Source organism: Armigeres subalbatus, chromosome 2 (genome assembly GCF_024139115.2).
Source record: "Armigeres subalbatus isolate Guangzhou_Male chromosome 2, GZ_Asu_2, whole genome shotgun sequence".
NCBI lineage: Eukaryota > Metazoa > Arthropoda > Insecta > Diptera > Culicidae > Armigeres > Armigeres subalbatus.
Window position 1 is genome coordinate 260,126,558 of NC_085140.1, and position 576,716 is coordinate 260,703,273.

Below are 576,716 nucleotides of genomic sequence, written 5' to 3' on the forward strand. Positions count from 1 at the left end.
GAAAAATATAACAAACAGCTACGGTCATAAATTGCTTTCTTGCGTGGGACACCAGATTAGCTGGTGAATGGTGAGGAAGCACCAGCTACATACTGAACTCGCAATATTCTGCCAGACAGATACGACGAAAACCATGCAACGAGTCTATCCAGGAGTGTCGGAATTACTTCCTGAACTTGATACCGACCAGTCATCCATATACCGGCCGCCACAGTAGCTTCTGAGTAGCTGCGTACCGTCGTGCGGGGCTTCTTTTGACAAATCGGGGGCTACTTTGGACATTTTGAAACAAGAATTATAACGTAAGCTACTCTCAAATTGCCATTATCACCATCCGGGTGCCTTGTTGATAAATTGATGGCAACTTTCTGTTTCAAATTTGTTATTTTTTTCGTTTAGTTTTTTTGGAAAATCAAAAATCCAAAGTAGCCCCCGGAATCAAAAGTAGCCCCACACGACGGTAGTGGTTAAGATTCAGCTGCATTACTTGGTATCTTTTATCCAGTTCAATCAAAGGTAATTGCCTATTTCCGGGGATTAAACCACCCGACTTGGACGTTAATTTACAATGTTATGAAAACTCATATGTGAATATTTACGTTATGTGGAAGATATTGATTTGGAAAATGTATTGGAGGTAACCACTTTCCCTTCGATGGGACTCGAACCCATGACCCTACAGTACGCTAGACTGGTGCTTTAACCAACTAAGCTACGAAGGACCTCCGTCGGGCTTCGCAACCTACCGGCTACTGAACGAGCTCGAGATTCCCAAATTGGACGCATAGTCAAATCACTCGCAATCCATTTCTCAAGCCAATACTTCCGCTAAACGGACAATCCGTTCCTGCCATGGCGTGGTTGCGTGCCTGTTTTTTTTTGCTGGCACATAGGGAAGATCCGTTAATTACGTTACGCAAAAATTGTCTATTTTCAACCCCCTCCCTCCTATGTCATACTTTTTGTATGAATCATTTAAAATTTTTGTTTTGGATTGTCACACTTCGGACAACCCCCTCCCCCCTTGAAGCGTTACGTAATTTGTGGATGCGCCCATATCAGGCACCTCGGCACCTTGTCCCAATGCCAATGCCAATGGAGACGACGCCGCGCCGTAAGTCTGGGCTCCACTCTTAAACACCGTGACCATCCCCACCCTGGTGCGTCTAATACTGCGGACATCATCTCCAAACAACGAGAGCTTCTCTGCACTCGACTTGAGGATTTTCACGTACTTGTCCTTATTCGTCTTGAGCAACAAAGCCTCCCCTCTGCCCCTATTTTTTTAAAAATCGCTTCAGATAATCCATACCCTTGACTTTCCTCTTATCCACCATCAGCCAGGGACTGCCAGTGGCTTCCGGCCCTCGTGTGCTTTCGTTATGTCGGACGTGGATAACATGCGACATCTTCGTTCTCTGCTTTCCTCTTTTGGTAAGTTTGAGCATCTGTTTCGTTCTGTCGTTTGGTTTGTCAGAGCTGCGGGCCTACCATTACCATTGGGGATTATTATCCTTTTGGCTTCCAGCTGTCCTTCCGGTCCTCTTAGAGCGTGCCGTTTTGTTCTATTAGAGCCTGGTTTAGGCTTGTCAGCCATGTCACTTAATGGCTCCGGCTAGTTCTTCAGAGTGCCGGAGCTTCAGCTCTATGCTGATATTGTTCTTGCCACTCATGAACTAGACAATGGCGGCAAGTTGCTGAACTACTGCCCTAATACTTAGTGTATTTTGCACAGTGTCATTGACGGTCCCGCTTTGTTTGCAATTTGTTTGTGCATTTTCTTCGTTAACCGCTCCGAGTTCCATCATATGGAAGTCGAGAATTTGATCTTTAACCTTTTGACTGTGCTCTGGGGTCAATATGACCCCAGGCCACTTTGAGTGGCTGCCATATTTTTAGTTTTCAACTGATTCTCCTAATTTTTGGTAGTTTGGTAAAACTCGCTTGAAAAATCTTGAAAATATGCTCTACAGTGTCCTTTTTTCAAAAAACTTACGTTGTCTGTGCTCTGGGGTCAAATTGACCCCAAATTGAAATTGCTATAACTATTTTAATGTTTGGCCAATTTTGGATTTTTGGAGCTGTTTCGAAAGATAATTTTACCATCTTTCAGGTCGTTACCAAAGATTGACTACAGGTAGGCGGGTACTTCGCGGGGAGGGGTTTTCGTAAAAAAGGTGATTTTTCATGCTTATTTTACTTATATCTGAAAATCTTGCCCATTTTGAACTGCACCTTTTCAAAAAGGTTATGCAGGAAGGCGTCTGCTTTGACATGAGGCATTGATTAGTTTAGCGCTTGGTCGCTAGGTGGCGGTATATTTGAATTCATTATTTTAGATTCGATATATGGAATTTTCCTCATTGTAAATATTCTTATCGCACAATTTTGAAATTTGTAAAGATGACGTCTGTAACAAAGTTCGTCTGGTGGGAATAGACTGTCATGTGACGGAATAAATAATAAGGAAATTTACAAATAGGCGGCGCTAGTGTACTTGCAATATTCTTGCATATATGAAATATTGCTTTAGCTTGAGATCCCTCATACCTACACCCAAGTTGTATTCGGCAACATTGTTCAGGATGTCTAGCACTACAAAGCGGTGCTCATTATGAGCACTTCTTCCCATTTTTTAATTTGTGCGGTTAGAATATTTACACTGAGGAGAATTCTATATATCGGAATATCTTGAGTAGTCTAAAATGATGAATTCACATATACCACCACATGGCGGCCGAGTTCTAAACTTATCAACGCCTCATGCCAAAGCACATGCCTTCCTGCATAGCATTTTTAAAAAAATGCAGTTCAAAATGGGTAGGATTTTGAGATATAGGTAAAATAATCATGAAAAATCACTGTTTTTGTATCCTTTTTCACAAAAACCTCTCTTCGCGATGTACCCGGCCACCTATAGTCAATCTTCTGTAATAACCTGAAAGATGATTAAATAATCTTTCAAAACAGCTCCAAAAATCGAAAATTGGCCAAACATTAAAAAAGTTATAGCAATTTCAATTTAAATCAATTTGACCCCAGAGCACAGACAACGTAAGTTTTTTTGAGCACAGACAGAAGGTTAAAAATGACTATTGTGTATGGAAAATGTCAGAAAGGCCCGTTTATCGATCAGAATTTTATCGATGTGTTAGCCTTATTAATGATGACTGGCTATCGTAAGTCATGGAGCCCATTTTTTACAAAGGCTACAGATAGATCTTATGGATTTCATTGTTCTCGGCTACTAGTGAGAAGGATAGTGATCACACATTTGTAACATTTGCATTAATGTTGATCTTTAAAATCGCCTGTGAATGTAGATACTAAACTTCCCTTTTCTATTTCAGAACTCCCGGAGACGTGCAATTCGTGCTCAGCTTCACGTGAGCGGAGATGGGCTTCGGGTGGTCGAGGAAGACACCAAGGGACTGATTGTGGATCAAACCATCGAGAAGGTGAGCTTCTGCGCTCCGGATCGCAACACGGATCGCGGCTTCAGCTATATCTGCCGGGATGGTACGACCCGTCGGTGGATGTGCCACGGCTTTCTGGCGAGCAAAGATACCGGCGAACGTCTCTCACACGCCGTTGGCTGTGCGTTCGCCGTTTGTTTAGAGCGGAAACAGCGTCGTGACAAGGAGTGTGGCGTTACGATGACGTTCGACATGAAGAACTCGACCTTCACCAGGACTGGTTCGTTCCGTCAGCAAACGATGACGGAGAGACTGGCCAATGCCGATACTGCCGTGGTTGCTCCCACACAGAACAACAACGCATCCAAAGCTTTCAATCCATTTGCTATTGAACGACCACATGCTACACCTTCGATGCTGGAACGTCAGGGTAGCTTCCGGGGTTTCACACAGATTGGCACGGCTTCTCCCTTCAAACGGCAAATGTCGCTCAGAATCAACGATCTTCCGTCCAATGCTGAAAGACAACGAGCCTTCCTCGAGCCAACTACCCCGCATCGAACGACCGTTTCACCGATTCCAGAAATCTCGCCCCAACCGCCAACGGATACCGTTAGTCAACTCTGCCAGGAACTTAGTCAAGGTCTATCTTTACTCACTCGAAACGATACGGACGACTTCTATTTAAACAAAGTAGCAAACAATATAGCGACCACCTCCACAACTACCGCCACCGGTTCAGCAATCGTAGGAAGCTACCAACTCATTACGTCGTCCACGACTAGTCCGCACGATCCCGATGCAACCACCGTCGTCAATCCGCTACCGCCTGTCTTCGCACCCAGCTCAAACTCGCTCACGCAACCAACGATTCCTCCTCGGTCAGTTTCCCCGATCAAACAGCAAACGGTAGACCTTTCTTACAGCTCCACGCTCACCGGCTCCAATTCCATCGCATCCAACAGCATACTATCGGCTGGCACCGGTTCCTCCCCGCAGAAGGTGGTCCCGGTGGAAACGGCCTCCCCGCTACCGAACCCGGAACAGTGGCTCGGCCAGATAGTGAAGAATGTGTCCCCATCGCCGAGGCGTGCTCCTTCGCTGCATTCGCGGACAAAGTCGCTGAACGCGGCCGATCCCTTCGACGCCGAGTGGGTGTCCGATGTGGCCAAACCGGAGATCCACAGCACGAACCCGTTCATTTCGCCCCCGAAACCCCCGGCGCAAAGTTTTCAGGTGCACTTGTGAAACCTGGCGAGCGGGTGGCGGGCTGAGGACGCAAATGGTGCTTGAACGCAGTGTTAGGATTAGGATTTTTTTTGTTAGGAATTGTGAAGCCGCAGATAGTAGTTTGTTGACGAAGGATGATGCCGGGGGTGGGGAGGATGATATGGATGTGATCTATCGGATAGGGAACGGTACTTACTCGAAACTACTCAAACATTCTGATAGCATTTATTTTTATTCCCTTATTGAATGCGGAATATATGGGGGATGCGCGTGTTAGGGAATGTAGTTACAGGAAGGAAACCCAATGGAATATGGAGGTGTACAAACGATTCCATTTAAAAAAGAAAGATCTTACTTGTGTTGAGCATTGAGTTGTATTTCACAGCTCTGAATTATAAACGCAATCTTTTATTCAGATCGACGGCCAAATTCTGTGCACTCTTGAAAGGGAGAATTTTTTTTTTGGACATTTATCCCTTTTGTCGTCTCCCCAGACTATATAACTCAGTCGAATTTCAACCAAATGGCTAGGATTTTGAACGGCTTGATTGGCTTGAATTGAGATTTGTGAATACAGTACAGGTCGAAAGAAACATTATTCAATTTAAAAATGAAAAATGAATGTAGAACCCGAAGTTGTGGCAGTTTTACACGTTATTCACGGATGTACTCCCACGTTTCACGAAATGTGCAGAATTCACAAGACACAGGTGGAGAACTGAAATACAAATCAAAGCTTGTCCTCTCATGGCGTATTTTGAGAAACATTCACAGCTAAATCGGACATCATGGACCTCTCACAGTCAAGTTTTATACAACTTAACGAACTCAGATTATATCTGTGGCTATGTGAATGTATGTATGGGCACTTAACCAATGCTTCGACTTAGTTTTCTTAATTGAACCATTTGTATCCCTCCAAAATATTGATTTCTCTGAAAAAACTAAAAAACCTATTGAAAAAATCACTAAATCCAACGAGCAAGTGTAAGTTGAAAATAGATTATCAAAATAGATATGAACACGCAGCTTTAAAAGCTTCATCCACATATGTCTGTATATCTTTGATAGAAATGAATAGGAATCGGAATAAGAGGTCGAAGGAACATTGCTTTAGCACTTAACAAAGTTAAGACAAAGTCTAGAAATCATATGGAGAACTTGAATCAAACACCATACAAACGTATTCCAATATACCGTAGTAGTAGTACTAAAAACAAAACAAACTTACCCAATAGTAAATAAAATATTTAGTAGATAAAATCTCACATAGTAAGACACGCAGCATAGAATACAAACTGTTCGCATCCTACCGTTAAGTGCACAAAGACAAACACCACCTTTTCTTTCAAACAAAATATGAAATGGTTTAGTAGAGCGGAGTAAGCGCAAAGCCATGTTATAATGATCAAAACTATCGAAACTGGAGATGAAAGTTCATTACGGTACTTAACATACCACACATTTACCCGACTAGATCGTAAATTAAGATAACTGAAGAACCTGTGTTTGAGCTGCTTTTGAGCAGTAGAGATACATTAGTTGAAATTTATTCGAGTATTGTGATCAATGTGTAAATTATACAAACCACACAGCAAAAAGCTATAAACTAATAATATTGGAATCTTAATGATTTAGGACATGATCCATTGTGGAGAAGTTGATTCCGTGTAAGAAACGAAAATTTCTGTTGATTTTTCCATTTAGAATGGCCCTTTTTAGCTAGCCTCATGAAGTTATTTTTTATTAGGTGGGAAACATTTCGATCATTTAGGGAAACGCTGACTGTACTTAGTGAAGCACACAGATACGGAGTCAACTGGAATAAATTGTTCAATGTAAATATTCGTTCGTAGTGCGGATTAGTTTAAGTGCTTCATATGTAGATAGCTGTACATAAATACAAAAACGTATTCAAATAAACTTCTGTTTTCAGAGCGAAACTGCACATTCTGATCAGTGTTATAAACGATAAATATCAAACATTTACGCAACGAGCAGCTCGTAAGCCACATCGTAGTATTTATGGAAAATATTTTGCGGCTTCTTTTGAGGCACTTCCGTCTGAAATTACTTTCAACATATTTTTTCGGTGGAATTAATGTTCTATATGTATGATAGATGTATCGATGCCCAACTATACTAAAATATCTGCATATGGCTGTACAGAAGGAACAAGATCTTGTATTATAATTTCCAGTATGTTATAAGTGTACTTTATAGGAACAAATAAATGCCTTGTAAAATTATTTCTTTCGTTCTTTTATTTCTATTTTATTATGTTGCTCGTATGCATCTCGCCCATTTTCAGTTTCATAGCTCAACGAAATATTTCAACCATTCGAACAGTTCCCTTCCCATGGTTTGCGTCTACGAAAACTGTACTACGCTCAAAGCCGGTTTATTTAACTTTGCTAAACGCATACGTCGCAGAGTGAATCGAATATATACGACATATCAATTTCTAATACCTTAACCACCAGCCTTCAGTCCGAGCTCTTCTACAAAGTTTTATACAGAAATACAGATCCTATCAGATGAATATCTATTGCAATCCTACATTTACCACCACAGGAAATACCATGTCATCGGATGTTTTATCATTGATTCATGAAGTTTATGAAATTTGTGATTATTTTAACATATTGGATTAGATTTTAATTAGAACTTTTGAGATGTTTAAATATTCACCGAAAATCGTTGGTAAAATGCTTCAATGAAAATACCGCCTATGTAGCAATGTTACTCAACTGTCATTATTATCAACCAGTCTTAACTACTGATGACATAAAATTGTTTAGCACAAACCTATGAGTACTGCAAACATAAATCTTACACATCTTTATACATATAATGAACTATAGATAAATTCTACTTGAATATGAAAACGGTGCGTATTTTGTACACGCGTTATGGAAAGCTTTCTATATGTTGCGCGGGTGTTGTCTAAACGAGACTCTGAGCTGAACAAACAAATTAGTATATTTAACAAATCACGAATAAGACAAACATGCGACTACGACATTATTGGTACCAATTTATTGCATTGTTGATAACTATATAAGAATGCAGAAATTATATTGACCCAGCGAGGTATAATGAATATTGACGACATGAATAAAATGATAATGAATGAATATTATGAAATTGATGGGTTTTCTTTAGGAAGATATTCAGAGAAAAAACTTATCCTTTGCTTTTAGAATTCTTCGAACTGGTCCAAAATATGAGCCCTGGTACGCGTGGTCCAAAATACATCCCTTATACTTTGTAGGCAGGTTCTTGGATTGAGTAAAAAACAGAATGACCTGCCAGATGGTGATAGTGCGTAAATGTCAAACACAAGCAAAATCTATTGAAGCGCCATCAGTGGCCGATTTACCACCTACAACAAATTGAATCAACCGTTAAAAAGGTGAACGTTGGAACATGTGTTGACAGAGACGTCTGTTTATCTGTGAATCGGGATTTCTTAAATTAACATTTTTTGCTGTATAGTAAATGGAAAGTTATGTAATTCATATATGTGATGGTAATCAGATCGTTTTTGTTCTTTGCAAATCTGATTAAATTGTTATTACAATAAATTCAATTAATTATCTTAAAGGTAAATCGTCCAGCTCAAACTTAGTAGGGGTATGTAGCAGGACCATCATCATCATCATCATCATCATCATCATCATCAACAACAACAAAATTTCTTTGTATGCTGAAGAGCAGCTACATATAACCGATACCGTCCCTGCTCATATCCTACAGCGCAGTGGCGTAGCCAGAAAATTGGTCTGGGGGGAGGGGGTTTCTGAACATTTTTTTTTTCAAAAAAAAAATTTTCTTCCAAAAATTTTGTCTTTGGGGGGGGGGGGGTTTTATACCCAAAACCACCCCGTGGCTACGCCACTGCTACAGCGTGATGTCGCACACTGCCTGACATATTCCTAGACCCCTCCATGATATGCAAGCCTCCCTATTCTCCTTGGTCTTTCTAATGGAACGTACACACGGTCAAGCAGTTTGACCAACAATGACTCCACCTCTCGTTTATTCAAACATCCTTCAAGTATTACCAACAGCGGCACGAACAATCAATTTATTCGACCAACGATATCACACACGAACGACCGAAGCGCTAACTTGAGCACCAACCATCAAAAAATATATGAGGGTTTGTGCAACTTCACTACAAATCAAGACAAAATTTTCAAAACGACTTATCTGCTTTTGTAAACAAAGATTCAAACGACGATTTGACGAATCTGATGGCTCTCCCACGCAAACTAACACCATCAACAGGTAGCGGAAACCTTCACCTACCTATTGGTGGTGTTGGTTTGCGTGGGAGAGCTATCAGATTCGTCAAATCGTCGTTTGAATCTTTGTTTACAAAAGCAGATAAGTCGTTTTGAAAATTTTGTCTTGAAATGCTCAAACATGTTCGGCGAACCTTGACTCCACCCCCGACAACTCAAACCAAAATCAAACCGCTTTGATTTTGACGTAGGACTACGTCTGTGTTTTCTATATTGGGGTACACTTTACGATTGCGAAAATCAGGGACCGTCACGAAAATATGATAGACTTTAAACTTTAATATCTCAGCCGTTTCTCGATGGATTTTCAATTTTTTTTGACCATTCGATCAAGGATGAGTCAACGCTTCTTTGTATTTATATGAAAATACTGATTTTTAACTATTTATTATCGAAAATTGATAAAAAGTTTGGAAAAAAGGTAAACCAACCAATCACGTACATGCATCACTAGCACAGACATCAAAAATCAATCACTTGCGGGTTTGGATCTAATCCTCAGTTTGAACAATATTTCACGCAGAGCGGACGCATCAAAGCAATCGCAGCGGAGAGGACACAGCATCACGGACGCGCTGGTAACATTTTCAACGGAAATCCATTGCATTGGTGGTGGTCCTCGGTGTGTTGCTGCAGATCATTCAACCTCAACGAACCAGCATTTTATATGAAGAAAGGATTGACTATAAAAATAGCACTGTTGCGATCCCGTGCCGCCAGTGGCGATGCTTTTATTACATTATTGGGAAAGCGCATTCTGGAAAGAAAATTGGTTCTTCTCAGGACCAACATTTTATGAAAAGAAAGAGTTAATTGCGAAAATGGACTGTTTCGGTGACATCGGGTTTGGCGTGGTAGCTTGGTTGCTGTTAGTGATTGCATCCATTCAAAATTAAGGGCTTAATTTATTGAATACAAGAAAGCTGCTTTCTGGCGCGCAACCCATTTTGATCGGATTCCGCAAAGAGCGGTTTGACCATTCATAAGGCAGTATGGCAACTATATTGCCACCAACAAATTATATGTTTTTCTGTTTATTAACAAGAGCTCTACTTATTATTTCCTATGTAGTGACTATATTTACTACCTAGTAGTCCCCCAGATGAATTTAAATAAAAATTGAAATGTCAATTTGAGAACGGTTTTTTACGAACAGATCGTAAGTTTCGAGTGGAAGATGGATTTTCAATTATAATTCGTTAAAAATGATGTACCTTACTACAAAGATATATTTTTTCCCATTGGTAATAATTATTTTGAATCTGTTAGATTATGGCGTGATCAGCGTGAAAAATACTTCACCTTTCTTGTGCATTTGGTTTTTGGATTTTTGACAAAATTGCTTGGGAAAAATGTAACGTGCCTTGTTTTGATTTGTTTTACGTAAAACCTAATTTTTTGAAACCTCTAATTTTTGTTATTGCATTTTTTCCCGCTTGCAAGGCAGTAACAAATAACATTCTCCGACATTGTCTGCGGAATCCCCATCAAAATGGCGCGCGCCGACAAGCAGCTTTCATGTATCTATTGAAGTAATTCCATTAGCCCCGCTCCTTCATTAATCGTTATGAGTGCACATTATATATCAGATCACAAAGGGGCGGGGCTAACGGGCCTAATCTATTGAATACAAGAAAGCTGCTGTCCGGCGCGCGCGAGCCATTTTGATTCGAGCGGTTCGACGTTCGATGCAGCGGAGCGGACACAGCAGCACGAAGGAGTGGGTGGCAGTGTGGCAATGCTGAAAATTTATTCCAAATTTTGGAGGCATAGCGAAAAATCATCAAGTGGCGGTCGGACAGTTTCAACCCAAGGTGCCGACAAGCGTTTGGATGCAGTTAGTTATTGGAGATGCGCATTAGGAAATGAAAAATAGTTCTTCTCAGGACCAGCATTTCATGGAAAGAAAGAGTTAATTGCGAAAATGGATTGTTTCGGCGGCATCGGGTTTAGCGTGGTAGCTTGGTTGCTGTTAGTGATTCCATCCGTTCAAATTAATAGCATCATCTCCCTCCGCCACGCTATCAAATTTACCAGGACACCATCCTCAAAAAAGGCCGAAATAAATTAGAAATAAGCGGAATCAGAAGTGGCGTGAAACCAAACGCAAATATATTTATTTGCAACGTTTGGTTTTCGCCCGCGATGTAAGCGTAGGTGGCAAAGTAGGGATTGTGATGTCCCCGACTGAAAGCCAGTCGAGTGGCTTCAGCGGCCGATGAGACATGTTAATTCCACGGTTAGAGACTCAAAGTCCATGCAACTGGGAACAACTATACGCCTTCTTGATGCAGCCTCCGAGCGGTTTGCTCAATGTTAATAAAACGACACAAATTATTATGGCAAATACTATCAATTTCGAATAGCTACGTAGTCCTACGTCACCTTTGCGTACAACCCGATTGGGCTGTACCTTTGAGTTTTTTTACAACCGAGCCGCCAACTGTCAAATGGTTGTTCGAACAACTTCACGCACGTTCAAACAAAGCAGCAACCGAAGCGTTCTCTTGGGGCGGAGTCAATGTTCGTCAAACTGCTTGACTGGTGTGTACGTTGCATAATGCTACTTAGTTATGGTCACCATATATGTCGAAAAATGACCATTCAGCATTTATAACAGTCATTCGAGCCTTCATACATGCCATATCTAAACATTATGATTCTATTGTTAATTTCATCGAAGCGAAGCAATGTGAATAAATGGATGGCGAGAAACCATCTCGGATGCCATCGCCATATTTTTTTCACTACACATTAGGAGAGAATTTGAAACGAAATATCTATTAGTTCTGCATTACATTTATGATTGTTAACAAAAAATGAATTCTACGTGTATGCTTACTGAATTGGTATTGGAAGTTTCCACCACTACAAATCCATGGTTGGTGATTTTTATGACACATAGAAATTTAAGTGTCACAACGCTTCACCTAAGGTGACTCGGGGACTGGGAGGCACTAAACACCGTGTTATTTCTCCTACCTTTCGTCTCTTTCTAGCATTATTACCTCGCAACTTTGGAGCGGCGTTTCAATTTTCAGTTGTTTGATGTAACTGTAAATGTATCAGCATGTAGATTGCGAGTAAGCACGCGCCGGTTATACTATTTCAAAGTCATATTTGTTGTAGAATAAAAGTTAAGCATTCAAGATGAAAATGATGACGATTTGATGATTGTTAGTGCTTCCCGTGTCACCTTTATATGGTTCGATGTACCACTTTCTTTATAACTTTCAAACGCAACCGTCGATCGATATAAAATTCAACAGTGATCAACTAGGCTTTGTCCCCTGTCGAATGAAACTTGTTGCGAAAAAATCGGTTAAGGAATACTATATGAAAAGTTGTCTAATGTTTTTCTTAGATTTTGTGCACACACATACATACACACGGACAGACGGACATTTGTTCAGCTCTTCGAGCTGAGTCGATTGGTATATAACACTATAGGTCTCCGAGGTTTCTATAAAAAGCTCGTTTTCGGAGTGAAATGATAATTTTGACAAGACAATTTTGTTGCTAACTTTTCATCCCGTTATTTTGCATTATGTCTACAGCAAATTTCGGATTTCTGCTATCGTAGTGTCAGCTTTTATAGAAATATTTGAGAATCTTACTCTGATTACTAAAATAGCATCGTATTCCCGGAAATATCAGAGCATGCAAGGCAAACAATTCTTGTCGTATTGTGTTCGGGTTCTGATAAAGGTTTGTTGCGAGGTGCATTTGTCAGTAACAAACTCGTTTGATGACAAAGGGTATATTGTTAGGCGTTGCTCGAACATTGATTGGATATTTTCAAATGACTTCACAGTCAAGTAAAAATGTCTTCAAATGTCTTCAATATCAAAATTACGATTATCAGTGAGAAATTTCAAAATCCAACAGGTTTGTAATTTCAAGTATCTCCTTGTTTTTTGTAGCATTAACACTCAAATTGTTAGAATTCAAGAGCATATTCCTTCAAATCTTCACGAGCTAGGGCAGTGAATTCCCCTTGGATTTTCTAATGAGTCTTTAAATATAATTTTAACGAATTTTTTCTAACTGAATTTCCATGTGGAATTCCTCTGGGTTTCTTATTAGGAATTCCCTGAAATATAATTCTAACGAATTTTTTCTAACTGAATTTCCATGTGGAATTCCTCTGGGTTCCTTATTAGGAATTCCCTGAAGGGATTCGGAAGAATTTACCGTGAAATAGGGGAACAGACGGCTTTGGCAGGTTTTGCTCTATTATTGTCAGGGGGGTTTTGTCGACCGAATATTGTGAAATTTGGCCACAATATTCTTTGATATCCAAAGAATGTTTGGGCCAAATTTGAGCATAATCAGTCATAAAAAAAAAACCCCTGACAATAATAGAACAAAACCTGCCAAAGCCGTCATTCCCCCTACCTGAAGAAACTTCCACAAGATTTTCTGAAGAAATTTCTACAAGAATTTGTGAAGAAACTTCAGGATAAACTCCTGATGGATTTTTCGGAAGAATTCTTAAAGAAACTCCTAAAAGGTACGGAGGAATTGCTGTTGGAACATCTAAAGGATTTTCTGAAGGTACTTCCAGATAAATTTCTAAAGGAACTTCCGGGTGATATGCTAGTTCCATTAGCATGGAACTTGCGGAGGAATTGCAGAAGAATTTTCAGGAGGAATCCAGGAGGGATTTCCCCGAAGAATTCCTGAAGGATTTTCCTGAGCATTTGGAAGGATTTGCAGTGGAGTTCCTGAAGAAACTTCCGGAGGCACTGGACAACTTTTTGGAGGAACTTCCTGAGGTATTGTTGCAGGAATTTCCGAAAGAATTGCTGGAGGAAATAACATAGAAATTCCGGAGTATATTTCAGAGGTATTATTGGAGAATCTTTCGGCAACATTCTTGGAGAATCATCAAGAGGAATTCCTGGGGATTTTTGGAAAAATTTTCGAACGAATGCCGGCAGGAGTTCGAGAGGCATTCCAGGAAGAACTGGTGGAGGAAGTCGTGAAAGAAACAATTTGTGGAGGAACGACTGGAGAAACGACTGGAGGTATTTCCGACGGAATTCTTCGAGGATCCTACGGAGAAATTTCTGGACGAACTTATGGAGAAGCTCCTAGAAATACTTCTAAACGAATTTCTGGAGAAATTTTCTGAAAAATATCTGAAGGAATTTGCGGACGAATTCCTGGAGGAGCTTCAGGAGGAATTTCAAAAATAATTCCAGAGAGGGATTTACTGAAGAAATTCTTAGAAGGATTCCCAGATAAAAATCTGGAAAAGTGCCCAATGATATTTCTAGAAAATATACCAAAGGAATTCAAGGAAGAATTCAACGAGAAAGTGTAACGAGTGTCCTCTGAACTTTCTACTGAGTCTTTAAAAACACTCTGGCGGATTTGTTTATGAAATTTCTCTGATTTTCTTCATCAAATTATTTATCGTGGCAATTGTGAAAAATAGCCATTCAACACCAGAACAATTTCAATTTCTTGCCGACGTTCGTAAGAATTTTCGATCATGGAAACTAAAGAAAATTTACTGAGAAAATTTAAAACAATTTCCTGATGAAATTTTAAACTTTCTGTGAAAATGTGGTATATGGAAAATCCGAAGAAACATCCCTAAAATTTCAAATACAAATCCAGACAAATTTCTTGTGGAAATGAAAAAGAATTCGTTGTGGTAGTTCAGATGATTTCCCCGCAAGAACTTAGACAAAATCTTGTGGAAATTGAGATGAATCTGCCGTTTAAATTTTGGAAGAATTCCTTTATTAGCCCATACGAAAAGATCAGATGAATTATGAAGAAATTTAAAAAAAAATGGTTCTAGTCCAACAGTTAAATATAAGAAAATTATTTTGAGCTTTTTAGTGGAATGTTTTCACCAAGTCGAGTCAAGTACGAGACACTGAAGACGGCCTTACTTTTGAGGTCGAAATACGTATCTGTCAAGATACAATTAAGTGGTGGAATTCAATGGGATTGTATAAACTCGTCTTATGACAGGTGAGTTCAATATAGATTTAATCAAGTCATTGTAGAATTTTGTCTTTTTTGCCGTTTAGACTAAATATTAGATCGGTCGGTTCAGAACGCAATGGTTCAGATGCAATGATCGAAGTTCTTTTCAACAGACACGTCGAAAACGCCACCGCTTCCAAGAAAAATTTACACGAAAGCTGCAATCGTAGATTTTTGAACCAGCACACAAAAAGTACGCATAAAAAAGTACGTTTGACGTCTAAAATGTGTTTCAGTTATCAACCTTATCAACCGGCCAGTGTAAATGAATCATTTGTTTGAGAAACTGCATTAGTCCATTTTACACTATTTCTAGAAAACAACAAAAAACTGTTTTTTAACAAATTTGCACCGAATCTTTCGATTTCTTCGATATAGATCAATAGTTTTTGGCAAAACTGAACACCCTGGGGCAATTTCAGTGCAAAAAAAGTAAGCAGTTCTCCACAATTGCTCTTCAAAGTACGTGGACATATGTAGTTTCTCAAACAAACGAAATTTTTTTCATACATTCCTGAACAAAAAATTTTTTTTTCGTGTCTTTTGCCAGAATATGTATTTTTGGACGAGGATTCAGAATATATAAAAATCTCATTTTGGTCAAAAATGTTATATATGCAGTTTCTCAAACAAACGGTTCAAATGTGTTTTGGCTTTTAAGATTTTAAGCCCGGGACATTATATATAACTTTTGTAATATTTATATTGCTCTGCATATAGAAGTCGCAGAATTTATAATTTAGTATTCAAATTATATTTTCTATTCACTGGCTATTGTTTTTTTTCTCCTTTATTTAAGTGATTTTTTAATTTTAAAATTAAAAGTCTTCAAATATTTTGAAAAGTCTTCAAAATGTCTTCATGAAATAAATGTCTTCACGGAGATTCAAATGTCTTCAAATTGAAGACATGTCTTCAAATCTGGCATTCCTGTTCCCTGGTGCTAGCACAACACGCATCGCACCATCCGCCACGCATAGGCAATATGATCCCGGGGAGTTAAGCCTAAAGACCCTAAATCGCTTTTACCAGACTTCATGAAGCTCTACTATATACGTATTATGTGCCCAACTCATTTTGTGTGACATAACGTACACAGTAAAAAAAAATTTGTAATATTACATCAGATTTGATGCACATCATCGCCGTCGTAAATCGCGTGCATTATTACATCTGTTTGGTGTAACAAAAAATGACGTAATTGGTATTTTGAAGCCAAAATGAAACGATGTAAGACGTAATATATTCGACGTAATTGAGAAAACGACGTAATAACCAGCCAGCAGAAACCTCGCATTCGGCGGCTGTATTAGGGGTGTTCGGGAGATTTCTTTCATGATTCCAAAATCCTTTTTTAAAAAGTAAAAAATTATTTTATTTTTTATAATTTTGCTCGTCAATATAACAAAATAAATAATTGAATTTGTATTAATATAACAAAGAATTTTTCGAAGTAGTAAAAGTACTCTATAAAATATTGCCTTTCCGGTATATTTTCGGTTTTGGTTTTCCAAAAAAAATTCTTAGATTTTCAGTTTTCATGATTAAAGAATAGTACCTATTTTAAGATTTTTGGATTTTTAGTGGACCTGTGCGCCGATAGAAATATTGTCGGCAGCGGCGTGATAGAATATTTACAGCCGGCGGTGACGGCGTGGGTTGGTGTGGATTTATTTAATACATTTTTTGTCAGTGTTTGATTTATTGCACTTGAGAATTCCTTCGAAAATTTCTTCAGGAACTCCTCCGGCAATTTCTCCTGCAGTTCCTCCCAAAATTGTTTTCTTTTTTTTCTTTATTAGTGAGACCTTCAGCCCGAAGCTGGCTCGTCTCGTCTCCCAAAATTATTTAACGAGTTCACGAGTCGGAAAGTCATCCAGAAGTTCATCCGATGATTCCCCCATTCGGAAATTCTTCCTGGAAATGTCTATAGGAGTTCTTACGAAAAATCCGCCAAGAGTTCATAAGAAAAATGCTTCAAGAGTTTCATCAAGTATTCCTTCAGCAGTTCCTTTGGAACCTCTTCCAAGAACTTCTCCGGGAGTGCTTTCAGGAGTTCCCGAAATTTCTCCAGAAGATCTTGCGGAAACTTCTCAAGTCTTTGAGGAGTTCCCCAGGAGTTTCTTTGGAAATTCCACTGGAAATTACACCAAAACTGCTTCTTATATACCTACAGGAGCAGTCATGGAATCCCTCCAAGAGTTCCTCCGGAAATCTCTCTAAAAGTTTTTCCGGAAATTCTTTCGGAAATTCCTTCGGAAATTTCTACAGGTAATCCTTCGGAAATTCCTCCAGGAGTTCCTTCGTAAATTTCTTTGAGAATATCTTCGGTAATTCCTTCACTTTGGAAAGTCTACCAGAAATTCTTCCTGAAACTCATCCAGGAGTTCCTCTGAAAAGTTCTCCAGGAGTTTTTTTTCGGAAATTCTTCCAAGAATTCTCAAGAAAAGACCCTTAGGAATTCCTTCCAAAAATACTCCCGGCAATCCTTCAGGCGTTCCTCTGGAAAAATACTCCAATAACTGTACACCAAAACTATACAAAAATACTTCTACCAATTTTTCTGAAAACGCCTTTAAGAATTACTCCGGAAACGCCCACAAAACTATCAAACTTCTACACAAATTCATCCAATATTTAAATCCTAGAGAAATTTCTCAAAGAGTTCTATCAGTTCTCCAGGAGTTCCACCAGAAAGTCTTCTGGAAGTTCCTATAAGAATTCCTCCAGGAATTCCTGCTGAAATTCCTCCATAAAATCCTGCAGAAAGTCTTCCAGAAATTCCTTCGGAAGTTCCTCCAGGTATTCCTGCGGGAGTTCCTCCAGGAATGCCGATGTTACTCTAAAAATTCATGCTGCAGTTCTTCCAGAAATTACCGCGGGAGTTTCTCCATTAATTCCTTTCGAAGCTGCTCCAGGAATTCCTGCGGATAATCTTTCTGAAATTGCTCCGGAAGTTGCTCCAGGTTTTTTTTAGAAGTTCGTATAGGAATTCCTCCGCAAGTTCCTCCAAGAATCCTTTCGGAAGTTCCTCCAGAAAATTTCTCCGAAAGATCCTCCAGGAATTCCTTCGGAACATCGGAAGAATTCCTGTAAAAGTTCCTTAAGAAATTCCACAAGAAGTTCCTTCGGTAATTCCTCCAGGAATTCCAGAGAAAGATTCTCCAGGAGTTCCAGCAGAAGATCCTTCAGGAAGTCCTGTAGAAGTTCCTCTAGGATTTGTAGCAGAAGTTCCTCCAAGAATACTTCCGGAAGTCCTCCAGAAAAATCCTCCGATAGTTCCTCCAAGAATTCCTGCAGCAATTTCTGCAGTTCTTTCAGGAATTCCTGCGAAAGTTCCTCCAGGAAATCCTGCGGAAGTTCCTCCAGAAATTCCTGCGAAAGTTCCTCCAATAATTCCTTCCGAAGTTCCTGCGGAAGATCCTGAAGGAATTGCTCCGAAAGTTTCTCCAGGTTTGTTTTGAGGAAGTTCCTATAGGAATTCCTTCGTATGTTTCTCCGAAAGTTCCTCCGGAAGTTCATCCATGAATTCCTCCGAAGTTTTTCCCCAAGAATCCCTCCGGAAGTTCCTCTAGAAAATTCCTCCGTAATTTTTTCCGGATGATCCTTCAAGAATTCCTGTGGAAGTTCCTCAAAGAAATCGTGTGAAAGTTCCTCAAAGAATTCCTGCGAAAGCTCCTCCAGGAATTCCAGAGGAAGTTCCCCCAAAAATTTCTGCAGAAGTTCCTCCAGAAATTCCTGCGGAAGTTCCTCCAAGAATTGCTCCCGAAGTTTTTCAAGGATTTCCACCGGAAGTTCCTCCAGGAATTGCTCCAGGAGTTCCTCCAGGAATTGCTCCGATAGTTCCTCCAGGAATTGCTCCAGGAGTTCCTCTAGGAATTTCTCCGGAAGTTCCTCAGGAATTTCTCTGGAAGTTCCTCCAGAAATTCCTCTGGTAGTACCTTCAGGAATTCCTCTGGAAGTTCCTCCAGGAATTCCTCAGCAAATTCCTCCAGTAATTTATGCAGAAGCTCCTCCAGGAATTGCTACCGAAGGTCCTTTAGCAATTTCTACGACAGTTCCACCAGGAATTCCTCTGTAAGTTCCTCCTAGAATTCCTCAGGAAGTTTTTACAATAATTTCTGCGGAAGGTCCTCCAGTAATTTTTGCGGAAGTTCCTTCAGGATTTTTTTTCGGAAATTCCTCCAGAAATATTTGCGGAAGTTTCTTCAGGAATTTTTGTGGAAGTTCCTCCAGCAATTACCTCGGAAGTTCCACCAAGAATTGCTCCAGATGTTCCTCCAGGAATTCCTTCTGAAATACCTCCAACAATTTCATCGGTTGTTCATTCAGTAATGCCTTCAGAAGTTCCTCCAGGAATTTCTGTGCAAGTTCCTTCAGAAATTCCTCCTGAAGTTCCAACAAGTTCTTCCAGGATTTCATCCGTTTCTTTTGTCAGGAATTCATCAGGATATCGGGATATCTTGTAGGATTTTTTCTGGAATTTCCTCGGAATTTATTTGTAGTTCAGAAATTCCTCTAGGGTCCACAATTTTCTTTAAGTACTCTAAATAAATAGAAACACTTTGGAAAGTTATATGGAATTCCTATAAATCCACCTCCCTTACAACTCCGGAAATTCTTCTATAGATTCTTTTAAAATTTAAAGATTTGAAAACTAAAAATTTCAAGATTTTAAAATTCAAAATTTCAAAATTTAAACTTAAGACATTTTAAATTTAAAAATTTTAAAGTTTAGAAATTTTGAAATTTTAAAACGTAAAAATTTAAAAAAAATTATTCCTAGAAAAAATATTGAATTAAAAAATAATCCGTGGATACAAACTTCCTGGAGGAATAACCAAATAAATTTCTAGAGGAATTTCTTTAGGAATATTTGAAGGAATTCCTGAAGGATTCCTAAGCTATTTTCTAGTGAATCTATGGAAGAATTCCCGGAGTTTAGTGGGAGGTGGATTTATAGGAATTCCATATAACTTTGGTGTTTCTATAGAGTACACGAGGTAATTTATTAAGAGTACCTAAAGAAAATTCTGGACCCTAGAGGAAATTTCAGAAAAAATCTTGGAAGAACATACCAATGAATTCCTGACTAAAGAAACGGATGAAATCCTGGAATAATTTGTTGGAACTTCAGGAGAAATTCCTGGAAGACCTTCGCGAGCAATTCCTGAAGAAACTTCCGCAGAAATTATTGCAGGACCTTCCTGAAGAATTCTAGGAGGAATTTGCAGTGGAATTACTGGAGGAACTACCGGAGGAATTCCTGGAGGGAGGAACTTCCGCAAAAAATTCCGAAATGAACTTCGGTAGAAATTCCTGGAGGAGCTTCTGGAGGAATTCCTGGAAGAACTTCAGCAGGAATTTCCGGATGAACTTCTGCAGGAATTTCTGGAGGAACTTACGCAGAAATTCCTGGAAGAACTTCAGCAGGAATTTCTAGAGGAACTTCCACAAAAATTTCTGGAGGAACTCCCGGAGAAATTACTGGAAAAACTTTCAGATGAATTTCTGGATGAACTTTCGGAGAAATTCCTGGAAGAACTTCCGGAGCAATTCCTGAAGCAACTTCCGCAAAAATTACTGGAGGAACTTCCTGAGGAATTCTAGGAGGAACTTCAAGAAGAATTCCTGGTGGAACCACTGGAGACATTCCAGGAGGAACTCCCGCAGAAATTCCTGGAGGAACACGGAGGAATTCCTGGAAGAACTCTCGGAGATATTCCTGGAGGAACTTCCGGAGCAATTACTGGAAGAACTTCTAGAGCATTTCCTGGAGGAATTTCCGCAGGAGTTCCTGGAAGAACTTCAGCAGGAATTTCTGGAAAACTTCCGCAGGATTTCTTGGGGGAACTTCCGTAGAAATTCCTGGAGGAACTTCCGTAGGAATTCCTGGAGGAACTTCCGCAGAAATTCATGAAAGAATTCCCGCAGAAATTGCTGGAAGAACTTCCGGAGGAATTCTTGAAGGAACTATCGAAGGAATTTTCTGGTGGACTTCTGGAGGTATTCTTAGTGGAACTTCTTTAGCTAATCCTAGAGGTAGTTCTACAGAAATTCCATGAGGATCTTTCACGGGAATTTCTGGAGGTACTTCCGAAGGAACTCCTGGAGGAACATACGGAAAATCCTAGAAGAACTTCCTGAAAAATTCCTGAGCGAACTTCCGGAGCAACTCCTGGAAGAACTTCCTGCAGGAATTCCTGGAGGAGCTACCGCAGAAATCTCTGGAGGAACTATCACAGGAATCCTAAGGAATTCTTGGAGGATTCTCTTCTCTTCTCTTCGTTGGCACTACATCCCCCACTGGGACATTGCCGCCTCGCAGCTTAGTGTTTATTAAGCACTTCCACAGTTATTAACCGCGAGGTTTCTAAGCCAAGTTACCATTACTGCATTCGTATATCATGAGGCTAGCACGATGATACTTTTATGCCCAGGGAAGTCGAGACAATTTCCAAGCCGGCACCGGGAATCGAACCCAGCCACCCTCAGCATGACCTTGCTTTGTAGCCGCGCATCTTACCACACGGCTAAGGAGGGCCCCTGGTTTGGAGGATTAACCGTAGGAATTCCTGGAGAAACTTCCGGAGAAATTCCTGGAGGAACTTCTGGAGTATTTCCTGGAGGTAGTTCCGGAGCAATTCCTGGAGGAACTTCTGGAGCAATTCTTGAAGAAACTTCCGGAGGACTTCCTGAAGGAACTTCGAGAGGAAATCCTTGAGTAACTTCGGGAGCAACTTCCGCAGAAATTCCTGTTGAAACTTCCTCTGGAATTCCTGGAGGAGCTTCCGCAGGAATTCATTGAGGAACTATCACACGATTTCTTTGAGGAACTTCCTCAGGAATCCCTGAAGGATCTTCCGGAGGAATTTGCTGGAGGAACTTCCTGAGGGTTTCTTGGAGAAACCTCAATAGGGATTCATGGAGGAATTTCTGGAGAACCTCTTGAAGGAATTCATATAGGTACTTTCTCAAAAAAAAAACAGAAGAAACTTCCGGAGCAATTCCTGAAGGATCTTACGCAGGAATTCCTGAAAGAACTTACGCAGAAATTGCTGGAAGAACTTCCGGAGGAATTTTTGGAGGAACTATCGGAGGAATTTTCTGGAGGACTTCCAGAGGTATTCTTGAAGGAACTTCTGCAACAAATCCTAGAGTATCTACGGATTATTTTTTTAATTCCGCAGGATTTTTTTCTAGAAAAAAATCCAATTTTCTTTAAAATTTTAGCATTTCAAAATTTCAAAATTTTTTAAAATCAAAATTTTTAAATTTAAAATGTTTTAAGTTTAAATCTTTAGGTTTTTAAAAATTTTAAATCCTTAAATTAAAAAAAAAAATTTAATTTTTTGAATTTTTGAATTTTTAAATTTTTGAAATTTTAAAATTTTTTAAATTTTTATGTTTTTAAATTATTCAATTTTTCAATTTTTCAATTTTTACATTTTAAAATTTTTAAACCTTTAAATTTTTAATTTTTTTATCTTTTAATTTATTAAATTTTTAAATACTTAAATTTTTGAATTTTTAAGTTTTTAAGTTTTTAAATATTTATATATTTAAATTTCAAAATTTTTAGTTTTTGAAATTTTTAAATTTTTAAGTTTTTAAATTATTCATTTTTTTAATTTTTCAATTTTTATATTTTAAAATTTTTAAAACTTTAAATTTTTAATTTTTTATCTTTTAATTTATTAAATTTTTAAATATTTAAATTTTTGAATTTTTAAGTTTTTAAGTTTTTAAATATTTATATATTTAAATTTTTGAGTTTTTAAGTTTTTAAATTTTAAAATTTCAAAATTTTTAAATTATTAGTTTCTTATATTTTTAAATTTTTTAAATTTTTAAATTTTAAATTTTAATTTTTTAAATTTTTAAATTAAAAAAAAATAAATCTATAAACTTTTAAATTTATAAATTTAAGAATTTTTTTAAGAATTTTCAAATCTGCAAAATTTTAAGTTTTCAACATTTGAAATTTAAAATTTTTTATTAAATTTTCAAATTAATAATTTTTATATTTCTAAATCTTTAATTTTTTTTCGAACTGAAATTAGCAATTTTCTAATTCTCAAATGTTTAAATTGGACTATTAATTGTTTTTAAATTGTCAAACTACTAAACTTTAAATTTCATAAATTTAAAAAGAATCTTCAATTTTTTGTTTTTTTTGGCTCTTAATTTTAGTTTTCATGTTAAATTTATAACGTTCGATTTGAAATTTCTTATAATAAATTTCCAATATTTATTTTTGATTTATAATATTTTTCCTAATTTTATCACCTTATTATTTTACAAGCCATTTGGCACCCACTCCACCACTACAGTTGCCGCACTATTCATTCTATTTATTCTTCTGTTAATTTATTATAAACTGGTCAGTATCGACGGAGATAGTTTTTTCCATCCCTTGGAGCTAGAAAGCCTCACCTGTTTCGTCTCTGATCCTTTCAAAGTGTTCTATTAGCTTCATCTTGGATGGGACCTCAACCGGCATCCTCCTCGAACATCCAGCATGCTTTCAAGAAAAGGGGACATGATCCCGACAGTTTCCACTTCCGAGAAAAGCCGACAATTTTGTTTCTGTCAATAATAATATCACGTTCAAATATCCGTCTGGTGATCAGAAACATTATTGATCAGCAACTTACCTGCCCAATTTCATTTTCAAATGCCGGATAGGATTCACCACGGGTAGGAACGAATCTGCAGAATCTTCGCATCCTCTCCGTTATGTGCTTTTTCATCGCTTCACTATGCATCCTTTGTTTGCCGTTCACATTCAAAAAGGACTGCTGAAAAATGTTGTGAAAATGTTTACCCGGAGTAGGCATTAAACGTCAAGCAAAACTCACCCAGTGAAAGATTTGTTCAATCCGGGACGGACACTGTTTTCAAATTAAATTAAACACCGAAAAAGTAATTCAATTGCTGAATTAAACAAATGACATTTCACAAAAACAATTTCTCGATGCGAGTGGAACGGAGAAAAAATTGGACTGACAGTTAGCGGGAAGCTTGCTTTGTTGACATGCTGTTCCATGTTTTATGAAGTGATATCACTAACTATGGTGTAATATTACGCTGATTACTTGTTTTTACCTATTTTGGGTGTAACATTAAATTTTATCTTGGGAGAGCATTATGTGCATCGTTTAAGATGTATTGAAATACGTTATTAGGTAGGTAATTTTATGTTGAATGCATGTAACTGAAAAAAGATTTTTCTCGATCCAGTAATACAGTGAAAAATGTAATAAAGAGTCAATGTGACGTAAAATTACGTAAAATCACTTATTACGTCAATTTTTAAGGTACGTTTCAGCAAGTTACGTCACCGCATATTAATATTTTTTTTGCTGTGTATGTACATATGTATCATTTACCCTATGATGTATCTTGGACAAGCGCAGGACATTCATTAGAAAATATATCGAGATTGAATAGTATAAAACAATTGAAAACCACTAGGTTCATCCAAATTCATAACCTATGATTTGTCTTGTGTCTCCATTGCCCAATTTTTGAGTAAATTACGTTTACTAGGTGTAAACTGTGATATACTGCGAACTAAAATATTTACTTTTTGGACATCAAATATATAATTTCGACATGGAAAATGCATATATTTTGGGCAGAGTCATTTTCTCCTAATTTAAAAATGGCCACCCACAGATCTCAATGGTATGACTTACCTACACGTATCCACATTCATTTAAATGCATTTATTTGCTTAACTGACATAGAATAAACCAGAAATTAACATTGTTTCGCAAGCTTATCGATATCATTGAAAACAGCCTGAAAGTTGGCAATTAATGGTTCATCCATATACTGTACATGGGGTGACCAATAAATGTCTGATGAATGAAAACATAACTTCATTTTGGTCGATCCTTTTTCATCCGTCTCTAGTTCATGTTAAGCGATTGGAATATGTTAGCATCTCAATTACAATATAACTTTGGCCGCCGGACCTCAAGATTGCCGTTTGAACCAATTTAAACGTGTTTCAGGTGCATGTTACGAAGAGTCCTATAATGCATGTTCTTCTGCATACTGGCATCCAGCAGGCACTTTGGTAGATAGCTTTACATTTTAGATAATTTTTAAGATAAATAATAGTTGATTTGTGAATCCTCATCAGGAGCAGCTAGAGTTGAGGTAAAAGTATACAATGATCATACTTTCGATAAAAATTTTCCTACACATTATCTAAAATTGATCGAAGAAGCTCAGGCTTGTCCAAAATATGTACATGTCCAAAATATATCATTTACCCTACACATGTATACTGCTGTTGGTCACATGCTTCTCAAACTGCAAGGCCATGTTAAAATTGAAGCTAAATTAAAACCAATGGAATCTGGAATTGTATGTATATTTCCTCGCATATTTCATTATCCAATAATACCTGAAATAATAGGAGAGTTGGGAAGCATAGTAAATAAAAAATATAAGATTTGGAGCGGGACGTTAAACGGGAAAAATCGGCAAAATCAGGGTTTCCTGGGACGAAAATTTCAAAAAAAAATTCAGTTTAGTGTCGGGAAGCAGTTCTTGTCAAACTTATTATATCATCCGCCATTATGATGAGCGTGGAAAGCTGTATAGTTATGTACCTAATATGTTAGGGAATTGAGGAACACGCAACCCCCAGCGATAATATTTGTTCAAAGTTGTGGACTAAATTATTTGTCTCGAGATTTTAGAATAGACTACTTCATAAAGTAAGGACAGCTATCGGATAATAATAATTAGATATTTAATTAATATTTGTATTTATTACATCTAAACCTAGAGAACGGTATGTACAAGGATAACCCTAACAGATTGGCTTAGCTTTTAACAACTACTCTTACAATAAATTAACATCGTCACTTACGGGTATGGTGTGTTCAATGATTTTCTTTTTCTCATTGGATCAACAACATTTTCAACAACTTTCACAACAATTGTTACGCTTTGTAGTCTTTTCTTCCAAACGGTTGCTAACTTCTACTACTGTCCATTTCCATGGCAAGCCGCTATGTTATCTACGCATCCTGAATTGCTCTACCGAATTCAGACTTCGCCAGATTCTTACCATTATTTGTCATTTTGCTGAGAATTTATTCGAATTTGATTCGCGTTCAATAAATAGTGGGTCGAAACAAAATGAAATGATTCTCTCTGAATTTGTTTGCATTTATGTGTAGTCATGAAAAAATGTTTTCATTTTAAGTATCGCTCTAGTTCACTGGTAATTTTCACCTACGGATTAGGAAAATCAAGTGTCGAGTTCGGTCTCCGCCCATTGCGTTCCAAACCGGGTGGAGATGGCATTTTCCTTCTCTTGCTTCAAAAGGAGTTTTGTTGAGCTTGAAATTTGATTGCAGCCGGTTCTACAGCAACGAATCGATGGCATGAATTACTCCGTTCGTTGTTGGAATGTTCGATGTCTGGAGGAATCCGTCGTTTATTTTAATTTTTCCTGAAAATGATAAGTGGATTAGAATCGTATGTTTGGGCCATTTGGAATGGGCGCTGTACCTCCACTCTTTTGTAACGTGACCGTCTTTCCCTCGGCCATGGCATCCTTGACTTGATAGAACCTCATACCGGCGGTGAAGAGAGTTCCGGGAACGACGTGCTTCTTGACCAGCTCCTCCGCTTGGTCCTTGTCGGTGACTAGTTTGTTCAGTTCGTCTGTCGAGAAGTTGGCAAAGGCCGCATCGGTTGGGGCGAATACTGTATACGTTTTGATACCTAGAAGAGGGAAAAAATGTGTCTAAAATCGTTCATGTTTCACAATCTACCACATTACCTTTGTTCTGTAGTGTATCGGACATTCCCGATGCGTACAGCGCACGAAGGAAGTGCGTGAACCGTCGTTCTCTGTCTGACTGTAGGGTTTGCAAAATGTCACCAACGGGTAGCGGGAACATCACTCGGTCCACGGCATGGGCAATGCCCTGTGGAATCACAATATCTTGTTTGTCCAGAACGACCATGGCACCGTTGATAGTCGTTACCTATGAAGGAAACAAATCAGAAGTCGATGATTCACTTTCTATAATATAGGACGGTAGCAATACAGTGAATTATTTTCAAGAATACAGTGACGCCCTTTACCAGTTCGAAGCCCAAAACTGCATAGACAAATAATAACACAATTATTTGAAAATAAGGGGGACTATTGAAATCAAATTTGTCTTCGTTTAAGCAAAAAAGAACGAAATACTCAAATAGTCGATTGATCTAAGGCTTGGCTCGAGAAATAAGTTTTGAGATTCCATACCTTAACATCATTCCACTCGGAATCGTGCATGTTGTACTGGTTCACTCGGAGCTGCGTTCCGGCCAGCGAAACTCCGGTCATTTCGTCCTGTAGAGACGAAATATCGAACGATCCGGGGATAACATGATGCAGTAGAAGCTGAAATGAAAGAATTAAAGTGTTACGAATCCTGCCAAACCCCACCACCTTATCGTTCTACGCACCCCACTCAGCAGCCGGGGATTGTTCTTAAACTTCTCTTCGGCCTTCTCCGGTCCTCCCAGCTGCACCAGGAGACTGCGGAAGGCTTTGTCGGTCGGCACAAAGATCGTGTACGGGCCGGTTTCGTTCAGTATCGTGTCCAAACCAGACTGGCGGAGGTATTTGGCCATTGCAAATAGTCCGTTTTTCTTGAGAATGGCTGGCAGTTCGTGGGGATTTGTCGTCACGGGTGACGTCGCCGCCGAGGCAGTTGACGGTTGCTGAGTTTGGGGTGTTGGCTGGGGCTGCGTTTGCTGTTGGATCAATGGCAGCGAGTGTTCCGATGGCTGCTGCTGGTAGATATTCTGCGTGGTCACGGTAGCAACGGGAGCGGGGACGGTTGGATGCACAACGTCGAACTTTCCGGTGGCCTGCTGCTGGTAGCTGCTCGGACTGGCAGTGTGATGGGCTATGGTGGAGGACGAGATGTAGTTGTCTGGCCGGGTTGAGAATTGAGGGATGCTGGTGGTACTGGAAACTGGGGTAATTGGAGTTGGCGGAGATGCTGTCGTGGCATAGGTGGAGCTCACTCCGTTGTAGAGGATGGAGTTATCGTTTTGGAAATAGTTGGTGATGGGTGATGCGGTGGAGTAAATGGTTGAGGATTGAGGGATTGTACTTCCAGAGTAGGTGCTTGGCGAGTAAGCAGACACGGGGCTTGGACTAGATGGCGCCGCAGTCGAGACGTACGTGGTGGAAGCGGGAGAGGAGGCAGTTCTTGGAATGGTGTGATCTGCAACGAAGTTTGTCGAATGGTGATGGTTTTCCAGTGGTGTGCTGTGAGGGATGATGGTAACGGAGTTTGCTTTCTGAACTGGCAAAATTCGTGGCGTGGTCGTGCTTGATGGACCCTCGACAATGATTGGAGTCTTGACCGCCTTATTCGATGGAGGGGGCAGCTGAATTTCACCATTCTTGATTCTCTTCAAAATATTATCAACATCGGCACCTGATGTTTTCGTTTCCTTGTCGCTACTTCCTTTAACGCCTTGAACCTTATACGAGCCGTCATCCTGCTCTTCCAAATATACGAATGTAACCTTCTTTTGTGGTGGAATTTTGGCAATGTCTTCTATCCGTCCATCTTCAGACTGTTTGAGCAGTTCGAAATCAGCTCCCGGAGGAAGCAGACCACTCTTGGCAATTTCTTCAAACGACAAAGGTTTGGCAGTGGTTGGAGAGTCCAGCTGTTGTGTTAGTACACCTTCCGAGTTGACGTTAGCTCGCTTTATGATCTCTGGGTCTGTGGTGCGAATGACCTGGACTTTCTCACCGTTCGGAAGCACGAGATCCGTTGCACTGAAGTTCTTATTTCCTAGTTCTTGCGGTCCTTGTTCTGCCAACGCAAGTCTAAGCTGTTTCAGGAGTTCATCGCGTCCAAGGGCTTTGGTGGACTTCACCTTGGCGGGGCGAGCTTTGGTTGGCTTTGAGGTTTCAGATTTGATGGTTTCGAAGAGATTTTGTCGGTTGGATTGAAGGAGAACGTCAAGGCCGGTTTTGCTGATGGTTGAGTAGTCTTTTTTGCTGTTCGATTTGATTGGAATAACGGATAGAACGTTTTCGGTGGTAGTCGAGATTGGGTTTGCGATCACGGTTGAGGCACTTGGCTTCTGGTAGGCTTTGGTGGTTTTGTCGTATACAGTTCGTTCGGATGGCTGGGCTTGTGGATTGGGGGAAGTAGGAGTTTTTCTAATGGTGTCATATTCTTGTTGCTGCTGTTGGATAATCTTCTGTTGCTTTTTGAGGAAATCTTGATGCAGCTGTTGAACCTTGGCCTGTTGCTTTTGGTACTGCTTCTGAAGGAATTGCTCGTGTTTTTGAATGATTTTTTGTTTCTCTTGGAGTTCTCGAATGCGAATGCTTTCCTCGTTAAGTCGCTTTTCAAGCTCTTGCTGCTGTTGGAAGTTCAAGGAGGGCTGACCAGCAGTTGGGAATGACTGCTGATGTTGGTTCACCTGAGCTGAAGCTGGTTGAATTTGGGGGAATACTCCCGGCTGGGAGTTAAGGTGCTGAGGTTGAAGAAAAACCGGGACATTTTGTACAGGTGGGAAACTATTGAACTGTTGCTGTTGTGGTTGTGACAGTTGAGCGAATGGATTGAAGTTGGAAGTCTGTAGAGGTTGTTGGGCTAAAGGTACAACTTCGGAGCGTAGGTGGTTTGTATCAAAAGATTGTTGAATAATTGGCTGTACGAATGAGGACTGAGAGACCGGTGAGAATTGCGGTTGGGCGGAAGCCTGGAAAAGAGCTTGGGCTTGGGGAATTTGTGAGTTGGATGGGAATCGGATCTGGGATGTCGCAGATGGCTGTGCTTGGAAATTAGGCGGTTGAAGGAACGGCGATTGTACGGATGGGTTCAGAGGTCGTGCATCGGGAATACGCTGTGGGCTCAACGCGTTATCAACAGGAAAGGCACTGTTAACAAATTGTTGATTATTGTGTTTTGGCCCGGTGAAGAACTGCGATTGAGATTGTTGATGCGTGTTCAGGACGGGTCTTTGCTGTTGTGTTGATGGCTGTTGTGGTGGGAGTGATGGTGGTGGAAGTCGTGTGTCTTGCTGTAAAATTCGTAAAAAATTTGGTATGAATGAGGTTTGTGTATGATGTTGGAGATAGAATCTATTTACTTGTGCTCCGAAGCTGCTATGTGGTTGTCTGCCTGATTGAGGTGTTCGGAAATTTGCGGGTGGGGATTGTGGTGGTAACTGTTTATTGTTGAAAAATGTTGGCGAACTTGGTTGGAAAGGGTTATTGTTGTTGTTGGAGAATGGTCGCTGGTTGATATTTTGCTGCGATAATGGCAGCTGGATCGAGGGTTGAATGAGAACGTTTGAAGGCCTCTGACCCTGGTGAAGATTAAAACGGTGCTGGTGTTGCTGGATGTCGCTAAGGATGTGTGACTGCTGCTGTTGTGATAACTGACGCCGTTGAATTTTGGATGAATGCTGTAATTAATAAAAAGCGGAAAATACAGTTGTTTTATGAATAAATATTGTTTCTAAATTAAAAATCAGCATTTTGAATAATATAATTAAATTCAATTATTAGGATTTGGTGCGCATAAAAATTGAGAGTTCATAGTAACAACATCCAACATTATATATCGAATTAGAACCGTGTTTGATGGTTCGATTGGAAACAAGATGGCGTCTTCGCCGATCTCTTATTGTAGTATTTCTAGTTCTCACGAACCATTCATCAACCCAGTTTGTCAATCCATCGAAAAGACAGATACAATATTCATGTTGTTCGTTGAGGCTGTTTAGTGTGAGATGAATTAAAAGTAAATAAAGAAATATGCACCAGTGCTTTGACAGCAATATCGACCTCGTTGGATTGGTCGCAGGGCAGTAGCGGAGACTTTTGCCCACTGATGAGAAAGATAGCGAAGATAGACTTAACTATTAACTCTATTTTTTAAGCTTTCTTGAGCTTGATGACCGTACATTTCGTAAATGCTACTCCGTGATTTACTAGAACAATCGTAATTGCACATTGCACAGGGAATTAATAGATGGAGCATGGGAGTTGCTTTCCGACCTCAATTTGCACAGTCCGAATGCTCTAAACTTAACGATTAACTCCAAGGATTGAATCCAAAAGATAATAAAAAAATCTCTCTTATCATCTTTGTAATCTGTATACATATACGATACGTAGCATATACCGTGAGCGACTTTTTCGCAAGCTGTCATGATAAAGAACTGAGAGTCGTGTTTCTCCAGTAAGCGGATCGGCCGGTCGCCGTAATTTTGTTCTGCTTTGCGCAGGTGAGTAAATAAATCAGAAAGTGAAAGTTTGTCTCTTGTCCAACCGTGTTTCTCTAGTAGAAGCGCGATCTTCAGTAGTTTGAATAGTTTGCAGTAGCCATCGAACAAGTGAGTACAGAGTGCTGCGCTTCCGTTCGGTCGTCCAAAACGCGAATCTCCTCAGTTCTCATATGGTACTGGGCGTGCATATTTTAACTTTTAACTCGTTGCGAAACAGCGTGTTATTTCCCATCCCATAGATCGCATCGCTTGACGAAGTGAATCCAGATAAATTATCCTTTGTAACTAAAACGATATCCTATCCCAACACAATCGTGGAGATGCAGAGGTATACTCGGTATCTAGTAGCAACGAGAGTCAGACTAACAATCCTTCCCTTCCTATATGACCGTAAGGACGTGGCCGACACCGTTATTGACTTTAAATATTTGAGCTCCCGAAACGTGTACATTGAGAAAGGGTATCTAATCCCAAGCCCGCTTCATTGTGTTCTCTGTACAATTTCGCAAGTTCAGTCAATCACGGAGTAGCAACTACGAATTGTGCGGTCATAATGCTCATGCTCAAGCTGTCATGATAAAGAACTGATTCGAGAGGCTATACCCCATGATAAATTTCTTTTAGGCTGTGAGTCAATCCAACGATTCGTTTAACTTTTAGTTAAAATTTAACAGTTCGATGGTTATTTCTCTGTGGTTAAAAATAACCCTGATCCGGAGCATGGTTAGATTTGATGGTTCAATAGTTGAACTTTGTACGCAAAAAATTGCGCCAAATCCATTTTGTTCCAAATAACCATTGGCGTAACAAGCCCCAATGCTTAGGGGGGGCCTTCATCAATTTTATCTAATTTGAGCTTCTTTTCAAAAATTCTCAAACATTTTACCACCTCATAGAACTAAGGCACCTAAGGCAATCTTTTCTCAAGCACGTGCTTTTTGTTGTATCCCACAGTATCGAAGTGTGTTTGTTTACCATTCGATGATTGGTACAACGACTCAAATTGATAGTGCATGGCTATTGCGTCTAAGTGTAGTAGCGCTCGGCTTTGTCTCGCACACTGGAAGAACAATATGTGATCGCTGTCAGGTTCCCACCGGTAGGCAGTGGATTTTTTTTTTGCATATTTCATAAATATTTTTTCATTAGCATTAACTTTAGAATTTTTACGATGTAATTCGTGGATTGGACACTAGTCATACTCATGTTTAACTTTTGAAATCATTATCTAGAATGCTATCAGAAATCAAGAAGGGAAGTGGTCCTTGATTCCAGTCTTAAACAAAAATAACAAAAGCATGAGGATTACTACTCCTGGCCACGCCCATCTTCACCGTAACTAGGGAAAGGAAGGAAGTGATGATCGACTTAGCGACACCCTCATAAGTACCACAGAGTTGGATAATGAGAAAGGTATTCGTTGGATCAGGTTTTGACAGTAGCTGGCAATGTAACCGTGGTAGATCTTACCCCGTAACACACCACGTAAAGGTGTCCACCCAGCGTTTCTCATTTCATAAATATTTTATCTATCTCAAATAAAAAAATGCAACATTCCTGCAGGGATTCCAACGGGAATCCTCCAAGAATGTCGATGAGAATCCTTTAGTGATTTCGACGGGAATGTTCCAGGGTTGTTTACGGGAATCCTCCAGGGATTCTGACGAGAGTGTATCAGGGTTTCGAATGGGAATGTTCGAGCGATTCCAATGAAAATCTTCTAGAGTTTCCGAATAGAATCCTCCAGGAATTCAAAACTAAACCAAATTAAATTACAAAAAATATTCGGTATGATAAATCATGGAATCAGTCAAAATATATCGTCATTAAAAACAAACAAACAGTTAAGCCAATAATGTTGTCAGAAGGATCATTATACAAATAACACAAAACATTCATGATCAGTATACGTTAACCTAGTCTAGGTAACAAAGTCGAATTGCTGGAACCTTTCATTGAACCTGGATACCATAAACCTAATGGGGTCATGTTATCCATATCGGGTGTTGCGAGCGTCCGTCAGCAGAAAGTTTCGCCGGCTCAAGGATCTCTCCGGGACATAAATATTCATCTCAGAAAGAATAGCTGGAGCATCGAACTTACTTGTCAGCACTTTACCGATAAAAGCGACTTGCATTACAGATCTCCTGCTTTCCAGCGATGCCAGGCCAATTAAGTTGCATCGATGTTCATAAGGAGGAATACGCACAGGATCACGCCAGGGAAGGTTCCGGAGTGCCAGTCGAACAAATTTTCTCTAAACAGCCTCAATACGGTCAATCCAATTCTTGTTGTATGGGCACCAGACCAGTACGGCTGATTCCAAAATGCCACGAACTAAAGCACAGTAGAGTGATTTGAGGCAGAGAGGATCACGAAAATCATTGGATATCTTGAAGATAAAACCAAGCTGCTTGTGCGCCCTCGAAATCACATCTTCATAGTGAGACCGAAATGTCAGCTCCTTATCCATTATTACACCGAGATCTTTAACTTCACTTTTTCGCTGAAGTACTTCGCCAGACAAAGAGTAGTCGAATATAATCGGGCGCCGCAATATACAGAAAGTAACCATTCCGTTTGCTCCAGCTCTCAAAAGAATCCAAGGTAGTCTGCAATTCCAGACAATCATCTCTGCTTGTAACGACCATGTACATTTTAACATCATCCGCATAAAACACTCGCATACGCAACACTCGCGAGGCAATACAAACCTGCATCGTTGATGAATAACGGAAAAAGCAATGGTCCTAAATTACTCCCCTGTGGCACTTCTGAAGCGATATGGAAGGTATCTGAATACTCCGAACCAATCCGCACTTTCATACACCGGTCTGATTGGTAAGATTTAAACCAGCTCACAAGTCCAGGCGACATTCAGAGTTTTCCAAGTTTGTTTGAAGGAGAATGCAGCGATCAAACGCAGACTTAAAATCTGTATATACCATGTCAACTTGTTTACCTGCATCCATTGAGCGGATGCACAAAGATGAGAACTCGACAAGGTTAGTAGTCACTGACCGTTTTAAAAAGAACCCATGTTGAGCAGTAGAGATGTAAGCCTTGCAGGTACTGAAGAGAGCTTTGTTCATGATTATTTCGAAAACTTTCGAACAGGCGCTTAACGATGTTATACCCCTATAGTTCGCATTGTCACATCTGTTTCCCTTCTTGTAGGTTGGAGATAGCAATGACGTTTTCCACGCGATGGGAAAGGTCGCCCTCTGAATGGAACGGTTGAATAATTTCGCTAATGGTACCAGTAAAGCAGACGAGCACTTTTTAAGCAGAGACGATGGAATGCCATCCGGTCTGGGTGTTGTGGAGTACTTGAGCTTTTCGGAGTGCCTGTAGTACTTGTTCTTCGGAAATTTCAAAAATTCCAAAATCGAAACGATCCAACGAAGTATCTCGGAGGGCTTCGTCTACTTGAGATGGGCCGAGTACTGCATTCGTAAAAGCCTTCTTGTAATGTAATCGCAGACTCCTCTGCGTACGATCAATATACCTTGCATATGATAAACGGTTAAAGCTACACCCAAAAAACAAATCTGACAATTATTGTATAAAATCTGGGCATATACAATTCTGTAAGCTTTTTATACAAATATTGTATTAAAATAATACAAATCTGTATTAGTTTAATACAATATTTGTATGAAAAGCTTACAGAATTGTATATGCCCAATTATTATACAGTTTCTGTAAGGTTCTTATGCAGAACTTTATTAAAATCTGCCATCCCCTGGTTGGGTGTAGTATATTTGTTGCTAGCCAACACAAAACAACGCTTGGAGTGCGGAGTAAGATTATGTCTGTACTTTCGAAGGGCAGACTGCTTACATCTTCTCAGCTTACGGAGATATCTGTTTGTCCATGGAGGTTTCAGCGGCGGTCGCTTGAGTGGTACATGGAGCTCAATCACACGCTGAATTTGGCGGTTGAATATGCCGATAATATCATCCAGATCCCGATCGGAATCTAGGAAGCGCCGATGCTAGAAGATCATAATCGGCACGTAGAAAATCAAACTGAACCCTATCAAGAGATTGTTCAAATTGAAGCGGTAAATCCATTACTATACCTACCGACCTCAATTGGTGGATGAGCGATATCGGCAACAACCAGAAGTTTCACTACTTCAGAAACGCAGCAGACTGGTAACGTCCTGTCATTCACCAGGGCCAAATCGAGAGTCCTATTGTTAGTGTTCTGTATGGGGTTCATTTGTGTCAAACCATTGAAACAAAATTCATCGGATTATAGGCATCTTTGCTGTGGAATGTGGTCCTTCCATGATTTTGAAACGCTAGCGAATCTAGCGGTGGAAGTCAAGCTTTACAGAACAACGCGCATAAGACAGAGCAGCATCGCATGCTTTTCTGTCTCTTTCCTTTGTCTTGGATATACGGGAGTGCCGTTCGTCGATTTTTGATACACGAAGGGCCTACTTTGAAACTTGCAGTTTGTTCTCTGATGTCTATCTGTTTTGTGGTATCCCCCACACCCAACCGGCGGTTGTTAGATTTTCTAACAATTCTGTATAAGAATTTATCAAAACCTGTATAAAAACTGGGCATATTCGAAATTGTTGGATATTTATACAAAAAATGTAAGAAAAGCTTACAAAATTGTTAGATTTTTATACAATATTTGCATGAGCATCTATCAATTTCGCATATGCCCAGTTCTTATACATGTTTTGGTAGATTCTTACACAGAATTGTTGGAAAATCTAACAACCGCTTGTTGGGTGCACAGGCTAAGCCCCCCTAGCCCCCCCCTTATTTACGCCAATGTGAATCAATCATGAAACAATCAATCTGTCAAAACTCAAATAGGTCGGCTTCGGGGTAAAATTTTAACCACGATGGGAAAATAACCATCGAACTTCCAAATTTTAACTAAAAGTTAAACGAATCGGTGGAATGGTTCACTTTACAGCCTTAGGCAGCTCCAAACGCGAAGGCACTGGTTCTGACTCAAGCATAGAATGAAAACAAAAATTGTATCCTCTTCTTTAATGCATATTCGCATACCCACCGGCAGCCAGGTCGGTGGCACGACGCCATATTTTTGCAGCCAACATCTCAGTGTAAAATTCATGATAGTATGTGTTTTGTTTACAAACATCACATATGATTCTCATTAGGATACAGAACTGTCAGTGGGATACGGTCGCGCAATGTTGGCTGCAAAACAAACCTATTGTGTGAGATAGAGATGCCACCGGGCTACCGGCAGCTCTCTTGCTGGCAACTGCATCAAACAGAATGTGGTGATGAAAAGAAGCAAAAAAAACATTCGGCCCCCTCTTTCGTATAGGTTTTCGAATCCATTGTTTTGCATTCGAACCAAGTTTTACCTATTGTAATCAGATTTTCGAGTCATATCAATTATTAAATTTATAATTCATATTTAATATGAAGCGTGTACTCGTAATCTTTGAATTAGGCAGTTTTTGATGGACGCTATTCACATCCCAAATTTTCCATGTCAGCGTAACGCTCTCGATTCCGAAATATTGAAATGACACTCAGTATAGAAAGACGTAAGTCCTACGTCAATATTGAACATTGTTTCTTTAGTAATAGTGGGGCGCCCAAAACAGATTTCCCCAAGGGCGCCCGGAATGCACGCTACGGCTTGTATTGGCAGAGTCACACAGCACTTCAGAGAGTTACAGCTATCAAAGACCTTGGAATCTTTGTTTCACTGAGAATGTCTCAGTTACCATCGCTAAGGCTAACACTATTCTTGGATTCTTACGACGTAGCTCAGCACAATTCGATAATATTCATGCTCTCAAATCGTTGTATTGTGCATTAGTTCGTAGCATCTGGGATCCGTATAATTCAGTTCACATCGACCGCATTGTGATAATACAGAAACACTTCATCAACTAGCGTAAGACCCGCTTGCCATGGAACGGTTCAGCCAACTTTGCTCCATACCAAAATCGTTGTGCTTTGATTGACTTGCAACCATTATCAGGCCGTCAAGTGATGCTTAAAAGATGTTTATTTTCGCCGTCATAACGTGCAACATCGATTGTAATTACATCCTTAAAAATAATCGCCAACTGGTATGGATCCATTAGATTTATGTTGCAGACTATTCGATGAAGTTATTTATTCGACTTCAATGTTAGCAAATTGGTTTTTTAATATAGGATTAAGTCTAATAATCAGTCTGGGCAATTTATAAATTGAAAATAGTGTTCAATAAGTAATCTAAGAATAACCCGGTGAAAGTGGTTCTCGATAGTGATCCGACAGATACGAGAAGGCAAGGTGCGCAGCGATTAGATGGAAAACAATTTGCGGATCCTCTGTTCACTGCGTGGTTGACAACGTGCAGCAACAGCAGAGGCCACTTCAGCCTTAGTTGGATTAAATAATAATAATAATAATAATAATGGTGTTCACTACACAGTATTAATTTTCCTGTAAATTTACGTTTATTTTCATGCACATATTTGGAGCATGAAAATAAACGCAAAAATGAGTCAGATATTAAATTTACACTGATTGAAAATGTAGTCATGTAAAATTACATGACATGTAGTTTCAATTGAATCTTTGCAATTTTACACGATGGTGTAATTTTAAACGATGATGTAATTTCTGTGTTTTTTTTTGTAGATTTGGTAGAAAAATCTATGGATTCAAATGGACGATTTAGGTCAACATTTGGAAAGGACGTAACAGTAATCATTCCATATAGATGAAGAACTGATAAATGCAAATTTTGGCTATTATGTCGTTTTGAAATATGTATTGGTCTGGAATAATAAAGGGCAATATGAGGGATACAATTTTTTTCTTCGAGATAGTCTATTTTATTGACGGAATGGAATGGAACGCAAAATCACAATTTTCAAACGGAAAACTGTATATTATATCGCCCTTCCTAAGAGTTTTATGTGGGCTTCGTGGCCGTGCCGTGTGGTTAACGGCGTCAGTTGTCTAAGCGCATTTGCATGCCGTTGAGTGTGGGTTCGATTTCCAACCCAGTAAGGAGAAACCTTTTCTGCAAAGCGGAAACTTCTCTGCTGACCCATTTGGTATTATGTAGTCCTGTTCGTTGTGTAATGCTTAGGCGTTAAGTATTTAGTCTGTGTGACTTATGGACGAAGACGGTGATCCTGCCTTTTTAATATTCCTGGGTGAAAATATAGAAACATAAATATACTTCAAAGCACATGAATATCAGTTCAATTGAATGGTAACTAAAGATAATTGCGACAGTATTATTTAAATGAAATAGTATGGAATCGAGTTTTATAACTTTTTATTTATACAATTACACGAGGCAGGTCTTAATAATGCCAGTAGTATCAGCCTCTTATTTAAATTTTGACAAATCAGAACAGGCACAATACTGGTTGTCCGGTACTCAAGTGTTTGGTCATTTGTTCTGCCATTGACTTGACACTTTGCTCCAAGGAATCACAAGACAAAACCGAACTGCGAGAAACACGGTGAGACTGACACAGATGCCTTCCGAACAAGTCCAAATGATTGCATCGTAATCAACACTCCGGAATTGTACATTCAAAACTCTATAACTATTAAATCTTGCTGTAACAAAAAAAAATGTTGCACCACGTCACTGAGTGAGGAAAACTGAAGTGCACTCGCGGTATACACCATTACTTTTTTCTTATGTTGCTGTCATTTTACACGATGATTGAAAATTAAATCGATATTTGCTGAAAATTTAAAGAGATATCCATTTATTTTTGAACAAGCTGTTGAAAAATACATTGTACTGTAAAATCATGTGGAATAAAATTTAAATTCATGCGTTTTTCGATGCTCTTATTATGTGCATTATATTACACTCAATTTTTAATCTGATTCAATTTCAATCAATTTATTATCACAGCAATTATAACATTCTACTGAATATTCAATCAAATTATCAATTCAATTAATTTATTATTACATACAGGCCATGTAAATTTAATTATTTTTTGTTGTGTAAGCATCGCATGCGCCATCCAAAATCGTTCATTGAGAGAGTCACCCTACTACGTACAGTAGGAAGAAGCGGCGTCACCGATATAGAGAGAGACACTATGTGTTTCCTAGAGACAGCAGTTACGAAGATACTTCGTGGAAAGCCAGAACCGCCACGAAATCTATCGTGCTGTGTATTAAGATGACCACGCACAGATTAAGTGCCTTGCATCTGGCGCAGGAGGACTATCAGCTGAATTGCGACATTAAAACTGTCGACGAGATGATCGCATTGTGGAAGCAGAAGAAGTTGCATGGGACGCACCCCCATCAACTGGAACTGAACATATCAACAAAATGGCGTTGAATGCGTGACTGGTGCGGGCTGAACTCTTCTCAGAAACAGAAGGATTCATGGTAGCCAAGCCATCCAGGACCGGGTAATTGCGACAAAGAATTATCGGCACTACATACCACTGCAGGAAGTCCAATTCAGAGGAGAGACGATCCAGCATATCGTGTCCCAGTGTTTAGTCTATCTCGGTCAGTTCAATCAAAGGTAATTGCCTATTTCCGGGGATTAAACCACCCGACTTGGACGTTAATTTACAATGTTATGAAAACTCATATGTGAATATGTACGTTATGTGGAAGATATTGATAAGGAAAATGTATTGGAGGTAACCACTTTCCCTTCGATGGGACTCGAACCCATGACCCTACAGTACGTTAGACTGGTGCTTTAACCAACTAAGCTACGAAGGACCTCCGTCGGCCGTCGCAACCTAGCGGTTACTGAACGAGCTCGAGCTTCCCAAATTGGACGCATAGTCAAATCACTCGCAATCCATTTATCAAGCCAATATATTGTACACGTCCACAATCCCCGGAAATAGGCAATTACCTTTGATTGAACTGAACTTGAGTTGCGTGCTCTTGCCTACGCAATGCGGTCGGGTCTGAGCTTGACGACCGACCGCATTGCGTAGGCAAGAGCACGCAACTCAAGTTCAGTTCAATCAAAGGTAATTGCCTATTTCCGGGGATTGTGGACGTGTACAATATATTGGCTTGATAAATGGATTGCGAGTGATTTGACTCAAATAGCTTACACAACCTCTTGATCAGTACCGTTGCTGATGAAGAATGTGTATAGCCGCCAGACATTCTAAATACTCACGCTCCTCTAATGTGGACGTGTACAATACACATGTGGAAGTATTGGCTTGATAAATGGATTGCGAGTGATTTGACTATGCGTCTAATTTGGGAATCTCGAGCTCGTTCAGTAGCCGCTAGGTTGCGAAGGCCGACGGAGGTCCTTCGTAGCTTAGTTGGTTAAAGCACCAGTCTAGCGTACTGTAGGGTCATGGGTTCGAGTCCCATCGAAGGGAAAGTGGTTACCTCCAATACATTTTCCAAATCAATATCTTCCACATAACGTACATATTCACATATGAGTTTTCATAACATTGTAAACTATCTCGGTCGCCGCCATAACGAAGTAGCCAAGATTATGCACCAACAGCTTGCTTTAAATCACAAATTGGTTAACCAAATATGTGCCTAACTCGGTTCTAGAAAATAGTTTCGTGAAGCTGTACTGGGATCGCGAGATCGTAACGGATGTCCTCATTCGTGCCAATCGGCCCAATATTGTGGTCTACGACAAAAGGATAAAGCGGGTAACCCTTGTCGACATTGCTGTACCGCTAGACCATAATGTCCAAACAACATTCTCCAACAAGATAACGAAGTACCACGATTTGGTGGAGGAGTTGAAGAAGATTTGGCACCTGGAGGACGTGCGTATAATTCCGGTTCAGCCACCGGAATCGTCCCGAAATCTCTTCTGAGATCCTTAGCTGGTACTATCCCATAACCTCCACAGCATCCAAAAAAACAGTGGTTCTTGGAATTTGCAGCATCATAACTAATACATCCGGTGCAAATGTTTATTATAGGACTTTAAATCAACCGGCGGCCCGCTTTACCCCTTTATTGACGGCAGAAAGTTACCGTCCGTAGCAACATCACAAGCTCGCGATGGAGGTAGATGTTGCAGAAATTTATTCTCATGGATGACATCATTATCAGGGTTCTCCAGTTAGCCTGGCGAGCAAAGGCATAGGATTTTCAATACGGTGATGGCGAGTTCGATTCTCGGTCCGGTCTAGGATGTTTTCGAGTGGGAAACATTATTGACTCCCTGGGCATAGTGTATCCATTGTACTGGCCAAACAAGATACTTATTCATGCAATGATGGGCATAAAAAGGCTTTGGGACATAATGTCGAAAGACAAAAGGTCGAAGGACAAAAGGTCGACGGACAAAAGGTCGAAGAGACAAAAGGTCGATGGGACAAAAGGTCGAGGGGACAAAACGTCGACGGGACAAAAGGTCGAAGGGACAAAAAGTCGAATGGATAAAATGTCGAATGGACAAAATTTAAAAATCTATAATTCTGTATACATGAAAAATATTAAATATACGACAAGTTTGAAAACATGTTTCTGAAAAAAAAATCCAGCTTATTACATTTCCCAGAGATTTCTCCTTCTTAATTTCATGGGCAGTTCTTTAACCAATTTACAGTGAATATTCAGCAGCCAGGGCGAGCATTGCATGATTTTGATTAGTTCTCGGTTATTGGTTTTGAATAAGGAATAAACACTGAAGCATGTACACAAAGACTGGCCTTAAGCCTTACATAACAGTTTACATTATGCACATTATTCGGTGATTCAACCGTACGAATCATTTTAACTAACACTCAAACATGAAGGGACCTTTTGTCATTTCGACATTTCGTCCCGTCGACCTTTTGTCCCTTCGACCTTTTGTCCTTTCGACCTTTTGTCCTTCGACCTTTTGTCTTTCGACCTTTTGTCCTTCGACCTTTTGTCATAGATTCCATAAAAAAACCTTCAATTAATAACTGAGGAATTACTAATATAATACTAAGCAGGCAAAGTTCCAGTTGGAATGTAGAGCCATAGAATCAGAAGAAGAAGAAGACATCATTATCAGTAATGTGAACATTTATCTCGAGATACTGATTTGATTTTCCTGTTGTTAGTGACCTAAGGGCGTCTGTGGCAGTCATGGCAGCAGCGCAATGTAGTACATTTCTGCAGTCGAATCAATTTTTGCAGCCTATCGCGTGCGCTCGTGATTCTGCTACCGACGAAAACTTTCTGCCGTCACGGAGCGATTAAGATTTGCACTTTGAAGAAAATTTATCTTGTTTTAACCTTCTCTTCTATAAAATTGTGGTTCTGGAAAGAACCGAATTATTTTCCATAATGCGTCTGTTCAGTTACTAACAGTAACCAAAATTGCTGGTTTTATCAATTTATTAGATTTTATTTTATTTCTCCATGTAAAACGAGTTTGAAAAATTCAAGTTAAAGAAAACTGACATGGAACGCTTATGCGAATATGGGCAGTGTATAGAATGTTGGTCCTAAGAAGAACCGAATAATTTCCAATAATGCGCCTTCCGAACCACCAACAGCATCTACTCAATAGTCCGATGCACGCTTGTGATCCTGCTGCCGATGTCAAATTTCTGCTGTCGCCAAGCGATGATGATTTGCACTATGATGAACATTTGTAACGGGCTCAACAATTTCTTCTAAAAAATGGAGGTACTGAAAAGAACCGATTTTCTAAAAATAATTTTACTTTCCCAATTAACTGCAACAAAATCAGATCCAGAATCATGCTAGAAAATTCATTGGAGTGTCGCTGGCTTCGACGATAGCCGCTCGATAGTTTGCCGCTGAACAGATGTAGAAACCACACTCATCGATGCTGGGACCGCTACCAACGTGGATCCTCCAACAGAAATTATGCGCTATGTTAGTTATAATATTTTTACTGAGTTCCAATATTTCGATTGAGTAAGATAAGAATTTAAATTTTCAATAGTTTTTTAAAAATAATCAAAAGTTTCAATGAAATTGACAAATTGCTGGAGAGTTCCGAGTCCATTGATATAAATATCTCCAAAATCCATTGAAAGATGAAGGCTCTATTAACGTTCAAATTTCACTAGCGGCCAGATAGGAGACCCACCCTTAGCGCATGACATCGAACCATACGACCGACCGAAAAAGAGAAACTTTTCGGAGCGAAGGACTTCCGCAAAAAAAACTGATCAGGATGTACGGATGACGGAACCTGTTACGGGGTCACTTCACGGAAACAGACGAATACCATCATGCGACACATCAAACTTCATGTTTTCAAAAGTTATGTCAATATATGGTAATTTTGCACTTCCTGGGTCATATTTGAACCGATTAGAACCGGTACATGGATTTACCGAGTACCGGTTGAAAGGCCAGTCCCAAACCCATCATGCGACACATCAAACTTCATGATTTCAGAGTTCCAAATGACCCACTTTTCTGTTGTAGTCCAAAATAATGCCACATGTCCGTTATCCCAAATGGGCATTGTGCCAAATGACCTTATGTCAAATGACCTTGTGCCAAATGACTGTATGCCAAATGACCCATGATGACAACACTCAGATCGCATTCAAAATAAAAGAAAAAAAAAAGATTTTCATGGAAAGCATGGCTCACTCTGAGAGCGACAGCTTTCGTATTACTGCTACACAGGACTGAAATATAAAAATCGAGATAATACTTTTATTTTGTGTGCTTTAAACATTCTAGTTCGATTTCAATGGCATCTCGTCCAATATTCTTGATCGTGATAAGTTGTTTAATTAGTCGATTAGAATTCTACATTGTTTGTATCTTTTTATGTTCAACTGTTTGTTTAAAGCTCATTTAAGAAAAGATTTGGGCATGTACAACAATATCAACTCAAACTAAAAAAAAAAATGAATATATTCATTAATGGTTTAAGTCAAATAAAAAAGTTCGAAAAATTAGGTGAATGAATAAATTATTCGAGGTAGATCTTTACCGACCTTGTTTTTACCCTAGTTTCAGATATATTAAAACAACAATGTCCATTCACTATAAAAAATCAAATAAAAAAGTACTAAAGCCTTAATTATTGATTTGAATCTGTTTATAGCTGGAGGCATGTGACGCAATTTAAGTACCTTGGGAGATAAGTTTATACAATCACCTCCAGTCGAAGTGGGTTTACTCATACCGATACTGGAGGGTGTTACAGCTTCAAGAAGAGCCCATTACGAGCGTTCCATTCAAGCAAAGTGATCTTTATTATCGAGTTCATCAGTCACTGGGTCGTCGTCGTAAAACAGCCGCAGATGGACAACAAGGGGACTGAACTTGGAATAGTGGAAGCGTTGTTACTGCTTGCTGTTTTTCTTGAATATTATGTAATCGTTCCGATGGGATCTGTATGGAGATAATCCTACGTTCGAATGATCGCAATTGACACTGTTTATGAGTCGTGGCGCTTGAATTTTGTCACATTTGTTTTATATTATGGGAAAAGTCCAGAATTATGTTGATTAGCATATTCCTATTAGATCCTATGGATGCTCGATCAGTCCTTTCGATATGTTTCATTCTATTTTCAATTCAATTTTTATTCCAATTCAAACAATCATGGCACAATTAGTTTTTTCCGGTCACAGTGCTTATTAAATCTTCCCCTACCAAATATTAGGAACTTCAGTTAGCCTACGAACAAAGGCGTAGGATTGCCAATTTGAAGAAGTTCGAATTTGTGGTTAAGTCTAGAATGCTTTCGGATGGAAAACATTCTCTGCTTAAGGTGCAAATTGCCACACAAAGCAGGAATAGAAAAGCTTTCAATTAATAACTGTAGGAATTCCAAAAGAACATTAAAATGAAAACCAGATCAAGTTCAAGTTGAAATGTATACCCATTAAAGAAGAAGACCAAATATCACGGATTCTAAGATCTACATATTCTACTTTCCGTGAAAAGCTTTCTTCAGTACAATACAAATTCATAATAACCATAACAATAAAAGGAAGGTAGCAGAAGAAACCATTGATGTAAACTCTTCCTTTCCAATTGTTGTATAATAAATATAGGATAAAATATTAGGTAATCGGATGCCAACAAAAAATCATTCGAAAAAAATATCCCCTAATAAGCGGTCTAACAACTCTCCCGCGGTAAAGAGCTAATTCCAAACAAGTTTACTAGTTCACACATGCTTCAGAAAACTCTTCAGCCGGGTCGCCACTTCCCCACACACCGACAACCCACCAAATTCGATTCATATGGAAATGAAAGCGAAAGTACGATCTTGAGTGGAATTGCGGTCAGACCGCGATGATGTTGATTTGATGATCTTGTGATTCACTCGATCCACCGCGTGCATGGCATGTGGTGATCGCAGCAGCAGCAGTCAAGAAAAAAAAACTCCCATTCATCACCATTAAATCATTTTAGCACCTTTGTTAGAAGGATAATTTGAAAACGTGCGCATTGATGCTCTGGGAGATTGAGTTAATGGGCGCTTGAGGGGCAAAGCGTTCGCCGACTTCGTAATTGTTGTCCAAAATCCCAAGCGATTTAAACGATGACGATGGCTAACAGATTTTTGGGCGAATTTATTCTTTCAAGGATGGAAGAAATTTTAGTTGTTATTGAAGGTGACGAACGAAGGTTTTCGAAATAAAATCAATAAAATGACTGAGAAACTTACACGATAGCGTTAGCGTTAGCGTTAGCGTTGTTACGGTATACTTCGTAGATTGGACACTAGTGATACTCATGTTTCTTATGGAATCCTTATCCAGATTGCTATCGGAAATCAAGGTGGGGAGTTACCCTTGATTCCAATCTAAGATAACAATGGCATAAGCATGAGGATTACTACTCCCGGCCACGCCCATCTTTACCGTAACTAGGGATAGGAAAGGAAATGTTGATGTAGAACTTACTTAACGAGAGGCCCCCGACTTGGCGACGCCCTCATAAGTTCTACGGAGTTGGTGGTTAGGTAGGGTAAGGTAGGTCATGGAGGTTTGCCTCAAGCTGGCAATTCGACCCACAGACTATGTTGTTTACCTGTTTTATTTAAACTCTTGCCAGCCGGCTGTCGAAAGAGTATGCTAATATCAATTTTATTTACAGTTTATTCTTTAAATAATTTACAGACGATTTCTTAACCTCAATCTATCAACAAATATCCGTTGAACAAATCTAAATTTACCAAATTTGTACTTTCTGCTCAGTGAGCAAAACGATTCTTCTAGGTTCATCGAATACAAAAATCAAACCATGCCTTTTAAAGATAATTATTCTAAACTTTTTACAAAGTTTTATTTCAAGTATTTTCGCGATTTCTGATATAAAATTCAATAGCAAACAATCAAACAAAATTAAAATATTCTAGCTAAATTTTACTATTTTGGTCGAGCATGGTCAGCCGCCTGACACCCGCGTTGAAAAATATGTTCCATGCTTGCCCCCCACATAAAATAATAACGTGTGCTAATCACTAATGATACTAAAAGATTTAAATGAAATTAGGCATTGTTCCGCTTATCATTTTAGCACCGCCAGGGGAACTTGGCCAGTACCCACTGCACTTTTCTTTCCCTTTCCACAAACAATTACCATCATTTGTGATATTTCAACGGAATTTTATTGGGAATTCTGAAAAGGCAGACAATCAATGCAGTTAGATTGCCAGGTAATACGTGCACATCGTAGCACTGGTGATGCATCACAATAGTATATATACAGGAGTATATGCACTATATGATGACATTGACCGGAAGATTAGATAAGCATTTCCCCCCCCCTGACTGAGAAATTTACACTGTTATGTTATGTTTTTTACACTGAGAAACTTACACGATAGGGCAAAAAGACTGGTCAAATTTAATATGTGGGTTTATCAATTAATATCTGATTTTCATAATTCCAGCACAGGCATACTGTGGTAGATTTACCAATCTCTGGTTGTCATCGGAAATAACTCACTTGTTTTCGGCTTAACGTTCGAATTGATAATGAATTTATTAACACCTTTGAAATACATATTTGCCTGCGGGAGACAGTCGAAGCAAGTTAATTGGAGAATGCACTGAACTGTGTGCATTGTAATTTGAGGTCTCAGACTAGAATTGCTGAGACATCAGTCATGTCAACGAACGGCTTTGAGCGTTCGTTGTGCATCGATCGAAAGTATGAGAAATTATTAAAGGGTATGATGACATGTGTTATACACATGCCACATACAGATATAACATATTGAACATTTGCTGAACAAATTCATCGTCACACAAACATATTATCAAAGTTTCATGTATCACTGATTTTGTTTTCACAGAAAGTTAGGCAAGGCCCAATTGCAAGAGAGTTCGTGGGACAGTACCAGGCAGGATTAATTGGCTCATATTTTATATAATGAAACTTGTCGGTTTGTAAAACTAAAAGATGTCATTTTTACTGGGAAATATATTACAAATATACATTGCACTCACCTTTTCAAACTAATCCTCAATCACTGGGCTAATGTTAGGCCTGTGCGCCGATATACTTTGAGCCGGTCACAATGGTCGGATTCGTCAAATTTCACGACATAAATCAATAACTCGAAAACCATCAGTGTTAGAGTTTTGACGTCTTCAGAAGAAATGATCTATAAGAAGAGATCTATTTTTGGTGTAAGTTGTCATTAGGGTGGCCCTCCGGTGAAATTTTTTTGGAAATGTATTTTTTTACCCTTTTGAATTAGGAGTTCATATAGTTCTACAAAGTTGTAGAGAATTTAATTTTAAGCATTTTGCTTAATAAACATTTATTTTATCTCATATAGGTGATGTTTTATGACAAAATTGCTAAATTTAGATAGAGTGGTCCCGAACATATAGTTTTTAGCTTCCACTTTCATCAATTCAGAATATTTTCAAAAACTGTCTTAGCATCGCTTCAAGGTCTTTGGATGGCGCATCTTTTGGTTACATAAGATGGTTGATAGCTTCATTTTCAAGCATATTATAAGCGTTTTTTCATGAAAAAGTGATATTTTTCTGAGCATTCTACTGCAGCTAGTAGCAAATATTAGCAAAAATTTCAATCGTTATCTGAAAGTATACATGCAGGCCCATCAAATCCATGGTGTTTCATTTGTCCATCTTTGTCCACTTTTGTTTGATGATAGTATTATTTTTGTACGAAAAACTAGGGTGAAACACATATATCATCTTTTGGATTTTCGCAATATTTGGTAGAATAAAAGACAAGAACACCGTCTTCGACCAGGGATCGTACAGACTGAACACTTAACACCTAGACAACTGACAGGACACATAATACCCAGTGGACTGGTGGAGAATTTTTCGATCACGAAAAGTTTCCTTCTTACCGAGGCGGAAATCGAGCCCACACTCCATAGTCCATGCCTCTAGACTATTGACGGCGCAAACCGCACGGCCACAAAGCCCACAAAGAATCGTACTTTATCTCAAATATTTAAATCAACTCGTATAAAAAAGAAGTCGAAAAAATCATTTTGACATTTTTTTCATGAAATAAATGCTTAAGAGCGCTACTTCTGTGGCGAAATACAAAATCATAAAATTTAAGTTGGTTTTTCATGGATAATTCTCGGAATAATTTCATTTTCACAGTTTCTAAGTGAGTGTCGCCGATGACTACATGAGATTCCATGAACATTGGTATTTGGTCCAGTAGTTCAAAAATTATGTCTTAAAAAAATATTTTTTCAAAAATGTTGATTTTTTCGACCGGACGAACAATCGGACAAAATTAAAAAGTGAGTTTATTTATTTTCGAAAAAGAATGATTTTACCAAATATTGCGAAAATCAGAGATATGGTATATGTGTTTCCCATCGAATAGCTGATTTTTCATACAAAAACTAATATGATTATCAAACAAAAGTGGACAAACATGGACAAATGAAATACCATGGATTTGATGGGCCCGCATGTATACTTTCAGATTACGATTGAAATTTTTGCTAATATTTGCTACTAGCTGCAGTAGAATGCTCAGAAAAATATCACTTTTTCATGAAAAAACGCTTATAATATGCTTGAAAATGAAGCTATCAACCATCTTATATAACCAAAAGATGCGCCATCCAAAGACCTTGAAGCGATGCAAAGACAGTTTTTGAAAATATTCTGAATTGATGAAAGTGGAAGCTAAAAACTATTTTTTTCGGGACCACCCTATCTAAATTTAGTAATTTTGTCATAAAATATCACCTATATGAGATAAAATAAATGTTTATTAAGCAAAACTGCTCAGAATTAAATTTTCTACAACTTTGTAGAATTATATGAACTCCTAACTCAAAAGGGTAAAAAAATACATTTCCAAAAAAAATTCACCGAAGGGCCACCCTAATGACAACTTACACCTAAGATAGATCTCTTCTTGTAGATCATTTCTTCTGAAGACGTCAAAACTCTAGCGCTGATGTTTTTCGAGTTATCGATTTATGTCGTGAAATTTGACGAATCCGACCATTGTGCGGTGGCGACGTGGACGAAATTTTTTAACGGCTCGGATCGGTGCGGTTCTAAATTATTTTTAAAACATTTTGTCGTTGGGTGACGAACAATACCTTTGTTGAATATTAGCAGTCTCGTGCACTATTGGAAATAGGCATAATTTGTATTGTATGTCTGCTGTTAAGAATTCCATCAAGAGTACCATGAGAAGATTCACCTAAGGTTCTTCCAAAAATTTCTTCGGGAAATTTTTTACAATCTCCTCCAGAGATTTCTCCAGAAATTCTTCTCGAAATTCCTTTATGAACACCTTCAATAGTTCGTCGGGGAGGGTATGTAATTCCTAGTGCAAATACTAAATACTACACCCAAAACAATTCTGTGTGACATTCTTTGTATTAAGCATTTTGTATCAAATCTCGCATTCAAACCGATCAGAGAATGTCATACTTGTTAATACAGCTCATTGCATTAAGTCGGTTTATTTGGTTTCGATCAATACCTACATCCAAACGAATCTCCTAGAACAAGTATATGAATCGTGTACAGCAATATAACTTTAACCCACACAATCTTCCCGATTCCATTAAGCTTGATAACGGAAAAGGACACAAATATGCATGGTGCTTATTCCACTCGTATCACTCATTGCTATCCCTGTTGCCCTTCCACTTGTCACATCCGCATAGCATGAAACGTGGATTATGATTGCCTTTGGTCGCATCGTTCCTCGTCTGGTAAATAGTCCAGATGGTTAGCGCGTCAGTTAAGATGTGCTAACAGTGGAGGGTCCGGGTTCAATTCCTGCCTTTGGTATTTGTATGGTTGCTGAGGTTGTCGAAGTATACAGCATTTCACTCCTCGATGCCTCGATGGGGGAGTGTAAAATTAGATTAAATGTAGCCACTAACACATAACCAGTTCTTATTTTCTCGTGACCGGAGACCTAATGCAAGGGCCTGCCGTTAACTTAATACAATCTGTGCATATATCGCAAATTATGGCAAACTGTACGCGAAACTAATGCGAGATTGCAATAAAATGTTGCAATCTCTGGTTGGGTGTAGCGAAAATCCTGAATTACTCCTTCCTCAGCCTGGTGACTACAAAGCAAGGCCATGCAGAAAGTGACTAGATTCAATTAATGGTACGATGTAGGTTTTTTGGTACTTCCCTATGACTCATTGTGTTAGCTTTATGACACAGGAATGCAAACATGGTGAATCTACTAAGAAACCTCGCAGTTAATAACTGTGAAAGTGCTTAATGAACACTAAGCTGCGGTACGACAATTTTTAAATGGGGGATGTAATGGCAATAAAATAGTTCAATGAGAGAATTCCAACAGGACATGCATGAAAATCCTACAGATATCTTCAGGAAATGATAAAAGTAATTTTTCAGAAGTTTCCCATCCGGAAATTCTGGGACATGAATTATTCATTCTTTTGGTCTTCTAAATAATGGAATTTCAAAATTCAAGGTGAATTGTCCTGATCTTTTGCTGAGGCAATTCCCCAAATTTTTCTAATTGGTTTTCCGGCGATTAGAAGTAAGTTCTTGTCTTGAGTTCCTTAGAGCTTCTGAAGGAGAAATTCTTCACAAATCCTCATGTAAGAGTATTCAATAATTCTTGTATAACGAGTTCCCAGAATTCTTGAAGAAAAAATTCTCCAGATTTCTATCCCGGCCAAAAATGTCTTCATGTTTCTTCAGAATTCTCCATATCAATCTTCAAAGGTTCTCTTATAAATCTATAGCGATAAATGTCATTTCCTGAAAAATTTAAATTAATTAGAATTTAAAACACGGAAAATTTGTAACGATTCTCCTCCAACCATCACAAATTTCGACAGATTTTTTTCATTTATGCATATTTTTTCATGCATATTTCGGACATTTCTACATAAAATAGTTATTCAACAGGGCATAGTTCTCCTTTGATTACCTGAAAACGAACGAAGATATTCATAGAATTCTAGAGAAAGGAATACTTAGGTTGAGGACGGAGAAAGGCTGCAGTTCTTTAAATTGTTTGGTGAAATAATTCCCCATAGTTCCTACACAAAAACAATTATGTGTGACATTCTTTGTATTAAGCATTTTGTATCAAATCTCGCATTTAAGCCGATCAGAGAATGTCATACTTGTTAATACAGCTCATTGCATTAAGTCGGTTTATTTGGTTTCGATCAATACATCCAAACGAATCTCGTTGGCTCCTCCTAGAACAAGTATATGAATCGTGTACAGCAATATGACTTTAACCCACACAGTCTTCCTGATTGCATTAAGCTTGATAACGGAAAAGGACACAAATATGCATGATGCTTATTCCACTCGTATCATTCATTGCTATCTCTGTTACCCTTCCACTTGTCATATCCGCATAGCATGAAACGTGGATTATGATTGCATTTGGGCACGTCGTTCCTCATCTGGTAAATAGTCCAGATGGTTAGCGCGTCAGTCAAGATGTGCTAAGGGTGGAGGGTCCGGGTTCGATTCCCGTCTTTGACCGATTTTTTTTGTATGGTTGCTGAGGTTGTCGAAGTATACAGCATTGCATTCCTCGATGGGGGAGTGTAAAATTAGATTCAATGTAGACACTAACACATAACCAGTTCTTATTTTCTCGTGGCCGGAGACCTAATGCAAGGGCCTGCCGTTTACTTAATACAATCTGAGCATATGTCGCAAATTATGGCAAACTGTACACGAAACTAATGCGAGATTGCAATAAAATGTTGCAATCTCTGGTTGGGTGTGTAAACTTGTAACATGAGTTTCTCAAAACTTCTGGAGACGTAATTTCTTTGTAATTCTGTGGAGAGGATTTTCTCGAAATTAAAGAAAAAGGAAGCCTCAAAAATTCCTGATATGTCAATTCCTCAAAGTTGTTTGAGCGAGAATTGTGTCGCATAGTTGCCAGAAACCTAAAAACGAATTTTCCAAAATTCGAGAAAAAGGATTTTTTTTCTAGAAGGGTCTTCTAAAAATGGTACCTTGAGGATTTCTTGGTTTGGAACCAGTTTTGAACAGGTGTTCGCTAATATTTTTAGCTCTTGCATGTGAAATCGTTCAGTAGTGTTTTTTCATCGCCAAAAATGCTATGATGATCACCGTATCGCACCATGTCATCAGATGGTTATGGCTTTTGGATGGATGGCTTTTTAATTTAGTATTCTATTAGCATTTCCTAGTAATTAATTGAAAACTCTTGTGTGGCAAGTGCGATGGATACATTATGGCCAGGGTGTCGAGAAAGTTTCCAACCCAAAAACACCTAGACCGGACCAAGCATCGAACTCGGCATCTCCGGATTGGCAATCCTACGCCTTTGCTCGCAAGACTACTGGAAACCCTCAAACAATGTCTGTCATCAGTAAAAAAATCAGCGTGAAAACTTTCTTGTGTCGGATGAGGGGAGGGGGGGGGGGCGTGATTGCTGTATTAAGTTCGATGAAGCAACGAAGAGATATGTCTCTGCCCAACATTGTATCCCGCATCTTTAAAATACAATGGTCCAGAATCTTTTGGTTTTCTAAGCTTATTTTGATCATAATCGGAAAAGAATCGTCTCTACCGATATAGAAAAAATGGATATTCATTCAACATTTATTGTTTCCCAGTTCATACAAGAATTCCCTAGAATATAGGCTTTGAACTCCTTGAAAGCTACTAGCGCTCAGCGAGACCTTAAGGCCTATACTCCATGGAATTCTTGGGTTACCTGGAATGGAACACATGTTGGATGCATAATTTGATTTTAGAATCGCTAGGAATATTGATTTGCGGTTGTATTGCTATAATTATGTATCATATTTAGCCCTTATGTTAACGAGAGGGTACTCGGAAATTGAAACTCAGTAAAATCTTCAAACAAGACAAAACTTAGGTTTGAGTGATATTAAAATGGAAATCCAGCACCCTTACGTAATAAAAATATTCAGAAGCCCCTCTTGGCTTGGGAAGGGCCTTCTGAATATTTTTTATATGAGTGAGAATTCCGAAGGCTGATCCTGAGTGATCAATTTCGTAGAAAATTCGGATCATAGAATGGATGGCCACCGAAACGGTCATTCTTGAACAAATGCCCGTGGGGCCTGAAGCATTAGCATTGAGCAATTCGTTCAAAGTCGTAGGTGGTACAAGCCTGGACTATTGTATGAGAGTGGCATCACTGTCATCCGTTTACCACATATGTTGATTTGGGACTAATCACTATTTAGATGGAAGCAATGCACTCTCCAATAGTCCAGATCTGTCCTGGCCACGTCCTTGCGAATGCTGGGGAAGGGGAAGGACGGTTAGTCGAACACCTACTTAAGAAAGATGCAGAGAACTCCACGACCTCTCATAGGTGTCACGGGAGGTTTTGGAATTGTTAGTGTGTAAGGTTATAACAGTAGAAATCGTGTTGGTAGAACGTGAAACACAGAAAGAACTATTATAGAAATACAAAGTAGGAAAGGGACGAGCCTGGAATTGAACCCACGACCTCCTGCTTATAAGGCAGAAGCGGTAGCCACTAGATCACTGTGCTCGTCAAATGCCCGTGGGGCCTGAAACGGCCATAAATTCATTTAGCAGAAACCCAGGTTAGGGTTTCTTCCGAATAAATTTATGATCACTTTAGGTGCCCTACTAGGGTAATTGTACCGGTTTTGGCCACTTGAGTGTCTAATTTGGCCAACCCAAAAATTCGTTTATTTAAAAAATAATCGCTCAGTTTGAATCAACGTAGAAGTAGTAGTAGTATTAAAATTCTTCTTCATTTAAACATTTTTTGTTCTACAATTATTTTTGGAACCAACTTAGATTTAATTTTTACTTGTATTGTTATGTGATTTTTAAAATATAATTTACTATGACGGCCTTTAGGAGGCGCTAGTGTGTCTTAAATCTTGATAATCTAACTATTATGTACACTATTATTTACAGAACAATTTGATAACCTTGATTGGAACAAGCGCCCTAATTGCTTCCTGGTCCGAGTGCAGGCAACAAACCTATCTTTGCATTGACCAAAGCGCCCCAATAAAATGACGACCTGGGTCTTCGCCGCATTGATACAGATCTTTCAGCTGGTTGAGTACTCCGTCAGGGCATCCAGGCCTAGTTGGAGTTTTGCCACTAGCGCTCTGATCTTCTTCTTCTTCTTATTGGCATTACATCCCCACACTGGGACAGAGCCGCCTCGCAGCTTAGTGTTCATTAAGCACTTCCACAGTTATTAACTGCGAGGTTTCTAAGCCAGGTTACCATTTTTGCATTCGTATATCATGAGGCTAACACGATGATACTTTTATGCCCAGGGAAGTCGAGACAATTTCCAATCCGAAAATTGCCTAGACCGACACCGGGAATCGAACCCAGCCACCCTCAGCATGGTCTTGCTTTGTAGCCGCGCGTCTTACCGCACGGCTAAGGAGGGCCCCAGGGTGAGTAGCGCTCTGATCACTCTAACATTTTAGACACGCTTTTTCTTAGAAGTCTGCTTTCGGAAGTTTACTTTTAAGAGGCTCTGCAGCCTCGAAATTTCTTCAAAGTCATATAGGAAGCTTGATGTATAAAAAACTAAATTTGAATTGGAAAGTTTCACGGAATAACAAAAAAAAATTCACAACACCTCGTTAGTTTTCAGGTCCATTTTTCATATATTTCATGAATTACGCATATTTTTATTCATAGCGCAAAAATGTGGGTACCTCAATGAATGTAAAATTTTGAAGGGGTATCTCTCAAAAAAAAGTTGAGATTATTCTTAAGAGGTACCCCTTCAAAACTTTCCAATTCAAATTTTGTTTATATAGGGGGAATGACGGCTTTGGCAGGTTTTGTTCTATTATTGGCAGGTGGTTTTTATGACTGCCTATGCTCAAATTTGGCCTAAACATTCTTTGCATATCAAAGAAAATTGTGGCCAAATTTCATAAAATTTGGTCGACAAAAACCCCTCTGACAATAATAGAACAAAATCTGCCAAAGCCGTCTTTCTCCCTTTCAAGCATCCAATACGACTTTGAGGACATTTGGAGGCTTCCGAGCCTCTTGAAAGTAAACTTCCGGAAGCAGACCTCTAAGAAGGAGAATTTCGAATTTCTCGAAGAAAGGATTCCAAGCATATTGAATGAAGACTTCCGAGCTTTGTGGAAGATACTTTCCCAACCTCATACAATTGTCAAACCTTTATTAATAAGTTTTTATTGTAATTGTAAAACATCCGCCATTGCGCATTTTTGTCCGAGGTACCCCCTGGGGCCATCAAAGGTACCCCCAGGGGTACATGTACCCCAGGTTAAGAACCGCTGTTGTAGACGATGCAGGTGTCATCTGCGAACAGAGACAGAATGCCGCCTTCTGGATGTTCTGGCATGTGAACGGATTGAAAAGCCGAGGCCCGAGGATACTGCCCTGGGGGACGCCTGCGACGATATTGAGCGCGTTGGAACTCGCTTCGCTGATTGAGACCCGGAATGTAATTGTCGACAGGCAATTGTTGATGATTTTCACCAGGTAGCTGGGAAGATTGTGGCGTTGTAGTTTATACACCAGGCCATCATGCCATACATTGTCGAATGCCTTCTCAACATCGAGTAAGGCCATGGCGGATGTTTTTGAGACAAACTTGTTCCGTCTGAGGACGTTGATACCTCGAGTCAGTTGGTGTACGGTAGACTGACCGCGACGGAAACCAAACTGTTCCTCGAGCAAGATGATGATATTTTCGGCAGACTCGAGTAACCGGTGATGAATAGCTTTTTTGAATAGCTTGGATAATCCTGAGAGATGGCTGATGAGACGATAACTTTTGAGGAAGGATGGGGATGACTTTCGCTGACTTCCAGGACGATGGAAAGTAGCTGAGCCGGAGACACTGATTAAAGAGCGAAAGGTACTCGAAGCACTTATATGTTTGAGCTCGAGTTTTAGAATGCTGTCGAGGCCTGGGGCCTTCATGTTTTTCGATGATTCGAGTTGAATTCGTCAGCGGTAATCTCCGAGAAGTCGTTGGGAGTCGGATGAACGTTGTGTGCATACTCGTTATTTATGGCTGCTTCGTGTGGACTGATGATGTTCTGCCCAAGATTGTGTGAGCTAACGAAGTGACGACCTATTTCAGCGATCTTCTCTGCAGGAGTTGTCAAGCGATCCTGAGAGCCATTATTGTCTACTGACTGGGATCAAAAGTTGACGTTGGCGTCTGAACCCTCCCCAGTCGACTCGATGATAATTTCGCCGGGACAGCTGATGCCGATTAACTGAGGAGCCACTTCCGCCACAACCGGATAGTGATCCGAGCTGAGCTCCTGGTAGACGACCGGCTGCGAGATGTGGTCGTTTATGTTGGTAATGTACAAGTCGATTGTCGAATGGACGCCGGACCAACTCAGCCGAGTGGGGGAATCCGGGCTCAGGATCGTGTAGCGGCCTTCCTCCATATCGTTGCTCCAGATGGTGCCGTTTTGATTGCCGCGACTGTTGCCCCAGGTTTGATGTTTGGCATCGTCGCCGGCAATGATGTACTGGCCTTGTCTCCGCGACAGTTGATGTTATATCGAAGTGCGATGGCCACAGCACCTCCCCTGGACGGCCGGTCGAGTCGCACGATGCGGAAGTCCGGGATGTGAACGCTCATCTCCGGTTTAAGGTGCGTTTCAGTGATGAACGCCACGTCGATCTAATTTTCCTCGAGGAATCAGCCAGTTCGATGCGTTTGCTCTTGAGCGAGCAAGCGTTCGAGTTGACCAGGCCCACCCTAGCAGCTATTTTGCCGGTGGGAAGGATTCGTTCTCCGACAGTCGATTCTCCGAGCGCCATTCGTTGATGGATGGTGACGATGGCGCTGGAGCTTGAACAGACGCTGCTGCCGTTGCCAGTCGCTTGTGCGGTTGTCACGGTGGGGGAATTGGAATCGCACGACGGGGAGCCGGGATGGCTGGAAAGTTCATCTCGTTGAGAGCAGGAACACGGTTCTTCTTCGGCAGGTCTTCCGGATTTCTAAAAACGCTCTAAAAAGTGCTTGGTTGTAGCCCGATGTTTGTTGCTGCAGTTGGCGCATTTGGGATCAGCCACCTCCATCTTGTCGCACTCTTCGGTCGGATGGGGTTAACTACATTTGTTGCAGTGCGGCTTCTTTCGGCAGTTACTGGTGCCGTGCCCGAAGTTGAAGCAGTTGGTGCACAGTAGATCTGTTCATCATTTTCAAAAGTATTCCAGATTCAAAGTGCCACCCCTCTATCTCAATGAATATCTTAAATGGAGTCTCCTGACCAATTTTCAGCCAAATGCATGAAGATTTAGAGGTGCATCAAACGAGATTTGTGATTTTTCAGACTTTTTCATAGAAATGTCGTCTGAATGCATCAATTTTACTCCACATAATAGAAGCATTAGTCGTTAATAGCTTCTTTAGACTATTATCTACCACTTTGTCATTAATACTAGGATGTTTAGAGGGCTCATTTTATGACTTTTTAGTAGATTTAGCTGAAAAAATGCCTAAAACCAGAAAAATAAATTTAGGTGCTTCTGGGGGTAGTATAAATTTTCAATATGTGCCCAATTCAATTTTTCCGTTCATTTCCTTCGAGTGTTGCGGAAGTTTCGTCCATACATCACTTTATTCTGAAAAATAATCTTCGGCATGTAATAATGCAGTTTTTGTGAAATACTCAACATTTGAATAGGGTAGTCAAGCAACACTATTCCCCCCATGGCAAAACAAAGTTGACTATGGTTTTTGAGGAATGTCATCCAGTATGCTCAACCCACTGGTATGGAACTAGAGTGGGCTTTGTGGTAGTGCCAGGGCCTGCGAATCTAAAGGTCTACGGTTCGAGGCGCCGAGTAGATGAAGATTTTTTCTAGTCAAGTCTTATAGAAAATGCCATGTTTTCAATGACCTTGCACGGTCGTTAACTATCTACATTTCAATGTGTTTGATTCTATACCCTTCTCTTAGTTTTTGCATCAGTCATGCGACTGACTAATTTCAAACAACCTTCAATTATTGAGATTATAATAAGTTCAAGTCCATCATTGCGGTCACCAATTGTGAAGCAATGGATTGTTAATGGGAGGGACCGATCCGATTTTGTTTGTGCCATGACTCATGAGTGTGGTGCAATAACAAGGGGAGGGTAACAAATAAATCAGAGTGTTTTTTAAACTTTATTAAAATATTTCACGCTCAATTAAAAGTAAGTTTCCGACCGCGACAGATTATCGACAACATGGAATTAGTCACCAGGCTTGAAAAAAAAAATTATGCTAGGCGTCTCGAACCGTAAACCTTTAGATCCGCAGGCCCTGGCACTACGACATAACCCACTCTAGTTCCATACCAGTGGGTTGAGCATACTGGATGATATTGCTCAAAAACCATAGTCAACTTTGTTTTGCCATGGGGGGAATGGTGTTGCTTGACTACCCTATTCAAATGTTGAGTATTTCACAAAAACTGCATTATTACATGCCGAAGATTATTTTTCAGAATAAAGTGATGTATAACGAAACTTCCGCAACATTCGAAGGTAATGAACGGAAAAATTTAATTGGGCGTATATTGAAAATTTATACTACCCCAGAAGCATCTAAATTTATTTTTCTGGTTTTTAGGCATTTTTTTTTCAGCTAAATCTACTAAAAAGTCATAGAATGAGCTCTCTAAACATCCTAATATCAATGACAAAGTGATAAATAATAGTCTAAAGAAGTTTAATTAACGACTCATGCTTCTATTATGTAGAGCAAACTTGATGCATTCAAATGAAATTTCTATGAAATAGTCTTAAAAATCACAAATCTCGTTTGATGCACCTCTAAATCTTCATGGATTTGGCTGAAAATTGGTCAGGAGACTCCATTTAAGATATTCATTGAGATAGAGGGGTGGCACTTTGAATCTGGAATACTTTTGAAAATGATGAACAGATCTAGTGCACAGCGTGACGTCGCGGTGCACTGGTCGATATCGCTCTCAGTTAATGACGGTGTAATTTATAACGTCGACCAGCTTCAGGTCCTTCCACGTGCTGGAGCCGTGCTCCAGGTGGACCAGGTCGCGATATCTCCTCGTCTTATCGTGACGAGTGATCTTGTGCACGGCCACTGGCTTCGGGCCGCAGCTCTCGAGTTCCGCAATTAGATCTTCGTTCTTCATGTCGTGGAGCCCTCGCAGCAAAGCCTTAAGCGGCTTTGTGCCGGGGTGGTCGGTCATGAGTGTAGTACTCGTACTTGTGGACCTCGAGGAACTCCACGACGGATAGATGATGGTCCTTGTTTGCCGACATTACTTTCACGCCCTCGCTGCAGAGCCAAAAAGTACGTTTCAGCCCCTTAGCGATCAGCTGGCAAATTTTCGGCTGCAATTATGGCGGATCGCCCTTCACAAGCTCGCTACGGTTTCACCTGCGGCAGCTGCGATTGCTGTTTCTTTCTCTTTTTCGGCGGATTGCCGGCGTCGACGAAGACACTTGCTGTTTTATTGATCCCTCTAAATTTTTAGCTAATTTTGATGCAACTAGACTGAGCACACGCAGTTTGAAGTTTGTATGGAAATTCCTATAGAAATCGTCACTTGAGTGAAAAACTGTTCCATGTTGCGACCTATTAACTCTTCAAATGTAATCGACAAGATGACTAAATAGAATACTTCCTAAACTTGAGGACAGTTGTTGCGAAGCGATCTGATTTTTGTAAGCGAAGTTATAAAGGAAACAAAAATACTCATTATTGATATTGTTGTTAATCTTTTACGTGTTGAATTGAATTTCTAGACCAACATTTGAAAAGGGCGTAACAGTCAAAATTTATTCCTTCTGATACTTCGTCTACATATATAGCTTTATATTTAGACGAGAAATCAGAAGGAATAAATTTTGGCTGATACGCCCTTTTCAAATGTTGGTCTTGATTTACCCAAAGATGGCAAGAAGCTTCTTGCCATCTTTGATTTACCACGATTCAGTATTTCCCTAGTAACTTATCTTGCAAGCATAGAATCGTTACGCAGCAAAGACGATCAGTTTCATTGCAAAATTTTCTATGTTGGCAATGTAGTCATATATTTTAAGAGCTTAATCAGCAACGTCACACAAGACACAGGTACACCGGCAAAGAAAAGCTTTCAATTGATAACTGAACATGCAAATAGAATACTAAGTTGAAAAGCAGGCCAAGTTCCAGCTGTAAGCTCGGCTAGCTCAGGACTACTCTCATCTCGGGTCGGTCACTCACATGCCCGAGAAGACTCACAATCGAAGCGGGCCATAACAAACAGAAAGAGATGGCGGAACAAGCATGCACCTAAGGCTCAGTTTGTAAAACGAAAACATTGAAAGATTCATTTTATTTTTTTTATTTAGGTAGCATTAACAAGAAAGGATTCGGAAAGGATAGTATACTATAGGGAAAAAGGGATTCGTTGCGGCCGTGCTGCAGTCGTTGGGGCCCTTATAATGCATGCGAGAAGATTTCGGACGGGAACATACCTTCACAGCTACAGGCTGAGGATTGGCTGCCGGGTAAGGCACCGTTCTTCCCAGGGGTCGGAATCAAAGCTGCGTATTTATCCACATAATCGTAGCGGCTGTTTGCTAGGATCCTGGCTTGGCTTCTGGAATTCGATCCTCGCGCTGCGGTTTGGGATCACCTTCGAGTGTGGATGAAGTTTCTCCGCTGGGTTAACCTTCGTCTGGGTAGAACGTTGTTCCCGCCGGACCTCACAACACCCCTCACCTCCAAAACTTCCGTTGCCGCTCACTCGCCACGTGTGGCTCGACAATAACGAGGGGGCTTGTCGGCCACCAGCCTAGAGCTCGCCACCACCACCTCGATTTTTGGATGCCTGCTGGGTAATTTCCTTGCCAAGGCCTTCCGGATACTTTTCTTGAAAAACTAGTCTTCCACGTGATGCCTGGGGGATCGTCTCGGGACACCGGTGACTGTCGGTTCCTTTTACTGCTGCGACAACGTCACGTGCACACCAATCATGCTACAAAATGGTTCGCGTGTCCGTGGGCTATATTAACTGGTCCTGCCCTTTTCACTTTGGACCACTTTTTAAAGATTTTCGCGGTACACTACCACTAGGGTTCCAAAAGTTTTTTCCTTCCACCAGAATCTCTGTCCAACACAACTGGTGCGATTTAGGAAGAACGAGTTATTTTCGGGAGCATGCGACGACGTGTGTCAGCTTCCACGGTCTCGAATCCACTGCCTGTCCTCTAACCCCTCGGTCTCAATCGGGGCAATTCTCCTCTTGACTCTCTTGCTCTCATCCTCTCTTCTCATGCGCCGGAAACAGGAATCCGCAGAATTGGTCGGCAATGATGGGATGCGAGTAGTGTTAATTAGGTTAGTAGAATTAATTTCTCATTGAACAATTTTTATTTCAAATTTCACTTAATATTGCAGTCTTTTTTTTTTTTTCCTCACGGTTAGAAGAATTAGGGGTAGTTCACAATTTGTTTTGGCCTAAATTCAAAGCTATATGAGCCATCCTATATACATCAAAAATTCATATTTAAATTCTAGCTCTCCCTGTAGCAAAATATTCAAAGGTAGCAAAATAATACATTTAAGCTAAGCATGGTATGAAGCCAAAATCTCATTGGTGCAGGCGATAGTCCGGTAACAATCATTCCCCTCACGGGATAAAAATTCTCGAAACGGGAATTTTTGTTAAATTCATTCTCAGTGCTATCATGGATACATCATTGATCTAAGCGTCATAACTCTGTAGTTTAGGGTTTCAGTCCGGACTAAATTTAATTTTTTTTAAATATTTCATGAAGGTTCTTTTTTATTTATTCTTTTCTTCTTCAATTATCCTCTTTTTTTAATTTCCCAGTATTTTGTAAAATTATTCCCGTATTTTATTATTGGTTTACGCTTTCTTAATTATTCCACCAAACTTTACTGCAATCTATTGAACTGTCTTTTCTATATGTTCTATTCAACTGATTTTGGCGTTAGAGAGTATTATACTCGTCCATCGTACTTGTAATGGTAATATTCTTTTCCTAACTAAATGCTTTACCTAATCTGATCAAACTATTCAATTTAAACTAACTTATCGCTTCATTCAAGTCTCATTCATCGCATTCAATTGGTACCGTATCCATTCATTCCTTCCTGTGCATTCAATCCACACACGCTCTTACTAAATACCACCTAATCAAATCTCATAGACACCTACTGTCTTTGAGCGAGTTACTCAGACAAAATCAGCCGTCTGGAGTGTAGACTATCGTGAGGGTCTAGTCTGAATTTCGGGGTAGTATAATCACCTGCTTTTTATAGCAAATAAGCGATCATTTCCGAAGGGTTACTGTAGAGAGGATGTGAGGCACCAATTTTCGCCTCAATCCATCATATGTGAACGCACGGTAGTTGGTGGTATTGCCAGATGAATAGCACCAATATTAGCTCACTTTACTTTATTGTTTGGTGATTTCTGTAATCAACTACTGAACCTACGTCCTATGCAGTAGTACATTAACTTTTCAGGAGATAGCACGGGCATGGCTTCAAAACAGACCCGCGCACAGATTCGTTCAATTGATAATGCGATATCAGATTGGATGTTTTTGTTTTTGGAGCGACCCTACAAAAATCTCCGGAATAACTATCCTTCCGTATCGATCGAGTAACTAGTTTGGGGAATAATGTAAAGCTATAGTGGAAAAGGAAGAATATTCATTGATACGGAGTAAATATGGTCTTTTCGCGGTAAGATTGAGACCAAAAACCTACGAATTTCGGTGTTTTATCCCGGCTTAATATGAGCGGCGGGCCATACACCTAAGGATTTGCCATCCAAATCTTCCAATACGTAGGATGAGGCTCCTTTTTTTCCTGTGATACGTGCGGGGAGGAACTGGGAGCCTAATTTCGAGTTATATGACTCAATGGCGCTTGAGGGCTTCATGTTGCGTCTATAGACTAACTGGCCCACTTCAAACGCTTTGCTAAACGTACGGTGTCTTAGATTGTAACGCTTTTCCCCTTCTTCATGCGCCTGTTTAAGCTTACACTGTACCAACTCACAAATTTTACCATGAAGATCCTTTTGTAGTGCCTCACGCTCATCAGGGGATATCCCCGCTCCTTGCTCAATCACCCGGTGGTCAGACCCCCGACATAGCATTTCATACCCATGAGTGGTAAAATAGGGTGTTAAATTCGTCGCGGTATGAAGAGAGGAATTAAGAATCGTCTCAATTTCTGAGAGACGGGTGTCCCATAGTCTTTGGTCGCTTTTGACGTACGTGCGAATAGCAGCATTCACAGTCCGGTTGACCCTTTCAACCGGGTTGGCCTGTGAATGATACTTCGAGTTTAACCAGTGGCGTACCTCGAAATGCACAAGTAGTTGCCGAAATCCGCGGGACAGAAAACAGGAGGCATTATCTGTAATAATTACTTCGGGTACCGAATTTCTAAAGAACCATTGGTCCTTTAGAACTGTGCAAAGTATGGAACTATCAATTTTTTTGAAAGGCCATAGCATCACCCACTTACTAAACAGGTCTACCACGGACAGAATGTATTGGTTCTGTTTTTTGCTCCGTGGTAAAGGACCAATAAAGTCGAGAGAGATTATTTGCCAAGGATGGCTTGTCACGCGCTGCTCTCCTATGGGCGGAGCTAGAGCGATGTTGGGCGCCTTAGTTTCTTTACATATTCCGCATTTCTGTACGTGTTCGCGGATATCTACGGTCATACGGGGCCAATAAAACTTTTGTCTAATTTTGGCCAGGGTCTTATCGACACCTAGGTGTAAAGAATCATCATGATTCTGTTGTATAATTTGGGGTCTTTCGTGTGGAACAGGTATTAACTTCCAATCGAATCTGGTGTCATGCAGCTGGTCGGGAACTGACATAAATTTATAGAGCTGACCATCTCGAATTTGGTAATCTACCAAGTCTTCGGAGGAAGCTAAAACTTTCTCCATGGTTCCATGATACCACATGACCGCTGGATCCTCCTCGAGGGAAAGTGCATTGACCGACCTCCTCAGCATGTTACATTCTTCGACCAATGAAGTGCTTGGAACACTGCGGGAGAGAGCATCGGGAACTATGTTTTCTTTTCCCCTTCGGTGATTGATGGTCATGTCATGTTGTTGTAAGGATAGACACCATCGGCTGCATCTAGACGCCGTTTTCCATCTCGTGGACATGATGTGCGTAAGAGCGGACGAGTCGGTCAGTAAAATAAAATGGGACCCCTCTATGTACCCCCTAAAGGCCTCAATGGCCAAGAGAGCGGCCAATGCTTCCTTCTCACACGCATGATAATTCCGCTGTGGGGTTGTCATTTTGTGTGAGAAGTAAGCAATTACTCTCTCTTGATCATCTTGTATTTGGGTAAGTACACCCGCCACTGCCACATCACTGGCATCTGTTTGTACTGTAAACTCCTTGGCGAAATCAGGAGGGGTTAATATTGGTGCAGATATCAACCTTTCTTTCACTTGACAAAATGACTCCTCAGCAGCCTCGTTCCAACCAATCAACTTTGATTTGGTTTTCAGGAGGTCTGACAAGGGCGAAGTGATTCCACTGAAATCGTCGATAAATCGGCGATAGTAGTTGGCCATTCCTAGGAAACGTCGTAGCTTTGTAATCGTAGTTGGTCGTTCATACTCCACGATCGCTCGCACTTTTTCCGGGTTGGCTCGTAGACCTTCCGTGGAAAGCAAGTATCCTAGGAATGGCAACTCTCTAACGCCGAATTTCGATTTTTCCAGATTAATGGAAAGATTAGCCTGGGATAACCGTCTTGCTACTTCGCGCAGTAACCGTACGTGGTCCTCGAACGTCTCCGTGACGATGACGATATCGTCAAGGTACACGAAGACGTTCGGTTCCAATTCACCATGTCCCAAAACCCGATCCATCAATCGAGATAAAGATGCCGGGCTATTCACTAGCCCAAAGGGTAGTCTGGTGAATTGGAACATCCCTTTCCCTTGGACGCTAAATGCAGTGTACCGTCGTGAGCTCTTTTCTAAGGGGATTTGAAGAAAAGCTTCCGATAAATCAATTGTGCTCAAATAACGTGCTCTAGGTAACTGGCTAAGGATGCGTCCAGGGTGGGGCAAAGGGTAGGCGTCCCGTACGGTCCGCTCATTAATCTTTCTGGCATCCAGACACAGGCGGACTTTTCCTGTTGTCTTAATGACAGGTACAACATTCGATGACCAATCCGAATGAGCCCGCTCTAAGATACCGATTTTCAGCATTCTTTCGAGCTCAGTTGCCACTTTTTCCTGGATTTTTGGAGACATAGTGTATGGGTATTGTCGAACTGGTGGCTTTCCTCTCCATTCGTCTGAAATCTCAATCCGATGCTCAGCTAATGGGGTAATTGATAGTTTATCCGGTTCTGCCACTTTGAATAATTGTTTAATCTCCGACAGTTGAGCCTTTTCTCGATCAGTGAGAAGATTAGGCGGTTCATCGGCTGAATGAATTTCTTCGATGGCGCAGCTCTGCACTGTCGGCCAGATACGGAATCTTCGCCAGAAGTCCATCCCTAAAATGCAACTTACCGATAGTTGACGTACTACTACGGTAGGAATGATTTTCACCAGGCCTTTGAAATTGAAGGGTATGGATAATTTTCCTAGGACCGTTAACTCGGATCCATTAGCCGAGCAGATTTTGGTTGGACGGTTCATTGATTGTAATTTATTACATTTGAGTTTATGGTAAATTTCCTCACTTATTATGGTAAGTTGACTACCAGAATCTAACAATCCCTTTTCCGGTAGACCATAAATCTTTATGGAGGCGTAGGGTCTATTGTCGTGGAGTTCATTTAGAGATATAGTAAGAGCTTCGGGAGATTCAGAATCATAAGCCTCCTCGGATAGTGGTTCCCACATTTCACAAGGAGTTACACCCATGGGATAGTTATTTACGCGTCGCTGCTCGGGTTTGACGACCGGCGATTTTCGACCGTCTGGAGCCCGTTTTTTCGACAATATGGACAGTTTTGGGTTTCGAAACCCTTGAATCCGCAAACCAGACACATACTACCTTTGTAAGTTCGACAGTGTTCTAAAACATGATTCGTTTGTCTGCAATAAAGACATTCATTGCTACGGGGCGGTCGATATCCCTCCACCAGGAATTGTAATGTCCGAGATGGTTTAGAAGGACCCTCACGGGGGTTTCCTTGTTTTCCTACTTCGAATGACTTAACCTCCGTTTTGTTTTTCCCTTCCGTTTTTGGAAAAGCTTCTTCTTTCTCTTTGTAGGGATTCTTGTCCTGGAACTTGGAGAAAGGTTTAGAGCTGTTCTTGTTTCCCTCACGATTGGGTGCTACGAAAGAAACTATGTTAGCCGACTTTTCAACTCCGAAAACCTTGGCGAAGAGTGAAAAGTTCGACGCGTCTATTTGGTGTCCAGCATCCAGCAATTCTGCTAGGCTGGCAATCGGCTTCCAAAGCAGAGCTTTTTTGTAATCGGTACGCATATTTCTTCTTAGTATGTCCAATTTCTCTGCCTCGCTCATGGAATGAATCATAGAGCGGAACATTCCTTCCATTTCAAAGTAATAGTCCTGAAATGTCTCATTGCGTTGTTGCCTTCTTTGATAAACTCTGGCACGCACCAGGGAGTCCAATTCAGGATGTGCAAACGTCTTTCGGAGCTCAAAAACGAGATGAGCCCAATTTGCTAGTCTACCCGCAGATCTGTTTGACATATACCAGTTAAGGGCTGGTCCCGTGAACAGATGAAAAGCGGAGTCAAATAGCTCCATCTCTGAGACATGCTCAGATAATGCTAGTTGAGAGACTAAGTGCAAAAATTCGTTAAGTTTTAATCCCTGGTCAGTTCCCGCATATTTCTCAACTTTCCACTTCGAAACCGGTAATGATTTGCGATTAAACGAATAGTGAGAGGAGACCACCGGATTAGAGGGAGGAAACTGTAAAAAATTGTTCCCAACTGATGGGGTTGTCGGGCCAATGTGTGGATTTGGTGAATATCTCCCGCTCGACACATGGCCCCCAAAAGTTCTTGGATTTGTCACCGACAAGGATATGGGTTTTGGAGCCGCTATAGGAATCGTATAGCTTGCGACAGTCGAAGTGTTTTGCGTCGAACCTAGTGAAGCGACTTGCGAAAAGAAACTAGGTGATACTGTTGACTGGTATGGCATTAGCTTCCCTTCGTTGCCTACCGGATTGGGTTGGTAATAATTCGGGTAAAATTCAACTGGCTGTCCCCTAGAAGTAGGGTTGGTACTGGAATAAAGAACCGAAGGAACTGGATTGTCAGCTACTGATGACCCATGATATCCCAGGTTAGTGCCAATCGATGACGCCACCCTAGGAACCGCATTCGATATAGTGGGGTTCGTTTGAGTATTGATAACCGGATACGTTGGTAACGGATTATATATGCCGGAGCTTATCGTACTCAAATGTGCAGTATTTGTCAAACGGTTTAAGTTTGGCCAAACTCCGGAATGCGAGCTTGCTGTGGGCCATCTACTTGATTCCATCGGTTCGAAAGAACTTGTCTGGTTTCCAAAACGAAGCTCCGCCGAATTGGTTGATTTCGGAATGGCACCCGTTACTTTTTGTTGTGTGGTCGGTGCTTTAACATTTGTTGAATTTGATTGGATGTTATTATTCGATTTTAAGCTGCGTAAGAGATACAATTCACTTTCTAACTTCAACAACCCGTTTCGAATTTCCTCCGGGTCTGATTTTCCTGATTCTAAAAGTCCTAATCGGACGAGTGATCCTAGAATATCGGAATCTGTTGAAACTCCGGATTGACTAAGCCCTTGGTTTGTCTGAGTGATCTCTGTCGACATAATATTCGCCTTTGAGACTAAATTGTGAACAATTGTTTCCTCAAACAGATTTTCAATTCCTATTTCCGAGGCATCGCTAGGCCGCTGCTGTCTTCGGTTGTAAAAGAATTGGTTCAAATACGCAATGATTTTACACTGAATATTGTCAATTTGAATCAGTAATTCTGGTCCTGAATATTGTCTGAGCAACCGAACCCGATTACCCAAGTGTAACAAAACGGATTGACATCTTGGAGGAAGATCTTTCGTTGTACCCTGTACTGTCACTTCGAACTCCCGTAATTTCATCTCACATGTCCTTATCTCTTCATTTGGATTTCGCCTTACGGTTACTTCACCTAAACTATCATTTTCTTTCTCGACCTTGAGCTTTTCTCTTAACGCTCGACGTTTTCTTGACATCGAGTCCTCCCGACCGAAGACAATATCGCGAATTTCTAATTCGAATTCAAGCTCATCTTCATTTAAATGATCTACCCTAAGATCATAGAAGTGTTTAACCAAATCCTCTTCTACTAACACTATACTCTGATCACCATTTGCCATTTCAAAATTCAAATAATCTACTTTACTATTTCAACTTTTCGTTCTTAAATTCAATCCTAAGACTAACTATTTACACCTTACTATCTATGAATTCATATGTTCAGTTCAATTGTTTTGCAAGCTTAAGTTTATGGAATATAAAGAAAATGTAAGAAAAAAAATAAAGAAAATATTGTAAAAAAGTAATTTATGAAAGAGCAATTCAATCGCAAAAATATAACTTTTTTTAAGAGAACCGCATGAAATAATTATATGTGCTTCTAACGTCAAACAGACTTTCCACCTTCTTCGCAAGCAGTCCACTCCACATAGACAGAATGAAGCTATCACGATAAAGTCACTGAGTAGAAATTATCGTGAGTCTTCCCGAGTACGTGTAAAATTTTCGAAATATAGTAAATTTCGAAAATTTTGATTTCGCGGATCGCCAATTGTAATCTCGGCTAGCTCAGGGCTACTCTCATCTCGGGTCGGTCACTCACATGCCCGAGAAGACTCACAATCGAAGCGGACCATAACAAACAGAAAGAGATGGCGGAACAAGCATGCACCTAAGGCTCAGTTCTTAAAACGAAAACAATGAAAGATTCATTTTATGTTTTTTTTATTTAAGTAGCATTAAGAAGAAAGGATTCGGAAAGGATAGGAGGAAAAAAGGGATTCGTTGCGGCCGTGCTGCAGTCGTTGGAGCCCTTATAATGCATGCGAGGAGATTTCGGACGGGAACATAACCTTCACAGCTACAGACTGAGGATTGCCGGGGAAGGCACCGTTCTTCCCAGGGGTCGGAATCAAAGTTGCGTATTTATCCACATTATCGTACCGGCTGTTTTCTAGGATCCTGGCTTGGCTTCTTGAATTCGATCCTCGCGCTGCGGTTTGGGATCACCTTCGAGTGTGGATGAAGTTTCTCCGCTGGGTTAACCTTCGCCTGGGTAGAACGTTGTTGACGAAGTAAGGCTGGACGGTGGGTTAAGCGCCAACTTGAAGGTGACGTCCCTAGAGCTCGTGAGCGGGGCGGCAACTCATCGGATTTTGGGTTGTGTGAGCGGGGGTATTCCCGCCGGACCTCACAACACCCCTCACCTCCAAAACTTCCGTTGCCGCTCACTCGCCACGTGTGGCTCGACAATAACGAGGGGGCTTGTCGGCCACCAGCCTAGAGCTCGCCACCACCACCTCGATTTTTGGATGCCTGCTGGGTAATTTCCTTGCCAAGGCCTTCCGGATACTTTTCTTGGAAAACTAGTCTTCCACGTGATGCCTGGGGGGGGGGATCGTCTCGGGACACCGGTGACTGTCGGTTCCCTTTTACTGCTGCGACAACGTCACGTGCACACCAATCATGCTACAAAATGGTTCGCGTGTCCGTGGGCTATATTAACTGGTCCTGCCCTTTTTCACTTTGGACCACTTTTTAAAGATTTTTCGCGGTACACTACCACTAGGGTTCCAAAAGTTTTTTCCTTCCACCAGAATCTCTGTCCAACACAACTGGTGCGATTTAGGAAGAACGAGTTATTTTCGGGAGCATGCGACGACGTGTGTCAGCTTCCACGGTCTCGAATCCACTGCCTGTCCTCTAACCCCTCGGTCTCAATCGGGGCAATTCTCCTCTTGACTCTCTTGCTCTCATCCTCTCTTCTCATGCGCCGGAAACAGGAATCCGCAGAATTGGTCGGCAATGATGGGATGCGAGTAGTGTTAATTAGGTTAGTAGAATTAATTTCTCATTGAACAATTTTTATTTCAAATTTCACTTAATATTGCAGTCTTTTTTTTTTTCCTCACGGTTAGAAGAATTAGGGGTAGTTCACAATTTGTTTTGGCCTAAATTCAAAGCTATATGAGCCATCCTATATACATCAAAAATTCATATTTAAATTCTAGCTCTCCCTGTAGCAAAATATTCAAAGGTAGCAAAATAATACATTTAAGCTAAGCATGGTATGAAGCCAAAATCTCATTGGTGCAGGCGATAGTCCGGTAACACAGCTAAAAGCAGGCCTAGTTCCAGGCCATTGAAGAAAAAGAAGACTTTCAGGGATTCTTCTGAATAACTTTGTGGTCACAGTATGGCCTACGGGAGCCTGTTTCCAGAATGACATGAACTTCGATATCAAACCATCATATGGCCCAACTACTAAGGAAATATGTTTCCTAAACAGTATTAAGAATGTTTGATACCCATATTACAAGTGTTTCTTCTGAATACGTTTGAGGTCACTTTAGCTCCCGCAGGAACCTTTTTCCGGGATGAATAACCATTCCAAGAACAAATCGTCAGATGGTCATGTAACATTGCTAAGTTATAACCTTTGAATATTCAATGAAATTCCTCGTTCAGAATACAGGAAGTCTTTATTTGGTTGGGGGCAGCAGGGACTATGTCCAAGGGCTTGACGATCCCTCCCCAGGCCATCTGCGAGTTGTGGCGCCTGCCTAGGATGTGGTAGGGTTTGACAGTGGGCCCTGTTAAACCTCTATAAAAAGCTGCATGTATCCGCAAGTAGGCTCCGCCAAAGCGACCGTGTGCCGCTCAAAGCGCACAAGCCCAAGTCCTGGTGTTAGGTGGGACGCTAAACAGCCCTGACACGACGGCCCTCCGACGAGACAGGAGGTTTGCGCAGGCGCAATAAGCCGCCTTTAAAAACAACTATTACGAACGACATAGAAGATAATACGACTCGATCGGCAACGACCTAGGCGACGAATAAAGGATCACGATTGGAAGCTTGGAACATGGAACTGCAAGTCGCTAGGCTTCGCAGGTTGCGACGGGATAATCTACGATGAATTACATTCCCGCAACTTCGATGTCATAACGCTGCAGGAAATCTGCTGGACAGGGCAGAAAGTGTGGAAAAGCGGGCATCGAGCGTCTACCTTCTACCAAAGCTGTGGCACCACCAACGAGCTGGGAACCGGCTTCATAGTGCTGGGAAAGATGCGCCAACGCGTGATTGGGTGGCAGCCATTCAACGCAAGGATGTGCAAGCTGAGGATAATAGGCCGTTTCTTCAACTATAGCATCATCAACGTGCACTGCCCACACGAAGGGAGATCCGACGACGAGAAAGAAGCGTTCTATGCGCAGCTGGAGCAGACATACGATGGATGCCCACTGCGGGACGTCAAAATCGTCATCGGTGACATGAACGCTCAGGTAGGAAGGGAGGAAATGTATAGACCGGTCATCGGACCGGATAGTCTGCATACCGTATCGAACGACAACGGCCAACGATGCATAAACTTTGCAGCCTCCCACGGAATGGTAGTCCGAAGCACATTTCGTCCGCCGCGGCTTAACATTGGGCGGCTACAAGACGGTAGACTAGCCCAAGACTACGCGCAGCAGCTGGAAGTGGCACTCCCAACGGAAGAGCAGCTAGGCGCAGCATCTCTTGAAGATGGCTGGAGAGATATTCGATCCGCCATTGGAAGCACCGCAACTGCTGCACTAGGCACGGTGGCTCCGGATCAGAGAAACGACTGGTATGACGGCGAATGTGAGCAGTTAGTTGAGGAGAAGAATGCAGCATGGGCGAGATTGCTGCAACACCGCACGAGGGCGAACGAGGCACGATACAAACGGGCGCGGAACAGACAAAACTCGATTTTCCGGAGGAAAAAGCGCCAGCAGGAAGATCGAGACCGTGAAGAGACGGAGGAACTGTACCGCGCTAATAACGCACGAAAGTTCTATGAGAAGTTGAACCGTTCACGTAAGGGCCACGTGCCACAGCCCGATATGTAAGGACATAAACGGGAACCTTCTTACGAACGAGCGTGAGGTGATCCAAAGGTGGCGGCAGCACTACGAAGAGCACCTGAATGGCGATATGGCAGACAACGGTGGCGGTATGGTACTGAACCTAGGAGCACGCGCGCAGGACATGCGACTTCCGGCTCCGAATCTCCAGGAAATCCAGGAGGAGATCGGCCGGCTGAAAAACAACAAGGCCCCTGGAGTTGACCAACTACCAGGAGAGCTGTTTAAACACGGTGGTGAAGCACTGGCTAGAGCGCTGCACTGGGTGATTACCAAGGTTTGGGAGGATGAGGTTCTGCCGCAGGAGTGGATGGAAGGTGTGGTGTGTCCCATCTACAAAAAGGGCGATAAACTGGAATGTAGCAACTACCGCGCAATCACATTGCTGAACGCCGCCTACAAGGTACTCTCCCAAATTTTATACCGCCGACTAACACCAATTGCAAGAGAGTTCGTGGGGCAGTACTAGGCAGGATTTATGGGTGAACGCTCTACCACAGACCAGGTGTTCGCCATACGTCAGGTATTGCAGAAATGCCGCGAATACAACGTGCCCACACATCATCTATTTATCGACTTCGAAGCCGCATATGATACAATCGATCGGGACCAGCTATGGCAGCTAATGCACGAAAACGGATTTCCGGATAAACTGATACGGTTGATCAAGGCGACGATGGATCGGGTGATGTGCGTAGTTCGGGTTTCAGGGGCATTCTCGAGTCCCTTCGAAACGCGTAGAGGGTTACGGCAAGGTGATGGTCTTTCGTGTCTGCTATTCAACATCGCTTTGGAAGGAGTAATACGAAGGGCAGGTATTGACACGAGTGGTACGATTTTCACGAAGTCCGTCCAGTTATTTGGTTTCGCCGACGACATTGATATCATGACACGTAACTTTGAGAGGATGGAGGAAGCCTACATCAGACTGAAAAGCGAAGCTAAACGGATTGGACTAGTCATCAACACGTCGAAGACGAAGTACATGATAGGAAGAGGCTCAAGAGAGGTCAATGTGAGCCACCCACCACGAGTTTCTATCGGTGGTGACGAAATCGAGGTGGTTGAAGAATTCGTGTACTTGGGCTCACTGGTGACCGCCGATAACGATACCAGCAGAGAAATTCGGAGACGCATAGTGGCTGGAAATCGTACGTACTTTGGACTCCGCAAGACGCTCCGATCGAATAGAGTTCGCCGCCGTACCAAACTGACTACAAAACGCTTATAAGACCGGTAGTTCTCTATGGACACGAGACCTGGACGATGCTCGTGGAGGACCAACGCGCACTGGGAGTTTTCGAAAGGAAAGTGTTGCGTACCATCTATGGTGGGCTGCAGATGGCGGACGGTACGTGGAGGAGGCGAATGAACCACGAGTTGCATCAGCTGTTGGGAGAACCATCCATCGTTCACACCGCGAAAATCGGAAGACTGCGGTGGGCCGGGCACGTAGCCAGAATGTCGGACAGTAACCCGGTGAAAATGGTTCTCGACAACGATCCGACGGGAACAAGAAGGCGAGGTGCACAGCGGGCAAGGTGGATCGATCAGGTGGAGGACGACTTGCGTTGCGGACCCTCCGCAGACTGCGTGGTTGGCGAAGTGCAGCCATGGACCGAGCTGAATGGAGAAGTCTTTTATGTGCAGCACAGGCCACTCCGGCCTTAATCTGATGATAAATAAATAAATTATTTGGTTGAATATATAACTTCAATTTACACAGCATTCGGGACATGGCTCAGGAAATCCGGAATTCCGATAGCCGAGTAATCCAAATCGTTTCTATGATTGAATCGTCCAAATCGGTTGAAAAATGACGCAGCTCAAGCTAAGGTGAATGCAAAAGAGTTTATGATCATTTGAAACTGCTAAATAAATTTGTGAAAATTTTGATGTTATCAATGGCGTTAAAGGCTCAACCATATGTAAAATACAGATATTCAATAGACCCATTGAAAATTATGTTCATTACAACATATGTAAGTTCTAAAATGCTTGAAGCGCATAATCTTTTCGCACACCGTAACCGGTTCCCACAGTTGGTCGTCAAGAAGTCGCAGAAGTGTGTCAGTAAGGTAACTGTCCTGTCTAGACGAAAGCACAAGTAGAAGTATAACAACAACCAAACCGTCACAACAAACTGGGGCTCCGCGGGAAAACGCAAATAGATAGGCATAGGCTTCCGGTAGACAATTTTCCCCGGCTCAATGGTGCATACATTTTCACGTCATTTTCATTGCATGACGGCAGTTGGCCGCCGTCGTCACAGCACCGCACCGGTTGAATAGGGTTGGGGTGTCGTCTTCTTACCATGGCTATGGCTGTGACTCAACTCAGGCCTCTCTGGTAGCGGTTATTGGGTATATCTGGTTTGACACGTTCGTTGTTGCTGTTCGTGTGCGAGGATGGTTAGTTTTGTTGATGATTTTCTGAGCTCAAGTACCTCTCGCTTGTCGACTGCATAATCATGGCGGTAATCGTATTTCATAATGGTTCGACACTTGTTTTTACCACCTCTTTAGCTCTGAAGAGATTGTATAGAATGGCTGAGATGATTTTTTGCCTTACTGGTTTGTGTATTTTATGGGACGGGTCTGCTGATTCATTGACGATTATTTAACACAAGTTCACAGATATGACGTTCGTTACTGGAACGTTGAGTTATAAGAAATTTTGAATATAAGACGTATCAGTTTAGATAGAGTTCAAAATAGGTAATTGAACAAAAAAAATGTGACTTTTTTCATTGGCATTAATTCCCAAGCTGATTAAAGACTAAATTGATAGGAAATAAACTCGAAATCTAATACAGTTAGGAAATATTAATGGAGGTATGAAATCTTTTTTTCAATTAATTCTTTATTATGGTCATTGATTTTCCCATATATTTTTTTATTTGATTGAGCATGAAAAAACCTAACGGTGGTTCTTTAGAAGCGCTTCGAATAAAGTGTATAACTGTTACGATAGAGTGATAGTTAGTTGCAGTTTCTAACTAATTGTTTGTTGCATTATCATTGTCAATAACAAAGAAGTTCACTAGATTCTGGGTGGAGCAAGAGGGGACACAACTAAGCTTCTAGCCAGTCAGCGATATTTTGATCTAGAAAAAAGATGGAAAACAAGAATTGGTTTGAACGATTGCAATATTTTAAAGACTGTTTTGTTCACATCAGATAGTTATTGTGGGAGCCCGCACGTAAGATGCATGGCTACAATGACAATGACAATGCTGAAGGTGGTTTTATGTTCGATTCCTCGGTTCGGTTTAGGAAATTTTTGAATTGAAAAATTCTCTCGACTTTCCTGGGGCTAAAAGTATCATCGTGATAGCCACATGATATACGAATGAAAAAATGTCCCAGTGGGGGATGTAATGCCAATAATAAGAAGAGGAATAAAAATAAGAAAAAGAAGAAGCAGAAGAAATAATCGGCCTTACCTAAAATCTGTTGTATTTGCAAATAGATTTCTCTCAACCTTAAAGTTTGACAACATTTATGGCGGATTCCTCAATATATATAAAAAAACTCTCAGATCTTTGCTGGACATGTTCGTATAACCTCGATTCTAAGTCTGTCCGCTTACTTCCCCATCGTTGCCGGTCCGTTGGCCAATCTATTTAGCTTAAACTATCTGCGTAAACATGCAATTATATTGATGCAATGTTCAACCTGATCTTGGCAAACCGCTAGCTCAGCATTCGCGACCGCTGACTTCGGGTTGCGGCAATAGACAACAACCATGAACGCATTAACCCATTAGACCAGCCAGCATATTAGCCAGAACCACCACGCGGCAATAGTTCACAGCTGCACAAATAGGATGCTAATGCGAGCGGTAACTGCTTCGTTGTCTTAAACCCATTCGATGCATCGCGATGGTTTGAATCTCCATCCATGTAGGTGCCTTATGTTGAATCACTCCGTTGGGCACACACCATCAGCAACAGCGGCGGAGCAACGGAAAGTGAAAGGATCTGATTTCTAATGTGATGATGATGCAGTGTGGGCAGACATCTCCGTCACGAACGAAGGCTTTCTGCACCTCCCGCCGGCAACTGATGATGGATCCGAGATCAAGGACGATCGCACATCAACCTTTTCGCGTGGTGCCATGCATGCTAGGGTGGTCTAATGAATTTGGCAAAAAATAGAGAAGCTTGAACGATTCGACCCACATGGCGATAATAGAAACATGAAATGATGGAACCATTAGCTATTCAATAGTATTATACTTATACTGATGAAATATTTACACAAAAATGAGCCAGTTGATGGCCAGATCCAGCATGCGTGAAAATTTTCGCAATTGCTCAGGTAAAGGTAACATAAAATCTTGCCCATAACAAATAAACTAATGGGCCACTCTACCAACAAGCACTCCTCAGCTGACTGACAATAATCGGAAACTAGAGTTACGAGAGCGCTAAGATGCGTGTCCGCAATTAATTTAATGAATCTTCTTCTGCCTTTTAACAACAACTCACGAGCGCGATTCGACTCCCATCAAAAGTGGAGCGGGCTGCTTAACGAAAGATGGGTCTTCTTGAGATAATTTTATGAGCTTGCTTAATTTCACGTTTTGAGCAAATAATGATTAGCTGGTATTATGGTTGATCGAAATCGTATTAATATTTTCCTATTTGTACTACCACTCACTTTTGTGGGCTTCCATAAAGCAACGAGTTCATTTGGACGATTTGGAATCCGCCATCCACTTGATTCGTGTCGTGACATACTCAACAGGTAGATATTCGATGACGTAATTTAAGGCGTTTTTTTGTCTGGTGAATTCAAGTGTGACCGATTATGGAAAGCATCTTATTATTTATAAGCGATGTTTCGCATGCAAAGTATGGAAAAACAAAAAAAAACAGAGTGGCATTTAAGACATCATTGGAAGAAGATGCGACAAACATCAACCGTCGTCAGTGTCATCGTTGCCGGAGTGAAAGTGCCATTTGTCCACTTGATTTGGCGAATGGAATGCGATGCTTTTGGCTTTTTTTTTTATCGATTTAATTTAATCTTAACGGGTTTTTGGGAAGGATGTCATAGATGCGGATTCTCAAAAGTGCAATAAACATTAATTCGGGGAAAATCAAGACGCTTCTTTTCTAATTCAAATCGTAGACGTATGATTACGTAGATGAGAATAACACGTCACTTGAAAAATCGAGACCTTATTATGCTTTCGTGCTGTGCGGTTCTATTATCTCTTTGCTGAAGGAAGTTTTTAATACTACCCGTAGCTATTTCAATTACCACAGTGCTTCTCAGCGCTATTTGTACCTACTGATCCTGTTACGATCTTTGCTTGGACCCGTGCCTTCGTTTTAGGTGCCCGCCAGAGTAAACGCGACGTGCGATGCGACGCGACTCACGTAAAAGAATAACAATCATTATCAACAGGCTGTCAAATTGCACTGTCGCGTCGCGTCGCATCGCACGTCGCGTTTACTCTGGCTTCACCCTTACGTTGGACCCGTTTGCGGAAGTAAAATTCCGACAAGCGGTGGTAATCCTGCAAGGACAGCGTTCTGGGAAAAACCTCTTAGAAGGTCACGTCTCCACGCTCAGTAATGGGCATTAATAAAAACAAGAGGAAGGGGGAGTCTCTGAATTCTTCACTTCCTTCTAAGAAACAAGGTTTCAAGACCGTCATGCCCAACTTACTTACTTATTGGTCCTGTACACCTCCGGTGGTGCAAAGGGCCGACATGAAAGATTTCCATCCTGAGCGATATCCAGCTCAAGATTTTTTTTATGTACATCAGGTTATCCGACTTCGTCAGTAGATGGGAATAACCAGCGCGGGGGGGAAACATACATTTTCATTGCAAAACGTAAACAAACGAGCATAAATTCCATACAAAAATCCAAGATGGCTGAGTTGGGGATATTGACAAGTCGGATAACCTGTACATAAAAAAATCTTGATCCAGCTATCACTTTAACCTGTTGCCAGGTTAGATTTCGGTCGACTTCTTTTTTTTTTCTTTATTAAGGCTTCGCCATCATGAGCCACTGGGTCTGCCTCTGCTGCAATGTCCCGCTGGATTCCAGTCTAATACTTGTTTACAAATTTCGTTTCCGCCCCTACGTAGAGTGTGGCCGACGCAGCCCCACGTCCGACCCGAATTTCTATTGCTGTCGGTCGTTGGTGACCAGTTGTGAGGCCACCCGGCCCGAATTATATACCACAGGCATCTGCTGATGAACACCTACAGCCGTTGAGTGTTCTCCACTGATACACACCATGTTTCGCTATCGTATAACAGCACAGATTTCACGTTAGAGTTGAAAATTCGTATTTTGGTGCGTTCACTTCTCTACCTGCGAGGTGAACCGGCCCAGGGCCGAAAACCTCATTAATAAAGATAATAATACATAATAATAATACCTGTTTTGACGTAGAACTTACGTCTCTCTTTACCATGCCTGGTGTCATTGCAAAACATTGAGTTCAAGGGAAGTTACATTAACTCTTTTATGACAAGTGTATTACTTGGGTGGTAGACCCCTTTGCCAAGAGGGTTTGGTGAGGTCTCCTCCCAGGGAGGCGGAGATCGGAGTGACGGAGGCTACAACTAGCAGCACCGGAGTCTCCCCATTAGTGACGGGGTATAGCCCTATCAACACGCTCGGCGGGCCACTATCCGGGATGCAGCTGGTCGCGGAGCAACTCGATGACAACTCATCGCAACAACTCATCGAGTTCGCGAACGCAAAGCAGAACATCAGTAAGGAACTGAAACAGAACCTTCGGATGCTCCGCCAGGCTGTTCGAGTTGCAAGACAAGAATAGGATGCGTTTATCAGACGGGTAGTGGGAAGAGAGAATGCTGACAAAGGTGCTCGAACCGATGCCTTCTCCTTCCTTGGAGGAGCAACCATGGCCCAAAAGGTGCTTGATTTCGCCCTGACGGCCTGTTACCAACCGTTTTTGGTAACAATGTTGTTATGTGTTTGAAAGGCCAGCTGATGGTTCGAAGAATATTTATTGTTATTTTTTTTTATTCAAATTGTATGTTTATATTATTTATCTAAATGTCTAAGTGTACAAAAATTCTTTGTTTCCAAATTTCTGTGTTTGATTATAATGTTTATTGTATATGTACTTAGTAGCTTAAGGTGTCTTTATTTATTATTTGTTCTTTTGGCACCATTTTATAAAGTTAGTACCAACCGAGCTAGGCCATCCTAGATCGAACAACGTACGAAAAATTCGAGCGAGTGTGGTGAACATTATCCGCGGTGAAAAGTGGTCGGAAGTGGCAATGTAATGCAATGTGACGTTTCGTAAAGTCTGTGAATTGTCAGAAGCAAACTATGGTGTCAGCTCGCTCGAACCCCGACCAAGTGATAGTGCGCGCTTTGGTACCACTCTCTGGACCTACGGAACAATTCGTTATTAGGCCTTGCCGTCGAATACAAACCCCCCTCCCCCCCCCTGTGTTTGTGGAAATCTGGCTGCGAGTGACAAGCATGCGGCAACGAAGCGATCCAGTTAAAGGAAAAATAAAACAACCCACCAACGTAAACATCCGACGATCATCAGCATCAGCAACGGCCGCAATGAACCGGTGAGCTCGACCCATTGGTCTTTAAATAAAACATAAAAATATTAATTTAATTATTTTATTAAAACATTGTATGGCCCTTCGAACCATAGCTGTCCGATTAGTCCTAAGTTCAAAAATCTTGTTTTCCGTTGCTTCAATCCACTTTGTATTTGTCCGTCTTTCCACCACATAAAACTTAATAGAACCTTAAAAAGAATTATCTTCACAGACCAAGAAAAAGTAAGTGAAACGACCCTGAGGACCAGGGAGAAATAACAAAAAAGGCCTTGAGTGCTCACATTTTACCCCGGAAGTTGCCGTGGCTCTTGACCAGCAGCTTGGGGCTTTGCTGGTCCTCGGCTAGGACCTAAATTCCACTCCCTGGGTTTATAATGGTTTTAGGCCAAGGAAGAAAAGTCTGCGACTAACCCATAACGGCTCATGCAGCAATCCGGCGAAGGTGCTCAGAGCAAAACCAAACTACGTGCGACCATAAAGGCCAAACGTCGTCTGAACGGAGCAGATCGGGGTGCAGAGGAGCCCGAAGGGCGCTGACCCGAGAAGGTGACTTCTCGTCGCAAAAAGGCGAGAGGCATTAACCATGTGCAAGTCACCTTGCCGCAAGAGGGTACCAGCCAGCCTGTGCCATCGGCACAAGGGACCGAAAATCCATGGCAGCTGGTCAGTAGGGCGAAGCGGAAGTCAAACGCATCTTGACCCGCAAAGAAAGCTAAGGACAGAGGCGAGGCCTTGTTGGTGAAAATTGATAAGGCAAAGTACGCTGAAGTCCTTAAATTGATGCGGGCGGCCGAAAAGCTTTCGGTGCTGGGTCAGGACGTGCAAAGCATCAGACGCACCAAGACCGGTGAAATGATCTTGGTTCTGAAACGCGGAGCGCAGGCCAAGGATGTTATCGATCATTTAGTAATTTGCATTCGATCATTTAGTAGTTTGTCAATAACTCATTCCAGAAGCTGAATTTCAAATTGTGTTGTATGGTGGACTTCTAATGCGAAGGTTTTTCTACAAATCTGCCTAATGGTTCGTTGTTTGAAATCCACTAGGAATGCAGTTATAGCTACAGTTTCAGTAACTTAGACTAAATGATAACAAAATTCCAATCATTTAGTTTGAGCTACTGCAACTAGCGCTATAGCTCCATTATTAGTTTAATTCTAACAACGAACCATTAGGCAGAGTTGTTGAAAAACTTTTGCACTAGAAGTCCATCATACAACACATTTTGAAATTCAGCTTCTGGAATGAGTTATTGACAAACTACTAAATGATCGAATGCAAATTACTAAATGATCGATAACATCCTTGGCGCAGGCAAGGACTGACTACAGGAAGCTGGCCCAAGAGGTCTAGAGTGACGACGCCGAGGTGAGTTCGTTGGGGGTGGAAGTGACCCTCCAGTGCAAGCAACTGGACGAGGTCATTAACGCGGACGACGTCGTCTCTGCCGTCAGAGACCAGTGCGGTACAGAGGTCGAGAAGACCTCTGCACGCCTAAGAGGCGGTCCCTTTGGCACGCAGGTAGCCTACCTTAGGTTACCGGTTGCGGAAGCCAAAAAAGTAATGGAGCGAGGGAAGTTGAAGATCGGCTATCGGAAGTTGAAGATCAGTACCCTAGCAGCACACATGTTCCACACAGGTTACTACAACTTATATGTGATCGGATGCAGTCACAATTAAGTTGCTGTAACTATTTTTGTCTGACTTGTGCTACTAGGGTATGCCCAGTGAGCAAACTCCAGCCGCCTACAGTGGACAGTGGTGCTTAGAGTTGGGACACAAGTCCTACAACTGTAAGGGCCCAGACCGTAGAAAACTGTGTCGTCGTTGTGGTGAGGAAGGGCACAAGGCGCAGGCAAAGTTCCCCATTTGTGCCAGCAAAAAGCAAGCCTGTAACCACGTTATGGGTGGATCTTCGTGTCTCATAGGAGAGAAAAATAAGAATAATCCGTGAAAGTAGCACAGCTGTATCTTAACCACTGTGCAACTGCCCAGCAGCTGCTGTGGCAGTCGGTCTCGGAGTCGAGGACCGATGGCGCCCATCTGTCCGACCCGTACAACGACCCTGTCGATAACGGCAATTGGGTGGCAGACGGGTCAAGGATGGCGGCTATTTGAACGACGGGACGGTACCCGATCCAAGAGGTAGTACACTCCTCTGCTAAGGGTGTCGCGATAGCCAAGAACAATTGAACCGTTTGTTTGAGAAACTGTAACATTTTTGGCCAAAATGAGATTTTTATATATTCTGAATCCTTTTCCAAAAATACGTATTCTGGCAAAAAATACGAAAAAAAATTTTGTTCAGGAATGTATGAAATTTTTTTCGTTTGTTTGAGAAACTACATATGTCCACGCACTTTGAAGAGCAATTATGGAGTACTGCTTACAGTTTTTGCACTGGAAGTGCCCAGGGTGTTGAGTTTTGCCAAAAACTATTGATCTGTATCGAAGAAATCGAAAGGTTCGGTGCCAATTTGTTCAAAAACAGTTTTTTGTTGTTTTCTCGAAATTGTGTAAAATGGACTTATGCAGTTTCTCAAACAAATGATTCAATTGTGTGTTCTATTGTAGCTGCTATGCCCCACCAAAGTGGCCATTAGAACAGTTCAACCAGATGATCGATAGGCTATCGTCTGACCTAGTGGGTCGTAAGCCGGTCGTCATTGCAGGAGATTTTAAGGCTTGACCCCTTCGACTGGGGCAGCCGCTGCACCAATCGAAGGGGTCAAGCGTTACGAGAGACGCTAGCGAAGCTCGACGCAATGCTAGTCAATGATGGTTCCGCTAGCACGTTCCGAAGGAACTGGGTCTAGTCATGGATTGTCGTAAAGTTTGTCAGCCCTGGTCTGGCACCAGACTTGGACTGGAGGGTGGACGAGGGTTACACCCATAGTGATCATCTAGCAATTTGCTTTAAGATCAACTCTAGACCAACATTTGAAAAGGGCGTAGCAGCCAAAATTTATTCCTTCTGATTCTTTGTCTACATATATAGCTTTATATGTAGACGAACTATCAGAAGGAATAAATTTTGGCTGTTACGCCCTTTTCAAATGTTGGTCTAGAACTATGGCGTACAACATCCGAGGTCCGAGGATCCCTGTTAGGTCCATGGGTGGAAAACCAATCACTTCGACAGCGAAGTTTTTACCGCGGCCCTGGGACTGGAAGCCAAAACTGAAGGTCTAAGCGGGGATGCGTTGGTAGCTGTCCAATTACGCGCGTGCGGCGCTACCATGCCGAGGAAAGCCCTGCCGAGAAATGGCAGACGTCCGGTATACTGGTGGAGTCCCAAGATTGCGGCCAATCGACCCTTCGAGGTACTCTACCCGTCCCGAGCCACAAGTCCCTGGCCTCCTGCACCGCAAGGCAATATGGGTGCGACCGAAATGGTGTCTCCGTTGACAAACGAAGAGTTACACGCGGTGGCCAAATTCCTGGTAACGAACAAAGCTCCAGGGCCTGATGGAGTTCCGAACAGCAAGACAGCAATCATAGTGAACCCGAACATGTTCAGGCCAGCTATGCAGAGATGCCTAGATGAGTGTAGATTCCCCGAAAGATGGAAAAGATAGAAACTGGTGTTGTTCCCGAAGGCCGGGAAGCTGCCGGGCGACCCATCGGCGTATTGACCAATCTGTCTTAGAGACACGACGGGCAAGTTACTAGAGAGGATCATCCTCAACAGGCTGACCCCGTACTCAGAGGGTACGAACGGCCTGTCAAGCAATCAGTTCGGTTTTCGCAAGGGTAAGTCCACGTTGGACGCTATGACCTCGGTGGTAAAGACCGCAGAGATACCGATCCAACAAAAAAAGGCGAGGTATTCGATACTGTGTGTTAGTGACACTTGATGTGAAGAACGCATTCAACAGCGCAAGCTGGAATGCCATCGCGCTCTCGTCACACAGGCTTAGCTTGCCGGTGGGCCTGTACCGGATTTTGGGAAGCCATTTCCAGAACCGTGTATGATTATACGAGACCTATTACCGCAGGAGTTCCGCAAGGTTCAATATTGGGCCCGGTATTATGGAACCTTATGTATGACGGGGATCTGAAGCTAAAGTTCCCTCCTGGTGTTAAGATCGTCGGTTTCGCAGATGACGTAACCTTGGAGGTCTACGGGAAGTCGATTCCCGAAGTAGAACTGACCGCAGCACACGCGATCAGCACGGTGGCGGATTGGATGAGCGCTAGAGGCCTGGAGCTCGCTTAACATAAGACGGAGGTGATTATCGCCAACAACCGCAAGTCGGTTCAACATGCAGTGATTCACGTGGGTGAAGTCGCGATCGCATCAAAGCGGAGTTTGAAGCTCCTTGGGGTCGTAATAGACGACAAGCTGACCTTCGCCAGCCATGTCGACTATGAGTGCAAGAGGGCTTTGACTGCTATTGCGGCATTATCGAGGATGATGTCCATGGTGTGTGCCCGTAGACGTAGGCTACTGGCAGGCGTTGCCGTATCCATTCTTAGGTATGGCGGCCCGTCCTGAGCGAGAGGGAATGTAAGAAAGAGCATCCAAGTAAGCCTCATACGGGATGAGTGCCTGTGTGAGCGTGAATGATGAAGTACATATAGCGTGGGGGACCGAAATCCGTACAGCACTGAAATCCGTCCACCTCATGAGATATCAATAAATTAAAAGGGGTTAAAGGTAATTAATTTAGTAATAATTGATCTTATCCTGTCCAGGTACTTGGCAGTAAGCTTTTAAGGCATAGAAATGGAAAGAAGGCTTTGAAATTAAAACAACAAAAATCAAAAACAAATCGCCACCTACCAAACGCGGTGTTTCTGTCGCCATTTTGTTTTCGGGCAGAGCATAATTGCACCAAAACTAACTGTGTTTAAACTGAAAATTGGGAATCATTACATAAGATAAGAGGAATACAAATCGAAGGGGTCGCTTCTCAAGGTGCGTATTGAGCTATTCACAGTGGTAGTTTAGTCAATCAGACTGCTTCAATTCAAATATTTAGTTGAAAAATAGCTGTACGGATTTTGATCCTTTGATTCGAAATCCGTACACGGTGGACGGATTTCGATTCAGGAATAGTTGATTTTATTCATTATTTTATCATGTTTTTCAAAGTTTTTAATGAGTAAATGTGAAACACTTCAAAAGTAGAAGCCTTCATGCTCCTGTGCCAATGACAAACGTTTTATTTACATTCGATTCCTATTTTCTAACGACTTTTTTTATATACTAAGGTGCTTAAGTGTACGGCTTCGATGCCCCACGGTAGCACTGCCTATCCCCCAGAAGTAATGCTGGGAGACAGTTCATGGGAGAACCAGGGTATTAGTAGAGAGGGTAACTAAAGTAACCTTCCGTTGCTTAGGTGGGTCCAGCGTTCCGTCAACCTCACTTCCTGAGTGATAATTTCGGGTGTCTGTTTGCAGATTTGCCTTCATCCCTCTATAAAAAAAGGCTGAAGCAAGTTTAGTAGAAGAATTGCAATATTTTAGGAGAAATCGTGTGCGTGATTTGGTTTCGAGCAAGAAACTTCCTCGGTCAACCAGTTGTCCCTGAAAGAGTTAATTTTCGGCTCTTATCAGGGCCAAAATATTTAATGATAATTTTCGCAATTGGTTCGCCACTGGTTCGGTAGCTGCATTAAGGCAGTTCGCATCCTGCTGGTACCATTGGAGAACCAACACACGTCGGATGCGCTGCATGAAGACAGCTTTGGTTTCGCACTCTACCCCGGAGCACCCAGCATTAGTTTTACAGTCCACTGCAACATGACGCAACATAGGGAGAAAGAAAATGTATGTCTTCAAAGAAAACGGTTCTTCTGAGAGCCACTTACTAAAGAGTTAGAGATTGTTTTTGGGTGCCAAATCATATATTCTAGAAATAAAATGTTATACGCGAATATCAGGTTTACAAGATTTTTCATAAATAATGTCAAATCGAACAGTGGCAATGTCACGAACGCGTCGCTGATGATGACGCTTTGGCTGACAAAGGAACGGGATACAAGACGATCGCTAATTGGCAGACCAATTGGGAAACAGAAAACATTCAAATTAGGGTAAGACGGTATAATGCGCCCCATCGTCCAAAACGCCCCACAATGGGGAAATCCGATTTCAAAAGTGGAAGAAATTGATAACTTTCTTCACGAACAACTTACAGAAGAGATCAAGAGCTTATTCGAAAGATAATTTTACAAAGAATTCAGTGAGTGCTGTTTCATGGACGTGGAACGCTTCTGTGTGTAGTAATCGAGCTCGTTTTGCCCTAATGCCCCATATATCGCGAGTTTCCAAACTATTTGTCATTTTATCTTTAAGACATTATTCTAAAATTGTGTTTATCTCTTCACTGTGGATCCACAGAAGGGCACTAAATATGTTTTGTTGGCAAAAGTTGGGAATTTAAGGGATTTTGGGGTCAAATAAGCATCAAAGTGCATTTTATGTGCAATTTTCATGTATTCTGTAAAAAATAATATTACATAATATATTATATATTATATAATATATATTATATATTATAATTAATATTATATTAGATACTCTTTTTTCTTACCTTTTTGCCCAAATTCCCCTATGAAACAAAATAGCTCAATGTTTCTGAGCAAAGAAATGATGTACACTACTAAAAATCCACACATATTTATTGGCAAAAATCCATAGATTTAACTTATGATGTATATCAGTGCACACATAACCATTCTCCACGAGAACTACTAATAAAATATATATCCAAATAAACTTTATGTGTGGTCTCGTATTAGCAATTATTTAATTTATGTGTGGTTCTATATCGATTATATTAGGGTGGAGCTATTGCAAAAATTTATAACGGCGACACATATATCTTATATAGATATTTTTGGCAGTGTAGTAATGTTAATTTAATTCATAGTTTACCAATGATATAATGAAAATAACAAATAATCATATAATTCATTAAAAATATTGAATTATAGGGGATTTAGGGGTCATACAGCTCATTTAATGTAATTTTTTATTCAAAATAGTATAACATTTTTCACGGACGACGCTCATAGAAGATTAAGAGCTTATTCGAAAGGGAGTTTTCCAAGAAATTCAGTGAGACATGTTTTATAGACGTGAGACATTTCTGTATGTAGTTATTAAGCTAGTTTTGCCCCAATGTCCCATACATCACAGTTTATCATATTTTTCGTGATTTTATCTTCTAAGTATTGTACTAAAGATGTGTTCTCCTCTTCATTATAGATCCATAGAAAAGCACTATACATGCTTTGATGGTAAAAGTTGGAAATTTAAAGGATTTTGGGGTCAAATAAGCATTAAATTGCACTTTACGTGAATTTTTCATTTTGCAATTACTAATGAAGTAAATCATTTCGCAAGTGTTTTGTTTTGTGATTTATTGGGTAAAACCTGATTTTTTAAATGCTTCTGAAAAGTGCCGATGTCAATCATTCCCAAACCATACCCGTTTGAACAACTAGATAAGAGTAAATATATTGGATATTTGTTTTTTTATGGTATCAATTTCTGTTAAAAAAAAAGTATGACAATAATATAAACTATTATCTGTAAATATCTGAATAATCAATAGGCTGTAGATTTCGCCAAAATTGACCATATGTAGAGCTACATCAATGCTTACAAGTCTTTAAATCACCGTATATTAACCCTAAATGATCATTCGACGTAATATAGTGCACATGATTTCTTGGGTATTATTATTTTTTACAGAATACATGAAAAATTCACATAGATGCAGTTTGATGATTATTTGACCCCAAAATCCCTTAAATTTCCAACTTTTTCTAACAAAATATGTATAGTGCTATGTATGGATCTACAATGAAGAGGAAAACAGAATTTCAGTGTAATTTTTAAAAGATGAAAGTACCAAAATATGAATATTTTTGATGTATTGAACATTGGGGCAAAACCAGCTCAATAACTACATACAGAAGTGCCTCATGTCTATAAAACATCACTCACTGAATTTCTTGGAAAATTCGCTCTCGAGTAAGCCCTTAACCTTATCTGTGAATCGCTCGTGAGAAAAGTTATCTTATTTTGTATAAAAAATTACATTATATGAGCTGTATGACCCCTAAATCCCCTATAATTCAATATTTTTAATGAATTATATGATTATTTGTATTTTCGTTATATAATTGGAAAATATCAATTAAATTAACATTACTACATCATTTCCTTGCTCAGAATCATTGAGCTATATTGTTTCATAGGGGAATTTGGGCAAACAGGTAAGAAAAAAGAGTATCTCCCATCACCTCCTATCTATGATCACATTAAGACTCATAACATATGACTATTCTTGTCTAGTTGTTCTATCGGGTATGGTTTGGAAATGTTTGGCATCGGTGCTATTCAAAAGTTTTTGAAAATAGTTTCTTACTCATTAAATAACCAAATAAAACATTTGTGAAACGATTTACTTCATTAATTTTTGTTCGGCAAACATTTGTCAATATCTGTTCAACACTTTGAAACAATAATATCAACACTTATCTGTAAATATTATTATTTTTTACAGAATACATGAAAATTGCACATAAAATGCACTTTGATGCTTATTTGACCCCAAAATCCCTTAAATATCCAACTTTTACCAACAAAATATATTTAGTGCCCTTCTGTGGATCCACAGTGAAGAGATAAACACAATTTAAGAACAATGTCTTAAAGATAAAATGACAAATAGTTTGGAAACTCGCGATATATGGGGCCTTAGGGCAAAACGAGCTCGATAACTGCATACAGAAGCGTTTCACGTCCATGAAACAGCACTCACTGAATTCTTTGTAAAATTATCTTTCGAATAAGCTCTTGATCTCTTCTGTAAGTTGTTCGTGAAGAAAGTTATCAATTTTTTCCACCTTTGGAATCGGATTTCCCCATTGTGCGCCCCCTTTGATTTCTAGAAAACTTTAACTAACTGAGGGTCAACAAGGCATGTTATAACATGCCATTTCCAAACCGCTGCTTTTCAGAGTTCATCAAAGCTTTTAGAAGAACTGCAGAGCCCATTACCGAAATAGTTAGAATTAATGTTTTTTATACGTGAAACAACTATTGTGGTAATAATCAAACCTAAAAGTAATTAGACTACTTAAAATTAGCTGGGGCCCTCCTTAGCCGTGCGGTAAGACGCGCGGCTACAAACCAAGACCACGCTGAGGGTGGCTGGGTTCGATTCCCGGTGCCGGTCTAGGCAATTTTCGGATTGGAAATTGTCTCGACTTCTCTGGGCATAAAAGTATTATCGTTAGCCTCATGATATACGAATGCAAAAATGGTTACTTGGCCTAGAAACCTTGCAGTTAATAACTGTGGAAGTGCTTAATGAACACTAAGCTGCGAGGCGGCTCTGTCCAAATGTGGGGATGTAGTGCCAATAAGAAGAAGAAGAAAATTAGCTTCAAACATCCAAATTCAAATATTCTATACTATGTTTTATAGGATGCATATCAACCATAAATCAAATTGACCGTTACAGAACACTCATCATACTTAACAAAGAGCAAACAAATTTTGTAAGTAATATTAAGAATTCTATGTAGCTGATCAAACTAAGCTCACGTAAATACAATAGTTTTCGTGAAGAAGACATCGAACCTGATGACGAAACGTTGGACAAGAATTCTATGTAGCTGATCAAACTAAGCTCACGTAAATACAATAGTTTTCGTGAAGAAGACATCGAACCTGATGACGAAACGTTGGACAAAATTTAAAAATTTGTTCTAGTAAATCAGACTGCATAGCCGAAAAATCTCACAAATTAGGTGATGTGAGAGATTTGGAATTACATATTATGTATCGTTAAAGGCACGGTCAAGTCAAGTCCTACGTCCACTCAGCGGTTATGTCACAGACATTACTCACTGTTCGTTTTTCACAAAACTACCACCAAGCACCAATAACCATCATTATTGCACATATATCAAACACAAATAAATTGCATTAGATCAGTTTTAACGTTGTGAAGTTGCATTTATTTATCAACTGTCAGACAACGATACTCTTAATCAGCATTACGAATGCAGCGATGCATTACCAATGCTTTATTTCAACATGTCAAACTAATGAATCATCAATTCGATCTTAAAAGTGCCCTTTTAAATTTTAAGTCCACTTTTAGGGCAGTATTTTTTACAAGCATATATTGCTTAATGGTTATTTGGGTAGTTTGATGATGTGAATACTTGAAGCGATTTGATGAAAGGAAAAATGTAGGAGAAAGAAGAAAAGTGTAGAAAGTAGGCTACAGGAAAAAGATAGATAAAAGAAATATAAGGAAAAGAAGAAGATTAATGGATGAAAAAAGAACAAGGAAGAAAGGTAAAAGTAAATACGATTTTTGTGAGACTGAAAAGTCGTTATTCCCAAAGTAGAGTGAATAAAAAGAAAGAAAGAAAATCGAAATGGAAAATATGGAGGAAGAAGGCTGAAGGTAAAAAAAAAAGGAATAAAATAAGTTAGAAAGTAAAGAAAGAAAGTTTATGGAGACAGGAATAAGAAATAGGAAAAATGAAAAGGGAAGAAGGCAGAAAAAGAAATGTTTCGTCCAGGGTGGGACGACCCTACGTTGTGTGATTTTAATGGTGATTCTCCGGGCGACGAATAAAGAAATACTTCTGCTTTGAACTGGACGGTTGATTGATTGTTTCCGAGAGGCAGCGTGCCTACTCTGAGGTTACTATTGCGAACACTGTTCTTTACATTGAAGCAAGTGTCGCCTTTTATAGGCGACACAGAGTACGGAATGAACATTTATTAGGGACGTGTGCACAACATTCAAATTTTAAATATAATTAGATTTGCAGCGCGCCAAACGCTACGCAAATAACGCAAGCAGTTGGCTCGAAGCAATAGAACAAAAATATTACACAATTGAACGACAACTGCACGCACGCTTCTCTCCTTGGCTGATCGCTACGATGATGCGATGTGCGATCGAACAGAAAAGATTAAGAAATAATAAAACAGAAGAAAGATGAAAAATTGAAAACAGAATAGAAGGAACGGAGAAGGAAAAAAACAAAAAATAAAATTGGACATAAGAAAAAAGGAACACAGAAGAAACAAGAAAGATGGTTTAAGGATGGGTGAAAATTATTTTGAGCTTTTAGTGAAATTACTCGACTTGAGTCAAATACGAGATACTGGAGACGACCTTGCTGTTGAGGTCGAAATACGTATCTGTTGAAGTTACAATCAAGTGGTGGAATTAAATAGGATAGTACAAACACGTCTTATGGCAAGTGGATGTTGAATGCAGAACTCCATCAAAGATGCCATCAAAATAAATTTCTACAAAAAAAATCAAGAGCGTAGATGGAGGGAAGGGATGGAGACGAAATCTGCAAGCAAGAAGTGGAATCTGGCATGACATTGCAGCAGATGCAGACCCAGAGGCTCATGGTGACGAAGCCTCAACAAAGAAATAATGAAAGTCGATAGGCATCTGCCCAGGCCCATATTTGCTAATCATAGCGGGGCATACTGTATAGCATAGTCCACCAGTTTAAAAAAAAATATAAGGACGCTACATCTTCATCAATTTCCAGGAAATCTAAATAGTTTTACAATCCATGTAATCACACCTGCTTCCATCAGCATGTGGGTTAAGAGACAATCCCTTTTCTCCTACAAAAGACAGAATCTCAATCAAAGAAGCTAGTAACAAAACACCATTTAAATCATAGTTACGCCATTGGCTGGTGACATGATTGATTGATCGATCGTTTGCCACCATTACGGAACAATATTGATCGTAAATCTGCAACAACAGCAAACGACGCAACCAAGCCAATTGCCACTGAACGCATGCCACGGTAGGATCCATCTTTTGCTCTGCACTGCTGCTGGCCGGCATTGCATGAACCAACCGTTGATGGTTGGTGAGGAGTCCATCGACTGTCTGGCAGGCACTCACCGCCAGGCGGGTGGTAAAAACTAGATGGAAATCGTAAATTTCATCTTTCACGCCACATAACTTAGTGCTGGGGTTTTTATACTTCTTATACTTGCGGGTTGTACCGCGGTTGTTGGGCCGTCCTTAATCATGCTCCGATGTTGGGGGTACAGTTGTAGATGTTTGGTATAACATAGTTAGCAAACGTATCGATTATGTTGTAAGTGAATCGTTTTTAACTAAGAGCGTTGGATACATGCCGTTAAAATTAGAATCAAACAAACAACTAAATTGAAAAAAAAAACCAATTTGCATAAAAATGACAATATTTGTGAATATTTCATAATTGGATGAATAAGTTACGCTTGAGCTAACTGAAGCACTTTAACTGCTCTAATACTAACTTGAAAAGTAAAATATTGCTGCCATCAATATTATCCAAGTATAACTTCGATTCAAATATCAAGCAAGGTTTATAATAATAAACGGTTTCAAGTATGGTTGATCAAGCTTATAAATGAAATCGAGATCCTATAAGATGAATGACGTGATTACAGTCAAAATGTCCGTTTAAAAGCGAGAGTTTGGAATACGAGTCAAAACTTTTCCAAGCGCTCGATTGATATTTGGGTCCAACGGTGCAAGATTCAAATGATTGGGACTACTTTTTTTGTAGTGGCCACCGTGTTACGTTCAGTTGTTTATGACCGTGGCACCGTGACACTTGTTAACACTGCTTTGTGTTGCATAATAAATACAAACCATAAAATCGCAACATTTCCCAGTGTCCCATGTTGATGATGATGAGCTCTCGCCGGGCATCCAGTTCGATCGTTAGCCCAGTAGTAAACTTGACAACATCTGTAGGCAAATTTGGTGTGGTGTCGGACCACCATCCAATGGCGTCGGCAACAGAATTGGCGTTATTAAGTCATGATGGTTTGGCGTAATGGCCTCTTCTAATTATCCTCATTTGTCGTACCACCACGGGATGACTGTGTCAAACACATTAACCCGAAGCGATGCCAATAAGTCAGTCCATCGCAAAGTGAGAGATTAGTCTAACGAACGGTCATCGAAAAAGATGGGGGTTTGTTACGCAACGATTCAGATTCCAAGACGCTTGTGGCGTCTTCGGTACATTGGCACGCGGTGTGACAGATGGTTTCACTTGTTTACGATTGACAGCTCGGGAAAGGTAAGCAAACAGAACTTGTACCTCTCTGCTGATGTACCGAATACTTAGAGACAAAGAGTAAATAAAATGTGATGATGCTATTAGTTCTCTGTTTATCTTTGACTTAGGTAAAGCCTTTCCCCGTGGCTATGACTCTGGCGTGGCAGAGGGCTCGCGCGTGGTCGTCACTGAAGAGCCATCATTATCTTAGAAAACTGTTGCAATTCTTCGCAATCCGTCACGCGAGCAATATATATTAGCCTGTTGGACAAATACTTTATCTAACTGAGGTGCATTTGTACCGGACTGCTGCTCTAGAGACCCACTTAGTCGAACATGGGAGACCCACTTTGCAGTTATTGTAGCCGTGAGGTGAAAGATGTTATTGTCGAATGGCACTTATCTGCAGGGATGCTGATCATGGGAAAAGCTAACATGAATGAGACATTTTCGGACAATGCCAACCAGGGAAAGTGCAGATAATGTTTACATGGCCTAATTAGTTTATTTAGCTTGAAAAAAGGCTAACATGAATAGTATTGTGTTTTTTGGTGGACCACGTAGACCGAATTTACACATTGTCAAACCCCTTTCCCCCTAGTGGACTTTTTCAAAAAACCACAAATCCCCCACCCCCTTCGAGACTTACATAGATTTTTCCAAATTTTCCAAAATATATGTCCTTAGAAAAATATGGAAATTGACCATCAATCATATTACATCAAAAGTGACCATAAGTTATATCAAAAGTGATAGCCACACACGCTTAAAATGAACTACTCAAAGTTGAGTCGAATCCGACTCATTTTCATTAAAAACGGGACAACTCAAAATTTGAGTAAAAGATACTTCAATAAAATGATGATTGCACTTAAACTAGGAGTCTGTTTGTCGTAAAATGCACTTAGATAGATAGATAAACTTGATTCGCATCTGTCGTATTAAAAATTGATGGAAGGCCAAGCTTAACTTTCGCGAAATCATCATTTTATTGAAGTAGTATCTTTTACTCAAATTTTGAGTTGTCCCGTTTTTAATGAAAATGAGTCGGATTCGACTCAATTTTGAGTAGTTCATTTTTAGCGTGCACCGTAGTAGCATTATTCCTATTCTAACCTTATGTGGCCGACAGGGTTCATGTACGGTGTAATATCAAATGCTGATTAGATAGCAAAATGGGATATGGACATGATTGATATAAGAGATAAAAGATATTTTGCACTAAACTAACATGAGGATAAATTTTTGATTTGTTGCCTGTTCTTTCATCTCTTATATCAATCAAATCCATATCATGTTTTGTTGTTCTGTTCTTGTCCTGGGGGACAGGACAGAAAGTGTGGAAAAGCGGGCATCGAGCGGCTACCTTCAACCAAAGCTGTGGCACCATCAACGAGCTGGGAACCGGCTTCATAGTGCTGGGCACTGTCCACACGAAGGGAGCCCCGACGACAAGAAAGAAGCGCACAGCTGGAGCAGACATACGATGGATGCCCACTGCGGAACGTCAAAATCGTCATCGGTGACATGACCGCTCAGGTAGAAAGGGAGGAAATGTATAGACAGACCTGTCCTGACCGGATAGTCCATATACTGTATCGAACGATAACGGCCAACGATGCATAAACTTTGCAGCCTCCCGCGGAATGGTAGTCCGAAGCACTCTCTTCCCCCGTAAGAATATCCACAAGGCCACATGGAAATCACCTAATTAAGTAACGGAAAACCAAACAGCGATGCCAGATTGCTTCAACAACAGTTCCGTAGATTTACTCAAAAGTTTTGGCGGTCCCTATTTCGGCGCTCATCCACAATCAGGATACATTACACGACACGACAGATCTCTAGCTTTTCTAAATGCGTAGAAATTAGAGAACAACAAGACCACTAACCGTTAAAATTTATAGGTACTGGCCTTGTTGTATTATAACTTTCAAAAAAAAATCCAAAAAGAAAGAGATTCACAGGCATAGTGCCCTATACAGTTTCCTGTAATATACAGTAGTGCTTATATAGCTAGGTTTGAGCATTCTTGAATATCGACCCTAGATGGGAACAATCCCGAGAAAAGTTTTCCTATTTTAAAGACGGAAATGTTCCGATGACAATTTTAATTACTACGAAATAATAAGCAATGATAGCGTTGGACCGAGCCCAACGCAATGCAAAAATTGGATTGCTTTGCAAGGGGGTATAAATTGAACGCGAATTGAACGTCCAAACATCTTCGTTCAAGTGAGTTGAATGAAGGTGTTTAGACGTTCAATTCGCGTTCAATGAATCGCCTGCTTTGAGCGTGCTTACAGCGGCACACTAAGAGTTAACTTTCGGAAATCAGTATGGCGAAAGGCATCTAATGTTTAATTTCTCGAAAATAAGCATCTCAATCGAACAAATATTTGGTAGGCGTAGTAGCGGACACCTTCCTACATAACTGGTCCAAATAGTTTTTCGTGAAAAGTTCCTACTGTTGAGAAAACCCGCGTTAGATGTCTTTTGCCATACAAACTTCAGGTGTTTAACTCATGCTGACTATTTTGACTTAGCATAAGCATAAGAAAGAGACTGTACAGATCAAAACAAAATCTGGATCCTTATTCCTTTGTACTGGCAGTTCAGTTTCCTCAAATTCATGCAGATCTCTATTCAGTTTACGCAAATCAAATCATCTGGATCCTTGTAATTTAGTCCCAGGTAGAAGTCATGAGCAGAATAACAAAACATGATATGGACTTGATTGATATAAGAGATAAAGGAACAAGCAACAATATAAAAAATGGCACCGAAATATCATTTAAATATCAAGATATGCTATGGAAAAGAACAAACTAATGGCACATGATATTGATCACTTATTACCAATAGCATAACTTGGTCTTCTCATGATATTGTAGTGCGAAATATTGATATTATCGTGTGATCTTTCATCTCTTATATCAATCATGTCCATATCTCATTTTGCTATCTTATCAACATTTGATATTATTGAGATTTTTTCGTTTACTCTGGGTACTGGCGGTGCCAGAGTTGTGGTAATGTTGATTCACCTACAATTTAGACGTAATTAGTTCATTCATAATTTGGCCACTACAGAAGTAAAACCCTATTTTAAATAGGATAGCCAACTAAGAAAATCCCCCAAAATTTCAAAATTACAATCCATCTTTCTATTTGATTCAGGAGTTCCTCTAGAAATTCATCATTTTTTTTTTTTGAATTTTCATTCTGTTGTTATTTCATAAATTCATCCACAAATTCTTTGGAAAGTCTTCCAGAACTTTTTTTTTGTAAATACCAAAAATAATTCTATGGGAAATACCTCCAGCACTGGGGGAAGTGGAAAAAGGGGGTAGAGTAGAGTGGGGCAAGAGTACGCACTTAGTTTTCAATCGATCATGTGGCCCTTATGAAGCAAGCTTCTGCATATCAAATCTGTGTCAATGATTCATGTACTCTTCCTTTATGTTACCCAGTGGAAAAAATATTGAAATTATTGAGATTCGTTTAAGTAGAACCCTTATTGCAAGACAAGTGAAAAACGCACTCTTACTCCACCGGTGGGGTAAAAGTGCGCATCGGGTGGGGTAAGAGCAGAGCATTAGTGATTAATCATAGATTTAATCATGATTAATGAATAATGGGTTATTTAATCATTATTCATTAATCATAATCATACAAAAAATACGATTCAATCATTAATCACTAATCGTTAATCATAGATTTTTGCATTTAATCATTTATCACTAATCGTATTCATGATTGTTTTGAGTTTATTCATTAATCATCAATTTTAATCATTGCATACATTGCTTTTATTCATTATTCTTTAATCATAATCATACAATTTTTATACCTTGAATATTATAATTTGGTAGAAAGGTTACTGGATTATGGATCATTATGTAAATCATTCAATTTGATTATTCATAATCATTAATCATTAATCATATCGATCGTTAATCATTAATCATACACATATTGTGTCAACATTTAATCATGATCGGTAATCGTTAATCATACTTCAAACGTTTTATTCATTAATCATAATCGTTAATCATTGTCAAAAATCAATTTAATCGTTAATCATAATCATTAATCATTGTCAAAAATGACTAAATCATTAATCACAATTTTTAATCATAGAGTTGAATGATTTAATCATAACAAATTTAATCATTCATTGGAAGCTTTATTCATTAACGCTCTGGGTAAGAGTACGCATTTATCCAATCATGTGTTTTAAGTATATATTAACACAAATAAGAGTTAACAACATTTGATTGATGTTTGATGAGCATATATTAGGGAATGTTTAAAGATTACGTAACTCTTAAAGGGGGAGGGGGTCCTAAAATGTGCACTTTCATACGAAAAACCATTGTTTTTTTATATATACAAAAAACTACAGAGGTAAAAATATATATCAGGTTTCGCGTGGCGTATACAAAGGCATTTTCCTTAAAGAAAGTCCACCAATCACGTAACGTAAAATTTGGCTATTTCATCCCCCCCCCCTATCTTACACTATTTGTATGAATCCTCTAAAAATTATATGGATCGTCACACATCTTGCAACCCCTCCCAGCTAAACGTTGCGTAATTTATGAATGTTTCTTTTGATTAAATGAAATTATCATTTAGATGAAATTGTGTTTTCGTACTACACCTATGTTTAGGTGTACCTATGTTTAGGTGTACAACAAGTCCTAATACAATTTCATTATTTCGCTTCAGTGCTTTGTTCGCTAAGTCCTTTCTAACACCGAATTACTTCAAAAAACTAAAAACTTGTGATAATTTCGAATTCTGTCCCTTTTTTCTTAGTTGTGGATCTTTACGCTTTGGAAGAAGTCTTATTTTGACCGGAGATACAAGTTTGACATCATGATTTGAAAATTCATATGCGTACTCTTGCCCCACCGGTTCCTGCGTACTTTTACCCCACAGTCCCAAAAATTATTCAAGTAATGGTTTTGACTTCTTGGAAAACCAACCGGATTGGTGTTCTGTACCATAAAGTACTCTATACAATAGGTTATCGAAATGGTATAATGTTCACCTGATTGAACATATATATGGTAATGAAATACTAGTTGCGATCTCCAATTATCCAATTATTCCAATTATTTTTAGCAAAATGACCAAAAAGTTATCTAACCACCACGTAACGTATTCTCAGACGGAAATGTGGCATCTTTTGTTGTAGAACAGCGGTTCTCAACCTGGGGTACATGTACCCCTGGGGGTACCTTCGCTGGCCCCAGGGGGTACCTCTGATAAAAATGCGTAATGGCGGATATATCACAATTCCGATAAAACTGTATTATTAAGATTTGAGATTTTTTTTATTCTAAAACTTTCTATCCTACATAATATGGATGGTGATCAATGAATCGAATTTTCAATTCTGTCCACCACAATCAGGACTGTAGGACAAGAGATAAAAAAAGACAAAACGTCGTCAATGTATACTACGTGACTGAGAAAAGTGTTGAAGCCTCCTGGCAACAGACTTGGAAGCTTCGTTTCAAGAGGCTCAGAAGTCTTCTTTTAAGAAACTTGGAAGCCTCGTTGTAAGAAGCTTGGAAGCTCCCTTCAAGAGGCTCGAGATGTTTCTTTCAAGAGGCTGATAAGCGTCCTTCCAAAATGCTCAGATACCTCCTTTTCGGAAATCATCTTTCCAGAGGATCGTAAACCTCCATTCTAGAGGCTGTGAAGGCTCGGAAGCCTCATTTTAAGAGGGTGAGAAGCATCTCTTCGAGAGGCTTGTATGCCTCCTTTCAAGAGGCTTGGAAGCCTCCTTTCAAGAGGCTCGGAAGCCTCCTTTCAAGAGGCTCGGAAGCCTCCTTTCAAGAGGCTCGGAAGCCTCCTTTCAAGAGGCTCAGAAGCCTCCTTTCAAGAGGCTCGGAAGCCTCCTTTCAAGAGCTCAGAAGCCTCCTTTCAAGAAGGCTCAGAAGCCTCCTTTCAAGAGGCTCAGAGCCTCCTTTCAAGAGGCTCAGGCCTCCTTTCAAGAGGCTCAGAAGCCTCCTTTCAAGAGGCTCAGAAGCCTCCTTTCAAGAGGCTCAGAGCCTCCTTTCAAGAGGCTCAGAGCCTCCTTTCAAGAGGCTCAGAAGCCTCCTTTCAAGAGGCTCAGAAGCCTCCTTTCAAGAGGCTCAGAAGCCTCCTTTCAAGAGGCTCAGAGCCTCCTTTCAAGAGGCTCAGAGCCTCCTTTCAAGAGGCTCAGAAGCCTCCTTTCAAGAGGCTCAAGCCTCCTTTCAAGAGGCTCAGAAGCCTCCTTTCAAGAGCTCAAGCCTCCTTTCAAGAGGCTCAGAGCCTCCTTTCAAGAGGCTCAGAAGCCTCCTTTCAAGAGGCTCAGGAAGCCTCCTTTCAAGAGGCTCAGAAGCCTCCTTTCAAGAGGCTCAGAAGCCTCCTTTCAAGAGGCTCAGAAGCCTCCTTTCAAGAGGCTCAGGAAGCCTCCTTTCAAGAGGCTCAGAAGCCTCCTTTCAAGAGGCTCAGGCCTCCTTTCAAGAGGCTCAGAAGCCTCCTTTCAAGAGGCTCAGGAAGCCTCCTTTCAAGAGGCTCAGAAGCCTCCTTTCAAGAGGCTCAGAAGCCTCCTTTCAAGAGGCTCAGGAAGCCTCCTTTCAAGAGGCTCAGAAGCCTCCTTTCAAGAGGCCTCCAAGCCTCCTTTCAAGAGGCTCAGAAGCCTCCTTTCAAGAGGCTCAGAAGCCTCCTTTCAAGAGGCTCAGCCCTCCTTTCAAGAGCTCAGAAGCCTCCTTTCAAGAGGCTCAGAAGCCTCCTTTCAAGAGGCTCAGAAGCCTCCTTTCAAGAGGCTCAAGCCTCCTTTCAAGAGGCTCAGAAGCCTCCTTTCAAGAGGCTCAGAGCCTCCTTTCAAGAGGCTCAGAAGCCTCCTTTCAAGAGCTCAGAAGCCTCCTTTCAAGAGGCTCAGAAGCCTCCTTTCAAGAGGCTCAGAAGCCTCCTTTCAAGAGGCTCAGAAGCCTCCTTTCAAGAGGCTCAGGCCTCCTTTCAAGAGGCTCAGAAGCCTCCTTTCAAGAGGCTCAGAGCCTCCTTTCAAGAGGCTCAGGCCTCCTTTCAAGAGGCTCAGAAGCCTCCTTTCAAGAGGCTCAGAAGCCTCCTTTCAAGAGGCTCAGAGCCTCCTTTCAAGAGGCCTCAGGCCTCCTTTCAAGAGGCTCGGAAGCCTCCTTTCAAGAGGCTCAGGCCTCCTTTCAAGAGGCTCAGGCCTCCTTTCAAGAGGCTCAGAAGCCTCCTTTCAAGAGGCTCAGAAGCCTCCTTTCAAGAGGCTCAGCCTCCTTTCAAGAGGCTCAAGCCTCCTTTCAAGAGGCTCAGAAGCCTCCTTTCAAGAGGCTCAGGAAGCCTCCTTTCAAGAGGCTCAAGCCTCCTTTCAAGAGGCTCAGGAAGCCTCCTTTCAAGAGGCTCAGAAGCCTCCTTTCAAGAGGCTCAGAAGCCTCCTTTCAAGAGGCTCAGAAGCCTCCTTTCAAGAGGCTCAGAAGCCTCCTTTCAAGAGGCTCAGAAGCCTCCTTTCAAGAGGCTCAGGCCTCCTTTCAAGAGGCCTCAAAGCCTCCTTCAAGAGGCTCAGAGCCTCCTTTCAAGAGGCTCAGAGCCTCCTTTCAAGAGGCTCAGAAGCCTCCTTTCAAGAGGCTCAGAGCCTCCTTTCAAGAGGCTCAGGAAGCCTCCTTTCAAGAGGCTCAGAAGCCTCCTTTCAAGAGGCTCAGAAGCCTCCTTTCAAGAGGCTCAGAAGCCTCCTTTCAAGAGGCTCAGAAGCCTCCTTTCAAGAGGCTCAGGCCTCCTTTCAAGAGGCTCAGGCCTCCTTTCAAGAGGCTCAGAAGCCTCCTTTCAAGAGGCTCAGAAGCCTCCTTTCAAGAGGCTCAGGCCTCCTTTCAAGAGGCTCAAAGCCTCCTTTCAAGAGGCTCAGAAGCCTCCTTTCAAGAGGCTCAGGCCTCCTTTCAAGAGGCTCAGGCCTCCTTTCAAGAGGCCTCAGAGCCTCCTTTCAGAGAGCTCAGAAGCCTCCTTTCAGGAGGCTCAGAAGCCTCCTTTCAAGAGGCTCAGCCTCCTTTCAAGAGGCTCAGAAGCCTCCTTTCAAGAGGCTCAGAAGCCTCCTTTCAAGAGGCTCAGGAAGCCTCCTTTCAAGAGGCTCAGAAGCCTCCTTTCAAGAGGCTCAGAGCCTCCTTTCAAGAGGCTCAGAAGCCTCCTTTCAAGAGGCTCAGAGCCTCCTTTCAAGAGGCTCAGAGCCTCCTTTCAAGAGGCTCAGAAGCCTCCTTTCAAGAGGCTCAGCCCTCCTTTCAAGAGGCTCAGGCCTCCTTTCAAGAGGCTCAGAAGCCTCCTTTCAAGAGGCCTCAGCCTCCTTTCAAGAGGCTCAGAGCCTCCTTTCAAGAGGCTCAGAAGCCTCCTTTCAAGAGGCTCAGAAGCCTCCTTTCAAGAGGCTCCAGCCTCCTTTCAAGAGGCTCAGGAAGCCTCCTTTCAAGAGGCTCAGGCCTCCTTTCAAGAGGCTCAGGCCTCCTTTCAAGAGGCTCAGGCCTCCTTTCAGGAGGCTCAGAAGCCTCCTTTCAAGAGGCTCAGAAGCCTCCTTTCAGGAGGCTCAGGCCTCCTTTCAAGAGGCTCAGGCCTCCTTTCAAGAGGCTCAGAGCCTCCTTTCAAGAGGCTCAGGCCTCCTTTCAAGAGGCTCAGGCCTCCTTTCAAGAGGCTCAGAAGCCTCCTTTCAAGAGGCTCAGGCCTCCTTTCAAGAGGCTCAGAAGCCTCCTTTCAAGAGGCTCAAGCCTCCTTTCAAGAGGCTCAGAAGCCTCCTTTCAAGAGGCTCAGAGCCTCCTTTCAAGAGGCTCAGAAGCCTCCTTTCAAGAGGCTCAGGAAGCCTCCTTTCAAGAGGCTCAGGCCTCCTTTCAAGAGCTCAGAAGCCTCCTTTCAAGAGGCTCAAGCCTCCTTTCAAGAGGCTCAGAAGCCTCCTTTCAAGAGGCTCAGAAGCCTCCTTTCAAGAGGCTCAGAAGCCTCCTTCAAGAGGCTCAGAGCCTCCTTTCAAGAGGCTCAAGCCTCCTTCAAGAGGCTCAGAGCCTCCTTTCAAGAGGCTCAGAAGCCTCCTTTCAAGAGGCTCAGGCCTCCTTTCAAGAGGCTCAGAAGCCTCCTTTCAAGAGGCTCAGGAAGCCTCCTTTCAAGAGGCTCAGAAGCCTCCTTTCAAGAGGCTCAGAAGCCTCCTTTCAAGAGGCCTCAGAGCCTCCTTTCAAGAGGCTCAGAAGCCTCCTTTCAAGAGGCTCAGGCCTCCTTTCAAGAGGCTCAGAAGCCTCCTTTCAAGAGGCTCAGAAGCCTCCTTTCAAGAGGCTCAGAAGCCTCCTTTCAAGAGGCTCAGAAGCCTCCTTTCAAGAGGCTCAGAAGCCTCCTTTCAAGAGGCTCAGCCTCCTTTCAAGAGGCTCAGAAGCCTCCTTTCAAGAGGCTCAGAAGCCTCCTTTCAAGAGGCTCAGAAGCCTCCTTTCAAGAGGCTCAGGCCTCCTTTCAAGAGCTCAGAAGCCTCCTTTCAAGAGGCTCAGAAGCCTCCTTTCAAGAGGCTCAGAAGCCTCCTTTCAAGAGGCTCAAGCCTCCTTTCAAGAGGCTCAGAAGCCTCCTTTCAAGAGGCTCAGAAGCCTCCTTTCAAGAGGCTCCAGCCTCCTTTCAAGAGGCCTCAGAAGCCTCCTTTCAAGAGGCTCAGAAGCCTCCTTTCAAGAGGCTCAGAAGCCTCCTTTCAGGAGGCTCAAGCCTCCTTTCAGGAGGCTCAGAGCCTCCTTTCAGGAGGCTCAGAAGCCTCCTTTCAGGAGGCTCAGAAGCCTCCTTTCAAGAGGCCTCAGCCTCCTTTCAAGAGGCTCAGAAGCCTCCTTTCAAGAGGCTCCAGAAGCCTCCTTTCAAGAGGCTCAGAAGCCTCCTTTCAAGAGGCCTCAAGCCTCCTTTCAAGAGGGCCTCAGAAGCCTCCTTTCAAGAGGCTCAGAAGCCTCCTTTCAAGAGGCTCAGAAGCCTCCTTTCAAGAGGCTCAGAAGCCTCCTTTCAAGAGGCTCAGAGCCTCCTTTCAAGAGGCCTCAGAAGCCTCCTTTCAAGAGGCTCAGGAAGCCTCCTTTCAAGAGGCTCAGCCTCCTTTCAAGAGGCTCAGAAGCCTCCTTTCAAGAGGCTCAGGCCTCCTTTCAAGAGGCTCAGAAGCCTTCTTTCAAGAGGCTCAGCCCTCCTTTCAAGAGGCTCAGAAGCCTCCTTTCAAGAGGCTCAGAAGCCTCCTTTCAAGAGGCTCGGAAGCCTCCTTTCAAGAGGCTCAGAGCCTCCTTTCAAGAGGCTCAGAAGCCTCCTTTCAAGAGGCTCAGAATCCTCCTTCAAGAGGCTCGGAAGCCTCCTTTCAAGAGGCTCGGAAGCCTCCTTTGAAGATGCTCGGAAGCCTCCTTTGAAAAGGCTCGGAAGCCTCCTTTGAAGAGGCTTGGAAGCCTCCTTTCAAGAGGTTCGGAAGCCTCCTTTCAAGGGGCTAGGAAGCCTTGGAAAAAGAGGCAAAAGCGTCCTATCTAAATGCTTAGAAGCCTCCATTTAAGATGCTCGGAAGCCTCCTTTCGAGAAGCTTTGAATTCTTGTATCAAAGAGGCACGGAGTCCTACTTTCAGGATGATTGGGAACCTCCTTCCAAGTTGCTTGGAGGCCTCTCAAAATTCTCAAAGACTCGTAGGAAGCTTGATCTATAAACTTAGTTTGAATTGGGGAATTTCGAGGAATAACACAAATTTCTGGAGAGCCATGTAGCCCGTTAGTTTTCTGGTCTTTTTATAATTTTTTTCTGGTCGAAAAAAGGGGGTACCTCAATAAAAACAGAAGTTCGAAGGGGTACCAGTCAAGAAAAAGGTTGAGAACCGCTGTTGTAGAACAAAGGTGCCCTATTCTACTGGTTCTTTGGGATGTCTTCTCGCTTCTAGAAGTGGCAAATTTAATCAATTGAATTTAATTGGTGTTGCAGAATTTGCTATCTTTTGATAATGATAGGCGACAGAAGTGGTGAAATTTAAGCAGCTCAGTGAAGTTGATTAAGCGAGAAACGTACGCTTAAAACGTAAGACCGAAAATTACGATCGACATAAGAGATAATACGAAAACAGAACTCGTGGTTTCACAAATAAACATGTTTTCCAGCTTTAGAGCGAAGGACCTGCGGATGTTTGGTTTCAAAAACCTATACATGAATTGTGTATATGCAATATTGCATGATTCTTTTACAAAAAATGTAAACTTTTCCTACCTGCAGGTATTGTGAGAAAACTTTGCCAAGATGCAATGTCTCAGGTCAAGGTTGATTTTGCTTATAGCAGCGGTTCTCAACCTTTTTCTTGACTGGTACCCCTTCGAACTTCTGTTTTTATTGAGGTACCCCCTTTTTTCGACCAGAAAAAAATAATAAAAAGACCAGAAAACTAACGGGCTACATGGCTCTCCAGAAATTTGTGTTATTCCTCTAAATTCCCCAATTCAAACTAAGTTTATAGATCAAGCTTCCTACGAGTCTTTGAGAATTTTGAGAGGCCTCCAAGCAACTTGGAAGGAGGTTCCCAATCATCCTGAAAGTAGGACTCCGTGCCTCTTTGATACAAGAATTCAAAGCTTCTCGAAAGGAGGCTTCCGAGCATCTTAAGTGGAGGCTTCTAAGCATTTAGATAGGACGCTTTTGCCAGCCTCTTTTTCCAAGGCTTCCTAGCCCCTTGAAAGGAGGCTTCCGAGCCGAATGAAAGGAGGCTTCCGAGCCTCTTGAAAGCAGGCTTCCGAACCTCTTGAAAGCATGCTTCCGTGCCTCTTGAGAGGAGGCTTCCGAGCCTCTTGAAAGGAGGCTTCCGAGCCTCTTGAAAGAAGGCTTCCGAGCCTCTTGAAAGGAGGCTTCCGAGCCTCTTGAAAGGAGGCTTCCGAGCCTCTTGAAAGGAGGCTTCCGAGCCTCTTGAAAGGAGGCTTCCGAGCCTCTTGAAAGGAGGCTTCCAAGCCTCTTGAAAGGAGGCTTCCAAGCCTCTTGAAAGGAGGCTTCCGAGCCTCTTGAAAGGAGGCTTCCGAGCCTCTTGAAAGGAGCATATTGAAAGGAGGCATACAAGCCTCTCGAAGAGATGCTTCTCACCCTCTTAAAATGAGGCTTCCGAGCCTTCCCGACTAGTTAGTCATAACAAAATTTTATCACAATTATATCAATATGTGTTACAAATAACAAAACTTGCAATAATTTTGTTATAAATTCTCTGCCAAAGATGGAGGAAAGAAAATTTCATGATCGTCATAACATGATTATTACATAATGTGTTATGTTTATTTCCAGCGAAATAAAAATTGCCTACATTTTTGGTAGATAGCAATTGGAAAAAAAACGAAGGTACCACCTACAGTATAACTTGAACTTATATTCAAAGTAGAAACAGCTGGACAAAGTTAATTGCCTACATTATGGATAATCATAATCTTTTCAAGAACATAATTTGTTATAGTATAAGCTATTTTCACCCCTTTTTATGTAACACAACGAGTTATAATTTTGTTCAAGAAATAACATATTCAGTAATATTTTTGTTAAAACTAGAGGAGATTTTGTTACAATTTTTGTTATTTTAACTACTAATGGTACATGTTTTATAACAACCGCTGTTATAAAAAACTGCTGTAACAGAATAACAAGGCCTGATATAAATCTGTTACTATCTACTGGTCGGGTTCACAGCCTCTAGAATGGAGGTTTACGATCCTCTGGAAAGCCGATTTCCGAAAAGGAGGTATCTTAGCATTTTGGAAGGACGCTTATCAGCCTCTTGAAAGAAACATCTCGAGCCTCTTGAAGGGAGCTTCCAAGCTTCTTACAACGAGGCTTCCAAGTTTCTTAAAAGAAGACTTCTGAGCCTCTTGAAACGAAGCTTCCAAGTCTGTTGCCAGGAGGCACTTTTCTCAGTCACGTAGTATACATTGACGACGTTTTGTCTTTTTTTATCTCTTGTCCTACAGTCCTGATTGTGGTGGACAGAATTGAAAATTCGATTTATTGATCACCATCCATATTATGTAGGATAGAAAGTTTTAGAATAAAAAAAATATAAAATCTTAATAATACAGTTTTATCGGAATTGTGATACATCCGCCATTACGCATTTTTATCAGAGGTACCCCCTGGGGCCAGCGAAGGTACCCCCAGGGGTACATGTACCCCAGGTTGAGAACCGCTGGCTTATAGTAATATTTTATGCAGATTAATATCGCTGTAAAGATGACGCACGCTGCAGTTTCAAAAGTTATATCAAGCGTCTATTAGGCTCAAAAACATCGTTGAAGTTGAAACTGAATGAAGTTATATTGAATGGCCAGTACACAACGGAAACATTGTAATACTTACGCACCTTGATTTTTTCACATTACAATGTCATTTCTTTAATGAAATCTTCGGTACGAAACGTTGACTCACCTGAAAAGAAAGAAAAAACGCAATTAGATACAATTAACACCTGTGAGTGCAAAACCCAAATCAAAAACAGTAGCAAATTGATTCGAGTCGCCACTCAGCTGTTCCGACCAACAAGCCAGCAAAGTTGGCCTAGAAACAGGCAGCGCAAAACCCTATGACATCACGCATAAAAATTACGTGCTTTCGTTTCCATTATTTTCCAATTTCATAATCCGACATACCAACTTTGTTGTCCCACCCCGGGCGGGAAGCGGCGATGGTGAGTCGGCTGACTTCCATTGCGCTTTGCAAGATTGGTGCGTAAAAGAGCATAAAATTGGTTCACACGGTCACACAATCGTAATAACAGTGGGTGCGGCATCGCGTGGATGCCTTTTGTATGCATTCTCAGATATGAATCCATTAAGTTCAAATTCAAGGGAAAACATTACATGTGTAATGCAAGCATACTTAGCGCATAAGTGATTTAAACTCGAATTCTCTTGAGCGCGGTTCGGAGGGGCAGTTTGAATGACTTCATAAAAGGTTAATTTTTGAATGGAGAATAATCGTAGAGCGCACATCGAATGATGAAATGATGAGATATGACTGCAATATTGCAATTAGTTTATCTGTAATCAGTACTCCTGATAATAGTTGTTCAACCTCACTTTGATAAATTTAGGCGTAGATTTGGTACGCTTTCCTTAACGTTGGATTGACCGATCGTATTATAATTTCATACAACAATCCTGTAAAAAGACTTTCTGGAAAATCATTCCAGGAGCATGAATTCCATTGAAAATGTATCTCGCGGCGATACCTAACTGCGTAAGCAAGTATAATATGTATTACATTCATTTATATTTTCATTGGTTTTAAATAACAGCAGTCCGCAGTTAAGCTAAATCCTTGATTCAGCTCAAGACTTCATAAAATGCACTCAAATGAATTAGTCATCGGCATCACCTCTCGGATCATTTATACACTAAACTTGTTTTGCTTCAGGCTATTTTTATGCATTCTAAAATGCTGTGGATAGTATTCGTAGCATGCTGTTATTTAATAGTTATTGCCAGATTCTAGAAGGAAGCATTCCACGGATAAAAACATAAACACGAGAGAATAGTTCCACTCCGATGATGCATATTACCACAGATTCCTCTACTAGAGCGGCGACATCTGATGTGACGCTCGATGCCATGCACTTGTACTATTTGTTTCACCTGGTGAGGAACATGAATTGTGGGAGTTTTGCACTGGCCTCCATTCCGATGCGATGGGACCCTTCCCTTTGCTGTTTTGAGAGCGCCACCGCCCCGGGCCGGTATCGCTTTCTTCATGTGAACCGCAATCATCACAGGCGGAGCAAACCGGTTGCGGCCTTTGCCGGCTTCCCTTCACAACTTTGAAGTTTTCTGACTGCCAACGTTAACCCACGCTGCTGATAATAAAGAGTACGAACTGCCATAACGAGAAGTTGGTTTTCATAACTGCCACCCGATTATCTTTGTGGGTATATAAATTGCAAACGTTACGAAAGAAAGGTGATGTTGGCAAACTTATGCAGATGGAGTGGTTCTCAGCGAGTCGGTAGAACGCGCAATAAATGGTCAGCCAGCTATAATCATTACGAGTTATGAAAGCGGAAAGAATGCGATCACCCTGGATCACAATGGTAGCCAAAAGAAATCGTTATTTTGAATGTCGGTTCAAATTAAGCTTCAATGTGTTATAATCGTTTGGTAATTTTCGAGACCAATCCATCAGAAAGGGTTTGCGTGTGAAACCTGGCTCCTTCGGATGATGACGGCGTCGAATGAGCTCATGATTGATGATCGCTCAAGGCACCGGTCTAGGATTTTCGGAGCAACCAATTTTGCAGTCACATGCAAAAATTATAACGCTACAGGCGTAGAAAAGTGAAATAATGATTACTTTTTGTCCCGGCGTTTTACATGCGACGGTTAAGTTTGAGGAAAAAACAGCGAACGCGAGGCTCTAATCAGATACGTGAAATGTAGGTGAGATAATAAAAATGACCAACCGCCTGCGGACTTCTAATTATCTGCATGTGCGAAAAACTTTCACTGCTTGTGCGTAACGGTCGTTTTCGCTTCAGTATAATTACTACACGTAACGTGGTGAATGTCAACACGGATATTCGATCCAGACATTTTGAACATATTTCGTAATCATATTTATTTATTGATATCCAGACTGAGGCCGGGGTGGCCTGTGCAAGGCATAAAAGTCTTCTCCATTCAGCTTGGCCTATGGCTCCACGTCGCAGTCTGCCAAGGGTCCGCAAATCGTCCTCCACTTGATCGATCCACCTTGCTCGCTGTGCACCTCGCCTTCTTGCTCCCGTCGGATCGTTGACGAGAACCATTTCCACCGGATTACTGTCCGACATTCTGGCTACGTGCCCGGCCCACCGCAGTCTTCTGATTTTCGCCGTGTGAACGAAAGATGGTTCTCCCAACAGTTGTTGCAACTCGTGATTCATTCGCCTCCTCCACGTACCGTCCGCCATCTGCACCCCACCATAGATGGTACTAGACCTGTGCGCCGCCGGTGGTTTTACTCACGATTTTGGGTCGGCGCGCCGCTGATCATAATTTTGCCACCCCGATGACTAATCAAAATAAAAAATTAAACTAACTTGAGTCGAGTCAAGTACGAAACACTGAAGATGGCCTAACAGTTGAGATCTAAATGCGTATCGCTAAAGCAATTCAACGTGGTGGAATTAATTGGAATAGTACTAAAATTTAAGCATATGCGGTATTTCGAAAAATTTCGTTTCAGGTGGTTCGAAACGAAATTCCGCGGAATTTCACGGAATTTTAGGATGGCGAAATCGCATTTCTTGATTTCGTTTCGTTTCGTAAAATTACAAAAATTTCGCTAAAAAAACCAGCTTCTAACGAAATTTAACGGAATTCCGCGGAATTTCGAAACAAATTTAAACTTAAACCATTCTTTATATTATCAAAATTTTTGGCTGCGCCGCTGAACAAAATCGTTAAGTTGTTTTCAAAACTTTAGGTTATACATTTTTTTCTATTAACGCTTACTACATAACCCCATTTTCTATAAAACGTATTCTATAAAACGTCTTCAGTGCTTCCAAGTTTCAAATTTATATTTTGTGATATTTTTTACTATTTGTACAATGTTAATGCGGAATCGATCGTGTTGCTGCTGGTCATGGGACGGCAGCTAGTCCGGGAGAACGCGAAGTGAAAAAAATCTACCTCGCGTAGCAGAAATTTGTTTAACCAGTGTACAATCGATCTTGTAGATGCCGATCACGCCAGCTACTGTGGGAGAACGCGAAGTGATAAAACTAATGCATCGAAGAGCACAGAATTATTTTGTGCGGAATCGATTGTATTGTAGAAGCTTATTAAACGAAGCACATTGTATTGTGTTGGATTGATTTGAAACACAGTTTTCGTCTTCTTGTTTTCAAAATAACTTTGTTTACAATAAATATTCAGTCGCTTACCCAGGGGCTTCACATGAATTACCTTCTCTACTAACCAACGATTCCTTTCCTGTAGCGCTCACGGAGATGCAGAGCATTCCTCGGTTTTTTTATAACAGCGGTTCTCAACCTGGGCTACATGTACCCCTGGGGGTACTTTCGCCGGGCCCAGGACCTCGGACGAAATGCTTAATGGCGGATGAATTACAATTTTAATCCAAACTTATTGATAAATTTTTGTATATTTTTATTTCTAAACTTTGTCTTGTATATAATAGGGTAAAGGATGTATTTTGGACAACCCTTACGGGGGCTCTTATTTTGGACCACCAAGAGGAATTTGCACTCAGTGGTCCAAAATATGAGCCGTCGAACTGGTGGTCAAAAATATCTCCCTTATCCTATGCATGGCGATCAGTAAATCATGGCCTATTAAATCCTGTCCACAACCAGTACAATGGATGAAAAGATGTGGGACAAAAGATCAAAAGGGCAGAACCTCGAATGAACAAATTAAAAAAATCTTCTATGCAATCTACCGGGTCAAAACAGAATGTTGAATAATATGTTAAGAATATGATTCTTAACTAAAGTCTAGAGTCTACAGATTCGAAAGCCTCTATTTGAAAGACATGAAGACTTTTTCCCAAAAAGCTCAGTCGCTTCGTTCCAAGAAAATTGGAAGCATCCTTCTACGATTCTCGGAAGCCTCCTTCCAAGCAGCTCGGAAGCCAAATTTCAAGTGACCCGGAAACATCATTTTAAGATGTTCAAAAACTTTCTTCTGAAAGGCCCGGAAGTCAAGCTGTTTTTCTAGAAATTTGCTTTTATTTCTGCTTCTTTTAAAAGCCTCGGATCTTTAGGACTTTAGGGACTCGGGACTCCTTTCAAGAGGCTCGGAAGCCTCCTTTCAAGAGGCTCGGAAGCCTCCTTTAAAAAGGCTCGGAAGCCTCCTTTCAAGAGGCTCGGAAGCCTCCTTTCAAGAGGCTCAGAAGCCTCCTTTCAAGAGGCTCAGAGCCTCCTTTCAAGAGGCTCAGAAGCCTCCTTTCAAGAGGCTCAGAAGCCTCCTTTCAAGAGGCTCAGAAGCCTCCTTTCAAGAGGCTCAGAAGCCTCCTTTCAAGAGGCCTCAGAAGCCTCCTTTCAAGAGAGCTCAGGAAGCCTCCTTTCAAGAGGCCTCAAGCCTCCTTTCAAGAGGCTCAGAAGCCTCCTTTCAAGAGGCTCAGAAGCCTCCTTTCAAGAGGCTCAGAAGCCTCCTTTCAAGAGGCTCAGAAGCCTCCTTTCAAGAGGCTCAGAAGCCTCCTTTCAAGAGGCTCAGAGCCTCCTTTCAAGAGGCTCGAAGCCTCCTTTCAAGAGGCCTCAGAAGCCTCCTTTCAAGAGGCTCAGGAAGCCTCCTTTCAAGAGGCCTCAGAAGCCTCCTTTCAAGAGGCTCAAGCCTCCTTTCAAGAGGCTCAAGCCTCCTTCAAGAGGCTCAAGAGCCTCCTTTCAAGAGGCTCAGAGCCTCCTTTCAAGAGGCTCGGAAGCCTCCTTTCAAGAGGCTCAAAGCCTCCTTTCAAGAGGCTCAGAAGCCTCCTTTCAAGAGGCTCAGAGCCTCATTTCAAGAGGCTCAGAAGCCTCCTTTCAAGAGGCCTCAGGCCTCCTTTCAAGAGGCTCAGAAGCCTCCTTTCAAGAGGCTCAGGCCTCCTTTCAAGAGGCTCAGAAGCCTCCTTTCAAGAGGCTCAGAAGCCTCCTTTCAAGAGGCTCCAAGCCTCCTTTCAAGAGGCCTCAGGCCTCCTTTCAAGAGGCTCAGAAGCCTCCTTTCAAGAGGCTCAAAGCCTCCTTTCAAGAGGCTCAGAAGCCTCCTTTCAAGAGGCTCAGAAGCCTCCTTTCAAGAGGCTCAAAGCCTCCTTTCAAGAGGCTCAGAGCCTCCTTTCAAGAGGCCTCAAACCTCCTTTCAAGAGGCTCAGAGCCTCCTTTCAAGAGGCTCAGAGCCTCCCTTTCAAGAGGCTCAGAAGCCTCCTTTCAAGAGGCTCAGGCCTCCTTTCAAGAGGCTCAGAAGCCTCCTTTCAAGAGGCTCAGAAGCCTCCTTTCAAGAGGCTCAGAAGCCTCCTTTCAAGAGGCTCAGGAAGCCTCCTTTCAAGAGGCTCAGAAGCCTCCTTTCAAGAGGCTCAAGCCTCCTTTCAAGAGGCTCAAGCCTCCTTTCAAAAGGCCTCAAAGCCTCCTTTCAAGAGGCTCAGAAGCCTCCTTCAAGAGGCTCAGAGCCTCCTTTCAAGAGGCTCAGAAGCCTCCTTTCAAGAGGCTCAGAAGCCTCCTTTCAAGAGGCTCAGAAGCCTCCTTTCAAGAGGCCCGGAAGCCTCCTTTCAAGAGGCCCGGAAGCCTCCTTTCAAGAGGCCCGGAAGCCTCCTTTCAAGAGGCTCGGAAGCCTCCTTTCAAGTCCTTTAACCTTCTGTCTGTGCTCAAAAAAACTTACGTTGTCTGTGCTCTGGGGTCAAATTGACCCCAAATTGAAATTGCTATAACTTTTTAAATGCTTGGCCAATTTTGGATTTTTGGGGCTGTTTCGAAAGATAATTTAATCATCTTTCAGGACGTTACCAAAGATTGACTGTAGGTGGGCGGGTACATCGCGGGGAGGGTTTTTAGTGAACAAGGGTATAAAACCAGTGATTTTTCATGATTATTTTACATATATCCGAAAATCCTACTGCACCTTTTTTAAAAAGGTTATGCAGGAAGGCATGTGCTCTGGCATGAGGCGTTGATAAGTTTAGAGCTCGGCCGCCAGGTGGTGGTATATTTGAAATCATTATTTTGGACTACTTAAGATATTCCGATATATAGAATTCTCCACAGTGTAAATATTCTTATCGCACAAATTTAAAAATTGGAAGACGTACCGTGCAAACTCAAACTTCGGACGCTTAAGCACTTTCTAATATAAAATCATCCTGTTTACTCACATTATTAATCACACTGTTTAAATCACCATTGCAATCATAAAGTAAAGTATTCATCTTTGAATTACGTATTAAATATGTGCAAGATATTGCGAAGAATATTTGCAAATTATGAAAATGTCCGACTTCTGTTTGATTCAAACCTCGGACACCGGCGGGGTTAGATTCATATTTCGGACACAAAGATTCAAACTTCGGCAACCTGATTACACAATGCCGGGAAGAATAATTGAAAACAATTCTCACTGCACAGCACAGGCTGTCTTTTAATTATTTCGTTGCATTATTTTTACATGTCTTATTAGAATGTAACTATGCTCAAACAAGCTAAAACTATTAGCCCTTACTACCCACCTTGACGAAACATTTCGATGAAATATTTCAGAAAATTTCCCATACGAATTGAAGCGTCCGAAGTTTGAGTGTGTCCGAAATTTGATTCTCCACGGTACTCATTATATTGAGCACCGCTTTGTAGTGCTAGACATCCTGAACAATATTGCCGAATACAACTTGAGTGTAGGTATGAGGGATCTCAAGCTAAAGCAATATTTCATATATGCAAGAATATTGCAAGTACGCTAGCGCCGCCTATTTGTAAATTTCCTAATTATTTATTCTGTCACATGACAGTCCATTCCCACCAGACGAACTTTATTAAAGACGTCATCTTTACAAATTTCAAATTTGTGCGATAAGAATATTTACAATGAGGAAAATTCCATATATCGGAATTACTTGAGTAGTCTAAATTAATGAATTCAAATATACCGCCACTTAGCGACCAAGCTCTAAACTAATCAATGCCTCATATCAAAGCACACGCCTTCCTGCATAACCTTTTTGAAAAGGTGCAGTTCGAAATGGGTAGGATTTTCAGATATAAGTAAAATAAGCACGAAAATCACTGTTTTTGTACCTTTTTTACGAAAACCCCTCCCCGCGATGTACCCGCCCACCTACAGTCAATCTTTGGTAACGTCCTGAAAGATGATCAAATTATCTTTCGAAACAGCCCCAAAAATCCAAAATTGGCCAAGCATTTAAAAAGTTATAGCAATTTCAATTTGGGGTCAATTTGACCCCAGAGCACAGACAACGTATGTTTTTTGAAAAAAGTACACTATAGCGCATATTTTCAAGATTTTTGAAGTGAATTTGCACCTAGGAGACAGATCTCGGCGAGTTTTACCAAACTACCAAAAATTAGGAGAATCGGTTGAAAATTTAAAAAATGGCACCCATTCAAAGTTGCCTGGGGTCATATTGACCCCAGAGCACAGACAAAAGGTTAAAAAGGGTCGGAAGACTCGGTAGCCACTTTTCAAGAGGCTCGAAAGCCTATTTTAAATATGCTCGGAAACCTTCAATAGTCAAAACATTTCCTACAGTCAGTCCCTTGATGTAAGAACTTAATTTTTATTGAGAAGTTCAAAAGAATGAAAGTTTCAGAAAAGTTTATGGAGAGCCATATAGATTTCATTAGATTTCAGGTCCATTTTTGATATACTTTAAGAGCTACGATTATTTTCATTGACAGCAAAAAAATCATAGGGGGTACCTCAATTAATGCAAAAGTTCGTAGGGTACCTCACAAGAAAAAGGTTGAGAACCGCTGTTTTATAACAATGAGTGTTAAACTAGTTTTCCTCTCCTAATAAAAATTGACTGTAATAGCCTATTCAGATTACGATCTTTAACGAGATATTTGACATCATAATGAGAATCTTGATTTCAAAGTTCACTCATCTTATTTTCATTTCATTTCTGATTGTCAATTATCGCTTCAAATACCTCGTTAAATGATCGTAATCTGAACAGGCTATAAGAACGTGACCAGCATCGTTATTGGTCATGATTTGGAAACTCCGAAGCAAGTATACAATAAGAATAACTTTTTTCTCTATCAATTCTCAATCTGTGTATGCGCCTGGCAGATGTGGATACATAATTGAGAACCCCACTAAATAAAAAATAAATTTAAGCATTAATTTTCTGATTTTGAATTAGTTCAATACTATAAAACCACGCTGACAAAACAATATGAAGTATGCTTCAGCATAATTACATTATTCTTAAGTGAACTAAGATTTCAAACGAAATTTGAATCCGTATATGAAAAATCCCACAATTTCTAAATTTTTTATACTTTCTGATATGAAATCGGCATAAATGCTGGGTTATTGCCTTATGGCCAGTGGTATATGCGGCGAGAATGCGGTGATTTATAACAGACTGCCTCTTCTGTTATTATAACTCTATTGGTCGTAAAACAGTTATTTGACTTCGAAAAAGTGAAATCCGAATTGCGTACATAATGTAAAACCAATTTAATCAAAATTCCGCGGAAAAATTGAAATTTCGTTTCGTTTCGAAGTTTCGAAAGTAAATCCATATTTCGTTTCGTATCGATCCGAATCAACATAGACATTTTAAATTTCGTTCCGTTTCGTTTCGTTAGGAAAAAGTGTGTTATCGCATACCCTTACTAAAATCGTCTATTGTCAATGATGTTGAAGTGGAACTCGTCAGAAATCAATTTCAAATCTTCCTCAAGCGATGGTGTCTCTAAGTCGGTGTAGTGACATGTATTATCTTGGTTAATGAATAAGTTGGTTGATTAGATTGAGAGTTTGAATGAGGCTTTATCTAGTAAAATAATACATAAATTGTTTAACTGGTTTTTGGAATTCGTCTAAGTCAGGGCCTTATTCAGTTGGGCACCTAAACTTGTAGGAGACTCCTAAAAACATATGTTTGTTGTGGTACACAAGCTTTTGTGAGTGCCTGGATACATGCTCAAAGTGCCCCCTCCCATTCTTATAGGATCTGACAAAGGTGTAGGCAAATCATTACAGTTCAGGATTATCAAGTTTAGTAACACAATCATTATCTTGACAATATTTTTTTTTACTTATTAAAATCATACAGGCCAGTTTTCTTTGTTTTTAGATTTGCGCTATTAGGACAGTTGACTTATTAGGAAAAAAATAGCAAAATAATCAAATCCCTACTGTGAATGCTTTTCCGATTCTTTTTTTTTGTTCCGTGTAACTAATCTTTATTTTAAAATCATTTTTTGAATATGATTGACAAAACTACTTGGTATATTGCGAACATCAGTTGAAAACCCTTCTTCGTTTCTAATTGATTGCCACTGTAGCCCAGAACTGAGATAGTGTCGCCTCGCCGCTTAGTATTTAGTAAAATTATTTAGTTGAAACGCCAGGCAATTTCAAACGTTACGAAATTTTATTTTATTGTTTAATAGTTTATTGTGAAAGCTCTAGGAACATTTTCTTCAAAAACTTCCAATTCCTGGAATTCCTGTGAATAATCGAAAAAGTATCGTTTCGACATTCATTTAAGATTTCCTTCGAAATTTCTTCCAGGGATTCCTTCGGAAAATATTCCAGAAATTGCTTCGGAAATGAATAAAAAAAATCTTTGGGAATTCCTATACATATTCCTTCGAAAAGTTTTATTTAAAAACCTTAGAAAATTACTTCAGGAATTCTTCCGGAAATTTGTTTATACATTTCTTTGGAAATTCCTAACGAAATTTCTTACGATTCCTTCAGAATTTCCATTACCGATTTCTTCAGAAAAACCTTTACGAATTTTATTCGAAATTCTTTAAAGAATACATACGAAAATGAGTGCAGGAATTCCTACGAAAATTCCGTTGAGAATTCCTTCGGAGACTCCTTAAGGAATTCCATTGGAAGTTTATTTAGCAATTCCTCCACAAATTCCTTCAGAGTTTCTCCAAAAATTGCTTACGAAATCCTTCCTGAAAATTCCTTGAGAACTCCTTCGGAAATTCCTCCTTTTGAAATTTCTTTGGAAGTTATTTCATGAATTCCTTAAATCAGAGGTTCCCAAACTGTGGGTCGCGACCCCCAGGGGGGTCGTGGGCTGTGCAGTGGTGGGTCGCGAAAGACAAATCTTAATTCATAATTTTGTTATTATTTTGTCCCACAAATCTATTCCATATTTTGAATTAGGATCTAACTAATGATTGGATGACTAAAGAACAACAAACCTGACTAGGTCAACGGCCTTTTTCTGTTATACGATATTTGGGCAAGTAGAAAGAAGTCTTATACAATCCAAATATAAGCCCCGAATCCAATCCAAAACTAATCCTAATCCAATTCGAATCCGATCTAAATCAAATCCAAATCTATTTAAAATCCAATCCAAATCTAATTCAAATCCAACCCTCATAAAATCGAAATCCAATTCAAATTCAATTTGAGTAAATTTCTCATCCAATACAAATCCAATCCAAATTCAATTCAAATTCTATCCAAATCCAATCTACATCCAATCCAAAAAAATGACGGATTTTGGACAAATACAATGATGGGATATAAAGCAATTTATTATAATTTGTCCAATCTAACACGAACTCATTTTTATCCAATTTCACAAAATCAATGGATTTGGTACCTGGTGCTGGTGGGTCGCAAACAATATGGGATTCTGTTAGGTGGGTCGCATATCCAAAAGTTTGGGAACCTCTGCCTTAAATAAATTCTTCAAGATATTGAAAAAGAAATTCCTTCGAAAGGAATTTCTTTAGAATTACTTCCAGCAATCCCTTAAAAACATTCTCCGGGAATTCTTTTAGAACTTCCTGCAGGAATTCCATCAAAATGCCTTAATGAGTTTTTTCCGAAAATCATTCAGTAATTCACTCTGATTTTTGTTTTCAACAATTCGTGCTGAAAGTCTTTTAGGGTTTATTATTACGAAAAATTATAACAATAACAAATGAGCTAGATGGTGTCAGTGATGGAGAGCGATTTGGCGCGTCTGCGAAACCGTCTTTCGGTGAGCTGCCTCTGTTGCTTTCGGTGGATGCTGACACTCGGCGGAATTTGGAAATTGAGACGAAAGGAGGAGGTACTTGCCTGCAGGTTGATTTCGGAAGACTCCATCTTCCAGCTCACACACAGGACCGGGATGGCTGCAGATCGCTGGCGGGAAGAGCACGACTGCGGTGAGAGGAATAGGGGCTTCCTTAATGCATGTGGCAAATCTGCGCCCCGGCATCTGCTCCACATATGTAGAACACGAATTTGGAGAGTAGCAACATCCATGTAGCTCTTGACTTTTGTCAGGCAGGCGTCGCGGAATCCGTAGTTTTGAAGAAGTTGATGGTGTTATCGACGTGAGGCGACTAAAATCGAGAAGCGAATGGTTCGTAGAAGCATGATACTTGCCTGGATGAAGAGTTCGGAAGCCCCAGTTACCAAGCTCAAACACAGGACCGGGACGGCTGCAGGACGCTGACGGGATCGGCTCGACTGTGTTGAGAGGATATGAGGCTTCCTTGAGGCTATAGGCAAGTTTGCGTCCCGGTGATCCGCCAACAGTAGATGGTTGATTTACTCTATCACCACCATTTCTGCTTCCACTGGGATGTTCAGCGGATCGTTGGATGCTGATGGAAGTCTTGGTCGCCAAAAAAAATGAATTAGAGCTGTCGCCAGAGAATTCTCGGAATACGATTCCTTTCGGCCATGTTATTGAAGAGAGTGCTTTGGGCTTCAGGTCAGCACTCATTCCAATTTTAAAAGATATGATAATGTAGTAACGTCCCTGTTTTTAGCAACCAACCGGAAAGCTTGGATGTGCCCATACGTTTTAGCAAGTGCTGCTACTTGATCGACGGAAACTTCTGGTGCGATGCGAGATAAATAAAGCCAAAACTTTTGCGGCGCCTTCGGAACGATTTTTATTTCAGTGGAAGGAGATAACGTACTGCCAGTTCCTTGCATAAGTTCTGGTTGAGCTTTCAGGAGAACATTCTTTGCTGGACTGAACAGACGTCGCTTTTTAATCAGACGCGGTTCCACACCGATTTAATGAGGTGTCTTCGGGGTATACGAGTTAGAGTTCAATAGAGTAGTAAAGTTTGTCCTGATTTCAGACTTCGATTCGGTCAATATTTACGATTTGAGTTGCTTCAGAATGTCACTGTGGGAATCAAGAGCACGCTCTTGGCCAGCTTCGTAAGCTGCGCGGGTTGTGTTTCGGAAACGAGTGTCCTTCATCAAAGTAGTACAAGAAAGACAGAACCAGAAAAGTTGGTGATTCTTCATCACGTCCTCATAAACATCAACAGAAATTCCGGTACATCTTGGATGAAACTCAACAGAACAACATGAAAGCTATTGATTGCAGTATTCAAATTAATTTATGAAAAATATTACTTCTAGGTCCTTTTGAAAAGTTAAGCGAGATTTTCAGACCACGAAGAACGAGCGCAAATCCAGAAACTTGGTATCGAAACACCAACTTATAACGTCACGTCGTTTACCGTCTAACGAGACAACCGATCAATAAACAAAATATGGCAGCACCGCAGCAGTCAGTCGAAGCGATTCCGATCCGATAATAACTGATTCAACGATAATATCACTTCTTGTGAGTAATTCTCCATTTGACTGTTGTACACAACACTAATGGTTACAATTAGAAGCAAAACACGACTTTATAAGAGCAACGTAACACAGTAAATTCTAACACAAAGTGCCGACGTGGTGTGTAAACAATCCCGATAATAATGCTGTCCAATGAGCAGCTCGAAGTAGCTTGAAGTTGTTTCCGTCCTGCTTGTTCTTTTTTGTCAACAAATGGGCATGAGCAGGACAGGGAGAAACTTCGAGCTACTTCAAGCTCTCATTGGACAGCACTAATGCCTATTGAGATTCTCACGTCCGAATGTATGAGTGGCGATAAAAGGAAAACAAACACTCCTAGCTGGTGCAACTCAGCAATGCTTGGGTTAAAATGAAAATTTTTTTTTCATATATTTTTTGACTCCTTCGCAATCATTGTGATGACCCAATCAATTTTGAGGTTATGAGCAGAAGGAAAACAAACATGTATTTACACATGCCGAAGTGCACATTAGTAGTGTGCGGGCGGTAAACGTCACTCATCTCAATGCCAATCCTAAAGTGAGTAAACAAGAAAAATAGTTTATGAGAATTTCGGGGTTGGAGAGTATATAAGAGTCACTAACCATCAATTATTCATGATATTTGTGCGTAATTGAAATTACCAAAATCGATGTAGAATCCATGAACTTTGTCTTGAAGCGGATGTTTGAGGTCTAGGGTCCATGCAATGATTATGGGCCAACATTCCAAAGCGAAAAAAAAAATCATCAGAACATGTGAAAAGTGTGGAAATTGATCCCGATAGTGGCGCACTCGCAGCACCGAATGTTGGCAAATCTAACTGATGTGAGTGAAAAGATTCGTGCATTAAATGTACATGTATATGGAAGACCCCTGCCTCGTTTGGAAGTGAGTTATCAGTGGTTGAACATTTTGTAGCCCTTTTCCACATCTCTACTGGGTACTGGGAAAACACGCATCCGAGCATTTGACCACAAAAAAAAATATGAATACAGATGCACTAGTAGAGTATGCAACGGTAATACCAAAATGTAAACGGATTACACATGAAAGTGGTTGAATTACTAATCTTGCTCACAATGATGTATCGTATTCACCGGAACTTGCTTTGCATATCTAGAACTAGAACTATAGAACTATAATCAAGTTATCATTTGTCCAAACTGTAAATGCTGTTGAACAACAGATATGAATAATTGAACAGAAATTAATAAGTTTATTGATAAAACAGCGTAATCATTTGTGAATTACAATAAACATTTGATAAATAATTTAATTACAAATTACAAATAAAGTAGAGTAGACATGAACGGTAATGTAGGGTATAAGAGAAGCTCCGTTTATTAGATACATATTTCTATAGAAACGATATATCAATAATGATTCAAAATATCGAGCAATGCAAATAGATAGCAGGCGTGTTTAAAGATTCCCTAGACAGCTTTCAAATCAAGTCAGTTATTGATATAACCTTAGTACGAACAGACCTATAAAAAAGTACCATACTTAGTCTCCAGAAGAACGTCAAATCTCTACAGTCTCATCCAACTTACAAATTTGTTATATGTTCTGCCCTCTATTTCTCTGATGTAAAACATTTCTTTATCTACTTTGTTCGCAACACAAAGAAAGTTTTGGAACAGAACAATGAAATCATGTGCTAAATTGAGCTTGAAACATGATGTTTACAAACATTTACACATGATAAGGTAAAAAATGTGCAAATTATTCATTTTCAAACTCTTTAAACCTTATCATAAATCATAAGGTGTATGCATTACGGTGCTGTACATATTTCGGTCCCACACGGTATTTGACCCACCAGATATTGTCCTGCATAGTAGAGGAGAATGCGCGTTGTAAACTGCCCAAATTTGAACGCTCAGATTGGCCAGAAGGAGGAGTATATATCGACTATTGGAAAGTTCAGCGCTTACCGGCTGACGAACGAAAACGGCATACAACTAATTGATTTCGCTGCCTTCAAGTATAACCTACTTCCAACACATCCTTCAATATTGGTACACCAGGAATTCACCATTGCAGACAGAATCACAAAACGACCACGTTCTGATTGATGGACGGTACTTCTTCGATATGGGAAGTTATCAAGCCGGCTTCGTTGACGGCCGCTCGACAACGGACCAGATTTTTACTGTACGGCAAATCCTTCAAAAATGCCGTGAATACCAGGTCCCAACGCACCATCTGTTCGTTGATTTCAAGGCGGCATACGACAGTATAGACCGCGTAGAGCTATGGAAAATTATGGACGAGAACAGCTTCCCTGGGAAGCTTACCAGACTGATCAAAGCAACGGTGGATAGTGTGCAAAACTGTGTGAAGATCTCGGGCGAACACTCCAGTTCGTTCGAATCGCGCCGGGGACTAAGACAAGGTGATGGACTTTCGTGCCTGTTGTTCAACATTGCGCTAGAAGGTGTCATGCGGAGAGCCGGGTGTAACAGCCGGGGTACGATTTTCAACAGATCCAGTCAATTTATTTGCTTCGCGGATGACATGGACATTGTCGGCCGAACATTTGCAAAGGTGTATTACAATTCAAACAACAATTAACGAATTAAAATAACTGACGTTCTCTCTGAGTCCTGAGAGAAACGTTCAATATTTTGCCCATTGCGAGATGTGACGAGGTTTCCTTATAAGATTTAAGTCCATCAGTCAAATCCCGCAAATGTGTTTTCATTGCGTTTTGCATTTTGTCTACAACAGCCAAGGCATTGAATACATAGCTCTATTTGGTGTAGGATTCAGATCCTATTTGGGCACACCGAAGAATTTTGTGCCATGTGGCACCAGCCATATAAAGTCTGTGTCTGGGAATTCCTCTATTTATAATTTTAATTGCCTATCTTCAGGCCCAAACACAGAACATTCAAGAGTGGGACATACACAAATCCACTCAAACATTTGTCACTAACATGCAAGATAAAATAAACCGTATCACATTTTTTTTTCTTTTTTTTTTATAAACAATTAACACATTGAACAAATTAAAATAACTGACGATCTCTCTGTGCCCCGAGAGAAACGTCCAATGTGTTACCCATTGCGAGATATGACGAGGTTTCCTTATAAGATTTTGGTCCATCAGTCAAATCCCGCAAATGTGTTTTCATTGCGTTTCGAGTTCTTTGTCTACAGCAACCAACTGCTGTATTCATAGCTGGATTTGTATTAGGATAATTCAGATCCTATTTGGGCACCTTCAATTAATTTGTGCCATGTGGCACCAGTAATATAAAGTCTGTGTCTGGGAATCTCTCTACTTATAATTTTAATTGCCTTTCCTCAGGCCCAAACACAGAACATGCAGGAACGGAACATACACAATTCCAATCAGACATTTGTCACTTACAGGTAAGATAAAATAAACCGTAACAGGTGGCAGAACTGTACACCCGCCTGAAACGTGAAGCAACAAAAGTTGGACTGGTGGTGAATGCGTCAAAGACAAAGTACATGCTTGTGGGTGGAACCGAGCGCGACAGGGTCCGCCTGGGAAGCAGTTTTACGATAGACGGGGATACCTTCGAGGTGGTCGAGGAATTCGTCTACCTCGGATCCTTGCTAACGGCTGACAACAACGTTAGTCGTGAAATACGAAGGCGCATCATCTGTGGAAGTCGGGCCTACTATGGGCTCCAGAAGAAACTGCGGTCGAAAAAGATTCCCCACCGCACCAAATGTGTCATGTACAAGACGTTAATAAGACCGGTAGTCCTCTACGGGCATGAAACATGGACAATGCTCGAGGAGGACTTGCAAGCACTCGGAGTATTCGAGAGACGGGTGCTTAGGACCATCTTTGGCGGTGTGCAAGAAGACGGTGTGTGGCGACGAAGAATGAACCATGAGCTCGCCCAGCTCTACGGCGAACCCAGTATCCAGAAGGTAGCTAAAGCCGGAAGGGTACGATGGGCAGAGCATGTTGCAAGAATGCCGGATAGCAACCCTGCAAAGATTGTGTTCGCTTCCGATCCGGCAGGTACGAGACGACGTGGAGCGCAGCGAGCGAGATGGGCAGACCAGGTGCAGAACGACTTGGCGAGCGTGGGGCGTATTCGGCCTCGAACCGAGTATTGTGGCGTCAAATTGTTGATTCAGTGTTATCTGTTTAGATGTAGACTAAATAAAAAAAAACTTCTTCGATATAATCGACGTCAGGACATATCGTGACGTTAACATCGACTTTGGCCACTATCTGCTAATAGTTTTTTTTTAGTTAAACGGTGCCTAAAACAATCCGTTGTCAACAATGTACAGTATCCACGGCCGCCTAGGTACAACATAGATCGGCAGAGGGAATCTAATATCGTTACTGAATCTCGAGGCAGCGTTGCCAGGGTAAGCTCTATGGGGCCCCTCTTGAGGAATACTAGAGTACAGGTTGAGCAGCCATTAACGATGCAGCAGAGAGCAACGTCAGCTATGTGGAAGTGGGACGAAGTCGAGGGAACGATTAGTTTGACGAAGAATGCAGGACGTAGCTCGGAATGCTACAGACGTAAAGGGATACAGCAGACTCGCCTGGCCAATAATCTGCACAGGCTGATAGTATAAATCTGGGAAACAGAGCAGTTACCGAAGGAGTTTATTGTAGGAAGGAGTCATATGCCCATTCTACAAGAAAGGTGACAAGCTGAAGTGTGAGAACTTTGGCGCGATTGCTATCCTAATGATATCACAGATCCCAGACAAAATGATATCCCAGATCATCTTCCGCTGTCTGTCACCAGTAGTGAATAAATTCGTGGGAAGTTTTCAAGCCTGCTGCGTTGACGGCTGCTCGATGACGGACCAGATCTTTACTGAACGGCAAATACTTCAAAAATGCCGTGAATACCAGGTTCCATCTGTTTATCGATTTCAAGGCGGCATACGACAGTAATAGACCGCGTAGAGCTATGTAAAATCATGAACGAGAAGAGCCTTTCAATGAAGCTTACGAGACTGATCAAAGCAACGATGGATAGTGTGCAAAATAGTGTGAAGATTTCGGGCGAACACTCCAGTTCAGTCGCCGGCAACCCCCGAACAACTTGACATTTAGCCTTAGTTTCGCGTACCCACTTGGAAATCGCAGATGGCGCTTCGAAACATAAACAATGGGTCCATCCTACGCCACCGTCACACTTTTTCTCCATGGAAGTCATGTTTTTTGTTTCGTCATTTGTTGTCTCCAAATAACAGACAGGATCCTCATTTGAATAGGGCAGATTTTTAATTGCGAAGTAAATATAAGAAAATAAAATGAACAAAGATGAAAACAAATAATGTTTCTATTATTCGTTCGTTTACTTATTATGCTCAAGTGCATTAAGCGCAACGGAGCAAAAACCATTATTCATTGTTTTACAATTTTGCTGCTTGATGCTTAAATAAGGACTAGATGATTAAGAGTACTATGTAAAACTGACCGAAAAAAATCGAAATTCCTTTATGACAAGGCAGTTTCATTTTAATTCACCAAATTACGCAAAATACTTCTCATTTTTAACACACTCTTAATAAACACAATGATCTCGTCAAAATTTCTCGATTTATTTTGTTAGTCAATTCTTTGGCTAATTTCAGGTGAACCGTTGAAGAATATTTGTAAAGATATGTATTCGAATATACTTCACATGGAAGGACGATAATAGATAAAAGTGAAACCGTCGATAGCGAAACTCTCGAAAATTTTCTCTATAATTTATTTTGCTTTGCTCAATGAAAAGTAGTTTTAGTGAAATTAAGTAAATGGCTTATTTAACAACTTTCGGTAGAAAGTTATAAAAATTTATTAACAGAAAAGAAATTACTTCAAAATTGAAAATTGTCACCTTGAGGAACGAAAAGTTTTTTACATATCATACATTTTATTCCATTTTTTTATTATGTATGTCCACACTGATCTATGTAATACTAATAGTTGAATTTGAGAAATGATATTTAATAAACTTGTGTACAGATACACAATTAATAAATTACATATGTTTTTTTTTTGGAAAATCGCGCTTCCGTTTCACTAGTAGTTTAATCACTTTAATTTTGTTAATTTTGTGCTTTGAAAAATATTCACAGGGACTTATTCTTATTTGCTTGGCATGTATCAACTTGCTCTCATCGAGGAATAATGTCCCACTATTTTTCTACTGGGCAGATCTTAACCAATATACTAGGATACTTACAATCCTGTTCTATTCTTCAGAACTCGCCAATGCGTTCAGTATCTATATTTAAAATTAATAGGGAGAATCTGTCTTTTGCGCTAGAATTCCGCTGTTGTTACTTTCTAAAGCTACATCTTCCGTGTCCATTCTTCCAATTTTCTTAATTGTGTCTCCATGATATCGCCATCGGGGTGACAAATGGTCAAATGGGGGTGAGAATGGATCACTGTTTTAACTACATGGAATGCTTGTAGAATAGATTTAATTTATCTGAGGACAAGAATTAACAATTTATCTGAGGACAAGAATATTTTAGTATCCGCACTCCTGACTGTCGGTGAAGGCGCTGACCAATTCCTACCCCCTGACACATTGTTACCCCCGACGACGGTACTCCATATTAAAATGGCTGTATTCCAATCCTAATATAAAATTGTCTGCCTCCAAAAGTTGAATAAATTTTCAAGTTATGCGATATTCCCGCTGAACGATAAACCGTTATCCGAGAAAATTAGCCCACCAAAAATGTTTTGGTAATCCGCCCCAACAACCTTAAGGCTTTCTTCTTCTTCTTCTTCTTCTTGGCATTACATCCCCACACTGGGACAGAGCCGCCTCGCAGCTTAGTGTTCATTAAGCACTTCCACAGTTATTAACTGCGAGGTTTCTAAGCCAGGTTACCATTTTTGCATTCGTATATCATGAGGCTAGCACGATGATACTTTTATGCCCAGGGAAGTCGAGACAATTTCCAATCCGAAAATTGCCTAAACCGGCACCGGGAATCGAACCCAGCCACCCTCAGCATGGTCTTGCTTTGTAGCCGCGCGTCTTACCGCACGGCTAAGGAGGGCCCCTTAACAACCTTAAGGCGGTCATCTTAATACTCAGCTATGAAAGCCCCATTCTCCTTTGATTAATTCAAGTTTAGATTGATTTTCATTTACCATTTTTCTGCATTGCACATCAATTCCATTTTCGCCCTATTCGTGAAATGATTCGATTAATCTCGAGTTTGACAGGACCACCCGGACCAAAATTTCGGGGTACAGTGACATAAGGGTTGCTGACGTTTAATCATCTTTCTCTTTCAAGCGCACGGCAAAAATAGAATTTGTTTTCATCGGGAAACGTTTCCCGATGAAAACAAATCCTATCTTTCCATTGCGCTTGAAAGAGAAAGATGATTAAACGCCAGCAACCTCTATTGTACTGCATACATATGTCAAGTTGCTCCCGGGTTGGTCGCCGGTGATGGACTGTTATGCCTACCCGGGCAGAAGCCATGAACAGAATAAGAAAACTTGATATGGACTTGATTGATATACACAGATAGAAAAATCCACTGAAATTTACGCTAAAGATGATGCACATAAATGGAACGCCATTATTAGCTTAATTCCACGCGTGATATAGCCAAAATGTATACAATATTTGACGTGAATCGTCAATATTGCTTGCAAGTTGTAAGCAAACTTGTTAGGAAGAGGTCCATTTCCGCGTAGAATAGTGTAAATTTCCGCATCTCAAGTTTTACGCGCTGTTTACTTTTCATTATTTTTTTCTGTGTAAGAGATAAAAGAACAGGCATCAATATCAAAAATTTGCACCGAAATATCATTTAAATATCAAGATATGCTATGGATAAGAACAAACTAATGGCACTTGATATCGATCACTTATTACAAATAACATGCCTTGATATCCTCATGATATTTTAGTGCAAAATATTGATATTGTCGTCTGATCTTTTATCTATTATAACAATTATGTCCATATCTCATTGAGCTATTTTTGTCTACTCGGGTATTGTTCAATAACACTAGTCAACAGTGTTTTACTCCCTTCAACCATTTTATGTGTACTAAAAAGATTTTTTTCGCTGAATTCGAATATGTGCTCAAATTATTTGTAACACGTACAGTTTTTGAGAAAAACGGGTTATATTTTTATGAAAATATAGTTTCTCTGTTCGGCAAAGCCGGATTTTTTCCTATCACTTTCAGAACTAAGCTCGAATTACGATGAATGTACACACCCGTTCCAAATCACTCAGAGACTGAGTGAAATTGTATTGCCGTCTCTTTTTTTCTCACGGAAATCTTACTCATTTTTCGTAAAAAGTGGAACTACTCAAATTTTGAGTAGTTCCACTTTTTACGAAAATTGAGTAACTTTTACGTGGGATAAAAAGTGACGGCAATACAATTTCACTCAGTCTCTGAGTGATTTGAAACGGGTGTGTACCTCGCAGAATGCATATTAGTTGTTGGACTTTTTTCAGCACGTGCATTAGGGGAAACCGCCAAATGTTGAACGGCTAATTTTGTCGCCTATTGTTGAACTCCCATAAGAAATGCACGTGCGTTCAACAATAGGCGAAGAAAATAGCCGTTCAACATTTGGCGAATTACCCTAGTTGTGGAGAACGAAAAAAAAACCCCAAAAGTACGTATTTTCATGGAAAAGTGGTGTCTAAGTTCGGTAAAGCCGAATTTTAGCTTCTCACTTCGTGAATAAAGCTTGGACAGCATAGAATAGACCTTGCGGAATGTACACAAGTTGTTGAACTTAATTCAGCACGTATCTTAGCTGTAAAAAACAAATCATAAAAGTACGTATTTTCATGAAAATTTGGTTTCTAAGCTCGGTAAAGCCAAATTTTAGCTTCTCACTTTGTGAGCAAGGCTTGGATTTCAAACGAGCTTGTGAAATGTACATAAGTTGTTGAACTTAATTCATTAGTTGTAAAAAACGAAAAAAAATCACAAAAGTAGGTATCTCCATGAAAAAAAATTTTTTACCTGATTTTAGCTTCTTACTTTGTGAGTAAAGCTTGGACATCATAGAATAGACCTTGCGGGATTTACATAAGTTTTTTGGACATTATTCAGTACAAACATTTGTTGTGAAAAACGAAAAAAAAATCACAAAAATACGTATTTTTATGGAAATTTGGTTTATTTGTCAAATTTTAGCTTCTCACTTTGTGACGAAAAAAAAAATCATGGAAGTACGTTTTTTAATGGAAATGTGGTTTCTAAGTTCAGCAAAGCCAAATTTTAGCTTCTCACTTTGTGAGCAAAGCTTGGACTTCATAGAATGGACCTTGCGGAGTGTGCATAAGTTGTTGGACCTAAATCAGTACGTACATCAACCTTTCCGTCCCCGACGTCTGTTTTTAAGGGTTTTCAAAAATCTAAACTGCTGTAATTCTTAACCGCATTTTTTAACCGATTCTTTCGCAACAAGTTGCATTCCATCCGGATGGATCCCAATTTTCGATTTATACTAGTTTCGAGGTTATCTACAGTACGGTTCCAGAATTATTCCAGATTCCGTTGGAGTCAGTTGTCCCCGGAATAAGTGGCCATTTACAAATTTAAGTCTAAACAGATCGTGCGACACCTCAAACTTCATGATTTCACGAAGCAATGATGGGCATGATATTTTTAGGGTTCCTGGCCCACTCGGATTCAATCTGGCCACATCGGTCATAATCCGGGTACCTACGGAATGGCCATTTTCTGAATTGATTCAAAATAGGTCGTGCGACACTTCAAACTTCATGATTTCACAAAGCAATGATGGGAATGATATTTTAGGGTTCCTTGCCCACTCGGACTCAATCTGGCCTCATTGGTCACAATCCGGGGACCCACGGAATGGCCATTTTCTAAATTGATTGAAAATGGGTCGAGCGACACCACAAACATCATTATTTTGCAAAGCAATTATGGGAATGATACAAAGGCGTAGCCAGAGGGGGCAGGTCGGGGTTTTTTTTAAGGAAATTCATGAAGAAATTCCTTGAAGATTTTTTTCTTCTCCAATTTTCTCTTCTAGATATTTCTTCCATAATTTCACTTGTAAATCTATGAGAAATTCCTTCGGAAATTCTTCTACGAACTTCTTCGGGCATTCCTCCAGGAACTCTTCCTTTAATTCCTCCAGAATAACTTTCAGGAGTTTTTCCCGGGAATACCTCCATAAATTCAATAGCGAAATGCTCTAGGATTTCATTCTGGCATTCTTTCCGCTATAGCTTCAGTATATCCTTCAAGAATTCCTCTAAAAATTTCTTTAGAAATTTCTCCAGGAATTCGTCCAAGTATTTCCCCGGAAATTCTTCCAGGTATTTTCCCGGGAATTCCTTCAGGTACTTTTCCAGGAATTCCTTCAGGAATTTCTCCGGGAATTTTTCCGCGGAATTGTCCTAGAATGCTTTCTGGACTTCACTAGGAATTTACTCCAGAATTTCATTCGGATATTAATTTGAGAGTTCCTCCAATATATCTTCCAAGAGTTCTTCCAGGAATTTCTTCAGCAATTCATTACCGGGAATTCATCCGCTCATTTTTTCAGCAATTCATCTGGGAATACTTTCAGGATTTCATCTGGGAATTTCTGCCTTAATTCCTCCTGGTATTTTTTTTATTGCACGACCTGTTTTGACTTAAATTTGTAAATGGCCACTTATTCCGGGGACAACTGACTCCAACGGAATCTGGAATAATTCTGGAACCGTACTGTGGATAGCCTCGAAACTAGTATAAATCGAAAATTGGAATCCATCCGGATGGAATGCAACTTGTTGCGAAAGAATCGGTCAATAAATGCGGTTTTACCGCAGTTTAGATTTTTGAAAGTCCTTAAAACAGACGTCGAGGACGGAAAGTTTAATCGGGAAAAACGAATAAAAATAACAAAAATTCGAATTTTTACGGAAATTTGGTTTCTTTGCCGAATTTTAGCTCCTCACTCACAGGCTAGAGTAGGTTACTCACATAAGCAGCGAGAAAACAACAGCAGCATATGATTCAACAATAACGAGAACAAAAGAAACAAAACATGGGTGATAGAACAATTGACTTGCATTAATGTTGTTGTCTTTCTTCATCGTGCTGGACACATATTAAAAGAATCAAAAGAGAGCAAGTGTATCCGTTTCCTTCGTATTTCGAGTAAGCTTGAACAGTGCAACGGGTGCGTATATTAAGTAAATATGTCGCGAATTTGTTTGAACGATCCGGTTAAATTTTGCTTTATTTGTGGACGTTTGATACTGAAAGGACAGAAAAAAGGTGTTACAGCTGCATTGCATAATGCATATAAATCATACTTTGGCGTCGAACTTCCGGATCGTGAGCTTCCGTGGGTTCCAAAATATTCCTGCGGGTCATGCTACCGAACGTTGCTTGGATGGATGAAAGGTTCGCACAAAGGTTTGGCTTTTGCTAAACCTATGCTATGGAGTAATCCCAGTGATCACGCGACTGAATGTTACTTCTGTTTAACGAAAATACATGGGTTTTCTAAATCAGTTAAACACAAAATCGAATATCCGACCATACCACTGTTGCGAACCGAAACTACGCCAGTACCTGTACCTCCAAATATTTCTGAATTTTCTGATGAGTCAGATTCAGACGATGAGTTAGATTCCTCCGTCAATGGAAAAAGTACTGAGGATGATCCAGATTTTACGCCTCCGTATTCCGATGAACCTCATTTAATTTCCCAGGGAATGTTAGACGATTTAGTTCGAGACCTAGAACTACCCAAAACGAAAGCAGAGCTTTTGGCTTCCAGACTCAAGCAGTGGAAAGTTGTGGAGAAAGACGTCAAGATATCATCTTACCGTAAGAGGCATTCCAACAATGTGCAGTACTTCTCAATGGATGGGGATCTAGTTTTTTGTCACAATGTGCAAGGTTTGATGAATGCGCTACAGGTGGAGTATTGTGCATCCGACTGGAGGCTCTTCATTGACGCTTCTAGCAAAAGCTTGAAAGCGGTGTTGTTGCACAATGGCAATAAATGTGCCTCAGTTCCAGTTGCTTTTGCAGCTTATATGAAGGAAACTTACGAAAACTTAAAAATACTCTTGGAAAAAATTAAATATGCAGAACACAAATGGAATCTATGTGCAGACTTTAAGGTGATTGCTTTGCTTACTGGTCTTCAAGGAGGATATACAAAACATTGTTGCTTTCTTTGTCAGTGGGATAGTCGAGCAAGAGCCATACACTATAAACAGCAATATTGGCCTGCACGTACAGAAATGGTTCCTGGAAAACAAAATGTTGCCAATGTACCCCTCGTTGACAAAGACAAAATTTTTCTCCCTCCTCTTCATATCAAACTTGGGCTGATTAAAATTTTTGTCAAGAAGCTGGATATCCAAGGAGAGTCATTTTTATTCTTAAAAAAATGTTTCCAAGGTTAAGTGAGGCCAAAATTAAGGAAGGAGTGTTTGTTGGCCCTCAAATAAGGAAACTGTTAACAGACGATTCATTTAAAAAAACTCTCAACGCAAAAGAACTAAGAGCATGGAATGCATTTAAAAACGTTTGTAACCACTTTTTGGGAAACAACAAGTCTCCGGACTATGTAGAAAAAATTGGCGAGCTGATTTCTTCATACTCAGAACTGGGGTGCAATATGTCCCTTAAATTACATATTTTACATTCGCATTTGGACTTTTTTCCCGAAAACATGGGAGCTGTTTCTGACGAACACGGCGAAAGATTTCACCAAGAAATTTTGAAAACAGAGAAGAATTATAGCGGAAAATGGAGCCTAGCCATGCTAGCGGACTACTGCTGGATGCTGCAGCGCCAAACACTTCCGGGCGAATACAAAAGGACGAAGACATCTGAATAAATTTAAATGGAACCATGTAAAGAAACGTGATTAAATAAAACATACTTAAGATATAAATCCAACTAATAAATGTGTTCTTTTCTTTTCCTTCAATAACACTAGTGAAATACGTACTTTTGTGATGATATGAATCCCGTTTCGCTCAACTAATGTCCGTGCTGAATAGAATCCAACAATCCATTTACATTCTCCAAGGTCCATTCTATGAAGTCCAATCATTTCTCATAAAGCGGGAAACCTAAATGAGCTTTGCAGAACAGAGATATGACTAATATGCATTTAGTAAGGTCCATTCTATGAAATTCAAGCATTATTCTCATAATGAGAAGCAAAAGCAGAAATTTACAGGAAATATCATTAAAATTCGTATTTTTGTTATATAATTCCGTGTTTACAACAAATGAACGTGTCCAACAAAATCCAATGACGTATTTGAATGCACCTTTCGCATTGTATAAGATTTAAACATCATTTTCCAATTGAGAAGTTAATACAGACCTTTGCAGAACAGAGAAACACAATTTCAATGAAAATATGCAAAATATGAATTTAATTACGTTTTTCACAACAAATGAACGTGTTAAATGACTTGTATGCAATCTGCAAGGTGCATTCTGTGAAATTCAAATATCATTCTCAAAGTGAAAAGCAAAAATATAACCTTGAAGAACATAGAAACCAAATTTCTTTTGTGAATTCAATTCCGTTTTTCACACCAAATGAACGTGTCGAACAAATTCCAATGACTTATATGCATTCTGCAAGGTGCATTCTGTGAAATTCAAACATGATTCTCAAAGTGAGAAGCAAATGCAAACTTTTACAAAACAGAGAAACAAAATTTCTATGAAAATACGTTCTTTTGTGAATTTAATTCCATTTTTCATAACAAATGAACGTGTCAAATGAATTCCAACGCCTTATATGCATTCTGCAAGGTGCATTCTGTGAAATTCAAACATCATTCACAAAATGAGAAGCAAATACAGACCTCTACAAAACAGAGAAACAAAATTTCTATGAAAATACGTTCTTTTGTGAATTTAATTCCGTTTTTCACAACAAATGAACGTGTCAAATGAATTCCAACGACTTATATGCATTCTGCAAGGTACATTCTGTGAAATTCAAACATCATTCTCAAAATGAGAAGCAAATACAGGCCTTTCCAGAACAGAGAAACAAAATTTCTATGAAAATACGTTCTTTTGTGAATTTAATTCCGTTTTTCACAACAAATGAACGTGTCAAATAAATTTGAACGACTTATATGCATTCTGCAAGGTGCATTCTGTGAAATTCAAACGTGATTCTCAAAGTGAGAAGCAAATACAGACTTTAACAAAACAGAGAAACAAAATTTCTATGAAAATACGTTCTTTTGTGAATTTAATTCCGTTTTTCATAACAAATGAACGTGTCAAATGAATTCCAACGACTTATATGCCATCTGCAAGGTGCATTCTGTGAAATTCAAACATTATTCTCAATGTGAAAAGCAAAAATAGAACTTTGCAGAAAAGAAAAGCCAAATTTCTATGAAAATTTTTGTGAAATAAAAACCGTTTTTCTCAAAAACTGGACGTGTTACAAAAAATCTGAATACATAGCTGAATTCAGCGAAAAAAAATCTATTGAGTACATTCAAAATGGTTGAAGGGAGCGAAAAAAAGGTCATTTTTGTTGGATAGTGTAATGTGTTAAAGGTATGTTAAAACGGGAAGCAGGGTTTAACAGCCGGGGTACGATTTTCAAAAGCTCAAGCGTAAAACAACAAAAGCTGGACTGGTGGCATCATGGGCGGAACAGAGCATGAAAGGGCTCACATGGGAAACTATGTTACGATAGACGGGGATGGATACTTTCGAAGTGTAACGGCTGAAATGAAGTGAAATACGAAGGCTCATCATCTGCGGAAGTCGGGCCAGGAGAAACTACGGTCAAAAAAAAATTAACGCCCGCACCAAATGTATCATGTACAGAACGCTTATGAGACCGGTGGCCCTCTACGAACATGATACTTGGACCAAGCACTCAGAGTATGTATTCGAGAGACGGGTGCTTAGGAGCATCTTTGGCGGTGTGTGACGGCGAAGGATGAACCACGAGTTCGCCCAACTCTATGGCGAACCCATTATCCAGAAAGTAGCTAAAGCTGAGAGGGTACGATGGGCAGGGCATGTTGCAAGAATGCCGAACAGCAACCCAGCAAAGATGTTGTTCGCCTCCCACCAGGCAGGTACAAGAAGGAGAGGAGCGCAGCGAGTGAAGTGGGCTAACAAAGTACAGAACGCCTTGGCAAGCTGGGGCGTAACCTAAAATGGAGAGATGTGGGCGTCAAACTGTTATCTGGGAAAAAATGGATAGGAACACAAAATAATTTATTTTTATTATATATCCGGATTAAAAAATAATGCAAGTGAATGCAGGATTGAACGTTTTGCGAGTGTGCAATCGATCGTGTTTATGCTGGTCACGCCAGCTAGTGAATTGGCTCTACATTCCAACCGGAACTTGACCTGCTTTTCAACTTAGTATTCTATTAGTATTTCCACAGTTATTAATTGAAAGCTTTCTATGCCCGTCATTGCATGAGTATGAATCTTGTGTGGCAAGTACAATTGGTCGGGGTTCAGCCAAACCGCACCAAGCGGCTTTTCGACTGACTTGTGATATTTTGTTAGTAAAACGACAACGAAAACAGTTTCATATCAATTTAGACGTACGTTTGCAGTAGGATATCCTCAGTTATGTGGTTGAGGGATATCCGATACGATTTGCGACCAATTAATACTGCTAAACGAAAGTTTGAGCAGAAAAATGGGCAATTTTTCGTTGGCGCTTGGTGCTATTTGGCTGAACCCCGACCAATTGATACTCCATGCCCAGGGTGTCGAACCCGAAAACATGCTAGACCGGACCGAGAATCGAACTCGCCATCTCCGGATTGGCAATCCTACGCCTTTGATCGCAAGGCTACTGGAGACCTCTGTAGCAATGTGTGTCGAACCAATTCTCCTCTTATTATCCTAAATTGACTGTAAAGACGTGCCAAGCATCGTTACTTGTCTTCAATTAATAAAACTCCAAATCATTTACAGTAAGATTAACTTCCTAATCCCAAGAAGACTATTCAATTGATGAGCTGTGCATATTTGTGTTTCTTGACAATCACGACTAGCAGTTACGATGTGTGTCAAGGTAAGCTAAGCTAAGCTATCCAGATTAACGATTAATGTAAGCAATTTTGTTGTTCAACAATATAAATTTTGCGAATATTAAGGCAGCTTTGCTCCGTAAGGCTGAGCAATCTACCACTAATCTAATCTCATTACAAGCTTTTCGAGTTTTGGCTTTACACCCATTGTGTGTCCAGAGGGGAGCGTTATTCTATTTAACCCAACAGACTTTGCTCTGGTGGATACTGATTTTTCGAGAATATGTTTTTATTTTTCAAGAAAGACACCGTGCGCAGTCAAAACATTATCACATCCGTGTCGTAAACACCTCTCATTGGATGCAAACAATGCTAACAATCTGTTAGACCCACATAACCACGCCGCCATGACATTCGAAAACAACGACCTCCGCAGAAGATCGAAGGCCGGCTGCAATCCTGGGGCCAATCACCATCAGATCCGCAACCGGTGAACGATCGGAGACATGCTTGAATCGCGCACAAGTCCATAAGCAATAAATACTGGCGCGCGTTGGAACCTACACGTGCTCGCATCTCCTCTGCAAAGGGCTGCTTCAGGTGCAGCAAGCTGGTACACACTGCCGCTCAACTATAAATGCTATTATTATGTGGCTACATTAAAAGGTACACTTGCCACGCTCGATTGACCACAAACAAACAAACCAACCAAACAAACAAGTTATTAATGTGTCTTAAGGAGCCGCTTGAAATTCCGAGCATATTTCCAAACCGCGAGACGACGACGACGATGACGGTGGTGCGCAATTTCACTTTCTTCGCATTTCTCACTGTCTACGGAGATGGACCTCCTCTTCGCGTACAGCCTTCCTCTCAATGATACCAGCAGCGACGGACGGCCAGCCGATGTGCATGAGATCAACAGGCCGGCGGCCACAGCTGTTGGTGGCGATGTGACTACCCAATAAGCCTGACGAGGGGACGCGGCAAGTGAGTCAAGTCAACCGCAAAATTTATGCTGATAGCATTCAACGACGATGGCGGCGACATTGGGCATTGGGTCGATTTGATCAGACGTTCTCAATTTTTGTTTGTTTGTTGTGTTAATTCTTTTTGTAATTGTCATGTAAATTTAGAAGCTCAAATGATTGTTTAATTGGAAAACAAAATTAACTTGGAAGATGATTTCCAACCACCTGACCCTCGTCTCCACCAACATGCTTTAACGCTATTCAATCAATAACCGAGCATTCAGTAAATGAACTTTCTTCGAATATTTGTTCTCATATAACAATTAATTTCAAATATGTTGATCTCTACAGGAAATGGTGCTGTTCAACATGTAATAAATGAATTTTTTGAGTTACTAATTTATTTTGGAGTGGCTGTCATGTGCTCGAGGCGGGGCTCTAAAGAAAATGTGTCAACCACGAGTAAACACTGGGCTCACGCAAATTAACAAGTGTGCCTGATGATCGTGCCTTTGAACTTTTCTTCGACGAAGTGTCGTGAGATAGCGGAAGTGGAATTAGCTTTTTTTCTCGTTTTGGCGTTTTCGACCACGTTCGAGGGGTTGAACAGGTGAGCCGGTAAGATATGTGACACATTATTTGATTGGAGAGCTTTTGTGGAGTGGTAATACGGCATGTATGCTAATGGGGTGGCTGTAACTGGTTTGTCGGGTAGCAAGATGAAGGAGAAATTTTTGAGAAGGACAAAGAAATCGTATGCATACTCAATCGATAAATAAGTTGTTTACTTGTGAAGTTGTGATGCATGCATTGTCATATGAATGGCAGATGACGCAGCGTAATGCCATTGTTGAACGAAGAAAAAATGTTAATTAAAAAGAGTGGTTTTTGTTCGAAAATAATGAAGAAAACGTATGTCTCACGCTTCGAACAATCCTTTTATTCACGATTTCAGTCATTCGACAGTATTTAAATCCTAATGGTTGGTACTAATGATACTAAATCGATGTGCAACAACTTATATATGTAATAAAATTTATTTTCACATTCATTTTGGTTATGTTAAAAATGTGGGGCCTACCTTAGCCGTGCGGTAAGATGCAAGCCCACAAAGCAAGACCATGCTGAAGGTGGCTTGATTCGATTCCGGTCTAAGAAATTTTCGGGTTGAACATTTTCTTGACTTCTCTGGGCATAAATGTATCATCGAGCTCCCCTAGTGGGCACATAAGGCCAACGCAAAAGATCTCCATCCTGGGTATTCTTCAAAATTTACACAGAAAATTCTTCGGAATAAACCCGATTCTGTTTTTACACGGATTTTTTTTTACACGACCGTGTAAAAAAAAATCCCATACAAAATTTTTGCAAAGTTGCTCCATTTTGCATAATTCGTCGAAAAATCATAAAACTTTTTTTACACGGATTTTCGAATTTTGAACTGAAAACTTTTTTTACACGGAACGCATCCCCCGTGTAAAAAAAGAATCGGGTGTATCCGCGGAATATATCGACTCTAAGGAAATTCCACGGAAAACTCTCTAGATTTTTCACGAGAAATTCTCCAGAATTTATATTTACACATATTTTCCGAGAGAGATTGTTCAAAAAGTGGATTTCGACAAAAAGTTCTTTGGAATTCAATTCAATCAAAAATTGTTTAGGATTCTGATGGGATTGTTAAATTTTTCTATGGCAAATTCTTCGGAATTTCCGAATTTTCCGAAATTTTCACTAAAATTCTTCAGAACTTCTACGTGAAATTTTTAAATTTTAACGCGAAACTGTTTGGTTTTTCAGAGGAACATTTTTTGAAATTTTATAGGAATTTCTCTGGATTTCTACTGAAATTCTTTGCCCATAAGTAATTCTTCGGAAGTTCCATGAGCAGTTATTTAAAAAGAGGAAGTGTCGTTTGACCGAAAACAATTCGCCGGAATTCTATTTTTCCGAATAACACGTTAAGTCGAAAGCCATCTAGCAGGTCGTTAGGCCGAACAGGCTACATGTCAAAAATGTTATAGGCTCAAAGGGTCATACGGCCAAATGTGAATCACTGAATGGGTAATGGGGTCAGAAATGTCCACCCGTCTGGCCAAATGACACTTTAGGCCAAAATGCCTATCTAACCAACGGCCATTTCGGCAAAATGGCCTTTTCGTTAATTTCTCCGGAATTTTAGGGGAAAATTTTTGGAAATTTTTTCCTCAGCAATTTTTTTTTTAAAATGTACATACTCGGAAAATTCTTCGAAACATCGGACATACGAGTAAATCATGTCAAAACCTGGGGCGGAATTGCGTATCTCGACTCGAAATGAACAAAATGAGCAAACTGTCATACGAAAGAGCTGTGGAAAGGAGATACGCAATGAGGCCTCTGATTTCGACGGAATTGATGTATTAATTGAATGTAAAATTCGAAAACAGAATGTGTACCAGATCATAATTTTAAGTTTATGTGATATAAATGTTAAGAAAATTATTGAGCTTTTAGCGGAATGTCTTCACTTATCATAAGACGAGTTTGGACAATCCCATTGAAATTCACCACTTGATTGTAACTTGACAGATACGTATTTCGACCTCAACAGTAAGGCCATCTTCAGTGTCTTGTACTTGACTCGACTTGGCAAGTCGAGTCAAGTACAAGACATTGAAGACGGCCTTACTGTTGAGGTCGGAATACGTATCTGTCAAGATACAATTAAGTGGTGGAATTTCAATGGGATTGTACAAACTCGTCTTATGACAAGTGATATAATTAATAAAATCATTGAAGTTTCAATTGAATATATCTTAATTTTACGTGACTCTACAGGAAACCTTATTGAGCGAGCACGTAACTGTCAATACAAATAAAAAAAACTTCACTGCATTTCATGCAAACCGCAGCTGGTACCTATCTTATTCATTTAAGAGACAACCTAACCGAATATTTTCGTATATTAAAATAAAGCAGCCCTTATGACGCTGCATTTCATCGCTGCAACTTTATGTTTTTTTTTTGCTTCTTCCGGCGAGAAATCTGTGATGCATTCAGCATATAGTGAGTCTCAAACGATTCCGTCTCGAAGGAGTTTCCGTGTCATGTAAATTTAAGCTTAATGAAGTATTATCGAACCGCCAAAACGCTTAACATGTTATACCATGATCAACTCGATATCAAGAAGCGGAAATACCCGAGATGATAACAAGTTAGGCTCTCACTCTGCGGACCCAAGTTCGATTCCCATGCTCTGCTCCTATTTTTTTGTTTTCCAATAAAAATAAGAACTGTAAAATTCCAGTTCGCGTAAATTTAAAACAACCTAGGTATAACTTTATGTTGTTTAACACGGAGCAGATTTGTTACATCTACTTGAACGGAAATTTACAGGTTTTGTTCGTACTGTGTAAGCAGTGTCCAGAGTTTTGTTTACGCTAGTCACAAAAGGTTTAGTGAGGTCGAATTATCTGTTTTTTTGGTGAAAGAATGGTGAAAGAAAATCTATCAGGAAGTTTTCAACCTCAAAAGATACACCATTTCGAAAAAAATTGGGCCTATTATGAAATTTATTTCATATTCAGCTTATGCTGCCCAACAAGAATGGTTACAAGAATGCATCTATGTCAAATGATGGATGAATGTTCTGAAAAGTCAATTGAAATAAAATTCAAATATTTGAAAGCGGAGCTTGACGGTATTCTCTATTGTTCGCGTTAGATATGAAGGGATTTTCTAAACAAAAAACTATGGCACTTCAAAAATGACTTTTAGAAAAAATGGTGTAACGTTGGGTGGATATTTTGAAATAAATTTATTAAATTTGCTTTAGACGTTTTTTACTTTTTTTTTCTTTTTACGCAAAATAATGCTTGAATTCGTTTAGTCGGCCCGAAGATTCAAAGTCCGAAGCGAGACCAAAATATAATCAGTTTTTGCCCGACTACTTGGCTACCTTGGGTGAGGAAATGTTTCGTACGATTTATGTCTCGACTATACTGCTTCAGTGAGTGCAGTATGGCTCCTGAAACTAGATATTTATCTCTTTTTCATCCATTTGCTTGAATTTGGGAAGGTGCAATATTGATATCGTCATTTGAATCTGAGTACATAACCAGCAATTGTCCTTCAAGATTTCTTGAAGGGAAAAATCCTTAGGCTCTTTCATTTTCTCTCGCAATAGAGAAGTAGAAGTATTGCGCTTTTTAAGTTCCAAACAAATTATGTTTGGAGAAAAAATGATATAAAAAAGAAAAACAGTGGATATAAAAGTGAAGTGCTTTAAGCAAAATCTTTTGGTGTCTTCCAGATAGCAGCTTATTATGTCAGTGCATCTGATACTTTCGCGAATCACTCCATTTGCCGGAGTAGTTATTTAAAAGGTCATTCAAATTTAAGTTTATAGTTTCGCATTCGACTTTTTATTTAACGCATTTATTTGGAAGACTACATTACTCAATCTGGTACATTACAAATACACTGGGGTCGTTTTTTACGCGATTTTTCGAAAGTCTTGAAATCACATGAAAATTGTAAAAATTGTAAAAGTTGATTTTTGATCGATTTTTGCAAAAATAGTTTTTTACGCGGATTTCGGATTTTACTTTTCTTTTTCAAGTCTTTTTCAAAGGAAAATACTTAGAGTATTTAATGAAGCTTCTATGCTGGGTCATTAGAGCGAAGGTGGTTAGTCCCAAAGGTCATTTGGTCACAGCCGTTAGGCCGAATGAGAAGTGAGAAATGAGAAAAAAGGTGTAATATGTGAGAACTCAGCAAGAAGGGAGAAGGGAGAAGTAAGAAGTAAGAAGCGAGAAGTGTGAAGTGAGAAGCGAGAAGTGACGAAGTAAGAAGTAAGAAGTGAGAAGTAAGAGGTGAGAAGCAAGAGGTGAGAAGTAAGAAATGAGAAGTGAAAAGCAAGAAGTGAATAGTGAGAAGTGAGATGTAAGGGGTGACAAGTGATAATTGAGAAGTGATATGTGAGAAGTGAGAAGTAATAAGCGAGAAATGAGAAGTAATTTATGAGAAGTGAGAAGCAAGAAAGAAGAAGTGAGGAGTGCGAAGTGAGAAGCGAGAAGTGAGAAATATGAAGGGAGAAATGAGAAGTGACAAGTGAGAGCTGAGAAGTGACTTGTGAGAAGTAAGTAATGAGATAAACATGTGAGATGTGTGAAGGGAGAAGTGAGAAGCGAGAATTTTTTAGTGAAAAGCGAAAAGTAAGAATTGATAAGCGATAAGTGAGAAGTGACAAATGAGAAATTAGATACGTTAAGTGATATTAAGATGAAAGAAGTGAGAAACGAGAAGAGAGGAATAGAAAATACGAAGAGAAAAATGAGAAGTTTGAAGTAAGTAGTGTAAGGTGAGGAGTAAGGAGTAAGAAGTGAATAGTGAGAAGTAAGAACTGAGAAGTGAGAAACGAGTGGTGTGAAACGAGAAGCAAAAAATAAGAAGCGAGAAGGAAGAAGTAAAAAGTGGATGAGAAGATGTGGGAAGTGAGAAGTGAAAAGTGAAAAGGGAGAAATGAGAAGTAAGGAAACGGTAGCGGGAAGTAAAATGTGAGATTTGGGAAGTGGGAAGTAAGGAATGATATGCGAGTAGTGAGAAGTAAAAGGTGAGCTGTGGAAAGTGATTTTTGAAAGGTGAAAAGTGAGAAGTTAATAGTGAGTAGTGAGCAAGGTGTTAACGATCATTCATTTATTTGCGTTCGATCATTTAGTAGTTTTTCAATAACACATTCCAGAAGCTGAATTTCAAAATACATTGTATGGTGGACTTCTAGTGCGAAGGTTTTTCTACAACTCTGCCTAATGGTTCGTTGTTTGAATTCCACTAGTAACGGAGTGATAGCTATAGTTTCAGTAACTTAGACTAAATGATAACAAAAAACATTTAGTTTGAGTTACTGCAACTAGCGCTCTAACTCCGTTATTAGTTGAATTCTTATAACGAACCATTAGGCAAAGTTGTAGAAAAACCTTCGCACTAGAAGTCCACCATACATCATATTTTGAAATTCAGCTTCTGGAATGTGTTATTGACAAACTACTAAATGATCGAACGCAAATTACTGAATGATCGTTAACATCCTTGGTAGTGAGATAGCATAGCATAGAACCCTTGCACAAATCGTGGATGGAGTTGCAGAGATAAAAATATTTTTGGTCATTGTAAATTCCGCTTAAATCTACAATTAGGTGGACACACATGGCCACGTCCTTACAAGGGTTTTTATTTTTAAACAGTCCTACCATCTGTTTAAGAAAGCGCTCGGAACCGAAACAGCTTTCACAGATGAAGGAGATAGTAAAATGGCGTTCTGACAAAAAAATAGGTATAATTTAAATATTTTTGCCTTTCTCGTATACTAAGTAAGCTCCAAAAACAAACTTTTTATAGAAGGCCCGGAGACCCATAGTGTTATATACCAATCGACTCAGTTCGACGAATTGAGGTGATGTCTGTGTGTGTGTGTATGTGTGTGTGTGTGTGCGCACAAAACGACGCAAAAAATGTCACTCATTTTTTAGGCACTTATCCTCAACCGATTTGCTCGCAACAAATTGCATTTGACGCAGAATCCTTTCCCATTGTTTCCTATTGAAAATTGGCCACGTCGGACTATGGGATTGGAAGTTATGGCCAAAATACAAATTTATACGTAAATATCGCGTAAAAAATGTCACTCATTTTTCGGGCACTTATCCTCAACCGATTTGCTCGCAACAAATTGCATTCGACGCAGAATCCTTTCCCATTGTTTCCTATTGAAAATTGACCAGGTCGTTCTATGGGATCGGAAGTTATGGCCAAACCACCTTTTTTTAATAGAAAAATCAGAAAAGAAAAATATCACCTATTTTTCGGACACCTCCCAAGTAACAATTTCCATGCTTTTTGGATTTATTTAATTCTTATAACGGATTTATGATAGCAATCACCATGGCTAGTTGCTCAGTTTAATTGGCACTCTTATTACTATCAATAATACTCTCATAAGTCTGCTGAAAAAGCCTCAAACGTCAAATTCCAATTGATTTTATGAGTTGCTCTACGGTTGTGATGAAGAGCGCAATAAGCCATATTTTCAAAGCTCGATAAAAGCCAAAAATTTTGGTCGTAATGTAGTCAAATGAATAACCGCAATAAGAATATTTGCATTGCAAAGAGTTTATAAGGGTGTGAAATAAGAGCAACATTTTTCTGATCGGAATTGATGATGGCCATATTGGAAAAGAAGAAGCATTTTCAAATCAGTAAAATTTATCGCTGAAATCCATAATTAGATAATATTTTCGTCGCGTAGAACACTTCTCCTGATAAATGATTAGAATTGGAAACATATCAGGGTGAAAATCTACAGATTAAGTGGATATTTGCAATTTTGATATTTTAATTTATTTCAATTTATTGCGCTGAACTACATTATTTTGCGAGCGCGTAGTATAGAATCTTATTATTTACCTGGCTTTCACCATAAAATCGAAAGCGCAACTTAATTCAATGATAGAATGTTGCAAAACAAAACAAAATATTATTGTGATAACATCCTTATCATAATTTTCATCATCAGTCCATTTTGTTATTATTTCTCCGTAATTTTGTTTCCCTTTTTTTCAAACCAACATTTTTGACAGCTGCCGCAGCCAAATTCCCTTTTTTGCGGGTGGTTTAAAAAGGGTTTTCAAATTCGCTTATAAGAGGTTTATAGTGGTCATCTAGAGAGGGCCACTTAGCAATATCTTACTCTTATAGTGGTCATCAGATGGTTGCCGTATAATAATAAGTTTTATTGTGAGTTCTTATAATTTGATCGCGAAAACCATTCCAAGAGTGGAATAAAACTTGAAATGTTACTTGGGCTAACCTTGATCGATTTACACGCAACAAGTTGCATTCGACGCAGATTCCTATCCCATTGTTTCCTATTGAAATTTGGCCAGATCGAAATATGGGATCAGAAGTTATGACCGAAATACCATTTTTGCCTTTTGTTTACAAAGTATACAAAAAGGCTATATGTTCGCTCCAAAACCAAACTTTTACAGAAGACCTGGAGACCCATAGTGTTATATACCAATCGACTCAGCTCGATGAACTGAGATGATGTCTCTGTGTGTGTATGTATGTGTGCGCGCACCAAAAGTGCAAAAAGTTTAGCTCACTTTTTTGGTACTTATCCTCAACCGATTTACTTGCAACAAATTCCATTCGACGCAGGATCCTGTCGTTTTGTTTTCTATTGAAAATTTGGAAGATCGGACTATGGGCACAAAAATTATGGCCAAAATGCTTTATGTTATAAAAAAGCGCGTAAAAAAGTCTAGCTCATTTTTAATGCACTTACCCTCAATCGATTTACTCATAACAAATTGCATTGGACGCGGAATCCTATTCTATTATTTTCTATTGAAAATTGGCCAGCTTGGACTATTACCTTAGAAAATATGGCCAAAATACTTTTTGCCTTTCTTGTGCTACAAAGTTGTACCGAAAGGCTATAATTTCTCTCCGAAAACGAACTATCGGATGCTTCCACACTGATACACTTCCCTCCCTCTTCATACGGGAGTTTGGCAGAAGAACGGCCACGAGATTTATATCATAACAAATATTGCCCTCCGCTCGCTTGATGGGAATGACATTTTCATTTTCTTTTTGTGTAGTCAGAGCTTCAGTTTAACAAACATCCGAATGTGATATCCTTAAAATATATAACTGGGTAAAATACAACAGGGTATGTACATCAAAAAGATTGGAAAAGGAAAAAAAAATGTCGAAATTCTGATTAGCATATTGTAGATCAAGTTGAAAACCGAACCGAGATCTCGCGTTTTCAACTGGATCTACAATATCTTTGCTTGAAATAATCCGATTTTCAAGTTTTTCCGGCCAAGAAGTTTTTCTTTTTTACTCTTAGCTACTAGCTCATCTACTTTCAAGCAAACACATTTTACGAAGGTCGAGAAAGGCACCATCACCGCTAGGTGGATTAATCTGGGTTTTGGGATGAAATATGGTTTGACCTCACCCGAACTGCAACACGGAAAATCCTTTCAGATTAACACTAGCCCCGATTGATGACAACGGTATACGTTCCATGATTCGATCAGTTTTCATACTTGAGTCAACCGTCGATTATTTGTCTATGTGTACGGATCTAAATAAGCACGAATCAGCTGGATTCTGGTTGTTAGTAAAAATTCGGATCATCATTTTAGAATATTTATCGATGTCGATTATACAATATAATGGAATGAAATAAACAAGTAAAATTATGAGCAACAAGTATTAAAACAAATGCAATGTTTTGTTTTAATTGTTGATGTTCATGTTGCCGCTATTATTTGCTGTTCGGCACGTTTTTATACCATGTGGATTTTATTTGAAAGCTGTTAAGATGCTGTTAAAAAGTTCAGTCTTTGCATTTTATCATTGTAGTATTTCTGAAAAAAAATTGATTAAACTCATTCTAATCAATTTATTAAGCACATTTTAACCAATTGATTATATTATCAGGAATGATGTGATCATGTTTAAATATCCACCAAGCGATCAACACGTAAAATTAATACACCCAGGTTTTTTTTTACACGGTTCGGTTTTAGTCGTTTAAGACCATCATCGTCAATGAAACAATGAGTTAACCCCACGAAAAAATTCACAAAAATACAAAGAAAATTCAGGGGGTATTTCAAAAGCTGTAAAAGTTTAGGTTAATCAAGAAATTAATGAATTCCAACCGCGTAAAAAAAACCTGGGTGTACTTTTTATTTAAATATGAAAACTAATTTATATATGTATTTTCTGTATTCACCTGTGAGATAATATGTTTTCTGGAATTTTAAATTAGGCTGAAAACATTATATGCTCCTGTGAAGGAATTATCGTACACAACCATATGGAAAAAAAATCTCTGATTTTTATTATTTTTTTATGTCTTTATTAGGGAAACTTTCAGCGATTCTCCGATTTTTTACATAATTACCTCTATTACTATTAATTTGATATTAATGTATTCAGTAATATTAGAACCAATCACGCTATTATAAAATAGAACTTTGATAGTAAATAATGAGAAGTGAGATGTGAGACTCTGACCACTATCTGGTGATGGTTAAACTGCGCCCAAAACTATCCGTTATCAACAATGCACTATGGTCCAGGATACAGATTTACGTGGAAAGATGAATTTTACGCCAAAACTATATTTTTTAGAAAAAAACTGTTGTTCTACAAAATTGTTCGAAATAGTAAGGCCATTCTCATGGTTCTACCAAAAAATAGGGTGGCCCATCATATGAAAAAAAATAGAAAATATTTTTTTTTTTTTGGAATATGTATTGATATGTTATGTTCTACAAAGTTGTAGCGCAGCTTATTCTAATCAATTTTGATATAAAAACTTTTTCTCTAGCTCTTAAGTTGGTTGATTTAAAGCAATTTTACCTAATTGGATTAGGGTGTATTTAAAAAAAACAGTATTTTTAATCTACTTTTTTTGCTTTGAATTTCTCGAAAAAGTCGTCTTCAGGAGACTTTTAAAGCTAAAAAAATGCAACTTTGATGGGTGATGGGTGAATATGCTCAATATATTTTACCGATCAAAAGTTATAATCGTTTTTCTGTCAAAATTACATTTTTGATATCTCCGGTTAGGGCAGACCAAAAAAATATGTTTACACAGAATTTGAAACAGAAATTCATATTCTTTATTATGCCAAAAAATTGGGGATATGTTATTTTTTTATCTCAAGTTTTACTAATTTAACTAAAATCATGTTTTTTCAAATAAATTGATATAACTCGACAACGGAAGAAGCTACAGACGATATTCTTATAGCAAAACACGCGTTTTGAAAAGCCCCAAAAGTCTTCAGAAGGTGACATCCGTGAAAAATAAAAAATGAAATGAGCAGATCATAAATATAGTTTTTTGAGGGACACCCTAATTCTGGTAAGTAAAATTAATCTAAACAAGTGAGCTTAAGAGCTACATAAAAAGTTTATGTAGCAAAGTTGATTGGAAAAAGCTGCGCTACAACGTTGCAAAATAAAAAAAAATAAAAATTAAACATTTTTGTAAAATGGCCCACCTTATTTTTCGGTAACTCTATAATAAAGGCCCGAGTATCTAGAACAACTTTGTATAACAATATTTTTTCTTAAAAGTATGCTTTTTGACGAAAATGCATTTTTTCTCGTAAATCTTGCAATACGATGATAATGATAAAACTTATTAAAAGTGTTAAAGCTGTAGATTTTTTAATTTTCATTTCTCACAAATGTCACCTTCTGAAGACTTTTGGGGCTTTCCAAAACGCGTGTTTTGCTATAAGAATATCGTCTGTATCTCCTTCCATTGCGGAGTTCTATATTTTTTTTGATAAAACATGATTTTAGTAAAATTGGTAAAACTTGAGATAAAAAAATAACATATCTCCAATTTTTTGACATAATAAGGAATATGAATTTCTCTTTCAAATGCCATGTAAATATATTTTTTTGGTCTGCCCTAACCGGAGATATCAACTTTTGAAAAAAATGTAATTTTGACAGAAAAACGATTATAACTTTTGATCGGTAAAAGATATTGAGCATATTTACCCATCAAAAGTTGCACTTTTTTTAGCTCTAAAAGTCACCTGAAGACGACTTTGTCGAGAAATCTAAAGTACACCCTAATCCAATTAAGTAAAATTGCTTTAAATCAGCCAGAAAATTTTTTTTAGCAAAATTGATTGGAATAAGCTGCGCTACAACTTTGTAGAACATAGCATGTCTATATTCTGAGAAATAAAAACAATATTTTCATTTTTTTTTATGTGCTGGGCCACCCTATTTTTTGGTTGCACCATAATGAGGGCCTTACAATTTCGAACAATTTTGTAGAACAACAGTTTTTTTCTAAAAAATATAGTTTTGGCGTAAAATGCATATTTCCGCGTAAATCTGTATCCTGGACCATAGTGCAATGTTCGGTACCGACGACCGCCGCGGTACGACCTAGAGCGACTGAAGCAACCTGATGTCACCACTGCATACGCGCAGTATCTCGTGGCAGCGTTGCCGGAAGAGGGTGAGCTTGATGGGGCCCCTCTTGAGGACTGCTAGAATGGAATTCAGTCAAAGCAGCCATTAACGACGCAGCGGAGATCTACGTCGGGTATATGGGACGAAGTCGACGGAACGATTGGTTCGACGAAGAGTGCAGACAGATTCTGGAGGAGAAGGACGCAGCGCGGACAACGAGGTGGTCGGATTCAATATTCGCACTGCGGTAAGTGCGTACGTTTGTGATGTTGGAGAAGAATTTGCCGTCGATTAGAACGTGGTCGATTTGGTTTTCCATTACTTGATTAGGTGACCTCCATGTGGTCTTGTGGATATTCTTGCGGATGAAGAACTACCTTCGGACTACCATAACGCGGGAGGCTGCAAAATTTATGCATCGTTGGCCGTTGTCGTTCGATACGGTATGCAGGCTACTCGGTCCGATGACCGGTCCTCCCTTCCTACCTATGGTTTATGTCGCCGATGACGATTTTGACTTCCCGCAGTGGGGAGTCCCGGTTCCCAGCTCGTTGGTGGTTCCACAGCTTTGGTAGAAGGTAGCTGCTCGATGTCCGCTTTGAAACACTTTCTGTCTTGTCCAGCAGATTTCCTGCAACGCTACGACGTCGAAGTTGCGGGGATGTAATTCATCGTAGATTATCCTGTCGCAACCTGGGAAGCCTAGCGACTTGCAGTTCCATGTTCTAAGCTTCCAATCGTGATCATTTATTCGTCGCCTAGGTCGTTGCCGATTGTATCTAGTCGTATTATCTTCTGTGTCGTTCGTAATGGTTGTTTTTAAATGCAGCTTATTGGGCCTGCGCGAATCTCCTGCTCGTCGGAGGGCCGTCGTGTCAGGGCTGTTTAGCGTCCCACTTAACACCAGGACTTGGGCTTGGGCGCTTTGAGCGGCACACGGTCGCTTTGGCGGAGCCTACTTGCGGATACATGCAGCTTTTTATTGAGGTTTAACAGAGCCCACTGTCAAACCCCACCACATCCTAGGTAGGCACCACAATTCGCAGATGGCCTGGAGAGGGATCGTCAAGCCCTTGGACATAGTCCCAGCTGCCCCCGAATTCCAGAATTGCGTAATTCCCATAATATTGATAGCAAGTTGTACCTACTGCTTATGATCGCATATTTGTAACCAGGGCCGAATTTAGCCCGAAGGGGGCCCCGGAGCCGACAGTTTGTGGGGGCCCCAAAATGTGAAAAAAAAGGTTGGTTTTGGTGCATAAGATTTGTGGGGGACCAGGGCTACGCCCCCCCCCCCTTCCCGGACCTCCCCTACATCCGGCCCTGTTTGTAACAACGGACATAAGTAGGCATGACATTGGAACGAACCTCCTGATTTTTTCAGTCCAATCAAAATAAAAATCAAAATCCAAATGAAACCTAATTTTGAAAAATTGCAATCATGGGCAGTGTAATGCTTGTAAAAAGTGGTCTGGCAAAACCTTACCCTTTCATCACCTAGATAACTGCTGCTCAATTAGTATCCGATTAGTTCGCGAAACTACAGAGATAACAAAGGAGGGGAGGAGATTGCCTACATCGAGACTCAAGTGAAAGAACTTCAAAAATTAAAAGTTACGATTTTCAACTTTGTGGCTATGTGGATGGCACTTCATTCAGGTTGCGAAAATACGTCAAATTTATTCTAAACAGTTTCTTCGGGGTTATTTTGGCGAATTCCTCAGGAAATTCATTGACATTGCCTCGGTGAATTCCCTTTTCTGATTCTTTTTAATATTCCAGGGAAATCCTATGAGTTTCTTCGGAAAATTGTTTGACATTTCTACGGGAAATTCTTCGCATCAGCCTCGGGAGACACTACGGAATTTCCTATGAAAACTCATCTGAATTAGGGGAAAATATCTATTGTTGGCAGTCCAAGACATTCGCCAAATTGAAAGATAAAAATAAAGAATGATTACACTAAAACACAGGTACAGCTCAACTGGTATACATTGGCATTCCTTTGATGATTGGTAATCACTAAATAACAACTATTAACCCAATCTCAATCATTTAAATATTAATAGAACAGGTTTACCTTTCTATTATCATCATGGGAATTTCTATTATTACTCATGGATTTGTTCCTTTTGGCAACCAGAAATAGAGGTAGAAAACTATAAATGTATTGGTGCTAAATTCTGTTTGTTTATATCTTTCAGTAAAAAATCACTTATATTGAAGTACCGCACGATCATCTCTCAAGTTTGGTTAATATTATTTAAAAAAATATTAACTGACGTAAGACAGAACATGAGGTTTTATCCCCATCATTAATTTTATGTCATGTACGCAGATAGGCAAAAACATTTAAATTGCAAAGCAAAATTAGCCCTTTTGCGACCAACAAAAAAAAATTAAACCCAATAATTGATATTTTCACAACAATTTTCAAACGATTTAAATAATTTTGGCCGTTTTGGAAACGGTAACTTAAATGTTTTTTGTTCCCTATCATCTATATTTATACAAGATAGCCTTGAAATAAGGCATTAAAGTCTACACGCATATCAAATGTTTATCAACTATTTTCAAATATGCTACATGTTCTTTGCGGTCTTTAGAATAGAAAGTGTTTTCAGTATATGTTCTGAGCCATCCAAAAATCCCTGGAGTAAGGGCTTAGTCATTCAAGGATTCCCTGGAGCTGTTAATTATGTTATACTCATGCAAATGAGTACCAGAAAGTGAGAGATGAGAAATGAAAATTAAAACATATCACTTTTTCATTTGGAAAAGTGAGCAATCAGATGTTTTTTTTTCTTTTTTCTTGAAATGATAAAAGGAAAGAACGAAAAAAGAAAATTCTCGGATCATTGGGCCGATTTATAGAACAGGAACCTTTTTGCAGCTTATTTACTTTTCCTCTTCGTTCCACTACATAACCCCACAATAGCTGGAACTGGTTAATTTAACTTAACCAATAACTAACTAAGATTATGTAAAGAAGTGTTGACATCTTGGCCAGACTTGTGTGAACTTACGTGTTTGCAGAATGTCAAATTTTATTTACGTACCTGAAAATAAAATAAAATGCTCATTAATTAAATTAGAAAGAATAAAAAATCCGAAAAAGTTTTTTAAGAGATGTTATCATGATGCAAGTTAGGATAGATCTTTCAAACGCTGAGTGTGCTTTTCTGACGTATGGAGTACGATGGCAATCAAGATGAAAGCAAGAAAAAAACAAGACTGAACATAAATAAATTGATCTTTTTTTCATGCCTCGTCTCATGAGCAAACAGAGGTAATCCGCATAATATCACGGTTTGCGTAAAAAGTTCCGATTAATTAGATTCATTGGACCTTCTCACGCAATTGCTTAATTTGTATTCACACATCCTCTTCGACGTCGATCGTGTTCGCTGGCATTCATCAATTGTATGGGAGTTCGTCGCTGGCGAATGCATTGAAGTTACTCACCGAGGAAAACTCGAGTCAAGAAGTGAAGGCCATCTGCCACAAGAAAAGCAAAACCGTCTGCCGGACGAGGCGGCATTATTTCAAAACACATCGTGTAGGATAGCACCTGAATGGCAAGGCGCATGTCCCATTCCCGGCCATCATGTGAAGACAGGCAGCCATCGCCGCATCGCCGTCGTCGGTGAGAGATGTATCCTGCCTGGTCGTTCACCGTGCATGGGAACTGCGCTCACTGACCACGTGCAATAAATCGTGTGCTGTCTTGGTTACACTATTCAGGAGGATCGGATATCTCGTTAGAGGTATGGATGCTGCTGGCGAATGGTGTTTTACCAGTCAAGTGATGCGCATGGACGTCCATACGGGTGCATCTAAATCGATGTTTGAATAATGGCGAAATAAATTATTTCGTGCGCCTCCAAAAGCGTGATTCATACGAGCGATGCGCGTAGAGCTGGGAAATCTTATGGAATGTGGCAACAAGAGGATGCTGTCGGTGGCCGAGGGAACCTGTTGTTCAGATAGTTCACTTGTTTTAAGTTGGCAGTTAGTGGTCAATGACCTTCCAGGGAATACGGGAATGGAAAAAACTTTTGCCATTTCCGACGAAGTTTAGACGCAGCTGATGTGAAGTGCTGGAATCCAGTTTCTCGCAGCAGTAGGTGAAACGGGGGTTCCTCTGGTCAGATTCAATGGTTGGCTCTTGATCTTGACTCCATGATGATTAATTGATAATCAAGGTCGTAATTAATGGCATTAACAAATTTTATTAATTATTATGCAGAATTTGACCGAATGCAGCATATACGATACGTAGGATTCAATATAAAATTATTTTGTATTAGCAGTAATCTACAGCGCTAAAATTAATTTCTGACAACTGATATTGTGTTAAATAATAGTTTACATTTTGCAACAGCAACAGCCTAAGTCAGCAAAAGAAAATTTACATAAAAATTAGAAAATTGTCCAAGAAGGATTTTAAGAAGAAGCCAAAAATAAAAATAAAATTTCCTCAAATAATGCTAAATTTCCATGAATAATAAAAAAAATTCCAAGAAACAAAAATATATTAGCGCTTCTAAAATTTAAAAAAAATGTTTAGGTTTAAATTTCAGTTTATTGTCATATTGTTTTATATAGAAAATGAATAACCCAGTTTGATAGCCGTTGAGAAAAAAAAAAGATTTTTGAGTACTAAGCAAATCATCCAGCTAGCGTTATTAAATGCATTCTTTACATCTAGTGTAATCAATGCACAGTACCTAATAACTTTCCTATTCAAACCAGTCGCTATCTATCCGTTACCGACCGAATTGCTTCGTTGGTAGAATGGCCTTGGTGTCTTGATAAGCCACCAGCACACTCCGTATAGTCCATCAATTTGAAAAATTGGTCTGTATGCCGAAGGCTCTCCCGGGGATTTCCCAGGCTTAGGCAATAGCACCAACTTCTGCCGTTTCCAACGATCTGGGAAGTTTCCTTCGTCCAGGCAACGTTGGAGGCAGCTCCTGAACATAGCTGGAGCGGCAAGAATCACGTGCTTAAGGACCAGGTTAGAAATACAGTCCGGCCTTGATGCCTTATTCAGCTTAAGTTTTCTTGCAACGGCGATAAGCCCATCGTTAGTCATTAGCGGTACCACGTTCACTGATTCGTACGATGTGGCGGACCAGTCCGATGAGTCATGCTTTGGGAACAAACTTTCAACGATCCTAGCTAACATCTCCGGGATTTCTCAGGAGGTAGGTGTGCTGTTGGTCCTACCCACCACTATCCTGTATGCATCCCCCCATGGAGTATTATTGGCCATCCTACACAGCTCTTCAAAGTAGGCTCTCTTACTATTGATTTCGTAGTTCAGAGCTCTGCTCGCTGTTTGTAACACCCGATGTCTTTCTAGCCTATCCGCTTCGGTTCTAGCAAGTCGCAACTTTTTCTTAGCTCTACGATAGGTTCTGTGAAGATCAGCTATCGTAGGCCACGCTGCCGAAGGCCACATCGATGCATGACTCGCCATTCGGTCCTCTGAACGTTGACTACGTTCAGTACTGCTAGAGACTCTAGCAGGATTTGACCTCTAGTGTTAGTGAACCGAGAGGCCCAATCCACTGCCCACGCGTTGAAGTCACCTGCTACAACTAGTGGTTTAACACGTACGTCCCCAACCCCCATTTTACGACAAAACTCAAAATTCAAAACCACGTAGCTCAGCCAATTTCTAACGGATTTTCAAGCAATTCTCTGGAATCGATCACAAAATTCCTATAGTTTTAGGAACCGACGTCAATTTTTGTGCAATGGCCATGGTTCCAGATATATTACGGGGAGTGCTGGGGTTACCTTCCTCCCGGAAAAAAATGTCACTGACAGATCGGCTTCGAAATTCATCGTACGACATGTCAAACTTCATGATTTTGCAAAACAAGTACACTGGAGTACATTTCGGCGAATTTCGATCGAATTTGCCACCCTCCGGGTACTCCCACGGCCTGGTTCCCTTGGGGAAGTGGCCAATTTTCGTTCAATCTTGGAACCCATCTTGCGACATGTCAAACTTCATGATTTTGCAAAACAAGTGCACTGGAGTAAATTTCGGCGGTTTTAAATCGAATTGACCACTCTCCGGGTACTTCCAGGGCCTGGTTCCCTTGGGGAAGTGGCCAATATCCGTTCAATCTAGGCACCCATTTTGCGGCATGTCAAACTTCATGATTTTGCAGAACAAGTACGCTGGAGTACATTTCGGCGACTTTCGATCGAATTTGCCACCCTCCGGGTACTTCCAGGGCCTGGTTCCCTTGGGGAAGTGGCCAATTTTCGTTCAATCTTGGAACCCATCTTGCGACATGTCAAACCTCATGATTTTGCAAAACAAGTACACTGGAGTACATTTCGGTGACTTTCGATCGAATTGACCACCCTCCGGGTACTTCCAGGGTCTAGTTCCCTCAAGGAAGTGGCCAATTTTCGTTCAATCTTGGAATCCATCTTGCGACATGGCAAACTTCATGATTTTGTAAAACAAGTACACTGGAGTTCATTTCGGCGTTTTTCGAACGAATTGGCCACCCTCTGGGTACTTCCAGGGCCTGGTTCCCTTGGGAAGTGGCCAATTTTCGTTCAATCTTGGAACCCATCTTGCGACATGTCAAACTTCATGATTTTGTAAAACAAGTACACTGGAGTACATTTCGGCGACTTTCGATCGAATTTGCCACCCTCCGGGTACTTCCAGGGCGTGGTTCCCTTGGGGAAGTGGCCAATTTTCGTTCAATCTTGGAACCCATCTTGCGGAATGACAAACTTTGTGATTTTGTAGAACAAATACACTGGAGTACATTTCGGCGATTTTCAATTGAATTGGCCACCCTCCGGGTACTTGCAGGTAGACCTGTGTGCTGATTGAAATTTAACCGCCGGTGGCACGGCGTCACGCCGTTGGTGATTGGCGGCGGCGTGGATCGGCGTGAACCAGTTTCAAGCGCCAAAATTTCTTCAGAAGTTCCTCCAGGAATTTTTCCAGAAGTTCCTCCACGAGTTTTTTCATAAGATCGTCAAGAAATTCCTTTGGACATTCCTTCAGATATTCCTCCATAAGTGCCTCTGGGAAATTCCCGGATTTCGTCTGGAAGTTCCTTCAGGAAGCTTCTCCAAGAATTCCTTCAAGAATGCCTCCAGAAGTTGCTCCAGGAATTCCTCTGGAAGTTTCTCAAGGTGGATTTCGAAGCCGATCTGTCAGTGACCATTTTTTCCGGGAGGGAGGTAACCCCAGTACTCCCCGGAATATATCTGGAACCATGGCCATTGCACAAAAATTGACCTCGGTTCCTAAAACTATAGGAATTTTGTGATCGATTCCAGAAGATTGCTTGAAAATCCGTTAGAAATTGGCTGAGCTGCGTGGTTTTGAATTTTGAGTTTTGTCGTAAAATGGGGGTTGGGGACGTACGTGTTAAGTCAGACAGAGGACAGTAGCAGCTACAAAAGTAAACTCCGTTTACCTTTGGTATAACGAAACCCTCATCATCAGGAGATGACACTATCTCCAGGATGGGGTACCTCCCGTAAGTCCAGATGGTCACTATTCCGGACCCAACTGCTATGTTTAGCAAGGATGCGGTGCGGGTCGGATAGCAAGGCAACATCAGTCCTATTCTCGTGTACCGACTTGTGTATCAGCGCTTGCGCTGCCTCGCAGTAGTTGAGATTCAGCTGAGCTACTTGTATGTGTGTATATATGTGTATGCGCAAAAAGTCTCGTCCATTTTAGGGCACTTGCCCCCAAGCGCTCGCAACAAGTTGCACTCGACGCAGAATTCTGTCCCATTGTTTCTTATTGAAAATTAGCCAGGTGGGACTATGGGTTCAGAAGTTAAGGCCAAAATACTTTTTTACGCCAAAAAGCGTAAAAAAATCTCGCCCGTTTTTCAGGCACACACAGAATCTTGTCACATTGTTTCCTATTGGAAATTTGACAGATGGGGCTATGGGATTAGAAGCTATAGCTATAGCATTTTTTTTAACCAAGGACAAGCATAAAAATCTAGCTCACTTTTTGGGCACGTATCCTCAACCGATTTATTCGCAACATATTGCATTCGACGGGGGATTCTGCTTCAATGTTTCCTATTGAAAGTTGACCAGCTGGACTATGGGATTTGAAGTTATGGTCAGAATAAAAAACATTAAACGCAAAATGCATTTTAAAAACTTAGGTATTTATATTCCCGGCACTTATCCGATTTACTCGCATCAAGATGCCTTTAACGGCTATTCAAACTAGGTCAGATCGAACAAAAGGCTCAAAATACACGGCCAAAAAATATTTCTTTTTTTTTAATTTAAAAACTCACGCGTTTGTGGGACACTTCAAGACAAAATTTTCAAAACGACTTATCTTCTTTTGTAAACAAATATTCAAACGACGATTTGACGAATCTGAGAGCTCTCCCACGCAAACCAACACCAACAATAGGTAGGTGAAGGTTTCCGCTACCTGTTGATGGTGTTGATTTGCGTGGGAGAGCTCTCAGATTCGTCAAATCGTCGTTTGAATCTTTGTTTACAAAAGCAGATAAGTCGTTTTGAAAATTTTGTCTGGACTTATTCTTAACTAATTTACTCTCAACCAGGGTTACTGTAAATCGTATCTCGTCACTCGCATTCACTCATATTTTACGATAGAATTCGAAGGAGAACTGGCTGCTAACTTTAAACGCCACTAGCCACTAGCCACTAGCGAAGCGGTCTAAGCTACCGACGAAAGTTGTTGTCGAAACCGACCGAAAAACCGTTCTAATGGGCACGCTTTTGGCAGTAGCAAACAACAACCTCTCCATACGGTTTCCTAAGTGGCAGAGTATTCAGATGCTTATAAGTTCATTGTGGAAAGCGTGTAAGCTTACCATATCGCGGAATATGCTGCCAGGCTAGATATCGCGTGCGGCCTGTATATTGCGCGAAATAATATTAGAAAAGTTTGCGGATAAATTAGTGTGCCTAAAAGTGGACTCGGCGACGCGTCAATCACGATCAATATTTGCAATTAATGCGACGATGGTTGACGAGGAAGGAGATGTGCTGATTTTCCATCTTGTTAAGCTTTGGTAACTTTGTACTGCTTTGAAGTTGAACAAACATAAACTTTAAAAAGAATAATTTTAATCCTTTTATGTCCTTCACTCTCCTAAGAAACATACGTTCAAAGACTAAAAATATTATAAACTAATGGGACAAAATGGGTTTTTTATAAACTCCAATTAAATTCAATGTAAAATATATCGTAATAATACAATGTTAATTGAATTTCAATAAAATTTCAATAATTTGTTCAAAAATATTTCCACTAAATTCAGTTTTTTTTAAATATTTCATTTAATTTGAATGTGAATTGAAACTTTTTGAAATTTAATTTAAATTTAACACAATTTTAATTTAATTTTAATTTTAATTTAATCTAATTAAATTTAAATTTAATTCAATATTAATTTTAATTTAATTTAATATTAATTTAATTTAGATTCAATTTTATTTAAATTTAATTTATCTTAGTCAAAAGTTTTTAACGATTATTTTGAAAAGTAATTTATAAAAACGAACATTTTGAAAACTGTTTTTGATATTATGAAGCGTCGCATGAGAACTGCTTCCGGAAGATGATGACTTCGCTGAGAAGATTCCCAACTCAGATGATACTACGCCCGTCGAAGAAACACTCCAAGATCTAGAAGTGGAACTCGATATCCTGGAGAGCGTGAGATGTGGAGCGCATACAGCCCAGTTGGCTGTATGGGATGTGCTTCGAGAATATAAGACTCGTCTGTTGAATATAAAAATGTGTTTGAAAATGCACCACCGAGCCAATCGTCAAACCCTGATATTTCACAAAACTCCACTTCCACCGAAAGTGTGCGAAACAAGGTGGAACGTATGGTATCTTTTGCTGCGATATCTTAAGACGTTGGAAGGCACACCGTTGCTCGAAATTCTTAAGACTAATGATTCAGAAATTGGTAAATGTTGTTTATTCATTTTTTTTTTGTTTCTATATATGCCGAATATTTTCTATTATTTTTCTTCACCAGATTTCTCGAAGCAATGGAACTTCAAAGTTTACTGACGCATTTGAACCCATGTTCATCCTAACGGTCAAAGCTCAAAAGAACCTCTTACCGGTATCGCAATTCTACGCTGATTGGCTCTATTGCCAGGCAAAGTTGAAAGCGATCAGCGACACTGGTAATATGCTTGGGAAAAAATTGCTTGCAGCTATGCAAAAACGATCGGAAACGCTCCGTGGTAGCATTCCTTTCAAAACATGTATGTATTTAGATCCACGATTTAATTTTATCGGTTCTAATCGCCTCACTCCTGATGAAAAGATATAAGTCCAAGTTAGCATAATATACTAAATTGAAAACCGAAATTATTTAAAACAAATGAATGTGTTTTTTTTTTCATATTTTGCAGAAATATTGACTGGCACTTAGCGCCGGACAGGAGAAGCAGACCAAGACGGACAAAACGACCTTTCCACCGACGAATCAACTTCAGATGATTTCATTGAAATGTACCTCGCTGAGCTTTATCAGGAGGAACCCGGAAGCTCGAACTCTTCAGCCAGCAGCTCAACTCAAGATTCGTTTCTTGCTGATACATATCGTTAAAATAGAATCTCGCCCTAAAGTTCCAATCTTTTTTTTTGTTCGGTATGAACCACTGCGTCCATTTCATTGAACTTTTGTACACGCAAAAAAAAGTTCATGAATTCGTGAACTAACAAGTTCACGGTGTATTTTTTCGTGAACAACAGCCACGGATTCGGGAACACAGTCACGTTTTCTGGAACGTTCTAGAAAACGTGACTGGTGTTCCAGAATCCATGAATTAAATCACGGTGTATTTTTGCTGGTTCACGTATTCGGGAACGCTTTTTTGCGTGTAGTATACCCATGTCATTTGTTTAGTGCATGTCTTTCTGCTCCATTTATATTAAGAAGAAATGAAGAAGTCGTTTTTTTATTTATATATTTCTCAAACTTAATGTAAGGCCTCATTAGATTAAGGTACCGCTATTGATACCCTTCGAGAAATGGCTTATACCAACTCTGAAAGGCGCGCCCCTCAATTAGTTTCGGCTCAACAATAAGTGAGATAATACTGATTTTGACCATGCATCGATACTGTAGTTCAAACATATACTTGATCTGATTCATTGCGTTTGGCATTTCTGAATCTCACCTTTACATAGAGCTCTAATCAGTCAGAGGGTTCAACAGATCCACCAAATTTGTATCCGCTTCTTTCCTAATTAATCGGCGCTCTGGAGCTTGGAGATTCATGTCGTCGGCTTCGAAACCAACCTACGATTGAGTTACGTTTTTTATAATTTACTACATCGACTCCATCCAAAAGGAGCAAAAGGTGGGTCATCTAAATGCAAATTATATTCGTTCCATACTCTTCCGACCATCACTCATAAGTATTGCAAGAATAGTAAAAAAAATGCTGGGGTTGTATACAAGACACGACCGCTCGACGTAAACTACGTAAAACCAAATATAGTAGGGACACGGCAGGTATTTTCGTCTGTTCGTCATAATCTCGAAAACCAATAAAAGAGACGCTTTTTTGTAAAACTCATACGTACTAAATCGTAAGCTCAGGAGAAACGTTCTGCTATAGTGGAGTTTTAGCAAATGTACGTTGCTTTCGTTGGTTTTAGCCCCTACGACGATGGACGGAAATACCTGCCGTGTCCCTACACTGAATCAATTATTCTGCTCTCCATAGAAGATAAGGAACTATCCCACCGACACTAGGGGAAGTGGAGGTAGCACGCCCATAGGGGTTAAAACGCGCCACCCCTGAATAAGGTTAAATATCCCCATTTTGATTATTTTCAATAGTCTATACGATAAAGCAATGAAAAATATTGCCATTGGATACATATATTTCATGATTTTTCTCTAGTTATACATGAAAAACTCGAAAAACGATTTTTGCGTGTTTTGATGCAATTCTAGCTCGGTGGAATTTAGTCTTTCTGTCGCTGTTATACATTGATAAATTAATAATTGAGCCATGAGCCATGCTGCTTACTCGTGTTCTTTATGTTCCACACGAAATCGTCGTCAAAAATGGTTTTAAAACGATTTTATGGGCCTTCAAACTTCTGAGGTCGGTGTGGGGCATTACGCCCATGCTCATTTCGTATGACCGAAACAGCTGAAATATTCGGTTAATTGCCTTAATGTAGGCAATTAAAATGAAAATCAGTACGATAAGCACATGCGCGTTTTAACCCATCCACTGGCGCATCTCACCCCGCATGGTTTCAAAATCATTTTTTTCGGGTGCTTTTTAAAAATCAAATTTCTGTGCAATAAAATGGACAATTAGATATCTGTTATCGGTAGTCAGTCGCAGATATGCTGTTCTTCAGTATGCGCTAATGAAAACTGGCTGAAATGGTGGTTTTCATTGATAAAAATGGCATTTTCCTTAACGTGGGCGTCCTACCCCCAGTTCCCCTACTACCCAGCATTAGCAGCATCTCCCACTCTGTGAGGGAGTAGGGACTCCACTGTCTAGCAGCTGGGCCATCCCATTCATACACCCCAATTCAACAATTGATAATACCCTAAAAGTAGGCAATTACCAAGGATACGAACGCGCTGCATAGGGGATGCATGATGCATGAAAGAACTAAAATTTTCAATAGTTTAGCATTTATACTCAAAAGTTTCAATAGTATTGGCAAATTGGTGGAGAGTTTATGAATCGATTGATATATAAATCTTTATAATCCATTGAAAGATAAAGGACCTATTAATGTTACAAATCTTACATGATTTCGTGACGGTCCTCAATTTTGAAATTTTCATTTTACACCCTGTATTCGAGTCTTCCCCTTAGACGTAGTTTACGTCAAAACTAGAGCACAGTGTGGTAGATCTTTCTCTGTAATGCAACTAGAAAAGGTTTCTACCAAGCATTACAGGCTCCGTTAACTGCCTGGCTAATTGTTTCACCCCCAGGCCATTCATCCCCTCGGCACGGGTCGCCTGACACCTTGGGATTCGGTGTTAGGTCATATTGTCAGCTTCAGTTTTGTACCGAGCCTGATGATATGACCGGATTTACAGCGTTACGCACTACTTCAGAGTATCCATATCTCAGCGTAACGGGAAAAAGTTCCAATTGAGATTCTCACGTCCGAATGTGTGAGTGGCGATGAAAGGAAAACAAACACTCCTAGATGGCGCAACTCAGCAAAGATTGGGTAAAAATGAGTATATTTCCATATATTTTTTGACTCTTTTGAAATCATTGTGATGACCCGATCATTTTTGAGGTTATGAGCAGAAGGAAAACAAACATGTTTTTACACAGGACGAATTGCACATTAGTGTGCGAGCGCTAAACGTCACTCATCTCTATGGTGTAGCCCCCAGGAAAGGAAGAATTCGATATCATCAAATACTGGAAACAACGGAAAGCGTCTAGTCCCAAAATGTACCGCATTACGATGGCTTTACTAGCGATTCCCTCAACCCAAGTGACTGTGGAAAGAACATTCAGTCAGCTTAAGCTAGTTCTATAGGATATTAGATCTCGACTTTCCGATAAAATGATGACAGATATCATGCTTTTAAAGTTGAATAAGGCTTTCTGGCCCATCATGATCGAAAGGCTGGAAGCGGAACTGGAGAAGTAATTTGATCGCAAAGCGCAAATATTCATAACCAATCAGTTTTTGAAGAACGATATACATTGTCATAGCATTATTCAATGAACAAATATGTACAAGATACAATGATGACCAGATTTTTAACATGTCCAAATTTTGGAAATCTGTAGAGGATTCATTCTAAATGATTTGGAAGTCTAACTTGTGCCCGAAACAACGTACCGTATGTACATATTCAGCGCTAAGTCTTCAATTGCTTTTTATTTGTGCTGTTTTTACTTCCCTAATGAACTTTTCTCGACACATTTTATAATGAACGAGAAAGACATCATCACCGCTAGGTGGATTAATCTGGGTTTTTATGCAAAATTTAAATTTTTTTCCGCAAAGTTTTTATTCTAAGTTGAACAAAATAATATAATTGTTAGAAGAATGGAGCGCATGAATTAAATTATAACTCCTCTTTAAATTAAATCAATTTAGGTCAATCCGAAACTGGTATTTAAAATTGCCGTTAGGTAATGCAGCTCATTCACAAAGTTGTAACTGACCTTCGGTAGTGATATAACTTTATGCCATCGAAGTACATCGGTTGAATTCAATGAACAGTCATCAAGCGGTCGTCAACACCTTCTAAGTAGTGGATGAACCGCTTGGAATCTTTTTTATGTAATGACGACAACAAATTTTAAATAAGACCTAATTGAGGTGCGAAACGCAGAAAGCATCCAATAACTTGCCCTAAATATTTAATTTATTCAAATAGTAACTAAGCTTGACAAGCACCACCGCTTCATGACGCTTAAGGTTTGATTGCTTTGGCCTTATTGGTGCTTGTTCGCTTCACTTTGGTTATTTCGAAAAACACTCACGTCCATCGGACACCACTATGAAGTAAGGATCGAAGAAAATAAACTTACGATGCGATATGTTTTGCAAACATTTGTTAGTTTGACCAAACAATTAATTCGAGAGCAGCTTCAATGGCAATAAATAAACTGGGGTGACCATAGGAGTGATTGACAGAGCGCATAATTTAGGTAGGTTTTTAGTACTCAGAAAGACCTGACCTGACGACATGGATAACCAAGGTTAAAATTAATATTGTTTATTTGAAATCAAATCCATACATTTACGTTTTTTTAAAACGTTCGCATATTTTAACATTAATAATAAGTAGTTCGCAATGTTCCGTGCAAAAAAGAAGAAGATGGTTAGTAAACCACCAATTAGAGGTAAAACATAATATGTTGGAATATATAGTAGGAAAAAGATGAAAGCCTTTTGTTTAAACTACAGAAACTGTTTACCTAACATTACTTAAGCCATCTTTTAACACTACAAGTACCGAGCCAAGATTTGTAACGTGAAGTACCAAGCTCGCAAAAAACGTGGAACGGCAACTTTGAGCACCCAGATTTCAGCCGTTTTTCAACCAAACCTCAAACCAAACTCAAACCACAGAATATGCCAATATCCGCGTGATATACGTTGTGGATCCTTCTTTATTTAGCAGAGCAGAACAGAACAGAATTTTGAATGAGTATCTGTAAAGATAGCGAAACGTAGTGGAATTAAATGGAAAATATTAAACTCGTCTTAGACAGTTGCCTTTCCACTAAAAGAGCTGAAATATTTTTTCTGGAAAATAATTGTTTATTCCAGTATCAACATTATGTTGTAAGGTCTTACTTAGTCGTGCGGTGAGATGCACAGCTACAAAGTAAGATCATGCTGAGGGTGGCTGAGTTAGATTCCCGGTCCGGTCTTAGAAATTTTCTCGACTTCCCTGGGCATAAGAGTATCATCGTGTTAGGTGTTAGCCTCATCATATATGAATGCAAAATTGATAAATTGGCTTAGAAATCTTGCAGTTGCATTAACTGTGGAAGAGCTGATCGAACAAGCAATCCAACATATCCGAACACGTCTTAGAGCCTCTGAACAAAATTTTAGAAAAGTAGGTATATGCAAAAATGTATAATCTTCTTCATTTTCATATTCATGAGTTGTGAAGAAATTCAAGACGATTTAACATAAATCGATCTAGAGCGCTTTACTGCAATATTTGACATATACAAAGCAAAAGTGTCGATCCCGGGCAACGCAGGGTCCGATCTGCTAGTAAAGTATATAATTGAAAAGTATAAATAGCTTGCATATAGACCACATCACCTTACATTTCCCTCAAGAGTTGTTTACCTCGGGCCACAATAGTATCCAATAGTTCCTTTCTGGAGACATCATTTTATGAGCAGAACCAACCTTTGTAATCAATGTCATCGTAACCTTACGTTTTGTAGCATCACGCGAATTCGGTATTCGTTTCACTAAAAACTCACTGGATTTTAATTAATTTTTTTTCGAGCGTACCTATCTCAAAAACTCCCCAAAAAAACGGAAACACTGGAAATTTAGGAAAATCGCTTAACTTTGCTAAAGGACCTAAGTAACATTTTTTTATGAATTAATTTGAGTACTGCAATCAAAAGCTTTTATGTTGTTCTGTTGATTGCGCTATTCAAATTAATTCATGAATAGTTGGTTACAAAGTTTTGCGAGAATTCTCGGAAATCCTAAAGTAAATGAGGGGGTCAAATGCAAAGGGGCGTAAATGACAAAAAGTTAGTTTTGAGAAAAATGGGGGCAAAGTTTTTCAATATTTTTTAGCTCCATACAAATTGTATGGAAGTTCATAAAAATTACAATTTTCTATGAATTTTCACATTTGTATAAACATTGTACAAACTATATCGACATATTGCCGCAAAGCGCAAGAATCAAAGCATTTTTTTCTGTAGCCAACTCAATTTTGACAAAAATGTCACTTACACTCTCTGCTTCTAACCCCCTTAATTTTAGAAAATCCTCCACTAATATCAACATCTTACACGTAACTCTGAGTAAATTCTAAAGGCCAAGGGTTTCCTATTTTTTATTAGTTCTGATGATCTGGGGGTGTTCCTTTTGAAATTATGGGGAATTCATTCTATTCAGACAGGAAGAGCTCCCAGTGAAGATCCTAAAGAGTTTTCAGTTGAATTGTTGAAAGGATTTCCATTGAAGATGCTGAAGGATTTTCCAGTGATGCTTTTGAAACCTAGTAGAATTCTAAAAGGAATTCCTGGGAGATATTGTTGAAATAATTTCCGCAGGAATTCGTTGATGAATACCTGAAGGAATTCCAGGAAAAATATGTGAATTCCTTCAGCAATTCCAAAAGCAGTTCCAGGAGGATTTCCATGAGAAGTTTCTTCAGGAATTCCTGTAGGAATATTTGGAGAAAGTCCAAGAATAATTCCTAGAGCAGTTCCAGGAGGAACTCTTATAAAAATTTGAAGAAGAACAGCTGGCGGATTTCAGGAAGAAGTTCACGATACATTGCCTGGAATTCTACTTGGGGCTCCTCCAGAAATTACTTCTGGAGATGACATCCAGGAATTCGTCCTGAATTCCTCCAGAAATGCTCCAGAAATTTATTCTGAGTTCCCCCAGGAATTCATTCTAAATTCCTTCAGGAATTCATTTTAAATTCCTTCAGGAATTGATTCTAAATTCCCCCAATTATCCCCATTAATTCTGAATTCCAACAGGCGTGAGTTATTCCAAGAATTCCTGGAGTAACTCCAAGGTAAGTTTCTGGAGAGACTCAAAGATGAACTCCATGAGGTATTACTGGATCAAATCCGGGATGAACTGTTGGAGGAAATCCAAAAAGGAATTTTAGGAAGAGTTCCTGAAAGAACTTCAGAAGCAATTCCCAAAAAAGCTCTTTAAAATTAAAGGAGAAATATTTGGAAGAAGTTCCAGAAGGAAATCCTTGGGGAACTCCAGGAATAATTTCTGGAGGAACTCAAGGAGTTATTTCTGGAGGAGCCCCAAGGAGAATTTTCGGAAGGATTGCCGTAAGAACTCGAAAAAGATATCCTGGATAAATGACAGGTAGAATTCAAGAATAATGCTCGAAGGAAAACGAAGAAGAATTTCCGAAGAGAGGAATGAAGAAAAAATCTGAAGGATCTCCAGGAGGAATCCCTGCAGGAACTCTAGGTACCATTCTTGGAGGAACCCCGAAAGTAATTTCTGGTGGAGCTTCATGAAGAACTTTGGAGAAATTCCTGTGTGTTTTCCTGAAAGAACTCCAACAAGGCATTTTTAAATCAACTCCTGGGGGAACTCAGGATAAATTCCTGGAGAAGTTCAGAATGAATTCCTGAAGAAACTCAAAATGTTTTTTTTTTAAAATACAGGATGAATTCCTTGAAGAGTTCAGGATGAATTCTTAAAAGAATTCAGAATGAATTCCTTGAAGAATTTAGCATGAATTCCTTTGAGAATTGAGGATGAATTTCATGAAGAATTTCTTGGTGAATTCAGAATGAATCCCGGGGAAATTCAGAATTAATTCCTGGGTGAATTCAGAATGAATTCTTGAGGAAATTCAGAACGAATTCCTGGGGGAATTCAGAATGAATTCCTGGGAGAATTCAGACTGAATTTCTGGGGGAATTCAGAATGGATTCCTGGGGGAATTCAGAATGGATTCCTGGGGGAATTCAGAATGGATTCCTGGGGGAATTCAGAATGGATTCCTGCGGAAATTCAGAATTAATTCCAGGGGAAATTCAGAATTAATTCCTGGAGAGATTTAGAATTAATTCCTAGAGGAATTTTGAATTAATTCCTGAAGGATGACTTCAAAATGAATTCCTGGGGGAATTCAGAATGAACTCCTGAGAGAATTCAGACTGAATTCCTGAGGGAATTCAGAATGGATTCCTGGGGAAATTCGGAATTAATTCCTGGAGAGATTTAGAATTAATTCCTGGAGGAATTTTGAATTAATTCCTGACGGATGAGTTCAAAATGAATTCCTGGGGGTATTCAGAAAAAATTCCTGGGGGAATTCAGAATGGATTCCTGGGGGATTTCAGAATTAATTGCAGGGGAAATTCAGAATTATTTCCTGGAGAGATTTTAAATTAATCGTGAATTCCCAAGTTTCTGGAATCCTAAATTCCTAAAATCTTAAATCTCTAAGTTCCTTAATTCCTAAATTTGTCGCCGCCCACAACCAGGACGTTAGGCAAGAAGATTCACGCCTCGATTGTGTGCTATTCAATAGATGGTATCTATGCCTCCCATTCACATTCTGTCGCTTCATACTTGTTCGTACCCTAGCGGACGGCTTTCAATCTGTTGATTTTCAAATAATAACTTTTGTTTATCAATTCTGTTTCAAATTCCTAAAATCCAAAATCTGATATATCGTCATTACTTCACCAGATTGCAGTTTTCAGCCTGGCCAGTTGCGCCGCGATCCAACTTCGTTTCCCTCAGTGACCATAACCTTATCAACTGCACAGAACATCCAAAATCTAATCCCGTTTTCTCGGTTTAAAAAAATTATTTATTTTTCTTGCTTTTTCACAAACTGGATTTTAAGAAACACGGATAAAACGAAACGAAACGAAATTAGAAATGCTACTGTTGGATCGGAACGAAACGAAACGAAATTCAAATTTTCTTCCGAAACTTCGAAACGAAGCGAAATCCGGGTCCATTTGATTCGAAATTTTACGAAACGAAACGAAATTTATTTTTTTTTCCGCGGAATTTTTATCAAAAGTTTGATTAGCATTATATAGATCATGCAAAAAAAGAATAAAAAAAATCCGCGGAGGAAATAATTTTGTTTAACATTTTTAGAGTCAATAAGGTCGATACAAATATATAAAAAATGCGCCACCTAGAATTTTTTGTCTCTAAAATAAAGTATTGATGCGACAACAAAAAAAATCGGTAAATTATAAGGATTTTCAAAACATCCTTTAACAAATCCGAGGAGGTTTTTGATTTTTTTTTCATTTTAATATTTATCTTTTATAATCCCCTTGACCTTTCCGGCATCAGTAGGACATAACTTTTATTAAATGCAACGGCCTAAGAGCAAAATCAGCAATCCTCATTTTGAATATGAATCGGCAACATTTATTTGCCCAGCATGAATCTAGAACAATTCATTTTTTATACCAGTTAGATGTCAAAAACTTAAAACTGCCATAACGCTAAGTTCTATTTTCGGCAGATTAGTTTCAAATATTTTGGTGTATGAATGCGTCATTTTATCTACGGATAAATCCACTTTACAATTACGACGCCTTTCTTGGCAGCAACATAATGATTTCATTTAATTGAAAAATTTAAAAACACATTTTGGGGAAACCAGCGAGGATCGTTCTATTTTGCTCCAGATTCAAACTAGAATAGCGATCGAAAATTTGATATGGAACTTAATCACTGCTGATTTCATTTTACATAATTGTGACCCAAATGCCATAGGGAGAATCTAGCTTAATTTTACAAAAGGACATATGTAAGTAACAGGTTATTTTGGATCTTTTCTTTATTTTCAAAAGTATGCCCCTCACCATAAACAACGTGAAAATGTTCATCGCCTGCTATCGCTTAATATTTCCAACAGATTTCATATTGATTAGATCTGTTCACCATTTTGAAAAGTATTACAGATTCAAGGTGCCATCCCTCCATTTCAATTAACATCTCATTAACAGGTGAATTTTCGACCAGATTCATGAAGATGTATTGAATCTGTAGAACCAAAATAGTCTTTTCAACAGATATAAGCAGTATGAAAGCTGTTGATTGCAATACAAAACTCGACTTTTTTACGTTGTGATTTTTTTTATGGTGAGGGGCATTTTTCATCCATCACTTTTTATGGAGTTAGCCTAGTTAGTTAGTTATAAATTCTTTGGTGCGCTGCGGTGGGAGTTGAACCTTAACAATAATATCCCTGGGATGCGTTGACTCTTGCAACATTTTCACGCTATCTGCATGTTGGCATAAGGGTTTGAGTCATTTGGCATAAATTCATTTAGCATAACGCCATTTGGCATAAAGTTATTTGGCATAAAGGCCATTTGGCATAACGGTCATTTGGCATAATTTTGGACTGCAACAAAAAAGTGGATCATTTGGAATAATTTGGAACTGTTAAGCATCTCGAAATCCAAAACAAAATTCTCTCGCGATTTCAAGGGCACACCACTCAACTGTCTTTGTTATTATTCAACGGATGCTGCGACACTGCAAAGCTGAAACAATAAAAACAAAAGTAGTCCACTGCCTTCGTATTGAGCGGTGTGCCCTTGAAAACGCGAGTGAATTTAGTTTTGGATTCTGTGACGGTTGTCCTTAAAGGGAATGAGTTTTGTGATGTATTTTTTCTCATAGTTAGAGTAGATCGAGGATATGTTCTGATAGATTTAGACTGATGATAGACATTTTTCGGAAGAATGGAAAAACGAAATGGCTACTTCCAAGAAAAGGATCACATCCGTCATTGACTTATTCCAGGAAAACGCTTACTTAAAACAATAATTTTAAATCCCCTTACTTGATTTTGACAAACACCTCATTTTGGAGAATGGATCAAATCCAAGATTGTCTCAATCCGGGCAAAAGCCTACTTTCACAGAAGGAATCACATCCACCATTACCTTACCCGGGATCAAATTCAATATTGTTTCAATCCGGGCAAAAGCCCACTTTCAAAGAGGGAATTACATCCACCATTGCCTTACCCCGGACGCCCGTAATTATGTTTACCACCATATTCCAAGAAAACGCCAACTTCCAAAGGACAAATCGAATATACCATTGCCGTATTCTGAACAAACTTCTATTTTCATAAAAACAATCACTTTTAATTTTGAAGAAGAGATCAAATCCCCCATTGCATTCTTGCGGGCAAACGCCCACTTTTAAAGAAGGGATCTCTTCCACCATTGCCTTAATCCGGACAAACGCCTACTTTTAAAGTTAAGGAATCACATCCACAATTGGCCTAATCCAAGAAAATTCCTACTTTTCAAGAGGTGATCATATCCACCCTTGCCTTAATCCGAGCAAGCGCCTAGTTTTAATGAAGAACTCACATCCACCATCGCCTTATGCCGAGCGAACGCCCTAATTTTAAGAAGAGATCACATCCACAATTGTCGTAATCCGAGCAAGTGCCTACTTTTAAATAAGGGATCACATCCACCATTGCCTAAATCTGGGCGAGCAACTACTTTTTAAGAAAGGGTAATTTCCACCATTGCCTTAATCTGAGCAAACACCTACTTTTAAAAAAGAGATTGCATCCACCATTTCCTTAATCCGAGCAAGCGCTCCATACTCGGCTAATTCATGCTTTCTTCGAAAGGATTGTGTATTTTATTATGTTATATTCACTATTCCAGGTTTTTTTTACAGCTCCACTGAGGCTTGAAATTTATTTTATGAACAAACAAAAATTATGCAATATGTCTGTTATGCCAAAAAACCCTCACTTTTGTCGCTGTAGTCAATTATGCCAAATGTCCGTTATACCAAATGACCGTTATGCTAAATGGTTTTTATGCCAACTAACCTTATGCCAAATGACGTGCTCCCTAGGCAAAACCCGTCCCGGATTATGTGGAACCGTCTACTTGCCTCGCATTTCCTGGTGCCCCGGAAAACGTTCCGAATTCCATGAAGATTCTGTAAAGCCGTTATTTCTACAGCTCAGCAAAATGAAGAACAAATTTCCGTAAAAAAATATGGTTATTTGCTGATTTTAGCAATAAAATGATAGCTAGGACATGATATAATAATTCAATCGAGACTGCCTTGTTACTATTCAGTCGGTAGCTATGAATAGGCGATCGCCATGCCAGTGTTACTCAATTAATTTGGTACAGAATCTTCCAAATGCAGGTCGGACTCGATTATCCGTAGTATCGATTTTATTTTCACTCCGGATGATCAAATCCCCCGGATCACCATAAAAAAAATGAAATCTGCAAATAAAAAATCTATGTTTTATTTTACTTGCAGTGGTGTAGTCTATTATTTAGAAAGAAAAAAACCCTTAATAATCCACCTGCGGCATCGGTGACTTTTTGGTGTATTATGGAAAAACAGTATTTTTGCCATAACTTTTGAGTCCATAGTCCGATCCAGCCAATTTTCAATATTAAATGATAAGACAGGATTGAATGCAAGGGTGGTTGAGAATACGTGCAAAAAATGGCAGGATTATTTACGCGCTTTTTGTACAAAAAATAATATTTTGGCCATTACTCATTCTATGCCAACAACTCGAACGCAGACATTTACGATAATTCCTGTTAAAAGCAGCAGCACGTCCAAACTAACAACAAACTGCCCTACGAAAAACGCACTGCACCGGCCCGATTGTAACAGAAAATCGGTACGATTTTGAAGCATTTGAATAATCTGGATCTAGAAAATGTGAGAAAATTATAGATTTCCACGATATTCGGAATCAAAAATATCTGAAGGTAGAAGTTTAGGTCATGACAATGATCTCAATCGGAAAGATATGAATCAGTTCCAGAATACGAAATAAATAAGATATCAGAGAATGCCTCAAATCTGGAGCATTCTTAAATCTGCAAAGATCTAACAATCTACTAAATCAGGAAAACTTCTGAAGCGTCACCATCTCCATTTCATTGCTTTCAAACAATGATTGTTCAAGCCGACTACTTTTAAATAACAACGGAAAACGGACAATACTCAGTAGTCCAGTGAAGATTATTTCGCTTGTCGAAGGGTTTCCACAACTAGAAGAGAACAAATCGAACAAACGCCTCATAATACATTACATGTTACATACACAAACACAACTCAGTTAAACTTAAATAAAAATATAGCATACCAAAACGATGAGATCTACAAATTATTTTTACTTCACTGAATATTTTTTAAATTAACAAATATGCATTACGTTTTAAACTTGAACACTTTTTACAAAACATCGAAGAAATTTTCAAGTCGCAGGCCAAATGCGTTTCTGTTGAAGATACAGAATTGTATTACGTAGTGAGATTTAGTGAAAGAATTAATATGTAAATAATATTGAGAAGAGTTTGAATGGCTTTATTAAGCACCGCAGACGATTTTTTTTTATGATATGGAAATTGGAATTAATGAAAATTAATTTCGAGATTACTCGAAATTCCGTTAAATTTCGTTAAAAGAATGATTTTCTGTCGATTTTTTTTAAATTTAATGATACGAAACGAAATTAGGAAATCGGATTTCGCCAAACTCAAATTCGCCCGAAATCTTCACACAGTTTTGTACAGCAAGCCATGTAAAAAACATAAATAAATATAAAAAACCATGTCCTGTAGACACATTTGAGAGGGTCAAATGCAAAGGGGTGTAAGTGACAAAAACATAGTTTTAACAAAAATGGATGTAAAGTTTTTCAATATTTGTTCGTTCATTCAAATCGGATAAAAGTTCAAAAAATTACAAATGTTCTGTGAATTTTCCTTTATTTTTACAAATAACGTACACACTATATCAATATATTGCCGCAAAGCTCTAAAACCAAAACATTTTATGCTGAATCAACTCAAATTTGACCAAAACGTCACTTTCACACCTCCCATCCCACACAAAATCGTATATAATGCCATATAAGATGCTAAAGTGGAGGCGATAAAGGTGCTTCCACATACAACATGTACGTATATCACCTCCACTTTAGTATCTCATATTGTATCATATAAGATTTTGTGCTGACTGGGCTGTTCTTCTAGCCCCCTCATTTATATTACTTATGGTGCGTTTTGGCAGAACCTCGACCATATGTGCAAAGATCTTTTTTAAGACCCAAAATTTTTCGAGTGATAAATACGTTTGGTGTGATGAAACGTTTGGACCTAGACTATCCCGCAATCCAGGTGTTTTCCAAATGTCCTTTATTTTGAATGCTGAGTTCCATTCTGAGAGAACACGTAGGTTCACCACAAAATGGTTCGGGACCTATGAACTGCAGAGATAAACAAAGTCTTGCCAGAATATCAGCTTCGTTGCCTTCAATGCCACAACGACCAGCAACCCAATACAGATTCACTTTGTTACGATTACCCGAGGTTTGAAGTGACTGAACACATTCCCAAGACGGTCTAAATGGTAAGGTCGAAATATGTACATTGTGCATATTTGTAAAAATTACAAAGTAGTGGAATTAAGGACAAACGTTTTCAGGGGCACATCACTCAATACGGGAGCAACGCACAACACTGTCATTTTTATTATCTCGACGCAGTAAAGCTGAAATAGAGGCATTCCACGGGGGCATGTCAGTCGATCCTGAGCGACCATTTCGAAAATATTTGAAACTCTGCACAGTTTTTCAATTTCATCTAGGGGAACTGCTCCTTGAATTCATAACATGTACCCAAATCAATACCATTCGAAAACAAAGAATTGGTGCGCTAATTGTTTTGTTTCTCATTTTTGTGATTTTTTTCAGCAGTGAGCACGCCGGAAAACAACAAAACACGACACAAATTGAGCCTAAATTGCCTGTTTTACGAATGTTATTGGTATAGGAGCATGTTATTAATAATGGAACAGATTCCCTAAATCGTCATTTTTCGATATCAAATCTTCATATTGAGTCACGACTAACTTTTCAAAAGGGTGTATGTGAAAATGGTTCAAAAATATTTAAAAAGCTGCACAGCAAAAACGGAATGTTCGATTGTTATGATTTTTTCAGCAAAGTTAGACAACTAAATGGTGATTCTTAAGAAAATGTGCACAGTAAAAAAAAATTTTTTTTGCCTTTAAAAATATCATTTTTGTCACAAAAACTCAAATATCTCAAAACCCTATCTTTTTTCGAACGGAAAACGGTCCATTATATTAGCTATCTACCATAAAAATTTGGTGATGGTAAACTAATAAACAAAAAAGTTATGACATTTCAAACATTTCACAATTTTCACATTTAGTAAAAAAATTTTTTTTCTGTGTAAGTTATTTCGAGAATTGCAGTTTGATGCAGATTTTATTGTTAAGGGACGTGATTTAAACAAGTTGTTTTCATGATATTTTGATTTAATTATTCATAGCATCTATAAGAAACTTAGACACGATCCAGTGTTGTGATCAAAAGTATTGATAGTGTCATAATTTTCATTGCACGTGACTGGCGAAAAATTCTTTTAATAGTGTTGAAACCTGTTGATAATAACGTTGATAGAAACATATCAGAAATGTTATTTTTAAGACAAAAGCTGCAAAATCAAAGATTTATATACACGTGTACGTCTATAGTTTACCTGCAAAAAATATACCTCTTAGAGAATAGACTTTTATGATCGGGAGGAAACGGGTATCTTCAACAACAACAAATGCATGATAGGTACATACCATGACAATGCTCACGAAAAAGCAAAAAAATTACTACTACTAAGGTTGTTAAAGATCTTATAGTAATTTTTTTCTTCAGTCAAGCAAATGACACCAAACTAGTCAGTAAAAACTTAAAAGTGATTTTGTTTATTGAAATATTACGAACAATATGAGTAGCCGCTTTCTCAACTGTTGTAGGCCGTTTGATGGAAAAAAGTGTTCAAAAGAGTTACGAAATCTCACCGAAAGCACCATAGATAAACTGAAAGCGACTGGTTATGCTCCAATGTCCACATTGAATACAAATTTACGCATTTGCACGTCCTGCCGTCTAAACGTTGACAAAAGAGCAATCTGTATATCATCGGTTGAGCAGAGCGCAGGAAGTTCGAAAACGACAGCAACTGAGGAATTGCCAGATGTATCGACAACAACTGAGGAATTACCAGAAGTATTAAGTGCTGAGAGCCTTGCCACCGTACCATCAGCGAAATCTGTTTCAACAAATCAATCGGAAGATGAGTGTATCCAAAAAGGCAAAACCGAACGCTTTAACGAGGGCATAGCTGGGATAAAAGTGACTCCGATTAAATGGAGTAAGATGGACTACGTTTCTTACCCGGAGAAAAATACCGTGAAATAAACGAAGCTGTACGAAGAAACCTCTTCAAATTAGGGACCTGATGATGTGGAAAATACAGACTACGATGAGGTAATTATAAATATGAAGGAAAGGTTCTCGAATGCAGCCACGACAAGGAAAGAAAATTATTGATTTTGTCGATGCTGCCAAGTTCGTGGTCTATTCAGGATGCCATTGATGAGTTCAAAACCAATAGAAATACAGTAAAGAGGCAAAACAATTGAAGAATAACTGTCTTTCAACCAAAATACTAGGTCTAGTACTGCATTAACAGATGAGACAAAAGAAATAGTAGTTCAATATTTTGAAGATGATGAAGTAAGTCGAGCTATGCCTGGTCAAAAGATTATGTATCAGTAAAAAAAGATGGAAAGCGTCAAGCAATCCAAAAACGATTAATGATGACGACTTTGAAAGAAGCGTACACACGCTTCAAGGAAATTCACGATAATATTAAAATAGGTTTTCCTCATTTGCAAGCCTTCGGCCAAGGCAATGTAAGCTTTTTTCCAATTCAGGAACACATAATGTGTGTGTGCACAACCCATGAGAATATTAATCTTATTTTACATAGTTTGAAAAGAATCAATTTAACAAAGGATATTAAAATGTTAACTGGTAGTCTTTGTGTGAAAATACAACATCAAATTGCTATCTACGATCTTGTTCGGATTGTCCAGATTCTTCATCATTGGAAAATACTTTATTCGCTGAGTTTGAAGAAAAATATATTGATCAGTTATCATTTGAGCAATGGGTGACCACGGATAGGTGTGACATAGAAACTATTGTAAAACCTGTAGATGAGTTTGTGTCATATTTTGCTTGAAATTAGAAAGTTTAATCCCCCCCCATTTCATTAAAAAAGAACAAACCCGCCTTTTTAAAAATAAGAAAAAAAAATTACAAAATAGGGGAATTTTTGTCATTTGTGATTTTTCTGAAACTTGCAGCTTTGTATTGCAAGATGAAGTGCACTCCCATCACTGGAACGTACAACAAGCTACAATTCATCCATTCGTTATTTATTTTAATGGAAGTACGCAAATTGAACACTTAAGTTTTATTATAATTTCCGAAGATTTAAGACACGATTCAGTATCCGTAAACTTGTTCATTGAAAAAGATTAACTTTTACGCGTTGATAAGCATAAAGAAGTCAAAAAGATATATTTCATGTCTGATGGAGCAGCGTCGCAGTACAAAAATCGTAAGAATTTTTCGAGCCTATGTCAATTTAAATCAATGTACGGAATTGATGCAGAATGGCATTTTTGCTACATCACATGGCAAAGGTCCTTGTGATGCTATTGGAGGAACAATAAAGCGCATGGCCACAAGAGCAAGTTTAGCCAAAGAACGTGAGCATCCAATTAAAACTGCGAAAGAACTTTTGATTGGGCAAATCGTAGAAAAGAAAAAGATTTAACCAAATTATCATTTTGTTTTACTACTACTGAAGAGTACGAAATAAAGGCTTCAGAGCTCAGCGAGCAATTTAATAACGCGAAAACGATCCAAGGAACCCAAAAATTTCACTGTTTCATTCCATTGTCGGAAAATAAAATTAAAGCAAAACTATACTCAAACTGTGCTGATAATAATTCAAAAGTGTTCGATATTTTAAAAATTTGAATAAACATAAATAAAAAATAAGTATTAATAAACTGTTTTCATGATATCATAACCCATACCAAAATTCAAACCCAAAACTCTTAGAGTTTCTATAACAACATTGTGTAACTGCCACATTTAATTTAATACTTAGGATAATATTAATTCATTTATATTTATTTATACATATAATATTTATACATATAATATACATAATATCGATGAATACATAAATATGGAATATCATACAAACAACTTGTTTAACTCACGCAAGGCCCTTAACAATAAAATCAGCATCAAACTGCGATTCTTGAAAAAAAAATACACGGAAATTTTTTTTTGTTTACTATATGTGAAAATTGTGAAATGTTTGAAATGTCATAACTTTTTTGTTTATTAGTTTACCATCACCAAATTTTTATGGTAGATAGCTAATATAATGGACCGTTTTCCCTAAAAAAATTACGTTCGAAAAAAGATAGGGTTTTGAGATATTTGAGTTTTTGTGACAAAAATGATATTTTTAAAGGCAAAAAAATGTTTTTTTTACTGTGCACATTTTCTTAAGAATCACCATTTAGTTGTCTAACTTTGCTGAAAAAATCATAACAATCGAACATTCCGTTTTTGCTGTGCAGCTTTTTAAATATTTTTGAACCATTTTCACATACACCCTTTTGAAAAGTTAGTCGTGACTCAATATGAAGATTTGATATCGAAAATGACGATTTAGATGAAATTGAAAAACTGTGCAAAGTTTCAACTCAATGGAAAATCATGAATTAAAAATTTCTTAAATTTTGATGCTGTTGCTTGGAATCGCTCAAATAATAAAAACAGTTGTGTGTTGCTTCCGTATTTAGTGGTTCTTCTTCTTCTTCTTCTTCTTCTTCTTCTTCTTCTTCTTCTTCTTCTTCTTCTTCTTCGTATTGAGTGGTGTGCTCTTAAAAACTCGAGTAAATTTTGTTTTGGATTCCGGGAGACTTGTCCTTAAATGGAAAAGTACTACACTGGGTTTGATTTTTACACGGATAGATTTAATCAATTTCTCGGTCCACCTCAATTTGCATAACTTACTGAAGAACACCTATTTTTCGTTGATTTTGATTTGACAACTCTATGTTTCATTAAATCCAAAAGCCAAACAAAAGCAATTTAAACAAACCACGTAAAAAGCGAATCCAGTGTAATTATGACAAGTGAAGACATTCCACGGAACAAGCAAAAATTACTTCTCATTTCAGATTTTGTTTTGATTCACTATTTCGACTATTTCTCATCTCATATCTACGAAGCCGAAGTTGGCTGTCACAGATAATATAAACCAAAGCATTCAACAAATAACAAATCGCTCCAAAGCAGTTCACCTCTTTCGTTCATCTTGAGATCGCACGCAAGTGTACCCAACTGGAAACAACCGAGGGAAAAAGAAACACGCGATATGAAATGGAAATGGAATGCATTTTTGTTTTTTTATCTCTCTTTGAAGATTTCGTTCAATGCGCAACATGCACATTAGACTAGCTAGGAAACTAAATAGTTCATATTTTGAATTGAGATCTTAGCCAGTGCAAGCCGGTGAGGTGTGAAGTCAAATCTATATAATAATTTGTACTCATGTTTTGAAAAATCTGAATTTGTTTTCTAATCTATCGTTTATTAAATTGTGGAACAGTTCTACTTACTAATCTCAAATTAATGTTTAACAAAAATAATTAACTGTGCTAGTTAGTTCAACAGAATTCAAAGCACATACTAAACTAAAATAAAAACCACGTGAAACATAATAAATATTAAAGCATGGCTTTTAACTTAGCGTTCTAGTAGGCACATTGCATAAATCATATATTATAGTATGTAGTTGTTTCATGTAGTTCATTCATAATCGGGCCGAGAGTTTCATTCTCCGGATTGAAAATTTTACTTCATTCAATGCAAGTCTAACAAAAATGATCCACGAAAACATAAACTATTAAATGAACATCGTTTCCGTATTTTAAAACGTTCAAATGTGGACCAGTCTTATGCGCACATGGGATTCGTTCCGTGATAATTAGATTTCCACTCCGTGATCCGTTATCGAGAAAGAAGAAAGATGATGTTCGCAAAATTTCTCAGGTATACGATCGATAATTGAAGCGGCATGATTTTCACGCTGGTGTGTATTGCATCATGGTCGTCAGATTGCGGCAATCAGTGATGTCACAACAAGTCGGTACGGTATAAATAAATCTTCGAACTGGAATAACGCTAAGTGGCAGTTGAAAGCTTCCGTAAATACCAATGTAATCGAGTGATTAGCGCTTTGTGGCTTCGAATGTGACAAAAAGTTAGTAATGGTTGGAATGGTTGTTTCCTATTGGGGAAACAGAAATCGGTTACGATGAACAAGTTATCATATTTAATCTTCTTTATTAATTATGGTTACACATAATACATTGACAAAGAATGCATGAACTTGGCAGCATGCAACGAGACATGTCGGTTTAAGAGAGTTATTAATTTAATCGTATCATCCGTATCACAGACCAACCATATGCACTAGCATTCATGTAAAATCATTACTTTCCAATGTTTTACGTATATTTTATAGCCGAAGGCGGGTGGGATTGTTCCATTAAGTAATTTGTTCCTCTGTTTTATGTGAGAAGGAATTTTGTTTTATTATGAAAAAGCAATTTGACACACATGATGTAGGGAACCAAGCCTTACATTTAAATTTTAATGTAGAGATTTTTGTTAGCAGAAAGAGGTCTTCTTCTCCAATGGCTCTACATTCCAACTGGATCTTGGTCTGCTTTTAAACTAGTGTTGTGTTTTACTTCTGAAATAAACAAACCAGTGGCGCCGGGAGTGGGTGGGACAAGTAGGACATGTGGGTGGGACAGTCAAAGCATCGTCCTACTCATGATTATGGTCATTGGCTGGTAGGAATCTGTGTGTTAGCAAATGGTGATTTCTAAGTTAATCAAAGTCTTAACAAAGAGATTTCTATTTCTGAATATTTTCATTCATTTAGTAATTTGGGCTCGATCATCGAGCTCAAGATCATTTTGTAGTATGTCAATAGCTCACTTCAGAGTCTAAATTTAAAAATGTGTTGGATGGTGGACTTCTATTGTGAACGTTTTTCTTCAACTCCGCCAAACAAATCCTTGTTTGAAGTGATTGAATCGATGTCTCTCTGAATAAACACTTTAAGTTTTAAAGTTAAAAAAAAAACCGTTATTTGAATTCCACTTAAACGGAGTTAACGCGTTAGTTGCTGTAACTCCTACTAAATTAGAACAAAATTTCAATTATTTAGTCTAAGTTACTGCAACTAGCGCTATAACTTCGTTATGAATGGCATTCGAACAACTAACTTTTAGACAAAGTTGTAGTAAAAGCTTCGCAGTCCACCATAAAAACAAAACATTTTAGAATTAAGCTAAAGATATGACTTATTGACAAAATGCTAAATCGAACTCAGTTTACTAAATGATCGAAAACATCCTTTGTCTTAAGGTTTTCCAGAGGTAAGCCAGAAGTTGTTGAATCTGCAAATGTGATTGATTAACATTTTTTTAAGTTATGATAAACAAAGCACGCTTGAGTGAATTATTCAAAGCTCACGGAAAAAGTTTTATACAAACTTCAAAAGATTTATTAAAATCTGAGGAACCACAAACATCCCAAATCCCGCTTGAAATCTAGTCGGGTAATGATTCTGAGCTCCCAAAAAGATTATTTGACAATCATGCGATTTCTTGGTAGTTTGCTTTGAAGCGCTAGATCCATAACCATTTCTGAAAGTTAATATTAAATCCTAGCAGTTAGCAGTAATTATTGAAACCGTTGATAATTTATACACATTTCTGTGATTTGTGACTTCTGCTGAAAGCGAATTTATGTATGTCAGCTTCTTGGAAGGCCTTAATCTTGCAATGTTTGTCCCGAAAATTGAAACAAAAATCTCAAATTATGTGAGTATTCTCCGCACGAGCTTTACTAGCGAGACGAGCCAGCCTTGGGCTGAAAGTCTCTTTTATAAAGATAGTAAAAAGCTTTTCTAGCCCTGATTGAGTATTTTATAATTGATTATATGGCCACCGCTAGCATGGCCGTCCCATATTGAAATGGATTTCTTATATACATAGGACGGTTATGCTTTCAGCGGCAGTATTGGTAGAATGTGCATCGATTTCTCAACACCAGAACGGTTGCCCAAATAAGAGACAAGCTCGGTGTTCTACTAGCTACCGCTTCTGTTTATAAGCAGGAGGCCGTGGGCTCGATCGCAGGCTGGTCCCTTTCCTATTCTGCATGTCTTAGTTTTTTTTGTTTTTCGTATTTTATCAAAACGATTCCTACTGTTGAAAAGCTCATGTGGTACCTTTCTTGAATAGTGTCCATCCTTGCCCATAAAACAGTCGCAGGCACGTGGTCAGGACAGATATCTTGACTGTTGAGAGTGTTTCTGTAGTAAGGATTCCAGCGGAGATGCTACTCTAACAACAGTCTAGGCTTGTAATACCTACGAATTTATGCAAATCGCTAAATGCTAATAATAATACTAATACCAGAACTTTTGCCCAAATAGGCCTTTCCTATTTGTCCTACTCACGACTCGGAACGTGAATGCGCCTCTGAAACAAACTATCGCAATTTGAAAAGTTCACAAAAAAATAATAGCTTTGTCTAGCGTGCTGTTGTGGAAATATTGCAATAAATGCAAAACTAGCTTCGATATTAGTGAAAGAGAGCGTAATGAAAGAGAGTCTCTCATTTGGACATACGACGTTTTCAAAAATCACGCGAGAATTGAACTAATAATTTATTTTAATTCATGTGCCAAAAGACTTCTTTTTCTTCAATTAATCTGAATTCCAACTGGAACTTCCTGCTTTTCAACTTAGTACCTATTCTATTAGCCTTTCCTTAGTTATTATTTGAAAACTTTTCTATGCCCTCCAATCGCCATTGCATGAGTATTAGACTGGCCCAAGAAACAAAACAGTTTTCGAATTCCACGGGGCACCCCCCAGGATTGTGTCTTTTGGTGAAAAATCAATCTCTCAAAATTTCAGCTCGATCGCTTGTTGCATAAGCTGGCGCATACGATTTGAAGTTTGTATGGGGATTTCAGTCAAAATGTATAGGAAAATATACCTCCGTCACCCATTTAGTCATCGTCCAATGTTCTGTGAAATTGTTCTGTCACCCAACCAGAGATTGTAACATTTTATTGCAATCTCGCATTAGTTTCGCGTACAGTTTGCTATAATTTTTCAAATCATGTCATCTAAGTTGACGTTATCATCAGATAACGGAAAGATCGATTTTTGTTAATTTTGGTTTGGTTACTAAATGAATTATAGTGTCTTGATAAAATAATGTCAAAAAAAGGAAAAATTATTATGAAAAACCGGTTTGTTTTTTAGATAAATTGTGTACGTAAAAAAATATATCAGTTTTGGGCGAGACAAAGTTTACCGGGTCAGCTAGTATTATATGATTCATTTAAAAGCATCAAAGTAAGCTTGATATGAACAATAATATCAATCAAAGCAATCGTGGTACTTCGCTAGCAGTCAAAGACATGTGATCAACTATTACGGACTGGAGCGACAGTTTGCCAGCAGACTTTCGCTTGCCTAGCTGCATGATAATCTTTACTATTCCCATCAGCATCCAAGAAGGATTCTAAGCAGAATCCGAGAACAATTCTCGCTTAACTTTTCAAAATGACCTAAGTAACATTTTTTCATGAATTAATTTGAATAGCGCAATCAACAGAACAACATGAAAGCTATTGATTGCAGTATTCAAATTAATTTATGAAAAAAATGTTACTTAGGTCCTTTTGAAAAGTTAAGCGAGAATTTTCATTGGAATATCTTAAGAATTCCTTTCAGAATCATCGAAGTATTCTAATTGCAATCCAGAAGATTTTATACTGGATTCATTTAGGAATCGTTGAGGGATACCTTTGGAATCAGTGGGGGATACCCTTCATAATCCATGGAGGATTTGCTTCATGCCTCGTTGATTTGCATCGGAATTCCTTCGGAACTATTCGAAGATTTGTTTCAAAATCGTTCGAAGACTTGCTCTGGAATTCCTTCACTATTTGATTCAGATTTGCCTCGGAATCTCTCAATTATTTGCTTCCAAATTCCTCTGACAATTTGCTACGCAATCCTCGACAGATTGCTTTTGGAATCATCCGACGATTCACTTCGGAATTCCTCGAAAATTTAGTCCAGAGTTTCTCAACGATTTACTTCGGAAACCCACGACAAATTGCTTCGGAATCATTTCGACGATTTGCTTCGAAATCCTTCGATGATTTGCTGGATTCTCTTTGGAAGATTCTCTTTGGAATCGCTGGAGGATTCTTTTCGGAATCTCTGGAGGATTAATTGGAGTTCCTCGACGATTTGCTTCGGAATCCCTCGACAGATTGCCTCAGAATCCTTTGACGATTTGCTTCTATATACCTGGAACATTTTCTATGAAATCTCTGGAACATTTCCGTCGAAAACCCGAAAACCGAAAACATTTCCTTTCATATTCCTGGGATATTCCCCTAGGAATTCCTGAAGGATGGAGGATCCCTAGAAGATTCTCATTGGAATTCCCGTCGGAATCCATGAAATATTCCCGTCGGAATCCCTTTTGGATTCCCGTCGACATCCCGGGAAGATTTGGACTACCTAGTAGAACATTCCAGTCAGAATCCCTGGAGGGTTCCCTTTGGTATGCTTGGAGAATTCCCCTCGAAATCTCCGAAACCGAAAAATCATCGAAATCCTTGGAGGATACTCGTCGCAATCATTGGTTTCCGAACATTTTTTTTTCGGGGGGGGGGGATTATGTCCAAAACCACCCCCGTGGCTACGCCAATGATTGATATGAATTACTTTCGGTTTTCATTCTACGAACAAAATATCACAAGTCAGTCATAAAAGGTGGTACCAATTTGATTTTCAAAATTAACATTGCAAAGTGAAATAATTGTTCATAGTTTGTACAAATAAAGTACGATAAGATTGTGTTGTATGTCACGATTTGAATTGTAAGAATTCATTTTTTTTTTTCATGATATTCAATCAGGGTTTCGTCTTTTCGTTTCAATGAGACCAAAGCAAGCGTTTTTAGGGCCAAGGGAGAATCTTTTTTCTTTGTTTATGTTGAGGATCATCTTTCACCCATCAATATTTTCTCCAGAATTAGCCTGGGAAGATAAACGAAAATTTTGCCAGTTAGATGAAAATCCTTTTTCGTTTCCTCCCTTTTCCTCTCACTCACTTTTCGCGAGAATTATCGCAGAACAATTACAAAATTGTATGGCCGCGCTGGGATTCGAACCCAGAATAGTAACAATAATAGCCGTAGGGATGCGCTTACTCTAGCCACATCACCACGCTATCTGTATAAAAGCATTAAGTTATTTGTTCTACATAAGCTACTACCATCTGCATTGAAGATGCCACGAAAAGACTCGAATATGAAAGAAAAAGAGCAAACCAACGTTTGGCGGCAATCGAAGTGAGCGAAAAATGGTTATCACTCTCCAGGCTGTTTTTCTTTCCCGAAAAGTGATTTCTCCACGAAAATGTTCATGAGGGAGGAACCTGTGCTCCTGAGGTTGAGTGAGCGATGCGAACCCTGGCAGCAACACATCGAGCACCACCACCAATGCGATGGATTTCCTTTGAAAATGTTATTAGCGCCTCCGTGATGCTGTGTCTGTGCTAGTAATGCATGTACGTGATTGGTTGGTTGACCTATTTCCAAACTTTTTATCAATTATCGATAATCAATAGTTAAAAATCAATATTTTCAAATAAATACGAAGAAGCGTTGACTCATCCTTGATCGAATGGTCCGCAAAAATTGAAAATCCATCGAGAAACGGCTTATGTATTGAAGTTTAAAGTCTATCATATTTTCGTGATCCTGAAGTGTACCCCAATATAGAAAACACAGACGTAGTCCTACGTCAAAATTTGGGTTACATAATAGGGTCGAAAACGTGATAAAAGCGGGACGTGAAAAAATCGGGTCGAAAACGTAATCAAATTGGGAGTAGACAAAATCGGGGAGTGACAAAATCGGGTCAACACTGTATTCTTAATTTTGGTTCCTTATTTGACAAATCCCATTATTTTCTACTGGTGCAAAGGACCTCAAAATTTTAGCAAAATCAATTTTTACAATTATGCTTTGCTTGTTTTGGAGAAGATCAAAGGTGTTATTGTATCATATGAATATGCTTTATCAATATGAACTTGGTTTGCGGTGATTTGATTGGCCATTTGGCATCAGGGTTGTAAATTTTCGGCAGCACTGGATGAAGGTGATGTTTTTTTTATATCATGTTTTTATTTTCTTCCTGCTTTGAAATCAACCTCACATTCCCGGAGAGGCAGAAAAGTAAACAACAGAACTCACATCACCCACTGCGCCACGAAGATGAAATTTACCACAGCAAAATGTACACATTCACCCAGCAAATTGAAAAAATTCACCACAAAATTCGCTACAAATGTGTATATAATCAATTTTGAGGGGAAAATTAAAATGATTGATCCTTTGTTGGGTTATCAATTGACTTTTGTACGGTATATTAGAGAAGAAAACAATAAAAATCACTTTTTTCATAAAATCGCCGATGAGATATTTTAAAACACCCCGTACCTCATTTCTAATGACCTTGTCTAACTTTGTGTGAAAAAAAAATCAGAGGTACATGAAGCTTCGATAATAATCCATTTTTTTTACACCGTGTGGTACTTGCAAGCATTGCATAAATGGCACACTTCCACATAATTCTTCGAATCTAAAAATAACTTGACTCAAACTACGCTACAAGGTGTGTTGTTCAATAAAACGTCGATAATTTTCTCAATTCACTGCACTGGTAGGCATTAAACGTTTAACGACCGACCTTTTCAATATCCAAATCTATCCAAATAGCTATTCAAAGGCAACAGAGTAATCGATGCATAATCGCAACTTGTTGAAGATCCACAATTGTTAGAGTTGAATGTTCGATTTAGTAATAAGTCTGGCATGTGTTGCTACATCTTCCACGAAAACCGCATGTGGCCAAATAAGGTTTTAATTCTTTCTCATTACCGTGGACTCCAATTAAGCGACCAAAACACATACGAGTTGCCCTTCACTTACCAAAACTGATCGCAACGATGCAACTATGTATGTTGCAATACATTCATTTCTAATGAATAGGAAAGATGGATGAATGAAGATCCAAAAGAAGCTGCATTGAGATCAGAAGGCAAGAGTTGTTTCCTTTTGTGCCTGACTCAGTTTATTTTTTTTTCTATTTAGCTCATTCGAACAACGACCGGCATCAGTTACTCATCAGAGGGAAAAGTGAGCTCAAAGAAGATCTGTTACCTCCGCAGAAATATGAATATCAAACAGATTTAAATTACAGGTTCAACTCCGGTTCGGAGTTGATGCGGCTCCCACGTGTTGTGAGAAAAGTGAATAATCATTTAATCGCTTTGCACCACGTGTAATTTAATTAAACAAAATTGGATGAAAACCGATGCAATCAAGCGCTCCTACATGTGATCGCTGAACTGTTCCGACAGGGGAAGTCGCGCCAAGTCAAACAGTAATCGGCACTGAGTGGCGCTGTGGTCGTTATGCAACGAAGCTAAACGTTGAACGAAATCGGTTGATCCGCCGAGTGCGGATGCTGCGGAGAAGAACCGATCGATTGAAGACTGGTCCAGTCGACATTGTGTTGCTGTTGCTGGCACTTCAAGTTCCGAAACAACTTTCCGTTAAGTGCCGGTGAGTGTGTTGCGACCTGCAAGGTTTCACTCTTACCTTCTTCGACGAGGTGAACGGTTTGTTTGTTGAGGTGGATGAGGAATCCTACGTACTGCATGGACTATTTATGCATAATAACAAAATAAAATGGTTCATGTGGGCGATTGGAAGAGTGTTCAAGCAAAAGAATTGATCCAACTTTTTTGGCGGACCACAATCTACCAATCTACCAGTATAACACTATACTGCCGTGAATTGCATATTTGTCCCATATGAATAGGAAACCCAGCAAAGATGGGACAGATATGCGATTCACGGCAGTATACTTGTTAAAAATGTTTAGAAGAGTAACGGCGAAAATTATCAAGTTCAGACAATAAATTTCGGAGAACTGAAAATGATTTAAACTGTTCGATTTCAAGTTCATTTGGAACAAATTTGAACCATTTGTTTCACACGGCATTCTCTGTTACACATAAGCATGTTTGACGAGGAATCCTTAACAAATCGTCCCTTAAAAAAACTACAAGTGAACCGAATTGTTGGCAAAAATTAAGACATTACATATTGTAAATCCCAAGGAGAATGCGAAGTCACAATTTCTTACGTTAGTCGAGTTAAAACCAGCATTTACCAACAATATCTGGTTCAGACCAATTTGAAACAATAACTTCTTTAAAGTTGTGTTTCATGAGAGTCACGGGCAGCAGGGACTATGTCCAAGGGCTTGACGATCCCTCCCCAGGCCATCTGCGAGTTGTGGGGCTTGCCTAGGATGTGGTGGGGTTTGACAGTGGGCCCTGTTAAGCCTCTATAAAAAGCTGCATGTATCCGCAAGTAGGCCCCACCAAAGCGACCGTGTGCCGCTCAAAGCGCACAAGCCCAAGTCCTGGTGTTAGGTGGGACGCTAAACAGCCCTGACACGACGGCCCTCCGACGAGACAGGAGGTTTGCGCTGGCCCAATAAGCCGCCTAGAAAACCAATCATTACGAACAATATAAGAGATAATGCGACTCGATATAATCGGCAAAGACCTAGGCGTCGAATACAGGATCACGATTGGAAGCTTGGAACATGGAATTGCAAGTCGCTAGGTTTCGCAGGTTGCGACAGGATGATCTACGATGAATTACATCCCCGCAACTTCGACGTCGTGGCGCTGCAGGAGATTTGCTGGACAGGACAGAAAGTGTGGAAAAGCGGGCATCGAGCGGCTACCTTCTACCAAAGCTGTGGCACCACCAACGAGCTGGGAACCGGCTTCATAGTGCTGGGTAAGATGCGCCAACGCGTGATTGGGTGGCAGCCAATCAACGCAAGGATGTGCAAGCTGAGGATTAAAGGCCGTTTCTTCAACTATAGCATCATCAACGTGCACTGCCCACACGAAGGGAGACCCGACGACGAGAAAGAAGCGTTCTACGCACAGCTGGAGCAGACATACGATGGATGCCCACTGCGGGACGTTAAAATCATCATCGGTGACATGAACGCACAGGTAGGAAGGGAGGAAATGTATAGACCGGTCATCGGACCGGATAGTCTGCACACCGTATCGAATGACAACGGCCAACGATGCATAAACTTCGCAGCCTCCCGCGGAATGGTAGTCCGAAGCACCTTCTTTCCCCGCAAAATATCCACAAGGCCACATGGAGATCACCTAACCAAGAAACGGAAAACCAAATCGACCACGTTCTAATCGACGGTAAATTCTTCTCCGACATCACGAACGTCCGCACTTACCGCAGTGCGAATATTGAATCCGACCACTACCTCGTTGCAGTATGCCTGCGCTCAAAACTCTCGACGGTGTACAACACGCGTCGAAGTCGGACGCCGCGGCTTAACATTGGGCGGCTACAAGATGGTAGACTAGACCAAGAATACGCGCAGCAGCTGGAAGTGGCACTTCCAACGGAAGAGCAGCTAGGCGCAGCGTCTCTTGAAGATGGCTGGAGAGATATTCGATCCGCCATTGGTAGCACCGCAACCGCTGCACTTGGCACTGTGCCCTCGGATCAGAGAAACGACTGGTATGACGGCGAATGTGAGCAGTTAGTGGAAGAGAAGAATGTAGCATGGGCGAGATTGCTGCAACACCGCACGAGGGCGAACGAGGCACGATATAAACAGGCGCGGAACAGACAAAACTCGATTTTCCGGAGGAAAAAGCGCCAGCAGGAAGATCGAGACCGTGAAGAAGCGGAGCAACTGTACCGCGCTAATAACACACGAAAGTTCTATGAGAAGTTAAACCGTTCACGTAAGGGCCACGTGCCACAGCCTGATATGTGTAAGGACATAAACGGGAACCTTCTTACGAACGAGCGTGAGGTGATCCAAAGGTGGCGGCAGCACTACGAAGAACACCTGAATGGCGATGTGGCAGACGAAGATGGCGGTATGGTGATGGACCTGGGAGAACGCGCGCAGGACATAATTCTACCGGCTCCGGATCTCCAGGAAATCCAGGAGGAGATTGGCCGGCTGAAGAACAACAAAGCCCCTGGGGTTGACCAACTACCAGGAGAGCTATTTAAACACGGTGGTGAGGCACTGGCTAGAGCTCTGCACTGGGTCATTAATAAGATTTGGGAGGAGGAAGTTCTGCCGCAGGAGTGGATGGAAGGTGTCGTGTGTCCCATCTACAAAAAGGGCGATAAGCTGGATTGTATCAACTACCGCGCAATCACATTGCTGAACGCCGCCTACAAGGTACTCTCCCAAATTTTATTCCGTCGACTAGCACCAACTGCAAGGGAGTTCGTGGGGCAGTACCAGGCGGGTTTATGGGCGAACGCTCCACCACGGACCAGGTGTTTGCCATTCGCCAAGTACTGCAGAAATGCCGCGAATACAACGTGCCCACACATCATCTATTCATCGACTTCAAAGCCGCATATGATACAATCGATCGGGACCAGCTATGGCAGCTAATGCACGAACACGGTTTTCCGGATAAACTGACACGGTTGATCAAAGCGACGATGGATCGGGTGATGTGCGTAGTTCGAGTTTCAGGGGCATTCTCGAGTCCCTTCGAAACCCGCAGAGGGTTACGGCAAGGTGATGGTCTTTCGTGTTTGCTATTCAACATCGCTTTGGAAGGTGTAATACGAAGAGCAGGGATTAACACGAGTGGTACAATTTTCAATAAGTCCGTCCAGCTATTCGGTTTCGCCGACGACATAGATATTATGGCACGTAACTTTGAGAAGATGGAGGAAGCCTACATCAGACTGAAGAGGGAAGCTAAGCGGATCGGACTAGTCATCAACACGTCGAACACGAAGTACATGATAGGAAGAGGTTCAAGAGAAGACAATGTGAGCCACCCACCGCGAGTTTGCATCGGTGGTGACGAAATCGAGGTGGTAGAAGAATTTGTGTACTTGGGCTCACTGGTGACTGCCGAAAATGACACCAGCAGAGAAATTCGGAGACGCATAGTGGCTGGAAATCGTACGTACTTTGGACTCCGCAAGACGCTCCGATCGAATAGAATTCGCCGCCGTACCAAACTGACAATCTACAAAACGCTAATTAGACCGGTAGTCCTCTACGGACACGAGACCTGGACGATGCTCGTGGAGGACCAACGCGCACTGGAGTTTTCGAAAGGAAAGTGTTGCGTACCATCTATGGTGGGGTGCAGATGGCGGACGGTACGTGGAGGAGGCGAATGAACCACGAATTGCATCAGTTGTTGGGAGAACCATCCATCGTTCACACCGCGAAAATCGGACGACTGCGATGGGCCGGGCACGTGGCCAGAATGTCGGACAGTTACCCGGTGAAAATAGTTCTCGACAACGATCCGACGGGCACAAGAAGGCGAGGTGCGCAGCGGGCAAGGTGGATCGATCAGGTGGAAGATGACTTGCGGACCCTCCGTAGACTGCGTGGTTGGCGACGTGTAGCCATGGACCGAGCCGAATGGAGAAGACTCTTATATACCGCACAGGCCACTTCGGTCTTAGTCTGATTAAATAATAATAATAATAATTCATGAGATAAAAAATGATCTTCCTTTATTTTTTTTTTATATGATTAGAAACAAGTTCACCAGAGGCTTCGCGTCCCTGACATTTTGAATTCTGGTTAGATTTCTTATCATTTTAGTCCAAAAATATATTTTATTAAGCTTCTTACGCGGATTTAGGGAATTACGGCTTTCTAACGCGTTTTTTACGCGGTACGTATCCCCCGTAAAAACCGACTCCAGTGTATGTTTTGTATAAATTTGACGGTTAGGAAAATATAATCACGATTTTTTTATAGCCCGGGTGTGAAATAAGGCAACCAAAAGGCTGCTATGGGGACGCATTATATTCTACTCTGCGATACCGAAACAATCCATGCATCACACAAGCATTATTTTGTATGCATATTTTGTATGTGTAAGTCATCCGCTCTAACCGCAATCGGCGTTGCATAGGGGATAGGGCCGTTTGGCCGAAGGCCACTAAGCCGAAAGTTATTTGGTCGAATATACCATTTGACGGAACAGACCATTAGGTCGAAAGTCATTTGACCGAAAGGGTCATTAGCCGAATAGGTCTTTTGACCGAATAGGCCATTTAACCGAAAAGTCGTTTGGTCGAATAGGTCATATGGGTAAGTAGGACATTTGGTAGAATATGTAATTTTTCCGAATAGGTCATTTGGCCGAATGGGGCATTTGACCGAATAGGACATTTGGCCGAATATGACATTACCAGAATCACAGGCAGAATAGGGCATTTGACCGAATAGGGTATTTGACCGAATAGGACATTATTAGGACTTATTCGGCCAAATGACATGTTCGGTCAAATGACCTGTTCGACAAAATGACCTGTTCGACCAAATGACCTATTCGGCCAAATGACCCATTCAGCTAAATGTCCTATTCGGTTAAGTGACCCATTCGGCCAAATGTCTTGATCGGGTTTCAGCCAAACGACCCTTTTCTGATGTATAGGTAGGGTTACGGATGGTATTTCCGATAGTGTCTAATTCTCGGCACAGGCTCAAAACCTAAAGATACAAACATTATTTTGCCAAAACTTCTCCGTAATCGTATGTACTTACTCGAGAATTTACGATGCCGCTATTATGTATTATCGCTTAATTTTTGATTAATTTGCGTAATGAACCGACGTTACATCCTAAGCCTACATTACCTCCCATCACCCTATTTATTATATCTTTTCGACCAACAAAGAACAACTCAATGTCTTTTTTTTAAACGACTTATCTGGTTTTGTAAACTAAGATTCAAACGTCGATTTGACGAATATGAAAGCACTCCCACGCACAACAACATTCACCTATTGATGCTGTTGGTTTGCGTGGGAGTGCAATCAGATTCGTCCAATCGGCATTTGAATATTAATTTACAAATTCAGATAGGTCGTTTTGAAAGCTGGTATTGAACTAGTATTGAACTAGTGTTGGCAAGTGATCTTGCTCAAAGCAGCTCGTCGTTGCAGTCATCACCATCACCATCAGTCGTTTGAGCGGATAAGTCGGTAGTTCGGGCACAAGCCCGGCAAAGAAATCTCACCAAAGGCTGCGAGCAGTTCGCTTCGGTAAAATTGCGTCTAGTGGCAGTTGTATAACTGAAAGGTGTGCTTCCATATGCTAATTGGCATTTAACTTTTACCACGCAATGAGAATGTAAACATTGGTTGTAGGATGACTCGGTAGCTGGTTTGCTTTAGTTTCTTTGACATGAGGCCAAAGGTAAATGTCGTAAAATGGTAGTTAAAATTAAACAAGTTTAAATTTTCCAGCACACCTGGAGACAGCGTTTATATATTAGGAAATTAACTGCTGGCTGAGAAATTGTTTTTGTGTCTGTAATAACACATTGGATGTTTGTAGCCTGGATATGTACAAGCAAATAATTAGTTGTTCATCGTTTGTTATCCCAGATGTAATTTTTGGGTTTAGAACTACCACAGATGATAAAAAGTCGGTATTGTTTAAATTTTTAACTATCTGTGAATCCACTGGAATAAGTATCTAATAACATACAATACGGATACGATCGGTCCTCAAAAGCAAGTTTTCCTCTTCGTCAATACAAATAAATTCAACAAGTTTGGTAACTGTTTCCAATCATATTCTTTATTGATTGCTCAGTAAGAATGCTGCTCGTATGGAGCAAATCAGATAGAAGCGTTGTGGATCATTTTGTTCAAGTCGATGCAAATCGCCCAAACCATATAAATAGTGTATTGTCTGGCAATATTGCAAGCAATTGTATCATTTTCTTGCTACGATTACTATCCAATAGCTTATAGCATGATTATCGATTAGATTTGATAAATCTTCAATTACAAATTATGATCAGTTGGATCGAAACTGAAGAACCGTTCACAAAGCAGTCCAGTAAAAAATGCAGTTCACGGATCCATTTGATATAATTATGTAGCCCAAAGCATCCGTCGTCGTTTCATGAGCGCAGTCAACCAAACAGCTTTGGCGATAAAAAGGTCGACTGCAGCTGCAGCCTACAAAATGTACAAGAAGTTGTGCTTTTACAAATTTGAATCTGACGACTTGCCGAACATGAAGATGATGATGACCGGACGCAAATGAAATGAAGACATGCAATGCGATGCGAAGCAGATTCAGAAGAAAAGCGAAAGTCAAGTTTCAACCAGAGCAGAGCACTTTGACTCGGTGTATTCAATATTCAAGGGCCAGCAGCACGCCGGCACCGGTACCGAGCGAGCGCGTGGTGATTCGTGGAGATGTTGCGGACTGGAAAAGTGCAACTCGGAAGGTCATCTGGGTCTTTAATTTTAATATCAAACAGCTAATGGATTTAATTAGTGAGCTGCATGTTGAGTAATCGTAACGGCGCACGGCGGTTAACTTTCTACGGCAGAAGTGTTCGGTAATGGTAGCTGTGTTCCGGTCATGGGTGAACATGGCCGTGGTGATATGACAAGTGCCAAAACGTACAACAGCGACAAATCGTTTCTCATAGACTGTACTAATTTTATGTAAGATGGTTACATGGAAAAGTGAATTGATGCATCAAAACACTTTGTTGTATATAATATTTGGGCATACATGATGTACCATACTTTTGTGTTTTATGATTTTTAATTATATTAATTTAAATAAAATTAATTAATTATTATTATTCTATGAAAGTTTGAAAGATCGGCTCCACCACTGCTAGATAGGTTAAATAGATTTTCTCCTTTTTTCTGTTACCTATTGCCAATCCGGAGATGGCAAGTTTGATTCTCGGTCGGTTCTGGCACCTTTTCGGGTGGACAACATTTACGAAAGCATAGACAAAGTGTATGGATTGTGCTTGCCACACAAGATGCATACTCATGCAATGGCGGGAACAGGAAAGCTTTCAATGAATCGCCTACTTTGAGCGTGCTTACAGCGGCACACTAGGAGTTAACTTTCTGAAATCAGTATGGCGAAAGGCATCTAAGGTTCGATTTCTCAAAACTAGGCACCTTTATCGAAAAAAATATTTGGTAGGCGTAGTAGCGGACACCTTCCTACCAACCACTGCCTATAATTCATTAAAAATTGCGGAAATGCCAATAGAAAATTACTAAAAGAATTTACGAATGATTTTCTGGAGGAAGTTTCTAAGGTATTTCCGAAGAAATTTTCAAAAGAATCAATTTAAAAGGAATTCCTCAAGTAATTTCTAAATGAATTCGTAAAGGAATTTCCTAAGAAATTTATAGAAATTTTCTTTAATTTTTTTCAAAAGAATGTCTTGAGGAATCTTCAAAGCAATTTCTGGATTTATCTCCGAAGTAATTTTCACAGGATTTTCTAGAAAAATCCCTAAAATAAATATTAAAAAAATACAAAATAATTATGTCCAAAGAAATTCTTGTACAAATTCAATGTCGGAAATGCTTTCCGTTAGCTATTAGTTCGGAAACTCCTAAGGAAATTCCTGAAATGTTGTCCTAGATTTGTGGAAAGGATTTTTGCGGGAAATTCCGGAAAGATTACTGGAGAAATTTCCGAAGGAATTAAATTTGCCATGGTATCCGAAGGAATACTTGACATAATTTTTGAATTGGTAGTTTTTGCACAAACATTCTAAAGAATTTCTAGCAACATTTTCAATGAATTAGACGTTTGAATTGCATTTCATAGACTCCATCGTCCAAAAAAATTCATAATATTTGAAATTACCTGATTTTTTTCTAAAAGTTTAACGCTTGACGGCAAATTATAAACGAACCAATTACGCCAAAAATGTTGGTGACCCACCATTATCAGAGGTCTTGCATCGTGTCGCCAATGTCTTATACGTGGATGCTATTCATATATGGATGGTATTCATAATTCTTCATATTGGATTTGAAATTAATTTTGGTTTTAAGTATTTGAAAAAAAAATGGAATATGTGAATTGTTGGGGCCCTCCTTAGCCGTGCGGTAAGGCGCGCAACTACAAAGCAAGACCACACTGAGGGTGGCTGGGTTCGATTCCCGGTGCCGGTCTAGGCAATTTTCGGTTTGAAAATTGTCTTGACTTCCCTGGGCATAAAAGTATCATCGTGTTAGCCTCATGATATACGAATGCAGAAATGGTAACTAAACCTCGCAGTTAATAACTGTGGAAGAGCTTAATGAACACTAATTTCCGAAACGGCAATGTCTCAGTGGGGGATGTAATGCCAATGAAGAAGAAGAAGAATGCTGTTGTATGCATGTTATGCCAGAAATGGGGTAAGAAACCCTACGTGATTTTCGTATTACTTTCCTTATTGCTCGAAATATGCATCATCACTGCTTCAAATTCAATACAATCGATAATTACGGGTTGAACGAGTTGCTCACATAAGTAACTACAAACCCTGATTATGCTCCAGTGGATAAACCAATAAAATTACATCACACAGTTAGCCGATCTGTGATCATTTAATAGCCTATTCATCGTGTTAACGCGTTTAATTATAGCCCAAACAATTGGGCAATTATAATCGATGCATGCAAATTAGATATCAAGTTCCAAACGAATTTCAGGCATAGCCATTGGTTTGCAAACTTGGTCGATTATTGTAGCACCATCATGCACAGCTGTAACAGCTATATTATTAAAAAAATATCCATGTTGTTCTTTCTATCGATAGGCAAAACAGGATCGCTTGATTTCGTGGATTGTTTTCCACCAATTGTGGATTTATGTTTCAATTAGGTAATGATAAACAAAATATATAAAAATTATTAAAGAAAAATCAGGTGGTAGATTTGAGCATGTAGACCGAAAAAAATAATCGTTAGTTTCAGAATATGACTTTTTCCGCGACAACAACGACAACAACATCGTCCTTTTTTGTAAATGTTTGGACAAACTCAACTAGCAACAAGCGTTTGTCCTAAACTGCAACATAATAGGACAATGATCGACTGCCGCGCATTTAGGAAGTTGGTCGGTTTTCGATGATGTTTTCACATTTTTACGTATCAATTATTAATGTTTAGACATAAACATAACCGTATGTTGACTTGATTTATGTTTTACTTCTGAAATATACAAACTATCGCAATTTGAAAAGTTCACAACAATTCACACACCATATGTATTGCAGATAAAATGGAACGCAACACTGTCTTAATCCTCTGCATATGAGGACAAAGAATTATCGCTATTCTCTTTATTGCTTGTTTTTTGCATTTTTCATCGTCAATTACACTCCTTGGTTGTAATACTATTCTTCACAAAAACTTGTATAAAATTAGTAATAAGCAGCACACCATTATAATTGAGTCGTTTGTTTGAAAAACTGCATATGTAATATTTTTGGCCAAAAGGAGATAGATTATTATATATTCTGAATCCTCGTCCAAACGTTTTCTGGCAAAAAATATAAAAATTGAATTTTTGTTCAGGAATGTATGAAAAAATTCGTTTGTTTGAGAAACTACATATGTGCACGCACTTTGAAGAGCAATTATGGAGTGCTGCTTACAGTTTTCGCACTGAGAAGTGCGCCAGGGTGTTGAGTTTTCCAAAAACTATTGATCTGTATCGAAGAAATCGAAAGATTCGGTGCCAATTTGTTCAAAAACAGTTTTGCGTTGTTTTCTTGAAATAAATAAAATAGATACAGGGAAAATACAGCTTTGGCGCGTTTTGTTCTATTGATGTTAGGGGGGTGTTTGTCGACCGAATTTTATGAAATTTGGCCACAATATTCTTTGATATGCAAAGAATGTTTAGGCCAAATTTGAGCATAATCAGTCATAAAAAAAAACCTAACGATAATAGAACAGAACCTGCCAAAGTCGTCATTCTCCCTATACAGTTTCTCAAACAAGTGATTCAATGCAAATTTGAACTACGGACACTTAAGCACTTTCTTATACGAAACTAATCTGTTTTCATACATTTTTAATCATACTGCTCAAATCACCATTTCAACTTTAATGTATAGTCCTTTCGCAATTGTTTTAATTTGTCCAAATAATAGCTTAGAATATTTGCAATTCGTTGAGGAGAAGAATGCAGCATGGGCGAGATTGCTGCAACACCGCACGAGGGCGAACGAGGCACGATACAAACGGGCGCGGAACAGACAAAATTCGATTTTCCGGAGGAAAAAGCGCCAGCAGGAAGATCGAGACCGTGAAGAGACGGAGGAACTGTACCGCGCTAATAACGCACGAAAGTTCTATGAGAAGTTGAACCGTTCATGTAAGGGCCACGTGCCACAGCCCGATATGTGTAAGGACATAAACGGGAACCTTCTTACGAACGAGCGTGAGGTGATCCAAAGGTGGCGGCAGCACTACGAAGAGCACCTGAATGGCGATATGGCAGACAACGGTGGCGGTATGGTAATGAACCTAGAAGCACGCGCGCAGGACATGCGACTTCCGGCTCCGAATCTCCAAGAAATCCAGGAGGAGATCGGCCGGCTGAAAAACAACAAAGCCCCTGGAGTCGACCAGGAGCTGTTTAAACACGGTGGTGAAGCACTGGCTAGCAGTGTTGTGCTTAATCATTATCAGACGATCTTGATTGCAATTTTCATGTGAAAACTTTTCACGTGAAAATAGTAGGCGAGTTGTCGCCGGCGACAACTTCTCAAATTTTGTACTCAAAAGATAATAAACACAGAATTTTCATTCAATCATTAATCTTCACTAATAATAGCTAATTGTCGACAGTCCCGTTATATCTTCTACTAGTCGACCCGGCAGACGTTGTCCTGCATAGTAGGCGGAAAAGCGCGTTGTGAACTGCCCTTGCAAAATTCCCATACGAATCTTTGTTTTAGTTATTCATAATTTACTTGACTTTATTCGTGATTTTCGCATGAGGAAATATCATATAAACCCGTCGGAAACGATAACCATCATACCTACTGAAGGAATGAAGAAAATCTATCGAGCCGTTTTTGAGTTATGCGGATACGAACACAGACCATTTCATTTTTATTATATAGATTTGGCGTTATGGTTTCATGGTAGTAAGGAAAAAGAGTTCAAAATGTAACGGTAAATGCTTCAAATCAAGATGCGATTTTCAAATCGCTGGCGAGTTTTTATCACTTGATAATTTAAAAGTAAAATCGCGGGTGAGTTTGATCATTCTCGATTTTTCTAAAATTTGATTTTTCCCAACCCTGCTGGCTAGAGCGCTGCATTTGGGTGATTACCAAGGTTTGGGAGGGTGAGGTTCTGCCGCAGGAGTGGATGGAAGGTGTCGTGTGTCCCATCTACAAAAAGGACGATGAGCTGGATTGTAGCAACTACCGCGCAATCACATTGCTGAACGCCGCCTACAAGGTATTTTCCCAAATTTTATGCCGTCGACTAACACCAATTGCAAGAGAGTTCGTGGGGCAGTACCAGGCGGGATTTATGGGTGAACGCTCTACCACAGACCAGGTGTCCGCCATACGTCAGGTATTGCAGAAATGCCGCGAATACAACGTGCCCACACATCATCTATTTATCGACTTTAAAGCCGCATATGATACAATCGATCGGGACCAGCTATGGCAGCTAATGCACGAAAACGGATTTCCGGATAAACTGATACGGTTGATCAAGGCGACGATGGATTGGGTCATGTGCGTAGTTCGAGTTTCAGGGGCATCTCGAGTCCCTTCGAAACCCGTAGAGGCAAGGTGATGGTCTTTCGTGTCTGCTATTCAACGTCGCTTTGGAAAAGTAATATGAAGGGCAGGGATCGACACGAGTGGTACGATTTTCACGAAGTCCGTCCAGTTATTTGGTTTCGCCGACGACATTGATATCATGGCACGTAACTTTGAGAGGATGGAGGAAGCCTACATCAGACTGAAAAGCGAAGCTAAACGGATTGGACTAGTCATCAACACGTCGAAGACGTACCAAACTGACTATCTACAAAACGCTTATAAGACCGGTAGTTCTCTACGGACACGAGACCTGGACGATGCTCGTGGAGAACCAACGCGCACTGGGAGTTTTCGAAAGGAAAGTGCTGCGTACCATCTATGGTGGGGTGCAGATGGCGGACGGTACGTGGAGGAGGCGAATGAACCACGAGTTGCATCAGCTGTTGGGAGAACCATTCATCGTTCACATCGCGAAAATCGGAGGACTGCGGTGGGCCGGGCACGCAGCCAGAATGTCGGACAGTAATCCGGTGAAAATGGTTCTCGACAACGATCCGACGGGAACAAGAAGGCGAGGTGCACAGCGGGCAAGGTGGATCGATCAGGTGGAGGACGACTTGCGGACCCTCCGCAGACTGCGTGGTTGGCGAAGTGCAGCCATGAACCGAGCTGAATGGAGAAGTCTTTTATGTGCAGCACAGGCCACTCCGGCCTTAGTCTGATGATAAATAAATAAATATTTGCAATTCGCGAATGAAACCGATTTCTGTTTGATTTAAATTTCATTCAGCAGCTGCCATTGCAATCATAGTTCGGACACCGTGATTCAAACTTTGGACACTTAATTACACATACCGGGAGGAATATTTGCAAATAATTCTAACTAAATAGTACGGACTGACATTTAAATGTTGTCTTATTGAATCAACATGGTTTACTATAATGGAGCTACATTAAAATGAGCAGTTTTAATCCAGATTGATGAAACATTTCGATGGAAAAATTCAGAAAATTTGCTATACAAAAGTAGGTGTCCGAAATTTGAGGGTGTCCTACACGGTACTAAACACATCTGACCGTTTATCGCTCGGGCTGTTTTTACTCCGATTAAACTTTCAATTGTTTAGGAGGAGCAAGCCATGACTTGAAGAAGAATGGATCCATTTTTTGTGCTCCGTTGTCATTTTAAATTCTAATGGCGAAAAATGTTCATAGTGTTTTTACTATTTTGCTGAACGATGAAAAGAAGTAATGGAACCAGCTTTATTCAGTAGGGGGAGATCCCCCAGCACCAGACACCTCCCAATACCGGACACTTCTTTAAACTACTCTTCCAGAGGTCTCTCCTCAATCTTATGTAATACAAAAGAAATCGTTTGAAAAGTCCCTTGCCTGCATGAAATATCACAACCAAAAGTTGTTATTTTCGTAGGTATGAAATAACAATATCAAAATCAATCGAATGCATTATGATTATGTGGAGATTGTCAATATTAGCCATAATTCAATGAATTTTCGAAGCGTAATAACTTTTTGTAGATTTTCCAGGCACGTACCTTCTTCGGCAAAGTCTTTCGGCATCTTTCAGACTATATGCTTGATTGACGATAAATTAAAGCCGCTAAGAGCAAAAATGTAAAAAAGTACGTTTTCCCATACTAATCTCCATTCAAAATTTGAAACACGATGCGGAAAGCGAGGATGCAACCAATCGAGCTCATATTTTGCATAGTTGATTGGGGTCCAAAAATATTTCAGAAAAATTTTCATTTCACTTGATTGAATGAAGTTTGCGTTTTTCTATACAACTGTGCTCCACTCTAATATTTACATCTGAGTTTTCAGAACATTGTAAACACCTATTAGTGTTACTTTAGATTTTTCTTAAATGTTTCTCAACCCGTTTGGATTAACGAGTATAGCATGATCACCGCCAGGTAAATAAATCAGGGTTTTGAGTACATTTTTTTTCCACAGTTAACCTAGTGAACCAGGATTGGAATTCAATCATTTTAAGGGCACTTAGGACGGGATCCAGTAATGGGAGTATATATGGCTTCGTCACTAATACACCCATAGCTTCCGTTAAACTCGAAAGATTCAATAATTTCACCCTATTTCAGCCACTTACCAGTTATAAACTACATCCATAATAGTAACACAGCACGGCAATGACATTATTCTACGTAAAATATAATTCTTGGAGTGTTTTAAATCACTTTTTGCCCGAATGGTGCTGATTTGCAGCGAACGAAGCCGGTAAACCAGAGGGTTGTTTACATTCTGATGCAGGATATAGCGCTTTTTTCTTGATTTATCACTTTTCGCACTACCGTAAGCCACTTCTGAGCCATCAACCAATGACGATAAATTAATAACGAGCGCGATATTTTAAAAACTATGCGGAAAATAATTATAACTTCTAAGATTTGTGCCAAAATAGACGAACTGGTCATGAAATTTTATGTTTTGCTTTTTTCTAATTTATATGTCAAATGTGGGCAATACGATGTGTGCAGTCAGCAGCTGGTATGTTGATGCAATTTTTACCTCTTTGTCTATCACAAGAAAGCAATAATGACGTCAGCATATGTGCTCATATAAACCAAGTAGGCAAGCATGAGACGGCTTGCTATCGCATAATCCATCTCTTGTTTTCCAGCTCCTTGCAGCTACAATAAATTCGCATTGTGCGAATACTTTTCCAGACAATTTAGCAACGCTGTTACTTTCGTAAACAAACGCTGCCAGCACTTGCCGTGGCGCAAAATGTTGGAGCTCGAACATGACTTTGCGCATAATGGCATTTTCAGATTTCGTTATCTAACGTCCAACAGTGCATTATCACTAGAATAAAAGTACAATACAAATGAACAAAGTACCATGCATAAACTAGACGACTTCATCTTGCCAATGTAAAACAAATTGTTTATTCGACAAAACTTTTCGTATTTTTTTTCCTTTTTAATCGCAATACCTTTCAATCCGCAGCAATAACAATGTTCATTTGGCTCAGCTTCTGACAGCTCTCAATGTTCGATTGGCTCAAGATGGCCGCTTTCGCATATCTCTGAATGTAGGATCCCTAATTCGCATAAATGTACTCATACATATGCATTTACACCAACTTTCATGGATTCGGCAGGAATTCACCTTAAGCGCAACTAACGTACGGAGACAGGTCCTCCTCAGGTCAATACATAGTGGAAAATCACAACACCGAATAATTTCTTACAGGGTCCATTCGTGTCAACGGAAAATTGCTCATTTCAACCAATGACTTTCATATCTATTAAGACACTTCAATGCTCAATATGCTATGTTGGAGCATAAGATTATGTGAATTGCAGCGATAACGATCGTGTCCGTCTGATTGCATTCGACGACGTTGATGACAATGACTCGTTGGTAACGCTATTACTTTTCTGCTTTGCCCGTTATTGTCACTAGGGGATTATTACCACCATTATTACGATGTTATTGTTGTTGTTGTTGTCGCTGTCGTTGATCATTGCTTACAGTTTTGGTGCTAAAATGAACAAGTTCCTGTTTCCCGTTGACTTGCAGGTACCTTCATACCCCTTCGGCAGATAACAATTGTTACGATTGCTTTCACGCTCAGTATGCGGATTATAATGCTGAAGAGATTGCCATTTTTACGATATTTTGTTATTTGGTTGGCTTGGTGTACCCAATTGATTGTTAGATTTTCTAACAATTCTGTATAAGAACATACCAATCCAGAAATAAACGCCATTTACACTCCGAGAACTCACCTGTAAAACAGAGAACAAGAGATAACAGTTAGTTACTTGATAATGGGAATAAATGGAAATGACATTCAATATGGTTTCAAATATAATGCATCGTGGCTGTGAACATATAAGTTATGTCATTTTTCCCTTCAGCGATTTTCCATAAAATATTCCATTTCAGCCTGTCAGATGTTGCGTAAGTTATAGTGCATTTGATTAGAAATCCGAGAACATTGTTTCTCCACTTCACAATTACAAATTTCGTTGAACACCGTAATACTAGTTTATTTGTGGACGCAGTAGCGCCCGTGGCATGTATTTTTTTTCTTTCAATATCCAGCTTTTTACGCTAGCTACCTATAATCTTGTGGAGGGGTTATTCAATCATGACAGATGCTGTGTACAGCTTTTGTTTTCTGCATCAAAGTAGTCTTGAACTTCAATTTGTTATTTAATCTGTCATACATTTTCACTCTCTTGTTGATAAATGTTTCCATTTCAAAGGTAAATTTAGTATTTTTCGTTCTAATTATTATTATTATTATTATTCTAGATTATGGTAGATGCACAGTCAATTAAAAAACTGAGAGGTATGAGCGAATCAATCGAAACCTCACGGATTAATTTTCCGACGGCAACCAACAATTATTGAAAGTGTTTGTTTTTTTGGGCAACTGGTTTGAATGTCAGATTAGGAAATGCATATTATGGAACGTACACACGGTCAAGCAGTTTGACCAACATTGACTCCACCTCTCGTTTATTCAAACATCCATCAAGTTTTATCAACAGCGACACGAACAATCAATTTATTCGACCAACAATATCACACACGAACGACCGAAGCACCAACTTGAGCATCAACCATCAAAAAATATATGGAGGTTTGTGCAACTTCACTACAAATACTCAAACATGTTCGGCGAACCTTGACTCCACCCCCGACAACTCAAACCAAAATCAAACCGTTTTAATTTTTTCCAACCGAGCCGCCAACTGTCAAATTGTTGTTCGAACAACTTCACACACGTTCGAACAAAGCAGCAACCGAAGCGTTTTTATGGGGGTGGAGTCAATGTTCGTCGAACTGCTTGACTGGTGTGTACGTTGCATTAGGGATGAATATTGCTGTCTGAATCTCGAATGAGGTAGCACATTTCATGAAATATTTAACGAACTAAAGACGCTATCTGAGAATGATTTACGTAAATAATCGAAATCTATTTTAGGTAAAGGTGAAATAACAACAAATCCGACTATTTATTTCGATCTCAAATGCTGAACATTCTCCAACATGGGGCTCAACAATTTTTCATCTGCGAGGTTGCATGCAACGTAAAATGTTGGTGGAGCTTTTAAGGGATGAAAATTGTTCTCGAAAAAATGTTCTCGAAAACCATAGAGCGTGATGAATTATACAAAAAAGTTAGTTTCAGCATAAAAAGGTGTAAGAAAAGAACTAAGAAAAGGCAAAGGAGATGTGTGGATGCGTTCTTGCAACTCTGTTTTACTTTTGAATTCGGAGAACTCAATGGCAATGAGGTTCTGGTAACTGTAGGATAGAACTCTGGAAATCGCTGTGGGGCTATCCAACAGCTAAAACTATTTGAAACACAAACAATATTCGAATACCGTGGAGAATCAAATTTCGGACGCACACAAACTTCGGAAGCTTCAATTCGTATGGGAAATTTTCTGAAATATTTCATCGAAATGTTTCGTCAAGCTGGGTAGGAAGGACTTATAGTTTTAGCTTGTTTTAGTATACTTACATTCTAATAAGACATGTTAAAACAATGCAACGAAAGGATTGGAAGACAGTCTGTGCTGTGCAGTGAGAATTGTTTTCAATTATTCTTCCCGGTACGGTGTAATCTGGTGTCCAAAATTTGAATCTTTGTGTCCGAAATATGAATCCAACCCGCCGGTGTCCGAGGTTTGAATCAAACAGAAGTCGGACATTTTATAAATTGCAAACATTCCTCGCAATATCTTGCACATATTAAATACGTAGTCCAAAGATGAATACTTTACTTGATGATTGCAATGGTGATTTAAACAATGTGATTAAAAATGTGAGTAAACTGGATGATTTTATATCAGAAAGTGCTTAAGCGTCCGAAGTTTGAGTTTGCACGGTATATGCTTGCAGTTTAGAATTCCCGAAGTTCATTCGGTTGCCCAGAGTTGAAACGTATTATGTTCAGCAATCAGCAGCTCTTGTATCACCTAGAATAAGATAAAAAATTAGTTGAAGAATTGACAAAAAAAACCAAATTGGTTATGAAAAGGTCCTGGATGAAGAAATCATTTTTCCTTGTGACGTTTCCATGTAATCAACATTGTTTAAAGCGCTTACTTTGATCCAATTACAACAAAAATAATAGTGGACAGAAAATGTCAAAGGGGGTGGTTGTCTGTGATTTTTTCATCAAATGCTGTGTCTGGTTGTCTAAGGTTGTCACTGGTTTTGTTTTCTGCATCTGATAGTAAATAAAATTTAAGTGTCAAATATTTTATTTTTTTGTGGGAATTTCCCCGCGTGCTGCGTCTGGTTGGCTAGTCACCGGACAGACAACCAGGGCTATTATATATATGTATATATAATTATATATATTATATAATTTATATAATTTATACTTGGAAAATAGGCAATAAACATTGAGTGAACTGAATTCTTGAAAGCGTTGTTAAATATTTGTAATGTACCTGAATCACAGAGAACAGACGTTGAAGCTGCACTCGCTATGTTGTGATAACTTTTTACTGTTCATTTTGAAATAACTTTGGAATGTCGACGTTATCTCATGCAGAATCAGCGCTAGCGTCATCAAAAAATGCCACTGTGCGCTAGTGTCGTTATGCATGCAAGAGCATACCAGCGCCATCGTGTTGTCAAAATGAGATTGTGAGTTGCAATGTCGACGTCGATGGCGTGGAGGTTCGGTTTGTTTATTTACACAAGTTTTGCAAGAAATTTTGTTCGAGCCTCCATGTCTGTTCTCTGTGCCTGAATGTAATTATTTCAATGCCATTTACATAATTAATGTTGATATTTTCAAGTGTTTTTGGTGCTGACAAACCATTTTCTAAATGGCATAAAATCAACACCTAAGAAGAAGATGATGAAAGAAGAAAAGAAGGAAATATAATTATAAAAAGACAGAATAATCGTCTTCGACCAAAGGTCGCACAGACTGAACACTTAACATCTAGCATGAAACAACGGACAGGACATTCACATAGGGTAACGGTACCAATAGTGGAGGTATTAGTAGATCCACAGAAGAAAATATTTATTAAAAATTGATAATTATGGGACATTCACAGCTTTAATATCTTAGTCAATAGATAAACTTATAAATTTGCTAACAAAAATGAGATAGATGTCATTTAACATCAACAATTACCAAATATTGCTTGCACCACTATGGGTACACTGTTCCTTTAGTGGCGGTAAAAAATAATTTTGGTTCCCATAGTGGTGCTATCCATTGGTTTCTTATGAGACTCGCCACTATTGGTACAGTTGCACCACTATAGATGCAAGGGAGTCAATTTTGTTAAGGAAAATCATTGTTTTCAATAGTTTTTCAAGCGAAATCTTAAGATAAGTTGCATTTAACAGGATATTTAAAGCACGACGCATCAACTGAAACCATCGTAAAGTGTATAAATATCATAAATCTCATTAAAACCCGACTATCTCCATTATTGGTGCTACCTCCACGGTTACCCTAACACCCAGTGGACCAGTGGAGAACTTCTCGCTTTACGAAAAGTTTTCTCTTCACCGGGGCGGGAATCGAACCCACACTCCACAGCACGTCGCTAACCGCACGGCCACGAAGCCCACAAATTAATTAATAGGAAAAAATAAAGAAGAAATAAGGTAGATGGAAAGAGAGAGAGAGAGGAAGAAAAGACAGGCCGAGTATCACAATTTTGACTAATTCAGTTTTTTTATTAAAGTGATGTTTTAACGATTCAGTTGCAGCAACTCATATATGACTGAATTTGGTCGCACATAGGTTACCGATTCTAGTTTAAGACAAGTGTCCTGCTTGTGAAGAAAGAAATACGGGAGAACAAAAAGAAAACAGAAAAAAATAGAAGAAAAAACAAGATAAATAAAAGAAAAAGGAGAGAATGTAGGTAAAAAGAAAGAGGGAGAAGCAAAAAATAAGCATGAGATGGGAGAAGAAAGGAGGAAAAAAGAGAAGTTAGAGTAGAGGTGAAAAGATCAGAAAAAAGCTTGTTTTCGCGATGCTTATGTGTTGCATTTGTAGTTCTCGACCTCTAAAATCGACTGGTTATTGACGTTTGTTGTTTGCTTAGGAAAATCCCGAGATTATTTGGGCACAAAGTAGGAAAAGTATCATCCCTTTAACGGCATTGAAGTCACTTGCATGGTTGCATGTTCAGATAAGTTAAAATACTAAGTTATTACGATATCTGAACGTCCCCATGAGTGTTTTTCAGGCAAAAATAGGTCTCTTAGAGGAGACGATAGGTAGCGACTGTTCAGTAGCATTTAAGGGGCGATTCAAATATGACGTCCACAATTTTTTGGGATTTTTCAATCCTCCCCCCCCCTATGTTACGCTTTTCCGTATACCTAGTACATGTACTGTCACAAAATCTTAGACCCCCCCCCTCAAATTTTGGACGCCTTTGTTAAACGACGCCTTAGCATAAAAGTATAAGGAGACGCATGGTACATTTGTGCGATGATTTATCTTGTGATTAAACTTTTTACGCAAATTTCATCATCAAATTAAATAAATAAACAAGTGTGCAAGCATTTGCATGGAACTTGTATTATGGGAAACCTGAACCTAATTGCATGTTTGGAAATACATGTTCTTGGTTAACATGTGGAATAGTGCGATCAAGAAATCATTAAGGACCAGATCATTCAGAAATGTGGCACTTTTAAATGTGTGTATTCATTAAACTTGTCGTTCAATCGAAAAACTTTCTAAAAATGGAACAAAGCTTATATTATTTTATTCCATATGAATAACTGAAATAAATCATGCATCGTTCTTCTGAAGAAAGACCTCCACCTGTCAACCGGCGCATACCTTCTTTAGTCATGCTTTTGGCTAGCTGATTCCACCAATTCTTCATTTGGCCAATGTAACTGATAACTGCTTCTTTTGTCTTAGGTTTCTGCTTAATTATCGCCCAAAATTTCTCTATTGGATGGAACTAAGAACAATTTGATGGATTCAGATTTTTTGGGATGATTTGGACTCCACTACATATTGTTGTACCATTGTAGTTGTACCATTTCGAAAAAAAAATCTTCTAAAAACTTTGTCTCGTTGGGGTAGGGGGGGTGCGTATGTCCAAAACCACCCCCGTGGCTACGCCACTGGTTCAAGGTTTTCCAAACTGTTCTGGAATTCAGATCAATTGGTCTAAAAGTTCAACTAAGACTGGTATTAAACAAAACTCAACCCAGCATGTCCATACAACTCCCTCATGCATTTGCCTATTCTTCATTCATTTATTTAGTTAACATCTAAACAGATAACATTGAATCAACAATTTGATGCCACAATACACGGTTCGAGGTCGCATATCTCCATCCTCCATGTCCTCTGCACCTCGCTCGCTGCGCTCCATGCCGTCTCGTTCCTGCCGGATTGGAAGCGAACGCCATCTTTGCAGGGTTGCTGTCCGGCATTCTTGCACCATGCCCTGCCCATCGTACACTTCCGGCTTTAGCTACCTTCTGGATACTGGGATCGCCAGTGGCTCATTCTTCGCCGCCATACACCGTCTTCTTGCACACCGTCAAAGATGGTTCTAAGCACCCGTCTCTCGAATACTCCGAGTGCTTGGAGTCGCGAATTGTCCATATTTCATGTCCGTAGAGGACTACCGGTCTTATAATCGTCTTGTACATGACACATTTGGTGGCATGGTGTCAGCTTCAGTTTGCTTCAGTCGTCGGTACCGAACATTGTTGATGACGAATAGTTTTGGCGCAGTTCAACCATCACCAGATAGTGGTCAGAGTCGATGTAAGCGCCGTTCATAAATCAGAACGTGGTCGATTTGTGATTTGGCCTTTGCCTATTATATGCACCGGGACTCGAACCCAGCCACCCTCAGCATGGACTTGCTTTGTAGCCGCGCGTCATACCGCACGGCTAAGGAGGGCCATTTACGATACAGCACATTATTCTTGAGTACAGATAGCTCGCTCGACTAAGTGATCGTGTAAGGCGACTATTGTATTGTTCTACCAATTGTCCAACAACTGCTGGAAACGCGATATCAGCGGACGACTATCGTGTATACCAACGGTTCTGAGGACGGCTCCACAGTAGGAGCCGCTTTTTTCAGCAACGCAAACTTACAGTCTCTCAAAAGAATGTAGTATATTCTCTGCTGAGGCCTATGATCTTAGGATGGCTACCACCATACGGAATTACGGAAATCCTAACCGATTCGGCCAGCTGTTTGATGGCCCTAGAGGCAGGAAATTCTCGACATCCTTGGCTACAGGAAGTGGAACAAATTACACAAAATAAACCAAAACGATTCTGCTGGATCCCTGGGCACGCCGGTATCACCGGCAACGCGGAAGCTGATCGGCTAGCCAACGAAGCGAGAAGACTACTGTTCAACAACGTTTCAATTCCTTCTGAGGATGCGGTCAGAACCGTAAAACGTACGCCGGCAATGGGAAGAATAGTGGTTCGTTTGGAGGGGGTCGAAGCTGAGGGAAGTGAAATACGACACACACAAGTGGACAGAACGCGGTAATGCAGGTGACCAGCGTGTACTCACACGTCTGAGGATCGTCCACACGCGGCTAACTCACACTTTTCTGTTGAAGAAGGAATCACCGCCGAATTGTGAATGTTGCGGCACAGTGTTTGACGTCCGGCACCTTTTCCTCGACTTCAGGATTCCTACATGAAACCGGACTCTACAACCAACTAAAGAGGAAGAGCGAGAACAGCGAAGCAACAGCAAGTAATTGACGATACTACACAAAGCCTCTCTCTCTGTTTGACTGAAATGTTTAGAGCTAGTTTACAATTAAACTATATACCAAGAACTTGGCGCCAAGTGCGCGTACTATTCATACCCAAAGCTAATAAAAAGGATAAACCAAGTCCAAAATCTTTTAGACCAATAAGCTTGTCATCATTCATGCTGAAAGTAATGGAGAAGTTGATCGATGATTACATTAAGAAAGAATATTTAGAATTAATGCCATTAAACAAATATCAATTTGCATACCAACATGGAAAATCAACAATAACTGCACTTCATACGCTAGTGACAAAAATTGAAAAAACTTTAGAAGCTAAAGAAATAATGTTAGTTGCGTTTTTAGATATCGAGGGTGCATTTGATAATGTATCTCATAATTCTATGAGAAATAATATGATAAAAAGAAATTTTGATAATTCAATTATAGATTGGATATTTGGATAACATGGTAGAGAAATCTCTTCTGATCATGGATTTACAACAATCATGGTTAAAACTGTAAAGGGTTGTCCTCAAGGAGGAGTTCTCTCTCCTCTGTTATGGTCGCTAATAATTGATGAATTATTATCGAATCTCGAAGCGGGCTTTGAAATTATTGGTTTTGCAGATGACTTAGTTATAGTTCGAGAAAAATATGAGCATATAATTAGAGACAGACTTCAATCTGCTCTCAACCTAACTGTACGATGGTGTGAGAATGAAGGGCTTAGCATAAACGCTCAAAAAACTACTATAATTCCATTTACACGTAGAAGAAGTATTAGAGTTCCAGATATATATTTAAAGAGCATCAAATTAGAACTTTCTCTAGAAGTGAAATATCTGAGAGTACTTTTAGATAGCAAACTAAATTGGAATTCTCACTTAGATCTCATAATCAGTAAAGCTACACACTTAAAATAAATCGCAGATTTCTGTGAAATTTCACCGAAATCTCAACAGCAGAACTGTTCGGTAAAAATTTTACAGATTTAGCGGTGGTTTTGACAGTTGAACAAAGATAAATACCGCAGGAAATCGGTGAAATAATTACCGAACAAATCTGCTGTTGAGATTTCGGTAAATTAAAGCAAAATTCACCGAAATCTGTGAAATGATTTAAGTGTGTACAAATGCTTTATGGATAAGTAAAAGAGCCATTGGCAACAAATGGGGACTCAAACCTAAAATGATTCACTGGATCTACACATCTATAGTAAGACCTCGAATAATATATGCTTCACTAGTCTGGTGGCCAAAAACAAAAGTGAAATATATTCAGAAGAAATTAGGAAAACTTCAGAGAATTGCTACTATGTCCATCACAGGAGCTAGGCGTAGTACGCCTTCCAATGCACTTGATGCAATATTGAATCTATTACCTTTACATTCGTTCATACAATTAGAAGCTGAGAAAAGTGCACTAAGATTAAAGAGAACAATAACGTTCTTCGAGGGAGATCTTAGGGGTCATCTCAGTATACTTAAGGAAATTAAAATAAATTCATTATTTAATCATAAAGACTGGATGAATACGAAATACAACTTTGAACGACTATTCAATGTGACGAAGCCTAGTCGCACTGAGTGGGAATCAGAGGGACCTAGTATTCAACCAGGCTCAGTCAGATACATTATACAGATGGATCAAAATTAAATAATAGTGTAGGAGCTGGCCTAACAGGCCCTGGAGTAAATATATCTGTTTCAATGGGTAAATGGCCAACCGTGTTTCAAGCAGAAATACAGGCAATTATTGAGTGTACTACCGTTTTCTTACACGCAATTACAGATATGCAAATAAATGTATTTTTTCTGACAGTTTAGCTGCGCTAAAAGCGCTGAAATCAGTACCTTGCTCATCAAGATTAGTTTGGGAATGCATTCAATCACTCCAACAGTTAGCTCAAAATAATACATTGAATTTATTTTAGGTTCCTGGGCACTGTGGAATTGAAGGTAATGAAAAAGCTGACTTGTTAGCAAGAAAAGGATCTTCCAAACTATTTGTAGGTCCAGAACCATTCTGTGGCATTTCGGAATGTACTCTTAAAATGGAACTAAAGAACTGGGAAAAACTGAAAATAAATGAAATCTGGAATAATACAAGGACAGCACGACAATCAAGGAGATTCATAACTCCAAATTCAACAATAACTAAAAAGGTGTTGAGTTTATCAAAAAAAAACTTATGTACATTCAGTGGGCTAATAACAGGTCACTGTACCAGTAAATACTATTTAAAACAACTTGGGGAGCTGGAAGACGATATCTGTCGTTTCTGTAGCTTTGAGATTGAAACTTCGGAACATTTACTTTGTGATTGTACAGCACTACAGGGTTTTATTGAACCCTCGGATGTTTGGATAACTTCTCCCAACTAGGCAATAAACTTCATTCGTTCAATTATACCTTACTGGGATAATAATCATAGTCAGTAAGTTCAAATCACGCTTCAATAGTGTTTTAGACCAGAGGTTCCCAAACTGTGGGTCGCGGCCCCAGGGGTCGTGGGCTGTTCAGTGGTGGGTCGCGAAAGACAAATCAAAATTCATAATTTTGTTACTATTTTGTCCCACAAATCAATTCCATATTTTGAATTAGGATCTAAGTAATGATTGGATGGTTAAGAACAACAAACCTGACGAGGTCAACGGCCTTTTTTGTTATACGATATTTGGGCAAGAAGAAGAAAGTCCTATACAATCCAAATCTAAGCTCCGAACCCAATCTAAAACCAATCTTAATCCAATTCGAATCCAATCTAAATCAAATCCAAATCTATTTAAAATCCAATCTAATTCAAACCCAATTCTAATCAAATCGAAATCCAATTCAAATCCAATCTGAATAAATTTCAAATCCCATCCAAATCCAACCCAAATTCAATTCAAATCCCATCCATATCCAATCCACATCCAATTAAAAAAAATTACGAAAGTTTGACAAATACAATGATGGGATAAAAAGCAATTTATTATGATTTGTCCATGGGATTCTGCTAGGTGGGTCGCATATCCAAAAGTTTGGGAACCTCTGTTTTAGACTATCTGACTTCTATTATACATTAAAAGGGCCCACCACAATAGATCAAATATCTGGTAACAGTGGATATTGTACCCGACAGAAAAAGCCTCTCCCAGTGCCAGCTGTTGCCGGTAGTTCTGGAAGCAATCGTGTAGTAGTTTTGGCAATGGCTGGCACTGTGGGGCAAGACGTCTCCATCAAAGCAAATACTACCGCGCGTGATGTCGTTTTAGGTTACCCACTTGGAGACGTCGGCCGGTCCAGTAGTAGAGCATCGATATCAACAAATTCATCGTGCCCGCCGTAGAATTTACCCGGATGGACACCACTGTGGCTGCAGAAATGCTAACAGCGAAAAGAAGATAAGAGTTCAACATAAGGAATGTATTCGAATCAACGCATACATATTTTAAACTTTAGACACGAATGCACCCCTCTGGTGTTAAGTGTCCAAAATAAAATTAAAAAAAAACTTCTTACTGCGAAAAATGAGTAGTGTGAAGCGAGAAGTAAGACGTCTCACTATTAATCTCGCACTTCTCACTTTTCACAGTGAGAAGTGAGAAATGATCGAAGCGAAGTGAGAAAAGAGACGTCTAACTTCTCACTCCTCATTTCTCATTTCTCACTGTATCGCTGACGGAAGCGTTAGCGATCTTACGACGTCGATTGAGAATTGCGAGTTTTGTCTTCAACGTTCTGCAGTACCGACCGTTGAAGATAAAACCAGAAGTTTTAATATTTGAAACCCTCGCGTGAGGATTTCAAGATAATAAACCTCTTGCAAATGATTCGCCTTAGTTAGAATCGACCTGCAGTACAAGCCAATTCTAAAACCAAAGCTTAAGTTGACGATGTTGCACCTGCAGTACAAGTCTTCTTCTTCTTATTGGCATTATATCCTCACACTGGGACAATGCCGCCTCGCAGCTTAATGTTCATTAAGCAATTCCACAATTATTAACTTCGAGATTTTTAAGCCAAGTTATCATTTTGCATTCGTATATCATGAGACTAACACGATGATAATTTTATGCCCAGGGAAGTCGAGACAATTTCCAATCCAAAAATTGCCTAGACCGGCACCGGGAATCGAACCCAGCCACACTCAGCATGGTCTTGCTTTGTAGCAACGCGTCTTACCGAACGGCTCAGGAGGGCCCCCAGAATGTGTATAGCCGCCAGACATTCCAAATACTCACGCTCCTCTAATGTGAACGTGTACTATACACATGTGGAAGTGTTGGCTTGACAAATGGATTGCGAGTGATTTGACTATGCGTCCAATTTGGAAATTTCGAGCTCGTTCAGTAGCCGCTAGGTTGCGAAGGCCGACGGAGGTCCTTCGTGGCTTAGTTGGTTAAAGCACCAGTCTAGCTGTAGGGTCATGGGTTCGAGTCCCATCGAAGGGAAAGTGGTTACCTTCAATACATTTTTCAAATCAATATCTTCCGCATAATGTACATATCCACATATGAGTTTCACAACATTGTAAATTAATGTCCAAGTCGAGTGGTTTAATCCCCGCAAATAGGCAATTAACTTTGATTGAACTGCTGATCCTAACACAACTGACATACTGGCTGATTCGATGAACTTGCCTTACGGGTAAGAATTTCGCCCGCGGTGGGTCGTTGCATCTGTTTTGAAATTTGATGCACACTCACCTGTGTGTTGTGCAATTGAACACGCGGTTCCATATGATCTAGGTGGAAACCGGTGGTGATTATGTTTGAATTAAATTTGTTTCTTTACAGCTTATCAAAATTAGCGTGCGGCGCCGACACACTGTGAAAAGTGAGAAGTGCGATTTGGATAATGAGATGTCTCACTTCTTATTTCGCACTACTCACTTTTCAAAGTAAGACGTGAGAAATGAGAAAAGAGGAGTGAGACGTTGCATTTCTCACTTCTCACTGTTTTCTCACTTATTGCTTTTCACTTCGAAAAGTTAGAAGTTAGAAGTGAGACGTCAAATTACCTATTTGGGCAAATGACATATTCAGCCAATGACCAAATTACATGTTTGGCCAAATGACTTTCGACCTAATGATCTGTTCGGCCTAATAAATTGGTTTTCGGCCAAACGGCCCTTTTCTTTTGAAACACTATTTAATTTGGAACTTGCGTTATTTAGAGTCTGAAAAACCAACCCAATTTTTGTTGATTCTTCAGAATGTTTAGATTCTTTAATGATTGAATTGTCAAGATTCTCAAAAATTGTCAAATCTTAGTTCTCCAAGTTCAGTAATTAGCCTAAATTTTTTTTTCTGATTATACGGATTATTTAAAGATTTTCTGAACATCACATTTCCTGCGGATCCCATAGATTCTTCAGACTCCAAAGATACATCATAAAATGCCGGACGTTCTCCGGGGCGTCTGGCAATGTGGGACAAGTAGATTAAATCCTGAACGTCTGGTCACTTTACGTTAAATAATAAGTAAAGAAAATCGATTGAACCAAGTTTACTGTAACCCAACAGTATTCAAACCTACAGAAGGCGTATTTAGTGCCCTTGACTTTACTTTGCTTAGTCGATTTTTGAGGCCGTTCAATCTTGAAATTAATAGAAATATATCCAGTAAAAAAATGTTGATTGTTAAATAGAGATAACCTGTATTTTTCGAAAGATTAAGTTTATATTCAACTTCAAGATCAAAAATGATTCACGCGTTAAATTTCAAAATCCTGTTCCTACGTCACAAATGAGTTGTGACAAGTATTGGGGAAAAATCCCCAAAAAATTAATAGTGGTAACTTATTTGAGTAAAACCTTATTTAATATTTTAACCCTCTGACACTATACATTATGTCAGGTAATTTATTCGCTCTAATTTAATTTAGAAGTCTCGATTTAGGCTCTATCCATTGTATAAGTTTCATATTTCAAACTTACTTGCTTTATGTAAACAAAACTTCGGAAATTCGAGAAAAAACAATCCGCTGAAGAAAAAATTCAACTCCCATATCTGAAACTTCCGTGGCCTTGCCTCACCATATCTATTACCATCGAAGCAAATCGATTGCACTCTCGGTGACTACCGGTGAGCTTCTCGCCGCTTCTGCACCCACTACTGCTGCTGCCAGTTGATTAGCATGGGAAAATTTAATTATAGCTTCATTAGCTCGCTACCATAACCCCATCGCTTGCCAGCGTCAGACATCGAGTAAAGCATCGGAAACTCCAAGCCCGGCCGGCGTTCACGACATCCAACCGACGACAACGACGATGCTGTGTTAGCAACGATGCTAATAGCCGTTGCGGATTCAGACTAAGTGTTTATATTCGATTAGAGATTATACATTTTTACTTTCGTTTGGTGTTTGCTACGCTCTACGGGTGAAGCCGTGTATAGGAAGCGGCGCGACGTGATTTCAGTTGAAGTTACGAACACGACATCCAAGGTGATAACCATCCGCTTCCATCCAAGGAATGTTCATGGTAGAATGAAATGCTGTGGTGAATGTCATTGACATGGCATTGCGCGACCTCCCTGTTTATTTAATACCTATTGCTACCGAAGTGTTCCATGTACCTTAGTAATAATAAAATATAGAAATTACTTTCCTATTTATGCACTTGTTGGAATAATTAACATGAGATGGCCTAGCACTAACCAGTTCTGACCTTGGAATTTACACAAAAATATACAATCCTAAAAACTCAATGCATGGATAGTAGGGATCCTGGATATTGAATTTCACTCAAAATTGTTAACGTTTCAAAATAATTTATCGGAATATGTTAGTATTTTTTTAAGATCTTGTTTCTTTGCTACACCAATTGTCATGTTCTTTTTTTAGTTCATTCAATTAGCATTGTACTACCGATGAGCTGTTCTCTAATCGCACTGGAAACCGCACATCAACACGGTCGTTTCGATCCAATGAAAACTAAGTGGAAATCGAACGATTCGAAATTAAGGGAAGACGGTTCCTTCGAATGCACGATGCTAACCAAACAGTATGGAGCGCATCATTGCAAAGAGAAATTTCGATCGAAAAGTGCATCCGCGTCGTCGCTGCATCGGGTGGGTGCAATACCAATCCGCCGCAAAAAAATGCATCGATTTGGTTGGACCCCCTCAATAGGAAAGGGCTGTACGCGGAGAAATCTTCTTCTAAGATGAAGCCGCATGTACCTAGAAGAAGGAGAAGGAGAAGGAGATGACGAGGTGAGGAACAATTTTCCACCCAAACGGCATCAAATTCAAACGGCGTGGCGCGCAATGCACGGGTGCAGTCAAGCGGAACGGTAGAAAACTATCAGCTCTCAGCCTAATGTATTCAGATTTGCCGATTCAATTGAATTGAATTGAAGAAACAAACCAGCCGACATGCAGCAGCTGATGTTGGGTGGTTGGATGCAGTCAGTGGTGCATACTCGCTATCGGAGCCAGCAGGGGAACTTGACCTTCTGCATAAGAAGAAATTGTATGCATCAGTGGCCTGGAAATATGATTTGATAGCAGTTGGAATACTTAATTTCATTCGTGATTGAAGGTGGGGTATGTGGACATAGAGTTGAATGAATGATTGCAGAAAATGGACATTCAGTTAGTATTTCATTAACCGTTTATAAAAGTAATTTGTAGGCCTTAGAAATAAACTTATATTTTGAAAACACGTTCTTAAATTATTATCATTTAACTAAACTTATATCTGAGATTTTGGTAATGCTTTATTGGCTTAAATCTATCTAGTCCGGACTGTTCAAATTTGAGCCCAATATATACTTGTTGCTTACTTTATTATTTATATTAAAATAATACAAAATCATTAACAAGATTTTTTTGTTTACATTGTACAGTTCCAAATCCCAAGAAAACTGTCCAATTTGTGAGCTGGGCATATTCGTTGTTTCCCAGCTAATCACGACAATGATGTGTACAGACAATCCAGGTAAGCTAAGCCAAGTTATATTTTAGTTTGTTCTATACTGTACTGTATTAAAATGTTCGTGGACAAAAAAAATGGTGCAGCAATTATTTCAATAGTATTTATTTTTCGGGATGAACCAAATTTTTGTAGCTAAATAGAATATCCATAAGTCGAAATGAGGACGTAATTTTCGACTTGAGGTGCATCACCGTGATAATGCGGATGTCAACGAGGAAGTAATTTTGTCCGTAATTTTTGTTCTTTGCACTTCAACCAGTTGACTATTTCTTTAGACGGTCGTCAAAGTCCATAATTGGTGAGGAAACCCATGACCATGACCGACGGAAAAAGGAACTTTTATTAACCAATTTATTGCACGATAGTAGCGCATTCATTGTTCAGCGTTAGCTGCGAGATTTCCTCCAAAGAGTAGAAGAAATCGGTCGAGTAGGTGACGTGCTATTCAAGTAATGGAAAACCAAATCGACCACGTTCCAATCGATGATAAATTCTTACTTACCGCAGTGCGAATATTGAATCTGATCATTACCTCGTTGCAGTATGTCTGCACTTGAAGCTTTCGAATGTGTACAACACGCGTCGAAGTCGTTCGCCTCGTCTAAATATTGTGCGGCTACAAGACGGTAGACTAGCCCAAGACTACGCGCAGAATTTGGAAGTGCGCCTCCCAACGGAAGAGCAGCTAGGTTCAGCTTGTCTTGAAGATGGCTGGAGCGATATTCGATCCGGCATTGGAAGCATCACAACCGCCACACTAGGCACGGTGCCCCGGATCCAAGAAACGCCTAGTATGATGGCGAATGTGAGGGCGAATAAGGCGCATTACAAATGGGCGCGGATCTGACAAAACTCGATTTTTCGGAGGAAAAATCGCCAGCAGAAAGATCGAGACCGTGAAGAGACGGAGCAACTGTACCACGCTGATAAAGCACGAAAGTTCTAACCGTTCACGCAAGGGCCAAGTGCTGCAGCCTTATATATGTGTTAGGACATAAACGGGAACCTTTTTACAAACGACCGTGAGGTGATTCAAAGATGGGGGCAGCACTACGAAGAGCACCTGAGTGGAGGTGTGGAAGACAATTGCTACTTGTCGAGGCTTCTTCTCGGCAGGTTTGCTGTCGGTGGTACCCGATCGTGGTTTCGTGACTAGAACAGCCGGCGGGCCGCAGTTATAAAACTCGAGGACGAGGGCTTCTTCTCAGCGGGTCCGGATCGTAGATTTGCGGAGGGAACAGCCAGTGGCCGCCATGGACGAGCACGAGGACGAGGGCTTTGCAATTTTTTCGACGTGACCGGATAGTGGCTCGTAGAGGAAACAGCCGGCGTGGAAACAGCTGGTGAAAGAACTGACAACAAATTCCCATCTCCAATATGTATTCCTATTCGGTAAGACTTGTGTCTGCCTAAAAAGTGCAACATCCAACGCGGATATTTCGATCAGACCTACTTACCAAACCTGCTCTAAGTAAAGACCAACTTCCTGAGGAAAGTACAAACTGAGCGAGCTATGCGTTTCTTGTGCTTACTCTTTCTTACGCACAAATCGAAGCACACGAACGTTCATTCCAAAACTTGATCGCGCACGATCCCGACAAAAAGAGCAACAGTCACCTTTTGGGATGTGCCTTTTTGGGCCCACTCTCCTCGCTCAGCACTCATCAGACACCGCGGAGAAAAAGAAAGTCCGATCCGTCGTCGAACTGCATTGCAGCATCTCGGAAACGCTGCCTGCCATGCAAAGTTGTTGTTTGTTGCCATCAGTCGTTCGTCGCCGCAAAGAAAGCTGCCAAACAACACGGCCAGGTCTTACGTAAGATGACAATTACGCACTTGCCGGGCAGGAGGCCACCATCATCGCAGAGGCGCGATACACACGAACGACTAAACGAGAAGTGGAATCATCTGTCAAATCAAATACAAGGTAGCTCTCCTTAAGTTGAGCTTCTCTCGTGGTTTTCCAGCAAAAAAACGTGAAATTCCTGGTCCTAGCTCCTAACAAGATAAACGTTTTAATTTGAATCTTTTTTTATTTTATTTTGAAATAAACAAATTTCTGCGTTGTTACATTGATTAAAAAAATAATAAAAAAAAACTAATGTTAGCACAGAATTACAACATCATGTATAGTATACATTGTATACATTAAAGATTTGGTTGATATTTTTGGGATACGAATCGAGTCTAATTTTCGAGGATTTCTGAAAATGAGGTGTTCTTTAGCATGGGGACGCAAAAAGACATAAATAAAAACTGACTTTCGATCGGCTATGCGTGACCTCTCCACATTGGAATGCAGGTACTGGTGCAGCACAATTCGAGAGGTCACAGAGTGAGCTGCACTTAAACTGCAGGAGATCGCCAATTTGTGGCATAAGCCTATGGAAGGGGATGTGCATTCATCAAAATAATTAGCTTCAAAGCTAAAATTGCCATCCCCTATTGATGGTAGCTGCAGGTGCGCTTCATGTTCGGTTTGTATACCACGTGGGCAATGTTTTGCTTCAAGTCTTACGTAGGAGCGGATCTTTGGCAGTTTAAAGTTGAAAGCTCCATCTGCAATGTTTCGTTTCTTGATGGCTTCACGTGTGGACGGTGTGAGTGTCAATTGACGCTGATGATTCGAGATGAGTTGGGTCATCATGGAAGATTAAAAGATTATTTAATTTGCTTTGCTGTAGGAATGTGCCTAATCGTCCAACGCTTTTTGTGGAAAGGAAGTTGTCCAATATTAAATTAAAGGAATTGGTAACATCATCATAATGGGAAGTACATAATGGTCGAACGCATCTTACAGCATGGTTTGATCGTTCGACGGAATGAGGCATTACTGCGCAGATGAGTTAATTTGGCTGTGATGAACCTTACCACACCTTGAAGTGAATTGTTTGGATTTACTCCTGTTATGGTGAATGGGCCTGTTATTCCCAATGTAAGTTTTATTAATGTTTAATGTACGACTCTATGTAGGTGTTAAGGAATGTGGGGAGTAGGTGCAGATTTTAAACTATGTGGATTTGAGAATTTGTGGAACACATGTCTGCAAATACCTGATTGAATTTTCGAGGCTTATCAACCACCGATCATATTGAACGTACCTGTAACTAAAACAAGAAAAAATATGTCAAACGATAATCTCGAATAGCTGTATGCAGAATGAAGTCGGGAAATTATAACAAAACAACAGATAATAACCAGAGCAGATTTGAAGCATGACATGCAGAAAAACTGATGGATTAGGGAATAAATACTACGAAGAACGCGAATTTAAATATTACATCCGAATGGTTTCTTACTACAGTCCCATCCCGATTTTGGCAACATCCGTTTTTGTCTACACCCGTTTTTGTCTACCCCCGATTTTGGCAACACCCGTTTTTGGCAACATTTTCCTCCCGATTTTGGCAACGACCTTGAAAATATTTTTTTACTACTATTTAGAGCTAAAACCTTTTTATTAATATGTAATAGGATAAACAAAACCAAAAGTGAATGTTAATAAGGTTTATATACGTATTATGGGCTCTGTACGAATAGTGGTCACTTTCACTGAAATAATGAACCACCACTCGTATCACCGCTTATTGCAAACAATTTCTATTGAAACTTTTCTGCTCTTTTTATTCACGTTTTTTATGTCCCTATTCACACTACCCTAATATAACCAGCCCACCGTAGAATGTCGTATTTTTGGGCATCCTCACTGATTTTGTCGTTGACAAGCTGACTCACACCTGGTACATAGTACAACACCTATTAAGCGAATACCGCTGTTTACATTACAAGGCAACCGATACTGCATGAGTGATCGTCGGAATGCTATTTGATTTATATAGTAAATTTTGATAAAAAGAAGTATTTTTGGTGAACTAAAATTTATATGAGATGTCAGATTGAGTCAGTACTTCAATGGACTACAATAGAAACGTTTTTATATCACCACCAGGACAGGACATGGCCGACGCTATTGTTAATTTAAAATATTTATTATTAAATTTGTATTATGAAATTGGTTAATTAGTTACATCATCGTTTGATTACCATTCTTGAGTTTGTTTCAATTTAGTTTGAATTACAATCTCCGAGTTTTGAATAATATCGCAAAAATGTCAATTATGATGCATGTGCATCATTTAAACACACTCAACATACTTTGTAGTACATATTATAGGTATTTAGCTTCAATAATGCAAGCAAAAAACATTGAAATTTTGTATGAAAATTTTTTCCCGTTTTTGGCAACATCCCCATTTTGGCAACATTAAAATCCGGTCGTGTTGCCAAAATCGGGAAGGGACTGTATTCTGAAATGGAATAAGATTTGGTTTGGGCAAAACGATTATGATGATTCAAGTGTCAAATATGGACCATGTACAAAGTTGTCACAATATTTTTCAATGTACATATTTCAATTCAACTTTTGAACAGTATCAGGCCATTTGGTCGAATGTCGTTTGGCCGAATAAATAGTGATAAAAAAATTTACCTCAGATTAAGAGTAGTGAAAAGTGAGATATGAGAAATAGGGAAGTGATAAGTGGGAAAAAAGCGAACTGAGAACAGAGAACTTATTATTTTTTCTTCCTCTTTTCTTCTTCCTTCAACTTCTTTCTTCTTCCTTTTACCTTCTTCTTCTTTCTTCCTCCTTATTTTTTCGTTTTTTTCTCCCTTGTTAGTTTTTCTTCTTCCTTTCCAGCCCAGTGGCATCCCTATCTCACACAATAGATTTGTTTTGCAGCCAACATTGCGCGACCGTATCCCACTGACAGTTCTGTATCCCAATGAGAATCAAATGTGATGTTTGTAAACAAAATACACCTTCTTCTTCTTCTCATAGGCATTACATCCTCATACTGGGACAGAGCCGCCTCGCAGCTTAGTGTTCATTAAGCACTTCCACAGTTATTAACTGCGAGGTTTCTTAGCCAGGTTACCATTTTTCCATTCGTATATCATGAGGCTAACACGATGATACTTTTATGCCCAGGGAAGTCGATACAATTTCCAATCCGAAAATTTCCTAGACCGGCACCTGGAATCGAACCCAGCCACCCTCAGCATGGTCTTGCTTTGTAGCTGCGCGTCTTACCGCACGGCTAAGGAGGGCCCCTACAAACAAACAAAACGCATACTATCATAAATTTTACACTGAGAAGTTGGCTACAAAAACATGGCGTTGTGCCACCGACATGTACCTTTCTTCTTCCTTCTTCTTTCTTCTTTCTTTTATCTTCCTCTTTCCTTCTTCCTTCTTAGTTCTTCCTTCTTCCTTCATATTTCTTCCTTCTTCCTTCATCTGTCTTCCTTCTTCCTTCTTGCTTCTTCCTTCTTCCTTCTTCCTACTTCCTTCTGTCTTCTTTCTCATTTTTCCTTCTTTCTCCCCACTTCCTTCTTCCTTTTTCCTTCATCCCTCTTTCTTATTACTTATTTCGCATTCCTTTTTCCTTCTTCTATCTTCCTTCTTCTTTTTCCTTCTCCCTTCTTCCTTCTTCCTTATTCCTTCTTTATCTCCTTTCCTCTACTTGACATTTTCAGATCGTAAGCGGAGTGGAGCAACTATCTAGTTGATATGAGATTAATCGACACCAAGCCAACCGATTGCACTGAATAATTTTGGAATATTACATTTGAGTAGCTTCTTCGTGATTTGCTCGTACTCTTTGATCGATATAAGTGGTGTTGGGAAATGTAATATTTAAGATATTGTGAATGTATATAAAATTGTATACTACATGTAGAGTAAGCCCGGCTGAGGGATGTTTGGTCGTAAATCATACGGCGGAAAGCCATTTGGCCGAAGGCCTCTAGGCCAAAAGTTGTTGGCCCGAACAAATCATTGAGCTGGAAATGTCATTCGGCTGAAATGGACATACGGCCGAAAATGTTGTTCGATCTAACTGGTCATTTGGCCGAAAAAATCGTTTAATCAAAAATGCCTTCTGGCCGAAATGATCATTTGGAAGAAAGGGTAATTTGCCCAAACGGGTCATTCGGCAGAAAAAAAAAACAGATTGTATGGCCGTAAATGTCGTTTAGCCGAACAATAGCGAAAGTGAAGAGTAAGACGTCTCACTTTTCGCCATATGAAATTTACGGTCGAATGATTCCTTCACTGCCATAATTTGAAAAAGTAAGCCACTTTTCAAAAATAGTTTTAACGAGTTGTACTCATGGAGCTTTTTAACAGAAAAATGGAATACTTGTAATAACCACTCCGACCAAGTGGCATTCGGCTAGATTACTGTTGTTCTAACGTGTTTCTCGGCCAAGTGACATTCGTTCAAATGCCTTTCAGTCGAATAAATTTCGTCCAAATGACTGTTAACTAAACGACCCTTTCCCCTGTTCGAACTACACATTTAGAGGTGTGCGCCGGTCCAAAAATCGAATGCGGCGGCGTCTGTTATAGTGTTGTTCGGCGGTAGTTGCGTTTTCGGCATCATGCCGAAAGTAATTTTAGGCCAAATGCTCACGTAGCGTCACGCCAAGTGCAAGCGGCGTTAAAAAGTGTGCATCAGAAAAAGTTATATCGCAGCGTCGACAGAGTTGAAAGGACGAAAAGACGCTTCGTAGGCATTGGCCGTCAGCGGATGGTGGCGGCTACGTGAATCGACGTGGCAACTTTTTTATAACGTTCGTTTTCTTGTTTTTTTTTCGGGATATTTTCAAGACATTAACGGAAGAATCTTTTGACTGTCACAGGAAGTTTTCCCGAAATATTTTTTGTTTTTTCACGGGAAATAGTTTTATTTTTTTACGGAAAAAAAAACCACGAGAAGTTCTTAAGAATTTACAAGAGAAGCTCTTCATAATTCTCAAGGAAAAGTGTTCGGAATATACTAATAGAATTTTTTTGAATTTCTTAGGAACATTATTTGGAATTTCCATCTTTGGCATTTATATATGAATTTCTGCATAATTTCCATAATTCATAATAATAATAATAGTTGCATAATTTGTTAAGGATCTCCACAGCAAGTGCTTTCTTATGAGTATTCCTCGGTATTTAGAAATTATCCGAAATTTTCGCAAGAAATTTTTCGAAATTTTCGGTAGAATTTTGGCCAAACGGAATTATTCCCAACTAACATATTTAGTCAAACGATTTTTTCGGACAAATTACCTGTTCGGCCAAACGATATTTTCAGCCGTACACACTTAAATTGGGGGTCCCGTAGCGTAGTTGGCTACACGTTTGCCTTACAAGCGGATGGTCATTGGTTCGATTCCCAGCCCCTGCACCAAACCTTCGTCAGTCGCCGGACCCGTAGCCCAAGTAGGTGGTTTCTTGGGGTACGCGCCTTACCGTCACACACTGGGGCAGCCCTGGTTCAAACATGGAATAAACCTCTCAGCCATTAAAATGATGAAGTTTACCATAGGTATCTTCAGCGAAGTTTCAATATACATTAATGCCGACATTTTGATCAATATTCATCATTTTTAGCGATATTCGCATAAAAGTCCCAAACGCCAAATTGGCCAAACAGCGTTTTTAAGGTGTGATTTCCTCAGAGAAGTTGCTTATCACTTAATTTCGATGAACCTTGCTAAAAATTTCAAATTTCCAGAGCCTAATGTGATGATTTATTTGCTTATTTTGAAAAGAAAGACCAAAAAATGAAATTTGATCAGTAATTGTACTTTTTCAACACTTTTACTATTGGATATTATTCAAAATCATAGATATTGGTAAAATACACGATTTGTGGCGGTTATCCAGTTAGAAAAAAATGATTTTTGGCGATTAATCGTGGAAAAAAGGCAAATTTATGGCATTTTTCACATATGCCGATTATGCGATGGGGCAGAGACGGGCAGCTGTTTTAATCGGCAATGGACAGAAAAATTCATGCCCTTTCAAACAAACACTTTCCCAAAGACATGATATTCGATGATTTTTTTTCAAAATTAATTTTACTGAATGCCAGTACTGATGCTATAAAAAATACCTCCTAAAGATTTTCGATTAGTTAGGAGGGTAAATAATTGAACAACATGGTACAATGAATTAATAAGAACTTATGAGAATTATACTGCCCTTCTACGCATAATTGTCCCATGTTACCCTTGATGAAAAATCTCAAACTCGAGTCAATTTGTCCCACTGAAAAAATGAAGTTGTTGTCTGATAATAATAGAAGCTGAAAACCATTTAAATAAGTATGGATTCGTTTTATGTCCTGGAAAAGTGTTGCCTACGCTCATAACATCCCAAAAATATTTGTTAAATTTCAAGATCGAATCGATTCTTAAATTGGTGGGACAAATTGACTCGAGTTTGGATTTTTTCATCAAAGGTAACATGGGACAATTATGCGTAGAACGGCAGTATAAGAACTAATTAATAATTATAAGAACTAATGAAATATTGTTATTTCCCCTTTGGAAGATATTATTTTATTTGAAAATATTTGTATACACCCAGAAGAAAATGGATAAAGATTAGATTTGTAAATATTGTATGGATTACTTTTTGTTCATGAGCTTTTTATATTAAACAATACCAGTATTTTCATATTCACTTTTAGCAAATAATGTGATATTTGCAAAAGTGTCCTATGTATCTTCGTGTTTTCTTATATTTTATAAAGAAAAAGAAGTGTAACAGTAAAATATAAAAAATACAAACAAAAGGAAAAACGCAGATATATTACACTTTTTGCAAATATCACAATGCACAGGAAGTTCTTTACAGATTTTACGGAAAGATTTTACAAATTTCAATTCCCTGGAATTTCAACAGGATGTTTAGAGGATATCAACCGGGAAATTTAACGGACTTCTTTAAATTGGCGGAACGTTTGTACACCCGATTCTGTCTTTACACGGATTTTTTTTACACGGCCGTGTAAAAAAAATCCCATACAATTTTTTTGCAAAGTTGCTCCATTTCGCATGATTCGTCGAGAAACCATAAAACTTTTTTTACACGTATTTTCAAATTTTGAACTGAAAACTTTTTTTACACGGAACGCATCCCCCGTGTAAAAAAAGAATCGGGTGTATTGCGGATCACAGGGCAATCACCAAACCACTCAGATTCCTGATCTTATTTCCCATAATTTATTATTCTTCTTTCATTATTTATCATTTGACATTACATTTCTTACTAAGACTTTGAAGTATCATGCCTCAGTGACCATTGAGGACTAGGGCAGTTCAAATTTCAAAAATGTTCAAAAATTCCAACTCCCATATGTCTATTAGCATCATATTGATAATATAGGAGTTCTGGCAAAATTTCAGGCAATTCGGTGGGCATTTAGGGGTGGCGCGAAGTCAATTTATGTTTATATGGAAATTTGTATGGGAAAAACTACAAATTTATTCACGTCTCCCTACAACTGTCAAATCGTGATGAATTCAAATAAACATCCCCAACCTCCATTTTAGGGATCTATTTGAGCTCAACCAGTGGGTAACTCATTAATTTTGATTTATATTTACACTGCTACGTTGAGGCTAATTACACCATTTTAGCCATTTATCCCATATTCACACTGTCAATAGAACCATCCAATCCACTCATAATCAATGTTTTATCCGAAGGTCTCATTTATATAGATTCCAAAAAGGAAGGTTGGGGATGTTTATTTGAATTCATCACGATTTGACAGTTGTAGGGAGACTTGAATAAATTTTTAGTTTTTCCCATACAAATTTCCATATAAACATAAATTGACTTCGCGCCACCCCTAAATGGCCACCGAATTGCCTGAAATTTTGCCAGAACTCCTATATTATCAAAATGATGCTAATAGACATATGGGAGTTGGAATTTTCGAACATTTTTGAAATTTGAACTGCCCTATTGAGGACCTTTATCAGTGGTGTAAAATGTCATCAATATGTCATTTAATTATGTTCTCTAATTTTTTATTGAATTTGATATTCAGATAATAACGGTTATAATCGTGTCAACTAGACTGTGTTCTCTGTCGAATGAACTTATTGTAAGAAAATCGAGAATGATAGAGGGAAAGGTTCTTCTTAGGATAGGTCTTTCGTCAGCAAAACTATTCACCAGAATGTTGGCTTTACAGTAAAAATATCGGGGGTGACTGTACCCTGAACATCCAGATATCCAAAACCTTGAGAAGTTTTCGCTTCTGAGAGCATGCAAATGAATCTGACATGTTTGAATCCTAAATCACATCGTTTTATAGTTCTGAATACTCAGATAAGTTGAGCCCAAGATGAATACACTACTAGGTCAGGTCAAGACTCTGTCAAGTTTATGGGAGAGAAGAAGGCGGGGCGAAAAAATCATTTTCAGTGCAAAACGAAAACAAACCGGCTGGCTCTCCTATACTAAAATCCAAGATGGCTGAATCGTGAATTTGGCAGATTGGAACACCTAGTGGTGTATTCATCTTGGTTGAGCCATCCAGAACGTTATGCCTGAGATTAATTTTCAGGAATACTAGATGCTGAAGGCACTCCAAAACGTTCTGGAGCTCAGCCAAAACGTTCTGACGCAAATCCAATTTTCTTGAATACGAGATGCTTAAGGTACTCTTAAACATTCTGGCGATTAGCTAACGGTATCTACCGGATTAATCAAGGCTTTTGCAATGTCCTCATCGTCGGTATAACCCCAATCTTGTTCAATAGATATATATGCATCATGCAAACCAAATTTTTGTAAATACCGGATCTTCAAGGTACTCCAAAATATTATTGAGTTTAGTTCCTAGTATATATTAATATATATTATATCCAGTATTTTGCGCTCGATAATGGCGGCGTGAGTTACCCTCGATTTGACATTCAAGAGGTAGAAAACATTGGAACTCATCTAGTCTGCCTTGATCAATTTTTTGTGTATTTATAAACAAATGTCATTTTACGTAAATGGTGTTTAAATCGGTGACTAATTAAAAGTCTCTTTAAAAATTTATTTCATCAATAATTCTATGTATTCCAGGATTACTGAAGCTTAACCGATGAAGGCAACGATGTTTAATTAAAGACATAAAACACAAAATAATCCACATTTGAACCTTTGCAGTTCAAGATTTTTTACGTACGCGTACTTGTTCAGAAAATCAAGAAATTTGGTTGTTGTACGACTGCGTAATAGGTGTTGCCCAAATATATTTAACAGAAAACATGGAATGCCAGAATCACCCATGTTATGCTCACTAGAATAATAAGTTTATTAGCAAGAAAAAACCAACGCAATCGGCCAACAGAATAATGATAGACGATTACAAAAATGAATATAAAGCAAAAGCGCTGCACAAATCCAGTAGCAAATGTCGTTTCCTACAGCAAATATATAGTATATTTGCCTAGGAGCGATTCAAGTATGACGTCCACTTCTTTTTGGGATTTCTAGACCCCCTCCCCCCTCTGTCTCGCTTTTTTGTATACCTAGTACATGTACTGTCACAAAGTCTCAGACCCCCTCCCCCCCCTTAAACCTGTGACATCATTATTGAACGACCCTCTACAGCCAACTAGCCAAAACATGAAAATTTATCTTCATATTGCACGCCAACCCAACACAATACGCATCCTAAAAATACTGGAGAGGGCCAGGATAATTCAATCCCTGCTAGACCTCCATTTCTCAGAATCTTCATAAACTTCTGCGGGGGTTGAATATTTGACTCGATCATATCGTCTCCAACGATGACGCGCATTTGTATGCTATAATGTGGTGCCATACAATTCCACCGCTTTTGATTTCTTTATGTGGATCGTTTTTGAAGCTTCGAGATTTATCAAGTATTATGTCCACTCAGGAGCATCAATCAGCAGCTTTCACAGTCCGCTGTAATATGATGCAACACATTTTTTCCGTTGATACAGAAATATAAATTTTATGTTACTTATTGAAAAAATAGAATTAAGGAAATTAGAAAATAATTATCAAGGAAAACATTTGACGTTTGTTTGTTTTCAAGAATTCTGATGAGTGCCAGTATTCTTTAATGAATCAAAGCCTACATTGATTAAAATATGTAAATATTTTCTACCTCTTGGATGTCAAATCAAGGGTAACTCACGCCGCCATTATCGAGCGCAAAATACTGGATATATATATTTAGTGCCTGGTAATATTTCGCAATATCCTCATCACCGATATTTACCCAATATGTAATAAGCATATGATCCTTATTTCCATGAACATGACATCCAATATCCAAGGTACTCCAAAATTATCTGAGTAAAGATGTACACTGACAATGAGGTTAACTTGCGATTTATTCTGCGTTCACGGACTTGGATGATCCAGCAGTTCAATCGTTACGGTTTCCAGGACGTTTTGGTGAACCTAAAAGGTCTGTCGTAGCTTGTATGAATAATGATTGTTGAAGTCATTTAAGATCAATGGACCTACTGGAATATCATATCATACACCGTTCATAAGTTGGTTCATTGGATAGATCACATGATCCGAGCTCCAAAAGGGCTTAATGGACCTACTGGGATGTTCAGCAATGCACGGATACATTTTTCAGGTCGTGGTTGATCGTGTAGATCACATTTTTGAACTCCAGGACGTTTTGGATAACCAAAAAGGCATGTAGAAGCTTGTAAAAGTAATGAGTGAAATCCTATCAGCTTAATGAACCTGCTAGGATGTTTAGCGTTACACGTGTACATCATCAAGGACTTGGTTGACCGGGTATGTCAAATCTTTAGAACTCCCGGGCATTTTGGAGAACCTAAAAGGTCTATAGTAGTTAGTAAACATAATAAGTGAAATTCTATTGGCTCAATGGATCTGCTGGGATGCTTAGCCATGCACGGATACATCGTTCAGAACTTGGTTGATCGGATAAATCGTATGTTCTGAACTCCAGACCGTTTTGGAGACCCAAAAATAGGTTACGGTAATTCAAAACTCATTAATGTCATGTCTAATGATCACATAGATATTTTTGGACAAATTCTCAGCTTTATTTTTATTTTTGTTTCTAGAGATATTTTCTGATGCATTCGAGGATATGTACTCCAGAACAGTTTGGACGGCCTAGGACATCCGAAAAAAAATATTGCAACACCTTTTTAGTTCTTTCTACAGTCGAACCTCTATGAGTCGAGATTGAAGGGACCATCGACTCATGGAAATATCGAGATGTGGAATATAAAATCCTTGGAAATCTGTTTGAAGGGACCATGGTGGTAACCAAAAATTTTGTTTTTGATGTGAAAGAATTTGCCTCCATGAGTCATCGAGTCATAGAACATCGACTCATGGAGGTTTGACTGTATACTAGTTTTGACAGGATCGAGCGGAAAAACCCAAATCTGTACGTTAAATCCATGTAAAAAAATCGTCCTGAAAGGGTTGAAAGCGTGACTCACTTTGTGCATAACCACTTAGGCCGATACAAATATTAAATTTATTTTATGTCCGACAGCTCTTTGAAGTAAGACGCGCGGCTACAAAGCAAGAGCATGCTGAGAACAAAGTCTATTTTTTATCATGTTATGAAGAAGTATAATAAAGTTGAATACTATTCACGGAGTTAACTCGAAAGTGAAGAAAACCAAAATGGGACTGATATGCGAGTAGCGGCAGTTTATCCAGAAGTGAGTTTAGCACAAACTTTCTGTAATAATAAAAATACTAGAGCTAATTTCTGTAGACATTTTTGTTTTCCTTTTTGGAAAAGTTCTGAAGTTTTTGCATAGGTTCGGGATTGCAAACCAACCGGACTATACGGAATAGATACTGTAACATTCGTAAAATGTTCCAACCAAAAGAACTCTATTTTGGTGTCAGTTTTGCTCACAAAACTATAAACAAAAATCTCTGAAAGTAAATGTAAATAACATGCAAGAACTTTATTTTTTTTAGATACATTCTCTGATTAATTTGCACAATGAAGTACACCCTAATAAAAATTAAAAAGAAAGTAATAGATTGCAAGCTTTTGAGAAATTCGAACTTACATATAGCTAGGTTTCACTGCTCGACTTGATAACACCATCACAACTATCCAGCCGCTCGGAGCACGAGAGTATTTGTAACGGACAGAATCACGTGCCATACCTTCATACCGTAACCGAATGCTGTGGGCGGAATGGAATGGAAAACCAGATCACGATCCATCCAAAACTGGTATCTATGGTCTAGATAAGCACCCCACAGTCAATTTTCGGGTCTCTTTTTCCTTAAATTGGGACTCTATCCCAAATAAATGCCAATACCCTGAATATGACCCTGGAGTATGTTCAAGGAGAGTCTTGGGAAATCTCTCACTCTCCCACTTCCACCCAATCCTTCCAAAGTCACCACTCAGCTTCAATGTTCCGAGAATATATTGACAGCGGTTTGAGCGGAGGCAAAATACACTCAGCCGAAAATCGAAATGCTATCCACAGGCAGTGTGAGAGAAGGTAGAACTCTCGAAACACGATTAAAATTCGGCAAACTCGGGTTTGTTCGAGTCTTATGGACAGAAAACTTTAATTCGTCTCAGAACGGACACGGGGCAGCAAGTGCGCGACGTGTTATCTACTCTTGGTTGGTGAAATGTATATTTAACAAAACTTAGTCATTTTCATAGTTTCTTTCTGGTTTTAACCCTCAAACTGCCGGGACGAATCTTGACAACTTAAAACAGCTCGTTCTCGGTCAATTTTCAACTAAAATGCAAGCGGTTTCAACTGTGATCAAGGGGAATAGTAGTTCCAGCATGTAGATGGGTAAAATGGCCAGGATGACCCTCCCTCTTTTAGAGGGGGGAGTTTTGAAGTGTGGCATAAGTCATTTTTTGAGCAAATGATTAGTATTTTGAAACTTTTAACGTCATAACAGGTATTTTAGTATAAGTAAATGATGGTCAATGTGAATGATTGACAACAATGGCCAAATAGACATGAATTTACCTCCAGATGACCTCAGAATAGGTTCCGGAAACCCGGAATTTCCGGTATAAAAGGCCAGCATAGACTCACCGAATATATCGGTCTTCCGGCACCTCAAACTTCTCAGAATCTCATAGGTAACTTAGAAAACGCCATAGTTTCTTGGTAGGGTAGAAGGGGCCATTTGATGGCCACGGAACAGGTTCCGAAAACCCGGAATTTTCGGTATAAAAGGCCAACATAAAACTACATAACAAATTAGGCTTCCGACACCTCAAACTTCTCAGAATCTCATAAGTAACTTAGAAAACGCCATAGTTTATCAGTAGGGTAGAACTGGCCATGCAATGGCCACGGAACAGGTTCCGGAAACCCGGAATTTCCGGTACAGAAGGCCAAGATAAAAAAACACAACAAATTAGGCTTCCGATACCTCAAACTTCTCAGAATCTCATGAGTAATTTAGAAAACGCCTTAGTTTCTTGGTGGGGTAAAACTGGCCGTGCGATGGCCAAGGAACAGGTTCCGGAAACCCGGAATTTCCGGTAAAAATGGCCCACATGAAACTGCAAAACAAATTTGGCTTACGACACCTCAAACTTCTCAGAATCTCATAAGTAACTTAGAAAACGCCATAGTTTTTCAGTAGGGTAGAACTGGCCATGCGATAGCCACGGAACAGGTTCCGGAACCCCGGAATTTCCGGTACAAAAGGCCAACATAAAACTACATAACAAATTAGGCTTCCGACACTTCAAACTTCTAAGAATCTCATGAGTAATCTGGAAAACGCCTTAGTTTCTTGGTGGGGTAAAACTGGCCGTGCGATGGCCATGGAACAGGTTCCGGAAACCCGGAATTTCCGGTAAAAATGGCCCACATAAAACAACAAAACAAATTAGGCTTCCGACACCTCAAACTCCTCAGAATCTCATTGGTAATTTAAAAAATGCCTTAGTTTCTTGATAGGGTAAAACTGGCCATGCGATGGCGACGGAACAAGTTCCGGAAACCCGGAATTTCGGGTTCAAAAGGCCAGCATAGAATCACGGAATATATCGGTCTTCCAACACCTCAATCCTCTCAGAATCTCATTAGTAATCCAGATAACGCCATAGTTTTTTGCTAGGGTAAAACTGGGCAAGTGGTGATCACGGAATAGGTTCCGGGAACCCTGAATACACGGTACAAAAGGGCAACATAGAACTATAAAACTGGTACAAACCTTTATCTTACCTTACACCTTACTTCTCCGATACTAAAGCCCAACGTAGAACTACGAAATAAATCAGTCTTCAAAAATGTATAGGTATAGGTGCATCTCGAATTACTCCAATACTATTGATAAGCAATGCAGTATAGGTGTCGATATAGTTCTTGTTTTTTACTCTCAAGAGGATCATGATAGCCTATTTGACAATTTTCTAGCTAAAACATTTGTCCTGCAATGAGAATTTCCGTCATCTGCAGGGAAAAGTTAAGTTCGTTATACTTCAGATACTGCCATTGGTAACGTAATCCTTAACTAAAACAACTTATAGCCCTAGCTCGAAAAATGGTTTTAGCTAGGGCTCGGTTTGGTAGACCTTACTCCGTAAGACACTACGTAAAAGTGAGGTTATTGAGGTGTCTATTTTGTAGTTTTATGATTGCCATTTTTTACCGGAAGTACTGGTTTTCCGAAACCTGTACCATGGGCATTGCACGGCCAGTTTTACCCTACCAAGAAACTAACGCGTTTTCTAGATCATTAGTAATCTAGAAAACGCGTTAGTTTCTTGGTAGGGTAAGATTAAGAGTAAGATTAAGGGTAAGAATTAGAGTAAGATTCTGAGAGGGTAGTTTTATGTTGGCCTTTTGTACCGGAAATTCAGGGATTCCGGAACCTGTTCCGGGGCCGGAAGCCTAATTTGTTTTGTAGTTTTATGTTGGCCATTTTTTACAAGAAATTCCGGGTTTCCTGAACCTGTTCCGTGGCCATCGCATGGTCAGTTTTATCCTACCAAGAAACTAAGGCATTTTCGAAATTACTCATGAGATTCTGAGAAGTTTGAGGTGTCGGACGCCTAATTTGTTCTGTAGTTTTATGTTGGCCTTTTGTACCGGAAATTCCGGGTTTCCGGAACCTGCTCCGTGGCCATCGCATGGCCAGTTTCACCCTACTGAAACTATGGGGTTTTCTAAGTTATTTATGAGATTCTGAGAAGTTTGAGGTGTCGGACGCCTAATTTGTTATGTAGTTTTATCTTGGCCTTTTGTACCGGAGATTCCGGATTTCCGGAACCTGTTCCGTGGCCATCAAATGGCCAGTTTCACCCTACCAAGAAACTATGGGGTTTTCTATGTTACCTATGAGATTCTGAGAATTTTAAGGTGTCGGAAGACCGATATGTTCGGTGATTCTATGCTGGCCGTTTATACCGGATATTCCGGGTTTCCGGAACCTATTCTGAGGTCATCCGGAGGTCAATTTATGTCTATTTGACCGATGTTGTCAACCATTCACATTGATCATTAATTACTTATACTAAAACACCTGTTACGACGTTAAAAAATTCAAAATACCAAACATTTGCTCAAAAAATGACTTATGCCACACTTCAAAACTCCCCCCTCTAAAAGAGGGAGGGTCATCCTGAGCGTTTTATCCATCTACATGCTGGAGCTACTATTCCCCTTGATCACAATTGAAACCGCTTGCAATTTAGTTAAAAATTGACCGAGAACGAGCTGTTTTAAGTTGTCAAGATTCGTCCCGGCAGTTTGAGGGTAAACTCTAGGTCCGGTGAAATTAGCTCAAATATTAAAAACTAAATTGAGTTAATATTGTTAGTGTCGAAAATTATTAGCGAAAGTGGTTAGTAGTGTTAGCTGAACACAAACGAAATGTATAATGTTTATATCTCTTTGTTAAATATGAAAATAAAAACCTATCATCGTAAAAACGCCATTTGCATAAGTCTAAAACTAATTTGGTGAGAAAAAAAGTTAAATCATGCTCCAAAATTACTATAAGATTGTAAAAGTGGCAAAGATGGCGGGTTATGAAGAAACGAAGATCCATTGTTCTAATAAAGTGTGGTCAGGTCCACAAAGGACCTTTTTTCTTTTGTCTTTGGACTAGCTTCGGTTCGGACGCCATCGCTAATACCCGAACAAAGCAGCTAGGGTGGAACGTGGTTGCTAAATACCCTACTACTCGGTCAACGGACCCAAGTAACCACCATTCCAAGCATATAAGTCAAGGAAAACTCGGTCGAGGCCAAAGGACGAACGCCACTTTCCGTTGAAGGCTAGCAGCAAGAACGCCACCCGCTTCTAGTCTCTATCGTTGTCACTACGCACCATCACTGGCAACTTTCGACCAAGCCAGAGTCACCCATGATGAACAACCACACCTCTACCCCGCACACAAGACCTACACCGATTTAAGTACCAGCAAAGCGCAAGTAAATGTGACGTCACAATTTATATGTTTATAACCCATGGCCAATTTATGTATGTATTAGGTTAAGCATAAAACTCCAATACAATTATAAGCATGAGTATTCGGTACGTTTTAAAGTCAGTTTAGAGATTCTGAAAGATTACTACGTTTCCTATTTTGCTTCGTTGGTCTCGTACCCTCAAAATGGTTTCATACCTCTCTTCCCGGACGTTTCGATGATGAAATTGTTTCAGTGTGGCCTTTGAGTTTTGAGAGCCATAAGGTGTTAGCGAATTGTGCCTTTCAGGACAATGTTGATGGATATGCTCTAAGCATAGTGAGTTCCCGCTGGAGGTAGATTCTTTGAGTAACGTCAAAGTGGTTGTCCTGATAATCCTTCATCCGACCCTGTTGAATTCTAACCACCCATTGAGCATAGACCAGGGGGGTCTTACAGAAACACAGATGGAAACAACCAAAAGTTTTTAATCCAAAGTGATCGGCTAGAGTCTAGGTTGCAAGTTAGTGATACCGTTTTGGTGAACATATCACCCTAAAAGTCTAAATTGGAAGTAAATTCCACCTTCTTACTCGCGAAGACATTAAAAGTGGTGCTAGTGCTTTTAGTGGCCACTTTGTGGCAGCTGGTCCTCCTTATCGCCAACGTGAGGCCAGCAAGTGATGCGAGAGGTCGCCATCCATGGTTAAAGTTAGTGGGCTGGATAGGCAAGGTGTCAGAACCGCGAGTTTAAGAAAATCCCTCTCAAGTGCAAACCTAGTGCCGATTGAAGTGTTTCCTCTCCCATTTGGTCGTCCGTAACCATACGACCCAATAAAGCGTCGTTAGCCATACGACAGCGTACCACGTTCCACGATCGGAACGGTCCCCGGCCCGAGAAGGGTGAAGCGCTCCAGTTAACCGGTTCAACATCGCCGTCGGCACCCGTAGGCGACACGTGACGACGAAGACATCACCAGCAGATAGTCGAGCCGTGAGTGAATTTAGTAATTCTTTGACTAAAAAATAAAAATTTCAACAAAAATCAATTTTCTCAATATATATATTCTTCTGATTGGGTGTTTAAACTATAAATCTTGCTACCAGTTTTTTGCGTGCACCGAAATAAAGTTTTTCAGATTGTGGAAAGAAGGCAACAGGTGAGTTTTCCCCAGCACATTGTGCCGGCCCTGAGTAATGGAAGAGGTGAGCTGGCTCGGGACGTAAGGATGTCCATGCCACAGACGCATGGACGTTATTGGTAGTTACAATACACAGGTGAAGTCTAAATTAGAATCGGTGGATCACGTCATATAAGCATGGTCACGTTCCTAAAACTATTGGAATGCCATGCTACTTGCTAGCGGCATAGATACGACCTCGGACAAACCCGTAGAGAGGATGCAATGGACGCTTAATTCACCCATGCAAGAAACATACGCGGGTGAGCTGCGAGGGTTTCTGTAGGGTCTTTTTGACTCATTCACGGCGGTTGCTGCCTGCGCGCTTCACTAGCCCCTTACCTCCCCGGACGATCTGAGATGTCTTCTCAGGTGTCTGGTAAGGGACGATACATCGTAAACAACCGTGCTTCTTGAGAGTGTAAAAAGTAAAATTGTAAAAATTGCTAATCGAACTTACACAATACATAGGCTATACGGCACAGGGATTGGTTTACTTCTCAGCACCCATGTACAATTGTACAAACATTTCAAGATAGAGTTCAGTATTCGAGGTTTGGTGCATTACCTAGACCGATTCAGGATGATGCAAAGCGTGACAGTAAGGTTCTCACATAATCATCCGGATGAAATTCTGGCTGCTGCCGTCGTAGAATTATCAACTTTTCCCTATATTCGATTTAGGATAGGTAGTCAGAACTTGAAGAAGTTGTTCTAAATGGTCGAGCCAAAATTTCAGCTGATAAGTAGTATCGGTGACTGACTGACATGTCGGGTCTTTTTCTGGTATCCACGGGTTTGTCCTTGTTCCATTCAGGCATCGTGAAATATCGTAGAGGAGGCGATTATCGCCGGTTGTTGTGGCTTTCCTCCCATCGTCGGCCAGGGAGTCTAACCGCACCCGCTTCTCTTGTCTGTAGCCAGTAGCGTTTGACTTACTTCTCTAGAGCCACTTTTAGTTGGCAGGACTAGTATTTGGCTCCTCTGGAAATGGATACGGTGCCTTCTTGAGTCCGTAATTAACGCAGCGCTGACATCGCGTTTGACTATCATTTTGTTGGCAAGATCCAACAACGCATTGCTCGGATTCAGCGGCGGGAGAAGAGGCTCGGGCGATGAATTAACATTGACCGACTAGAAGATCCTGTTGTTAAGAGATCATTCGTTGAAGAACTTGGAAATCGGGTAGTGAATGCTCCGGATGGTGGCATTTTTTTGCCCCCTTAATATTTTTGGAAAGTTGAAGGGGGTGACAAAATAAATTTAATATTTGTATCGGCCTTATTAACCTTCAAAAAAGTGCTTTGGGTGTTAGTTAGTTTCTTCGTGGAAAATGGTCATGAAATACCTGGACTACAATAATTATGAATGTTTTTCCATACCTGCAAAAAGATTTAAAAAAATACGTATTAGAATAAATCGAATATTTGTAAAGAAAAATGTTTCTTAATGGTACTGGTTAAACCTTCTACAATTTGGCCAATAATTATCACATAATATAGTTATCAAAATAATGATTGAATATCAGCATTAACTACAAACTATCTTTTTATCCATACACACTCGTGATAGAAAATAACAGATAATCATTACACACAATTGTATTCTACTCTAATAAGTATGTACAATGTATAACAAGGCTGACGCGATAGGCACTCACTCTGTGGACCAAGGTTCGGTTGTTCGTGTTGACGTTTTTTTCAATTTTTCTATCAAAAATATGAACCATGAAATTACAGCACGTTGAAATTTAAATTAACCTATAATTCTTAAGGGTATGCGATAACACACTTTTTTCTAACGAAACGAAACGAAACGAAATTTAAAATGTCTATGTTGATTCAAAACGAAACGGGACGATATATAGATTTCTTTTCGAGACTTCGAAACGATACGAAATCAAGGTTCATTTAATTCAAAATTTTACGAAACGAAATGAAATTTTTTTTCCGCGGTATTTTTATTGAATTGGTTTTACATTATGTACGCAATTTTCATTTCACTTTTTCGAAGTCGAATAACTGTTTTGCGACCAAAAGAGTTATAATAACAGAAGAGGCAATCTGTGATAAATCTCCACATTCTCGCCGCATGTACCATTGGCGGTAAGGCAATACCCCAGCATTTGTGCCGCTTTCAAAGGAATTCATCGTGGAGCGTGTGCTCCCGAATCTCATCAATTTTAAACCAGTAACTATATAAAAATAAAGAAATTGTGGCATTTTCATAAACGGATTCAAATTTCGTTTAAAACCTTAGTTCACTTAAGAATTATGCGATTATGCTGAAGCATTTTTCATATTGTCTTGTCAGCGTGGTTTTACAGTATTGAGTTAGTCAAAATTTGAAAAATAATGCTTAAATTTATTTTTTTATCTAGTGGGATACTTAATTATGTATGCACAGTAGAGTGGGGCGCAGTTGTATGGAAAAACGTAAACTTCGTCCGATCAAGTGAGATCAAGGTTTTTCTGAATCGTTTTGGGACCCCAATCAACTGTGCAAAATATGGGCTCGATTGGTTGCAACCTCGCATGCCGCATCGCGTTTTAAATTTTCATGGAGATTAGTATGGGAAAACGTACTTTTTTACATTTTTGCTCTTAGCGGCTTCAATTTATCATCAATCACGTGACTCAATACGTTAGCATCTAGTCTGGAAGATGCCGAAAGACTTTGCCGAAGAAGGTACGTAGCTGAAAGGTCTACAAAAAATGTTATTACGTTTCGAAAATTGATTGTGTAAACCATATGCAAGAAATCAATGTTTCTGCCAGCACTACCGGACAACCTATGGTTCTCGAAGGGCAAAACCCATCTTCCTTCTCGTCGGATTTTTTTCTTTGTGAAATGATTCCGGATAGCTCCCATTAGCTCTAAAGCCCTATAAGATCAATTATTTTGAAATACCACTCAAGTTAAATTATTGGTCTACGTAGTACGGCAGTGCTGGCAGAATAAACGATTTTTTGCATATGGTTTGAACACTCAATGTTCTAAGCGTTATAACTTTTTTCGTGGACGTTCCTGCAACGTGCCTTCTTCAGCAAAGTTTTTCGGCATCCTTTGGGTTATACTTTAACGCAATGTGCCACTTGGTTTACGATGAACTGAAGCCTCTAGTAGTAGAAATGCAAAAATATACGTTCTCCCATACTAATTTCCATACAAACTTCAAACGCGATGCGGAAAGCGAGGAAGCAACCAATCGGTCCCAAATTCTGCACAGTTGTTCAGGACCCAGAATGGCTTCGAAAAACCATTGATTTGAAAAAATGACCATGACGCCCCACTCTAATGCACATCTGCCAGGCGTATACGCAGATATAGAATTGATATTACTAGACCAAAATTTATTCCTTCTTATTCTTCGTCTACATATATAGCATACATTTGCTTACTAGAAGAATCCTGTAGACCTTTCTAAAATGCACAAAGATATGTATTTCAGATTGAATTTCACAGACCCATAGTCTTATATACAATCAGCTCGACAAACTGAGTTATTGTGTTCGTGTGTCCTTGGCATATGAGAACAACTGTTATGGGATACACAACTTCATCGCAAGAAATCCGCCGCGTTCAAAGAATTTCGGAAACACAGTTCGATCGTTCTTCACAAATGGTACATCGAGATCCAGTTTAAGAAACTGGTCAAAGTTAAGAAACGTGGATATTGGCGCACTTCCGTTGAAGGTTTATCGCGCGAGACTTCAATGAAAACTCTGTGGACCGTTGGGAGAAGAATGCGCAACGCGTCGTCCGTAAATGAAGATCGTGAAAGCTCGTCGCGGTGGATACTTGACTTCGCAAAGAAAGTTTGTCCGGATTCGGTACCGGTGAAACAAGAGCTACGTGATGCTTTTGCTGACAGCAGTAGTGAAATGGATCGGCCCTTTTCGATGATTGAATTCTCGCTTGCTCTCCTTTCATTTAACAATTCCGCTCCAGGGATGGATAGAATCAGGTTCAATTTGCTTAAAAACCTCCCAGACGTCGCGAAGAGGCGCTTATTGAGCCTTTTCAACCAGTTACTGGAGTGCAACATTGTTCCGGATGATTGGAGGCAAGTGAGGGTGATAGCCATCCAGAAACCCGGAAAACCCGTGTCGGATTATAATTCGTATCGCCCCATCGCGATGTGATGATTCTCTTCAGGCTAGACAAATGGGTTGAATCGAATAGTTTTTTTTTATCAGATACACAATTTGGTTTCCGCAGGGGCAAGGGAACGAACGACTGTCTACCATTGCTTTCTTCAGAAATTCATCTTACTTTCGCTAAAAAAGGGCAAATGGGCTTAGTGTTTTTGGACATTAAGGGTGCTTTTGATTCAGTTTGCTTCGATGTCTTATCCGACAAACTCCACTCGTGTGGACTTTCACTAATTTTGAACAATTATTTGTACAATTCGTTGTCAGAGAAGCGTATGAGTTTTTCTCATGGTGACTCGGCAACTTCACGAATTAGCTACATGGGTCTCCCCCAGGGCTCATGTTTAAGCCCGCTTTTTCACAATTTTTGTTCATTTTTTTTCAAATCTTTGTACAAAAATGTTCTAAGAAAAAAAATCGATTTTTTCCAATATTTTTTTTTTAATTAACATCAGATCTTGACGTTTCATTCATTTTTAAGTCATTTGCAGGGTTTGCAGAAATCGCTCTCAATAGATAACGAACAACGATAAAAGAGAGGCAAATACTGTTCCGAATCATAACAAGCCATGATAACAAATTTATCAAACTTGTATACAAGTGCGATAAAACAGAATCGGATAGGCAGAAAAATGGTGATTTTCGCTATGTTTTCGCTCCTATAGTGTTAGTTACTGCACAGCTGTGTAGAACAAGTTGAAATGCATCATCAGAGCCAGTGCTCCCCACATTTGGAGCTTTCTAAAAGAAATTTATCATGAGGTATAACATCCCGAATCAGTTCTCTATCATGACAGCTTGCGAAAAAAGTTTCTCGCGGTATGCTAGGAAAATGGACGTATGATTTTCAATCAAATTATGAAAATTTGCCACAAGGAATCGGTATGAATTTCAATATGTTGCCTTATGAACGATGATTTTCATTTAAAAAAAAAGTAAAGTGCGGCAGACTGGGTTCGATGCATGGACCTCGGGGTCGGGAGGCCGGTGTGTAGACCGCACGCCCATCGACGCTTGAATACTCGAGAAGGTAACTGCGTATAAGAAGCGCTGTTGGTGGAATAATCAGTCGAAGATTCATAAGGCGCTAGTTAGGAATTTCGATAGTCCAGTTCGCTGAGTGATACAAATCGTATATGTATACAGAGATGATAAATAAGAGACTTGCTCTTTCTCTTTAGAATTCAATCCCTGGTCATTTGACATCAAAAACAAAAATTCGATTTTCGACTTTTCCTTTGGTCCCCCCTTGGGAAAATTTTCATGGGTAAAAATTTCAAAACTTAGATGAATTTTAGGCACCCCTAAATCAAGTCCGATTGAGGTCAAATTTTGCATGGGGTCATATTTTGGGGTAATGAAACTTGTGAGTTGGTCACGTACGTATAGTCATTTTAGGATTAGAAGAGGAAAATTAGTTTAACACTTATTGTTTTAAGAGACCGAGGAATCTGCATCTCCGTGAGCGCTACGGGAAAGGAATCGTTGGTTAGTTGAGAAGGTAATTCATGTAAAACCCCTTGGTAAGCGACAAAATATTTATTGTAAACGAAGTTATTTTGAAAACAAGAAGACGAAAACTATGTTTCAAATCAATCCAACGCAAGATCAATGTGCTTCGTTTTATAATCTTCTACAACACGATCGATTCCGCACTAAATAATTTGGTGCTCTTCGATGCAGACATTAGTTTTATCACTTCGCGTTCTCCCACACTAGCTGGCGTGATCAGCATCCACACGATCGATTGCACACTGGTTAAACAAATTTCTGTTACGCGAGGTAGATTTTTTTCACTTCGCGATCTCCCGGACTAGTTGCCGTCCAAAACCAGTAGCAACACGATCGATTCCGCATTGATATTGTGCAAATAGTAAAAATATATCACAAAATTTAAAAAATGGAGACACTGAAGACGTTTTATAGAAGAAAACTACTTACGTATTTGTCGACTAAGAATGGGGTTATGTAGTAAGCGTTAATAGAAAAATTTGTATAACCTAAAGTTTTAAAAATAACTTAACGATTTTGTTCAGCGGCGCAGCCAAAATTTTTTATAATATATAGGGGAACGGTTCGCCACTTCATCTCATAGCTCCTATTTCCATCCCATCAAAAACAAAGCAATGGAAAGGAATTTGGTTTGTAAATTATTTTTATGATTTTTTTCAGCAGTGAGCACGCATGTTGACAAAAAGAAGCGACGAATTTGGTGCCGTATTTCTTTGTTTAGCAATGAGATGGATATATGTACAGTAAGATGGAGATCGGAACAGTTCCCCTAGTATGGATTAGTTTAAATTTGTTAGGAAATTCCGCGGAATTCCGTTAAATTTCGTTAGAAGCTAGTTTTTTCTAGCGAATTTATTTTAATTCTACGAAACGAATCGAAATCAAGAAATCAGATTTCGCCATGCTCAAATTCCGCGAAATTCCGCGGAATTTCGTTTCGAACCACCTGAAACGAAATTTTTCGAAATACCGCATATGCTTAATAATTCTATGTTAATAAACACGAAGGTCATCAACTTGAACGGAAATTTATAGGTTTGGTTCGAATTGTGTAGGAATTCCCAAGGAATAGTCAACTTTCCGCACTTGAAGATCGGCACATTCGACAGAACTACAAATCAAATACCGTCGTGCGGGGCTTCTTTTATCAAATCGGGGGCAACTTTGGACATTTTGAAACAAGAATTACAGCGCGAATTTCTATCAAATTGCTATAATCAACATTCGGATGTCTTGTTGATAGTTGAATGACAACTTTCTTCCATTTAGTTTTTCTAGAAAATTAAAATCCAAACTAGCCCCCGGAGTCAAAAGAAGCCCCGCACGGTACGTTCGGATTGTTGAAAATAATTTTGTCAAACATTATTGGAAATCAAGTGTAAGGGTAACGGATGAAATTTCCACATCATTTGAAATTTTAGATGTATTGAAGCACGGCAATGCACTCTCGAACCTATTGTTCTATATTAAGTTGAAACTGTTCAGAATCCAAAAAACATTTCAATGGCTCTACATTTCAACTGCAACTTGGCCTGCTTTTCAACTTAATATTCTATTACAGCGGTTCTCAACCTTTTTCTTGATAGGTACTTCTTCGAACTTATGCTTTCATTGAGGTACCCCCTATTTTTTCGCTGTAGATGAAAATAAGCGTACCGTCACGATGCGTCTGGGGGGTGAAAATGGGTCATCGCTCTTACCGACAGTCTGAAGGTCAGATAACAAAATCGTTCAAAAAGGTCTCTTATAATTTAGTTTTCTTGTCCTCAGATACATTTAATCTATTCTACAAGCATTCTAAAAAGTTGACACAGTGACCCATTCTCACCCCCATTTGACCCATTGTCACCCCGACGGCGGTATTTCATAAGGTAGTATATTATAAACGGACATGAAAACTGATGAGATATATGGCTATCTAAAAATTATCCGAAACTAGCGAAAGAAACCCAGCTTTGCCCGGGTGTTGCAAATGTCACAATAAACTATTTGCAGCACCGCACCCTAGATCAATTTCCGTGCGTTTGTTTTGTTTTCCTCAACAGCTGACTCAAAATTGTATTCTATTGTTTTTTTTACATTTCCATGTTAAATTCACCAACTTTTTGTATATACAAACCTTGCGGATCCCAAAACGAATCGATTAGAGAAAAAATCTTGCAAATCGGGCAATCCGTTCGCGAGTTAAATCGTCAGCAAAGAAATCTCAACTTATTTTTATTATATAGAAATAGATTAATTAATTATGTACATCCAGCTTCCCACAAGAATTCAAATCCAAATATCCTAAAACTTTGATGGAATGTTGACATTTTCATCAATACAGATCATTAAGTATGAGGGCAGCAGGGACTTTGTCCAAGGGCTTGACGACCCCTCCCCATGGCCACTGCGAGTTAGACCGGGACCACCGTCCCTAACCCCTAATCCCAAGGCGTCAAGCGACCCGTGCCGAGGGGATGCATGGCCAGGGGGGTGAAATAATAAGCTAGGCCTTTAACGGAGCCTGTGGGGTACCTGGGCACCCTCCACAGTAATTGTCCTTTACCGCGTCATGCTGGGCTCTGGCGTGGTGGACCTCTTTTTCCCGAGCAACTCGTGGGACCAAAATGGAAAACCAAGTCAATTCTTCAATTAGTGGTAGTAGTGTAGGCGACAACCCCTTCGCAAGAGGTGGGTTGTTCAGGTCTCCGCCTAGGAGGCCAGAGGCAATAGTCGGCAGCTCAGTGCGCAGCGCCAGCGTGGGTCACTCAACCTTCCTCTCGGCTATAAAAACGCCGGAAGGGGTTATTGACGGCCCATGGCTTGTGAAGGCGATGAACCGCAAACGCGATGGGCTTTCGGCCTTCGAGGTGGCGACGGAACAGCTGGACGCCATCATCGACTTTGCGTCATCGAAGCATAATATCAGCAAGGACCTCAAGAGGAGCTTGCAGAAACTTCGAAAGTCGATGCTGGACGCCAAGCTGGAGAGGGCGGTCGGGACGGCCAAGTGTAAACCCGTGAAATCGGTGGAGTCGAGGTCTACCCAGACTGAGGCCCAAGGATTCGCGGACTCGGGCAAAGTCGAGTCGACCGAAGGCGTGCCAGCTAAGACGGTGGTGCCAAAGTCTACCCAGACTGAGGCTCAAGTATTTGCGGGTACGTCGGGGGTGACTACTCCAACGGAGCAGACACAAAAACGGGGGAGACAGTCTCCAGGGGATGAGCTCCCTGGGGGCCGCTCCAAAACGCGGAGGGTTACTACCCCGAACAAGGGTAGTGGGGCTGGGAAGCTGAACCCCGGTCAGGTACCTCCAAAACCGGGGAGGAAGGGCCTGGAAAGGTCCGTCTACTCAGGCAAGACGGTGGTAGGTTACGGCAGGCTGAAAGTTCTCAGCCGCACCAGACCAGGGAAATAGAGGGAATGACGCCTCCTGGACCCTGGTCAAGAAAAAGAGGAAATCGAAGACGTCAAGGGTCGAAAAGAAGGGCCAGGCGAATGAGGGTAGCAATAAGTTGAGGGTAGGCGCTAATCGCTCCAGGGGCGATGCCCTAGTCATCACGGCGGACGAGGCTAAGTACTCGGATGTTTTGAAGGCGATGAGGAGTGACGTCAAGCTCGGTGAACTTCGGCGCCGACGTACGTCGAATAAGACGTACCCGGATGGGCGAGATGATACTCGAGCTGAAGCGGGGCGTCTCGCAAAAGGGCGCCGCCTACAAGAAGTTGGCGGAGGAGGTCCTAGGCGAGACGGTCAAGGTGAGGGCACTCACGACGGAGGTGAATCTAAGGGTTAAAGACCTGGACGAGATCACTGAAGTCGAAGAGCTCGTCACGGCACTGCGGCGACAGTGTGAAGTGGAGACGCCCACCGCAGCCGTTCGGCTACGGAAAGGTCCGGCAGGGACGCAGGTAGCATTGGTTCGGCTATCTGCAGCGGACGCCTCCAAGGTAGTCAAGTTAGGGAGCGTCAAGGTGGGATGGTCGGTATGCACTGTGCGCATATACGAGCAACCCGAAGTTTGCTTCAAGTGCCTGGAACCGGGGCACAAGCAATGGGACTGCAAAGGCCCTGACAGAAGCAATCTCTGCCGACGCTGCGGATTGGAGGGACATCAGGCACAATGCTGCACGAACCTCCCAATTGTTTGATTTGTTCCAGCAAAGCTGTGAACAGCAAGCACCCCATGGGGGCCTGATGTGCCCGGCGTTTAAGCGTGCTGCAAAATCAAAGTGCAGGTAAAGCAGCTGGCTTGCTCGGCTTCGCCCGAGTGTTTGGTGTGCGCAGGTTTAGAGGAAACGGCGGAACACGTGTTGTTCGTGTGCTCACGTTTTCGCGCAATGCGTGACCACATGCTTGCCACATGTGGTCTGGACACTACCCCGGACAACCTAGTTCGAAGACGAAGTTGGCTGGAACGCCGTTTTATCGGCTATCGCCCAAATCGTCTCGGAGCTACACAGAAGGTGGCGCGTGGACTCAAGGATGGCTAGTTCAGGCGCAAATAAGAGGTGGTCCAAGGGATCGGAGTCGGCTTCATGGGTCATACCGGTGGTCATGCTCTGTGGTCGAACTCGATCCTTTTATCGAACAAGTGGCCGCGCGAAGAACAACATTGTATCGTCGCTTTCGCGGCGTCGGTCAACCAGGCTGGTTCCGAGCCCGAGGACGGAAAGGGGTCCTCGTCAAGGCTGGGGCAGGCGTAGGCCTCGCGTCGGCAAGTCCCTCTGTGTGCTGGCGAATAGGCCCTATCGCAGAAAGGTCAATTTGGGGTGCACGCGGCATCATCATTCTTGATACCAGTCGTGCAGAGGGAAGCAGGCGCGAAGTCGACCCTGCCCACCTTCCGAGGACATAGGGCGTGGTAAGGCCACCTGGAAAGCCGGCAATGCGCTGGCACGATACCATGGTGTTCTTCTAAAACAGCGAGTCATGATGTTCGATGCTGCAAGGACACGCAGCTAACCTCGAGGGTGCGTCATGCACTGGCCCCCCTTTGAAGCATTACTTTCTGGTTGTACCGAAGGGACGATGGGTTTGGCGGCAATGGAAACGGTTTAGCTGGTCGGGGATGCAGCCCTGCCTCCCTCAATGGAGGTGGCCCCTAACCCAGCACTTCTCGGTCAACCCAGGATGTCTGTTGAGCAGATCCTCCATTGTTTAGGAAGAAAAAAAAAAAGATCATTAAGCATATTTATGGCTTTGAGCTGTGAAAAAACGAAAGCATTTGGTCATTGTTATGAAACATTGTTCAAATTTTGCGTGACCAAACAAAATCTTCGGGAAGGTCAAGACATACAAAGCGCCCTGCAGAATAAATAAGGTTGTCAATCCAAAAAATAACTCACCACATAAAGCTCATTTGTCTAGAGGATCTATACTAAAAAATACGCTGGAACAAAACTAGGGGTAATGACGGCTTTGGCAGGTTTTGTTCTATTATTGTCAGGGGTTTTTTTATGACTGAATATGCTCAAATTTGGGCCAAACATTCTTTGCATATCAAAGAATATTGTGGCCAAATTTCATTTAATTCGGCCCACAAAACCACCCTGCCAATAATAGAACAAAACCTGCCAAAGCCGTCATTTCCCCTACTTTAGTTCTCCATAAAACAAGGGGTGATCAAGTCTCCCCGGGGATCAAGTCTCCCCACCTTCCCCTATATTCCGTAGAGAATTTGTAAGAGACAATAGGCTGCATATACGATGGCTTGCCGCTGTTGGCCAAGGATCGAGTTCAGTGGAGAAGAATACTCCATTCAGTGTAGGCTCATCAGGGAGGAGTTGTAGCTTGTAAAGTATCAAGTGAGTCCTTCCTACTTCTTTTGTTCTGATGATGACTAATAATAAAAAATTATAAATAAAAATTCGTTTCATACAATGTATGTTTGATCAAATCAAAAACATCAAATTCATTCACCTTACTACAAATAGTTATTCTTCTACTTATTGGCATTACATCCGCCACTGGGACAGAGCCGCCTCGCAGATTGGTGTTCATTAAGCACTTCCACAGTTATTAACTGCGAGGTTTCTAAGTCAAGTTACCATTTTTGCATTCGTATATCATGAGGCTAACACGATGATACTTTTATGCCCAGGGAAGTCGAGATAATTTCCAAACCGAAAATTGCCTAGACCGACGCCGGGAATCGAACCCAGCCACCATCAGTATGGTTTTGCTTTGTAGCCGCACGGCTTACCGCACGACTAAGGAGGGCATGTATCAAATACCACACATTAATATGTAAATGAAGCCTTCCGTTTAGATATTCCAACTGTGAAATTTGTAAATGACTGCCGATTTTATGATGAATGCAGTATGCGAGACCAAGAGTGGCGATTCACTTTCGTCTCATTTTTTGTGAGACAGTTCAGACTGCGGAACAACATTTCGCATTCCGTCCGACACAGTGGCTACCAATTTTCGGGTCCATTAACACATGTAATTTACTCTTACCGTTATTGTATCCAAAATGATCATTATCGTTTCGTGAAAGAACCCAAAGGAAACATTGGAAAGTACTAAATAGTAGAAAAATATATTATTATAATACTAATATAGGTGACCAAAATCAAACAATTTGAAAAATTCAATGTAAAAGATTTTTATACAGATTCAGCCACGATCACCTACCCTACTCTAGATTGCAAATGCAAGCTATGATCAACAGCCTCGGGGCAATTATCCACAGAACAGGAGCATTTTGGCAGCTTTAATTGCGCTTTTTGACTACATATTAAAATGTCATCGTCATCACCGCCACTGACCAGACGCAGATATCTCTTTTGTGGAAGAAATTTCTCCGTTTATTTCTTCGGTAGGATCCGGTGCGGCATACGTGCTTTCGGACACAGATAAACAGCCGATTTTTATGACACTTTCGTGCGTGCTGCTTGGCCGGCCTTCGTGGCGGTAGGTACCGACTGGTTTCGAACCGAATCCAACGAGGAATGCAAAAAAGGCGTGTACTCGAGGCGGTGAAAAAAAATCATTTCATTTTCAGCAACTGCGAGTCTATCTGCGGGCAGTCAAAGCTTTTATAGCCGCCATGGTGTCATCTACGACTCCATTCAAGATCATGTCAACGAACTTAATACCATCTGAAGTGCCGGTTGGTTGGATTGTAGCGGGCTGATTTATTGCAGAACCATTAGGATGCAGATGACAGCTGAATTGAAAAAGTTCATCACGTTTCTTCAGGCTAACCATTTCGAATGGTGGCAGCTACGCAAATGGTATAACAAATTCAATTCAATTTGTGGAAACTGTGTTGTCGAGATTGAGCAATCATATCCTACTGGAATAGTTTCCGATTGGTGACTTCGAGATAGTTGGAGATTGATGGCAGAATTTTTAAATACTTTGATATGCTTCTTTAGTTATTGATGGATAAGAAAATCGACCCATTTCAAATCAGTACAATTGAATATACGAGAATCATTTTGAGGTTTTAGGTGAATGTATTTACTTGTCATGAGACTCGTCCAGTTAAGTATGAGACACTGAGGAAAGCCTTACTGTTGAGGTCGAAATACGCATCTGTCAAAGGGACAATCAAGTAGTGGAAATAAATAGAATTGTACGAAATCGTTTTATGACAAGTGACAATTAAATACCAAATCAAATCAAAATTTAACTCGAATTGAAACGAAATCATAACCAAATCAATGCAAATCAAATTCATAATCTCAACATTCTCCAAATCCAACCTAACATTAATCCACAAACCAATCCAAATCCAATCCAAATCCAATCCAAATCCAATCCAAATCCAATCCAAATCCAATCCAAATCCAATCCAAATCCAATCCAAACCAATTAAAACCAATCCAAACCAATCCAAACCAATCCAAACCAATCCAAACCAATCCAAACCAATCCAAACCAATCCAAACCAATCCAAACCAATCCAAACCAATCCAAACCAATCCAAACCAATCCAAACCAATCCAAACCAATCCAAACCAATCCAAACCAACCAAACCAATCCAAACCAATCCAAACCAATCCAACCAATCCAAACCAATCCAAACCAATCCAAACCAATCCAAACCAATCCAAACCAATCCAAACCAATCCAAACCAATCCAAACCAATCCAAACCAATCCAAATCCAATCCAAACCAATCCAAACCAATCCAAACCAATCAAATCCAACCAAATCCAATCCAAACCAATCCAAACCAATCCAAACCAATCCAAACCAATCCAAACCAATCCAAACCAATCAAACCAATCCAAACCAATCCAAACCAATCCAAACCAATCCAAACCAATCCAAACCAATCCAAACCAACCAAACCAACCAAATCCAATCCAAACCAATCCAAACCAATCCAAACCAATCCAAACCAATCCAAACCAATCCAAACCAATCCAAACCAATCCAAACCAATCCAAACCAACCAAACCAATCCAAACCAATCCAAACCAATCCAAACCAATCCAAACCAATCCAAACCAATCCAAACCAATCCAAACCAATCCAAACCAATCCAAACCAATCCAAACCAATCCAAACCAATCCAAACCAATCCAAACCAATCCAAACCAATCCAAACCAATCCAAACCAACCAAACCAATCCAAACCAATCCAAACCAATCCAAACCAATCAAACCAATCCAAACCAATCCAAACCAATCCAAACCAACCAAACCAATCCAATCCAATCCAAACCAATCCAAACCAATCCAAACCAATCCAAACCAATCCAAACCAATCCAAACCAATCCAAACCAATCCAAACCAATCCAAACCAATCCAAACCAATCCAAACCAATCCAAACCAATCCAAACCAATCCAAACCAATCCAAACCAATCCAAACCAATCCAAACCAATCCAAACCAACCAAACCAATCCAAACCAATCCAAATCCAATCCAAACCAATCCAAACCAATCCAAACCAATCCAAACCAATCCAAACCAATCAAACCAATCCAAACCAATCAAACCAATCCAAATCCAATCCAAACCAATCCAAACCAATCAAACCAATCCAAACCAATCCAAACCAATCCAAACCAATCCAAACCAATCCAAACCAATCCAAACCAATCCAAACCAATCCAAACCAATCCAAATCCAAATCCAATCCAAACCAATCCAAACCAATCCAAACCAATCCCAAACCAACCAAACCAATCCAAACCAATCCAAACCAATCCAAACCAATCCAAACCAATCCAAACCAATCCAAACCAATCCAAACCAATCCAAACCAATCCAAACCAATCCAAACCAACCAAACCAATCCAAACCAATCCAAACCAATCCAAACCAATCCAATCAAACCAATCCAAACCAATCAATCCAAACCAACCAAACCAATCCAAACCAATCCAAACCAATCCAAACCAATCCAAACCAACCAAACCAATCAAATCCAATCCAACCAAACCAATCCAAACCAACCAAACCAATCCAAATCCAACCAATCCAAACCAATCCAAACCAATCCAAACCAATCCAACCAATCAAACCAACCAAACCAATCCAAACCAATCCAAACCAATCCAAACCAATCCAAACCAATCCAAACCAATCCAAACCAATCCAAACCAATCCAAACCAATCCAAACCAATCCAAACCAATCCAAACCAATCCAAACCAATCCAAACCAATCCAAACCAATCCAAACCAATCCAAACCAATCCAAACCAATCCAAACCAATCCAAACCAATCCAAATCCAATCCAAACCAATCCAAACCAATCCAAACCAATCCAAACCAACCAACCAAACCAATCCAAACCAATCCAAACCAATCCAAACCAATCCAAACCAATCCAAACCAATCCAAACCAATCCAAACCAATCCAAACCAATCCAAACCAATCCAAACCAATCCAAACCAATCCAAACCAATCCAAACCAATCCAAACCAACCAAACCAATCCAAACCAATCCAAACCAATCCAAACCAATCCAAACCAACCAAACCAATCCAAACCAATCCAAACCAACCAAACCAATCCAAACCAATCCAAACCAATCCAACCAACCAAATCAACCAATCCAAACCAATCCAAACCAATCCAAACCAATCCAAACCAATCCAAACCAATCCAAACCAATCCAAACCAATCCAAACCAATCCAAACCAATCCAAACCAATCCAAACCAATCCAAACCAATCCAAACCAATCCAAACCAATCCAAACCAACCAAACCAATCCAAACCAATCCAAACCAATCCAAACCAATCCAAACCAATCCAAACCAATCCAAACCAATCCAAACCAATCCAAATCCAATCCAAACCAATCCAAACCAATCCAAACCAATCCAAACCAATCCAAACCAACCAAACCAATCCAAACCAATCCAAACCAATCCAAACCAATCCAAATCCAATCCAAATCCAAACCAATCCAAACCAATCCAAACCAATCCAAACCAATCCAAATCCAAACCAATCCAAACCAATCCAAACCAATCCAAACCAACCAATCCAAACCAATCCAAACCAATCAAACCAATCCAAACCAATCCAAACCAATCCAAACCAATCCAAACCAATCCAAACCAATCCAAACCAATCCAAACCAATCCAAACCAATCCAAACCAATCCAAACCAATCCAAACCAATCCAAACCAATCCAAACCAATCCAAACCAATCCAAACCAATCCAACCAATCCAAACCAATCCAAACCAATCCAACCAAACCAATCCAAACCAATCCAAACCAATCCAACCAATCAATCCAACCAATCCAAATCCAGTCCAATCCAATCCAAATCCAATCCAAATCCAATCCAAATCCAATTCAAATCCAATCCAAATCCAATCCAAATCCAATCCAAATCCAAATCCAATCCAAACCCAATCCAATTTTTTTTAATCCAAGCCCTGGGCCCATTCCACGTTTGATCCGATTAGACAACAATGACTCTTAGAATCGCTTGATTTCTCCTGCAGAGAAGGTCACCGAAATACGTCTCCGTATTCGGTCTCCGCTCGCACAATATTGGACAGAATATCGGTAATCCACACGAAGAAGCCGTCAACGAGCATGCTAACAACATCCATTTGACTCCCAACGACTTTTCGGAGGAGTTGGAGATCTCAGCTGGCGAATTGATGGCCCATATCAAATCATCAGAAAAAGATGAAGACCCCAGCCTTCGACAACATCCTGAATTTCGAAGCCCTTGTTTGGAGGAACAGTTTGGTTTCCGACGTGGTTGATCTACCGTACACCACCTGATCCGAGATACAAACGTCTTCAGACAGAACAAGTTTGTCTGGAAAACATCCGTCATGGCCTTACTCGATGTCGAGATGGCATTCGTCAACGTATGGCATGATGGCATGGTGTACAAACTAAATACATCGTTACATCTTCCCAGCTACCAGGTGCAAATCATCAACTATTACGTGTCAACAAGGACATTCCGATTGCAGATTGAGTTTCAATGCGCTAGTGGCAAAACTCCTGGATGTTCTGACAGAGTACCTCACCAGCTGGAAGATCTAAACCAACGCAACGAAGACCCAGGTCATCATTTTTCTCCATTCAAAATCTCCAAAACATGTTCCGCCTGAGGACTGTAAAATCATTCTCAATGACTGTGGAATTGGCCAATGAGGCCGACTACTTTGGCTCAACCCTAGACAGCAAGCTTATTTTCCGGCAACAGGTTGACAAGACTATGACACAGTATGAAGTTTTGTAGAAAGTATTATACCCTTTGAGTCTTTCGTCATTGTCCCTGAAAAATAAGCTTGCTGTCTACAAGCAAATCATCCTCCCTGTGATCGAATACGGTATGCCGGTCTGCTGAGAGCTGCGCTTAAACTCATCATCTAAAACTCCAAGGATAACATGTAGAAGTTTCCTGATTAAAAACATGAAAATACCTAAACACTAATAATGTTATAAGTAAAGATAAAGGGCTTACGACCAATCACTAATGTATTTAAACAAAAATGAATTAATAAATAAATTTTAAGTTGAAAAAATGAAGTGGTCACGTTGAACGTATAGGATAGAGATGCAAACGGTATGGATTTATAGCCTTTGAAATTGAACAAAAACATTGTTCTTCTTATGTATAGTCAATCCAAATTTGGAAATAGTTTCAATAAAACCTTCAAACACATGTTCATGAGCTAACCTCTCCGAAATCATTTCTTAATTGAATTCATAAAACACTGATTGCCTCATTCCTAGGTTGACCTTTACAGCATTGGCCAGCTTCAACCCCTAATTACTGTTCATCTTTTCAAAATTTCGCTTTCCTCCAACTTATGCAACCTCTGACTCTTCTCGTCACAAATTCGGACCATCTGCAACTTGCGCACCAACGAACGTTCAGCGAACAAGTGGGTGAGATAATTCGCTCTTCCCATGCCTCGGCACATCAAATCGTTAAGAGACTGTTACAGCTTGTTGGTTCCGTTCAATGCCTGTCAGTCTTCGTTTTTCGGCCATAAATCATCATAGGAAAAACCGGCGACCACGATCACAATAAATCATGCGAATTTAATAATGTTCGATAATTGTCCTCGACACATCGATCAGCGTTGAAACGAATAAATCAAAGGAAAAAAACCTGACCCTAAACGAATCAACTAAACGAGTAATCAACCATTGCCGCCACTACGAAGCAACGGAAAATTCACAACAAGAAAAATTACCATTACCTCACGGTTGTCGCGTTACGGAAAAATAACGAGGGTGGAGGAGAGGCAACGAAAACGCGAACAAAAATCCCAAAACGCCAACGATCACACGATCGTCAAAAGTGAAAACTATATACACGAAAAGACCTTAAAGGTCAAAAGAAGAAGCGATGCGCAGCGAATGCAAGGAGGAAGTGCAGCAGCCAGCAGTCGGTAAGGTAAGGTACAGTGCCACAGCGCTACATCCAGCGAGTGGAAAGGTACTTCACTTGCCGCTTGTTGTCGCGCAATCACAGCTTCGCGGTACATGTCGTGTTGACGGTAGTTTATTACCGCATTTGGATTTACTCAGTGTTGCCATGACTGTGGAATACTAAGGAAGGAATTTTGCAGAACTCAGTTTTACTTTTATTATTACTCAATATTGTGTTAAAACGCAAATTACAGACAACCCCCGCCCCTGTACCTGTGCCGATATAAATGGAATAGTGATTCAAGTCTCTTCCGAATAGTAAAGCCCTTATTACACTGTTTGTCATGATAATAAATATTTGTCAAATCAGCCTGAAATACATTTCGATTTTTAATCAGTCTGATAGATGTCCGGCTAAACTTGACAAATATTTGTCAACGTGACAAACAGTGGACTCCGGGCTTAACACATGAAACTAGTATCTATTTTGCCATAGCCATAGCACCCATTTTGGAGAATCTGGACATATAGTGTATTATTAGAAAATATACCATCTTCAAATGGTTATTAGCACAAATAAAGAAACTATAACTCTTACAGTAAAGCTTAGGTATATAATTGGATAATATGCGGAAATATCCATGTTACATTTGATGAATTTATTTTCGACACTACATTTACTCCATGAATCTTATCGAAAGTCGCAATTGTTATTCTTGACAATTTTTGAAAAACTAAGTTTGCCCACCAAGTTTCATTCGATTCTGAGATGGTGCTGCCAGCCCCATAGAAGGGTTGGCGCGAAATTCATCTATGAGTTTCTCGTATTTTGTATTTAGTGCAAATTTCATGTCAATATATGAATATGCACTCGTTTTAAAACTTGTAAAATGATCTTCTGGAAATCCATGTCAATACATATTTGGAAACTTTCCAATTAACGAAAACGAAATACAGAAGAAATATGCATTCATGGAGAAATGCAAAAGATGTTTGTTTTCATAGCGCCATTATGTTTATCACAATTAGGTTACTTATAAACTATACACATATTCCATACCACAAACGACATTGATGAGCTTGCTCCACCGCATATGCATGCATAATTATCATAATCAAACTTGCCACCAATTTTCTCTAATTATCCTTCCAAATCACCATGCAAATTGCATCGATACGATACGATGGTCTGAATGTCAACTCGAAATGACTAATCTGGCAGCACTACTTCCGCCTTTTTTCATCCTGCAAAAAGCACCACTGCACCATTTCTCTTCATTCGCGGGCATACTTCTCTTCTCCAATGGCGGATCTATGGATCCGCGGCGACTGAGCCTCCCTGTCGCATATAAAATATACATTTAAGTTTTTTTTCTCTCCATTTGCCATCATCTTCCCATGTTGGGGCTGTTGTTCACTATTATGCTATCGATGGCGCGCAAACTCGGGGGATCGGTGCATCGCCAATGTGAATAAATTTCGGTTTCATTTGAACAACTGATTATTGGTGTGTCTCCCTCTCTGCGTCTGCCGGAGTCATCGTTGCCGTCGTCGTCGCAGTTGTTGGGGTTGCTTCTTATCCGGAAGGACCGGTTTTGGACCCATTGACCGGCTGCGGTCAACAGGGAGCAGTTTTTAAAAAGGAGAAAGTACTTCTCCGACCTCTCCCTTGGCTCACTTGACGAGGCATCGAATTCCTTGTACACTTGGGGTTTATCCAGAAATCACGTGCTAAAATGTAGCGGAGGGAAGTCACCTCGCAGCTTAGTGCTCATTCAGCCCTTCCACAGGTATTAAGTTATCATTTTTGCATTCACATATCATGCGGCAAAACAGGATGGCACTCTAAGTCCAGGGAAGATCAAAAAATTTCAACCTAGGAAAAAAGTCTCAGCCGACAATTGATCTCAGCCACTTTAAACATAGTCTTGTTTTGTATCCGCACATTTATCCGCTTGGCAGAGCGATTGTAACTCTCCACAATCACGTAAATTAGAAGCTTCTGAATACGATAAATATGACAACTACAAATATAATGATTCGAAACAAGTCCTGAAAATGTACAAATGATGTTTCTATCGGCAGGTAAATCATGAAATCTTGAATGATTTATAATGACTGGATAAATAAAATAATACCATAAATTTTTATCACTACAGTCCCATGTATAAATTGAATTCCGTTTAAATTTAGACTTGCAAATGAATCTGGTACCCAGACAAGTTTAACAATAAAGCTTCCAAAATATAATTGAAACTAGACCACCATGGACCTTGCAAATTAATGTATGCATTACGTTATTAAAAAAAAAATTAACTGCCAATTTGAGGGAGTGGTTATTACGGATAATTCTCTAAATAGGAAGCCTTCCGCCTAGCTGCCACTTCTTTTTCTGCATTAGTTAAGGACAGCAAAATAAAATTTCCATAAAGAATTTAAAAAAATAATAAGAAATTAGGAAAATGCCAATAAAGAATTCAGGGTATAGGAAATTATAAAAAGTGATGCAAAATTTTCATAAACAATTAAGAATTTTCCATGGAACAAAAATAAATTAGCACTTTTAAAAACATAAAGAAATCAATGGAGAGCAATAAAAAACAAGAAAGTTTCCATAAAAAATGCAAAAAAAGGAATAAATAAATTGATAAAATTTTCAATGAACAATAAACAAGAAGGAGTCATTTATGGAAAAATGCTTGATTTTATTGCTTTTCTATAATTCTTTATGGAAATTTTCATATTTTTTATTGTTCTTTATTATTATTTTTAAAGTTTTTCATTTTTTATGGAAAAAATATTTGTAATTATTTATTGCTAAATATTGATTTTGTTATGAAATTTTTTTTTTCTGCAATGGAACATTTTGATTTCTTTATGGAAATTTTTTCTTTAATTATTTCAATTTGTGATTTTAAAAGTTCTAATTTATGTTTGATTTGTGGAAAATTCTCAAGTGCTCGAAACCCGTTAAGGATATATTCGCTCTATTTTTAGCGAGTTCAAAAGGAAGTAAAGTGTCCGCTGAAGGAAAGAGTCCTGCAAAATCTAGAATTCGTAGGAAGATTAATGCAACTACAGTGCATGCTTTTTTAGAATGATGCTTGAAAGGCAAATATTTATGAATCGTTTGAAACTTTTGTGGGGCCCTTCTTAGCCGTGCGGTAAGACGCGCGGGTACAAAGCAAGACCATGCTGAGGGTGGCTGGGTTCGATTCCCGATGCCGGTCTAGGCAATTTTCGGATTGGAAATTGTCTCGACTTCCCTGGGCATAAAAGTATCATCGTGTTAGCCTCATGATATACAAATGCAAAAATGGTAACCTGGCTCAGAAACCTCGCAGTTATTAACTGTGGAAGTGCTTAATGAACACTAAGCTGCGAGGCGGCTCTGTCCCAGTGTGGGGATGTAATGCCAATAAGAAGATGAAACTTTTTTATGGGAAATTGTAATGATGTGCAATAATTTATGGATCATTTTTTTTTCATTTTTAACAGTTCCTATATACTTAGTACAACCTACAGGTTACTGTTACAAAACATGTTAAAAACGATCCTACATATGAAATAACTTTCGATAAAAACTTAAATAGGAAAGGGTGATTTGTTCCACTTGCACTGCAGAAACAACTGTTAGATCAATAAAGGGCTTCAAAACCAAATATCATGTTTACGCTTGTGGATCTGATCACCATTACTTGATGTCCCAGGACCTAGGACGAAATTTATAATATATCAAAAGCTATGCTAATTTCAAAATCTAACGATTTGCCAAAAAAAAAAAAAAAATTTCTCGAACTTTTTTGGAAGTTTTTTACTGAAAAGTTTAAGACTAATCCATTTGTATCAACACATGCAGAAATATCCATAGAGTTGGTAATATTTACAAAAATACTTAAGTTTTTTTTTCGAGTTGTGCGTGTATTGCATGAAACCGATTATATATGCGTTTTTTTAATGGATGAATAAAGCTCATCCCCTGCCAACTACGATAGGATCCCGACTAGAAGGTCATATCAAAATTATATCAACCTATGTTATTATGTTATACTAAATTTTTATAACAAAATTTGTTAGAAACGTGGTGCAGGATGTTGTTAAAATATCTAAATTTCTATCAAAAATCACACTACTGGAAACAAAAAACTATCAAATTTTGTTACAATTTTATCATAAAAATAACATATTTTGTTAGAAATTTTTAACAGAATCAGATACAAAATATATTGCTTCTGTGCAGATGCAAATTCTTACAGTTCTGATAAGTCCCCAGATTGTGATCAACAATACGGAACTTTTGTTTTTGTCTGAACAAGAATATTTTTCGAGAACATGAAACTAACAACATTACAAATAAGGCAACCTTTGCAAATTATATCAGCGTTGTGATATCTATGTGGCTGGAAGACTTTGCTACATCTATTTTAATTGCCTACTGTTGGGCAATTCGGTGTTAAGCATTTTTCAAATCATATTATGATAAAATCCTGTTACAACATTGGAAAGATAATAGCTGCTAAGAACAAAATTGTATTAAAATTAGTTATAAATATCACAATATGTTAATTTTGTGTTCAGTTTCAGTTATGCTCTTCTAGTCGGGATTATAAAGGATTTGTAACATGTTTCGACCTCGAACAAACAAACAGTAGATGGATAAAGACTGTACTCGATGTAAATGAGACACATTAACTTTTAAAGTGCCGGTAAATATTTTTGAAATTAAGACTGAAACTTGCTAGGAATATCCCGAGTAACACACTTGTCACATAACAGTCGTTGTGGCTCATATGCGACTAAATCTAGTCACATTGGAGTTGCTGTAACCAAATCGATCCGAACTGTGCTACTAGGGATAATGTTTACATTGGCAGAAGTTGATCAACATCTGTCAGAAGTTGATAATAGATGAATCAGGAAACGCCTGGGAATCCATCATGTGTAACGGGTGATGAAATCATTCAAGGAGACACAAACGAACCAGCGCACTAAGGAGTATTTCAGTCCAAATCCTGGCCAAAAGTCAAAAACAATATTTATAGATATCTCCATATTATTTTTCGTTTTTGTACTCTCAAATAGTAATACTAACTGGCTTGGTAGTCATATGGCTACTGCTTCTGCCTCATACGCAGGAGGTCGTGGGTTCAATCCCAGGTCCGTTCCATTCTCCTACTTTGTATCTTTCTCTCTATATTTCTCATGTTCTAGCAATCGCTAGAACTGGTATTGGACTTCCATACCGTTTCCATCTCCATTCCTATACCTTCAACTTGAATATTCTAACAGTAATCTGCTAGAATTGGAAATGAACTATAAAGCGCGTTTCCAAACATACAATTAGAAATTCCATCAGTTGCTTTCTCCTATCTATCACATTGGCAGCTCGTTAACCAAGACGGACCTCTGCCACTCGAACGTAACCCAAACATTCCAACAAATTCCGCATGAGCTCGTGGCAAGTGCAGAGGTATATTCGGCTTGCAGTGGGCGAGTGATTGCATCATCATTTCCTCCCCTTTCCCTTCTTTGACTTGCATTCTGACGTGGCAGGCGCCAGTATGACCTAACAAATGAGATCACCAGTACTTGTACATTCAAGATGTGAGCTAGTCCCAAGCAAACATCTGTTGGTTCCCTGTGCAAGAACAGCTGATCTGGTCATAATGGAGTAGCAACTACGAGCAGTCAATCAAGCTCAAGCTCAAGCTCTCAAATAGTAATACTAACTTGCCCTGGTATTTTTGGATCAATTTTGATTACTTGTGAGCAATGCTGGCTGCCAAAACTTCAGCATAATTTACATGCTAGTTTTATCGCAATTGTCCATGAAAAAATGTTCATGTTTTATCGTGTTTTTCTAGGGTTTTAATGATTTTTAAGATGAAAATCAATATAGGTACCAATAATGAGGGTATGTAAAATCGTTTCCAAGCATGATTCGATCTGAAATTGTTTTTAGGTGATCGATAATGATGACATTTATTGCTAGCTTTTTTTACCTTTTTAACAATAATATGTTTTACAAAATTAAACTTTTGATTAGGTTCCAAACCCGATCAAGCAACAAAATTGTCAGCATTGGAAAGATTGGAGTTTTCTCAATAAGCTCCACGAAAAACATTTCACGCATCCTCACGCAATCGTGAGATGTTTTTATTTGAATATAGTGAAGTTTTCTAAGAAAAGCCAGGCAAAAAAATAAATATTTATGATTTTGAGCGACTAAGCTCATGAAATGGTACGCTTTCAAAGAAGAGCTGGGCGTTGATGAAAAACATACGCATTTTTCAGATGTAAAAGGTTGTTAAGAAATAAAGCGGTTGAAGTGCAACGAATTTATCTGATCTGCTTCATTGATTGTAATATCAATACATTATCCAGGGACTTTAACACTATCCGATGACAAATTTATATAGTCGAAGTGAACAAACGAAGCATATTTTCTGTAATCTTAGTAAGTAATAATTAAAGAATGAAAATTGAAAAAAAAAATGAAAAATCATACTCATTAACAGAGTCTGAGACCACTCGTCGCAAGCACGCTGTAGTTCCCAAAGCCAGCGTTCTTACGCCAAGTGGTGATCTACCTAATAACAACAACTGACGCCGCCGGTGCACAGTGTTCGATTTCGTCGATTTCACGATCAAAATTGAATAACTTTTAAACCGTTGGATTTAGATGTTTGGTGTCTTCTAGAAAGTTTTTGGGCGTGAAAAGACACATCTTTTGATGGAATGAGTTTGATGATCAAGAAGTGAGATGAGAATTTACTTTTCGTCAGAAAAATAAATACAGAATTGGTTTCTTCAGCAAAGTTGTAGAGTAAGGCATTACGAGAAACTTTGAAGAACATTCCGAAGCTCTATCTATTAAATGTAATGAAATATGAGCGTTATCTGAGGATGACCCCCTTAAGATAACAAAGTTATTCACGATTTTCCATTTTTTCTTGGTGAACTTTCACCTTAAGTAACTTTCTCCGGCGCAAAATGGCGCAGTCAGTTCAGGTGGTATCCGAAAGTCCTAGCCTTCTGCTACAACTGACATGTGAAACTCCTTGTAGGCAAGAGTAGGCAAGGTATGTTACATTCAGAAGAAGTGTCCAATATAAAACCAACAAAAAGGCAAATAACGCAGCTCGAAACCTACTGTTGATGCTTTAAATGCATTTTCATTCCATAAAATTATAAGGAGAACTACTGTAAGCCCATAGAGAAGCACTGGTTTTATTTGGTTCATCAAACACAATTAAATATTATCAGTATTGCTTTTATATTGAATTGAATTGACTGAAACGCAAATAAACAAAGATTCTGAAAATTCAATCAAAGTTCATTGCCTGCTTTCCGGATATTGGCCACCCGGAGTGGAAATTAATTATCATGTTTTAAAACTCAATTTGTGCATATGCACAACATGTGAAAGATTTAGTTTGAAAAATGAATTGGAGGTAACCACTTCCTTTGGTGGTGGTTGAACCCATGACGAACTTTGACAGATCCTATAGACATTTTCGGCTTGGAAAAACTCATGCCTCGTTTTTTCACTTTCACTGGTTCGTCCCTTTCCGTTTCCTCATAAATTATCTTCCATCAGTTCATGTGAAGAGCTTCGTATTTGTATATCTATTTCAATTGAAACTATGTACTACCAGACAGCGTTTTTTAGTTTTTTTTATGATCTTTTCGTTGATTGGTTGAATTGCGAGAGTTCGGCCATGTGCCAAGCCATAGTGCTGGGAATTCGGGCTTATCAGTACCCGCGAAGCTGCAAAAGATGACGGAGGTCCTTCATGGCTTAGTAGGGAAAGCATCTGTATAGCATACTGGGGTCGTGGGTTGATACCGCACCGAAGGAAGTGGTTACCTCAAATACATTTTTCAAACTAAATCGTTCTTATGTTGTGCATATGCACAAATTGAGTTTCAAAACATAATAATTAATTTCCACTCTGGGTGGCCAATATCCGGAAAGAAGACAATGAACTTTTATTGAATTTTCAGAATCTATGTTTATTTGCGTTTCAGTCAATTCTTACTGTAAAAACAATACTGATAATATTTTATTGTGTTTAATGAACCAAAAAACAAGTGCTTCTCTATGGGCTTACAGTAGTTCTCCTTATAATTTTATGGAATGATGCATTTAAAGCATCAACAGTAGGTTGCGAGCTGCGTTATTTGCCTTTTTGTTGGTGTTATATTGGACACTTCTTCTGAATGTAACATACCTTGCCTACTCTTGTCTACAAGGAGTTTCACATGTCAGTTGTAGCAGAAGGCTAGGACTTTCGGATACCACCTGAACTGACTGCGCCATTTTGCGCCGGAGAAAGTTACGGAGAAAAAATGGAAAATCGTGAATAACTTTGTTATCTTAAGAGATAGAAACTTTCTATCGTAATCAAAATGCGTATTTTGTTGGTTCATGAAAATGTAAAAAACCGCGTTAAAAAGTTATATCGAAAAAACTGTTTTTGAGGGGGTCATTCTCAGATAACGCTCATATTTCATTACCATTAATAGATAGAGCTTCGGAATGTTCTACAAAGTTTCTCGTAATGCCTAACTCTACAACTTCGCTGAAGAAACCAATTCTCTATTTATTTTTCTGACGATAAGAAAATTTTCATCTCACTTCTAGGAGGATTGATCATCAAACTCATTAGCTCAGAAGATGCGTCTTTTCACGCCCAAAAACTTTCTAGAAGACACCAAACATCAAAATCCAACGGTTTAAAAGTTATTCAATTTTGATCGTGAAATCGACGAAATCGAACACTGTGCGGTGGTCATACTTCACTACTAGTTTAATACAAAGAGCACAAAAACAAAAAAAAATCGCTTTGCTGTTAATTGAATGCATTTACAGCCGACAAAATAATTGGCATAGTTTTGGCCACGCTTTCACACTGCGTATTCCTATGTGCAGCGGCCGAAAAATCGAAGACAACTAATCCGGGTTAGGCATGGAAGTAGTAAGAACCCTTCTGCGGATTAGTTTCATATTTGACATTTGTGGAGGTCAACCTCATCTGCTATTCCGAGCATTTTGTCCAAAGCAGTAAATAAGAAGGTGCTGATAAAGTAAATCTGCAACTTCTTATTCATTCCTTCAAACTTTGCAAAAATTCCTCCGGCCGGTGTGAAAATAGAAGGCTTCGCGGATGACGTAATGCTAGAGGTACCAAGAGACACTCTCGACGAAGTCGAACTGAAGGCTTCATACGCGATTGGCAGAGTGGAGGAATGGCTTAACTCAGGGCAGTTGTCCCTTGCACATCACGAGACGGAAGTCTCGATAAGAGTAGAGGCCTGCACAGTTAACTCCGTGAGGTCTCTTAAGCATCTGGGCGTGATGATCGACGATGAGCTCAATTTTACGAGCCACGTCGATTATGCATGTCAGCGGGCTTCATTGGCGATAAAATCTTTATCACGAATGATATCCAACAGATCGGCGGTGCATAGTCAAGTGCGTAGGCTGATATCGGGCGTAGCATTGTCTATCATCCGTTATGGCGTGCCGGCATGGGCCGTAGCACTAAAAGCCGAGTACAATGTAAAGAAATTGATCAGAGTACACCGGCTGATGTGTTTACGTGTCGCGAGCGCATATCGCACCATATCATATGAGGCGGTGTGCGTTATAGCTGGAATTATGCCGATCGACATACTCTTAGAGGAGGATGTGGAGTGCTTCAACGAAAGGGACTCGGTGCAAGTGCGACGTGTCAAGAGAGCAGCTTCGTTGCTTAAATGGCAAAGAGCATGGGACACCGCAGTCAAAGGTCGTTGGACCCACAGACTGATTCAGATGTGTCCAACTGGGTTGATAGGAAGCATGGTCAAGTCAACTTCCACCTAACACAGGTGTTGTCTGAACATGGCTGCTTTAAGAAATTCCTACACAGGTTTGGCTTCGCAGATTCTGCGGAGTGTCCTGAATGTGTAGGTGAGGTAGAATCGGCAGAGCATGTGATGTTCGCATGCCCGCGATTCGAGATAGAACGCAATGCCATGCTGCTTATTAGTGGTATGGATACAACCCCGGACAACCTCGTCGAGAGGATGTGCCGGGAGGAAGCTATATGGAATGCGGTGAACACAGCATCTTGACAGATTGTGTCGAAACTGCAGCGATGGTGGCGTCTTGAACAAAACCAACGTGTGCAGTAAGGGCACCTGTGATGCAGTGAACACTTTGCTCATCCCGACAACCAACATGTCGCGGGTGGGCTGCGGGGACCTCAGTATGTAGATATAGAGGTCATTGCGGTTCACGCGCGGTGGTTGTTGTCGGGGTGCTCGTCTCCAAAGTGAGATTATGATACGAACCGTAAGGTTACTATCATAGCTTGCGATCGACGGGTGGTGAGGTAGCCACCCTTGAAGTCGATGTTGTGTGTATTGACGTCAAGTGCGTTAGCATAGGCGTGAGCGTTCTCAATAGTCCCCCCCTGATGTATTGCTTAATTGCGGGCCGGGGGTACGGACTGGTGAAAGGGTTTTGGTTTTAGTGGGTCGGGTAAGAGTTACATGACATACCCATCCCCACACTACCTGAGTACCTCCTCAGGTGTCTGGTTGCAGATTTCCGTTTACCCTTGCTCAAGAAAAAAAAAACAAAAAACAAAAAATACTGAGGCACAATTATTATTAATGAGCAGAAATATATAAATAAGTAAAAAAAAAACTACCAGAGTTCGCTCTTGGTCATCTATGAGAAATGTCTATCAATCAAATACTATAAACATATCTCACCTAAAACTTTATTCTCGGTCAACTGCTGCAGCGCCACTGTACTCATAGCTCAAATTTGATTGCGATGTTATTTGGGCCAATTAAAATACAACTGCTCAATTTTCCATTGAATTGCCGTACTCAATTTATAGTGTTTATGTATGTTTAAGTGAAGTAGAATCCGAGGTGAAAAAATAATTCAAAATCGTTATTTTCTGTAAGTCACTTTAAAGCATACCTTCATATTTACATTTTATTTCAAATACTGATCCTCGGTACCGTAAATACCGGTTATCATTGGTATTTGGTACCAGAAATCGCCGGTATCCAGCTTTCCATTTTCGCCATAATGGCGGCTGCTATAAATAAATCTGACAGTAACTGCTTCCGACGCTTCCGTCGGTGGTCGTATCTTAGCAACTATTTTCACATTGTTTATTTATTGTTACGTGAGCAGGCACTACATGAAAAAACTGGGAGAAATTCAATTGTCGTAAAATGCTTGGAATAATTGGAAAATAATTATTATTTTAACAAATATATATTCATCATTTTTATGTTTTAGGTGGAAGAAGGACAATTTGGAATTCAATTGATACACCGGTAGCGTACCATATTATTAATTATCGAGAGTACCAGTTCTTCTTGTCTAGTCTGAGACGCAACCAGTTTTAGTTTAGTTTTACCACTCGGATTCAAGAACTTCCGGGGGATCCGATGGAAGGGACGGAGAAATATGCTTTCAACTGACTTCTTCGACGCAAATTCCGGACAATCTCTTCTCCATGCAACTTCATGGCACTGAGTTGAAGAGTAAAAACGAAGTTAGTTTTTTAATACCTACATCACTCTCAGAGAAGCCAAAACATGCAGTTGAGCGATCAGTCTTGGGCTCTGGATATTTGATCATATTTCGTCATCTTATTCACAGTATAAACCTATTTTATTTGGTCAAGCAAGAATAAAAGTTCAAAATAGATAAATAAATTCTAAACAAATCCAAAGGCTTTTTTCACGTTAATTTTTAATTTATTTTGTAAAAACGTATTGAAATTGAGCTGATAGTATTCCATTTTATTTCCTAATTTTATGTAGTTTCAAAACTTAACCAGCCAAAAACAATCAGAAATGAGCTAAATCAAACAAATTGAAAGATATTTAAAGAGAAAATTACTGTTACCCTTGCCCTTCGTCGCAACATAATATCTTTTCTGACAATCCTGCACAACGTAGTATAATTCAATTATTGACCTTTGGAACGCTGTTGGCAGTTATTTTTGCAGATGATAAAAATATGTGCGCAATTTTACGTGCGAATAATATTTTCTTGAACATTGAATATTTAAATTAATGATTTCGTGTGTGTTACTTCTACGTGAAGTTAAACGATTTACAATGATATGGAAATGCTAATATCATCTTCCAAACTTGGACGTACACATGGGGGGATATTCTTCCCTCCCCCTTCATACGGGAGCTTGGCAGAAGGAAGGTCGTGCGATATGTGCCATCACAAATATTGCCCTCCGCTCGCTTTCAAATCGACTTCTATAAAAACATTCTTCATGCCTGCCGTATCCTAACGGAACTATCAATTCTATACTTTTGCCTCTAATGCTATCATGAACATGTACGTCCAAGTTTGGATGATGATATTAGCATTTCCATATCATTGAATATTTTCCATGTATAACTCCATTCCGTTATACGCAGCTCACGAATGCCGAAATTCTTTATTTCAGTTTCTACTCGATTGCCAGTTCTTCTCAGGAGTTCGAATTTCTCCAACGCCAGCAAGTGCACTTAACTGAATATTCTAATTTCTCCGAGCTTGACAAAGGTATTTGGTAAGGTTGCATGGAGGTTGGATTGCTAGAAAATTTCTTTCGAAGAAGCTAGAATATTAAGTTGGGTGCATATGCCTGCGTCCCTTCCATTGGATACCATCGGAAATACTCGAATCTTAGTGCTAGAACTTAACTAAAACTTATTTTGTTGCAAGCTAGACAAGTACTTTCTATAATTGATGGTATGGCATCGGTGTGGCTACATTTGAATGCCAAATTCTACTTCTTCCACCTAGAATAGAAAAAAATGATCAATATATATATTCGGCAATTTAATATATAGTTCCAATTATGCATGCATGTTACGAGAATTGAATGTCCTCCAGTTTTCATCAGCTCACGTAACAATAAATAAACAATATGAAAATAGTTGCTAAGATACGACCACCGTCGGATGCGTCGGGAACAGTTCAGCGTCGGAAGCAGTTACTGTCAGATTTATTTATAGCAACCGCCATTATGGTGAACGTGGAAAGCTGGATTCCCGTTATTTCCGGTACCGGTACCACAACCCTACATGGAATATATTGAGTGTATTCAAGCGTTGCCGAATCTTGCGATCCACGGTGCTGCGAAAAATGAGAAGTTTTCCATCACGTTTGTCGCATAAAACGATGAAACGTTCCACCCAGGTAACCACTAAGCATTAAAATAAGCACTATAGCAGCATTATACTTGCATTGCATATGCTCTAGGCTGTATATAAGCATTTCGAAAACTTAGTTGTTCTAAACAAGCATTCTCGAAGCAATCATGAGAGGCATAGTCTTATACTAGCATTTTGAATGCACAATGTTGTTTTTCGTGATATGCAATAAAACAGCTACATTAGTGCTACTTTATAGCCTGTCGTGCTCATACGTCGAACGTTTTGCAATATGAAACCATATACGTACAACTTTCCAACATGCAACCATATTGCGGAGACTATTTGTCCAATGAACTTACAGTTGAGAATAGAAATCGGTACGTGCACAATTTTTTTCCATTCCGACCACTGACAGGAGTACATGTCGTTAACCTAACCCTATCACTTATTACATAGTTAATCTACATTTATTATTCCATTGCACTATTTTCGATGGATGGCTTAAAGTGGCATTACTGTAGCTGTTTCAGTGCACCTGGGTATGACGTTTGTGATTATTGCATTCTGAAATGAGTTAGATTAAGTTTCAATGTTCCTGAAGGGGCGTATGTTGGGCAAAATTATTTCCACTACCATCTCTCTTGTATGGGCGATGACAACTACAGCGTCGGGTGGCAAGAGCGCGAGTTCGAACCCCGCTCGAAGCGAGTAAAAAAATGTGTTTTCATTTGAATTTGAAAATACAATAACGATGTAATATGAAAAAAAACTGTGTACAAATGGTATTAGAAAAAAAATGCTATTGAAAAAAAAACTTTTTTTCTTGTTTTTAAAATTAAGCTGAATAAATGCTACCTACTCAGCAAAAATTCTACTTTATCGATAAAGTAGGATAAACCATTTAAGAAGCCATATATTGGACCAAATCCTGCATTAAAATAGCATTAAAGGCGGCTATAGGGCTTATTGGCATTTAATGTTTTGCCGTAGAGGCGCATATAATGCCACTTAAATGCTTTATTTAATGCTTACTGGTTACCTGGGCAGTCTCCACGTCTACAAGGTCAGGAAGGCATCAAACCAGAATGGCAAACAAAATACGGTAGACAGAACTGCTCGAGGGTGGCTGACGAAACCAAAGTACACCGTGATGGACGACGACACTTACATCAAGGCAGTCACAAAGCAATTGCCAGGCACGAGTTTCAAGACAACCATGTCGTTCGTGAGGGGTTATAAGGAAGAAGGAGGTGAACAAACTATAGTTTGCTAAAAAGTTCTTGGTTTGAAAGGCCATACGTAGGTGTCTATCGTGACGAGTGCCTCCAGAAGCGCCCGCTGCCCATCCTGCGGTCTCTCAGAGGCGCGACGGTATTTTGGCTAGTGCGTCTCTTTTCAGGTGGCGTCAACTTCATTGTTTTTTCTTGTTCAAAATTTACTTGTTTCCTGACGACAGTTTAGATTTAATTTGATGTGTATGAACGAGAGCTTCCTCCCAGGGCCCCACCATTGCATAAAACCTGATGAGAGCTGTCAAGGACAAAGTATGGACCTAGGCATCCAGTAATGGAGATGAAATCCAATCAACCATCAGAAAAGTGGAAATCTACCCACGATGCTGTTGTTTTTCTTTAAGTTTCTTTAAATTGTTTAAGTTTCTTTGACCATTTTGTGATTCTTATTTTTATCGAATGCATTGTTTAACTGACGGCTTTGGCAGGTTTTGTTCTATAATTGTCAGGGGGGTTTCTGTTGACCAACTTTTATGATATTAGTCCACAGTATTGTTTCATGTGCAAAGAATTTTTAGGCCAAATTTTAGCATAAGTATTTATAGAAAACCCCCCTGACAATAGAACAAAAGCTGCCAAAGCCATCATTTCCCCTCCTATATTGCTAATGGCGCTCCATATCTTGTGATGCATTATGCGAAGTTACACCAAAACTGGTTCAATTTTATGCACCGAATAATTCATGAGATGATAAACCATTCCGCATGTACAAATACTCATTCTGAGTTTCATCTGGCAGGATATCCACGTCCAAAGTAAATGAAAACAAATTGAAAACAAATGAAGCATCTTGATATCGTTCAAACTGTTGATCTAGTTAGTCATGATCAGTACTGAAAAAGTTCGTGATCGTCATACACACTTTTCCACCATTTTTCCACCGATCTCGGCTGTGCAAATCTCGGTTGAGGTTCGTTTGCTGGAATATCGGCTGAATGTACGTATGTTTACGGTGGCTCCTTTGAGTGCCGCAGTAAACAAACTAATTTTTCAGCTGAGATATCAGCAGTAAGTAATGAACCGAGCGCTCGGCTGTGTGAATCTCGGCAAAAGAATCAAAATATGCCGAGCTGAACTAAGTGTGTAACACACTTAAAAATTTCCACCGATCTCGGCTGTGCAAATCTCGGTTAAAGCTCGTTAGCTGTAATATCAGCTGAATCGACGTTTGATTACAGCGGCTCCTTTGAGTACCACAGTAAACAAATTGCTTTTTCAGCTGAGATATCAGCAGAAAGTCCCGAACCGAGCGCTCGGCTGTGCGAATCTCGGCAAAAGAATCAAAATATGCCGAGCTGAACTAAGTGTGTAAGACAGAGAGCGACGCGCCTTTTTCTATTTCAGGCGACCAAATGAAAGAATCGTGTGTACTTTGATCAATTTCGCATGAAAGGCAGTCATAAAAGGATGTTGTGCTTTATTTTCAATTTAATGTCAAATGTGTATTGTTATTTTAATAGATACATGCAAAAAATAATAACTAGTCGATAAATTAATCATACTTCTTAAATTCACCGAGTTGAAAACACAAAAATAAAGCAGATATTGCACACTTTCATGACCTGTCACGGAACAAATATTTTTTGAGATTTTTGTAGCATGCCATTCATCCTTCGCGTTTCTATAGATTTTGAAAGGGGCAGATACGTAAACATCGCGTGACATCTCTTATTGAAATGAGAAATTCCAGTACTGGTCATGATGAACCAGAAGTTCCAATTTGAAATGTGCATCTAATGTAGTTGATCTTTCCTCAATAAAACTGGACAGTTTATCAAACATTTGTAATTTTGATTTATGAGTGATTTTACCAACACTGAATATGTGTCGCAAATTTCTTATCATTGCCGTGGAGGCTTGCAAATTGTCGCTGTTGAATTAGATTGATTTGCTTGCTCTTTTTGATAAGAAAATTATTTTGAGCTTTTTAGTGGAATGTTTTCACCTGTCATAAGACGAGTTTATACAATCCCATTGAATTCCACCACTTAATTGTATCTTGACAGATACGTATTTCGACCTCAACAGTAAGGCCGTCTTCAGTGTCTCGTACTTGACTCGACTTAAGTCAAGTTATTCCCTCACTTTTAGGAAAATTTCAATTTCATCCCGCAATTAAAAGCGCGGGTAAGAACACTACTTTTTGATAACCAGCGTTTGCAAAGTTCTTGGAACAAGCATCCAGATTTGACATACCGTGATGAACTTATAGAAATTTAGCTAAAATCACGAAAGTAAAGCAATTAAAAAAATAAAAATAAATCCAGCTTTGATGTAGTTCTCGATTCTCACAAGTAGGGTCTCACAAGTAGGGACATATCGGTGAATCATACAATACACATTTGACATGTGTATTAAGCTCTTTTATTTTTCTCGGAAATCCTGATTTTAATTCAAGAATTACTGGTGCACCATCGGTACAAGCTCATCAAACTTTTTTATATTAAAAGCCACCACCCGGGTAGACGATAATAGCTCATTACCAGTAAAACGTGATATTGATAACAATACATGGTATTAACTTGTTTGAAATAAAAGTAAAAATGACAAGCGAAAATAAGAAAAAATGCACCGAAATATCATAAAAATATCAGGTTTTGCTATTAACAAGAACTTATCAATATCTTAAGCAATTAGTTCAGGGCTGCCCAACGCATGGCCCGCGGGCCGGATGCGGCCCTTGGCTCCATTTTTTGTGGCCCGCAGCAAAACGGGCACGAAAGCTTTTCTATCTGGCTCGAGAAGCTCTTCCTCTTTATTTATTGATTAATTCTGTAGGTTATTACTGATTAAAAAAAATAAATCTGGGCAAGCGCGGAGGCGAATAATGCAGTATTGGCCATGGGTTGTTGAAAACTACGTTACGTGAAAAAGCCACCTGCTTCTGATTCTATCTACTCGCAATCGATGAAAATACTTAATGTAAACCACTAATTCCAAAATATGTCGACGGAAATAGAAGCAGAATACGGAAATTTGTTGTGTTGTTGGCTAACCCATGGTACCTTGCTTATTCTCTTGGAAAGGAAATCACACTATTTTTTCATGATAAAGTGAAAATAATGAGTGAGTGGATTGGCCTTTGTAGAACATGTCATCAAACATCTCAATGAAAAAGCTGCAAGTCAGAGATCAACACGTCGAACTTTTATTATCCAACGTGTAAAGTATTGCAACAAAATTAAAACAATTTGATATAATTGATTGTCGAAAACTAATCTTGCAGAAAACAGTTCATGCAAATCTTTTAAATATTGCTGCTAAACTCGAAGCCTTTCGACAGAAACTTTCAAGCCTTTTCTCTAATTTTGTAGAACAAAGTTCCTCAACACTGATATGAATAATGTACCTGGAATGTTTCAAATTGAGATAATTTACCTCCAATGCAACAACTAGCTCAACTCTAAATTTCAGAAAGACACATCTCTTGTATGATATTTTTACTCTTCAAAAGTACATATCTGTGTGAACAACTCTTATAAAGAATGAAAACAGTTAAAAGTAATTTTTGATCTTTATTATCTGCTTGCAACGTTCGATTAGCGATTGTTTAATCAATATGCTTCAGGTATTGGAAAGAAGCCAACAATTCCATGTCATATTACGAAAAAAAAGAAAAGGAAAATAAGCACACACAAAAAATATTGTTCGAACGCAATAATATCGTGTTTGGTTTTTCTTTAAAAAAATGTTTAGTTGTTTTGTAAATGCCATTAGGCCGTTACAAATATTTAATTAACATTTTGTCCTATTCATCTTCGGATGGCCAAGGGGAGGAGGGTGGATAATAAAAAAATATTAAAATGAAAAAAACATAATAAAACTCCTCGGATTTGCTAAAGAATGTTTTGAAAATTCTCAAAATCATCCGAATTTTATTTTGTTGCCCCCTCAAAATAATATTTTTGGTCAAAAAATCCGAGGGGGGAGACAGAATAGTTTTTAAATATCTGTGGGGTTTGAATAAGTTACCATCAGCGTGTGATTATATATTACCACCTCAGCGTGTCAATCGGTGAGCAGGAAGACAAAACTCGGGCTCTTCTCGTCCGATCTCGGTGGCGTGCACACGCACCGACGGAGAGCTGCCGTCATCGCATTTCGCTGCAGCAATTTGGAGCCACACATTTTGGCGATCCTGCCAGGTTGTTTTTTTTGTATCCTGACGCTGATTTCAAAAGGTGAGTGAGAGTGAGAGTAAGAATTCAAGTGGTGAATATGCGAAAAGATACAGTATTTAATTTTAAATACGGAAAGGAATCACAACCATTTTAACAAAGCGCGTCTGGGAGGCCGCTGGAAAATGGATTGTGGTTTGGAAAATCACAAAGCGCGTCGGGATGACCGCTGGAAAATGGATTGTGGCTTGGAAAATCACAAAGCGCGTCTGGGAGACCGCTGGAAAATGGATTGTGGTTTTTAAAATCACAAAGCGCGTCGGTATGACCGCTGGAAATGGATTGTGGTTTGAAAAATCACAAAGCGCGTCTGGGGGACCGCTGGAAAATGGATTGTGGTTTGTAAAATCATAAAGCGCGTCGGGATGACCGCTGAAAAATGGACTGTGGTTTGAAAAATCACTAAGCGCGTCTGGGAGACCGCTGGAAAATGGATTGTGGCTTGGAAAACCGTAAAGCGCGCCTTTTTGCGCGCGATTTTAATTAATATAAATTTATACAATTGACAGTGTACATAAGACCACAAGTTTAGCTTATTCTAACGAAATCTAAGAGATATGGTAGTTCTGCCATATGCAACAAAGATGTTTGGAAGGCGAAATAGATTACATATCCTGAAGTTTATTTTGGGATTTACCGACTTAGTAGTCATAGCAGAATTGCCCGTTGAATCAGATATCCGAAATTCACGAAGTTAAAAAAAAACGTTACCAGCTTTCACAAAGCTATTAGTTTGGAGTTGTTGTATAATAGTACTAGTTACCAAAAATCTAAAATTGATTCATCGCTATCTTTTTTAAATAAATATCATTTTCTAGGCGGTTGTTCGGAAATTTAACATCGACGTGTTGGAGGTGATAGTGTTACTATACACGAGGCTGATAGTTGGACTAATTGGGCACAATAAGTTATTTAGATTATTGCTGCAATCTATAACGTGTCTTGAGAGATCAATATCATAACAACCAGATACCAACGTTGTTCTGCAATTTAAAATCGTGGTTAAGTCAAGTTTATTGGTGTTCAGTTTTCGAACGAAACATGTTAAACGTTCAACTTCGTCTTACGAAAATGACTTTGAAAAAAAAAAACAAACAGTGGGTAATGTCTGTGACATAACCGCTAAGTGGACGTAGGACTTGACTTGACCATGCCTTTAAGATACATAATATGTCCAAATTTCTCACATCAACTATTTTGGATAAATAATCGGCGTTGCATACCATTCCTTGGCAAAATCTTCTCATCAAACCGACACAGAAATCAAATCTACGCGTTCGAGAAGGGCTTCTTCTTTTTTACGCTTGTTGCTCGCTGCTGGCGTCTATTTCCTAACGGGACTTTTCGCTAGATACAGGCCAATAAGCCGGGCAAGCGAGCTTAGTATTGCAGTTCAGGTGGGAAGTACGTGTTCTTTTCTGAGACAACATTGTTAGTAGTAGAAGGAAGGAAACACCCGGATATGGGATTTCGGGTGATAAGATTTAGAATTGGTAACATAGGACGATCATTCAGTCACGTTCGCTTTGTGTGCGGTCAGTATCAAACAATGTTTATCTACATATTTTTTTGTCAATGCCAAAAAATCCAACATTTGATGAAAAATCGATTGATAGTTTATTAATGTTTGAGCTGTTATCGGTGTTTTTTTATCCAATTTAGATTATGTGAGAGATTTGGACATCTTATGAATCTTTAAAGGCATAGTCAAGCGAAGTCCTTCGTTCACTTCGCGGTTAAATCAGAAAAATTATCCACTGTTAGTTTTGACGCTATTTATGGAAATCACGCATAAAATTTTATCTCTAGAATATTGGATTTGGCACCCAAGTACAATTTCTATCCCGAAGGGTATTGAAAGCATTGATATTGATCTCTATTATTGGCTCTCTGAAGAACCGTTTGTTTTTTGGACATACATGCTGCATCATGCATGCATCTCGGCTCGACTCTGCTGCTGCTCCCGGTATCTGCTCAGCATTGCTGCTTTGTCGGGTGGACTGCTGATGTACTGGCTAAGTTTCGGCTGATGGTCGCTTCGATGGTGTCGAGCCGAAAAGTGGTCGGTGCAGACTTCATTCCCTGCTAAAATGTGTGAGTGCTGTTCAATCTATGATGCGGTTGCTTCGCTTGTCCCGGTCAGAATGAAAGGAAAAATCGCGTTGCGCTATTTTATGGCTTCTCGGCAGACCCAGCGGCTGCTCATTCGCTGGTGTCTGCACCAATCAGAACGTGGTAATGGAATGATGCAAGAATTATGCGGTACCCATGTTTATAGGTTCCCTTGAGCTCAATGTTTGTCATAGAAAACAGTTTCATACCTATTGAAACAAGTTTTTCGGGTCTTATCAAGCATGGACATGGAAGGCATACTTGAAATCTGTCGATTGAGGGGTTTACCGCAGAAATTCGTCCACTGAGACGAACGCTATTAATGTTTAAAATCTTTCAACGCAGCGTAACGCGGTCGATTTGAATATTTTGAAATGACACCCGGTATAGTGAAGAGAGACGTAAGTCCTACGTCAAAAAACACTCGTCCTATGCTAAAGGATTTTTTTTGTTCCTTTTTTTGTGAGAGAGGAAGGGGAATGTGGGGTTTGAATAAGTTACCATCAGCGTGTGATTATATATTACCACCTCAGCGTGTCAATCGGTGAGCAGGAAGACATAACTCGGGCTCTTCTCGTCCGATCTCGGTGGCGTGCACACGCACCGACGGAGAGCTGCCGTCATCGCATTTCGCTGCAGCAATTTGGAGCCACACAATATTTGTATCGGCCTTATTAAAAAAAAAACTTTGTTTATTTCGAAAATGTATAAGAAATGTGTACTAAATATTTCCTTGTCCGCCAGGAAGTAGTCATTGACCCGTGGCTTGAAAAGGTTGGGTAGGCCTGATTAGTTTGTTCTTGTTAAAAGTGCCATTTCGGTGCAAATTTTTGTTATTTTCGCTTGTTATTTTTACTCTTACTTCAAACAAGTTCATATCATGTTTTGTTATCAATATAAAAAAGAGATACAAAAAAAAGTTTTTATTATTGCCATGATGTCGTTGCTTTTGGTTGTAGTTTTCGAATAACTACATAAAAGAATATATTTTAAATCTCATGATTCTGAGTAAAACTAATAAATTGCTTTTTGTACACAAAAAAAATATAATTATATGACCCGTAACGCTGGGTAGACACCTTTACGTGGTGTGTTACGGGGTAAGATCTACCACGGTTACATTGCCAGCTACAGGCAAATCCTGACCCAACGAATACCTTCCTTATTATCCAACTCCGTGGTACTTATGAGGGTGTCGCTAAGTCGGTGGCCTCTCGTTAAGTAAGTACCACATCAACACTTCCTTCCTCTCCCTAGTTACGGTGAAGATGGGCGTGGCCAGGAGTAGTAATCCTCATGCTTTTGTTATTTTTGTTAAAGACTGGAATCAAGGACCACTCCACTTCTTGATTTCTGATTCTAGATAAGGATCTCAAAAGTAAAACATGAGTATCACTAGTTTCCAATCTACGAATTACACCGTAACAATGCTAATGCTAATGCTACAAAAAAATAATATAATTATAAAAAAATCGTATTCATGATAGTCAAACCACGAAAAGGGTGAATTCTTTGAAAAGCTTCCACGGCCTCCTTGATATGGTTTCACGGCTCCCCAGGGGGTCGCGGTTGGGATGCACTGTACTAGAACGCTACTGGTGATGTAGCCATTGAAAGCATTTATTTAAAAATATGTTTCAACAAGCTTGACTTAACACACACCCAAAAATTCTCAATTTTATAAGTGACGCAAACCTCTAAGCTGACGTAATAAACCGAGATTCATATCCATATTTTTTTTTCTTGTTATATTAAGTAAATGATGTTATGCTGAAAACACTGTTTTTGGATGTTGCTACATACATTTTTGCATATAAACTTCCAATCAATTTAGCACCGCCCAAACGTTGACCGATTTGGCTGAAATTTTGTCTATAAAATCAGGGCATCAAATAGAACCGGAAAATGGGGGGTCCCATGAAAAAATTTAAAAATGTTTTTTCCATACTAATTTGAGCTACCCTAATGTGTATGCTGGGATCTCTGACACTTCATATAGATTAATAGACCATCATTTCATAAATCACTGCAAAACATAAAGTTTCTGAAACCCAAGAATTAGGAATTAGGGTATCTGTTCCATTATTAATAACATGCTCCTATATCAATAACATTCGCAAAACAGGCAAATTAGGCTCAATTTGTGTTGTGTTTTGATGTTTTCCGGCGTGCTCACTGATGAAAAAAATCACAGAAATGAAAAATAAAACAATTCTTTGTTTTCGAATGGTATTGATTTGGGTCCATAGTATGAATTCATGAAGCAGTTCCCCTATATACATACACAATAGCTGCAATAACAACAATATATAATTTATTATTTGAGAATATTCTTAAGGTTTTCCGAATTACATGTCAAAATATGTGAATTCATAAGAATTGTTAACTGTTTTATTCAGAATTGTTAGAAAATCTAACAACCTCCGGTTAGGCGTACGTTATTTCATTTACGGATCAATCCATTTTGAAATGACGGTGCCTTTCATAACAACAACATATTTTCTTATTCTTCTTCTTCTTCTTATATATTCTATACATTCTAACTGAAACTTGACCTGCTTTTTCACTTAGTGATTCTATTTGCACTTAATCAAACTTGAAGGAGCACTGCTGGGGAAACCAGCGACTTTGTTCTATATTTTGCTCCAGATTCAAACTAAAATAGTGTTCGAAAATTTGCAATAGAACTGAATTACTTCTGATTTAACTCTCACCATCTGGTGAATTGTCAATAAAGGTAGCACTAAAATCGATCTAGAGAGTGGTGCTGTAATCAACTCAAAATTTGACAGTTTGTCATTTTCAATTAGTATCTGAATTGAGGAAAATCCAAGCGATTTGTGATGACTGTGCTGTGATCTACATCTAAACTTGTGCCAAAAAAGTGAAAATTATTAAACGCATTTTACACGGAAATTATAGACGCAGGACCCATATGGCTTGACTTTTTTTTAATGTCTGCATTTTTTTTTTTCGGAAACAATAACAGCAAAACGGCTTTATCCTTCCCAGTGCATTAAAAAAAGTGACACATTGTGCATTAGCGGGTCAAAAATTACTCCAACTTGAATTCTCTCCCAAAAGTTCATTTTCGAACTGATTCTCAATCTTTTGGAACCAAATTGAAAGTAAGGATGTCGTTACGGACAGATTTTTGCATTTTGGCCATGAAGGACCTCTAGTGGATGAGTATACATCAGGTCCATAAGAATGAGTTACGATAATTTTCTATAACTCACCATAATCATTTGTTACCCAGCGTTCGATAATGACAAGATTTGAAAAAAAACGCACCCGTTTATGATAAGTTTCATGAATTGACCACTTTTACGGACGTTCCGGATCTTCTGGAGGACCTCCGGCGGCCACCCAGGTCCACAAAAATGGGTCACCACAATCATTTGTTACTCAAAGTACGATAATCAAAAGCTTTGTGAAAACTGCACTCTTCTAGGATGAGTTCCATGAATTGACTACTTCTACGAATGTTCCGGATCCTCTGGAGGACCTCCGGTGGCCACGCAGGTCCATCAAAATGGGTCACCATAATCATTTGTTACTCGTAGTTCGATAATGAAAAGCTTTAGAAAAAACCGCGCTCTTCTATGATGAGTTCAATGAATTGACAACTTCTAAGGATGTTCCGGGTCTTCCGGAGGGACACTGGACCGTGAGATAACCAAGAATTGTGTTGATCCATGGAAATGGCCAATGGCTACATTCTATTTGGATTATTGCTACGCAAATTTATGAGCATTTCCAAAATCACCCTTCGAAAGGCAAGAAATCACGCCAAAAATTGGCCTAAGAATCTATGTTCTGTTCCTTCAAAATCGATTTCTGGGAACCAGAATGGCCATGTTGCATCCGCGGATTCCATACCTTTAATTTGGTTCCAAAAGATTGAGAATCGGTTCGAAAATGAACTTTTGGGAGCGAATTAAAGTTGAGGTCATTTTTGACCCGCTAATGCACAATGTGTCACTTTTTTTTGTTGTGGCTTTCCTAGAGATCGCTGAAAGCTGGTTATCACTTCAAAATTTTCGTTTCCAAAAGTTAGGAAAAGTCAGAAAATTTCAACACTTATTATTTCTTATTTGATTACAAAGCTACAACGTTTTTAAATCATCTCTGGGCCAAAATAGACCCCAATGCACTAGATTAAAATATTAGAAAATTCATACTTTTAACAAATATCTATCAAAATTCGAAATACTTTTTTTATAAGTTAATGGAATTTATAGAACCCATTTAAAATTCTCATAGGCAAAATACTTTTCAAATTATTCTTCGTCGTTTCAATGCTTTTTACAGTTACATATAATATAATAGAATTGATCTTAACAGAAACCGCAGACATAATCGACCTTATTTTGAATTTTTCAATAACCCTAGTAGCCATTACCCACGACATAATATGGCCCCGACTTGGGAATGTCATAAAGTTTGTTCAAGCTAAAAAATCAAGTTACAACTATCTAAGCCAACGGCAGATATATTTCATGCCCTCCTCCCTTGGAATATTCAGCCAAGAATGATAACATGCATTTCCATTGATTCCATCTGGTGGTTTAAATGCTTCTTCCGTTTTATAGTTATAACTACTAGAGATGCCTTCATTACTATCTATGCACTTTGACTGAAAATCAAATGTTTTTTGGTCGTTCACTCACCGGTCTAAAAGGAGGCGGCTGCAGGAATCCTTGCGACAGAACACCTGTCACCAGAACGCCCACGAACAGGATCAACCTTCTCATGATGACTGCCACTGGGAAACACTTTTCACAGGATCAAGTTGTAGGTTTGTTTGAAGGGTGTTGCACTCGTTATTAGGCTTCACGTGTAAAGGGCTTTTTTTTATCTTCGACAATCTTGTTGCACAGGTTTCACTTCACTTCAGAAGGGTAAATCTTCCCGCGGTAAAAATCCCCCGCATCCGGGATGCACTTCAGCTCCACCTGATCTGTCAAATTTCCTCACTCAAAAAATCACTTGTCACGTTTTGGATTGCCTTTCGCTAAATTCACCCTTTATCACCAGTTACTTCAGACACGATCGAGCAATTTCACGCTTTCCTTCATCTGCCTATCAAGAGGCATCACCGATTCACGCGAGATTGCAAAATTCCAACCCACCGATGCTACCGAATGGATGCTCGCTGGCGGTTGTTGGTGCTCCGAGGAAAAATCTTCCCTTGTCTGGGCCAAGGTAGAAATGAAAAAACAAATGAAAAACGACAAACCCCGCGCTCTGTTCGCTGATCAGCACACGCAGTTGTACAAAACTCAACACCGAAGGCCGGCTGAACGATTTTTTCGTTACCGCTCGTAGCAAAGTTCCCACCAGAACTGACGGCCGCGTTCAATGCTGTAATGCTAAAAAGTCTTTCTCTTTTCGGACGAATTTTTTTTCCACCGACTATATCTTGTTTCCCTCGCGGACTCTCCGATCGACATCTTTACCTTCGAGTGCATGCTTTGAGGGGAGTGGGCTGAATCGCTCCGGCTGGTCATAGTAGCGCAATGCAGTTGAGGAAACACAACTTAGTCACGTTTCCTGCGGTAAACAAACAGTAGATAGGATTTTATGGGGCGATTTATTGTGCTTATATCATATGATACCTGGCCCATAAATTGGAAGCTGAGTGCCAACGGACAAAATGTTGGAATTTCAATCGTTCTATTCTCATTTGCTTATTCTGACTTATCTGAAAAATCGTCTTCTTATTTGACTCGAATAGCCTGAATTCATGTAAATTAATTATCATGTTAATAAATATCCTTGGAAATTTTCTATGCGACGCAAACTAAACCATACCCCCCTTGTAGTGTGCAGAGTCAGTTCGTGGGAGAGTGTTGCGATCATGAATGGATGGGGGAGCTTTTTTCCGCATGGATCATTCACAAGCAACGGCGACGAACGACGAAGTCCACCACTTGCAGGCAGGTTGCTGACGCTGCTGCTGGGGCTCTCTTTCTCAGTGTTCAAAGGATTTGGGGTCTCTACTCTCGTTTGGAGCCCAATAAACCATTTTTTCAGCCCTGCTGGAGATGTACTTGCTTCAGGAGAGTTGCAATTGCCCGATTGACTGATCGGATGGATGATGGTGAGAGTGATTTGGAACGGCGCTTGCATTGGTGTTTTGTGTTATGTAGTTTGCAATTGTATTTAATTTTTTGCTATTCGCGTTGCCTGATAGCAGCTGTGGTCGTTGAGCTCCATAAAAAAGATTGACTCGATAGCAATGGAAAAGTAAGTTTGTGATGCATTCAAAGCTGGCACTGAGTAGTTAATTGAAAATTGTGATGATAAAATTTCCAGGGTACTTAGTGTGCATAAGTAATTAATACCAAGGACAGACCTATGGTATTCGCACCATGGTACAAGCCGATAAGAAAATATTTCCTAGTCTAACTTTGATAAAGACAATTATTGGTATGGCACTTTATTCAAGATTATTGCACCACCAAAAATAAACTATAGATTGAAGAGATTCATCTTTTAGGTTTTAGGGAAGATCCATAAAGTACGTCACGCAAAAATTGACGGTTTTCAATCTTCGTCACGCTTTTTGTAACAAATCTCTAAAATGTTTGTATGGATCGTCACGCTGGCTCCTTATCAAGGGGCAACCAACTCTAAACTTTCCGTGACAACTAAAAATACCGTCATCGGGGGTGACAATGGGTCTGGGGGGTAAGAATGGGTCATCGCTCTCACTGGCAGTCTGGAGGTCGTAGAGCAAAATCGTTCAAAAGGGTTTCAAACAAAAGACAAACCCTAGTTGATCACTATTGGATGTAATCAAGATCGGGCATTGCATTCCCTCCTTTTACGCTCCCTCTTTTGATGTTTCTTTTTTTACGCCTTATGGGAGCGTAAAAAAATTTTCAAGTATTTATATGAGGCAAATTTGGATTAGTTTCGGAGGTTATTTTAAGATGATCTAAGTACTGCGGAAGTTCTAGGATCAGAATTTATGTTTGCATGTAAAGTGGTATTACCTGTTGTTATGGGTTGTAGGGCGTTTTTTTTTTACAAGTCAGAATGCATTTACACACTAATCCAGCACACGTGCATTGTAGTTGCCAAACTACCACACGGAAGTGCACTGTGTGTCGTACTCGACCGTACCGATAATACCGACTAAACTCCCTTGGGCTCCGCCATCGTTTCGTCGGGTTGTTGGTAGTCTACGAACTCCATAGAATCAAAGGTCTATGTATCAATCTCCGTAATGTAGACTTTTATTGGAGAATAAACAAGCTGTGTGACGCCTTCTTGGTATATATTTGTATTTTAAGTAGCTCTTTCTGTTATCGTGGGCTCCTTAATGGAGGCAGTTATTGAACATTAAACACTTTATGGAACCCCTTCTTGGTACAGCAATATCCAGATTTTATCACCCCATTGGTAAATTTTGGGGTGATAAAATAGAAAATGTGATAAAATCGGAGAAATCTTAATTTTTATAATTTTTAATTTGTTTCGCAAATATGAATCAGTTTATGCCTTGGAAAGGCAAAATACGTAAACGGAACCCGTAATTTCTTTTCGAAGAGGCTTACAAAAATCTTGACAGGTACTCAGAAATGATTCATAATAAATTACATGTTGTGAATATTTTTTCATGAAAATCATTGTTGTTTGCGGTATTATTTGAAAAAATAAAACGACAAAAACATTCTTAAATTGTTGGAGTGATAAAATTGGGTCGAAAACGAGATAAAATCGGGGGTAGACAAAATCAGGGGTAGAAATTCGGGGATTGACAAAATCGGGTCAATACTGTATATGTTCAGCCGAGGTACGATTTTCAACAGATCCAGTCAATTTATTTGTTTCGCGGATGACATGGACATTGTCGGCCGAACATTTGCAAAGGTGGCAGAACTGTACACCCGCCTGAAACGTGAAGCAACAAAAGTTGGACTGGTGGTGAATGCGTCAAAGACAAAGTACATGCTTGTGGGCGGAACCGAGCGCGACAGGGCCCGCCTGGGAAGCAGTGTTACGATAGACGGGGATACCTTCGAGGTGGTCGAGGAATTCGTCTACCTCGGATCCTTGCTAACGGCTGACAACAACGTTAGTCGTGAAATACGAAGGCGCATCATCTGTGGAAGTCGGGCCTACTACGGGCTCCAGAAGCAACTGCGGTCGAACAAGATTCGCCACCGCACCAAATGTGTCATGTACAAGACGTTAATAAGACCGGTAGTCCTCTACGGACATGAAACATGGACAACGCTCGAGGAGGACTTGCAAGCACTCGGAGTATTCGAGAGACGGGTGCTTAGGACCATCTTTGGCGGTGTGCAAGAAGACTATGTGTGGCGGCGAAGAATGAACCACGAGCTCGTCCAACTCTACGGTGAACCCAGTATCCAGAAGGTAGCTAAAGCCGGAAGGGTACGATGGGCAGGACATGTTGCAAGAATGCCGGACAGCAACCCTGCAAAGATGGTGTTCGCTTCCGATCCGGCAGGTACAAGACGGCGTGGAGCGCAGCGAGCGAGATGGGCAGACCAGGTGCAGAACGACTTGGCGAGCGTGGGGCGTATCCGAGGATGGAGAGATGCGGCCTCGAACCGTGCATTGTGGCGTCAAATTGTTGATTCAGTGTTATCTGTTTAGATGTTAACTAAATAAATGAAAATGAACTGTATATATTCGTATTCCATGTAGTACTTGTTGTTGTCATGGGTTGGAAGTAGTCTATCAACTACGTAGAGTCAAGGTCTGCAGATCAACATCCGTAATGGATGCAGTTGTTAAGGAATATACAAGTTCTATGTAGAGGTGTGCGCCGGTCCGAAAATCAGCGGCAGCGTTTGCCATAATTTTGGTCGGAGGCGACGGCGTTTTCGGCGTCATGCTGAAAGCCATTTTAGTCGACGGCGGAGGCGGTAACCAAATTTTTAATGTGTCCGCATTTAAGAAAAACGATATTTTTTAGAGATTTTTCCAAAACATTGCCGGGAGAATCTTCCGAATTTCGCAAAAAAAAAAAAACTGACAAATTTTCCCAGAATTCTTTAATATTTTACTTCATTTGGAAATTCTCGCTTAACTTTCCAAAAGGACCTGAGTAACATTTTTTTCATGCATTAATTTGAATATGTACAGCAATCAATAGCGTGTATCTTATCTTATTTCTCGATTCAATTACGCACTTATTTTTACTTATTCGCGTTTCAACGATGTAGAAAAGCTAAGTTCCTGGTTAAGACTAGATCTTGCGCATTAAATAGAAAACACTATTTTCTTTCATGGATTGCTAACTGCTCTATTTTCTGGAAATTCTCAACTAATTGATAATTCAAACTCTTCTTCCTCTGAGTCTCAAACGCCGAGATACAGCTGTCAGTAGCGGATGCCTCATCGATCAAACGACGATCGACACGTCCGCGGTGTCAGTGCTGCCAGAACATCCCCCTCTGATCCTCGCCGGATTCACCATCCCTAGTCACTTCCATAATCACCAGCTTCACTACTGGGCTCTTCAGTCGACCGGTCGCTGTTCGCAGAGCTTAAAACATTCATCTTCATGAAGCAACTTCGGTCCGAATTTTGACAAACATCGCATGAATATTCAAAACATAGAATGATATAGTCAGATGACTACTCCACGAACTCATTCATTCGACTGTCACTGAATGTGTTTACTTTGTGTAGAAAAAAACATAATTAGCATTGTTTATGTTGATGTTTAGCGTTGAAAGTGCCTCGCGGATGAAAATCGGATTCAGTTGTGTGTGATAAATCACTTTACTCATTTGAAACGTGTTCAGATTTCAGATAATTTATCAATTTGTAAAATGTGCAAACATATTCAATGAATAATATTCAACTGAATATTGACTGTCCAGAGCCGACTATGAATGCATCGGAAGTGAACTGACGAATGAAATAAAATTAACTTCACCAAAAATTTTCGATTATTTTACACTCTGGCTGTTCGTACGACGGCTTGTCGTACTCGACCGTCTCCTCCTTCTATCACTTCTTCTACTCTGTCGCGAACCCATGATCGTCGGTTGCCTTCTGCCACATATACTAGATCTCCTATCCTCATATGTTCTTCGAACCACTTCGACCTCTTGTTCACTGTTGGGAAATATTCTTTCAGCCATATGATGTACGGGACAGAAACAGCGATCGCATATAGCTGCTTCTCAACGCTCCAGCTAAGTCTTCTGGCTCTCTCATCTCCTCATGTGTCCTAGCAGATTCTCCAAAAAGTACACGCTTAAAATCAATAACACAGAGATGTGTTTGCTTCACACAAAACGGACCTAATGCAGATCAACACCTAGATGAGCAACAGTTACACAGCCACAAAAATAGCTCGTGTAGTTTTATTGAAGCTTGGATTTCAATATTTTCATCAGTATTTGATTCCTCATGAAACAAGGAACTTGTACAAACCTTTACATGTTAAAAAGAACCGTTATCACGACCGTACGAGTCATTTTTTAGCCTGTGTAACTGTCGCTCATCTAGGTGTTGTTCTGCATTAGGTCCGTTTTGTGTGAAGCAAACACATCTCTGTGTTATTGATTTTAAGCGTGTCGGTGGTTCGGCGTGAGTGCCTCACACTCGTTCGGTCCCTGCGGCATGTAGGTGAGCGGTCGAGCATGATGTCAACGGTTTCCGGATTTCATCGTTGAGTTTGTGCCCATCCTCCAGCGCTTGCATAGTCTCTTTCAAGCTACGAACCATTCTTTCCCATACGCCCCCATATGAGGCGCAGCGGGGAGATTGAAGGACCATTTTGTCCGCGCATCCGTCTAGGTTTCGCCACACTCGTCGTTAATCCTCTTGATCTGCTCCTTCAATTTTCGGTTGGCGCCCACGAAATTGGTGCCGTTGTCAGTGAAGATCTCCACTGGACAGCCCTATTTGCAGGTGAATCTTCGGATTGCCATGATGCACGAGCCGGTCGTCAAACTATACGCCAGTTCCAGATGAATAGCCCGCAGGTGAATACGACGATATACCGCTTCTCTCTACGCCATCCCGAGCAGCACAAGTCGGACAAAAATTGTTGCAGCAACTTGATAGTGACTAAATCTGGTCCCCTATAAGTTGCAGTTACTTATATGGAACATGTGTGCTGCTAGGGATCCCATAGTGACTTCCAGAGGACCCAGATATTGTATTCCGATGTAACTAAACGGCTTCACGTACGGCGTCAGTCGTTGCTTGGGAAGTGGTGCCATGCGCGGAGTCTGCGGCCTGCACTTGGCTACTTTACATCTCTGGCAGTTTCTCGAAATTCTATCCACCGTAGTATGTAGGCAGGGGATGTAATAACGTTGTTGTAACTTGTTCACTACGGTCTCCTTGTAAGCGTGTCCGTGCTGTCCATGGTAATATTCGACGAGACGTTGCGTTATCGAAAGATCTTTTGGAAGGATGGCGGGGAAACGGGAGCCGAAAGCTGCGTAAACGGCGTTCGCTGTACTGCCTTCCATACGGATAACGCCGTGTGCGTCCACAAAGGACTTGTACAGAGAGCTTGATTTTTCTTAGTTGAGGAGCTCTTCCGTTGGTTTGTTCCAATTGTTCAACAACACTCGCATTTCGTCGGGATAGGACTCGCTTTGAGCAGCGCGCCACAAGCATATTTTGCCTTCACATACTCTGGTTGGCATTACGGTATCAATTTCGCAGGTATCGGCATGAAGAGCAGTTTCTCTTGGGTAGTCGTTACCCTAACTCAGGGCCTGATCTTGGGGGATGTCCCCGGTCCCCTACAAATCGTATATCTAATGTACTCAAACCAACCTTTTTTGTACATTTTGGGGCCCGACAAGCTGTCGGCCCCGGGGCTCCCTTCCGGCTAAATCCGGCCCTGCCCTAACTGTTTCTATCGGATGACCCTGCAGGTGACGTATACAGTTAGAGATGAAGCGATGGACGAATGCAATCGTTCGCACTAACATATTCCATTTTGAGATTCGGCCAGCGTCCACAAGATTCTTGGGTAGAGCAACACGATGCAACAGCACGTGACCTCTGACTTCTTCGTTGGTTTCTGCTGGATGTCGCTGTTCCGGCCATTTTCTTTCCAGGTGATACAGGAACGAAGGGCCATTCAACCATCTGCCGCGTTAGTATCTCTCCAACTTTGTGTGCGACGTATTGTTTGTATCTACAGTGTTCGGAACGAATCCAGGCAAGAACGGTGCTGGAATCAGTCCACAAAAACTTCTGGTCGATCTTCAGCGTATGGCTTTTGCAAACACTATTCATCAACCGCTTATGAGTGCCCCCTGCAGTTCCAACCGTGGAATAGATTGGTATTTCAGAGGCGCTACCTTGCTCTTGGCTATGACCAACGAACACCGATTTTGTCCTTTCTCGACTTTTCTGAAGTAAGCAGCACATCAAAATCCATTTTCATTCGCATCTGTGAAAACATGTAGCTGCAGAGTTCGATACGAGACCGGGTCTGCGTCTCCGAAGTGAATGTCAATCTTCAGTTGGTATGCCATTGGGAGCAGCACAGTCCATTGCTGCCATTTTCTAAATACTTTATCCGGTATGTCTTTATCCCACGATTCCTGAACGCCACATGTCCAGAATTAGTATGGGAAATTTATTTTTTCATTACACTGTTAATGACGCTTCCCCATTATGCGCATTACATAGCTAAAAGGAATACTCAAGAGCTTTCACCCAACGAAAACCGCATGTTGATTAGCCGCCCCAATAATTAGTAATTGATTTTAAGACAGGTTGCGAATCTTTAGTCATGATCGTTAAACTTCTTTGAGGGCATCACTGAAATATGCAGTGCAACATAGTAGCCTGAATTTGTGTGTGCTATCTTTCGCACCACGAGCAGCAATGTTGCCTGTTGATGAGTTATGCAATTAGCTCCAGAAAACCACGGTATAGATTAAATTCGATTACTAATTATTGGAACGATTAATTGAGATGCGGTTTTCACTGAGTGAAAGCTGTTTAGTATTCCTTTTAGCTATGTAGGTTTTCTTTAAACCTGCTTTTGATGGGGAAGCGTCAATAACAGTATAATGAAAAAATAAATTTCCCCATACTAATTTGCATGCAAACTTAAAACGGCTTGTGCTAAATTAGTTTTAATCCAAATGAGCCAACCAAATGAGAGGACACTCAGAACATGGTGAAGAATCAGATGAGCGCTGTGGAGCAAAATCAATTTTTTGAACCACCCTATTGTACAGTCAATCAAGCTTAGCTAAGCTAAGCTAATGATATTCCACTAAGGCTTCGGTCCGATTCGTGAATTAAAATCAAATTAAACTTAAAAGTGGCAGTTCAAAAATTTTCAAATAACCCTGCTTGCAGAGAACGATTACTTTTGACAGATATCGAATAGTTTTCAATAGATGTTATGTTGGTATTGCTGGGTAGCACCAACCATTATTATGACCGGGTGATTTTGTAATTTTTGAACTGTCACTTTTAAGTTTAATTTGGTTTTAATTCGCGAATCGGACGCAAATTGTAAGGAATTGTACTTCGGAATTTTCAAGGAAAATATTGCGGACCTCTACACATTTGAAACAGCGTGGTAGATTTAAGGTCAGCGGCGTGACAAATTTAAAACAGTCACGCCCATGCAAAAATGTCGACGGTGGCGGCGTGCCAAAAACAATCGGCGGCGGCGGCGTGGCGCGGCGGTGCACACCTCTATACTGAAGAAGTTTCCAAAAGAATTCCTGGGAAATTTACGAAGGCATCCTTTACATTCAACACTAATCCATACACTTTTCTCGATGGTTTGCCCGGTGATCAATTCATCATGAATGAAACTCTCTGAAAAGATAAAAATGATTCATAACTTTGAATAAATTCTCCAAACAAGTAATACAATTGAAAATGTATTGAAGTTCGACCAAACCGCGAGTGTTTCGTTTTCTTAAAACTAACATTAGTGTATAAGAATTATGGAAAAATTTTATTTAAAACATGATTATGGCTTCGTAAAGCTTGACGGCAAACGCACGCTCAACAACAAACAAAAGTTTTGTCATCTTCAAAGGAATGAATCGCCTGCTTTGAGCGTAATTACAGCGGCACACTAGGAGCTTTCTGAAATCAGTATGGCGAAAGGCATCTAAGGTTCGATTTCTCAAAATTAAGCACCTTCATCGAAAAAATATTTGGTAGGCGTAGTAGCGGACACCTTCCTGCATAACCGGTACCAAATAGTTTTTCATGAAAAGTTCCTAATTTTGAGAAAACCCGCGTTAGATGTCTTTCGCCATACAAATTTCTTGCGGTTAACTTACGCTGGCTATTTGCGCATATACGATAGCGCCTGGAAGTGGAAGCGGCGAGTAGCAAATCAGCCACTGCCAATAATTCATTCCTGGGGAACTTTCGAAGAAATTCCTGGAGAAATCTAAGAATTTATTCGGGAAATCAATTTGGGATTGTTTTATAAATTCTTATAAATATTCCCCTGGGGTATTCTGCAGGAATATAAAAAAACAAAATTACTAAGGATTATGCAAATCAATTCCTTCCAAGAACCTACAAAAGAGTTTTCAAATAGAGATGAGCCAGCCTACGCACTAAGTTTTTCTTTTCGAGCTCGGCAAAATCGGGCACGGCTGTAACTTAGATAATTAAAAAAATGAATCTCAGCAAAAAAATCGTTTAATATTTATTTTCAGCGAAGTATTTACCGGGTTGGGTCAAAGTTCCAAAAGTTGCAGTAATGTTCATTTTACACAGCCAACATATTAACAAAACGACTATTTAATTTTCAATGGACTTCTATTCATAAAATTATTATAACTTTTCGTTTCAACTCAATTTGCAAATCGTAGTCTTTCGACGAAAATGGGATTTTTTTGTATTTCGTCTGAGTATTTGAGATTAGAATCTTAGTATTAATAAATATTTAGATTTTAGGAATTTGAGAAAAAAATTTAAATTTTTAAACTTCTCCGATGTTTTTTTCTGACTATCAGAACTCTGAAATATCAAGATTCTAAAGAATTTTCATCAGTTCCAGAAAACACACACCCCATTTGATATCAACAGAATCTGTACTGTCAGTTAATATGATATTTTCATGTTACTAAAACCTAATATTGTCAATATTGAATGGATATTGTTCTTCCATAATATTCCACATTTCTTCACATATTGTCACAACCGAGTCGCCTTTTATGTGGTGTTTCTGTATTCTAATTTTTTAAAGGAATATTGATTTTAAAGAAAAGTTTGCTCCCAAATCCAAAAGATATAATTGATTTTGTCTCAAAGATCAGCAGTATGAGAAAAATATAAAACAAATCTACTTAGTAGAGTATATTATCACTTTATTTCAAACCAGGTTCCATTCACCCTCTCATTGAAGTCTCTCGCCTTAGCTTCAGCAATCAAATAAAAACTTGCTTCTTCCTCTTTGCTATCAGAGGTCTGTTTTACCACCTATGATACACGCTAAAAATGAACTACTCAAAATTGAGTCGAATCCGACTCATTTTCATTAAAAACGGGACAACTCAAAATTTGAGTAAAAGATACTACTTCAATAAAATGATGATTTCGCGAAAGATAAGATTGGCCTTCCATCAATTTCTAATACGACAGATGCGAATCAAGTTTATCTATCTATCTAAGTGCATTTTACGACAAACAGACTCCTAGTTTAAGTGCAATCATCATTTTATTGAAGTAGTATCTTTTACTCAAATTTTGAGTTGTCCCGTTTTTAATGAAAATGAGTCGGATTCGACTCAATTTTGAGTAGTTCATTTTTAGCGTGTAGCTCCTCGTATGCGAAGTGGATCTGCTTCTGATTTTGATACCTCTGAGTCGTGTTTCTGCATGTAAAGCAGCCAAATCGAAACTCTCACTCTCACTCTCGCTCGAAGATCATCATGCCCTAAAGCCGTCGACGAAATATTTGCCAACCAGCTTTGCTGCACCAATGAAAATTCCTGTTCGCTCGGAACGAAAATCGTCTTCGATTCGCGTTCCGTCCGTCCGTCCGTGCAGCAGAGCCGACCACACTCTGCCCGACATCATCAACATTCAGCGAATGAAAGTGAGAAGAAATTGGATTTTAAACAGACGCCACTAAACAGATATTTACATATGTATGCGGATTGGTTTGCGCGTTGAGGCTGTGCCAAAAAATCCCGGCTTCGATGTTTTACGACGTATGTTACGAAGCGGCTCCGGGGTCGGACCCGGGCAGCTCCACAGCTGAGGCACGCACAGTTACCGTACATATACGAAAGTGAACTGACAATGACGACGAAAAAATGTCAAATCTTACTCACGGAACCAAGCGGGCGAAAGCTCGCTAGCTGGAATATGGGTACAGCGTGAGGTTTGTTGTGGGGATAGCATAACAACGAGCTTGTCCGTCCACTTAATAGAAATTCCTCTTTTCATCGAACGTGGGGTGCCCCCAAGTACGGGGGATGTGGCGAGATTGCTTTCATCGCGCAATTCGACGGTAGAAGCCGTGACACGACAATAAAGATCGCAAGCAAGGTACCTACCCATACCCAATCAGCGGGATATAGGTGCTCACATTCATGGGGAGATGAAAACTTTGTGTCTGTCCCATTGTGGTGAAGGCGGATTTAGGTAATAGCAGAATTACGACGGCAAGTGAGCACTTTCTTGGTGAGGAAACTGAGTGAAGTATGTTCTACCGTAATCTGGAAAAGTCATGTATACGTTATTTTGCTGCTAACACTTGAAAGATCAGTTTTCATCAAGTTTATCATGGAATGTTTATATAATAAGATAAATCTTAGTGGGGATTATAATCTATACAAAATGTCCAAATACAAAGAGTGTGACTCAGTGGGTCTTTTGGTTCTGTTGTCCGAAAGATGTTGGTTACAGAACTGTCAAACTGTATAGATTTTGAAATAAAATTTTCTCCCAGCTGATCTTAACCAGCAAAACATGTTTCTGGCAGCGATGACTGTAGATCAATGTAGATTAAAACCTCTTTTGGCCGGGTCGGATTTTCAATAGCAAAAAACAAGTCTCTATTCTGTGTCAAATGCGACTTGTTCCGAGCGAATCGAAATATTTTCTCACGCCTGTACTGTACATATCGTACCCATCAACAATCGCGAAAATAACGCACAGAGGCAAATCCGCAATTGTACTACGATTTTGTTCCTTATTATGTTGGGCGACTAGTTTTGTAATTGCAATAAATTCGCAGTAGCCCAGTGGTTAAGGCAGCTAATCATCAATCAAATATTTTACATATTTCGATTCTATTCCTCAGTGATCGACTCTAATATTTAAGACAAATCACGTTAATAAAGTTTAAAAAGGATTCCATTCCAAATTAAGAAGAATACTTTCGTATAACTTCATACAAAGTTTCATGTCATGAAGCTCGTATAATTCGTTTGATTGGTTTTTCAGCGGCCCCGGTATGTGCAAACTTCCTATCACGCCGCGACGTGGCCATCATGCCAGATCCCACCCAACACTAGGACTTAGTGTTTGAGCGGCACGTGGTCACTGTGGACGGGTCGGCAAGCCCTTGAACATAGCCGCTCGTGCCCCTTTAATAATCATTTGAAGTAACTCACAAACTTTGAATATCATTTAAAGTATCGTTTCTGTACGGTAAGGCATCTTCTAATTTAAAAATTAGGGAAATTCAAATATAGAAATGTCATAAATATGAATAAAAAAAGCTAGGAAAATATTCACTAACTTTGAATTTAGAATTTACTTGAATTTACTACTTTGAATTTTCCAGGATTTCCCAGTTATCGATCGAAAAAATCTACAGCAGTTTCCAGAAATTTGCTGATATTCCACTGACATTTTTTTGTAGTTCTCCTCGGGTTATTCTGATTATCAACAACAAAAAATTCCCTCTTAAGAATTTCCACGGAAGTTTTTTTTTAATTTAATTAAAAATTCAGAATTTTCACGGAAAAATCCCTTAAAATATTCATTACTAAAAATGGAAAATCTATTAAACTTTCACGAGAAATTATTTTTTTGTTTCACATGCTGGAATTTCGGCAGAAAATTCTTTTCGATTTTCACGGGCATTCTTCAAAATTATAGGAAAAATTTCAATCATGATAAAATTCAAAATTTTCATCAGAAAACCCGTAGTAATATTTTAATTCCTGTGGGGTATTATTTTGAATTTCGGAATTTCTTCTAAATTTCCATTCTCACAAATCTCTACCCAATTTCTAAAATTTTATCTTATTTATCATAGGAACACGCTTGCCGTAGAGCTGGGAGAGCTCGAGGTTCATTCTCCATCGCCACACACCGTTTTATTGCAAACCGCCAAAGATGGTCCTAAGCACCCGTACCCCGGCTGTTACACCCGGCTCTTCGCATGACACATTCTAGCGCAATGTTGAACAACAGGCACAAAAATTCATCACCTTGTATTACTCCTCGGTGCGGTTCGAACGAACTGGAGTGTTCGCCCGAAATTTTCACACAGTTTTGCACACCATCCACCGTTGCTTTGATCAATCTGGTAAGCTTCCCAGGGAAGCTGTTCTCGTACATAATTTTCCATAGCTCTACGGGGTATATGCTGTCGTATGCCGTTTTTTCATTTTTTTTTATAGAGAGATGAAGGCAAATCTGCAAACAGGCACCTGAATTTATCACTCAGGGAGTGGACTTGACGGAACGCCGGACCTACTAAACCCACCCAAGCAACGGAAGGTTACTTGAGTTACCCTCTCTACTAATACTCTGGTTCCCCCAGGAACTGCCTTCCAGCATTACTTCTGGGGAATAGGCCGTACTTAATGTACTCGCTCATTCACGCTCACACAGGCACTCATCCCGTATGAGTCTTACTTGGGTGCTCTCTCTAACATACCCTCTGACACACCCTGACACTCTTTCTGACGCACCATATGAGTCTTACTTGGATGCTCACCCTTTACGCACCATGTGAGACTAACTTGGATGCTCACCCTACCACCTGATTCACGCTCTAGCACACCAATCTGAGACTTATTTGGGTGCTCACTCTAGCACACCCTGCCACTCCTCCTGACACACGCTCTGACACACCATGTGGGACTTACTTAGGTTCTCACTTCTGACATGCTATGCGAGGCTGGCTTAGGTGCTCGCCCTTAACATACCATGTGAGGCTGACTTTGATGCTCACTCTACTCTCCTCTGCCATGTCTCAAGGTGTCGATAGCGATAGGTACCAACCGTTCTACGCTACGACCCTCCTACCTCTGCATGTGCAGTCCGTACTAACACCTATGCGCTCACTCTTCTGCCATGCCTCGTGGTGGTGACTGCGGTTGACACCCGCTGCGACACTCTTATCTCGACATGTGCAAACCTCTCATTCACTTCCCCGCGCTCAACCTGTTTTCGATCTAACTAACCAATCACAAGTTAGTCATGCTTGTCGACTGCTGCTCGGTGCGCCAGATTCTCTGCAAGCTGCAGGCAATCTGATTGGTTGCAGTCGAAACTGCGTTCCACTTCTCCACCGCTTGGCACATCCTCTGGGTAAGGGTATCCGGGGTTGTGTCCCGACCGCAAACGTCTAGCATAGCCTTTCTTTCGACGTCGAAACGAGGACATACGAACAGTGTGTGCTCTGCAGTTTCATCAACACCTGGGCAGTCAGGGCAGACGGGGCTCTCCGCGTGCCCAAGCCTGACCATGGCAGCCATGACCTGACAGGAATTGTGTCAGATAGAAGTGAACTTCCCCATGGGGTCTAAGAATATATACCTAAGAATAGATACGGCAATGCCTGACAGTTGCCTACGTCATCTTCGATAATGCTGCAACAGCAGTCAAAGCCCTCTTGCACGCATAGTCGACATGGCTGGCGAAGGTAAGCTTGTCGCCTATTACGACCCCAAGGAGCTTCAAACTCCGTTTTGATGCGATCGCGACTTCACCCACGTGAATCACTGCATGCTGAACCGATTTGCGGTTGTTGACGATAACCATCTCCGTCTTATTTTAAGCGAGCTTCAGGCCTTTAGCGCTCATTCAATCCTCCACCGTGCTGATCGCGTGTGCTGCGGTCAGTTCTACCTCGGGAATTAACTCCCCGTAGACGTCCAAGGTTACGTTATCGGCGGAGCAGACGATCTTAACACCAGGAGGGAACTTTAGCTTCAGAACCCCGTCATACATAAGGTTCCATAATACCGGGCCCAGTATTGAACCTTGCGAAACTCGTGCGGTAATAGGTACCCCTAGCAGCACATATGTTTTACATCGGTTACTGCAACTTATATGTGACCAGATTAAGTCTCAAACAAGTTGCTGCAACAATTTTTGTCCAACTTGTGCTGCTCGGGACGCTTCTCTGACCGGCAACGGTCTCGTACAATACAGGTACAGTACCCACCGGTTCAGGCCCACCGGTGTAACGAGAGCGCGATGGCATCCCAGCTTGCGCTGTTGAATGCGTTCTTCACATCAAGTGTCACTAACGCACAGTGTCGAATACCTCGCCTTTTTTGTTGGATCGCTATCTCAGCGGTCTTTACCACCGAGTTAATAGCGTCCAACGTGGGCTTACCCTTGCGAGAACCGAACTGATAATTTGACAGGCCGTTCGTACCCTCTGAGTATGGGGTCAGCCTGTTGAGGATAATCCTCTCTAGAAAATTGCCCGTCGTTTCTATAAGACAGATTGGTCTATGCGGCCTCTGGAAACAACGTCACCAGTTTCTGTCATTTCCATCTTTCGGGGAATCTACACTTATCTAGGCATCTCTGCATAGCTAGCCTGTTCCATGTTCGGGCTCGCTATGATTGAAACCTTGAGAGCGCTGTTCGGAACTCCATCTCCACTCCACCTTGGAGCTTTGTTCGTGACCAGGGATTTGGCCACCGCGAATAACTCTTCGTTTGTCACCGGAGCCACTATTTCGGCCGCACCCACATTGCCTTGCGGTGCAGGAGGCCAGGGACTTGTGGTTTGGGACGGGATGAATACCTCGATAATCCTCGCCAACCTATCCGTGGACCTTTCGGGGGGTGAAGAGCTCCCTTTGGTCTTGGCCATCACTATCCTGTAGGCATCATGGATTCGCGTTGGCTCCTTCGCATAGGTTGTCGAAACACGCTCTCTTACTGCCCTTGATGGCCTTGTTAATGGCCAGTTTCGCAGCTCGAAACACTTCTCGGCGGTCCGCCTTTTCATCCTCGCTGCGGGCACGTTGCATCCTTCGTCTAGCTTTGAGGCACGTTGATCGAAGGGCCGCAATCTCGGGACTTAACCACGCCACTGGGCGTGTGCCATTTCTCGGCAGGGCTTTCCTCGGCATGGTGGCGTCACACGCGCGCGATAGCTACCAACGCATCCCCGCTTATACCTTCAGTGTTGGCTTCCAGTCCCAGGGCCGCGATGAAAACTTCGCTGTGAATGGTTCTCTATCCACGGACCTGACAGGGATCCCCGGAACTCGGATGTTGCACGCCATAGTTGATCTTATAGCGAATTGCTAGATGATCAATATGGGTATAACCCTCGTCCGCCTTCCAGTCCAAGTCGGGTGCCAGACCAGGATTGACAAACGTTACGTCATTCCATGACTCGACTCCGTTCCACCTGAACGTGTTAGCGGAACCATCATTGACTAGCACTGCGTCGAGCTTCGCTAGTGCCTTTAGTAACGCTTGACCCCTTCGACTGATGCAGCGGCTGCCCCAATCCACTGATTTAAGGACTTCAGCGTACTTATCAGTTTTCACCAACAAGGCATCGCCTTTGTCCTTAGCTTTCTTTGCGGGTCGAGATGCGCAATGCGACATCCGCATTTCCTACTGACCAGATGCCAGGGATTTTTAATCCCTTGTGCCGATGGCATAGGTTGGCTGGTACCCTCTTGCGGTACCTTTCGCCTTTTTGGGCCGAAAAGTCACCTTCTCGGGTCAACGCCCTTCGGACTCCTCTGCACCCCGATCTGCTCCGCCCAAACGACGTTTAGCCTTTATGGTCGCACGTCGTTCGGCTTTGCTCAGAGCGCCTTCGCCCGATTGCTGCCTGGACCGTTTCGGGTTAGGCGCAGTCTTTTCTTCCTTGGCTGTCACGGTGAAATCAATCGCCTCTTGGGCCATGGTCGCTCCTCCAAGAAAAAAGAAGGCATCGGTTTGAGCACCTTTGTCGGCCTTCTCTCTTCCCACCACCCGCCTGATAAACGCATCTTGTTCCTGTTTCTTGCGACTCGAACAGCCTGGCGGAGCATCCGAAAGTTCTGTTTCAGTTCCTTACTGTTGTTCTGCTTTGCGTTCGCGAACTCGATGATATCATAGAGTTGCTCGGCGACCATCCTCATCCCGGGTAGTGACCCACAGAGCATGCTGATTGGGCTATACCCCAGCACTGCTGGGGAGACTCCGGTGCTGCTAGTTGCAGCCTCCATCACTTCGCTCTCCGCCTCCCTGGGAGGACCTCACCAAACCCCCCTTGGCAAAGGGATCTACCGCCTTGATGCATAACGCATCGTCAGAAGAATTATTTTTTGCTTCACTCATTGTAATTGGGTCCCTCTTGTGGCTGCCGTCGAATCCTACTGGAGTAGTCGCCTTTAATGATCCCATGGTTATCTTTGCATGCCTTGCAGGGAGGCCATGCAAGGGTTGACACTTACGTGTTCAGAGCCAGATCAGCGCAAGTCAGGAAAGGGCATCTGAGCCTACTCCCACCCAGCAGGCAAAGCTTGGTGGCAGGATTGGACAGCGTGCTACAAGGCCCGCCACGGTTTTAGGGGACGGAAGACAGCCAAACCATTAGCCGTTTCGCCGTCACTGTCACCGGCTTTACTAAGGGAGTAGAATGTCATTATGCCAGCCCTCGCTTTCACAATATTACGATATCCTAGACAAGGTCTGTTAACACGCGGCTAGAATGCCATAATCAGGATCTCGCTGGCATTGATCCTGATGTACCAATTGGCACTCCTTGGGCTACTGTGCGCTTTGAGAGGCACACGGTCGCTTTGATAGGGCCTGCTTGCGGACACATGCAGCTTTTTGAAGAGGTTTAACAGAGCCCGCTGCCAAGCCCCACCACGTCCTAGGCAGGCCCCCTAACTCGCAGAGCCCGTGGGGAAGGGGCCTTAAGCCCTTGGACATAGTTCCTGTTGCCTCCGTATGCCGCCTTGAAATCAATGAACAGATGGTGCGTTGGGACCTGGTATTCACGGCATTTTTGAAGGATTTGCCGTATAGTAAAGATCTGGTCCGTTGTCTTGATAACTTCCCACGAGTTCATTCACTAATGGTGACAGACGACGGAAGATTAAGGATGGTGATCGCTCGAAAGTTCTCACACTCCAGCTTGTCACCTTTCTTGTAGATGGGACATATAACCCCTTCCTTCCACAACTCCGGTAGTTGTTCAGTTTCCTAGATTCTGACTATCAGTTTTTGCAGGTAAGTGGCCAGCTTTTCCGTGCCCATCTCATTTTTCACTTATCACTTCTGTTATCTATGTGCGCAGGTGAAAGCTGTTGTAATGTTGTTAGCCGTCCAATTAATGTTTCAACCCTACTTGACCTAAAAATAACTGTTCAGTTTTGCCCTGAGGATGAATGAATAATAGGGTGGCTCAAATTAGTATGGGAAAAACTTTTTTCAATTTTTTTGATGGGCCGCCCTCTTATTCGGTTCTATTTTATGCCCTGATGCTCTGGACAAAATTTCAGCCAAATCGGTCAACGTTTGGGCGGTGCTAAACTCGTTGGAAGTTTATATACAAAAATGTATGGAGAAACATCCAAAAACAGTGATTTGCAGTTGGACGGCACAACTTATGATGAAGAACTATGATACCCATTCAGATCTTGAAGAATTTAATACAGAATGTTATGCAGAAAACCGTGATAAGATTAGAGTTTGCCCGGCTAAGTTATTAGCATTTCTTTGAAGTGGGGTTTGAGCAAATTTCGTTTCTTTTACCTTTGAAAAGAAATAAATTCACCCCTACAACACTCCAGTAAAATGCTAATATCTTTGCGTAATAAACTCTAATCTTCTCGCAGTAGTAGTAGTAAAATTCTTCTTTATGTACACATTTTTTGTTCTACAATTTTTTTTGACATGTACAGTGATCGGCCGGCTTGGCCCTCCAACTTCAATTTTAATTATTATTATTATTATTATTTTTATGTTTCTACTTAATTCTTAATTCTAATCTTCTCGCGGTTTTCTGCATAACATTCTGTATTTAATTCTACAAGAACTGAATGAGTATCATGGTTCTCGATCGTAAATAGTGCCGTCCAACTGCAAATCTCTGTTTTTGGTTGTTTTTGCATACATTTTTCCATATAAACTACCAACGAGTTTAGCACCGCCCAAACGTTGACCGATTTGGCTGAAATTTTGTCTAGAACATCAGGGCATCAAATAGAACCGAATGAAAGGGCGGCCCATCAAAAAAATTGAAAAAGTGTTTTTTGAGCCACTCTAATGAATAAACATTCGAAACGTCGGCTTTGACTAAAACGGTTATTTTATTAGTAACCCGTGGACCGATATACCGCCATAAAACCCAAAAAATCACTTCTCAATTCTCATTTCTCAGTAGTCACTACTCACCTTCATCACTACTAATACCTCATGTCTCACTTATCGTTTTTCGTTTCCAATTTCTCTCTTCGAATATATCAATTAGCACTTCTCATTTTTTACTTCACAAACTAAAGAAGGAAACAAATTCCGACCAAACGGCCCCAAACCATAATTCATATACAGTATATACTGGAAAGATTTGAGGCACTTCGTCGAATGATGTTTAATCAAATGACATTTGATCGAAAGTACATTTCGTCGAAGGGGCATTTGGTCGAAAGGGCATTTAGTCATGATAAAGAACTGATTCTGTGTGTTATAATACCCCATGATAAATTCGTTTTAAAAAAAACTCCATACGTGGGAAGATGTATTTCAACTTGTTTACATAGCTGTGCGAAAAAAATATGGTTCCCAACACGCTAAAAATGAACTACTCAAAATTGAGTCGAATCCGACTCATTTTCATTAAAAACGGGACAACTCAAATTTTGAGTAGAAGATACTACTTCAATAAAATGATGATTGCACTTAAACTAGGAGTCTGTTTGTCGTAAAATGCACATAGATAGATAGATAAACTTGATTCGCATCTGTCGTATTAAAAATTGATGGAAGGCCAAGCTTAACTTTCGCGAAATCGTCATTTTATTGAAGTAGTATCTTTTACTCAAATTTTGAGTTGTCCCGTTTTTAATGAAAATGAGTCGGATTCGACTCAATTTTGAGTAGTTCATTTTTAGCGTGAACGCAAATGAGCGAGAACAAAGCGTTTTATAATCATTTCTCGGTGGGGGCTGTCCCATGTTCATAAGAAATCCCAGCAAACATGGGACAAATATGCATATGACGGCAGTACGAGGTTCGATATACTTGTTTTCATGGCTTGACATGATTCCAAACAGTTTTTGACTCCCTTCCCGAGTAGACGAAAATAGCTCGATAATATCAAATGTTGATAAGATGGCAAAATGAGATATGAACCTGATTGATATAGGAGATAAAGATCAGACGACAATATCAGTATTTTGCACTAAAATATCTTGAGGATATCAAGTTATACTGTTTGTAATAAGCATACCTCCTATCATATCAATCGCATATCTTGATAATAACATGATATATCTGTGCAAATTTTGATATTTTGCATGTTATTTTATATCTTATATCAATCAAGTCCATATAATGTTTTGTTATTCTGTTTGTAACGTTTTACGTTTTTGTTGTTGTTAATTAATTATTCGTAAACTGAAAATATTATAAGAATAAAATAATAACTTTAAATAAAAGCTAGTGTTGATAAAATTGAGCTATCTCTGTGCTCAACTCGCGTACATAGAACATGTTATAAAAGCTCTGCTTTTATAGCATGGCGCTAAATTTAAAATAAGCGGTTTAAATTCGCCATGCTTCTCGGCGCCATGCAAATCATTTGGCGCGATTTTCAAATAATGCATTCTCCTGAAGAATAGTTGCAGAGTAGTCTTTTAAAATACTTGAATAGGGCTTAAATTTGAAAAGAGGCACAGTTTCTTGGCGTAGCTATTTCATCTGCTCGATCATTTTGCTAGAAGATCGGCTGTAAAGCAGAAGTACGTGATTAAAGATACTTACGTTTTGAGAATATCTTGTGTGATTTAAAGTACAATTTAGAGTGGACTGAGGTCCGTTGTATCGCAAATTCTGCTTAAATTTTTTTAATTAAATCTGGAAATTTATTAATTACGGCTGGAAATTTCCGTCGTCTTGTGGCGACCGTCCAAGGTTCCGTCGTGGTGCGAGCTACGAATTCCGCTCAAGATCATCGAGACCCGTGTGTACCGTGAAGGCCCGCCTCAAGTAGGTAGTTAAACAGAGTGTGTGAAGTCGTTCAAACCATCGTAACGAAGAATCTCCCATCGGTCGTCCATTGCCGAAGGTAAGGTCCCTCTCCGTCAATTTCTGTGGACCGGAGCCATCCGAGAGCGCATGTCGTCCATTGCACGCAGTGAACCCGATCCGAACCAAAAGATAGAGGTTTCGCCGATCCCCGCTCGGTGGAACGGAAAGGTACGCGAAGCCGGGTTGCTTTGGGTACGTCTGCCTCTATCCGTAAGTGAGGATCGCCCCGGGGACATTATCGGCATTTTTACGCCGCCATTGCTCTCGCGGAACAAAACGGAAGCTTCCGTTCCAGCCGCCACTACCTCCGCATCTCTAGTTCGGCCATAATACACACGCGGGTCATCTGTACGTTGCGCGCCAAATCGCAGCGTGGACATTAAGGTGGCAGCCATCGCATCACCGCCATCAACGAGGTTTTCTCGAGCCAGAAGCTGCCAGATTCGTCGAAGTTCGTCGGGCCCCATCGATCATCAAAAACCTGCGCAGGTACGTGTTAGAGCTTAGTTACATGGCCATGTTTGCTCTTATGTTTCCATTTCCGTTGAAAAACGTCCAGCACGAATAAACTATTCTAGAAGTAAAGTGATTTAGGTTAATTACGTTTAACGTCAGTTTCTTAAATAAACGACTCACTAATTTCGGGAGACAAATACGTTATTTCTTGGTTGTAAGGAAACTTTTTGCGGTCCCTAAGGTCTTGCGGTGAATGAATGGGAGGAGATTTAGCTTGCGTTTGAGAGATTTTGCCAATTTCACTTGATAACCGTTCTAGAGTTTTCCCTGAGCCAAATAGTCTCAAAAGGTCGGGCAAATAAAACGTGACCGGTGGTCTCTCGTTGAGAGTGGCGCTAAAGCCGCCGATTAATTAAACTCGGTAAACGTGAACGGTTATATATTCATTAGACTGGCCCAGCTTAGTATGGGGAGAAAAACATGTTGTCGAATTCTACCGGGCACCCCCCAGGATTGTGTCTTTGGGTGAGAAAATCAATCTCTGAAAATTTCAGCTCAATCGCTTGTTGCATAAGCTGGCGCGTTTGATTTGAAGTTTGTATGGGGATTTCAGCCAAAATGTATAGGAAAATACACCTCCGTCACTCATTCGATATGAAAATTGGTTCTGATTGCTCGATTGAACTCAGAATTGCAAAAACGGCAGTTGGTATGCTACAGAACAATTTCACAGAACATTGTATGATGATTAAATGAACTTTTATATAGTTTTCGTCTGATTTATCAGGAGCTGAATAGTGTATTTTGGATTTATTGATCAAATCGTATCAGCCGAAACCCATATAAAAGTTTATTTAATCATCATACAATGTTCTGTGAAATTGTTCTGTAGCATACCAACTGACACAATCCTGGGGGGTGCCTCGTGGAATTAGCCAGGTTTTTGTTTCCTGGGCCAGTCTAATGTTCATAGCCTCCGCCAGGGTTTTATCGTTGTTCGTTATCTATTGAGAGCGATTTCTGCAAACCCCAATTATATGATATTCCTCACAGCTACATAAAATACAACGTGGATCATGATATTCGTTGGTCACTTCTTCTCTCATATGGTATATAGTCCAGATGGCTAGCGCGAGTCGAGACACGCTAAACGTGGAGGATCCACATTAAACACCTGTCTACAGCCGATTTTTTTTGTAAGCTTGCTAAGGTTGCCGTAGTATATAGGGCATCCATCCTCGGGAAGGATTTCCCGGGATTCCCGGGATATGAACATAAGTTTCTATGTCTAAACATTGATAACTGTTACTTATTTAACCAAACACATCATCGAAAACCGACTAACTTCTCGAAATGCGCGGCAGGCGATCATTGTCCTATTCTGTTGCAGTTCGGGACAAACGCTTGTTGTGAGTTGAGTTTGTCCCAATATTTACAACAGAGGATACTGATTTATTACATTTTTACTTATATTTGCTTTTCGTTCTTAATAAACCTTCGTTTTCAAAATTGATGGAGGAAATGTCGTCTTCCAATAACAAACCAAATTATTTTCATTTCGCTATGTCCACATATTTATAAGAAATGAAGTCATGCATCAGTAGAGTTGCATAACTTGTGCGGTGCAATCCTTAATAGTTTAGATAGAGTCGGAATAAAGCAATAGTATTTTTGAGAACGCAGATGCTTGTGCAGAACGACATGTTTCAAATATCACAGATCTTTGACTACTATATCGATTGAGAATAGGTCATACTACAGAAGGTGACAATGGACCTAAGAGAAGGTCTCATCAGGACACCGCAGACTAAGGTCTTTAACAAGAGCAATAATTTGCAAAATAAAAATGAAATCTCCAAATTCTCTGGTGCAAATGAGATAATGCTTTAGGATATGGGCGGCAAACTTTTTCAGAATCTTCAACAATTCTATGTTTATATGAGGCCACATCCAAAGAAAGTAAGCCCTTATTTTCATTCTCAGCAATTATATGCTGTGAAAATCGTTGAAGTCTATGTTTTGTGTTTTCTTTTTGCTAATTCTTGTGTTAATTCTTAGGTTTTTTATTTCAAAGCTTTTATTTTCATCAGCTAAATCGGACGAAAGGTGGCTAAAATCGATTGGTTATTGTCTTCTCAGACTTCTAAAAGAATCTATCGAAGGATAGGAATACCGTAATTGTATGCTACAACATAGAGATAAAGTATACGGCATACTTGAGTAATTTTGTTAATCATCCTAATAAAAACAAAGGAAAGACTAAGTTATATGAAAAAGAAATTGGCAAGTTTTTTACTTTTGCAATGTATTTCAATATTGAGCACGCAGCAGCAAAATCTACTTCAAAATAGTTAGGTATAAGGCGTCATAATCAGAGCTCCAAAAGCTCCAAAATACTTTTGATAATTTTCATTTCAGTCGATTAAAGCGTTCAGATTTATTTCCCGGGATCTCGGTAAATTTTGATTTAATTTCCCGTTTCCCGGGTAAATTGGAAGCCCTAAGTATATATCTTTAACATACATTTTGAGTCGTTTTTAATGAAAATGAGTCGAATTCGACTCAATTTTGAGTAGTTCATTTTAGCGTTCTCATGACCGGGGACCTAATGTAAGGGCCTGTCGTTGACTTAATACAATCTGTGCATTTGTCACACAGGGCCTTGTATCTCCAAACTCTTGCTAGTAAAGGGGTATGATTGCGAGTTCGATTCTCGGTCCGATCTAGGATGTTTTCTGGTGGGAAACATTCTCGACTCCCTGGGCATATTGTATACAAAAGATACGTACGCATTCAATGGCGGGCAAAGAAAAGCTTTCAAATAATAACCGAGGAAATGCAAATAAAATACTATGTTGATAAGCAGGCTACGTTCCAATTGGAATGTAGAGCCATAGAAGAAGAAGAATATGTTTACGAAGAACGTTTTTTGTGTGAAAATCACCCCTAATATAAAAGATGATTATGGATTTTTTTTTATCCCTTTTCCTAGGCAACACCACACGCCGATTCGAATGATGTAAGCGCAATTAAATATTTCCTTAATGTGTGATATAACCTTCGCACGATAAAAGCCTAGAATAAAAAGTCAGCTGATCCAAGCTCGTCGAATACTTTCTTAAAACCAAATCACCCAATCTTTATGGCAGTAACTAAGCTATGAACCCACCCGGCGGCGTTGAGTGAGCAGTAAGTATGTAAACCCGGTGAAAGAAAAAGGGCGTAATGTTGCGTTCGGCATTCATTAAATACGACGCCCTGCTGCTGCCATTAGCCGAAGGCTTGGCACTGGTTGAAGACTCGTGGTCTCTCGGGGCATTCATTATTTTGTGCGGTTAAGCCGGTGGTGGTCTGTGCCCGTAAGTGAGTAACTGAGATTAGCCACAATGGTAACTTCTTCGACTAGGCAGTCAACATAACAGCAACAAAAAAAAAGGCTTTGGGAAGAGAGGGGAGAGGTAGACAAACTATTTCGCAGCCAGCTTCTTTGGGATGGATGGTTGTTGGGACTGGGTTTGGGTCGGGACGTGCATTCCAAGCCCCGCACGTTCGTGCACTTCATCCAAGTGGGCTCGAAGAGGAGACGCCGCTCAAGGGGCCCGGCATGCAGGCATCTCCTCTCGCGCAATAGGCACCTCTAAGTAGTTGGTTCATCAGTTAGGGTGGATGGATGGATGGATAGTTACGTGATGTGAACTTTACGTCATATTGGATTGGGTTTTGCGCGTGAATGGAGAAGAAATGTGCAGCTACGGATAATTGAATTATATTTGCAAACAAGTTCGGCCTTTTTTAATGCATTGTTGGTTGAGCAATAAATAAGATTTTTATTAGCAGTAAGTGTATTTGTCTACATGATAAATAATGGCAATGAGATTTGTTTTATTTATTTGTGAATTTTGGATGGTGCTCGTTGTGTTTAGCTGATCAATAATATGTATTGGATCGGTATCAATATTTGGTGAATCAATTGAGTAAACGATGAGTTTATCTTATTGAGGGTATAATACTTTATTAACCAGAGATAAAGTAATTCATCGATACAGATAACGGAACTTATTTTTTTTCTTGTTTGGATTTTGATTTTTGTCACTGTTTATATTGAAATGAAAAAGGTTATCCGGTGGATGGTGTAATTTAGTACTCTGTTGTTTTTGTGTTATCGATCTTTCTTATAAAATAGAAGATTTCATTGAATCAAATTAAATCTAGTGTAAACTAATGGTAATTGAATATTTAGTAATGCGACTGTGGATAGTGGATTACCGGCTTAATTGTTACGATAGTGGATTGGATACGTGGAAGGACCAGTAAATGTATGTAACCTCGAATTCTAAAATCATTGTAAAGCATTTATGGGAATTATATTGCAGCTTATAGCTTACTCAACCACAAATTCGAGTCTGCTAATAGGAAGTCCGAAGAACTCTCCACACGTAACAACAGATTCCGATTTTATTTTTGGATGTTATTCTTTGATTTTATATAAGTCCTAAATATTTAACTACTCTAGAGCTACTCCATTGGAGCCACATTCATAGTGAAAATATGTCTACTAGAAGATTTCAAACAAGAAGCTCTCGGCTTCGCAACAAGAGTTCCCAGAGTTTTGAAAACATTTAAAAAAATTCTCCATGTTTGCAATAAGTGAAAAAGTAACAAAACTTCGCAAACGTATAGTTTTAATAAAGTTAGTTAAACGATTTTTTTTTCTTAAATCCTGTTATATATTATTTTTGTGGATTACAATATTTTTTTATTTCAAGTGTTTGGCTGTGAGCCCTTCGTCTTTGTCTTCAGTTGTTAGTGATGTTTTAGTAATTAGTTAATTTTATCCTAGAAGAAAAGCTTCTACAGTTTTTCTTGCAAGCATAATCAACGGGGCTGCCGAAGTTCAGTCTATCGTCAGTCATCACCACAAGGAGCTCACCTCACGTTTGGAATTGGTAGAGCAGTCACCCACGCAAACTTTCGCCTCTTTTACCGACTTACGGTTGTTAACAACAGCCACCTCTTTTTTATTGTGGCCCAGCTGCCTAAATCTCATCCAATGTTATACAATCACAACGGTATGACAACGGTAATCACATACTGCGCTGTCATGATCGGTCAGAACCGAGTTCTCACCTGCTTTCGTTGTATCGCTACCACTACGGTTTTCACCACGAAGTTGATAGCATCCACCCTTGACCTACCCTCACGTAACCCAAACTGATTGCTTGACAGACCGTTCGTACCTTCGGTGTACGGGATAAGCCTGTTGAGGATGATCCTCTCAAGCAACTTCACCGTGGTTTCCAGTAGGCAGATTATTCTATACCTCGACGGATGTCCGCGTAGCTACTCAGGCTCCGGGAATAGCACCAGTTTCTGTCTCTTCAACCTATCGGGGAAACTATACTCGTCCATGTATCTCTGCATGGCTGTCCTGAACATGTCAGGGTTCACATTGATCGTTGCTTTTAGAGCGAGGTTTGGCACTCCGTTGGGCCCTGCAGCTTTTTCCGTTCTAGAGATTTGAGCCACCACAAGCAACTCTTCGTTTGTCACCAATACCACTTCAGCCGCACTTGGCGGTGCTTGAGGCCAATGGCTTGTGATATGGGACGAGAAGAGTAGCTCGATAATGCGTTTCAACCTTGCCGGCGACCGTTTGGGGGGCGCAAGCCCTTCCCTGGCCTTTGCCATTACTATCCTGTTGACGCTCTGGCAAAGGTTAAGAGGCATTTTCGCAGCTTTGAACGTTAAATGGCGTTCATATCTCTCCTGCCCAGAGCGAGATCTTTGCATTCTTCGCCTAGCCCTAAGGCAGGTTGACCGAAGGTCTACAACCGCAGTACTCAACCAGTTTTCTCAAGTGGACCCTCCTCTGTCAGCGCATCCTCAGTTATATTTTCGGTGTTAGCCCCCAGTCCCAAAACCGCGGTGAAAACTTCGCTGTCGATGTTTGAGGCCTTCCACCCATGAATCTGACAGGACCACGTAGCGGATTGCTTTATAGTCGCTGTGTGTTTTGCCCTCGTCGAGCCTCCAGTTCAGTCCCCAGGCCGAACCAGGGTTCCGTCATTCCGACGGAATGTGTGGTGCTGGAACTTGGTGGAAGCTTTTTTCCGGATTTTCAAAACACTGTTCGCTTTGGATAGCCCTTGGCTGTGGCGCGACGTTTGTCGCCGCATTTGTCGCACTTGGGATCGGACACATCTATCGCAATGATCCGTTGGGAGCGACTCGCCACACAAAGTTGCAACATTTAATGTACTGCCTGATGTCGCGGTGCACTGGCGGATATCACTCCCAGTCAACGATGGTGCAATTTATAATGCCGACCAGCTTCAAGTCCATCTATGTGGTGTAGCTCTAGATGTACCAGGTAAATCTGGTCGCGATCTCCTCGCCTTGTCGTGACGAGCGATCTCGTGACGTGCAGTTCAGCTTGGAGCTCCTCCTTCATGTCGTGGAGTTCTCACAACCTTGAGTAGCTTCCTGCCAGGGTGCTCATGAGTGTAGTGTAGTTTTCCACAGAGAAACCGACGTTTCACTTAGAACAAAATACAATCAAAATTATTGTCACGGAAATATTGTCGCCTAATGCTAATATCATTGTTTGTGGCCTAGCGACAACCAGATGGCGGTAGTGTGCAAACGTGAAACACAAGCAAAATCGATGGAAGCGTCATCGGTGGCCTATTGACCACTTACAAAAAAATAAATCAACCGTTAAAAGGGTGAACGATAGAACATGTGTTGAGTGAGACGTCTGTTTCTCTGTGAATTTTCCCATTCGAAAACGGTCAAAACGTACGCAAAGGTATCGATTATGCTTAGCTCTTTATCATCACGATTCCGTATGTTGTTTTCTTTCGACCCAAAGGCAAACGTTTGAATATCAGCCAGATCAGCAAAGATCTGGAAAAGCGATTTTCGTCTGTCACGACCATTGACATGGTTGGGTCCAGTAAACTCCGTGTCACGGTCAGTGATCGCAAACAGGCCAACGAAATTGCCACCTGTGAGCTTTTCACTCTCGAATATAAGGTGTATGTGTGTGAGATCGCGGGGGTGGTGACGGAGGGAAGTATGACATGCGACGATTTGAAACAAGGTTTCGGTCGTTTCAAGAACGTTTCTTTGCCTCCTGTCGCGGGTCCGCACTGCCTGACTACGTAGTGATTGGCAAACTTCGTCTACCTGTTCGGCTGTATGTACCGAAGGTGATGAATTGTGTTAATTGCAAGCAGCTGGGCCACACCGCTCAGTACTGCTGCAATAAACCTCGCTTTGCATCATGTGGAGAGAAGCATGTGGAGGGTGCGTGCAAGACGGCACCGAAATATGCCTATTGTAACGAAAGCCCTCCACATGCTCTTGAAGCTTGCCCAACGTACATACAGCAGCGAATCCACCAGAAGCGGTCCATTCAGCAGCGTTCTCGGCGAAGTTACGCCGAAATGTTGGGGAAGGCCGCTTCTCCAGTCGTTTCTGACACCATCTACTCGTCTCTTCCTTTGGACGATCAAGGTAGCTCCGACTCCGAGGTTGGAAATGGGGTTCCCTTTGTTTTCAATGGCTCAACGAGGAAGAGAATAAAACAGAGCCAGCGACCATCGAAAAAGCCTAGAAAACAGCCTCAAAGTGAGCCCCAATCCAACATGGTCAAATTCAAAGCGGGTGGAAATACTCAAAAACGTTCAACTTTTGTGGTTTCACATCGGGATGATCGAGAGTTTCCACCGCTTCCGGGAACATCTAAAATCCCAAATGCCTCAATTTTTGCGATTTCTCAGCCAGAAAGAGAGCATAAAGAGCGAGCAGAAGAGCCCCCGAGCGTTCCAATGTTCAATCTTTCTGGCATCGTGGAACTCATCCTCAACTTCTTTGATGCTTCCGACCCCGTGAAGAACATGGTCAAAACTGTTCTTCCTATTCTGACTCCTCTCCTGAAGCAGCTGGCTTCAAAAATGTAACACTTCAAAAAGGGTAACACGATTTCAATTCTACAGTGGAACTGTCGAAGTATTCTCCCAAAATTAGATATTTTTAAATTTTTAGTTACAATGCGATGCTTTTGCTTTATGTGGGGCAAATCGATATGGAGGGGTGTTTTAGGGATCAAGAAACAGCACTCCTTCTATAGAGTCGATCTTGTGCCGATGTCTGGCACCGAAGCTGTCGCATGTCAGGTGACTATTCGAAGAAAAGACCTCAGTATCGCCTCGATATATCTTCCTCCAAACACCGCGATATCTCGTAGAGATCTCTCGCTCATCTGCTCGGATATGCCCGAGCCACGGTTGCTCTTGGGAGATTTTAACTCCCACGAAACAGGCTAGGGGGAACTGTACGACGACAACCGTTCAACAATGATATACGACCTCTGCGACGACTTTAATATGTCAATTTTGAATACAGGAGAAGTTACAAGAGTGGCTCCTCCAGCAAGAGATAGCTGTCTAGATCTTTCCATTTGTTCGAGCTCATTATCGTTGGACTGTACTTGGAAGGTGGTCCATGGTAGTGATCATTTGCCGATCGAAGTCTCGATTTCCAATGGACGTAATCAATCTGTTTCTATCGATCTCTCATATGACCTCACGAAGCACATCGATTGGGGCACATATGCGGAGGCCATCATTGATGGCGTAATGTCGATAGAAGCACTTCCACCGCGAGAAGAGTACGAGTTTCTATCCCAGTTGGTCCTTGACAGTGCTTTTCAGGCACAAAGCCGGCAAGTGCCAGGAGCTTCGGCTCGTAGGAAACCACCCAGTCCGTGGTGGGATGTCGAGTTTACACAACTTTATCGCACGAAATCCGCCGCGTTCAAAGAATTTCGAAAACACGGTTCGATCGTTCTTCACAAACGGTACATCGCGCTCGAGATCCAGTTCAAGAAACTGGTCAAAGTGAAAGAACGTGGATATTGGCGCACTTCCGTTGAAGGTTTATCGCGCGAGACTACAATGAAAACTCTGTGGACCGTCGCACAATGGTCGGATTCGTCAAATTTCACGACATAAATCGATAACTCGAAAACCATCAGAGCTAGAGTTTTGACGTCTTCAGAAGAAATGATCTACAAGAAGAGATATATTTTTTGTGTAAGTTGGCATTAGGGTGGCCCTTCGGCGAATTTTTTTTGAAAATGTATTTTTTTACCCTTCTGAGTTAGGAGTTCATATAATTCTACCAAGTTGTAGAGAATTTAATTTTAAGCATTTTTGCTTAATAAACATTTATTTTATCTCATATAGGTGATGTTTTATGACAAAATTGCTAAATTTAGATAGGGTGGTCCCGAGAAAAATAGTTTTTAGCTTCCACTTTCATCAATACAGAATATTTTAAAAACTGTCTTCGCATCGCTTCACGGTCTTTGGATGGCGCATCTTTTGGTTACATGAGATGATTGATAGCTTCATTTTCAAGCATATTATAAGCGTTTTTTCATGAAAAAGTGATATTTTTCTGAGCATTTTACTGCAGTTAGTAGCAAATATTAGCAAAAATTCCAATCGTAATCTGAAAGTATACATGCAGGCCCATCAAATCCATGGTATTTCATTTGTCCATGTTTGTCCACTTTTATTTGATAATCATAGGAGGCCAGTGGAGATATATCAGCTTCCACACTGATATTCTTCCCTCCCCCTTCATACGGGAGCTTGGCAGAAGGAAGGTCGTGCGATATGTGCCATCACAAATATTGCCCTCCGCTCGCTTTCAAATCGACTTCTATAAAAACATTCTTCATGCCTGCTGTATCCTAACGGAACTATCAATTCTATACTTTCGCCTCTAATGCTATCATGAACATGTACGTCCAAGTTTGGAAGATGATATTAGCATTTCCATATCATTGTAAATCATATTAGTTTTTGTATGAAAAATCAGCTATTCCATGGGAAACACATATACCATATCTCTGATTTTCGCAATATTTGGTAGAATCATTCTTTTTCGAAAATAGATAAACTCACTTTTTAATTTTGTCCGATTTCGATCCAGGGTGGTCGAAAAAATCAACATTTTTGAAAAAATATTTTTTTAAAACATAATTTTTGAACTACTGGACCAATTATCAATGTTCATGGAATCAAATGTAGTCATTGGCGACTCTCACTTAGAAACTGTGAAAATGAAAATATTCTGCGAATTAGCCAACTTGAATTTTATGATTTTGTATTTCGCCACAAAAGTAGCGCTCTTAAGCATTTATTTCATGAGAACACCTTGAAAATCGTTCCAGTAGTTAAAATATCAAAATGATTTTTTCGACTTCTTTTTTACACGAGTTGATTTAAATATTTTAGATAAAGAACGATTCTTTGTGGGCTTTGTGGCCGTGCGGTTAGCGCCGTCAATCGTCTAAAGGCATGGACTATGGAGCGTGGACTCGATTCCCGCCTCGGTAAGAAGGAAACTTTTCGTGATCGAAAAATTCTCCACCGGTCCACTGGGTATTATGTGTCCTGTCAGTTGTCTAGGTGTTAAGTGTTCAGTCTGTACGACCTCTGGTCGAAGACGGTGTTCTTGTCTTTTATTCTACCAAATATTGTGAAAATCCAAAAGATGATATATGTGTTTCACCCTAATTTTTCGTACAAAAATAATACTATCGTCAAACAAAAGTGGACAAAGATGGACAAATGAAATACCATGGATTTGATGGGCCTGCATGTATGCTTTTAGATTACGATTGAAATTTTTGCTATTATTTGCTACTAGCTGCAGTAGAATGCTCAGAAAAATATCACTTTTTCATGAAAAAACGCTTATAATATGCTTGAAAATGAAGCTATCAACCATCTTATGTAACCAAAAGATGCGCCATCCAAAGACCGTGAAGTGATGCGAAGACAGTTTTTGAAAATATTCTGTATTGATGAAAGTGGAAGCTAAAAACTATTTTTCTCGGGACCACCCTATCTAAATTCAGCAATTTTGTCATAAAACATTACCTATATGAGATAAAATAAATGTTTATTAAGCAAAAATGCTTAGAATTAAATTCTCTACAACTTTGTAGAATTATATGAACTCCTAACTCAAAAGGGTAAAAAAATACATTTTCAACAAAAAATTACCGAGGGGCCACCCTAATGACAACTTACACCAAAAATATATCTCTTCTTGTAGATAATTTCTTCTGAAGACGTTAAAACTCTAACACTGATGGTTTTCGAGTTATTGATTTATGTCGTGAAATTTGACGAATCCGACCAATGTGCGTCGGGAGAGGAATGCGCAACGCGTCGTCCGTAAATGAAGATCGTGAAAGCTCGTCGCGGTGGATACTTGACTTCGCAAAGAAAGTTTGTCCGGATTCGATGCCGGTGAAACAAGAGCTACGTGATGCTTTTGCTGACACGGATGACATGGATCGCCCCTTTTCGATGATTGAATTCTCGCTTGCTCTCCTTTCATGTAACAATTCCGCTCCAGGGATGGATAGAATCAGGTTCAATTTGCTTAAAAACCTCCCAGACGTCGCGAAGAGGCGCTTATTGAACTTGTTCAATCAGTTACTGGAGTGCAACATTGTTCCGGATGATTGGAGGGAAGTGAGGGTGATAGCCATCCAGAAGCCCGGAAAACTCGCGTCGGATTGTAATTCGTATCGCCCCATCGCGATGCTGTCATGTCTTCGGAAGCTGTTGGAGAAGATGATTCTCTTCCGGCTAAACAAATGGGTTGAATCGAATAGTTTGTTGTCAGATACACAATTTGGTTTCCGCAGGGGCAAGGGAACGAACGACTGTCTTGCGTTGCTTTCTTCAGAAATTCAGCTTACTTTCGCTAAAAAAGAGCAAATGGGTTCAGTTTTTTGGACATTAAGGGGGCTTTTGATGCAGCTTGCGTCGATGTCTTATCCGACAAACTCCACTCGTGTGGACTTTCACCAATTTTAAACAATTATTTGTACAATTTGTTGTCAGAGAAGCGTATGAGTTTTTCTCATGGTGACTCGGCATCGGTATCCGTTTCGGGGCCAAGCGTAGTTGATCTGCAAGGACCGTTGCAAGATACTCTGGACAATTTGTCCACTTGGGCTACGAAGCTGGGTATAGACCTGTGCGCCGATCTACTTTGAATCGGCGGCGGCGTGACCGCAATTTTCTAACGGCGGCGGCGGCTTAGCCGGCGCCACGCCGCGGTTGCTCTCGGCGGCGGCGACGGCGGCTCGGATCGGCGCGGTTCAAAATTATCCTTCAAACATTTCGTCGGTGGGTGACGAAAATACCTTCTTTAAATATTTGGTCTTCGTGCCCTAATCGCAATAAATATAGTTTATATTGTACATACGCTGTAAAGTACTCCTTCGGGAATACCATGAGATGAATCTCCTAAGGTTCCTTAGAAAATTCTCTCAAACTTTCTTCAGGAATTTCTTTACGGTTTCCTACAGTGATTTATCCAGACATTTTTCTTAATTTTTTTTCATTTTTGAAAAATCAAAAAATCAAATCAATGAAAATTCAATCGTTCGCTCAGGAGGTTGTGTAATTCCTAGTGAGAATCTGAACTATGGCTTCCTTAGCCTGACGGCTACAAAGCAAGGCCAAGCATGGTTCGGTGTAAGTTTTTTGGTACTTCCCTGTGCCTATGAGGATAATCGTGTTAGCTTACTTAGTCTACTTAAAGACCTCAAAATTAATAACTGTGAAAATTCTTAATAAACACTAAGCTTCGACATGGCAATGTTCAAATGGGGAATGTAGTGCCAACCAAAAAGTTCAGATGAGAAATGTCAGCAGAACATACATGAGAATCTTTAAGACATTTTCTGAGAACTTTTCCAGGTGTTTCTTATCCAGAAAATCTAAGATACGTTTTATTCATTTCGCAGAACTTCTGGATAAGGGAATCCCTAAAACTCCTAGGTAAGGAATTCTTGTAGTGAATAAAAAAATCTGGGAGAATAAAGCCCCCTAGAATTCTTGAGTTTCAAAGTAATTTTTGTGTAAGAAACTTTTTAGAAGTCAAGTCGGAGGAATTTCCTATTATTCATAGGAGAATATTAATAATTCGTGAGAGAGAAATTCCGTAGAGTTATCAGAGAGAAGAATTATCTTGCCAATGGTGCGAAATTCACCAGAAACATAAGAGGATATATTTTTCCAAATTGCTGAAGGAGAAATTCTTCTTAATTTCTGGGGAAGAGATTTTTAAAAATTCTAGCTAGAGGGATTGGCATGATCTTTTGGAAGGGCCATTCCCCAAAACTTCTCAATGAGTATTCCGGAAAATCTTCGTAGCAGAAATTCTTGTAAGATGAAATTCTCTGAGTTCTGAAGACTAAATTCTCTAAAATTCTAAAGCAGAAATATAGCACAATTCTTGTATATCGAGCTCCTATAATTTCTAAAGAAAAATTCCTCCGACATATCTTGGTGGGAGATTTCCACAGAAATTTAAGAAAAAGGAATACTGGGTTTGAGGTGAGAAAGTAGGCTGTAGTCCTTTAATTTTTTTGTGGAATAATTTCCCATTATTCCGGATGAGGTATCAAAGTCCTTATAACTCCTGAGGAGGAATTTTTGGATATGGAAAAACCAAGAGGATTGGAAAATCAATTTCCCAGAATTCATGGAACATGAATTTGCTAGAATTCCTGAGGAAGAATTTGTACGGAATTCAAGGAAAAAATTACAGTCTTATGGAGTCCAAAATTCCCAAAAATCCCAAAGAATTCTCCATGATATCCGAAGGTATACTGGGTACATAATCAGAACTACTGGGAAGGGATTCCCCATAAATAATAAGGCAGAAAAAAAACCCTGTGTTCTAGTAATATGAGCTTCCCAGAATCCCTGAAGAAGAAGTTTCGCAGCATTCCTGGGAGAGGATTTGCACAGAATTAAGAAAAAAGGAAGTTTCCAAAATTCTCAAAGGGGCTATTCTTCAAACTTCTTTGAGATTAGTTCTTAAAAATTTCTGTAGAAAGAATCGATGATAGAGCAGTTTCTAGAAAAGAATTTCCAAAATTCCGAGAGAACAAATTTTTCAGAAAGTGGTTTGTTGAAAATGGATCAGGAAGATTTTCTGGTTTGGTACTAGTTATATAAAAAGGTGTTCGCTGATTTCTAGCTCTTCTATGTAAAATGGTTCAATGTTGGTTTTGACATTGCCAGAAATGCAATGCTGATCAACGTATCGCACGATCTGATAGCACATTACATCAAAATATCTGTCATCAGTAATAAAATCAGATTTCTTTAAAAAAGATACCATATCCGGTGAATTAGTGGCATAGCGAGAAAATTTTCTTGTGGGAGAGGGGGGAATTCTTGCATTGAGTTCGATCAAACAATTAAGAGTTATGATTCTGCTCGACATTGTGACCTCCGTCGTTCAAATACAATGGCTCACAATCTTTTCGTTTCCTTAGCTTCTTCCGAGCAAATAAAATAATAAACACAAAGTACCGTTCCTCAATTTTCACGAATAATTTACATATACTGACATAGAATAAAAATTGATATTCTTCCAACATTTATTGCATCCCAGTTCATATAAGAATTCCCTAAAGTACAGGTCTTGACCTCCTTCAGAGCTGCTAGCTTTTCTAAATCGTTTATGTTGGTTGTGTTATTTTTTTATTGAATTGGATGAACGTTCAACAATGTTTCTATTTCAGTTCATCTAATAATTCACTGGAATTTAGGCCTTAAGGTCTGCACGGGTAAGGGAGACCGGGGCTAGTTGGCCGAATTTTTCTTTCGGAATGTCTGTACTAATTCTGGTTCGACTTTTCAATAGACGGTTTTCACTGTCATAAATATACAAGACTTGGGCACATTTGTGACATATTCTCATCGATGAACACAAATTGAGGAAAAAGTTATAACAAAACAAATGCAGCGGAGAATTCGGCCAACCAACCGCAGGGCGGGGGTAGGTTGGCCGAGTTTGTTAAAATTTATGAAACACATCAAATCAATCAGTGGGCAATGTTTTGAAGTTGTAAAAATGTAGTATTTATAGTTTTGTAATTTTTAGGCACGTAAAAAATCATAACTCTTTACTTTTTAGTCTTTTTAAAATAGTTTTAGTGAACTTTTTACAACTCTCGCTACTTTTATTTCCTCTGCCAGAGCATACTTGCATTTGATATAATTTTCGCGAGCATTTTCTCTTCCTTCAATGCTGCTTTTATTGGGGCATCTGTAAAAAATTGTGTCTTTGGTATTTACTAAGTTTTCAACTCGGCCTAACAGACCACACAAAAGTCGGCAAACCTACCCCACGAGATGTTTTCGAAAACAATCACAATTTATAAACAAAAAAGTGAGGTTACCCTAGAAACATTTATACCGTTTTGTAGGATTTTTAATACCCTCTCCAGCGTACCACGTTTTAAGAAATCTATAGAACCAAGTTGGATATTTCTTCTTTTTTTCTAAAGATGGTTCATTCTCTTTATAATCCACGTCACTAAATTGCATAAGCTTTAAATAATAAGTCAAATACTTTTTGATTCAAATGATCACAAACAGCGAGGTCTTTCTTAACCATGCGGTAAGATGCGTAGCTACAAAGCAAGATCAAGCTGAAGGTGGCTGGGTTAGATTTCCTGTCTGGTCTAGGGAACTTTTTGTTTTCTCAACTTCCCTTAGCATGAGAGTATTATCGTCTAAGCCTCATATACGAATGCAAAAATGGTAACTTGGCTTAGAAACCTTGAAGTTAACAACTGTGGATGTGCTTGATGAGTACTAAGCTGCGAGTCGGTAATGCCCCAGTGAAATATGTAGTGCTAATTAGAAGATCACTAACCGCATGTTCATTTCTGAAAGATGCAAATAGATCTTTCATTATGCGGATTGGCCTTTAGACCTGGACTCCAATTCTAAAATTTTTTGACTTATTTGACTTTGACTTATTTAAGGTCAACTTTTCCCAAGAACTCACATTTTTTAACCTTTTAACTATTTTAAAAATTGAAACCAAAAGATGAAAAAGTGCTTCACGTATGAACCGGCCTGAAGAACTAAACAGATATTGGTTCCAGATCGGGCAAATGCTACGCCAAACTTGAAAAACAGCATTTTTCCAATTTTTGTTCTAATTTTTAAAAATAGTTAGAAGTGTTAAAAATTGATTCTTTGGAAAAGTTGATCTTAAATAAATTAAAGAATCAATTAACCAAATAAAAATTTTTCACCGGTAAGCTCAATTCATATAAAATTTGATTTAAATGAAGAACATGATCCATATTTTAAAGGAGCTGATAGATTTTTCGTTACGTGTACTGTACCTACTCCAAGTCTTAGACTTTTTAGAATTCTTGGAATAAAACAAAAGCCAATTTGATTCAAATGATCACTAAAAGCATGTTTCATTCCTTAAAGGAGCTATTTGATCTTTCGCTATGAGTATAGTGGATGTGCCTGTACTTTAGGGAGTTCTTGGGTTATCTTGAATGAAATATATTAGCGATAACATATTCACCACAAAAGATCAACTAGTTGACGTAGTATCATATTTAAAAGAATCCAAAGATCCATACATATAGTGAAAAACAAGTCATATGAACCAAAATTCTTTCCTCATCATTATTCGTTTTACATCCTCCCAATAAGTGATGTAAAAAGAGGTTTGATGTACATGTTATTTCAGCGGCGCAGCCGAAATTTTTCAAACGTATAAGGGTTTGAACGAAATTTTTCTTCTAACAAATCAAGGGATATGAACCCCCAAGGCCAAATTATTTCACCGGCTCGCCTAAAATTCACCGGCGGCTCGGTCAAAAAAAGTGCAGCGGCGCGCCGGTCAAAAATGGTGGCGGCGGCGGCGCTTAAAAATCGTCGGCGGCCGTGGTGCGGCGCGGCGGCGCACAGCTCTAGCTGGGTATCGAATTCTCTCCGGAGAAAACTGAGATGGTCGTCTTTTCAAAAAAACGAGCAATGGGTAATGTTTTCAACATAACCGCGAGTAGACGTAGGACTTGTATAGACGTAACGTATTTACATTTAACTTTTAACTTTTGGATCTATAGAGTTTGATTATAGGGATTGATATTGGAAAGACAACTTCCATGCTGTGTAGAATTATTAGCAATTTGTGTATTCAAAACTTCTGGAATTAAACTAATAATTAAATACATAAGGGTCATTCCATATGAAGTGACCCAGAAAAAATGCAAACGTGCAATCGACTTTCTTAGAATTAAATGAAATTTTGACCAATTGTTTATGTAGGGGTTATACCCCAAAATCCAAAATTTCGTAGTGATTGGACCTCCCCACGATTGATACGACCATCCCCCTTTTCGGACAAATGTATGAAACCCATAATTTTGTTTTGTTAATATCTCTGGAACTGTGAGGTCTATAATGAAGCTAAGGTAACCATTCTAAAGAAGAGTTTTCAAGGAATTTATTAAAAAATATTTTTTTGATGTGCAGGGCTGCCAAATGAACAATTTTTAAGTTTTTGTTCGAAAAAATGCATTTTTTACCCAATGAGTATATTTTTGCCTTTCTCGTACAACTAAGTTGTACCGAAAGGCTATCATTTCACTCCGAAAACGAACTTTTGATAGAAGCCTCTGAGACCCATAGTATTATATACCAATCGACTCAGTTCGACGAGCTGAGCACATGTCTGTCTGTCCGTGTGTATGTATGTGTGTATGTGTGTGTGTATGTGTGTGCGTATGTGTGTGCACAAAAGCTATGAAAAACATTAGACAACTTTTCGTATAGTAATCCTTAACCGATTTTCTCGCAACAAGTTTCATTCGACAGGGGACAAAGCCTTGTTGATCACTATTGAATTTGATAACGATCGGTCATTGCGTTTGAAAGTTATGAAGAAAATGGTACATCGGACCATATATACTCCATATAAGGTTGGTGTCTCAACTAAATGCGAGAAAGGCACCACCAACGCTAGGTGGATTAATCTGGGTTTTATTTAAAAAATAACATCACCAACGTGTTCTTTGGCCATTTTTATATTGGAAACGCTTGAAATCCCGAGGTACTATGTTCCAATCTTGAGATACATTATTTAAAAAATGAAAAGTCCTTTTTTCAATGTGAGCATTTAATATTTTTACTAATTTCCGAACATACACACATTCACATTGACACATATACACACACACACATCTCGATTGGTTGCTTCCCCACTTTCCGCATCGCGTTTGAAATTTATATGAAGATTAGCATGGAGTTTTTTTTTGCTTTTTTGTTCCTAGCGACTTTATTTTATCGTTAATTTAATCATCTGACTCAATACGTTAGTATATAGTCTGAAAGATGCCGAAAAAGTTTGCTGAAGAAAAAGCATTGCTGGAAATATTACAACGCTTTGAAGTTTGATTGTTGAAATCATATGCAAGAAATCAATGTTTCTGCCAGCACTATACTACAATTTGTTCCTCAGCACTAAAAAATTAAAAAAAAATTAAATAACGCTCAGTTGAATGATTGGTACACGTACACACTTAAAATAAATCGCCGACTTCGGTAAAATTTTACCGAAATCTCAACCGCTGAACTGTTCGGTAAATTATTTTACTGATTTTCGGTGATTTTGACAGTTGAGCAATGGAAAAAATTACAAAAAATCTGTAAATTAATTTACCGAACAGTTCAGCGGTTGAGATTTCGGTTAAAATTTACCGAATACTGTAAAATGAGTTAAGTGTGTAGTTTGGCAGTGCTGGCAGAATGGACAATTTTGGTCGTCGTTCCAGCAAGGATCACTCACAAAAAAACTCCACATTATATTCATGAGTTCACACATGGATTTTTGCAATGGGGTTAGCGAAATGGATTCCATATTTTCGACACATATATTCCATGGGCCCATGACGCATGATATGCATATTTCAAAATACATGGATTTTTGCCATAAAGTATCTGTCGATTTTCCTGAGTGATCCTTCTTCTGCAAAGTTTTTCGGCATCCTTAGGGTCAACCATGACTTGCGGACCCTCCGTAGACTGCGTGGTTGGCGACGTGTAGCCATGCATGGACCGAGCCGAATGGAGAAGACTCTTATATACCGCACAGGCCACTTCGGCCTTAGTCTGAATAAATAATAGGGTCAACCTTTAACGCAATATGTCACATGGTTTAAGAAAATCTGAAATCTATAGAAGTTGAAAATGCTAAAAATACAAAAAAATGGATAGCAAATATTATCCATTTCTTTTCAAAATACAGAAAATAAAATCATTATCTCAAAGAAGACCATTTTTATGATGTTTGCTTTTGGTCTACTATTTTCATATGTTGATAACATACATACACAGTTGACAATTTTCGATTCCTTGGTGAGTGACTGAGAGCTCATGGCTGTCGTCAAATCATATTTGGGTGCTGTGAAGTGTGGGTTTCATTCCCGTGATAGTAAGATAAAAACTTTTCGTGGATAATTCTCCTCTGGTCGACTAGTATTGATATTAAGCTTTTCTTCTGCTTTGTGTATAGTAACAAAATTCGTTTAAAAATTGCATCCAACGTTTTTTGCCATTTTCAACTCTCTTACCTCCCACTTGTCACAAATAGTCACAAATCACTTACCCTCTCCTTCTGTAAGTACAAGTATCATTTACTTAATGATTTGCCTTTTTCATACACTATTTTACCACAATAACATAGTGAGAGTCTACTTCCTTATGAGCTACTTTATTTTTCCCTTTCTCGTACACTATGCGTACTGAAAGACTATATGTTCGCTCCGAAAACAAACTTTTTATAGAAGGGCCGGGGACCCATAGTGTTGTATATCAATCGACTCAGCTTGACAAATTGAGGTGTGTGCGCGCGCGCCGAAAAGTTTCATCCACTTCTTAAGCACTTGCCCTTAACCGATTTGCTCACAACATGTTGCATTTTACGGGAAATCCTGTCCCATTGTTTCCTATTTAAATTTGACTGGTTCGGACTATGGGCTCGAAACATATGGTCAAAATACTATTTTCAAAATGCACGAGAAATGCACCATTCCCACAAGATAAATTAATCAGGGTTTTTTAGATAATCATATCGTTTCTTCTGTCGTAATTGCCTTTCGTATGTCTTTCTTTTGCTGTTTTTAAGAAAATGTTTGTTTCTATGATTAAAACACGAGTTTTTCGGTTCACTTAATCTAACGTTATTTAGTAAGAATAAAATAGTATAAAAAAGATTTCGGCTCCGTAACGCTTAACAGAATATGAGCCGAAAGCTTTTGAAAATAATTGATGATCTATAAAATAAAAAAAAAATCTTTCGATAGCAGGTGAAATACTATAGTACCTATGTGAGTAATAGTTTAATAGTACGCTTTACAACAATACAGAAAAGCTGTTTTTTCCAAAGTGACTACGTTGCCAAGTACATTATTTTCTATTCAAAGTTACATGTTTTACAATTTCTTTGAAGAAAACAATATCTTTGAATTCTTGGCAATTCCATAAAAACACTCTAGCAAAAAGGGTAAAGGTTGGGTATGCATAACAAAATCTTATGTGATTGATAAGCTCCATATGAATCATATAACATTCAAAACCCTATAACTCGAGAACGGCTCATAGTACCTTGGGGTTTCAAGTGTTTCTAATGCAAAATTCTCTGGAGAACACAATGCTGGTGTTATTTTCTAAATAAAAATATACTCATTGGCAGAAAAATGCATTTTTTACTTAAAACGCAAAAACAATACAGATGGCCAAACTTCTACTAAAAATCAATATTTTTCTCAAAAAGTTTGAAGAATTCTCTTCAAAATGCATAAAAAAAAGTTATTTGTAGCTTTAAAACTGTCCCAGATATGAGTCGTTCAAAAATATGTTTTTTTACAAATCGTCAAAAACGGGGGGTGCTCGCATTTGCCGAGGGGTTGTCCAATCATCAAATAAATTTGGATTTTTACATATAATCGGTAGATAAACAAATCCACAAAATTTGATAAAAATTGGTGTAAGTCGATTACAAGTGGTTCGGTCACTTGGTATGGAATGACCCATAATAAGAATTGCTTTGTTTTTAACTATTAAGCCCTTATTTACTCAAGCAAGTGTAGGGCATTTATAGATCTCTTATTGATGATAGTATTTGAAGTTAAACAATTCTATTTATAAAATTTTCAGACTTGGGCAAAATGTGCTATTTTGGGGGAACTGTCCCGTTTTCCAAATAAAGAAATGCAGCACCAATTTCGTTGCTTTTTTTTGCTACCATGCGTGCTTACTGATGAAAAAAATCACAACAATAAGAAACAAGTCAAGGAGCAGTGACCCTACTATAATAGAGGAAATACTGCTAATACATCAACGAAAAATTATTTAATGTTTTGATTCCAAACTCCATGTCTACGTCAAGTTTAATGATACAATTTCTCAGAAAATTAAAAACAAAGCATAAGATAAAGTTTATTTAAATATTCTTCTGGAAATTATTTTCTGTGGATTTTTTTAAAACATTTACATGTAATTCAGCCAAATTTTCTAATCTAAAATGGATATTAACACTATTGCTGATTGTGCATCTTTAATTGCTAATACCTTCTGCAAATAAATGAAAATATTTTTTTTTAATCAAATTTTTATTTTCATCAGTGTAGTTGATTTTTTTTATATGAAATCAGAACTGTTATAGTATAACCATGTTTTAATGTACATGTCGTTTAGTACCAAGCACAACTTAACATATGGTCAGTCATATGACATGACTCGTACTCATCCCAGGATCATTTGAATTATGAAACCAATCACCTGGATGAGCAGACCAAATCTCTCTAATTTTCTTCTTCTTCATCCACCACCGAACTCCGAGCGATGCGATGGTCGATTGCATCCATCGCAACCGACACTATTGCACGCGACCATCATCAAGCACAGAATGACAAAAAAATCGCCCACTTCTTTCATGCATATTCGCAGACCCACCGGCAGTTCTACCACTGACTGGTGACTGCATGCTGTCGCTGTGTAGGTAAACACAGCGAACGAACGAACGAAACGAAAAATGCGCGAGCTAAAAGCACGTCAGTACGCGCTGCTGTCACAAATTGTAATGACTCGCTCGCAGCAGGCACTGCTTCTTTTATACACAAAGAAAATCTTCCGACGGACCCGAAGGCCTGTGACATACCGCATTCTGATGTCCGTGTTAGGAATGCACGGGATTGGTTACATATGAAATTTTTGCTGGCTTTGACAAGAATTGAAATTTTCAATAGCTTATCGTTAATAATCTTAAGTTTCAGTGAAATAGGCAAAATGCTGGAGAGTGTCCGAGTCAATTGATATATAAATCTTCAAAATCCATCGAAAGATAAAGGCGTTAGTAACGTTCAAAATCTTCCCTTCCAGCGTAACGCTCTCGATTTCCAAAAATCTAAATGACACCCAGTATAGTAAAGAAAGACGTAAGTCCAACGTAAAAAAAAAAAAACATAAGCCGCCAAAGTTCCCGCTCCATCTGATGGGTAAGACAATCACTCACTTACATACGGGTCAAAAATGGATGACTCCACTGGTTTCGGTGTTTTCAACGTTTTTCATAGCGCCTACTTTAAGCTCAAAGAGCCTTGTTCCGTGTATACTGCTGAGCTAGCAGCTATACACTATTCACTCGAGCAAATCGCATCCCTACCTTCTGACCACTTTTTCATCTTCACCGACAGGCTAAGTTCCTTGAACGCTGTTCGGTCAATGAAACCGGTTAAGCACTCAGCGTATCTTCTGAATGGGATACGGAAAGCTTTGAGTGCCTTATCACAACGGTCTTACACAATCACCATGGCTTGGGTCCCTTCTCATTGCTCGATCCCGGGAAATGAGAAAGCGGACTCTTTGGCTAAGGTGGGCGCTATGGAAGGTGATATTTACGATCGGAAAATCACCTTCGATGAATTTTTCACATTAGTTCGTCAGGAAACCTTGAACAGCTGGCAACAGAAATGGACAAATGGGGAGTTGGGTAGATGGCTGTATTCATTTCGCCCGCAGGTGTCGAAGCGTCCATGGTTCAAAAAATTGAATATGGGACGAGACTTCATTCGAACCATGTGTCGTCTAATGTCCAATCACTACACTCTAAATGCACATCTTTTCAGAGTGGGGCTCTCGGAAGGAAATCTCTGTGTTTGCGGCGAGGATTATCAGGACATCGATCATGTCGTGTGGGCATGTGAGGAGCATCGTGGCCCCAGATCTGCGCTAACTGAACATCTCCGGGTCCGAGGAAAACAACCAAAGCCTATTAGGGAAGTGTTGTCGGGCCTTGATCTAGAGTACATGTCCCTGGTCCACCAAATTTTTGAAAGTTGCTGATGTAAAACTGTAATCATTGTCTGCCCATTCCCTTGTCTGTCGTACCCCATATCGAATACTTTCCTCTTGTTGTACATTTCCATGTCTGTCGTTAATCCCTTCCGTATGTCCTCCTCTTGTCGTTGTCTCCCAAAAAAAGTTTGTTTGTCCCGTTACAGATGTAAAAATGCGAGGAATGTCAACTTTGCGAACATCAGCATCGTAATTACTTAAGCACCCTAAAATCCTTTCCTTTCCTACTGTATTATTGTATTCCCTAACCTCGACTAAACCGCGAGTCTTTCGGTTCCCCAAAACTAACACTATGTATAAGAATCAAGAAATGTATTGTTAAACTTGATTTCGGCTCCGTAACGCTTCACGGCAAATGAGCCTTCCAAATAAACAAAAGATTAAAAAAAAAACTAAAACCACGGCGATGCCATCGAAACAGTTCATTTTTACAATCAACCCTTTCTATCCATAAAATGCTGGTCTTGAGAAGAACCAATTTTCTTTCATCAGTGCGATTTTTAGCATCGCGTGGGATCGCAATAGACGCCATTTTTGTAGTCAACCCTTTCTTCACATAAAAAGCTGGTTCATTGAGGTTGAATGACGACCATCGACGCTAACGAACACCACCAATGTGATGAGTTTTCGTTGAAAATGCTACCATGCTAAAATGCTGCTGTGTCCGCTCTGCGTAAAATCTTATTTGAACGGAGGATTAGATCCAAACCCGCAAGTTGCTTGATTTTGATGTCTGTGCTTGCGATGCATGCACGGGATTGGTTGTTTTACTGTTGCTGAACTATTTGACGTTTTTCAATAACTAATAGTTGAATATCGGTATAAATATAGAAAAGGCAGACGTAGCACGTCCGTACGCACTGTCGTCACAGATTGGAATTTTGCGAAATTGGAAAGAAAACCAAATGAATAGTGTTGGTATAGGATTTTGTGATTTTTTTAAATAGACTCACTTCGGGTAGCTATGTAACCTATGGGACGAGATATAACTACACGGATTAAAATATTCTATTCACGTTCCGTCAAACCGATGTGCTAACCTAAAATACGACAAAACGCCCACTAATCACTCTATTTACCGACCGCACAAAGTAGAACAAATTATTTCTCATTGGGATATCGTAAGTTTTCCAACTGAAAAATACAATCGTACCTAATCTTTGTGATAAAGAAAATTGCAGTTTGTTTGTTTCAAACAAACAAGACATATATTGGATTGGCACATCCGCAATGCATGTGCGAGGGTTCGCAACACTTATTCCTTTTTTTATTTTTATCACAATTTCGACCCCAGAGCAGCATATTTGTCATACACGAATGGCTGTGATCGCTGTATGCCAAAATAGAATCATGCATAAGCCACAATGCAACTCAATCGGGCTGGATAGTGTGGCAAGGGCAACTTGGGTTCACTATTTGCTGCTGAGCTTTGAATATTTAAGGGATTTCACTTCGTTAAAGGTCAATCAAACGGAAATGGTGAACCCACTCATGACACATTTTTTTTTCAAAACGAACTGCAACAATGGTGTACAATATTTATGATCCCCATTTAATGACGAAAAGGTATGATTGCAATATCCACTTGGACCATTCACCACGCTGAAAGTGGTTTGGAAGCAATTGCCTTAAACCCTCGCGGTGGTGGGCACATTTTATCACCTAGGCTGGGCGCTGATGACGGTAATAGTTTGGCGTAATTACGTGTTGAGAGATTTTCTTTTCGACGGTTGACGACGGCGGTTTCGGTTGTTTACCAGACCTACTTCACCCGAGTGAAAGAAAGCTTCGTTAGTCTAGAGGTGGTGTAGTGCTAAAGGCGGTTTTCGGTAAATCGGTGGGAAAATAGTAAATAATTTGATTACCGAACTGACCAACCAACCATACTTATTGATGCGTTCGAAGTTCGGGCGGCTTTCAAACAAAGTTAACGTTTCCGTTTTATCGGAAATGATTTCGGATTTATTATGCCTGCTCGCGAAAATAAACGTGATACAGTGCATTAGTCACGTTCTTCAAAGATAAAATTGAAAAGGTGGGAACTTAGAGCAAGCGGATACTATGTGGTCAATGAATGTACATCAGTAATCATTGTAGATCCAAATTGAAGCAAAAAATATAGTGTTTCAAGAACTCAAAGATCGAAATAATAGATAAATGTTTATGAAATCCACAGTGAAATATTGTAAAGTAGAACCAGCTTTGAGTCAAGTGATTCTAAATTAATTATAAAAAGCAATTCCTTACAATACATGGGATCAATCTCGCAATAAGGACTGTATCGAAAATAAGTTATCCACATTATTTTACTCGAAAAAAATCGGATGCATTTTAAAAATTTATTAAAATTTGTCTAGCAATATATGTTAATTCTGTTTGTTAAGTTTTATGAAAAAATATAATACTAAATAAATATTGCCATGTTCCAACATTTATTCAAGCATTTTTCTTCCTGGTCGAAAAACGGCATAAAATTGCCTCGTTTTAAAACATGATTATTTTCTGGTTCAAATTCCGGTCAATTGATTTTGATTTTCTTCCTTTTTCCGACAGGTTAGCGAACGTGTAGTTCCCCAAGCTTGTTGACCATGAATTCTTACTTTTGGGTGTGGATAGCGAAACGCTTGGTTAAATTATCCATCTGTGCAATTCAACATCGCACATACGAATCACCCATCATGTTTACATTGCTTGCACTCGCGACTGACCTCGTGATGAACGAAGAATTGACTGACCGCGAATGTGTCTCTTGCATGCGATGGCTGCTACGATCTGTCATGTGACTGAATAACAGTATATTAGACTTGTTCATGTTTATAGGCCTGTCCAACGCCACACATCTCCCCTCTTCTCTAAAAAAAAATAACGACTAACATCTATGTTTAAAGAAAAATAACTTATTAACGACATATTATTAATGATGAGAATACTCTCTCACAATGATAAAAAGGCATCTTGAACCGAACGATCACTTCGGGCGCATTATTGTACAGCGAGCGTCTAATTTCGTAATCGAAAAACACTATGGATAAACCATCATTATGGTTGCCCAACTAAATATGGAAAATCATTCTCAAGACATTCTCGTGCAGTAGTAACTCGCAATGAAAACACCATTTTTAATAACCCTTTTTTGCTTCTAGTAAAATTCATCAGTACTAATACTACCTTTACTTTCTTTGAGCACACGTCTATTTCAATATGAAACTATAAATGTCAAACAACCAGCAACAAAAACTAGAAACCGATTCGGAATAGTATCGATAAACTGTTCTTAACTATAGGCGGATATCTTTTCTCAATGCAATCAATCTCCACGAGCACCTTACGAATCCACGATAAAATCTTAACTCTTATGAGCTTTCTACCATTGTGGGGAAATTAAAATCTTGCCTGGGGATGTTCTACTATAGAGTTCTCACCATTTCGGCCTGTAGTAATACTATTCTTCTTGCGGGCGTCCCACTAACGCAGAATAGTGATCATTCCGATCCACAATAACACCATTCTTCTTGCGGGCGTCCCACCAACGCAGAGGAAGAATCTACTGAATGCAGGCGTCCCACCAACGCAGAATAGTGATCATTCCGATCCACAATAACACCATTCTTCTTGCGGGCGTCCCACCAACGCAGAGGAAGAATCTACTGAATGCGGGCGTCCCATCACGCTGAATTGTGATCATTCCGATTCACAATAACACCATTCTTCTTGCGGGCGTCCCACCAACGCAGAGGAAGAGTCTACTGAATGCGGGCGTCCCACCACGCTGAATTGTGATTTTTCCGATCCACCATAACACCATTCTTCTTGCGGGCGTACCACAAACCCAGAAGAAGAAACTACTAAACGCGGGCGTCCCACCACGCTGAATTGTGATCATTCCGATCAACAATAACACCATTCTTCGTGCGGGCGTCCCACCAACGCAGAGGAAGAATCTACTGAATGCGGGCGTCCCACCAACGCAGAATTGTGATCATTCCAATCCACAATAACACCATTCTTCTTGCGGGCGTCCCACCAACGCAGAGGAAGAATCTACTGAATGCGGGCGTCCCACCACGCTGAATTGTGATCATTCCAATCCACAATAACACCATTTTTCTTGCGGGCGTCCCACCAACGCAGACGAAAGAACACTTGAACGCGGGTGTCTTTTCACGCTTAACTAAAACAATAAAACTCTCTTTATTGAACTCCTCGCTGAACTAAATTTTTCAATAGAAAGATCAACAACATTCAAAAGTACTTTTACGAATTTTGGCAACACAGGCCACCAACAAAATTCACCTAATCGAAATATTGTTTTCTAAGCACAATACATCTAATCCACGTGGCATTGCAGATATTTTATGTCACAGTATCATTCGATTTCACTACACTCAGATACAAGAAGCATTGCGATTGCATATTTTCAGTAAATTCTGAAACAACAACATTGAACATAACACATAGTTTTGAAAATGGAACTTGTAAATAGTAATTTATGGAACGACTCTTTCTCATAAGTAAATTTCAAATTTTCATTCGACTTACTGAAAATCATTCCTATACTTTTTCAACGGTACTTTCAATTTTATCAATAACTTTATGTGTACTTCAACTTAAAAAGCTTTACTAAAACCAGTTCATATATCGCCTTGCTCCGAAGTTAATCATATTTCACCATCTCACACTTGGAATAATCCATCAACAAACATATCCTACTCTACTCTTCTACTACCAAGTCTACTACTCTACACGGAGATTTGAGAAAACGCATTTTATGTATAAAAATCACCCACCTTGCGATACAGTATGGAGCTGTCAAAAAGGTGGGTAGTATGAGTTTATACAAAATGCTTCAAAATCACCCACCTTGAAATTGATGACAGTGAAAATGAATTTGGGTATTTTTCACACCATTATGGATGAAAATTTAGTTAGTTTTTTTTTCAATTGGGAAAAAAATTTAACTTCCAAAAGTTTTCGGAGAAATTAAATCTCGAAAAAACGAATACACCCTTTGATACACCAGTTTGGTTTAGGATATATTGGTAGACAGCACATCCTTTCAAGGTAAGTGGTATTTTCTTTTCTTTTAATTTTGTTTACATTTTTGTTTTTGAAAAATTGTGCTTCGAAGTAAAACAATTTATTTCTCCTGTACAGGCAGATCAAACTAATACGACGATATGTAAGTGAAGGCTACTAGGACATGAGAAAAAAAGACTGGTATCGAGCAGAACCTGACCAAGCCCCGGGTCCGAATTCACCAAGCAAGGGGCGCGGATTTCTCCAGATGTTTGAAACGATGGCCTGGATTTTTCATTATAATCAGCGCGATTATCATTATATTGTTAGAATGTAATATTAATTAAGCAATATACTCACGTTTTATTCATATAAATTTAGTTTCACAATCTTATTCAATTTTTACTTGATTATTCTCTAATTTAACTAAATTATTTCATATTCATATGGGTATTCTTCACCCACCTGCCCAGGTTCAGGATTCGAACATATGGGTGAAAAATACACATCCATTTTGACGTACAACCCTTTTACCCATTAGTGAGTATCGCAGACTTACCCACCTTATGGGTTAGTCCACTTATCTCGAAGGTGAGTGAAAAAATACCCATTTCTGAGTATTCCTATTTCTCCGTGTATTCAACTAATCTAAAAAAAGCCTTACGAAAGTTACTCTGTTTTACATACCAATCAAAGAGTATGAACCATAAAATGCCAGCACATAAACGTCCCAAGCATCCGATGTTTTTCAAATGTCCAAGAACAGCACCCAAAGGCAGGGTCGGTGGATAAAATCAAAACATCAAAATCATTGTCAGAAAATCTCCATAAAAGCTTTGTAAAAGTATTCTTCGCATAGATGTGTGCATTCTGAGCGCAGTTGAGAGAGTACACGTGAAAATAAACTCATTCTATCGAGGCTTTTATCATTATCATTGTTTACAAAGCATTTCTTTGTTTTCTGTTAGAAATATCAGTCTTGCCTGTTTGCTGCTAGATTATTCATGTCATTACATTCTAGGCATAAAATGCTGAAGAAAACATTAATAAAAAGTAAAACGTAACAAACATCATTTTGTATTCGGATCTACCGGAATGTTCAAGCAGAATCATATCAAAACAAAACCTTAAATGTAAATAATCGGGCTGCCGCTATACGACTCATAAAATATCTTATAACTAACTTCCAACAAAACTCAACAAGTGAACGGTATGAATTCGGCGCAATCACTTATGCAATGCGGCAAATCGAAGAAATAGTTGTAACTAATTAAAAAACAACACAATGACAATTCCACGTGAAAAAATCGCAATGTGTGCACTGACAGGAGAGTTGCGGGTCTGTAGCAAAACATTTTGAAAATTAGAATCTCTCGAGTCCGCGGCTTCCAGCCCGAGAGCGGCATCCACACAAATATAACCATTACTCCTTACCTATGCAAAAAAAGCTTCGCCGCTCCAACCTATTTTCGGCTTCCCGTGAAGTTCGTTTAAAACTGCTAAGCACACATCTTTACACAACATGATGGGTGATTCCACAAGCAACGCCAGCACACACTCCTGGCAGGATCGCCAAATGTGCAATTCCACATCGCACATACGAATCACCCATAATGTTTACATTGCTTGCACTCGCGACTGACCTCGTGATGAAGGAAGAATTGACTGGCCGCGAATGTGTCTCTTGCATGCGATGGCTGCTACGATCTGTCATGTGACTGAAGAACAGTATATTAGACTTGTTCATGTTTATAGGCCTGTCCAGTGTTGTAAAATGTCATTTGCATTCGTTCGTATAATTTTCCTAGAACTTTTTCCCGAAGGTAGCTATCAATTCATGATGTATGGCGAATTTATAGAGCTTAAATGTGGCTACAACTTTGTCTAACAAGACATTGCTGTAAATATGTAATCTGAGGCGTGGGAGGCAAAATGTCATTCAAATGACATTATGTCAAATGACACGTGACATTTTGGAGAGTTTTCACTCTCCAGCCTCAGATGTTATATTTAGAGCAATGTACCCTTGGACAAAAATATAGCACTACTCAAGCGTTATGAGTACATCTAAAATTATGGAATAAATTTGGCTTCTAAAGAAAGTTATGAACAAATTAGTCAAATGACATGCAGATGACATTTTACAAGCCTGGGCCTGTCCAACGCCACACACCATCTCGATGCCCTTCTTACGAAGCACTGTGTCCAAAACTCAAATTTCCATATCACTTTCAATTTGAGATACATCGGAAACAACAAATTTTCATCAAAAAAACAAATTCTGATTTGAAACTTAACATATGAATACGTCGAATGCAGAGTAAAACAGACCAATACTCTCATGAGTTTCTGAGTAGCAACACTTTGAAAATGGATAACTTATTTTCGATACAGTCCTTAGTTATATTCTCATTACAATTTTTACAACGAATAATTAGTTTTTGGTTTTTACCTTCCTCCTACACTGTACGTATAGGCCATATATCGTTTTATGTCTGTATGTGTGTTCCTATTAAAATAGGCTGGATCGGATTATGGGCAAGTAGTTTTTTTCTTCTCAGAAGCTGTTTTTTTATTCAAAATTAGGGGAAAAAGTTTTTCTCAACTTTTCTCAACGAGTTACGAGGATTATCACAATGAGTTGAAATGAATACAAATGAAGGACAATGCAATTTTTTACTTCTCTCATAGCCTATGAGTCATAGGTATGATTTTTACCTTATTACCTTTTTTAAATGTAGGTACGAGAAATGCTCCGACACCGTTTGATCAATCAATCAGTATTTAAAAAAATAAGCTTAATTCACAATAAGTTCGCATAACAATTCATGACTAATGAGCCAAACACAATTGATACGTTTGCGTGCGTTTTGACAGTTTTCCCATGGCAAAACTGTCAAAACGCACGCAAACGTATCAATTGTGTTTGGCCCATAAGAGCAGAAAAATGAAACGAAAGATTCCTCTGAATTTCCACCAGACCCTACTACATCACTTTTTATAGTATAGGTAATGGTTGTAAAATTCTTTTACAATTTAACGCCACAACACTTCATAAACGACAACACTGCGGAGGCCGTGAGGAGCACATTTTCTAACGTTGGGAATGGAGGCGAATGACGATGCGCAATAAGCAACACTCAGCAGGCCAGTGGACGATCGGCTAACAGTGGCTTGTAATTTTCAACTCTGGCATTTCCTTTTTTGCCACCTATCGTTAGGTCCGTCTGGTCAGCCAAGAGTGTCTCCTAGCGCGTAAAAACTATGCCGTCCGATGGCGATGGTTTTCAGCGCCTGGAGTCGGCCAAATTTTCGATTAGATCACCACGAACGCGTGCTGTAAAATGCGTCCAGCAGGAGCTGATCAGAGCCAGTGAAAGGAAGCACCGCCCCAGGAATGACACAAATCGGTACGCGATGGGGGAGACGATGTTTTCGGGTATGGGAAATAGTTTGGAGCAACGACGAAAAGAAGTGTTGGAAGCGGCTCGCAAGTATTTCCCGCAGTGCGACGAAATAGTGCTACATGCTGTTGTTTTGTACAGTGAGAGGTAATTTAGTTATTGTGTGTTTTATGCTCAGTGATTGAAGATCTGATCTTATCAGATTGTTCTCGAGTTTTAACTTTCTAAAAAGTGTTAAATCACTCGTGTGAAATAATGGATTGCTATCATTGAAATGACCTAACCATATTTTTGAACTGTCATATCTACACAAAATATACCTTTTTCAATCACGACAATGATGCAATTTTAAGAATATTAATTCTTACATTCACAGTAAAGTACAAAATCTATCCGAAATCAAACAAAAAGACAAAATCATGCAGAGTATCGGACAGCAGTTTATTCAGGAACCGGTATCCATACGCAAAAAGTATATCAAGGCCGCAATACTCCCCAATAGCAAGCGATTCGCGGTATGCTCGGATCCATTCAAGATCATGCTGGATCTACACTGGAAACAAAGTACTGCAGGAATACGTGCCCAAGATGACAACGCAACTCTAGGAACCAACATCGATATAGGTCCATTCGCCCACAACATCGATCGCGCCGAATCCGGGGAAGAGTGCGATCCCACTCGCTTGCGGATGATCACTTGGACGAACTGCATCCACGAGGCGCGTAATCTTTGGAAGCGTATGACCCCGGAGCAGAAGCTGCCGTTCTTTATGCAAGCGTACATGGCATCGCATTTTCCCGCGACCATGGACCAAGCGCTGTAATTGAATCCAAATTTGTTTTGATTGTTGGGATGTGGGTTTCCTTTCGGTTTTTTTTTCGGCACCTTCTGTCAATAACGGGTAATTACTTTTTCTTCGTGTTGAAGGTCTATAAACGATCAGTTCAGTGGCATGTGATTTGCTTGCCGAACAAATTCAAGCGGTGATGATGAATCTGTGTCGACTATTTGCTACCTAACAAGAATGGAATGGGACCTTCTTCTGGAAAAGCAAAAGTATGTATAATGAGACTTGATCGTTTTTCATGTAGGAAATACAATCTAATAAATTGCAGTGGCGTTTAAATTCGAAATTAGGCTTTCTAGATCTGTATTTAATGTTGATGTCACATGAACAAAGGAACATAGGGCGGGAAATGTTCCGTTTTCCGTCTCACTGAACATATATTTATCTCATCGCAAAACAAAGAAATACAGCACCAATATCGTCGCTTCTTTTTGCTAACACGCGTGCCCACTGGTGAAAAAAATCACAAAAATAAGAAACAAACCAAATTCCTTTTCAATGCTTTGTTTCTGATGGGATGGAAATAGGAGCTATGGGATGAAGTGCCGAACTGTTGCCCTATAAACTATTTTGATTCACATAATAGAATCATAAAAATATGCGCAACATTAAATGAACTTTGTAATTTTAAATCGAGAATTATTTGAGTTTAATCGTTTGTTAAAAAAAGCAGATTTATTTGACATTTGAATCAATATAAATTCAAATTTTCATCATGGTTTGCACTACCTAAGAAATAATTATTTATTTTCACATTAGACCTGTGCGCCGATTGAAATTTTACCGGCGGCGGCGTGATAGATCATTTTCAGCCAGTGGTGGCTGTTTGGGTCAGCGTGAACTAGTTTTAAGCGCCAAAGTTTCCTCGGATTTTTTCAGAAGTTCTTCAACGTATTCCTCAGGAACTTCCTCCGGATGTTTCTTCAGGAATTCCTCTGGAAGTTCCTCCAGGAATTCCTCCGGAAGTTCCTCCAGCAATTCCTTCGGATGTAAATGAATCCTCAGCGTCTCCTATGAATTACTAAAAATGGCCATGTACCGTCTAATTGTCCCATTATCAGACTTTTAAAATAATCTCTACTAACAGTAAAATCAACACCCCCTTCGCCATTTGGAGGCACGAAACATTAAGCGGGTTGTTTTGTCCGAAGGTTGTAAGATGGCGTGCAGTAAAAAAAGCAAAAACTGATGAGAGCGACGAGCAGGAACAAATATATTTACCTACTGTAGAAGATCAGGACAGCCAAATAGCCAAATATGTCGAAGGCGAACATTATTTGCAGAAATATGCGTCGTTATCGTAGAGACTCCTATCGTATTAGCTGGAGCCAGTTTTTTTACAGGAGCAGCCTCATTGGATTGTTCCACGGTAGTCGTCGTAAATCGAAACGGAGGAACCAACGTCGAACTCTTTCAATTCTAGTTATGTGCGTTCTTCAAATATACTTACTTTAAATATAATATACTATATTTGATTTCTTGGTATGGTACTCAGACTTGTACACTTGCACGCAAAAAAAGCGTTCATGAACTCATGAACTAACAGGGTCACTGTGTATTTTAAGTCACAGTATTGGTAACAACACTTGCGGTTTCTGGAAAGGGTGACTGGTGTTCTCGAATCAATGATTTAATAATGGTATATTTATAAATGTGACAAAGGGGGGAGAGGGGTTGAAAACCGCCATTTTTTGCGTAACGCTCCCTAAGCACTATGAGAAAGCGGCAGTTTGTTTCAATTTTTCTCTATTTTGCGGGACATCATTTAGAATAAGTGAAATGCGGGACGTTTCGCGGGACACTTTTCATCGCCGAACAAATGGTGATAACGCGGTACTGTCCCACGACATCCGGGCGTTTGGTCACTTTATACTACCTATTAGTTAAATAATGTCAAAAATTGAGTTTGAAACATTGGTGCTCTGGGGTGTCAGGCCTGTGCAATTCAACATCGCGCATATTAATCACCCACTGCGAATGTGTATACTTACGATGACAAACAGGATCTGTCATTTGACACATGCATGCTAGGCCTGTTTATGATAATAAACCTATCCAATGCCACACATGTCCCCTCTTCTCCAAAAAAAAATGCTGTCACCCTTTTCTTCTGCATGGAAGAAAATAACACCTACGACATATTATGTATCATTCGGTTACTCTCTCATCATGATACGAAAGCATCTTGCAGCAAACAATCATTCCCGACACACCATTGTATTGCCAGCATCTCATTTCATAATCGAAGAACACAAATAGTGGCACACCTAAATATGGAAAACCACTCTCAAGGAACTCCCGTGCAGTGGGCGTCTCGACTTGCAATTGTACTCGCAACTCGTGAAGTAACATTTCACTTGTACTTCAAATCACTACCACCACTTCTACTTTTTTCGAATACACGTCCAATCAAACCTCTCGTGTACTTGTGACCTTTCGGATTCACAACACCAAACTACTTGCAGGCCATCGACCATTGCTGAGCAAGAGGCTCTTGGATAAACTGTGGGCGTCCCACCAACGCAGAGGAAGAAACACCTGAATACGGGCGTCCCACCACGCAGAATTGTGATCATTTCGATCCACAATAACACTATTCTTCTTGCGAGCGTCCCACCAACGCAGAGGAAGAAACACTTGAATGCGAACATTCACCACGCAGAACTGTGATTTATCTATAGCTACAACAGTCAAACTCTCCTTAGTAAACTATATCGCTCCCTGAGACAACGCATGCGAAAACGATTCTCCTTTTCCATGGTTTGTCTTTTATTCTTCTTCTTATCACAGTTGACTGACTTTTCATAGCGATATAAGTGTTGGGCTGCAAAATGGTGGGTTGACATCAAGGAAGGAGCGCCCAACAGAGCTCTGGTCCCCACAAGTCCCTATCTCACGCTTCCACGGGTCGTCCGATGACGAAAGACCGCCAGCTAAGGGTTGTGTACTTAACTGGTAGTGCAGCCTGGGTACTGTTGTCCTTCTGACATCAGCTAGAGTGAGAAGGTACGAATCTGTGTGTTGAGGATACGGAGCAAATTCTTCAATTACAGCCTAATCAACGTTTACGCACCGACAAATGATAAATCCGACGACGCGAAGGACACGTTATATGAATGTCTTGATAAAGCCTATGGAGAGTGCCCAAAGCATGACGTGAAAATTGTTATCGGAGACGCTAACGCTCAGGTCGGTAGAGAGGACTTTTTCCGTCCCATAATCGGAAGGGAGAGCCTTCACTCCGCTACCAATGACATCGGCCTACGGCTAGTAAATTTTGCTGCTGCCAGAGGGATGGCCATCAGAAGCACCTACTTTGCACGAAAGAACATCCGAAAGCACACCTGGAGACACTCAAATGGCAGAGATGCATTCTGAACAGAACATGAGCCAAGAGCGTGTGTTCTAGGTTTTGAACTCTGGACACAGTTCAGTGTGCACTGGGTTGGTACGCAAGCAAAGCGATCATGGTAACTAAGATTGCTTAGATTTGGAACTATGCAAAAACATATGAGCATGCTTGATTTCTATCCGGGGGATGCCCACGTGTTCCATTACTAGCCGAAAATGAGTAGCATGCCGTCGCTTGAGTTTGTTTTCCTAGGATATAAATTGCTAAGTTAGGTCAGTGCTCTTGAACAGTGTGCAGTGTTCAGAACTTTTTGAACACGAACACGCGTTCTCGTGTTCAGATGCATCTCTGCCAAATGGTGAAACTTGCAACCAGATATACCATGTTCTGGTGGATGGGCGTCATTTCTCGGATGTTATCGATGTGCGAACATTCAGGGGGCCGAACATTGACTCTGATCACTACCTCGTTGTCAGTAAAATTCGATCACGGTTGTCAACTGTATCGAACGAAAGATCACAGCGAACGATGCGTTACAATATCCAGCGATTGTCGGCGGAAGGAGTATCGGCTGAGTACCGCCAAGAGCTCGACGAACGGATAAGTGCAATCAACATTAGCGACAACATCAACGATCTATGGGAGTCGATCCATGGAGCGGTGAGCACAACAGCACGAGAAGTGGTAGGCACTGCACAGAGGCGACCCAGGACGGGTTGGTTCGATGTGGAGTGTCAGAGAGTGACAGACGAGAAGAACGTTGCCAGAAGCCGGATGTTGGGGTCGGGTACCCGATCGAATAGAGATCGGTACAAGGAAGCAAGAGCACGGTTGGACGGCCTCATTTGCCCTCTCTTTAAGAAAGGGCGCAGACGGGAGTGCACCAAATACCGAGGAATAACCCTCCTTGATTCGGCGTACAAAACTATGTCCCGTATTCTGTTCAACAGATTGAGACCTTCGTCGGCGAATATCAAGCAGGTTTTCGTGAGGGCCGATCAACGACGGATCAAATGTTTACCCTGAGACAAATACTTGATAAATTCTACTTGCGGTCACATCATCTGTTTATTGATTTCAAGGCGGCGTACGATTCAGTGAAACGGAATGAATTATGGAAAATTATGCTTGAACATGGTTTTCCGGCGAAACTGATATGGCTGAATCGTATAACGTTGAACGGATCGAAATCAAGTGTAAGGGTTGCGGATGAAATATCGACGTCATTTGTTACCTTACGTGGACTAAAGTACGAATCTTCTCCTGTCATAAGACGAGTTTATACAATCCCATTGAATTCCACCACTTAATTGTATCTTGACAGATACGTATTTCGACCTCAAATGCCTGAAGACGGCCTTACCTTTGAGGTCGAAATACGTATCTGTCAAGATACAATTAAGTGGTGGAATTCAATGGGATTGTATAAACTCGTCTTATGACAGGTGAAAACATTCCACCTAAAAGCTCAAAATAATTTTCTTATCACGAATCTTCTGTTCAATATAGCGCTCGAGGGAGCGATTAGCTCTCCTAGTGTGCAAAGAAGCGGTACCATTATCACAAGATCGCATATGCTCCTTGGATTTGCGGACGATATCGATATTATCGGGATTGATCGCCGTGCCGTGGAAGAGGCTTTTGTGCCTTTTAAGAGGGAGACAGTGAGGATTGGACTCACGATCAATACCAGCAAAACGAAGTACATGGTCGCTGGAAATCAACGTGGGTTCATTGGTGATGGTGGTAGCGAAATGGTGCTGGATGGTGAAAAATTTGAAGTGGTAGAAGAATTTGTGTATCTTGGAACATTAGTGACGTGCGATAATGATGTTACCCGCGAGGTGAAAAGGCGTCTTGCAGCTGCAAATAGGGCTTATTACGGACTTCGTAACCAGCTTAAGTCCCGTAGTCTGCAAAAGAAAACAAAGTTCGCGCTGTATACTACTCTGATTCTTCCGGTGGCTTTATACGGTCATGATACATGGAGGAGGGCTTAAGGAGGCTGATCGAAGAGCTTTCGAAGTGTTTGAGCGTAAGGTGCTGCGGACAATACTCGGCGGTAAACAGGAGAACGGTATCTAGCGACGTCGCATGAATCACGAGTTGTACCAGATGTATAGGAGGATGGGTATTTTTAAGTTTATACAACACGGCAGACTATGGTGGGCTGGTCACATTGTTCGTTTGCCGGAAGAACGTCAAGCGAAGATAATATTTAGTAGATAACCTGGAAGAGGCCGCAGGCTTCGTGGAAGGCCGCGTACACGATGGTTTTTTGCAGTTAAAGAGGACCTGAGGGCGCTCAATATCCAGGGCGACTGGAAGCGATTGGCCAAGGATCGAGTCCAGTGGATAAGGATACTTTATTCGGCGTTGGTTCATCGAAGAGCTGTAGCCCATCAAGTATCAAGTAAGTATAAGTGTTTCCAATTCGCGAAAGGATAATTTATATTTCACAATGGTTTCCATATCGGGATAAAACACACTCATGACTATATAATATCAGGAATCACGGCTGTGTTGGAATACTCTTCAGCCTCTTTTAACGTGCATGTTTCATGGCCGGCACCGAAAGAATCAGAGTAGTATACAGCGCGAATTTTGTCTTCGTTTGCATACTACGGGACTTAAGCTGGTTACGAACTGGGACGGAACTTGCAAAGAGGAAAAAATGTTACTTTATCTGCTGCCAGTCAACCGCTGTCACGAACTGTCAGATGCTGCCAGGAGCTTTTTGTGTGAAAGTATTGGTATCCCATATAAAGTATTCCACATGGTTTTTGTTTTACGAAGACTTTTTCACTTGGAGCTTCTTAAAAGCAGGCTTCCGAGCCTGCTTAGGCTTACGAGCCTCTCGAAAGTAGCCTTCCGAGCCTCTTGGAAAAGGCTTCAGAGCCTCTTGAAAGTAGGCTTTTGAGCCTCTTGAAAGCAGGCTTCTGAGCTTCTTGAAAGGAGCCTTCCGAGCCTTTTGGAAAGTGGCTTTGGGGCCTTTTGGAAGGAGGCTTTTGAGTCTCTTGAAAGAAGGCTTTTGAGACTCTAGAAAAGAAGTCTCTAGAAAAGAAGCTTCTTAAAAGGAGGCTTCCGGGCCTCCTGGAAGAAGGCTTCCCAGTCTCTTGAAAGGATGCTTCCGAGCCTCTTGGAGGGAGGCTTTTGAGCTTCTTTAAAGGAGGCTTTTGAACCTCTTGAAAGGGACTTTTGAGCCTCTTGAAAGGAGGCTTCCGAGCCTCTTGAAAGGAGCCTTCCGAGCCTCTTGGAAAGAGGCTTTTCAGCCTCTCGAAAGGAGGCTTCTGGGCCTCTTGAAAGGATCTTGGAAGGAGGCTTCCGATCCTCTTGAATGGAGGCTTCCGAATCTTTTAAAAGTAAGCCTTTGATCTGCTTGGAAGAAGGCTTCCGAGAAGCGTAGAAGGATGTTTATAGTCCTATTGCAACGAAACAAACGAGCTTTAGTGAAAAAAAAATCATTTTGTTCATTCGACGTTTTGTTCGTTTGATCTTTTGTTCCGCGGCCCTCCATGCATTGTACTGGTTGTAGAAGGCAGGATTCAATTGGGATTTTTGATAGCATTGCGTATTATGTGCAAATTTTTGAAATAAAAAATACACAATTATCAAAAAAATTTCAATGAGTTTTGATTGGAATTGTAATACGTCCGCCATTACCCATTTTTGTCCGAGGTACCCCCTAGGGGCAGCGAAGGTACCCCCAGGGGTACATGTACCCCAGGTTGAGAACCGCTAATCTAAGGTAACAAATGATGTCGATATTTCACCCGCAACCCTTACAGTTGATTGCGATCAGTCCAACGTTATACGAATCAGCCGTATCAGTTTCGCCGGAAAACCATCTAGTATAATTTGCCCTAACTCATTCCGTTTCATTGAATCGTACGCCGCCTTGAAACCAATAAACAGATGATGTGTCTGCAAGTTGTACTCCCGGAAATCATTCAAGGATTTGTCTCTGGGTAAACATTTGATCCATACGAAAACCTGCCAAAACATTATGATTGTGCTTTTTCAGCATAGTGAATGACTAGGTGATTGTCGTTTGCAACTTTTCTCACGTGAAACATGCTGCAATTCAAATCAAAGTTATCAACAAGTTTCGCTTCTGTTGAACCATCTCTTACGACTTACGAGACGTAGAATAGGCACAATTGTATTGACGAAATTAACAATACACTTCCTTTGAAAGCTCATCTAATTACCTTTGATGAAGAGTAATTCCTTTAATGTCTCAATAATCGACGCTTTGATAGTGGTCGCTCACACTTCCTAAAATTAGTCATGGACAATAAGTCACCGACAACAGCTGGCCCGTAAAGCACCACGGTCAATTTCCTTTACGACCACCATAATTTAATTTCATGCCCTATCCGGTGGCGGCAGCGAAATCAATGCCGTGAAAACGGACTAATCACTTGAATGCCTGATTTGAAAAATCGAAAAACCCGATGATGGCTGAAACCCACTAATTATTCATTCACATTGAAAGCGCCATTTTCGGATAGGAACCCTTTCCCTACAATCAACCACTTTTGATCGGATGACGCTGTCGAAGCTGAAATTATCCGCTCCAATAGGAAGTTATCAAAATTCATCATGCCACGCTAATTGGCATCTGCCACAGCACAGAGCAAAATATTGGAGTACGGCGTAAATCTGCATCAGCAAATGATGGCAAAATTCAAATTTGCGCTTACCTCTCGCTTTTCTCTAAGCCAACCGTGGGGCTAACCTTCAAACAAACGGATCCTAAAGATTATCTCCTATTCACACGCATCGCAAAATCAAACACCTTGGATGAACCTTACAAGTCTAACGAGACGCCGAGCTGGTTGGTATGCTGTAACGTGAAGTGCATAAACCTGATACTGGCCACCAACACAATGCATCGCGCTGATCAAATGAGGGCTTATCATAGTTGCAACAGTACCCGAGCTGGTTGCTGGTGAACGTACCATCAGAGCATACTTCATGTTAGTTCCAAATGATCTGCAATTTAAACCAAACTTACACACTGAAACTACAGCTGATTGCATCGCATACCCTCTCGGGTGGTCATAAAGTTGTATGATTTTTTATGCATGGTTTTATTATACACTGGTAAGTTGTCGGTGACTTGCTTTGGGTGGTGTTTTAAAACATATTTCAACAAAATATTTGCGCTCTGAAGCATCTTGCTTGAACGGGAATTAATTTGTCTCGCCATATGGTAAACTGGTGAATGCAGCAAGTTTGAATTAAGACAAACTATGAGTGTGTGATTTTCTGAGATAGAACTAGAAGCTCAGAATACTATTAGAACATTGCTAACTGTTTTATTGAAATTTCACATTCTTGAAAGTGTGTACAATTTTCAAAAAAAAAAAACTTCCAAAATGCTTCGAAACACTTACAACCTGATTTCGAACAGATCTTACAGAAAACTGTAAAACAAATCTGACGCTTGAACTTGACATTAATTTCTTTCCTTGGAATTAATATCACTACATTTGTTTAAAAATCCTTTGAAATAATACTTATCTTTTTTTCTTCTGTTTTGTAATCAGATAATATCAGAAACCTTCTCAATCGAATACTGCCCGATCAATGCGATTGTATAATCGTCAATTTGCCAACATCGAGATACTGCAACCGATTAGCCTGAATAAGTATATTCATCACCACTCTTGCGGCCAGCTTCAAGATCATTCCATCGATGGAAAACATGCCATTTGTCTCCTCTGTCCCGACTCAGCACATATCTCAATCGGCCAATGGCTCTGGAGAAGTGAAAGGATTATTCATTTAAAATCACAACAACGGCGCTTATGGACGGACTGCGACGACGCGTGGGCTTCCCGCATCCCCTCCCCGTACTGACTGGACATAGGCAGTAGCCATCCATCCGTATCTCTATACCATTCATGCGAGTAAAGTCAGTCACTTCTACCGTTGCGTCATCAACACACCCATCATCCGCCAAGGAGATAAGTAAGTAGGTGCTCAGACACGGCGATGAGCCAGCACTTCTATGCTCAGATTGGTATCGTGTCCTCTTGATAGCCGAGTCCAGGTGAGTGGCGACCGTTTTGCGAGCTTTCTTGCGCAACAAGTGTCCATCTTCAATATGATGCAAGTTTTATCTTTAACCAGCGATGGGTGAATGGAGCAGGGGAGCAGAAATCGAAAGTAAAAACAATCAGAAATATTGATGACGCTACTAATTGCTTTACGATTGCCTTAATTTTATTACATGCTGCCATACGTTTATCACATTTAATTGAATCTGCTGAATATTTTAATTCGACGTTAATACCATCTTTGGAAACATCCGACGTGTATCTTCCTTATCATGATCAGAAGAGTTTTTTATGCTGCAAACTTTTCAATTTAATCGAACATTCCTATCAATACTTCACAACCATCTATAGTTTCTTTCCGTTACAGCCAACGAGGTAAAAATGTCATTTCAATAATAATGCAGCAGATGTTGACAACGTAAAATTCGCACTAAGCTCATTTGTAGGCCTTGTTTAGCCTAGCGGTTAGACCCACGGCTACAAAGTTTAACTGTATATGTTGAAATTGACTGAGTTCGATTCCTGGTTTGGTCTAGAAAAAATCGAGCTAGAAATTTTCTCGAATTCCCTGGACATAAAAAGTATCCATCGTGTTAGTCTCATGACATACTTGGATACCGGATTGGCTACAGCATCGATACAGCTATCCAGCTTTCCACGTTCGCCATAATGGCGGATGCTATAATAATTTTGACATTAACTGCTTCCCGACACTGAACTGAAATTTTAGTCTAAGCAAACATTGATGTTTGCCGTTACCAATAACAACCAATGCGTTGTTTGTTTATCATCAATAAGAAAAAAAATGGTGTTGAATGTCTTTTGAGAAATTTTATTTATTTTTATAATACTATTTATATTACTAATTTTTGTTTTGTTCTAGATATTGAGGTGCCGTGACTTATGAGGCTAACAAATTAATAGAGTGAATATTTAAATGATTCCCGCTATAACAAACCCTTGGGGACGACCATTGATGCTTCAGTAACACTCATTTCCAGTGCAAAAATGGACGTTTTTCCATCTTCAAAAAGATATACATTCTCTTCCGTAATATTAAAATTATACCTTTTGACTAAAAAAAATCACTCCAATTGATATTAGAGAGATTATGTAATTAAAAGGATGTAATTAAAATTTAGACGAATCGAAACGATTTTTAGATGTCATTTTGGGTTATACTGAACCTTAAAAAGACCCAGATTTCGGTGTTCTGAGCCACTTACTGCTCATGAAAATTGAATTTGACCTACATCGGAGGTCTTCTGCTCTCCACGGTTTAGTCTACGACCGAGATTCCGTAGATAAGACCCGCACAACTTCAAACACACAGCTTCATTAATTTTCTTGTCAGACGTCGAATAGTTTTTATTAGAAATTGATGGTCTTATTATTTTATGATGAAACAACTAAAAAAATATGTTATCAGAAATGCAAATGTTTGCAAATATCCTTATTTGCTAAATCTATTTTCTAAACCAACGTGAATTTAAAAATTAAAAGGCAGAAGATAGCACCCAACAGCTATGGAATCCATCATTCAGACGAGTTCTCCACTTCAGCGCCTGCGACGAGTGAAGCGCCTAACGTAATTCAGCGGAACGACGACGGGAAACGGCAAGATTTGACAAAAAGTATGTAGGCCAACCGAAAATTTATTTAAATAAGACATTTTACAAAACCAATTCGATGTCTAACAAGAAAGGCATGGTCTGGATTTTTGAAATGTTTCATTGCTCAAGATTGCATAGTTTGGTTTTAAAACAAGAACAAAAAAAACAGGTATCTGTTTTTTAATGCTTCAAACATTTCTTGTTCTCACATGGGATGTAAATTTATAAATTATTTAGGTAGCATTGTGGAGCTATAGCCCAAGCCGCGAAGAGCAAAAGACCTTCGATGTTATTAACACAGGAGCAGTGAGTGGCATACCAAAATCTGCATCTTTTCATGTCCTTAATTAATGTGCGACATCAGTTAGTGTTAATAGGGAACTCCATATCTAGAAGAAAACAAAATTAGTAGAATAATAGTAATTAATCTTTTTCGGGAGACGTTTATCAACTTAACCATTTTTTGCTTGTTGACAATAAACAAACAAAGCATTGGCTGTTATTGGTAACGGCTAATATCAATGTTTGCTAAGACTAAAATTTCAGTTCAGTGTCGGGAAGCAGTTAATGTCAAAATTATTATAGCATCCGCCATTATGGCGAACGTGGAAAGCTGGATAGGGCACTGCACGGAAATATCTATTTCTCTTTCGTTCTTCATAAATTTTGACGTTTACTGGCCTTGTTGTTTTCTAATTTCTTTACAGCGAGAAAGAGACAAAGTAGTCTGCACGGGCTGCTTTGTCTCTTTCTCGCTGCAAAGAAATTTGAAAACAACAAGGCCAGTAAACGTCAAAATGTTTGAAGAACGAAAGAGAAACAGAAATTTCCGTGCAGTGCCCTATTCCTGATGTAGCCGCTACTCGCATATCAGTCCCATTTCGGTTTTCGTCACCATCGAGCTAACTCCGTGAATAGTGTGCGGCCCAGTTCTGCCGAACGAGCTATCCGTCACGGGGTGTGCTGTCTTATCGCGCGTGCTACTCCGTTCGTTGTCCCACGAGGAAAGAGGCAAAGTCATGGCCTGCTATTTACTAGTCGGTGTTGGCAACCAAACCGTTATACGATATTTGCATATCTGTCATAAAAGTCGATTGCCCAATTCCTAATATATCTCACCCTCACATTCCCCTTTTTCTCTCACTAAAAAAAGAGAAAAAAAAACATTGACTTAGGATTTTCATAAACAAGTAAATAGTTGTCGTATTTTTCTAATTTTACAATCCAGTATCCGATAACCGTACTCAATTCCTATATTCAAAAACATCCTAATTCAAATTGGAATTCAAATATTTTAATAGGATTTTCCAATCTGATACTCAAATCCAATGTATGAACCCGAAAAGCAAATCCATGAACAAAATTTTAATCAAAGACCAACATTGGAACGTTTTTATAATGGAATACCAAAATGAAACATTCATATAAAATAATCAAGTTTTTTTTTATTCTCTTCATCTTCCATGGCTCTGCATTGCAACTAGTTCTTGGTTTTTTTAGCATTTCCACAGTAATTAATTTAAAGTTTTATTTATGCCTGCCATTGCATGGTTATAAATAACTCGTATCAGTATTATTTTTTTTCATATTCATATCCAATTTTCACAACTAATATTCTAATCCAACTCCATCTTTCAAATACAATCTCTAGCTTATAACCAAAAGTTGATTCTAAAATAATATTAAATATTTGCAACCAAGCCAATTCCAATTTTCAAATATAATAATCATGTTACCTCACCCATTATCAAAAATCAAATATTTCATTAAAAACCAATACCAAAAACAATCCAAATTCAATATTTCAATTCCAAGTCCACATACAAATACGTAAATGCATATTTACTAAGCAAATTAATCCAGCCTTTTTTAACATTTTGAAAATGTCAACTATTTCAGGTTCATAATCCTCCAGCTGTATTCCTTTTATTTCTATTTTTTTTGTAAATATTTTTTTATCCCGTAACACGGTAGATCACTTTGACGTAGTGTGTTGCGGTGTAAGATCTACCAAACAGAGCCCTAGCTTAATCCATTTTCTAGCTAGGGCAATGAGTTGTGGTAATTAAGGATTCATCGTATTTAGTCCCCGCTACCAACAGCAGTCTCAGAAATAAAACATAATTAATGTTACCTTGCAGACAGTGGAAAGACTCGAATTCCTCTCGTTTGAGGCTAAACTGTATGCAGCGGAAACAACTTTTCAAGCAATTAGTTAAAAACCTCGGTACCCGCCCTAGGCTGAACTGACTGCTGGAAAAATCGAGTTAGGGTTTAAATACGTACTAACTCTTCTTGAACTGGTGAACAATGGTAGTGAGGGGAACACACGGAAGTTCTTATTACTAAACAAATTCTCTAGCTAGGAATGGTCTTGTAGACAGAGCTAGATCCCAGGTTTGTAGCTTTACTGGTGATATTCTAGAAGCAAGACGAGGATGTGGCTAGGGCTCCGATGCTTAAGAAAGGATTGATTTCCTATTGATAAAGGCCGCGCTTTCAATGAGATTGATCTCTGTGAAGGGTCTAAATAGCGGGACCTTGTCATGGTGCACTTGAGAAAACAAAACAACAACTGTATCGAAACCGATACTGCATTGCTTATCAATAGTAATGGAGTAATTCGACATGCACTTAAACACTAAGGATACGGGTAACGCTACAATAGATCTAATAACTGGTCGCAGTGGAACACCCGAACAGGAAAAAAAAATATTTCCAGCATTGCAATCCAAAATCAATAGAATTCGATTCGGCAGACCATATTCAATACAATTTGATGGCTTTCCAATGGGAAAATCAAAACAATATCGGTAGCTCTTCAAACATACTATGTATTCAAGCTCAAGCCAATAAGTACGGTACTCTCACACAACACCTTCAAAATTCAAATTTGAATAGTTGTGTTCTGCTGATCTGCATTAACGTTTCTTTGACGCGAACAATTCGCCCCTCTTCTACCCAGCCCCCTGAAACGGCTGTCATCTGCATACAATGTGATTGAAGCCGAGAACTTGGTGCTAGCTGTCAAGCAATGGCTTTAAGCACGGGTGAAACGACGGCCGACGGCGCGCCGCTGTCACCATATGAAACGAAGTGGAAATGTCCCGAGCGGAATATTAAGACGCTTCTACCACGATATATGAAGTGTTCTAAGCCGACGGCGCGGCACTGGTTTTTCGGGTTTTTAGTTCAAACACTCAATCACGATTGGAATAAGACCTTTTTATTTATGTAACACTATTTAGTTCTTACAATTATACTTTTCTTCTACTATGTAACACTTGTTTCTTATAATTACACTTTTTCCCTAGAAATTAAACTCAAATATTATCCATTTCAACGGATTTCGCACTATTTTCCGTATGAAGTTTTCACAAGTTTCTAACACTTTTTTTCGATACTTATCAAGAGACTCTAACACCGGTTTTCGATTTTACCGCGACGGACTTTTTAACTGTTCACTTTTATCTTTTTCAAGAAGTTAATTAATTTAAACTTAGATCTCGATTCGTGCACTAGTCACGAGTGTCGAGGTGTCTAAGGGACAACCCTGATTCAATTGGAGTGTTCGGTAGGCCGGCTAGGGAAACCTAGAAAGCGCCGAATTCCAATAAAGGTGCTGCTGAATTTTTGGGACTGACCCCGAGCTCAATTGGAGTATTCGGTAGGCCGGCTAGGGAAACCTAGAAAGCGCCGAATTCCAATAAAGGTGCTGCTGAATATTTGGGACTGACCCCGAGCTTGGAAAAGCGCACGGTATATATAGTCAATCCGAGTTCTGAATTTCATAATGATTTCATGAATTGCATCAGACTGGACTTTGGACCCCACGAAAGATCCGAGAATCCTTAAATAACGTTATCATTTTCTTCATCCCACATTTATCTGTTCAGACTATGTGGTTTTAATTTCAACTTCGTAAATATCCTCAATTTTTTTAGCATCCATTGATTACTCAACTTTGCATTCTTTATGGATGCTCCCTAAAGTTCTTTTTCACGAAATGCTTGATCAACTTATTTGAAAAATCCATAGATTCCGAAACATCTTCCTTTTTATTCCAAATTTTTTCAACAGTTATTTAATTTCTTGTCATAGATTACCCAATTCAGCCTTAATATTGGACTTCCATACTTTACGAAACTTTGCCCCCTTTTTTGGATGTTCCCTTTGAAATTCTCTTGGGAAAATTCTGTTCTCTTTTCACTCTCTAAAACTCTCTTATTTCGAGCACACATTCAAGTGGCTACTTCAATTTACTAATGTATTAATTCATATAATTTTTTGTATAAAATGAGTATCTCTAAGTCCTGCCCCTTTCTTTACACTTAAACTTGAACATTGCTGTCTCACAGAGTAATGTTCAACAAGTCCCAAATGTTTCATAATGCATGATACTACTAAACCAACGGAGTTGTGAAAACATTCACTTAAAAATCTGTATTCGAACCCAACATGGGTTCTTTGTAAAACAGCGTACCATACCGCCGATCAATTAACAGCTACCGCTTGTATTACTCTTTGATTTCAAGTATGCTCTTAAAAATCAATCAATCAATATTTTTCTCTTTCTTTCAACTGGGCTTTGAATTAAATTCCCCTTTCCCTGAAGAATCATTACCCCTTCGGGTCGGCTTTTTCCGAACCACTAAGACCCCAATATCAATATTTCTTTTCAAGTTTATATTGGTAAGAACAAAATCATGTTCTCTCTGTTTTTCATACTGGGCAACAAACCCCTTTAAATCAATACACCTGTATACGTGTATGTAGATTCAATGAAGACTCTTATTGTCTCTATCATTTTGACTAAGTTATTATTCCGCGCTCCTCACCCAAACAAATTCTTTCCTTAGTGTCCTATACATATGCGCCAATGCATCATCATCAATGACGATCGCAGGACTTAGAGATACTCATTTTATACAAAAATTATATGAATTAATACATTAGTAAATTGAAGTAGCCACTTGAATGTGTGCTCGAAATAGAGTTTTAGAGAGTGAAAAGAGAACAGAATTTTCCCAAGAGAATTTCAAAGGAACATCCAAAAAGGGGCAAAGTTTCGTAAAGTATGGAAGTCCAATATTAAGGCTGAATTGGGTAATCTATGACAAGAAATTAAATAACTGTTGAAAAAATTTGGAATAAAAGGAAGATGTTTCGGAATCTATGGATTTTCAAATAAGTTGATTAAGCATTTCGTGAAAAAGAACTTTAGGGAGCATCCATAAAGAATGCAAAGTTGAGTAATCAATGGATGCTAAAAAATTGAGGATATTTACGAAGTTGAAATTAAAACCACATAGTCTGAACAGATAAATGTGGGATGAAGAAAATGATTACGTTATTTAAGGATTCTCGGATCTTTCGTGGGGTCCAAAGTCCAGTCTGATGCAATTCATGAAATCATTATGAAATTCAGAACTCGGATTGACTATATATACCGTGCGCTTTTCCAAGCTCGGGGTCAGTCCCAAATATTCAGCAGCACCTTTATTGGAATTCGGCGCTTTCTAGGTTTCCCTAGCCGGCCTACCGAATACTCCAATTGAGCTCGGGGTCAGTCCCAAATATTCAGCAGCACCTTTATTGGAATTCGGCGCTTTCTAGGTTTCCCTAGCCGGCCTACCGAATACTCCAATTGAGCTCGGGGTCAGTCCCAAATATTCAGCAGCACCTTTATTGGAATTCGGCGCTTTCTAGGTTTCCCTAGCCGGCCTACCGAATACTCCAACTAAATCAGGGTTGTCCCTTAGACACCTCGACACTCGTGACCAGTGGCACGAATCGAGATCTAAGTTTAAATTAATTAACTTCTTGAAAAAGATAAAAGTGAACAATTAAATAGTCCGTCGCGGTAAAATTGAAAATCGGTGTTAGAGTCTCTTGATAAGTATCGAAAAAAAGTGTTGGAAATTTGTGAAAACTTCATACGGAAAATAGTGCGAAATCCGTTGAAATGGATAATATTTGAGTTTAATTTCTAGGGAAAAAGTGTAATTATAAGAAACAAGTGTTACATAGTAGAAGAAAAGTATAATTGTAAGAACTAAATAGTGTTACATAAATAAAAAGGTCTTATTCCAATCGTGATTGAGTGTTTGAACTAAAAACCCGAAAAACCAGTGCCGCGCCGTCGGCTTAGAACGCTTCATATATCGTGGTAGAAGCGTCTTAATATTCCGCTCGGGACATTTCTATTTAGTTTCATATGGTGACAGCGGCGCGCCGTCGGCCGTCGTTTCACGGGACACAGTGACGCATGCGACAATATCGCTCGCGGGAAGATTTAATTCGAATAAAAAACAAAATAAACAGTTTTTTAATTTTAGACTCGATTTTAAGCTGTTGTTAAAAGAAAAAGCGCACCATCTAAAATATGTATGTTTCAAAACTTTATTGCTATTATCTCTATAGCTGATTCGTTCATTTCAGAAACACATGTTTCGCTATAGCTCAAAAGTTATCAGCACTGTCTTTGTCACAATAACAAATATCAAATTAATTATAATAACAAATTTGTCAAGTCTGCCTGATAACCATATCGATATCTAAACAGTTTGATAGATATCTGAAATAATTTGACAAATATTTGGCATTGTGATAAAGAGTGGGCCTTTAATTCCTCTTTGGATAAACATGTTCATTATCACGGGAAGTGAACAAATATGCTGTGAACAGGTTAGTAATTTGAATATTAAACTTTTGTTCGATGCTGTTCGATGCATTCGAATGTTGGTGGGAGAGGAGTGCGGGAGGTGTGGGGTTGACACGTGGAAGGTCCGGTGCCATATTGACTGCCATCGTGGTACTCTTCCAACCATGTCCTTAAGTTAGGTGATACTACTTACTTGATGGGCTACAGCTCTTCCTACAGCTACAGCTTCTCACAGCTACAGCTCTTCTTCGTACTCGTACAGCCCTCAGGTCCTCTTCAACTGCAAAAAGCCATCGTGTACGCGGCCTTCCACGAAGCCTGCGGCCTCTTCCGGGTTCTCTACTAAATATTATCTTCGCTTGACGTTCTTCCGGCATACGAACAACGTGACCAGCCCACCGTAGTCTGCCGTGTTGTATAAGCTTAATAATATCCAGCCCTTTATATACCTGGTACACTTCGTGATTCATGAGACGCCGCCAGATACCGTTCTCCTGTTTACCGCCGAGTATTGTCCGCAGCACCTTACGCTCAAACACTCCGAGAGCTCTCCGATCAGCCTCCTTTAACGTCCATGTCTCATGGCCATATAAAGCCACCGGAAGAATCAGAGTAGTATATAGCGCGAGTTTTGTTTTCGTTTGCAGACTACGGGACTTAAGCTGGTTACGAAGTCCGTAATAAGCCCTATTTGTAGCTGCAATACGCCTTTTCACCTCGCGGGTAACATCATTATCGCACGTCACTAATGTTCCAAGATACATAAATTCTTCCACCACTTCAAATTTTTCACCATCCAACACCATTTCACTACCACCACCACTAATGAACCCACGTTGATTGCTACCGACCATGTACTTCGTTTTGCTGGTATTGATCGTGAGTTCAATCCTCGCTGTCTCCCTCTTAAAAGGCACAAAAACCTCTTCGGCACGGCGATCAATCCCGATAATATCGATATCGTCCGCAAATCCCAGGAGCATATGCGATTTTGTGATAATGGTACCGCTTCTTTGCACACCAGCTCTCCTAATCGCTCCCTCGAGCGCTATATTGAACAGTAGATTCGAGAGTGCATCACCCTGCTTTAATCCATCTAAGGTAACAAATGACGTCGATATTTCATCCGCAACCCGTACACTTGATTTCGATCCGTCCAACGTTATACGAATCAGCCGTATCAGTTTCGCTCCCGGAATTTATCAAGGATTTGTCTCAGGGTAAACATTTGATCCGTCGTTGATCGGCCCTCACGTAAACCTGCTTGATATTTGCCGACGAAAGACTCTTCAAGCGGTCTCAATCTGTTGAACAGAGTACGGGACATAATTTTGTACGCCGAATTAAGGAGGGTTATTCCTCGATAATTGGCGCACTCCAGTCTGTGCCCTTTCTTAAAGATAGGGCAAATGAGGCCGTCCAACCAGCTAGCAGGCATCCTCATCTTCCCATATTTTCGACATGATATGGTGCAGAACTTCATAAAGCTGTTCACTGCCATGTTTGAGAAGTTCAGCCGGGAGCTGGTTCGTCCCCGCAGCCTTATTGTTTTTCAGCTCTTTAATAGCTTTTTTAACCTCATCTAGCGTAGGTGACTCCACAGCTTGTCCATTGTCCCTGATATTTATTCTGTTCACCGATGCACCGTCACTTCCTCCATTCAACAAAGTCTCGAAGTGTTGCTTCCACCGGCAGCCACTTCAGTTTTATCTGTCAGAAAATTCCCTTGTTGGTCGTTGCACATGACGGGAGATGGCGCTGTCTTTCTCCGCACGCCATTGACAGACTCATAAAACCTCCGCATATCGTTCTGCTCCATTTTTTTCTGCACCTCACTAATAACTTTTTCTTCGTACTCTTTTTTCTTCCTGCGGTGGGTTCGTTTTCCGGCCGCTCTTGCTGCCTTGTACCGATCTCTATTCGATCGGGTACCCGACACCAACATCCGGCTTCTGGCAACGTTCTTCTCGTCTGTCACTCTCTGACACTTCACATCGAACCAACCCGTCCTGGGTCGCCTCTGTGCAGTGCCTACCACTTATCGTGCTGTTGTGCTCACCGCTCCATGGATCGACTCCCATAGATCGTTGATGTTGTCGCTAACGTTGATTGCACTTATCCGTTCGTCGAGCTTCTGGTGGTACTCAGCCGATACTCCTTCCGCCGACAATCGCTGGATATTGTAACGCATCGTTCGCTGTGATCTTTCGTTCGATACAGTTGACAACCGTGATCGAATTTTACTGACAACGAGGTAGTGATCAGAGTCAATGTTCGGACCTCTGAATGTCCACACATCGATAACATCCGAGAAATGGCGCCCATCCACCAGAACATGGTCTATCTGGTTGCAAGTTTCACCATTTGGGTGTCTCCAGGTGTGCTTTCGGATGTTCTTTCGTGCAAAGTAGGTGCTACTGATGGCCATCCCTCTGGCAGCAGCAAAATTTACTAGTCGTAGGCCGTTGTCATTGGTAGCGGAGTGAAGGCTCTCCTTACCGATTATGAGACGGAAAAAGTCCTCTCTACGTCATGCTTTGGGCACTCTCCATAGGCTTTATCAAGACATTCATAAAACGTGTCCTTCACGTCGTCGGATTTATCGTTTGTCGGTGCGTAAACGTTGATTAGGCTGTAATTGAAGAATTTGCCCCGTATCCTCAACACACAGATTCGTTCGCTTATGGGTTTCCACCGCATCACTCGCTTCATCTGCTTGCTCATCACTACGAAACTAACTCCATGCTCTGCTTTTTCACCGCCGCTGTGATAGATGTTATATCTGAATGCAGTGTTGGTCGTGGGGTCCACGGCTCGAAATTCACGTTCTTCGGATCTGGGCCATCGGACTTCTTGAATAGCGGCCACGTTCACTCCAACCTTCTGAAGTTCGCAAGCCAGAAGGCTCACTCGTCCAGGTTCATTTAGGGTCCTGACATTCCAGATACCGAGTTTCCAATCATAGTTCTTATTTCGTTTCCGGGTCGGTTGACAAAAATAACGCTCTCTTTTTCTTTTTCTCAATTTTTGGTGGTATTTGAGAGGCTTCAGTAAGCTACCTTAGCGGGATCGCGTTATCTACATCGCGATGATGGGGCTGCCACCTTAGGTATAGCTGACGCGATACAGCATTTCGTTAATCAGCCGCTGGGTACCAGGCAGACGCTGTTTGAGCCGCACCTCCTGGTGACGCTCGAGGCGTACCTTCTCACTCTAACTGATGTCAGAAGGACAACAGTGCCCAGGCTGCACTACCAGCTAAGTACACAATCCTTAGCTGGCGGTCTTTTGTCATTGGACGACCCGTGGAAGCGTGAGATAGGGATTTGTGGGGACCAGAGCTCTGTTGGGCGCTCCTTCCTTGATGTCAACCCACCATTTTGCAGCCCAAGTTAGGTGATAACCATAGCAATATTGAACGATTTGTCAAGAAACAAAGGGTGCCCATAACCAAACCAATAAGCAAAGACAAAAAAATCCCTTTCACTACGTTAAAATAGGACAAATAGGTGATATACAGCAAATAGCATAGTTGTCTTGTCAGTGCATTATGAACTTGATGATGCTAACGAATACTGTTAGCAAACACCGACTCTCGATATCTGCATGGTATGTGTGGTGTCGAAAATTGAACTTCAACGCGACTGTCCCTGCCAACAAGGGTGCCCACAACCGAATTTTGCCACCTTTTTGTAATGTGATGGAAAACAGTTTGGTGCTAATATTTTAATGACAATTGCCATTGAGGCCATCGCTATTCAAAATAGAATAAATGTACTGTATAAATATGTACTAACTTTTTCAAATAAATCACCACACTTCACGACACTTTGAAAACGGCAGAAAAAAATCGTTTTTATTTTTACGTAAAAAGCAAATGATTTGTTTATAGTACAAAGTAGAGCTGTATATGGTCAGGGTTCAGGCAAATCCCACCAAGCGCCAACGAAAAATTGCCAACTTTCCTGCCCAAGCTTTCGTTTAACAAAATTAATTGATCGCAAATTATATCGGATATCCCTCAACCCCAAAATGTATGCTGGAATTGATATGAAACGTTTTCCGTTGTCCTTTTACGAACACAATATCACAAGTAAGTCAAAAAGCCGCTTACCGCGGTTTGGCTGAACGCCGACCATATAAAGTTTTGTTTTTCAGCACAAAACATGGTGTTACTGTAGCACAAAAATGATAGTTGTCAGAATGCCAGCATTTGCTGTCTGCCGAAAGCTACGCGAGAGTCCGAACCACATTCCCTACAGTTCTGCGTAAGAACTTTACAGAATTGTATAAAATTTTGGCATGTATAATTTCGGAAGATTTTGTATATTTCAATATAAGTATCAGTATAAAAAACCTACATTTATTAGTATTAAAACCTTGCAGCATTGTATATGCCAAGTTTCCATACAATTGTTACAAGATTTGTTTTCAGTTGTAGAGCTCGGGGATGCTGGGTCATTGGGCCGAATAACAAGTTCATTAGTAAGAAGTGAGATGTAGTGAAAATTGAGATGCGAGAAGTGGGATACGAGAAGTGAGTAGCGAAAAGCGAGAAATGAGGAGGAAGAAGTGGAAAGTGTGGAATGAGGAGTGAATAATGAGAAGTAAAAAAATAGCAGAGAAACGTTAGTGAAAAGTTAGAAGTGAGTTGTGAGATCTAAGAAAAAGAAAAAGAAAAAAAGAAAAAAGAGATATGTGTAATGAGAAGTAAGTCTTGAGAAGTGTGAAGTAAAACAAGAGAAGTGAAGAGTGATAGAAGTGAAGAAGTGAGAAGAAAGATGAGTGAAGTGCATGGTTTGAATCCAAAGGAGAATGAGAAAATCTCTCACTTATCATGTCTGTATACACTCTCGATAGGTAGCATACCGTGAGAGACGTTTTTCGGTAGCTGTTACGATAATGAACTAATTCGGGGGACTACACTGCCCTTCTACGCTCAATTGTTTGTGAATACTTTTTACAATAGAGCACAATATTATGATATATACTTTTCGAAACCTCTCACAGATATTGAATTTTGAGAAAATCATTGAAAACAACATGAAGTATATTTGTCCCATTCCTTAATTTATACTCATAATTGTCTCGCAGTAATCAATTTCATCATTATGGCAAATTCTGTTATTTTATGGAGTAACGCTCATTGGAATAATATTTTCTGCTTAGTGTCGTATTCCAGCCGAAAACGGCTGAATGGAATCCGCCGTTGAAGAGCGGTGCGACTGTTCGTTTTTAAATTCGACAACAAACTCTCAGTGCAATCTTCGTCGTTGCTACTCAACCCGATGGCGCTACCAACACCAGCTCACACTGCGGTGACAGCAATGCGCTAGCATTGCCATACCCCGCCGCGCAATCTCTCTCAGCCCCTCACAAGCTACCGATTCATTGGCACACGCTTAAATGAAGCAAAGTTCGTCAGACAATTCAACATGTTGCTCTCCATACTCTCAAATACTCAATCATGCACAGATTCATATTCTTTCACGATAGAGATCAGTATTAGTGCATATGCAACATTGAGAGTTCGAATCAAGTATAATGTGAAACTTGCCACATTGTACGGTAAATTGGGGCACGCGAAATATGTGATTTCACGATTGGTATATTTGATTGCTCATGTTTAATGTACTATCCACAGTAGCAGAATCAATTCATAGTCTAGAATCACTTATACAAACTAAAATCATTAGCCGCTCACTCTGAATACTACACTTAGATCTTCCAAACTTAGCCTGTTCCAGTGGTTAGTGTCGTGACCCGGACGAGCGTGCCAGACTCGACCGTCTGTCTTAACAATACTCAGCAAACTGACTTTTTTTGGTATTTCGTTTTGTTACGATCCTTCTCCGAAAATTGATCGGGCTAAGCCGTCCGAAGTTAGCCCTCTACACGTTTACTAAAAATACGCCAAAACAGAGCATAACATTTCCGCAAATTATAAAACTGCTATGAATAATTAAATGACAATAATCATTTCTGGGCAAATATTTTAAACTTGTTCTACATCTCATTTTAGTTCTTGTTCTACCATCTCATCCTCCACATTCTTCCTCTTCTATACTTCTTCAACATGTATCATCTAAAGGAGATATTATTGTTCAGGCCAAATCAAATTCTAATGAATTTCACATTTAATAACAAATGCTATAAATTCGACGAAAATCAAATTCAAACCAAATGCTAAACAGAATCGAACGCACACTAATCTCAATACAGTCGTTGTCCAAACCAAATCAAATATAAAACAACTCAAAACCCAATCCAAGCACAATTCGGAACACATATTGAAACTAATTCTAATCTTTACAAACCCAAATCACATAGTAATCAAATTCATTTCAATCGAAATCAATACCAATCTAAAGTAAATTCAATCCAAACTTAATCAAAACAATTTTTTTTCTACTGGTCAAAATACAATTTAGTTTCAATCTAAGAACAATCAAATCAAAATCCAAATCCAATCCAAATTCAAATTCAATCCAAATCCAAATCCAATCCGAATTCAATCCAAATCCAATCTAATTCAATCCAAATCCAAGCCGAATTCAATCCAATCCAAATCCAAATTCATTTCAAATACAATCCAAATTCAATCCAAATTCAGTCCAAACTCAATCCTAATCCAAATCCAATGCAAATCAAATCAGTATTCAATCCAAATCCAATCCAAATTCAAAAATAATTGAATCAAAATCCGAATACAATCCAATCCAAATTCAATCCAAATCCATTCCGAATTTAATCCAAATCCAAATTCAATTTAAATTAAATCCAAATCCGAATTCAATCCAAATCCAAATCCAATAAAATTCAATCCAAATCCAATCCAAATCCAATCCGAATTCAACCATCCAATCCAAAACCAAATCCCATCTAAATTCAATCCAAATGCAATCCGAATTCAATCCAAATCCAAATTCAATCCAAATCCAAATTCATTTCAAATCCAATCCAAACTCAATCCTAATCCAAATCCAATGCAAATCCAATCCGAATTTAATCCAAATCCAAATATATTTGTGTCATTATTACTGGACTTCTTCTAGACGTATACTTCAAAATCGCATGTGGAAATAATAAGCGACTCTCGTATTTTTTCCTTTTCGCCATTTTCATTTTCCATCGCTCTGACATTTCATTTTCAAGTTGCCTTCGCTGTTCTTTTCATTTCTACTTCTTCCTCAGCTCCACTGCCCTTCCGTCTTCTTCTTATTGGCATTACATCCCCACACTGGGACAGAGCCGCCTCACAGCTTAGTGTTCATTAAGCACTTCCACAGTTATTAACTGCGAGGTTTCTAAGCCAGGTTACCATTTTTGCATTCGTATATCATAAGGCTAATACGATGATACTTTTATGCCCAGGAAGTCGAGACAATTTCCTATCCGAAAATTGCCTAGACCGGCACCGGGAATTGAACCCAGCCACCCTCAGCATGCACACCTAAAAATAATCATGTAATTTTAGGTGCTGTGACACCGACATATACGAGCGTCATTTTTGACGTAAAATTAGGTGGTACTTTAATTTTACATCACAACTTTATTGACAAAAAAAATTGATTGATCAGAACGAGAATCGAACATAAGTCCGCTGAGTGAGAGCCCAGCACGCTACCACTCAGCTATCTCCGTTTCTTGAAAGAGGGATGATCGAAGTAAAACTGGTTCCACGATTTGCACTGAACAAGTATTTCACTGCATCCAAGTCATTGACTGCTTGTGCGTTAAGTGCGTTGCAACGGGTGCTGTGTTTAGATTCTGTGACATGTAATTTTAAACCATCCGACATTGAAAAATATACGATTCTGTTTATGTCATGTGGTTTTGTGTCATTTTATTGAAATACATCACCTGTAGTATTCATAATTTTTTGGTGTGTTGTCTTGCTTTGTAGCCGCGCGTCTTACCGACCCTTCCGTCAGGGAGCACCCAATTCAAATCCAATCTGAATTCAATCCAAATCCAATGCAAATCCAAATTCAATCCAAATCCTAATCCAATCTAAATCCAAATCCAATACCAATCTAAAGTAAATTCAATCCAAACTTAATCAAAACCAGAGCTGGCATTTCCTCACACACTGTGCACACAATGAGGAGATTTTAATACACACCACAGAGAGTGACGCTGATCCTCATCGTGTAAAAAAGCCAACACGATGAGTGAGGACGAAGACGAAGAGTGAGAGAATTATTCTGGTGAGAGTTGGGCCAACACAAAGTTGTGCCACTTGGTGCAATATTCTTCAAAATGATATTGTTTTCCATGATGCTCGCAGAAATACTTTGGAACACAAACATATTTCGGCGGGGTTTCAATGAAGTTTGGCGCTCCATGCTAAAAAGTATAACATTGGCAAATAAGGGTTGCACAAAGAAGAAGAAGCCAAAATATGACATTCGAAAGGGATGGCACGGGAAAGCAAACGGTGAAATTTTGAAAACGCTTCTCAATAATTGAAGAAGCAATTTAGATAAAGGCGTTTAGGGGTCGTTCACCTAAGGTGACGTTCAAATAATAAGGGTGAATCAATATTTCGACGGCAATCACACAAAAACCCGTTATCAGAGCAGTAGTATTTTGGGCATAATGCATCACAAAAAAATATAGCACTGAAATAAAATAATGGGACTTTATATAAGTTCCATGTTTTCTGTTTTTGTTTCGATTTCATTACCTGAGATTACCTGACGGAAATTGTATTTAGAAATTGTCAGTAACACATTTTAATGCGACGTAAAGTGGCGTAATAATGTTGGCAAAACAAAAAGGCTTCTGAATAGTTTTGCCTACAGACATCTCAAAAGCAAGGAAAAACAAAAACATCTTATTACGCATGAAAAGTATTAACAGCTTCGTTAAACTTTAGCAATGTTTACTTTCATTCTGTTCGATTCACCGTTATATCAAAACTCATTGAGGAACACGGTGTGTTTATTTCATCATTTATCCTCAACTCTTCGTGTCTGACAAATGCATTCGCTGCAAAGTAAAAACACAAAGAGGCCTCACTGCGTTGAGGAAGAGAAAAAAATGAGCGAAAATCGAAACACACTCTCTCCGGTCTTTTTGAGGAGTGCAAAAGACACGCACATTTCGACTACTCTGAGGAGTATGCCAGCCCTGATCAAAACAATTTTTTTTTCTAACGATCAAAATACAATTTAGTTTCAATCTAAGAACAATCAAATCAAAATCCAAATTCAAATCCCATCTAAATGCAATCCAAATCCAAATCCAATCCAATTTCAACCCGAATTCAATCCAAATCCAATCTAATTCAATCCAAATCCAAGCCGAATTCAATCCAATCAAAATCCAAATTCATTTCAAATACAATCCAAATTCAATCCAAACACAAACCTAATCCAAATCCAATGCAAATTCAATCCGTATTCAATCCAAATCCAATCCAAATTCAAAAATAATTGAATCCAAATCCGAATACAATCCAATCCAAATTCAATCCAAATCCAATCCGAATTTAATCCAAATCCAAATTCAATCTAAATTAAATCCAAATCCGAATCCAATCCAAATCCAATCCAAGTCGAAATCCAATCCAATTCAATCTAAATCCAATCCAAATCCAATCCGAATCCAACAATCCAATCCAAATCCAAATTCAATTAAAATACAATCTAAATCCAATCCAAATGCAATCCGAATTCAATCCAAATCTGAATTCAATCCAAATCCAAATTCATTTCAAATCCAATCCAAACTCAATTCTAATCCAAGTCCAATCTGTATTCAATCCAAATCCAATCCAAATTCAATCCAAATTGAATCCAAATCCGAATCTAATCCAAATTCAATCCAAATTCAATCCAAATCCAATCCGAATTTAATCCAAATCCAAATATATTTGTGTCATTATTACTGGACTTTTTCTAGACGTATACTTCTATATCGCATGTGGAAATAATAAGCGACTCTCGTTTTTTTACTTTTCGCCATTTTCATTTTCAAGTTGCCTTCGCTGTTCTTTTCATTTCTACTTCTTTCTCAGCTCCACTGCCCTTCCGTCAGGGAGCATCCAATTCAAATCCAATCGGAATTCAATCCAAATCCAATGCAAATTCAAATCCAAATTAAATCCAAATCCAATCCAAATCCTAATAAAATCTGAATCCAAATCCAATCAAATCCAAATCCAATCCAAATCCAATCCGAATTCAATCCAAATCCAATCCAAATCCAAATTCAATCTAAATTAAATCCAAATCCGAATCCAATTCAAATCCAAATCCAATCCAATTCAATCCAAATTCAACCATGCAATCCAAATCCTATCTAAATCCAATCCGAATTCAATTCAAATCCAATCCAATTCAATCCAAATCCAATCCGTATTCAATCCAAATTCAAATTCAATCCAAATTCAAATTCAATCCAAATTCAATCCAAATCAAAATCCAATCCAATCCAAGTTCAATCCAAATCCAATCCGAGTTTAATCCAAATCCAAATTCAATCCAAATGCCATCTAAATCCAATCCAAATCCAAATCCAATCCGAATTCAGTCCCAATCCGAATTCAATCCAAATCCAAATTCATTTCAAATCCAATCCAAATTCAATCCAAACTCATTCCTAATCCAAATCCAATTCAAATTGAATCCAAATCCGAATCAAATCAAATCCAATCCAAATTCAATCCAAATCCAATCCGAATTTATTCCAAATCCAAATTCAATCCAAATCCAATTCAAATCTTGAAATATATTTGTGCCGTTATTACTGGACTTCTTATGGACGTATACTTCTATATAGCATGTGACAAGTAGCGTTTCTTAACTTACCAGATGAAAACCGACACTAAAACAAGGGAGCAGAAAGTAAAAACTAAAAATTTAACTTGAAACAAAATTTTCGCGTCTACCGGCTGCGTCATTGTCGTGACCCGGACGAGCGTGCCAGACTCGACCGTCCATCTTAACAATACTCAGCAAACTGACTTTTTTTGGTATTTCGTTTTGTTACGATCCTTCTCCGAAAATTGATCGGGCTAAGCCGTCCGTCACTGAATTTAAGTTAGCCCTCTACACATTTACTAAAAATACGCCAAAACAGAGCATAACATTTCCGCAAATTATAAAACTGCTATGAATAATTAAATGACAATAATCATTTCTGGGCAAGTATTTTAATTCTTGTTCTACCATCTCATTCTCCACAGTTGGTGGTGGCAAAAATTAAAAAAAAATCATTGCCGTCGACATAATCACTTAAACCACGTGGACGTTTCACTTCCATAGGCAAAGCATGGAGAGACATAATGTCATCGAAGTAGTAATTTACGAAATCATGCCATGGGTGGGACTAAGATGCGTAGAAACCGCCAAACAAGTGCTGTTTTCTCGGCATAGCTGTTCCGCCAAACTATTTTCATAATCATGGTCGCAAATTTTATTCGTGGGAGAAAACTTAGAATGAGTTCAATAAAATAAAATTGAGTCCTGTGATGTAATATTTCTAAATTTCCTAACAGATGGACCTTCAAATGCCATTTTCTCAATTGTCTTTTTTTGAATTTGGTGCAAGCATGCGTAGAACGGCATTACAACCCATAAATAACTTTTTTTTAAAAACGCCCCAATGGCGGGAGGCACCGGTTCTAATGATGCATTTTAACTTGTTTTACACAGCTGTGCGAAAAAAATATGGTCCCCAAAAAAAATGATCGAGAACAAACCTCCTCGGTGGGGGCTGCCTATCCAAATCAGTTTTTTTTTCAACTTGTTTACAAATGCGATAGTTTTGTTTTCATGGCTTGTTATGATTCGAAGAGGTTTTTGCCTTTTTTTCTTTGTTCGTTATCTATTGAAAGCGATATCTGCAAACTTTGGTGAAGTTAGAAGTGAAAAAGAAGGAGGAAAGAAAAAGAGAAAGGAATAAGCAAGAAGGGAAAAAGAAGAATACAGAAATAAAAGCAAAAAGGAATGATGTAGAGGGAAGAAGAAAGAAGGAATAAGGGGAAAGCAACAAGGGAGAAGAAAGAAGCAAAAAGGAAGAAGGAAAGACGAAAATGAAAGAAAATAGAAGGTAGAAAGAAGGAAGATCGAAAAAGAAAAAAGGAAGAATGAAGAAAGCAAAAGAAGAAAGATGAAGGAAAAAGAATGAAGAAAGAAGGAAGATGTAAGAAGGAAGAATGAGGTATGATGAACAAGAAGAAGAAGAATGAAACCACGTCAACGGGACAAATTGTCGCAATCGGGATTTTGCTATGGTAACGTGACTTCTCTACGCAGTGCGATTGTCCTTGAGTGAGAACTGTTGCTTACTCCTTTATTATGTCTTGATTCGGGCTCAACTCTATTGACATTCCCTGTTCACTTCAAGAACAGCAGGTTTTTCCAACCATTCATTCCCAACTGATCCACTACCCAGGTAGAATCCATGAACAGAATAACAAAATATGATATAAACTTGATTGATACAAGAGATAAAATAACAGACAACAATATCAAATATCAATTAAATATCAAGATATGCTATGGATAAGAACAAACTAATGGCACATGATATTGGTCACTTCTTACAAACAGTATAACTTGATCTCCTTATGATATTTTAGCGCAAAATATTGATATTGTCATCAGATCTTTTATCTCTTATATTAGTCATGTCCATATCTCGTTTTGCTGTTTAATCAAAGTTTGATATTATTGAGCTAATTTCGTCTACTCGGGTACACTACTTTCGATCGGTGATAAATCCAAACCATCATCCAGGAGGGCGGGTACGATAACAGGAATAATACAAATAGTTTAGATTGCTTATATCAGCTATTAATATGGTTTTGATTGGTTGACAACATTGGAAAGTCCACTAACACTGGAGCGATTAGAATACAGTAGCGAATGGATCACTAGTTGCAACAGCTGTTGAGATAACCATCCATCGTTCACAGCGAGAAAATCAGAAGACTGCGTTGGGCCGGGCACGTAGTCAGGATGTCGAGCAATAATCAGCTGAAAATGGTTCTCGACAACAATCTGACGGGCAAAAGAAGGCGAGGTGCACAGCGAGCAAGGTGTATCGATCAGGTGGGAGACGATTTGCGAACCCTCCGCAGACTGCGTGGCTGGCGACGTGCAGCCATAGACCGAGTTGAATGTAGAAGACTTTTATTTACTGTACAGGCCACTCTGGCCTTAGTATGAGAAATAAACAATAAGCAATTATCGATATCAGTGCAATTGCCCCCATTCTTAATTGAAAGGAGGCCATATCCTTTTTATATTTTTTTAAATAATTCTAACCAACACCACATCTCGAAATTCAGGCTCTGAAAAATGACCGAAACCATCCTTGTCTGCAGTCAATGCCCAGCTATGATCATGATTTCCCTGTTCCATAAACAAATTTATTATATCGCTATTAAATAAACAATTTTAATTTACTCACCACACACTCATCACACTTCGTTGGCTTTACATCAACGCGCCTATTTTACATCGGCGGTAGACTCTTTTCGATTATCGATTGCAAATGTGATTAAAAATGCATCATTTGGTAGCTCACCGTAACATGCTCTCAGTTTCGGTGTTAATTGTGCGTTGCTTTGAGTTCAACGGCAGCCGCACAAAAAGAATGATGTGAGTTAGCACAATGAAAATTACTCACATAATCTATTACTTTGTAAGGAAATCAATGTGATGCTTTGATTGCTAGGCTGTTCCTGAAACGTTGATATGCGTATGGGTGTTGTTTATATCTTCATTGTGCGTTATTACGGAATGAATCAGTTTAAGATGATATCGTGATCTATGCACTTGTTGTAGCTCATGAGCTGCGGAATTCATTGAATAACTCTAGCTTTCAATTCAAATAAAATTCTTCTGCTAAAATCATTTTAGGAAAACCTTGACGTCTAGTCTACACTTGCCTTGAGGCTGGTACTACTCCATTGAATTTCACCATTTGATTTTCACTAATCAAATGCGAATTTTAACCTCAACATAATGATCGTCTTCAGTGCTGGTCAGTTCTGTGAAATTACAATCACGAGGTAGAATCAAATAGGATAGACCTAACTCGTCTTATGCAAAGTCAAGCAAAAGCTTGTTATAAATATTCACAAACCCATTGACCTATCTTAGTTTTGGGGTTTAACGTTAAAAATAGGGAGAAATCAATGTAGGAAATCAGCCCAAAATTTAGTGCTCATCGTTTCAGGGACCAGAAACAAGATCCATTCATTACTTTAAACAACTCAACTCTATTCAAGAAGAAAACAAAAAGTATGCTATAAGTAACTTCTTATCTTTGTTGCACAGAAAAATATATTACAGTAACCAACTTCACTGGTAATGCCGTGAGAAATGCGTAATCCTATGCAATGAAATCACTTCAAGTTGCTTACAAGACTCAAACTTTCGCATTAAATCAAGAAACAACACAAAAGTTATCATAATAAAGATCAGTAGAGAACAATCTCCAAAACAGACACTCATAAACGTGCTCCGTTACGTACCAGCCATGGGGTAAGTTGCGGCTACCAGCAGGAATGAATGCGCATATGCGTTTCGCACAGATTCCGGACATTCCATCGCATCGTCGTCATAATCACCGGCATCTTGATCGCCACTTGCTTACGCGCGTGGGCAACAACAGATAAGAGTTCATTTGGCATCTTCAGTCAGAAGAGTACGCTCTTCAATCAGATGAAAGTGAATCGAGCTGCACCGGCACTGTGGCGCTGGAGTTGTGTGCCAAAACCAACGTAGCTTCGGATGACGGTTGCGTAGTGAGGGACCGCACACTAATTACGCAACGGATCACGGGGGAGCGGGAATTTACTATGTATTGTTCGATGTAGTCCTTCGAAGAATACACTGGGAAAATGTGAATAACTTCAAACTGGCCAAAAATGGAAGTATTTCCATTCAAGCATCAAACTTCATGATTCCCAAATAATTAATTCATGTTGCTTAGGATGTGGTGGGGTTTGACAGTGTGCTGTGTTAAATTTCTATAAAAAAAAGCTGCAGTCTTCGCCAAAACGACCGCGTGCCGCTCAAAGCGCAGAAGCCCAAATCCTGGTGTTAGTTGGGACACTAAACAGACCTGACACGACGGCCCTCCGACGAGACAGGAGGTTTGCGCAGGCAATCATTACGAACGACATAGAAGATGATACGACTCGATACAATCGGCAAAGACCTAGGCGACGAGTAAAGGATCACGATTGGAAGCTTGGAGCATGGAACTGCAAGTCGCTAGGCTACGTAGGTTGTGACAGGATAATCTACGATGAATTACATCCCCGCTACTTCGACGTCGTAGCGATGCAGGAAATCTGCTGGGCAGGACAGAAAGTGTGGAAAAGCGGGCATCGAGCGGCTACCTTCTACCAAAGCTGTGGCACCACCAACGAGCTGGGAACCGGCTTTATAGTTTTGGGCAAGATGCGTCATCGCGTGATTGGGTGGCAGCCAATCAACGCATAGATGTGCAAGCTTGGGCAGCAGGGACTATGTCCAAGGGCTTGACGATCCCTCCCCAGACCATCTGCGAGTTGTGGGGCTTGCCTAGGATGTGGTGGTGTTTATTTTTAACAGTGGGCCCTCTTAAATTTCTATAAAAAGCTGCATGTATCCACAAGTAGGCCCCACCAAAGCGACCGTGTGCCGCTCAAAGCGCACAAGACCAAGTCCTGGTGTTAGGTGTGACGCTAAACAGCCCTGACACGACGGCCATCTGACAAGACAGGAGGTTTGCGCAGGCCTAATAAGCCGCCTGGAAAACAAATCATTACGAACAATATAAGAGATAATGCGACTCGATTTGCTGGACAGGACAGAAAGTGTGGAAAGCGGGCATCGAGCGGCTACCTTCTACCAAAGTTGTGGCACCACCAACGAGCTGGGAACCGGCTTCATAGTGCTGGGTAAGATGCAGCCAATCAACGCAAGGATGTGCAAGCTGAGGATAAAAGGCCGTTTCTTCAACTATAGCATCATCAACGTGCACTGCTCACACGGAGGGAGACCCGACGACGAGAAAGAAGCGTTCTACGCACAGCTGGAGCAGACATACGATAGATGCCCACTGCGGGACGTCAAAATCGTCATCGGTGACATGAACGCACAGGTAGGGAGGGAGGAAATGTATAGACCGGTCATCGGACCGGATAGTCTGCACACAGTATCGAATGACAACGGCCAACGATGCATAAACTTCGCATCCTCCCGCGGTATGGTAGTCCGAAGACCCTTCTTTCCCCGCAAAAATATCCACAAGTCCACATGGAAATCACCTAACCAAGAAACGGAAAACCAAATCGACCACGTTCTAATCGACGGTAAATTCTTCTCCGACATCACGAACATCCGCTTTTACCGCAGTGCGAATAATGAATCCGACCACTACCTCGTTGCAGTATGCCTGCGCTCAAAACTCTCGACGGTATACAACACGCGTCGAAGTCGGACGCCGCGGCTTAACATTGGGCGGCTACAAGACGGTAGACTAGCCCAAGAATACGCGCAGCAGCTGGAAGTGGCACTCCCAACGGAAGAGCAGCTAGGTGCAGCGTCTCTTGAAGATGGCTGAAGAGATATTCGATCCGCCATTTTTAGCACAGCAACCGCTGCACTAGGCACGGTGCACCCGGATCATATATTCCTCGGATTGATATTCGGATCAGAGAAACGGCGACGGCGGTATGACGGCGAGCAGTTAGTTGAGGAGAAGAATGCAGCATGGGCGAGATTACTGCAATACCACACGAGGGCGAACGAGGCACAATATAAACGGGCGCGGAACAGACAAAACTCGATTTTCCAGAGGAAAAAACGCCAACAGGAAATCCGAGACCGTGAAGAGACGGAGCAACGGTACCGCACTAATAATACACGAAAGTTTCATGAGAAGTTGAACCCTTCACGTAAGGGCCACGTGCCACAGCCCGATGTGTAAGGACATAAACGGGAACCTTCTTACAAACGAGCGTGTGGTGATCCAAAGGTGGCGGCAGCACTACGAAGAGCACCTGAATGGCGATGTGGCAAACGAAGATGGCGGTAGGATGATGAACCTAGGAGAACGCGCGCAAGACATAATCTTACCGGCTCCAAATCTGCATGAAATCCAGGTGGAGATTGACCGGCTGAAAAATAACAAAGTCCCTGGAGTTGACCAACTACCAGGAGAGATATTTAAACATGGTGGTGATGCGCTGGCTAGAGCACTGCACTGGTTCATTACCAAGATTTGGGAGGAGGAAGTTTTGCCACAGGAGTGGATGGAAGGTGTCGTGTGTCCCATCTACAAAAAGGGCGATACGCTGGATCGTAGCAACTACCGCGCAATCATATTGCTGAACGCCGCCTACCAGGTATTCTCCCAAATTCCGTCGACTAGCACCAATTGCAAGAGAGTTCGTGGGGCGGGTTTTAGGGGCGAACGGTCCACCACGGACCAGGTGTTCGACATTCGCCAAGTACTGCAGGAATGCCGCAAATACAACGCACCCACGCATCATCTATTCATCGACTTCAAAGCCCCATATGATACAATCGATCGGAACCAGCTATGTCAGCTGATGAACGAACACGGATTTCCGGATAAACTGACACGGTTGATCAAGGCGACGATGGGTCGGGTGATGTGCGTAGTTCGAGTTTCAGGGGCATTCTTGAGTCCCTTCGAAACGCACGGAAGGTTACGGCAAGGTGATGGTCTTTCGTGTCTGCTATTCAACATCGCTTTGGAGGGAGTAATACGAAGGGCAGGGATTGACACGAGTGGGACGATTTTCACGAAGTCCGTCTAGTTTCGCCGACGACATAGATATTATGGCACGTAACTTTGAGAGGATGGTGGAAGCCTACATCAGACTGAAGAGGGAAGCCAAGCGGATCGGACTAGTCATCAACACGTCGAAGACGAAGTACATAATAGGAAAAGGCTCAAGAGAGGTCAACGTAAGCCACCCACCACGAGTTTGTATTGGTGGTGACGAAATCGAGGTGGTTGAAGAATTCGTGTACTTGGGCTCACTGGTGACCGCCGATAACGATACCAGCAGAGAAATTCGGAGACGTGTCATCGCAGGAAATCGTACGTACTTTTGACTCCGCAAAACGCTCCGATCGAATAGAGTTCGCCGCCGTACCAAACTGACTATCTACAAAACGCTTATTAGACCAGTAGTTCTCTACGGACACGAGACCTGGACGATGCTCGTGGAGGACCAACGCGCATTGGGAGTTTTCGAAAGGAAATGCTGCGTACCATCTAAGGTGTGGTGCAGATGGGGGATGGTATGTGGAGGAGGCGAATGAACCAAAAGTTGCATCAGCTGTTGGGAGAACCATCCATCGTTAACACCGCAAAAATCGGAAGACTTCGGTGGGCCGAGCACGTAACCAGAATGTCGATTAAAATGTTTCTCAACAACGATCCGACTGGAACAAGAGGGCGAGGTGCACAGCGAGCAAGGTGGATCGATTAAGTGGAGGACGATTTGCGGATCCTTCGTAGACTGCATGGTTAGCGACCAAGCTGAATGGAGAAGACTTTTATGTATTACACAGGCCATCCCAGCTTTAGTCTGGTAATAATAATAATAACCATCATCACCTACAATTCCATACTCAGGGTTCGACAACAATAGGTTTTACAAAAATCCAGGCGTTCTACGAAGAAACTTACCAATTGACCCGGTGAACACAATGGTCCGTTTATGGGTCACAACAATTCCACATTCTGGGTTCGACGAGAAATGATTCTAAAAAAAAATCTCGGCGCTCTATGATAAAATTTTTGAATTTACTATTTTTACGGATGTTTCCGATCTTCCAGGGGACACCCGGTAGTAACAATGGTCCATGTTCGGTCAAAAAATCAATGCCGTACTCAATGTTCAATATGAAATGATTCTAAAAAGTCCCTCCGCTCTACGATGGAATTTTCTAATTGACCATGTTTACACATGTTCCGGATCTTCCAGGGAACCACCCGGTGGCCACAATGTGGTGTGGTCAAAACATCAATTCCATACTCAAGTTCGACAACAATTGGATTTAAAAACAAATCCCGTCGATCTACAATGGAATTTTCGATTTGACCATTTTTTTGCATGTTCCAGATCTTTCAGGTGGTCACGTAATTCCGTATGGAAGCAACCATCAGCGCAAGCACAATGTTACTATGGAAATGACGTTTGCTGATATTATTGTTTGTTCTTGTTTGTTTGGAACAATTGTTTGTCCGACGTTTTTTTTAACGAAGGTAATGGAAATCTGAAATCAGACACCTGGGGAGGCAAACCCAGGTAGTGTGAGGATGGGATCACTCCCGACCCACTAAAACCAACTCCTTCCTCTACAGTCATTTCCCAGGCACGAAATTAAGCAATCCTTCGGGGGATGACTATTGGGCATTGCACCCCCTACATATTGTACACAAGTGCACGTAGGCGCCTCAATTCTCTTACCCATGCCGCCATCTCACAACATAGACAGTCCTCATTCAGTATGGTGTTCACCCCGTCCTGCAACAGCGTGGCACCACTTGTCTATCAAGACGGAGGCGACCCTAGGTTGGTGGCTCTCATGCCGCTCCTACCTCAGCTACGAGGCAGACCCTTTCATGTCTCCTATTTCTGAGGTGCCGCAGAAGCATCAACCCCTGCTAGTCATAGCGAAACTTTCGTGTCCCCTAATTATGAGTTGCCGCAGAGATATCTGCCCCCCGACATTCCTGCCAGGCCTAGCGAGACTTCACTCAATCCGTCCCTGGCAGCCGGATCACACTACTGGCTAAGCAGTCACTCTGACCACACGTACTATGTGAGTCTAAATTGTGTGCTCGCTCTTAAATTCAGTCCCTATCGCTTGCACCACTTGTGCACCATTCTCTTGACATTCAGTCTCTAACTCAGTGGGGGTTGTAATACCCCCATTTCCCATTTGTATCCACTCTGTGCACCTCCTGTGCATCGTTTGGGCGTGGAACACCCGGCACGTCACGCGTGCCTAACACTCACCTACCCGGGATTTGATACTGCCAACAATGTGTCAGGCAGGTACTTGCAAGCAATACGCCCTGTTGATATTTCAAAGCCTAGATAGTCCTCAATCAGTGTGGTGGTCTCCCCATCCTGTAACGGAGTGGCAACACTTACCTCACATGTCTCCAATTTCTGAGGTGCCGCAGAAACATTGACCCCCTGACACACTAACTTGGGGGCGGAGTCAAAGTTGTACAACATGTCGGAGCGTGTACGGGGCTCCTAAGAAAGATGCAGAGAACTCTATAACCTGTCATCGATGCCACGGGAGGTTTTGGGATTGTGTGGTAGGTTATAGCAGTAGGAATCTTTTTTGGTAGAATGTGAAACACAGAAAGAACTAAGATAGAAATACAAAGTAGGAAAGTGACGAACCGGAAATTGAACCCACGACCTCCTGCTTATAAGGCAGAAGCGGCAGCTACTAGACCACCGAGTTCGTCACGAAGGATCATTTGGCCCCTTTTAAGTAGAAAACAAATTGAGTAATGGGCAGTTCATTCGAGTACGGACAAGCGACACGACCGGTCGTGTTTTACGCTCGCGCTGTTAATTGGTAAAATTTTCTCTCGTTTTTTTCTCTCGCAATTTCGCGACACCGCGATTTGTTGCCCGCACTTGCGCACCTACTTGAGGTGGCATCGAACAAAGCGACGCCGCTGCTATCCACGGCAAATCGACCCCTAGCCATTGCGATGGGTCGCAATCGGCAGAAGTCAGCAGCTTCCGCCTCCAACCAGGAAAACAACACCAACAAATCGCCCCCGACTGGCTTAAAGCGGCTGTGGATGGATGACAACGCACCAGATCCGAGTGCGGCTCTGTTAGCCAGCAATAAGTTTGCTGTTCTGGCGGCATCGAAAGCTCAGCAAAAAGAAAAGGTTCCTCCACTCTTTGCTGCGACGAAGGAAATCGCCTATCGGTTGGTCGGTGCTTTTCTCACCGAGAAGGGGCATGAATTTTACAGTCATGAACCCTCCCCCCCCCCTCCGCGCAGCAAACCGCTGAAAGTTATTATTCGCGGATTACCGTTATATCCCGTCGAGCAAATTGTTGCTGAGCTGAAGGAGAAAGAGCTGAAGGTTCAGCATGTGTTCCCCATCAGACGGGCCGAAAGTGGCAGTCACAGAGACCACCTATTTTTGGTGCACCTAGAGAAGGGCTCCATCACAATGATGGACTTGCGGAAGGTCAGGGTGCTCTTCAACATTATTGTGGAATGGGAGGGTTACCGACCGAAAAAGCGCGACGTGACGCAGTGCACTAACTGCCTCGCATTTGGTCACGGTACACGTAACTGCCAAATGAAATCTCGATGTGGAAGGTGTGCTGGAAGCCACGTATCAAAGGCTTGCACCCATATGGACGAGAAAGCAGAGCCTAAGTGCGTCAATTGCGGCTCCAATCACGAAGGCAGAAGCCGAGGCTGTCCCAAAAGAGCGGAGTATTTGGAGATTCGCAAACAGGCGTCCACGAAAATCATTCGTGGAACTCAAAGACGTCCTCCCCCTCCGAGAACAGAGGAACACTATCCATCGCTCCGGTACAAGGTACCGAATCTGGCACCACTTCAGCCACATCGTCAAGCATCCCGAATGCCTGCTCCATCCGTGCAAGAACGCTTAGCGGCTACCGCCGCAGCTCCTTCGGTCTCCAACGGCTCCCCTCCAGGATAGGGAAATGTTGGATCTAGTACCTCCCCCAAACAACCGTCTGCTGACTCCCTCTACTCCTCAGAGGAGATCACTGAGCTCACGTTGGGCTTGTACCGACGGTTACGCACTTGTCGTTCCAAGGAACAGCAAATTCAAGCCGCTGCTTCAGCGGTAATGGAGTTTCTTGCTAAATATGGGCCCTGAAGATTCCATCAGCATCCTGAACTGGAACGCTTGTTCTATCAAGAACAAAAATTATGAGCTCAGCGATTTTCTGAACGAGCACAACATCGATATCGCTGTCATCACGGAGACGCATCTCAAGCCAGAGATTAACGTTTTCATACCAGATTTTCGTCTTATCAGGCTTGATCGGACCAGCTCCGGAGGAGGGGGCGTGGCCATTGCTCTGCGACGAAATATCAACTGCCGACTATTGCCTAGTTTCCAGCTAAAACTCATCGAAGCCGTGGGAGTTGAGATAGCCACTACCGTTGGTCCAATCATCATCATTGCGGCCTACTGCCCAAAATAAGTTAACAAAAGAGATGGATCAGCGGTAGCTCTGCGAAATGACATCATCAAGCTGGCTCGACGGCATGAGCATTACATTATCGGAGGCGACTTGAATGCAAAGCATCAAGCTTGGACAAATACACGGAGCAATCAAAACGGCGTCATTCTCCAACAAGACGAGGGACACTACACCATCTTGGAATCGGATTCTCCCACCCGGTTGAGTCATTCCGGCGTCCATGCAGTACTCGACATCTTCCTTACCAACATGGACAAGCATATTTCCCAGCCGGTGACTTATCAGGAGCTCAGCTCGGACCTCTATCCGGTGGTGATAAAAGTTGGTTTCTCAGTAAATCGGCACTTATTAACCAGGCGAAATTACCATCGTACCAGCTGGGATCAATTCCGGCAGTGTGTCGATGACAACGTTGACTACGAAGCGCTTCCCGAGACGTCCGAGGACATCGATCGCCAATTGCGTTCCATGGAAGAGGCGATTTCACTGGCAAGGGAACAACATGTACCGGTGATCCGACAGGTAAGCAACAACCTAACCATTGACACGCTCACCAAAGATTTGATTCGTCTACGTTACCGATTAAAAACCGATTGCAATCGTATAACGAAAATCATCAAGGCTAGAATGGATCTCAGAAATAGTGATTTTTCCAAAAATATCAAGGCACTTCCAGTCTGTGCTAAGCCATTCTGGAAGCTGATTAAAATTTTGAAAACCAAACCTCGGCCTATCCCTCCGTTAATCCCACTTGGCAACAATGGAACTACAGATTTCTTGGTAACTCCTGCTGAGAAGGCTGCTGAAATAGGACGACACTTCGTTAGCTCTCACTGTCTTGGACAAAATATCATCAGTCCACATGAAGTTGATGTCAGCGGCCATATCAATAATCTCCATTTATCTCCCAATGACTATTCTATGGAGATGGTTATAACAGCTGAAGAACTGACGTCCTTTGTCAAATCATCCAAAAATATGAAGGCTCCAGGTTTCGATAACACATTTAATCTGGAATTGAAGCACATGAGTGTACAGTTCTTTGGACATCTTGCCGCGATTTTCAACCAGTGCCTCCGGATCAGCTACTCCCCATCGGTCTGGAAGTCAGCTAAAGTGATACCAATCAAAAAACCCGGTAAGGACCCTACCTCCCCTAAAAGCTATCGGCCCATCAGTCTTCTCTCAGCGTTGTCCAAGCTTTTCGAAAAAGCAATCCACAGTCGACTGCTTGAATCTGCCGAACAGAGCAACATTCTGCTTGAGGAACAGTTTGGGTTTCGCCGCGGCCGTTCCTCTGTTCACCAACTAACCAGAGTCAAGAATATCCTCAGTCGGAACAATTCTGTATCCAAAACATCTGCCATGGCCCTGCTGGATGTCGAAAAGGCCTTCGACACCGTCTGGCACGATGGTCTGGTGTACAAGTTGCAAAAGCTCAATATTCCCGTCTACCTAGTGAAAATCATCCACAATTATCTGTCGGCGAGGACTTTTCGGGTCTCTATTAACGGAGTTACTTCTGATGCGCAAGGCATCATCGCCAGCGTCCCCCAGGGCAGTATCCTCGGGCCCCTACTGTTCAATCTGTTCACCTCCGACATGCCGGACCTTCCCCAAGCAGCACACATGTTTCACATCGGTTACTGCAACTCATATGTGACCAGATCTAGTCACATTCAAGTTGCTGCAACCATTTTTGTCTGATTTGTGCTGCTCGGGTCCTGAAGGCGGCACACTGTCTCTGTTCGCAGAGGACACCTCCATCATCTACAAAGGTAGAGTGATCAGAGCCCTCACATCAAAGCTCCAACGTGGCCTGGATGTCCTGATAGAATATTTCACTAGCTGGAAGATCTGTATCAGCGCCGCAAAGACCCAGACCATTCTATTTCCCCATTCAAAATCACCCAAACTTGTACCGGCTGCGGATTGCAAAATCGATATCAACGGCACACCAGTTGAATGGAGCAATGAGGCTACTACCTCGGCTTAACACTAGACAGCAAGCTGAACTTCTTAGCCGAAGTGAAATTATTGAGCGATCGCTTTGGTGGGTGCGTTGCCAAACTTCTGAACACCAGGTAGTGAGAGACCTAGTCACCTAGTTTTTCAAATTGTTTAGGTTTAGTTTAGGTTATGTTAGGTAGGAATTTCAATTGTTTTAAAATTTATAAATTACCCAGCGCTTCATGAAGTCAAAATCATTATTTTCTATTTTCCATCAAAACTAATTATTATCAATAAAACCAGAACTGAAATAACAAAGTTGAAGGGCCAACATTGGCTGACCACTTACCATGTAAAATAATTGTAATACAAAAACTATATGAAATAAAAAAGAAATTTATTCAAAAAAAAAAAAAAAATAATGGGCAGTTCAATCAAGGTCATTGCCTACTTTCCGGGATTTTCTCAAGGAATATCCGCAATAGACTGGCCCAGGAAACAAAAAGTTGTCTAATTGGGTTGTTTAGCTCAGAAAAATATCGAGTTTTTTATAGTTTAACATAAAGAGCATGCTCTCCTGATCTCCAACATATTTTTATTTTTATTGTAAACCTTTTATTTACATTTTTATATAGCAAACAATAACCCATTTTAATCGATAGAATGACACTAACATTCATAGAATGACAGTTGGCCCATGCAGCATAAGAACAAATTTCTAGCCCCATACAAATTTAAAATGCAAATTAAAAATAGTTCCGGGGCTCCAAAAATTCTGAAAAATTGGGGTTAGTCTCAGTTTTTTATGCAGATTCAGAATATGTAAAAACATATATACCACTAAACAACCCAATTCCACGGGGCACCCCCCAGGATTGTGTCTTTGGGTGAGAAAATCAATCTCTGAAAATTTCAGCTCAATCGCTTGTTGCATAAGCTGGCGCATTTGATTTGAAGTTAGTATGGGGATTTGAGCCAAAATGTATAGGAAAATACACCTCCGTCACTCATTCGATCTGGAAATTGGTTCTGATTGCTCGATTGACCTCAGAATTGCAAAAACGGCAGTTGGTATGCTACAGAACGATTTCACAGAACATTGTATAATGATTAAATGAACTTTTATATAGGTTTTGGCTGATACGATTCGATCAATAAACCCAAAAATACACAATTCAGCTCCAAATAAATCAGCCGAAAAGTATATAAAAGTTCATTTAATCATCATACAATGTTCTGTGAAACTGTTCTGTAGCATACCAACTGCCGTTTCTGCAATTCTGAGCTCAATCGAGTAATCAGAGCCAATTTCCAGATCGAATGAGTGACGAAGGTGCATTTTCCCATATATTTTGGATGAAATCTCCATACAAACTTCAAATCAAATGCGCCAGCTTATGCAACAAGCGATTGAGCTGAAATTTTCAGAGATTGATTTTCTCACCCAAAAACACAATTCTGGGGGGTGCCCCGTGGAATTCGACAACATTTTTTTCTCCCCATACTAAGCTGGGCAAGTCTAATCCGCAACGAACACAACAATATCAGGTAAGTTGCTTGGAGGTATTGTGGCAGGAATTTCATTAGAAGTTTTTGTTAGCAATTTTTGAAGGATTTGCGGAATATTTGCGGTAGTTCTCGGAGGAATAACGACAAGAATTCCTAGCGAATTTTTGAGGGAATTACTGTACTGATTTTAAGCGAAATTTCCACAGAAACTCCTGAATAAATTTACCCAAAATTTCCAGATGAATGAATGTCCAGTGGTCAAAGAATACACTGAATATCCGCAGTCATTGCTAAAGAAGTTATGTAACTGTTTGGATTTCGGATTGCAACAGATGACGTTCTTTGAAAAAAAAAATAGAACGTTGGTTATTCGATGCATTGCTATGGATAATTAATTAAAAGTTTTATTTTCGGGTCTTCACTGATTCTCAAAATAATTTGTCCATTATATAAGATTAATAATCCATACATTTATACTTGCATTATATGTAGTAAGTCAGCGTTTATGCTTGAAACGCAATCGATAGTGTTGTCTGGAGAAAAGAGCCTAGCAATTGAATATATTTTGATTGAAGAAATGTCAGCTCTGCGATTACAATTGAACAATTTAATAGCTTGGTTTTACATATTTTGCCACCTGTAGGACAGGCAATTTTACGCTGCTTTATTATGATTTAGGTCCGAGAGGCACCAAACAAACATCCGTTAAATAGAGGTTATCTCAATGCTTAGGCTAAAGAAATGATTCTTTTTCTTCCACTACGTACTATGGATCACTTGCAATAACTGCTGGTTATGATTAATCTGTTTTTAAATTTATTTTATTTGACTTTTTTCAATTATTTTTCATTAGATTTTGTCATCTGGATTTCCTTTAAACAATAAATTACATATTACGTTATGAATACATGGTAGAGTTTTACCGTTAAAAGTCAGTCATACTGTACAATTGCTTCGAAACTAGATTCGAACACTCTAAATCGTCTGTTCCTGGTCTCGCTACTATTTTGGTCTATCCTCGTCCTCCACTATTCGGAATCGATTTAAACGTTTTGTTACATTCTATTAAAGGTCCCTGTCAGCTGGATAGAGAGGAAACAATCTTAGGTACCATTCACATCCTAAAGTCTATTAGCAATGACGGCATTTGCACCAATATCACCACATCTATCGTAACCATTATCAGGTTCTATTTTAATCAATTTCAACGCTTAGCTACGCTTTTCTGTCTATTTCTACGCTAAATATACGGGAAGTTGTTTTTTGGGAGGATTCGATGGTTCTCGTTCCGACCGCGCTCCACAGATGCGCCAATGAAGATTTCGATAAACCTATTAAAACGCCAAAAGAGAGAAGCCGTTGCATGGAATATTTCTACCGGAAGAGATATCGAACGGCGCGCTTCAGTTGCAAGCACTTCGGAGAGCTCGTCTCAATTTATAGTCTTGATAAGAGAGTGACCCAGGCCATCGCGCATGCGTCGGTCGGAAATGGCAAGAAACATACTTCTATGAGGAGATTCCCACCTTGTTATGTACAATTCGATCTACATCATGTTTTTTTACCTAGTCTACCTTACGGAGATCTGTCACCTAGGGAGAGAACTCCTCTACGTTTGTTTTTTGGAAGAAAGGCAGTGGGAGGAAGATTAATCTCTGAGGATTATGGATACTGATTAACATTTCATACCATAGACACTCTATGTCGCTATGACCTACAATATTTAGCCCAGATGCGACCCGAGCTCTGTTCTCTTCGCTACAAACTATTCGCAGAGTTACGGACTCTAAACAATATCCCCTGTTCCCTATGCATCGTTATCTAGTGCAGCATTCTGTAGAGCGTGACGATCAACCGACCAGACCCCGGGCACACCAGCTTCTAGATCATGCTGATGATCTTGCTGGTGTCCTTGGCCTTACTCAGGGTGTCATGTCATGCGCGGCCAAAGATGGCCGACACGTCCCCAGTGCTCTGAGAGTGTGGCATTCCACCGTGGTGATGATGGTGATGCCCGCCCACGTGGTGACTCGATGGATACTTCGAGCTGGAGTTTATTGTTTGACTGCTGCCATGCTGCTGTTGGTTGATCATCGAGCTGCTGCCATTGTGATTGTTGTTGTTGTTATTATTGTTGTTGTTATGGTGACTGCTGCTGCCGCTGCTGCTACTGATATTGGTGCTGCTGCCACTGTTGTTGTTCGACGAGTTCAGAGTCGTCTTGCGGGCGTGATATAATCGATGCAACGAGTACTGCTGTTGTGCTGTTTCGAGATCTGTTGCTAGAAAAAAGGGAGGTGAATGAAAAAAAGAAACGTTCCATTATAATACATTGCCTGGGTTTTGGATAATTGTGAACAATTATTACTATCACAATGGTGGTCATCTGATATTTCATGCAAACAAATTGAAGCAAAAAATGGGTGCATACTTATACCTGCGTATATGACATTTAACAGTATCGTGAATTGGAGATTTTCTATAACACCTTTAGAAAAGTTGAAGACAATGTTTTAGTGGACATGGTCATCAAATTTGCACTATTTTAACGTCCATAGAAAGTTCAGTTAGTAAAGACCCTTCGAGTTCGCAGGATAACTCTCGGAGGCCAGCAAGAATGTGAATTTCATTCCATGGGTCTGATTCCCGTCGTCGGTAATTTCCAACACAACGAAAGGTAAAATTCCGATCCATAATACCATTATATCCTCCACTGGGACATTGTCGCCTCGAAGTTATTAACTACTATGTTTCTGAACCATGTTACCTTTTTGACATTCATATATTATATAGAGATGATGCGACTCACCACAATCGACCTGCGCAGCAAACAATGGATCACGTTTGGAAGTTTGAAAAATGGAATTGCAAGTTACTTGACCTCACAGCTTGCAACAAGATAATCTGCGACGAAGTACATAGCTGCAATTTTAACCTCGTTATGCTTCAGGAAATATCAACAGTCAAAGCTGTGGCACCTTCAAAGAGCTGGGAACCGGCTTCACAGTGTTGAGAAAGATGTGCCAACGCGTGTTATGATTGCAGCAAGAGGCCTGGATAAGAGAAACACGGATAGAAAATGTAACTCTGCCAACACTGCACCCAATCTTCTTTATTAGGGGCCATCCACAAAGTACGTCACGCTTCTAGGGGGGAGGGGGGGTTCCGAACAGCGTGACGACTCATACAAAAATTTTAGAGGTTTAATACAAAAAGTGTGACGAAGGGGGGAGGGGGGGTTGAAAATAGCCAAATTTTGCGTGACGTACTTTATGGATCTTCCTTAAAGAACAACACATGAAAAAGAAGAAATTCTTTATTCAGGTATAATTTCACATACCACTATTTAATCTTCCACGTTGTCGTGACCGGACGAGGTTTCTAAGCTCGACCGTTTGCCGCAACAATACTCACCAAACTGACTTCCGTCGTCGATTCGTTCTGACACGAACTCGAGAAAACCAAAACATTTGTGCGTTACCATGGAGCTCAAATTAGCTCAATACACATTGATTCGAATTACTCAATAAATGAGTACATATCATTAGAACATATATCAAATGCAGATTTCAAGGAATTGATGGTAATGGCATTTTGCTATAATAATTTTATCATAACATCTAATGCCAATCTTATCCACTACATTCTCCCCTCCTCTACTCTTGAGGTGTTTTATTGCACATTTCATTGAGGTGCCCTCATTACAAATATCTTTGATCCTAGATAAACATTATTAACCAATTCTTATGAATCTATCTTCGATTGAAAATATGAAAATCCAATTCAAATCCCGCACAAATCCAAAACGCATCCAGTCCGAATTAAATCTAAATCCAATCCAAAATAAATCCGAATGCAGTCCAATCCAAATCCAATCCAAATCCAGATTCAGATTGAATCTGGATTTGGATTGGATTTGGATTGGACTGCATTCGGATTTATTTTGGATTGGATTTAGATTTAATTCGGACTGGATGCGTTTTGGATTTGTGCGGGATTTGAATTGGATTGATTCCAATCCAAAACCAATCCAAATCCAATCCAAATCCAATCCAAATTCAATCCAAATCCAATCCAAATTCAATCCAAAACCAATCTAAATAAAATCAAATCCAAATTCAATCCAAATCAAATCCAAATCCAATTCAAATTTAATTCAAATCTAATCCAAATCCAATCAAAATCCCATCCAAATCCAATCCGAATCCAGTCCGAATTAAATCCAAATCCAATCCAAAATCAATCCGAATGCAGTCCAATCCAAATCCAAATTCAATCCAATTCCAATCCAATCCAAAACCAATCCAAATCTATTCGAAAGCCAATCCAAAAATAATAGAATCCAATTCCAATCCAATCCAAATTTAATCGAAATCCAATCCAAATATAATCAAATCCAAATCCAATCCAAAGACAATTCAAATCCAATCCAATCAAAATTAAAATCCAAACCAAATTCAATCTAAATCCAATCCAAATAAAATTCAATCCAAAAAAATCAAATCCGAATCCAATCCAAATCAAATCCAAATCCAATTCAAATTTAATTCAAATCCAATCAAAATCCCATCCAAATCTAATCCGAATCCAGTCCGAATTAAATCCAAATCCAATCCAAAATCAATCCTAATGCAGTCCAATCCAAATCCAATTCCAATCGAATTCCAATCCAAATATAATCCAATTCAAATTCAATCCAATCCAAAACCAATCCAACTGCAATCCACAACCAATCCAAATACAATCCAAATCCAAATCCAATCCAAATAAAATCTAATCCAAATTCAATCCAACTCCAATCCACATCCAATACCAATCAAATCCAATCCAATTAAAATCTAATCCAAATCCAATCCAAATTCAATCAAAACTCAATTCAAATCCAATCCAAATCCTATCGAAATCCAATTCAAATCTATTCCAAACCCGATGCAAATCCAATCCGAATCCAATCCAAATCCAATCCTAATCAAAATCCAATCCAAATTCAATACAAATTCAATACAATCACAAATCCAAAAATTCAATTCAGAACCAACCGAAATCCAATCCAAATCCAATCCAAATCCAATCTAAATCCAGTCCAAATAAAAAATAAAATCCAATCAAAATCCAATCCAATACAAAACTAATCCTACAGTTCAATCCAAAACCAATCCAAAATTCAATTCAAATACAATCAAAAATCCATTCCAACCTAGTCCAATTTTTATTTTTCTCATCGTTGCAATTTTTTTTTCATCCTCTGCCCTTTCGTCAGGGGACGCTAGCAATCCTACCGGGAACGCTAGCATTCCTCATTTTGTTTTGTTTTTTATTTTGCCAACTTTTTTTGCCTTTAAATTTTGTTTTTCTCAATGTGCCATCTTTTTTTGCACCTTTCTTGTCACCCGGCCTACTCCTCTGCCCTTCCGTCAGGGAGCCTACCGGGGACGCTAGCAATCTTAAGTAATTTTTCATCTTATCTTCTATTTCTAACAATTCCTTCCTTCCTTACCTGACCTCGATGACACCGATATTCCGAAATTCTAGATAAAACAGGGAGGTCAACCGACTAAAAATATCACTATTCCAACACTACTGGCTGCGTCATAGTCGTGACCGGACGAGGTTTCTAAGCTCGACCGTTCGCCGCAACAATCAACAGTAGGTAACCAAATCGGTCGCTCAAACAGAATACCATAGCTAGAACTCGCGCTCGAAAACTGTATGACAACCTGTTGACCAAGTCCGATGGGTGCATACTTATGGATGATGAAACCTATGTGAAGGCCGACTTCGCACAGCTTCCAGGATCAAAATTTTATAAAGCAAAGGTTCGAGGAGCTGTCCCTTCCAGATACAAATTTGTTTTTGCGGATAAATTCGCACGCAAATATATGATCTGGCAGGGAATTTGCAGCTGCGGTCAGAAGACAAAGGTTTTCATAACTGAGAAAACGATGAACTCGCAGGTTTACAAAACCGAGTGCCTCCGGAAGCGAGTTTTGCCCTTCATAAAGTCACATAACGGTCCAGTGACATTTTGGCCGGATCTTGCGAGTTGTCACTACAGCCGGGAAGTGCAACAATGGTATAGCGACAACGGAGTTCAGTTTGTTCCAAAAACCCTCAATCCGACAAATTGTCCCCAGCTCAGACCCATAGAAAACACTGGGCTATTATGAAGAGTAAGCTGAAGGTCAAGGGAACTGTCATCAAAATTGCAGCTCACATGAAAAATTGGTGGGATAAAATCGCCAAAACAGTGGACGAGACCGTTGTGCGTTGCTTGATGGGAAAAGTTCGAGAATTTCTTCGAAACCATGACGAATAATTCTATTCGTATTTTTTTCTTGAAATATAATGAATTGTTTGATGTTGTGATGATTTTTTTTAATCCGTTAATTCAAATCCGAAATAAACCCAAATGATGTTGTTCCATTACTAAGTGGGCCATGCTTTACTTCATATGGTCCATATTACCTAACACCAGAACGTGTTAGTTTTACCCCACCATGCTCCAATTTCTTTATAAAACGAATTTTAAGATAAATCATCAATTTAACCCGTACATAAGTTTGAGATTCTCGAGAATCATGCGGATTATTTTTGCCAATTTCTGTTGTAAACGCTTTAAACTGCACATCAAAAATTACATCACCATGGCATTTCAGCCATAGCTCACATTAAATCTTTAATAAACAGAATAATTTTTATTATTTGAATGTAGTAAAATATTTTGCACTCATAATTTGAAACAAGCAATAAAATCCACTTGATAGAGTGCCAAGTTTGTAACGATTTTACCCTATAATAACCCTACATTAACAAAAAAAAAATAAGCTCGTATTGTTATGTGATAAGTGTCGTGACCGGACGAGGTTTCTAAGCTCAGCAAACTGACTTCCGTCGTCGATTCGTTCTGACACGAACTCGAGAAAACCAAAAACATTTGTGCGTTACCATGGAGCTCAAATTAGCTCAATACACATTGATTCGAGTTACTCAATAAATGAGTGCATATCATTAGAACATATGTCAAATGCAGATTTCAAGGGATTGATGGTAATGGCATTTTGCTATAATAATTTTATCATAACATCTAATACCAATCTTATCCACTACACACGTCACATGACAATAGAATCCAATAAACAAAGCAATTTCATTTCATAATCTATCATTGATTTGCATATATTATTCATAACAAATGTAAAATGCATTCAAGATTTGTTAATTCATAAATGGTATTAAATCGAATTTAGCCGTTTTCAGTATTTGAGGCGCAGCTTTGGCTGCTTGACAGGTCTCTTGCTCGATTGGCTGCTGTTTTTTTACGGTTTGATAAGCGGCACATACCAATCCGCGTTTCTCTTATCAAGGCCTCTAGTAGCAGCTATTTAACGCAAGGATGTGCAAGCTGTTCGGCATGACAAATGCTTGGTTATGCGTACCATTGGTATTTCGCGTACCTGAAGAAATTAAATAGAAACAATCTCGATGTCCTTAAACTACTATCCAGCAACTCCTATCTCTACCTCCCCGTAGATTTTTAGATTTATACAGGAATTTATTCGGAAATCACTTCAGAAACTCGTAAAAAATACCCCCAGGAATTAGTTCGGTTAGTCGTCTTCGAAAATTATTTGCAAACAAATCTAAAAATACCTCTTGAAATTTTTTTAGGAATTATTTCAAAAATTTACTAAAAAATTGCCCAAATATTCTTTTGAACACTCCTCCAGAATTTGCTCTTAAGCAGATATTTTTAAGCAAATATTCAGGCATTCTTCCAGGTGTTCCATTCCCTCGGCTCCTGTCACCGGAATTCCTTTCAGGAATTTACAAACGAATTTCTGAAGAAAATCCTGAAGGAATTTCTGAAATTCTTAAGTTTCTCTGCACATTCCTCCAAGAATTCCGTCGGAGCTTCCTCCCGCAAAATCTCGGGAAAGTACTTAGAAGATAGATCCAGAAATGCATCAAAATCCTAAGAATCTATTTATGAATTTCGCGATTTTCCATCGGGATTTTCATTTCGAAATTCCTTCGGGAAATTTTTCGGCAACACGCACGGAAATTGTATCAGGGAGTCCTTCCAAAATTCCCTTAGAAGAATTCCTTCAGAAACTTGTTATGGAAATTGCTCTAGAAATTCCTGCGGAAATTGGTTTAGGAATTCCTTCGAACTTTTTTAAGAAATGCCTTCAGCAATTATTTCAGGAATTTCTCAAAGAATTTCTTTAGTAATTCCTTAAGAAGTTCCTTCGGTAGTTATTTCGAACCTCATCTAGAAATTCTTTAGATTTTTTAAAGAATCCCTTCAGACACTCCTCCGGAAAATTAATTAGTCCCAAATCTTCGGATATTACTTTAATTTTTTTTTGGAAATCACTTGAGAAATTTATTCAGAGCTTCTTTTAAGAACCATTCGGAAATAACTATAAAAGTTCTTTCGGATATTTCATCTGGAAATTCTTTAGAAATCTCCATTAAAACTCTTCCGAAAATTCCTTTGGTATTTCCTATTTCATTGCTTAATAAATTTAATGAAATATTGTTGAAAAAAATAAAAAATAAACAAATCCGTGTGGCTTTATTGAAAGGATTTCCGAAGGGTTTCTTGGAAAAAGTTTCTTAGGAATTTCCGAAGAAATTTACAAAGGGCTTTCCAAAGAATTTTCAGAAGGAATTCCTGGACGAATGTTAAAAGGAATTCCTAGCTTAATTTTCTAAATCAGTCCTGGATTTAATTCCTAGAGGAGTTCTCACGAGAATTTCTGAAGGATTTCCTAAAATATATCCAGAAGAAATTGCCAAATCAATTTCCGAACAAATTCCTAAAGGAATTTCCAAAAAAAAAGCTTAAGAAATTTTCTAAGCATTTCTCCCAAAGGATGTTTTTAAAACAATTTCTGCAGATATTGCAGAATGAATATCCGACAGATTTTCTTCAGGTCTTTCCGAAGAAATTTTCAAAGACATTTTAAAGGAATTCATAGAGGATTTTCCAAAGAAATGTCTAAAAGAATTTCTAAAGAAATTCCTAGAAGATTTCGTAAATGATTTTCCGAAGAAATTTTCAAAATATTCTTAGAATTTCCTTAGGAATTTCTGGATATATCTACGAAGTTATTTTCGGAGAATTTTCAAGGGGAAATACATAGATGAAATTCCGAAAAAGTTGTTGGAGAAATGTACAAAGAAATTCTTGGAGAAATTCAAGAATATCGGAAATCCGGAGTAACTTTGCAAATTTCGTTAGGAATTATAGCTAGAAATTAAATTTTGAAAAATATTCTAAAAAATTCCTAGTGACCTTTCAATTACAAACGATAAACTGCACTAAAATTTCGTAATACTTGAAACTGCCTGATAGTTTTTCGGTTGATTTATCGCTTGACTAATTAACGCCTCCAATTATACTGCCGCTAACCGCAAGTCGAGCACATCTGTAGGGTAAGACGGTATAATATGCCCCCCTAAGGCAAAACCTTGATAACTTTTTACTTTTCATCGCAATTTATGCAAACTTTGTGTTATTTGGTAGTGCAAGAAGTCGCAAATGCATTGCCCGTGAGTAGTCATATAAAAATATTACAGATAACACGTAGTAATGCTTTTTTGAAAAGTCGTGAGAAAATGGATTTCAAAGGTGCCTGGGCAATACGCCCCACCTTAGCCAAAGACGTTCCATAGCCCTTCATTAGTATTTCATCAATCCCATAATAAAAAGGTTACAAATCCTTATGTGCTCGACATTAAAAAACCAACATAAGTCCATTTAATCAGGTTTTAATTACATTTCAATAATTTCCATACAATTTGGAAGCACTACACTGGGGCGTTTTGGCCAGTAAAACATATTTTCGAAAATCGTTACGTTTTTGAAGATGGAAGCAATTTTATATCATATTAACCACTGAGAAAAGTTATTTTGTTGCCCAACTGAGTGTTCCCGTGCAAGTTTTGCGGACAGTATGCTAGCGTCGCTCCAGAATGTTGAGCAAACAAACATGAAAAAGTTACATCAAAACTGTCACTTTTTGTATTTTGCTATTATTTTCATTATGTAATACAAAAATACTTCCACATTCACATAGTACGATGGTTTTACAAATATTTATAGGTACCAACTGATTTTGACCCTTAGTTAGTTATAGTTTTCTAGAAATCAAAGAGGGGCGTTTTGGCCAGGTGGGACGCATTATACCGTCTTACCCTATATGGAACGCCATTTACAGATGTGCTCGACTTGTGGTTAGCGGCAGTATAGTTCTTACTACTGACGCCAAAATATAAATGAACCCATTACGCCAAAAATACTGGTGCCTCACAATTACCAGAAATCTGGCACCGCCAGTGATCATAGCTTCAACACACGAAATTGGAGCGGAAACGAATCTATACCATTTCGTCGATAAGACACCACGTTGAATGGACATTTAGTCGAAATCAGATTTTAGAATGAAGAATCTTCGAACATTTGTTCGAGTGACGTTTGGTCGAAAGCGAATTTTCGGATGAATAATCTTGGGGGCCGTCCAGAAACCACGTGTTCATATATGGGGGGAGGGGGTGTTTGGCAAATGACCACGATAAGCCACGTGGGGGGAGGGGGGGTGTTGCTCTCGAACCACGTGGTCTTTTTTATACGAAAAGCTTCTGGTGAATAACAATAGCGGTGTAAAAATACAAATCATTAAAAGCAAAGCGCATCTTAGGACCGATGCCCACGTAGCGTCTTTTCAAATCAGCGTTGAAAAGACGTAGGTGTGCATCGAAAATAACCGGTAACGCAGAGTCGGTCGCAACGCCGATGCATATCTGCGTTATTTGACCATCTTAGCCTTAGCCTACTTCCATAAAAAAATAAACGAAAAAACAGGTTGCGATTCAATCTCAATTTCCAGAAAAAAAATTGGAAAGGAAAAATGGGAAAATATTTTTAAAAAAATCCGCCACGGCACGCCACCGCCACAGATGGTTTTTGGCATCACGCCGTCGACACTTTTACATTAGCGGATTGCAGCTACAAATTAGAAAAATTTTCATGTTTTTACAATAATCCAAGAAAATAACTTCAAAAGAATTTCTTGTGGATATTCAGGAAAAATCCAGTAAAGAAAAAGAAGTGTTAATTTATTTTTGTTTTGGGAAAATTCTTAATTGTTAATGGAAATTTTGCGTTATTTGTAGAAAATTTATTATTTTTTTATTATTAACTAGCAGACCCGACGAACTTCGTTTCGCCTACAATTGATTTATTCTCTGATTAGATTTCGAGTTATGAAGAAATTGGTGTTTCAGTTGTATGAGATCCCCCCTTTTCAAAGGGGGGAAGGGTCTCGAACCATCTTAAGAACCTTCCCCAGCCACAAAAACCTCTGCATACAAAATTTCACGCCGATCGGCTCAGTAGTTTCGGAGTCTATAAGGTTCAGACAGACAGAAATTCATTTAATTGTATATAGATACCATGATTTATTTATTGGAAATTTCCTAATCGTTATGGTAAATTTAAAAAAAAATTATGCTGAGTTTTCATTTCAGTCGATATCGTATCTTAGAACATCGACTCATATAAGGTCTATTGTAGCTTGTGAAAATAATAAATGAAATCGCATGGGCTCAATGGACCTACTTGGATGCTTAGCGATGCACGAATACATTGTTCAAAACTTGGTTGGTCGGGTCGTTTCAAAGCTCCGTAATATCATGCCTTTGTTTCTTGACATGATTTTTGATACTTTCGAGGATATGCACTTCAGAGTAGTTTGGCACCCGAAAAAAGTACGACTTTTTAGTTCTTTCTAGACTAGTTTTGGCAGGATCGAGTGGAAAACCCTAAATATGTACGTTAAGTCCAAGTAAAAAAATCGTCCTGAGAGGGTTAAATACCAAAATAGGGTATCTGTTCCCATATTAATAACAGCCCGTATATTAATCCCAACCGTCGATAAACCAAATAAAAAATCAATTTATTAACAATTTCTCAAATCGTATGTACACAATAATGGATGTAACACATTCTTGAATGCTTGGAATATTATTCAAAATTTTGTTTATGTAATGTTTTAATTCACAAATATCAAATTATTAAAAGATAAAATTAGAAAGCACTTTTATTTTCATGTTCCTACCTCTGAACTGATGGTTTGATGCACTGCTCGATTGCTACTAGCAGATTCATCTGTTTTCACGGCGTTGTTTTCCACTCAATTTCAAGCTTAAACAATTCTATCCCTTCAAAATTCACTTCACAGCACATAAAGCACATCACATTTTCACTATGAATATAATAATACTTTAAAAACCAACGCGATTTCCTATAGTTTGATATAGGTTTATTTCGAACAACGTCTAAATTATCCTTGTCCGTATTCCAAACTGTTTACATGGCTTGCAGTACTCTCAAGGGTTGCCGACCTAGATTTTTATTTCAAAGCGCTTGAATGAACTTTCACTGTGAAATTCAACTCTTATGTTTGTAAAATAAATTATATCGAAAAGATAAGTTATGACAAACACAAAATTTAACTGATAAGATGAAAAACTGCAACAAAAACAGCAATTTTGTAATTATATTTCAACTCAAATACAAAACATTGTAGAATTCGGCATCACTGCAATCATATCGTTACGTATACACACAAGTAATAGTGTGCGTATTTTATGTTGGAAACAGTATTATTGATATAGGTACAGGCATAGGATTAACTGTTTTTGAATGTTATTGAAATAGGTGCATGGCGGAGATGATGTTTTTTAGCTAAATACTTCTATAATGTGATGAAAATTTCATTTTTGAAGTTACCAAATTGTTTTCAATTAAAAATTACATGAGCCGAGCATAATTATTCGCATGTTTTTTGATTATTGGGTGATAAATCAATGCATTTCATATGCGCATTGTCTTATTGTTATTGATATAGGAACAGATACCCTATAACAATAAATTATAGAATACCAAAAGAAACCCAAAGTTGTTAAAGACTGTAGATTTAAAATGGAAACTTGCATTTGAAGCCAAAACTGTATAATCAGGCAAAGTTATATAAAGGACATTGTGTAACGGTTCTGATTAGATCCATAGAATCTTGGCATAATGAAGATAGTTTTGAGATTCTGAATAAAACTTGTATGCCCTTAGAAAAACCTTCAGTTCAGTTCAGATGCTTCGCTGAAGTTAATATATCTTAAGAATTTCCAATACCTCCAGAGCTACGGAATGTCCCTAATACTCTTAGGAATCTATAGGGATATTCAGTGATGAACTTCATAATTATTTTTTAAAAAATCACCAATAAAGAAATTCTAAAAAAATATATAAAAAATATAGGGATATTTTGGAATATTTCTAAACCATTACAAATTTTTCTCGAAATTTTTATAACATATTCGCAAGTCCACATTTTTTTGTATCCTCCTGATGCATCGAAGGTGTGCGAGTTCTAGATATACTAATACCTGATACACTTTACAACTTGATAACATGAACAAAATGTTCGAATTCATGAAAATTTATAATTTCCATGCTGGGTTTAGTTTGATTTTGAATCAGTTAAAATTGTCCATCTTCAAAATTGATCGGATTAACCATATGTTTTAGTTATATAAGGTTTAAAAAAAAAATGTTCCTGGAAAAAAACCACGTGGTCAAGGGGGGGGGGAGGTGTGTCTGCCAAATGACCACGATAAACCACATGGGGGGAGGGGGGAGTTGAAAATCTAAAAAATTATGACCACGTGGTTTCTGGATGGCCCCTTGGTACATATAGTCGAATGGATATTTGAAAGAAAGGAACTTAAGGAACTTAAGTCAATAATAATTGAAAAATAAATTATTTATTGCGGTGTTTCAAAATGTCACATGTAATTATTGCTCTTTAGTCCACTATCCACCAAATAAATAGACATTTGGTCGGATAGCCATTTAGTTGAGATCAGATCTTGGCAACGACTTTTACTGATGACCATCTCACTTCAGAGTTGGATTTCATGGACCCAACTAGGTGTAGTAGTACATGGGTTCACGAGAAAATACATTTTCCTTTTGATTTGCGTAAGTTTATTCTATCTTTCTAACATTTATTAAAATTTCAGGAGTTTTTTTAGGAATTTTATGGATATTTGGCGATCCATACTGTTAAGAAAATGATGTTGAGCTTTTTAGTGGAATGTCTTTACTTGTCATAAGACGAGTTAATACAATCCCATTGAATTCCACCACTTAATTGTATCTTGACAGATACCTATTTCGACCTCAACAGTAAGGTCGTCTTCAGTGTCTCGTACTTGAATCAACTTGTCGTTACTCGAACAAAAACTGAAAAGCAATTATCATGAGCTGCAGTCACAAGAACAGAACATTACTTAAATGAATTGGAAATTACAAATACATAGATTGTAAAGATAGTCACTGAACAATCATTTCATGATGAAAATAACTTGTATGACAACAGAAAATGAAAGCTTTATGAGCCAACACAACAATATCGATGATTTTCAGAAAAAGAAACAGACATGATACAATTAGTTGAACACTAAACTTACGAGAATCAATTTGAAAGAACAGCGGTAGATATCTATCCGTGCAAGAACCAATATTTGGCTAGCTCTACTTTACGTATTCTAAGTATGACATCTATAAGGCTACTCCCGCTTCGCTGCAGGAAGGCGCATAATTTACAGGCAACTACAGCCCCGAGTGAACGGCAGCGAGCGCGCTTTCAGTTGCTCCCTTCCTTCTTATGGGTATCGAAGACGGATATGAGCTCTTTCACGGTGGTACAACTGATGATCAGCTTTGTCAGCTGCTGCTTCTGGCTGGAGCTTTTGCTCGACTCTTTCGCTTGTTTCTTTTTGCCTGCTTTGCGGAACACCGCCACCGCCGCCCGGTCGGCGTTGTTCGAGGGGAAATAGTTCACAAGCAGAGAAGCACACAAGCGATACCGAAAGAAAGAGAAATTAAAAAGTTAAAACGGCTGTAGCAAAAGTGTGGAAGTTTAGAGAGAATGTGTAGGAAAGATTAGTAGAGAAGGTGTACCGAAGTGTACCAAGCTTTAGTCAGCTGAAGCTTTGCTTTCGAATGTCGAATAAGCTACGGACACAACTTGCAAACAAGCTTTCGTGCAATCACCACCCTCCGGTCTGGTTGGGAGTTGGAGCTGGGGTGGCTTTTTGAATCAAACTACCAAGCGTACCCAACGGGATGCGGAAATTGGGTGGACTCACCTTTGACTCGTTCCTTAACGTAGCGCGGCCGGTTGTTAGGGGTCTTGATCTCCGGAAGGATTGTATTTGGTGTCATTGGCTGAGATCGTTGTAACTTTTGCATGAAACTTAGTTGTTTCATGTTTTCTTCGCTGTTCTCCTTGGACTTGGACGAAACGTACGTAGAGGACGCACTCGGCTGGAGCCATTCGTGGCGAGCGGCTTCTTCCGGTGTCATGCGTTTCTTGGGATCCCATCTGGAAAAAGACAAAGAGAATGGATGTTAATTTTGAAATATTGCATGACTGTATCCTGGAACAAATCAAGGTTTTTTTTGTTGGATTATTTTCCTAGCTCACATCGTCTGAATGGGTGGCAAAAAGCGGTTGGGAAAGCGTTACAAAACGCATAGATCTATATATCAACGTTGATATTGCTCGTTGGTAAAAAGTATGTGAGCTATACTCTCTCTATACTCTATACGCTATAGTCTATACATTTAATCATTTTTTAGGCATTAAAGTGATCTAATAGATCTAATAATAGTGTACAGTTGATTGATACATCAGTGGAATATGTGTTTCGAAGCTTGCAGCTATTTGTGAACAAAGCTAAAATATGTATTGTTTTCCCTTTGCTTCCAACTGTAAATGAAAATTATCATTCTAGTATTGAAGAATATAGTCGTTCGTATTATTTTGCTGTTTTGTACAATTCTCTCACGTCAATCAACCTCTACTACTGCGCGCTGCATGTACACCGTATACCGTGACTAAGTTAATAAGGGAGATAAAAGGATTTTCGTGTCCATTTTCCTCACAGTTATTTCGTTTCCATATCCTCAGTTACAACCTTCGTCACCTGCAGCATCTCTTCTCCATCGGATGGTTAAACGCTCAACAAGAGCAACGAACGAAACGTTCGCCGGAACATAGCCGTTAATCGAATTGTATAGATGGAAAATCATTTCGGAAGAAATATGGTGGAAGCAGTGTGGAGGACGGCGAGAAGTTCCCAAAAATGGATCCAAATGAGGAAAAATAAACCGAACTTTTTTCTCCGACAAGCTGTTGGGGCATCGCGTGATATTTTGATGGTTCATTGATTCGTGACGGGAGCAGGGGCGGTGCTATACCTACAACCTGGCTATTTTTCGGTTGAACATTTTCATTCATAACTGATACACTAACTAATGCTCGTGGCGAAGCGAGCGGCGTGAAGTGATAGCGAAGAAGGCTCGGAGTGGCACGTCGGAAGTGGCCATGAGTGAACGTGAGCAGGGCCAATGCTGACGCTGAGCGCGATCAAGGTGGGTACAGTCGGGACTCGGGAAGTAAGTGAATAGTAAAAGGTGAAGAGTGGTGATGTAGTTCCTTTTGAAAGCTTTAAACAGGTGTGAAGGATTAAAAGAGTTTATGGATGAAAACATCATTACAGCTATACAAATCCTATAAGTTGTAGAAAACGATATGGTGGCTTATTAGAATTCGCACTATAGTGTGAAATGCTGTGCAATGGGATACATTGAAGCGCACCGAGTACTAGCAAGGGTACAACACAAGTGCCAAAAGGCTCATCATTGTTTCATCATACAGTAATGTTGTGGAGGCGTTCAAAATTCTATAAATTTCCATTCGTTTACTGATTAGTAGAATTTAATTTGAAATATGTCTGTTAGTCTACATCAAGTGATTGAAAGCGTGGCTTGATTGAATACTTCAATGCGTTTGGGCATATTGACACAAACTATGCAGACATTACGTAACAACTAACGACTCATATAGGGGTATTTCACCAATATAGCCGTCATTATTTTAGTCAATGAAACCAGAGTATATGTAATTAAGAGTGGCGAGGCGACACTGTTAGAATTGGAACAAAATTCATCTGTCATTCGCATACAAAATCGTGTTCCAAACGAGCAGGATACCTGTCAAATGCGGCACATGTCGCCACTCTTAGGGTCTGTCTCGTTTGGAGAATTAAACTGAAATTCAACTTAAAAGTGACATTTCAATATTTTCGAATAGCCCTGCTCGCAGAGCAAGATTTCTTTACAGATATCGCATCATTTTGCATTGATGTCTTATTGAAATTACCATTTTTATGATTTTCGAACTGTCACTTTAATTTTAATTTTCCAAATGAGACAGACCCTTAATTACATACACTCTGAATGAAACCACTCAAACTACTTAGAGTGAAACCAGCAGTGATTCATTTTGAATATGAATCTCAAAATTCTCCCAGCAGCTTTTCTATATTCATTTTTATACCAATCATCTGTCAAAATTTAAAACTGGTACAACGCTCTGTTCTATTTTCTGCAGATTTGAACCACGAGTGAATCACAAGATTGAAATATTTTGCAATTGTTTAGGCGTAATTTTATCTTCGAATCATTCCACTGTGCAATAACGGCGCCTATCTGGACAGCAATATAATTACTTCATTTAATTAATTTATTTTTAAAGAAACCAGGGGAAACCAGCGAGTTTGTTCTATTTTGCTCCAGATTCAAATTGTGCTATGAATAGTGGTCGAAAATTGAGAATGAAACTGAATCACTTCTGATTTAACTCTTCCCAGGTAACCAATAAGCATTAAAGTAAGCACTATAGTAGCATTATAATGGCATTGCATATGCTTCATGCTGTAAATAAGCATTTCGAAAACCTGGCTGTTCTAAATAAGCATTCTCAAAGCAATCATGAGAGGCATAGTCTTATAATAGCATTTTGAATGCACAATGTTGTTTTTCGTTAAGTGCAATGGAACAGCTACATTAGTGCCACTTTAAGGCCTGTAGTGTTCATACGTCAAACGTTTTCCAATATGGAACCATATAGCGGAGACTATTTGTCCAATGAACTTAAATTTGAGAATAGAAATCGGTACGTGCAGAATGTTTTTTTCCATTCCGACCATTGACAGGAGTAATTGTCGTTAACCTAACCCTATCACTAATTACATATTTTAGCTACATTTGATTATTCCATTGCACTATTTTCGATTAATGCATTAAAGCAGCACTACTGTAGCTGTTTCATTGCAACTGGGTATGACGTTTGTGACGGTTGCATTCTGAAATGAGTTAGATTAAGTTTCAATGATCCTGAAAGGGGGTTTTGTTTATGTTGGGCAAAATTATTCCCACTACCATCTCTCTCTTATGGGCCAGCTGGTAAGGGCGATGACAACTACAGCGTCGGGTGGCAAGAGCGTGAGTTCGAATCCCGCTCGAAGAAAGTAAAAAATTATGTTCCATTTCAAATATGAAAATACAATAACGATATAATATGTAAAAAAATAATTAGAAAAAAAATGCCATTGAAAAAACCTTTTTTCTTATTTTTAAAATTAAGCATTTATTCAGCATTTCGGATGCTGAATAAATGCTACTCAGCAAAATTTCTACTTTATCGATAAAGTAGGATTGAGCATTTAAGCAGCCATATATTGGGCCAAAACCTGCATTAAAATAGCATTAAAGGCGACTATAGGGCATATTGGCATTTAATGCTTTGCAGTAAAGGCGCATATAATGCCACTTAAATGCTTTATATAATGCTTACTGGTTACCTGGGTTAGTTTTAGGCTGTTGTGGTATACAAAGGAACTTCCGGATAAATTTCCAGAGAAGATCCTGGAGGGACTTCCGGATGAAGTCCTGGAGGAATTTCCGGACGAAATCCTAGGAAATCTTCCAAGCCTGGAGGAACTTCCGGACGAAATCCTGAAGGAAATTCCGGACGAAATCCTGGAGGAACTTCCGGATGACATCCTGGAGGAACTTCCGGAAGAAATCATGGAGGAACTTCTAAGCGAAATCCATAAGGAAATTCCAGAAATCTTGGAGGAACTTCCGGATGAAATACTGGAAGAAATTCCGGACGAAATCCGAGTGGAACTTCAAGATAAAACCATGGACGACATCATGGAGTAATTCCCGCACAATATCTTGGAGAAATATTCGGAAGAATTCCTGGATGATCTTCCGGACGAAAGTCTGGAAGAAATTTGAAGGAATTCCTGGAGGAAATTCTGGACGAAATCCTGGAGGAGTTTCCAGACGAAATCCTGGATGAGTTTCCGGACGAAATCCTAGAGGAACTTCTGAATAAAATCTTGGAGGAACTTTTGGAAGTAATTCTGAAGGAATCTCAGGACGAAATTCCGGAGAAACTGCCGGACGAAATCCTGGAGGAACTGAAAGAAGAACCCTAGAGGAGCTTTCGGACAAAATCCTGGAGGAACTTTCGTACGGAATCCTGGAGAAAAATTTCCGAACGAGATCCTTGAGGAAATTTCGAACAAAATCCTGGAAGCACTTTCAGAAGAATTTCTGAAGAAACTTTTGGACGAAATCCTGGAAGAACTTTCAAAAGAAATTATGGAGGAATTTCCGGGCGAAAACCTGAAGGAACTTCCGGACGAAAGTCTAGGGGAACTTCCGGAGGAATTCCTGGATGAACTTCAGGACGAATTCCTTGAAGAACTTTCGGACAAAATCCTGGAGGAACTTCCGGACGAAATTCTGGAGGAACTACTTGTCGAAATCCTGGAGGAACTTCTGAAAAAAATTCTGAAGAAACCTCCGGACAAAATCTTGGAGAAACTTTCGGACGAAATCCTGGAGGAACTTTCAGACGAAATCCTGGAGGAACTTCCGGACGAAATCATGAAGGAACCTCCTGACGAAAGTCTAGAGAAACTTCTGGAGGAATTCCTGGATGAACTTCAGGACGAATTCCTGGAAGAACTTTCCGTCTAAATCCTGAAGGAACTTCCGTATGGAATCCTGGATGAACTTTCGGTCGAAATTCTGGAGAAACTTTCGGACAAAATCCTGGAGGAGCTTCCGGAAAAAAATCCTGGAGGAACTTCTGGACGAAATCCTGGAGGTAATTGCAGACGAAATCCTGGAGGAACCTCCGGACGAAATCCTGGACAAACATTCGGTCGAAATTCTGTAGGAAATTCTGAAGGACTTCCTGTATAAACTTCTGGGCGAAATTCTGGAGGAACTTCCGAACGAAATCTTAGATTAACTCCCGCAGGATATCTTGTAGGAACTAGCGGAAGAATACCTGGATGAACTTCCGGACGAAATCCTGGAGGAACTTCCGGACGAAATGCTGGAGAAACTACCGGAAGAAATTTTGGAAGAAATTCTGAAGGAATTCCTGGAGGAACTTTCGGACGAAATCTTGGAGGAACTTCCGGATGGCATCCGGAAGAAACTTTCGGAAGAAATCCTGGAGGAACTTTTTGACGAGATCCAGGAGGAAATTCCTGACGAAATCCTGGAGGAACTGCCGGCCGAAATCCTGAAGGAACTGAAAGAAATTCTGAAGGAACCTCTAGAATAAATTTTAGAGGAACTTCCGGAAGAACTCCTGGAGAAACTGCCGGACGAAATCCTGAAGGAACTTCTGGACAAAATCCTGGAGAAACTTTCGGACGAAATCCTGGAGCAACTTTCGTATGGAATCCTGGATGAACTTCCAGTCGAAATCCTGGAGGAGCTTTCGGACGAAATCCTGAAGGAACTTCCGGACGAAATCCTGGAGGAACTTCTGGACGAAATCTTGGAGGAACTTTCGGACGAAATCCTGGAGGAACTTCCGGACGAAATTCTGGAGGAACTTCCGGGTGGCATCCGGGAGAAACTTTTGGAAGAAATCCTGGAGGAACTTTTTGACGAAATACAGGAGGAAATTTCAGACGAAATCCTGGAGGAACTGCCGGCCGAAATCCTGGAGGAACTTACAGACAATTCCTTGAGAAACTTTCGGACTAAATTCTGGGGCAACTTCCGTATGGAATCCTGGATGAACTTGACTTTGAAATCCTGGAGGAACTTCTGGAAGAAAGGAACCTACGGACGAAATCTTGGAGGAACTTATCGACGAAATCCTGGAGAAACTGCCAGACGAAATCCTGGAGAAGCTTTTGTATGGAATCCTGGATGAACTTCCGGTCGAAATCCTGAAGGAACTTCCGGACGAAAGTCTAGAGGAACTTCCGGAGGAATTCCTGGATGAACTTTAGGACGAATTCCTGGAAGAACTTTTGGACGAAATCCTGGATGAGATATCGGATGAAATTGTAGAGGAACTTCCAGAAGAATACCTGAAAAAACTTCCGGACGAAATCCTTGTGAAACTTCCGGACGAAATTCTAGAGGAACTTTCGGACGAAATCATGGAGAAACATCCGGATGAAATCCTTAAGGAACCTCTGGACGAAATTCTGGAGGAACTTTTGGACGAAATCCTGGAGGAGCTTCCGGACGAAATCCTGGATGAACTTCCTGGACGAAATCCTGGAGGAACTTCCGGTCGAAATGCTGGAGAAACTACCGGAAGAAATTTTGGAGGAAATTCGGAAGGAATTCCTGGAGGAACTTCCTGGACGAAATCCTGGAGGAACTTCTGGAAGAAATTCTGAAGGAACTTCTGGAAGAAATTCTGAAGGAACCTCCGGACGAAATCTTGGAGGATCTTCTGGACGAAATCTTGGAGAAACTACCGGACAAAATCCTGGAGGAACTTCTGGACAAAATCCTGGAGAAACTTTCGGACTTAATCCTGGAGCAACTTCCGTATGGAATCCTGGATGAACTTCTGGTCGAAATCCTGGAGGAGCTTCCGGACAAAATCCTGGAGAAACTTCCGGACGAAATCCTGGAGGAACTTCTGGAAGAAATCCAGGAGGAACTTCTGGACGAAATCCTGGAGGAGCTTCCGGACGAAATCCTGGAGGAACTTCCGGATGACATCCTGGAGAAACTTTCGGAAGAAATCCTGAAGGAACTTTTTGACCAGGAGGAAATTCTAGACGAAATCCTGGAGGAACTGCCGGCCGAAATCCTGAAGGAACTTCCGGACGAAATTCTAGAGGAACTTTCGGACGAAATCCTGGAGGAACTTCTGGACGAAATGCTGGAGAAACATCCGGACGAAATTCTGGAGGAAATTCTGAAGGAATTCCTGGAGGAACCTCTGGACGAAATCCTGGAGGAACTTCCGGACGAAATCCTGGAGGAGCTTCTGGACGAAATCCTGGAGGAACTTCCTGAACGAAATCCTGGAGGAATTTCTGGACGAAATGCTGGAGAAACATCCGGACGAAATTCTGGAGGAAATTCTGAAGGAATTCCTGGAGGAACTTCTGGACGATATTCTGGCGGAAATCCTGCAGAAACTTCCTGCACGAAATCCTGGAACTTACAGAAGAATACCTGGAGAAACTTTAGGACTAAATCCTGGAGTAACTTCCGTATGAAATCCTGGATGAGATCCTGGAGGAGCTTCCAGACGAAATTCTGGAGGAATTTCCTGGACGAAATCCTGGAGTAACGAAACGTCGGGCAGAGTAAAACGCTAATCGTTTAATGGTTTTAAAGACTGAGATAGCCAAAATTTCTACATCCTGGAGTAACTTCTGTATAAGATTCAGGAGGAACTTCTTGAAGAAAGGAACCTACGGACGAAATCTTGGAGAAACTTCTGGACAAAATCCTGGAAAAACTGCCGGACGATATCCTGGAGGAACTTCCGTATGGAATCCTGGATGAATCCGGTCGGTCGAAATCCTGGAGGAACTTTCGGACGAAATCCTGTTGGCACTTGCAGAAGAATTTCTATAGAAACTTTCGGACGAAATCCTGGAGGAACTTCCAGATGAAATCTGGAGAAACTTTCGAAGAAATATCTGAAGGAATGTCCAGAGGAATTTTTTGATAATCTTCCCATCAAAATCGTGGCACTTGTAAAGAAATTCCGGAGAATTTTTGACGTTTGAAACTAATCCACGCCAACCCACGCCGTCGCCGATCATCAACGGCGTGTCGCCAACACGCCGTCGCTGGTAAAATTTCAGTGGGCACACAGGTCTAGTATAAAAGCAGTTGTAAGAACAACATCAACATCACAACATAAATACACTGGAATCGCTTTTTACGCGGTTGGTTTTCATCAATTTCTTGATCTACATACCTGAAAGTCCCCAACATTCAAAATAACACCAAATTTTCCTCGACTTTTTGTGGATTTTTCGTAGAAAAAACTTTATGTTTTATTAGCTCCAGGTGCCAAAAAAATAGAAAACCGCGTGAAAACGACCTCAGTGCACCCGTATAACAAAAATATGACTGTCTGTAGAATCTAACCAAAATTCTAGTTGATGAGGGGGGGAGCGAGTAAGTAATTTAGTGAGTGAATTAACAAATAAGTTAATGAGCAAGTGAGCGAAAAAGTGAATGGGCGAATGAATGATTATTGCTTAGGGCTGTCCATATACCACGTGGACAGGTTTTGATCAGTTTCAGATACTCCCCTCTCCCAGCGTGCACAGTTGTTCATATAAATTTTCAACAACATGTATGCACCGTGGACATTCGCTTTACCCCCCTCCCCCCAAAACTGTCCACGTGGTATATGAACAGCCTCTTCTTAGTAGAGTATGAATAGAAAAGTAAACGAACGTGATAAAGTTATTGTATGAGAGAATAAGTGACTAAGTAAGTAAGTGAATGAGGAAACTGATGAGATGAGTAAGTGAGCAAGTGAGTAAAAGAATGAGCAAATGAGAGAGTTAGTTAATGAGTGAGAGATTAAGAAAGTTAGTGAGTTAGTGAGTGAGTGAGTGAGTCTGAGTTAATTAGAAGGTGAGAAAAGTTTGAGAGAAAGCAAGAGTTAGTGTATAAGTGAGACAGTGAGTGAGAATGATTGAGTGAGATAGTAAACAATCAGTTACACACTTATGAGGCAAGAAGGAAGCGTGCGAAGGAGTGTGTGACTGAGTGAGTAAAAAGTAAATAAGTGAGTAAGTGAGAAAATGAGCGTGCAAATGAATGATAATGCGCCGTTCCCGTCAACATTTTTTATTCGCTCAATCGATTCTTTATTTTACTTAAGGTCAACTTTCTCAAAGAACTCATATTTTTTGACGCCTCTAAGTATTTTAAAAATTTAAAACAAAAAATCGAAAAGCGCTATTTTTCAAAATCGACCCCAGGGGGGTCCCGTAGCGTAGTTGGCTACACGTTCGCCTTACAAGCGAATGGTCATAGGTTCGATTCCCAGCCCCTCCACCAAACCCTCGTCAGTCGCCGGATCCGCAGCTCATACGGTGGCGCCTTACCATCACGGCGGCCTGACGACGACTGACAACTTGTTCTTCTCGGAGGCATTCCTCCAACGTTACCCGGATTAATGGCAACCAAACGATGCAACGATCATTGAATACACGACATGGACAAACGGACACAATGGACTCACGATGAGATGGACTGGCAACGACAATAATTATGGTAATGGAAAATCTAAAATAGATTCTGTGTGGATTCTGTAGAGCAGAATACCACAGTAGATCTCGGCACAGTAGCGGTCAAGTAACACAGAGTGCCTAACAAATAAATAAAGGAATAAAAAAATCGACCCTACATTCGCCCGATTTTGAACGAATATCGGGGATTTTTACGGCCGGCTCACACGTGCAGCACTTTTCGGGTTTGTTTCGAAGTTTAAAATAGTTAGTTGGATTAAAATAGTTACTTAAATTAAAATAGTTAGAGGCTTAAAAATATGGGTTCTTCGGGAAAGTTGACCTTAAATAAGCCAAAGAATTGACTGAGACAATAAGTACACTCCTGTACTCTCCCGTGTGGTGGCTTGGCAACTACTAAGCACGTGTGCTGGGTCGTGATTTTATCACGATTTTGTCACGGTTTGGTCACCCCAAAAAATAATAAATAATATAAAAATAATAAATAATACCTCAGATAACAATGATTTTCATTAAAAAAAACTTTCACCGCTTGTGGTTTATTATGAATTATTTTTGAGTACCTCTCAAAAATTATTTAAGCTTTTCCGACAAGAAATTACGGGTTCCGTTTCTAATTTTCTGGGGGAGCCTTTATTGTAGTCTTAGACCCCCTAGTCATCTCTTATTCACTTAATGACAAATATTATTTAAACGGCTTCATTTATTTTAAAACAAAAATAATCATGCCAAACTAAGTAGGTTTTTGCGTCCAATTAAAGTGTTTGTATTTTTGTTTGTTTGTTACAAGAAAAACTTCATTGGATGTATTCAAATACTGCACAGAAAAAAAAACCGCTGAGGGTATTTTTCTACAATACCAGCACGGAATGGTTGCCGACCTTGACTGAAATATTTGACTGCACATTTCCTGAAATTAATTCATGCACGATAATTAACTCGTTCCTATGGTACGAGGTCACTATGCCAGCACTAGTTCCATAGCAATAACGAATTCATCCACCGTCGAATGAATGAATCAAACATTTTTTCCCGCTTTTGATGTTATCCTTTTGTGCTTTTTTTCCCCCCGGCAGCTAGTTAGGAGGCTTGCCGGCACGAACGGCGATGGCCGGCGCCGAGACGTCGTGGAATAGAACATGGTGTTTTATTGTTGGGTTTGGCAAAGTCATGGAAAAATGTCTTCCCTGAACTGCCACTGGCTTCAGTAGCGGGCTCATAATTACATGCAATTTGAAAGCATAACATGGCCATACAGACAGAACACCGTCTATTGTATTTTTGTCACGCATTGACGATCATTTCGAATGGAAACAACTAGTCGGTGCTATTTATGGCGATCAAGCTTTTTCGATTTACCAGGTAACGTATTTCTGCTAAACAAAATCACATTCTAAATATATACGAAGAAAAATGAAAAACGGTATCTATTTCCCATCTAATGTCCTTTATGAGGATGTGAGACAACTCCATCGTGATAGGAAATATTCTTTCAAGATAGGTTTGGATACTCACATACCACGTTGGCGCCATCAAACACTGTATTGCGGCACAAAAATTTAGTATGCAAATTATTTCTGTATCTGGCGCAACAATAATGTACTCTGCCGAAAATTAGAAAGATAATATTCAAGAAATCTAACAAATGATAATAGTCAATATCGTTAGAGATGAAGGTTATTCGACTTTATTTTTCATGTAGAATTTGAAAAAGCAACACACATCATCAGAATATATAATATATAGCCAAGCAAAGATGTGCTCGACTTGCGGTTAGCGGCAGTATCAGCTATTGGATTTTTTAAAAGCCAAATGAAAGTTGAATTTTGTTTGAACTGCACAGCAAAAAGTACTAGAGATATACTGCCGTCATACGCATATTTGTCCCATGTTTGCTGGGATTTCCTATGTACATGGGACAATTATGCGTAGAACGGCAGTATAACGATGTGTAAAAACGCAGGAGTTGGCAACAAGCGTATTTCAAGCATTTAAATTTGAAATGGCAATAAATTGGATGATGTTGTTGAGATTTACATGCTCCAAATATCTGCATCTGTATTTAAAATGCTTGATCTGTGTATTGCGCAATAAATATCAATAGAACCAGTGCACTGAAAAGTGATTATCAGGTCCAAGTGTCCGATGGAATAAATCGGTTAAATACTTTAAAAAACATTTAAACAACTAAAGAGATATTTACAGGAATTTGGTTTGCGAATTTACTTACTCTAGGCATTTGCTGACAAAATCGATGAACACGGTGTCGTTGCAGCGGAGTGCCTGCGAGATCGTTTTGGACGCTGGTTTCCGTTTGCGTCCCTTGGAATTGGTTATGCACCTGGGAGTGCCTCTCGAATCTGCGTGAGTAAGAAACATGTGAACGTCATTATTATTGTTGTGTTTCGAGACTACCCAGTGCTCGATTCGCATCGTCAAATGTGCGTCAGTATAGTAAGATTGAAATATATTACCGAAAAATAACCTCCTCCTGGTGGCAGTATTGATGAGATCATCCGGTGGATGGCCGAGCACTTCCATGATGCAAGCCAATTGTTCCACTTCATTCTCCCCGGGGAACAGCGGATATCCGGTGTACAGCTCCGCCAGTATACATCCTGCGAACGACAGAGAAAACAAAAACGAATGGGTGTATGTTAGTGGACACATTTTTGCGGAAAATTTAATCAACACGTTTGGGGTGGGAAGCAGCCAAGGCTGAAAGGTCGACGCAATCCAAGTCAACAAACTGTTGAATGGTTTCCATTTACGTACTATGTTCATTAGACGTGCTGACCAACCAACGCTAGGATTGAAATAGAAAAGAAAGTTACGGCCTTGCATGAAGGTCGATTTCCTTCATCCCGATAGCCCATCTGCACGCACGACCCATCTCCGGTGAACGACCGTTCGCCGTGAAGTAGGGAAGAATATGTACTAAATCGCTACGCACGGTGTGTTAGAACAATTTGGATTCAAAACATTAGTTATTTATTATATTTGTAGATGACTATTTGTGTCATTTTTATGTCTATCAAATACAGTCACTCTCAAAATTGAGCGTACAGCATGGATTAGATGGATATATTCGTAAATTCCAAAGGAAATTTAATTGTTGGCTCGGTTGTTTTCAATGCATTGCAATATTCATCCCTTCCTTCAATGTATGCGTACATAAAATGGTTGAATTTTTTTGTCTAAAGTTCATTTATTTGAAAATGATCTTAAAATACGCCTATTAGATGTTACAAAATTGAGCGTACAGCGAATTTTTTTCTATAAAATTTCTTATTATAAACACGATTAATGTATTTTAATATTGTTTTTTCATGATTATATTTATAACAATAAACATCCGCTACTTAAACATTCAATGTTTTGAAATTAAACTATGTTTTAATCAAAATGGCGAACAAGTAAGATGTATTAACAATGCTATTTAACAGTTCAATGCTGCTGGGCAAAATAGATGCTTTAAGATACGGATTTCTCCGGTATTGTGTCTTATATATGATAGATTATTAAAATCGAGCGAGACATACGATAAATTTAGGAAAATTCAGTCAGTAAATGATGAAAACAGATGTAAACATACAGAGAAAAGGACAAATGTTGGGAATGGCATATTTCAAATTAAGTATAATTTTATTTAAAAGTCGATGTATAGGTAGCTTATAAGCTCAGGACACTTATTAATAATAATATTAATTAAAGAGCAGAACATGGATACATTATAAGATGTCATTTTATATTTGAAGACTCAGTCACCGTAGGAACAAATTTTGTTGAATCATTTAAATTCACCAAGATATTATTAAATAAGCTGTCGAACTCTTAAAAACCCAGATTAATCCACCTAGCAGTGATGATGCCTTTCTCGTGCATTATAAAATATATTGAAAAAATCACATTAGAAAGGTCAAAAAAGCTCTTTGGGGGAATAGATCACATTTTTTCGATCATTTTTAATATTTTTGCCTTGCCACCATTCAAAAAAATTGTTCTTTGAATTTTCAAGGGGACCTTTGGGGAAAAACAATGATTTTTCAATAATTCCGAAAGCAATAATCGGGCCCATTTCCAATAGCAAACAATTCCCGTCGAATGCAACTTGTTGCGAGTAAATCGGATAATTCTAAGTTCTAAAAAGTGAGTCTACAAAATTTGTACACATACACACCTACATACACATAAACAGACGTCACCTCAGTTTGTCGAGCTGCTGAGTCGATCGATATATAACACTATGGGTCTCCGGGACTTCTACAAAAAGTTTTTTAGCAATCATATAGCCTTTCGGTACAACTTTGTTGTACGAGAAAGGAAAAAATGCATATGTTACAAATATGCGATCGTGCGGTAGTACAATGATTAGCGATAGTAAATACAATGATTAGCGCAACGGCGCGTTTTGAAAAATACATATGGATTAAAATTCGATATGTTTCCAACTTTCCTGATTCCCACGTAGTGTTTTTCACCAATGTAATAATAAAGTTCAATCATACTACATAGTTATATGTCATACATTGATATTGCAACCCTTTGTGTAATAATTGTACAAGTACATTTGTGAAAATGAAACCAACAATTCACATAAATATAAATGAAAAAAAAAATGGAACGTAACGTAACGAGTGCACGAGAAAGCATGTACGTAGGTATGCGATTTTTATTTCCAACGACGAAACTTTTACAGCTGTGTTGAGGCGGATGAAGTCATCGGCTTCGGGTCTCTAGCGCGTGTGTGTTCGTCCATTAGTTTTCGTGTTCCACATTTGAAGCTTTGGATAACTTTGCTTGAGAGGTTAGCATCATCAATAAAGCACGAAAGAAGCAACACAAACATTCATGCTGTCAGTTATATACACGGTGCGAAATTTATTCACCGCATGCAGAAATGCTACACCCTTAATTTGTTTTACTCAATATTGTGCGGTTACTTGCTAAGTTTTTTTAAACTTTATTAAGTGTTATTTTAATCTCCAGATTATGTTCAACACCGTACTTGCTAAATGGACACGGTCGGTTAAAGTAGCTGTTCCTTAAATAGTTCGTTAAAGTAGTCGCTAGATTATTCGCTGTTGGTTTGAGCGAGACAGAGTATATGTCAAAAAAATTAACCAGCAATCTGCGGTGTATTGTTCGAAATGATCGTTTATCAGCAATGGACTTTCTGCTGTACTATAGATCTTGCATAATTTATCAAAAGGACCTAAGTAACATTTTTTCATGAATTAATTTGAGTACTGCAATCAACAGAACAACATGAAAGCTATTGCGATTCTTTTCTAAAATTAGCATACTGGCTCACCAGTTACGCGCCGGGTCCCATGCGCCGAGTTGTGCGCCATGCAAAAAGTAAATAAACCAATGTCAAATAGATGTGAGCTTTCGGTAAGCTTTTCCACATTCGCTTGTAAGGTATGTAGCATATTGTCGTCCCTTTACGAAAAGATATTTTTAAGTGAAATTGTTCGAGGTTTAGTAGTTTTTTGCTTTTCTTTCGCCTGTGTTGCGTTCGGGATATGGTTTAAGTGGATATTAGTAGTGCAATTATGTTTAATTTGTGATGTAATATTCTACACTTAAATTGAGAAAAGGTCCATAATATGACACAATACCTTAGCGGCGCACAACTAAGCGAGGCAGAGGTGAATGAGCAAAATGCTATAATATCTCGAGAATCACAATATTGTTTGCAGTATTCAAATTAATTCATGAAAAAAAAATGTTACTTACGTCCTTTTGGAAAGTTAAGCGAGAATTCATGAAAAAAATTTTACTTGGGTCCTTTTGAAAAGTTATGCGGGAAATGTAATAAAATGCGTAAAGCCAAAATAGAACTTTTTGGGAACTTGCAAGTGTTCTGATTGTTTAAGTTGACTCTTTCTACATTTATTGCTCAATATTTAAGAAGTGCACTTAAGAGAAAAGTGCATACTTAGTTTATTCAAATTTGATTCAGATTATCTTTTGAAAAGGGTCAAACTTGTTTTTACTGATTTTTCAAATGGATATAATCGAAAAACGACCCTTCCTACAAAAAAGTGTTGTATGGGTGACTATCGCAAAATCAGTCAAACTTTCTAATAAAACTTTTTGAAAACTCAAAATTGAACTCCTACACTAAAAAAAATCGATTTAAAAATTAAAAGTCAATTTGCAAAAAACGCCCTTTTTGGTTTAGACGAAATTTTGTCTCAAGATAGGTGATTATGTTCCCTACCAACCGTCCATACATCGCAAGCTGGGCACTTTGAAGGGAAAAAATTTTCTAACAAAAACTTTTTCTTGACGGAATTGATTTTTCAGTGTCTTTAAGGGTGGATTTAACATATGTATACATAATATACTCATATTAAGTATTCCTGTACAGTCAGGCAGAGTACAATGTTTTGGTCGTAACTGGTCGCAACTAAAGAAGCTAATAATGGAAAATAATATTTTTTTTTGAAGATATAAACCCCTTCTTAATATTACTCTTAATTTAAAAACAAACTATATTTAGTGGCTAAATTAGACAATGTATCATAAAAATAGATTTGCTTGGGGTTCTATAACGATGGCTTTCATTGGTTTAATTTCAGATGAAAATACACTGAAAATAATTCCGACAAGAAAAAGTTTTTGTTAGAAAAACTTTTTTTCCTTAAGAGTGCCCAGCTTGCGATGTATGGACGGCTGGTAGGGAACATAATCACCTATCTTGAGACAAAATTTCAATTAAATAAAAAAGGGCGTTTTTTCGCAAATCGACTTTAAAATTTTTAAACTGATTTTTTTTCAGTGTAGGGCTCAATTTAGATTGTTTCCGATATTTTCACTAGAAAGTTTGACTGATTTTGCGATGGTCACCCATACAACACTTTTTTGTGGGATGCGTCGTTTTCTATTATATCCATTTGAAAATATTAGCAAAAAATTTCAGCTCTTTTCAAAGGATAGTCTAGATTAAATTTGGTAAAACATTTTGTTTTCATTTCGGATCATCTGGTGATTTTTCATTTCTCATTTTCATTTCTTACTTCTTACTTTTCACTCCTCACTTCGCACTTCTCACGTCTCACTTTTCAATTCGCACTGCACACATCGGCCCATAGGGGGAACAACTGGCAGAAATGACGCTTAACTTTTAAAAAGAACATATGTCACCTTTTATTCCTGAATTAATTTGTGTTCTGCAATCAAAAGCTATCATATTGGTCTGTTGATCGCAATATTAAAATTCATTCATGAAAATATGTTTCTTAGGTCATTTTGAAAAATAAACGAGAATTTTCAGTGTATACATGAAAGCTTACAATAGTTACTTTTTATCTCATTCATGGGTTTCTATGTTTCTTTGTGAAGTTTTTCTTCCGTGTAAGCTGTGTATTCTATGCTGTCAGTGTGCCGGTTTCGAATAAATTGTGTCTTGGGAGAACATAACCTAGAAAATCGATAGCTTATTTGTTACGAAATAATGATGTCTCATAACTCTTTGAATATTTACTATTTTTTGAGAAGTGCCATCATTATGAAACTCAATAGTGAACAAGAAGAAAACATTCCCCATCGAATGCAACTTGTTGTAGCAAAATCGATTCAGGTTTAGTACTAGGCTAATGTTTCAATGTGCACACACATACGCACACACACACACACACGGACACACACACGGACAGACAGACATTTGCTCAGTTTGTCGAGCTGAATCGAATGGTATATAATACTATGGGTCTACAAGCGCTCTATAAAAAGTACGTTTTGGGAGTGAAATGAAAGCCTTTCTGGTACAACTTTGTTGTACGAGAAAGGCAAAAAGCTTATTTTTACTCGCCACATGGAAATCATCCAATTGTATCCCTTATGGTAACAGATCGTGGAGTTTAATCCAAATTTAATTACGAAATTAAGATTTTAAGCTATCTTTTCAATATTCAATCAGAACTGCTCTACGGGGTTGAAAAGCTGTTTTTATGTTCGGTACCTTAACATGCACCTTATACTTTTAGAATTTGACTGTTAATGATTGGATTCAATAATATTACTCTTAATGAAAGACCTGAGACAATAATCGAGTTTTAAAACAAATTTCAGTTAAAGACATACTAAATTTGAATTATGTCATTCCTAATATTTGTCGTTTTCTTTGTATGTTTACATCTGTTTTCATCATTTACCGACTGAATTTTCCTAAATTAATCGTATGTCTTGCTCGATTTCGATTATCTATCATATATAAGATACGATGCCGGTGAAACATACAAATTAAAGCATCTATTTTTCCTAGTAGCATTGAATTGTTAAATAGTAATGTTCTTACCTCTCACTTGTTCGCCATTTTGACCAAAACATGGTTTAATTTCAAAACATTGAATGTATAAGTAGCGGATGTTTATTATTATAAATATAATCATGAAAAAACAATATTAAAATACATTAATCGTGTTTATAGTAAGAAATTTTATAGAAAAAAATTCGCTGTACGCTCAATTTTGTCACATCTAATAGGCGTATTTTGAGATTATTTTCAAATAAATGAACTTTAGACAAAAAATTTCAACCATTTTATGTACGCATACATTGAAGGAAGGGTTGAATATTGAAATGCATTAAAAACAACCAAGCCAACCATTTAATTTCCTTTGAAATTTTCGAATGTAGTCAACTAATCCATACTGTACGCTCAATTTTGAGAGTGACTGTTCATATTTTCTAAACATTCTGTACAAAAACCTACCAAACTCTGGATAAGAACTGGGCAAATGTGAAATTGCTAATTTTTTACGCAAAAATGTAAGATTTTTCATGACGATACGTTCGTTCCATTTGCAAAAAACATTCAAAAAGTGTATTTGGCACCACTCTCACCCAAGTGAACTACTGCATTGCGAAAAAACTTGTTCCTCGTTTTCTTTTTTATCAACACCCCCTAGGAGGCTAACCGAACCCACAAAGTCCCAGAGGAGAACTACCGTGACCGTCCCTAATTGTGCGCAGCTCCTAATTGTGCGCACTTTATTATTTTGTTTTCATTTTGTTCATTTTTATCATAAATATCGCAGCATTGTAATTTTTCTTCTTATAATTATTGGATAACATATCCGAATTCATTATAGTATCAATAATATGTGGTTCTAAATGCGTAAAATAAACAAAAAACTTGATCGACAACGCTGAAAACGTCAAAATGTTGACTCCGTTAACCATATCGTGAACTTGGTGTTCGGAATGTTTTCTTCAAATTTCAAGTAGAACTAGACAAAACAATTGCAATATTCACCATAATCAGTAAGATACATTCGTTTCTGTCGTACTCACATCAAAAAATAACACGGGTATGTATTATTTTGTGTGGAAAAGTCGATTTTCTAATGCGTACAATTAAGCACCGTGATTTTCGTTTATGTTCCTAATTATGCGCAGACTTCCGAAATGAATCGCGATCGCAAGAACATGAAGTACAATCGAAATTAAATTGTGCTCCTGTGGATCTGCTCAGGAGAGGATACTCGATTCGTCGAGCCGCAGCAATGTACAAAATCCCGGAGAGTACTCTTAGAAAAACGCTAGCCCGGGGAACTACTGAATTGAAACATCCAGGATGACCAACCGTCTTGACTAAGCAAGAGGAAGAGCGAATTATCGATTGGATAATTGAGACGGCTATAGCGGGCTTTCCAGGGGACTCCCAACGTCTGAAAACGTCAGAAACTTTTTTTCTTAAATCGTCGTTCATAACGCACCGAAAGACATCTCACAGCAACCAAAAGCGTCTACCGAAGATACTTTTGAACAAGTTTTTTCAAAACCGTCGGTATCAGTTCCATCAACCAAATCGATGAAGAAATATCGCACACGCGCACCTGCCGTGGCTACTAGTGAAGCATTTCGGAAGTACTTCCATGAGTTGGAGCAAGATAAAATTAATGTGGTGCAAGAAAAGTTGAAGAGAATAGCTGACCGCGAACAGAAGAAAGCCGTTCGCGAAAAGAATATGAAGATGAAACAGAAAGAGCCCTTAAAAAGAAAGTCAAAACTACAGAAATAAGCTGACATTCACTTTCGTCGTTGATTAAATGAAATAAACAATATATTTTGGTATTTTGCAACTGCGCATAATTAGGAACAAAAATGCGCATAATTAGGAACATGCGTAAATAGGTGCGCACAATTAGGCACCAAACATCGGTTAAAAAAATACGATTTTTTTATTTGATTTTGATGAATTTTTCAATTGCAACATTTTCTTTTATTATAATAAACATGAATTAAACATTCTACTGAATAACATGTGTAAATCACAGTTTAATTTATCTGATATGACGATTTAATTTTGAAAATGGCTTAACTGCGCACAATATGGTAAACTCACGGTAACTACGACCCGGTTTCGTAGGCAGAATGCTTACCCATTTCCCCATCCCCAATGGTTATGGGTTGTGTTACGGTTGAACTTGCCGTAAAGTTCTTACAATCAAACCACGAACAGATATGTGGCAAAAACAGGGCACATGCAGCAGGCGTACCTCAGTTGTACCATTGCATGTTCGATTTAATTATCACCAACTGTACTGGTCTGGGATGAAACAAGGGGTTAAATGGATGTTCAACAAATGAGCATTTCCTAGAAATAAATTAAATTAGTAGGTAGGGGTACTTGCAAAAGCTTGAATAGCTTTGCTATTACCATCATTGTAATATAACGGGAATGCTTTGATGAGATTTTGATGAGGTCTTGGAATTCTAATGTGAGATTTGAATTTCGAAGGATGCTGATACAAACAATTGGAAAGCTCCTGTAGAATCTAAAAATCACTACGGAAGTCCAATTATGTTTTGCTTTTCTTGTACAACAAAGTTGTACCAAAAGACTATAGGATTACTCCAAAAAGAACTTTTGATAGAACGCTAGAACGCTCCGATGGCTACTTTTATATGCACACGAATATCACGAATGGACGATATGTGGCCATCCCTTAAGAGCCCATGTGCATGATTCAAGATTTGAATATGTTCAAACCGGATGTTCTAAGTTCTCCAAATCATTCTGGAGTTCAATTGAATTGGTCTACCACTTCGACTGGGCTCAATTCAAAGACATTAGCAATCCATGATGTCCATACAGGCCCCATGTGCAGGATTACGATCTACATATGTCTAAACCGGATGTTCTAAGTTCTCCAAATCATTCTTAAATTCAAAACTCTTGATTTACCATGTCAACTGGGCCCAATACAAAGCCAATGGGAACTATACAAGCCCTTAGAAGCCATGTGTATGATTTACGATCTAGATATATCCAGGATCAATGATGTGTTCAAGTCAACTGTGCTTAGTACAAAGCCTGCAGCAATCCATTGTGTCTGGCTATTGGCGCTCAGAGACAATGTGCATGATTTACGATTTATATCTGTCCAAATCGAATGTTCTAATTTATCTAAATCATTCTGGAGTTCAGACCACCTTGGTCTACCAAGGCAACTGGACTCGATACATAACCAATAGCAATCCATGATGTTCATATAGCCGCCTTGAAGACATGCGCTTGATTTACGATTCAGACATGTTCAAATAGGATATTCTAAGCTCTTCAAATCATTCTAGAATTCAAACCAATTGATCTATCATATCAACTGTACTCGGTACAAAACCAATAGCAACTTATAGTCCTAAATATTTTAAATCATGAATTGATCTACAAAGTCAACTCGGCACAAAACCGATAGTAACCCAATATATTCAGGCTACTGTCAGCCATGCTTACAATTTACAATCTTGGTTCGTCCAAATATGATGTTTTGAGTTTTCAGGATATCTTATGGAAATATATTTAACCCTTGTGTGGCCGGCTGGGTACCCGGGTACCTTTTTGGAATTCAATTCGCGATATCTAAATGAATTTTCATAGTAGGAGGTTGAAACTCTGTCATATCCACAATAATGATTGTACGGGTTAACTGAAATTTTGATTAAGGAGGGGTGGAGGGAGGGGTTCCGACATTTTTTTACCCTTTAAATGGCCGGCAGGGTACCCGGGTACCCACGAAACTAAAATGCTTATATCTTAGGCAATGTTTAACCGTTTTCACCCATTTTGGGCTCATTCGATTCAGAATTTTGTCCTTTATCATGATGTTTTAGGATTGGACCCGTCCGGACACTCGGGTCACCGGGAAATCCGGATTTCTAGGGACACGTCTTCCATAGATTATACTGATTGTGGATTTCGATAGGTAAATAGCAATATGGGTATCAAACTTCTTGATATTTCATCAGCAGGTTGATTCTTATTGATTTTGGTCCATCAGACGTGCAGATCTTCAATTGGCCATTCCAGAACAGGTTCCTCGAGGGGTCATAGGTGGCCATGGACACTTTTCAAGGGAACATCTGCAATATGGGTATCAAACTTTTTGAAATTATTTCAAACGTGTGTTCTTGACAAGTTGAGTCCGGAGTGGCCATTTTGGAACAAGTTTCCAGAGTGGGGAGGGGACGGGGGGTGTTTGGTCAAGGTTGGCCAAAAACATTTCTCATTGGATCCCCAAAAATATGGATGTCAAAATTCTTGAAACTTCCACAGCAGGCTGTTGTTTATTATCTTGGTTCCAACAGATGTGTGAAAATTTGAGTAGCTATTTCGGAACAGGATCGCAGTGGGGCCAGAAATGGTCATAAACATGTTTCAATGGAACCTCAACAATATGGGCATCAAACTTCTAGAAATTGTCTCAGCAGTTGTTTCTGATTGTTTTAGAGCCACCAGACGTGCTGACTTTATAGTTTCCATTGCAGAACAGGTCCCCGTATGGTGTTAAGTGGCCATAAATACTTTTCAATATAAATAAATATAAATAAAAAAATAGAAAGCTGCAGTTTTTTTGAAATCCGTGTGTTGAGAGCCAAATCATTGCAAGGACACCAGACGGCAACTAAGTGGACTACCTTTCGGTAGACTACCGAAAGGTAGTCCACTTAATTGCCTTCTGGTGTCAAAGGGTGGTCCTTGCAATGATTTGCTCCAAAACATCCGGAGAAGTTGCCGATTTTGAAAGTTTATCCTAGAAAACTGAGACTTTTTAGAATTTTAGTGTTGTAGCAATGAGCGAACAAAATCAATACAAAGACTACTCATTCATCCACTAAGTGGTTTTAGAAAGTTCTAAAACATCAGGAGAAATGACCAGGTGTAGAAGATTATATTTTGAAGTTTTTTTTTATAAATCTATTATTGGCGTAATGCCAATTCTGGAAATCCTTAAAACTTTTACTTGTTGTAGCATTGTGAGAGTAAAATCATTACATGACCAACGCATTGACCAACCATTGGTCATCTGGCGCTGAATGTCCGGAACACCCATAGTAAAAACAAATTCTTGGAAATCGTGAGAGCAAAACTCCGCTAGATGGTCCTCCGGGAACTCCGGAACATTCTAAGAAAAGGGACAATTTTTAAATTCATCCTCATAAACCGTACTGTTTCACAAAACGATTTATGCATCAAAATGAGAGCAATATTATTTCAAGAACCAAACATTGACCCCGGGAAGCCACTAAGTGCTCCGGAATAGCCGAAAAGGTAATCAATTCTAGAAACTCGCCCTAGAAAGCGGTGACTTTTTTGTGTAGCTGTGTGCGATCAAAATCAATTCGAGGATCATTCATTGACACCGTGTGGCCGTTAGATGAGCATCTGGAAGCTTCGGAACTTTCAAAGATGTACCAATTTTTAAGTTGTCCTAGAAAATTTTGAGTTTTTAGAAATCGCTTGTTGAGAAATGTGAGAGCATGATTGATGCAATCTAAACGGATAGCCACAATACATCCAATAATGCTGCGACTTTCAATAAATCGTTGGTTCACTTTAAGTGGTGGGATAAAATGGGATAGTTCGAAATCGTCTTATGACAAGTGAAGACACTCCACTAGAAGCTCTAAACAACCTTTGACTCACGTATTGTAGAGCTCCATAATTATCAATCTTGGGTGATGTTCCTCCAGTTTTCATAAACGTTTAGGGTTCCCAGGTCCGATTCCACCGCGTGCAGCAACTACGAAGTCGCTAGCCGCTATCCGAATCTCTCTGGTGAATATTGTTTTTGTTATTCTTTCTTCCGACATTCGCACTAAGTGACCGGCCCTCTGGAGTTTGCCGTGTTTTATACGATTCACAATATTTTCTTCTTTATACACTTGATACAGCTCGTGATTTATGCGTCTGCGTCACACATTTTTTTCTAATTTCCCATCGAGAATTGTACGTAGCACTTTTCGCTCGAAATACTCAAAAGCTTTCCGGTTCACCTCTTTTTACATCCTAACGAATCAGAGAAAATTTCGTTTCGAAATTCACTTCACAGGAAACGTCATTGTCACATGTCATGTGTTCAAAGATAAACAAATTCTTCAACAACTTCCCCATCAAGCACTACCTCAGCACTAACACCAATAGGCCTACCTTCATCTTTACCCGCAACCATGTACTCCGTCTTGGTAGAGTGGATGATTTAGCCTATCTTCGCCTGCTCCCTCTTCATTAGGGCAAAAGCCTCCACTACTGCCCTGTGATCGTTACCAATGTAGTCAATGTCATCCGCAAAGATCAGGAGCATATGCGACCATGTGATGATAGTGCCCTTCTTCTGCACACCAGATCTCCTAATCACCCCCTCGAGTGCAATATTTACGATAAATTTGAAAGCGCTTCACTCTGCTTCAATCTCTTCACGGTAACAAACGCGGTTGATACGTCGTATGCAATCCGAATACTTTATTTCGAGCCATCAAACGTTGCACGTATCATTGTAATCAGCTTTGCCGGAGAACCGTGTTCAGACATTATCTGCCACAGCTAATTTCTTTTCACTGAATCGTACGCTGCTTTGAAATCAATAGACAGATGGTGAGTCTTCAGGCTAAACATCTCTTCCGTCGACATCTCATCGGCCTTCACGGCCAGACAGGTAGATTTTGAAACTGGAACGACGAAACTGATTAGACTAGCCAGTTTCTTCAGGTACTGAGGGAGCGCATCTAGTTACAGATTTTTGTTTCACACAGATTATCAGTGGTCTCAGAATGCACGTCAATGTAGGGAAAGGGGTGGAAATGATGATGCAATCTCTCGCCCACCGCAAGCCGAATATACCTCTGTTCGTACGGAATTTATTGGAATTGTTGGGTTAAGGTTCGAGAGGCAGAGGTCCGTCTTGGTTAACGAACTGTCAATGTTAAAGATAGAAAGCAACTGATGGAATTTCTAATTGGATGTAGGAAATGAGCTCTTTACTGCCCATGATCGCATATTTGTAATATTTGCGTTTTGATTTTTTTTTTTTTTTTTTAACTAATTTTATTTGCTAATTATCTAATACATGCATTCATCTCTTAGACTAGGTGTTCCGTGTTTTCTTAACACTATCATCCTTATTTGCTATGTTACGCTTTTAGTTATTATTAATACATTTCAATTGCCTCTGGCAGTTAGAATTTTTCCTCTGGTTGAATTGAACCATGTAGGAATTACAATGTTTTCAACTTAAACTAAACTTAACCTATCTTATACTAAGGGTACAAGAGTTAATCGTTGCAATAGAAGATTGCAACGATTTTTGTCTAAAATTGAAATTATTTTGTTGGACATTTGTTGCAATGTCTCAATATTAGAAATTCTATGAAGTTCATTGGTACTATACCACGGAGGCAACTTCAGAATCATTTTCAAAATTTTATTTTGAATCCTCTGGAGTGCCTTCTTTCTGGTATTGCAGCAACTAGCCCATATTGGCACAGCATACAACATGGCAGGTCTAAAAAATTGTTTGTAAATCAAAAGTTTGTTCTTAAGACAAAGTTTTGATTTTCTGTTTATAAGTGGATATAGGCACTTGATATATTTGTTACATTTGGCTTGATGGCCTTCAATGTGATTTTTAAAAGTTATTTATTTAGCTTCGCTAGACCAATTAATTGGAACCCCATTCATAGTGACAATATGTCTGCTAGAAGGTTTCAAATAAGAAGCTCTCGGCTTATGTGGGAAAATTATAAGCTGAGTTTTGGAAGCATTCGGGGAAATTTTCCATTTTCGCAAGTAAGTGGAGAAAATATCCAAACTTTTTTGCAATCTACTACAAATGACACGAAGGCTACGCCCTTTGGCTGAAAGGCCCGTGTCATCTGCAAACAAAGATTTTTGACACCCTGGTGGTAAATCAGGTAAGTCAGAAGTAAAAATGTTATACAATATGGGCCCCAGTATGCTGCCTTGGGGGACACCAGCCCTTACAGGTAATCTATCAGATTTAGTATTCTGATAGTTTACCTGCAGCGAGCGATCTGATAAATAATTTTGGATCAGTTTAATGATGTACGGAGGAAAATTAAAATTCATCAATTTTACAATCAAACCTTCATGCCAAACACTGTCAAATGCTTTCTCTATATCAAGAAGAGCAACTCCAGTCGAATATCCTTCAGATTTGTTGAGCCGAATTAAGTTCGTAACTCTTAATAACTGATGAGTGGTTGAATGCCCATGGCGAAAACCAAATTGCTCATCAGCAAAAATAGAATTGTCATTAATATGAACCATCATTCTATTTAAAATAATCTTTTCAAACAGTTTGCTTATTGAAGAAAGCAAACTGATTGGGCGATAACTAGAAGCCTCAGCTGGATTTTGTCCGGCTTCAAAATTGGAACAACTTTGGCGTTTTTCCATTTATCTGGAAAGTATGCCAATTGAAAACATTTGTTAAATAAATTAACCAAAAAGGATAAAGAGCTCTCAGGAAGTTTTTGATAAGTATGTAGAAAATACCATCATCACCCAGGGCTTTCATATTTTTAAATTTTCTAGTAATAGATCTCACTTCATCCAAATTGGTTCCCAACGAAGGGTCAAAAACATTCTCTTGATTGAGAATGTCTTCGAAGCTCCGTGTAACCTGATCCTCAATTGGACTAGTGAGACCTAGACTAAAATTATGGGCACTCTCGAACTGCTGAGCAAGTTTTTGAGCCTTTTCGCCATTTGTTAATAAAATTTTATTTCCCTCTTTAAGCGCTGGAATTGGCTTTTGAGGTTTTTAAGAATTTTGTTAATTTCAAAAGGGTTTCGAACTGGGATCCAACTTCGAGACATTATTCTCAAAGTTGGTATTTCTCAGAATAGCGAAACGTTTTTTTAATTTCATTTTGCAAATCTCGCCAAATAACTTTCAACGCGGGATCGCGAGTTCTTTGGTATTGCCTTCTTCTCACATTTTTAAGACGGATCAGTAGCTGAAGATCGTCGTCAATAATAATGGAGTTGAATTTAACTTCACATTTCGGAATTGCAATGCCTCTGGCTTCGACAATTAAATTTGTCAAAGATACGAGAGCATTATCAATATCACTTTTGGTATCGAGAGGAATATCAACATCAAAATTCCTATCGATATACGTTTTATATAAATCCCAATCAGCGCTATGATAATTGAAAGTAGAGCTGATTGGATTATAAATGGCTTCTTGTGAGATTTCAAATGTCACAGGAAGGTGATCAGAGTCAAAGTCAGCATGAGTTACCAATTGGCCACACAGCTGACTTGAATCCGTTAAAACTAAATCAATTGTAGAAGGATTTCGACTGGAAGAAAAACAAGTAGGGCCATTGGGATATTGAATAGTATAATATCCCGCAGAACAATCTTCAAATAAAATTTTGCCGTTGGAATTGCTTTGAGCATTATTCCATGAACGGTGTTTGGCATTGAAGTCACCAATTACGAAGAATTTTGATTTGTTGCGAGTCAGAATTTGAAGATCAGCTTTCAACAAATTCTTTTGCTGCCCATTGCATTGAAAAGGCAAGTAGGCTGCAATGAAGGAAAATTGTCCAAAATTTGTTTCAACAGAAACTCCCAAGGTTTCAAAATCTTTGGTTTCAAACGAAGAAAATAATTTATTTTTGATACGTCTATTAATGACGATGGCGACCCCACCACAGGCGCTGTCAAGACGATCATTTCTGTAAATAAAATAGGTTGGATCTCTTTTAATAGAGAGTCCTAGTTTTAAATACGTTTCAGTTATAATGGCAATATGCACATTATGAACTGTTAGGAAGTTGAATAATTCATCTTCCTTACCCTTTAAAGAGCGGGCATTCCAATTTAGAACTTTCACACAATTATTTGGATCCATTTTGCGTTTTATTGATTTTGTAAATCGTTTGTCAATCCTCCCCACAAACTCAATAATTTCCAACTTGCATTTATTTAGCACTCACATTGCTAGATAAATTAATTTAAAACAATGAGCTCTGAAAATGTTAATGAACATTCTTGACTCCTCAGGGAACCTATTCCGGAATTGGAGATCCGGGTTGAACTTGTTTGATGAACCTAAATAGATCAGAAATAAACGCTTGAGACAATTTCAAGAAGTTTGACACCCATATTGTTGGGGTTCCAATGAGAAATAATTTTGGCCAACCCCGGCTCTCGGGGAACCTGTTCCAGAATGGCCACTCCTGAGTCAACTTGTCTGGTGAGCATAGGATCATGAAGGATATACGCAAGAGTTAATTTCATGAAGTTTGATACCCATATTGTTGATGTTCCATTGAACAATGTTCATGGCCACCTATGACCTCTCGAGGAACCTGTTCTGGAATGGCCAATCGAAAATCTGCACTTCTGATGGACCCAAATTGATAAGAATCAATCTACTGATGAAATTTCTAGAAGTTTGATACCCGTATAGCTGATTAGCTATCGAAATCCACGATCAGTATCATTTATGCAGGACATGTTCCTGGAAATCCGGATTTTCCAGGAATTTAATAGACCGGATCGGTTCATCCTTGTAATAGAAGAGAAAATTCTGAATCGAATAAGCCCAAAATTGTTGAAATCGGTTGTAAATTTCCAGAGATATAAGCATTTTAGTTTCGTGGGTACCCGAGTACCCTGCCGGCCTGTTAAGGGTGTTTTTTTGCCGGTCACACAACGGTTAAACTAGTTTATTTGTGGACACAGTAGCGCCCGTGATAAGTGTTTTTTTTTTCAATCAAAATTTTCAACGTCTGTTGTCTGTAATTTTTTCATCAAATGCTGTGTCTGGTTGTCTAAGGTTGTCAGTGGTGTTCTTTTCAGCATCTGTTTTTAGCAAAGTAAAAAAGAATTGAAATGTCAAATATTTTATTTTTTTTTGTGAGAATTTCCCCGCGTGGTGCGTCTGGTTAGCTAGTCACCGAACAGACAAACAGGGCTATTATATTTATGATTGTGTGTTCATATGCATGGTATTCAGGGACATAAATGGACATAATAACTTGCTATCGGTTCTGTACCTAGCGTTAATGGCATGGTGGACTAATTCGTCTTACCTGCAAAATTTGGAGCACTTAGAACGTCGTATTCGGTAATTTCTAAACCATAAACCATGCAGATAATAATCAGAGACCTGGTTGATAAGAAGAAGTCGCTATCGATTTTGTACCGAGCGTAGTTGACCTGCGAAACAAATTGGTCTGAACTATGGGATGATTTTGTGAACTAAGATCATCGTTTCTGCACATATTTGAATCGTGAATCGCATGGCTGCCAAAGGCCTATATGAATACCATGGATTGTCTTTGATTTTGTACTAAACCCAATTGACTACTAAACCTCAATTTGGACATCGCAACAATATCGACAACAAAATTGCAAATCATGTGCATGGCTTCCATGGGCCTATGGACACCATCGGCTGCTGTTTATTTCATAGCACGCCCAGTGTACTTGGTATATCAATTGGTCTGAACTACGCAGTGATTTGGAGAACTTAGCTTGGCCATATTCAAATCGTAAATCCTGGTCTTGGTGGAGAATATGACTTGCTATTGAATTTGTACCAATCTCAGATGACTTGGTAGATCAATTTGTCTGAACTCCAGAATGATTTGGAGAACCTAAGATATCCTGTTCGGACACAACTAAATCGTTAGTCATGTGCATGACGTCCAAGGCACTGTATGGATACCGTGAGTTGCTATTGGCTTCATATCGTGCCCGGCTGTCTTGCTAGACCAATTTGACTGACATCCAGAATGACTTCGAGAGCTTAGAACATCCGGTTTGGATATATCTAGATCGTAAATCATGCACAATGTTTGTGTTTTTAAGGGCCTGTATGAACCCCATTGGTTACTATTGGCTTTGTATCGAACCCAACTGTTTTGGGAGACCGATTCGTCTGAACTCCACAATGATTTAAATTATGCTCAAGGCCTCCAAAAGCCTGTATGAAGTTTGTATGTTTTGGAGAACTTAGAACATTCAGTTTGGACATATCTTCTTCTTCTTCTCATTGGCATTACATCCCCACACTGGGACAGAACCGCCTCGCAGCTTAGTATTCATTAAGCACTTCCACAGTTTTTAACTGCGAGGTTTCTAAGCCAGGTTACCATTTTTGCATTCGTATATCATGAGGCTAGCACGATGATACTTTTATGCCCAGGGAAGTCGAGACAATTTCCAATCCGAAAATTGTCTAGACCGGCACCGGGAATCGAACCCAGCCACCCTCAGCATGGTCTTGCTTTGTAGCCGCGCGTCTTACCGCACGGCTAAGGAGGGCCCCTGTTTGGACATATCTAGACCGTAAATGATACACGGGCCTCTAAGGGCCAGTATAGGTTGCTATTGGATTGATATCGAGCCCAGTTGTCTTGGTAGACCAATTCGCCTGAACTCCAGAATGCTTTGAAGAACTTAGAACATCCGATTAGGACAAATCTAGATCATAAATTATGCGCAAGGCCTTTAAGAGCTTGTAATGGGCACCATGGGTTGCTATTGGTTTCGTACCAAGCGTAATTGACCTGGTAGACCAGGGCTCTAAAATTCAGAATGGTTTGGAGAGCCAAGAATATTTGTAGGAATATTTTCTGGGTTCATGATTCGTCATCCTTGAAATAGTATTGGGTACATTTTGAGAAAAAAAAACAGCAATAAAAGTGTTCATTCGCGATATTTGTGTGCAATTTTCGTCCATATAAAAGTGTCCAACTGACGATACCTCCTCCGACGATTACAAAATGTAGGTGTGGCCGATCAACAATATGAGGTCAGTTTCGGAAATTTATGAGCTGACGATTATTTTGGAATACATAAACATGTGAATTTGGCTGTGAAATGCCTGAGATATTGCTAAGTCAAATACGGGTCAATATGACCCGAACACCTTAAGTGTGGGTTTTTTGTAGCCGTTCAGGAACGTCGTACAAAGTAAGTCAACTTTCCGGAACATAGTTTTCCATGAAATAGGAAAAATCAAGAAGTTTCAGACCTTCACATTGTTGCGTTAAAAAGCTATAACAATTTGAAAGTGCGATGCGGGTCATATTGACCCGAGCACGTTAGGAAGGTTAATCCACCTAGTGGTGTTGCTGCCTTTCACGTGCCAACAAATGGTTTTTGGCGTGTTTTGCGCATAAGAAATAGTGGTTTGATCATACAGGGGATGGACAAAATAATTAGGATAGGCAAATTTTAGGTATAATTAGATGTGTTGTAACTACCTTAGTTATCATTCGATTTTGACAATTCAGGCATGCCCGAACTAGAAAATTAATGCAGTTTGACGATATGTCCATGGGACCGACTATGGCCACCGGATTCCGGAGATATTCCGGTTTTTCGGAGGTAGGTTCAAAACCGTAAATTTGAGGTGGTTGTTAGGAGAAGTTGTAGTTAAAAATTGAATAATATTAGTAACCACAAATGAAGTAGGGCTCTTGCTGATTGGAACCATATATTGAGGTTTGGAATCGGACCAGAATCAAGTGAGATATGGCAATTTCTTTAAAATCGGTTCCGATCGATACTTATCGAAGGGGTCAGGCCACAACTTCATTTGAATCCCGCTTTTTGATAGATCGTCCACTATGATTTTATTCTAGAAGGGCTCTAATGTGTCCAGAATAAAAAAAACAATTGAATAAACGAATCCTGGAGTCGCTGGGATGTCTCCGGGGAACCTGTGAATGGGGACATTTAAGTTTTAGCACCAAAACCAGTCATTCGACGGCTCTTTTTTCATGGTTTTCGATCAGGAAGCGAAGTATGAATATAAAATGGTCCATTGTCGGCTCTGGCCGCTTTCAGGATCTACGGATTGGCCCCGGGGAACTTGTGGAAGGGGACATTTTAGTTTTACCACCAAAACCAGTCATTCGACGGCTCTTTTTTCATGGTTTTCGATCAGGAAGCGAAGTATGAATATAAAATGGTCCATTGATGGCTCTGACCGCTTCCAGGATCTACGGATTGGCCCCGGGGAGCCTGTGGAAGGGGACATTTTAATTTTACCACCAAAACCAGTCATTCGACGGCTCTTTTTTCATGGTTTTCGATCAGGAAGCGAAGTATGAATATAAAATGGTCCATTGATGGCTCTGACCGCTTCCAGGATCTACGGATTGGCCCCGGGGAACCTGTGGAAGGGGACATTTTAGTTTTAGCACCAAAACCAGTCATTCGACGGCTCTTTTTTCATGGTTTTCGATCAGGAAGCGAAGTATGAATATAAAATGGTCCATTGATGGCTCTGACCGCTTCCAGGACCAACGGATTAGCCCGGGAAACCCGTGGAAGGGGACATTTTAGTTTTAGGACCAAAACCAGTCATTCGAAGGCTCTTTTTCATGGTTTTCGATCAGGAAGCGAAGTATGAATATAAAATGGTCCATTGATGTGTCTGACCGCTTCCAGGATCTAGGGATTGGCCCCGGGGAACCTGTGGAAGGGGACATTTTAGTTTTAGCACCAAAACCAGTCATTCGAAGGCTCTTTTTTATGGTTTTCGATCAGGAAGCGAAGTATGAATATAAAATGGTCCATTGATGGCTCTGACCGCTTCCAGGATCTACGGATTGGCCCCGGGGAACCTGTGGAAGGGGACATTTTAGTTCTACCACTAAAACCAGTCATTCGACGGCTCTTTTTTCATGGTTTTCGATCAGGAAGCGAAGTATGAATATAAAATGGTCCATTGATGGCTCTGACCGCTTCCAGGATCTACGGATTGGCCCCGGGGAACCTGTGGAGGGGGACATTTTAGTTTTACCACCAAAACCAGTCATTCGACGGCTCTTTTTTCATGGTTTTCGATCAGGAAGCGAAGTATGAATATAAAATGGTCCATTGATGGCTCTGACCGCTTCCAGGATCTACGGATTGGCCCCGGGGAACCTGTGGAAGGGGACATTTTAGTTTTAACAACAAAATCAGTAATTCGACGGCTCTTTTTTATGGTTTTCGATCAGGAAGCGAAGTATGAGTATAAAATGGTCCATTGACGGCTCTGGCCACTTCCTGGACCTACCGATTGGCCCTGGGAAACCTGTGAAAGGGGACATTTTAGTTTTAGCATCAAACCCAGTCATTCGAAGACTCTTTTTCATGGATTTCGACCAGGAAGCGAAATATGAATTAAAATGACCATTGACGGCTCTGACCGCTTCCAGGACCTATTGATTGCCTTCGAGAATTCTGTGAATGAGGACATTTTAGTTTTAGCACCAGTCATTCGATTTTCGATCAGGAAGCGAAGTATGAATATAAAATGGTCCATTGAGGGCTCTGACCGCTTTCTGGACCTACAGATTGGCCCAGGAAACCTGTGGAAGGGGACATTTTAGTTTTAGCACCAAAACTAGTCATACAACGGCTCTGTTTTCATGGCTTTGGATCAGGAAGCGAAGTATGAAGTAGGCAGGTTCCCCGTGAGCTATCCGTAGGTCCAGAAAACGGTCAGAGCCGTCAATGATCCATTTCTTGTTCATACTTCACATTCTGATTGAAATCCATGAAAAAAGAGCCGTCCAATGATTGGTTTTTGTGCTAAAACTAAAATGTCCCCTTCCACAGTTCCCCGGGGGCAATCCGTAAGTCCTGGAAGCGGTCAGATCCATTAATGGTCCAATTTATACTCATACTTCGCTTTCTGATAAAAAATCACGAAAAAAAGGGTAGGTCCTGAGAGCGGTCAGGGTCATCAATGGTCAATTTTATATTAATACTTTGCTTATGTTAAAGAAGAGCTGTCGAATGATTAATTTTGGTGTAAAAACTAGAATGTCCCCTTCCACAGGTTCCTCGGGGGCAACCAGTAGGTCCTGGAAGCAGTCAAAGCTGTCAATGGTCATTTTATATTTATACTTCGCTTCCTGATCGAAAACCTATAAAAAAGAGCCGTCGAATAACTGATTTTAGTGCTAAAACTTATATGTTTCCTTTCACAGGTTCCCCGGGGGCAATCCTTGGGTCCTGGAAGCGGTCAGAGCCGTCAATAATCCATTTTATTTTCGTACTTCGCTTCCATTCGAGCTGTCGAATGGCTGGTTTTGGTGCTAAAACTAAAATGTCCCCTTCCACAGGTTCCTCGGGGCCAATCCGTAGATCCTGGAAGCGGTCAGAGCCATCAATGGACCATTTTATATTCATACTTCGCTACCTGATCGAAAACCAAGAAAAAAAGAGCCGTCGAATGACTGATTTTGGTGGTAAAACTAAAATGTCCCCTTCCACAGGTTCCCCGGGGACATCCCAGCGACTCCAGGATCCGTTTATTCAATTGGTTTTTCATTCTGGACACATTAGAGCCCTTCTAGAATAAAATCATAGTGGCTGATCTATCAAAAAGCGATATTCAAATGAATTTGTGGCCTGACCCCTTTGATGAGTATCGATCGGAACCGATTTTAAAGAAATGGCCATATCTCACTTGATTCTGGTCCGATTCCAAATTTCAATTCATGGTTCCAATCAGCAAGAGCCCTACTTCATTTGCGGTTACTAATATTATTCAATTTTTAACCACAAGGTTTTGAACCTACCTCCGAAAACCCCGGAATATTTCCGGAATTCGGTGGTCATAATCGGTTCCATGGACATACCGTCAAACTGCATTAATTTTATAGTTCGGGCATGCCTGAATTGTCATAATCGGATGATAACTAAGATATTTACAACACATCTAATTTTACCCAAAATTCGCCTATCCTAATTATTTTGTCCATCCCCTGTACCTCCTGAGGGCATAGATCGATCTGACCAATTTTCAATAACAAACATAAGGACAGGGGTTTTAGAGAGGTTTTATTATTATAGCGTTCTCAATCATTTTTCTGCAAAGAGAAAAAACTTAATAATTTTGAATATATGCAACAAAAATGTGTACAGCTTTTACTGGTTTATTATTGCAGAATTGAATAAGCTCGTTTAATTGATTATTGCTCATTTCACATTTTTATTACCAGACTAAGGCCGGAGTGGCCTGGGCAATACATAAAAGTCTTCTCCATTCAGCTCGGTCCATGGCTGCACTTCGCCTACTACGCAGTCTGCGGAGGGTCCGCAAATCGTCCTCCACCTGATCGATCCACCTAGCCCGCTGTGCACCTCGCCTTATTGTTCCCGTCAGATCGTTGTCGAGAACCATTTTCACCGGATTACTGTCCGACATTCTGGCTACGTGCCCGGCCCACCTCAGTTTTCCGATTTTCGCGGTGTGAACGATGAATGGTTCTCCCAACAGTTGATGCCACTCGTGGTTCGATCGCCTCCTTCACGTACCGTCCGCCATCTGCACCCCACCATAGATGGTAAAAAGCATTCTCCTTTCAAAAACTCCCAGTGCGCGTTGGTCCTCAACGAGCATCGTTCAGGTCTCGTGTCCGTAGATAACTACCGGTCTAATAATCGTTTTGTAGATATTCAGTTTGGTACGGCGGCGAACTCTATTCGATCGGAGCGTTTTGTGGAGTCCAAAGTACGTACGATTTCCTGCCATGATCTTATTCTTCTTCGTATTGGCATTACATCCCAGAGCCGCCTCGCAGCTTAGTGTTCATTAAGCATTTCCACAGTTATTAACTGCGAGGTTTCTAAGCCAGGTTACCATTTTTGCATTCGTGTATCATGAGGCTAGCACGATGATACTTTTATGCCCAGGGAAGTCGAAACAATTTCCAATCCAAAAATTGCCTAGACCGACCCCGGGAATCGAACCCAGCCACCCTCAGCTCAGCATGGTCTTGCTTTGTAGCCGAGCGTCTTACCGCAAGTTCTGTTACTGCCATGAAGCGTTTCCGAATTTCTCTGTTGGTATCGTTATCGGCGGTCACCAGTGAGCCCAAGTACACGAATTATTCAACCACCTCGATTTCGTCACCACCGATAGAAACTCGTGGTGGGTGGTTTACATTGACCTCTATTGAGCCTCTTCCTATCATGTACTTCATCTTCGACGTGTTGATGACTAGTCCAATCCGTCTAACTTCGCTTTCCAGTCTGATGTAGGCTTCCTCCATCCTCTCAAAGTTACGTGCCATGATGTCAATGTCGCCGGCGAAACCAAATAACTGGACGGACTTCGAGAAAATCGTACCACTCGTGTCAATCCCTGCCCTTCGTGTTACTCCCTCCAAAGCGATGTTGTATAGCAGACACGAAAGACCATCACCTTGTCGTAACCCTCTGCGCGTTTCGAAGGGACTCGAGAATGCCCCTGAAACTCGAACTACGCACATCTTCCAATCCATCATCGCCTTGATCAACCGTATCAATTTATCCGGAAATCCGTGTTCGTGAATTAGCTGCCATAGCTGGTCCCGATTGATTGTATCATATGCAGCTTTGAAGTCGATGAATAGATGATGTGTGGGCACGTTGTATTTGCGGCATTTCTGCAGTACCTGACGTACGGCGAACATCTGGTCTGTGTGGGAAAGTACCTTGTAGGCGGCGTTCAGCAAAGTGATTGCGCGGTAGTTGCTACAATCCAGCTTATCGCCCTTTTTGTAGATGGAACACACGACACCTTCCATTCACTCCTGCGGCAGAACCTCATCCTCCCAAACCTTGGTAATCACCCAGTGCAGCGCTCTAGCCAGTGCCTCACCACTGTGCTTAAACAGCTCTCCTGATAGTTGGTAAATTCCAGGGGCTTTGTTGTTTTTCAGCCGGCCGATCTCCTCCTGGATTTCCTGGAGATTCGGAGCCGGAAGTCACGTGTCCTGCACGCGTGCTCCTAGATTCATTACCATACCGCCAACGTTGTCTGCCATATCGCCATTCAGGTGCTCTTCGTAGTGCTGCCGCCACTTTTGGATCACCTCACGCTCGTTTGCAATAAGGTTCCCGTTTATGTCCTTACACATATCGGGCTGTGGCACCTGGGCTCTTACGTGAACGGCTTAACTTCTCATAGAACTTTCTTGCGTTATTAGCGCGGTACAGTTCCTCCGTCTCTTCACAGTCTCGATCTTCCTGCTGGCGCTTTTTCCTCCGAAAAATCGAGTTTTCCGCGCCCGTTTGTATCGTGCCTCGTTCGCCCTTGTGTGGTGTTGCAGCAATCTCGCCCATGCTGCATTCTTCTCCTCAACTAACTGCTCACATTCACCGTCATACCAGTCGTTTCTTTGATCCGGAGTCACCGTGCCTAGTGCAGCGGTTGCGGTGCTTCCAATGGCGGATCGAATATCTCTCCAGCCATCTTCTAGAGATGCTGCACCTAGCTGCTCTTCCGTTGGGAGTGCCACTTCCAGCTGCTGCGCGTAGTCTTGGGCTAGTCTACCGGCTTGTAGCCGCCCAATGTTTAGCCGCGGCGGACGACTCCGACGCGTGTTGTACACCGTCGAGAGTTTTGAGCGCAGATATACTGCAACGAGGTAGTGGTCGGATTCAATATTCGCACTACGGTAAGGGCGTACGTTCGTGATGTCGGAGAAGAATTTACCGTCGATTTGGTTTTCCGTTACTTGATTAGGTGATTTCCATGTGGCCTTCTGGATATTTTCGGGGTGAAAACACTCCAGTGTATTTTCAGTGCGCGCGCTCCTGTGGCTCTGGCGCAGAGCTTAAAATATTCATCTTCATGAAGCAACTTCGGTCCGAATTTTGACAAACATCGCATGAATATTCAAAACATAGAATGACGACTACTCCACGAACTCATTCATTCGACTGTCACTGAGTGTGTTCACTATGTGCAGAAAAAAACATAATTAGTATTGTTATGTTGATGTTTACCGTTGAAAGTGCCTCGCGGGTGAAAATCGGATTCAGTCCTGTGTGATAAACAACTTTATTCAATTGAAACGTGTTCAGATTTCAGATAATTTATCAATTTGTTAAATGTGCATAAATATTCAATGACTAATATTCAACTGAATATTGACTGTCCAGAGCCGACTATGAATGTGTCAGAAGTGAACTGACAAATGAAGAAAAATGGACTTCACCAAAAATTTTCGATTATTTTACACTCTGCCTGGCGTGCATTTTTTTCACAGTTTGACATAACATTTAGAAAATTCAAATATCCTCCTATTAGTTGAACTTTTTTAGTTAAGACTATAATATCGTTTAGATGGAGTAAGATCAAAGAGCAAAATTTTTCGCCTTGAGTGTAGGGCAACACTGCCTCCAAGTGTTTGTCTTTCACTTGCGTCTCAAATCCATGCTTACCAGATGCTGTAAGATCTCTAAATTCTCGCTTAACTTTTCAAAATGACCTAAGTAACATTTTTTTCATGAATCAATTTGAGTACTGCAATCAAAAGTTTTCATGTTGTTCTGTTGATTGCGCTATTCAAATTAATTCATGAAAAAAATGTTACTTAGGTCCTTTTGAAAAGTTAAGCGAGAATTGTCCTAGAGTTTGAATCAAATGATTTACCAAATCATTTACGGCATGTCCTCAGCAGCTATATCAACCCAATTGTGTCCTCCAATTTTTTGTCTTTCACTTGCGTTTTAAATCCAGGCATACGAGATATTGTGAGATCTACAAACTGTCCTGGAGTTTGAATCAAATGGTCTATCGAATAAACCACGGTTCCCGTATTGTCTACAGCTGTGATGTCAAGCCAAATATGTCCTTCAAATATTTGTCTTTCACTTGCGCCTCAAATCTAGGAATATGAGATCTCCAAATTTTGCTGAAGTTGGAATCAAATGGTGTCCGAATCAACTACGGCTTCCAAGTTGTCTCCAGCCGCGATATTAACCCAAGATGTCCTTCAAGTATTTGTCTTTCAAACTAAGCTACCAGGTAGCTCCAACTGAACACCCACAAAAAAAAATTGCTTAAGCAAACATAGCAGATAAGCTCAGGATTATTGCTTACATATTAGAACACTCTACCTATATAAGAAAACTTATTTTCTACCTTTGTACTTTGGCATGTCGAATGAAAATGTTACGGATCGACTGCTCATAGTTCATATACCTATAAAGGTGAGAGTCCCCACGCTCCAGATTTTCCACCCACACGATATCTTATCCAATTAAATCGATTATTGTCGCCGCTCTCCAGGTATCAATATCACCACCCACAAGACAAACGGCAAAACTCACCTAAGCTCCACATATCAATCGGCGTCCCGTACGAAAGCCCCAGTATGACCTCCGGTGACCGGTAGAAGCGGGACTGGATGTAGGTGTAGACTTTGCGGTGCGAATAACATGAGCTGCCAAAATCGATAACCTTTATCAAACTGCTGCCCCGTTGTTTGAGCAGAACGTTTTCCTGGAACGAGAAACCAAACATCCCCCGGTGACGAAAATGTGTGACAACGGACGGAACAAAAAAAAACCGGGATTATGGCCTGGCACCGACCGGTCATAATACTTACGGGCTTCAGATCACAGTGGATGATGTTTTCCTGATAGAGCAATCGCAAACACTTGACTATCGAGTTGCAGAACCGTCGGATGAGGCTCAGGCTGAATCCCTGGTAGTTGTTCTTTTTGATCAGCTCGTACAGGTTCAGGCTGGAATGGCAGAAGAAGGGGAAATTCGCTTTTAATCGATGATGGAGAGCGTATGCGTGCTGCAAAGCCATTATTGGCAGTGACAGTTATCGCATGGCATGATTCGACACAAATCACGATTAAACTTCCATCAGCTCGCGAGGGGCTACGGGAGCCAAAGGCCAAGGCGATCCCGCGGAACATGTACCTGTAGTCATATTTGGTAAAACGTATGCGATATTGATAATCACCGTCATCTTGTTGTAAAAAGAACATTTGAAATAAATCTTAAAAAAAAACAATATTTCCCATTAATTCCCGCATTTTATTACTACTCTTTGTATAATTTTCATGAATTATTGGCTTTGTGATAATAATCGCCTAATTTAGTAATTTGGAAAGATCAATCGATTTTTATACATTAAAGTACTATTATTAATACTCTTTATTCGTAAAAATATCTTCGAATTTCAGGTTATTTTTTTATGTTTCGTAGCATATTTCTTTTCGGTTAAACAGCGTACCACATACCCCCAATATAAAACAGCTATGACGTCCGTAATTTTGTCAATAAACGGATCATTGTCCCGGCTGCTGGCAGCGCGCGGAGCGTTTGTTTGCGGTAGCTTTTAGTAGCGGATTCGAGCGGGCAAAGTTTTCCAGTTAATCACTTAAGTTTAAAGCAAACTTTGCCAAAAGAACGACCTCCACACTCTGTTACCGGGTTGCCATGAACGTGAACGTGAGCTTTCATGTCTGATGGCAATATATTAACGGAACGGAGCTTTTAATTTTCATCGTTTTGTATTGCAATTTTGGGGGGTCACAACGGTTATAGATCAAACGTCAATTAGTAGTCGGAGGGCGATTATGGACAACTAAGAGGATTTGAGTTGAAAAGCCAAGATAATTGTTATTGTAAGGGTTAGTTTTTAAAATAATTTGATTGTTGACGAAACGTATAGACCACTTCGGTTTATCGTTCATGAATGTAACTATACCATATTTGATTCAACAAAGGAAAAATCAAATCATGTGATGAAAATTCAGATCAAAATATCTTTTCGATAACTAGACTCATGAAAACTATATGCATCGTTTAATTATTAGATCCATCTGAAGGTCCAATCCGATCTCAATGAAAATCACTATGAGAAACATATGATTATCGATTTTTCCCTTTCTCGTACACAAAGTTGTACCGAAAGACTATCATTTAATTCCGAAAACGAACTTTTTATAGAAGCTTTTCGTATCTGTGAAAGGTACAATTAAGTAGTGGAATTAAATGGAATAGTACAAACTCGTCTTTGTTGTATTTGGACCACCCTATTAGTTTTAAGTTTTTATGAACCACCCTACCATATACACGAATAAACAGTACACTCGAGACAGCCAACACCGAATCACGTTCTTTGCAAAACATGGTGTCAGAAATGGGATTTTTTTGCGATAAATCTAGAGTTTTTCTTGAGAAAACGGACGAAAAGTGTTCGCGGTAATCGCGGTCGCGGACGGTTGGTGTTTATCGGTCCAAAACTCCGGGAAATATTGTATATTACGCTCGCTTCGCGGACATAACCTCGAAATGTCGAACATACCGATTCCCGCACCTCTGAATCTGGATGGAGATAAGGAAGAAGCTGTGAATATCTTCAAGCTCCAGTGGAAATACTACGCTCTGGCCACGGAATTAACGACGAAGCCGGCGGCACAACAAGTGGCAACATTGATGGCCGTCATCGGAGCAGATGCAGTGATGTTGATCGACGAGCTCACTTTGACTGCAGCACAAAATGCGTCGCCGGATTTGATTCTGGAGGAGGTACGAAAGCACCTGGTTCCAGATAGAGACACGCGAGTAGAAAGAGCGGAGTTCAACACGATGTGCCAGCAAGACGGAGATAAATTCGAAGATTTTGTGAAAAGGATTAAGAGAAAAGTGAAAAAATGTGGCTACACCGCCGATACGCAGGAGGAAGCACTGAAAGATCGGATAATTGCCGGTATCGGAAACCATCAGATGCGAAAAGAACTTCTCAAGGCGGGGAATATTTCGATTGCGGAAATGGTGAAGAAAGTGAATGATCATCAAGAGATCGAGGAGCTGGCCAAGAAGTACGAAAGGATGGCGCCAAGCAAGGAAGCTTCCGGAGATACGTTCAAAGTGACGGCCACGAAGACGAAGTGTGGAGGAAAGAACCATTTTCGGATTGTTTGCCGGAAGAAGAAGAAAAAAGGAAAGTGGCCCAAAAAGCACGTTCGCCAAGTGCAAGATAGCTCAGAGAGTTCCGAAGATTCCGATTCAGAGGAAGAATGCGAGTACGTGGACATTGCGAAAATCGATGACATGGTAAATGCTGGCAAGATAATGGTTCAACTCAAAGTGATCGTCGGAATACACAAAACAACGTCGCTGGAAATCCAAGTAGATACAGGAGCTCGGGTTAATGTCATATGCTACAAAGAGTTGAAGCGGTTGATTGCGGACCCTCAGCTGAGTCCGACGAAAATCAGACTGCGATGCTATTCTGGGAAACGTATCGTACCGAAAGGATAAATCGACTTGCTGATTAAGCTGGGACTAGGATATTGACATTTATTGTAGTCAAGAAAACACGGCATCATTCAGGTACACGACGTGTTCAGCCTCGATACCCTTCAGCAGGAATGCGACCAGATCCTGAGTAAGTACAGAGATGTGTTCGAAGGGGACGGTAAATTCGATGGAAAATTTAAAATTGAAATCGACGACTCTATTACAGCGGTCCAGCAGAAGCCCCGACGCATTCCCCTCGCATATCTTCCAGAACTGAAGGCCAAAATCAGCGATCTGGAGAAGAAAGGAATAGTGTAACCAGTGAACCGACACATGGACTGGCTGTGTAACTTGGTGCTGGTAAAAAGAGGCAACAAATTGAGCCTGTGTTTGGACCCAGCAGAGTTGAATCAAGCAGTGAAGCGTGCAAACCACCACATTCCGACTATAGAAGAAATGCTGCGAAGGCTAGAATCTTTACGATACTGGGCGTCAAAAATGGCTTCTGGCATCTAGAGCTGGACGACCGAAGCGCGGATTTGACAGCCTTTTGGACACCCATGGGTGTTTATCGGTGGAAGCGAATGCCGTTCGGTGTATCGCGTGCGCTGGAGATACACCAAAAGGCGCGACAGCAGGTGATTTCGGGTCTACGTGGAGTACGTTGCATTGCTGACGACATCATTGTGTTCGGCTGCGGTGACACGATGGAGGAGGCGATGCTGGACCACAACCAGAATCTAGAGGCTGCGATGCAAAGGTTTCGGGAACGTCAATTGAAGCTTAACCGCTCAAAAGCAAAAGTGGCGCTATCATCGGTACCGTTCTTTGGTCATGTCTTGACAGACAAAGGTGTGAAGCCAGACCCAAGCAAGATTTCGGCAGTGCTAAGCAGGAACGTATTTGGGTCGATTCATGCCGATGTTAGCGGACGTGAGTGCTCCGTTGAGAAGATTGACACGAGAAGCCGTCGAATACGTGTGGGACAAAGAAGCTGCGGATGCATTCGAGCAGATTAAGAGATTTGTTGAACCCCCCGGTTCGAGCAACAACTAAACGAAATGCCCATCTGGCAACTCTATTAAAGTCAAACCACACATGTATTGAGACGTAAATAAATTCACTCTTGTCTGTAGCGTATTAGCGTCCACACGCGTTTACTTGTCTCCGAATTCCCTCGCTTTTACTTAACCTCAATAGGTTATGGTGCTCAGCATTGGGGCCGGGTAGCCGGGGTAGCTAAATTGTGCGCGATTCGAAAAAAAGGTGTTTTTTCGGTGCGGAAGCAGAAAGACTACGGAAAAGTACGTGACGCGGTTGAGAAATCGTTTTCGGTAGTGACGAAAGTGTATTTGTCCGAAAAACTTTCGTGAGAGTGAAAATGGACTTTTCGAAGGTTGGCGTCATCCGGTTGAATAACCGGAACTATCGTTCGTGGGCTTTCAAGGTGCAGATGCTGATGATGAGGGAAGGGACGTGGAAATACGTCGACCCCGGCACCGTGCCAGCACAGGTCACGTCGGACTGGACGGAAGGTGATACAAAAGCGAGAGCCACCATCGCTTTATTGGTTGAGGACAACCAACATAACCTCATCATGTCGAAAACCACGGCGAAGGAAACATGGGACGCGCTCAAGTCTCACCATCACAAAGCTACTCTCACCGGTAAGGTTTCGTTGCTGAAAGAAATTTGCAGCACGAACTATCGCGAAGGTGAGAATATGGAGGAGTTTTTGTATAGTATGGAGGATCTCTATTCCCGATTGCAAAATTCGGGTGAGCAGCTGTCGGCGAGCATGCAAGTGGCCATGATCTTGCGAAGTCTTCCGAAGGCGTTCGACGGTCTCACCACCGCTCTAGAGAGCCGTTCGGATCAGGATTTGACGATGGAGCTAGTGCGAACAAAGCTCATCGACGAAAGTGAAAAGCTATACGGCGGAAAATCTCAGGAGGAGCGAGTGTTGAGGGTGAATAGTGACATGAAATCAGCAGGGGTGTGTTTTTTCTGTGGTCGCTCCGGACACAAGAAGCGCGACTGTAAGGAGTTTCTGACCCGGAAGAACGCCGAGAGTAATGTCGAGAAGAAAAAGAAGAATAAACCGAAGCAAAAAGAAAAAGTGAAGCAGGTGCAGGAAAATGACACCAGATCGTTCACGTTCATGGTTCGTCGGCATGGTAGTCGTGACGTTGCTCATTCGTGGCTGGTGGACTCGGGTGCCACCTCGCATATGTGTAGCGATAAAAGTGCGTTTATTCAGATGGAACACAGTTCGCGGTCGAGTGTCATCGTCGCGGATGGCAGCGAAAATCGCGTAGAAGGCATTGGCAACTGCTTGATTAAGTGTGTGAATGACAGTGGGGTCACGATCGAACTCACACTTCGCGGTGTGCTTTACGTTCCGACGCTCGAGGGAAATATGATTTCGATCGGGAAACTCGCGGCGAAGGGTGTCAGTGCGGTATTTGACAGCATCGGTTGCAAACTTGTATTCGGTAATACGGTCGTCGCGGTCGCGGATAAAGTGAGCGATATGTATTGGCTACGAGTTGCAGAGGATCGAGTGTTGAAATCCGAGACACGACAGCACACGAAAAACTGTCAACATACTTGGCATCGCCGCCTTGGACACAGGGATCCAGATGTTCTTGGCAACATGAAGCGGCATGATTTGGTGACTGGACTGAAAGTCGTTGACTGCGGCATGCGCTGGACCTGTGAATGCTGCATCGAAGGCAAAATGGCCCGACCATCGTTCCCGCAAATCGCTGAGAAGACATCGACGGAAGTGCTGGATATTATTCACAGCGACGTGTGCGGCCCAATGGAAGAGACAACCCCCGGAGGGTGCCGCTATTATATGACCCTAATAGACGATCACAGTCGTTATACTTACGTCTATTTCCTAAAGAAGAAATCGGAGGTCGAGGATAAAATTCGCGAATACGTGAGATTGGTTCAAAATCAGTTTGGTCACAAACCGCGAGTAATCCGCTCCGATCAGGGCGGGGAGTATTCCAGCGCAGCATTACGGAAGTTCTATATCGAAGAAGGGATCAAGGCGGAATACACTGCAGCGTACTCACCCCAACAGAATGGGGTCTCGGAGCGGAAGAACCGGTCTCTAAGTGAGATGAGCCGGTGTATGCTGCTAGACGCAGGTATGCACAAGCGATTTTGGGCGGAGGCGGTAAACACCGCTTGTTACCTGCAGAACCGTCTGCCATCTGCTGCAGTAGATCGTACGCCGTACGAGATTTGGTTTGGCAGGAAGCCGGACATGAACCACCTGCGACTGTTCGGAAGCGTCGGTTATGTGCTGATTCCATCGGTGAAGCGGAAGAAATTAGACGTCAAGGCCGTTAAGATGACTTTCGTCGGCTATTCGGCCGAACATAAAGCGTATAGGATGCTGAATACGAAGACCGGGCAGATCCAAATCAGTCGCGATGTCCGTTTTTTAGAGCTCGGTGATGGATCCAAGGATCAGCTTCGTAGCGACAGTTCCAATAGTCAACTTCAACATCTGGAGAAAAGTTCGACAAGTGAAAGAGAAATCGAGTGGTCTTTCGATAACGTGCCAAGTGACCTCCATCCGGCGGCCGATGATACGAATTCCGAGCCCGACTTCTTTGGCTGGGACCAGTGTTGGGAAATGTACATTAAAACACTTTGATTATGCGAATGTTTATCTTTTTTTCAGTCAAATTTCTTGCGCCAAACAAGCCGAAACAGTTTGCCAAAAAAATGTACGCGACATCGTGACATTTATTTTTCCGATGAAACAAACTGTTTGCTTGCTGCTACGTTAGAGTCGTGCCGGCGCGCGGTCAACATTTGCGTGAGATTTTTGTTTCGGCTCGTGCGCAGCGCAAACAGCACAGAACCGAGTTCAATTACCTGTGGCGCAAAGCCTAAAAGGAGTGCTATCCGTAGGTACTGATTTATTCGTTCTTGTCTCTAAATCAAGCAAGTAGTAATGAATTGAATATTTCCCACCAAAAACGGTTATACGCTGTGAAATTATTGTACGAAAAAAAAAGCATGTGCTGACTGTCGTCTGCTTGGCGTGGCTGCTGCTGTGGCTGCCGTGGTTTTGTTTTTATTTTTTTGCATAGAAGAAGGAATGGTAAAAAGAAATGTCAACCATTCCCGTCCCTGGCTGGGACGACGAAGATGATGGCTGGCCACGAGAATTTTGGAACGATAACGACTTGCTTCGCGGTCTGTTGAACGATGATGACGCTGAATATTCGGCACCACCTCCGGTCGTACGTCGTTCGCAGAGGGCAACAGCTGGTGTTCCACCAGCAAGATACTCCGAGAAAGTGAATGCGGTAAAGGAGAGCTTGGTTGAACCGAGGTCGTACAAGCTGTGTCTGGTTCGCATTGCGCCGAGTGGAAATCGGCGATGGCCGAGGAAATGCGGTCGCAACGTGAAAATGGAAAGTGGGAAATTATGGAGTTGCCGGCAAACCGAAAGGCTATCAGATCCAAATGGATTTATAAGTGCAAGGAAGATGAAGAAGGCAATCTCGTCTGGTTCAAGGCGCGGCTCGACGCGCATGGCTTCTGCCAAAAAATCGAGACCGATTACGATCTGGTCTATGCTCCCGTTGTAAAGCAAATCACGTTTCGGACGATGCTGAATGTGGAAAGTCAGCGGAAGATGTTGACGAAACAAGTTGACATTAAGATTGCATACCTCCATGGTCAGCTTCAGGAGGAGATTTTCATGCGCTAGCCCCCCGGGTGTGCGAATGGTAAGCCGAACAACATGTGCCGGGTGAGGCGCAGTATTTACGGCCTCAAACAGGCAGCTCGTGTTTGGAATACGAAAATCGACGAGGTCCTGAAGCGTATGGGTTTCTACCAATCGATGGCAGATCCGTGTCTCTACATACGCCAGAAGGATGGTAAGTCAATTTTTGTCCTTATCTATGTTGACGATGTGATCGTGATCTGTTTCACGGAAGAGGAGTTTGCTGAAGTGATCGAAGTGATGAAACAAAACTTCACGATCAGCGTCATGTTTCAGCGTCATGTCTACGTTTTTTCCTTGGGATACGTGTTCGGATGGTCGATGGGCGTTACTGTCTTGACCAGCAGGCCTACTTGGAGCGGTTTGGTATGCAGGACGCAAAGCCGTCGAAATACCCGATGGATCCCGGCTTTTTAAAACAAAAGGAGGAGAGTAGTAGGAAACTGGATTCACCGAAAGCGTACCAGAGTCTAATAGGTGCTTTGTTGTACGTCGCCGTGACCACCCGGCCCGATGTATCAATCGCCACGTCAATACTTGGAAGACGAGTCACGAAGCCGACCGAAGCGGACTGGGTTGAGGCCAAGAGGGTACTTCGCTACCTTAAGGGTACATTGGACAAGGTACTGTACCTCGGAGGAGACGGACAGAAATTGGAATGTTTTGTGGACGCCGACTGGGCGGGCGACGCTAGTGACCGCAAATCAAACTCGGGGTTTGTCTTCAAGTACGGCGATGGACTCATCGGATGGGGCTGCCACAAGCAGAAATGTGTGGCCTTATCGAGTACCGAAGCCGAATACGTTGCCCTCGCCGAGTGCATGCAGGAGGTGAAGTGGATCCAGAAGCTCATGCTGGACGTTGACGAGCAGTTAGTTTTACCGATTTTGGTTAAGGAGGACAACCAGAGTTGCATTGCGTTGACCCGTGGAGACCGAGCTGAACGCAAGGCAAAGCACATCGACACAAAATACAACTTCGTCAAGGATATGGTTCGGGACGGCATCGTGCAACTGCAATATTGTCCGACTGAACACATGCAAGCTGATCTGCTAACCAAACCATTGCAAGCCGTGAAACTGCAACAGCTCCGGGAGGCGATTGGCATCAAATCGTTCCGCGTTGAGGAGGAGTGTTGAACCCCCCGGTTCGAGCAACAACTAAACGAAATGCCCATCTGGCAACTCTATTAAAGTCAAACCACACATGTATTGAAACGTAAATAAATTCACTCTTGTCTGTAGCGTATTAGCGTCCACACGCGTTTACTTGTCTCCGAATTCCCTCGCTTTTACTTAACCTCAATAAGATTGGCTACCCAAACACCCATACTGAGATACTATGACCCATCGGAACCATTAATTATCCAGTGTGACGCTAGTCAACTCGGAGTCGGATGTGTTTTGCTGCAAGAAGGGAGGCCTGTAGCTTATGCGTCAAGAACATTGACCAAAACTGAGCGAAACTATGCGTCAATCGAACGGGAATGCCTAGCTATCGTATTCGCATGTAAGCGACATGATCAGTATGCAGCTGGACGGAAAGTGTTGGTTGAAACCGACCACAAACCACTTGAGGATATTTTCAGGAAGCCGATCACCGAAGCCCCGCTGAGACTTCAGAAAATGCGAATGACTCTTCAGCGGTATGACATCGACGTGCGCTACAAGAAAGAAATGTATATTGCCGATTTGATGTCCAGAACTGCTACCGAACAGCCGAGCGAAAATCATGAGGAAGGTTTGATGCAGATAAATAAGGTGGATGCTGCGTTCAGTGAAATAGCAAGCACGAATGTAGTGGAGCTAATCAATATGTCGGATGAGAGGTTCGAAGAGATGGCTGTGGAAACCAAAAAGGACCCAACCCTGAGCAACCTGATGAGAGTCCTAATCGAAGGTTGCCCAGACAGGAAGGAAGAGCTGAGTGATGATTTGCTGCCCTACCGTGCATTCCAGAACGAGCTAACTACGTTCTGAGGAGTGATCTTCAAGGGAGATCGGATTGTGGTACCAAAATGCCTCCGCAAGAAGCTGATAGAGAAATTACGTGTTGCTTATCTGGGTGTCGACTACACGCTGCGTGCGGCCAGAGAATCATTTTTCTGGCCTGGAATGGCGGATCAAGTCAGCAACTACGTGCGGAACTGCGTGGTATGTTTGGAATTCAGCGCCAGTCAATGTAAGCCTCCGATGTCGACACACCAGATACCGGAGTATCCTTTCCAGCGAGTAAATATTGATTTGGGTGAGATCAAGCAGGAAGGGAAGAAAACGGTCATGATGATTACTGCAGATAGCTACTCTGACTTTGTTGAAGTAGATTTTCTCAGCGATACGAAGACAAGGACCATCGTCAATACTTGGCAAACGTCACTTCGCGCGACATGGCACACCGTAAGTTGTTGTCACTGACAACGGTCCTCAGTTCAACAACGAAGAATGGACAAAGTTTGCAAAGGATTGGAGCTTCAAGCACGTGACGTCGTCCCCATACCACACTCAAGGGAACGGTAAAGCAGAATCGGCGGTGAAATACATGAAGCAGTTGTTCAAGAAGTGCAAGAAAATTGGTGTTGATTGACTGCACCAAATGCAGTCGGTACAAGTCCAAACCAGCGAATTTGTTCCAGGAGTACACGGTGAACGATACCTCTAATCACGAATAAGTTGCAACCCTCACAAGCGTCTAATGTTGAGCCACGGATTACATACAAGAGAAAGGTGGTCAAGGCAAGCTACGACAAAATATCCAGAAATCTATCAGATCTGGAAGTCGGTGAAAATTTCGTCGTTCAACGTAGACCAGATTTGAATAAGCAATGGGAGGAAGCTACATTGATACGCAAATTTCCAGATCGTTCTTGTAAAGTCCAGACAAAGGATGGTGGAGTATACAGGCGGAGTGCAGTGCATGTTAAACCTGGGAGCAGCCATAACTCCGAGATCATGCAAGGCCAAGGACCCCTGCAGGAAACAATCAAGATTCAGAAGAGTTTTGATCAAGAGCGACTTCCAATCAGGACTCAAAAGCAATCAGTGTTCGAACGACGCGATTATAACAAGACCACGCCCCCACAGAAAAATGGTGTCTTTTTCAAGGACACAATCCCCGTGTCGAAACGTCGGGTAAATAAAAAACTCGTTGTAATAATTTCAAGACTGAGTAGCCGTTCAATAAATAAAATTAAAACGTACAGTCGATCCATAATCAGTAAGTTATAAAATGGTACATCGAGCCGTAAGTTTGGTGTCTTGGCTAAATGCGAGATAGGCAGTTTTACTACTCGGTGAATTAAGTTGAGCTTTAGCATCAACATAAATTATTAATGGGAATCCATTTAAAATTTATTCAAAGAGGGTAGCACATATCGGACTGTATTTTGATTTATCTTGAAATTAATTAATTAAGAATCAGAATGCATAAAAAAAAAAGATAAAATTTGGAAAATTATTCTTTGTTTTCACGGTAGATACTTCGAAAAAATCTCCCGAAATTTCTTTTGTATTTCAGCTAACATGAACTATCAAAGTTAAAAAAAAAAGATTTTATCTTTAAAGATGTTAACTATCTCTGAAAGCCATTTTTCAAAAAGTTATCATATCGATAACTTTTGTGTATACCATATCCATCATTAGTTTAGTTCTATAATCCTTTCATTTTGCTAACAACATGACATTTCTTTACTTTTGTCTGAATGCCTTCCGGTAAGGTTTCCCTTCGCTGCCAATAAAACAAACTAACGTAAAAAGTAGCCATCCTCATTCATTCATTTCCACCTGCCAGCCACCCGCTACTACTGACTGCTAACCGTCACTGCCCCAGATCGAACTGGTTGTTGCTGCACACACATCGATTACACAAATGACAAATTTGCTCGCTTAAAAATAAACAAACAACCGCAAATCGACGGACCGGAAGGAATAGGAAAAGTTCTCGAACTGGATTCAGATGGTAGAGGAAAACAAATGTTCCTTGCGCGCCAATTTTAAATTGCTGTTGTATGAGCAGTAGGTATAGTTCTGCTTCTGCAGTTTATCATTCAGTGATTCGACTAGGAAAATTAGCGGTAGTTTTGCTTCTTTTCAGATAACCGACAATTAGCACGACAACCTGAAAAGGAACATCGCCGTATAATCGGAACTAATGACTTTCATTGTACTGCTAATTAATTACCCATGGTTGATCTTTTAAGTTTCTCTATTCCTTCTGTTGTGCAGTAATCTATGCGTTAATCGTTGGAAAAACTCCGAGGAAACTTAATTTCCCTGCGACCGCTTCCTCCGAAGCTTTGTTGACTGCTTGACATTTCAATTTGTCACGAACGGATGCCGTCGTCGGTCGGTCGATGAGCAAGTTTAAATGTCATACTTTCTTCCTCCCGGGCAGTTCACTGCTGTGTTCACGCTGGTTGGTTAATCCTAGTTTCCTGCGAAGTGGTAATAACCAACCGTTGTTGTTGAGTTGCGATATTAGTGGAGGCACGTGCCACGGAGGAAGCGCACAATGAGCTGCTAAACAATCCGCAAGAAAGAGCAAAGTTCATAAAACAGCCCGAGCAAGGTTCGGCGCCGGCTGTGAGAAAAAAGTTTCAAAGCTCAAAAGGAGAAAAGTTTAACGAGTAGCGTGGAAAAGGATGAGCCGGATCCAGTTAGTAAACACTCGAGCGGATAAGCAAAGTCTGTTCTCAGGCAGTTAATGAGGACCTACCTGTGACAACTGCGAATGGTACAACATTGTTCGAATTATTATCATATGCTGGAATCATGAAGTTTCCGGTACGTAAAATCATTCCAGCGTCCATAGTTACTTGATTAATAGCACTGGCGGCGCCAGAGCTCTGGTAATGGTGGGGCACCAGCATTTTTGGCATTATTGATTCATTTATAATTCGGCGTCAGTAGTAAGAACTACAAATGGAGGCGTTAATAAATCAAGAGGGAATTGAAAAAAAAATGATAGAATTCCTGGATGAAGTTCTGAAGAAATTGCGTAAGAACTCTTATTTTATTTATTTTAAAAAAATCCTGGAATAATTGCTGAAGCAATTTCTTTTAAAAAAAATTCGAAGGAATTCCTAAACCATTTTTCGCTGACACTCCTAAAGCCATTTCCAAAAGATTCATTTGCGCAAGATTTTTGAAGAAATTCCTAGACTGCCTATGATTGCAGATCAGTCCCATCTTTGCTGGATTTCCTATTCATATGGGACAAATATGCAAATTTGGGCTGTAGAGGAGAGAGAAGAAATTCACGATGGAAAGAATAAATTCTTGCATTTTTTTTTGGAAAGTTCTTCGGGAATTCCTTAAGAATACCTCCGGAAATGGTTTTTGAAATACCTACGGAAATTGTTTTGAAAGAAATTATTAAGAAATTTCCACAGGAATTCCTCGGAAAGGTCAGATTATTTTCGGAAATTCCTTTCGAAATTTCTTCGAAAATTCCTTCAGAAATTCCCTCGGAAATGCTTCTAGACGCGACGTGCGAAATGCATTTAATAATGCCTGCTGGGCGAAGATCGCGAACTCGTTGCTTAGGTAGGGTTGATAACATAATAGCATCCCAAGAAGACAAAAGTAGTCCTACGTCAAAAGCAGCGAACAATCAACCATAGAATACGGGCCGAAACAATCGGCGAAGACCACAGTGGCGTAAAAGGACTAGGGATTTGGAGCTCGATACGAAGAACTGCAAATCTTTTAACTTAATCGGAGGCACACGCATACTCGTCGATGTGCTGAAGGACCACGGATCTGGCTTCATAACGCTGCAGGAGGTGTGTTGAAAAGGATCAATGGTTCGAACGTTTTGAGGTAACGCTCAGGTTGGACAGGTGGAGAAGGAGGGAAGAACGTGGTGCAAAATAACACTCTTCAGCGATAAATAGCTGGTGAATGCATGGTTGCCTGTAAGCCTTAGCTTACTTACTTTTTTGTGGGTCCTGTACACCCCCAGTGGTGCAGAAAGCCGACTTGAAAAATCTTCACCCTGAGCGATGTCCAGATTTAACCTGTTGCCAGGTTAAATTTCTGTCGACTTTTTCTATTTCTTTATTGAGGCTGCGCCGCAGGCCTCTGGGTCTGCCTCTGCTGCTATATCCTGCTGGGTTCAATCGACATTTTTTCCAATATACCATTATTTTCGATGTTCCCTATCAAAAATTCCCTTTTTTCATAAAATGCGTTGGGGCTATCCCTAAACGACATTTCCCAGAGTTGTCGTAGAACAATTTTTCTTTTGTTATGCCTCAAATATTTATTTGAAGGTCAAGCCCCCAATATTCCAGACTTTGTCCAATTTTGAGACACCCTATCCCGCATGCATTGCAGCCGTTGAGTGTTCTCCACTGATACACACCATGTTCGACTAGCATACAGCTGCACAGATTTCACGTTAGAATTAAATAATCGGATTTTGGCGCATTCACACCCAATCTGCCTGTTTTCCAGATATTCCGGAAACTCGCATAGGCTTTTTGCTTTCTTGATCCGTGCGCCACCATCTGACGCCATTTAACTACCAAGATATTGGAAGCTTTTAACAGCGATTGTAATGTTAACTCAGCAATGTAGTATAAACGGATATACGCGTGATTTTATGTTTTGAATCATTTTCCCCATTTTGCAACACTTTTTAAAACATTGAAATTACTCTACAGCAACAACATTTAATAAAGCTCGTATAATGTGATATGAAAATATTGTTTGTTATAGCCTATTCAGATTGGGCTATTTCGGCATCAACATTTCAAAAGGGCGAAACTGCTTTGGTAAACAACAGCTTCTCACGTTGCCGGTGGACTAATTTGAGCCCACCCATGCAATCCAACGCCACTGCCACTGATGGAAGCAGCGAACCCTTTTCTTTCAATCAATGGTGCTGGATGTTGTGGGTAGGCTCAAATTAGGCCACCAACGACGTTTGACTTTGTTAAGTGAGAGGGTATCCAATTATTACGAGGTGTTCAGACTGCAGCAAGATAATATATCTTGACGTTTCCATGTTTCCTCATTTGCACGCTAATACAGGGTTGAATTCAAGGAGAGTTTTAAAATTTAATTTGCGAAATCAAGCATTTGTGTGGCGACAATCGAACATTTTTTTCTGAACAAAGTTTCTACGAAAAAAAATATAAAAAAAATATGAAAAGGGATTTTCGAAGAATATTTGAAGCTCTCATTAAGGATAATGAGCGAAGCTACATTCATTAGTTGGGTGCGCCGTTCTTCGGGGAATCAGACTATTCCTCAATTTATTTTTAAGTTTAAAAAGCATTTTTATTCTGTACTATGATCGAACGGAGATTTGATAGAAAAACTTAGATACTTCTGGGAATTCTCACAATTAAATAAAAAAAGGACGATTGGATCAATTTTCAAGAAATATTATCGAACCAAAATGTATTTCCACCAGTATCTCCATGTATGAAGGGCAACTCAGCAATTTAATTTTTTTTTTTCAAAAATGGATACTGAACCATTGCGTTCTACTCGACAATCAATGATACAGCTTCTAACAAAATCGAATCGTGTGAATGTGATATAATTTAAACTGGATTTTGGATGAATTAATGCATTACCAATCCATGTATTATTTAAGGTTATTCCACTTTATATATACATCCCATTCAAATCGTACAGTTGTCCCACGTGAAAAATGTTGAAATCCAAAGTATATTAAGCCATTCAAAGAGCAGAATTGAAAAAATGCATGAAATCATGTTTATTCATCAAATATATTCGTTTTACAACCATTCCTACGTTTTAAATTGTCTTCCGCATTGGCCCTTGAGCTTTGAAAATTTATTCGATTTGTTCTATTAAATCTAGGTTTAAGTTAAATACTTCATGTTAATTCTAGAGAGCATCTGTTTTTTAAAAAAATCATGTTGAATAAGTGGAGAATAAATAATTATCATCATTATTTTTCATCATATAAAATGCTTTCCACAAAACCATCACAATCCGAGTTATTCTTCAGCGCTCAGAAGATTTCCATCTAACATGCATTCGACCCTGCTGCGATAGAAAGAGCATGACTGTCAACTACGAAACGAAATGAAAACAGAGATAATTTTCTCTCTGGCAAAGAGAGCGTGACGCTTGTCAGTTTTGTTTTGTTGAATTTCTCCCTGCATCCCAGTTAGAACGAAAGCTCTCTCGTAATAATTTTCGTAATAAATTCTTTATGAATTTTTTTTAGCGAGTATCTTTTGACAGCGCAAAATGTATGGAATATTACGTAAATAATGACATCATAAAGCGTATTTACCCTGAAACGCCAATTATTATGTCATTAATGGCGTAATCTGAATCCAGCTTTCCACGCTCGGTAATGGCGGCTTATCGGTGCGTAAAAATCAATTAGTCACTGTACTGTTTGACTCTAGCTGGAGGAAAGCCCACTGGCGTTCCTGGGTGAGGGGAAGGGAAAAAAGGCCTTTTAGGCAGTGAGTTTTCCTCCAGCTAGTGTCAAACAGTACAGCGACCGATTGATTTTTGCACACCGACAAGCCGCCATTACCGAGCGTGGAAAGCTGGATAGGCTATTGCTTTTTGCATTGAAACTTTTCGTTTCGTCACTGAAACCATTGACACTTGTCTTCAGCGACTGCTTCCGCGATAGAGCATTTGCACATTTCATTCACTCATACATCTATATTGCTGTCAAAATGTGCATTTGACAACTAAATTTTCAGCTAAAAGTAGGGATCCTACATTCAGAGATATGCGAAAGCGGCCATCTTGAGCCAATTGAGCATTGAGAACATTGAGCCTAATGAACATTGTTATTGTTGCAGATCGAGAGATTTTGTGATTTTGGTGAAATAGATTTTATGAAAAGTTTTATCGAATAAACAATTTGTTTTGTTTTCGAAAGTAAAAGTAGTCTAGTTGATGCCTTATATCGTGTTCATTCGTATTGCTCTTTAATTTTAACAAAATGCACTGCTAGAGGATAGACAAAATAATGAAAAGTGTTTTCGAATGTAAAGTCATGTGCAAGCCTAAACATTTTTCACTGCGGCAAGTGCTGGCAGGGTTTGTTTACGAAAATAACAGCGTTGCTAAATCGTCTAGAAAAGTATTCGCACATCTCTTAATATAGGATCCCTAGCTAAAAGCTCTATTTTTTGACACCGGTGCACTCACACAACCAATCGACATCAGTTGTCAAAAAATCAGGAGTACCAACTTGACCACTATCTCCTTGTCGCCGAGTCTAGCGCTGAGTGCTCGGCGCGGAAACCCAAAGGTGGTAATAAAATTTTGGGGCTTATGCGCAATATTAGATTCCAAATTTTACAGCATGGATCATTGTGCAATGTACGATAAAGCTGGGTATTCCCAGCCTGAGACTCCCAACTAATTAAGTTGGGTGGAAACAGCACATCAAGTCAAAGTTCCACAAAGTTACTTTTATATCCCTTAACAGAATGTAAAGAAACAATGATTCTACTTTGCGCTGAATGTCTTGAAACGGTTGATTGACGTCATATTCATTATAATTTATTTTCGCATGGTACACGAAAAATTCAGGAAAGCCCGACGTGTAATGATGGACGAACTGAAAGTTGGATGAACTATCATCATCAAAAACCCATAAAAGGGCCACACCGAAATAGCATCGAAACGACGAGATAATGGATTCTAGTTTTCTGCAAATGTTCAACCAACAGAAACGAGAACTTCATCGAAGAAGAAGCTGAAAGCATGTTTGTCCTTGGGTTTATCGCCCATGAATTTGTGTACGAAAATTGCTCCGGGGCCCATTTTATATCCTAATTAAGGGTGGCATATCTCACTCCACTAAAAACATCTCTGCGCCAATCTTTCTGCTTTGTATTGGAAGGGTGACGGCCAGCTATTTTCGACTGCACCACATTGTCCTCGCTAAAGGTCAAACCCGAAAACGTAAAAAAGCTTCACAAATGGAAATACATGGATGGGTGAATTGAAAATGTTGCTCGGCTTGCAAATTAATGCTGAGTGTTTTTGGTACTTGACAATATATGCATTTCGGAATTTTTGCTTCTGTTGGGCAATTAGTGACGTTCATTTGTTTTAGAATGCATTCGGATTGGTTTATCACAGAAGTTGATGGATTATCAAAAGATGGACGCTTAATTAAAGATATGGAGCACTTTGGAACTCGGATGAAACTGCATTGAAATTGAACCAAAACGTAAATGCTTTTCAAGTATTTATTTTTTTTAACTGTTTCGAAGAGAAACATCTTGTGTGTTGCTTCTGTAGAATTAAACTATAATCTGACCATTTTAGGGCACCAAAAAGCATGTCTCCAAGTAGACAAAATATAAATAGAATTCTGCTACTGTTGCAAAACTGTCAATCGATGCTTACCTTCCTATTTTCCGGCTCTCTGGGGAATTCTTCGTTTCTACCACGTATACGTCCCAGCAAAGCAAACCAACACTGAACTGTCATAAATGTCCTTCCGTCCGACCAGTCGTAATTATTTTTAAACCTGTACTTTACACAGAAATTCAACCTCAAACGGTGCATATACATATTCACCCCAACCGGCAGAACCTATTTATTGCATGGAAGCACCTTCTGGGGCTACAATGTAAACAGGTGCAGCAAAAATCCCCTTTTCCGTAGGAAGTCAGAATCATTCAGTCTGGAGATATCAAAATGCGAACCCCGACTAAAAACAAACAGAGGCAGGCACGGGAATGGTGGCAGGTACGGATTTCTCCGTTGAAGACTTCATTCAACTAGAGTGGTTGGCACCGCGGGAAGTTACATGCAATTCGTTGTTGCATGTGGCTTTCAATTGGTATTTGTCCTTAGCGCCTCTCTTGTTATGATATAACGACACTAAATACCTTTTTGCCTTTCTCGTATACTAAGTGAACGTTAAGGCTGCTATAGGGTCGTTCCAAAAACGAACTTTTTATAGGGGGCACGGAGACCCATAGTGTTATATACCAACCAACACAGCTCGACCAACTGAGGTGATGTCTGCAATATGTTCTACGTAAGAAAAGACTGCTTTAATCCCTCAGTTGTAACAATATTCATGGATATTTTCACCTCATTCATTTCATTTCTGTAACTTACAACTAAACAGAAAACAATGAATCAACAATTTGATACAACAATACACGGTTCAAGGTCACATAGCTCCACCCTTGGTTGCGCCCCATCTTGGTTGCACCCCATGCACTGATGATGATAAGGACGCATTCTAAGCGCAGGTCGATCGTGAGTCTGAAAACGATGCGATGTCAAAATTATCATATGAGATTTAAACGCTCAGGTTGGCCAAGAGGAGAAGTTCTGACCAACTATTGGAAAGTTCAGTGCCCATCGGCTGAGGAACGAAAACAGGCTACGACAAATTAATTTTGCTGTCCCGTAACGCTGGTAGATCACTTTTACATAGGTGTTACGTGTGTGTTACGGAGTAAGATCTAGCAAACCGAGCCCTGGCCAAATCAATTTTTTGAGCTAGGGCATTAAGTTGTGGTAATAAGGGGTTCATCTTATTTAGTCCTGCCTAAATGGCTACCAATAGCAGTCTTATTCCATCCGTTTAAGGCTAAACTGTATGCAGCGGAAGTAACCTTTCAAGCAATTAGTTAAAATACCTCGGAACCCATTGTCCTAGACTAAACTGATTGCTAGAAAAAATCGAGTAAGGGGTTCAAATACGTACTAACTCTTCAAGAACTGGCGAACAATTGTAGTGAGATTCCCGTTACGCTGAGAAATGGATACTCTGCAGTAGTGCGTAACGGTGTTTTGTTTAACGAGGGTAACGGAAATCTGCAGCCAGACACCCGGGGAGACGTACCCAGGTAGTGTGTTTATTACTTTATTTAGGCCGATACCAATGTTAAATTTATTTTATATCCGACAGCTCTCGGATGGTACGAGGGGAATAAAAATAAACAAGGAAACAAAAAAGTCCAAATGCAATTATTCCATGGAAAATTTAAAATTTTAATGGAAAATGATAGCAAAGAATGTTAACATAAAGCAAAGAATATAAATATTTGTAACATATTTATCCAGTAGTGAATATAGCATAAACCTATAATTAAAAAAAAAAATCAGGAATTTATTTCTGTAGAATTTTTTTTTCTTTTTTTTAAAGTGCTGTTTTGCTGATGGACTTTTTACTGTTGAAACAATAACAACAAAATGTTTAGTACTGCCGAACTATAAACTTCAGTCAAATATGAAACTCAAACTGGTAGAATAAATGGGGGCAATGTTCAGATGTACTTTTGAAATCACAGACGTGTTGTCTGAACATGACTATTTTATGAAGTTCTTGCAAAGGATCGGAATTGCAGACTTCCCGGACTATACGGAATACATGTGCAGTGTGAAGTAGAATGTGAAGCATCACATCAGCATGCCCTACTACTTTTTAGCGGATGGACTACCGACCCCGGATATAGACAATTAACTTTGATTGAACTGAACCTGAGTTGCGTGCTCTTGCCTACGCAATGCGGTCGGGTCTGAGCTTGACGACCGACTGGCAAATAGCTTACACAACCTCACTTGATCAGTGCAGTTGCTGATGAAGAATGTGTACACTCTACAGCCGCCAGACATACTAAATACTCACACTCCTCTAATGTGGAAGTGTACTATACACATGTGGGAGTGTTGGCTTGAGAAAATGGATTACGAGTGATTTGACTATGCGTCCAATTTGGGAATCTCGAGCTCGTTCAGTAGCCGCTAGGTTGCGAAGGCCGGCGGAGGTCCTTCGTAGCTTAGTTGGAGCAGTCTAGCGTACTGTGGGTCGTGGATTCGAGTCCCATCGAAGGGAAAGTGGTTACATCCAATACATTTTTCATATCAATATCTTCCACATAATGTACATATTCACATATGAGTTTTCATAACATTGCAAATTATCGTGTAGTACTTTTTTAGCGGCAACAAGTTGGAAGTGTCCCTTTGTTTGTAATTGATATTGACTACGGAAGGAATTTCTGTTGTCTGAGTCACGAAAATCTGTGTGGCACCAAGGGTGCAAGGATTTCAGATTTTCAGATCAGACTTTGTTTAGCCCCATTCGGACAGTCGCTGATGTGATGCAAGGTTACATTTCATCTTCTATGTTACTTCTCCGCGTAATCGATAGTCTTGGTGGGTGCGATTGACAGTGTACCATACCTTGAGCTGCTTTGGCAGTTTATTTTCGTGTAACATCTAGACGACTCTGATTTGAATTGGCTAATGATCACGAAACGCTATATTAGAATAAAGAGCTAACCGTATGCTTCATTGCGGCGGGTCTCACCATCAACGTCAGCACGACAAGGTGGCTGAGTGTCAACGGGAACTGCCCCTCAAAGTTTGCAGTAGCCGGACGTTCGGAGTATTTCAATATCCTGGCAGCCTGATATCATCAGACGGCATAAGATCGACATGGGAGCACGAGTCAGAGGCTGACCTTCGCGAGTTTTCGAAATAATAGGAGACTCAACCGGATTGTTCCACGCATCAAAATTCAGATATGTACTACTTTATTGTGAAACATGTTGTGTATAGGCAGATATGGGAAAACCCATGGGAAAGCTGTCAAAACGCACGCAAACGTGTCCATTGTGTTTGGCCCATAATGGGCCAAACACAATTGATACGTTTGCGTGCGTTTTGACAGTTTTCCCATGGAAAAACTGTCAAAACGCACGCAAACGTACCAATTGTGTTTGGCCCATAAGGGAAATGTGCGTGTACGTACACGCTTGCAGACATTCGTATTTTACCATTTTTCTATCACAGCAATCTATTTCAAAAGTCAAAAATCAAGGCAGGCTGGTAAGAAGGTTGATATGTTGAAAAAATGTCTTACGTGTCATTCAACGAACAACTTTCGGCCAGAGCAGAAGCAAAATTCTCAGTTTTAGAGTATAAGTATAAGAAGTATAAGAAAATTCCATTGGAACACTCAAGCAGAAGAATAACATTGAACTTTTCTCAAGACCTAGCCAATTAAAAAACAAGATTGAATTGTTCCCAACTATTGACGTCCAACGCCCATAATGCCGAAGAAAATCTGCATTAGTCCGTGCTACAAGCCGCTGTGTGGCCCATGCGCTCCTTGTGGTCCATGTGTAAGTTCACTGTTCTACATTTATAGAAATGAACCAAAACTTTATTCCCACCAAAAATATACAGGGACCCTGTGGACCTTGCTGTGACCCATGCTGTCCCCCAGTTTGTGGCCCATACCAGCCGTGCTTTGGAGCGTGCTCGCAAATCGGATGCGCCCCGTGTGGGCCTTGCGGACCTTGTGGGCCGTGTGGCCCTTGCGGACCATGTGGACCTTGCCTACCTTGTGGACCGTGTGCGCCATTGCCGCCGTGTGTTCCATGTGGCCCTTTTAGTTGTGGTCCTTGTGGACCGTGTGGAGCCTGCGGACCGTGTGGTCCATGCGGACCATGTGGTCCTTGTGGCCCTTGCGGTCCCTGTCTACCGTGTGGTCCTTGTGGACCGTGTCGTGATTCTAACAATGGGTGCTGAAGTACAATATTTTAGCAAATAAATATTCATTCCAATGGTGAAGAATAAATGTGTATTGCTATTTCAAACACGAAAGTTGCAAATCGTTTTAGCAAACTGTGCTGACTGTTGACATACATTTTCCCCCAAATTCGATCAACCGTATTTGTGTCACATCTTCCCTTTCAGAATGAAATCTCAACTTACCTCATCAGCTCAAAGCTGATGCACAGATGATTGCGGAAGTAGAAATAGTCGAGCATGTGTATCACATTATACGCTCCGTCCACGTCCTTCTTGCGCAGTTCGTCCAATATCCGAACCTCCACCAGAGCCTGATGGTGGAAGCGTTTCTTGTTTCGAATGATTTTGATTGCCACATGTTGGTTGGTTTTGTGGTCCAACGCCCGGATAACCTGACCGAAACTACCCTTGCCGATGACTTCCAGGATTTCGTACCGGTAACAAACATGGTCGTGGATCACCTGTAGGCCATAATGCAAATAAAAAATAACTAATTAGGAATCTGGTAGAATAGGAAGACGATTTCGGACGGACCTTGTTGTAGCTGCCATTGTCATCGTCGTAACCCGAGTTGAGTGCCGTCCCCGGCTTTGCGTTGATTTTGCAGGCATCGAGACCCAGGTAATAGATTTCCGGATACTTTTCGATTTCCTGCTTCTCGTAGTCTGTCAAGCGGGTTCCGTGGTATTTCAGTGCTTCTGTAAAGATCATACAAAGAAGTTGACCGAAATTAGTTTGGATATAGGTAGTTAGATGATTTTTACACATTCAAACAGACCATCACCCCTATTCTTGGTTACGGACGAACGAAACTTTCGAACGAATGCAGTTCGTTCGAACCGTTTCCCCATTTGATTTTGCTGGCGTAAACGATAATGCACATCAGCTTTCGTTCGAAAGCGCGTTCGTACGTAAACAAGAATAAGGGTGCATATTTCCTGGCATAGTATGCCAAAATAACCGATCTATAATTAGGCTTTCTTTCACTCCTCTTAGGCTACTCTTAGGCATCAAACCCGGTTTAAGCATATGTGTCCCATTCCCTTTTACCAGCGGGAATGAATAAATTGACCCTTAACGTACTAGAAGAAATCGAGGATGTACAGCAATGTATTTTGATTAGTGTAAGTGACATATTTTGCCATGGATCAAGTCGAAATGAGTATCATAAAAAATCGAATTACAAGCTCAAGAACAAAATGTGTGGAATCTCCAGTAAGCCTTACAAGCAGTGTTGTAAAATGTCATTTGCATTCGTTTGTATAATTTTCTCAGAACTTTTTCCAGAAGGTAGCTGTCAATCCATGATGTATGACGAACTTATAGCGTATAAGTGTGCCTACATCTTTGTCTAACAAGACATTGTTGTAAATATGTAATCTGGGGCGTTTGAGGCAAAATGTCATTCAAATGACATTATGTCAAATGACACGTGACATTTTGGAGAGTTTTCACTCTCCAGCCGAAGATGTTATATTTAGAGCAATGTACCCTTGGACAAAAATATAGCCCTACCCAAGCGTTATGAGTACATCTAAAATTATGCAATAAATTTGGCTTCTAAAGAAAGTTAAGAACAAATTAGTCAAATGACATGCAGATGACATTTTACAAGCCTGCTTACAAGCAATGGATTGTCCCGGAGATGGCAAGTTCGATTCTCGTGCCAACCTAAGCTGTTTTTAGTGGAAAACATACTCAGCTCCCTAGGTACAGAGTTATTGAAAAATATAAATAATAAAAAAAAGCAGCTTTTGCCAAAAATGTAAGACAACCATGGCTGGGTATAGTGCATCCTTTATACTTTGCCATGCAAGCTACATATTCATGAATTTCATGCAATTGACAGGCAAAAAAGCTGCTAGTTAACAAGTTTGCAAATGCTAATTGAAAACTAAGCTTAAAATCTGGCCAATTTCCAGTAGGAATATAAAGCCATTGAAGAAGAAGAAATAGAAAAGAGAATTTAAATATATCAAACTGCAATTCAAGCATATTATATCTGTTGTAATATCCAATAAATCCAGCAACTTATCCAATAAAAAACAACATACGATAATCCAACCTCATGAGTTATCCGCACGGAAACAACGTTCAAGCTTCAATACCAATACCGCCCATGGACATGAACAGAACACTTACAAGGATGGTGAAACGCTTTGTGGCTCTAACAGAGAAATAGTTTTACTCTCAAGTGCAAGCAAGGAGGTGTTCCTTCATGCAGCTGTTGTAGGCACAACGAGCGATTCCTGATCGAGTGCGATTCCGTTCAAACCGTCAGCTCAGCTCGCGGTAGCTCACAGCCGCTTTCCGTGCTCGAGAATCATGAATTATAAATACAACCAGACACGAAAGTTACTTCCTCTCACTTCCGGCATCCCAAGTAAGTGGTCCGCTGTAAAACACTAATACAAACTAATAGAGTGTATAGCTATCCAATGATGTTTGTTAGTTTTATATAATGCCATTGGAAGGTGTTGAAATATCTTCCTTCCAGCGAAATTGCGATAAGTTCCGCTTGGTCTTCTCACGATGGAAGCCAGAGGCTATACAGAGCGTAGTTAGGCAGAGAATGGTGTCAGACTTGTGAACCATGCAGCGAGGAAGCAGTAATTCAATATTTCCTCTGTTTATAGAGCATGCCTTTTCCTGTGGAGTGTGACTGCCTGATGTTTGGCCAGGAAAAAGTTTCTCCATCAATGTCATTCGGAGCAGCTGATGCTATACAATCCTCTCAATTTGAAGGTTGCAGGATCTTGTGGGAACAGCACACCATGTTCGACATCGGAGTTAATGTAATTTATGCTTCTATGTAAATAATAAATATCTGGGTGGGAGGAAAATGTAACTTTTACAGTTTTTGTTGGCTTCTAATTGCTTAAAAACAAGCGGAACATCGAGAATGTTATATAAATTGCTATCAAATTTGTATTATCTAAGGAAGTTTATAAGCTCTTCCAAGCCTTTTCTCATATCGGCTTTTTAAAATGACTAGAATAAAAACTCCCCTTAAGAATTAAAAATGTTCCATTAAGAATTGGGAATTTGCTAATAAAAAAATCAGGGTATGAGCAATAAATAAATATCAAATATCCACAAATAATGCAAAATTTCCATAAACAATTAAGAATTTTCTAGAAAACAAACATATATTAGCACTTTAAAAGTAGAAATTGCAATTATAAAAGAAGAATTTTGCATGAAGAAACCAAAAGGTTCTGAGGAAAAAATACAAAATGTCCATAAAAAAATCAATACACCCGATTCTTTTTTTACACGGATTATTTTCACACGGATTTTTTTACACGGATTCTTGAAAAAACACGGATTTTTTTGCACAGTTTCTCGAAATAGCACGGATTTTTTTTTGCACGGATTTTTTTCACACGGCACGCATCCCCCGTGTAAAAAAAGAATCGGGTGTATTAGCAATAAACACCCTCCTTGGCCGTGCGGTAAGACGCGCGGCTACAAAGCAAGACCAGGCTGAGGGTGGCTGGGTTCGATTCCCGGTGCCGGTCTAGGCAATTTTCGACTTGGAAATTGTCTCGACTTCCCTGGGCATAAAAGTATCATCGTGTTAGCCTCATGATATACGAACGCAAAAATGGTAACTTGGCTTAGAAACCTCGCAGTTAATAACTGTGGAAGTGCTTAATGAACATTAAACTGCGAGGTGGCTCTGTCCCAGTGTGGGGATGCACAATGGTTCGAGAGCAGCCAAAATCTCAAAAATCAAAATCCGTATTTCCGTCGGAATTATATTTTTCTTATTTTATAGAAAACTTATGTGGTTCAAATTGATAATTTGAAATAATTCTGTTGAGTTTTGACTTTGTTACATCATTTTGAGTTCAACATGAATGCTGATTTTCGATTGAAAACGCTGTTTGACAACGCGTTTAGATCAGCATAGCACGGCTACAATTACATCGCTAACCCCAATATTATTTCAAGACTGCATGGTCAGGGTCTTAAATAATATGTCTTTGTCAAATATAGGTGACAGAACTCAGCTTAAGTTAACTTTAAATACAATAGTAGTTTGTGCAAAAGTTGATTTTTCAGCACGAGTTGTACGTTTATCCAACGAGGCTTGCCGAGTTGGATAAATACTACGAGTGTTGAAAAAATCGAGTTTTGCAACGAGTTGCACACGCTATTTTTTGCAATGACGAAAATTGGGCTTCAATGTGGTAAATTTGTTGCAAAACGGTACAAACTGATTTACGCCATATGATCATTTTCATGAAATAAATTATGTTACTGCAGAGAACAATCATATTCCATGTTATCGTGCCACATTGCATAAGTCGGCAAGCCTTGAAACGATAGATGAACTTGCCTTTGGAAAATTCTGATGTCATCGCCATCAAACTTTTTAATTTTTTACGCGATGCAGAGAATACACTATTTTATCACTTAGGGGCCGTCCAGAAACCACGTGGTCATATTTTTGAAGATTTTCAACCCCCCCTCCTCCCATGTGGCTTATCGTGGTCATTTGGCAGACCTCCCTCCCCCCCTATGACCACGTGGTTTTTTCAAAAACCAAAAAATTAAAAAAAAACTTATATAACTAAAACATATGGTTAACCCGATCAATTTTGAAGATGGACAAAAACAGGAATTTCAACTGATTCAAAATCAAACTAAACCCAGCATGGAAATTATAAATTTTCATGAATTCTAACATTTTAATGATGTTATCATGTTGTAATCTGTATCAGGTATTAGGATATCTAGAACTCGCACACCTTCGATGCATCAGGATACAAAAAAATGTGGACTCGCGAATATGTTATAAAAATTTCTAGAAAAATTTCTAATGGCTTAGAAACTGTTCCAAATTATCCCTATATTTTTTATTTTTTTGGCATTAAATGCTAGTTTTCATTTTATATCTACAGTCTTTAATATCTTTTGATTCCTTTTGGTATTCTAGAATTTATTGTTATATTTTGGTATTTAACCCTTTCAGGACGATTTTTTTACATGGATTTAACGTACATATTTAGGGTTTTCCACTCGATCTTGCCAAAACTAGTATAGTAAGAACTGAAAAATCGTATTTTTTTCGGGTGTCATAGGCCAAACTGCTCTGAAGTACATATCCTTGAAAGTATCAAAAATCATGCCAAGAAACAAAATGTCCTAAGTTGAGAATATATCCACAAATATCTATGTAATCATGAGACATGATATTACGGAGTTTTGAAACGACCCGATCAACCAAGTTCTGAACGATGTATCCGTACATCGCTTAGCATCCAAGCCGATGCGATTTCATTTATTACTTTCACAAGCTACAACAGACAACAGAGTCGATGTTCTAAGATATCGTCTGAAGTAGAAACCCTGCTTAAAAAATTATAAAAAATTTCCATAACAATTAGGAAATTTCCAATAAAGAAATCAAGGTATGAACAATAAAAAAATATTAAATTTTCTTAATTAACCAAAAATTAAAACCAAAAATTGTAATTATGTTTCACGGAAAAAAATACAATCATTCCATAAATAAATCAGTATTAGCAATAAATAATTACAAAATTTTCCACAAAATAAATATTTTTTTTACCAAGAATTAAAACCTTTCCACGAAAAAATCAATAAAGAGCATTAAAAAAGGAAATTTTCGATTGAAGAATATAAAATAATATATAAATTGAGCATTTTTCCATAGATTACCTCTTCTTAAGAAGCGTTTGAAGTTCATGGAAAATGTTATCAATTTGATTGCTTTTTAGTATTTTCTCAATGAATATTTTCTTATTTTTTCATTGCTCTTTATTGATGTGAAAGAAATCCAGCATTGCCCAGGTGTTGCAAATGTCACAATGAACTATTTGCAGCACCGCTCTCTAGATCAATTTCCGTGGGTTTGTTTTGTTTTCCTCAACAGCTGACCCAAAATTGTATTTCATTGACTTTTTACATTTCCCCGTTAAATTCACCAACTTTTTGTATATACAAACCATGCGGATCCCAAAACGAATCGATTAGGGAAAAATCTTGCATATCGGTCAACCCGATCGCGAGTTAAATCGTCAGGAATAAAATCTCAACTCATTTTTATTATATAGAAGAAGATATTTTGTGGAAAAAAATATTTTTTGTGGAAAAGAATATTAAATATAGGGGAAAGACGGCTTTGGCAGGTTTTGTTCTATTATTGGCAGGGGGGTTTTTGTCGACCAAATTTTATGAAATTTGGCCACAATATTCTTTGATATGCAAAGAATGTTTAGGCCAAATTTGAGCCTAGTCAGTCATAAAAAACCCCCCTGCCAATAATAGAACAAAACCTGCCAAAGCCGTCATTCCCCCTATATAATATTGATTTATTCATGAACATTTTGTTATTTTTTTCGTGGAACATTTTGATTTCTATATGGAAAATTCTTGCAATTTTTGCTTTTACAAGTGTTAATTTATTATTGTTTTGTGGAAAATTTTCAACTGTTTACTGTTTTGCATAGAAATTCTATATCTATTTAATACTCATGCCCTGATTTCTTTATTGTAAATTTATTTTATTATGTAAAATTTCTGCTTTTTTCTTTATTAAATAGATTTTCAGTCCAGAGCTGGCTCATCTCTCAAAATTTCTAATTCTCCATTGAAATTTTATTTTAATATCGACTTGTGGAAGCCAATGATGTCATAATAAACATATTTTCTCAGTTACTCTGATGGTTCTTTCGAATAATTTTCCAAGGAACTTCTATTCCACATATCGAATATGCTTTAGTCACTGGTCCTTTCATAAGCGACTCATAGAGTAATGAATGTATTATAGACCAATTATTATTTTGGAGTTCAATGATCCAATTAACCAACATATGAATGATGTATGATATAATATCCCAGTAGGTCCATTGGGTTGATATGACTTCAATTATTATTTATACAAGCTACTACAGACTTTTCAGGTTATACAAAACGTCCTGGAAGTCGTAATGTTTAAACTACTTAATCATTCAAGTCCGTGAACCCAGTGCTTCTAAGGCCCTATAAAAAAAAGTTTGCGAACAAACCTCATTGTCATTGTGCAACTTGATGTTGGCTCAAGATAATTTTGGGTACCTTGTCTCTTGGATCTCATGATTATGGAAATTAGGATCATATGCTTATTGCATCGGATTGGGTATATACCGATGATGAAGACATTGCAAATGTCGTAATTGATTTGGATATCTTGGGCTGAACTTGAGAACGTTTTGGATTACCTTGAGCATCTCGTATTCCCGAATATTATTCACTGGCTTAACGTTCAGGATGACTCTTCTTATCTGAGAATTCAGAATGATGAAACAATGTGGTTTACGATTCAAACATTTCAACTTCATTTGCATGCCCTTAGAATCGAAATCTTCCCAAGGTCTCGGATATCGGAGTTTTCAGGGTCAGTCAAATTTGAGCTCCCATATTTTTTCTGTAAAGCCAATATCTAGATGAACAATTTTGCTGAAGAAAATGGTGGCCTAGCTCTCTTTTGTGATTTTATAGACAATCTAAAACGCTGGGCATATATGATCCATCCGTCCTGAAAGGGTTGAGATTTGTTTTGGAATTGAACTTCAATCGTTATTATAACACTATTATTTAACCTAGATTATTTTAGGTATTGGAGTGTTTTTTTCTGGAACACTGAATTTTTTTTCTATATCGCAGGAATATCCTTAGTTCTAAGACCCTTTTATGAATTTAGAAAGCATTATTATTAATTAGAATTTCATGTTGATTTTTTAAATGCAAGCAAAAAAATAACCAAGAATAATTATTCTGGAGTTGCAAGGGAAACCCTTCAGAATATTGACAAGAAATTCTTCGGAGTCTCAACGGAAAAATCTTTAGAATTTCAACGACATTTTTTCCGAAATTCTGTGGAAGAGTTCCGAAAAATGTTCGGTAGAAATTTTGAAGAACTAGAATAATCCGTAGAAGGATCCGAAATGCATATTTCCAATAAACATCAAATTCCGAAGAATTCCCAGTATAAATTAGAAAAAAAATCCAGCTGACTTTTTTTACAGGATCTCTAAAATTTATTTTCAAAATCCTGGGCAACATTAATGAATCTACAAAGGAAATTCTTCTAAATTTCCAATGGAAATTTTTTGACGTAGAATACGTCTTACGGGGAGGAGTGGGGGGGGGGGTCATTATGCAGAATCAAATTTAAGACCGTCACGAAAAGTGGTCAGGAAGTATGAACTAATAACTCAGCCGATTTTGATGATTTTTTTATCAATCGATCGACAAACTGTTTAAGATTTTGCACAATCATTAGAAACAATTAAATAAAGGCGCTAAACTATTGAAAAATTGAATATCGTCAGGAACTGTTGAAAACTTGTTATACACAGTTCATTGCCTACATTTCGTAAAAACATGAACTCTCATTGTACATTTTGTAAAAACATGAACAATTTTCAAAATTGTAGTTGCAGTCCGTGTCGGCGGCGTGATGCCAAAAACCATCTGCGGCGGTGGCGTGGCGCGGCGAAATTTTTTAAAAATCTTTTTCCATTTTTCCTTTCCAATTTTTTTTTGTGGAAATTAAGACTGAAGCGCAACCTATTTTTTTTATGGAATTAGGATCAAAGGCTAAAATGGTCAAATAACGCAGATATGCATCGGCGTTGCGACCGACGCTGCGTTACCGGTTTTTCCCGATGCACACCTACGTCTTTTTAACGCTGAGTTGAAAAGACGCTACGTGGGGATCATCTCGATTTGCGTTTAATGATTAAATCATTAAATTTTAATGCTTTGTATTTTTTAAACCGCTATTGTTATTCACCAAAAGTTTTTCGTGTAAAAAAAAACCACGTGGTTCGAGAGCAACACCCCCCCCCCCCCTGTGGCTTATCGTGGTCATTTTCCGCACCCCCCCCCCCCCCCTCCCCCCATATATGACCACGTGGTTTCTGGACGGCCCCTTACCCAAGCTAGATCAGCAACATGTAGTCATGTAACTACTGTGCTGATGTTGGTTTTTCATTATAGCACCCAAATGAGTGCTATAATGGATTTTATGCAACCCATTTGAGTTGCATAATGGTCATTTAAGCACCCATTTGGTTGGTATGGAAAAGTAGGCCGTTTCATCACTCAATGGCGTACTGTAAACCAGGTATTATGATCAGGAATTGCAAAAAACTAATTAAAATACTCACATTTTTCAGATTGAAGTTCTCCAAATGTATAGCCGCCGATGAGTGCTCGCAATGATTCTATGCTCATTACAAAGCTTAAAGCAATAGCTTTCTATTAATCACTATTTTGTTTTGCGAAAAGTTGCGATAAGCTGTTTTTTAAGGCCTCTTACGGTGTCATTCAGAATGGCTACCCTGCGGCTCACCAACACAATCTTACAATTACCCACCTCCTCACTGCGAATAGCACCGATCACATTAGTTTTATTATAAAAAAACCAAACCTGACCACCATTTCACAAGAAAAAGTATCAGAACTAAGTTTGATCCTAAACCTACTTATTGTCAAAATAATCGAATCATTTAGTGCACATTTGGTGTAGATTCAATGAAAATAAAACTAAGTGAAAAAATTTCCTCTTCCCACCGCGCATGCCAACGACGTCGTCGGTTGCTCGTCGTCGGCAGCGTCGTATGCAAGCAGTCATTGATCATTACCTATCGCAGCAGGCAGTGATGTCAACATGAAAATCTGTGAAATCATAGTGAAAACATATAAAATAAATATCGAAAAAATAATAAATCTCTCTCCAACCTGTTATCTATTAATGTCATAATTATATCTTCATTATTCTACTCTGGAACGTCTTGAAAAATAAAAAGAAAACGCAGTAAATTTCAATTATGCTATTGGTGTGTTTGAACAGCTGGCAACAATGTCACGATATGTGAACATAAACAGCTAGCATCATGAAAAAATAAAACATAAATATCAACGTAAATCAAAGCTAATCTGTTGATTTTCGGACACATTTCATTAGTTTATGTCATAGTTAAACCGTATTGAGTAATCCTGCGTACAACTAAGACTGAAATTGTTCACATTAATGCAATGTTTACGGTAGTCGGATGTTAACAAAACAAGTGATTATTTTTGTCTGCCTTGTAGATTGGTAAGTGTTGGTAGTCAAGTTTCTCACGACTACTAATCTTAAGTTGATGATTTTTATGGTACAACTACAAAGAGATTGGAGTGCCACCGCAAGTCACCTTAACCGTTTAGTTCGAAATGTACATAGTGTTTTTGGTCTATTTATAACTAAAACCTTACAAATGCGCATTTTTTGTTCACAAGAACCTTAAAAATGTCTTTTTTTTAATTATCTGATTGAAGTTGAAACGTTTGATATAATTATATAACATTTAAAACATGTGTAATAAAAGCGATAATTCAATGACGGAATCATTTGTATACTTTTATTTGAATATTTTTATTGCTGTAAATGAAATTATTGAGTAGTTTTCTTCTCAAACGGCTAGAAGATACAACACACAAAATTTCTTACTTCCAAAACTTTCTACTGACATCCGCGAATCTACGAATTTTAGATTTCTTCCAAATGAATTTTATTGTCTGGATTTTGATAAGAAAATTATTTTGAGCTTTTTAGTGGAATGTCTTCAGTCGAGTCAAGTACGATACACTGAAGACGGCCTTACTGTTGAGGTCGAAATACGTATCTGTCAAGATACAATTAAGTGGTGGAATTCAATGGGATTGTATTAACTCGTCTTATGACAAGTCTGGATTTTGTTTATGTCTAATAATCCGAATTACGTAATCATGCTGAAAACTTTTCTACAGCAGAAAATGAAATGAAAATTCTTAGTATTTTTTAGCAAATTGACATTGTTCAATACTTTTCCATTAAAGTAATTCTACATATCAAGAGTTTCAAGTTTAAATGTTTGAGCTGTAACACACTCTTCTTGGCAGCAATAGAGAATGTTTGCACTGAGCAATAGAGAATGTTGGTACTGAGATTTGAACTGAAAAGCTGAACTGTCTCATATTTTTGGAAATAATTATTCTGCTAGTGCTCATAATTATAGAAAAGACAGATACATTGAAATGAGCCATAAAGAAAGTCTGTTTTGAATCAAGATTATAAAGAATACAAATGTAAGTATACAGTTGCAATAAAAGTTGTTCGTTTGTCATTCAAATTAATTGATTCAATTCAAATACAACATTTTGTCAAAAATATTCCATAATTGAGGGTGTTCCTAATAAAATTATTTGTTTTGTCTTAGCTCAGCATAAAATTATTTGTTTTGTCTTGTCTTAGCACAGTATTCAGCAAATAAGACTTTTGATAAGAAAATTATTAATAGCTTTTTTGTGGAATATATTCACTTGTCATAAAACGAGTTAGTACCGCTTAGTACTATCCCATTTAATTCCACTACTTGAGTCAAGTGAGAGACACTGAAGACGGCCTTACTGTTAAAGTCGAAATACGGTTCTGTAAAGTAACAATCAAGTGGTGGAATTAAATGGAATAGTACTAACTAGTTTTATAGCAAGTGAGATAGTCTTTGTTGCGAAACTATCTGTTTTCAAAAGGCGAATTTAGCAGAAAAAGGAAAGTATTTACTACCCCAGGGATGCCAAAAACACGGCTGTATATTGCCAAAGTAGAGCTCCAACACCCATCTTTAAGTCTGTATGTGATAAAGACCATCAAAAAACCACAATACAAACATAAAACCTATTTTTAGGGACATTTTGAGGTTTTGGCCAACCTTTGTTCTGGAGCGAACCACTGTGGGATGTAAGGCCAATAAGAAGAAGAAGAAGCAATAAACAATTACAAAATTTTCCACAAAATACACACAAAAAAAAATCAATAAAGAGCAAAAAAAAATATGAAAATTTCCATAAAGAAATATAAAACCCAGGTTAATCCACCTAGCAGTGATGATGCTTTCCTCGTTCATTATAAAATATATCAAGAAAAGTTCATTACGGAGGACATAACAGCATTAATGTGCAGGGCACAAGTTTATGATTGTAATATAGACTTAGGCCAAAAGGCCTAAGACTTAGGCCAAAACTTAGGTTAGGCCAAAAGTCATCTAGCCAGATTCCAATAGACCGAATTAAATGTTTGTTCGAATCGGTATTAGGTCGAAATATTTTGACCGTAAATAACAATTAGGGGAGAGCGACAAGCAGCCGAAAGGCTCTTTCGGTCGAATTGGTAATTTGACCGAAAAAGTTGTTTGCACTAACAGTTTATTTAGCCGAAATTGTAATTTGGCCGAAAATGCCGTTTGGTAGAAATGGTCGTTTGGCAAAAAGTCATTTGGCTCTGCAAAACAAACGTTGCAGCCAAACGGCTCTTTCTGCCGAATAAACCTATTCAGCTAAACGGCTTTTTTTGGCAAAGTAACCAATTCAGCCGAGCGACACTCGACACTTACTCCTTTCTTGAACAAAAAATTAGCCCCCCCCTAGGATTTGAAAAGTAATTAACAGAGAGCTACTAAAATATCAATCGAAACAAACGTGAAACTATGCCAGCAGTCAAATACATGTGGTCAACCATCACGGACTGGAGTGACAGTTTTCCAGTAGACTTCCGCTTGCCTAACAGCATGATTATTTCCACAGATCCCATCAGCATCCAAGAAAAAATCTCATAGCAATCTCTAAAGAATTCCTTTCAGAATCATCGAAGTATTCCAACCGGAGTCCAGAAGAATTCACACTGGATTCCTTTCGGTATCGTTAAGGAATACCCATCTGTGGGAGATACCCTTCATAATCCATGAAGGATTTGTTTGAGGAGCTCCCGTTGATTTGCTTCGGAATTCCTCCGGAATCGTTCGAATATTTGTTTTAGAACCGTTTGGAGATTTGCTTCGAAATTCCTTGACGATTTATTTCAGAATACTTCGACGATTTGCTTCAGAATTCCTTGAATATTTATTTTGGAGTCTCTCGACGTTTTGGCTACTAATCCCTGATGATTTGTTTTGAAATCCCTCGACGATCGGAATTCCTCTGATAATTTGCTTCGGTATCCCTCGACGAATTGCTTCGAAATCATTCGACAATTCGCTTCGTATTCGACGGTTTGCATCAAAATTCCAAGAAGATTAATTTCGGACTCCCTCGACGATTTACTTCGGAATCCCTCGAAGATTTGCTTCGGAATCCCCCGAATATTTGCTTCGGAATCCTTCAACGATTTGCTTAAACATGGAGGGTACCCTTCGGAATCGCTGGAGAATTCTTTACGGAAGGATTGATTTGGAGTCCCTCTACGATTTTCTTCGGGATCCCTCTACATATTGCTTCGACGATTTGCTTTTACATTCCTGGAACATTGCCTACGAAATCCCTGAATATTCTCGTCTGAATTCCTGGAGGATTCTATTCGGAATCTCTAGAAGATTCTCATTGGAATTCCTGAAACGATTCCGTCGGATTCACTAGAACATTCCCGTTTTAATTCCTGGAAGTCGAAATTCCTAGATGGTGGAGGATGTTCATAAGATTCTCATTGGAAGCCCTGGAACATTCCTGTCGGAATCCCTGGTGCATTGTCTTCAGAATCCTTGGAGGAATGTCGCCTTTTTCTTCATTTGAGATAGATAGTAATAATTTCCACTGCCTACCGGTGTGACATATTGTCCTTTTAGTGTGCGGGACAAACCGAGCGCTACTACACTTAGATGCAAAGCCATACGCTAGCAACTTGAGTCGTTGTAGCAATCATCAGCTGGTAAACAAACATATTTCGATACTATGGGCTACAGCTGAAAACACATAGTGGCACGGTTCGGCACTTCATCCCATAGCTTCTATTTCCATAGCATCAAAAACAAAGCAATGAAAGGAAATTTGGCTGGTTTTTATTTTGGTAATTTTTTTCACCAGTGAGCATGCGTGTTAGAAAAAGAAGCTACGATATTGGTGCTGTATTTCTTTGCTTTGCACTGAGATGAATATATGTTCAGTGAGCTTGAGCTTGAGCTTGATTGTCTGCTCGTAGTTGCTACTCCATTATGACCAGATCAGCTGTTCTTGCACAGGGAACCAACAGATGTTTGCTTGGGTCTAGCACACATCTTCAATGTACAAGTACTGGTGATCTCTATTGCTAGGTCATACTGGCGCCTGCCACCTCAGAATGCAAGTCAATGTAGGGAAGGGGAAGGAAATGATGATGCAATCACTCGCACACTGCAAGCCGAATATACCTCTGCACTTGCCACGAGTTCATGCGGAATTTGTTGGAATTTCTGGGTTAGGTTGGAGAGGCAGAGGTCCGTCTTAGTTAACGAGCTGCCAATGTGATAGATAGGAGAAGGTAACTGATGGAATTTCTAATTGGATGTAGGAAACGAGCTCTATACTATAGTTCATTTCCAATTCCAGCAGATTATTGTTAGAATACTCAAGTTGAAGGTATAGGAATAGTAATGGAAACGGTATGGAAGTCCATTTCCAGTTCTAGTGATTGCTAGAACTGGAAATGGACTTAGAATTGGACTTGCGAAATAAAGAGAAAGATACAAAGTAGGAAAATGGAACGGACCTGGGATTGAACGTGGACCTCCTGCGTATGAGGCAGAAGCAGTAGCCATATGACTACCAAGTCCGCTTCTAGAGATGAATATATGTTCAGTGGAATGAAAAACGAAACAGTTCCCCTACTTGAGAAAAATGAATAGGGATGAGTGTGATTGATCCGAAATTGCCTTAGGTGGTTGAACCGTATTTATCACATTATCAATAAGAAAGCTTAATGAAATGGGAAAATGTTCGAGAATTAAAAAAAAAGCTCAAACTAGAGAAAAAGATGAAGGGACTATAGTCCCCTGAGCATTGGGACTAGTTAACCCAATGCGAGAAAATCTACGGAAATTTCAATGAACGCCCTATTTTTAACGGAAAATTCTGCGGACTTCTTCGGCGTGGAAAACTATTGATCAACGTCGTGACGAATTTCAAACGGCGGCGCGCCGATGCAAAAATGCCGGCGGCGCCGGCGTGCCAAAAACTGTCGGCGGCGGAGGCGTGGCGTTGCGGCGCACACCTCTACGGGTAATCACTGTATCTTGCACATATTTGACTTTGGAATAATGCTATGGCAATTACATTGCAAAATATTGAAAATAACATTTTTCTCTCTTCTATATATAAAAATAAGTTTGCATTTCCTTTGAGGTAATATAACTCACAAACGGATGGATCGATTTACATAATCATGTATGGTTTCAGTCCTACTAGAATGGGCTGTGTTTATATAAAGAAAAAGTTATGAATTTCTTGGAATAGCTTAATAATTACCAAAACGCAAAAAGTTTGTGTAGTGAAAAAAAATCAAAATAATGTACATTAATCGATCTATCTATCCTTCGTGTCGTTTAAGTTAGCTGTTTCGGAAGATCTTGCCACAGTTATCAATGATACATTTTATTGGCCAGAGGGTGTCGAAATTCGCGAGGTTCAGCCAAAAAACGACAATGTACACAGACGAATAGTCTCGACATAATCAGCGTAAGTAATAATCATACCAACGTACTATCTGATTCTAATTTATTAGTAACTGCTCCTTCACTCCCTCCATGTTTGGACATGTCAATTTACGAGTCAAAAATTAAGTTCCATTATTTTGATTACATGCACATGAGAAACTCACTTGAGAAACAGTCTAAAAACTTCATCAAAATTGGACTTCATAATGCGAGGAGCTTGGGAAGTAACATAGATAACTATCGTTCTTTCTTAGAGAATTCTAAATTAGATGTTCTGTCTATTACTGAAACCTGGCTTAAACCATCAATTACTAATAAGTCTATAGAACTCGATGGATACAAAATCATCAGATCTGATCGTCAAAATAAAAATAAATCAAGAGGAGGAGGAGTTGCCTTCTACCTTAAGAAAAATGTTAAATGCACCGTTATCGCAAAACCTGAAACTGAAAGTGAAATTGATTATTTGTTTATTAAACTTAAGCATGTCAATTTAGTCTGCGGTGTCGTCTATAAAGCCCCAGTATAGTTTCAGAAATTTCATCTTCAAATCCCAATGTTCTGTTGATGGGTGATTTCAACATTGATCTGATGAAACGCGATTCAAACAAGACTGTGAAACTAATTGATTATTTAACATCATTTGATTTCAAACTTGTCTCTACTCATCCAACTTGCCATAGGCCCGGTTCTTCATCGACCATTGATCTGTTTACAGGTAATTGCACGGACAGCTTGAACAATGTGTACCAGTCGTCAGTGGGGGGAATCAGCGATCACGATTTTATTTTTGTTGATTATAAGTTTAGGCTATCTAAAACTTCTACTGATTCTTATTGGACTCGCGAATATCATAAAGTTGATAAAAACTCGTTTATTGCTGATCTTTGTTGTGTCAATTTCGATAATGTCTATAACTGTGTGGGAATCAACGAAAAGCTTCGGTGTTTCAATGATTTACTTTACTCCGTTCTTAACATACATGCCCCACTCAAGAAAAGAAAGATCCAAGAAATCCTTGGATCAACAAGTATGCTAATCGATTGATTAAAAATCGCTCCGAAGCCTATGAGTGCTGGAAACGGGACCAAGGTAATCAGAATAAATGGAAAAATTTCACCTGCCTTCGTAACTTGGCCAACCGCGAAATCAAACGCACAAAACGAGAATATTTTACCTCTCAACTTAGTGCTGATCTTCCTTGGGCTTGAAACAAACGAACACTCATGTAGGTGGAGGTGACGTAACTGCTGCCTCACTGAATATGTTTTTTGCAGCACACTTCCCGCCCCTTAGTTTCAATCAAAGTGAAGATGTTGAAACACAACCAAAGTTTTCATTCAGATGTGTAACTAGTGATGAAGTTTTAGCTGAGTTCGCCACTGCCTCATGCGATGCTGTAGGAAACGACTTTATTCCATTGAATGTTTTAAAAATTTCTTTAGGTGTCACTCTTACGTACATTACTGATATTTTCAATTGCTGCATTACATCATCCGAATTTCCTGTCGATTGGAAAATTGCTAAAGTTATTCCAATCAGTAAGATTGATAATCCATGTATCGAAAAAGATTATCGTCAAATAAGCATCCTTTGCGCTCTTTCTAAAGTTTTTGAGTCAGTACTTTCTAAACAACTGAATGAATATTTAATCCGAAATAACCTGCTATGCGCTTTCCAATCGGGGTATCGGAAGGCATGTAGTACAGTGACTGCACTGATTAATATTGAAAATGACATAAGGGAAGCACTAGATAAAAAAATGATCACTATCCTTACGCTCTTAGATTTTAGTTCCACTTAGACCATTTCTCCTCAAGTTTAAATCTATCCTATCTTTCCAATCGGTTGCAGTATGTCGACTACAATAATCATCAATCCGAAATTATTGTAGTCCAAACTGGGGCACCACAAGGCTCAAAACTCAGTCCATTACTCTTCTCGATGTTTATAAACGGCTTCCCATTGAGTTTATCTTTCTGTAAATTTCACCTATATGCGGATGATTGTCAGCTGTACATCTTCGGAGAACCTAGCACCGCACCTGAAATCGTTTGTCGGATGAACTCAGATGTTCAAAATATTTTAGAGTGGTGTGAACAGAATGGACTGATTCTTAACGTGAAAAAACACAGACTATAATTTTTCACACTAAACGTGCAACCTTACCTTTTGTTCCTCCAATTAAAGTTGGAAACGATTTCATCACGTATTCTAATGTGGTTAAAAATCTTGGCATTCTTATGGATTCAAATTTAAATTGGACAAACCAGACAAACGCTGTTTCCAGTAAAGTCTACAACGCCTTGCACTCCCTACTTTTTGCTGCGGCATTGTACTCCTCCACACATCACGATTCCACTTGCCAAGTTACTTTTGAGCGATTCCAAGCAACAGTAGTACCTCTATTCGATTATGGAGACATATTGTTTGGTCTTGTATCAAAGGCAAATCTCAAAAAACTAAACCAGGCTTTCAATGCAGTTGTAAGATACGCATACAATCTAAAAAAATATGACCATATATCTGCCTATAAGAAGTCTTTACTTGGTTGTGATTTTGTGAATCATCTTAAGCTAAGAACATGCATCCAAACATATAAAATTATAAATGACCCCCCGATTTATCTCCGAAACTTCTTCAAGGTTGCCCGCTCTTCTCGAGCATTACTACTTATTGTTCCAAGAGCCCTTTCTAATAATTTGAGAGATTCTTTTCGTGCCCGTGCTGTCAAAATTTGGAACGAATTACCTCGTAATCATAGAAGCGAAACGACATTTGTCTATTTCAAACGAAATATGAGCATTCACTTCAATTCCCAATAGTACTTTGGTATGAAATTACTTATTTTATTGTGTTAGAAAATAGTACATAGTTGCGTAAGCTTTGAAAACTGTTATGTGGTTATTTATGCGATTATAAAGATTATGTAGATAAATAAATAAATAAATAAATAAATAGAGTGCGGTGCTGAAATATTTGACATTTGATAGCAAAAGTGCCGCACCCGAGCAACACTGGGTCCCATCTGCTTGTTTTTAACAAATTTGAAGCCAAATATAGTAACAAATTCAAAAACCATACTGTTTCAAAATCTGAACAAAATTCATAGTATTTTCAAAGCATTGAGAATGCATCTAACACTATTTTGAGAGCCAAACATTTCATTTTAGTAGATTATTATGTCAAGTTATAAAGCAGCCCGTAATCTAAACGGACTATAATCATCTTTAGACTGATAAAAACTGAAAAAAAATGTCATTAGCATATGAAGATTAGCAGAGTGCCATATTAGAAAACAAGCATTGTTGAAATCGCTGTTATTCTACCTAACGTTCACCCAGGAACGGCTTGGATAGTGATGTGGTGATCACTGTCTTGGCGTAGTCGCATGTCCGAACCTGTGCCTTTACTCCTTGCGGGAGCTTCAACGTTCCACGGCAATGGACTCAGAATGGTGTGGGCTTCATGGGTAGACGTCGTTGTGATACTGAACGTAGTTGACCTGGTAAACAAATTGATCTGAACTACGGAACAGTTTGGAGAATATAGGACACCCGTTAGAGGCATGATTGGATTGCAAGTTACACTCAAAGGCTCTGTGGAGTTGTGTAGGCTTGATGGATTGTCGTCGGTGTGTTACAGAACGCAGTTGACTTGGTAGATCAATTGATCTGAGCTCCAGAACGATTTGAAGAAACTGGAATTTCTGTGGGAATATGTCCTAGAAACACAGAACACCAGTATTTTTTTCCTAACTGATTTATTTGAGACTCATTTGTTTTGTACAAAACTCCACGGAGCCGATAAACTTATTGAATAACAAAGTTATCTTATCTATATTGCATTTTCAAATCGGTCAACGGGCTGCTGAGATATAGCGATTTAAATTTTAAGTTTCCTTCAAATCTGATCTTGGTATTCGGCGTGTTATTAAATCCGATTATTTTTTTTGTTTTTTTTTTTCATTTAATTATTTATTTTTATTGTTCCCCTTGACCTTTCGAATACAATTAGGGCATTATTTTAATTTAACATTTGGAACAGCCTTATTATTTTTGTCATATTTTAGAAAATCAAACATTCTTCAGCCGATTGAAGCGATCATTTTAGAAAATCAAACATTCTTCGTATGGATAAAGAATTGTGATAAACTTTACCCTATTAAAATTTTCAGTTGGGTCTTCTTTATCATCATCGAATAATGGTGAAAGAGTAGACAATTATATCACTTGATATCTTTTCCTTAAAGCTACAGATGCCTATTTTTTCATTATTGATGAATTCGTTTGACAATACCACTGTCGGGGAATCACTGATTCAAGTACTTAGAATGCTTGTAGAATAAATTGAATGATCTTGGAAGCAAGAGAACTAAATAATAAGAAACCCTTTTGAATGATTCTGTTATCTGACCTTCATACTGTCGTTGAGAGGGATGACCCATTGTCACCCGACTGTGAAAATTTTAACTACGGAGTGGTTGATATGAATCTGTTAAACCGAAAACCTATCTGGAGACTAGATGTTTTAAACTGCTCTGATTAGAACAGAACTCGAAATCTTCTAGTTTACACTCTTATTTGTTTTTTAAAAGTCGACTAAGAATCGATTACACCGATTTATGTCCAATTAGTCCTACAAACAGTTTTTAAATTTCAGCATCCGACCTACCGGAATTCGGGATGGCTGGTTATAATTGGAAAGAACAATCAATAGGTTGAATAAATAGAGGCCTACACTATCAATATCAATATCAATCAAGTCATTCTGGGAATAATGTTTCAAGGTTTCAACTATATCCACAGAATTATATTTCAAAAAGAGTAATGAATAATATTACATTAAAAAACTAAATTAAAAACTCCTTTATAGAACATTTATCTCGGAGCCCGACCCAAAACAAATATTAAATCAGGTATTGTCGATGATACTTGATATTCTATTATGATTAATTGCGGATTCACATTTTTCATTATTATTAAAAAAAATTAGAAATATACTGCCAATTCAGCAACTGTACCGCGCTAATAACACACGAAAGTTCTATGAGAAGTATCTCCAGGAAATCCAGGAGGAGATTGGCCGGCTGAAGAACAACAAAGCCCGTGGGGTTGACAAACTACCAGACGAGCTACTTAAACATGGTGGTGAGGCACTGGCTAGAGCGCTGCACTGGGTGATTACCAAGATTTTGGAGGATGAAGTTTTGCCGCAGGAGTGGATGGAAGGTGTCGTGTGTCCCATCTACAAAACAGGCGATAAGCTGGATTGTAGCAACTACCGCGCAATCACATTGCTGAACGCCGCCTAGAAGGTACTCTCCCAAATTTTATACCGTCGACTAGCACCAATTGCAAGGGAGTTCGTTGGGCAGTACCAGGCGGGTTTTATGGGCGAACGCTCCACCACGGACCAAGCGCTCGCCATTCGCCAAGTACTGCAGAAATTCCGCGAATACAAAGTGCCCACACATCACCTATTCATCGACTTCAAAGCCGCATATGATACAATCGATCGAGACCAGCTATGGCAGCTAATGCACGAACACGGATTTCCGGATAAACTGACACGGTTGATCAAAGCGACGATGGATCGGGCGATGTGTGTAGTTCGAGTCTCATTGACATTCTCGAGTCCCTTCGAAACCCGCAGAGGGTTACGGCAAGGTGATGGTCCTTCGTATCTGCTATTCAACATCGCTTTGGAAGGGGTAATACGAAGAGCAGGAATTAACACGAGTGGTACAATTTTCAATAAGTCCGTCCAGCTATTTGGCTTCACCGACGACATAGATATTATGGCACGTAACTTTGAGAAGATGGAGGAAGCCTACATCAGACTGAAAAGGGAAGCCAAGCGGATCGGACTAGTCATCAACACGTCGAAGACGAAGTACATGATAGGAAGAGGTTCAAGAGAAGACAATGTGAGCCACCCACCGCGAGTTTGCATCGGTGGTGACGAAATCGAGGTGGTAGAAGAATTTGTGTACTTGGGCTCACTGGTGACTGCCGAAAATGATACCAGCAGAGAAATTCGGAGACGTATAGTGGCTGGAAATCGTACGTACTTTGGACTCCGCAAGACGCTCCGATCGAATAGAGTTCGCCGCCGTACCAAACTGACAATCTACAAAACGCTCATTAGACCGGTAGTCCTCTACGGACACGAGACCTGGACGATGCTCATGGAGGACCAACGCGCACTGGGAGTTTTCGAAAGGAAAGTGCTGCGTACCATCTATGGTGGGGTGCAGATGGCGGACGGTACGTGGAGGAGGCGAATGAACCACAAGTTGCATCAGCTGTTGGGAGAACCATCCATCGTTCACACCGCAAAAATCGGACGACTGCGGTGGACCGGGCACGTAGCCAGAATGTCGGACAGTAACCCGGTGAAAATCTTTTCGACAACGATCCGACGGACACAAGAAGGCGAGGTGCGCAGCGAGCAAGGTGGATCGATCAGGTGGAAGATGACTTGCGGACCCTCCGTAGACTGCGTGGTTGGCGACGTGTAGCCATGGACCGAACCGAATGGAGAAGACTCTTATATACCGCACAGGCCACTTCGGCCTGAGTCTGAATAAATAATAATAATAAGTTGCATTCGACACAGAGTCTTTTCACATTGGTTCTTGATGGAAATTTACCAGGATCAGACATTATGGTCAAAATACCTTTTTTGCAATTCCTGATCATAATACCTGGTTTACAGTTGACGTTTGAGTGATAAAACGGCCTACTTTTCCATACCAATGAAATGGGTGCTTTAATGAACATTATGCAACTCAAATGGGTTGCATAATATCCATTATAGCACTCATTTGGGTGCTATAATGAAAAACCAGCATAAGATCAATAGTTATATGACCAGATGTAGCTCAATTAACTTGGTTGAGTGTTCAAACAGTGTAATCAATGGAATAATTTAATGGACATGACATCAAATTCTCTAAAAGCAGGTTTATCTATTGCTTTATGGTCTGTCGAATATACAATGTCGCACGATAACATGGAATATTTTTTTATCTTTCGTTTATTTGGAAGGCTCATTTACCGTGAAGCGTTACGGAGCCGAAATCAAGTTTAACAATACATTTCTTGATTCTTATACATAGTGTTCGTTTTGGGGAACAATAATACAGTAGGAAAGGAAAGGATTTTAGGGTGCTTAAGTAATTATGATGCTGATGTTCACAAAGTTGACATTCCTCGCATTTTTACATCTGTAACGGGACAAACAAACTTTTTTGGGAGACAACGACGAGAGGAAGACATACGGAAGGGATTAACGACAGACATGGAAATGTACAACAAGAGGAAGACATTCGATATGGGGTACGACAGACAAGGGAATGGGCAGACAATGATTACAGTTTTACATCAGCAACTTTCAAAAATTGGTGGACCAGGGACATGTACTCGAGATCAAGGCCCGACAACACTTCCCTAATAGGCTTTGGTTGTTTTCCTCGGACCCGGAGATGTTCAGTTAGCGCAGATCTGGGGCCACGATGCTCCTCGCACGCCCACACGACATGATCGATGTCCTGATAATCCTCGCCGCAAACACAGAGATTTCCTTCCGAGAGCCCCACTCTGAAAAGATGTGCATTTAGAGTGTAGTGATTGGACATTAGACGACACATGGTTCGAATGAAGTCTCGTCCCATATTCAATTTTTTGAACCATGGACGCTTCGACACCTGCGGGCGAATTGAATACAGCCATCTACCCAACTCCCCATTTGTCCATTTCTGTTGCCAGCTGTTCAAGGTTTCCTGACGAACTAATGTGAAAAATTCATCGAAGGTGATTTTCCGATCGTAAATATCACCTTCCATAGCGCCCACCTTAGCCAAAGAGTCCGCTTTCTCATTTCCCGGGATCGAGCAATGAGAAGGGACCCAAGCCATGGTGATTGTGTAAGACCGTTGTGATAAGGCACTCAAAGCTTTCCGTATCCCATTCAGAAGATACGCTGAGTGCTTAACCGGTTTCATTGACCGAACAGCCTCCAAGGAACTTAGACTGTCGGTGAAGATGAAAAAGTGGTCAGGAGGTAGGGATGCGATTTGCTCTAGTGAATAGTGTATAGCTGCTATCTCAGCAGTATACAACGAACTAGGCTCTTTCAGCTTAAAGTAGGCGCTATGAAAAACGTTGAAAACACCGAAACCAGTGGAGTCATCAATTTTGACCCGTCTGTAAAAAGCTTCTCTCCTCACTGGCGTGCCCGTATTTGCTTGCAAATAATGGAGGTATGACCTCCGCACACAGAAAGTCTGGTATTCCATGAACCTCCTGCTTCATGGACAGATCAAAAGTAACAGAGGAACTGTAAGAGTCTAAGAAGTTAGCACGATTGGTATCTACCGAAGAAGGGCTTACCTCCAGCGTTATGTACCAGTGGTAAATACTCATGAATCGAGATTGAGGGTTTTGTTCGAGCAGCTTCTCGAAGTTGTCAATGACCAATGGATTGAGAACCTCACAGCGGATGAGGAACCGGAGCGATAATTCCGCGAAACGATCTGTTAGTGGCAGTACTCCCGCAAGTACTTCCAAGCTCATCGTATGTGTCGAATTCATACATCCTAACGCGATACGGAGACAGCGGTACTGAATCCTTTGAAGCTTCAGCATGTGTGTTTTAGCCGCGGACTGGAAGCAGAAACTACCGTATTCGAGGACCGACAAAATGGTTGTTCTATACAACGTCATAAGATCTTCGGGATGCGCTCCCACCATGTTCCGGTTATTGATCGCATAAAGTTGATCCGTTTCTGGCATTTTGTGTCAGATACACAATGTGCTTCCTGAAGGTACATTTCGAGTCGAACCAGACCCTGAGGTATTTAGAAGATATGCTATGAGTGATTGTCTTACCCATCAGTTGGAGCGGGAACTTTGCCGGCTTATGTTTTTTGAAAAGACAACCATCTCAGTTTTCTCCGAGAGAATTCGATACCCAGCTTCGTAGCCCAAGTGGACAAATTGTCCAGAGTATCTTGCAACGGTCCTTGCAGATCAATCGCTGTTGGCCCCGAAACGAATACAACACAATCATCTGCAAGCTGTCTCAACGAGCAATTTGGCATGAGACATTCATCAATGTCTCTGACGTAAAAATTGTAAAGAAGGGGCTCAAACATGAGCCCTGGGGAGACCCATGTAGCTAATTCGTGAAGTTGCCGAGTCACCATGAGAAAAACTCATACGCTTCTCTGACAACAAATTGTACAAATAGTTGTTCAAAATTGGTGAAAGTCCACACTCGTGGAGTTTGTCAGATAAGACATCGACGCAAACTGAATCAAAAGCCCCTTAATGTCCAAAAACACTGAGCCCATTTGCTCTTTTTAGCGAAAGTAAGCTGAATTTCTGAAGAAAGCAACGCAAGACAGTCGTTCGTTCCCTTGCCCTGCGGAAACCAAATTGTGTATCTGACAACAAACTATTCGATTCAACCCATTTGTCTAGCCGGAAGAGAATCATCTTCTCCAACAGCTTCCGAAGACATGACAGCATCGCGATGGGGCGATACGAGTTACAATCCGACGCGGGTTTTCCGGGCTTCTGGATGGCTATCACCCTCACTTGCCTCCAATCATCCGGAACAATGTTGCACTCCAGTAACTGATTGAACAAGTTCAATAAGCGCCTCTTCGCGACGTCTGGGAGGTTTTTGAGCAAATTGAACCTGATTCTATCCATCCCTGGAGCGGAATTGTTACATGAAAGGAGAGCAAGTGAGAACTCAATCATCGAAAAGGGACGATCCATATCATCCCTGTCAGCAAAAGCATCACGTAGCTCTTGCCTCACCGGTACCGAATCCGGACAAACTTTCTTTGCGAAGTCAAGTATCCACCGCGACGAGCTTTCACGATCTTCGTTTACGGACGACGCGTTGCGCATTCTTCTCCCGACGGTCCACAGAGTTTTCATTGAAGTCTCGCGCGATAAACCTTCAACAAAAGTGCGCCAATATCCGCGCTTCTTCACTTTGACCAGTTTCTTGAACTGGATTTCGAGCGCGGTGTATCGTTTGAGAAGAACGATCGCCCCGTGTTTCCGAAATTCTTTGAACGCGGCGGATTTCTCGCGATAAAGATGCGTACACTCGATGTCCCACCACGGACTGTAGGGTTTCCTACGAACCGAAGCTCCTGGCACCGGCCGACGTTGTGCCTGAAGAGCGCTTTCAAGAATCAACTGCGATAGAAACTTGTACTCTTCCCGCGGGGAAGCGCTTCTATCGACTGTATGCCATCGCTGATGGCGTCCGCATATTTGCCCCAATCGATGTGCTTCGTTAGGTCATATGAAAGATCGATGGAAGCAGATTGCTTATGTCCATTGGAAATCGAAACTTCGATCGGCAAATGATCACTACCATGGGGATCTTGGACCACCTTCCAAGTACAGTCCAACGATAATGAGCTCGAACAAATGGAAAGATCTAGACGGCTATCTCTTGCTGGAGGAGCCACTCGTGTAACTTCTCCTGTATTCAAAATTGACATATTGAAGTCGTCGCAGAGGTCGTATATCATTGATGAACGATTGTCGTCGTACAGTTCCCCCCAGCCTGTTCCGTGGGAGTTAAAATCTCCCAGGAGCAACCGTGGCTCGGGCATAACCGAGCAGATGTGCGAGAGATCTCTTCGAGATATCGCGGTGTTTGGAGGAAGATATATCGAGGCGATACTGAGGTCTTTTCCTCGAATAGTCACCTGACATGCGACAGCTTCGGTGCCAGACATCGGCGCAAGATCGACTCTATAGAAGGAGTGCTGTTTTTGATCCCTAACAGCACCCTACATATCGATTTGCCCGATCGCGGCGGATTATGTTGAAATCAGGAAAATGAAGGTTCACATCTGGTGTTAGCCATGTTTCACATAAAGCAAAAGCATCGCATTGTAATTTGTTAACTAAAAATTTAAAATATCTAATTTTGGAAGAATACTTCGACAGTTCCACTGTAGAATCGAAATCATGTTACCCTTATTGACTAAGTTAGCCATCGAAGGATACAAATGACTCGAGGAGGGGCATTTTCGAAGCCAGCTGCTTCAGGAGAGGAGTCAGAATAGGAAGAACAATTTTGACCATGTTCTTCACGGGGTCGGAAGCATCAAAGAAGTTGAGGATGAGCTCCACGATGCCAGAAAGTGTGAACATTGGAGCGCTCAGGAGTTCTTCTGCTCGCTCTGTATGCTCTCTTTCTGGCTGAGAAATCGCAAAAATGGGGCATCTGGGATTTTAGATGTTCCCGGAAGCGGTGGAAACTCTCGATCATCCCGATGTGAAACCACAAAAGTTGAACGTTTTTGAGTATTTCCACCCGCTTTGAATTTGACCATGTTGGATTGGGGCTCACTTTGAGGCTGTTTTCTAGGCTTTTTGAGGGTCGCTGGCTCTGTTTTATTCTCTTCCTCGTTGAGCCATTGAAAACAAAGGGAACCCCATTTCCAACCTCGGAGTCAGAGCTACCTTGATCGTCCAAAGGAAGAGACGAGTAGATGGTGTCAGAAACGAGTGGAGGAGCGGCCTTCCTCAACATTTCGGCGTAACTTCGCCGAGAACGCTGCTGAAGAGACCGCTTCTGGTGTATTCGCTGCTGTATGTACGTTGGGCAAGCTTCAAGAGCATGTGGAGGGCTTTCGTTACAATAAACACATTTCGGTGCCGTCTTGCACGCACCCTCCACATGCTTCTCTCCGCATGATGCACAGCGAGGTTTATTGCAGCAGTACTGAGCGGTGTGGCCCAGCTGCTTGCAATTAACACAATTCATCACCTTCGGTACATACAGCCGAACAGGTAGACGAAGTTTGCCAATCACTACGTAGTCAGGCAGTGCGGACCCGGAGTGACGCAGAAAGAGTCAGACGGGGAATAACTCCGCTTCTCTCCCTCCTGCGACACCGAATACATTTGTTTGCAATCGAGTATCGCAACAGGAGGCAAAGAAACGTTCTTGAAACGACCGAAACCTTGTTTCAAATCGTCACATGTCATACTTCCCTCCGTCACCACCCCCGCGATCTCACACACTGCTGACGGTAAATACACCCTATATTCGAGAGTGAAAAGCTCACAGGTGGCAATCTCGTTGGCCTGTTTGCGATCACTGACCGTGACATTTGAGTTTACTGGACCCAACCATGTCAATGGTCGTGACAGACGAAAATCGCTTTTCCAGATCTTTGCTAATCTGGCTGATATTCAAACGTTTGCCTTTGGGTCGAAAGAAAACAACATACGGCCCACTAGAGTCGTGAGGGTAGACCTTGGGACGGGGGCTCGTAGAGGAAATTTTAGTGTTGCTGGTGTCCATTTCATTTTGGTTTGGAACACCCGCATGCAACGAAACATCTGACATGGAATACGAAGTACCCCCGCCATCTTCGCCTTCGCGCATTGCGGACACGAAATGCGCCGCTGCAGCGAGGCACAATCTATTTTAAAACTAAACAATTATCACAAGGACAGAAAAAACACACACACACACAAATTAATGAGAGGGGTAGACGAGTTAAAGAAAAAGGAAAAAAAACTATTCCAATAAGATGGAGAAGAAAGGGGAACAACGAGAGGGAGCTCAAGTAAATACTTGCGTTCACACTGCTGTGTCGCCGGCTAACGGCTCTGGCAGCACACACTGACTGGATGGACAATAGCCGGGGCGGTGGTGCGGTCGAAGCCAACCACGCTGTTGTTGGTGTTCTTGCCGCAGACAACACTGCAACTGGGATGATGGATGGTGGCAGGACGGCAGCGTCTGTGTTGGTGGAGACGCACGATGGATGATGACTGTCGGCGTGGGGCGATGATGCCTGCGCCTGCGATGGACGCCGAAGAAACTGCAAAACTTTGCGTTGTCTTGCAAAAGCAACGAAATGGCTACTTAACTGCTTCAGCTAAGCACCACTTCCACTCAAGCACTATGCTTCAAAACACTTTCGGAAAAAACCTCTACCTGTACTTCAGGAAAAAAACCAAAAGAGAAGCAGACCGTACGCGGACTTACAACCGTCTCGCTCGGATGCTCGACGTGGAATGATAACATGGAATATGTTTGTTTTCTGCAGCAGCATGACATTTTGGCAAGATTGATCATGTGAATTAAATACAATTGTACCATTTTGGTACAGATGTATCACATTAAAGCTCATTTTTCGTCATTGCAAAAAATAGCGTGTGCAACTCGTTGCAAAACTCGATTTTTTCAGCACTCGTAGTATTTATCCAACTCGGCAAGCCTCGTTTGATAAACGTACAACTCGTGCTGAAAAAATCATCTTTTTGCAACTAGTTGCACAAACTACTATTTTGCAATTCCTGATCATAATATCTGGTTTACAGTTCCCCTTTGAGTTTTATCGGCCTACTTTTCCATACCAACGAAATGGGTGCTTCAATGAACATTATGCAACTCAGATGGGTTGCATAATGTTCATTATAACACTCATTTGGGTGCTATAATGAAAAACCAACATTAGAACAGTAGTTACATGACTACATTTTGCTGAATGACCTTGGGTAAGTGTTCAAATAGTGTAATCTCTGCCTCGGGTAATACATGAAATAGTTTGATGCACATGACATCGAAAATTTCCAAAGGCAAGTACATCTATCGCTTTACGGCTTATCGAACAATGCAATGTGGCACGGTAACATGGAATCTAATTGTTTTCTGCAGCAACATAATTTATTGGCAAGAATGATCATGTGGAGTTAATTAGAATGTACATTTTGGTACAAATTTATCAAATTAAAGTCCATTTTCCGTCATTGCAAAAAATAGCGTGTGCAATTCGTTGCAAAACTCGATACAACTCGTACTACTCGTGCTGAAAAAATCATCTTTTTGCAACTTGTTGCACAAACTACTATTTTATAAGCAAAATGCATTTCAAAAACTTAATCATTCTTTGCACTTATCCTAAATGGATTCACTCGCAATAAGTTGCCCTTGACGGGAAGCCCTATTCCATTGTTTCTTATGAAAAATAGGTAAAATCGAACTTTATGCTTAGAACATACGGCTAGAATAAATGTCGAATGCAACTTGTTGCAAGCAAATCGGTTAAGGATTAGTACCAGAATAGTGAACTAGACTTCTTCACACGTAAAGTATTCCGGTTTTCCAGTCAAATGCAAAATGTTGCAAATAAATCGGACAAGTGTGACTTTTCTACACATTATTGTCTAAAGAAAATGTATTTTGGCGTTAACTTCTGACCCCATAGTCCGATCTGGCAAATTTTCAATAGGAAACAATGGAACAGGATTCCAACTTGTTGCAAGTAAATCGGTTGAGGGTAAGTAAAAAAATGGCTAGCCTTTTTTACGCACTTTTTTATATCAGCCTTTATACAGCCAATTTCCAATAGAAAACAATGGGACATGATTCTCCGTTGAATGAAACTTATTGTAAGTAAATTGGTTGAAAGCATGTAAAAAATGAGCTGGACTTTTCTACACACATTATGCAATCATAACAAAGTTTCTTTTTCATTATTCATTTGCATTTTTAATATATCAAATTGTTCACACAACGTAGGGTCGTCCCACCCTGGACGAAACACTGATTTTGATATTTCCTTTTCTGCCAATATTTTGCTATTGTTTAGCTGGCAAAATGAGTTATTTTTGAGCTATTCTCTTAAACATTTTCTGTTACTTACAACGAATTTTTCTATTCTGTTTTTCATATATTAATGGTTTTTTATCTAATTTTATTTGCTTGTCTAATACATGCATTCATTTCTTAGACTAGGTGTTCCGTGTTTTTCTTAAATATCTTGGCTGTGCATATGCACAGCACATGTTTCGAAATGGACAAATTGATATGAAATTTGCCGTGTCTTGGAGGGACTCGAATCCTCAACCTCCTACTCTCTAGATAGGTGTAATAAGCCCTAGGGGAAGAGGCCCCAAAACGCCCCCCGAGGCAAAACGCCTTTTGTGGTTTCCCTCATATTTACCGTCATTAAGATGGCCGTAACAAAACTAGATCTAAAATTATGTAGGTTAGGCGAAAAAAGTTTCAAAATAGTGTATGGGAAGGTCGGAAAACCGAAAATTTCCACATTTTGAAGAAACATCTAACATTTTGGCGAGGCAAAACGCCCTTGTGAAACTAACCTACAATGTACTTGCGTCTCCACGCACTATCCATACTGTAATACTGATTCGCCGACGCATGGTGCTTTGTTCCCTAAGAGCTACCAGCTAAAAGGCGTTTTGCCTCATGAGTTTTCCGGCAACAGAATATCACCACTTTTTTGAAATGTGAATATTATCAATATGATTGAGATTTTTGACAATTTTTGAATGGCATCAACTAGCTATCTTGTTTAACTGTTGCATAATGTAAAAATACCCATGAATAGCGTTACAAATGAGTCAATAAAGCAGTGTTTGCTTAGCTAGGGCATATTGCCCCCCCTTCCCCTACACAACCTACACAACCTATACGACACGAGGATTCTTTTTCGCAAATTTCATATCAATTTGTCCATTTCGAAACATGTGCCGTGCATATGCACAGCCAAGATATTTAACAAAAATTGTTTTCGTACGGCCGAGTTGCCGAATAATATGCAATTAATTGTAATCAAGTGCCGGTCTTCCACCGTCATAAGTCGTCTGAGTACACGCGACCGCATGCGTAGGGCAATCAAACTTATCAAATGCTTTAGCCAAGCAAGCCTTTGACACAGCAGAGTGTGATTGATTCGCACTCTGTACAAATCCGCCCAGCCCGTTGTTGTGGGCAATTTGGTACTCGGATTCTGATGGCTTTTCCGCAAACGTGACTTTTAAGTGTTCTTGTTGTGTTGGGGTTATCACGCCTATCTAGAGAGTAGGAGGTCGCAATTAGTCGGAACAATGTCCGTTGTCCAATGTTTTCTTTGCGGTCGTGTCTTGTACACAACCCTTCTGATTTTTAGATTTCCAAACAAACAAAGTTGCGTATCGCATACGCAGGACAAAATAGAGAGTTTCCAAGCGTAGTGTATTGAACCATTTTGCCTATTTCGGTGATTCGAGTCTGATTCCTTGGCACAGTCAGCATAATGCACCCTCGAATAGGGCCACAACTTGATGCCACCTTCGATTCCTATCCACAATTTTGCAGTGCACGAATATCTTTATTTGATTTTAGGTTTCGACTCTGTCAATTCAATTCAATTATTTTTATCGGTTCAGAACCGAATGCACACTGCCCAAATCGTAACGGAATTCTACTGCCAGCCGAACACGGAGGCAATCGTAACGGGGAGGGACATTTGCGGCTTGTAGTCAGTTCGTTTTACCGCAATATAACATTCTGAATGCTTTTTGACATGATAGACACGATATACCGACATAGGCATGGGCACAGACACCGCCGAACCGGGAAGGGAACATGTTGCGTGCCATGTCATTTTTATCGTCTTTTTGTAACTTATTTGCCCGGACCGGCTGACTGCCGGAAGCTTATCTTTAATGCTCAGAGCTGCTTGATAATGGGAAATTTTCAATACTGTGAGGATCTAGACTCCAATTCTATCAATTTCTTTTTAAGAAACCGACTGGTATTTCTAGCTGGGTGAAAACTGGGAATTGTCACCAAGATTCAAGTCAACATGGCACTGCTATTAACATTAAAGTTGAATCTGAAAAACTTATCATATTTAATAAAGAATGACGAAATGTTTTCGTTGGTAGTTTGGAAAATAAATATTAAATAGTCTGCTCGGCTTGGCCTAAAACCTCAAAGTGAATAAGTGTTTAATGAACGCTCACTAAATAATGCTACGAGCATCTCGTCATATTTGACCTGATAAATTCGAAATTAATATTATTACAATGTTTTAAAGTACCTTTCAGGGACAATAACATTACATACTTAAATAGAATATGTACTCAAATAGTCTGATCGGTAAAAGCACGGAATTACCGAGCCTGATGTCCTGTTGACGGAATGTTTCGGGTTGGACTTTTTGTCTTTCTCGTACAACAAAGTTGTACTGAAAGACTATCATCATATACCAATGTATGTGCATGAAAGCTAAGAAAAATAAGAAAAACTACTCCTCATATAGCAATACATAACCGATTTTCTCGCAACAAGTTTCATTCAACAAGGGACAACGCCTAGTTGATCACTATTGGATTTGACAATGATCGATCTTTGCGTTTGGTAGTTATGAATAAAATGGTATATCGAACTATATTGGCTAAATGCAAGAAATGCAGTATTTATCTAACTTAGTTGTTTATTTCCTTCACTGGGCATTTTGCATCATTGTGCTTGCAACACAATATACAAATGTATGCATTTAATTGGCATAAAAAGTTCTCAATTAATAACTAGAACACCAAGTTTGGAGTCAGCAATAAATTAATGCCATATATGCAACTAACTTACGCAAAAGCCCAGAAGAAGAAAATATGCTTGATATAACATTCCGAAGGTTCATATGTTGGTGTTTTCATACAAATGGAAGAAGGCGCACTCTGATTTGGTACAACAATGTGATTTATTGTGTTCTAATAATATCTTCACCATATTCAATGCCGCATTTCATCAATATCCCTTCATATCCTTTTTTCCAGCTCTTTCAGTTATTTTTAGAATCCCGGAATACATTAACAACGACTCCCAAATCAATCAGTGGGCTTCCAAAATCGATGATGACGAAAGCGAAAGTCAATATCCACACCGCGTGGGGAGTTTCGTATTTATCTTCATATGCCACCCACAGCAACCTGTTTTCAAGATGTAAAAGGAAAATCAAAACAGGACGTACCACAAACCCACGATGGATTGCTATAGCAATGTATGCATGGGGAAGTTGATATAAAGCATTAACATACCTATCAAAGGCTAAGCGAAAAAAAAACTTCATTTACAAATATGGGGATTACATTTAGTAATATTTAAAAATAATTACCATTATTTTCTCAAAAACAAAAATCTAGTCTTAATATATGTTGACAATTTGTTTAGCAATAAATTCCAATAGTTTCCAATTCAATATTTATCTTATAACTCCGGTATGCAAGTACCGATGTAAATTACTGAATGACAATCACAATAGTCGATAAATCCGGATACCGGTGGTTGTCCCAGTACCAGTACCGACGAAAATATGGTAGATGAGGTTCTATCGTAATAGTTATGATGAAAATAAAAAGGCTGTGTTTTGAACCACATCTCTCCTACATTAGACGACAAAAATCCTTTGTATGATATAAATATTTGTAAGTCCAACGCAAGCGATAGTAGGGCTGTGGTCCCACTGTTTCGTCTACTCTTCGTTACTAAATAATCTACTGATTTCGATATTTTCTCGCGTAAACCGTTACTACAGATTATAAGTCACAACAAAGCTCGCACTAATTTTAAGCCCATGTTTCTTCGTTTAGTTTCGCAACCCTATTGAACCATTGAACCAAATCACAAAAATATGAAATGACACATTTAAATTATAATTTCTAATTCCGCTAAAATAAATACCAAAAATCCAATAAAAAAAATCAATAAAAAAAATACAATAAAAGCAATAATAATTGAATTTAATAAACCTTTCAGACAATTATAGAACACAACAAGTCAAATCTGCCGTTTCCTCTGTAGATAAATACAATGATAATTTATTGAGTTGAAATTCAAATCAAGTTGGAATGGAAATGTTGTAGAGTTGAATCGATCTGGGCAATTTTCAATAGAAAACAATGGACAGAATTCCTTGTTGAATGCAACTTGAAGAGACGTATTTCTGCTGTGAATAGGGCCTTCTACGGATAACGTAACCAGCTTAGGTCCCGCAACATGTAGATGGGAACGAAATTTGCTCTATATAGAACTTTGATTCTACCAGTGGCCCTCTATGGACATGAAGCATAGACGTTAAAAGAAGCGTATCGGAGAACTTTCGGAGCTTTCGAGCGAAAAGTGCTGCGTACAATACTCGGAGGGAAGCTAAAAAAATGGCACAGACGCATGAACTTTATCAAGTAAACAAAGATTTTTTTTAGTCTTAGTTTTAATGTGTTTTTTCATACAAAGTATTCAAAGAAGGAAACGTTGTTAATCGTATAAAATACGGCTGACTTCAGTGGGCTGGTCAGTAAGTGCCAACGTCAGAAGAAAGAATGGCGAAAACAGTATTCAACAGAGAACCGGATAGAGGCCACGAAAACGGCTACACGCGGTGGAATCGGACCTGGGGTCTACCCAAACTTCCTTCAGCAAATGGCTTCCCGGGGACATTCTTCTGGGAATTTTCGAAAGAAATCTTGTAGAAAGTTTCGTATAAATTTCTCTAAGAATTCTTCCAGGAATTCTTCCAAAACATCCTCAAAAAATTTCCCCATGAATTACTCCTGGAATTTTTCCCGAAATAATTCCTCCAAAAATCCGTCAAAGAATTTGGACAAATTCTTAGAGAATTTTTTAAAGATTTTTTAGAGTAATATTCGAAAGAATTCTTTAAACAATTTTAGGGGGAATGTTCAGTAGAATTATTTAATTTCCGCGGGAACTCCTGGAAGGATTTCCTAAGGGGGGTTCTACCTATACCTGTGCACCAATTGAAAACTTACCGGCGGCAGCCTGAACTGATTAAAAACGTCAAAAATTCTCCAGAGATTCTTCGGCTGTTCTTTTAAGAGTTCGTATGGAAGATCATCAAAAATTTCCTCTGAACATTATTTCAGGTATTCATCCGAAAGTTCTTCCATGTATGCATCCGAAAGTTCTTATAGGAATTCGTACCGGAGTTCCCTCAATAATTCCTCCAGGAATTTATCCGGAAGATCCTCCAGGAGTTCCCCCAGGAGTTACTCCAAGAATTCCTCCGGAAGTTCCGAAAGGAATTCCTCCGGAAGTTCCGCAAGAAATTCCTCCAGAATTTCCGCCAGGAATTCCCCTGGAAGTTCTGCCAGGAATTCCACCGGAAGTTCCACCAGGAATTCCACCGGAAGTTCCGCCAGGAATTCCTCCGGAAGTTCCGCCAGGCATTCCGCTAGGAAATTCCGCAAGGAATTCCTCCGGGAGCTCCGCCAGGAATTCCTCCGGAAGTTCCCCCAGGCATTCCGCCAGGAAATTCCGCAAGGAATTCCTCCGTGAGCTCCGCCAGGAATTCCTCCGGAAGTTCCGCCAGGAATTCCTCCGGAAGTTCCGCCAGGAATTCCTCCGGAAGTTCCGCCAGGAATTCCTCCGGAAGTTCCGTTAGGAATTCCTCCGGAAGTTCCGTTAGGAATTCCTCCGGAAGTTCCGTTAGGAATTCCTCCGGAAGTTCCGCCAGGAATTCCTCCGGAAGTTCCGCCAGGAATTCCTCCGGAAGTTCCGCCAGGAATTCCTCCGGAAGTTCCGCCAGGAATTCCTCCGGAAGTTCCGCCAGGAATTCCTCCGGAAGTTCCGCCAGGAATTCCTCCGGAAGTTCCGCCAGGAATTCCTCCGGAAGTTCCGCCAGGAATTCCTCCGGAAGTTCCGCCAGGAATTCTTCCGGAAGTTCCGCCAGGAATTCCTCCGGAAGTTCCGCCAGGAATTCCTCCGGAAGTTCCGCCAGGAATTCTCCCGGAAGTTGCGCCAGAAATTCTCCCGGAAGTTCCGCCAGGAATTCCTCCGAAAGAACCGCCAGGAATTCCTCCGGAAGTTTCACCAGCAATTCCTCCGGAAGTTCCGCCAAGAATTCCTCCGGAAGCTCCGCCAGGAATTCTCCCGGAAGTTCCGCCAGGAATTCCTCCGGAAGTTCCGCCAGGAATTCCTCCGGAAGTTCCGCCAGGAATTCCTCCGGAAGTTCCGCCAGGAATTCCTCCGGAAGTTCCTCCAGGAATTCTTCCGCAAGTTCCGCCAGAAATTCCTCCCGAAGTTCCACCAGGAATTCCTCCGCAACTTTCGCCAGGAACTCATCCGGAAGTTCCGCCAAGAATTTCTCCGGAAGTTCCGCCAGGCATTCCGCCAGGAAATTCCGCAAGGAATTCCTCCGGGAGCTCCGCCAGGAATTCCTCCGGAAGTTCCGCCAGGAATTCCTCCGGAAGTTCCGCCAGGAATTCCTCCGGAAGTTCCGCCAGGAATTCCTCCGGAAGTTCCGCCAGGAATTCCTCCGGAAGTTCCGCCAGGAATTCCTCCTAAAGTTCCGCCAGGAATTCCTCCGGAAGTTCCACCAGGAATTCCTCCGGAAGTTCCGCCAGGAATTCTCCCGGAAGTTCCGCCAGAAATTCTCCCGGAAGTTCCGCCAGGAATTCCTCCAAAAGTACCGCCAGGAATTCCTCCGGAAGTTTCACCAGCAATTCCTCCGGAAGTTCCACCAAGAATTCCTCCGGAAGTTCCGCCAGGAATTCTCCCGGAAGTTCCGCCAAGAATTCCTCCGCAAGTTCCGCCAGGAATTCCTTAGCAAGTTCCGCCAGGAATTCCTCCGCAAGTTTCGCCAGGAATTTCTCCGGAAGTTCAGTTCTAATTATAGCACAACTTTAGACCTGATCGGGTGATGGGGTCGCTAATTGAAATATTCAAAAACGCCTTAACGTATTTCAACGGTTTGATCTTAGTTTTATTTTTCAATATCATAACAAGACATTTATTTGCTATTTCACAAACATTTTTTTATATTATTTTTAATGTTTTGCTCTCATGTCGTTCAAAGCAATAACTGTATCTGTTATGCAGAAATTAATTTCGGAGCGACTAAATATGATTATTATTTATTCAGACTAAGGCCGAAGTGGCCTGTGCGGTATATAAGAGTCTTCTCCATTCGGCTCGGTCCATGGCTACACGTCGCCAACCACGCAGTCTACGGAGGGTCCGCAAGTCATCTTCCACCTGATCGATCCACCTTGCCCGCTGCGCACCTCGCCTTCTTGTACCCGTCGGATCGTTGTCGAGAACCATTTTCACCGGGTTATTGTCCGACATTCTGGCTACGTGCCCGGCCCACCGCAGTCTTCCGATTTTCGCGGTGTGAATGATGGATGGTTCTCCCAGCAGCTGATGCAACTCGTGGTTCATTCGCCTCCTCCACGTACCGTCCGCCATCTGCACCCCACCATAGATGGTACGCAGCACTTTCCTTTCGAAAACTCCGAGTGCGCGTTGGTCCTCCACGAGCATCGTCCAGGTCTCGTGTCCGTAGAGGACTACCGGTCTAATGAGCGTTTTGTAGATTGTCAGTTTGGTACGGCGGCGAACTCTATTCGATCGGAGCGTCTTGCGGAGTCCAAAATATGTACGATTTCCAGCCACTATACGTCTTCGAATGTCTCTGCTGGTATCATTTTCGGCAGTCACCAGTGAGCCCAAGTACACAAATTCTTCTACCACCTCGATTTCGTCACCACCGATGCCAACTCGCGGTGGTGGCTCACACTGTCTTCTCTTGAACCTCTTCCTATCATGTACTTCGATTTCGACGTGTTGATGACTAGTCCGATCCGCTTGGCTTCCCTCTTCAGTCTGATGTAGGCTTCCTCCATCTTCTCAAAGTTACGTGCCATAATATCAATGTCGTCGGTGAAGCCAAATAGCTGGACGGACTTATTGAAAATTGTACCACTCGTATTAATCCTTGCTCTTCGTATTAGCCCTTCCAAAGCGATGTTTAATAGCAGACACGAAAGACCATCACCTTGCCGTAACCCTCTGCGGGTTTCAAAGGGACTCGAGAATGCCCCTGAAACTCGAACTACGCACATCACCCGATCCATCGTCGCTTTGATCAACCGTGTCAGTTTATCCGGAAATCCGTTTTCGTGCATTAGCTGTGTGGGTACGTTGAATTCGCGGCACTTCTGCAGTACTTGGCGAATGGCAAACACCTGGTCCGTGATGGAGCGTTCGCCCATAAAACCCGCCTGGTACTGCCCCACGAACTCCCTTGCAATTGGTGCTAGTCGACGGCATAAAATTTGGGAGAGTACCTTGTAGGCGGCGTTCAGCAATGTGATTGCGCGGTAGTTGCTACAATCCAGCTTATCGCCCTTTTTGTAGATGGGACACACGACACCTTCCATCCACTCCTGCGGCAAAACTTCCTCCTCCCAAATCTTGGTAATGACCCAGTGCAGCGCTCTAGCCAGTGCCTCACCACCGTGTTTAAATAGCTCTCCTGGTAGTAGGTCAACCCCAGGGGCTTTGTTGTTCGTCAGCCGGCCAATCTCCTCCTGGATTTCTTGGAGTTCCGGAGCCGGTAGAATTATGTCCTGCGCGCGTTCCCCCAGGTCCATCACCATACCGCCATCTTTGTCTGCCACATCGCCATTCAAGTGCTCTTCGTAGTGCTGCCGCCATCTTTGGATCACCTCACGCTCATTCGTAAGAAGGTTCCCGTTTATGTCCTTACACATATCAGGCTGTAGAACGTGGCCCTTACGTGAACGGTTCAACTTCTCATAGAACTTTCGTGTTTTATTAGCGCGGTACAGTTGCTCCGTCTCTTCACGGTCTCGATCTTCCTGCTGACGCTTTTTCCTCCGGAAAATCGAATTTTGTCTGTTCCGCGTCTGTTTTTATCGTGCCTTGTTCGCCCTCGTGCGGTGTTGCAGCAATCTCGCCCATGCTGCATTCTTCTCTTCTGCTAACTGCTCACATTCGCCGTCGTACCAGTCGTTTCTCTGATCCGGGGGCACCGTGCCAAGTGCAGCGGTTGCAGTGCTACCAATGGCGGATCGAATATCTCTCCAGCCATCTTCAAGAGACGCTGCGCCTAGCTGCTCTTCCGTTGGGAGTGCCACTTCCAGCTGCTGCGCGTATTCTTGGGCTAGTCTATCGTCTTGTAGCCGCCTAATATTAAGCCGCGGCGTTCGACTTCGACGCGTGTTGTACACCGTCGAGAGTTTTGAGCGCAGGCATACTGCAACGAGGTAGTGGTCGGATTCAATATTCGCACTGCGGTAAGTGCGGACGTTCGTGATGACGGAGAAGAATTTACCGTCGATTCGAACGTGGTCGATTTGGTTTTCCGTTTCTTGGTTAGGTGATCTCCATGTGGCCTTGTGGATATTTTTGCGGGGAAAGAAAGTGCTTCGGACTACCATTCCGCGGGAGGCTGCGAAGTTTATGCATCGTTGGCCGTTGTCATTCGATACGGTGTGCAGACTATCCGGTCCGATGACCGGTCTATACATTTCCTCCCTTCCTACCTGCGCGTTCATGTCACCGATGACGATTTTGACGTCCCGCAGTGGGTATCCATCGTATGTCTGCTCCAGCTGTGCGTAGAACGCTTCTTTCTCGTCGTCGGGTCTCCCTTCGTGTGGGCAGTGCACGTTGATGATGCTATAGTTGAAGAAACGGCCTTTAATCCTCAGCTTGCACATCCTTGCGTTGATTGGCTGCCACCCAATCACGCGTTGGCGCATCTTACCCAGCACTATGAAGCCGGTTCCCAGCTCGTTGGTGGTGCCACAGCTTTGGTAGAAGGTAGCCGCCCGATGCCCGCTTTTCCACACTTTCTGTCCTGTCCAGCAGATTTCCTGCAGCGCTACGACATCGAAGTTGCGGGGATGTAATTCATCGTAGATTATCCTATCGCAACCTGCGAAGCCTAGCGACTTGCAGTTCCATGTTCCAAGCTTCCAATCGTGATCCTTTATTCGTCGCCTAGGTCTTTGCCGATTATATCGAGTCGCATTATCTCTTATATTGTTCGTAATGATTGGTTTTCTAGGCGGCTTATTGGGCCTGCGCAAACCTCCTGTCTCGTCGGAGGGCCATCGTGTCAGGGCTGTTTAGCGTCCCACCTAACACCAGGACTTGGGCTTGTGCGCTTTGAGCGGCACACGGTCGCTTTGGCGGAGCCTACTTGCGGATACATGCAGCTTTTTTTAGAGGTTTAACAGGGCCCACTGTCAAACCCCACCACATCCTAGGCAGGCGTCACAACTCGCAGATGGCCTGGGGAGGGATCGTCAAGCCCTTGGACATAGTCCCTGCTGCCCCCCTAAATATGATATGCTTTTTATTTTCCCGTCTGCTCGGAAAACTGCTGTACTAATTTGTTTCATTTGTGTAACATTGAATGTTGCTTGTAGATATGTGGCTTAGAGTAAAAAATATAAAAAATAGACTAAATAAATTCTAATTGGTATTTGCCAATCGTATCTCTTGCTCTGATGCACAAAAAACATGGAGTTGACAAAATAAAGCTTGTAGCCCTAGCACAACATAAAATTCACCATTCGATTCTCTTTTTTTTTGCGACTCATGCTTTTGTGAGAATTGACGTAGACCGCCCTAAAACGACTGTAACTCTGCCGTTTGATGATGGCTAATGCACATACTCACGCAAGGACTGTGTACGTACAACTTGTCGTAAATAATAAATTCACGGGCATTAGTAATTGATCGTAATAACTGCAACCGGAATCGACAAGGACATGGATTCTAGTACCTACATATGCATAGTTGATGCAACAAAATGAAAGTAGAAACCAAAAAAACGAAGGCAATTGAGGAATTTGTGACTTCATTGTGATCAAAATATGGGTAATTGACAATTTGCAGGAGATGTTTATTACATGATATTATAAGTAAAAAGAACCCTATTCATCGGGATTCTATTAACTGTGAACCAATTTTTGTTTTTCATGAATTATTTTTATTTCGTGGTAACCTTATAATGAGTCAAATTAGCCACAATCTTGAGCAGCCGGAATGCCACGTGAATCCATTACAGCAGAAACACAACTTTCCATCGTATAATCGTGATCATGTCAACGTGGGTAATCCATCAACCGAGCACCTACTCGATTTGTCACATGTTGTATTACCATGACCGTGACCAATCCCCGTTGGGTAACAACCACATTCAAAATCAGACCTCACGTTGTACTGCACTGCACCCAACTGGCGCAAACAGGAAAGTGAAAAACTGGGTAATGCTTATCCGATTCGCCGTATGCATTGCAGCAGGATGGCACATGACATGCCCAGCTATCACAGCACGACGGACGGACTTCATACAATTACTAACATCATGGAAACCGCACAGCGGACGACAACAGTCGGTGTGCACTGCAGGGGAGATTAGGATCCACGCGCGTCCAAAATGGAGAAAAGTCCCCCCATCCCACGTTTCTAGCAGGACAACTACTGCAATGCAACGTGAGATTCCGACTTTCTTGCCGCTAAGCCGTGGTGTGTCCTTTCTGCTGCTGGCCGGCCGTGGCTGGCGGCAAACTACAATGTTGTAAAGGCCCGATATCCACGGAAATTTTTCCGCCACCGACGACAGATCACGTTTTGGAAAATGTTTTCGAATTCCTGGTTTCCGCCGTGTCGCTTGTTGTCGAGGAGTCACCGCAAAATTGCGGGGGTGGACTACAGTGGGCCTTATTCGATTGTAAATTATTTTCCACCAGGATCGTACCCGGTCCCGGCGATTCAATAACTGAAAATGGGGACGACACGTTGGTAAGGTAAATAGTAATATTAGTTTATACACGTGGCTGAGTCAAACCTTGTCAAACAGGGTGCGTTTCTTCAAAATCATTCAACGACACAAGAATCATTGTAATGACTTGTAATAATATACAAAAATTAAGCTTTTCCTGACACTGCACATTTTTGGTACCTATCTTCATACTATTTTAGGTATACAAGGATAATAATGCAGCCTGATTTCTTAAAACTTTTGTCATTATCTCTCAATTATTGTCATTCATTTCAAGGTACCATTTAAAATTAGCAACATTAAAATAATATTAGGTTGATCATAGCGGTTATCATATCAATTGCCATAAGGTCTGGAAATAAATTTATTTTCCATATTTTTCTAATGCACCCTGCATGCAGTGGAAACGTCGCCATTCGTCAAGGGAAGCAAGTGAAAGACGAACCAAAACCACGTTGTCAGGAGTCAGGACTCAGTGGGAGGACAACCGACTGCGACTAACTCTATATTGACTGTTGTTATCCGTTCTGTGTGCGGGAAGCAGGCACACAAACCTAGTCCAGACAGCCCGATGCATGTGACAGAAGAGGGGAGGTGCGCATTTTTTTGTTGCTGCTCCATAATTGGATTTAGCTGGCAAGGAATAAATTTTGATTTATGTGACGTACACGACAGTTGTGCAATTCAAATTGGCGTTTACAGGGTGAAGAAGTGGGACGAGGGTGCTGTTGTAAGCTCGATCATCAGAATTATCTGGACACGGAATTATCATGTCAAAAGATTGGAAATCTTAGCTATGCAAAGCTAAATTTGTTTGAAGCCTTTAAAAATCGATGTTTGTTATTCAACAAACAAATTTCATGTTATGCACATTGTATAAATATTGTCTTCATTTCCACCATTCAACACAAACAGTTGAAAGTGTTTTCATCAATATATTGGTAAGATTAGATTAGACCAAAATTGATAATGCTATCTAATGAGCAGGTTGAAGTAGCTCGAAGTCTCGTCCCTTTTTTGTCAACAAATGGAACCGAGCGGGATGGGAATAACTCTGAGCCAGGATGCATTTATTGGGGGTGTTCTGACTTGTCATTATCCCCAACTCAGCCATCTTGGATTTTTGTATGGAATTGATGCTCGTTTGTTTACGTTTTGAACTGAAAATTGATGTTTCCCCTCGCGCTGGTTATTCCCATCTACTGACGAAGTCGAATAACATGTTCATAAAAAAAAATGTTGCTCTAAGCTACGTCACGCTGCTCATTAGACAGGACTGTTATTCCCAGATGATCCTCACCCCATCAAGGTACTTACCACTAGGCGTCAACGGGACGGGCCTCTGCTGTTCACTCTCGCTGGCCGCCGTTGACGAGGATGAGTTGTTGTTGCTGGACGGGCTCAATGGTGGCAGGGCATTTCCGTGTGAGTCGACCATGTTTGCTCGGCTTGATCTGGACGTGTTGCTGCGTGAGCTGATGCATAGACCGGCGAGATCAAGTCGCGATCCGGACAGGTGCGGTTCCCGCTCACGACGACACTTGTCGTTGTCTAGCTGAACCTGAGGGAGTGGAGACGGAGAAAGACAAGCTCGATTAGTTGTTTTTTTAAATGATGAGCGTCACAAAGCATCATTTGGAGAGCGATCATGTATAATATGCATGCATGGTGGCCTACAAGCAGGCGCTTCGTTCTTAGTCTCTGACATTCGAGCACTTTCGTTTTCGTTTCAGCTCACGTTTCATGTAGTGCTGCTTATGCTCATGGCGTGATCATTTAAATGGATGACGGGCAAGGCTGTATGCAATATCAAACAAGTGCACCTATTGTATTGCAAAAAGTTGGCAAATAAATACGTAATTAATTACTTCTTTTGGACACATCATATGAATGATGTAGTGAATATTTAAATAATGTTCGTCACGTAAAAGTGACTTCACGCTTATAGAATGTGTCGAGCTGTTTCCTAGTGAGCATTTGAATAAATGCAACTGATTTAGATATATTTATATTGAGAAATGAAGATGCACACTAGTTATTAAGTTCTACGAATTGGACAACGGAGCCATCAATATGACCAGAATGTGAACGCATGCGAATTACTTCGCATCGTGTCTGACAAAGCGGTGGGAGGTCCAAACCGAATCTGGAAAACGATTTTCAACGGCAATTCGACCGCCTTCCAAGTAGGTTGCGGAGCGGACTTAGTGTGCAATTAATTCGCGACGGATTTGCGCTACCGATTGTTGCGGTACGTGCTAATGAAGCAATTATCACTAATATGAGAAGTTATTGGTTTGCATTCAACTATGATGGTGTTTCGATAGCCGTTTTCATAATTCGACACCTAAGTTATGAGAATTCAGATTGGGTAAATGAGAAAGGTCAGCGAGGGCAAATATGATCGAATGCTAATCCCCGGAGGCTATATCAAGAAGGCGGCCTTATCCCAGTGGTTAGGGACCTTAAATCAAACCTTCCCGAAACTTAACAAACCGTTCGAGAAACCTGCAGAAAAATATCGAGAACTGATTTAAGGACAATCCTCACGGAATCCAAATTTAAAAGTACTCACGTTTTCACGGGCACACCACTCAATACGGAAGCAACGCACAACTCGGCACCAACATTTCAAAAGGGCGAAACTGCTTTTGTAAACAAGAGCTTCTCACGTCGCTGGTGGGTTAATTTGAGCCCACCCACGCAATCCAACACCACTGATGGAAGCAGCGAATCCTCTGCTTTCGTTACATGGCGATGGATTGCGTGGGTGGTCTCAAATTAGCCCACCAGCGACGTGAGAAGCTCTTGTTTACAAAAGCAGTTTCGCCCTTTTGAAATGTTGGTGCCGAACTGTCATTTTTATTAATTCAGCCTTGCTGATTCGCAGCATGCGTGAAATAATAAAAATGACAGTTGTGCGTTGCTTACCTATTGAGTGGTTTTATTAGCATTAGCAATTTAGACATTAGCAATCTTATATACTTTTGAATCAACTTTCAATTTCGTTTGGCTCGAAAATTAATTGAAGGCATTAGCTAGTATTCTACAAGGTTTTTTATTCACAGTTTCCAGTACCCAGGTGCTAACGTTGGGTAAATCACTACTTTGGCCTATGGACCCTATTTCCGGCTCACTGCACAGAAAACTAAGGATTTATACTGTTTGGAAGCCGTAGGTTTATGATTGATAATTTAAAAAAAAATCTCCTATTTATTTCGCACAGTACTCAATATCTTTCAAAAAATTATTTCATTAATTGATCCAATGAATTATTGGCAGTGGCTGATTTTCTACCCGCCGCTGTCACATCCAGGCGCTATAGTATATGTGCAAAATAGCCAGCATGAGTTAACCACCAGAAATTTGTATGGCGAAAGACATCTAACGCAGGTTTTCTCAACAGCAGGAACTTTCCACGAAAATCTATTTGGTACCAGTTATGTACGACGGTGTCCACTACTACGCCTACCAAATATTTTTTCGACTAAGTGGCTTATTTTCGAGATATTAAACCTTAGATGCCTTTCGTCATACTGATTTCCAAAAGTTAACCCCTAGTGTGCCGCTGTAAGCACGCTTCAAGCAGGCGATTCATTATAGAGAATGAAAATGTTGATTCCGAATATTCGCTCTTTGTTGCAACACCACAGAGCCGGAGTGAGTCTTTCTACTTTTAGAAAACGGTATCATCATATAAACACCTACCTGAAAAAGATCACAGTTCTCGATACAATCATTGCTTTAATCTGATAATCACCACACAATAATTCAAAACTAACACACTTCAATCCTTGCTATTTTTTCGTTTCACCGGAACTTATATAAACATATTAGAATACATTTAGAAATGTATCCTCAAAGTGCACAAAAATTCACCTCGGCCTGAGAACTTCTAGCCGAACCGTGCTGCCAAAAGGCCAGGAGCCTCTTTTAGTATGAAGATAATCCTTCATTCTTAATAGGAAAACTGTCTAATACGTCGACGCTTTCATGTTATTTATAATTATCTCGATTTCAACAAGTGACAAAAATACAGTTTTTGAGTGTTTGGACGAAATTTTAATAAGTGAATGAACCTTTTCAACCAAACAAAAATTATTATAAATACAGTCAAACCTCCATAAGTCGATGTTCTATGACTCTATATCGACTCATGGAAGCAAATTATCCCACATTAAGCATATTTTCTGGGTTACTGTGATGGTCCCTTTAAACAGATTTCCAAAGATTTCCTATTCCACATGTCGATATTTCCATGAGTCGATGGTCCCTTCAATATCGACTTATGGAGGTGACTGTAATACCATCAATAATCATATGCATCATGCAGTCGTAGAACGTGCATATTTTTATTTATGTCGCATTTTCTACCGTACCGAGAGAGAATGAGGGTAAAATGTTGAGAGATTGAGTGAAATTTTGCTTAGGCCGGGAACGGGTTTGAAGTGAGCCGGAAATGCAATCGCTATGACTGAAATGAGTGCTGCACCTCGTTAATTTATATCAAATAAAAGCTTTTTTAAACGATCTTTAGCAAGAATGGCTATTTTTTAAGCAGAAGTGAACCACAATGCAGTATCGCACGGCTCACAAAATTCAGAAAAAGTTGCTTCCTGTCATAAATGTCAATTAAATAATGCAGTCATATGCATGTTAGGCCGGGAATGGGGTAAGAAACCCTATATGCACTGAAAGAAACATTTAGTAACCACCAGAAATTGCATGACGAGAGCATTACATGCGGGTTTTCTTTACAGTTCGACCTTTTCTCGAAAAAAGTGTTGGATGTTAATTAAGTGGAAAGCGTTCGCTGATAAAGTTGTTTAATTTTAAGAACATAGGGTAGAGAACCATTTGGGCAGCACCCCCTATTCCCGTCCGCAACGTTCATTACTCGAGCGCATTACTACCAAATGATTTGTTTCTTGGTACATGGTTTGTTTCTGTCGATATCTAGTGATGTACAGAAAATCAGGCCATTTGGTTGGAACGCGGTCGAGTTATTAACGTTGTGGACGGGAATAGGGGGCGCTGCCCAAATGGTCCCGCTCCCTAATTGATATATTAATATATTTATTCGTAATATTGATGCCAAAACAAATATTCCTAGTGTGTTACTGAGCCTTTCATTGAAACGCATCAATATTCTTTTTGAATACGAATTTCAATTTTAAATCTAAATATGCAAAATTAGTTTGGGTCCATGCTTTCACCGAAAGCAAAATTAAATTAAAGAAAATAAGTAGAGCTTTTCTCTACATCCACTGCAGTGGTTTGACAAATTGACAAGATTGTCATAGGCTTAGCAGCTTCCTAATCTTCAGTTAGCGGTGTGCACCGGTCCAAGGCGCCCCACGCTCGCCAAGTCGTTTTGCATCTGGTCTGTCCACCTTGCTCGCTGTGCTCCACGCCGACTCGTACCTGCCGGATCGGAAGCGAACACCATCTTTGCGGGGTTGCTGTCCGGCCTTCTTGCAACATGCCCTACCCATCGTACCCTTCCGGCTTTAGCTACCTTCTGGATGCTGGGTTCGCCGTAGAGCGAGTTCGTGGTTCATTCTTCGCTGCCACACACCGCCAAAGTCCTCCTGGGGCATTGTCCATATTCGGAAAGGACTACCGGTCTTCTTATCAGCGTCTTGTACATAACACATTTGGTGCGGTGGTGAATGTTTTTTGATCGCAGTTTTTTCTGGATATGCTGGAATACAAAAATGATTGTGATCGGGGACGGCGGTTACAAGTGTTAACTGTAATTTTTTCAAGCAACTCTGAACAATCAATATAACCCTGCAGCAAATCACCTACAAAACATGCTTTTGCGATATCGCGTCTCGTATGAGGAAGATCTAAGTTAATTAGTTTGCATCGGTTCTCGTAGCTGGGTAGATTTAACGGATTTCTCCAATTGATAAAACGGAGAGCAAAACGGAGGAATTTACGTTGAATTGTTTCGATGCGGTAAATATCATTTTGATAGTACGGAGACCACACTACGGAACAATATTCTACTAGGGGACGCACTATTGAACAATACAAAGCTTTCAAACAGTATATGTCTCGGAATTGTTTGGCAAAACGAAAGATGAAATCTAGTTGCGAGGAGGCCTTTGCCACGATATAGGAGATATGATTCTTGAAAGTCAGCTTGGAATCTAACATTACTCCTAAATCTTTAACATTGTTATCAGCTGTTAGCAAGGATCCAAGGTAGACGAATTCCTCGATCACCTCCCGTCCCCGTCCCCGTCCCCGTCTACCATAACACTGCTTCCCAGGCGGGCCCTGTCGCGCTCGGTTCCGCCCACAAGCATATACTTTGTCTTTAACGCATACCACCAGTCCAACAGTCACGTTTCAGGCGGGTGTACAGTTCTGCCACCTTTGCAAATTTTCAGCCGACAATGTCCATGTCATCCGCGAAACAAATAAATTGACTGGATCTGTTGAAAGTCGCACCCTGGCTGTTACACGCGGCCCTCCGCGTGACACCTTCGAGCGCAATGTTGAACAACAGGCACGAAAGTCCATCACCTTGTCTTAGTCCCCGGCGCGATTCGAATGAACTGGAGTGTTCGTCTGAAATCTTCACACAGTTTTACACACCATCCACCGTTGCCTTAATCAGCCTGGTAAGCTTCCCAGCAAAGTTGATCTCGTCCATAATTTTCCATAGCTCTATGCGGTCTATACTGTCGTATGCCGCCTGGAAATCATTGAACAGATGGTGCGATGGGACCTGGTATTCACGGCATTTTTGAAGGATTTGCCGTACAGTAAAGATCTGGTTCGTTGTCGAGCGGCCGTCAAGGAAGCCGGCTTGATAACTTCCCACGAACTCCAGTTTGTCGCCTTTCTTGCAAGAATGTTATCGCCGAAAAATCGAGTTTTGTCTGTTCCGCGCCCGTTTGTATCGTTCATTGTTCGCCCTCGTGCGGTGTTGCAGCAATCTCGCCCATGCTGCATTCTTCTCCTCAACTAACGCTCACATTTGCCGACATACCAGTTGTTTCTGTGATCCCTGCCACCGTGCCTAGTGCAGCGGTTGCGGTACTTCAAATGGCGGATCGAATATCTCTCCAGGCATCTTCAAGAGATGCTGCGCCTAGCTGCTCTTCCGTTGGGAGTGCCACTTCCAGCTGCACCCATGTACATGTGGCATTCGTTACCAATTCTCACCCACCCACTATTGTGTTCTGATCACCTTTTATGGTACATGGGGACAACGTTAAGGATCTCCATCCTTGTCTTGAGCCCAAGTCGTATTCCCATCGACTTTTATTTCTCTGTTAGGGTTTTGCTGCCAGGCGATCCTGGGTCTGCCTCTGCTGCGATGTCTTGCCGAATTCCAGCGCTTGCTTCCAGATTTCATCTCTGCTCTTACGTTGTCTGTGGTCGGCCCATTCACACTGTGTTGTTGTTGATACTAGATCGTCGATGGGGCTCAGTATTCGGGATCCAGTTGTGAACCAACCAGGCCCAAGCTGTGAAACATAGACATCGGGTGATGAATACTTGCGAATCCATGTGATCTCTGCGAATACGCACTAAGTCTCATTGGTGTATAACATAACACAGATTTCATGTTAGAGTTGAGTTTTCGAGGTTTGGTGCAATCGTCCAAGCAGATTGGATTTCCATGTTCTATGTTGATCTTGGTCCGCCGTCCGACGTTGGCTGGCTTTGGTTTAGACCTTCTCCTCTGTTTGCACGGCTACCGTGGAGTTGGAGTTTGTTTAGTGGGATCATACGACCAGGTCATTCAGTTTTCTCTACTTGGTAGAGCGCTGTGGCGTTAGTAGAACAGTATCATCATCTCGTTCGATTGCTCTAGGTAGGTAGACTGCTAGAGAGGTCCTTGATTTGGTCGACTAGGATGGGAAATAGCAACAGAGATATAATACATGCACCCTTTGTCTCACTCTTGTATGTACTCACTCACGATTCCGTGGTCAATCAGTACCAAATGGAGGGACTCTTGAAATTAAATGACCTGCTCCAGCATGATGCAAAGCGTGACAGAATAGTTCTCACATGATCGTCCGAGGCGGAATCCTGCCTGCTGCCGTCGGAGATTTGTCATCCTTTCTCTATATCTGAATTAGGAGAGGTTGTCATAACTTGAAGAAGTTGTTGTAAGTTGTCGAGCCAACGTTTCAGCTGATCAGCTGGATCAATGAGTGACCGACAAGTCGCGTCTTTATCTATCATCCACGGATTTTTCCTTGCTCCATTCAGGCGTCGTGAAGTATCGAAGAGGAAATGAATATCGCCGGTTGTTGCGGATATTCTACCATCGTCGGCCGGGGAGTCCTCCTGCGCCCGCTTCTCATGTCTGCAGGCAGCCGCATTTGACTTACCTCCCAAACCCGGTTTTAGTTGGCAAGACTAGTATTAAGTTCCTCTGGAAATGGATCAGTTGAAAACGAAGACGATACCTTCTTGAGTCCGTAATAAACGCAGCGCTTTTAACTATCATCTTCTAATCGGCGACAACGCATTGCTCGGATTCAGCGATATCGGGAGAGGTTTGGGCGACGAATCAAAATAGACCGTCCATAAGATCCAGCTGTGAAGAAATCGTTCGTTGAAGATCTAAGGACTTAACTTGGATAGTGGATGTTCTGGAAGGTAGCAGCGTAGAAGATTAGTGGGCAGTGAAGAATGCTTTTATCGAAATCGGCTAGAAAAACTTGAGAGAGCTGCTCACTCAGCGAAAAGAATATATTACAGATGTAACCCGACGGAAAATTGAGGAGCATAGAGAAGCAAACGGTGAGGAAAGTGAAGAATCATAGAAATAAAGTAGAGTCCGTCAAAGGTATTTATTCCTGTGGGAGTTGGGCGCTACTGCAGACAGAACAGATGGGCATGGGTGGACTTCCTGACCGTGACCGATGAAGACAGGATGGCTGCAGTAAACTGAAGGTTATTGCTCTTTGACTTGGACAGCTGAAGTGTTGGTTCGCTAACTTCGAACAGTGTCTTCAAGTCTCAGCCAGTGTTCTCCAAAAACTATGACGCTTGTTTACGCTGAGTGGGTTCAAAGGTCTTTTTTGCGGCGGCTCACCATCGAAGTCAGCAGGACCAGGTGGTGAAGTCAACGGGAACAGCCCCCTAAACTTTGCAGTAGCCGGACGATCGGAGGATTTAAATATCTTGACAGTCTGATATCAGCAGATAGCGAAATTGGGATCGATATGGAACCATGAGCTGGGGATAACTTTGCGAGTTATTGAAATATTTGGAAACCCAATCGGATTGATCCACGCACTAAAGTTCGAGTGTACCACTCGATCTTGAAACGTCTTGAGAATATAGGCAAATATAACGCAGATGATATTTAAAATTTACAATTCGGACTACCATTCAGCTGGATTTCGTATGCCGAGCAACATAAAAGCCATCAAATACCGATATGTAGATGTTCGAGAACATTGGTGGAAATGGGTAGGCCACATATTTCAAGGGAGCTTAGACGGAATCAGTAAGCTTTTATTTTCGCGTCCTCGATATTTTAGGTAAATTGAGGGGGGGGGGGGGGGTGACATAAACTAAATTTAATATTTGTATCGGCCTAAATGGAGATATATTTCACTTAATAGCTCCTGATAATTTTCTATTCAACTTCCAGAGCCGAAAGTATCAAAAAGCCTTTGCATTTATGTTAAAAATCTGTAAACTAGAAACATACTTTGACGTTTACGTTGTATTTTTTCAATGCAGTGCAATGCGCAAAATCTTCTTCAACTGCTTTTCTGACTAAGAAACGTCAGGCGTTTAATGAATTTAGTTTTAAAATCGTTTTGTGATCGACCTATCCTCTCCTCAGTGCATCACCTCGATCTATTTTATCGCATGATCAGCCACAAACCATAAAACAGCCGTGAGCAAATCGTAGATGAAATCAAATATCGTGATGGGAGATTCCATTTCATTCACAAAACAGTTCCACAATACTCAGCCCACTCGCGCAGTAGACGGCTGCTGCTGACACAGTCATTAGAAAAGTAACCGAACAATTAACAGGTAAGCCAACACCATTCAGAATATGTACTCTGAAAGCTCAGTTGAACGTACATATGAAGGTGCCTCTTTCCCCAATAACGAAATCCGGTGCAAAGCGTAGAACTGCGGGCCCACTTCGTGCCTTCTCGAGAAAATGAGGGCTGCCCGCCCTGTAATTGCGCTTTAATTGATTCATTCATTTTCGCTTTCGTTCGAGGCGGTCGATTGGTACGGGCTGCCGCGCCGCTGCTACTCGACTCGGTTTATAGGGAAGTCAATTTCCACTTTAGTGGAACTATATGCGTAACTAAGCGTCCAACAACAGCAACAACGACGCTGCATGTTTGATGAAGCTGCAGCTCAGCTCGTGCCCGCTGACAAGCAATCAATCATCAGCTCAAGCGCTTCTACAACTGAAGTGGATGCCTTTTAGGGTGGAGTGCAGGATTAGAACCAACTTGGGATCTAATAAAGACAACGATTGGGTGCCGTAACATCACTTTGTGCTATTGGAATAGACTCGCATGATTGACTTATGGAAATATGAGCGCTAAATGCGCAGCGCAGCTGCGTGCGATAAGGAATTGGTCACGCAGTGTAGAAGGCTAGATTATTTGAGTAAGTACTCCACGTAGCTATCCATTTACTGTAGTGTACAGTCTGTATGTATGTGTGTATGTAGTTAGCCACCATCCTAGCTGGAGTCTTGCTCTGCATGCGGTTCCACTCAACAGTGAAGTCAAATTTCAATATCATTTTGAATTCAACATATTGCTTTATGAAGGGCCAAAAATGGGGGCAGGGAGTAGAGACACTTACACGAAACCCACGGGGAAAATGAGAATCTCCTTCCAGCAATCCATCCAAAAAACATACGCACATTTGTGCTGAAAGTTTTTATTGCTACTCGTAAACAGACATAAGTTCATGGGCAGGGGGGGGGGGTGGGGGGCGTCGCCCCCCCCTAAATTATGGAAAGATCGAACGGGTACTGAAATGAATTCCCTCAAACATGTGCACTTTACGATCCAATCATATACAGAAATAGTTGGTTGAAATTCAAAATATTCCCAAAACTTATTAGGGCATCCAGGATCCATAATATATGAACGTTCAAAACAACTCGAAACATTTCGGGCTCAAAAATTCTCCTTGAAATCCTTCTAGAAGCTCCCCTGGGAACTTTTGAATTCCTCCGGAAAGTTATCCACAAATTCCCCTAAAAATCGTTCGAAAATCCTTCTCATGTAATTGTAATTCTTCCTTATCTAGAAACCCCCCCCCACTATTTTTTTTTAGGAAATTCACGAGGAAATTCCTTGAAAATTTCTTTTCTTCTCTTCAAGATTTACTTCTAGATATTTCTTCGGCTATTCTCTCTTCAGGAAGAATCCGGCATTTCCTTCAGGCATGCATTCGAGAGTTCCGTCAAGAATACATACGGAATTTCTTCCCAAAATTCTACCAGAAGTTTCTTCAAAAATTTATGGCGGAAATCCTCCGATTTAGCTCCATAATTTCACTTGTCCTTCGGAAATTCTTCTAGCAACTTCCCCGGGCATTCCTCTCGGAACTCTTCCTTTAATTCCTCCGGGATAACTTCCAGGAAATTTTCCGGGAATTCAATAGCGAAATCATCAGCATTCCAATCTGGAATTCTTTTCGCAATTACTTCAGAATATCCTTCAAGAAATCCTCTAGAAATATCTTCATGAATTTCTCCTGGAATTCGTCCAAGTATTTCCCCAGAAATTCTTACAGGTATTTTTCGGGAGTTTCTTCAGGTACTTCTCCAGGAATTCCTTCAGGAATTTCTCCGGGAGATTTCCCGCAGAAGTGTACTAGAATTCCTTCCGGATTTCACTCGAATTTACTCGGATATCTGCCAAGAGCATTAATTTCTCCTGGTATTTTTCTGGGAATTCCTTCAGATATTTTTTCTGAAATTCTTTTAGGAACTTCTCTAAGAATTATTTCAGGACTTCCATGTGGGAATTCCTCCGGAAGTGCTTGTGGGAGTTCCTCCGGGAGTTCTTCCAGGAGTTTTTCCAAGAAATTCTCCGGTAATACCTCCAGGAACTTTACAGGGAATTCCTGGACGATATTTGGCAGGAATTTCACGGGAAATGGGATTTCGGAAGTTCCTTCAGAAATATTTTTTCTCTTCCTCTAGGGTATTCCACCGGATGTTCCTCTGAAGTTCCACCAGTAGTTCCTTCGGGAATTCAATCAGGCTTTCTTCCAGGAATTCATTTAGCATTTCTTTAGGCATTTATCTACAAATTCCTCCAGAAGTTCCTCTGGGAGTTCTCACGGGAATTCCTCCGGGAGGTTCTTTTAAGAATTCTTCCAGGAGTTCCTCCTGGAATTCTTACGGAAGTTCCTTTGGGAGTTCATCCTAGAATTCTTACGAGAGTTCCTCCAGGATTTCCTCCGGAAATTCTTCCTGTAGTTCTTCAATAAATTCTTCCAGAAGTTCCACCGGCAGTTCCTCCGAGAATTCCTCTGATATTTTTTCCGGAAATTCCTATAGAAAATCCCCCCCGAGTTCTTCCGGAAATTACTCTGGGAGTTCCTCCAGGAGTTCCTTTTCAGAAAAACACCCGGAGAAACTGTCAGTGAAACTCCCGGAGGGATTCTCGTAGAAACTGCTGGTGAATCTCACGGAGGAATTCCGGAAGGAACTGCCGGAGGAGCTCCCGTAAGATCTCCCGTAAGAACTCCCGGAGGAATTTCAGGAGGAACTCCTAGAAGAATTCCTAGAGGACCTCCCGGATGAGCTCCCAGAGAAACTATCGGAAGAACTTCGGGAGGAATTTCCAGCTTAATTTCTGAAGAAAGCCTAAATGATTTCTTGGAAAAGCCTGAATAATTTCATGGAATAGCTTCTGGTGGATCTCCCGGAAGAATTTCCGGAGAAACTCCCGGATGAATTGCTGGTTGAATTCCCGGAGGAACTTTCGAAGGAATTTTCTGGAAGAATTTCTGAAGAAACTCCCGGGAGAATTTACAAAGGAACCCCGGGGAAATTACCAGAAGCATTCTCGGAAACAAGAGAATTCATCTTATAGACAAATCTCGTCTAGCTGAAACCTTTGTTGGGGTTTGTAGCTGGACCATCATCATCATCAGAGGACTTCCCGGAGAATTTCCTGAGGAGCTCGCAGAGAAATTCTCGGAGGAGCTTCTGGTGGAAAATCTATATAAATTCCTGAAGAAGCCTAAATAAATTCCAATTCTGCCGAAATTCCCGGAAGAATTTTCAGAGGAACTGCCGATAGAACTACCGGAATAATTCTCGAAGGAAATCCTAGAAAAATTCTTGGTGGAAATGCCGGTGGAACTCCTGGAAGAATTGCAGGAGGAATTTTCGGAGAAACTCCTGGAGGATCTCCTATTGGAAATCTTGAAGTTTCCACCGGAATTCTTTCAGGGTTTCATTGCGAATTAATCTAGGAATTCCTCCGAAAATTCCATTGGTGATTTTATTTTTGGTATAATTTCTGTATAAATTTGCGGTGGAATTCCTGGAGAAATTCTTTGAAATTTTCACAAGAAATTATTCGAAACAATTCACGGAAAATTTTATGGAATTTACACAAGAAATTCGAAGATTTTTCGTGAATTTCTTAGGAATGTTTTCTGTGGAATTTCCATGGAATATTCTTATTCTTGAAAATTATGGGTAACAGCACGAAATTATTTGAATAATTGCAGGGAATTCTGCAGAACTTATAAAAAAGTTCGTGAAGATTTTCTTGAAGTAAATAATGGTGGAATTCTCGGATCAATTCCCGGCAAAATTTATGTGGAATTCCTGAAGACACTGCCGAAGAAGTTGCTGGAGGCATTCCTAAAGAATCCCTGATAGAATTTCGGATAGAATGCCAGGAGCAATTGTCGAAGGAATTCCTGGAGAAAGCTTGCATATTGATTTTTCTGCCAATTTTATAATAAATATTATTTCAGAGAGGATTTGTTTTGAAATTCAGATGCATGGTTCTAGTTTTCTTAAACTTATGGAAGAATGCAGGATTTTTATAATAATTGTTATAGCCGATTTTATATTCTTTCTGAATTCTAAGTTCGTTAATATTTTTCTCACTTTATTTAAAAATATCTAATGAGCAATAAATCACGCATTTTTAAATCCATTATTGTTACGATTTGGTTTGGATTTGGTTTCATGTGTTAATATTCATGTGTTTTTATAAAACTACTATAAAACTACGATTTAGAAGACCAAAAAAGTTGCCCCCCCCCCCCCTTCTCGAAATCCTGGCTACGCCCATAAGTTCATAATAAGGGTATTATGCTTGCTTGACAATTATGCATGCAACACATAAATGTGTGCATGACATTGCATTTCTAAATAATTATAATACATAATAATATCTAGACAATATTACAAACTGTAACCTCTTACCTAAGTACTAAGTAAGCACGTGCTCAAATATTGTTTTCTATTGTTGATAGTTTTGGAATAATTAGAAATAGAAACTATTCAACTGTAGGCAAACAATATCTCATATGTTAACAATATTAAAAACGACGAGATAATTGTTTCAAATGGTAGGAAAATAAAAGAGAGTTGAAGTTATAATATAAAATGGTGGTAAAACGGTAAGCTCAGATTATTGTTAGCAGCATACCAATGATGGTTTTTTACTATGCGGGTACTGCTTGGAACACGTTCAATAAGATAAAAAATATGTATAAAATTAAAATTCGAAATTCACAAGCGATTATGAAAACATTTTCTCTTTTGACGTATCCACGTAAACAATATTTTTTCAAATATTACATCGAACTACAAAAATTATAATAAATACAACATATGTCAAAAGTGGTGATTCAAATGTTATAGCCTTTGCTGCGTAAAAATCTTCTCTGCGCTATAGACTGTGTGATGTCACTAATTTTGATTTTTTTTTAATTTGTTAGAAAATAAATCCAAATTTAATTCTGGATTATATTACAGAAATTTATTGCATAAAAATGTTCTGAATCGGATGAGATTTAAAGAAAGAATGTCTCAAGAATCAATAACTGAAGAAAGGATGTGTAATGCATATAATAAAATGTCGAAATTCTTTCAAGTTTCTAACTCACCAACTACAGAATTTGCTCCAACATTCCTTCTTTGTGTAGCTCTGACACTCAAACACTGCGTGTTAGATCATTAGTCACCCTAGCTGTGTTAGACCAATGCACCTTCATCACTCATTTAGATAACAAAGAATTGCGTTTTTATTTTGCTTGATAGCTGTTGGCAACTAATATGTGTCGTAAAATAACTTGTAGTGTGAGCACGATCTCATTTATTCCTGAATTCGTTTGTCAATAATGCAGTGCACCTCAGCTGCACTAAATCTCGTATGCATTAAACCTTTACTTACGCCACAAAGTTCATAAAGACGTTACATAAGAGCCGACCCAAGTCACGAATAATAACGTTCCAGGTGCGACTTGAAAAGTGCAAGTGATCTATGACCTACCAAAGGTCCGCTCGGTTGGCCGCCCGTTGAGTCCAGCCAGCGCCAGTCTCTTTCGCACAAAATGCAACACAAAGCAGATTTGGCTGGGGCTCTTATCTGTAAACTAACATACCCAAGCTGAGCTGCCGTACCGACGACGCGGTGTTGTCTGGCGGGGGTGGCACGCGGGGGTCCAAGCTCGGAGTGCGAACATAAACAAATGCTCGTATGCCCTTTATGCAAGCTTCCTTCATTTGTCAGTACCAGTAGGTAATGCCTCTGCTCAGTTAAAGGCAGAGCAGCGGAGCTCGAACCGAGCAACCCGATAACTCGATGGGTCAGCTGAGCTGGTCGCCGCCGCCGCTGCTTAGCACTTGGTCGCTCGCCAATCTCTGCGTTTGGTGACTGGATTTGCACCGGCTCGGACTGTGGCGTGGCGGTCGCGGAGAGTCTTACTTTATTGGGTGGGTTGGAGGAATGTACTGAGCCAGCTGTTTGTGAAACGGCGCGCGATAGCGGAAAATGGTCATTTGTGTGAACAACAACGGCCCGATGAATAGAGTTGTGAATAAAGCGACGTGTTGAACGGGCTGATACAGATTGGATTGTGTGAATGTGCTGACTACAAATGGTGGCCGATTACATTGCGATAATAGTGGGGAATTTGTTTGCAAAGGAAAGTTTTGATTTAGAAAGGTTTGATTTGTCGATTTGTCATAGCAAGTTGAAGGTATATTTGATAAAAATTGTATAAATATCATTACCTATACGAATAGTATTTTCAGTAGAATAATTTGAAATTAAAGTTTTATTGTAAACAAGACGAACCTATCCGATCATCAAATCTCGCTGGGATTGTTTTTTTATCAACCTGTTCGTCGTAAAGTTGATTGCAGCGTCGGACTCTAGATCGATTTCAGTTCGAGCTTGATGAATTTCATCAGAACTCATGAAAACGATGCATTTTGGAAATTATCCAACCTTTTCCATAAAATTGATCAACTCTTCATAATATATAAATAGTGAGAACCCCAAGATGAATCGACTAATTAAAAAATCTTGCAAGTTCGTCAAAATATCTTTTTTCTGATCAATCTATCTTGCCCGTACCAGTCCGAATACAACAAAACATCTATATTCCTGGTTGTTCTATACGTTGTGTACTTGCTTCAATTTTAGCTGCAATTTTTCACGCCGTTGAATTTTCAAAAATATTGGCTGTGTTGATGTTTCTTTATGAAAAATCACATTAATATAGCTAAAAAATATCGCGGTTTTTACGATCACATTTTTTTCTGTCTGTAGTGTATCGAGATAAAAAAAGTCATGAAATGGTACTTTTGAGGATTTGTTCGAAAAATCCATCACAGAGGAACTACCGAGTGAAGGTCAAACTGCTACGAAAAGAGCTATTTGAAACCTTCACAATTTATGCTGGTAAATATTATTCTTAAATAAAATCCTAATTTTTATTTAACGCTGTCTACACTACACTTTAATTTTCATCTACTTAGTGACTGAATAAAATTGTATGCAGTATTTTTTTAATGAGTTTTCGAGTCATACGAGATGCTGTAGAATCCCTAAATTGTCCTGGAGATTTAATCAAATGTTTTTCAAGCATTTTTTTTTTCAACCATTATATGTCTTTTACTAGCGCCTCAAATCCATACATAAAGATGTTGTAAAATCTACAAGTTGTCCTGGAATTGTAATCAAATTGTCTACCTAATAAACCACGACTTTCAGCCACGGTATCAACCTAATCAGGGGCTCTAAATAAAATTGTTTCACTTGAGGTTTGAATTCATGTATACAAGCTCTCTGAAAATTATTTATCTCTAGTAACGGGTTTCTTTTGGGTTATGTATTTTACTTGTGGCTTATATTGAGACATATTCGATACATGTCAATCATAAAAACTGCTAATTATTTTGACTAATTTGACCTACACAATTAGATTTTATTTCTGCAGCTCGGCAAAAATCCGCACAGCCGTGCGCCAGCAAAATAAAAAAACTGATATCCCCCAAAAATGACGTTTGTTAGCTGATTTTCGGTGTATCAATTGCTGATTTTCAGCAATTTTGACAGAAATCTGGGCAAAAATCATGTTTGCTGGGGCTGTGCGAATCTCGGTAAAAGTTGAACATTTTGCTGAGATCCCGGTAAAAAAAATTAAGTGTGAGCATTGAATTTTAGAACAAGTTGGGCGAAATGTTTGCACCTGCAGTATGACAAAGGCCATTTTGTATGAGAATCGGCCTCCACTGTTTTATTCTGATCACAGTTGTATAGGCATTTTCAATTCTTCGAAATCTCCAAATAGTCATGAAGATTCAATCAAACAAAGTTTGTGTACATGGGGGAAGGGTCGTTTGGCCGAAACCCATTCGGCCTAATGCCACTAGGCCGAACAAACCATTAGGCCGAAACCCATCTGGCCGAAAGTAATTTGGCCGAAAAGCTCATTTGGCCAAAAGGGTCATTTTTTATTCGGAGCTGGCTTTTCAGTCTTGACAAAATCAAAACACTGTTATTTAATCTTGTCCAACGTTTCGGTCCGTTTGGGTTTATCCGCAACTGTGGTTCTGCTGAACCATTGATTGTCACGAGGTCAGAATTTTCCCACATAAACGAGAATAGTTCGAAAGGGTCATTTGGTCGAATAGGACAAATGGCCGAATAGGTTATTTGACCGAATAGGTCATTTGAAAAGTGAGAAATTAGGAATGAGAAGAGAGACGTCTCACTTCCCACTCTTCATTTTTCTCTTCTCACTGTAAAAAATGAGAAGCGCGAAATGAGTAGTGAGACGTCTCACTACCCACTTCGCACTACTCACTTTTCACAGTAAGAGGTGAGAAATGAGGAATGAGAAGTGAGACGTCTCACTTCTCACTCCTCATTTCTCAATTCTCGCTGTAAAAAGTGAGAAGCTGTGAGTAGTGAGACGTCTCACTACCTACTTCGCCTTACTCACTCTCACAGTGAGAAGTGAGACATCTTACTTTTCACTCCTCATTTCTCACACCTCATTTATCACTTCTCGCTGTAAAAAGTGAGAAGCCCAAAGTAAGTAGTGAGACGTCTCACTACTCATTCCGCGCTCTTCGCGACCCTTTTGGCCAAACGACCTTTTTGGCCAAACAACCCTTTGACTCTTTCGGCCAAATTACCCTTTCGGCCAAACGACCCTTTTGGCCAAACGACCCATTCGGCCAAACGACATTTTAGGCCAAACGACCCTTTCGGCCAAATGACTTTCGACCTAGTGGTCTGCTCGGTCAAATGGTATGTTCGGGCACACAACTTTCGGCCTAGTGGCATTCGGCCAAATGGCTTTCGGCCGAATGGGTTTCGGCCAAACGACCCTTCCACAATTAAGGGGAAATTGTTTCTTACTGTTGCGTGAGAGTCTTGTATCGTCGATGCGGTCAGTATTTTTATGAGCTTTCTTGTTTCGCACAGAAAAAAAATAATGAAAAGTAATCAGCGCGTAAATAATAAAGACGTGGAAAATTACACTATTCTGAGCGTACAATGATCTTTTCCAACAAGTTTGCCATAAACGTATGCAGTTTACATAGCATTGTGACACTTATTGGTATTAAAAGTGACATAATGCAATACAAATTGCATACATTCAGGTGATAATATCGTTTAAATTTACGCGCTCTTTGGCAATCCCTTTATGTGCATTACTTTCGTTTAAATTTCAACAACTTTTTCTATCTGTGCGGCTCGTGCGCAGCGCCAACAGAACAGAATTGAGTTTAATTACCTGTGGCGCACAGCCTGGAAAGAGTGCTAGCCATTGGTACTGATGTATTAGTTCTAATCTATAAAATGAGCAAGGAGTAATGAAATGAATATTTTCCACCAAAAAAAGGTTATAGGTTGTGAAATTATTGTACGAAAACATTAATTGTGCAGAGAGAATATAGTAAAAGCATGGGCTGACTGTCGTCTGCTTGACGGGGCTGCTACTTCGGTTGCCAGGATTTTTTTTTTCTGTGATTGCATGAAAGAATGGTAAAAAGAAATGTCAACCATTCCCCTCTCTGGACGTCTCATTTTTCCCTTTTAAATCGTCATTTCTCACTTCGCACTGCGAAAGGTGAGAAATGCAAAGTTAGCAATGATGAGTGAGAAGGGAGGTGTATTCTGTGAAGTGAAAATAAAGGAGTAAGAAATGAGAAGTGAGACGTCTCACTTCTCACTCCCAATTTCTCACTTCTCACTATGAAAAGTGAGTATTGCAAAATGAAAAGTGAGACGTTTCACTAGCCACATATCACTTCTCGCTTTCCATAGTGAGGGGTGAGAAATGAGACGTTTTTTTTGTCAATTTGTCCGAGTCATTTCTCACTTTCACTGTAAAAATGAGATGTGCGAAGTGAGTAGTTAGACGTCACATTTCTCACTACTCACTTTTTACCGTGAGAAGTAATAAGTGAGAAATGATGATTTAAAAGTGAGAAGTGAGAAGTCTCACTACTCACTTCTCACTCCTCATTTCTCACTTATTACTTCTCATTGTTAAATGTGAGACGAGCGATGTAAGAAAGGAGATGTCCTTCTTCCCACTCATCATTTCCTCTCACCTTTTGATGTGAAAAGTAAGGAATGATGATTGAGAAATGAGATGTCAAATGGTTCTATACCAAACGCCCGAAACCCATTAGCCCGAAACCCATTCACCCAAATATGCCATTCGCCCGAATGAGCCAATCGTCCGAATAAACCTTTCGCCCGAATGAACTGATTTTACATAAAATACATGTTCCTGTCGCTTTCTTTTGCCTAATATCTCGAATCTATTAGGGGTTGTGTTCATAACTTCAGACGTCACTACCAAAAAACAACATTACCACAAATGCCCAAGTCCCAACATGCATATATTGTACTAAATGTATTACAAAAACATGTTTTGTGTCTCTTTCTTTTTTCTCTCTACATCTCCAGTACTTATCTTTCTTTAATTCACTTGAATGAATTCTTCTTGGAAAATATGCTGTTCTTTGAAATATAGATCCATACCCCTGCATTTCATACACAGCCCATTCAAAATCTCCCTTGATGATCGCTTTTTGAAAAGGGTCCGCAACGTTAGGCATAAGTATGTTAGGCATAAGTACGATAGGCATAATGGACGTTAGGCATAACGCACGTTAAGCGTAATGTACGTTAGGCATAATGGACGTTTGGCATAATTCCGCCTTCTTTATGTCATAGGCTATTCTTTGGGTCATTTCATGCCTACCGTCCATTATGCCCAACTTCCATTATTCCTAACATACTTATGCCTAACGTACTTATGCCTAACGGGGTATACCCTTTTGAATATGGGCTTTCAAATACGAGGAGCCTTTATCCCCTTTTCATGATATCTACTCAATTTTTTTGAACCAACCCTCCATCAAATTTCCAACGATTCAACATTCATTATTTATTTATTTATTATTTAATGAGTCTTGTAAAATAGCAGTGTTTCCAAAGTCCTTAATCGTACAAACCAGGTTTGACAAAACTCCTCAAACTCGCTAGTGTTAAATAAAATCATCCTCAGCAAAATGCTGCGTTCGCATCCTCACGAATGATGGGAAGCGTAAATGAAGTAGAGGCCCAAACAAGCAGAGTGAGGAAGAGCGAAGCAAAAACACAAGCGAGTGTGGCGTCGGGTGGAAGAGCACTCATTAAGCCTCCGGAGCGATGCTTTGAATGTGATAATTATCGTACAGGCTGTTATGAGTGTGAATGAGAGTGAGTGACGTACCATAAGAAAAATATGAATGAGAAATTTGTTCTTGTTTTGCGACGCACAAACTCGGGTCGGATGATGCTCATTGATGTGAGTTTGGTATTAATATCTGCTTCTTAAAAAAACTCTTACTCATGCTCATTTTCCACTCGGCGAGGAGCTTATGGCAAGCCTGGTCCAAACTAAATGTTTTAATTAATTACTAGAAGCCCTCCCTACATGAAAAACGGCAAACCAAAAAACGAAAAACGGTAGACAGTTTCACCCTTGAAAAAGGCCAAAATAAAAGGCCGAAACGTCGGGCAAAACAAAACACATCGTTTTGAATACATAAGACTGAGAAAGCCACAAAAATTCCAGTCTATCTCTCTCTTCAAAAAGTAGTTTAGAGTTATGATGGAATCGGTTGCTGGAAAATTGAATTACAACTAGATTGTAAGTAAATTATATAAATATCATTAGTTGAATAATTATTAATGGAAAATATATTCTAGCTTTGAAGCTGTGTATAATGGTCACTGCTTTCAAAACAGTTTATTTCTAGCCAGAGAAAAACCATCACAACACCGTTTCTCATACAAAATACCCAACTATGAGAAGCTATAGCTTTGCTTCCCGTTGACCGATTTAGCTGAAGTATTGGCAGTGAACTATTGTCGGCGTAGCACCAACTTAGAATTCGGAAGTCGGGACTTCTGAACCGAACTTTCTTCCGAAGTTTTATCTGTCAAACTAATTGATGCGTTGTTTAGCGCATCTTTACACGGAAGAATAAAAGTACCCAAAATTGAGTATTTTTAAACTTACTTTTGAGTAAGTTTTTCTCTTCTCTTTCATCCACTCTTTTTTTTGTTGTCATAAAAAAAGAGCCAAACAATCCAACGACGCCAGTTCAATACGGGAAGCCAATTTTGAGTTTTATTACCTGAGGTTGAAATTGAGTGAATTAAACTTACATTTGGGTAAATAAATTTTCCGTTGGGTACTTTTTTAACATGGGAACATGGGAGTAAAGGCAAACTACTTCGACCCTACTTACTCAATTTTGACTTCCCGTACGGATGTTCGAGGTTGGGTGAATTAAACTCACTATTGGGTAGTTTATTTCTTCCGTGTAGGCAAATCTAGCGCACTACTTCCGAAGTTGGGAAAGTTGCCTGTATCTGGAGAAAAATCCAACTTCGGTATAAAAAGCGTTCTAACTTTTTTCCGGATAGACAATACAAACATGTTAACTAAAGTGGCTCAAATTAGTATGGGGAAAACTTTTTCCATTTTTGTTGGTGGGCCGCCCTCTTATTCAGTTCTATTTGATGCCCTGATGCTCTGGACAAAATTTCAGCCAAATCGGTCAACGTTTGGGCGGTGCTAAACTCGTTGGAAGTTTATATGGAAAAATGTATGCAGAAACATCCAAAAACAGTAAATTGCACCTGTCATAAGACGAGTTTAAACAATCCCATTGAATTCCACCACTTAATTGTATCTTGACAGATACGTATTTCGACCTCAACAGTAAGGCCGTCTTCAGTGTCTCGTACTTGACTCGACTTGGTCGACTTGGTCGAGTCAAGTACGAGACACTGAAGACGGCCTTACTGTTGAGGTCGAAATACGTATCTGTCAAGATACAATTAAGTGGTGGAATTCAATGGGATTGTATAAACTCGTCTTATGACAGGTGAAAACATTCCACTAAAAAGCTCAAAATAATTTTCTTATAGTGAATTGCAGTTGGACGGCACAACTTACGATAAAGAACTATGATACTCATTCAGATCTTGAAGAATTTAATACAGAATGTTATGCAGAAAACCGCGAGAAGATTAAAGTTTGCCCGGCTAAGTTATTAGCATTTCTCTGAAGTGGGGTTTGAGCAAATTTCGTTTCTTTTACCTTTGAAAAGAAATAAATTCACCCCTACAACACTCCAGTAAAATGCTAATATATTTGCCTAATAAACTCTAATCTTCTCGCGGTTTTCAGCATAACATTCTGTATTTAATTCTACAAGAACTGAATGAGTATCATGGTTCTTGATCGTAAATTGTGCCGTCCAACTGCAAATCACTGTTTTTGGATGTTTCTGCATACATTTTCATGAGCATGAGCATGAGCATGATGACCGTGCATTTCGTAGTTGCTACTCCGTGATCGACCAGAACAATCGCAATTGCACAGGGAACCAATGGATGGAAGCATGGGATTTGCTCTCCAACCTCAATGTGCACAGTCCGAGAGCTCTAGTATTTTGTATGGTCGATAACGGCGCTGGCCACGTCCTCACGGTCATCGGGGATGGGAAGGAATTGATGATGCAGTCACTCGCCCACTGCAAGCCGAGAACACCTCTGCACTCGCCACGAGTTCCTGCGGAGTTTTATTGGAATCTGGGGGTTAGGTTTTATGGCAGAGGTTCGTCTTGGTTAACGGGTTGCCAATGTGATAGTAATGAAAGGGTGGTGTATATTCTAATTGGAAGCCGAAACGAGTTTTTTTTGCTCATTTCGATTTCTAACAGTTTCCTGTTAGAACTAATCAAGTTGTAGATATAGGGACAGAAGATGGAAACGGTGTGAAAGCCCATTTCCAGTTCTAGCGATTGCTAGAACATGAGAATTATATGAAAAGATGCAAAGTAGGAGGAATGGAACGGGCCTGGGATTGAACCCATGACCTCCTGCGTATGAGGCAGAAGCGGTAGCCATATGACCACCAAGCCCGTTACTGCATGTTTCTGCATACATTTTCCCATATAAACTTCCAACGAGTTTAGCACCGCCCAAACTTTGACCGATTTGGCTGAAATTTTGTCCAGCGCATCAGGGCATCAAAAAGAACCGAATAAGAGTGCGGCCCATCAACAAATTTTAAAAAGTGTTTTTTGAGCCACCCTAATGTTAACGTACAAATGCTAACAAAAACTGCTTTAATAAATCATTACACAATTCGTAAATATAGAAAAGTAAATTTAATGACTTTGGTGTAAGTTGCTGATTGAAATAGTTTCGAAACAATGGTATTTGCAGCGATTCGGGGATAAATAATTGAGTGGTCATTTTCGGCGGCAGAAACATACAAGTTTCTTGCTAGATTCAGGCTATCTGCTGGATTCTGTTGTATTGATGATTGGAAGTGGAAGCAATCCAGTGTTGAATCATCGAGCGGCCGTCGTCAGCAGCAGAAGCAGCCAAGCGCAATTTTCTCGTAAGATTTGGGCTGTCGTTTGGTTACTATAAGTGCATGGAAAGGCGCACTACATATTAAAAGCCCATCAGTCCTTCCAGCTCCAGGAACATTATTTATTTCTGGTGAATTTATTTCTTTTCAAAGGTAAAAGAAACGAAATTTGCTCAAACCCTGCTTCAGAGAAATGCTAATAACTTAGCCTGGCAAACTCTAATCTTCTCGCGGTTTTCTGCATAACTTTTTGTAGTAAATTCTTCAATATCTTAATGAGTATCATAGTTCTTCATCGTAAGTCCAACAGAACTCACTGTTTTTGGATGTTTCTGCATACATTTTTGCTTATAAACTTCCAACGAGTTTAGCACCGCACAAACGTTGACCGATTTGGCTGAAATTTTGTCCAGAGTATCAGGGCATCAAATAGTACCGAATAAGAGGCCGGCCCATAAAAAAAAATGAAAAGAGTTTTTCCCATACTAATTTGAGCCACCCTACTGTCCATGGCGCCGGTGTTTGATTGGTAAACGTGACTGCATCTCACCCCAGCGGGCCTGGGTTCAAACCCAGTCTAAAAGGAAAAATGTCTGGTCACGCCTTCCCTCCGATAGGAAGTTAAGCCATAGGTCTCGGCCCATGTGTTTATTGGTACGATTTGTAGGGTCCAGGTGGAATCGTTTTCCTGGCGGTGGCGGTTGTTTTCGAGAGGATTGCATTAATTAAACCATTTTTCGTCCAAAATGAGATTTTTATATATTCTCGTCCAAAAACACGTATCCTGGCAAAAAATACGAAAAAAAAATTTGTTCAGGAATACCTATATGAAAATTTATTTGTTTGTTTGAGAAATTACATATGTTGAAGAGCAATTGTGGAGTGCTGCTTACAGTCTTTGCACTGGAAGTGCCCCAGGGTGTTGAATTGATTTGCATCGAAGAAATCGAAAGATTCTGTGCCAATTTGTTCACGACAGTTTTTGTCGTTTTCTCTAAATTGTGTAAAATGGATTTAAGAAGTTTCTCAAACAAATGATTCAATTGTTCGCACCGATAATGCAATGCAGATATACCTTTAGCGTGGTTTGTCGTCGAACAGATAAACATTTCCAACGAACTACGACACAATACCGAATTTCACGTCAGTAAGCAAATCGTTGTACCGGCGTATGCTGTATGCAGCACACTATGACTATGATTCACTTGAATGTGAAAAAACAGTAACCTCACATGCGTTGGTATGACGTCGATGGAGTATTCCCAAAATTATCGTTTTTCCGAATTATAACTGCAGATAAGATAGCAAAAACCACCAGATAGATGGATAAGGATTTGCACTTTTTTCTTCGCCCTGTTGTAATAATTTCTGATTACTGAACCAAACATGAAGTAACCCGATAAAATTGTCAATGTAGCAATCGATTTATTCCAATTATAATGAACAGATTGGTGATTGTACCCTCAGAAAATAAAACTTATTATTTGCAACGTGGTGTGCACATTTTCGTTGCACAAACAATAAATGTCCGAAGTTTTTTATTCATACAATTTATATTCAGTATTCAGTAATGTAGCAATGGTTAATTATTTAAAAAAGGTAAACTTTGACTTATTGACAATATTTTTATTGGTTTTTGACGACAAACTACAAATGTATTTAAAATTGCGTAAATAATAATAAAACTTTGAAAAATTTGACCTAATGTGCAGTTTTTTCAACAAGTTGCTCATTGATAATTTGTATTCGTTAATTGAAAAAGTCTATGGATACATATCTGGGCCTCATATTAAAAATATTATGTAAATGTGTACTTCAACATAAGTTTGAATATATTTGACAACAAAATATCAAACCAATTGATTACAAAATCAGATGAAATAACTTCTTGAAAACAATCTATTTCGTATCTTTTGCAACGATTATTTGTTTTTCCTCAATCAAGCCACTTCATGAGATGATAAAATTTGATCTGTTTTGCACCCTACCCTTCCCGATGTTCTCACGCCGTGCCACCGCGTCTTATCCAATAGCCATAAGCAAACATTAAATCATAAAACCATCTGCTCTGCTGGATCAAATAATCGTAAAAATAATGACATGTGTCGTGAAATGATCCCCATTATTTCGTTCGTCGTTGTTGGCCCAACCATCACCATGCCATCGAGGTCGACTCGGCGCGGAAGATGTTTTCATAACCGTTTTTACCACCAACAACAATATTGACGCGCGTGGCGGTATCTTCCATCATCGCTATTACATCGTATTGGATGGATTAAAACTTGATCTTCAATCTTTGATTATTAGCGGTTCCATTCGTTGAGAAAAACAGCAAGTAGGGTTGTAAACATTTACACTCTTGTGCTAAATTCTCATTTCATTCTCCCGGTTTATAGTTCATTGGTGAAAAAAAGTATTTAAATAATAAATGAATCAAGGCACGTGTCCGCTTTTTGCTTCATTTGGATTGTAGGACTTGTATGATGTTTGCTACATATTTCGTTTGTATACACATAACAGTATTGCGCCAAATATAGATTGCTTTTGAAGTGTGTTTTTGTCTTATAAAACTCAAAATGCTGTGACATATCTGATAGTGGCATTCTGATACATTTTAATTTACAAAACATTATTATTTGGAGATTGTGTAAGGAAATTCGATGATGATGACACCTCCTCTGGCCTTTTTACATTACATTTTAACCAAATGTCTTCATGATTTGTATATCACTAGAAATGTGCTGAAAACCAATAACTCTGCTCAAAATCGGTGGGAACAAAAACAGGAGTGCTGCTCAAATAAATCTTCGTTCACTGGCAATGAGTATCGATCTGAATTCCTTTTCATACTGAGTAAAACATACTGCCAAATCCACTCAAGCGTAATCTAATTTAGCTTCAATGTAAATTATCAATATATCTGGGTACATAATTGATTAATTGAATTAGGAGGAGCGCTGCACTGCCAAAATAATTACGACGCTTCGTTTCTTCGCTTTCAACTTTTATTCGCACTGTAGTGAATAACATCGGCATGGCAGAATGAAATGTTCTTAGCTGAAGAATAAACTATACTGGAGTCGGTTTATCGTACCGCGTAAAAAATGATTTCTCGCGGTTTCTGTAGTTTTCGACGAAAAACCCGCGTACAAAAACGATGTAAGTTCCAGAATCTGCGTAAAAACCCGGCATAAAAATCGTCCCTGGTAAAAAGTTATTCCAGTGTTCTTTGGAAATCGAAATCGGGGAAAAGATACAATTATTTTACTCGGAAATGTGTTACAACTTGAAAATCGGATTCGATATCAGTAATCACCAAATCCGAAAACGACTTGCTGAGTTTCTATACAAGAATTACACGAACGTTTCAAGAATAGAGAATTCCCGAATTCTAAGCTGATCCCAACGTAGAACTATGCCAAATGACTTGTATAAGAAGATAAAGTTTTCTTTGTAGGTACACTGGACTGAAGTCGCTTTTCAGGCAGTATTTTCCTCCCCTGAGCTGCACATCTGTTTTCCACGTGCCACCCGTTACTGCGTCCTGGGCATTCCGGGCACCTCAATCTGGAAGGTAAGACCCACCTCTCTTCAATTCTTCGATCTCAATGGCCACCCCCAAGTGGATGCAAGTAGTAGCAACAGCAATATCCGGTATCGATCGGAAGTCAGAAAGCGACATCTCAGAGGAACACATTCCTTTCGTCTCAAACGAGTTTTCCATTAGACCTCACTACCTTGCAATCATTAGTTTCCTTTCTACTATTGGAAGTCAAGTTCGGCTTATATTGAACCTCTCACGGGTTCTGTGACAAGTTGCCCAACCTGGAGCACATCATCCTCTTGGGTTATCGGGTTGCTGAAGGTCTATCGAGCTACAACAGCATCCTCGGATCTTTCCTTAGGGGCCGGACGTACACTTATTATGTACGGGATTTTTCAGGGTTATTCAAAAGATTCCTCAATGCCGTGGAACGAGCTACCCAACCATAAAGCTCAGGAAATCGTCTCTTGCTTTCGTACCAGACAGATCCCAAGTAACAATTTCCATGCTTGTTGGATTTATTTAATTCTTATAGTGGTTTTATGACAGCAAACGCCAAGGATAGTTTCTCTTATTGGCGCTCTTGCTGCTATCAATAAACCACTCATAAATCTGCTGGAAAAGCTTCAAACGTCAAATTCCGATGGATCTTATGAGCAACTCTACGGTTGTGCTGAAGAGCCTAATAAGCCATATTTTCAAAGCTCGATCAAAGCCACAATTTTTAGTCGTAATGTGGTCAAATGAATAACCCAATAAGAATATTTGCATTGCAAAGAGTTTATAATGGTGTAAAATAAGAGCAACATTTTTCTGCTCGAAATGCATGATGGCCATATTGGAAAAGGAGAAGTATTTTCAGGTCGGTGAAATTTATCGCTGAAATCCATAAATAAATGATATTTTCATCGCGTAGAACACTTTTCTTGCTAAATGATTTGAATTGGGTGAAACATCAACAGATTAGGTGGATATTTACGATGTTGATGTTTTAGTTACTTTCAATTTAAAGCGCTAAACAACATTATTTTGCCGGCGCGTGGTATAGTTTTATTTTTTACCTACATAGCTTTCACCATAAAACCGAAAGCACAGCTTATTTCAAAGAAAGTATATTGAAAAACAAACCTGATAAATATTATTTTGTTGACATCCTCATCATGAATTTCATCATCAGTCCATTTTGTTATTATTTCCCGCAATATTTTTTTTCCATTTTGTTATTATTTCCCGTAAAATTTTTGACAGCTGCCGCAGCCAAATTTCCTTTTTTTGCGGGTTGTTCGAAAAGGGTTTTTCAAATATTCTTATAAAAGGTTTATAGTAGTTATCTAGAGAGGGCCATTTGGCCATATTTTACTCTTATAGTGGTCATCAGAAGGTTGTCGTGTAGTTATGAGTTTTATTGTTAGTTCTTATGATTTGATCTTGAAAACCATTCCAAGAGTGGAATAAAACTTAAAATGTTACTTGGGATGGATCAGGACGGGGTTATCTCCCTGCCAACCAACCACTTATCTCTGCCCTCTACATTGAACATAGGCCTCCACCTTAAAACAACTGATTAGTAATTACTTCCACCAATAAAGAAGCTCGTCCTGCAAATGTATGAAAAACTGACGCGGGGGGGGGGCGTTTCCCCGGGCCTCCACGAATCTTATGTACCAAAACCAACCTTTTTTGTACATTTTAGGGGCCCCCACATACCGTTGGCCCCGGGGCCCTCTTCTAGCTAAATCCGGCCCTGGCCATGATAATGATTAAAAAGGATAGTTCTGTTGATGTGAAATATGGGGGGAGAGGGCCCAAAACACGATGCAAAAATAGTCATCGGAGACTCAAACGCGCAGAGGTTGCTGAACAGTACTGTACCAGAACTGGACGAAAGGATATAAATACAAAAGGGTCAGGTAATGTCAATAGCTTGTATTTTTTTTTTTCTTCCTAAACAATGGAGGGGAATCTGCTCAACAGACATCCTGGGTTGACCAGGAAGTGCTGGGTTAGGGGCCACCTCCAATGAGGGAGGCAGGACTGCATCCCCGACCAGCTAAACCGTTTCCATTGCCGCCAAGCCCATCGTCCCTTCGGTACAACCAGAAAGTAATGCTTCAAAGTGGGGCCAGTGCATAACGCACCCTCGAGGTTAGCTGCGTGTCCTTGCAGCATCGAACATCGTGACTCGCTTTTTTAGAAGAACATCATGGTATTGTGCCAGCGCATTGCCGGCTTTCCAGGTGGCCTTACCACGCCCTATGTCCTCGGAAGGTGGGCAGGGTCGACTTCGCGCCTGCTTCCCTCTGCACGACTGGTATCAAGAATGATGATGCCGCGTGCACCCCAAATTGACCTTTCTGCGATAGGGCCTATTCGCCAGCACACAGAGGGACTTGCCGACGCGGTGCCTACGCCTGCCCCAGCCTTGACGAGGACCCCTTTCCGTCCTCGGGCTCGGAACCCACCCGGTTGACCGACGCCGCGAAAGCGACGATACCATGTTGTTCTTCACGCGGCCACTTGTTCGATAAAAGGATCGAGTTCGACCACAGGGCACCGGTATGACCCATGAAGCCGACTCCGAACCCTTGGACCACCTCTTATTTGCGCCTGAACTAGCCATCCTTGAGTCCACGCGCCACCTTCTGTGTAGCTCCGAGACGATTTGGACGATAGCCGATAAAACGGCGTTCCAGCCAACTTCATCTTTACACATCCTCCGAACTAGGTTGTCCGGGGTAGTGTCCAGACCACATATGGCAAGCATGTGGTCACGCATTGTGCGAATACGCGGGCACACGAACAACACGTGTTCCGCCGTTTCCTCTAAACCAACGCACACCGGACACTCGGGCGAGGCCGAGTGTCCGAACCGGTGTAGGTACTGTCTGAAGCAACCATGGCCTGTAAGGACCTGGGTCAGGTGGAAAGTGATTTCCCCATGACGCCTCTTGACCCACGTACCTATCTCCGGTATCAACCTATGTGTCCATCTACCCTTAGTGGAACTGTCCCACGCACGCTGCCATTTGACCATTGAGGCCAACCTGACAGTCCTGCGGATGCCTCTCGTGCCGCGCATTTCAAAGCACTCTATGTCTTCACCGATAACGATGTCAATAGGCATCATACCGGTGATGACGCAGAGTGCATCGTGCGACACGGTACGGTACGCGCTCGCAACTCTTAGGCACATGAGCCTATACGTACTTTCTAACTTCGTTCTGTAGCAGTTAATACGCAGGGCCGTGCCCCAAGCTGGCCCCCATACCTCAGTATGGACAGAACAACGCTAGCCAGAAGCTTGCGCTTGCTGGCATAAACCGCAGAGCTGTTGGACATAATTCGGGACAATGCCACTATAGCTGTGGAGGCACGCTTGCAGGCGTAATTGACGTGGCTACCAAAGGTGAGCTTATCGTCGATCATTACCCCCAAGAGTTTGATTGAGCGTTCAGAGGTGATCGTGCAGTTGCCTGCCCTTATCACCGCTTGCTGCTCCGACTTTCGGTTGTTAACAACAACCACCTCAGTCTTGTGGTGAGCCAGTTCTAACTTCCTGGAACTCATCCACTCCTCCACAATTGCGATCGAGTGGGCTGCAGTCAACTCCACCTCTTCGATCGATTCGCCGTAGACCTCCAGCGTAATATCGTCAGCGAAGCCAACGATTACCACGCCCACCGGGAACTTCAACCTCAAGACACCGTCGTACATGACGTTCCATAACACCGGACCCAGTATGGAACCTTGCGGAACCCCTGAGGTTATGTCAACACACTTCCGACCCGCCTCCGTGTCGTATACCAGTACTCGATTCTGGAAGTAGCTTCCGAGAATCTTGTACAGGTACTCAGGAATTCCAAGACGCAGGAGCGCATCTGCAATAGCTGCCCAACTGGCACTATTGAAAGCATTCCTCACGTCGAGAGTCACTACTGCACAATAGCGAACTCCTCTTATGATGGATAGCTATCTCCGCGGATTTGGTAACCGATAAGATAGCGTCTACGATCGACTAACCCTTTCGGAAGCCAAACTGGTTACTCGATAGACCGTCCGCACCCTCCGTGCGTATCAACAACCTGTTGAGGATGATCTTCTAGAGCACCTTCCCGCCATATCAAGCAGGCATATTGGTCTATATGCCGACGGATCCCCGGTGGTTTTCCGCCTTTGGCAATAGGACCAAGCTCTGCCTTTTCCATGCTTCAGGAAGACTCCCTCGTCCAGGCATCTCTGCATGACAGATCTGAACATCTCGGGAGCCTCAGCAATGGCCGCTTTAATGGCCAGGTTCGGAATACCATCCGGTCCTGGTGCCTTACCTACACTAAGGGACTGTGCAATCCCCGCAAGTTCTGCCACAGTTACTCTTCCCTCGTCGGCCACCCTGGCTCCTGGCAGCTCCACGAAGGGAGGCCAGGGCAAGCCAGGGTCGTGACGTGGGAAGAGCCCCGCGATGATCCTCTCCAGCATCTCTGGAGACCGCTCTGTAGGGGCCATCGCCCCACGTGTCTTGGCCATTACGACCCTATAGGCATCACCCCATGGATTCGCGTTGGCACTTTGACACAGGCCCTCGAAGCAGGCTTTTTGCTTGATCTAATCTCAGTCTTCAGAGCGGCTCTAGCAGCCACGAACGCCACCCGTCGTTCAACACGCTCCTCTTCTGTGCGTGCTCGCTGCATCCGCCTCCTTGCCCGTAGGCAGGCGCGGCGCAGGTTCGCAATTGCTTGAGTCCACCAGTAAGCCGGTGGTCTCCCATTCCTAGGGTGGACTTTCCTAGGCATGGTGGCATCGCATGCACGCGAGAGTACTGTTACCAGCTGCTCGCCACTCAGACCGAGAGTATTGTGCTCGCGGCGGAGCGCTTCCTTAAACACCTCGTCGTCGAAGTATGATGTCTTCCACATACGAGGACTAGGCCTCGCCCCTTCTTCCGTCCGCTGAATGCTGGTCGTATAGTCGATACTGTAGCGAACCGCCAGGTGGTCGCTGTGAGTGTAGCCATCATCTACCCTCCAGTTCGAACTACTCGTTTGGCCAGGGCTCCAGAACGTAACGTCGATAATCGACTCGGCGCCGTTCCAGCTGTAGGTACTTTTGGTACCGACATTAGCCAAGTCCACATCCAACATGGCCAGTGATTCCAGCAGGATCTGTCCCGTTGATTCGTGGATCGGCTTCCCCATTCTACGGCCTAAGCGTTGAAGTCCCCCGCTATCACCACCGGCCTACGCCCCATCAAGTTAGCCGTCAAACAATCTAGCATTCGACCGAACTGCTCGATCGACCATCGAGGAGGCGCATAGCAGCTGCAGAAGAAGACCCCGTTGATTTTGGCAATGACGAAGCCCTCGTGTGTCGAAGACACCAACTCTTGAACTGGGTATTTCCCCGTTGTCCATATCGCTGCCATTTGAGACCCATCGGTGACCCAATTACCGTTCCTGGCGGGTACCCGGTAAGGATCTGCTATGATGGCGATATCCGTCCCCATTCAGCAACTGTCTGACACAGCAGTTGCTGGGCTGCATCACAGTGGTTCAGGTTTAGCTGCGTTACCTGCACTGTGATTTTGCAACACGCTTAAACGCCGGGCACTTCAAACCCCCCATGGGGTGCTTGCTGTTCGCAGCTTTGCTGGAACAGATCAAACAGTTGGGAGGGTTCGTGCAGCATTGTGCCTTATGTCCCTCCAATCCGCAGCGTCGACAGAGCTTGCTTCTGTCAGGGCCTTTGCAGTCCCATTGCTTGTGCCCCGGTTCCAGGCACTTGAAGCAAACTTCGGGTTGCTCATATATGCCCACAGGGCATACCGACCACCCCACCTTGACGCTCTCTAACTTGACTACCTTGGAGGCGTCCGCTGCAGATAGCCGAACCAATGCTACCTGTGTCCCTGCCGGACCTTTCCGTAGCCGAACGGTGGACGCCTCCACTTCACACTGTCGCCGCAGTGCCGCGACGAGCTCTTCGACTTCGGTGATCTCGTCCAGGTCTTTAACCCTTAGATTCACCTCCGTCGTGAGTGCCCTCACCTTGACCGTCTCGCCTAGGACTTCTTCCGTCAAATTTTTGTAGGCGGCGCCCTTTTGCGAGACACCCCGCTTCAGCTCGAGGATCATTTCGCCCGTCCGGGTGCGTCTTATTCGACGTACGTCGGCGTCGAGTTCACCGAGCTTGACGTCACTCCTCATCGCCTGCAAGACGTCCGAGTACTTAGCCTCGTCCGTTTTGATGACTAGAGCATCACCCCTGAAGCGATTGGTGCCTACCCTAGAATTCTTGCTACCCTCATTCGCCTGGGCCTTCTTTTCGGCCCTTGACGTTTTCAGTTTCCTCTTGTTTTTGACCAGGGTCCAGGAGGCGTCATCCCCCTCTATTTCCCTGGTATGGGGCGGCTGAGAGCTCTCAGTCTTCCGTAACCCCTTACCACCGTCTTTCCTGGGTGGACGGACCTTTCCAGGCCCTTCCTTCCCCGGTTTTGGAGGTACCTGGCCGGGGTTCGGCTTCCCAGCCCCACTACCCTTGTTCGGGGTAGTAACCCTCCGCGTTTTGGGGCGGCCCCAGGGAGCTCATCCCTGGAGACTGTCTCCCCGTTTTTGTGTCTGCTCCGTTGGAGCAGCCACCCCCGACGTGCCCGCGAATACTTGAGCCTCGGTCTGGGCAGACTTTGGCACCACCGTCTTCGCTGGCACGTCCTCGGTCGATTCGACCTTGCCCAGATCCGCGAATTTTTGGGCCTCAGTCTGGGTAGACCTTGACTCCATGGATTTCACGGGTTCGCACTTGGCCGTCCCGACCGCCTTTTCCAGCTTGCCGTCCAACATCGACTTTCGAAGTTTCTGCAAGCTCCTCTTGAGGTCCTTACTGATATTATGCTTCGATGACGCAAAGTCGATGATGGCGTCCAGCTCTTCCGTCGCCACCTCGAAGGCCGAAAGCCCATCGCGTTTGCGGTTCATCGCCTCCACAAGCCATGGGCCGTCAATAACCCCTACCGGCGTTTTTCCGAGAGGAAGGTTGAGTGACCCACGCTGGCGCTGCGCACTGAGCTGCCGACTATTGCCTCTGGCCTCCTAGGCGGAGACCTGAACAACCCACTTCTTGCGAAGGGGTTGTCGCCTACACTACTACCACTAGTTGAAGAATTGCCTTGGTTTTCCATTTTGGTCCCACGAGTTGCTCGGGAAAAGAGGTCCACCACGCCAGAGCCCAGCATGACGCGGTAAGGGACAATTACTGTGGAGGGTGCCCAGGTACCCCACAGGCTCCGTTAAAGGCCTAGCTTATTATTTCACCCCCCTGCATCCCCTCGGCACGGGTCGCTTGACGCCTTGGGATTAGGGGTTAGAGACAATGGTCCCGGTCTGACTCGCAGTGGCCATGGGAGGGGTCGTCAAGCCCTTGGTGTCAATAGCTTGTGGGAGGATATAAATGAGACTGTTAGGAAGGACTAAGTGAAGTCAGTTGGAGAACACAGAACGCCTCCGGGGTTAATCCTTTTATTTTCTGGTCTAGCTTACTATACATGCTTGCTGGCATCGTGGAGTTGGCTTCTTACTAAACACACTCTGCGCTTATGAAGTAGGAGCTCATAAATAAAGGGGAATTATTGCCAAATTCAGAACAAGGATTTGAAACTTTCCAGTGTAAATTGTTAGGCCGAATTACCATTTGGTCATACAAACCACTTATGCCGAATCCCTGGAGTTTCTGAATTGCATTTGATGAAGCAATTTCAATGTTACTAGTTGATCTCTTGGATCTTTAATAAAAATGATCGTTTGGTCGAACAGGTCATATGATCGAAAATGTCATTCGGCCGATCAATAGTGAATGTAAAAGTGTGAATTGATTACTGATAATTGAGAAGTGAGAAGTAAAAATTATAAGTGTGAGAAGTTAGAAATAAAAAGTGTAAATGAAGACGTGTTATGTTTTACTTCTCACTTTTCGCTCCCGCTTCTCACTTCGAAAAGTGAGAAATAAGAGATGATAAGTGAGGAATGATAAGTGAGAAGTGAGACATCTTTACAATGACAAGTGAGAAATAAAGAGTTCGAAGTGAAGAGTGAGAAGCAAGAAGTGAGACGTATCGTTTCTCAATTCTGGAATTTCATTTCTCATTTCTCGCTTTTCAATGTGAATAGTGAGAAGTGTTACTTTTAAGAAAGAAGTGATACGTCTCTTTTTTCATTCATAATTTTTCACTTCAACATTTTTACAGTGTAAATAGAGAAATGAGAAGTGAGAAGTAAGACGTTTTTTTATTCCTTTCTTTATTTGTTAGGCATTTGTGTTACTTAACCGCTATTGTGCCGAGATTCTGCTGTACAGAATCCAAACAGAATCTATTTTTAGATTTCCATTACTCGTTATTGTTGTCGTTGCCAGTCCATCGTGAGTCCATTGTGTCCGTTTGTCCATGTCGTATATCCAATGATCGTTGCATTGTTCGGTTGCCATTTAAGTAGCGTTGGAGGAATGCCTCCGAGAAGAACAAGTTGTCAGTCGTCATCAGGCAGCCCTGACGGTAAGGCGCGTACCCCAAAACGCCGCCGTATGGGCTGTGGATCCAGCGACTGACGCGGGTTTGGTGGAGGGGCTGGGAATCGAGCCAATGGCCATCCGTTTATAAGGCGAACGTGTAGCCAACTACGCTATGAGACCCCCCTGAAGAAGTAAGACGTCTTGTTTCTCATTTTTCAGTTCTCACTGCGAAGAGCAAGAAGTGTGCAGTAAGAGTAAGACATAAGAAGTGGGAAATAATGAGTGAGAAATTAGGGAGAGCCGTTCCACTTCTCACCCATTATTTCTTATTCCTCATTTCTTGCTTCTCAATTTTCACAGTTGTAAGTGCGAATTGAGAAATAAGAAGTGAGATGCGAAACGAGAACTGAGAACTGAGACGCCTCGCCTCTTATTTATAATTTCTCACTGCTCATTTATTACATTCTGCCTATCACAGTGGAAGGTCACAGTCATTTTTCTCATTACTTACTCCTCATTTCTCGCTTCCACTTTCCCGCCTATCATAATTTAACCTATCATTCGCATTCCTCATTTTTCAAACGACATTCTTGGCCGAAGGATGTTTTCGATCGCATGACCTTTCCGGCTAAATGTCATTTACCGCCAAATGGTGACCATTCCGGCAAAATGGCATTTCCGGCCAAAGGACTCATTAGGTCTAACAACCTTTTCGGCCAAATGACCAGTTCGGCTGAAAGGCATTTTTGAACATATGATCTGTCTGGCCAACCAACATTTTCCGCCAAATGGCCTTTTCTGCTGAACGACCATTCCGACTGAACGGCAATTTCGTCCAAATGACCTATTCGATAAAACGACTTTTTCAATAAAATTACCTGTTGGGCCAAACAAAATTTTCAACCTTGTGACCCGTTCGGTCATATGAACTTTTCTGCCAAACGACCATTTTAGCCAAACAACATTTTCGACCTATTCAGCCAAACAATTTTTTTGACCAAATGACCATTTCGGTCGTTTGTATTATTCGGCCATTTCGATGTCCGAAACAATGCAGCCACGTTCGACAGTAAATATTCGCTGTATCCGAAAGCTGAGCTTTAGAAGAAAACAGACGTCGCATGGAATGCATTCTTTTGCAGAATTCGTTGGTAACAACAACATGATAACTGAGGGGCCTCTCTTCCCCTTCAACAAATAAGTTCACTTGGGTATGCTTTGGCGGCGTTACCAAAAATCAAATCTTCCACAGCTGCATCAGTCGAAAATGAAAACGAAGCCATTTTGACGAAGTATCGGTACGTATCTGATCATCAAAATTATCAATAGCGAAACATATCTGCATTGCACAGATTTGATCCCAGAAGGACATCGTTGGACGACAGGTCCTTCGCTGATAATAAACTAGACATTCGCCTTCATTGTCACCAGTGAGCATAATCTGGGTGAACTGCTTACACGAAGAAGATAATAGAACAAAGAGAAGCCAATACCATGATGGAGCGATCAAAACCAGAGAACTCAGTCCTTTAACTCGACGGATCAAGGAAAAGCTTATGTCGACGGATCAAGCTAGCTTTTGGGCGGAATGGTGGTTTGAAGATGCATGGATCAAAAAGGCAAAGGCTGCGATACTCGACGGCTGGAAGTGTTCGTTAACAGATGACTGCGATGCATAATTTGAGCCTGGTCGCCTTACAATTGAGTTTTAAACATCAAATCTGCAAACAATCGTAGTATTGAAGCCCAACAAATCAATCCAGCAAAGACAGGCCTACAGGTTCACGCGGTGTTGATTCCAAAAAAAATATTTAAAAAACAGAGACGACTAAAATCCATCTAGGCAACAGTTGAAGCCAATAGCGGACAATCGCCCAGCATGGACATCTTTCAAGTCAGCCCTTTGCACTCCTCGGGATGCGCCGGACTCCTTAGAAAATGTCTGTTATGAAGGGTGGTATGGCATAACGCCGTTTGACATAAAGGTCGTTTAGCATAATGTCGTGTGGCATGATGGCCGTCATTTGGCATAATGGCCGTTTGGCAAAATAGTTGTGTAATTTCGGAACTAATGCATAATATGTTCAATTATTTATAATTTGTATCGCTTGAACATTACGAGAGAGAGGCTTTGCATTGTTTTGTTTAGAATTAAAGATTGTATCAAATCACTGCTTGAAGAAACATTGATATACATCATGAAATTTTTATTATCTGCCTTTTCCAGTTAACTTCTTTTTACAAACAACAAGACAAACTAAAAAAGACGGAATCTCAAATAGCAAAATTGTAAGTGCTCGAGAACAAAAACTATTTTATTGGTTGTTTCTGCCGGAAATATAATCATCTCTTAAGTGCCTTAAGCCTAAAAAGTATACGGTTCCTTCTTCAATGGATGAGTTGCCTTGTGCCTTAAGCCTAAAAAGTATACGGTTCCTTCTTCAATGGATGAGTTTTTCCGGCATATGACAAAGATACGATCCTTTTTTTTTTTCAAATAATGCATTTGCCCGGCATAGCACAAGGCAGAATATGTATAGTTCTTATTCTCAATGTATGCAGCTCAAGGAATGGGGAGATATAATTCCTTTTTTCAAAGGATGTGATTTCCTGACAGAAGGCAAGAGAGGATATAATTCATTTGTTCAATTCAAGCAACTTCTCGGTTTAAGGCAAGAGAAGATTTGAACCTTTCTTTCATAGGATGCATTTGACCGTCAGAAGGTAAAATACGATATGGTTCCTAGTGACGCATTCCACGCAGAATAACACATAAATAACGAAATTTTAACATGATAGTCTTTAATTGGGATGAAATTTTGCACAGCACAGCACAGCACAGCAGACTGATCATTTTCCACTAATTTAAAAAAAATGACCCTCGAGTAATTTATAAAAAGGTGGAGCAAATTATTATAAAAATATTGTAACTTGAAAACCGAACGAAAAAACTGTCTGAGAACGAATTGTAGGAGGCTGAAAGGAATTGAGGACTTTATGGAGAAAATATCATACTGGTCAAAAAAAAATTTTACACTGAAAAAAATCGTTAATTTTTGTAAAAATGGAAATATCATTGGCTGAATGCCACTAGTCGAAATTAATTTATTGGCTTTTTTCGGTGATAATTATACTACTCAAAGTGAAAGGGAGTAGATGAAAGTAATGAAGATACAGATTCGATTGACACCGCAAGCGAGCGGCAAGTGTGTAAAGAAAATAGAAACTGAAGATTAGCAGAGGGCCATATGAGAGAACAAGCATTGTTGAAATCGCTGTCATTCTGCCTAACGTCCTAATTATGAATGCCACTAGGCCGAACAATCCATTAGGGTTGTTTGGCCGTAAAGGTCATTTGGCCGGAAGGGTCGTTTGGCCGAATGGGTCATTTGGCCGAAATGGGTCGTTTGGCTGAAAGGGTCGTTTGGCTGAATGAGTCATTTGACCGAGATTACAATTTGGCCGGAAGGGTCGTTTGGCCGAAAGGGTCGTTTAGACGAATGGGTCATTTGGCCGAATAGGTCATTTAGCCGAATAGTTTATTGAAAAGTGAGAAATTAGGAATGAGAAGAGGGACGTCTCAGTTCTCACTCCTCATTTATCACTTCTCGCTGTCAAAAGTGAGAAGCGAGAAGCTACTAGTGAGGACGTCTCACTACTCAATTCGTGCTTCTCACTTTTGACAGCGAGAAATGAGGAGTGAGAAATGAGACGTCTTACTTCTCTTTCCTCGTTTCTCACTTCTCACTGTGAAAAGTGAGTAGTGTGAAGTGGGTAGTGAGACGTCTTATTTATTCATAATTCTATCGTCAACAGGTACACATTTCAACCCTACAGACATGAGGTCAACAAACACTGATGCAAACATGTTAAAAATCTTAAAATATGTTTTCTTATAGTCGTCCTAGACAGGCTAAAATTAAATGCACAAAAACAATTATTAAATAGGCGACACATACTAATTAGTGGCGCGTTATAACCGTAGTTGGTCCTGGTTACTGGAACATGTAGAACATGTCTTCCTACTCATTCCTGATTTCTCACGTTTCAATAAACTATTCGGCTAAACGACCTATTCGGCCAAACGCCCCTTTCAGCCAAACAACCTTTCGGACAAACGATCCTTTCGGCCAAATGACACTTTCAGCCAAATGACCCTTTCGGCCAAATGACCCATTCGGACAAACAAGCTTTTCGGCCAAATGACCCTTTCGGCCAAACGACCCATTCGGCCAAGCGACCCTTTCGGCCAAATTAACCTTACGCCCAAACGACCCTTTCGGCCAAATAACCCTTCCGCCCAAACGACCCTTTCGGCCAAATGAACCTTTATTTCAAACGACCGTTTTGGCCAAATGACCCTATCGGCCAAATGACCCTTTCGGTCAAATGACTTTTTCGGCCAAACTATCCTTTCGGCCAAATGACCCTTTCGGCTAAATGACCCTTTCGGCCAAATGACCCATTCGGCCAAATGACTTTCAGCCTAATGGTCTGTTCGTCCAAATGGTATATTCTGCCAAACAACTTTCGGCCTAGTGGCATTCGGCCAAATGCCTTTCGGCCGAATGAGTTTCGGCCAAATGACCCTTCCCCCTTAAAAATCCATCTTTATTTATTCACAAAATTTTTACCACAAAAACTTGACTCCAAAACACACATTTTAACGACATCAGTTTGATGGAGAAGTTAAAAAGTGGGAGCTACTTTTGGCTCATTTTTGAAACATTGACTATTCCCAAGACAACACATATATTTGACGCTGAATTATGATTCCTTGGTCAATTTGAACAAAAATGCCATTATTTATTTTATTTCTAAGTATTACCGTTTTCGAGATATTTCAAATTTCAATTTTTAAAACTGAAAAAGTATTCCGCCTTTTTCAAAACTTACTCGCGATTCTTCATCACCAACACCAACACTAATACTAGATCTGTTACGTAGTGAAGCGTTCCCACGGTCTCGTATGCTCCTGGAGTTTGCGGACGATATCGACCTCATTGAAATCGATCGCAGTAGAAGAGGCTTATTTTCTACTGAAGATGGAAGACAGTGAAAAAGGGCTCTTTCATAAACTCCACCAAAACAAAGCATATGGCTGCGGGTAGAGTCCGAGGAAGTGGTGTTCGTTCTCAGGTGGTACTTGATGCGTTTGTATTTGAAGTTTTCAATGACTCAGGCAGGAAAATGTAGCAGAAGCCCTCTTTGCAGGCAATTATGATGAATAAATAAATGTAAGTAAGCTTCTTTTGCTATTTGAACCTTTTCTTTGGAACTTCACGAAAACCACAGGAAGGAATACTAAGCTCAGCATTTTGATCGTTTTTTTTTTCTTAATTTGCTTGTCACAAAATAAAAAATACCATACAAGTTACTATTTGGACACAAGATTTAATTCCAATATCCATTTTACCCTCAGCTGATAGATATACTTGAAAGCCTTTGTCCAAGTATCAACTTGTATAGTCTTAGCTCATTTTTATTGTGCGAGAAGCAATTCCAAATGCTTTTCAACTTAGTATTCTATTAGCATTTATCTTGGTTATTAATTGAAAGCTTTTCTATGTCCGTCATCAAATGAGTATGTATGTGAAAAACTTTAAAACAAAGCGCTAAAGAAATTATCATTCAGGAGTAAAAAGTGTCACTTGTAATTTTATGGATATTTATATCATACAAAATAAAGAACTGATATTATTACAATCAAAAGTCTCAAAACTAAAGTTTAAAGAAACTTATAATACACAGGAATTTGAAAAAAATTGTTTTGTCATTAAATGTTTCGAGCAAAACTGAGCATCACATTTATTTTTCATTGCTTTATTTACGTGATTTTTAATCCTAAATATGTTCTTCAATTCTTTTCGTGAGAGACAACTTGACAAGCCAATAAAATCATACAAACATTGACCTGTAACAGGAAGAAATCTATTCACCCGGATATAAGAACCCCATTAAGAACCACAAGAATAACAAGAACAGCTTTATTTCCACCGAACTAGCCAATTACAGTTCACATTATTTACACAATAATCAATGGAATAAAAAGCATATGTTTAAATGTGTCAATTAAATTCCGAAGGCCTTACAAACATCACCGAGCAATAATACCTCAGCCTTCGGCACGTGAGTCACCCCAATAACTGATCTTGGGTTACACAACTTAGCAATCCAATCAGAATCAACAGAAGCGGCACATAGCAATGCAAATTACCACCAGACCAGCCGAGACCAGACTCCCAAGAGCCCCGCACGTGTGTAGGAATCTACGATGGAGAGGAAAAAAGAACTCTACCTCTACCCAAGCAACAGTATAGTACTTACTGGTCCACGATCCAACATGATGATTGCAGCTCTATGGCAGCTTCAATGTGGGAAGGTTGGTTCTGGCTTCTACAATAATGCTAGCTCGTCTAAAGTAGGGTGCAGTTTCAACCAAACCTGTCCGTGACGATGCGATGTGTAGAATCTCCCAACCGAGGCTTGGCTGGTGGGCCCTCGATGGGTACAGCTGATTAGTCTTCAACGCGGGTAAGATGCTGCAGGCAGCCGAAGTTATGTATGCCAAAGATTACGCAGCAAATTGAGCACATTTAATTCTGATTTTTTTTTCTCCACTCACACGATTACCGTTGGCTGGCTGTGGAAAATCTTCTTGTGTAACACACTCGCAGCGATTCCACCCACAACAAATTGCTTCTTGCTAAAACGATTTTTTCCAGCACAATTTTTACTTGCTTTACCACCAGAGACTTATCAAACATGCACAAGCAGCGAGCCAATTATTTGTACTCGCTTTCTCGTTCTTTTGCTTCTGTTTCACTATGCTTGAACTAAGATTACATTCCTCTTCTCATTAGCATCAGCAACGGTGATTTTATGCTCTACGCTTCTTTATCTTTCTTCTCCGATTCTGTGCACTTCGCAGACACTTTTGTGGATCTTCTTTTCTAAATCAATTGATTATCGGGGGCCTTACATTTCGTTCCGCACGATACTTTTCTCCAGAGCTTAATTGATTGCTTTTTCTTCTTTCTTCGGATATTACACGCAATTGTTGAAGAAAACTCTAAATCAATCACTACACGAGAAACTCTCCGGGTGAAAACGTCGCATGCAGTACGATTCAACGCGCAAGAACTCCGCAAGTCTCCACCGAAAACAGAACGTCAGGTCCAACCGTCTCGCTGCGACTAAAAGAAATCTTGGTTCTATCTCGGAACGGCGGTTGACTGAGTACTAACTAATCAGTCGAACGCCACACACACGACTCCGCTAACGGCTGGGGGTTGACTAAGCGGAGACTATCGAAGCCGCAAGCTCCCCAATGCGACGACTTGCGTTCGAAGTTCTTGTGATTCACTTTATGGCTCTTTATCTCTCTCAGTACGCCGCCGTCGAACTCGTCATCGCTGTTGCCGCGCGGTTCGGATTTCTCTGCAGCTCAGCTCACCAACTCTGCTGATGCGGGTTGTTTTTTTGCTCCGCGGAGAAGTTCAAGTGCTGCCGTTTGTTGCACTCCGTGAGCAGCAAATAGGGGCCGCTGCAGTGGGCAACAAAGAGTCCGCTGACGAACCGGTTCTCGCCGAGCGGTCGCGGGTGGGTGGGTGTGCACGCGGGCGGTCTATGGGTAGGAGGTCACACGTGCGAGCTGTTTGTCTGGCTGGAGCATGAAATGCACATATTCTAGCTAAATTGTGCTCGAATCTGTTGGAAAATAGGGAAACGGAGACAGAGTGAGAATTGGTCGAGCACGAGCGAGCGAATGAGCGCTGAGAGGAAGCACTGTGAGATGAGGAAATGTGGAAACTTATGTTTTGGGTTGAGTTCAATGGCTGTGGGTGAGCAGGTATTTGTAATGAGCTTCGCAATGCCTTCGAATGAGCGGGTGTGAGTACACTACTTTACTGGGTACAGAGTTTCTGCTGCTAACAGCACAGTACTGAAGGAAATCAGCTGGCGTGATGCAAATTCGATATGTTGTTTGTTTGTTTCTCCGGCGTTCTTACAAATTACGCCGAGAAATTCAACAACTGATAACCGGATTGAGCGAACAGGGGCCTTATAATAAGAGCAGCAAGAAACAACTTTGTTGGAATGGGTGGACTGAGGGTAAATATGTTTATTTTTATGTTGTTTATATTGAATTTGAGTTTTTTTATTGGCTTTTGCTATTTATTTTTGTCACATTCAAGGGGAATAAGTATGCGATGAAAAAACTTAAATCGGATGTCCACAAAAAAGCTAACGACTGAGGTAGACCAACCCAGGGCTGAAAACCTCAATAAAAAAGAAAAAAAGCTAACGAATTAATTTCCAATATAGTTGCCTGCAAAACTCGACGAGCTCAGGTGGTCTAGTGGCTATCACTTCTGCCTTATAAGCAGGAGGTCATGGGTTCAATTCCAGGCTCGTCCCTTTCCTACTTTGTATTTCTATCTTAGTTCTTTCTGTGTTTCACGATTATACCAAAACGATTCCTACTGTTATAACCTTCCACAAAATCCCAAAACCTCCCGTGGCACCTATGAGAGGTCGTAGAGTTCTCTGCATCTTTCATAAGTAGGTGTCCAACAAACCATCCTTCCCCTTCCTCAGCATTCGCAAGGACGTGGCCAGGACAGATCTCGACTATTGGAGATTGCATTGCTTCCCATCTAAGAGATAGTGATTAGTCCCAAATCAATATCTGTGGTAACGGATGAAAGTGATACTACTCTCATACAATAGTCTTGGCTTGTACCAACTACGAATTTGTGCGAACTGCTAAATGCTGATGCTGAATGCTGAATATAGTTGCCTGCAATACTCCATAACTCTCGTTCAATCGAAACTGATCAAATTACTCATCTACTATATTTTTCGAAACGAAATCAATATGGAAGGTTTATGAGGATGAAATTACAAAACAAAAAACTATTACCTACCCTTAATTAGGAGAATTCCGGTCAAGTATGAGATGCAAAATACTGTTGATATAGAGAAAAACGCGTTTCTATTTCGATATAGAAAAGGTAGAGCAACTAACTTGAGTATGGTGTGATTCTACCAGGTTCGTTTATTAAGCTTCAAGCATTCATTATCATGTGCGCAAAAAACTAGTATTATAACCGTTTCAATATTATGAATTACACTGGTCAACTGTAAAAAGTATTTGAGCTGATCATGTGGTGCATTTGTAGTTCGCAACCTCAGAAATCGGCTGGTAGCTAGTCCTACTTAATTGTTAGGGAAAATTCCCAGATTATTTGGTCACAGTAAAAGGGGGGAAGGAGGTTTCTTCGCTTGTGCGTACACCTGCGTTATTTTAGTGTACGTACACTCAACCCTCTTTTTACGTCACTTATTCGGGGGACGTAAATCGAATGTGACGTAAAAAGAATTTTTGCTAAAATTTCTAGTATTTCACTTAATTTATTGATAGTGAGGATACTTTCAAATACATTCACTGGCGTCTTACATGAGGTATTGTAAGATCTCTCCGAATCCAGCAGATGTTATAAGATCTCCAAATTGTCCTGGAGTTTGAATCAAATGGTCTACCGAATCAACCAACGACTTCATGATATCCCAAGTCGTGGTATCAACTCAATTATGTCCTCCGAGGATTTGGCTTTCACTTGCGTCTCAAAACAAGACATATGAGGTGTTGCAAGATCTCCAAATTGTCCTGAAGTTTGAATCAAATGGTCCACCAAATCAACCAAGGCTTCCATGATGGCCCCAGTCTCCGTATCAACCCAGTTTTGTCCTCCGATTATTCGTCTTTCACATCCGACTTCAATTCTTGCATGTATGAAGTTGTAAGATCTCCAAATTGCCCTGAAGTTTGAATCAAATGGTCCACCGAATCAACCAAGGCTTCCATGATGTCCCCAGTCTCCGTATCAACCCAATTTTGTCCTCCGATTATTTGTCTTTCACATCCGACTTCAATTCTTGCATGTATGAAGTTGTAAGATCTCCAAATCGTCCTGGAGTTTGAATCAAATGGTCTACCGAATCTACTGAGACTTGCATGATGTCCTCAGCCGCGGTATCATCCCAATCATGCCTTCCGAGTATTTGTCTTTCACCTGCGTCTTAAGTCCAGGTATATGAGATGTTTTAAGACCTGCAAATTGTCCTGGAGTTTGAATCAAATGGTCTACAGAATCAAACAAGGCTTCCACGATGTCCCCAGCCTCGGTGTCAACCCAATATTGTCTTCTGAGTATTGGTCTTTTACTAACGTCTCAAATACAGGCATATTCGATATTGTAAGATCTCCAAATTGTCCTGGAGTTTAAATCAAATGGTGAAATGAATCAACCAAGGCTTCCATGGCGCCCCCAGCTACGGTATCATCCCAATCATGCCCTCCGAGTATTAGACTTTTACTTGCGTTTCAAGTCCAGATATATGAGATGTTTTAAGATCTCCAAATTGTTCTGGAGTTAGAATCGAATGGTCTACCACATCTACTGAGGCTTGCAAGATGTCCTCAGCTGCGGTATCATCCCACTCATGCCCTCCGAGTATTTGTCTTTCACTTGCGTCTCATGTCCATGTATAGAGATGATTTAAGATCTGCAATTTGTCCTGGAGTTTGAATCAGATGGTCTACAGAATCAAACAATGCTTCCACGATGTCCCCAGCCTCGATGTCAACCCAATTGTGTCTTCTGAGTGTTGGTCTTTTACTAACGTCTCAAATACAGGCATATTCGATATTGTAAGATCTCCAAATTGTCCTGGAGTTTGAATCAAATGGTCTATCCAATCAACCAAAGCCTTCACGATGTCCTAAGCCGTGGTATCAACTCAATTATGTTCTCTGAGTATTTGTGTTTTACTTGCGTCTCAAAACAAGACATATGAGGTGTTGTAAAATCTCCAAATTGTCCTGGCGTTTGAATCAAATGGTGTAATGAATCAACCAAGGATTTCATGGTGCCCCCAGCCGCAATATCAAACCAATTATGTCCTCCTATTATTTGTCTTTCACTTACGTCTCAAATACCTGCATATGATACGTTTTAAGATCTCCAAATTGTTCTGGAGTTTGAATCAAATGTTCTGCCGAATCAAACAAAGCTTTCACGATGTCCCCAGCCGCGGTGTCAACCCAATTTTGTCTTCTGAGTATTGGTCTTTTACTAACGTCTCAAATACAGGTATATGAGATGTTCTAAGATCTCCAAATTGTCCTGGAGCTTAAATCAAATGATCTATCGAATCAACCAAAGATTTCATGATGTCCTAAGCCGTGGTATCAACTCAATTATGTTCTCTGAGTATTTGTCTTTCACTTGCATCTCAAAACAAGACATATGAGGTGTTGTAAGATCTCCAAATTGTCCTGGAGTTTGAATCGAATGGTCTAATGAATCAACCAAGGCTACCATGGTTCCCCCAACCGCGGTGTCAACCCAATTTTGTCTTCTGAGTATTAGTCTTTCACTTGAGTCACAAATTTTAGCATGTAAGATGTTGTAAGATCTTCAAATTGTCCTGGAGTTTGAATCAAATGGTCTACCAAATCAACCAAGGCTTTCATGATTTCTTCACTCGCGGTATCAACTCAATTATATTTCCCGAGTGTTTGTCTTTCACTCGTCTTAAATCAAGGCATATGAGGTGTTGTAAGATCTCAAAGTTTTGCTGGAATTTGGATAGTTTGCGAATTGCGTCTCAAATGCCAACATGTAACATGTTGTAAGATCTCCCAATTGTTCTAGAGATTGAATCAAATGGTCTACCGAATCAATCAAGGCTTCCATTATGTCCCCGGCCACGAAGTCTAGACTTCAGATATTTCTTCGATGACCTGGAGTGGAATAATTGTTAAATGCGTATCTAATATGGATCAAAATGGGATGAACCATTTAAAAATAATAATCCTGTAGACCTAAAGACCAGTACTCCATGACTTTCTTAAATTACCTGGAATGGAACAATAGTTGAAGAGGTATCCAATTTAGTCCTATGGATCAAAACGAATATGAGCAAAATTTTTTAATGTGATAATAGCCTTTTGGTTACGCGTGTTGACCGTAAAGCTTATATTTCAGGGATGGATGATATTCATGGATGATCTGCAATGGAACAATAGTTGAAGCCGTATTCACTTTAGTTCTATGGATCAAAAAGGGCATGGCCTATATGAATTGCCGAATTTAGTCACAATCAAATTGCTAGAACCATCCCAACAAACATTTTAGTTTTATGTAGAGCAAATAATGGTTTTCATGACCTAAAAATGTTCCTTGGGGTGATTGTCTGACTTGTGCTGAGCAGGTTGTTACTGGGGTTGCTGGGGACATCATGAAGGCCTTGGTTGATTCGGAAAACCATTTGATTCAAGCTCCAGGACGATTTGGAGATCTTACAACAACTCATGCCTGGAATTGAAACGCAAGTGAAAGACAAATACCCTGGAAACATAATTGTGCTGATACCACGGCATGGGGCATCATGGAAGCCTTGGTTGATCCGCAGACCATTTTATTCAAACTCCTGGACAATTTCTTCTTCTTCTTATTGGAATTACATCCCCACACTGGGACAGAGCCACCTCGCAGCTTAGTGTTCATTAAGCACTTCCACAGTTATTAACTGCGAGGTTTCTTAACCAGGTTACCATTTTTGTATTCGTATATCATGAGGCTAACACGATGATACTTTTATGCCCAGGGATGTCGATTCAATTTCCAATCCGAAAATTGCCTAGTCCGGCAATCGAACCCAACCACCCTCAGGTCTTGTTATGTAGCAGCACGTCTTACCGCACGGCTAAGGAGGGCCCTTCCTGGAACATTTGGAGACCTTAAAACATCTCATATGTCTGGATTTGAGACGCAAGTGAAAGAAAAATACTCGGAGAACATAATTGGGTTGATACCGCAGCTATGGACATCATGGAAGCCATTGTTGATTCGGTAGACCATTTGATTCAAACTCCAGTACAATTTGGAGATCCTACTACACCTCATATGTCTGGATTTGGGACGCAAATGAAAGAAAAATACTCAGAGGACATAATTGGGTCGATACCGCGGCTGGGGACGTCATGAAAGCCTTGGTTGATTCGGCAGAACATTTGATTCAAACTCCAGGGCAATTTGGAGATCTTATCACATCTCATATGTCTGGATTTGAGACGCAAGTGAAAGAAAATTACTCGGAGGACATAATTGGGTTGATACCGCAGCTATGGACATCACGGGAGCCTTGATGGATTCGGCAGACCATTCGATTCAAACTCCAGGACGATTTGGAGATCTTACTACATCTCATATGTCTGGATTTGAGACCCAAGTAAAAGACAAATACTCGGAGGACATATTTGGGTTAATACCGCGGCTGGGGACATCATGGAAGCCTTGGTTGATTCAGCAGACCATTTGATTCAAACTCCAGGACGATTTGGAGATCTTACTACATCTCATATGTCTGGATTTGAGACCCAAGTGAAAGACAAATGATCGGAGGACATAACTGGGTTGATACCGCTGCTGAGGACATCATGGAAGCCTTGGTTGATTCGGCAGACCATTTGATTCAAACTGCTGGACGATTTGTAGATCTTACTACATCTCATATGTCTGGATTTGACACCCATTTGAAGGACAAATACTCGGAGGACATAATTGGGTTGATACCGCGGCTGGGGACATCATGGAAGCCTCGGTTGATTCAGCAGACCATTTGATTCAAACTCCAGGATGATTTGGAGATCTTACTACATCTCATATGTCTGGATTTGAGACCCAAGTGAAAGACAAATGATCGGAGGACATAATTAGGTTGATACCGCGGCTGGGGACATCATGGAAGCCTTGGTTGATTCAGCAGACCATTTGATTCCTACTCCAAGACGATTTGGAAATCTTACTACATCTCATATGTCTGGATTTGAGACGCGCAAGTGAAAGTAAAATACTCTGAGGACATAATTGGGTCATTGCCGGAGCTATGGACATCATGGAAGCCTTGGTTGATTTTTCAGACCATTTGATTCAAACTCCAAGAGGATTTGGAGATCTTAAAGCATCTCATATGTCCGGATTTGAGACCCATGCGAAAGACAAATACTCGGAGGACATAATTGGGTTGATATCGCGGCTGGAGACATTATGAAAGCCTTGATTGATTCGGCAGACCATTTGATTCAAACTCAAGTGCAATTTGGAGATCTTAGAACAACTCATATGCCTACATTTGAGACGCAAGTGAAAGACAAATACTCGGAGGACATATTTGGGATGAATCCGCAGCTGAGGAGTCTAGGGAATTCTTGGATGACCAGGAAAGGAACGGCTGCTTAAGGCATATTGAGTTTGGTTTAATAGATCATATAGAGCATGAACCATTTAATAAAAGAGATAACAGCCCTTCGGTATCGCGGGTAGACCTCAAGACCTATAATCCAGGGAATTCTTGTATGACCTGGAACGGAATTTGGTTCAATATATCAAATTGGGCATAAACCATTTTTTACAATAGATAACAGCTCTTTCGCCACGCTTGTAGACCTTAGGTCCTCTATTACGCGTGTAGACTCCAGGAAATTCTTGGATGACCTGGAACGGACCAATTGTTGAAGGCAAATGTTGTGCATACAAAGCATCTACTTTGTTCTTTGGGTTTCTAAGAGTGCCTTCTTATAGGCTTACTTTTGGAACATTATTTTCAAATTCTTTTTACGTCACGTGCCGTAAAAGGAGGCCGTAAAACGAAGTGACGTAAAAAACTGCCGTAAAAAGAGGGTTGAGTGTACTATTAAAGCAAAAAAAAAACTGAGCAAAAACTTTTTTTTTTGTTTTTTTGTTTATTTAGGAGTAGAAGAATGTTTATAAAACCACCAGGAAACCAAAATTTCGCATTCCAACATATTTATATTTGATGTAGTGCACAACGGACCAATAGGACCCGGATTTTTCTCGAAATGGTGCCTACATGTAGCATTGATCAAAATCATCGTCTTTGTAAATGTGAGGCTATTTTTTACGAAATATTGTATTTTGATGCTTCGGAACATCCATAAATTACGTAACATTTATATAACACTAAAATTTACCTAAACGTATTTTATGAATAGATTTTATAGATTTTATGAAAATGAAAAGCTTCAAGGTAGCCCTGAACTGTCACTGTCGTTGCGACTCTGTTGGTTCCATTGACGCTTCCTTACTAAAGCGACAAACTGTCAGCTATAGCAACAGTCGCATCACGTAGATTTGGAGGAACCTTTATCATGATTCGTAGTTATAGGGCACTGCACGGAAACATCTTTTTCTTTTTCGTTCCTCATAAATTTTGACGTTTACTGGCCTTGTTGTTTTCTAACTTCTTTGCAGCGAGAAAGGGACAAAGCAGTCCGTTCAGTGCCCAATATGAGTACATAACACTAAGATGAGTATAACTAGAAAACTGATTTCGAAGATGTCAAAAAGGATTTTTCATAGTTATTTTAATTTTCTCGTCTTTAGAATCGTTTTTGCCTTTCTCGAACAACGAGGCTATACATAAATGTCCGAAAAGGCTATATGTCCACTCCAAAAAATTTGATAGGAGGCCAACTTTCATATACCGATCAATTTAGCTCGACGAATTGATGTAATGTCTGTCGATAAAGTCTTTAAATCCAAATGCCATTGCTGGCCACGCCCATCTTCTCCGTTACAAGAGAAGGGAAGGAAATGATGATATGACATCTACTTAACAAGAGGCCAGCGACTCACCGACGCCCTCATAGATGTCAAGGAGTTGGATGGTTGGGAGGGATGTTGTACGGGAATCATCACTATAAGCAAGTGTTAACAGAATGCATTTCGTAAATACGTTGGGAGTTACGTTGCTAAGAAAGTTATTGTAACTCCGTTTTCCTTTGTCGTCCTGTTCCTGGGATGGGGCAAGGTATTTAATCTGTGCCCTGGCTAATAAGCCTAGGTTCAAGCGCCATTGATCGCTCTCTGAAACGAGATATATAAACACTTGCAAATTCAATTCCCTTCTACAACAACGTTATTATATATATAAAAAAAATAATGATAATTATGATATGATTGCAAACGCTACGATTATGATTGTTGGTTAATCTTAGCAAAGTTTTCAAAGAGATTTCAGATATGAAATATTTAAAGCAATTATTAAAACAAGAGATTGAGCAAGAGAAAAATGCAAAATGCATCAGCAATTTTATTTGTTAAATAAATGTGATCTTGTAGTTTACCAATACATCAAGATTGATTATAAGTAATAAAATACATGGAATGGAACATATTTTTTTGGTATTAAAATGTTGTTACAGAGGGAGTAGGTGTATTTTATATGATGTCAAATTCTAACAAAACTGCTGTACAAAACCTTCGCTAGTTCGTTCACTTTAACAAAAATAAACTTTTTTTTTCATTTAGGTATGTGTTAATGCTTTAGATTCGCAGCTTATTTTAAATTACTGAAATTTTGAAAATCAAGCAAATCAATTTATCCAATTGATTCTAAAGTAAATGAAAGCAGTAAAATTTTGGATATTTTCTACACACCGGATCTAACGCCCTAATTGTTTTTTTTGTCATTAAACAGAGGTACCAAGGAACAAACTCACCGAATTGTCGTCTTTTTCCTATATGACACATACAAAACACTGCACTTCACTTTATAAGGCACTTGAAAAAAAATCTAAATTTTTAATACATTTGAAAAGAAATAATCATAATGCATATGGGGTCGTTCAACAATGATGTCACAGGTTTTAGGGGAGGGGTCTAAGATTTTGTGACACTGCATATACTAGGTATACAAAAAAGCGTGACAGAGGGGAGGGGGGTCTAGAAATCTCAAAAAGTAGTGGACGTCATATTTGAATCGTCCCTATGCAGAAAAATGACGGGAGCGAAATAAAAACACGTTCAATCGGAAGCACGGCGCACTACGATCACTGGAAGGTGGAGCTCATCTCTGATCAAAAAGTGCGACGTGGGAAAATGTATTTGGCAACATGGCCTCTATATCCCTTCATATTCAACATATTCTCGGTCAAAAGTAAAGATAGTTTTTCTGGTGGGAATCGTTCATCAGGAAACTAAACAATAGGTTCTAGAACGGCCCCCAAAATTGCTAAACTACAATTCCTTCCTTATTTCATTCTGAAAGTATTTCTTAATTTTATTTGAAATTTGCTTGAAAATTCAAAAATATATTTCTCTGAAAACTCCTTATGAACATCATTTGAAAAAAACTTCTTATTTTAGACTTTCTTCAAGATTTGTTTCAGATACTCTTCCAGGAGTCCCTCTGAGAATTTCTCCGGGAAATCCATCGAGAATTTATGCAAAAAAATTTCCTGGGACTCAAGCCAAGAACTGTATCGCGATTTTCTTCAGGAATTAATTTTCCAGGAAATCCTTTAGGAACTCCTTCGGATACTTCTCAAAAATTCCTTACCTAATTCTTCCTGAAAAAGGAACTTCCCGGAGTAATTGTTGGAGGAATTTTCTGCAGAATATCTTGAGAAATTTCTGTGGGAACTCTGAAACGAACTCCCAGAAAATTCTTGAAGAAATTTTCGGGGGAACTTATAAAGGGATTTCTGGAGGAGTTCTTGAAATAATTTCCGGGGAAATTCTTAATGGATTTTTTGGGAAAATCCATGAAGGAGATACTGGAAGAAAAATTGGGAGAGTTTCTAGAATAATTTCCTGGGTTATTGTTTTTAAATATTGCTGCGAATTCCAGGAAGCATTTTTTGGGAAATCCTGAAGGGCTTTATAGATGAAACCTTAAGAATTCCGGAAGGATTTTCCGGTAGAAGGGGAATTTTTGGAGGTACTCCGAAAGAGTTTTGACGAAATTTTAGGAAGAATATGTGGAGAAATAGGCAGATGAATTTGCAGACGAATTGCTCAAGTATTTTCCGAGAGAATTCCCGAAGAAAAATTCCTGAACAATTTTTCGGGAGAGTTCTTGGCTTTCGAGGGCTTCCCGTTGGGTACTGAAGAAATTCAAAGAAAATTTCTGGATGAGGTAATTAATGAAGAAATCTTGTTGGAATTTCAGGAGAATGTCCGGTGATGTTATTTGGGAATTTCAGAATGATTTTCTGGTGGAAGTTCTGGGAAAGAAGACGTAAATATTTCTAAAGATATTCCTAAGTGAATTGCTGAAAGGGAATTTTTGGATATATTTGAACGAATTAACTTACGGAAAAATTCGTGGAGGAGCTGACGGAGGAATTCCTGGAGGAACATGCGAAGGAACTCCTGGAGAAACTTAAGGAGGAATACCTTGAGGAACTTGCGGAGGAATACCTCGAGGAACTTGCGGAGGCACTCCTGGACGAACTTCCGGAGGAATTTCTGGAGTAACATGCGGAGAAACTTCCGGAGAAACTATTGGAGGAATTCCTGAAGGAACTTCCTGGGTGAACTTCTGGAGGAATTTCGGATAAAATCCGGAAAATGTCTAATGCACGAAATTAATTCACGCTGCTGCCAATAATCAGCAAAATGATCTATCACGCCCCCGTCGATAAAATTTCAATCGGCGCAGAAACTACTGATTAAATCCTAGTGGAATCTAGGGATGAATTTATGAAGGAATAGACCATAACTATTATATCAAATAAATAAGTAACTAAAAAAATAACAAAATGAATAAACTAAAAATTTGTTTGAATAGCTACAACCAAATAAACTTATCCTCATTTTAGTAACACTGTTAATTTTTTCTCAATACATTTTTTTTCATTGACAAGTGCATAGATTGGAACTAAACTTATTGTAAAAACTGAATATGTAATCAGCTGTTTCAGATGTTCCTTGCATTGCTCAAAATAATAGTATAATTTGTGTTACGTAAAACTGCCAAAGATTTATGACACGCTGCTTTTTTAAAGTTTTTCTTAACTAAATTCGTTATCACAATGGTGTTTAAATCAGATGTGAAACTATTACGTAGCATATGAAGGACCCCACACATGTGCCATGATCAAAACATATTCAAATTTTAACTAAAATCGTACAGAAAATTGAATGATTTTTTTTGTGTTACTTACTATCGAGGGTACGTACTATCGAGGAAAGGGCTTTGGGGACTTGCATCGACATGTTGGGTTGGTTTTGGTTTGGACTTGGCGTACCAGACTAGAAGGACATATCAAAATAATAACAACATATGTTATTATGTTATATTCAATTTTTATAACAAAATTTGTTTGAAACAGGGTGCAGGATGTTGTTAAAATATCGAAATTCCTATCAGAAATTACACTGCTTGAAACAAAAAACTATCAAATTGTGTTTCAATTTTATGCTGCTCACTGCCATGTTTGAGAAGTTCAGCCGGGAGCTTTTTCAACCTCATCTGCTATATTCTTTCTTCTTCATGCGATGGGTTCGTTTTTCGGCTGCTCTTGCTTCCTTGTACCGATCTCTATTCGATCGGGAACTCGACACCAACATCCGGCTTAAGGCAACGTCCTTCTCGTCTGTCTGACACTCCACATCGAATCAACCCGTCCTGGTCCTCTGTGCAGTGCCTACCACTTCTCGTGCTGTTGTGCTCACCGTTCCATGAACGCTACTTATTCCCGGTAAGACTCCCGGACTCCCGGTAAGCTACCTTACCGGGGTCGCGTTACCTGCATCGCGCTGGTGGGGCTGCCACCTTAGGTATAGCTGACGCGATACAGCATTTCGTTGATCAGCCGCTGGGTACCAGGCACCTCCTGGTGAACAGTCGCTCGAGGCGTACCTTATCACTCTAGCTGATGTCAGAAGGACAACAGTGCCCAGGCTGCACTACCAGCCAAGTACACAACCCTTAGCAGGCGGTCTTTTGTCATCGGACGACCCGTGGAAACGTGAGATAGAAACTTGTGAGGACCAGGGCTCTGTTGGGCGCTCCTTCCTTGATGTCAACCCACCATTTTGCAGCCCACATCTTTGTATACTTTTACGATATGTAGCATGCCATGAGAGACTTTTTTCGCAAGCTGTCATGATTAATAACTAATTTGAGGGGCCATATCCCATGATAAATTTCTTTTAAAAAGCTCTAAATGCAAAGGGCACTGGTTCTGATGATGTATTTCAACTTGTTTTACACAGCCGTGCGAGAAAAAAATTGTCCCTAACACAAGATGAGCGAGAATAATGCGTTTTATCATCACATTTCGGAAGGAAAGTGCTGCGTAGCGGATCCTTCGCAGACTGCGTGGTTGGCGAAGTGCAGCCATGGAGCGAGCTGAATGGAGAATTGTATACAAGTTCGATAAATTTGTTTTTATCTTGTAATGATTCCAAACAGATTCTGCCTCTCTTTTATCGTTGTTCGTTATCTATTGAAAGCGATTCCCACATACCCTGCCTAACATTATTAGGCTACAAAACGGTAATAAAAAGTGTTTTTTTTACAATCGGCTCCGTAACGCCCAACAGTACTTGAGCCTATTAATCTAGCTAATAAGTAACGAAAAACTGTTTATTGTTACTATTGAATTTAATATGTTACAAAGCCTAGAGAAACTTAAAAAGATATATCTTCTGAAATATTTCATATAAATTTTATAAAACAGTTTGTTAAAAATGTCAAAAACTTCATGTTGTTTATGTTCATGAAAGCTTATAGAGGTCCAAGGGTTGCTAGAGGTGAACCGACCAAGGTCTGAAAACCTCTTAAATACATACCTGGATACCTGCTTGGCTACAGCATCGTTACACCTGGTTACACCTGGCTGGTTACGCAATCCGCAAAACACCCTATTCGCAGCAGCAATACGTCTTTTCACTTCACGGGAAACGTCATTGTTTGTGACGTTCCAAGGTAAACAAATTCTTTAACAACTTCAAACACATACCCGCCAAGCACTACCTCAGCACCAACACCACTAGGTCTTCCTCTATCCCTACCTGCCATCATGTATTTTGTCTTGTTAGAGTTAATGGTTCAGCTTAACCTTGTCATCGCCCTCTTCAGTGGGAAAAAAGACTGTAGCTCTGCGATCGATTCCAATGAGGTCGATGTCGTTCGCCAAGCCCATGAGCGTGTGCGACCGTGTGATGATAGTGCCGTTTCTCTACGTGCCAGATCTCCTAATAGCGCCCCCGAGTGCAATGTTGAACAATAAATTTGAAAGTGCATCACCCTGCTTCAATTCGTTTAAGGTCACAAACGAGGTTGGCACTTCGTCTGCCATCCGAATACTTGATTTCGAGCCATCCAGCATTGCACGTATCAGTCTAATCAGTTTCGCCGGAAAACCATGTTCGGACATTATCTGCCACAGCTCATTTCTTTTCACTGAATTGTACGCTGCTTTTGAAATCAATGAACAGATGGTGAGTCTACAAATCGTACTCCCGAAATTTATCAAGGATCATCCGCAGGCTAAACATCTGATCCGTCGTTGATCGGCCTTCACGAAAACCTGCCTTGTATTCGCCGACGAAGGACTCCTCGAGCGGTCTCAGTCTGTTAAACAGTGATCCCTCTGTGGCACACTCTAGTCCTTTTCTAGCCCCTTTTATATAGGTTGGGCATATAAGGCCATCCAACCAGCCGGCAGGCAGTTCTTCATCCTCCCATATTTTCTGGATAATGTGATGGATTGATTGATGCAGCTGCTCACTTCCATGTTTGAGAAGCTCGATCGGGATCTCGTCCTTCCCAGCAGCTTTACTATTTTTCAGCTCGTCTAGAGCCTTCTTAACCTGGTCCAGCGTTTGTGGTTCCACAGCTTGACCGTCGCCGACTATGTCCATCCTGCTCCTTAATACACCTTCAATTTCACCGTTCAACAAATCTTTGAAGTGCTCCTTTCACCTGACTGCCACCATAGTCTTGTGTGTCAGCTAATTCCCCTCTCGGTCATTGCACATGGCTGGCACTGGCGCAGTTTTACGCCGCGCGCCATTATTGATAGTTGCGTAAAACCTCCGCATATCGTTTCTATCCATGTTCTCCGTGTTGCCTTTTTTCCTGCGGTGAATTCAAATCTCTCTGTTGGAACGGGTCCCGACCAGTAGATAGTAACAGATTTATATCAGACCATGTTATTCTGTTACAGCAGTTTTTTATAACAGCGGTTGTTATAAAACATGTACCATTAGTAGTTAAAATAACAAAAATGTAACAAAATCTCTTCTAGTTTTAACAAAAATATTACTAAATATGTTATTAACCTTCTGTCTGTGCTCAAAAAAACTTTCGTTGTCTGTGCTCTGGGGTCAAATTGACCCCAAATTGAAATTGCTATAACTTTTTAAATGCTTGGCCAATTTTGGATTTTTGGGCTGTTTCGAAAGATAATTTAATCATCTTTCAGGACGTTACCAAAGATTGACTGTAGGTGGGCGGGTACATCGCGAGGAGGGTTTTTAGTGAACAAGGGTATAAAACCAGTGATTTTTCATGAGTATTTTACATATATCCGAAAATCCTACTGCACCTTTTTTAAAAAGGTTATGCAGGAAGGCATGTGCTCTGGCATGAGGCGTTGATAAGTTTAGAGCTCGGCCGCCAGGTGGTGGTATATTTGAAATCATTATTTTGGACTACTTAAGATATTCCGATATATAGAATTCTCCACAGAGTAAATATTCTTATCGCACAAATTTAAAAATTGGAAGACGTACTCATTATATTGAGCACCGCTTTGTAGTGCTAGACATCCTGAACAATATTGCCGAATACAACTTGAGTGTAGGTATGGGGATCTCAAGCTAAAGCAATATTTCATATATGCAAGAATATTGCAAGTACGCTAGCGCCGCCTATTTGTAAATTTCCTAATTATTTATTCTGTCACATGACAGTCCATTCCCACCAGACGAACTTTATTAAAGACGTCATCTTTACAAATTTCAAATTTGTGCGATAAGAATATTTACAATGAGGAAAATTCCATATATCGGAATTACTTGAGTAGTCTAAATTAATGAATTCAAATATACCGCCACCTAGCGACCAAGCTCTAAACTAATCAATGCCTCATATCAAAGCACACGCCTTCCTGCATAACCTTTTGAAAAGGTGCAGTTCAAAATGGGTAGGATTTTCAGATATAAGTAAAATAAGCACGAAAATCACTGTTTTTGTACCCTTTCTGCAAAACCCCTCCCGCGATGTACCCGCCCACCTACAGTCAATCTTTGGTTACGACCGGAAAGATGATTAAATTATCTTTCGGAACAGCCCACAAAATCTAAAATTGGACAAGCATTTAAAAAGTTATAGCATTTCAATTTAGTCAATTTGACCCCAGAGCACAGACAACGTATGTTTTTTGAAAAAAGTACACTGTAGCGCATATTTTCAAGACTTTTGAAGTGAATTTGCACCTAGGAGACAGATCTCGGCGAGTTTTACCAAACTACCAAAAATTAGGAGAATCGGTTGAAAATTAAAAAAATGGCAGCCATTCAAAGTGGCCTGGGGTCATATTGACCCCAGAGCACAGACAAAAGGTTAATTGAACAAAATTATAACTCGTTGTGTTACATAAAAAGCGGTGAAAATAGCTTATACTATAACAAATTATGTTCTAGCAAAGATTATGATTATCCATAATGTAGGCAATTATCTTGTCCAGCTGGTTCAACTTTGAATGTAGATTCAAGTTATATACTATAGGTGGTACCTTACTTTTTTCCAATTCCTATCTACCAAAAATGTATGTAATTTTTTTTCTGGGGAAATAAACATAACACATTGTGTTATAATCATGTTATGACGACCATGAAATTTTATTTCCTTCATCTTTGGCAGAGAATTTATAACAAAATGATTGCAAGTTTTGTTATTTGTAACACATATTGATATAATTGTGATAAAATTTTGTTATGATTAACTAGTCGGGGTACGAGCCACTAGCATTCGACTCCTAGCAACATTTTTCTCGTCCATCACTCGCAGACACTCCTCATCAAACCAACCATTTCGTTGGCGTCGTTGTGCAGTGCTTAACACTTCCTGCGCTGTAAGATATATAAAGGGGGGCAGCAGGGACAGCAGGGACAGCATGGACCATGTCCAAGGGCTTGACGACCCCTCCCCAGCTGTCTGTGAGTCAGGGAGAACTGCCTGGGGCGTGGTGGGATTTAGCAGTGGGCTCTGCTAAAATCCCTCCCAAAAAACCACAAGTGCCCGTAAGCAGACTCTATCAAAGCGACTGTGTGCCGCTTCAAAAGCACAAGCCAGGGAGTGCCAATTGGCATGGGGAGTGTCCCTACTTCGGTAGGGTAGCGCGTGAGCTGCTTCGGCAGGGAGTGAGTGATCTGGTTGTGCTGAGGCAGGAGTGTCATAGCGTGTCGCCGCTATTGTCACCTCGAAGCGCAGCAGAAGTCTGAGTATGGACTGCACATGCTGAGGTAGGAGTCGAGGTACCCATCGACACCTCGAGGCATTGCAGTGGAGTGTTAGAGTGAGCACCCGAAAAAGGGTCACATGGAGCGAATGGTCTTTGGAGAAGCTGCTTCGGCGGCAGGGTAGCAGTGGGTTGTACCCACACACCTACAGTTGTGCACATGTGGTGCATGGGGCAGTAGGGCAGTTCACATTTCAAAAATGTTCGAAAATTCCAACTCCCATATGTCTATTAGCATCATTTTGATAATATAAGAGTCCTGGCAAAATTTCAGGCAATTCGGTGGCCATTTAGGGGTGGCGCGAAGTCAATTTGTGTTTACATGGAAATTTGTATGGGAAAAACTTGAAATGTCAAAAACCCTACAACTGTCAAATCGTGATGAAGTCAAATAAACATCCCCAACTTCCATTTTTGGAATCAATTTGAGCTCAACCAGTGGATAACTCATTAATTTTGATTTATTTTTTCACTGCTACGTTGAGGCTAATTACACCATTTTAGCCATTTATCTCATATTCACACTGTCAATAGAACCGTTCAATCCACTCATAACTAATGTGTTATCCGGAGGTCTCATTTATATAGGTTCCAGAAAGGAAGGTTGGGGATGTTTATTTGAATTCATCACAATTAGACAGTTGTAGGGAGACTTGAATAAATTTTAAGTTTTTCCCATACAAATTTCCATATAAACACAAATTGACTTCGCGCCACCCCTAAATGGTCACCGAATTGCCTGAAATTTTGCCAGAACTCCTATATTATCAAAATGATGCTAATAGACATATGGGAGTTGGAATTTTCGAACATTTTTGAAATTTGAACTGCCCTAATGGGGAGTGTCCCTGCTTCGGCAGGGTAGCGTGTGGCCTGCTTCGGCAGTGGTGTGATTGATCTGCTCGTGCTGAGGCAGGAGTGTCGTAGCGTAATATCTGTAGGCCCAGGCAGTTACCGCTATTGACACCTCGAGGCATGGCAGCGGAGCGCCCGGGAGAGCATCCAAGTAAGACTCAAATGGAGTGAATGGTGTGCGAGCACCCAAGTCAGTCTCGCATGGGACGAGTGCCTGTGTGAGCGAGGATGAGCGAGTACGGTTAGTACTGCCATCCCCAGAAGTAGTACTGCGAGGTAGTTCCTGGGGAAACGATGGTGGAGCCAAGGGAGTTTAGTCGGTATTACCGGTATGGTCGAGTCCGACACTCCAGTACACTTCCGTGTGGTAGTTTGGCAACTACAATGCACGTGTACTGGGTTAGTGTGTAAATGCATTCTCCCTTGTAAAAAAAAAAAAGATATAAAAAAAGGTCCAAGGGTGGTGCATATAATTTATTTAATGTTTTGTGTACTAAAAGCCAAATATTGTTTGTGTTGTTTAGATCTGACAGCAATCGTAACTGATCTTTGTCTCAACATTAAATAAATATGTTTTTAGCAATTCATGATCATAATACCTGGTTCTCAGTTCGTGGCTGACTGATAAAACGGCCTACTTTTCCATACCAATGAAATGGGTGCTTTAATGGTCATTATGCAACTCAAATGGGTTGCATAAAACCCAGCTATGAAGATTTTTTGTAGAAATGAATTTAAATGCGAGTTGAGGGCAATTTTTGTGATGATATAAATCTCCCGTCCTTCCTTCTGCCAAGCTTCCGTACGAAGTGGAAGGGAATAGTATCAGTATCGAATCAGGGAAATTTTCTTCACTGGCGGTGAAGAAAAAATTTTCGGAAAATTCTTCAACATTTCCTCGGAAATTTATTCGGACTTTCTTCGGAAAATTCTTCGGAGCTCCTCGGCAAAATTCCTTCGTAATGAACTTGGCAAATTCTCCGAATTTTTTTCCGAAAACTCTTTGCACTTTATAAAGATATTTATCGGGATTTCATCTGGAAATTTTTTGGAACTCTAGTCGGAAATTCTTCGGGATTACGGATAACCGGACCCCCTATTTTGTAAGTACCCAAAATACCAATAAACATGCCTAATTCTTAATAGTAATTATTTTCCTATCTTGGATTTCAGAATGGCGTCGATATACTTTCATATTGCCTTTCATGTTTCTCAAATAGTTATTCGCAATACGCATACTCGGGAATCTTACTGTAATTTGTACCCCGGTGCCATTCCTGCTGCTTACGTCAAATTGTCAACTATCCAATTACACTGGGGTCGTTTTTTGCGCGGTTTGTTCTTGCTTATTTCTGGCCCTCAGATTTAATGAAACACCTCACGAAAAAGTCCGCAAAATTTTTAAGTAATATGATACAATATTTTAAATGATTTTTTTAAATGAGCTGGGCTGACAAATTTATGAAATTCATCCGCGTGAAAATGTCACCATTCATTCATTCATTCATTTATTTAGTCTACATCTATACAGATAACACTGAATCAACAATTTGACGCCACAATACGCGGTTCGAGGCCGCATCTCTCCATCCTCGAATACGCCCCACGCTCGCCAAGTCGTTCTGCACCTGGTCTGCCCATCTCGCTCGCTGCGCTCCACGTCGTCTCGTACCTGCCGGATCGGAAGCGAACACCATCTTTGCAGGGTTGCTGTCCGGCATTCTTGCAACATGCCCTGCCCATCGTACCCTTCCGGCTTTAGCTACCTTCTGGATACTGGGTTCGCCGTAGAGCTGGGCGAGCTCATGGTTCATTCTTCGCCGCCACACACCGTCTTCTTGTACACCGCCAAAGATGGTCCTAAGCACCCGTCTCTCGAATACTCCGAGTGCTTGCAAGTCCTCCTCGAGCATTGTCCATGTTTCATGTCCGTAGAGGACTACCGGTCTTATTAACGTCTTGTACATGACACATTTGGTGCGGTGGCGAATCTTTTTCGACCGCAGTTTCTTCTGGAGCCCGTAGTATGCCCGACTTCCACAGATGATGCGCCTTCGTATTTCACGACTAACGTTGTTAGCAAGCCGTTAGCAAGGATCCGAGGTAGACGAATTCCTCGACCACCTCGAAGGTATCCCCGTCTATCGTAACACTGCTTCCCAGGCGGACCCTGTCGCGCTCGGTTCCACCCACAAGCATGTACTTTGTCTTTGACACATTCACCACCAGTCCAACTTTTGTTGCTTCACGTTTCAGGCGGGTGTACAGTTCTGCCACCTTTGCAAATGTTCGGCCGACAATGTCCATGTCATCCGCGAAGCAAATAAATTGACTGGATCTGTTGAAAATCGTACCCCGGCTGTTACACCCGGCTCTCCGCATGACACCTTCTAGCGCAATGTTGAACAACAGGCACGAAAGTCCACCACCTTGTCTTAGTCCCCGGCGCGATTCGAACGAACTGGAGTGTTCGCCCGAGATCTTCACACAGTTTTGCACACCATCCACCGTTGCTTTGATCAGTCTGGTAAGCTTTCCAGGGAAGCTGTTCTCGTCCATAATTTTCCATAGCTCTACGAAAATGTCACCAATATTCACCAAAATTTAAAAAAAAAAAACTGGCGTCGCCAGTGATCCTTTAGAAATATTATTTTTTAGCGTTCTTGGTATTAAAAAAGACTTCCTGGAACCCTAAAGAACTCTCAGGAGACTTTTCTGAAAATCAGTTTTTAAGCCCTAGAAACATGTACTTATACATAACAGATTATTGCAGGACAATGTCTTCAGAAAGAACTGCATAAGTGAAACTTCTTAACATTTGAATGATATTCTTAGAATGATACACGCAAAAAAAGCGTTCCCGAATTCGTGAACCAGCAAAAATACACCGTGATTTAAATCATGGATTCGGGAACATCAGTCACGTTTCCAGAACGTTCCAGAAAACGTGACTGTATTCCCGAATCCATGACTGTTGTTCCCGAAAAAATACACCGTAAACTCGTTAGTTCACGAATTAATGATCGCTTTTTTTTGCGTGTAATAATTGAAATCCTTGAACTGTATGATATCGGTCATGGTAGGATAATGCTTTATATGATCCAACCAGAAACTTTCATTGTATGCTTTGCGTTTGTCGAAAAATCGAGATACATGGTTTTTTAACTATGTATGAAACCAACCGATACAAAATCATGAATTAACTGTATGCCAAAAACTGATTCTGTTTACCGGTCTAACAGGGTCTAACAAGTTGACTGGTAATAGCAAGTCAAAACATGCCGCTGGTATCTCGGCTTACACATGATGTACATACAATAGCATGTACAACCTATGGGCAAATGTTTAGGTGGAAAATTATATTATCTTTAACTTATTTTTTCGCAACAAAACGGAGCCAAACTCTCCGACCAACGGATGTTTGTGAGAACATCTTGAAAAAATGTATTGGTGAAATGGTCTGAAATGCACCGAAGCGGTTAAAGTTGGCCATCAAGTGAGCTCCAAATTTCATTTTAGAATTATTTTTTGGAACAGAGTTCCACCATAGAAAATAATATTTATTGTCACCTTTTTAGCATGTCATATATTGCCCCACTCGCATAACAGTCTCATTTGACTTGTTGTCACTTTTGAGTAAAGGGAAAAAAAACTATTTAAAAGCACAAAGCACAATTTTTGTATGAATACGATATACACTCAAATTTATGTAATAAAATTGGACATAAAATTGTATCTTTAAGTCAACTGAAATGTGTTAGCTTATATCGGAAAAGCTTGTTTGCTTCAAATTGCACCACCTTCCCCTTAGATAAGTACAAGCTGAGCTGGTAAGTGCCAGTGCGAGAGATTGCGTTTTCGCTTTCAGTCGTTGCTGCATGATTGGGAATTGGATCAACAGCTGTTAAATTTGTTTGTTTACATTCTCTAGGGGGCACATTGTGTTGGAAGAAATGCACGTGTTTTCAATATATATTACTTCATTCTGGGTGGAAACTGATGTACCCATCTCGTGTGTTGATGAAGCGTTTCCTCACAGCGCTGTTCAAAGTTGTTTGCCCATACCGTAAATATAGCGAAACTAAAAGTATGATTCATGATTTCAATCACGTGTAAATATTTATTATAAGCATCAAAACTTTACGAAAAGTGGCCGCACCCTTTCCCCTGATTACTATCAAGGAGAATGGTATCGAACAGTCGGTCTAACCAACATTCGGAAAGCAGCATTATCCAATTAGTCACTTAACGCTTTTAATTTGCCTTCCCGTGCTACTCCTGCCCAAACTACTGCTTCGTTGCACCTTTTAGCACCCAGTCGTCAGCAGCCGGCAACAGAGTTTCAAACAATTTTCACACACCCAATGGGCAGGAAAGGAAAAGCGAATGCATTTTCTCGACACCAACTGATTGCCTTCGGATGGTGTGTCTACACATTCTACAATCGTGAGGAGACGCAAATTGGAGGCAAGCAACCGGAGACCGCGAACTATGCCAGTAGTGAGTTATGGGTACAGATAAATGGCCAGTCGATTAGTTGGCAGCGTTCCGGCAGGCCACCGTTGCTGGCTTGCCTGCATATATGGGTTGGGGGGTGGTAGTCGGCAGTAACGATCGGGGACGTATGCATTTAGTCTAATGAATATTCTTGTTTGGAGTCGTATTTTTCACGCAAGTGATGAATTTTCGGTGGCCAACGAATGGAGATTTAATGAAAGTTTGGCATTTGGGTCGACAGTAGGAAAATACACAAACAAAATACAGCCGCGACCGCGCTCAATTTGGTCGGATCAATTTATTAATCATGTTCTTTTAGTCCTTCCTGGCAATCCGAACACGACCGATGTAACTAACAACAATCAATCTCCAATGTGTTTTGTAATGGGCCGATTACCGAGAGCTTCTCGATGCAATATGAGCTTGAAAATGGGTCACATCTTGCAGAGAGCAAGTGCCGAAAGATTAGTTTCACACTCGAGGCGCACGCTATATCCACATCAGTGAGCACGGATCGGGTTGACTAATTTTGTCATCAACTTGACACTCTGACAGTCACTTACTCGCCCGAAATATGCTCCTTCACGAAGATTATGTTCCTCCGCTCATTATAGTCGCTTGTTATAATTAGATTAGCTTCTCTACCCCACCATCGCCGTTATTCTTGGCTTATTTAGAAGAAAGTATGCATGCATATAGTTACTTGTGCCGCGCGCTCCAGACGGGAACGCTCAAGTCGAGCCCTGTACGGACGTTTGAGTTGTTATCTTCTGCTGTGCATATTTACAAAGTGTAATGTATACAACCGCATCATAAGACCGATCGGGGCCGCGTTTTTTCGGGGCTGGTGTCGGTAGAAGTAAATATTTGGGTTTGGCTGCTCCATGTGGCCCCATTCTTATGATCGCCCCATCAGATTAACAACATATGCTAATATGGGTTGAATCAAGGCCTAGCAAGAGTTGAACCAAGTGGAAAGTTTCGTCGAATATGCTTGTGAAGTAAATTTCGGATTATCTAAGAATGCAACAGTAAACAGATAAAACGAATGATTAAGCAAACGGATTTATTCCTATCTGTAGCCGTAGGATAAAAGCCAAACGATCAGGGCTTTGAAAAATGTCAGTTTGCTGTGATGGCGAGATCTATTCGATCGAAGTTCCTTAATTCCACTGTTGGTATCGTTTTCGGTGGTCATCAGAGTCTGCTATACAGAGTTGCGCAAAGAGTGAAATCCAATTAACCTATTGAATTATCAAACCGGCTACCTTTAGAGTAGCAACCCAATACCCAGAGACCGCGGAGTGAAAAACTGTCGAAATGGCAACGTATGAAAAGGTGTGATATCGTGGAAATAATACTGGCATCACTTGAACTTTTTGCTTGCCTCTTATGCAACGTACACACGAGTCAAGCAGTTTGACGAACATTGACTCGGCGCTTCGGTTGTTCGTGTGTGATATTGTTGGTCGAATAAATTGATTGTTCGTGTCACTGTTGGTAAAACTTGATGGATGTTTGAATAAACGAGAGGTGGAGTCAATGTTGGTCAAACTGCTTGACCGTATGTACGTTCCATTATGGGTGTAAAAAGTAAACAAGTCGATTTAGAACCGCTTTTGACGGTTCTATTGGAAACAAGATGGCGTCTTTGCCGATCTCTTATTCTAGTATTTCTACTTTAGTGTACCGCATAACAACATAGTTTGACAGTTCACAGAGCGTGAGTGATTGCTTCCCTAAGCCATCCCGGCCATTCAGGCTGTGGCTGGTGAGTTATGTTTTTTTGTTGGCTGTCCTAACCTTTGCACTGTAAAGCAATTGAAGGTGCTTAATTGTGACCAGGGTTTGCAGAAATCGCTCTCAATAGATAACGATCAACGATAAAGGAGAGGCAAAAACTACACAGCTGTGTAGAACAAGTTGAAATGCATCTTCAGAGCCAGTGCTCCCCGTATTTGAAGCGTTCTAAAAGAAATTTATCATGGGGTATAGCTTCCCGAATCAGTTCTCTATCATGACAGCTTGCGAAAAAAGTTTCTCGCGGTATGCTGCATATCGTATATGTATACAGAGATGATAAGTGAAAGACTTGCTCTTTCTCTTCAGGATTCAATCCCTGGTTGTGACAGTTCCGATTACCCCCTCCAGCCAAAAGAAAAGGCAGTCGAGAGGGTTGGCATTGTACCGGGTACCCCTCCGAAGATTTGGGTGGACATTTGGCTAGAGGGCCTTCCCTTCCCTACCAAAAGTGTTATTCCTCAATCGGATTAGTATCTATCCGTTAAGGCTGAATTACGATAATGCGTTGCGCGTCGCGTCACGCTGAGCGTTGAAGTCAACATTTTGTACTAAAACGCGACGCCGATGAACGTCACGTAATCACGCTCGCAATTCAACGTCCACGTCTGAATAAAGTGAGAAAATTGCTAACGAACTCGGTATTCAGAATGAATATAAATCAGTAATCACAATTATTATAAAAATCCAGCATTTTTGCATACGTTTTAGAAAATTGTATTATTAAAATGTTCAGGGAAAAAAAGAGGATTATTAATATAATAAATATAATAATAAAGCAATGATTTGTCATAAAATAAAGAATTTTGTAGAACAACGACTTTTAGGGGAAACAGTGTTTTTATGCACTTAATAGCCCGAAAATCACTTTAACAAGGTCAAAACGTGAACGTTCGCAATCTGCACAAGACTTGTAGAGCACACCAAAAGCTTCCGTATAGAGGTTGTTGCGATAGTTTTCGACTAAACGTCTCTCGTTGGATTTTTTTTCAAAATTAAAAAAAAAAACAAAAACACTTAATCGACTTGAGCCACCTCGAAATTTTATCCGAATCAGCTGAAAATTAACGGGAGGCTTATTTTAGCATAAGAATTGTGCTTCTGGGATAACCGGTTGAATTTTTAATACTTTTTGAAAACATGAAGAGGTCTAATGGGCAATGACCGAGAAGGGAAATTGCTGACAGACAAGACTATGGTGGCAGCCAGGTGAAAGGAGCACTTCGAAGATTTGTTTAACGGTGAAAATGAAGGTGTATTAAGGAGCAGGATGGACATAGTCCGCGACGTTCAAGCGGTGGAACCACCAGCAATGGACGAGGTAAGGAAGGCTATAAACGAGCTGAAAAACAGTAAAACTGCTGGGAAGGACGAGATCCCGGTCGAGCTTCTCACACACGGAAGTGAGCAGCTGCGTCAATTGGTCCACCACATTATCCAGAAAATATGGAAGGATGAAGAACTGCCTGCCGGCTGGTTGGTTGGAAAGGGCACATACTAGAGTGAGACCGCTCGATGATTCCTTCGCCAGCCTTCGCCAGGCAGGTTTTCGTGAGGGTCGATTAACAACGGATCAGATGTTTAGCCTGCGGATGATCCTTTATAAATTCCGGGAGTACAACTTGCAGATATTGGGAATCGTTTTAAATACGACAGACTTCAGTGGGCTGATCACTTAGTCCGAAGGTTATAATTCCTGGAAATGATTCTAGCGGTATTGCCAAAATAATTATAGAATGAAACTCTGGAGGAATTCCCTAATGGGTTTCTAGAGGAATTTCCTATGGAATCCCAGAAGGAATTTTTGGAAAAAAAAAATACCTGGAGGGATTTCTGGAGGAAATCTCGGAAAATCTCCTGTAGGAGCAACCGGAGGAGCTTCCAGAGGAATTCTCACAAGTTATTCTTGAAAGAACTCTTGCAGAAGTTCCTGAAGGAATTGCCGGAACTCCTGGAAGAAATCTTGGAGGATATCTTGAAGGAACTCCCCAATTTATTGCTGATTGAAAATCTAGTCGGTATTCCGAGTGAAGTTCGGGGGAATTCCAGGAAGATTTCGCGGAAAATACCTGAATTTCTTGAAGGAACTCCTGGAGAAATTCCTGAAGAAACTTCCGGAGGAATTCCTGAAGGAATTTGTAACCTGGAAAAATTGCCGGGGAAATACTGAAACCAATTCGTATAAATTGAATTTCACGTTTTAAATCTTATTTGAGTGAAATTTTCGACACTTTGTATCGCAAAAAAGGGTTTCCGACCTATGGGAAACCATTTGGGACTGAGAGATATCAGTGCGGTCTGGGCCCTCTTGGTGGAAGACCATAGCAGTCACGGTCAAAGAAAGTTCGATGGGAGTTACAAGAGTCGGATCACACTTACTTTTATTGAATTTTCGAAAATCCCCTCTCAACCTAGCCATTTTTGATCAAAAAGCCGGCTAAGCAATTCTTTAACAGCGAACTCTGATTTCCAGGAAAGCGGAGGCAGCTCATAAGCCATTTCCAAGCAACCAGAAGTACGGATAAGATGGGATGTTTTGGCTTAATCAGCTCCCATTTAAAGTAATGTTTTGTATGGTGGGAGCGCAAAAGTGAACTTTGAAGTTCCGTTAAGGTGCTTGGAACTGAATGTGAACCTAAGTAAAAGAACTGTATGTGAACCAAGTAAAATCTGAAGACAAGCGTTTTGCAGCGGACGACGTTGGAATTGAGCTCGACCAAAGTTTTGCTTTAGTGGAATATCAACGGATACTGGATTTCTTGAACAATGTAAATGATTTTTTATTTCATTAGGGCGCTTATAGACTATTTTTGTTCGCCTCGATGATGATGATGGTATTTTATTTATTGATTTGTATTTTTACATTCTTTTGTGTAGTCTACAAATGTTTGAGAATCGCGCGCGAATACAGGTATAAATGACTTTTTTACGATTTTATGATCAATACTTGAAACATTTGGAACTGTTTGAAGGATACTATGAAAAGTAGTGAGCTATCAGATAGAACGCGATATTATCGAGACTTTTGATATCCACGGAGAGGTAACACAAGTTTTGATTTTTTTCGAGTAAATTCAATTGATTGGTACTAGCGAGAATAGATTCAGCACACGCTTCTTGACGAAACTTTTGGCATCATGCGAGAGGTATCACAAGTTTTGTAACTTAATCGGGCTCGCTGTACTACTGATGATCCTTGCAAAACTCTGTGGTGGAATTCAACTGTTTCTTTTTACTAACTTAGGTTTTTTGCTGTATAGCGATGTTATATGTTAATGTTATTTATATCTGTGGGAATAATCGGATCGTTTATCGTTTGCCAAATCTGATTAAAATTTATCATTATTAATTATCTTAAAGATAAATCGTCTAGCTTAAACCTTTGTAGGGGTATGTGGCGGGACCGCTGGAAACGTCAACCCTTCCCCGACTTCACCCAAAAATTCCGCAAACCAGTTGCCGCTCCGGACGAAGAGCCCTCTGATGATGGTCGAAGGAAACACGGCGAGCAGTAAAAGCAAGGAGAAAAGGTATTCGAGCACTTAGGAGGCTGCTTCCTGGGGATCCACGCAAGGCAAGTGCGTTAGAGGAGTGTACAGTGCCGGTCCGTTATTTAGGAGGCCAAGTAGCAACAATGAGAGGATTTCGTTAACTGCCTCATCAACTTGAACGTTCAGAATCAGACCAACTCCGATCCTCAGTGAGTCTTTTGCGTTTTTCGTCACGGTTAGTAGATACCCACCTTTTCCTGATTTACGGAAACATATCGCCACTGGAACATTGTTCTTAACCTTTTGTCTGTGCTCTGGGGTCAATATGACCCCAGGCCACTTTGAGTGGCTGCCATTTTTTTGATTTTCAACCGATTCTCCTAATTTTTGGTAGTTTGGTAAAACTCGCCGAGATCTGTCTCCTAGGTGCAAATTCACTTCAAAAATCTTGAAAATATTCGCTACAGTGCACTTTTTTCAAAAAACTTACGTTGTCTGTGCTCTGGGGTCAAATTGACCCCAAATTGAAATTGCTATAACTTTTTTAATGCTTGGCCAATTTTGGATTTTTGGGGCTGTTTCGAAAGATAATTTAATCATCTTTCAGGTCGTTATTAAAGATTGACTATAGGTGGGCGGGTACATCGCGGGGAGGGGAATTCGTAAAAAGGGTGCAAAAATAGTGATTTTTCATGCTTATTTAACTTAAATCTGAAAGTCCTACCTATTTTAAACTGCACCTTTTCAAAAAGGTTGTGCAGGAAGGCGTGTGCTTTGATATGAGGCATTGATTAGTTTAGAGCTTGGTCACTAGGTGGCGGAACATTTGAATTCATTAATTTAGACTACTCAAGTAATTCCGATATATGGAATTTTCCTCATTGTTAATATTCTTATCGCACAAATTTGAAATTTGTAAAGATGACCTCTTTAATAAAGTTCGTCTGGTGGGAATGGACTGTCATGTGACGGAATGAATAATTAGGAAATTTACAAATAGGCGGCGCTAGCGGACTTGCAATATTCTTGCATATATGAAATATTGCTTTAGCTTGAGATCGCTCATACCTACACTCAAGTTGTATTCGGCAACATTGTTCAGGATGTCTAGCACTACAAAGCGGTGCTCAATATAATGAGTACGTCTTCCAATTTTTTAATTTGTGCGACAAGAATATTTACACTGAGGAGAATTCTATATATCGGAATATCTTAAGTAGTCCAAAATAATGAATTCAAATATACCACCACCTGGCGGTCGAGTTCTAAACTTATCAACGCCTCATGCCAGAGCACATGCCTTCCTGCATAACCTTTCTAAAAAAGGTGCAGTTCAAAATGGGTAGGATTTTCGGGTATAAGTAAAATAATCATGAAAAATCACTGGTTTTATACCCTTGTTCACTAAAACCCCTCTTCTCAATGTACTCGCCCACCAATAGTCAATCTTTGGTAACGACCTGAAAGATGATTAATTTATCTTTCGAAACAGCCCCAAAAATCCAAAATTAGCCAAACATTAAAAAAGTTATAGCAATTTCAATTTGGGGTCAATTTGACCCCAGAGCACAGACAACGTAAGTTTTTTTGAGCACAGACAGAAGGTTAAGGTTGGTTACATCATGCTCAACAATCTTCCAACAGAACTATCCCTAGAACAATACGAATTGCTTTGTTTGCTACAACTCAAATGTGACCGAATGCAGTTATATATGGGTAACGGAAACCTCTACATCATATTTGTACTGCTCTGGATGTTTTATTCGGGAAGTTTCCAAATTTCGGCCAATCTCGCTGACCCTCAGTATCTCATAGTTCGTTGAGAGGTTGTTCAACCGCATGGTTAGGAGAGAAGCAGAAAGCAAACGGTACACTTGAATTCCGATAACAATCGTTTTGTTCTGTGTATGGGACAGGTTCGTATTTCGCTGGGCTAGGAGACGTTCTTCTGGACGCTTTCGAGCAGGGTAAGTATGCTGACCTAGTCTCTCTGGATTTCTCAAAGGCGTTTGCGCATTTGAACACTCCTAGAACAACTTTAAACATTCGATTGTTTTTTATGAATCCCATCGGCCTTCTTTGTCACTGTAAATTTTTTCGCGCGGAGTTACCATACTCAGTGGTAATCAATTGAATGAATTTATGAAGAAGTAAACTGAGTAAGTCATTCTATGCTTTGAATAAACAAAACACGATTGTCAAAACTCGGAGCAACTGAGCTTCATGAAAGTGAATATTTTATGGTCTGCTCCTTCCTAGTGCTCAAGCAGCTCAGCGAGTGGGATTCACTACTGCTTTCACTTTTCTGGCGCTTGCTTTGTTCGCGAGTACGGGCAGAGCAAAAACAAAAAGCAGGGCAGTATTTTGTTGGGGAGTAAAAGTCACGGTCGCGAGTATTTGTGATTACTTCGAATATAATGGATAAATTTGACTTGACATAAACATAAAAACAATAAAAAACTGTGTTCCTGCTCGAACATCCGTGAAAAACATGTTCCGAGGTTGTTTTATGACTTTTTGCAAATAAACCCGAATGACTCGCGAAGCTTCACGAACATTTTTCGGGGTTCGTTTTTTTGTTTCCTCTGCGAGTAGTAGATAGGCAAGACAAAGGCAAAACAAATGTTCTCGAGTACCTATTTCGCATTGCCTACTTCTCGTTTTGTGAATAAGGTTCACAGATTTCCACCACTGCTGAGAACATAATCGCCTTAGTTCGGAATTTCTTCGGATTGCTGTGCTGAATGGACCTGAGATCACTTGCATTGCCCACATGAACGCAACAGATTTTTGCCTTTCTCGTATACAAAGTATACGTAAAGGCTATAGGATCACTCCAAACCCGAACTTTTGATAGAAGGCCCGGGGACCCATAGTGTTATATACCAATCGACTCAGTTCGACGAATTGAGGTGATGTCTGTATGTGTGTATGTATGTGTGTGTGTGTGTGTACAAAATGTGAGACACACTTTTTGGTACTTAGCATTATCCAATTTGCTCGCAACAAGTTCCATTCGACGTAGAATTCAATCCCATTGTTTGCTATTGAAAATTAGATCCATCGGACATTGCGTTCCGAAGTTACGGCGAAAAAACTGTTTTCACGTGCAAAAAAAAAAGCAAAACGCCCTACCTCGGATTCGAACTCGTGATCTCTGGGGTGGGAAGCGCATACTATACCACAGCACCATCAATACTCTTAACTTGTGAGAAGATACATGCAAACATAAATCATCGAATTGGAGATATGATTATTGCCTCTATATAGCATTAGAGTTTATCCTGCTAGGGTAAATGTTCCTATACTGGAAATATTAATGAATTGAGAAAAGAAAATATTTGTTTTTATCGTTTGTTGATTGAAACTATACAGTTTCAGCTTAGCTTAGCTTAGCTTAGACTGACTGTACATATCAATGGTTGCTACTCCGTGATTGATCAGAACTGGTGCAAATTGCACTACGATCCAAGTGAATAGTGGTTTGGATTTACCAACTATTCTCGAAGTGCTCGTTTCGTGATTGAAAATAAACAGTTTCATTGCATTAACTAATAGATAAAATATTGATTTTAAAATAAGATTTATTTAACCTCACCAATTATTCTAAATAGCTTCGTAAAAGTTGCTTCACCATTGATGTGAGGAAGTCAATTTTGTTATGAAAAATTATATTGGTGTGATGGCATAATTACATCATACCGCAACGAAAGGAAACATATGTGTATAATAATGGGAAATATATAATAAGAACCCACTACCTACACTCAAAGTACGGGTGCCCTATGGAAATTACAAATATCCGTTATCCGATATCCGTTCAGTAATTGAAAACCCTCTCCTGTTAAACGTCATACATAACTTTTCTCATGTCTTATTGCTAATGCGCTAAGTCATGCGCTAAGATAAACACAAATACCCTAGATCACATACTCATGTATAGCAACTTCAAAATGCATCGCGCTTTGTTCAACGCTCTCCCGTATACGAATGCGGGTGAAAAAATGAATGGCAATGTGCCGTCGCACAGTGGCGGGCCCCCATATAAATGTCAGACTAAAAGAAAAATTTAAAAAAAATTAATTTGCCCATACACATTTGTTTAGGAGATGCTTTACAGCATCAACTTTTTAACACCAAGTTACCAAAAATTAAATTAACAAGCTACAATCAACAAATTAAGGAATTAGCTCATTCACAATATGTGAGCTTCGCGAAAAACGAATCTTTCTTTGTACGGGTTTCCGCCACTGCGCATCGGTCGGCATCGCATCGTAGCATCAGCAACACAAGCTTTGACTGTTTATTTTCAGCTTGCATCAGGCATCGCATTGTACGCAGCCCGTACAGCGCGTACAGCAAGCCGTGCTTCTGTTCTATTTTTAGCACTGATAGAAGTAAATATGTACCTATATGAGGCAAGAAAGCACATAGGTAGTAGATCATTTTGACGTCTGGCGGTCGTCACAAGAACCACGAAAAAAGTGCTGTTGGTGCCGAAGTGCTTGAGCAGCATAGGGGGGTGTATGTTTCTTGCGTTGTCTGCTTGTAAATTGAATGAATTTCAGGAATTTCAGGAAACATTCGCATAGTGATAGAAAATGTTATGATGGAATAAAATTTGATTTTAAATTTTTAAATGATTTCAATTTAAACAATCGATTTAACAACTATATAATATAATAACATAATTATTATGATTTGCTTTTTGCAGATTCAAAGACGAATTCGAGAACGTTTTTGTGGTAGAGTATGCTGTGGGAGATTTGGAGAAAAACTCCCACAGCTTCTACCATACCACAAAAACGTTCTCGAATCATCTTTGAATTAGCAAAAAAGCAAATCATAATAATTATTATATTATATTATATTGAAAATTGCTTTATTGCATTTAGTACATAATTGCATATTTGTACCATCTTCATTTTAATTAATTTTCCTATGGACTGGAATATTAATTAAAAATGAAGATATTACAAATATGCAATTATGTCATTATTGTCATTAAAAGCTTTTAAGTATATCATTGATTACACAATGGAATATTTTTTATTCATACGGCGTAAAGGCAGGGCGAATATTTTTCTGAATTTTGTCTACCCCTTGAATGTATCAATTTGAAAGAAATACAATAAAAAGTATTGGTAATTCAACGACATGTGGTCGGGGCTTAGCCAAATCGCACCAAGCGGCTTGTGGTACTTCGTTCGCAAAAATAAAACGAACATCATACAATATCAATTTTTATGTATATTTGTTGAGGATATCCATACGATTTGTTATCAATTAAATCTGCTAATCGAAAACTTAAGTAGAAAATGGGTTACCCGGCCATGTGGAAACACACATATTCCCAACAAATGAATATTCATTATTATCGATTGAATTGGATAAATTCTACAAGCGACAAATTTATTCCCATTATAAATAACACTTAACAAGTTAGTTAAGTTAGTTTGATTGAATGTTGCACTTATTCACATGCCCCAAATATGTGCATGAAAATTCACTTAACATTACAAAACACCTTTATCTGAGGAATTATTTACGAAAACTTATTTCTCGTAGGGCTTGTAGACCAAAAGTGTCATAATACAAACGATTAAGTTCGAACAGAGCTGCAAGTCTTTATAATAAACGCACAAAATGAAAATATGCACATTCCAACACTCGATCCAATTGTATGATCTTATTGATTGGGGGCAGAAGCCTAAGCTGGATTCTGACTTCAAACTGGGAAGCACTCGAATGTTTGCCAACTGGAAACATTTTTTGTTCTATATCCAGGATTTTTGTAATACTAAAATAAAACGTCACTGCATTCGCTTCAGTCGCTTTCCGTTGGATGAATATTGCAGAAGGACGCAACACGCCCCATTGGGGCGTTAATTTTAAAATGATTGTTAAAATGTTAAAACACATTTTAGCCGAAAATAGTTAGATTTTTCGGATTTGAAATTTAATTTTCTTTTAGATTGGCAACATGAAAGTCTAATTATTTCGATTAAAAGACATGTGTAGATGTGTAGTCTAACATATAGGTAAATACTTCGGCTACCTGTTAGTGGTGCTGGATTGCGTGCGAGTGCTCTCACCTCTCAGATTTGACGAATCGATGTTTTAACTTTGTTTACAATCGCAGAGAAGTTGTTTCAAAAATTTGGTATTGAGTTTTAGAAAATAAAAATTGTTTATAAATATGTTTTTGAAAAAAAATGAGAGCCGAATGAGCGTCGAACACAAACTCTCTGAGTGAGAGCCTAAAATGTTACCCCTCAGCTATCTTTACTTCTTGGATGAGTGGTGATCGAAGTATAACAGGTTATATGCAATTTGCACTTATCATCGGCTTGTGCATTCGTGCGGCAACGCACCTGGAGCTGTGTTTTTAGGTTCCGTGGCATATTTAAATCATCTGACGTTGAAAAACATACACGATTGAGTTTACGTCATGTGCTTTTGTGTCAATTCATTCAAATCGCCTAATATTCATAATGTTTTGGTGTGCAGGGAAGCAACTTCAGAATCAATTTCAACATTTATTTTGAATCCTCTGTAATGCATTCTTCCTGGCGTTTCAGCAAATAATTCATATTGGCACAGTATATGTAAACATGGCTGATCTAACAATTAGCTTGTAAATAAAACAATTTATTTTAGTAAATGGTTTTGATTTTCTATAACTACTTACTATAGTCGTACCTTTTCGCTTGTATACCTTCGGTGTGATTTTGATAATTAATTAATTCATGCTATATAAGTCCTAAATATTAGACTTCGCAAGTCTAATTGGAACCCCATTCATAGTGACAACACATCTGTTTGAAGATTTCAAATAGCACTCGGATTATGTGGGAGAAGCTGAGTTACGGAAGGATTTGAAGAAAAAAAATTTTTTTTGGCTGGTCAATGGAAAATGTGTCCAAACTTTTCTACAATCCAAGCATGTTTTGGATCCTGTAGTAATCTAAGTTCGATCATTTAGTTTGTCGATTACTCATACCAGAAGTTAAATTTTAAAACGTGTGTTATGGTGGACTTCTGGTGCAGATATTTTTCGACATTTAACGTCTGGAATGAGTTATTGACAAACTACTAAATTATCGAACCTATATTACTAAATGATCGAAAACATCCTTGCTATAATCCATAACAAATTACTCTAAGGCAATCAACGATTTTTGATTTCCTGATAGAATGATATCAGGTATGCAATCAGTATGATATAAAGTATTAGACCACCTCTGTCACGAGTAATCTATCAGATTTTGTACAGGGATTGTTTACCTGTACAGAGTGATCTGATAAATAATTTTAGATCTGTTCATTATAATATATACAAAAACAAATTAATATGAATCAATTTTAAAAAACCCTTCGGTTAATCACTCCGAAATGCTCTCCATATGAAGAAAAGCAACCGTAGTAGAATTCTCTTTAGATTTTATTAAGTCGGATCAAATTCGTAAATCTTAGTTGAAAAGTGGTTGAATGTCAATGACAAAAACGGAACTGCTCATCAGCAAAAATGAATTCTTATCTATATGAAGAATCATACTATTCAAAACAATAATTTTAAAAAGGCTATCTTATTGATTGGGTGCCAGAAGCCTAAGCTGGATTCTGACTTCAAAACAAGAAACACTCGAAAGTTTGTCAAATGACCAATATTATGGATCATATATCCAAAACTATGGATCATATTACCGAAGTTATGGATCATAATCACGATAAAAATTGCACAAAATTGTATTTTTATGGATCAAAATGTAGTTTTCTATGGATCATTTTCCAAATGGATGATGGGAAAATATGTAGCAGGAATGATATTGTTTTTCTTGATCATATTTGAAGGTACATACATATTTTTCAATTATTTGGTTTATTTTTTAGCTTAGTTATGAATCTTAAAATTAATCTTTATGGATACGCCTGCACACCAAAAAATTCTCAATTTTTTAAGGGACGCAATTCTTTAAGCTGACGTAATCAACCGAGATACATATCCAATCATAACATAATATTTTGTCATATTTGCTTCAGACACCCAAAACAATATATTTGCAGTATCATTCTGTCATCAAATACCGAATGCCAGACATTAAATGCTTCTCATTACCAAATGGCTTAAATTTACAGTAAGAATGACTGAAATGCAAAGCTTCCCGAAACAAACAAAGTGACCCATGAATACAAGATTCTTTGCGCACCAGCTGAGCACTGTTTTCGTTTCTCCTTTTTCACCTTCAGCGCAGTTGCAAGGAACAAGCAAG

The 576,716-nt window shown here is 40.2% G+C and overlaps 4 protein-coding genes, 1 long non-coding RNA gene and 1 other non-coding gene across 20 annotated transcripts in view; 2 read left to right on the top strand and 4 right to left on the bottom strand.

Moving 5' to 3' along the window:
• The window catches only part of LOC134212145 (protein numb), a 248,052-nt gene extending 241,157 nt beyond the window's left edge, over positions 1–6,895 (top strand). For all 7 annotated transcript variants that reach the window (XM_062689742.1, XM_062689736.1, XM_062689737.1 and 4 more), the window contains one exon: positions 3,351–6,895. In XM_062689742.1, the coding sequence (XP_062545726.1) occupies positions 3,351–4,664 (1,314 nt within the window). In that variant the 3' untranslated portion in view covers positions 4,665–6,895. The remainder of the gene's footprint in view (positions 1–3,350) is intronic.
• Positions 6,896–23,290: 16,395 nt separating this feature from the next.
• LOC134216252 (uncharacterized) lies at positions 23,291–23,956 on the bottom strand. The gene is made up of 3 exons (XR_009980575.1): positions 23,824–23,956; positions 23,620–23,763; positions 23,291–23,551 (listed from the first exon to the last, which is right to left on the bottom strand). It is a non-coding gene; the product is annotated as an uncharacterized LOC134216252 (long non-coding RNA).
• A 1,776-nt stretch (positions 23,957–25,732) lies between these two features.
• On the bottom strand, positions 25,733–281,483 carry LOC134212147 (uncharacterized). Its single transcript, XM_062689743.1, has 7 exons — positions 280,810–281,483; positions 30,116–30,433; positions 27,452–30,046; positions 27,249–27,386; positions 26,775–26,982; positions 26,501–26,716; positions 25,733–26,441 (listed from the first exon to the last, which is right to left on the bottom strand). Exons 1-7 carry the CDS (start codon positions 280,891–280,893, stop codon positions 26,353–26,355), a joined length of 3,648 nt encoding a protein of 1,215 aa, XP_062545727.1. The 5' UTR covers positions 280,894–281,483; the 3' UTR covers positions 25,733–26,352.
• Trnav-aac (transfer RNA valine (anticodon AAC)) lies at positions 39,912–39,987 on the bottom strand. Its single transcript has one exon. It is a non-coding gene; the product is annotated as a tRNA-Val (tRNA).
• Positions 281,484–334,434: 52,951 nt separating the features above from the next.
• On the top strand, positions 334,435–335,848 carry LOC134216253 (uncharacterized). The gene is made up of 2 exons (XM_062695193.1): positions 334,435–334,880; positions 335,110–335,848. Exons 1-2 carry the CDS (start codon positions 334,594–334,596, stop codon positions 335,555–335,557), a joined length of 735 nt encoding a protein of 244 aa, XP_062551177.1. The 5' UTR covers positions 334,435–334,593; the 3' UTR covers positions 335,558–335,848.
• Positions 335,849–379,331: 43,483 nt separating this feature from the next.
• The window catches only part of LOC134212148 (dual specificity tyrosine-phosphorylation-regulated kinase 2), a 446,248-nt gene continuing 248,863 nt past the window's right edge, over positions 379,332–576,716 (bottom strand). For 2 of the 9 annotated variants that reach the window (XM_062689747.1, XM_062689748.1), the window contains 10 exons: positions 539,776–541,158; positions 498,294–498,537; positions 455,604–455,767; positions 455,253–455,530; positions 433,126–433,264; positions 432,848–433,019; positions 405,932–406,075; positions 405,688–405,817; positions 394,185–394,420; positions 379,332–381,247 (listed from right to left, as the gene is read on the bottom strand). In XM_062689747.1, coding sequence (XP_062545731.1) covers positions 380,901–381,247; positions 394,185–394,420; positions 405,688–405,817; positions 405,932–406,075; positions 432,848–433,019; positions 433,126–433,264; positions 455,253–455,530; positions 455,604–455,767; positions 498,294–498,537; positions 539,776–539,793 — 1,872 coding nt within the window. In that variant the 5' untranslated portion in view covers positions 539,794–541,158 and the 3' untranslated portion in view covers positions 379,332–380,900. Of the gene's footprint in view, positions 381,248–393,503; positions 393,820–394,184; positions 394,421–405,687; positions 405,818–405,931; positions 406,076–432,847; positions 433,020–433,125; positions 433,265–455,252; positions 455,531–455,603; positions 455,768–498,293; positions 498,538–539,775; positions 541,159–576,716 lie in introns of all 9 variants that reach the window. The other 7 variants (XM_062689744.1, XM_062689750.1, XM_062689749.1 and 4 more) reach the window with 6 other exon arrangements.

Bases quoted from the DNA above. Each gene is read 5' to 3' on its own strand.
- LOC134216253 (XM_062695193.1), top strand. From the start codon at position 334,594: ATGCCGTCCGATGGCGATGGTTTTCAGCGCCTGGAGTCGGCCAAATTT. The intron at 334,881-335,109 runs GTAATTTAGTTA...TTACATTCACAG, and splicing joins GTTGTTTTGTACAGTGAGAG to TAAAGTACAAAATCTATCCG.
- LOC134212147 (XM_062689743.1), bottom strand. From the start codon at position 280,893: ATGAGAAGGTTGATCCTGTTCGTGGGCGTTCTGGTGACAGGTGTTCTG. The intron at 26,983-27,248 runs GTATGGAATCTC...TTTCCTTCATAG, and splicing joins CCGAGTGGAATGATGTTAAG to GTAACGACTATCAACGGTGC. The intron at 26,442-26,500 runs GTACAGCGCCCA...TATCATTTTCAG, and splicing joins CACGTTACAAAAGAGTGGAG to GAAAAATTAAAATAAACGAC.